Below are 521,390 nucleotides of genomic sequence, written 5' to 3' on the forward strand. Positions count from 1 at the left end.
CAGGGTTGCTCTTGCTGCAGGTGCCTGGGGAGGCTGGGCTGTCCCCCTGGCTGGCTGGTTGTAATGCTCAGCTATGTGTGGCTGCTATGGTCCTTTCAGTCACTTCATTGGGTGTGGGGAGCCCCAGCACAGTTGGCTGCAAGGTCTGATAGCACATTCTTGTTGCAGTTTTTCTGTTAAGTGAGTAGGCCCCGAGAATGGCTGGTTGCTAGGCTCAGGGGCTTATAACTGCTGTAGCCCTCTAGGCTGTAAGGCTGTTGTCAGCTCCCTCAGAGTTGTAGCTGAGTGGGGCCAGCCCCAGGCATGGGAACACCCAATTGTTTCAGGCTTTGGAAGGTGGGGCCGATCCCCTATGTGGCTGTCTGAGAAGCACAAGTCTGCTGCAGCTGACAGGCCCCACCACCCGCAGGGCCCACACCCGTCAATACAGTCCTGCCCTGTGCGCACACCCTCACCCACTCAAGTGGACTCAATCACCCCATTGCAGAGGCCCTACACACTCCACCAATGCAGGCCCACCCCTTGCGCACACCCTGCCCCGAAGAGGCAGACCCATTTGCCTGGTTGCAGAAGTTCCGGGCACCCTGCCTATGTGGGCCAACATATTGCCCAAGGGCTTTCTGTTGGGTGGGGCCGGTCCCTAGGGTGTGCTGCTTGCCCTGGGTGAGCGAGATTAAATCAGTGCTCTAGTGGGTGGCGCAGACCCCTGCACTAACAGGCCAGGGGAAGAACTCCAATGGCGTCTACTAGCATCTGTGTCAGCATGCCTGTGCTATGTGACAGTAATGGCTGCTGCCAATGTCTCAGGCCCTGGAGAGGTCTCACCTCTCACCGAGATGCTCCCAGAGCATATTACATGAATGTATTTTCACCAAAGGACTGTGCACCTTTCTTTCTGGTGATTTTCAGTTGCTTCCTGAAACAGGTGAATTTGTGCATGGGCCCTTTAAGAGCCAGCCTTTTCCCCCCTTGTCCAATAGGTTTTCTGGGGGTATTTCCTGTTGTAGTTAATAGCCTGCAAAGCCAGGTATTATGATACTCGTCTTGGTTGTGCTGAGTCCAAAAGCTGCTTATTGTAGTAACACTCCCCCACTCAGATCCCCCACTCCTCCAGGGAAGGCTTTGTACCTTGAGGTTTCTCCTGGCTTGCTGTACAACATCAGGGCTAGAAGGTGGCTTTTTACTCTCCAGAAAGGAATTTCTGCCTCTTCCACCCAGTCAGCACCATTCCTTGCTGCGGGGGTTCTTTTTATCCAGTTTTCAGTCCTCTCTTAGGGGTAATTGTTCCAAGAGTAGTTGTAAATACATTGTGCCCGTGGGAGGAGGTGAGTTCAGTCTGTTTATGCCACCATCTTGACACTGTCCCTCTAGGAGCTGTTTAAAATTCAATCAAAGCATTGAAGGGCTTTTCTTTCACTGAAACATTTCATATTTATTAGCTCCTTCAATTAAAACTGTAGAATAAAATATTATTTAAGCACAGCAATTATGAAAAAGACTTTTGTTCCCTGACATGCATGGTAGACAGACTTCTAAAATGGCCCCCAAGATTCTCACCCCCTAGTGTATCCACCCTGTATCATCCATGCCCCTTAAGTGTGAGTGGAATTTGTATGACAGGCAAATGATTATGTTACCTTACATGGCAAAAGGATTCTGCAGATGTAATTAAGGTTTACCTTGAGTTAATCAAAAAGGAAATTATCTCAGAGGATCTGAGCTACTAACATGAGCCCTTTAAATCAGGGTCTCAAAGTCAGAAACAGGAAGTTTAAGAGATTCAAATTTTAAGAGGAATTCTCCTGCTGGTCTTGAAGGCAAAAACTGCCATTTTGTGGAGGGCTACATACAGGGAATGGCATGGGGAGCTCAGAAGAGAACAGCCCCTGGTCATCAGCCAGCAAGAAGACGGGAACCTCAGTCCATAACAACCTGAATGAGTCTCAGATAGGACAGTAGTCCTGGCTGATACCTTGATTTCAGAAGTATGACTCTGAACAGAGAACCCAGTTGTTGTGTGCCCAGACTTCTGACCTACAGAATTGTGAGTAAATAAATAACTGGTGTTTTAAGCTGTTAAATGTTTAATTTCCTATGCAGCAATAAAAATATATATATATTTTGGAAAGTGAGTGAAGATGAAGTAAGAATTGAAAAAAACGAGAGAAACTAGTGGAAAAGGCCTATGAGGGTTTCATGTTGCATACTCCAGTCGCCTCCATATTGGGGTGATTTCAAGATAATCTTCTCAGTATCCAAGGAAAATATTAAAGCTTCTAGTTGTATATTTCTCATCTTTAAAAGTTTACTTTTAATAATATACACAGTTAATACATGCAGATAATTTATAACTGTTCATACATTTAGAGATGCTGGTTAAAATAGTTTAGAAAACACTGTTCTAATCGTGTAAGAAGACACTTGTTCCCTCAAAAGACAGCTCACCCCACTTTACTCCTCTCATCTGTTCTATAATCAAGTTTAGGTCTATACTGAATTCTCAAATTATGTCTTTTTTGGCATCCTGTAATCCTAAAGACAGTCCTTCTAGTTGCTTCTAGGAGTCCTAGCAAGTTAATTTTATTGACTAAAGCAATGTTTGAGAATTACTATTTGAGGCACTCATTACAACAGAATCCCAGGTCTCTTCCCTACAGATCAAATTCAGTAGCTCTAGGGTGACCTGGGAATCTGTTTACAATGTCTAAATCATTCGCATTCTCATGTAATTTGGGAAACTCGGCACCTTATATATATATATATATATATATATATATATATATATATATATATATATATATATATATATATATCAAGTTAGCATAAGAAAGGTGGAAAGCATGGTTTCTGGGAAAAATACAAATGTACAATGCCTTAAAATAGAATGTGAGCCATAAAATGTCCATACAAATGCATGTGGGAAGCTACAGACACCAAGTTGGGAAACACTAGAATTTATCTTGCTTTCAATATTTACCTGTGATGTATTATGTTTATCATGTCTCACGCTTAGGCATTCAAATTTCTGAAATGCTAGACATGCTAAAAAGAAATCATTTTTAAGAGTTTTTTCCTGAGATGATATTGTGGAGAGTATGTGAATTGGTAAGCAATCTCTGCACTACATGTTCTTGTTCACCAAATTTATTGTTGAACATTCAGAATATCAGATTATGACAGATTAAAAAAGAAAGCACCAAAAATTGCTACACATTAATACCTGAGCAGAGACTGAAGGCAAATATTCATCTATTAAACCCTACACCATAATGTTGAAACACAGATAAAAACATTCACAACACTCTACAGAGTACAATAAATAGCACTTTTTGTGAATTACAACCAGTTCAATGTAATAATGTTAATTATACCATACAAAAAATACACAGAAAATTACACATAAGTGTATTCAGTACACCACACATTGTACAAAGTACCAGACAAGATCATGCAGGTTTAAATGGAAAGATCTGTAAGGTGACAATCATTTTTCAGTATACACTATAGGACAAGTTCCTTTGCACTGTTAAGCCTTATTATATGCACTGCATTTTCTGAATGAGAACAAAATGATAAATTTGCAAATAAATGCTTATTGAGTCTATCTCAGCATAACACATAGTTTGTCCTCTATAAACTTTTAACTGTAATATAAAAGCTGATGCAGATTGACAGCCATGTATTTCATTTTATACCCTTGCCCAAACTACTTCCACCTCAATCTGACCATACTTTAAGGAAAGACACGTTTTCTTTCAACATATTTTTAGAGAAACCTATATTTTTAACTTTGGGGGGAGGTAGTGAAGATGAAATGGGAAGAAAGAAATGTGTTGAGTTTATGTTCAAAGTTGACATTGAAAAATATACAACAAATTCTGAATATACAGAGATGTGGGCATCTTTTAGCAGAGACCACGAATGTCCTATGAATGAAATGATTTGTTTTAACAGAAATTATATCCATTATTTTAAATAAGCAGAGTAAAAATGCAAGTCCTTACATTTAAAAAAAACCCCAAAACTGGAGCCAGTTCTCTCTTGACACCTAAAAAATAATTAGGAAAGAAAAAGAAAAAGAGAAAATAATATTTTAAAATATACTACATGAATATGAGTTGATTTTATATCGAAAAATCATTATTGGGTAAACTAACTTCATATGATATATAAATACAAGCCTTAATAATCTGAGGAAAAACAAGTACAGGTCTTAGGGAAGAATTCGTGTCTTTGATTATTCATTAATTATAAAGACAAAAAATTACATTTGAAGATTAATTTTCACATGTGTAATAAGTTCAGAACAGAAGTGCCACCACCTTCTCCTAAAATAAATTTATTTTCAGAAATTTTAGCCAAACTTAATTTTCTACGTCTATGAGGTATAAGTCATTTTTAATTCGAATGTCAACTCTGGAAATTAAGGGAGGCCTCTAGAGCAATTGTTCCACAAATACTAAGGGAAATACCGGTCAACTTGCATTTCAAACTTTTACTTCACCAACCTCAAAGTAAAGGATTTGGGGCCAATTTGAGAAGACCACCTATAATAAAATATACAGTTATAAAATTGCAGGGCATTCCTTCATCATCTTAAGGCACAGTCTGTTTTATCCCAAATGACTACAAGTTCAAGGTCACAGTGTTTATATGCATTCAATTTTGGTCTGGTTTCTCATGGGTGCGTTGCTACATTTATAGTTAGTCATAAGTTCAAGAAACTGTAATACAATCACTTCAAAATAATATGTCATTTTTATATTTTTGAAAATGTAAATACATAATACAATTTCCTAATTTATATACACTAAACATTGGAGTTATTTTTCTCTTCTACAGTGGAGGAAGAGAAGGTTATTTCTACTAATCTTCTAACAAATACATATTTGATTATGTAGAAAGCATGATTATGTTAAATACAGGCATCTCCTACTTAGGATAAAATTATTCAATGCAAAAGACAAATTCATTCTAAGAAACAATGTTCACTGAATTTTTAGGTCTTGTACATTTGTATACCACCTTTTTACTAATATGATCCACAGTCCCCACCAGAGAACTGGATAAATTGTCGCTAAATCAGGCCAAACATTTTAATATTTGGCTTTCCCTGCTACCTCTTTACTTCAAGGCTACTTATGCAAACTGCATCAACATTACTGGGCAGAGAATGGTAACACTTTAGCATTAACATCTTGATTGTTTTTAAAGATTTTTATTTATTTATTTTTCCCCCCAAAGCCCCAGCAGACAGCTGTATGTCATAGCTGCACATCCCTCCAGTCGCTGCACGTGGGATGCGGCCCAGCATGGCGGCAGAAGCGGTGCATCGGTGCGCGCCCAGGATCCGCACCCGGGCCGCCAGCAGCGGAGCGCGCGCACTTAAAGGCTAAGCCACGGGCCAGCCCTTGATTGTTTTATAATATTTTCCTTTAAGATAAGCACTTTAAAATGCTCACTTCATTGTACTATGTTAGGTTCTAGTGGATAATTTTCCCGTGAAACATGTGACTGTAAAAAGAGACTGAATGGAGACACATACCAAAAAAAAAAGAAATTCCACAGTAAACTTTCTATTACATAAATGAGACACCTGTATTAAAAATGATCTGAGCGGGGGCTGGCCCAGTGGCCTAGCAGTTAAGTGCGCACACTCCACTGCGGTGGCCTGGGGTTCACAGGTTCGGGTCCCGGCCGCGCACCAACGCACCACTTGTCAAGCCCTGCAGTGGCGGCATCCCATATAAAGTGGAGGAAGATGGGCACACATGTTAGCCCAGGGCTGGTCTTCCGCAGCAAAAAAAAACATCTGAGCAACAAAATTTAAAGGTTTACATCAAACAACGAATCTGAAGCAGGATTACTTCAAATGATTACTTCAATTAATCACTGAAAGATCATTATTGGGTAAATTAACTTTTACTCAATACAGTCAGAGAACATTATTCCAGAAATCAGACAAAACAGAATACGCTATGCCATAAGCTTTATATATTTTCAAAGAAAAATTAGGGCACTGAATTAAGTTTTGATGATTTACATATTTAATATAAGTCCTAGATGAAAAATACTGAAAAGATTATTTTTGCTTTAATCCCAATATGCTAAGAAAAGTTCATTGGCACAAATATCTGGAGGTATTTTACAGTTTCATTTAGCTTTGGTGGCCAAGTGTGTTTTGCTAACCATATGAATACAGTTATATTTTCCAATGTAGAGTTTTATGCTTAAAAAAAACTCAAATGTGTCTTTTTTTCCTAAAAAAAGCATGTAAAGTCCAATATGAAACAAAACAAGTGAAACATGAAATACAAAATATGTCTATCTTTTAGGCTTTTGAACAGTTAATAGTTCTATCCTTTGTCTATAAATCTTACTGGTAACATTTCTACTATATAAATACTAAAAACCAAAATAACATTAAAAAAACAGCATATGAACTTTACAAAAATGGTATTTTAGACTTCCTCAACTAAGACTAGGATTCAAATATGCAAATTTACACTAACAAAGCAAAATATATCAACAGTTTTTCATAAGTGTTCAAACTTACAATGTACAGAATAAGTACAGAATAATTCTGACTCATACATATCAAGTCCTATACAAAGTCATCAGAAATTAACTGGTTACTTGGTATTTCAAAACGCAGATATTTTTGGCAGCATAACATGCCAAACACTCTTAGAAAGTACTGTACTTGATTTAAAAATTGTCAGCTACAGACAATGAAATCAAGATGTAGCTTAGAATATCAGCTAACTTTTGAAACTTATGTTCTCCATTCAGGTGTACTTTTACATTTATACTATTAATGAAATAACAGTTAGTCTATTCTCACTATTTCTAAATTTTATTCTGTTCTCAAAACTGAGTTATTAATATACAAAATTCAGTCATCTGTATTCATAATATAATTTATCAAAAAAAGTGAATTCTTGAGCATTTACAGTACACATATTTGGATTTGGATTACCGACCTGACTTTTCTTTCCTATCATCCTTATTAAAAGCAAAGAACGCAAGTAGCCTCACAGACTTTCTATTTCCTCAGGCTGTTAAAAGCTATTGTGAAAGAATACACGAGTAATAAGTATAAATAAAACTCCCTTCCAGAACTTGAAATATTGTCTTTTGTTCAAAAAGACTGGGATAAAATTTCAGCTCCCAATCATCTTACTATTTTGTAAAAGTATCTTCTACCTTTACTTTATGTGGCAAGGAAGTTTTCTGCCCGGGTCTAATTTCATAACACAAAGATACTTTTATCGTTTCCTTTACCCCAGGGAGTGCCACGCTCTCCAAATAACTTCATAAGGTATCTTGTTTCCTCTGATATATAAGTTTAGATATATAAATCTAAAACACTGAGAAAACAAAAAGCGATGATGAAAAATAATAACAAATGCCTCGTCATAGAAGGCCCCAACACATTTTTTTAATTTTTCCCAACTGATTTTAATAGCAAGTTACTAAAATTGCAAATGCAGCACTGTCAAGTTTTTCATTAAACCTCACAGTAAAACAAGATATTACACTAATTTAGACTTAATGCCTAAGATGAAAATACAGGCCAATTGAATTATCTGGGATTCAGGAATCAACAGCCATAGTTGATCTCATAATCTTTGTGTTTCTCCCATTTTCCCCAGAGCTTTCAAGAACTAAACTGAAAATTGAGGTTTCCCTCCTTTTATTTCCCTTGACCACCTTCTGTAAGAGGTACTAATGAGCCCTGAGGTGAAATGAACACACTAGACTATAAAGGAAAAGAAAAGTACAGGAACTAGATTATGAACAAACCAGATAATCTCCCTCATATAAGGATGAGTGTGTGGAAATGTGCACCATCTGCATGAGTGACAGGATCATCAACAACAAACATTTACTAGGCCTACTACAGTTCTTTATTTCTTTTTCCTTACTGTATAATCATGTAGACATCATAGCGTAGTTCAATCAAGGTACTCCATTATATACATGTGAATTTATCTGACCAAAATAAAAAATTAATCAACACATGATCAATATATATTGAAGAGATTCAAAATCAATGTTAACCAGGCACAAATGGTTTTTTTAGGACTACTGTTTTAAATATTTTCATTCTGGTGACAACCAAGAAAAGAGTTAGCAGAACCTGTTTAACTTCTGGCACGAAAAAGATTCAGAAAAATGAGTATTAATGATTTCTATCATATTATCAGTTTCAAATTATAGCAGTAGTAACTCCAGAGGTGGCTTCAGAAACACTGAAAGTACTATTTCTCCTGCTCAGCCTATATTTGATCTCGTTACCAACAATAAGGTCCAGAAGTAATTTGTGTAAGCACAAAGCTTACTCAAAATTCAACAAATTCTAAATAAAAATGTTGTAACAGTAGAGCTCAGAAGTTTGAGCTCTACTGAATTAGACAATCTCTAACTACCAATAAAAATTTCATTTTTAGTAACATTGCTAATAAACCTGTGCTGTTTTACCAGCTAATAATGTAGATGGTAAGCATGACAGAAACAATGTGTAATTTAAACACTAAAGGACTTTTCTTTTCTCAAGTGATAGAAACATCAGTTTCGCTAATCTTCAGACAGACCCTCATTTCTCATCTCTGGTGTTTATTGAGGCTTAAAGTGCATCAGGACTTGATGAAGACCGTGTCAAAATGTAAGTATACATATATGTCTGTATATATCTATATGCATATAGTGGCTAAAGACTCAACCTAATGTTGTCTTTAAAATGTTTAATAAGAATACTTTTTATAGTTCTAAAATGAAATATTTTGTTGGAATAAATAAGACTGTAGGACTTGATAACTACACTCATGAAAATATAGAATTAGTGTGCCTAGTCTGCTGCTTTAAAAAGCTAATGTACTACTCACAAATGAGAAATTCAAGTTTGTTACATTTTATTCATGAGCAGTACTGACTAAACCAGGAGACTTTAGATAACATAAACACAACGATTATGGCCATCAACAGAAGATCCAAATTGATGCATTTTCTAAAGTTCTTTCTGTATATGGACCTAAGTTCAAATTCAGAAACACTTAAATGACACATTTAACCTACAACTTGAAATACAACTATAATATCTGTGAAAAAACAAAAGATACCATATGTATAAAAGTTGTTTATAAGTATATGCATAGCTAAACACAGGCAGGTGCAACCTTATTTAAATACATATGTGATATGCCATGGGATAAGTGTATAATCTAATAAATTCTCTTTCCTTTCCGGTACTAAACACACAATCACTTGGTATTTTATCCCTTTTGCTACTTCCCTCAAACAAACAAGAGCCTGGTACGTCTGCCATGTCTACTATGAGGCTACCACTTTCCTTTAATGTCTCAGTAAGTGAAAATACGAATACTGAACAACAGGAAGGAAGCTGGGACAGACGACAATGGAATCAAACAAACTTAGAACCCTCAGAGATAACAGCAAGACCCTCTTCAGCTGATGCCAAAACAGCAAGGACTTGAGGAACGACTGAGAAGAGAAGTGGGGTAATCCTCTACAGGCAGTAACAGCTGAGAGGTTGTAACGGGATCCAGATGCAATGGCAGACAAAACAAACCTGGTACTCTAGGACATCCCTGGGCACTAACCAGGATACAAGTTTACAGGTGCAAACGTAGAATTACTGGGACTTACAGACTTTTCTTGAGAGGTTTTGGGTATTTACAGCATACACATCTAAAGGAAGGACTCCATGAGCCAGGTATACCTCAGCCTGAGTTTATTCCATCTTAAGGCAAAGATGCCTAGCTCCATTACCTACTTCCTACTCTTTTGCAGCTAAAAGTGGGCTGAAATCTCAAATGAAATAGAAACATTACTCTCATCTGTCCAACAGTAATCACCATGGCAAATTAAGATTCCACTGTTAAACCTAGTGGCTAAAGCCTCCAATTTATTCAGGTATATTGTTTGTACTTATGCTATTAATGGGGTAACAGTTTGTCTACTGTTTTCCATTAATAGTATAATTTTATACATCAAATGTGGTATTGTACTTGATCATGCTGATTTATTTTCCACAGTAGACAAAAATTGTGCACATCTAGAGTTTTTTCTGACCACTAGAATTTCGTTAACAATTCATCACGACCTGAGGCACTTTTGGCAACCACTGGGTCAATGAATTAAATAAAATGATACAGACTGGAAAAATGAACTGCTCAATGCCAGTAAGTAAATATCTATGAGAATTTTCTTTAAATTTAACAATAGATCTTTTTAATAGTCTCCTGATAGTCACCAAGGACAAAATAAGATTTATATTTGAAAAGGAACAAGAAAATTTCATAAAGTTTTGAATTTGAATTGTGTTTCCATCCATCAATCTTGTACTGGTTACCAAAAAAACATGTCTCCTTAGAATTAAAAGTTATATTTTCACAGATGCAAGAAAACAAAAGATCTACCTTGTTCACTGTGGCTGCCAAAAACTGACCAAAGACTCTTTGTGGCTATTTCATTTTTGAGAAACGAAACAGTTGTGAATTTCATCAATCTTTTAAGACTTATTTCTCAATATGTATACTGTAGCAAATACAAAGTAACCTACTTTTCAGAAGAAAGTTTGATGAATGAGCAGAAAGCTTGAGGTGAAATTACAAGCAATGCTACATTTACAGAGTATTTAGGAGAAGATCCCTGGTATGGCCAATTAAGCAGACTAGCGATATGCAGAGGAGTCCTCAAACACAGGGGCCACTGTATCCTTTTACTAAATTTTCAAAAATGACTTGTACACAGATGCCACACTACAAAACAAAACCATGCTTCAACTACTTTCCTCAAGCATTACAAAACTAATTTCCTATTTTCAATATTGTAAAAATAGACTTGTCTTCTCCAAAGGATCTTGCTGTCCACATTGATGGATCTGTGTGTTCCCTCTTATTACTGGCCCTAAAGGCATAAATCATCTTTGTCATTCCTTAAATCCAATCTTACATAAAGTTGCATAACGCATGGAGTAACAGAGGAATGAAGACAAAGCATGGAACCCTGTATAAGTGTGCCGACCCAAAAGCAATCACACCAACAGCCAGAGGAAGTGGAAATTGTGAAGTAGTCTTCAACAATTTACTGTAAAGAGACAGAGAAATACACATTATCATGTAATCTACATTGTGAGCAAAAATAGAATATGTCTATCTTTTATACCATTTTGAGAAAGTGTTCTAAGTGATTTTAGATGAAATAATTTTTTATATACTGAACTTAACTGTCCATAATTTTGAAAAAGATCAATACAAGTCATATTTCGGCTAGAAAAGAGAAAAAAATTTCTACTAAGCAAATAATCAGTTTTGTTTAGTTTTTTAAATTTTAACAACAGAAATATACTAGTTGGACTCTTATTCAGCAATTCTACCTCTAGAAATTGATCCTAACAAAAAAAATCAATAATGTTTACTAAGACATAGATACAGAAATATTTATTTCAACTCTATTTATAATAGCAAAAAAAACACCTCAACCAAATAAAAAAGGAACCATCCTTAATTCCTAACAGGACCCTAAAGATAAGACGTGAAATATTTTTAAAAGAAATATTTTTAAAAGAAAAATACTATCAGGAAAGACTACTCTGAAAATACAGAAACTGAGGGGTTAAGAAATTTGCCTAAGGACACAGAGCCTTAAATTTAAACCCAGGTCTGCCCGATTCTGGAATATCTGCACTATCTGCCAGAATCAACCAGAAAGTCTTCCAGAGCAAACAACCAGTCGATGAAAAGTCAAGTTTTATTATGGAGAATTTTAAACATATACATAAGTAGACTAAGAGTACAACGAATCTTATGTACCCACCACCCAGCTTCAAAAATTATCAAGTCATGGCCAATCTTACTTCACCTATATTCCTATCCACTTCCACACCTCCCGTACTTTTTGGAAGCAAATCTTAGACATCGTATCTTTTAAGAGTTAACATTTTAAAGAAAAAATCATTATTATATCCTAACAAGTAAAATCCATCAGTCAGAAAACAAGTATAATACACTTCCATATAAACTGTATTTGCATATAAACCATAATTATTATGGCTTTACCTTTAGGGATAGTCAAAGTAATTAGAAATAAAGAGCATGTTCCAGACATAACAGAAAGGGTGATAAAGAGACAGATGTGAGAAAAAGAAAGATTAAGCTACTATACCTTGATTTTATTGAAACAGTGTAAGTATTTCCAAGAATTGCCATAGTTGGAATAAGGATAAATGCCAGAGGTTTACATGGATCAGGATTAAGTTTAAAGTAATACCTATTTCAAAAAGAAAGAAAAAAAACCTAAATCAACAAAGCATACCTGATCATTCTAAATTATCAGAATCAATCAAATAAGTTTCAAAACATTCCAGTAGCAATATGGATATGAGAGATCCCCAAACAGCTTATGAAATCTCTGATAAAGAATCTTTGCTCTACATCACCTTTATACCCAAGGTTTTATATGGAGAATTGTGTTCGGAAACTACTAAAGAAAATGAAAATACCCAATATGGAAGCACTTCTTTTTTATAATAGGTATATAATAGGTATATAAAAGGTCATATATAAATAACGCTTTTATAAAACAAATTATTTTAAATACATTAAGGCTGCTGTATTTAAAAAAGATGAAAAAATGAAGGTTTATATAAAGTAACTGTCCCTTATCTTTTTTAAACCCAAATTCTCATCTCTTGAATTTACTGACAGTGAGACATCTATAGCTTTTCAGAATTATAAATTTGTGCTCCTCAAGTACTTTTCTACACAAACCTGTGAACAAAAATCTGGATCTTGACTAAAATGAGGGGGACAAGGGAAGGATATTAACATCTGATAACCTGTGATTTAATTTATCAAGCTTATTTTGGTTCTGCTGACTTAAAAAAATACTTCCAGGCGCCAGCCCAGTGGTGCAAGTGGTTAGGTACGTGCGCTCTGCTGCGGCGGCCTGGGGTTCGCTGGTTTGGATCCCGGGCGTGCACCAATGCACCGCTTGTCGGGCCATGCTGTGGCAGCGTCCCATATAAAGTGAAGGAAGATGGGCATGGATGTTAGCCCAGCGCCAGTCTTCCTCAGCAAAAAAAAAATAAAAATAATAAAAAGAGGAAGATTGGCAGATGTTAGCACAGGGCTGATCTTCCTCACACACAAAAAAAACATACTTCCAGTATTTAGATAATCTGAAAGTTTTATATCATTTCTGAAAACTACATTGAATAGGGGTTCAACTATGACTTGAATAAGGGCTTATTATTTTTTTTTTTAGTAATTTACCAATAATTAAATACTCCAGAAACCATCTTGGAGGGCATTTTAGGCTCTCATTTAACTTAAGACACCTATCAGATAGCATAGCAAATTACAGTTTTCAGTAGTAAAACAGCTGATCATTTACTTTAGTATAGGACACATTAGAAGAGTATATACACTTCCTTCATTATTTCTAATATTTTTAAATGTAAGCATTTTTCTTTGCCCCAAATTTAAGAAAACATAAAATCAATCATGAATTAAAAAATACATAAAGTACTAGTATTATGAATACCTTAAGTCAACAAAATAAACCACATTTTTACATATTTCCTGACTCAAAAAAGGTTAAAGGTAAAATAAATAAAATACAATTCTCTCTTTTTGGGGCAGATTTTGGGGAAGTTTATATTCCCAAAGTTTATATTCTCATGGTAGGGGAGAAAATGTGAATGGATTGAAAATAAATTTCAGGTGATATATAGCTTCCTGTTCTTGAGGAAGTTTTATGGACTATTAGGAATCTAGCAAGTCTCTACTTTCAGATATTTATGTTTGAACCACATAAATCACAATTATATAAATAAAACGCACCTAAGATTCTTTAACCAATAAATTAAAGATGGCATGCTGAGTAATACAATCCACGTTAATAAGTTAATCACAGTACTATGCATGCGAAGACTGTCTTCAGCATCACTGACAGATAAACGAAGATGGTGTACTGCAGAGTCTTTATGGTGATTGGATTTTTTTTCACTTCTTCTAGAGTGTTTGGGATTCTATAAAGCAATAAAGTAAAAATATCAAGATATTAAGTAAAATTTAAGTTTATTATTTTATTTAAAATCATACTCAATTACTTAACAGCTAAATAAATACATCTTCCCCTTACCAAATTTATATAAAATACTGAAATTATGTTGTTTAAAAGTACTTTAAAGTGGTTATCAGTTATAAAACTTTTATTCCTTTGACTTGCTATTTCCACTGCTGAGACTATATCTTCTAAGCAATTACTCAAAATAAAATTTAAAAGATAATTTGTAATAATAAAAACAACATAAGTACTGACAAAGATCAAGTTAGACAATCTAAGTCCATTTTAATATTCATTAGGTTCACTTTTCTTAAAGTTACTTAAATTCATAATACCTTCTAAACACTGTAAAATTCTAACTCTTTTTTAAAAAAATGAACTTTCATATTTCCCATGTTCTTTCATATTAAAGTGACGTAGAGTTTTGAAAATAAAACTTACCACAGTCTGGCTATTTTTAAAAGAAGTTAGGCTGGCTTGCAGATGAACAATCTAGGAAAAAGAAATGACTATTTAAGTTTCCTTTTATTTTTAAACAAAAAACATAATCATTTTTATTAAAATTGAGAAGCACTGTAATCTGGAATTTAAAAAAATCTAAACAACTAAAAATCCATTTAAAAACATTCTTTTACAAAAAATATACTATAACTACACATGCTTGCTATCCTGAATTAAAAAAAAAATAATAATAATACAAATTTCAAGAGTATGTTAGGGCCAGGATATATTGTTATACCTTCTACATTCTGTGAGCCTAGGTTTGAATGAAGCTTTGCTATATCAACTTAAAGTGTCTTGTATGAGTCAAAAATCTGATTATATTCAGTAAAGAGTTTCACATGCTTTATATATTCTATTATGTAATATATATAATATATTTATATTGCAGATTTGACATACCTTAAACACATAGTAAAGATAAGTAAGAAGTATGGCAAATGCTCCACAAGTTGTCCAACTAACTATGATCAAAACAATTGTCAAAAAGGGCAAGTCTGGTGATATCATCTTGATATCTTTAGGAAGTTCAGAGGGCCTGGAATAATAAGAATAAAGCTTTTAAAAGTATATTAAGTTATTTATACAGTCTCATATAAGAACCATACAATACTCTGCCAGCTTCCCCTGCATATTAATATGCAAGTATTATAAGGTAAACAGTAAGTTATTTTTTAATAAAGGCAAGGGGTGACACACATTTGTCAGTTCTGTAATACACTGCGATAGCTCCTCTTCCATTTAGATAGACTATGGCCGATATGTGTACTAAGGAAAAAAAAACATTGCTAAAAATAATCATTAATTACAGGCCCTGTGCCATACATTTCCGAGAGGACCAGCTTTCTATTTCTTAAAGTCTCAGGTCACTCAGGCGTGTGATGGTGTTAGTGTCAGAAACACCTCAGAAGGGTGGAGGGAGAAGCACCACACCATGATCCTCTCTGTGACAGGAAATCACATAACAGGTCTGGTGAGGAGGAGTGGCAATGGAAACCAGATCAGTGGTTTACCAGTAACTTCAAACTGTGTCTTGGGGCTGATGATAAAACTCTAGGCAATGTTTTTGGAGCTCTTATATATTTCCTCTAATCTGATCCTAAATATCTTGATTGGAGTCTCTTGCTCTCAGGTTTGATTGAAAGTCAGCATATAAAAGCACTGCCAGAGAAATACTTCCTGCTTGGAAAGATTTACAACAGTGAAATTTAAAACTACTTGTGTAATCTGTCAGACTTTTTTGATTAACTCTTGAGCACTAAGGTCAAAATCAAATGTAGCATTTAACTTGCAATAAATATTTTTGACAAAGACATAACTTTGAACACTAACCCATGTTTTGCTAGTTATACATCTTTCTTTAGAAATTACAGTTTAGTGAAAGAAAATTAATTTTAAGGTTCCCTATCAGAATATAATTTTTTCTTATAGTCATTCATTCTTTACCTTTTCAAAGCTAGCCACAATGAAGAAAGGAGTCTCACAGATGTAGATGAGAGTAGGCCACCCCAGTAGGCAGTACATGTTCCAAATAGAAAGAGAATCAAGGACACAAGGGGGAAACACATACTCTGACTAGTTAAAAAGATGGCATCTAATTCTGGTAACAATAACACATCCCATATTTCTTTAAACCACTTATACCTGTGGATAAAAGAAAACATACAATAAAAGCAAAAAAAAAAAAAAAAAAATCAACAACTGACATTCAAGGATTTAATATTTGAAGTGCCTTACCACGCACTAGAGTCCCCAAAGTTCCATGATACAGTACTTAATTTATAATTATACTGAAAAAACAAATTTCAATTCTTTGTAGGGAACAAGTCATATATCTTCCAAGTGGGTCTACTGATCCTCAAGAATCTGAGTCCTGAGTCTCAGTGCAGCTTTATTGCTCTTTATTGATCCTTGTAACGAAATAAATGGTCTTTTTTAAAGTTAGAAAGCCAATGGCTAGTTGTAATGACAAAAGAAAACTAAGTAATGGTGCTTAATCAAAAAACAAAATGTGAATACATTAAGAATGGAATGTTAAGTAGGGTAGACAGATCTAAAATACACTTTGTATGGGAAGTAAGAAAAAGTGATCTGAGGCACTGTTTCATCAGTATCCTATATTGGTTTGTGTTCCTGAATCTGGGATACTCAAAGATCATGGACCATATACATCCCCTTGCAAATGTTAAATGTATATTTACATTCTAAGTTTAGACTGATATATATATAAGTTCAATAATTACTTTTGAAATGGTTATACTATTGAAGTAAATGTTGATATCCTTTTAGGCCTTTACCTAAGAAAAAAATCCCACTTAAGAAAACAAGTCAATTGCGATATTTGTATGAAAATTTATATTCCAGTAAAGAATCCAACATAACGTTTTACATATAAAACAAAAAATCGTTCTCACAGATAACAAAACTTACCCCAACAGAAACTTAATCATAATTACAAAAGGATCAACTTTGTATGGTTTGGCTTCTTTATCCAACATAGTAGCATATTCTAAGCAATGACCTGGTGATTAAAAAAAAAATCATATGTAGTAGAGAATTCACAGTAATGAAGTATGAGACATATTATATCCTGCATTGTCTGTAAGAGCAAAGTATTTCATGTCAGAGAAAGCAAGGGTCTTCATTACTATCACAGAGACTCTCTTTGAAAGATTAAAATTACTAGAATTCAATGGTTCTCATATAAGAATATACATTCAATGACTTACAAAATAAAAACAAAATCAGGAAGCCAAGGCTGGAGTTTTACTATTTGTATTTTCACAAAGCTCCACAGATGAATTTTTTAACAACTTTACTGAGATATAATTCTCATACCACATAATTCATCTCTTTAAAGTGTATGCAATTCAGTGGTTTTTAGTACATTCACAGAGTTGTGCATTAATCACCACAGTCAGTCTTAGAACATTTTTATTACCCTCAAAAGAAACTGTTCCCCTTAACTGTCACCTTCAATGCCTCCCCATTCCTAGGCAACCACTAATCTACTTTCTATCATGACAGATTGGCCAATTCAGAACAGTTCATATAAATGGAATCATATAACATGTGGTCTCTTTGTAAATGACTTTGTTACTTAGCACCAATATTTACCCATGTTGTAGCATGTATCAGCACATTCTATTTATCCATTCATCAGTTGATGAACATTTTGGCTGTTTTCACTTTTTGGCTAAAATGAATAGTGTTTCTGTGAACAACTGTGTACAAGTTTAGTGTGGATGTATGTTTTCATCTCTCTTGGGTCTCTAAGTGGAGCTGCTGAGTCATATTGTAACTTTGTTTAACCATCTGAGGAACTGCCAGACTGCTTTCCAAAGCAGCTGCACCATTTTACATTCCCACCAGTAGTGTACGAAGGTTCCAATTTCTTCACATTCTCATTAACACTCGTTATCATCTGTTTTATTATAGCCATTCCAGTAAGTATAATCCAGAGGTGATTTCTGATAAGCATCTTTGGTTCAGAACTACAACTTTAATTGGTTTGAGATATAATCTCATACTTAAATTCTCTAGATTAACCAATATCATATAGCCCTGGGGTCTCTGTGGATTATCTAGATATAAATCCTATATGTTTGAGAATCAATTATAAAGCCACTTGAAACTAAGAGGAATGAGGTGTCTCTTTCAAACTTTCAAAAACCATATATTCAAGTATGGTTGATGTCATATTGCCAGAATAATCTCTTAATTCAAAGGTTGGATCTGGGCAGATCACACTGAATGTTACTTCCTTCTCCCTAGAATATAGGTTAAAATGAACACTAAAGGCAAATTTAAAATTGTAAAAAAGTCATAGAAAGGGAATGAGTAGCTGTGGAAGGATCTGGCAAGTTGTAATGGTAGTGGGGATTTCTGGACTGCTTTTATATATTTTGGCCTGACTCTTTTCTTATCTTTTGCCTCCTTTGATTACTGTCCATGCCAACAAGTGTGTGAGGGCCTTACAAAGTTTAGGCTCCTAGGAAACTCTTCTAATTGCTATACTCTAGGGAAGGTTTTGTTGAATGTACTACATATTCTATATTTGCCTCTCCAGACCCACTCTCCACTCTTTACTTTGCTCTGAATTCTGGGAGGCTTTTTTTTTTTGGTGAGGGAGATTGGCCCTTATCTAATACCTGTTGCCAATCTTCCTCTTTTTGCTCAGGAAGATTAGCCTCGAGCTAACATCCATACCCATCCTCCTCTATTTTGTATGTGGGACGCCGCCACAGCACGGCTTGATGAGCGGTGCATAGGTCTGCACCCGGGATCGGAACCTGTGAACCCCAAGCCGCCGAAGCGGAGTATGAGAACTTAACCATTATACCACTGGGCTGGCCCCGATCTGGAAGGCTTTTATGAACTGGCTTCTAGTTGGATTCAGTGCATGAGAGGCAATGGCAGACAGCAGGGTGTGAGGAAATAAAGTTAGTGTATTTATTTCCCCACCTTCTTCCGTGAGCCACAGGTTGACAGTGGCTGCAGCATTCCTGTATCCAAGGCTGCAGCTGCAATAATGCTGCCCTCCCCTACAGCTCTCTGGGTTTGCTCCCTCCCTTGCCCTGGTACCTAGGAGTATCAGATGGTTCTGCTGCTAATCTGGTACTTAATCATTTCTTATTGGTTTTCCCTAAACCTACACACACCTTTGAAATAGTCCCTTCATTAAACTCTCTCAATTATTCCATTCAGTGTGCAAGAACCTAACTGATACAGATGGTACAGCCCAAATATTACCTTATACTGGATGCCTACTACCTGCTTAGCACTATGTTGGGCACTGGGAATAGAATGAACAAGATCCCCATTAATGAGCCTCTGCCTCTTAAGAGGTCCGCAGAATAGAGGGAAGAAACTTCAGGTACAAGGGTATAAAATGGAGAAAACAAGTAAGGAATTTTCTTGGGAATCTCCTAAACTTAGAGAATCTCAAATCCCTGTAAACTTGAGGGACGGGTTGTGATTCCTCAAGAAATTGATGTGTTTTTTTAGCCACATGTAGGATGAAAAAGTAGTAATGAAGCACTGAGAAGGGAAGGAAGGGAGGGAGGAACAGAAGCATTCTTACCTGTTGAGAAAAGAGAGTATAACTGTCCTCCATAAGCAAGAAGGATACTAGATATAACGTAAGCAGGAAGAGCTCCACCATGAAATCTAACTACCTAGAAAACAGGCAAATCGATGGGCAACTTGTGAATATTCCTGTTAATGAAATAAATGTACTTTCACATGAAATAAAAACATCAGTCTTCACTTTATACCTTTCCAGACATGGCCACAAAGATACCTCCAGTCATGGGTACCAAAACTCTAAGTGAAATAAATGCTAAGGATACATAGCTTATTAGAAACATGTTATCTGAATGTTTCGTCAAAGGCACATTAATGAGAATATATGACTGTCTAGCACATGCTACTAATTTTTCTTACAAGGCATGTTTATGAGCATTTAATATGTCCCAGGCATGATACCAAACACCTCATATGCATTATCTCATGCTCTCCTCCCAAAAATCCTCTGAGATAGTTCTTATCCCTATTTCACTGATGAAGAAATCCAGGCACAGGGAGCCCAAGTAACTTGCACAATTAAAAACAATAGACAAGCAACTCACTTACTTGTTACCTCTCTATGTTCTCATCAGTAAAGTGGGAACACTAATAGTACTTACCTTATAGGTGGTCTTAAGGATTAAATATGTTCATTTGTGTAAAAGTATTTAGAATATTAACTTGAACATGATAAGCTATCAAAAAATATTAGCTGCTATTATTAGGCTTTTATGTGCTTCACTGTCTTTGAAAATCTTGTGGAATGGGATTTAACTCAGGGCCTAAATCGTAACCATTATGTTACAGTGCCTCATGTCATTCTACCAGCTGATCCAATCTCTGTAAAAAAACATACATATAACAAAAACAAAGCATTAAGTTCTTCTTTTAATGTTAAGTTTCAAAGGGAAATTTCCTCTTTTTTTTTTTGGTGAGGAAGATTGGCCCTGAGCTAATATCTGTTACCAATCTTCCTCTATTTTGTATGTGGGTTGCTGCCACAGCGTGGCTGGTCAGTGGTGTAGGTCTGCACCCATGAACCTGCGAACCCTGCGCCGCCGAAGCAGAGCACGCCAAATTTAACCACTAGGCCACGGGGCCGGCCCCCAGGAAATTTCCTTTTTAAAGCATGTTCTCCATTCCACAGAATTTTTTAGAAAATGTACAGACTTCCCTGGCAATCTGATGAAAGCTATGGAAACGCATGCTTACAGGAAATGCCGTGTAAAATTTCAGGAAGTTCAAGGTCTCCCTGCAGCTCTTCTGTGAATTCCCAGGTTAAAATTGATTAGAAAAACTCAAAAAACTTATAGCCCATATTCATGATTTACAGTTTATAGCTGTGAGTGAAGGGAGAGGAGTTGAGAGAAGGGAAAAGGTCATTTTACTACCTATTTCTAAATGATACTCATTGGCTGCTAGTGGCATGCTGGGGAATATGCAGCATACTTCAGCTGTCAGGAGTATGGAAGGGAAGTCTAGCAGCACAGTAGGCTCAGTCAGACTCCTGGGTTTACTTAGACCACAGCTTTGCCTCTCACTAGCTCTGTGCCCTTGGGCAGGTTACTTTACCTCTCCTTTTCTCTGCCCTTATTGTAAAATGGAGATAAACTGCACTCACCTCACAGGGAGTTTGAGCTTTAATGTGGTTATTTGTGTAAAGTATTTGGAATAGTAACTGGCATAGGTAGGTGATCAGAAAATGTTACCGATTATTAACTTTAATGCCCTTCACTGTCCTTAGAAATTTTGTAAGAGGTCCTACAGTCTTCCGAACAAAAATTTCTTTTTAATGACTGAGTGTCACTGTTCTGAGTAATAAGTATTATACTGGGCCACAGCCACAGACCATATAAGATATGACTAAATCAATCATAAACTGACCTCCATGGGTCATATTCAAATTGCAGACACACTTCATTTGATTTAGTACTTGGCACAGTATTTCTTTACATTTTGAATTAGATGCCAACATTGAAAAATTAAAAGATTTTACTTAAAAATCCAGATTTCCAGTTACTCTTAAAATCTAAAGACTTGGGGGGCCAGCTTGGTGGCATAGCGGTTAAGTTTGTGCGCTCCGCTTCGGCGGCCTGGGGTTTGCAGGTTCGGATCTCGGGCACAGACCTATGCACCGCTCATCAAACCACGCTGTGGCGGTGTCCCATATAAAGTAGAGGAAGCTGGGCATGGATGTTAGCTCAGGGCCTATCTCCGTCACCAAAAAAAAAAAAAAAAAACCTAAAGACTTGGCAACACTGGACTTCATTCCCACATAGAAATGATTTACTACAGTTTATATAATTCTCTTGGGAAAGTAACTTCCAGTTGATTTTTTGCCCTCTCTTTCATAACAGTAAACTAAAGAATATGTAAATATATTTCCCTCTTTTCTTTTTCTGAAAACAGTATTAATTTTATGAAAAATATCTAATCAAAGGCTAAAGATTCTCCCAAGTGGTTTCTCTTTATTCCTCTTCCCAGTCTTCTTTCACTGAATCAGCAACACTGAAAATATGTATTATTTTTAAAAGATGAATGAGACATCTAACTTCAATTCATTCTCCTACTGTTCTTAAGCTAAATATTTAAACAAAAATGAAGAGCATCTTTTTAATAATTTGAGAAGGACTTAACTCAATTACTACAAATTCTTTGACAAGTAAAAAAGTACCCACCTCTGATCCTGTTAACACCCACACATCCATTTTCATTTTTTAGAAAAATTTCCATGTCTAAACAAGAATATTAGTCTGTCCTTTTTTGGTGTATATATAATTATGATTGACTATAGAGTATCAAGCTAACTTGACTTTTCTTGTCAACAATCTGAATTAAGAGCCCCAGAGATGATGTGGATAAGACAGTAGATTATATCCTCAGCCCATACCACTGTGCACAGTAACATCCCTTTTGGACATACTAAAAGAACAACAGCATGAGTTCTTCCCCTATTTTCCAAGAGATAGTTTTTCTTAATAATTGGTTCCTTAAAATTTTAGAGTATTTATTATAATTACCTATGATACTATTTTCCAACTTACACTAACATCTAATCTTCTCTTCCTAATGCAGCACAAAATTTGTATACACTAACTTAGAATTTTCTAATGTTCACAAATTTAATAATAGTCACAATTTAGTTCTCACTAGGTCATTGTGAGGATTCAATGAGATAATGCATATAAAAAAATTTTCTAATTTAATTTTGGTTTGTGAGTTTTATTATAATTATAGAACTAAATGACTTAGATTAAAAAAAATTCTACTATGCCTGGACTGCAAAACACCACAGACTAAAAAATAAATAAAGTGAAACTAATAAAAGGCATAATAAAAATTTTAGTGAATTTTAAAACGACATAATTTCTCTGACCAATCATTATGTATTTATATCCAAGTTGTACAAGTCTGCAAATTATAATGATGTTGAATAATATAATACAGTAGTTCTACTAGCTAATAAATTATTTTTCTAACACTATTTGTCTATGAATTATAGAAAGATAACCCCCAAATGAATTTAAATTATTTCAACATGTTTATTTTTATCTTTTACAAACTGAGCATATACAACACAAAAAGTTCTTCAAAAATGTTCATTCATATGTTAGAGCCTACAGATTTTATTGGACTGTGAATTATAGGATAGTACAAGTGACATGAAATCTTAATATGACATTCATTTAGCCAAAAATATTAATTTGTTGGGAATCAGAATCAGCTCTCATTTCTAGTAAGTATCAAACATTAAAGCATCACTTTAAAGCTAGAGGTGGCCAACCATGGCCTGTGTGTCAAAAATGGTTTCTAGATTTTATTAAAGTGGAAGAAAGAAGGAAAAACGAGAAAGAAGCGGCAGCTAGAGACCATATGTGGTCTGCTAAAATATTTATTATCCGGCCCTTTACAGAAAAAGTTTGCAACCTCTGCCTTACAGTATCTATTCACAAGGCAATAAATAATCAACCAGGAGTCTCTCTTACCTGTCCGAGTATTTGTGAAAAGGAAGTCTTCACCGTCACCTAGTTTAAAATAATCATTAAAAAAAAGGTTATTTTCCCTACACTCCTCTAGTTCACATTTTATTAAATTGAGCACTTCTGCATATCTCTAAGCAATAATCATTAATTTTTTTTATAATGATAAACCTAAAGGCACTCAAGATCTTAAAAGAATCCTCCGAACCACCAACATTTAATCTGTATCGTGTACCTTTACTGTTCAGTGTATTTTCCAGTGTCCTAATTCTTTGACAATTGGATGAATGCTATGGTACATTTGGTAAACTTTTACTAACTAAAATATGTAATTAACCAGAATATCTTATTACCAGATCATGCAAGCTAAAGGAATTTATTGAATGATTGAGTCCAGAACCTATATATATGTTTGCTGAAAACTTAAGCACAAAGTAATCAACCTACTATATAACCAGTACTTTAAAATCTCAAACCTACAATTGTATAGCACTAAATACAGTTACGCTAAACCACTTCTGAGTAAATTTCATAAAAACCGATTTCACATGATATAAGACCAGGAACCAACAGAACACATTTAATAAAATTTAAGCCAAACAATATTAAAAAAAAAATTCATCATTAATTATCTCTACCATAAATACACCTTTTTGATATTAAGAAGTATGGGAAAAGGAAATAAATCTTTCACAGGGGAATTATAAAATGACTATATTTGATCAAAATATGGACTTTCTGAAAATATAAAGTATTTGTAAAAAATGGACATATTGAGAGCATGCAGTATCTGGAGCCAAATTATTAACACAAGTCTTACTATCTCTGTAATATTAAAAACATGAAGGTACAAGTTAACCATTGCAGCCCTGCAAAATTCTTCAATGTTAAAACAGAAAGTAAGATACCAAAGCATTAACAAACTCCATGAAATCTAAAATAACTGACAATATTGGTCCAACTGAAACTTGGTTGTAGGAACAGATTCATTTGATCTACCAATCCTAGTTACCCTAAGAAAGTCAGTTCTAAAAAGAATCCAAATACTTAAGCGTTTAAAGCAGCTGAGTAGAAATAAGATATTTAACATAAATCAGAAACCTGTGATGTCACCACCAGTGAAATGTGTACTTCAAACACTTAAATCTGGAATCCTTAGAACGTGGCATGTTCTGATAGAGAGAGGGACTCTTTTAGTTCATGAATCCATAAGTAAATAAAATATGACTCGAGTTTATTTCCCTTCTCTTAGCACAAACAGATCTACTGTGATTGTAAAACAAATACAAGAGGCACTAAATTGCACATATTAATGACTGACAGAGCTTAAAATAATTACTAAAAAGGAAAGAGACCCTTAAACTTATTCAGTAGAGCTAGAAACAAATATGCATCATGTCAATTACTGAAGTAAAGTCATGTCAACTGATTTCAAGATGTTCTTCAATTTATAGAGGATTATGGACTGTGGGCTTCCAAATTTAGAAGGATAACCTACAGTCTCAATTTTTATTTTATTTTCTATTACTTATTAAGATGTATACTATCAAGGGCCCAGCTAAGGTAATGCTGAGGTAGTGCTAATGGGCAAAATGGAGAATATTTAAAGTATTATCCATGTCTATTTCTCATATTTACTGGCTTCCACATCACCATATATCTGAGGCTAATATAAATATATTTTCGATTTATTCCATAACTAAACCTTAAAGATTAAGCAAACAGACAACTTACCTCATACTGACAGTCTGATGATGTGTACATTTTTAACAATGCTACATGGCTATCATTTTCTGGTTGAGCAATATGTAGTTTCAGAGAAATTTCTGTGGAGGATGGAACCCTGAAAAGATACATATCAACTCTCAAATACAAAATGCTGTTAAATAACCATGGCTAAGTCAATCCTCAGCACAACACAATGAAATAATGTGCAGGAAGCTAGATGCCAGACACATTATTATGGATGGACATTTTCTAGTCAGATCACAGTTGTGTGAATGCTCCCTCTAGTTATAGGAGTTGGGGGAGAGGGTGGGAAGGGGTTCATGTTTCAAGCAAGTAAGGTTTAAATTTTAGATCATTTAAATAAGAATACTGTACATTATCTTATCATATTATCTTATGGGCACAATGCTACTTAAAGGACACCTACATTTTACTAAGAGGTATTTTAATAATTTCACTCTGATTTAAATAAACAAAGTAGTATTCAAAACATGTATTTTTCAATGTAATTATGTAATATATTATTCAAAAACACCATTTTAAGGTAAATTCTTTCATATACTCACTGTGCAATGGTTAGTGAATCTTCATAAGACCAGGGAATATGAAGTTTATAGATACTAGTTATTTCTTCTGTGAAAACATAAAAGAAATATGTATTATTAACCTTATGTTACACTAAATGTTATATAAGCTACTATAATACCTAACTAATTACACAATTACTCATTTCATAAAAAATAATCAGTAAGAGTTATATCACATAATAAGAAATTATGGAGGATTATTAAATAATAATGTTTAGTTAGACTTACAAAAGATATTAGAGCATAAGGAAAGTACTAAGAAACTGGAAAAACATTAAACAGCTAAATCTAAATTACTACTATAATAAGACAGCAAGATATATAGCATTATTAAAATGTGGATATTTAAACTGAAATAGAAGATGCTTACTGTTAAGAAACAGTCTATGTCATATCTGTTGGAAATATAAACAGCTTTACTATTATCATATATTTAATTTTAATTCACATAAAATATATGGAAGAATAAGAAAATTCAAGTGAAGACCTATTGATTCTTCAAATGACAATACTATTTTTCCAGAAAATACACTTACCTTTGACTCCTGAGCACTTGCTTACTACGTTGATTTTAAAAGCTTGATATATCTAACAGAGTTTGACAACAAAAACAAAAAAGCAAAAGTTTATTTGGTTACTTAACTAAACGGTAAAGTAAAATCAAATCCTTGTTGTAGTCAGGATAATTACCTGTCCGAAGTTCAGAAGCTCTATATTATAGAACAGGCCACTTGTATTTAATATCACTTTCCTTGAAGACAATCCTGTTGAATTAAAAGTACTGTGTTATTTAGAATAGCAAAGAATAAAAAAAATGTACTGATTGCTTACACAATGTTTAAATAATGCCAACAGATTTTTAATATTAAAAAAGAGTTTACAGGTTTTTGCTTCTGGTATGAGGAAGTAAACTCCTAAAAATCCGATCCTCCTTCAATAAACTCTGGGTAAAACATTTGTAATGACTTTCAATCACATGTATGTGTTTTAAAAATAAAGTACATATTTCCAATTTCAAAAAGGCATGTTTTCTTGGTAGAGCTCTTATTTTATAAGCTTGCTATCTTTAATGAGATAGGCAATTCAGAGTTGTCATTTCTGTACTGTTCTGAGTATTTTCTACTTAAAAAAAGGGTGGGGAAGAGATAAAAATCTTAAAATAAGTTTCGTCTCTCAAGTAACACAGATTCTTTTCAGGAATGGAATATAAAAAAAATATTTAAAGGTTGGGGCATGCCAAAAGGACACAGAAGCCAACCCAAAAAGAGCTCCCAATATCCAAAGCTGGAACAACTTAAGAAAAAATTGTAAGGATAGTAGTGGATTATAACCCAATGAATAAAATAAATATCCATGAGTCCGTACTGACATAAATAAAAATTGAATAAATAAATAAATGGGGGAGAAGGGACAATTTTTCCTTAGGAAGAATTCCAATAAATACAGAATACCAGTAATAATTGCTTCAGACTAGAAGAACCAATGGATGCTAAAATTAGTGGGTTATTTTGAAGAAAAATAAGATACTTACACATTCTCAAAATATCTCCCCCAAGATATTTATTAATTACAAAAAGGAAAGCTGTAACTTTATAGTGGAGAAACCTGGCAGACCCTACCTTAACCAAGTAATTAAGGTTAACATTACTAGTAATTAGACTTAGTGACATCATGTGTCCTCTGATATGATACACTGGGAAGTACACATCGCTTCTGTGATAGTCTTGCCAAAAATGCATAACCTCCATCTAATAATAAGAAAGCATTACACAAATCCAAATAGAGGGATCTTCTACAAAATAACTGATCAGTACTCTTCAAAGGTGTCCAAGTTATGAAAGACACAGAAAGACTGAGGAACTATCAGAGATCAGAGGAGACTAAGGAGACATGACAACTAAATGCAAAGTAGGAACCTGGAGAAGATCATCGGTGGAAAAACCAATGAAAACCAAATAATGCCTGTAGTTTAGTTAATAGTATTATACCCATGCTAATTTCTTAGTTTTGACAATTGTATTGTTTATGTTAAGATGAGTGAAGGATATATGGGAACTTCGTACTCTTTCTGCAACTTTTCTGTAAGTCTAAAATTATTTCAAAATAAAATTTAAAAGAATATTTAGTTATGTGTATTTTACCAGAATAAAAAAAAATGTAGAGAAATCTTCAAACCTTCATAGGGCAGACAGCAATTTATAATAAACCTTTTATAAAAAGGGCCAATATGTATTATAAATTCACATGAGAACACAAACACATGATTACCTGCAAATGTATGTGATCATGGAGAAATTTCTTTTAAAGTTCACTTCTCAGAAGATGACTGCTGGTCCAGTATTAAATAAGAATCAAATCACTGAACCACATCATATGGTTATTCTAAGAACTACACTTGAAATACACAACAATATTTAGTGTTACAAGGCTCTGCTTTACCATGACTACCTAGCAAACTAAATCAGTATTCTGTTAAAAATAAAAGCCATTCTTAAGATTTCCAAAATCAAAGTACTTACCAAAGGAAAAAAGATGAGTTACAGGAAGCTGTATGGATCTCGTCTCTTTTTTAAAGAATTCACAATCTACAACAAACTGAAATATAAAACATGGATTTATTAGGAAAAAATAGAATTAAATTTATAAAATATCTTCACTTGATGTTTGAGTGGAAAATAAAAGTAAGAAGGTATTATCTATCACACTCTAACTCTGGCTATATTTAGATGGCAAGAATTCCTCAAGGGGAGATGCTAGGCTGAGGAAATTTGATGAAGGAGCTTAACTTAATTTAATACATAAAGTATTAGAGGGTCATTTCTCTAACAACAGATTAGTATAGCAAAGTTTTCTTGTAGTTTTAGTTGTTTACAGAAGAGGGACCTTAAAGCATGGATCAAAGCATTAAGAGCCAATATTAACTCAAAATTAACTAGGGATTTAGAGAATACATCTCTGAATATTTTCATAGTCCAAAGGAAATGTGATTTTGTTTTTTTTTTTAATCCCACATTTATTATGTATCTACAGTCTAATTAGACTACAAAAGGCTTTTGGAGACATACTGCCTTCATCTACAGATGGCTAGGTTATTTGTATAAGATTACTTCAGGCTAAACAGTGTGTATAGTGAATAGAAAAAAGATTTATTACTAAGTATGAAGCAAGAAAAAGAAATGCTATCTCAAAAAAAGTAAACCTAAAATATGACATCTGCATCATTACAATTTGTTGACAAATAACATTTCTACAAAGGCATAAGGAACTGTGCTCTCAGCTGTCTACACTAAGAACAGTTTCATTAACATAATCTCCACAATGCAACCAAATTACTTTGATCTATAGGAGCTGAAGAAGAAATTAATCTGATGCTTAACTGTAGCTAGCAAGTAGTTTGCTGTCTACAGAAAGCAGAAAGCCAGCAGGGTCTATCCTAGGCTTTCCCAATAACTGCACCTTGGATTGTCTGAAGCAGTGTTATTTTGTTTGCCTCTTGGGTGGATTTTTTATTGTTTTGGAAAGTGAAAAACAGATGAGGAAACATGCTATTACACTGTAGTACACACGTGAGGGAATAAAAGGAAAAACTTGTTAAGGGGCTTTGCTTTTATTTTTCCCTACTTATAAGGCAAAGAACACTGTCAGATATTTTCATTATAGAAAACAGCTGTTACAAGATTAGAGCAATCATTTTTTGAAGAGGATTATTCATTATATTTTTACAGAGCATTTTTAGGTGAGATATTGTCTGAGACAGGGAAGTAGTTTTAAATCACTTTGTACAGGTATTTAAAATAACACCATTTTTACTATTGCTTAAAAAATTTGGTTATTCCTTTTATGGAATAAACTCTTACCTAGGAAAGAAAGAATTCAAGGGTCTATCTCTGAAACATCCAAGATAAGTACATTTCTAATGGACTTGTCTTCTGTCATCAAAAAATGCAGATAATTCCATATTTGCATTTCAAAAACTATATTATCAATTGACAAAAAATTTTAAAACTGCCTATTTAAATATACGTATCCTTCTGATGGGGGGTTATAAGAGACATGTAGAAATTATGAAAGGCCTAAGTTAACATCCTTGTGAGATTGGGTGTGCAACAGTAGAGTCAGCAGTGTTACTTTTCCAAAGAGCATTACGACATATTTTGTATTTACTGGGCTGCTAAGACTGTCTATTTGCGAAAGGCTCATTAATTTCTTGGAATAATCAGAAAGGGCCTTCCCAAATTGGGGGAAGATGTTAATTCATTCAAAACCAACTTACCTGACAGAAAAACCCTTAAAGAGAGCTTTTAGTACTGAAGATGCTGAATTACCTCTCACTTGAGCTAAGCAAAACAAAACAATGAATCCATTATAAGGTACTTGTGAGACTCAATCTTTGAGATGACTCCCAACTACATCCCCCTTTTCCTTTTTCTTTGAAATTTTCCTAATAATTTGGCCCCAAATTTCATCAACTTGCTCATTCAAGAAACATTTTTTTACATATTTACAAAAGTGACAACCTTTAGTCACTAAAGGTTGAGGATGCAAAGTAGAACAAAACCTATCTGGTCCTTACCCTCAAACAATTCACAATATGGTGATGCCAAGAGAGACATAAACATACAAATTATAATTCAGCATAATAAATTCCTCAAAGAAGTTATAAACAAAGTATCATGGGAGTAAGAGGTTACTGAGGAGTTCGGAAAAGGAAAATAGAGGATGCTTAGGCTAGATCTTGAAGGATAAACTTGTCGGGTGAAACGTGGAAAGGGGAGCAGAGTTACCTCCATTCCCTTCCTTCCCCGCCCCCACTTCTCTCAAAAATCACCACCCTTTCTTTCCTACTCCCACTTCCCTAGTACAAGCCATCATAACTGCTTATGAGGTGCCTAGCCTCTGTTTCTAATCCATCCTGCACCACAAACAGATTCATCTTCCCAAATAAATAGCTCTGATCCGATTATTACTATGGTGAAAAATCTTTCAGCTCCCTACTAACTCCTGAATCTTCCAATCAAGGTGCTCTACAATACGGCCATTATCTACTTTTCCAGACTTTTCTTCCACTACTATTCTACCCACAGTGGCCATCCTTTTAAAATTACTATTTACTTATTCACTGTTATCCAAACATACCCCACACTTTCACACTTCCATGCTTGGATCTCACTGTTTCTTTGTCTCAACAGTGCTGTTCATTATAACTTTCTGCAATGATGTTAATATTGAGCATCTGGAACATGGCTAGTACAACTAAGATACTGAATTTTTAATTTTATTTAATGTTAATTAATTTAAATTTAAATAGCCATATGTACTAGTGGCTCCCATATTGGACAGCACAGGTCCAGAATGTTCATTCTACCTATAAACGCCCTAACTATTCTTTAAGGTAATTTTAAATATCACCTCGTAATAAAGCCTTTCTTGATTCCATCAATCAGAGATATTTCCCTGTTTCACACTTTTCATGTATTTGCTATATTCTGATTTGTATTATATATTTTGGGGTATCTCTTTTATTCTCACTCTTCCCTCTGCTTCCAAATATATTTCTCTCTCTCTACTCAACAGTATGTAGCTTTTTGAGAAAAAAGTTCATGCCTTCCTCATTTGTGTGCCTCCAGATCTTGCACATAAAAGCATACTCAATAATTAATAGATTTTGAAAGACTGATAAAGTAGAACTAGCTCCCACTTGGAATAAAGAGACTTGGGTTTATTCTGCTTAGTTCAAGTTAGAGTAGGTGATCCTAATGATTTAACAGTTTTAGGTGGATCACCAAACTAGCTATTGTTTTAGGTAAGCCTTATGCTGAAGAATTCATCAAAAAATAACTTACATATTTAGCATGAGTATCCCCAAAACATTCAACATGCTTAATCCATTTGTTACCTTACTTCCATGAATAGATGGTACATAAACAACAAGATGAGACAAAGATGGATAGTCTTGAAGTCTTAACGTCAGAGACTAAAAAAAGATGAAAATAAAAAGCTGATTTTATTTCTTAGGGCATCTAAAGCTTAAAGCACGTTAAAACAAAGATAAATTACAAACACCTATTTCTTACTAAATAAGTTATTTAAAAAGCAGATTTCAAACTTTACATTCAGTACTTCATAAAATGCCCATGTTTACATTTTCAGGTCAATTAATCCCGCTCAAAGTCAAATTCCTAATATTATGTAAATATGGCCTGTCAAAAATATTCCTTAAAATGTATCCCTGTATGTAAAACAAATGACATTTAACACTAAATTTAATTATGTTACAAATTATTTTCAGATTTGGTGTCTTTTATAATTTGTCTCTTTGCTTCATATAATGTTACAGTATGATTTCTACATTTATTTTGGTAGTATATGACAAAGAACACTCAATGGTTGAAGAATAAATGGACGCTAAACATGATGCAAGAGCTGCAACTTAATCTCAAATGGTTCTGATCTAGCCCAAGTAGTCAAGAGCTGCTGGCTAATGATGTATATGAACGTCATTCCCTGGAACTTATTCAGCAAATGACATGTAGACACAACAAGGCTAATAATGCACGTCACCAAATGAACATCTGTTTTCTTCTCAAAATTAAGACCAGATCCTATAGTCCAAAATTTGAGAAATGAGTAGATAGGAGACTTGTGTATTAATGAAAAGCCAACTACCAAATACAGTTTTTAAATCCAGTTTTTCTCTCGAAGTAGATGTGGGAGTGGGTAGTTATATGTTGTAACAACCTGTGTGCATTAAGAAATTTCTGCAGACACTTAACTTTCTCCATTGTTCTTCAGAAGCACCTATGTGGGCAAGTTGGACAGAGGCCCTGACGCTAAAGAACTGTTAACGAGTGGCCCTCTAACAACTGGACCAGATTCACCTGGGAGTGCTTGTTAAACTCCTGGGCTGCACTTCAACTTACTCAGCAAAGTCTCTGCAACACTTATAAATTCTAACGTAAATTAAAGGGCCTTAAAAGGGCTACACAAACCATAGCTACAGGCAAGTGAGATCAACCAGACAGATAATACTGTGAAAGATAAATTAATAGAAAGAACCATGGTTACTCTATGTAGCTATCCACTCTAATAGCTTTTGTTATTTATTCTCAAGAATAATTTTTTTCTCAAGAATTTTTTTTTTAGGATCAGAATACTTTAAAAAGGTATCAGTATCAAAATATGTTTCTTTATAAAGTTCCCATATAGTTATAATGTCAGTAAGAATTCGACAATATAACAATATGCATGAAATTGCTACATTGACAGGTAAGGTTAATATGAAGTTTGGAAATTTTTCAGCGTTTAGTCAAACTGCAAGGGTAAGATGCGCTCAATGCCAAGGCCACATACACAGGAAATCAAACACCAGCGTTTAGATGTCAGAAACCCTCTAAGTTCTGCTGCCGTGTTTCGGGCAAAGCTGTGGTGCTAAAGTATGGTTTAGGCAAAAGTGGTGACTAGGTCATTTTTCTCATATAACTTAGATTTCTTATGAAAGTTAATTTTTTTGTTTGTTTTTAGCAGTAAGTCCATTTGGGCTTATCAAATTCTTGGCCTGCTGGACTTTGTGTATGGTTTTAGAAACCTCTTCATTGTACCCATGACAGAAAAGTTCCATGTGATTGGTATTTAAAAGCTGAATTTAATTTTTACGAGTGCTTCGCTGGAGGCTTCCATCTATCTACTAACAGTTCAGTCAAGAGAGATGCCAAAAATGATATGATTCTCATCTGATGTTACTGTTGTTGAGGTGATATAAATATGAATAAAATCTGCAAAATTTTTTCACTTTAACCTTTCCAATCCCTTCAACTTCATGGCAAAATAATTTTGTGTGCTTTTTATAAATGTATAACACATATTATATACATAATTTTTATTTTCATGATAATGGAAAAGTTTGTTTACATTTAATAATTACAATCGTCTTCAACCAAAAACACCTAATACTGCAGAATATTATAATCCTTGTTTTCTAACTTCTGTCTTCCATTTCTCCCCCTAAATTCCAGTAGGCTTTTAATGCTGCCTGGCAATCTCTATCAGCATTCACCATAAAAAGTAAGCAGCTGGAATAGCTCATTCTCTTGCTGTTCAGCCAGCTGTTTCTCACATTTAGAACAAACAAAACAGGGGCCTAGAACTAGATGAATACATTGCTTAATCTTTGAGATTAAAAAAATATATATAAAGATTTTATGATTTAAGAAATAACTTTAAAAAATAGAAGCAAAGTAAAATTGTATCAGGTTTTTAATCACTTATTTCTTCCTAATTCTTAAATTACAGACCGAATAGGATATCCAAATTAGAAAGTCAAGGAAATATTTACTATACCTTATGAATGATTGATCAGTAAGTATATCCTAATACTTTTGTTTGTTTTGCTCCTGCCTAGAAGGTCAGGATAGAACCAGTGGGTGACTTTAAAAATGTTCATATGAGTCAAATCATTTCCCTACAATATTTGTCTCATAAATACAAAGCCACATGAATGAATATGCACAAGCTAAGACTGACCAAGGTCACAGAAAAAATAACTGCAACCATTCCAAAGTCAAGTGTGAGTGACTTAGAATTATTCATTCTGTCATAATTCCTCTCTGTTAGTATGTTTAAGTTCCTCTCTGTTGGTATAGTATAGACTCGACTATGTATACAGATAAATATAAATACCCATGAACACAAATAACTAACTGAATTGGAGTGGGAGATGACTGGGACCAACCAGATGACTTCACTTCAAGTCTATGAGTCTAGTACTTATTATGAAAATATATTTTATTTTTAAAGTACAGATTTACTTAAAGACTAAAAACTATCAATCCTGGCATAAAATTATCAGTTATAAACACAATTTGGAAATTAGAACAGATATTTTCATCAAATTTTAGCATTGTTTTATTTTCTCAACAATAGATTTTGAGAGTATGCAAATTAGCTTTTTGTAAAAAGACTTGCTGACCTACTAGAGTTCCTTAAGGAAATCACTAACAATTATTAAATAAATCCTATGGAGTACCAGCTAAAGTAGAGAGTTATCCAAGTGTTTGACCACAAAGTGATGTTGAAGCTGTTCTGCAAAATTATTTTCCGTCTCTTTGAGATGCTCTCTTCCCTACTAGGTCCTCTTCCAAAATGAATTCTGAGTATACCACTCAGCTTATATTTTAAGACAGACCATTCCAAACATACCCTCAAAATGAATTTTAAAAATTTATCTAGCTCTTGTTATGATGCTATAGCATATAGATTTAATTTTACTTAAGCAGATTAACTTAGTTTTTAACCTCTGAAAGCTAAAAAAAAATTGCATGTTATTCTCCGTTAAATGTATTCCTAGAGAAAATATTTCTAAAATGTATATTAGCAAATCTCAAGTTTATTTAATACCCAAATGAATTAACAAAAGAACATATTCTAAAATGCCTATAGGCTGATGTATTTTTCCACCTGGATACGAAAATTCTAAAACCATAATTTACCTTAATTGTTGGCAGCAGTTCAGCTTTCCATGATAAATCAACTCCTTGTCGGCTTTGAAATAAATATGAAAATATAATTACAGGACAAAAATATTAAAGTATTATAAATAGGCTTCAGAGGAAAAAGAAACCATGTACAGACCGATCAGAAAGAGTTCAAATGAACTGAAGTCTAACAAGTCTAATCCAATATACTCTATCCACACAGTCCCTTTGGGAACAAAAAATTATTTTTCCTAGCAACCAACTATTCCAATGTTTACAAAAATTACTGATATGTTAAGTTCCTTTAATTTTCATTTTAAAACAAATATTATAATTTAGCATAGCAGCAAAATGAGCTTAAGAATGTATGGAGCTATTCTAAAAGCATGATTTGTGAGTATTGTTTATGTTGAGAAAAATAATGGAGGGCCTTAAGTTCAAAAGACTTACCACATAGATGTGCTGTTTATGCAGCCAAAAATCCAACTGTTTGTATCCTGTTGATTAATAACACAAAACAAAGCACACTAATATTGTAGAAAATAATTATATGAAACAGGCATCATCAACATTTTACTGTTATATGATAGGGTCAGTAGGCACAATGAAAACATAAAATAGCAACTTGTTATTTAGAATCGTATCCAAGATGTTCTCAAAAGTCAAATAGGTTAAAGGGAGGCAAAAAAGTCTCACGTCAACATAGATAGGTAAGCAAGCAACCCAGAGTAGCAGTATGAGAGGGAATGACCTGATGGCTATCTCTTCACAGCACACTGCCTAAGCATTTCTAATTTTTGAGCCAACACTTTCAGAGTTTGGCAATGTCTGTACTTTAATTAGGTAGTTACATAGTAAGTAACCTACATTTTAACAAAAATAGAAGAATGAACAACTAGAGGTGGACTTTTATACAAACAGAAAACAATCCAGAGCCAAGTAATTAAAATAACAATCCAAGTACAGCTATTTAGTTTACCATTTGAGTTCTAATTTGATTACCAGGCAGATAACTTCTATGCAACTGAGAATGTGTTTGTATTAAAGCATAATTCCAAGGGCTAAAGACTGAAGCTAGTTACTATTTTATCAGAGCAGCATGGGAATGCTGCAGAGATGGCTGTGATATTTTAACAACATTATGTATTTAGCTTCAGTCATTTAGGAGCAGTATGACCTAAGACCTTCACTTAAACTTTTAAGGAAGCAGTAAGAGCAATACTCCATGATCTGATGATCCAACTACTGAAATCCTACCAGGGCATAAAAAGATAAGAAACACTGCTCAGACAGCTACACAAATTTTTCCTTAGTATTCAGATAGGACAATAAAAAAAATCAATCCTTTCATTCAACTAATATTTATAAAGTCTATTCCAGGGCCAAGGAATTATGCTGAGCCCTCAAGCCCTCTCAGACATAGTCTCTGCCGTCATGGAGCTTAAATAAAATATTAAGGCATTTATCAAGAATACAGAAAAGAAAGCTGAAAGGAAACAAACAAAAAACAATGTGGTATTTCTCTGCTCTTCCCTGCTGGCAAAATACTTGTGTGACTTCTGTATCATTGCCTGTGCTTCCCAGAACAATAATGTGGCATTATAAAGCAAGGCAACAGAACAGATCTGCACAGCCTAGACAAAGAAAACCTCTCAAGATCCAACCCACTTTTGTAATGGGTTTTTGCAGCTACTAAGGGAGCCTATCCTCAAAGATAGCCCTTATTATGAAAACTGCCAATATTCCACACTACTTACTTCAGTGTATAGGGAAATCTGACTAATCCATCAATAGACTGAATAAAGTATTCTTCAAGCCCACCCTAAAATATTGTGTTGATATAACCTAGAAGGCGTCAAAGGAACAATTTCAGTTCATCTAGTGAACATTCCTAACTCAACTAATTACAAAAATTGTATTGAAAATCTTTAAAAAAAATTCACTCAGGAACTGCCAACTAACTGCAGAAGTATATAGAACAGAAAATGCTACTTGATCATAAAATTTATAGATCTAAAACAAAAAATCTGTCTACAGTGAAAAATGATGCCCTTGATAGCTGTTAAAATCTTTAGGTGAAAAATTGATTAGGAACTTTGTAATGGATAGACCACTCTGAGACCACATGAGTCCACTGATAAGTCTTCATTTATGTTCCTAAAAGTGGGACAATCAGATACTATAAACCTCCTGATGAGATAAGCACACAGCTCTACTTATAAAACATTCCTACCACAAAAAATGAATCTGAGTCTAATCAAGATTCTAGATCTAACTACCAGTTTACAGAAAACATGTTAAAAGATACAACAAGAATACAATCAGCTAAACGCAGAATGTAGGAAATTCTGTAGAATATATAGCCCACTTTCTTGAACAAATGAATGGCCTAGGGGAAAGTAAGAGAGGGCTGTTATAAAAGAGACTTAAGATTCATGCAATGTATGCAAACGCATACGTATGCACTTTGTCTGGATTCTGATTCAGATAAACCAACTTAAAATTTATCTGAACAGAGGAAAATTGAACTGGATACCACCTGATATTAAAAAAAACAGTAATTTTGTTGGATGAAATAATGGTATTATGGTAAATGTGTAAAATTCTTATCTGTTAAAAAAACATATTGAAGGGGGCCGGCCCGGTGGTGCAAGCGGTTAAGTGCACGCGCTCTGCTGTGGCGGCCCGGGGTTCCCCGGTTCGGATCCCGGGTGTGCACCGACACACTGCTTGGCGGGCCACGCTGTGGCAGCGTCCCATATAAAGTGGAGGAAAACGGGCACGGATGTTAGCCCAGGGCCAGTCTTCCGCAGCAAAAAAGGAGGAGGACTGGCAGATGTTAGCACAGGGCTGATCTCCTCACACACAAAAAAAACAACATATTGAAGTATTTATGGATGAAATAATAAAATGCCTGGAATTTGCTTTAAAAATGCTTCAGTCAAAAAAAAAATGTAAGGAAGGGATAAATGACGTAAGAATGGTAGAGCGTTGATAACTGTTCAAGTTGTGTGATGGTTACATGAGAATTCATTATCGTATTTTCTCTCTACTTTTATGTTTGAAAACTTCTATAATAAAAATTTAAAAAATTTTTTTAAATTCACCACATGATCTTACGCTCATTAACACCCATGGATCTTAATTACAGAAAAGGGATCCCTAATAAGCCAAATGGATAATTTGCACTTTGGCAAAGATTTTTCTCAATATAATACTGAAACTCTGATTTGAAATTTAGTATCGAATAGGGCTATTTTAAGCCATCACTCTCAGGGCCAGATTCTCTTGGGATAAACTGCCCATCCAGATTTTAGGCTGAGAGATGCTAGTCTTTGTGAGAGATGCGAAACTCTAGTAATTTCACTAAAATTAGTATCCATTAGCACCTAGCCCACAATGCCCGCCTATTATCTTTTCTAAAGACTTTAGTACATATAAAATGGCAGTATCTACCAACTAATAAATATATTAGATCCTAGTTCTAAAAAGTGCAAATATGCTACAAAAGGGAGAAGAGGGAACTTAAATTATGAAAAATGCAAATAAAGTGAAGAATCCTGGGACATGCCAAAAAAAAAAAAAAAGTCAGAACAGAGAGAAAAGAACTCAAATTGGGAAACAAATTCCTGAAAGTAAGAAATGTTGATAAATTATTATTTAAACATTCTAAACATAACAAAAACATGCGATACCATCTAACATTTTTTACAACGCCTAGCACAGTAGGTACTCATTAAAAAGAAATACACAAACACTCATCACTCTGATACTCTAAGTCTAGATAACAGTAACAAAAAGTTACTATACTATTTTAGAGAATATTTGGTATAAAACGTACTACAAATTTTAGTATGAAAGCCAAGGGAAAAACACGATTCACCTTATAAAATTCCTACAGAATAGCTTTGCTTAAATATATCTATTCTTTAAAGTACTAACAGAATTTTAGAAGTAAAGAAGCTTTGAATTGAATTCCTTCATCCTAAACATAGTGAAAGTAAGGTAAAAAGACAGGGTGGGAGACCTAAACTAGAGCCAAAGGTATAATTTAATAGTATATTATCAGTTACGGAAACATTTTGATTAATATTTTTCAACCAAAACTCTCTGTTCCAGATAAATATTTTTCAACTGATTAGATTTAATAATAGTTTACAGCTAAAGATGAGATCTACTAGATATTAGTTGAATTTGAAAAATGAACAATAGTTAGCCTTTTAAATTTACATAAAATATATCAATTATCTTACCAGCATGGTGCTCTGACAATAGACATGAGTGTAGATTTTTCTATGATTTGCAAGAGGAAAAGTAAAATATATCTTATCAGATTCCTAAAAAAAGAGGGGAAACACAATAAAACTATCATGAGAGTGGATAATTTCATCATTCAAAAATCCAGATGAAGCAACGAGTAATGATTCTATCATTCCTGGTGTTGTTGAGCACCAATATTCTAGAAATAAGAAGAAGATGATCCAGATGTTAGACAGAGAGATCAGGTACAAACCATGTAGTCCTGAATATGTCTTAGAAGTATCAGTATGAATGTATGTTTTTTTGTTTTGGTTTGGTTTTGGGGCCTTATAGTCAAGATAAAATACATTCCTTAGCTCCATCCAATGAAAAGGCATAGAAATGCTAACCCAATAGCCATAAACAACTCTAGTGCCAAAATTATGGTTTTTAGACACCATTTCCCAAATAATAGAAAGAGTTCCTTAGAGAAAAAGCTGATTCAGGGTCTGGGGCAGGAAATGTACAAAATAAGCTGAAATATCTTCTCATATTAGACAGTGAGGAAACTATCAAAGACAACTAAAGAACAGCTATATCAAGAAGATTCAGGAGCCTAACTTGAAATGGCTTCCATGGGTCAAAGATAAACAATTATAATACCAACTTTAGTATCAAAGATAGAACAATTTTAGTATTTTAGTTTAGATGGAAATACAAATACATTTAAATCCATGAGTTCATAATAATACCAGAGAAAAAAACTCTCAAATCACTTATAGTCACTGATGGAGGACGTTTGTGACCCAACTTACTATTCCGAAAACTAGTAAATATAAGATCCAAAGATCCAAGAAATTATCATTTTTTCCTTTATGATTTGTTCCACTTTTGATAAATTTAGCAGATGAAAAGTTTTTCTATACAGTGTTCCAGTTAATAAATGAAGAAGAAATAATAAAACTAGAGTATCACCATTTTTCACCCCCCTAAATGAATTAATGATTCCAGGCCTTCTTCATCAATAGCTGCTAACATCACAAAAAGAGAGACAGTCTAGCAAAAACAAAAACCTGAATCTGATCAAGTATCTAGTTCCAACTACTGAGTCACAGGAAAAGAGTAGGCAAAGGAATATGTTGAATGACACTACAGGAATGCAATCAGCAAAATCAAGACTGTCAAACTCTACAGGACAAATGACTTGTTTTTCTCAACAAATCAACTGCAAGGAATAAGAAGGGGTGGAGGAAGTATTAGAGATTAAAAGAGGAATAAGAGACATCAAATAATAACCTGTACACCTTCTTTGTATCCTGATTTAAACAAGTTGAAAAACAAAGAAACAATAAAAATTTGACAGTTGTGACAAAACTGGAAAATTGAACACTGACTAGATATTTATTATTAAGGAATTATTATTAAATTGTTTTAATGTGGGAAAATGATATGTGGTTATCTTTTTTAAAGAGTCTTTAACTTTTAAAGATAAATACTAAAATATATTTTTTTAAAAAAAGTAAAAAAATCTATTGGTGGTATACTTACATTGTAAGCCACATAGGTCCATTTGGACACTTTTACTGGAACCCACATAGATGTTCCTAAGGTAAAAAAAAATTAATTTGTTTGGCTTTAAAAGAACATTAAACAATTTCTTTTACTGAATGCTGGTGAAATACTTCTCAATCAAAACAGGAGTTGAAAAAGAAGTGTTCTGAACATTGACTATTTTGAAATAGAAAATCTATTGAGATGTTCTCTATAGGCTCATCACCAACTAGCAATCACATCAAGTTAAGCATTTTAAATCTATTTGGTGTCTTTACCTCTAAGGAAGTATCAATAGATGGAAATAAATATTTCATTTTCCAAACAAGACAAGTAATTAAGTAGAGTATGACGGGTATTATATTTAAAAGCAAAATTTACCAACAAAAGATAAGCTGTTAATCCAAAAGAAGACTGAAGAATGACTGATACTGAGAAACTAAGTCAAGAATAATATAGCACTTATTTTATGTGACTGTCAGGAGAACAGAGACTTTAACTCTATCTTTCAAATTTTTCCACTTGTCACGTTATTTTCAGGACAAAACTTTTATCAGAATCATCTTACAAACTGCTTTTCTACTTTTTCCCTTCTTTAACCAAGAACCTCGTAAGAATCTATCATAGAGAAATTAATAAAAATAATAGGATTATAATACCTGAAGTATCACAGTTTCAGACTTTGTCTGCTAATAACAAGTTTACCCTAAAATAATAATCAAATCTCTACTTAAAATTAAAACATGTTATTATCACCAACCTGTTAAGTCAGAAATTATTGCTGGGTTTTCCTCAAAGTGTTTTGCTGGGTGTCTTATAAAGTGGTGATTCAATACTGACAATTTCTTCTTGGGATTTTGAGTTATCTAGAAAGAACATTGATACATTCTGTATTCTTTTATATCCATTGTGATAGTTCAATGAAACTTTGCTGGTTTAATGATAAGGGCCAATAGTGACTTACTCTGGGCCAGGCACTGTTCTAAGTGCTTACCATGTTATTAACTCATTTAATCACTATAAGAACTCTAGGAGATGATAACCTTTCCATCTGCATTTTAAATATGAAGAAGCTAACGCACAGAGAAATTAAGAAACTTCCCCAAGGTCACACTCTTATTAAAGAGTTTGGGCCAGGATTCAAATCCAGGCAGTTTGGCTCCCGAGTCCATGCTTTTAATCATGATGCAATAGTGTCTCTCAAGTAACAGTTAAGAATAAAACATATCAAGACATATAGAACCACAAGAGAACTTAAGAGAACTTCCAGTCTAGTGATTCCAACACACTAGTTTCCAAACTCAGACCAGTGCCAATCCCACAACAAAGAATTCCTGGTCACTAGAGAAAATAGGAATTGCTAACTGTCCTTCCTTGGAAACTACTTTCCTTTACTCTGTTCTACTTACTTTCCTTGCATCAAAATATTCTTTCTTTCATGAAATGAAAGTGAGAGCAGACAACAGGATTTTCTATTGTTGTCCAAAAATATTCTAGCACAATAAATGCTGGCAACTTTATATCAGTCCCTTCCTTTAAAAAAATATACTGGGGTGTAGAATCCGTTTAGAATCTTCACTACTCAATTCTCTAGTTTAAGCGTTGAGTGACATTTTCTCAACAACATAGAGAATGACAAAGAAACGACGGTGAGGACCCAGGTCTACTAAATCTTTTCAATCCCTTAGGAAGTCACAATTAAAACAACATTGAAAAACGAAAACTGTTTGCATTCCATGACCAATTCACAGTGTTAACTCTATGAAGCTGATTTACTTTAATAAATATACTAACTTAAATATGGTATCTTGCGGGTTAAAGTGTGGTAAAACACAGAATGATTTGGGTCTTTTATTGCATTCTTCAGGAGAGCTAAGTATCTATCATTCCCTCTATCAGTAGGTAAGCAGCTTTCTGAAGGGTTAAGGAAAAAAAATACAGATACTATCACACTCCCAAGAGAGAATGCTACAGAAGCAAGGTTCCAAAACACAATGATAAGGAAAGCATTACCTAGTGATCTATCGAAAAGGAGGTCACACATACTAGTCTTTCAAAGAATTGGAGCCTTCAGGGAAAAGAATTCATAAATATCTGGGCTGCAATCCTTTCCATAATGAAAAAAACTGTCTAATACACAAGGAACTTTTCCTCCAAAAGGAAAGGCCAGAGCCATAGTTCATAAAACATGTTTCTATGGAACAGTGATGTACTGCAAGATGACCAGAGGTGAAAGCCTGCTTAAGATGAATAATGGCAATATCTTCCCAAGTGACAGAAAAAAAATTTAATGCATAGAATTCTCTGAATTTTGCTGAAATCTTTGGTACCCACTACTATTTATCTGCTAGCAGACAAGAAAGAGATGAAAGAGTAATACGATATTCCTATAAAGGGCACTATGATTTCCAGGTGTCCTGCTAATTGAACAACTTGGAAAATCACTAGTTTGGAGAATTTATATGTGAAATCTCATGACAGAAAACGTTCAGCTTCTAGAAGTACATAATTTAAGTCTGGTAAGCTTGGGTTATTCAATGAATGTAGATATTTTGATTCTATCAGAAAGGTAAAGATGTTTTAAAAAAATTTTTAAATATCTAATAAGATGGTTCATGAGTCTACAATATATTAATAAGAAAAAAATGATAAAATAGCTTATAATAAGTATTTCCCTTAAGTTAAAAAAAGTTAGAAGGATATATATCAAATTTTAAACAATACAGGGAAAGAACAGGGGGAAGATTTAAGGTATCCTTTCACTTTTTCATTTTCATTGTATTCTATTAATTATTAATAGTGGTCAAAGTATTATCAGACAAAAATAAATAAATTTTGAGATTAATTACAGCAATATAAGGTATAGGCTTCTATCTTCATCAAAGTAAAAGAAAAAAGTATTAAATCCATCACTGTTGTAACAAAAGCTTTTACTTTACTGAAATAATTTTTACTTTAAAAATACATACTTGTTTAGTATCGGCATCAATAAGATCAAAGAATGCTCGAATTGTAGTCAACTGCAATTGTTTACACCTAAGGAATAAAAAAAGTGTCACGAAGAAACTTTCTTTAAAAATACACTTGATACAAACACATACAATTCTATTATTTAACAGAGTATTTGAGTTTCCTTTAATGCTGTAAACTCTAAAATTATTTAACAAATCACTATTATTAAGTATCTATCTTAAAGTTGACACATATAAAAATAAAGCAAATTAAATCTTCCTGGATATTTGACAGTAGAACTGACAGGGTCCCCCTGTCTCCCCTAAATCTCCTTGTCTACCCCAGCTATTGATGAACTGTCAGCCCGTCTTCATATGCCTGAACTGTTGCGGTTCTTGCAGACACCACTTATTGCACAGGCAGAGGAAGGTGAAAAGAGAATCTTTAAGCCAAAACAGAGACATAAAATAATAGGGCCTATGTATTTCTTGACCCATATTTAATCTATCTCTTTATTTATATTAAGGATAAATCTAATTCCTACTTGGTTTTCCATGTGCCGCTGCCTAGAATAGTCAATGCTACATTAATCAAGTCCCTGAGTGTGGTGATTGGCCAAGAGTTCAGAAAGTCCTACCACAAATGCATTTGATTTTGCCCAACTATTACAAACTCTAAAATTTTTATATTTAACACTAGCTTCATTTGAGGCTAATACTACTGGTTCTTTGGGAGATGATTTTATAGGTTTTCAAGGGAACCATGGTCAAGCTGAGACAAGAACCAAGGTTAGAGTTCTAAGCACCTAAGATAATCCTTCTCGAAAATCTTTATTTATTTATGGATAAAGCTCTAAGAAAGCTAACACACCAGTCAATGTATTGATGAGAAAAGAGGACCACCACAAGTCACCAAAATACGTTATATTAACTCACCACACAATAGAGAGGTGGTCAGTTGAGACCCAGGTCTTAGGCACTGCTGAACTCTAAAAGGAAAGAAAAAAAACCAAAAATCAAAGCACATTTGTTATTTTCCAAAAGGTTTAAAATTCTTACAACCTAATATTTAGAAACACGCTAACACTAGTTTCACATTTGTTATTCTCCAAAAGGTTTAAAATTCTTACAACCTAATATTTAGAAACATGTTAACATTAGTTTCACTATTTTATGACGCATAGACATTTTTAAATGATGCATTCTTATAAAAAGTGATCCAAAAATATTAAGTTATTTCCTGCAAAAAATAACAATTCTGTCATTACTGCTTAGTCAAGCTTAAATTACCTTTAAAAATTATTAAAGCTACCCACAGATTCTTTACTGAAGTTTAATGTCTAACTCTTTATTACTCTAATAAGAGACTGAGTTTAAGATTCTTTAATAAATCATAGTTTATGGTGTAAATTACAATAGATATTTTATTAAGTTTAGTTCTGACCAGCCTACTACTTGATAAATTCTAAGATGTTATTTCTCAATCAGGGTATGCCTGTGAAATACCTAGGCCCAGGAAGACTTTTCAAAATAAATATGTCTGATGACAATTCTAAACCTACCAAATCAGACTCTTACAAGTGAGACTTATTTATTTTGAAAAAAATCCCTAGATGATTAGGGATCATCTAACTACTGGTTAGAGACATGAGGACAAAGGATCCTAAAAAATATAACTCTTTGCAGAAGGCTTCCTAACAATGGTAGAACACTTTTAAAGAAACAGATTCCTTTTCATAACAGGTAATGACCTCCCTGTGAATAGCATCTTACTTACAACAGGGGAACATTAAGTAAATCTGATATTATTCTCACAGTCTCTCTCTGCACCATCAAAGATACAATGAGCTGCACTCACCAGAACTGCCAAAACAAAATAAAAATAGGAAACAACCTAGATGCAAGAAAATTTACAAAGGCTAAAATGCCTCTTTAATAAATGAGCTAAAAAAAAAAAAGTAGGTATTTATAATTTCTAAGGAGTCACTGTCATCCTTGTACTCTGCAAATAACAACGTGTATTTGGGTTCTAGAGTTTAAAGTGGGAGGAATCTACAGCTTACTTGTGAAGTTACAAACATTAGATCTCATGTTTAGGAATTACTGCTGACAGCTTACTAAAAAGTTGAGACAACCAGAGTTCACTGTGGTTCTAAGATTATATTAGATGCTCAGCAGAGTAACAACTCAGAGGAGAGAGCGTTTACCATTACCAAGAACATAAAATTGGTTTACTTTCATTCACTGTAACGAATGCTTCTGTGCTAGAGTTGAAAAAGGGAAAGGCAACACAAATAATAAAGGTAGTTGCTCATCATCTTTGTGGTGAAAACTGCTGAATGTCCACCAAAACCCATTCTGCCCTTCTTGCACTCTTGGCTAGACTACATCTCTTAGCCTCTCCTACTCTAAGGCGTAACTAAGTTTTCCCTAATGGTATGTGAGCAGGAACAACATGTGCCTTTTCCAGGCCTGACTGCTCTTCTTCACGCTCTTTCCCCCTTCTCATAGTTGAAACAGTAATGATTAGAATGACCTTGGAAGTGCGGCATTCAAGGAGGTGCCTACTGTCAACCTGGGTCCCTTAATAGGACTCCTTCAAAAACTACCTACCAACTTAAATACACACCTAGGGCAGTTATATGAGTAAAACGTAAACTTCTATTGTGTTTGAGTGCCATTGCCTGCATGAGTGTATATTACAGCAGTTCAGCCTACCCTACTAAAACAACTGTGGTCTCTAACTTAAATAATTTTTCTAGTCCCAATGGATGTAAATGTCATTTCACTGTTCTTGAGACAATCATTAAAAATTGTTACTTCTTAATAATTGTTTTTTAAAGTAAAAACTCAGATTATATAATAACCAGTTTTGAGAAAATTCCCTAAGAAGTAAAATATTTTCATCAGAAATACAAGCTGCCTTGAAAGCAATACATTATCAAGTGGATTAGAAAAGAGGGACACACACCCACACGCGCGCACACACACACACGATTAAAAAGACTAGTTTTTTAAAAGATAAGCTGCAGGATGCGGTATCAATACAGCATCATGCTCCAGACCAAATCTAGGAAATAAGTTATATCCAATTTTACACGACTAAAACATCTGTTTACTAAAGACTTGACATTTAGTGTTTTGAGGACTTGCAGCAAACATCTGCCCAAAATATTCAAAATCAAATAACAAGATTCATACCAATAATGAGGTGTGAGAGATTTACCAATTTAGTTCCAAAGCTATTATGGCTACATCACAACTCCTCCAGCTATAAGAAAATGGTGGGTAACAGCAGAACAGCTTAATAATTCTTGTTCTATGTATAGTAAGCATTCAGTAAATACCTGTTTAATGAATGAACAGCAATCTAAGGTGGGGCAATAGTAGATGAGCTGAGCAAAGGAGTATCTATGAAGAGAACAACTATGAAACAAAGCACTATCTCCTAAAAAGCAAAAGGAACTCTATGGATTTTCTTTTAAGAAATTAAATTAAGTTATATTTAGAGATGATTGTGAGTTAAAATGTTAAGATCTTAACTGAAGACTTCAAGGTTAAATATACAAGAAATAATATAAGTCCTAAAGGAAACTTGAACTCACTTTACAGAGGCTATGTACTCCAGTTAAAGACCAAATACTTGATGTCCTAGCAGGGAAGAATAATTAGCAAATTAATTAATCAGGGTTCTGTTTATATTTTCAAAGCTATTTTTTAAATTTTAAAATCAGTAAAACTTCACTCAAGTTTAGCCTTCAGGAGTATGTGGTATGTTTGATATTCCACTACTATTGTATACAGCATACCACTCAGGTATAACAAGAGGCCCTTGGACTTGAGCCCACACTTTCTTTTACTTACAACTCTAATGAATGGATAGGCAATTATTTTGAACAAGAAACAATTATTCCTCATAAGTAAGAGTCATTTTCACAAAGTTTCTAAGATCCTTTTCACTTTCTATGGACACAAGCATCCATGCCTCTGGCTTCCCAACATATTCATATTCATTCATTCATATTCTCTCTCACACACGCATGCACACATAGTAGTACTACATCAACTCAGCAGTCATTTCCAAGCAGCTACATATTATTTCTCCTTTCATGCTCCACTATGTCCATCATGTTATAATTTCAGTAGAATCTTAAAAAAGATTACCACAACAGATAAGGCACTGGTATGATGGCTTAATTTTGGTAGAAAAGTCAGTCCCGAACGAACTTGGTAATCCCGGAATCCTCCAGCTACAGAAAGTGTAGTTAAATTTATGTGTCTAGCATTCAGAATCCAATAACTGTTTACAGTCATATAAAAATCTGGTAGGAAATAAAAAAGACACATTAAAAATTAGTAGTCATTCTTTGCAACAAGGTATCTATAATACTAGTATTAAACTGAATTTCTGTTTAAGCCATCTGAATCGTCTATAAACAATGCTATTCACATTTCTCTATTTTGAGTAAAACAATTTCTTTATATATATTCTGCTTTCCCCATTAAATCAGAGTACAAATACTAAGAGTTACTAAAGGTATCAAGAAAGAAAAAACATATCCAAATTTCATTAGCTTTGACAAATCCATATGCAAACAGGTCTCTACATTCCACAAGGATGCTGTTTGTTCATGAGCTACAGTACCTACAATATAGCAAGAAGAAAAAAACCTAAAATTCTTCCAAAGATAAGAGTTTATTATGCTAAAGAGTTAGAATCTTCCTAATCATAGCAGTGTCCCCAGTTATGAGGGCTTAGCAGCTCTCTACTTCAGCCAACCACCTCCAAGTACCATTTAAGTTCTTAAAATGCAATCTATCAGGACAATGACATTCACATTAGTCTTGGGACTATGCTGCTATGGAAAATCTGAGGGTTAAGAAGGTTCTACCCATTTAGTGTAATAAGTAGTTCAAAGGGAAGAACCTGCAGACAATTTTTCCACTTTATCTATAGAAGGTGAGAAAATTTCAGCGTCAAAGATTTGAGGCCAGCGCAGGAGAGTTCTCACTTTCTTTTCTGATTATCAAAAGTTAATGCATTTTGGAGCCAGCCCTGATGGCCTAGCAGTTAAAGTTTGGCGCGCTCTACTTTGGCAATCCAGGTTCGGTTTCCAGGGGCAGAACCACACCTCTTGTCTGTCAGTAGCCATGCTGTGGCAGCAGCTCACATACAAGAACTAGAAGAATTTACAACTATACACAAGTATGTACTAGGGCTTTGGGGGGGGGGGAAAGGAGGAAGACTGGCAACAGATATTAGCTTAGGGCAAATCTTCCCCTGCAAAACAAAACGAAACAAAAACTTAATGCATTTTGACCCTGGCATTTCATCCCATTGAGGGCTTCAAACATTTTGCAACAGCAAACTCCTGCCATTAAAGATCTCAGCAATATTTACTTAGATCGTGACCAAACAGCCCCATTCCTAAAATCTGCAGGACCTGCGACAAGAGTACCAATGGGGTACACACTGCCATATGTCTAAATATTTAAAAGTCAAAGTCCAGTTAACAAATTGTTAAATCACATATATTTTCTCTGCCTACCTTGGCAAATATATCATTGCAACAATAGGGAAAGGCAGGTTCAAATTAAGAATTATAGGACACCTCGGAGTTGCTCGCTGGATTATGGCAGCATAGAGAGAGCAGATCTCTGGCCCATCACTGTGCTATCCTCCTCTCTTCCCATCTCAATTCCAGCCTGCATCAGAAGGACCTTGTGTGCATATCCAAGCTCTGTCTGTACTTCATGCAAAGCCACCCCTCGGCCACAACTCAAGCTTAGGGTTGTACATACCTGCTCTCAGGATAGATCCAGGTAAAAGGCCCGTACAGGCCCTGGAAGTGGGCTTGGGGCATATGGGTAAGGAGGCCTGGTTACCTGCATCATGGTCTAGAAGTAAAGGCACAGGCTCCAAGTGGGGAGGCTGCTTGGTCCTCTAAAGTGCAGAGCCCAGTGCAGGGTTTCCTTTCCCCTAGTTAAACGCGGTATTTCCACCAAGTATAAACAGGGAATCTACTTCTGGAGGTCATATGAGTATCTGTCTCCTAAAAACCTAAAATCTACCACCCCTTGACCTTTTGTTTTTTCATTCCAATTCTGGCTTACTGCAATAAAAAATAAATACAGAATAAATGGGAAAGAGGCTTGTTAATTATTGGAAAGCATCCTGATCCTAAGAATCACTTTCAGTCTGAGCTTTTTAGAGACAGACCATCACTATCCTTCAAAACAATAAAACCTGACTCTTGTGAAAGTTCTTTCCTCAAAGAATTTTTAAAAATATATTTTGAGTAATTCTAATTTAATCTACATGGCTCACCTATATACACGAAATAAAATGCAATAAGAGAAAGAGTTCTCATGTGTGGTGACAAGTATTATGACTTGTCTGTCTTTGATTTTTTTTCTAAACCTAGTAATTATTAGAATTAGTAAAACAGATTTAAACAATTTCAATAATAAAACTAAAATTTTTTATTAAAAGATTTCTACAGGCAAAGTTGTAAACGTAATAAGGAAAAAAAATCAAACTTCACTCTAAGTACTGTTGCACCAGATATTTCAGCAAGTAAGGTACTCCTTGACAATGTAACGTTAAGACGAGTGCTTTGGAAAACTACTTTGGTTTGGAGTCTCTAGGGTATATTTCTCACTTAACTATAAACAAAATTTTCATCGCAAGTAAGATGATGCAAATTTTGATAGGGTAAGAAGTTGTGTAAATTTACTGAAAAGAATTATTTCTTTCTAAAGATGTTCTTCTACACATACAATATTCTAATAAGCATAAAGTAAACATAATACTTGACTTTCTGTAATAAAAAGCTGACATGGCAGGCATTTAATTCTTATTCTGTGACATTATCACTATTTGATTAGACGACAGCAATCATAAGCTCCCATTGTTTATTCAAAATCCCTTGAAACATCATAGTATTAACTATAATTTTATTTCTTCTGTTATAGTAACATAACTCAATTAATAGGCAGTATAGCATGCGAAGGTTAAGAGCACAGGCCCGGGAACAAGTTTGCCAGGGTCAAACACTGGCTCCACTGTTTTCCTGCCATGTGACTTTGGGCAAGAACTTTATCTTGGCCTCTTTTTTCTATCCATAAACATGGGGATATCAACGGTACCTACCTCAAAGGACTGCTGTAAGGATTAAGTGACATAATAATATATCCTGTGAAGTCCTTAACACAATACCCAAAATACAGTAAGAGCTCAATAAATATGAGCAATTCTACCTCACTATATAAAGTGTTAGCAGACCTATTTATTTAAAAACGACATTTCTACTATTTTACTTAAATATAATCTTACTTTGAATAGAGTACTGGAAGTTAAAACATAGGAGGTACAAACACGCTTTAAGAGACGGAGTTATCCTCAAGAATAACCAAACCGAAGCCCAAGTGCCTAGGGATCATAAGACACATACTATCCATGTTAAGATGCGAGGGACAGAGAAAACTAGCAGCAGTGTCAATTATGAGCCTAAGCTGAAAGTCACAAAGAGAGATGCTCAGAATTGGAGTGGCTGATTTGAAACTGAGCCGCTTCACACATGGATAAATCTGTAGCACACTCTAAATGGAGTAGCTACAAGGATATGTTTAATCCTGAACAACAATGGGGAGGGCAGTTAGTGTTTATGTAACAGTACTCACCTGTAATAAAACGATCTAATGGCATTACCGGAGCAACATGAGGTGTGGCTTGTGTAATAAGAAGATTTATCAGATCTTGTTTAAAATTTTTCAAGGTAAGCAATGCTCTCGCAACAAGGCCACCCATAGAATGACCAATTATTGCCACACTTTTTGGAGCAAATTCTTGACCCTATTAAAAAAAATCACCAAGGCATAATTAAGGTTTAGTATCATAATAAAAATACTAAATACTGCTATGAGTAATTTTATAGAAAAAGAAAATTAAGCTACTCATATAACCTGCCAACACAAGATACAGAAATACATTTTCATATACTTCTAATTAGTGTATAATATTTTGTGTTCTGCCAAACATTTTTAATAGCTATGTTTTGGTTTTCTGAACTAAAATCAGAACACTTAGTCTAGCTAATCCTGTTTTATCATTTGCTATATTGGATGTAAGAGGTGTAATTATATTTGGTGTATACCAGAATATGAGATTTTGTAGGATATAAGAAGTCAAATCATTTATTTCAAACTGGAAATATTTCACAGAAGCCAGAACAATTATTACCATAGCAATATACTACCTCATCATATTGATACTTCTATCTCACCAAATTCTTCTCTATTGTGCACCTGGGTTTAAAACCAGCATTCCATAACATTTATTCACTGACAATTACATACTTTATTTTTTAAATAAGTATTGCTTTTTAAAAAATCTTTTGTCTCCACGTAGTATCCTCAGTTCCACTACCAAACTTGTGCTCATCACTCTCCACACTGATCCTTCATCTATGTCTTCTCTCCTGTTACTATGAATAAATTGGACCTTACGTGCAGAAGAGTTAACATAGAAGGTTTGAGACTGTTATCCTCAGAATGGACTGCATAGAAAGTTGGTTCTGGGCTACAGTCTGGGACCTTACATTTTGGGAGAGTTCTCATCATTCCCTAAGTGATAAGAATGGCTCCCTGTTCTGAAACTGTTTTGCAAACAATATGGTTTATGCTGAACACCTGCTGTCCTTCTGGTTGGGATTTTGGTATGTGCTAGGTAGAGGGTGTCTACAGGACCAGTCCCCAATAAAACTCTTGGGCACTAAGTCTCTAACAAGTTTCTCTCATAGACAACACTTCACACATGACATAATTCATTTTGCTGTAGGCATTAAATACATCCAGCGTAACTCTCCTGTGAGAGGACTTTTGGAAGCTTGCATCTGGCTCCTCTGGACTTCATCCCATACACCTTTTCCCATACACCCATACAAAGCTGATTTTGCTTTGTACCCTTTCACTGTAATAAATCATAAGTATAACTATATGCTGAGTCCTGTGAGTCCTCCTGGAGAATCAAGCCTGGGGATGGTCTTGGTGATCCCCAACACAGACCAGACCTCAGCAAAAGCCAAACTCTACATATGTGCTCTGAAACCTATCCCTTTTGGCCTTCTCAAGTACATCACTCCAGCAATTCTCTCTTTCTTCTTACATCATTTCTCCTTCTCTACTAGATCATTCTTGCTAGTATACACTGTTATTCTCCCTTAAAAAATAAAAACAACTCTTTTTAATCCCACTTTCCCCTCAGTGACCACACCTTTCTCTGTATCTCTTTAAAGCAAAACTCTTCAAAAACAGTTGTCGGTACAGTACTTGTTGTCTCCAATTTCTCAACCTCCATACACTCTTAAACCTACTTCAATCAAGCTTTCACCCCAAAACTCCTCCACAACTGCTCGTCAAGTCACCAAGGAATCTAATGGCCAGTTCCGCATCCTCATCTTACTTGACTGTCAACAGCATTTGATAAAGTTGATCACGTCTTCCTCTCTGAAATGCTTTACTTAGTTTCCTTGACAACATACTCTCCTGAGTCTCCCTTTACCTCACTGGCTGCTCCTTTTTAGTCTCTTGCTGGTTCCTTCTCATCTCCCCTCATCTCTTAATACTGGAGTGACTCAGGCCTCAGATCTCTTCTTTCATATCTTGACCCTATTAGTGATGTCATCCAATCTCACGGCTTTAAATACATCTATATGCTGTCAACGCTCAAGTTATTATCTCTAGACTTGACCTCGTCTCTTGAACGCTAACCTTAAACTCCAACTGCATACTAGCTACACCTGGGATGTCTAATGTGCATCTCAAATCGAACCTGTCTAAAACTAAATGCTTAATCTCCTCCAAATCTGTTCCTCCTACATTTTCCCCCATCTCAGTTAATGGCATTTCAATCCTTCTAATTGTTCAGCCAAAAAATTGGGGGTCACCCTTAACTCTTCTTTTTCTCTCACATTGCCCCTCTATATCTGATCTGCTAGCAAATCTTGTTGCCTCAACCTTTAAGATTTACGCCAGTCTGACCATTTCTTATCACCTCCACTGCTACCAACTTGATTCAAACCACTATTATTTCTTGCCTGAAATACTACAGTAGTCTTCTAACTGGTCTCTCTGCTTCAACTCTTATGTCCCTTCAGTATCCTCAAAAGCATCCAGAATAATACTGTTAAAACCTACATCAGAACATCTCTCTGCTCAAAAATCCCTGCAATGGCTTTCTAAATTTTTTCAAATAAAAGACAAAATTCTTAAAATTGCGTACAAGGCTCTCTAATCTGCCTTTCCCCCAACCTCTCCATCTACTAACTCATTCTGTCTGCTCCAGCCGTACCAGTCTCCTTGTTTTTCCCCAAAAACAGTATGCATACACTTGCCTCATGTATTGGTTTACTCTACCTAGAGTACTCTTCCTAGATATCCAAATGGGCTACTTCCTCATGCTCTTAATTTGTATTAAACTGTCCGCTTCTCAACAGAAGTCTTCACTGAGCACCCTTATTTATAATTGTAGTCCTCTACCCTCGACTCCCTATCTCCCTTTCCTGTTTTTCCTTCCTGGCATTTATCACCATATAAGATAGCATGTATTTTTCTTATTCATGATGTTTACTCTCTGCCTCTCCTCACTAGAACACGAGGTCCACGAAGGCTTGGATTTATGTTTTATTCATTGCTGTATTTGCAAGCAGACTCACGTGACGAGTGAATGAGGTTTTCTCCATCTAAAAATGTCCTCTCACTTTCCCACATCCAAATTCTATCCATTCAACAAGATTCAGCTGTCTCTAACTCCTATCGTACTTGCTTGTAACAGGAATCTTACTTTTAAAAGCTTCAACTTAAAAGAAAGTTTATTAGTTCTATTAAAAAAATATAATATTTAGTCATTAGAGAAAATCTCGAAACAAAAAACAGAGAATAAAAAAAACTACCTAGGATATAACATTAAAGACATGATTGTTTATTGTGAATGACACTTAGGGAAATAAATCTCACTTTGCAATCACATCTTATTTCTTATCCAATAAATATCAGATACATAAAAGGTCCTGTACCTAATATGGCTTGTTTCCTCTTAAAACAATCAGCGTAGACTTAAGCTCAAAAACAACTTGCTGTTGAAATAATTTTAAAATGCTGGCTTATGCAAAGAATCACGATGTCTAAATTTCATTTTCAAGATGCACAGGAATACCTCACTGCCTGGATTACTACAGCTTCGTAGTTAAGTCTTGAAATTAGGCAGTGCAGGTTCTCCAACCTTGTTCTTCTTTTTCAAGACTGTTTGCATTTCCATATAAGCTTGTCAATTTTTACAAAAACACCTGCTGGTATCTGATTTGTATTGCATTAAATCTATTGGTCATTTTGGGGAGAATTAACATCTTAATTTTGAGTCTTCTAATCCATGAAGTTGGTCTGTCCATTTATTTCAGATTTCTTTAATTTCTCTCAGCAAAGTTTGCAGTTTTCAGTGTACAGATCTTGTACATTTTCATTAAATTTACGCATAAGAATTGTATTTTTTTGTGTGAGGAAGATTAGCCCTGAGCTAACATCCATTGCCAACCCTCCTCTTTTTGCTGAAGAAGATTGGCCCTGGGCTAACATCCATGCCCATCTTCCTCTACCTTATTTGGGATGCTGCCACAGCATGGCTTGACAAGCAGTGCGTCAGTCCATGCCCAGGATCTGAACTGGCAAACCCTGGGGCCACCGAAGCAGTGTGTGCAAACTTAACCGCTACGCCACCAGGCTAGTTCCAAGAATTGTATTTTTTATACCATTGTAAATGCATTTTAAAATTTCCTTTTCCATTTGTTCATTGATTTTTTAACGCTGATCATTTATCCTGTGACCTTGCTAAATTCACTTATGAATTCTAATAATTTTCTGTAAATTCCTCAAAATGTTTCTGTATATTTATATCATCTGTGAATAGACAGTTTTAACTCTTCCTTTTTAATCTTTACTAATTTTATTTATTTTTCTGACCTTCGTGCACTAGCTTGGACCTCTGTACAATGTTGAATAGCAGTGGTGGGAGCAGAAAGAAGCCAAAAAATGGAGAAAGAAACTACCTGGTACACAACATTAAAGACATTTGATTGTTTATTGTGAATAACACTTATGGAAATCTCCTTTTGTGATCACACCTTATTTATCTTATCCAATGAATATTTTAGCAGATACATAAATGGTTCTTAACCTAATATGGCTTGTTTCCTCCCAGTAAACTACGCACAATACTCACAATTCCTCACATTGAGGAAGTTCACTTCTATTCCTACTGTGCTGAGTTCTGTGTTGCATTTTCTTAAATCATGAATGGGTGCTGAATGTAGCCAAATGAGTTTTATTCATCTACTGAGATGATCTTATGACAAATTACATTGATTGATACCTGAATATTAAACCAACTTTGCATTCTTGAGATAAATCCTATTTGGTCATGATGTATTATACTTTAAAACACTGCTGGATTTGATAGCCTAATTTTTTGTTGAGGATTTTATAACTATGTTCATGAGGAACACTAGGTCTCTATTTTCTTTTCAAACAATGTGATTATCTGATTTTGATAATCAGAGTTTGTTGGTTTCTTAAAATGAACTGTTAAGTGTTGTTTCTTCCTCTATTTTCTGAGTTTGTGTAAGATGGGTATTTCTTCCTTAAATATTTGATAGAATTCACATTGAAGTCATTTAACTTTAGATTTTTCTTGGCAGTAAGATTTTTAATTACACATTCAAAAATTTTTAAAAAGGTATACGGCTAGTCAGAGATTGTTTCTTCTTGTGTCTGTTTTGTAATGTATGTTTCAAGGGATTTGTGCATTTCATCTGGGTTGTCAAATTTTTTTGCATAAAATTGTTCATAATATTCCTTTGATAGCTTCTTAGTATGTGTAGGCTCTGTACTGATGTCCCCTCCTTCATTCCTGATTTTGTTAATTTGTGTCCTGTTCTTTTCCCTTCTTAATCAGTCTAGCTATGGGTTTATCAATTTTAAAGATCTTTTCAAAGAATCAGCCATTGGTATCAATTTTTTTCTCTACTGTTTGCCTGTTTTCCATTTCATTGATGCCCATTCTCATCTTTATTGTTTCCTTACTTCTACTTACTTTGAGTTTACTTTGTTCTCTTTCTCTAACTTAAGTTGGAAAGTTAGATCATTGCTTTTAAACCTTGTTCTTTTCAAATATAAGCATTTAAGACTATAATATTTCTTCTAACCACTACTTTAATCTTATAAATTCTGATGATGTGTTTTCACTTTAATTCAGTTTAAAACATTTTCAAATTTCACCTGTGATTTTCTTTTTGACCTCTGGGTTATTTAGAAGTAATTATCAATATTTGAGACTTTTCCAGATATCTTTTTGTTGTTGATTTCTAATTTAATTCTGTTTAGAAAATATACCCAATATGGTTTCAATCCTTCAAAATTTACTGAGACTTGATTTATGGCCTAGCATATGGCATATCTTAGTAAACGTTCCATGTGCATTTAAAGAGAATATAGTTTCTACAGTTGTTAGGTGTAGTGTTCTATATATGTCATTAGGTTAAGTTGGTTAATAGTGTTCACATCTTCTATAGCTCACTGATTTTCTATTTATTTTATCAATTACTGAGAGAGGATTGTTGAAATCTCCAATTCCGTGGATTTATCTATTTCTCCCTTTAGTTCTGTTAGTTTCTGCTTCATGAATCTGGAAGCTCTGTTATTAGGTGCTTACTCACTTGGGAACGTTTTGCTTTCTTTATGAGCTAACTCTTTTATCATTACGAAATGTCTTCTATATCCCTGTAATATCCTTTGTCCTAGAATCTATTTAACTGATATTAAGATAGCCATGCCAGCTTTCATATGATCTGTGTTTGTATGCATTTTTAAAAATTATTTTACTTTTAACCTATCTGGATCTTTAAAGTAGTTTTTATTTTCTAGTAGAGAGATGATCATTTAGTTGGGTGGGTCTTGTTTTTATATCCAGTGTGACAAGCGCTTCCTTTTAACTGGAGTGTTTAATACATCTACAATTAAAGTAATTATTGATATAGTTGGGTTTAGCTCTATCATCTTGCCTTTGTTTTCTATTTGTTCCATCTGTTTTTTCGTTCTTTTCTCCTTTTAGATTGAGTATTTCTCTTCCATTTGCCCTTTAGCTATATCTCCTATTTTGGTGTTGTTACTCTAAAAATTACAATATGCAACATTAACTTAGTCTACCATGATTTAATATTACACCACTTCTTACCATAGTGGAATAATTCTATTTACTCCTCTTCCCACCCTTTTCATGGTTATTACATATTTTCCTTCTAAATAAGTTATAAACCTCATAATTTTTTTTTTTTGCTGTAAACAAAATTTTTTAACCTTTTATTTTGGACCAATTAGAGAAAAGTTGTAAAAATACCACCGAGGGTTCCCATACACTTCTTACCCAACTTCCTCTGATGTTAACATTTTACATAACCATACTACAAATATCAAAATCAAGAAATTAACATCAGTGCAATTGTATTAACTAAACTGCAGACCTTATTTAAACTTCACCAGTTTTCCCACTAACGTACTTTTTTTATTTCAGGATTCCATCCTGCATCCCACCTTACATTTATTATTTCTCCTTAGTCTCCTCTAATCTGTGATAGTTCTTCAGTGTTTCCTTGTTTTTTATGACCTTGATACTTCTGAAGCGTACTGGTTAGTTATTTTTATAGTATGTCTCTCAATTTGGGTTTGCCTGAAGTTTTCTCATGATTAGAATGAGGTTATACATTTTTGACAATAATGTCACAGCAATTACGTTGCATCCTTCTTCAGAGCATCATGTCAAGGGGGCTCATGATGTCAAAATGTCTTATTACTGGTAATGTTAACTCTGGTTAACATGATGTCTGCCAGGTTTCTCCACTGTTCTCTCCCTTTGTAGTTAATAATAATTTTAGAAACGATACTTTGAGACCATATGAATATCCTTTTTCTCCTCAAACTTCCACCCACTAATTTTATCATCCATGAATGGATGGAACAGCAATTACTGTGCTGTTCACTTATCAGTAATTTATTTCCCTCTTTCCTTCTACTAATGACAAAACTGCCAGTTTTTGTTACTCTGAAAGCGTCTTTATCTTGCTCTCACTTTTGAAGGATATTTTTGCTGGGTATGCAATTTTAGGTCGTGGCCCCTTCACCCCCACCCCCAAGACTAAGATGTTCTGTTGTTTTTGGCTTTCGTTATTTCTGACGGAAACCAGTGGTAATTTTTATTGTTTTCCCTACAGATAAAGGGTCTTTTTTCCTCCGGCTGCTTTTAAGATTTCTCTTTACTTTGTTTTTCAACAATTTGACTATGATATATGTGTGATTTTGTGTTTATCCTGCTTGACATTCATTGACTTTCTTGGATCTATGGGTTGAAAATTCTTCTTTTTTTTTTGTGAGGAATATCAGCCATGAGCTAACATCTGATGCCAATCCTCCTCTTTTTTGCTGAGGAAGACTGGCCCTGGGCTAACATCTGTGCCCATCTTCCTCTACTTTATATGGGACGCCGCCACAGCATGGCTTGACAAGCCATGCGTCAGTGCACGCCCAGGATCCGAACCTGTGAACCCTCGGGCTGAAAGCAGAGCGCGCACACTTAACCACTGTGCCACCGGGCCGGCCCTGTGGGTTGAAAATTTTTAATCAAAATTGGAAAATTTGGGGCCATTAGTTCTTTGAATATTTTTTCCTCTCCTATTTCTCTCTCCTCTTCTGAGGTTCCAATTACATGTAAGCTAGACTGCTTAGTACTGTCCCACAAGTTCCTGAGGCTCTGTCCTTTTCATCCTTTTATCCTCTGTGCTTCATTTTGGATAGTTTTTATCGTCCTAACTTCAAATTCAATAATCTCTTCTCTAGTTGGCCATCTGCTTAAAGCCTATCTACTGAATTTTTCATTACTGATATATATTGTTTCAGTTCTAGATTTTCCTTTTTGTTCTTTTTTTAAATAGTTTTCATGTCTCTGCTGAGATTCCCCATCTGCTCTCTTGTTATGTGCATCTTTTGCTTTAAATCCTTAATTTTGGGGCCAGCCCTGTGGCTTAGCGGGTAAGTGCGCGCGCCCTGCTGCTGGTGGCCCGGGTTCGGATCCCTGGTGCGCACCAACGCACCGCTTCTCCGGCCATGCTGAGGCCGCGTCCCACATACAGCAACTAGAGGGATGTGCAACTATGACATACAACTATCTACTGGGGCTTTGGGGGAAAAAAAAAATGAGGAGGATTGGCAATAGATGTTAGCTCAGAGCCAGTCTTCCTCAGCAAAAAAAAAAAAAAAGGAGGATTAGCATGGATGTTAGCTCAGGGCTGATCATCCTCACACACACACACACACAAAAAAATCCTTAATTTTGATATTTTTGAGGCTTCTACTTAAGCATTGTTAAGGTGGATCCTAGAGTAGCTCTTTCTTTAGGGGTAGGGTAGTCCTACTCCTATATCATGTCCTTTCTGGGGTCTCAATTGAATGCCCAATGTGTTCAGACAGGTCTTTCCACTCTAGCTGGTCAGAACTCCTGTTTCCCAGCACCACGGGGCCTCTGAAACCTCAATTCAGCTCACAATTCCCCAGTAGCTGTTGTTTGCCAGGACGTGTACAGTGGCATACTAAGGGAAGAAGTGGCTCACCCCAGTAGGTAGTAGTATTTTATCCATGACACCGTTTAGAATTGCTGGCACAGAATGATTTTTAGTCTGTTTTACTGTTCTTTTAAATTTCTCTTAAGACATATATTCCCCCTTACCCCTTGCACCTGAGGTGGGCACACCCCACCACTTCCTCCTTCCTTCTTGCCGTTAGCTTCTTGTCCTGTGCATATGCAGTGCAGCAAAGACTGAAAAATGCAAATTTCTAGAGTGCCTATCTCTGCCTAGTTCTCTTCTTTCTCATGCCCTGCCCCAGAGCCCTAGTCACTTCAGTAGTCCCAAATTCCAATCTCTGCCTTCTTCAGCTCAGTGATATCAATGTGCTCTGCTTGATCTCTAGCTGCTTGCCCCATGGTCTGGAAAATGCTTCCAGGCAGACAGCCAGGGCAATCATGGAGCTCATGTGTATTCTTTCCTTCAGGGGTCATGTCCTTTACTGCTTGGTTGTCCAATACCTGAAAAGGTGCTTCAGATATCTTGACTAGTTTTATACTTGTTTATACACTGAGGTGGTCTACTCTAGTACCAGTTACTCAGTTATAACCAGAAGCACAAATCCATACTAATGGATTTTAGGAAATATATTGCACTCCTAATTTATAAATAAAGTTAAAATTTTTTCATAAATTCACAAGAAAGTTTTCTTGTAAATTCAATTTAAAATTCAAAAACTGTCACTGAGTTCAAAACAGACTCCCACAAAACAAACTCTGTGCCAACTTTCCTTCAACTTCTATAAAAACAAATAAATGATTTCAAATATGCTGAGTCTCTAAAAAAAGATGCTAACAGGTTGATCACTATTGCTTTGCAAGCTTATCCCACCTTATAGAGTTTGAGAATTGTTTTAATGCATTCATGTACAAATTTGGTCTGCTTCTGAAGACTTCCACCATACAGTGCCACCAATTCTTCATTGAAATTCACACTAAAGAAGTCAAAGTGGTACTTGAAGTCAATGTCTTCTGCTTTTCTAAGTGCAATAGAGCCAATAGAACGAACTGCAAAGGAAAAAGGCAAAGTGCACATTAAACAAAATGTTTAAAAGTTTCATCCATTCTTGCTTCAAAGTCTCTTAACAAATAACTTTATCTCACATCCTCAAACACAACCTATTTCAGGGTGATATCTTTTAATAGTATCAATTTAGAAGAACAAATTAACCTAGGAGTCGTATATCCTGTACCCTAAATACTTTTTTAAATTAAATACAAAGTGAACAGGTCATTCATTCTCTATCTGCTTCCCCTTCAGTAGGGATAACAATAGCTAAAAGGGAGGGGAAGGATTCTTTGAAGAATAAAAAAATTAGGAATTTTGTCACACTTGAGAATTTTAAGAATGATAATATTCCTATAAGAAATGTCTGCTCATCACATGATTTAGATACCCATGCTTGATTTGTCTCTTTTTCTTACACATGACATCCAATCCATCAGTAAACCCTGTCATGCTCTACCTTCTCGAGGTTTCTCAGCATTTTCACCACTACCTTCCTAATCCAAGCACCATCATCTCTTGCCTGGACTACTCTAATAGTTTCCTAACTGGTCTCCTTGCTTCCACTGTTTTAGTTTTTGCTTTGTAAACCCTTTAACAGGATTTATTGTGAATTGGTTACATTAATTGGCATTAAAAATCACAGTGTATAGTTTAGCAAACAAAATACCTGTTTGCTGTTCAATTTTTTTAACCATATATAATTCACATACTATAGAATCCACCTTGTAAAGTGTACAAGTCAATGATTTTTAGTTTATTCACAGAGTTGTACAATCATTTCTGCAATCTAACTGTAGATATTTTTTAATCACCCCAAAAAGAAAACCCTGTACTCATTAGCAATCACTCCTCATTCCTCTTCTCTTCCTAAATCCCGGAAAGCACTAATATACTTTCCATCTCTATGGATTTGCCTACTCTGGACATTTTTATAAATGGCATCATATAACATGTGGTCTTTTATGACTGGCTCCTTTCACTTTATAATAATGTTTTCAAGGTTCATCCACTTTGTAGCATGTAATCCATTCCCTTTTATTACTGAATAATATTCTATTATACGGTTATATCACATTTTATTCATCCATTCATTAGTTGATGGACATTTGGGTTGTTTCTACCTTTTAGATATTATGAATAGTGTTGCTATGAATATTTGTATACAAGTTTTTATGTAGATGCATGTATTCACTTTTCTTGGGTAGATACCCAGGAGTGGAATTGTTGGCTCATATAACTCTGTGTTTAATATTCTGAGAAACTGCTAAACCGTTTTCCAAAGTGGCTGTACCATTTTACATTCCCAACAGCAATGTATGACTGTTTCAATTTCTTCACATCCTCAACAGCACTTGTTATTATCTGTCTTTTGGAGTATAGTTACCTTAGTGGGTATGAAATGAAATCTCATTGTGGTTTTGATTTGCATTTCCTTGATAACTAATAATATTTAGTATCTTTCCTATGTCCACTCTTGCCCCTTTACAGCATATTCTCTACACAGCAAAGCCAGAGTGATCATTTTTTAAAAATAAATCACACCCACCAGATTGGTTAAAATTAAAAATCTGACAATTCCAATGTCAAAGACGCAGAGCAAAGGGAAGTATAACGTACTGTTTCTGGGAGTATAAGTTAGCGCAACCAGAAAAATAAAAGGATACACATAACCTGTGACATGGAATTATGTTTCTAAGTATACATCTTGCAGAAACAACGGGCTTAGTGCTCCAAGATAAGAAGATTCATTGTTTGTAATTGCCAATAAATGTAAACAACACAAATGTCCAAAGACAAAATGTTTAAACTACAGTATAGTCATACAACGGAATAACACAGAGTGAGGAAAATGAATGAATCATAGCTCCTACAGCAACTTGAATTTTAAAAACAACGAGTGGAAGAAGCCGGAGAATACATACTGAATGATTATATTCATATCACAAAGTTTAAGAATAGCCCCAAATAAGCAGATTGTATTAGAGATGCATACTTAGATGCTAAAACTATAAAGAAAGTCAAGAAAATTACTACCTTAAAGTTAGGATTGTGGTTACATCTAGAAAGAGGGAAGGGAGTTTTAATCAGAAAGGGGCCCACAGTGGGTTTCCAGGGTGCTGGCAATCTTCTATTCCTTGACTTGGGTTTTGGTTCCATGGTTCTTCACTTTAAAATCATTTTTAACCAAATATCTATATTCTGTGCACTTCTCTGTATGTGTGTTATTATTTCAAATATGATTAACAAAAAGATCAGATTAATCATTTCCTACCCCAAACCTTCCAACAGTTTCCCATCACACTCAGATCAAAATTCGAAGTCTTTTCCATAGCTTATATGATACAGCCTGCGGCTACTTTTCCATCCTCATGTCTTTTCACTTTCTCTAGTCTCAGTGGCCTTGAATGCACCAAGCGTGCTCCTGCCTCAGGGTCTTCCCCCAAATAGTCACACACCTCAGTCTCTTGCTACATTCAGGCCTCTGCTCAAATGTCATCTCCTCATAGCAGCCTTTCGTGGCCATTCACGGCCACTTCATCTAAACTAGCCACTTCTTGACCCTGTTTATTCTCTAACCCTTACTCTGTTTATTTCTCTTTCTAGCTTTTAACATTACTGTCATATTTATTTGATGGCTGTCTTCCCAACAAGAATATAAGTTTGATGAGGAGAGAGACTATCTGTCTTGGTCTGTTTTAGATCCCTAATACCTAGAATACTGCCTGGCTCATGGTAGGTACTCCATAAATATTTGCTAGATAAATAAATAAATATGTAAGTAATTATACCACGTTGAAATAATTTCATGCTCATTATATAAAAGAATACACCATTTAATAACCAAAAAAGCAGATTTTAGCTGAAATTACTTCCAGATTACTTGGTTGTTATGCCAGAAATAATTGCAATATCTCCAAGCCAACATACATTTTGGAATCTGTACATCTAATTTCCCTCCCTCCCCTTTCTGTGTTCCTCCCAGTATTTCTAGATCTCTCTAACTTGAATAGCTCCAAAAGAAAGAAACCCATTTCCTCTCTTGTTCAATATAACATAAACCACTGATTTACTTGTCTAATCCAGGCTTCAGGTTCTGTTCTCTGTAACCTCCATTTCCAATATAAACCTCTTTCTTCTGCTGATTCTTGAATCCCTATATCATCTACTTATCCCACCTCACTCCATCTTATTCTTTTTCTCCTTCTTACTCTTTGCAAAGTGGTCTTCAACTATTCTTTCTTATGTACTTCTCACATGTACTTTCAGACAAAATGTCACATATTTAAGTCTCCCAATATGCCTAGCTCAGTACTTAACACAGAGTATGTATCCGATAAATTCTTCAACTGAATTTTATAGCTTTCAAAATCTACTTCTGAGACTTACCTTGCTTATAACTTCCAGCGTTACCAGGAAGAAAGAGAACTGGAATACCTGTCAAAGGGAGACTTTTGTGTTCTTCAGCATAGGATCCTTCTCCATAAAGATATAATTCATATGCAGGATAGCGTTTTGCCAGTTTCTTGGGAAGTTCTATTTTCTAGTGCAAAAAAATGCAATTTCACTTTAATCAATTTTATTAATACAATTCAGCCTCATTGTACCCAATTCTGAATTATATAATTTGAAATAGTACAATATAAAAATATTACTGATAAAACTGCACTTAATGCACAAAACAAGTTCTACTTTTAGTTCATTCATATGGAGAACTAGTCTTGAATTATATGAGTTTTGAACCATGCTCCCTTCAGGAAAGCATAAGATGGGACTACCTGAAATTCTACTGAATATAAATTACTCAAAATAGCCACTGACAAAGGCAGAAAACACTTGTATATGTCAGCAAGTTACATGTTAACACAATTGGAAATGAATTTAATTTAGTATCAGTATCAATTATACTTAGAAATGACAAAAGCTTTCCATTATCAAATCAATTGTTTTTTGCTATTTTAAACTGTTTTGTAATGTCTCTCTTACTCAGGCCCAACTATATATTCCAGCTGTTACATCATTCAAAGGAAAGTAAGTTTGTTTTATAATGCAGCTTTCTGACCTCTCAACTTAATATGCTTTGACCTAAAATGTGCTTAACAAATTCATCTGAACCTTATAGCCATGTCTTGGTCGAGACATGTACACCCTTCTTTCATAAACATTCCAATGAATTAGCATCTGTTTCACTTTTCATGGACCAGATGCATGGTTTGTCAGCAAGCCTTAAACTACTCTGCAATTCATATTATTGCATACCAAACAAGCCAGTAATTCACCTAAAATTTTTTTCAACAAAATATAAATTAGGTCTTAATGTCATCTGAAAAAGGTAGCCATCTATAAAAGCGGTAGTAAAGTATAGGCTCTTCTTCTGATTCTTTTTTTTAAGGAGAGAAACCATTAAAAATGAAACCAGTTACACTGAACAGATTTTATTTAAGTAGACATCAATAGATTTAAGGATCTAGCAGTGCTACACAGGTGCGTGATAAAAATTTTAATTACTGAATGAATTTTAAAAACTGTAAATGGTAATTATTACTGAAAAACCTCACTGTTCTAGAAATCAGAATTCTGATGACTGATGCACATTCCTAATTATTCCTTTGAGGACATTACCATAAACAATCTGTGCCAATAACACGATGAAAACATCTTTAGAGACTGTGAGCATATTGTTTAAGATACCAGAAACTTTATCTCCTCAAATAGTCAAAATACAGAAATACCAACCCCACTATTTTCTTTATGTGTGTACATGTACTTCAACTCAAATTAGTCCCAATATTGAGCATGTAGAGTATACAATCAAAAATTAAAATGATGCAATATTTTGTTTCTTTAGGTACAAATTAAGCAAATAAATAAATAAATAAACGTGAGAGAACAAAGAAACAGTTTCTTAACTCCTCCCATTTAGTACACGATTTGATATAACAGTACATCCATATTAGATCATTATTCTTTCTAGGACAGTAGCTAAACAAAGTTTTGAATTAGCTGAAAATTAACTAAGAAGAGGAAACTATCAAATATATGTAAAAATAAATATTTAATTCTCTGGAGACAGAAAAACAAGCAAAAGAATATATTTGATATCTTTCATAATATACTATTATGAAAGCAATTTTGTAGTAAAAGGCATACATTTAAAAAATATGAATGCACACAATATGTGGAAAAAAGTATAGAGATGGAAAAAAAACAGGTAGAACAAAAAAAAAAAGTGGGAGTTGTAGGTAAATGGCAAAACTGCATTTCCAGACAGAGTTTAAGCTGGGAGCGAGTGGCAGCAAGAGATAGGAAGGGTACTGACCATAATGAGGACAGAAAAGGTGTAGGCATACAAAAAGCATGCTGACGAAAAAACAGAAGAGGGTTAATGGATTTAAAAAGAAACCATTTATAGCAACAGAACTCCAATATATTTTAAATGGGTTATTTTAAATAGATTATTTTTAAATAAGCACCCCTCCCCCTAAAAGATCTTTAATTAAGATCAATTGATTACCTTTACACTGAAAATATTATCCTCACAATCCTGCCTCTGCTGTCCATCCTCTCTTGACTCTGCCTTTGTGCAGGTCCTTCCCATCTCTAACCTAGACTCCTTTCGAAAGACAAAAATTCTAACATATTTCCAAGTGCTAGAAAAATACTGATTTAAGAAACTAAAGTCTTTATCTTATGATATATATCTTTTAATTGTGAATCAAAACTGAAAAATAAAAGTTTGAGCCAAAGGAATTAACCAAAATGAAAAAAAAAAAAGGACGTTGATCAAAATGAACACAAACCATTTTAAAGATCTTACAAAGAGCTCTCAGCCCTCTGCCCACCCCACCCCTAAGAATACTTAGGACTCTAGCTTGATAAAAAAAAACCTAGGGACAACTGAGTCTTTCAGACTGGTCTCTCTGCCTGTCATAATCTCCCTGCTACAATCCATAGTCCACAGCGCTATCAAGAAATACCTGTTAAAACATACACCTTATGCGTTTCCTCCCTGCAGAGATAGTTGATAAGGGCTTAAGAAAGAGGTCTTTCAAAATCTGACTCTAATTATTCTTGCCTACTTTCTTATAACTTACATATTCCATGTTTTAAAATTTATTTTTAATATGTTTCAAAATTCAAGATTCAATGGGGTATACATTAAACACTCTCTCCTACCCCTGGTCCTTTAGCCATCCACTTCCCTACCCAGAAGGCAACCAATATTATCAGTTTGTGTGTGCTTCCAGAAATATTTTACATATATACAAGCAAACGCCTTTGTAAGTTGTTTTCTCCTTTTTACATAAATGGTAACATACATGTTGCTTATGCAATGTGTCCTGGTGTCTTCTCACCTTCACATATGCTACTCTTTATGCCTGCAATTTTCTTGTTTCTGCACTTTGTTAAATATATACCTTCCATGGCCCAACTCACTACCTCTTCTGTACAGTCTTTGACCACCCAAGACAAACTCGGACGCTCTCTTCTGTGAAGAGCCTTGAACATACTCTCTTACAGCAAAATCATAACACTTAGCATACCAGATTTTAACTATCCATTATGTTCCTGTCTCCCCCATTGTATTATAAAGACACAAATTAAAGGCACAAGGTCTGATTCATCTCTAATTCCCTCTCATCCACATCCAGTATCTAGAATATACCTGAAACAGAGTAGTCATTCAATAAATGATCTGTTAAATAAACATCATACTTAATAACAAAATATATGATTCATATTTTCCAATATTAACACTTCTTTGCAGAGAGCAACCATGAGGTCACATACCTGAAGACAGCCAAGCAAATTACTGCATAGTAGAAAACAACACAGATGTTTCTTCTTGAATTCTACAATTTGCCTAAAACTGTTTGCTACCAAATAAAAGCTTGCCTTGCTGTCATAATAAGGCAAGAGGCTCTAAAGGATAACGTGTATTTGCCAGGTAGGTTCGTGAGATGTTCAGTTAAGTCTGAATAAGTGAATCTAGGAAAACCAGAGGTAGAGAATGAATAGAGATAATCAAACGCTGTTAAAATCAAAACCTCATTTTTACAAAAAGTTTCAAATTCCTGTCCCACCTTTTATTTTTTAAACAGGAGAATAAAATTCAGCAGGTTTCAACTACTTTTCATTTCCTCTGCTGGCCAGCTAAAAAATGTGCAAATGAGCAGTAAAAAAATAAGAAAGACATCAAGAAAGAGAAGAAAACCCAACAACTAGGACATCCCTTAGGCTAGATATCAACCTGTGACAATTAGAGAGCTTACCATAACATATAATTAAAAGTAAGCAACATATAAAATATGTTTAGAACACTTTTATTCATTAAAACCATTGGTTCTTAATAGAATGACCTCAGTTATCCAGAAATCTCTCTTACTACAGTTCAAAATGATTCATTTCTATAGTCAGATTTTAACTATATTGATAAAATAACAGGACCTGGTGTGCAAAATACAAGGGCTAAGAGTATAAATACTGTAGTGAATTAACACAGCTTTTTACATCAGAAAAATAAAAATCTAAAAATGTGGATCACAAACTCCACCACCGTAATTATTACTGTACTAACAAATTATTAACAGAAGTGTAAAACCTCAAAAAGGCAATTTGAACCAAAATAATTGAATACAGAATACTCAACAACAACAAAAAAGCCAAACAGTTCTTTTGCATTAGCTACACTAATTTTCTGTTTCTTTCCAGTCAATTTTACGAGGCACAAAATGCATCTGTGAGGTCCATATGCTTTGTTCCCAACACTAAACAATTTCTACTACGGCAAATACTAAAATAGCTTCAATAATTGTGGGGAATCTAAAAATAAGTGGGAATTAGTACTGTATTGTTCCAAAATAAATTTATTTTAACCAAACTCTTCAATGAAATATAAAACCAAAGTGACCTACTTCAATCTATTGGGAGTTTTCTAATCACTAAGCCATAGAAAAATGAAAGGAAATTATATAGGCTCTATTTTCAGTTAAAAAAAAATCTAAACTAAAAGCCCACGTATCTAACTATATATATAGCCTCTGATAAACATAAACCAGCATATTCCCTTAGAAATTAAGAGACAACAGTAACATGTTAAAATCTTCTCCTTCAACAGCATCTGATATCAAACGTTTCCACTCCTTTATAAGCACTAATGCAAAACCAAGGTAAGGATCGCAAAACAAATGAAATCTGAACTAAAATTTTGCCCATGGGAAAGGACGCACCTCAGCAATCTAAACCTTAATTAGTTTTAAGATCTAAATAATAGCAGCATAATCAAATAACACGCTCCTCTATAATGATCTGTACACAGAAGCAATCACGATCTGCATCTTTCACCTTAAAGAAAAAATCTGCTATGGTTTTAAAAGTATACTAAAAATGCATTTTATCAATATGTATTATAATACATACATTTTTTATAGAAGGGAGTTATCATTATAATGTGTTCCATAATTAGGAGATGCATTTAGAAATAAAAGAATCATTCGGAAAAAATTTCTTTGGACAGTTGTGTAATTTGTCACCATCTCTTTTTTACAGCTGGTCAGGAATGAAATTCTAGATTCTACTCCGCTGAACTAATGAAGCAATTGTTACTGAAAATACTCAAAACGGAACGGAAAACGGAGAGAGAGGGAGAAGGGCCAGCTCTCTCTTAAATTGCAAACACAGTGAGAAAACAAAAATAAGACCATGGAATAGATTTTGTATGCAACTGGAAGGGGGCGACATGCATAAACACAGGCATGCATGCACACGCGCGGACCCAGAAGCTCCAAAACAGGAGGACCCGCAAAATCCGTACACGGGAGCATCCCAACAGTTTTCCATTTAATTACTCATCAGGGTAGCCCTTCACAGAGGTAAAACCCTGGAGTCTCTAACACAGCCTTGGGAACTATCTAGCCAATACACACTCTGCAGAAGCTCGGTCCCCTTCTAGAAAAGCGAGAGCTGACGCGCATATCACTGGGCGGGAGGGGAAGATTCAGGCGCGTGGGAAGCAAAGCAGGGTCCAGGGGCACCTGTTAGGCAGGAACGCAGGGAAGGCGGGATCTGGGTTTAGGGAGAGGGGCTGGGGTTGCGGCCCTGGGGGGGAAGGGGGTTGGGCTCTGCCAGTCAAAAGACTGTGCTTGGGATTTGAGGCCGGGAAGGGGTGGAGGGACTGGGGAGCAACCACAAGGGGGGCGGGAAGGATGCCTGGGGAGCCATCTATCAAAGACCCCACCACGACGAGACGACACAAAGGGCAGGTGAGAGGGCAGCAGGGGTCTGCAGAGCCTTCCGGGGCGGAACAAACAGAGGCGAGGCTGGGATGAAGGGGTCGGAGCGGCGCGGGGAGCCAAGACCGGGGAAACCCACAGAGCGCGAGGCAGGAAGGGCCCGTCTCGAGCGCCCCAGTGAGGAGAGGGCGGAACCTCACCTGATACTCCGGGTACTCAAACATGTAGCTCATACTGCACTTGTTCTCCTCGAAGCCGAAGAAGACGTCCCACAGCCCCAGCGTCGCCATGAAGACCATGAGGGCATAAAACGCCAGGTTCCAGAGGTTGACTGAGTGAAGGAACATGATGCCACCGCCACCGCCGCGGGGCCCGAAACCGGGACTGAGCCGTCAGAGGGACGCCTGGCCGCCCGCGCCGGAGCGGAGCCCGAGCGGCGCGCCTGCGCCGACGCCCCGCCTGCCCGCGCGCCCGCCGCGCTCTGCGCCTGCGCGCAGCCAGCCCGCTGCGCCTCCCGCCTGGCGTCTAGGAGAGCGGAGGCGGCGTTTGGAGCGGGAGAGTGAATCCGAGGGGAGAGGGATAGAAGAAAGCGGGATGGGCTGGGCTGGAGCGTGAGGGGAGAACAGGGAGAGGGAAAAAGAGGAAGGTGGAGGGAAGGGCCGTGAGAGACAGGCCGGAGGGAAAGGGGAGGGAGGGGGGGACTGGAGAGGAGTGGGCGGAGCGCGGGAGCCCTGGAGGCTGGAGGGGGAAGGGCCGAGGTGGGCGTCGGGTGAGTGAGCCGGGAGCGGGAGAGGCGGTTAGTGATGGTGAACTGATCCGGCGAAGGGAGGGGGACGTCAGCTGTCACGTCGCCAACACCTCTCCCTGAGCAGTTTAAAAACCCTTCCTGTCCGATTTCGAAACGCCTCAGGCCTCCGCTATTTCGGTTCTCCCAGCGGCGAGAGCACATTCACAGCGCTCTGGACCAGTTAGCTGGAGGAGGGAACAAATGGCTTTTTCCCCCCTTTGACCGCCGACGTTGGCCCAGTAGGTAACAGCGCTCAAAAGCACCGGCTCGTAAAAAACCACCAGCTGGTCAACAAGATTCTCTTCTTGGTATACGATGAAAGCCTGAATCGCAAAACCAGCGTTAGTCTTTGAAAAATGTTCCCAAAATTTCCCTTAACACGGACGCCCCCAACAGGTATCTGGGTGATAGGTTTGACGCTCACCTGCCTCTTGCTCCCCAGAACCTCCACCTCTTGGGGAATTGCTTCCACATTAACGCGAGGAGGCGATTCGCTCAGCTTCCCCTCAGACTCTCCAGTGACTTAATTCATTTTGAAGAATTTCGGTTTGGTTTTGCACAAAGGAGGGGTCAAAAAGCAGCTCAGAAACATCCCGTATAGCAGTTCAGAACACTGGAGTGTTAAGAGAAGAAAGGCACCTTATCTTTAAAGCTGACCCAAGAGCAGATGCGGGGTGTGTGTGTGTGTGGCTAACTACAGATGTCTCCTTAGAATTATTTTTGGCACTGACTGAGTTGCATTTCACTTGGGCTGATTTTTCTGGTATTTTCTTCTATGCAGAGGAAGTTTGGCTATGATACATAAAAATCAAAGAATTTTAAAACTAAAAGGAAGCTTATAGTTTATTTTGTACAATACCCTGATATGTGAGAGAAACTGGGGTGTGGGGTGGAATTAGGGAGGAGATAGTGCTGAGGATGACAAATCATTTGAGAAAGGATTTAAGTTACACGTAAAAAAGGGAGCACATTCAGTCTGGGAGCTCCAGAACATCACAGACAGAATGTCTCCTCCTTGTTTCTCCTAGCATATCATGACCAGCACAAATAAACCAAGGGTGAATCTACACTCTCTCATCTATCTATCCCAGTGCTTCTTAAACTTAATATGCATATGAATCACTTGAAGATTCTGTTAAAAAGCAGATTCTGATTCAGTAGTTCTGGAGTGGGACCGAGGAGTCTGCATTTCTAACAAGCTCTAGGAGATGCCAGTGATGCTGGGCAGCGAACTACACTTTGAGTAGCAAGGATCTATCCTGCCTGATAGATCTGATATGTGGAGAAAACCGTGAGTTTGTAGATGACAGAGCTTACTCTTCTGATGGCTTTCATGAATTGTGGCAACTTGCTGCCTTGATTGTCGGCTCAGAAAGGAGTGGGATAGAAGTCAATGGACTCTGTAATATTTCTGTTCCTACTTTTTTACTTTCTTTTTTCCTATCCATCATTATACCCCCTCCTGGGTTCACTTCCTTTCATATCTAACCTAACCCTACTGAGCATCACTTAATCACCCCTCTGTCAGTGCTGTCAACTTCCTGAACTCTTATCTTTCGATCCCACTCTGCTTACAAACTTCCAACGTGGGGTCAGTATAGTCTGGGCTCTGAGCTCTGACTGTAGTGGATCTGAGCACTGCTGGAGAAAATGACACAATCGTTTGAATGCTATTCAGAAATACTTACATGTTTCTTGTCAACTTTCTCTCCTGTTCTTCAAATTATATCTTTTTAAGATCCGTACACCATCTTGTTTTTCTCTTGTAGCAGATTATTAGTACATCATTTTGTCTTCATATTCACAGAGATAATTTTGATTTTCGGGGGCACATTCCTTCAACTCTTCATTCCCAAGTTCATCATCTCATCCGTTAATACATCTAAAGTGCTTGGAACAATGCCCAGGACATGGTAAGCATTCGTATCATACTTTGCTGTCCTTAGAGGACATCAAAAGCAAACCCCTCTGGTTGTTTTAGTTCCCATCCTCTCCTCTCTCTTCAGAAAATTAGTTCTATCAAGTTAAAGGCTCTGTCAATCTCTCCCATTCTATCCTCTGTGCCCCAAAGGATATAAATATGCTTAGATCTTATTAATTTTAAGAAAGAAAAATCCTCCCTGCAGCTATCACCTGTAGCTCTTCCCTTCTCATCTCAGTCAGGGTTCCTGAAGGTATAGCTTTCTAAATTTAAATTAATGCAACCTTTCATAAAGGAAAAGACTATATCATAATCATTTGGCAATCACCCCTCAACTGAAATAGATAGTAAATTCATTAACATATCGTGTTTTCAGAAAACCTTTTAGATTTCTTTAAGCTCCGTTTAGTTTTTGTATGTTTGTTTCATTTACAGGAGGCAAAGACTGTCTTCTCAACACAGAGTAACCACCTTCATGTTACCTAGTTTTTGTACAGGGGAAGAAGGAATCACGCTGTCTGGTGTGGGAATCTATTTGTTTTCTAAAATGAATTTCACTAAACTATACTGGTCTCAATGTACTCCCCTCACCCTATACATTTTTTAATAAGCTTTATTTCCTCTTTTTCTTAAAAAAAAAACACAAGTATACAATAGATTGGCTCTTAGAAACTAAAATTTATTCCACTCAATTGGTTTAAAGCTCTTTCTCAAACCTGTTAGTTTTACATCTTAGTATGTTGTATGTCATAGGCATTCAATACATATTTGTTTTTGATTTATTTGAAAATAAGTCAGATTCTACAGATTACAATCATTAAAACCTCACCTTTTCTTTGATGCTTCAAAGCTTAAAAAGAAAAGAAAACATAATGCCAGCAACTCTGTCGCTGCCAGCTCTGTTTCCAAGGAAACAGAGAATAGATCATCAAAAACAAAATAAGGATTTTCAACCTGATTACCCTTTTTTCACCAGTTCAGTCTCCATTGCTACAAAATGAAAGGCAATATAACCTCAACCTTGCAATCTAGATTTTTAATTCTGTTTGTGCTTTCTGTCACTATTAAAACCAGGCAAAAAATTTAATATCTTGGGTTGTATGTTGGTTTTCTTGTAGAGAGAGTTAAACTCGTTCACAAGGATGAAGAAAACCTTTTGAATATGTGCTAGCACTATGTACATTTTGCTGAATAACCTAATATGTTTTAACCTCAAAACTGTCAAATGTTTAAATTAGTGAATCTCAGATTTAACATTTCTTGGGAGTAATATAGGAAAGTAATGGGAATTTATAAGAAAAGGATAAAGACTTCTAGAATGAAATGTTTTATTTGAAGAAATAAGAAAGAGGGAGGGGACAATGAAAAAATGATAGGAGCCAAGAGGAAAATAATTGGAGTTCCACTCAATAGAGCAAGATACCAGTATAACGTTGTTCTTTGTTCCACAGATTTGTATCTACCATGGATAAAATCACAATCCTGAAAAATAACAGCTATAGATAACAAGCTTCTTTTAGCATTATTATATTACCTAGAGATGCATTGTGTTTTATAAAAGCAGTTTTCCTCTCAAATCAACATGTTTTACACCTTAAACTTACACATTGTTACATGTCAATTATATTTCAATAAAGCTGGGGGGAAAAGGCAGTATTCCTCTATTTTGAAAATTTAGTCAAAGCCAGAGGATTCTCTTTGGGTTGAAGTGCATAATAGAAATTTGCTTTAATAGAAGTACAGTTTAAGAGGCTTTAGATGGCATATTAATATTTTCAGATAATGAATAGTGAAATTCAGATAATAACACTAATGGAAAGAATGATTAATGTAATCTTTATTTGGGGTCTTCGTTATATCAGTTTTCTGCTTATATGTCTGTTTCCTCCCAAAGGATTCCAGCTTTTCAAAGGCATGGGCTGTAAGAGGGTCTTGGTCATTTTTAATACCTAAGCCCGGTACAGGACTTTGTAATTGGAGGTATTCCATAAGTGTTTTTGAGTAAATGTTTTTTATTTATTTAAATAATACTCTATATGTTAATTACAGGTTTTAGCTACATTTGGGCTTTTTTTTTTGGTGAGGAAGATTGTCCCTGAGCTAACATCCGTTGCCAACCTTCCTCTTTTTGCTTGAGGAAGATTGTCCCTGAGCTAACATCTATGCCACTCTTCCTCTATTTTGTATGTGGGACGTCGCCACAGCCTGGCTTGAGTGTTGTGTATGTATGTGCCAGGGATCCAAACTCGCAAACCCTAGGCCGCTGAAGCAGAGCTTGCGAACTTAACCACTACACCACTGGGCCAGCCCCTACATTTGGGCCTTTTACTATAGAATGCAAAATTTGTGATATTCAAACACATTTTAATTGTAAATACTAAGAGCCAAGGTAGACTATTTGTTGTAAAACAACTCTTAATATTTGAAAAAGTTTTTGAAGAAGACTTGGAGAGTAAAATATTAATTTGGAAAATTAGCTTAGCTAACATAAAAGGCTTTATATTAAAAGAGAATACCAGCATGTGAAACAAATATGTACTTGTCTTGAGAACGGTAAGGCACATAGGAAAGATGGTGAGTTTTGGCTAACGCATATCTTCTTAAGCAAAGTATGGAACTTGATAAGACCTATGAAAACATTAGCAAAGGGTCTGGAAATGTGTCCTTATCTATATATTGAGGAAGTTGAACTAAATCAGGAGTCAGCAAACTTTCTGTAAAGGGCTAGATAATAAAAATTTTCAGCCTTGTGGGCCATAAGTTCTCTGTCACAACTACTCAACTCTGCTGTTGTAACCTGAAAGGAGCTATAGACAATAGGTAAACAAATGAATATGGTTGTGTTCTAATAAAACTTTATTTACAAAAACAGATACTGGGCCAGATTTGGACTGTTGGCCATAGTTTGCTGACCCCTGGACTAAAAGATCTCTAATTCGATATTCCAGATTCAATATTTTAAAGTGAATGATAACATTGGCCAACATGGATTTTCTGATTTTCCAAACTCATTAGACATTGGTCAAGAAATGTGACTAATTGTGAAATAGCAGAAAAACTTGGGCTTTAAGTGTAATTCAAACTTTAGCTAAATGTGCATCAATTTAACCAGAGTTCTCTCTATTTAGTATCACTGTGCGTATGTATGAAATATTGCGACATTGCTTGATGTAGTATTATGACTAATTTTATTAATAGATCTATTTTAAACAACTACCTAATACATTTTATGAAGCATATTCAAACATATATGGATATAGGAAATTTCTCTAAGGAACATTAAGGCAAAATAAATACTATTAATTTTTGAGAATCTTAAGTTTCCTCTTAGAGGGCTAACAACCAAAGTAATAGTCACCTGTATGTTAGGGCATTTATAGAGCAGTATCAGAAAGCTTAGCTTACCCAGAGTTCTCGGTTGCCTTTCTTATGAGTGTCTCATCTACAAAATTCTTAATGTATACTCTCCCTGGTCCTGGTACTATGCCACTGAGGGAAAAAAAAAATCAGGTTTAAAAAATTTTTATGCTAAAAATGAGGTTAGCAGGGGGGTTTCTATTGTACTTAAGGGACAAATGCCTGTTTAAGACATAATTTCACTAAAAAGGGAATGATGGTGGAAGCCGATGGACATTTCTAGGAAGAACTGTCGTGGGTTTCGTGTTTTCATTGATTAATTAGCTTTCTAATGCTCAATTCCTAATGACTTGGTAAGAAGCAGAGGGAGTTTCCAAGGAGTTAAAACTCCCAAGTGAACTTTTCTCAACTAATAGCATAATGTAAGAAGCCCTGGTTCCATTTTTACCCCGACTCACTATTTTTATGATTTGGGAAATTATTTCATTTCTTTGAGCCTCAGTTTCCTCATATGCAAAATAGAAAGAAAAATTCTACCCTGGGGCTTGCTGGGAAGATTACAGATATCTCTGTAACGTATCTGATATGTAATAGGCATTCAAAAAAACTAGCTAGTGTTACTATGAGGTTTATAGCAATTGGCTATTTAGAAAAACTAGTACTTGCCCCAGTAAAGTCAAAAAGATTTTCCTGGTACCAAAAGGAAAAGAAAAAGCAAAGACTAACAGTTCATTGAACACAAGGACCATCATCCTTCTATCTGTCAAAGAGGCTAACGTGATGTATGGCACCAAGTTGACATTCTGTCAGACATTAAGTCAGAAATACTGACAATAAAGACGGTGGGAAGTCCTTAAAAGGAGAGAAGAGTACACTTTACTTACAGGCAGCAGGAAGATTCACTATCTTTTAGCGTTTTATGGGCTAGGAAGTCCCTCCAAGGGAAGCACATTTCAGCGAAGGCACAGAGTTTCTGTAGACACTTGATTTTGGACCTCTGTCACACCTCTGGGTCGAGGCAGCTGTCCAGCATGTTTCTATTTTTCTGTTTAGTGGCTCTTCCTAAAGCTGTGTGACCCTTTTCCCCTCTGCTAGTGCGAGGCCTACTGCAAACGTACAGCTGCTGTTGTGCTTCTTAAGGCCTCTCTGCTGAGCAGTTGCCTGCTGCTAAAGCTCTGCTTCAAAGCCCCCAAGAAATGAAACACATGGGAAGATTCCAGGCTCACTTGCTGGATGTTGCAGAGACAAATGCCGAAATGGGTACACAGAAGGGTCTTGGCTCTGCTCTCAAAACCCTCAATTCAGTAAGTCACATAAAGGCTCTAGGCTCTAGGAATTCCCCTCTGAGAGGTTCTGCATGACTTTGAGCAGAGCCGGAGCCAGCAGAGAGTCTGTCTGGGAGGGGCTGGCCTGATTTTCAACCTGGTATTACTCTTCCTATGTCTTGTGAGTGGGTCACGTGCCATGGGCTTTAGCAGACAGGTGTGTGCTGGCCTGCATGTCTGCTCAGTGTAGCCTGGCAGGTCCTACCCCACTGCTCCTGACTTACCCAGATGCCTTGCCAGACGGAGGATGACAAATCCTCTTTCTTTCCCATAATTGGTGCTGAGATGGATCCCTTCAAGCAGTCAGTGAAAAGAATCCAAAAAGCAAGGGCTAGACTGAGGTCAGAAACTTAGGAGGTGATAAGTTGCCAAAGTTTAGTCAACAAAAGCAGAGTGAAGAGCAGGACAAAGTCAGGAACCAAGACAACAACCAGAGACTCCAAGTCTGAACAGAAGAAAAGGAGAGAACCAGAGTCTAAGGAACAAAATGAAGACAACTGCTGGTGGGTGCTGACAGACTAGAACAAAGGAATTGAAAATATATTTGTAGTTAAGTTGGCTATAGAGGATTCCACTGTGGTCAGATGCCAGCGTGTCTTGGACGCCCCAGATGTGCTCCTGTGGGCCTGCCTGTTACCCTTCCTCATCAATATCTACCTCTTCCTCCTAAATATATGAAGCACTCATGGGTTAATAGTACTGATATGACATGTAAACGTGGGCGATGGTCCTCAAATAGGTATTTGTACACCCGTGTTCATAGCAGCATTATTCACAATAGCCAAAAGGTAGAAGCAACCCAAGTGTCCATCGACAGATGAATGTATAAACAAAATGTGGCATACACACATACAGACACGTGCGCATGCATGCACAGTGGAATATTATTCAGCCTTAAGAAGGAAGGAAATCCTGATACATGCTCCCACGTAGATGAACCTTGAGGACATTATGCAAAGTAAGCCAGTCACAAAAAAAAAAAAATACTATATGATTCCACTTATAATGAGGTACCTAGAGTAGTCAAATTCATAGAGACAGAAAGTAGAATGGTGGTTGCCCGAGTGTGGGGAGGGGAGAGTAGGGCATTATCATTTAATGAGTACAGAGTTAATTTTACAAGATGAAAAGAGTTCTGGAGATGAATGGTAGTGATGGTTGCACAACAACGTGAATGTACTTAATGCCACTGAATTGTACACTAAAAAATGGTTAAGATGGTAAATTTGTTATATGTATTTTACCACAATTTTTTTTAAAAAGGCAGTGATTGCCTTGGAGAATTATCACTTTTCATAGCAATTGGTAATGGTGTGAATTATACAGGAATTCTGTCCTCAAAGCCTTTTCAGTTTAGTGAGATATCCAATGATTCTTGTTCTCAGGAAAGAGAAAGTATAGAAAGATATTTTCAGGAATTTTTAGAAATTGCTTACAAATGGAAGTGTCTTCCTTTTGGCACCACCAAGAAGCCAGTACTTTTCTGCCAAAAGGATAGTTTCCTGAGGATTAACTAACAGCCCATCCTACCTACCATGAGAGACAGCAGAAGAGGAAAAAAGGGTAGATTAGGACAATGTGTCACACAGAGCACAGTGTGCTCAGGAAAAATCTGGAAAGGAAAAAGGGGGAAATGGAGATAACATAAGTGAAAAGTAGAAAGCAACATAAAATCAGAGGAAAATAAGAAAATGTAGCAATAGCTCTCTGCTGAAGTCTGTGAACCCCCAGTAGCAAGCACAGCAACAAGGACTGTGAAACTTTAAGGCACAATAATCTGTCAGCAGAAGAGCTCAACGGAGAAGACTTTGTGGAACAAAACAGGACTAGTGAGAAAAACTGAGCACGGACCTCAGCCCCCCTTGACCTGTGAGCTGTTGTAGTCCTCTGAGGAGAAAGGAGGCCTAAACAACATCTATATACACTCTCTAGAACAGTGCTCGTTCAACTTTTGTGTGCATCAGGATCCCCTGGAAGGCTTGTTAATATAGAGATTGTGGTGCCCACATCCAGAAATTCTTCTTTAGTAGGTCTCAGTTGGAGACTGAACATTCGCATTTCTAACAAGTTCCCAGTTGATGCCAGATGCTATTGGTTTGGTGACCACACTGTGAGAACCATAGCTCTAGAATTAAAGAGGTATAGGATATTAGTGATTGGTTAGGGAAGTTTTATTTTTTTTTTCCTAATGCTTAAAAAGGACAGCCCAAATCAAAAACTATAGTAAGGGACTGTATTGGAAATATTTAAATGCAGGTAGACCTTGTCCACCATTTGGTCTCTTAATGCAGAGGTTAAGAGTGTGAAAGATAGACGTAGACTGTGTCACTTTCTAGCAGCATGCCTTTAGGCAAGTTTCTTAACCTTTCCATACCCTATTTTCTTCATCTATAAAATTAGGATAATATAACACCAACCCACTGGCACTGTGGGAAGATTAAATGACTGATGCATGTACAAGGATTTAGCACAGTACCATGGCACATGGTAAATGTAGCAGGCATTTGTTTCTGGCAACCCAGCATCCATCTTTGCTACTTTTGTACCAGTTTCCATTACCTCTCCACTCATATTGTCTGTAGCCTTTTGAAATCTGAATCTTAGGAACAAAGCTAAGATAACCCGCCATACTGATCCTCCCAACTTACCATGGAAACCACTTCATCCTGCTGCAGGTAGTTTATAGGCAAAAGTATAAAGATATATATTGCCTTTATGGAAATGTTTAATCCTTCAGTATTCCCTCCAGTGGTTACTAGAGAGGGAGAAAGATAGCTCCAGAAGTTTCCTGAGTGAATTAATTAGTTTGCAATTGCAATATTATTCGCTATCTTGTATTCATAGCACCATGCTAAAAGTGTTGTAAGAGAAGCAAAGGGTTTTTGTCCTCTAATTTGTGATGAAAATCTGAAGCTAGCTGATAGGATGGAATGCAATTTTTTATTATCTATAAACTCAATAAAGATTATTAATTTTGGAAGATAATTTTAATTTCAATGAAACAAATAAATGACCAATTTCAGTTCTCTTCTGTTAGAGGATGTACTTACAGTAGTTGAGAAATGAATGAGTTAATCATTTTTCTTAACTATATCACAAAGGAACACTCAAGGCTGTGGCTTCAAGCTTGGTTTGTATGCTATAAACTCTTAAGAGAATGTAAACCTTTGCCCCCTGGGCCTGCCACTTAAGAAGATGAGCTCCGATATGGTTCCATTACATAAGTGCACTCCCCAGGAACACACAAGTGGGCTACGTGCTCTAAGAGTTGGAATTTGTTGTTGTTTTTTAATGGCTCCTCTTTTTATTGTGTCTCTTGAATGGCTTCATGTAGCAGACGCTGTTAGTTGCTACCTGTAATCCTTTCCTTCTCTCCTTGTGAACTGTCTTTTCTCTTCCACATAGCCGTATGCTTCAGGGAGGCCAGTCCCGGTTCCAGCTCTGTGAAGGGAGGGATGGGGTGGTATTTCTTATCCCAGATTGGCATGTGACAAGGGCTTGTGACACAATTCTGGCTATGACAAAATGAGGGGGGACATACGGGAAACATTTCCTCACTCTTAAAAGGGGCACACAAGAAGGAGGTGAGCTCTTCCTCTGCTGGGCCTGTTTATGTCTGCATCTGAACTGGGCTAAGGGGCAGCCATCTTGTAACTAGGAAGGGAGCTAGCCTAAAAGATGGAAGGATAGAAGGATACAAAAATCCTGAGAGCTTGTTGATGTCCCTGAGCTGCTGAATTCAGTAACCCTAGAGGCACCATACCTCAGGACTTTGTCAAATAAGATAGTAAAATTTCCCTATTGTTTGACATATTTTAAGTTAGATTTCCCGTTACTTGCAGACAACATTATCCTAAGAGTCATCTATATGATACTAATCCTTGACTAGGTGAAGTATTTGAAGAGACTGGTGGAGGAAGGTAGGCACAGATGTTAGCCCAGGGCCAGTCTTCCTCAGCAAAAAGAGGAGGATTGGCAACAGATGTTAGCTCAGGGATAATTTTCCTCACACACACAAAAAAGAGAGACTGGTGTTCTTAAACCCAGCATGGTGGTCACCTTTGCTCCATCAGTGTTACACCTGAGGTAAAGCCTATTGAAATGCACCATGAAGCTTTGAGTGAAGCTTTTCCTGGGGACAATGTGGACTTCAAAGTCAAGAATGTGTCTGTGAAAGATGTTCATTGTGGCAGTGTGGCTGATGACAGCAAAAATGACCCACCAATGGAAGCAGCTGGCTTCAGTGCTGGATATGCACCTGTTGTGGATTGTCACACAACTCCCATTGCTTGCAAGTTTGCTGAGCTGAAGGAGAAGATTGATCATTGTTCTGGGAAGAAGCTGGAAGATAGCCCCAAATTTTTGCAATCTGGTGATGCTGCCATCATTGATATGGTTCCTGGCAAGCCCATGTGTCTTGTGAGCTTCTCTGACTATCCTTCTCTGAGTCGTTTTGCTCTTTGTGACAGAGACAGACAATTGCTGTGGGTGTCATCAAAGCAGTGGAGAAGAAGGCTGCTGGAGCAGGAGTGGTCACCAAGTCTGCCCAGAAAGCTCAGACGGCTAAGTGAATATCATCCCTAATGCCTTGCACCCCAGCTTTAATCAGTGGTGGAAGAATGGTCTCAGAACTGTTTGTCTCAATTGGCCATTTAAGTTGAATAGTAAAAGACTGGTTAATGATAACAATGCATTAGGAAACCTTCAGAAGGAAAGGAGAATGTTTTGTGGACCATTTGTTTTTTAGTGCATGTGGCAGTTTTAAGTTATTAGTTTTTAAAATCAGTATTTTTAATGGAAACAACTTGACCAAAAATCTGTTACAGAATTTTGGGACCCATTAAAGCAAAGTTTAATGAGAAAAAAAAAAAATTCTGTTACTCAGCTAGATCTGTTTGAAGCCCGATCAAAGAGAATACAAAGGAACATGAGGAATCTTTTGAGTGATGGATAACTTAATTATCTTGATTGTGGGGATGGTGTCATGGGTGTTTGCATATGCTACAACCTATCAAATTATACACTTTAAATATGTGCAGTTTATTGTCTGTGAACTATATCTCGAGGATAACTTTCTCTGACTACAATGCAATTGTTAGAAATTAATAATAAAAAGAAAACTAGGAAAAATCCACATAGAAATTTTAAAAAATTTCTAAAAATTCATGAGTCAAAGAAAATCATGATAAAATTCAGAAATTCTTTAGAATTGAACAATGAAAACAATACATAACAAACTTTATGAGATGCAGCTAACGTGTTACTAAGAGGTAAACTTATTGCCTTAAATGCTTACATGAGAAAATAAGGAGGACTTGATATTATTAATCTAAGTCAGAAAAAAGTAAATAATGAAGAAATAGAATAAAGGAAGTAAAAAATAGAAGTTGGTTTGTTAAAATAAATAATTAGACAAATGTCTGGCAAATATAATCAAGGGAAAAGAAAGAGGAATAAAAGAATTGAAAAAGGAAACAAGATGCAGTAGACATTAGAAAGATAAAAGGATTTTATAATCTACTTCTAGCCAAGATGGAGCAACAGCGACCACATTTATCACCCTGACTAAAACAACCAAAAAAACAGACAAAATATATGAAACAATGATTTTCACTGGATATCAGGGAACAAAGAACAGCGATTCCTAAGAGACAGAAAACAAACAAGGAGAGCCCTACGATTGGAACTTCCTATCTTGAGAATTTCCAGGCCATGGCGCAGGGAGTGGGGGGAATCAAGGTGGATCCCAGCAGTTTCCACGAGTTGCTGAAAAGTTGATTCTTGAGAACGCAGAGCTGAGAGTCCAGGGAAACCAAAGAAGCTAGAGTTTGCAGGACAGAGTACCTGACTCGAGAGAGCAGCCCAGAGAGAGAACCTAGGACATCTGCACATGTGTGAGGAAACTGAGGCCAGAGAAAGGAACACCTGAAGGCATTTAAGGAAAGGCTGCCAGGAGTTCACAACGGGCCAGGAGTATCCCTGCTACCACCAGCCAGTTTGGAAAAATCTCAGAATTCACGGGCACTGGATGGAGTACTCTGAAGGAATTCCAAAGGAAGATGAGAAAACTTTTGGAGGTGATGGATATGTTCACTATCTTGATTGTGATGATGGTTTCACGGATGTTTACACATAACACGATGTTAAATCAATCTTTTATTTCTGAACAAAAACCTAATAACTTATCTTTTTTATACATTGATAGGTTTTTTTGTTGTTGTGTAGGATTTTTGCATCTATGTGCATGGATGAGATTGATCTGTATTTTTACATATTGTTTACAGATACATACATACGCTATATTGAATGCCAAAATATTGAAAGTCTTCCCTGTAAGATCAGGAAGAATACAAGGATATCCACTACCATGGCTTTTATTATATTCTCTATTTTATGACAAGGATGTTCACTACCACGACTATTCAATATTGAACCACTGATCCTAGCCAGTGTAGTAGGATAAGAAAAAGAAATAAATGGCATAAGAATCAAAAAGGAAAAAACAAAGCTCTCATTTGCAAATAATATGATTTCCTATATTGAATAACTCAGAAGATCTCCAGATAAACTCTTGGACTTAATGAATTTAATAAGGTGCTAGATTAAAAAAATCAACATATAAAAGTGAATTGCATTTCTAAATAACAGAAACAAGTTAGAAAATGTAATTTTATTTTATTTTTTAAAAATAATTTTACTTATTTATTTTTCCCCCAAAGCCCCAGTGGATAGTTGTATGTCATAGCTGCACATCCTTCTAGTTGCTGTATGTGGGACGCGGCCCCAGCATGGCCGGAGAAGCGGTGTATTGGTGCGCGCCCGGGATCCGAACCCAGGCCGCAAGTAGTGGAGCACGCGCATTTAACCGCTAAGCCATGGGGCCGGCCCAGAAAAGGTAATTTTAAAAGTACCATTTACAGTAGCAACAAGACAAAATATCTAGGAATAAATCTTGATACAGATGTGCAAGTCCTTTATAGGAAAATTAAGAAATTTTATTGAAAGACCTTAAATAACATCTAAATAAAAATGGAATGATACTATATGATGCTCGTGGATAAAAAGACTCAATATTATAAGAAGTGAGCACACAAATGGAATACAAATATATCTAAAAATACTCAACTTTTTAGTAATCTGGGAAATGTAAGATAAAACCACAATGAAACACCACTAAACTTCTACCATAGTGACAAAAATTAAGAACTCAGACAATACCAAATATTGGAAATGATGTGGAACAATGGAAACTCTCATATCGTTCCGTGGGAATGTAAATTGGAACAATGACTTGGCAGTAGATAGAAAAGCTGAACGTGCACATACCATAACCCAGCATTTCCACTCCTAGAGAGTAGATGCTCTTGCACTAGGAGACGTGTACAAGGATGTTCATAGTAACATTGTAACTGAAAAAAAGTGGAAACAACCTAACTGTCCATCAGCAGTAGATTGGCTAAATAAAGTATGGTATATTTATATAGTGGAATACTATATCACAGTGAAAATGAATGAACTATCCTTAAATGTACCACCATAGAGAAATCTGAAAAACAATGTTGAGAGACAATAAAGCAAGTTAAATAAGAATATAAAATGTGAAAAACAAACAAAACTAAATGACACAAATATGCTAATATTAAGATGAAAAGTAAGAGAACGAGCAACACAAAATTCTGGATGGGGTTCCCTTTGTGAGGGTGGAAGAGGGGTGTGGGCATGTAAGGAGCTTCTCAGGCACTGCTTATGCTCTATTTCCTAAGCTGGGTGGTAGGTACACGAGTGTTCATTTTATTCTTCTTCTTTAAACTGTACATTTACACTGCATGCACATGTACTCTTCTGTAGATATGAAGTATTCACAATAAAAGATCTTTTCAAAGTAAAAGAACAACAGAGATGGTAAATTATTGAGATAATTTAGCTGACATGATTGAGATAAGAGCTCAGTTCTATAATAAAATTCACATTCCATGAACTGGGTGGCCCCATTGCTCTTTATTTCTGAGTGACTAATGTCTTTGTTTGGGTCTTCCTGAAAACAGAACCTGGGGCTGGCCCGCTGGCATAGTGGTTAAGTTTGCACGCTCCACTTCAGCGGCCCGGGGTTCACAGGTGCAGATCCTGGGCACAGACCAATGCACTGCATCAAGCCATACTGTGGTGGCATCCCACATACCAAAAATAGAGGAAGATGGGCACAGATATTAGTTCAGAGCCAATCTTACTCAGCAAAAAACAAAAATAAAGACATTTCACAAAAAAAGAAAAAAGAAAACAGAACCTGTGATGAGGACTTGGGAGCAGATAGTTTATTTGGGGGCTGATCACAGGAAGCAGGATTGTGAGTCAGAAGCAGAGAGACTGATACAGGGAAGGATGAAAACCCAATAAATTGTGTATTGAGGTCTTTGCTCTAGGCACTAGGGGCTCAATGTCACCAGAACCTTTGAGAAGCACATAGACTGCCTCCCAAATTAGTGTCTGAAGAACAGGAGGCTGTGCATTTACTCACCAACTGCTGTCCCCATGGGTTGAGAGTTGCTCCTGGGAGTGTTAACTCACCAACACTTCTGGGGTGAACCTGCACTTGGACTAGGCTCAAGGCTTCCAAAGAAGTGCAGAGGCAGAAAGTGTGCATACAGTGGCACAGGAGGTAAATCCTGCCAGCATGAGTGGAACTGTCCACCAAAGCTGTGGCTGAAACCAGAGATGGGCTGAAGGTGCACCAAAGCATCCCCTACAACCAGAGCCAGATATCACATCTGAAAAGTACACTCGTGGTGCATGGGTTGCTTTTTTTAAATATCATTGGTGCCAATTCACCCTCTTGGAGATAAAAGTGGCAATAAAATTTTTTAAATTATTTAACAGAACTTGTTTTTCCCACTCATCTTTTAAATAGCTTCTCAGGTTCTACATCTTCTCAGCCTCCCCCTGGCTGGATGCCTCCATAATTCCCTGTGCACTTCTCTGCCACTGTACTTATCCGACTATGCTTTAATTAGCAATGTATTTGTCTATCTCTCCCACCAGATTCTGTTTTAGTCATCCTGGAATGCTGTGTCCTCAGTGCTTGGAATGTAGAAGTTAATTAAATGTTTGCTACATGGATGAATGAAGGAGTAGTGAGTGAACAACTGAATACGGAAATAAGAGTGGAACTAGAGCCAGGAAATAGTAGGAGGATACAAAAATAGGGAGAAATGAAGGAAAAAAGCACAAGAAATTCAGTCTGAAATTAGATTTTCCTCATTTTAATATTTTTTCCAAATTACCAATATGATTTCAGTGCATCTTGAATCTTTTTTTTCCAATTGTTTTTCTTCAGGGCATCACTGAAGAAAGGCATATTGGGTGATATCCACAAGGGCAGGTACATAACACCCCGGCTTTTCCTGCTTGAGTTTTGAAGAGATAGGCATGGAGTAAGACAGATGGAGATTGACATATCATTGTGATCACAGATAAAGCAGATATTGGAGAATGGGGCTTATGTCTGTGAGCACTACTGAACCCCAGAATTAGACTGACACGCCCTCTCAGGCATGGACCACCACTGGCTGCCTACATGGGGCTAGTCCTCTAATAGTGTGGCTTGGAGACATGGGTGCTTCCTGTAGGCAGCTGGCCCCCAAGAAGAGCAGAGCAAGGTGAGTGGGGCTCTGATTCCTCAGTGCCTGCTCCTAAATTCATGGTCAGATAGGTCACTTCTCCTTCCTAAAGTAGAGTTTAGGGATGGAGAGGATTATGCTAATTGAGGTCCCTTCCACTGGAAGAAAACACCAGGAGTGGGGAATAAGCGTTCCTGCTAAGGATAGGCATTTTATAGTTAAGGCAAAATAATGTAGGGGAGGAAGACCTATTCCTTTACCCTCTGGGTCCTTCTCGCTGGTCTAAGAGTTAAATTGACATGAGATAGAATAACAGGAGAAAATCAAAGAAATTTTAACAACATGTATACATGAGAGAAACCCAGGAAAACTGAGTAATTGCCAAAATGGCTGAACCCACCACCTTAAATACCATCTTCAGCTAAAGATAAAGGAGGATGTTGGGGGTAGTGGTTTAGGACTTCAAAGGGGAGGAAGGCAATTCACGTGGATATGGAAAAGCAAGTGTTTGATGGGCCATCTATAGACAATGCTACCCGAGAGAAAACTTTGATAAAAATGGATTTGGCAAGGATCCTCCTGGCCTACCATACCCAGAGTTATCTATGGTGATGGCCTGTCCTGGGACAGGCCTTCTGTCTTGAATTCTTTAAGGCAGTAAGGGGGAAGGTCAAAGTTTCTTTCAGAGTCTTCTGTTCTTAAAAATAATCAAGCCAAAGAGACACATTTTGGGGTGGCCAATTCTGATCCCCCACAACAAGTTACCCCCACAATAGTAGGGTTATTTTTACAGCAATAGTAGATTACTTGAGGTTCATGGCACCATAATCAATCTGGTTCAAGTTTAACAGTAGAACAGAGAAAGACGCCAGAATTTAAAGAAACAGTATATATTCACTTGCACTCTAGAGAAATGTTCTAAATATGTAATTTGGCAGTTATTTTTTAACATTTTTAACTAAAATAAATCTTATTGGGGGAATAATTATCACACACGTGGCACAAAATTCAAAGAGTATGAAGTGTGTATGGTGAAAGGTCTCTCCCCTACCCTGGCAATTACTTTTAAGACTTATTTTTCTAATTATACATCATCAGAGATGTGATCTATTTCATTTGCCCTTTCCTCTTGATTTGATGAGTACAAAGGCCTCAATTTACAAATGATCTTTTGGAGCATAATTTGCTTGCAAGTCCTTTGGAATTCAGACTACATGGTAAATTTCTGTTTCTTGTTTCTTAAGGAGGCTTTCTAGCTTTTAATGACACCTCAAATGCAGCACACAAAATAGTATAAAATCTAACACATTTAATCACATGGTTTCTATGCTAAATTGTGTTCCATGTTCTAACCGAAACTATCAGAAATGTATCTAATTCTCCGCCATTGCACCCTACTCCAAAATCCCAGCAGAGACCATTCCTCTTCTCCCCCAATCTCTACGCTAGAACTTTCAAGCTAATTCTTGGGGAAGAGGGGACAAAATATTTGTGTATGGTGGTGGATGAGATAGTGATGGAACTTCCAGGAGGGTAACAACATACTCCATGGGAACCACATGCTGATTGGGGACTGAGCAGTTGGACCACAGCGGCACTAACAGCATTCCAGGCACTGGAGGACACAACTCTCGGGTCACACAAGTTGCAGCTTTCTTCTGGAGTAGAGTCAGAGGTGGCAATAACTGTGTGCATATAAGTACCTTTAACTTATAGAGACAATTGCAAAAGTTGACAATCTGTTTAATCATATACAAATGGTACCTTTCCTATCTCTTACTTTTAATGGATACAACTTGAAAAGGAAGTATTTTTTACTTCAAAGATGTATGAATATTTCTTCTATAGTATGTTTCAATACTAACTCACTATCATGATATATGGTAAATATTTTGGCTCGGAGAACCAGAGTGGGGATACTTACAGTCTCTTACTCCAGAAATCGAGATAGCAACTGTCAAATAATTAAACCAAACATTTTCTTTTCTCTCTCACTCAATTTATTGACCAGATACGTTAGGGCAAGAAGTACGCTCAGAGAGGAGTTAGACAGTCTCGTGCGATGAAATGAGCAAGGTTCACAGAGAGATAAAAAGAAGAAAGTAGTCAACTCTCTTTGGTGCTGGGGATGGCGGTTGGAGAGAGGAGGGCACTCGAGAGGCTTCAGTGAGTGTGCATGTGAAAGGAGACAACCTCCTATGTTTGCCCCACAAAGAGCACGTCATGCACAGAGCTGTGAGACAACCTGCTGTGCCAGGGAACTGCAATTCGGTGGGGCTGGGCTGGCGGAAGAGGTATGGGATAGGACGCAGCAGGAGGTGAGTCTGGAGGCTCCAGACCATCCAGGACTTATATGCTAATGCCTTGCATTTTAGCATCCATCACAATGCCCTGGAAACTTTTTTAAAACATTATAGTTATTCTTAGTCCTATTACAACTAGTTTTTAAAAAAGCTTTGTAACTTATTGTTAAAAATTCAGACAGAAGGTTATAGGACAAAAAGTCAAAGTTGCTCTCTCTACTTCCAGACCTAATCACTTAATGCTACTCACCTGTGGAATATTTTTTTTCCTTGATAGAATATATTACAAGAATATCTCAGCAATACATGTAGGTATCGACTATTTCTTTAAAATTTATTTGAAGTTTGTAAAATCAGAAACAGATCTGTCTTACATCCTCAGGAATCTAGTATTTTTTTTTCTGGTGTTGTGTATTTATAAATACACACACACATATAATACACAAAAGTCATTTATCAGTTATGGAAACTTGTATTTTAAAAAATCTTGCTGTATGGAATTTTTCAAACATATACAAACCTGGAGAAAATAATGTAGTGCACGTCTATATTCTAATCATCCAGTTACAACAATTAGTAATATTTTCCTTTCTTAATTTTATACTCCACACTCCCCTTTTTTGCTGAAGTTTTAAACAAACGCTGGCTGTATATTATTTCACTAATAAATAGTTCAATTTATATCTTTCACACATAAATATTTTTAATACATTCACAATACCATTATCATACAAAGCAAAATTAACACTTCCTTAATATCATATAATATTCATTCTGTGTGCAGTTTTTCTCCATTATCGCAAAAATGTCTTTTATTTGTTTGGATTAGGATCCAAATAAGATCTACATATTACATTGATTTGAGACACAACTTGTGTCATTTATTAAATTTCTATCTTTATTTGCATCTATTTCTGTATTTGCTTCCCATTTCCATAGTCTTTCTAGACAGACTAACAATATACCAATACATTGTTACAATCATGCAAATTTACGATATGTTTTAATATTTGATGGTAACTTCCCCACCCTCCATTCTTTTCTTAGAGCTTTTCTGACTATTCTTTTTGCTTATACTTTCAGATAAACTCTGTAATCAACTCATCTAGATTTAGAAAAAAAATCTGATGGTAATTGTATTAAATTTATAAACTAATTTAGGGAGAGTTTACCTTTTATGATGTGAGTCTTCCTGTCCAAGAATATAATGTATCTTTTTATTTTTTAAAATCTATTTTTGTGTCATCGGTAGTGTTTTATAGTTTTTCTTATTTAGATTTTATCCATTTCTTATTAAGTTTATGCCCCAGTATTTTGCTCTTCTAAATAGGGTCTGTTGTTCCGTTATTTCTTCTATCTGCTTATTGTTTGTTTAGGAGGATATTGACTTATTTATATTAATTTTATTTCCTACTTCTTTACTAAATTCTCTTATAATTTCTATTAATTTTTCCACTTATGTTTTCGTTTTCCAGATGTATAATCATGTTATCTGCAAAGAGAGAGAGTTTTTTGTCTTCTTTCCAATTCTTATGCAGTTAAATGCTTTCTCTTGTCTAATTGGATTGGCTAATACCTCTGTTTCCAGTGTTAAATATAATGGACATGATGGTCATCTTTGGTTCTTCCCACCTTTAGTAATGTTTTCCCATTCAGAAGCTGGCCTATGCGTTGAAGTATCCCTCAATTCCTATTTAATTGAGTATTTTTAACATGAATGGGTGTTGAATTTTATCAAATGCCTTTTTGGCATATATGAAGGCAATAACCTGATTTTTCTCCTTAGCTTCATTAATATGATGAATCATATTAATTGATGCCCTATTATGGAACCACTCTTGTATTCTTGGAATACACTTTGTAAATACATATTATTTTAAAATACATATTGTTTTGGTTCTTTGCTAATATTTAAGATTTTTTACATCTCATAAATGGGATTGGTTTTGTTTCTTTTCCCATGCTCTGGACAAGATTAAATAGCATTGGGATGATCTCATCTTCTATGGTTTGATAGAATTCCTCTATCAAAGAGTCCTCAGCTCAACCCCAGTTCTACAGTGTGTGGGCCCAGAAAAAACACAACTGAAAGCCCTCCCCTCCCACACCCACTCTCGGTGATACTCATCTATAGATTTTGCATTTTGGAACCGCCATAGGATATGAAGATGCTAAATCTTTTAAGAAATGAGTATAATATTAACACCAAACCTGACAAAGATCACATAAAAAGGAAATTATAGACCAATCTCACTTATTCTGTGAATAAATTAAAAACCACTGAATTGTACACTTTAAATAGATGAATTTTATGTTACATGAATTGTATCTCAATAAAGCTGTTTTTTAAAAAAGATTACTATAGCATGATTGCTAGATATCTCACTTAGGGGACTGAATGGCTGGTTGTGCCAGTTACTAACATTGGGAATAAAGGAAGATGAATGATTTGGAAGGAAAACTACTGAATTTCAGTTTCACACAGGCTGTAAATAGTAATTAAAGCTACAGAAGGGAATAAAGTTACATAAGATGGAGAAAAGTACATATAGTTGTAGAATCAAGAGCATATTCACTCTCCAGCATATTATCCTGAAATTCTATATGAAAATAAATTGAGCTTCCAAATTTTTTAATATGAGCTGAAATTTCCCTTTGCTTTCTATTTTATTGTCCAGAACATACATGATTAGTTTATCGCAACCAATATTCAAATTAATGTTAACTTGAAATCAATACAATGGTCATTAACAGAATAACTAAAAGAATAACAAAATTTAACTATTTTTAAAACCCTTATCTGGAAATTAATGTTAAAGAGTCACCTTCCGACACCAGCGAGGAGAAAAAACACATCTCGTTTATGACTGGCTTCCCTCTGAATGTTTATGAAAGTTTGACCTTTATGTAGGAGAATGGATGTGATTGAATAGCGTGTACATTAATTAAGATGAATAAGTGTAAAATTAACTCAAGTGAAAACCCAGTCTCACAACGAGTTGGGCAACCAGTGGAGGATAACTTTTCTCATGGAGCTGAAGCTTTTGTTATTTTTGTTGGTTAAGGCTTCAAATTGACTTCTCACAAGGAGGCTGCAAGCAGATTCTCTAGCAAATTGGTATCCTGGGGAGAGCCAGGTACTTTGAAAATTTCTAATTAGGAGGAGTTAAAGGTTATATAAGCTCAGCTGCCAAATTGACTGCCTCACCTTAAAAGCCAAACAGAATCTACCTTCCTATCCTTCCTTCTCCTCCTTAGCCAAGACCTGGTCTAGAAATAAATTTTAAAACGCAAACACAAAGTTCTGTGATAAATCAGGTCTGAAAGCCGGAAGAGAGCTTGTTAGTTACAGCTTAACAGACTCCAGTAACTGTTCAAATTCTTTATATCTAAGCACTCATAGTCACAAGTAGTCCCACATTTGGCTTCAGTTTCAACTAAAACAGAGAGAGGACAAAAACGTTCAGTAAGCTATATTGTGTCCACGGAACTCTGTCCCTTAACCATATCTGCTACATGTTTGAAAGCAGAATAATTTCAGTCTGGAGTTACAGATTCTATTGCCTATAGAAAAATCTAATCAAGACCATTACCATGGATACTGCACAATTTTAGAAATAATGTTATTCCTAAAAAAAAAGCCTGAAGATCATATATTTAATGAAAGTTACTTTAGCAGTTGTGGTTTAGAAAATATTCCTAACCCAATTTTCACCTGTCTTTACCAGACTGTAGATACAAATGTGGTCACACTATAGCTATGCATAAGTTACAATGGATCCAAATTCCATCCTCTTTAAACAGGAGCTATTTTTTTTCCAAAAAGATCCTGATTGTTTCTGGGAGTCCTTAAACAATTGCCTTCCCCATATTCAGAAACCAATCTCTCAGTTTTCATCACTATATGGCATCATTCATTCATTCAAATAATACGTATTGAGCACCTACCATGTGTGAGGGGACGTAGCAGAATCTTACAGAAGTTTCTGTCCTAGCCCTCTTGGGGCAACCATAGTATTTTTCCTGGTTTGCTCCAGTTCTCATTTGTCAACAGTCGTTGCTAGCCAACAGCTGGAAGAAAGTTTTATCACTGCCTCTGCTGAGGAAGTCCACTGCGAAACACTTGATCAAGAAGTTGCCAAGAATGCTAACTCCCAATGTCCCCAAAGCCTCCAATCTTATGTGCCAGAACAATGCTGGATTCCACGAGGAGGGGGAGAAAATGGCCCTCCTCAATTCTGTTTCAATCTTTATCTGGGCCCGAAAGCAGGGCTGCTTCTTTGTGAAAAATTTTCCTGTAGCTCTAGGGGCTCAAAACCAATCCAAGGGGCTCAGCGTCATGTACTCATCTCCGTCATCCTCATCACCCCTCTTTCCTGTCCTGACCCCAGTTACCAAACTAAAGCACCAGGCATGCCAATGAGAGCAAACACTTACTGGGTAATAGTGGTTGTGTTTGCATGAGATGTGACCAGACCCCAACTGAAATGGCCTGTTGCATTATGCAGCATACTTCAAAAGCTTGGCCAGCAGCGTAGCATATAAAATGCAACCACTTGAAGCGTTTGCCCAGAGCTATGGCAAAAAAGCACATAACATATCAGTGAACTTTGTCCATTCTTCAACCTTCAGTATAGGCTGATATGGCCGAGATTGGTGTAGCTTGCTTTAATTATTTGGCGGTAGATTTTTATGAACAAAAGGGACCTTGATGTTGTCTAGAGCTGGGTGTGGTACTGGGTTGAAAGTAGGAATTGAAAAGAGCTTGCTGTGGTTGCCTCTAGAGGATCCAAAGCAAAGTGGGAAATGTGGTCAGGAGAAGGATTCGGTCCTAGAATATTGAGAAATCGTGTTGTCAGGGAGGACATGTGGCAACTTCTAAGGGCAACAAAACAAAAACAAACAAACAAAAACCAGACACCAGACCAATCAGAAACTGTTACTGAGGGGTTTGCTCTGGAAAGGCTAAGGATAAATTAAAATAAATCCAACCCCCACCAAGTCTGACCTGCCATATGGCTGAGTGTCCACTGTAGCCTTGCATATGCTAAGAATGGTTCAATTCAAAGGTTTCTCAACTACCGTAAAGAAGAATCCAACACAGGGCTATAATGTCTATAACCCCGGAAACCAGAAACTATTACTACTGGAGTGCAGATTGGGCAGCTCAAATTTTGAAATTTCTAGTACTTTGCTCAGTGTTGTTCTTTCCATCATTTAAATAACCTCAAAAGGAAATACTTAAAATCATTAAGGGTTTCTAAGAGCCAAGAATAGGTAAATCCTCAGCCTAGGACTTGAAAAAGTAGCAATTAGTTATTGTTTATCCTTTAAAAATGTTTTTTAAAAGGCAATACATATCTGTTATAAATAATTTTTCTAAATATACAAAATAAAAAAAGGTGTCTTCCTCTCCTATCCCAATTCCCACTCCCCAGAGGTAGCCACTGTTAAATTCACGGTATATCCTTGTCTTTCTCCTGTGCATATACACCTTCTTTCTAGAATATGGAATCATACTATATAAACCATTCTACAATTTGGATTTGATCACTAACTAATTTAAATTGGGTATCTTTGCATGTCAGTAAATAAAGAGCTATGGCCTTTTTTAAACATCCTGTATCATATCCCACTATATTGAGGTAGCATTATTTATTTATCCAATCCCCTATTGATGGACATTTGGATTATTTCCAGGTTTTGATTATTACAAATAGTGCTGCAATTAACATCCTTATACATTCATATCTATGCACTTATGCAAGCATTCTGGGAGATAAACCCCTGGAAATGGAATTGCTTGGTCAAATGGTATATGCATTTAGAATTTTGATAAGTATCCCCTAAATTACCTCTAAAATGTTTGCACAAATTTACACTCCCACTGATGATAACTGAGTGCTGTTTTTCTAGCTGCATACAAGATACAAGCACTCTCCAAGTTGTGAAAACCTATCTTATAAGCACCTACACCTTACAGATAAACTGCTCATCTAGACATAAAATGTAACCACCCTGAGGCAGGAAGATGCTCCCTTTCAGATCCTAGAGATGGAAAAATACATTCCCCATGTCTCCTTATGACTCCTCATTCACTCGTGCATTCACTCACGTATGCATGAATCCATACATTAGTTCCAGCTCGCATTCATGCATTCACCCAATATTTACTCTCAGTCTGAAAAGTTCTTGGTACCACGCTAATCACTGTGCTTATAGGGATGAAATACAGTCTCTGCCTTTAAGAAGGTCACAGTCTAGCTTCATGGAAAAGACAGCAAAGGAAACCAACAGTTGCAATAGAGTGGGATAGTGCTGCTTTCAGGTTAGTGCAGGGGTCCCTATGAATGATGGAGTAGAGTGAGTGCATAACTCAGGATAAGGACTGCAGAGAGGACCAGGAATGTGGTCCTGGGAGGGCCAGGCAACTATCAAATCTGATCCAGTCAGGGAGGAAGTGAGGAAAAGGCAAGGACTGGGTACCCCGAAGGGCAATCTTAGCAGCAGAAAGTTATATTTTGTAAATATAGTTTTGTTTTACTCTTAGTTATTTAATGAAAATTCTTGAGTCAAAGAAATCTCAACCTTGTCTTTGTTGAACAGAGGGGAAATGGAAAAGATAAGGAGATTTTTATCCCATCTATTAAAACTGGCAGGCGGCTCAGTGCCTCTGTTTCTGTGGGCTGGCAAGGTTGAACTGTTTCATCTTGTGGACCTACATGACCCCTGTGGAGGTGGGGTAGGTATAGGAAGCCAAGAGAGTGAGGGTCAGAGTCACTTCTAGAATTAACAGTAATACCATTTTGTGGTATTATTCTAAGTATGAAATTTATCCTAAGTCAGAGCTGTGGACAAATATGTTTATTGATAATTTATAAGAACCAAATTGGAAACAACCTAAATGTCTGCCCATAAGAGATAAATTAAATATATGATGGTAAGTCCATGAAATGGAAAAATACATAGCCATTAAAATAATATTTTCCAAAAACTATATAGTAAGGTATGAAAATTTGTATAATAAAATGTTAAGTCAGAAAAGGAGTATACAAAGTATATATACAGTATGAACCCCCCTTCATAGTAACAATACATTTTATGTATTTGTGTATATTTTTCTCTCTATGCACATGCACACACACACTCACACACACAATTGCACTTACATACGCTTATACACAGATATCTATTTATCTTTTTTATCAGTCAGGGTAAGCTTATCTATGCTTCAGTAACAACCTGAAACTCTCCACTGCTTACAACAACAAACATTATTTCTCCCTCATGCCGCCTTCCATCCTGGGTCACCAAGATGGCTGTACTCGTCACAGACACCCTGGAAACCACAAAGATGACAGAGGTTCTATCAAGAGACAAGCTTCCACGATTGCAGAAGCACGAGTGGGCTCTAAACCTTCTGCCCAGAAGTGCCGCATATTCTTTCTGCTCATTTTCATTGGCTGAAGGAAGTCATATGGCTTCTTCTGAGTTCAATAGGACGAGGAAGGGCATCAAGTATTTGTGAACAATGTTACAGCCTACCACAGCTATATATCTAAATATTAAGGGGAAGGGGTAGGGATGGGAAAGAAATTCACTAAAAGAAGTGGTTATCACAGGGTAGTGAGAATATAAATAAGTTTTTTCTATATGATTTTCAATACTTCCCAATTTTGTAAACAAATAGGTATTACTTCTACTTTTGTTTTCTTGATTTACCTAAGTAACACATTAATGTATTCTGCAAATAATTGAAACACTATAGAAGTACAGAGTGAAGTGACACTCCCCCTTCACATCACCTCACTGTAACCCCTCACCTCCCACCCTGCTCCCAGAAGTAATCTCGGTTTACAGTTTGGTGTATATCCTTCCGGATTGTCTTCATATATGCATTCTCAAACATAAATAGGAATATACATGAATTGTTTTTATGAGAGAAAAAAATTAAAACAGCATGTAAATTAATCAATATGCACACTATTTTAATAAACTATTTTCTTATATAAAATGTATAATTCAACCATACCAGTTCAGTGTCCATAACCACTCCCTCTCAATGCGTGAACTTATCGGCAGGCAATCCATGCTGTGTACTTCTCTGCATTTCCTTTTCTTCTAGTTTCTTGAGCTTTCTGCCTCTGTCTTACCTGTCCTCCTCAGCTGACTTTTCCACTTGGAAGCTTCTGCACACTCCATATTTTTACTTCCCTGGCTCCCTGACCCTCACTGGGTCTAAGGGCTTCAATGCTGCTCTTTTCCTGTGGCCCCACAGCTTCTAGCCAGCATGGCCTGCTCACAGCCCTGCCTCCAATGTCGCCAGCCCAGCTGCTCACCACTTTAGGAGAAGTGTGTGTAGGGATGTTGTTGGACTTAATTGATAAGACCACAAACTATTTGGAGACTCGGCTGCTATGCTCAAGGGAACTTGGAATAATGACTCTCATGGTGGGGTGTTGGAGTTTGGTGGTTTAAAAAAGCACATTCTATATTGTGATTCTAATTTGGAAAATAACAAACTTATTGCTTTTACATTACAAACTTTAAAAGTAAAGCTTGCAGATGTCAGGGGAGAGGGAGAATCCCCCTTCACCTTTTCCCTTCAGGTTCTTGTGGCTGGCCAAATAATTAAAAGACAGGTTAGCAGGAGAAAATAATACCAAGTTTAATCACATGTATATATGGGAGAAACCAGGGAAACTGAGTTTTTCAACACAATAGCAGAGATTCTCATCTTAAATACTATCTTCAGCTAAAGACAAAGGAGGATGTTGGGGGTGGGGGTGTTTTGGGATTTCAGAGGGGAAGAAGACAATTTATATGAAGAGGGAAATGTAAATGTTTGTCAGACAATGCTTTGCAGGGCCACCTATAGAGAATGTGGCCGGAGAGACAGGAATTATAGTAATCAAGAGTATGTACATTTAAGTCTTCTTCTTCCATCCTGATAAGAGTTTTCACAGATAATGTCATCCCCGCCTCTTCCCATGACACAGAGGGAGATACCTTTACAAATGTAAATATTTGGTAAACAGAACTTTGTTAAGAATAGGCTTACTGAGGACCCAGCCAGTCTGTCTACACCCAGAGTTAAATTCCTTCAGGCAGTTTGGGGGAGGTCACATGTCTGTTAGAAAATAAAAGGTAAAGAGATATATTTCAGGGTGGCCAAATCTTGATCTCCCTCACAGACGAGAGTAACATAGTAAGTTAACAATAGGGGAAATTGGGTGTAGGGTATATAGAAACTCTCTGTAACTCTTGCAATTTTCCTGTAAGTCTATAACTATTATAAAATTAAAAGTTTATTTAAAAAAAAAAAAAAACAAAAGCTTACAAAATCTTATTGACTGGAGGGGATACTTAGAAGTCACAGAGACTCCCAATCAGGGATACAGTCTCTAAGACGCTATGTAGGAAACCCAAATATATACCCTGATGGCAAACATTATACAGTCTAAAAATTCTGAATTAATCAGAAAAGTAATCTGAACTGGAATATATGCCAATACAGGGAAATTCCAATTGTGAACTAGCAAAGGAATGGAATTTAGATTCAGATGATCGTTTTCTATAATTTATTACTTATATCCATTTACTCTCAAAAGAGATACAATAATTGCTTATAACAAAACCTCACATTCAATGGAATAGTTAAAATAAAAATATTGGAAACAGGCAGAACAGCATTTTTCAAAGTATGTTTCATAGAATGGGAATAGCTGTTATGTGAAAAATAAAGCTCTGTGCTCAAATAAGCTTGAAAAATGCTTAAACAAAATGATAGAGTATTTCCTCCTCTCAGTACTTTGCTGAGCCTTCAGATGCTAACGAATATGGTGAATAAAGAAGAGGAGAGGGTGTGTGCAAGCCTCTGACTGCAGTGCCCTTTCTGCCACGATGGAAACAGTCTATAAATTGCTAGCCATATTTGGCTGTTGTGCACTTAAAGAGTGGCTAGTGTGACTGACGGATGGAATTTTTAATTTTATTTAATGTGAATTTAAATAACCACACATGGCTACTGGCTACCATATTGGATAGCGCAGAATTCGAGCATCCCAAGGATCAAACTTCCCAAGAACACATTTTGGAAAACATTTAGATAGAGCAGCTGTTCTCAAATCTTTGGTCTCAGGATCTCTTTACACTCTTAAAAATCAGTGAGGACCCCAAAGAGCTTTCGTTTATGTGGATTATATCTATTGATATTAACCATATTAGAAAATTAACACTGAGAGATTTTAAAAATATTTATTCATTAATTCATTTAAAAATACTGTCGGTTGTTTTCCTTGAAGTGACAGGCTCACTTCATTTATTTGCAAGAAAATTACTGCCAAATACCTAAGTCTGAGTAACCCTAGTTCATCTCCTCAGTTGTATTTTCAAGTAAAAATGGCTTTCTATGAAAAAGCAGCTAATTCAGCCAGCAGCTCAAACAATCGCAGTGCTCAAACCATCGTACTTCAGTGTGCAGCACAAGTGCTTTATGCCTGCTTTCATTTCTTCAGGGACTGAGATTAAATAAAATTGATAATTTTTATTGCATCATTATTTTTTTTTACTGCAAGTGTGTGACAGTGTAGAAGACGGTGACAGCCAGTTCCAGTTCCAGTATACTGACATTCGTGCTAGGGCACGAGCAGTTTTACCCACTAGAAAACTTGCTTTTGCACCATCGGTGAAGAAGGCAATTAATCTTAGAATTATTACGAAAATAGTTGTTGACCTCATGAACCCCTTGAAAGGGTCCCTGGAATGTCAAGGATCTGTAGACCACATTTTAAGAAAAACTGATACAGAAAAAGAGTAAGGCGGGGGACGTTGGCTAGGAGGGGATAAAATCCAGGGACCTGGGACTTTAACTGACTGATGGGAAAATCGGTGAGTGTCAGACTGTGTATTACACACTCTTAGGTCAGAAGGACGGGGAGAGGTCTAAATGGAATCCGCTTTTGGAAGTGGGTAGCTGTAGCAAATAAAAAGGGGCTACCAATCATTATATTCTTACAAATGTGACTGTCATTAGTTATTCATTTAAGAACAAGTTAATAGTATAAATTAGTTAACATGAGGTTCCCAGAGCTAACTCCTTACATTTGACATAAACTGGATAATGAAACAAGGGAGAGAGAGTATGCCGTTTTCCTTAGTATTGGTCTGCAAAGTGTGGTACTTTAATTTTGTACAGCCCAGAACTCATTTCAAAATATGACCAAATTCTTTCCCACATTCATTCTTGAGTTTCCACTTTCTGACTTCCTTCATGTCTTATAACTCAGCACAGGATTTATGTTTCCTTCCCACATTGATGGACTTCCTTTCCATCAGGTATGTCTCTTTGTCTCCACATCCCACTTGGCTTCTCCCCTCCCTTTCATTGTGAGCTTTGGGGCTCACATTTTGAATTATTTCTCCTACCTTCCCATCTGCCCTCTCCCCTCTCACTTCCATCCACCATAATATGTGATGGGAAATGGGGGACAAAGTTCACTCACTCAGAGGCTGATTCTGCATGCCTTTGACTCCTCCCTCATTGCATGGCAAAGTTGTCTTGTCACCTAGTGATTTACAGCATTGAGACTTTTAATAAAAAAAGGCTTCGCTTGGAGAGTTATTGATGTTAGGAATGTAATTGAACAATAAAAGAAATAACTTGTGTTCTTATAACCCTTACTCTGAAAGAATTCCAGTGTGCTCTAGAAATATTACCCAGTTCTCTCTAATTCCCACAGCAAGCTCCCAAGCATGGAAGGGCAAGGAAAACCTCTCCCCTCCCCCACCGCAGCCCCTGTAGCTTCTGCAGAGTGTAACCCTTTGCCTTCCGTGGCTGGGATAAAGCACATTCTGATTTATAACTGGCCCCTCAGGGCTCCTGTTCTGCAGCTGACCCATATCCTTGGATCCTGAAGGGTTAACAGCCTGGGTTGCTGTTTAAAAAAAGAAAGAAAGAAAAGAAAAAAAGTGCAATTATGTTAATTTTCTCAAAATGGGGGATGGGGAGTGCTCAAATAAGGAAAATATTTCCAGAAACATGACACAAGTGCCTGATTTAAATTGGTACAAACTAGATCTTTAAAAACGAACTACACATATAATTGTATGCAATAAACAATGTAGGACTCAGTTCCATACAATGGCAACAAAAGCTGAGCCTACAATAGAATTATCTATATTGAAAAAGAAATTCCATAGATGAAAGTGCTAGAATAAAGAATCTGAAAAATGATTCTCACAGTTTTATGTCACAAGGCAATAGCAATTTAAAAGACTTATACCAAGAGGAAAAGTAACTAATGAAGAATAGAAAAGACCAAATGTAGAAATGGAGTAGGTTGAGAATATTTGTTTTCTTCAAGGATCCTACTGAAATTGGTTCCAAGAACTGGTCCCACAGTGAGCCATTGGCTGGAAAAGTGGAAAACCAGGGAGTTTGTGTCTTACTTCAGAGATAACTTTTACTGCATCATCTTTTTTTTCCTGCCTGTGATGGTGTAGAACATAGTGACTCCCAGTACGATACCAGTATATTAACATGATCTGTGCTAGGGTACCAGAGGTTTCACCTACTATAAACTTGCCTTGGATTCTCTGGACTGCCCTGCTCAGCAGGAGAGGAGGAGTATGAAGGAAGATGATGCACAGCCTGACTCAGTGACTTTAAACTGCTGTACCTGCCCCAATAGAAGACACACCTGAAGAATATCCCCTTCTCAAGTCTCTGAACACGTCTCACTCATTTGGTAGTTGGACCTGGATATCATCCTTTGGACTCTGCTGGCCACTGATCTCACAGCTTATTTTACTCTTAAGGCTTTGCCTTGTCTTTCTCTTAGCATCACATTAATAGCTATCCTTTTGACCACTGCCATAATTTTCCTCACTTTGAGTACTGTCCTTCCACCCTGAGCTTTCGCCCAGGTCCCTTGGCCTATATTCCAGCCTGTGGGCAATTCTCTCATCAGCTGACCTGGCCTCGAGGACCACTAGTGCTTGAGCATTCTACAAAGTGTCACCATCTGGAAATATTCATTAATGCTAATTTGGAGACCTGGGGCATTTTCTTGGAAAGGGCCAGAGACAACATACTCATACACATGTGCCATTCACACATTCACTTATTAAGTCATTCAGGCACTGTCATAGGTACTGAAATAAACGTGGAGTAGAAAAGAAGGCAACAGTTGTATGTAACCTAAATAAATCCTAGGGCTCCATGTGGCTTAGTCTGTGTGTGGGAAACACAGTCTAGTTCCCAAGTAGTAATTAAAAATATATTTCAATATTTATTTGTTTTCCCAAAGAATATTAAAGTGGTCCCAACTCAATTCCCCATATTTAGAGACTTTGATTACCCAGAGGATCTCATATGCTAATCCTCCCAAAGCCTTTCCAGCCCTGGTGGCAACACCCCCTTTCTCTGAACTCTTCAGTTATTGATAGATTTAGCTGCTTTCCATAGGTCCTTATGCTTTTCTTCTGCCTTTTTATCCCTGTTTTTAAACCACCCCTTGTTCTTCCACTCAGAAAAGATCAAAACTGTCCTTTGGCATGTGGCAGGGAGGAGACGGGGAGAGAGAAGCATAGACACGGGAATATTTCATCTTCCTCACGCATATAATCAGATAATTACAGTGGAAAGTGATATGATCAACACTACTATTGGCACATTCAGGGTGCCTTGGAAACACAGAGGAGGAAGCAATTATTTCTGCCTTTTGTTTTAAACAAAAGTTTAGGAAACGCTTGAGAAGAGGTGACATTTGACCTGGGTCTGAAAAGTTGAGTTCAACAGACATAAAAGGGGAGGAGTCGTCTAGGTGGAAGAACTAACACAAATAAAGGCAAGAATATTTGAAAGAGGAGGACTTGAGTCCTTCCAAAATGTCTATGGTCTAGGGTGGATGAGTGGTACAAGAGATGGGAAATGAAGGTGAAGAGATGAGGCAGATGCTTTTTCAGGCTAAAGGGTTTGAACTTTTAAAAATATATAGTTTTGGGCAGCAATTTTGGAAAAAGATTGAAGAAGAGCAAGACTGCAGGCAAGGAGATTAGTTAGGATGCTGTTGCAGTAGTGGAGGTATTGTATGGTGAGGGCTGGAAATAGGAGTAGTGGATAAGGAAATGAGCTAGTTGGGTCAAAAGACTTTTTTTTCGATGAGGAAGATTGGCCCTGAGCTAACACCTGTGCCCATCCTCCTCTATTTCGTATGTGGGACCCCACCACAGCGTGGCTTGATGAGCAGTGCATAGGTCGGCGCCCAGGATCTGAACCTGCGAACCCCAAGCTGCTGGAGCGCACGAACTTAACCACTATGCCACTGGGCTTGCCCCTCAAAAGACATTTAAAAGGCGCAGAAGGAACAGAACTTCACAACCAATTGGATAAGACAGCACAGGAGAGGGAGCCTAGGATGTCTGCCTGGTTTTCAGCTTGGGGACACAGGATGAATTTTGATATTACTGAATATGAACTATAGGTTGTTCGAGAGAGAGGAAATGCCTTTGAGTGTCTGTGGAAACAACAAACTGGTGGAGATAGTTGTGCACATGGTAATTGAAAGTGTTCTGAGCTATGGAGCACATTGGCTACGTGACATCTCTCTAACACCATCCTGGAGTGATGAGCGGCAACCTTAATTCTGAAAGTCTCCAGTGAAAGGACTTTGCAATCAATCTTGTATTAACCACCTCTACACTTACTACACATTTTTTGTATAACTTTTCATGATCCTAAATTTGTCATGCTGCAGTTAAAGCCCATTTATTTTCTTGCTCAGAGGAGGAAGGGCACATCTCCTTAAACTCTTTGGTGCAAAGGAAATTCTTCTAATGGCGAAGGACTAATGGTGCAGTCAGCCTTCAACCAGGTTTATTCCCAAGCGTACACAGATGTCTAGTTCACCGCTTCAGATGCCGTAGGCGGTTGGCAGTTACTCTGTTGACTAATGGATCCAGTCTAAGAATTAAAAAATGTCAGAACTGGAAGGATATGGGAAATTAGTGACTCAAATCTCCATATTTTACAGTTGAAGAAATCTTTAAGCTGTTTAAGTTCAGTTCCTTTTACTTTTCCTAAAAGGATGTACCCTTCAATTCTTAACGTATCTGTGGTTTTTATTGGAGTGTCTCCAAGTTTTCTTCATTCCTCTTTAACTAGGAAGCTTGGAGCTGGTTCTAATGAACAATATTAACCTAGCACTAACTGGAATGACTAATTTACCTCCCAGTTCCTATTTATGCATTCCAGTCTCTTTTCTTTTTAAAAACTTTATTGCAAAAACAATAAACAACATAAATTCAGAGCAAAAGTTGCCCACAATTCTGTCACTTAATTAAATCAATGTTTTAATTTGTCTCTGTTACATTCCAGTTCTTGTTCATAAATATATTCAATTTTTACCCATTTTTGTGATATAAATTTTATATTCTACATTTTATATTTTCACTTAACATTATGCCATGTACATTTTCCTATTTAACTACAATTTCACCACTTCTTTATTATCCTCCTCCTTTAACATTTAGGGTAAGTCCTGCCATGTCTTTGTCCATCATCATACAACATATAGACTCCTATAAACATATATAGGAATTTTAACAGATGTCCTCTGCTTTGCACCACCCAGGTCATTATCAGATCATGAGGCTGGCAGCAAGAAAAATGAGGATGGATCATTAATATATACTAGAAAATATCTTCTTATCTCCAGGAAATATCGTTAGCACCCTGAAAGGCTTTTCTTTTCCAATATCTGAAATATATTATGGGAAATTAGTTAGTTTTCTCAGTCTAATTTCTAGTGTCAGCTGGGACTTCACAAAGCAAGCTCCCAAATGGCACCAACTGAGCCTCTTACCCGCCGTTTTAGCACTGATGCCAAACCCAAATGGGCCCAGCAGCCTAATCAAAATTTACGTGCTAATAGGTAGACCCTTGCGAATGAAGCTAAGCAGAAAATCAATCGATGATCAGGTAACATTCCTCTAACAAAATTTTTACAGATTTTAAGTGATAATAAAATAGCAAGGAGTAAATCTCAGGCCTGAAGAAGAAAGTAACATGAAAACATGGCATGGACTTAGAAATGGAGAAATCATTTCTGAAAAAAAAATTAAAAAGGGAATTATAAACTCAAGTTAGCTTTTAAATCTTTTTTTTTAATTAAAAATCGAGATTTCAGGGAAAGTTCATATTTTAAGAAAATTTCATTTTCACTTAAAGATCAATACAGAATTCCAGTGATTTTAGTCTTTTGTCCTCTGTGGAAGGCCCACTGGGAAGTATTCCATTTTTCATTGTTATCACTAAGACGTTTGATCCACACACTCCTTTTGTTCATTCTGCAGCTCTTCGCCATCTGTCATGTTTTCTGGAGAGCCTCATAAACACATTTAGGTTAAACCATATGGTCATAAAACCTGTCATTGCATTATAGTCAAGGTCTGGTTTTTTTTTTTTTTTTTTATTTAACGGAAATGCACTTGATCATTCTTACTTCCTTAATAGCTTTATCCTAATCCTGGAACCAAACTTCAGTCTGATAATAAATCAGCTCTGAGTGTGCATCTACTTAAAATAAAATACCTGAATAACAGATGTTTTGAAGTGGCCAATTTTTCTCATCAATTTTGCTCAAATTCTATGTTAAACAGCTTTAGAGTCATTTGCTACATTGGCCTCCTCAGTTTTTGACTTCTTCACCTCCAATGCGTTTTCCCTCAATCATCCCCAACCATCCACTTCTGTGGTTATATCCTTGGCTTTGTCATCATCAAAACTATACCACTTCTGAAATTTTACTTCAAGCACCCCATGTTTAGCTCACCAACTCTGGTGCTACTCAGCAATTCTTCCATCTCACCAAGACCTTCAATCCAGTGACTGCACCACTTTTTTACTATCCATCACCTCCCTCACGTCTTCACTGCCCTCCTTACCCAGTTTGGAATGCATGATCTATATAATTATGTCTATTTAAAGCACTGCAGTTCCATAGCTCCCCTTGGACTCACCTGGCAAAGCTCTATCCCTGTTTAAATTCCGCCATATCTGTACCCAAACATCTGATGAAAAAACCCACCAGGATGACTGGTATCATTTTAAGTTCATGGTCATAAACCGCAAATGTACTAAGCCCTACTCAGCAATCTTCCTCTGCCGCTCTAAAATGTTCTTTCCAAAATTACTCTCCCATCCATTCTCAAACCTTCTTTCTGCTCTCTCCCAGATGTCTCCTCAGCCTCAATATGCTACAGCATCGCCTATCTTAGAATTCTAACAAATACCCTCTCTGGTCTCCATATTCTCCTCCAGATACTGCCTCGCTTTTCTTCTTCCCTTCATCTTCTCCCCTTTCTTTCTCTCCTCAACCTATCCTCTTTGGATTGTTGCCCCCACCACTCTGATGCATCTGCTCTTGCAAAGATCACTAATAAACTCTATGTTGCCAAATCCAATGGCCACGCTTTGTCACATCTTATTTGACTTCCCAGAAGCAACTGAGACAGTAGATACAACTGAAACTCTTTCCTCTATGACAGTCTTTCTTTCCTAGTTTTCAGAGATATCTTGGTCGCATGCTTTACCTCCTGCCTCACTGGCCACTCCTTCTTGGTCTTCTGTGCTAGATCCTCTCCTCTTCTTGACCTCTAAATGTTGGAGCACCCACGGTTCAGGGCTCTTCTCTCTCTCCATTTACTCCCAGGCAATCGCCTCTGGTCATCTATGACTTCATATGACCCCAGCCCCAGCTCTCCCCCAAACTCTAGACTATTTCCTAGACCATCAGCAAGATCAGTCAACTCTACCTTCAAGAGTACCCACAATGTTCAAGAGTACCCACACGTACCACCTTCTCTCCATTTCCCTTGCTGCCACACCACTCCCAGCCACTATGTTTACTTGTCTAGACAATTGCAGTGGCTACCTAACTGGTCACTCAGGTTCCTCTTTTGCCTCCCTACAGCACCCAGTGATCTTTTAAAAATGAAATAGGACCACAGCCATTTTTCTGCTTAAATATCTCCAGTGGATTTTTATCACATTAAGAATAAAATAGAAACTCCTCCTGGCTCTCAAAATTTTACAAGATCTGGGCTCAGATGGCTCTTGATCTCATCTCATACTGCCCTTTCCTACCCAACATGTCTCCAGCCCCACTGGCCCCATTTCTGTTTTTGGAACATGCTGAGCTCATTCCTGCCTTTGGTTGCTGGCACTGGCTGTTCCCTCTCTCTAGAATGTTCTTTCCTTTGATCTTTACATGGCTAGCAACTTCTTGTCATTAAGATCTGAGCTTAGATGTTCATAATTCTTAGAAACCCAACTATAAGAAATACGAGTTTTTCAAGTTCTCAAATTTGCTGGGTGCTTTATCAACTGAGTATAAACACAGGTAAGTTTTTTGTGCTCTAAGTATAGCTTCAACATTTTTACTTTTGAAAATTATAAAATTCTTCTAGAATTTAAATATACTTCATTAAATTGTCACTTAAAGGTAGAAAATGATATCCTAGTAATTGCGTCTACCAGCGCCTAGAGAACCATGTGAGACAACAGTGCTGTGATGCCAGATCTTGCTATGTGACTGTGGGCCAAGTGTCCCATCTTTGTGAGCAGGATTTCCAGCACCTGTGAAGTAGATACATCATCCCTTGCTTAAGACAAGGAATGTACATGTGCGTGCATGCGTTTGTGTGTTTAATAACAAAAGAGTTAAATATTTGTCTCAAATCTGTGCAGCACTTTTCTCCACTCAACTGCATGTGATCTCTCCTGGAAAAACACACAACCGGGGAATATAGACTTGACATTGCTTCTGAAGTTCTTTTCCTTAGGCTTGTAGGGGCTCTTCATGAGGTGATGTATTTTAGAGCATGTTTATGCAATTCCCTGTGAAAATAGATTTTCAAATGTGGCTGGTTCTACAAAAAATAAATTGATGAAGAAATGATTCAGAAACAAGAGGAGAGGAAGTAGATGAGCAGTGAGGTGGGGGCGCATTGGCACTGAGGGTGGGGTGTTGTACACTGGGCTGGCTGGGACATTTGGCATCCCTGGCCTAGTAAATGCTAGCACAGTAAATGGTAGTAGCAACCCTTCCTGCCCCCCAGGCATTGTGCTAGCCACAAATGCCCACACATCTCCAGTCACCCCCCGGAGTACTGGAAAATTAATGAATGGCACAGCCATTATCTTTGCTGCTTTACATTTTACAGCAAATGTACCCTTCAGTATGAAATTTGCTAAAGAGACAAGTCATACAGCACTTTTACCCACAATATTTTTATGTTATGTTAATAGCCTTTTAGCTTAATGCCTTTGTGCCTTGCAAGCTACTTCTGGAACACATTAAGTGTGTTAAGTGAGGGATAGATGTACAAGGATCTAAACCTACTGAATGGAATGAGAGAGAGGGATCCTCTAACAAGCAGTTTGGAGACAAAGCGCCCCATCAAAGTTCCACAGTGTCATTACCGCGGTGGAAGCCATTATCCCCTTTCTGCTTGCTTATGAGATCACAACTGAAATTAGGGGATCTCTTGAAAGGGTGAATTCAGGAAGTCGAAGTAAACAATTTCCTTAGCAATGACTGGGAAGAAGTTATCCTAGGATGATATTACATTCTGGAAGGACACTGTGGTAGATTCAGTGTGGTAGATAGCTTCCAAAATGGCTCCCAGTGATTCCTGCCTCCTGGAATCACACTCTTTGATAATCCTCTTCCCTTGACTATGGGACAGACCTAGTGACTTGCTTCTAATGAACAGAATATGGGAAAAATGATGGAATGTCACTTCGAGGTTCAGTTAAAGAGCTGTGACTTCTGTCTTGCTCTTTCTCTGGCTTCTCTCAGCTTGCTAGTTCTCACGAGGCAAGCTGCCATGTCATAGCTGCACTTTGGAAAGGCCCATTTGGCAGGGAACTGAGGGCAGCCAACAGCCATTGAGGAACTGAAGCCCTCAGTCCAACAAGCCATGAAGAATCCTGCCAACAACTGAATGAGTGAGCTTAGGAATGGATCTTTCCCTGGCCAACGCCATGATTGCAGCCAGTAAGTGACCCTGTGGCAGAAGACCCAACTAAACCATGCCTGGACTCCTGACTTACAAAAACTATGAGATAAACATTTGTTGTTTTAAGTCACTAAGTTTTGGGGTAATTTGTTACACAGCATTAGATAACTAATATATCCCGTCTGCTCTAAAGTATAGGAAGCACTCACCTGTGGTACGATTCACACTTTACAGTCTTCAAGAATGAAAAGCATTCAGATTTGCATATTTAAATAAAGAGTGAGATAGGGCGGAGTGCAAAACCTTCCTGAACACCTCTAGCAGAAAAAACCAACAACAACCACAAAACATTTGGTGGGATGGCATAGAAGAGAGAACATCTATAGGCACAAGTTGTGTATTCAGATCACTAATTATAAAAATTCAAGCAAATTCTATAATTTCTCTGGGATTCAGTTTCTTCACGAAAAAGATGGTGATGGGATTGGGGTACACTCTAAGAACTGCTAACATTCTATGACACTGTGATGTGAGGAACTCAGGAAGGCCCCACCCCAAAATCTCTTTCTCATCAGCTGGAAACTCCATCATTAGGAATTTGTTCTGTAGTGCTTCTAGGAACTGTCCCTGAATTTACTACTCAAGGGGAGAAATTGTGAATGGCGAGACAGATGGAGAGGAAATTCTATGGATACCTTTAAGAATAGTACAAGAGTCCTGTGTTGCTGTGAAGCAGTTGAAGGGTAGTGGGGGCAGCAACAAAAGTAAGCATGGTTGATTTCACAGTTTTGAGGACCTAGAAGGTTTCATCTTTTTTGACATATGTGATCTATACAATTAGTCACATTTTCCCCCTTACTGTGGCTGCAAGGAAGCTCAGAGCAAACTCAAGTTCAGTCATAGTCACTGTGTTAAATTTTATGGTTCCCATATTTTTTTGTACTCTTTTTCACTGTCCTAATTTTTCTACTTCTAGTTTATCACATGCGTTTTGTTGCAAGCCAGCTCAAATCCTTTATGGAGAAACTTGGAGGCATAAATAAATATAATAAACACAAACAAATACTTTTGAAATTTTTTTCTCTGTGATGATATAAACAGAAAAGCAAATCTGGAGATACGCTTCTATCTTGATTATATATTTCAAAATTTAAGGTTAACTTGGCTTTGGCGGAGGATGAGGATTTAAATTAGCAGAATAATTGGTAAAATTAGCATAAATTGGAAAAATTAAAGACAACACAAATTGCAACAATATTTGTACCGTTTTTATTTGTAAAAATAACCATCTGAATGCACTTCCATAGTATATTACAGTTAAGTACTTCATTACATTATTAGCATTCAGTAGTTGAAAAAGTATTAAACTGTGCTTGAGAAGATTCAGATTGGTTCCAAGTCATTCACTGAACTAAAAGTCATTTTCCTCATTTTTACAGTCATGACATTTACCAGTCATTCAACTCCAATTTACATAAGAAAACATTACAGACAAAATCCCACTGAAATCATCAAACAATATTTTATGCTGTTACAAATATGTTATGCAAAATATAACACTGGCACCAGATTTGTATCATCGTGCTTTGCAAAGATATATTGCACATGCTAAAGCATAAAATATGTAGAGAAAACTACCAAAGAAATATTTGCATTGAATTTTTAGATCACTGCATAAGAAACGCATAGAATTACATTTAATACACACACTCAGATTGTCACTATCTTAAAACGCTTTTCCCCTATAACACTGACCTATGGTTTACAGTTTGGTAAGAAGAATGCATCTTAGCACTGCAATATCAAACATAACTCCTATAAAAAACTTCAGCATTTTCATTTTCATTTCAAAGCAGGTAAAAGGGGAAATAGGAAAAAAGACACTTTATACATTCAAAGAAAGGCCGAAATGAAAAGTCACTGGTATTATATTGCTCTGATAACACTCAAATGAAAAAAATACAAAACATTTCACAGAACATTTTCAGAATATACAAATATAAAAAGGCACTCTAACTTCATATTACAAGACAAATAGGGATGAGTTCTTCAACCAACACAACAGATAAGCAAACCAAGTTGCTCAACAGTACAAAGAATAACTAGTGCAGCAAATCCATTCGATGTTCTTGTTCTAATTTAATAACAAAATAATAAATCAAGCAGCTGTTTACTGCCTAAAGTACCAAAACATACTACGGTGCCCTTTTAGTAGTGATCAGTAGAAGTCCCCTGAGCTAGTTACTGTAGAATCATAGCAGATTTTAGGCAATTTGGAGATAGTGATGTATTTACCAAGGATAGGCAGGCACAGAGAACAGGTAAGTGGATGAAATACGATCCCTGTGGCTGTGGTTAAAATATGGTCTAAAAATAACACATTTCGATAAAAGCGCTAAACAACTAAGACTCAATGAAAAGCACAATTTTTTCTGTTTGTTTTCTTTCTTAGAAAGCCATGTTGCAAATCTAGTTTTATTTCTAAGAGATGTACTTGAAAAACACAGAACTCATAGTTTTTAAAGTGTTTTCTTAAAGGAAAAAATTTTGGTCTAGGGGGAGGGAGAAGTAGAAAGAGAGCGAGAGAGGGAAAGAGATGGATTCAATGAACGGTTCTCTAGTGGGCGTGATTTCATTCTGTTCTTTTGTCCTCCTCCTTTCTATCAGTAAGAGAGTGGGGGGGGGCGTCTACTCGCAGCTCCATGGAGATAATGTCGCATGGCGTCACTGCTTTGCTGCCACATTCCTTATTCCGTGCTGCTCTACAGGAGAAATGTTAACACTGCTTCATCGTTAAAGCAGGCATTTCATTTCCTGCTTTAAACGCCAACTGAGCAAGATTTCCATTCACTTCTAGAAAAAGACACGCAGTATACCGTGCTTCTCCAGCACCGGATCGCCTTTATTTTCAGTGTTTTGGTAAAGATAAGGTCATTATTGCTCATTAGCAATTTATCTACTTTTTAAAAATTCATCTTCTCTAAACAAACAAAAAGGACAGAGGAATGACGGGAACACAACACTAAGAATTAAAAACACAATGTTGGTGGTGTCAAAAATTTTCAGAGAAATTAATACCAATTCTATAAGTCCTGTGAACAAGTTTTCATTTGTGAAGAACCCAACATGAGTTTTTAATTAAATCCAGGATATTAAAAGAGTAAGATTAAAGTCTTTTACAGTTAGATGAAAAATACAATACAGTATCTGCATTTGAGCCAGATGTGATAGAACACTGTGTTAAAAATATCTCACATACACTATAAAATAGCAATTTCCAGGATGAAAATGGAGCCGTTTATAAAATGTCAGAAAGAACTGCTCTAAAGCAACATGTTTCTTTCCCGTCTCTTCCTGAAGTGGAAAATAGCACTTGAGCTGGTGATTTTTATTTCTTCTCTTGGTCCATGGGCCCACACACTGACATAGTTTCCCATTGGGTTCTTGGGACGATGTGAGATTTTCAGTGGATTTAGCATAATTTCTGTATCTTTCTTTGGGCCACCTTTGTGCGTAGGATCCACTTTAGTTTTCATCTTGCAGCAGACCATAAGGACTGCAGAGTCCTCTGAGCTCTAAGGTGGCTACAGACTGGGGCTCAGAGATGGATGGATGTTGTACCCCACTCCAACCTACATGAAGAGCCCGAGGGTTGGCTGGAAACCTTAGCAGTAGAAACGATGGGCTAGGCCCAGGACTGCTGGCTAGCCCAGGGAGGGTCTTGTGTGTTTTTCTGCTTTTTTGTTATTCCAAGTAAGACACATAGCAATTAAAACAGAGAACAAACAATGGATGTTTCCTCGGCATTTGTTTCATTTCAAATAAATACAAACACATTTACATCAAAAGTATATGAACATTTTCTGTAGTTTGGCAAAAAAATAAGCTGTGGTCAACACATCATCAGTTACAAATGTTAAGCCATCAACTAGAAATCTGTGTCATAAGAAATATAAAATACAACAAAGACTGTTACGCAAAAAGATTACATCTTAACTCCATAGAAAAGCTACTTCAGTTCTCACTTCCATTTTGGAGGAAAACCATTTAAATCTTCCATTTTAGACTGAAGCATTTTGGTCCTCATGTATAGCTGGTTGATGAACTACAGACATATACATACATATATGTGTGCGTGTATATGTGCATAATTTTTAGAGAGTCTCATTCTTCTTTTTGTACAGCTATTCCAGGTGCAGAACGGGGTCCATTTGACCTAGAAGCTTTGGCAGAGGGAGCAGACACAGTATTCACCACGCTGATTTCATCATCAAGCAACTATCAATTGGCTTTAATTTCGAGTCACCCATTTCTACCTCCTGCTTTCACTTGCTTTGTCTCCTTTGGCAGTCACACTTTAACTCACTTGGCATGACCTTGACTGAGAAGCTTATTTAACATTTTACTATTGATGAACAATGCTGAGGGTTCTGATGTTTTTAAAAGTTAGTATTTTGATTTAAAGATGAATTAATAAAGAGTAGTTTCACATTAAATTTGCATATGTCTCAAAATTTTGGTGCAATACAATTTTCATCCAAAATGTTACTAGACTTGGACTCAATCACTTGGGTGAAAATTAGTCACGGGCTTATGGGGAGCACTGGGTGCCATATTTGTGTTAAATGAAAAAAGCAAGTTCCATTTTCAGTGAATTTTTCTCTTCATCTGGTAACTTTAACAAAAATCCTCAGAAAGAAGTTCTGGATATTTAAGTGCTTACTATACAGAGGATATGAATAATTGGACTCCCTTAAAAAGATTATTACAGGCATTATTTCTGAAGATGAACACCTTTACCTTTGGCTTCTAGTGAGGAAGTAAACACCAAAGTGAGAAGAGGTTTGAGGCATTTCCTATCCACCCCTTCCCTCCCCTCCTGGGGGGACATGAATGTCACATTGATATACTTCTGAGAACTCACTGCCAAGTGAGTACATGAAAAAAAGTCTCTATAGAGAACAGCTCCCTCTTGGTGTACTATCCCCAAAGAAAAAGAATTAAATACATTTTTTATTCTTTACTTAAAATGAGAGGTAGACTTTCACAGAAGCATCTTAGATCTAAGGAAAGCATGAAACAAATCAAAAGTGGGGCCCATTTGTGTGAGTGCTCTGCCCTCCAGCCTAGCTGCCCTCCTTCAGTTTGATTAATTCCTTCTCTCCTGGCTTCTAGAAGCCTGGGCCCATAATAATACTTGAACACAACATAAACCTGGAATTCAAGCTTCTTTCCCTTCCTCCAACATGGTTGATCAAGGAAAAGCTTCTACAGTCCAAAGTCAAAACGTTTCCGAATCAGAATCATTTTCATTGTACCCATCCTCCGAGCCTACGTTGTTACTGCACAGGCTAACCATGCTACCCAGATTGGAGAGGGTCGTCCTGCTCAAATTGTCTTTTTTAAAACAAACGAAGTTGACAGCCGTCATTGTATTGGAAGGAGAAAAAGGCATCATGGTAGCCAAAATGAGGGCCAGGCAGTCAGCCACGTCTTTGTTAGGAGCGCAAGCCAGGGCCGGGGTATGACCTGGGCGTAAATGCAGACAAGGCAGTGGTTAGTCTGGGAAATCCAGAGGCGGGTGAGCATTCCACAGTACATCTCGTACGACCTCACACGCGGAGATGTATGTCGAGTTAGAAATCATGCCAGGCAAAAGGAGAAGTTACTTCCCACAAGTCATGCTAGGGGTGAGGCTAGAGGGACCGGGAGGGGGAGACACTTTATGGGTATGTTTTTCAGCTTACATGACAACAACAAGCACTATATCATCCGAAGTTAGGCAGGATTCCAGTCTTTATCTAGTGAACAGAAACACGAGGGGCTGGGGGCGGGACACAATTCCACAACAAACAGCAACAGGACAACCGGAAAGATGTTTCCAGTTGAGAGCACATGCACACCATGCGCCTGGGGCTCGGGCCAGAGCACTCTCATTCTGAGAACAACGACTTTCCATTGCAGGTAATCGTGCGTCAGATTAGAAAAGACACTGAAATCAGATGTCTGAAAAAGTGAGTTGCGCAGTTTTGTCACTTTATATATACTTTATATAAAGTATACACCAATTAACTGGTTCTAGAAAAATTGAATCATGTGAGTAGATCAGAGACAGGAAGGCACTGGTTGTCTGTAATTAAAAATGTACTACCATTTAAAAGAAACTTAGAATTTAAAAAAATAGCAACACCACCAACCAAAGTCCCCAATCCTCAATGTAACAGATGTGGCAAAATTGCTATATTTGCTATAGAGTTGTGTCATTCTCTATCATTTAGACTTGATGAGTCTGGTCCAGAAAAGAACACTATCTCAACGCTATCTTTCATTTAATCGCTATCCATATCCAGCTTTTATTCTACTGGCCTGAAAGGGTTAGCCTGTCCTCTCTGCTGGCCACAGTTCCTACTCCCACTCACTCATTTATTCAGAGGAACTGGCTCAAAAAAACTTTACTTTTTGGTGTTTTGTTTATCAGCACCTGACCTGATTTCTACCCCACCCACCTGCCCCCCTTAACAGATTATTCCTCTCTCTGGTTTGAAAACAAACAAGAATGGACAGATAGCTTAACATTCCATCCCACGAGGTTGGTGATGAGTAAAGGCATTATGATTGTAGTGCTGTACAAAATGGCCCCAAATGTTCCCAGGCCTTAGGGTACAGCTAAGCTCTGAGACAGGCCACAGTTCTACGGCCCAGGGCTTTTGTTCCTAAGGTCACTATGGGCTGGACAAGCCTCAGATACAGCAGACTTATACCAAAGAAAGGCAAAACTAATTTATTCTGGTGTCTTTGGTCATTTTGGAGAAAAATTGTGGGCCTCTGCACGCCAACCCTAAGATCTATATAGTGCTGACAAGAGGGTGTGGGAAGGTAAGGCGAGAAAAAAAGGAGATGGAGAAATAGAGAACTTTCTGCGCCTCCTAGGTGAGTCAGGTTGGGGACAGAGCAGGGTACATGCCAGGATAAATGGGGCTGCAAAACCAAAACTAATAGGAGTTAGCTACTGAAGTCATATGGCTGCTTACTTCTGAGAAATAGGCATGAGCTGCTAATTCCAATACCTGTAATAAGCAGTTAATTGAGTTATGTTAATACATTTTATTATAATACTTTAATCAAATGCCACAATTAATGCCATGTTTTAAAAAATTACTTAACTCATAAATATCCAGAAGTTCCTCTTTTGCTCCCCAAGGTTAATAGGCATTGTGCTTAAAATGGTAGTTTCATACAATTCTAGTGTTCATTAGCTTTCAGAATTTCTTAGGAAGCAGAGTAGAAAGCTTCTGTTAAGAGTTAGTTCATTTAGAAAAGGCACGTTATATAGATCAGGAGAAGCTTTCGAGCCTAGACGTTAATTAAAAAATTTTACTCATGTTCCCTAAATATCCATACTGGGAATATGAGTTCTGACATGTTCTTGAAAAAAAAAAAGGTTTGGTCTCAGAACGAACTGAAACACGTAGACCTAGGTTTTTATTTGAGCCCTTGAGCATGCACTAATGACATGCGTAATCCTTAACTCTTCAGCGTACGCAGTTTGAATTTCGAACGCCAAGTTGAAAGCTTTTTAGTGTGTTTAAAACATTGTAACGACCACGCTGAGGAGTTAGAGACCAGCTGCTGACATTACATGCAAAATGGAAGGCCCTGGTGGGCTACAGGGGGACTATGTGTCTACAAAGACAGACAGCACAAATTACCCTTGTTTGATTTCTCACACACAGGGAACTTCCATGGGGGCGAGAATTCTTACTGCCTTTTTAACTAGCTCCTATCTTTCTCATTCTCCTCTGGCTTCACAGCATACGGAAGGCACCTGCAGTAATTGTTTACTGTCTCCACTTACCATTTTCATCTACAGCGAGGACACAGGCCCCTTTGGCCAGCAATTCTTCCACTACCACCTTCAAGCCATTGCGTGCAGCAACATGGAGGGGTCTGAGGAAAGACAATGCCGAGCATCATTTGTGATCTGTATTTGTGTGAGAATATGTCACTTTGCGTTGCTAAAAGGAAGAAAGTACTTAAGAACTTATAAATCGTAAATGAATGTTTTTACTTTACAAAAAAGAATACTTGTTGACCAGACCTTTTCCAGGTGCTAATGATCCAACTGTTCTCCCAAGTTGGCCCAGATTTCTCTGCAGATATTACAAATACTCTGCATCTCAAAAACCTCAATGACGGTAAATAGGAAGCCAGAGGAAGAACTCAAGCTCTGGTGTGTTTTCCAGAAGGTTCTTTACCCCTTGCTTTCTACTCCAGCAATTGAATCACTGTTTTACACAGCTCATCAATATAACTGGTATTAATAATACCCATATATGTAATCTCAAACCTTATTATTACTAAATGCACTAAATAATATTTTAATGAACTTAGAATTCCTTAAAGAATGTCAAACCCAGTATATTGTGCTACATATTACTTAAGAATCTTAATGAAAAAAAAAATCTTAGTATTCCTTTGCCCTTAAAACAAATGTGTAAGCAATTTCCTAAAATGGCAAATGAAGCAGCTTTTTGGGCTTTCATGCTGAGGATTACACTGAATTATATTAAAACATAATTAACACAAATAGCTTAGAAACTCTTCAAATGTATTCTGGGAACCTGGTTTATAAAACTGTCATTTTCCAGTAAGAATACATAATGCTAATACATTTATACAAACAGTTTCTCCAAATATGTCAGCTTATAAGATTTTTTAACAGCCCACTAAATTTTAATATTACCATAGAAATATCAGCAAAGAAAAACACAGACTTCACAAATTTCTAGGAAGGCATATCAAAATCAAGATTCTAACTAGAAATGTCTAGCGTGGTGAGCATTTGTAGGTATGTGACTGTCAACTTTATGAAGGAGAAGCCAGGTCTGTGCCTTTCACCACTGCAGTCCCCAGCTCTAGCCTGGCACACAGCAAGCTCTGAATATCTGTTGAATAAATGACTATGATTCTGGGTCTGAGTCAGACTTCAGGAGTCACACTTACGTCTGCAGTGCATTATTTTTTGCATTAATAAGGCTCTCATCTTGTATCTTGTCAAGTATTAACAAGGCACATTTTTCATGACCCTAATAAAGAAAAATAATGATAAGAAACACAGGACAGGGACACAGAACAGTTCCAGAAAAATCACTTCATTATGCTTTAAATTTAAAATGAATGTCCTCTGCCTAAAAACATTTTATAAGGTTATTTTCTGAGTAATTCTTTTTTCTTCTAAAAAGCAAATAGTTCAAGGGCCCCAGATTCTCAAAGATTCTGAATAAGGTCTATTAGGACTTGGTTAATATAAATCTGATCTAAAATATTAATATTTCTAAGCTAACTTTTAGAATTAATGTCCAGAGAGCTGGAGCAGATGCTAGTTCAGTTAGGTCAGCTGGTAAACAGAGAGTAGAATTAGGAGTAACCCTTAAATCCTCCAACATTACTTTTTAACCATGAGTCAAGTCCCACCTCCTTACTCAAGGCTTCAACTACCACTTCAGTGATCCATCTCTCCTTGGGATTCCCATCACATTATTACTGCCTTATATTGTGGAGAGACTCTTTTTCAGGAAAGCTCATTCTTTTCTTCCTCAACCAGGGGAAAATATCTCTGTATCTTATGACAATAGGTGATTGATAATTTTTTAAAAATCAATCGATAAATCAGAGACCCTTTCATGATTTCAGGCCTAGACCCTATTAAGCGGTCATGGCTTCCTAAATCCTTAACTACTCAAAGTGCGGCCCGCAGAGGAGCAGCATCCCCTGGGAGTCAGAAATGTTGAATCTCAGCCCCACCCCAGACCTACTAAATCAGAACCTGCATTTTCACAAGATCCTGAGGTAATTCATTTGCACCGTAAAGTTTGAAAAGCACTGCACTTATATTCACGAAAACACTACACCTTGAAATGAACTTCATGAAACTGAGCACTTTTTGTGGTTTCCATGGGCTTCCCAGAGCATGAAGTGAGAAAATGCAACCAACGAAAGGAATAGCTGAGCCTTCTGGTACCATTGGGTATTGATAACACCTTTAGTACTGTAACTATATGGAAATAAACCACCATCACCAGTGTCAACTGGCCTCAGACTTAGTGCCTTATAAGGGAGACTTGTAAATATAATTTTAGAAGTGTCCATGGAGTTTTCATTCTGATGTATTGCTGGTGGAGTGTAACCAGTTGTGACCTTATTAGAGGGAGATTTGGCCTTAAAAACGTTCATTGCTTTAGACTCAATAATTTCACATTTAGGAATTTATTTTAAAGGAATGAGTAAAGATTCTTAAAAAAGAGATTTCTCTACAATTAGCATTATTTATAGTAGCATACATTTGAAAACAAGCAAATGTCTGAAAATAGGGGACGGGTTGAATAAAGGATGGCACGTTCCTAAGGTGGAATACTGCACATCTTATAAAACACTATAAAATATGATGTCTACAAGAAAGATATCATAATATATGATTCAGTAACAAAATCAGGTTATAAAGTAGTGTGATCCCACTTCTGTAAAATCATATATTTATACATATCATTTATTTCTTATGGAAGTAGGAACCTTGAGCTACATATGAACGCAATGCTATTAAAAGAAAGCACATATTCTTTGCACTGAACTATGTGCCAGAAAAAAATGGGAGAGGGTAGAAACGCCCATGAACACATTTGCCTCATAAGAGAGTGTTTTTTGGCTGTGTTATTATAATGTCTTCAAATGCAACAAAATGAAAACAAGTTGGAACTGCTTATATTTTAGAAGCCATATATAACTAAGGTCCTAACCTGTGTTTAAAACAAAATGTGGTACCACAACCATGGAGACAGATACAGCGGCAGCACCAAGACAGGCAGGGGCAAGAATGCCATTGGCCAATGCCATGAAAGGTGTATCCTCACCACCCCCATGTGGGTCTGCTCTTTGCTTCTCCCCCTTCCATTCCACTGACAGTTGACAACATCCTGGGAAAATGTACATCTTAATTAAGAGCCATGATACACACTTCCAAGATAGACAGAGTTTAAGTGGTATTATTATCATTACAACACTAAGTAACACTGTTTCAAATTCATTTACATACTTTACTACTAGCCAAATGTAAGGGTGTGTTCAAGTCCTTATCCTTCACAGTCAGATCAGCCTGGGCACTGTTCACCAAAATATCTACAGGAAAAGCCAAAGGAGAGTTACTTAGACCAGATGCTAATTACATGCAGGTTGAAGAAGTCACTATAGAAACAATAACACATTTAAATTAGTACAGCTCACATAATCATATTTAATGTTTTTAAAGAAAAAAGGAGCAATCTATTGTCCTATTTATTATATGGAAATCCAAGGGCTAGAGGCATTAATTTTAATTGTCTTTATAGTTTTGCTATTTTCAGGTAAAATGATTCTGTCATTATATTTGGTTTCTAAATGTTGAGAGATTTCACCGCAGAAAGGTTCGCTCACTTTGACAAAGGTCCTCCAATAATCAAGTAACAGGGGACTAAAGACAATTAGCAAGTAGAGTCAGGTGGCTTAAAGAAAATGTTGGTCTTTTTTACGTGTATCTACCAAGAGAATAACTGATTTCTCAACCTTACATTACTTTGGTTTTGGGTAGGCACACACACAAAGTCCACAAGTCGAGCACATACCCACGGCGCCTGCCTGCCCGTTCTCAGCAGCCATCATCAGCGCTGTTTTCCCTGAATTGTCTGCTGCGTTCACTTGAGCGTTGTGTCTCAGAAGAAGCTGCAAGCACTCCACGTGATCAGCAAAAGCTGCTGCATGAAGTGGTGTCCTAACAAGTTACAAGAAATATGATTTTAGCTTCCTTTAAGTGTAACACTCTCTTTTCGTATATGCCCAAGAAACGTGTGCTTGGTGTGACCTTAGGGATTTAAAACTTACCAGTTTGCAGAGATAATGATCAGGCCCCTCTAAAGGCCAATCAAGGTGGACACCTATGTGAATGGTACCCCCTAGATTTGGGGGGTGTAGCCCTGATAATGAAATTGGCATCTTTACTGACCCTTTAATCTTGAGTTCCAGTGACTTCTCTCTCATCTTTGATAAAGATACTTTCAAAATTAAACCTTAAATTTATAGGTAATTGGATATTTAAATCAAAAAAAGAAAGCCGACATCATCTAATGTGGATAGTTGATTTCTTTGGGAGGACAATTGGGCACTATTTACCAAAATTAAAAACTGTCAATCTTTTAACCAAGTAATTCCACTTCTCAAACTTTATCTCCTAAATACACTTTGTCATGTGAACAGACACATGTACTAGATTGTTCATACACCACTCTTTGAAATAGCAAAATATTGGAAACAACCTAAATGTTCTTCAGTAGAAGGCAGGCTCATTAAATTATAGTATATCCAGTCAATGGAATAATATGTAGCTTTAAAAAGAATACGGTAAATCTATATGTTCTTGCATGGAAAGAGCTCCAACACATACTAAAAGCAGAGCTCTGCTACAGAATGTTCCCATTTGCATAAAAAGAATATAAGCATATATATTTTTATATATGTTTGTAGCTATGTACAGAAAATATTTGGGATAACATAAAAATTTGGAAAGAAAAGTTTAAAATTTCTTTCTTAGTGAAAGAGGCTGGGGCTTCTGGGTTAAAAGGGTAATTTCTTTTAATTATATACCCTTTATTGTATTTAATTTTAAAAAAACATGCTTATATATTACTTCTTCAATTAAAAAAAATAGATATTTGGCTACTCCGCAACCACAAAGCGGAGACTAAGATTCAACAAGACAAGAAGCATGCCATTTTAGGATCACTTACCTGCCTTTGTCATCTCTACAATTGACAATACTGGAATCTATGGCCCCAAGTAGCAATGATGCACAATTCTCATGATCATTTATTCTAAAATGAAAATGGATTCTGTTTTAAAATCTCTCTCTTTAAAAAATTATATCCCCTCCCACTCCATCTTCCTAGGCACTATACATTCAACAACCCAACGCATTAAAAAAAGTCTGATGCAAATATCTGTGGTCTACATTCTGTTAAAATGATTAAAGAAGACAATTTAGGTCATACAAATAAACTTAATTTAATATATCATAAAGCAGGCAGTCTCCACTCTCAAGGGTTTGGAGAACTGCTTGCTTCATGAAGTGTTAAAGTTTGTGTCACCTAAATTGTCTTCTTTAATCATTTTAACAGTTTTGGTGACAAGGATGGGATCCAAAACTGACTACTAATGGCCTGTGGGATGAGACACACAGGCAACGTGCCCAGGGAACCCTTGGAGTGCACGTTCCTCTCATCACTACTATGTGCTGTGGATAAGTCACTCTCAGATTTGAGCTCTGCTCCCTTGCGTGCAGCTCTCTAATCCAAACAAACTTTATCCAAAATTTTTTAAAGGAAAGAGGTTTATTCAAGTTCCCAGAAAGGTTCTGGGATCCTAGAAAGGTTCCGGGACAGTTATATTGGTAGTCCACAGCAGGTGGCAGCAGCTAAAGGACTCACAGGGACCTCAAGGTAGGTCCACAGCATAAATCGCTGTGGGACTTGGGGAAATAAATTAAGACAAGAAATTCAAACTGTTTTGACCAACAGCACATCAAAACCTGAGTGGGCACAAGTTGTACCATTAAAAGCCATTAGGGCCTCCTCCACTATAAAGAAATCTTCTCATGAAAGGAGTAATAGATCCATTGTTAATAGGAGTCCTGGGAGCCAAATCTGCAAAATTGGTGGGCACAGGTCGAGCACTTAAAAGCTGTTAGAGTTCTCATCACCTAAATCTAAGACTCCTCTGCTAGGATAAGTTGGTCATGGAATGGGTTAGATCGACACTAGGTCACCCACCAACCTGAAGAAAATTTCCATGCAACAAGGTACACAGTAAAACACCATAAAATCCCCAACTCAGTGGTATATCTCTCTTAGGTATTAATATGGCTCTGTGAGACTCAAGGCTTACCTAAAGAAATGGGATCTTCAAGTTTCAAAGAATTAAGTGCTCTACCTTCTGGCACACCTGCTTATTTTAGGTCTAAGAACTATGGTCTTAGATGCTGTAGATATCTACAGAAATGGCAAAATCTTACTAAGACAACCCAGAATTACGATGGCCATTATGGGAATGTTTCAATTAAACAAGATTGTTCATTTAAGAAGTGCACTTGAAAGTAAGAGTTCCCAAATCAACAAACGGAATGGAATATCTCTTTTAATTGGTATGCAGAAGACTTTAAAAGGCTTCAAGTTTCCAAAATAGTTTTCTTGAAAAATTCATTGCAAAAGGCTAATGAAAAATTAAAGACACAAGAGGTATCTAAAACAGAAGACTATAAAACTGATGTGACTCCCTCCATCCTCTTTTACTTGAGTACTCATAGTCCATAGTACAGCTGCAACAGCTCCAAGGCCAGAAACCTAAACAACACCTGGGCCTCCCCTGTTGCATCATCAACAGAACAATGGCCCAGAAATTGGTGTCTCATTTGCAATCAACTGGGACACTGGAAAAAAGATTGTCCTAGAAGGTTTTGTGCAAATCCTTTGGTAGCAACTCAAATGCCCCATAAATACCCTCAAAGGAGGGCCTCCATAATGGCCCCTCCCAGGATTGACAGGACTCCAAGGTGTTCTCCAGTAAACTGATACTAGTTATTCCTTTAAACAGCCCAGGGGAAACTAAAATTAAAATTAACGGAAAAATCTTGCCAAATTCTGATAGATACCAGGGCTACACTCTACTTTAAACCCCACTTGCTCAGGAGCCTGCAGATGAGATTCTGGCAAAACTGGCAGAAGCTGGCAAAGGGTGAGAATTCTTACCACAGTCAGCTCCCCCAGATCTCTGTAGTGCCCAGTCGAGAGAGAAAGGTAAATTTCATGTTGTCCCTTCCTTTCCAAATATCAGACTCTCGTGAATTTGGTTTTGAGGTTCCCATCAGTTAGTGATCCTTTTCTCTTCCAGGGACAGCTATAGCCTTCTTATTTGTCCTAAGCCCTTCTTTCTTTTGGCTATATTTGGGAGTGGCTCTGGATCTTGGGAGGGTAGTATCTTTTGCACCATCTTTGGGGATGCCTCTTGCATCCATGGGATTGTTCAAAACTGCCAGAAATATTTACTGTTTGTCCCAGCTGAAACTTGACAAGATACGTGAAAGGCTTTTTGTTTGTTTGTTTTTTTAAGTAGCTCTATGGTCAGAAGTTGGCCAAATTGGAAGCTGATATTCAGAGCCTGACAGGAACTTTTTTTAGGCCTTTTCCTCTAAGCTAAAATGAAACTACACAGCTGGGGTGGTGGTGGTGGAGGGGACATTCAAAGACAAACAGCTCTAAGTCTAGAACTTAGGCATCTGTCTATGATTTCTATCTTAGTTGAAGGAAGATCTTCTCCTTTATATAAAGAAGCAAACTGAAGATAATGTAGTTGGATAGGTGGGTCAACTCCTTTCCTTGAGGAATTGGAATCAACTGTCCTTGTCTTAAAACCCAAGTCTTTCAAGAACGTAAAAAGCCCACCTATCCCTTTTACCAACCCCCAAACCTCTCCTATTCGTCTCAAAAGACTTATAGGTATTGTAAAAATTCTGCACTTAGGAAACAAAAGTCCTTCTTGGAGAAACTTGGCTTCTTTCCCTGTGCCTTTGAGCTGTAAATGTTCTATCCATGCTCTCCAGCAAGTGAGCACCATCTCTTTGAAATGCAAACTTCAGGGAGATAATGCTTATCAGAAGGAAGAAAAAAAAGAAAAAAAAAAAGGCTATTTGGAATCTAGAGGAATGAAAAATCTGAAGTCTTCTCCCCAAATATTAGTAAAAAGTTTAAGCCATCTGAGCTGGTAACCTTAACTTATTCCATTTACCAAAAACACAATTTGGATCCAACTGTTCTTTTATCAACTAGTGAGTTCTGCATTATCATACCTGTCTCATGCCTAAAATTTTAAAAGCTATAAGATCTCCTTTTGTGTCTATCTGTATGTTTATCTATGTCTATGTATGTATGTTATCTGTGATTTTTTTTCTACCTCTGGATGGTACTGACAAAATTAATTTGTAAAGAGCTCTATTTAATTGGGTTAAAGAAAATTAGGCATTTATATAACACAAGTGTACTCTCAGAAATATGGAAAGTAACCCAAATGTTTTTCAAGTTCACGTGATCTAGGTTAATATTTGGTAAAGAGAAATTAATTTAAGTTTGTTGGTTTAATTAAAACAGGCATATCTTCAGAATTATTAGCATTAAACATAATGCTAACATACAACTTTTATTCTACCAAGGTTTACTAAAAGTCAAATAAGCTCATGTTATCTCTGTTACACAATTTGTCAGCAAGAAATATAACAAGATGATGGTTAGCTGTTTAATATCTCATGAATTTTCATGAGCAATCTAAACATAATTGTTAAGAATAAGTAAAATAAATAGATGTAAGACAAAGGTTTATAAACTTTATAAACTTTCCAACAATAATTACACTTTATGGTATGTTTACTTAAAAATAGTTTCCAAAATGTTTTTGGTAACTTGAAACCTTAAAGTTATACTGAGATAAGTTAAATGATGAATATTCATTGAATATCTAGATCATTTCCAAATAAGATAAAATACTGAAACATTAATTACTGAACATAGTTTATCTACTTTTGTCTTCCTTTTACAGAGGAGCTAAATATATTTGGGTCTATTAGTAAACATGTTTTGTGCCACACTGAAAAATTCACTATGAGGAAGAATATACTTCTAGAAATTATGAAATGTATTTATAAATTTGCCAATCCATAGAATGCTAGTGTAACAGACAGTCCACAATTGCTTACTTCTTAGTTTTCACTAGGAATTAAGGATTCTAAAGGTTAAGAATTCTAATCAATTAAAACTACTTAGAAATAATAAGTGTGAAAGAAAACAACTGTGTATGAAAACTAGGTAAGGAAAGTAGAATGTATTTTTTGGATAAGAAAAGGTAGGAAGGACATGTATTTTGTTTAATGTTCTTTTTTTTGTTAAGGGAGAACAGAAAGTAATTTCATACTAAAGTAAAATGACTGGTTATTCCAGAATGAGAAAGAGAGGGAAAAAAATAGGACAAAATCTGAACGGATACAAAAAAGCTGTAGAAGGTCTGTGGAAAAAGAATCTTGGGAAAGGAATTTTATGTTTGGTCAAGCTGGCTAAGATTGGAATGGATTTATTTACGTTTTTAAAAAATGAGTTTTAATATTAAAAGCACACTAGTGCAAAATTAAAATTTGATTTTCTCTTTGTTAAAAGGACAAAGGTTTTTTTAGATTATTGGTCTGCTCTTAATAAGAAATTGTAAACAAAGGTTTTTCTTTACCTTTTAACTAATCTGCCTGGAAAGCAAACATTTTGTGTCTTACCAAAACAATTTACTGTGCTTCACACTGTCTTTATCAGATCTTTGATTACTTAAGAAAACCCAGTCTTCTCAACATTAAAAGAGCTAAGGGTTTTTTGTTGTTGTTGTTTGTTGAGGAAGATTAGCCTGAGCTAACATCTGTGCCCATCTTCCTCTATTTTGTATGTGGGATGCAACCACAGCATGGTTTGATGAGCGGTGTGTAGGTCCACGCCTGGGATTCAAACCTGGGAACTCCAGGCTGTCAAAGTGGAATGCACGAACTTAACCACTATGCCACTGGGCCAGCCCTATTGTTGTTTTTAATCTTTAATCTTTAATTGTCACTTTAGTTAAATGGATAACTAAGTATTGTTTCACAGTGACCTATGATCCTACTTGATCAAGTGTTTGAAAACCTTCTGATTTTTTGACAAAATTCCCAAAAATCAAATTCTAAATGAAGTCTTTTTGACCTTGAAGTAACTTTGGGATTTTCCAAAGGGCCCCTGGAACATCTCAAAAGATTTGTTCTCTTTCCTTATAAAAAGAAAAATATTAAACTAATTAGGCTTATTTGATATGTTAAGTTACATAGGAAACATCAAATAAGAAGTGATGTTTAACTTTCCTAAGTTAAATTTATATGGGTATATGTTACTAATATGTGTTCCAGAAATTGCATAAAATTCCTAAAAAACTGATATATCCTGGTATAATGTTATCAGTCATAGTTCCAGTTATCGTCTTAAATGTTGTGTGTCTCAGAAATAACCAAAGTCCTTTGTCAATCCAATTATAATGAACTCTCATCAGATCTTTAACCACGGGCATTTTTAAGTCTTTTGTCACTTGCAGACAGTTATTGTTTTACCCTGATGCTTTTGTAAAAGTGGAGATTCATGGAAAGGACCCTACCAAGTACTCTTGACCACTGATACTGTTGTCAAATTACAAGGTGTCGAACCTTGGGTGCATATTTCACAACTGTAGAAGGCTCCACCTAACATCTAGTCTGTGCAAATGCCAGAGACCTCAAAATCAAATCCACTAGGAAGAGAAGTAGCTGACATCGAAGTAGACCACTTCCTCCCAAGATGTCGGATCAAGAATGTTTCTTTCCTTTCCTCTTTCCCTCTCTGGCCATCCTCTTCCTAATTCTTACACCATGAAGCTCTTTATGATTCTTTTGTTTACCTTTTGCCTTGCCCTGACCTGTTCAAATGTCCTAGGCCATTGCAAAGGAGGGTAATCCATCCTCCAACCTACTGTTGGATTTGCTACAATGCTGGTGATCCTGTAGTTCTGCCCATCACAAACTTGTCTCTGATTTCCAATGTCTCAGTTTCTCTGAAACAAGCTCGCTGGATAAACACTTCTGGGGACGTGGAGACACAGGTATATGAAATACATCAACAGGCCAACTGGCTTAAAGAAGTATCCCCTTCTTCAGGGTCATTTCTTGACTTACTTGATTCTAGCTGGTTTGGTTCATGAGAACCCTGGCTCAGGAGGATCCTGAAAACCTTAGGAATACTTTTACTATTAATAATAATAATCTCCCTGGTCCGTTGCATTCTCTCAAGGGTTTTAAATGCGTGTATACAGCCACCAGCCAGTCAACAATGGTCTCCCTCCAAATGGAACAATGAACTTGACATCATCTCCTGTGAAATATATACTGAGACCTGAAGAGGCAATGGTAACTGAGAGTAACTTGGAATACCATCGTTGCTTGACCAGAGGTTGATCAAAAAGGAGGAATTGTCAAACTGATCTCACATTAACCTTTCCTTGGTAAGCTGGGCACCACTGATCCTGGGAAACCATGTCAGCAAAATGAAACTTAACTTTTAGCTTCATGTTTTTGTAAAGGTTCCATCTGTCCAGAAGTCAGACCATCTATGTAATCAAGCTATGATCACCAAGTTACACAGCTGATCGCCCCGTTCCTATGATAACTCAAGTAACACCAGACATGTAACCCCAGCCAATCAGATATTTTTATTCTTTCTCTTCCTTGTTCCCTACTCTTTATCCTAGAAAAGCTTCCCGCCTTCTGCCCCACTTTGCAGTTCTCTGAACTCTTGAGAGTGAAGACTACCTGCTTCATTAAGTGTTCAAGTTTGTTTGTATCACCTAAATTGTCTTCTTTAATCATTTTAACAGGTCTAATGGCACACACTCTGTAACCTCCAGCATTTCTTCAGAACCCTACATCCAGGAAGGAGTTTACTGCATCCACTTATAGAAGGCATCATGCTAGGTGTTTTGGGGATACCACAGTGAAAAAGACATGGTTCCTTCAGATTTAAAATCACTCCTACTCCTTATCCCTTACCCCTTCTTTATTGATCCACTTTATGCCTCCAATATCTTTCTAGTCAAACGACTCAGCTTCACGTGAAGCCCAGAGACAATGCAAAGACAAAGCTCTCCCAAGTCTAGGGCCCCCAGACTGACCATGGAAGTCTGACGTAAAGTCACCGTACTCTCTGAACGATGGCTCACACTATGAGACTGGAGCAAAAATTACATTTACCAAAAAAGAACTTACAACATATGAAGAATGGAGAATTATAAAATATGAAAAGTCTTCCTGGTATAAAATGTCTTTCTAATCATCCATAAGCATATTGTTGTAAACCCCAACTGATTTTTAGAATTTGCCAGACAAATGTGAGGTCCATCTGAAGAGCTTTTCATACGGTGTGTAATATGCCTCTCAGTCCACCCCTTCATGTAGTTTCCCTAAGGTGGTATGTGAGCCGCCTTGGAACCATGGCATTCCACAGAAAGCTTCTGGAAAGGGCCCACAATTTGCTACCAGACCTATTGGCCTTCAGCAGCAAAATGGAATATATTGGCCTTATCTATAATCTAACAGCTTTTCCTTCCCTGAAAGGCAATTTTTCTATGCATAGTTAAAAGAATTAAAGCGGCACCATTAACTTTCAGGATTTCTACTTACATTGCACAGTGCAGTGGAGTAAAGGGATTACCGACAAATTCACGAAAACATTTTTGTTCCAAAAGTACCTCTATACAGTTTTCATTACCTGCAAGGAATCAAAAGAATTCAGAGAGTGTCCGAGAGAGAAATTTTGTTCAACGCAATCTATTTTTTTCATCACGTTGAAGAAATTCTGGCTTATGAATTTTCCTGAATTGGTTAAATGTGCATTCTCCATGGAATAAAGTTTACAAAATGCCAAAATGTTATTAACCATGCTCACAGGTGTTCTGAAATATAATGAACAAATAAAACAGTGAAGGCCAGATGGTCTGATGGAAAGAAAGAGATAGAAAAGAGACCTCATTTGCAAGCAGAATAGATTCTATGATACTCTCAGCTCTTGATGGATAGATGCTGACACAGGTTTCAGTTTGTCCAATTTACAATAGGAAATTTCTCTTTCACCCATATGAATAGGTTCACTTACAGTTACACACCCTAGTGAAAGGGAGAAGATGTGATTGATATAAAATAGTATTTGAGATAATGCAGGTGAAGTTATGTACTTTAAAATACTATATAAGTCTTTAAAATGGCACCAAGAACAGTTTGTGGCAAATAGTATGTGCCCAATAATTATATTTTTAATAAGTAGATGAATGAAGGTGAGGAATTATTTTCAACAAAATGACAAGTAGTTTCCAAATCAACTGAAATTGAGTTAAGTAAGGTCCCAGCTCTGTCAGCTTACTTGTATGCGATCTTAGGCAACTCACTTGGGATCTGTGAGCCTCAGTTTCCCATATATAAAAAATCAGATTAGGAATGCCTGCCCTGCCTATGACACAGGATGACGGCAGCTTCACTTGGTAAGGGATCTAAACGTGGTTCGTGAAGCGATGTACCATTGTTAAGGCAAGAAGACAAAGCTCTCTGGCTTTGGAATACAGATTGCTGTCCTGGGGCCTCTTCTTGGCTGAACTCAGCGCTAAATTAGTTAGATTTCCCTTATGATCTGCCTCAGAATGATGCTGATTGGACAATTTTAAGTATTAAAATACATATAAAACCTTTATTGCCCCTATAAAGAGAAAAGGTAAAGCTGCCTTTACGAGGATTAAGAACCATATGAAGCAACGAATATAAAAATCCCCTAACTTAACGCAAGTTATACTGTTTAGCTTTCCAGCTACACCCAACCCTCACTCAAAAAGTCCCCGACATTCAGCCCCTCTATCAGTACGAATCCCGCAAAGGACCTAGCTTAGGGCGGCACCTGCACGTACCATTTCTTGGAGACTATGAATCTCAGCCTAAGGGTCTGCGTAGGTGGGACTGGGGATCGTTGAGCTACTTTTAATATTTCAAAGTGCTCAGTGAAGGGGATTCCAGGAACACGGGAGTTTGACCCTCGGACCTGCAAGCAGACTGCACTGGAAGGGCAAACTGCTTAGAAGAGGACTGCTCCTCCCCTGCTTGCACCTGGAGAGGCCTAAGAGCAGAGAGACTGCCATCCCCATCCCACCCCACCCCACTCCGGGGGAGAGGACGTGGTCTGTGGGGGGTTTGCCGCCTGCCATTATAATCGATGCCCTCAGTGTGTCTTTCCTTCCTGTAGGTTTTCCAGTGCCAGAGAGATCTCACAGATTGATCCAGGTAGGGGTTAGGGAGCCCTCATCTATTAGTACGTAAAAACAATTACAATCTCCCAGTGACATGGAGGGAGTTAAACTAATGGAAAAAGTAGAAAATTTGGCTCTTATTGAGGTCAGAACCAATGAAAAAATGAGGACTGTAATGAAAACGTAATGAAAGGTATTAAATCACTATCATTAGAGCACCAAAACAACCTTTCGGGACCTAATAATCATAGTTTCTCAGTGGAAATTTTAATAGAAGAACTGAAAATGGAAAAACGAAGTTATAGAAGCAGGGTAAGAAATATATAGGAAAATATCCATATAATCTTCAGTGTAGGAGACCTTCTTAAACAAGACCGGAAACCTAGGTACATAAAAAAAATCTGAGGGGCCAGCCCAGTGGTGTAGTGGTTAAGTGTGCACGCTCCGCTTCGGTGGCTTGGGGTTCACAGGTTCAGATCCCAGGTGCAGACCTATGCACTGCTCATCAAGCCATGTTGTGGCAGGCATCCCACATATAAAGTAGAGGAAGATGGGCACAGATGTTAGCCCAGGGCCAATCTTCCTCAGCAAAAAGAGGAGGATTGGCAATAGATGTTAGCTCAGGGCCAATCTTCCTCACCAAAAAGAAAAAAAAAATCTGACAGATTCAACTACATAAAAGTTCAGAAGTTCGGGCATCATAAACAAGGAACAAAGATAGATGGTAGACAGAGAGAACATTTGCAACACACATAACACACAGAGGATTCATATCTCTAAGACAAGGTGCTCCAACAAACGTATGAGAAAAGATAACTCAATAGAAAAAGACTGAGCAATACATGGAAAAGGTAACTTCCAGAAGAGGAAATGCAAATACCTAAAGAAATACACTATTAGATAGGGAAACACAAATTAAAATAATGAAATACCCTTTTTTTGCCCTTCAAATTGACAAAAATTAAAAAAAAAGATATCACCCTGGGCAGGCAAAGGCTTGGGAAAATAGTAAGTTTTATACAAATGTTTGGGCGAGTCATAAATTATAATATTCTTTTTTGCAAAGTAATATGGTATAACTTATGAAAAATTTAAAATATACACTTCCTCTTTTTCAATAATTTCACTTCTGGAAACTTATCTGACACATAATATGAACTCACACTGCAACGTTGTTTGTATTAGGAAAAACACCTGAAAACAATCTAAAACATGTTGATGTTGAAAACATCAACAGGCATCTGGTTGAGTCAATAACAAATTCTGATACATACACACGTCTATATCCATCTGTCTATCTGCTATGAAATAATACAACTGTTAAAAAAATCTATCTGTATTGATACATATTGACTTGTAAGGTATCTGCAATAGAATGTTAAGTAAACAATAAAAAAAGAAAGTTATAGAATTATGTTTGTTACACGATTCTAGTTTAAAAATTTATATGCACATACATTTGTATTTAATTATATTCTCAAGGGGAAAATTATGAAAGAACACACCAAATTACATCAGAAAGTGAGTTTGGAAACAGAAACAATTTTACTTTAGACACTTCAGTATTTTTGAAATGTTACAATTAGCATGCATTTCTTTTTCACTTAAATAAGTGAAATAAAAATTTTTAAATCTCCCAAACAAGAAATGCAACAAAATAAATCGGAGATACAAGATGTGAAAAAGAAATGCCAAGACAAATCATGCATCTACTAGTAGTCAATGATGAAAGGTCATTACATCACATTCTTTTTGTTTTTAGCTGCATTATTTTAATTCTTTGTAGGATCCCTGGTGATCTCATGTAGATCAGAAACTCTGATTAAAACTGGTAATTTCAGTTCATTAGAAATTCTGGTTAGGACTTATATGTTACTGATTAACAAAAAGGGAGAAAGTGAATTTTTACTCCATTAAGGCATCATGGTAGCCTTAATGATGGAAAATATTAGGAAAAAAAAAAGAAATGTCTTAAATGCAGAAAGATTGGAAACCGTGGTTTATAGCATATGCTGTATTCTCACCTCCACTGAGATCTCAGTGGTGCTGGGGGAGGAAGTCTACCGGAATCGGCCAAATGACAATCAACTCACCATTGTAACAAGCCCAGTGTAGCGGCGTGTAGCCTTGGTTATCTTTGAAAGAACAGTCCTCCCCGGAAAGTGCCATCGGGAGCAGCTCACTCAGCCATGTGGCATGGCCACGAGCAGCCGCGTAGTGCAAGGGTGTCCTCCCTCTGGAATCTTTACAGAGAATCGACACTTCTTGTTCCAGCAGCATTTGCACACATTCCTCGTGTCCCGTCATAATCTGACGCATTGCAATTAAAAACACAAAACAAATCTCAGAAGGGCAGAAGACTCAGGAAGCGAAGCAGTTGGTTGAGCGAGGCTGGGTTCAAAGTGGACGTATGCCTGGGTTTTAAGGGAAGTTGATTCTGCCCCACTTCAGAGGAGAGGGGCAGGAAAACCCCAGCAAGATCCATAACAGAAAAGTCTGTGAATATCAGCATTCTGGAAACATCTCTTGACTCTCCAAACATAACCATGAAAGGTATCAGGATATGGTGGAAAACATCAGCTTTAGAATCATGAAGACGGGAGTGAAATCCTGGTTCCCCCTTATAAAACTTGGACACGTCAATTTGCCTGTGTGTGCTTCATTTTATTCACCTGTGAATGGGAACGGCAATACTGACTTCACAGGGTGATGCGGGGACTAATGAGATGAGACCTGTGAAGGCTCCCAGCCTGTCACACGGCCCACGGGAAGGACCCCAGAAACAAGAACTGTGCTTATGACACTGACCACTTCCAGTTCCTCTTCTTTTCATCGATCACAGGGATCAGCACCACCCCCAAATAGCAATTTTATGATTTCTGCTTTTGTTTCATTTAGTTTATTTGACATACTTTAAAAAACAGTTCAGCAGACGTGTACACAAGAATTGTCCACAGGATATATATTTCAGCAGGAAATATATGGGCCAACATTTGTAATAAAGAGCAATCAGAAATACATGGTTACTCAAAACTAGGCAACCACTGGAGGAAACAGTGACGCCTGCACACAACGGAGCACTGAAAAATGAAGGGGCAGAAAACTATTTAGTGATGTGGAAAAAGGTCCTTGACACACTAAGAGGAAAAAAAGCAGGTTCCAAATAGCATCTTCAGTATTTTCTCTTTTTAAAATTTAAAACAAATTTATATACAGAAAAAAAAAAAAGATTGGTGATACATATACCAAAAAGTAGTTATCTCCAGGAGGTAGGATTACTGGTGATTGTGACTTTCTTCTCTGTGCTTTTAAAAAATATTTTGGGGCCGGCCCCACGGCATAGCGGTTAAGCACTCATGCTCTGCTGCTGGCGGCCCAGGTTCGGATCCCGGCTTATCAGGCCACGCTGTGGCAGCGTCCCATATAAAGTGGAGGAAGACAGGCACAGATGTTAGCCCAGGGCCAGTCTTCCTCAGCAAAAAGAGGAAGATTGGCATGGATGTTAGCTCAGGGCTGATCTTCCTCACAAAAATTAAAAAAAAAAAAAATTTGCAAGTTTTCTATGATGGCCATGTATATTGTAATCAGAAAGCAGAACCAATTCTACCAACAGTAGGAGTTCATATATCTATGATCACAATCTAACATGAAATCGCAAGAGCAGGACCTAAGTGTACCTGCCATTATCTTACCTTTGCAAAAGATTTTGTAATTTCTTTTTCACTGACTGAAGTTAATTGGTTATCTTAAGAATCAATCTTTTTACTAAAAATTCATATGGGGAAATAAAGAGGAGACAAGCTCACTACAAAATTACTTGATTAAAGCTGAGGAAGGTGTACATACCCCTCTGTGTAGAGCTGTGCAGCCCATGATGTCAACAGCATCTACATTTGCTTCCTTTTCAAGTAACAATGAGACGGCGTCAATGTGTCCATATGCTACTGCAAGCATCAGTGGGGTTCTAGGGAAAGAGATAAATTAGGCTTTTAAAAAGAAGACTAAAAAAAATACTCATCGCTTCAGTGGGAGGACACCCCTCTCTCTCTCTCCTCTTAACAATTGCTTAACATTTTCTGAGTGTCCCCAGATGGCTAGATGCTGCATGGAACAAGCTATCTGCTCTGGTCTCTAACGGCCACCTGGAACGGTGTCAGTGGAATGATCAATATAGGTGGGGCAGGGGAAGGTTCCTTCTCAGAATGGTCATGTTAATCCCATCATCCTCAAAGCTATGTAGCATTTACTAAATATCAATTGAGTAGGGAGTGTGTGTATGGAGGAGACCCTCTTGCTTCTATCAGAGCAGCTCTACTTCCTTAGTTTTCTATGTTGGACTTCTGCTCTGGATTTCATTTGAACAAAGCCTCATTGCCTTAAGAAAAGTCCAACAAGTCTAGAGGAAAGAACAGAGGGTGCTGGGGCCCAGGAGGTGAGGTTCTAGCTCTGACTCGACACTAACTCATCTACCTGGGATGAGTCACGGGGGCCTTTTTGCTCTGCATTTCCTATCTGTAGGAGAAGACTGGGTGGGGAATGGGCTAACAGGTGGAAAATACTTTGGAGAAACAGACTCAGGAAGGATAAAAATATGAAGGATTTTTATGATAGAGATAACTTCTTGAGGTCTGTCCTATTGCCATTATTATTTTAAAAAATAGGAAGGCAGCAGTTCCAGAAGAGGGTAAAATGGATAGAAAGAAAAGACGAAGGAGAGAATATTAAAAAAAAAAAGGCCAGGACACATGGCCACAGACATAAAAATCTGGCTCTTTTTCATTAAGATACACACACCTCCACACACCCCCACAAACTTTTCTTGGATATATACTCTAGCACAAAGCCACCTCATTATTCTAGGGCCCTCATCCATGAATTTCACCCAAATGTATACAGCCCACCTAGAATTCAGCAGTCAGCCCTCCCAGCTGTTTAACAAATTAACCAGCCACTCATTGTGACTGAATGTCAACCCCAGGCCAAGCGCGAGAACACTTACTGCCCTTTGGCATCCTTCACGTCAACCACTTCCGGGTTGTCTGCGATTTCTAGTAATAGCCGCAAACACAGTGTGTGACCATTAATTACTGAAAAGGAAAATAATGGACATTCTTTTAACAGACCAACAGCACTCACACCCCTCCAAAGTGAGATTTACCTGGACTTCAAATCAGTGGTTTTCAGTTGTTGCTGACGGATGTCCGCAGGTTTCCAGCTGCTGGGCACAGCCCGCTCCAATGTTTATGTCACTAATCCATCCACCCCTTTCTTCCTATCAGGGCACTTTGGTCCTCACCCAACCTTTTTCTGGTTCCTGTATCGAGGGTTTTTTCCTTAAACGTGACATCCTTTCATATCTCCTTGGATGGGGCTGAGAATCTCTCCCCACTTTCCAGTTACCCTTTCTGTTCCTCTAAGCGAGTCCCCTGTTCTATACAACCATCCCATGTCCAGCCTGCCTCCAGCCCTTTTTATAAGGAAGGAAGAAGGGGGAGGAAAAGGAGAGGAGGGGCAAGAGGGGAGCAGGAGTGGGATGGGAGGAGGAGGGAGGAGAGGGGAGGAGAGGGGAGGAGAGGGGAGGAGAGGGGAGGAGAGGGGAGGAGAGGGGAGGAGGGGAGGAAGAGAGAACAGGTTTTGCCTCTTTTCCTGGTCATTTTACATTCTGAGGTAGACATTCCAGCAATAGTTCTGATTGATTAGTGGTGACTTAAAGCAAAACCCCAAGCCGGAAAGGTGTCCTCAGCCGCGGGCTCACTGCTCATCGACTGACTGGCACTCTCAGGAGACTCCCAGAGAGCCCCTGCGGCTGGAGGACTCGGTCTCGGAGTTCCTCGAACCACAGCCCTGCTTGCTCTGCCTTCCAGGGTCTCCAGCCTGCTAAGGGCGGCACTCCAGTGGCCTCCCACCTTCCCTCTCCTCCGTCCCCTCCTCTCGCCTGCTGAGCTCTGACTGGGCGCCCTCCTCGCCCCTTCCCAGGCCCTCACCCTGTCCCTCCTCCCGCAGCGGCCCAGTGGGGGCCGGCCATGGGCAGGAAACGCGGCCCCAACGCCGGGCTGGCCTTGACCCACTGGGCTGGACCACACGCGTGGGCCTTGTGCGCACCAGGCACGGTGCTTCTTGTAGGTTGCGGTACCGTGGGGGCTGGGAAGCAAACCTCCTAGAATGACAATTCCCCAGAGTAAAGTACTTTAGCTTACTGAATGGAACCCACAGCCTTACATAAGACATGGCTTTCCACTCAGGGAGCTGGATGAGAACAAATGCGTTTAAAATTCCAAACGTGACCTTCTCTCCTCTCTGAACAATGAGAACACCATGAAATACATTGCATTTACCTCGCTGCGGACGTGGAGGGAGAAGGGAAGAGAGGCCGCTACCTTAGGTTGATAAAGGCTCTTCTAAGAGCTGCATTTTACAGTCCTTTTCATTGCGTGCCAGTCATGAGAGAATGCTAATTTAACGACGTTTTTTAGGGACAATACATATTAGAATCAGCTCACATTCATAGACACCACTCAAATTAACTACAGGGATAATGCCCACATTTTGTAGACCATTGCATTCAGCCCATTCTCAGCAACATTCCATTTACGTATCTCAGGAGGAAATTTTGTGGACTGGAGTACAATGTATTGTTGTTGCTGTTGTTTTGTTTTAAAAATTACATTAAATCTGTTACCACTGGTGAAATATGCAAGGAGTTTAACGTATGCTTAAAAGCAAACGATAGCAGAGGACTGACAGCTAAATACTACAGGCGATGGGTTCATGAACGTGGAGGTACAGTGTATTTTGATTGATTCCTCTTTCTATATTAATTTAATATTCTTTAAATACTCATAATCATAATAGTTCCAAGTTTGATTTTTAGTTAATATTTCAATAGTTAGTTAATAGTTCAATAGTTTAGTTAGTTCAATAGTGTGATTTTTGGCTAAACAGAAAAAGGAAAAACATCATCTAAGTTCATCTCACTCACCCAGTATGCTGGAGAGCAAACCAATTTCTCCAGTAGCGCTTTTTGGGGGGGGCTCGGGGGGGGGGCATGTACAGTAGCTTTTTGAACTTAGCTAATAGCCCTCAGGTAAAGCTAATTCCCCCTTATTGTAAAAGTATAGCCAAACTAGAATTTTCATCGGCTTCCCACACATTACATTTTCCCCAATTGCCTTCTAGCAAAAAGATGCTAACATCTGCCTTAGCTGTGCCCCGCGGAATCAGCTTCGCCTCAGCCTCAGCTCAGCCTCTCCCTCGCTATGAGTGACAGCCATTTTTCATGCTGCTCCAAGACCACAACTCTCATTGCAACTATCTGCGCCAAAACCTCTAATATCCACCCTGGCTCCTGCTCCTCACAGGATTTGAAACAAAAAAAAAATGGCCTCTGAAGTGAGTTGGTAAAGAGTCTGGATACCCAGATCCTCCAAACAGGCTCAGGCTGCACAGCAGACATTTTGTGGAGAAGAGTCCAATGAGCCTGCGTCTTTAATGAACGACAGGAGGGAAATCCAAAAGGAGTGAGTCATCGTGACCACTAGGGGGCTCCATTGGACCACAACCTATGTCACAGTCAATGAGCGACAATGATTCTTCTTCGTTGTTCACCTGTTCACAAGGGCTATTTCCCACAATCAGATAGGCCCTTTGTAATTGTCAGGAAGTACATGATAACTAAAGCAGGATGCTTGCCGTAATAATAGGCAACCAATCTTTAAAAAGGAGAACTAAATTTGAACTTTATAATAATACCAAGCATGTCTAGGAAGCAAAATGGTTAAATGTGACGGGAAATAAGAATTTATAATTTAACCACACCAACCATTGCTGACCTCACGGCTAAAGTTTTTTCCAGGGACAATCATTTCCAGATAATTAAGCAATACCATGTTTCTTTCAATTTCCATATTGTTTTTCTTCAGTGGTTTGGAAATTCAGGGATGTGCATGGAAATACTTCCACAAGGTCAAGCATTCTGAGAAAATTTTCCCAAGTAGCAAGAATTATAAAGTCTTTTGAAAAACTATCTTCACTCATTTCCTTCCTCAATACACCCATTATTTCACAGTGTAAGACAGTATAAGACATTAGCTACTATCCTGATCAAAGGTTGATATCATTGAATTTCCTGACCCCAAAGGTATTTACGCCTTAGCAGAGCTAGGGACTCTTCCACATTACCTCTATATCTGTGTATATGTCTAGAACTGTCTTGACACAGTTTTATTTCATGTGCATTGGAGAAAAATCCCAGAAAAGGCAATTACTTACATTATGATACATACACGCACTTTTTTTAAGAGTCTCTACCTTTGCACCTGACGCATCAAGAATGAAGCTAGTCAAAAGCTAGAAAGCATCATTTAGGCTGAGCAGAATGATGCGCTGATGAGACGGCTGCCTGAGGACTCCTTTTATGAAATAGCCCTGAAATATCATTAATTTTATGCTTTAAAATGCTGTATGATTTTGTTCTATGTGACTTATCTGAGGATCACACTACATCTTGGCCTTTTTTCAGAAACCTTTGTCATAGCCTTTGGTCAAACGTTCTGAACTCTATTCTGAGTTAAGAAGAAGGCCAGACGCAGCACAGAGGATTTTTAGGGCAGTGAATATACGCTATGTGATACTATAATGATGGACACATGTCATTCTACATTTGTCCAAACCCACAGAATGTATAACACCGAGAGTGAACCCTAATGTAAACTATGTACTTTGGGTGAATATGATGTGCCAATGCAGGTTCATTGCTTGTAATAAATGTACCATTCTGGTGAGGGATGTTGATAAAGGGGGAGGCTATCCATGTGTGGGGGACAGAGAGTATATGGGAAATCTTTGTACTTTCCTCTCAATTTTGCTGTGAACCTAAAACTGCTGTAAAAAAACAAAATCTTTAAAGAAGAAGGCCGGAGAACACCCATCGTCTCCAAGTGGATAGTAGGCCAAAAGCATTTTGGAAGAGTGTGGGTATACCTGATAAAGAAAGAAAACTGATATTTTAAAAACTAGGATGAAGAACATGCTGCCATCCTTCTACTCAAACTTATAATTAGGCCACAAAACTAGGGTAACCAGACTCTTGACAAGACCTACCTGAGGCATGAAGTGGGGTTCTTTTGGTTACATTGTCCTTCACAAAGATGGATGCGCCCTGATTGATAAGTGCTTCCACACATTCTGTGTGTCCCTTAAAGGCAGCCAGATCCAGAGCAGTGCGGCCTTTCTCGTCCCTGATATCCAGGTCTACCAGTGACTGCAGAAGGACCTCCAAGGCTTGATGGTGCCCGTTGTAGGCCTGCAGAGAAGAAACCAATGACCAAAGGCTCGCTCACCTCCAATTCCACAACAATCCACATGAGGGGCTAAGCTTCCAAGGTCACAGATGGAGACCACTCCAAAGAGCACATCACAAAGATGCTTGGGATAATTAGTGAAACACAGGCAAACCAGAGAGTTAAACTGAAAAATTATAATGCATAAACCTCACAGTTACATATAAATTTTTTCATGTTCTTTCTCTTTTGTCAAATAATTTGCTCCACTAATTATAATTAACACATAAGTGACTAAATGTATTAATGTATTCTTATATTTATATCTATTGATCAAATAATATAATACAGACTAGTAGCTGAATGAATTAATATATTCTTATATCTGTCAGTTCAGCCTTAAACATATTGACATAATCAGAATATTTTTCCAGGAGACTTTTCCATTAAACCTGGAGGAAGAAATTATTAAAAACATTGTGGACTTTGTAATTCAACAGAGGCATACGGACCTTCTGTTACAGCCCAGAACTTTACTAACTTCTAACCACGTGACCTGGCGAGTTTCTTAATTTCATGTAGAGCTTGTTTCCTCATCTATAAAATGAGAGCAATAAAAGCGGCCTCCCAGGGAAGATGAAAAGAGATAGAGTTGCACAGGCTTTGCATAATGTCTTGTACATCACGGACGCTTCCTCCTCTCTCCTTTGTTTCTTCCCTTGATTATCATGAAAACATAGAAACAATTATGGAAATAAATTCCACGCACCAGTGCCAAGTTCAGACTTATTTTGAGGTTCTATGCTACATTAAGGTTAAGAGGCTTCAGACTACTAAAAAACAAAACTAAAAGCCAGAAAGATAATTTTTATTGTCTATAAGATAAAAAAATGTATACTCGCACACAAGGCAAAGGACATTGAAATAAAGAAGGGAAAAGGGTTAAGGATGTGGGGGGTTGGAGGGGGAGAGGGAAGTGAAGGAGGAGGTAGTAGAAAAGCCCGTCCCAGTGTCTTCAGCAGCGAAAGTCCCCTCTCATGTCTCCTGTACTTTCTGTTTTTCTACTGCAGTGACTACTCAAGGCACAATTTATTTGAAAAAAGGCTTAGCACAGACAAAAGACCAATTTCCTTAACACACAAAGAGCTCTTACAAACCATTTTGAAAACTAGGAAAATGTGCAAAGGGCTTGAAGACGCAGCTCACAGAAAAAGAAATATAAAAGGCCAATCCACGTACCAAAAAAAATGTACATTTTTAAGATACTATTTTTCATCTACCAGATTGGCAGTGATTCAGTTTGGTCATGTCCAGGATTAGTTAAGACACGGTGAAAAAAGCAATCGGACACTCTGTTGGTGGAGTATAGATTGGTGTGACATTTGTGGAGAGTGATTTGACAAAATCTATCAAAATTAAAAAAAAAACAACTAAGTTGCAGGCAGTACATACAGCATGACCTCATTTATATAAAAAGCAAAGCTATCCAGGGGCCGGCCCGGTGGTGCAAGCGGTTAAGTGCGCGCTCCGCTGCAGCGGTCCAGGGTTCGCCGGTTTGGAACCCGGGCGTGCACCAACGCACTGCTTGTCAGGCCATGCTGTGGCAGGCATCCCATATAAAGTGGAGGAAGATGGGCATGGATGTTGGCCTGGGGCCGGTCTTCCTCAGCAAAAAGAGGAGGATTGGCAGATGTTGGCTCAGGGCTGATCTTCCTCACAAAAAACAAGCAAATCCATCCAGATATACACATATCTATATCTATGTATATTTCCATATTCGTAGAAAATTTTAGAAGGATACAAGAGAAACTGTTAATGGTGGTTACCTCTAGAAATGAGAGGTAAAGTAACGAGCATATGGACTTATTTCATCTTATCTTTTTAAAAATCGTTTGAATTTTTTTTCCTGCGTATGTGTTAACAACAATAACAAAAACTAGATATATAAAAGGACCCATAGAAATTAAAAGTACTAATAGAAGTTGTTTTAAAACTTTCTCATTACATTATTTTTGTGAATGATTATGTTTATTATATATTATGTATTCAACACGTTATATATAACATGTAATATAAATAATTCATATGATGACGAATCCCAAACTTATATCCCACATCTCCCTTTACTTCTAGACTTGTATATTCAACTGCCTGTCAATATTTCCACTTGAATGTCTAACATGCATCTCAAGCTTGACATGTCCGAAATCGAATTCTGAATTTCCCTCCTAAATCTTGCTCCCTCTGCAGCCTCCCCCATCTTCGTAAATGGCAACTTGATTCTTCTAGTTGCTCAGGCCCAAAATTTCGGAGTCATCTTTATTTTCCCTCTTAAGCCCAGGGCTGTAGCCCTGCACAAGGGCTCTGGGACAATGGGCCAAGTGGGTGCTGAAAAACAGCCTCGCCGCCACCCAAGCTTTGCCATGCCCTGGTACAGGGACGTGTCTGCTGAGAGGAAAGGACATCTTTTGCTAACTCACACAGAAGCTTCATCAGGTTCTCAGGCATCCGCAGGGGAACATCCACCCACATTCCTGTTCTAATTCACACACAGGTGCTGTGTGACTAGGAGCAGCCCTCAATGCCACGTCCAAGCCATCATCATCTCTACTCTTCCTTTAAAATATATCCAGATCTATCCAGTTCTCACTATACCACCATCCTCTGTTGCCAGGATTATAGCAAAAGCTTCCCTCCCCATCCCTGCCCCCCTGCAGTCTATTATTGACACAGCTGCCAGATGAAATCTTCTAAAACCCAAGTTGGACATATCATTCCTTGATGTAAACTAGCCTGTGGTTCTTCCCTCATTGATAAGAAAATCCAAAACTTTCCATGACCATTCAGACCCTTAGGATTCGGGCTCCCACTACCTTCATCTTCAGCATGTCACCTCGCTCACTCTGTTCCAGCCACACTGCCCACCCCCGGACCCCCATGATTAAACATGTGCATTTCCTCCTCTGGGCCATTGCATCTGTGCTTTCTGACTCTTCTGTCTAGAAAGCTCCTCCCCAGAGAAACACATGGCTTTCCTGGTACTTGCACTTCAAATATCACCTTGTTTGGAGGCTCCCCAGAGCCCATGTAAAACAGCCCTACACCCTCCACGTGAACACACTCCCAGACACTCTCCATCCCACTGATTCTGCTTTATTTTATCTTCATAGCACTTGATATCTGTTACATATCTATTGATTGTTTATCATCTAAGATTGAAGGCACTGTATGTGTGTTGTTCACTGCTGTGTCCTAGAATCATGCCTGGCACATAGTGGACACTCAACAATTATTTGATGAATAAACAAATGGATATAATGACTTATTATCATTTATTAGTATTAGTGGTAGAAATTATTTTTTAAAAGACAACGATTTAGTGAGGGCACTGTGCTGAGCACTCGAGCTCTAGCATCTCATTTAATCTTTGCAAACATCCTTTATTACAGATGAAAAAACCAAAACCAGCAATGTTAATTAATTCATCCAAGATCACTTGGTTTGTAAGTGACAAAGTCAGGATTTGAGACCCAGAATCTGTGACCTCTAAAATCCATGCTTTTAGGCAATGTCTATAATTTTTCCCAGTAATTCCATTTAACATACCATTTGACTTTCAAACAAAATACTTTTGTCTCTCTGTGTCATGGCACAGAGAGTTGAATAACAAATATCGAATCAGAAACCTAAACCCCTTCTCTAGAAGACTTAACACGGAGATAAAGTGACTTGACAGAACTATGAAGCAAGGAGGTATACTTCTGGACTAACTTCTATACTACTCCTCTTTTATTATACACATTGCCTTTCTTGAGACAGGAAAATAAATTCTTGTGTGTCTACCTCTCTGATGCGTACTTGCTATGCAGACCACACCTGCAGAGGATTGTAAGCCCTGAGTTCAATCTAAATTCTGAAGCAGCAGCTAACTTTAATTGAGCTGTATGTCAGGAAGCACCGACATGTAGCGCCTCATTTAACTGTCACCACAATCCATGGCTTGGATACTATTGTTATCTCCATTTTACTGATGAGGACACAGAAGGGCAGGGATGTTACCCAGCTCTCCCATGGTCACATAGCCTTATATGGTGGAGCTGGGATTCAAAGGCAGACCAGTTAGAAGGCAGAGCCTGAGCCCCAGGCCTTTCATGAGCTCCTACAGAAAGGGCGCAACATGGCCATGAAGTATGTTTCTTTAACTTTTTATTATAGGAAATTTCAAACTTATACAAAGAAGAGAGGATAGTGTAATGAATTCCCATATACCCATCACCCAGGTTCAGCCATTCTCAACTCAGGCAAGGGGTGATTTTAAGCCAGTGTGAGCACACCTGTCCTCCAGTGAAGGGCCGTGGTCACAGGAGCGTCTACGTCAGGTGTGACTCAGTCTATCTCACTTTACTCTGGACTTGAATCTGTGGCTTCTTTGAAAATTGACTTTGTATAACACTTGCTCTCGTTTTAAATTGCAGTGGTAGTAACTGATCAGCTTATGTAGAATCCTGACTTCACAGCAAAGGGAAATGACTCCACATAGACAATAGCAGGTTCTAGATGCTATTTGCAAATGCTGCTTCCTCCAGTGCCAGTAACTCTTATGAAGAAGACAGTAAACATTTTAATTTCTGTCAGTTTAACTTCACCTAGGAAAACACAATTGGCAACTTACAAACTGCATGCATATCTACAAAGCACGATGGCTGACATATTTAGATTTAATGAAGAGAAGACACAGGGGACAGTGAACCATGCGCAGGATGGAGGCCGGTGTGAAGGAATCAGCACCGTTCGGAGCGGCACAGTCACCTCACGGGGCACTTAGGCTGGGCGCTGAGGTAAGGACTTAGCCCATAAAAGACTCCTGCACTTTCCCCTTTAATCCTCACAACAAAAAAACAAACTCATTAGCATGTGTTAAAGTTAAAGAGGCTGAATACTAAAATGAACCGGAGTGAACCCTGCTGGAAATTAGGAGAGCTTCAGAATTCCAATCCTCACTTTCTTCTATATCAGGCACCTGAAAATTCTCTTGAAGACCCAATGACTGAAAGGCCAGATTTACCTATAGAATCCCCTTGTTTCTTCCCTCAGTCTGGGCTGCAGCTCTTGAATTTCGGTATGCATAAGCATCACAGAATTGAAGACATAGAACTATGTACACTAAACTTCAAGGGCAATTTGAGGGGAATAATAATTATACAAGAATTTTCATTTACCTTCACCCTTCAGAGCTTAACCCTAGAAACAAACTACCAAATAACGTGGAATTCTATTTTATGGCTAAATGTATGATTCTGTCTTGAGGCAGTTAATATGGTTCTTGGAGTATACGAAAAAGTATATGACAAAGCTTTAAACTCGAAAGAGACTCAAGCAGTCAGGAAAGGAGATTGTTCTCGTATCAGCAGCACATGATGAGAACTGTCCTGTGTCTCCTTCTATTCCCATCCTAACCCAGGTGTTTAGTAGGTAATTCCACAAATAATTTCTGAAATAATTAAAAGAGGAAGTAATCACACAAAAGAACAAATATGCTGGTTTAAGAAGCATGTAATATTTTGGCTTTCAATAGACAACCCAGTTTAAGCCTTCACTGGAGGTAGCAATCAAACATTTTAAATTTGTTTTATGAAATACCTTTAAAAAATCTCATTCGGTAACAAATATTTCTTAAAAATAATTAATTTCTTTGAACTTTTTAGATAAGAGCTGGGGGCAATGAGGAGAGAGAATTTGAGATCTCAATAGAATCCATGAAACAATGGGTCCATCTGGAAATCTTGACAGCTGGAGCCTTTCATATGCATAGCCTTGTTTCTTGATTTAATTTTTTCAAGTGGATGAAATGTTTATGAAATTCACTAGGCCGATAACCCTGGAGACTTGAGTCATTCAGCCAGGGAAGAGTAACTCAAGGAAGGTCAGGTTTCCAGTGGCAGTCAAGGTTTGAGGGCTTCTGGTTCTACTTCATCGCTAGAATGTTTCCATGGAAGAAATCATGTGCCTTGGGTTTTTATCAAGTTATTTGCCACAGAGGCCCCTGGAGAGGCTGATGGGCATACTTGTGGGGTTTTGAAGCAAATAATAATATTTTTTAAAGTGTCAGTATTCAGAGGGCAAGAATAAAGTAGTTTTAGAATTAACCCACTGCTGTCACCTCATCGAAGTCATCATCCTCATCGCTGGCCTGGGTATCTTGCTTCTGCTTTTGCTTCTTACGATTTAAACTCAACACAGAAGCCAAAGTGATCCTTTCAAAACAGATGTCATATCATATCATCTGTCTCCTCAAAACCCTCCAAACGGTTTCCTGTTTTGCTCAGAGTAAAAGTCGAAGCTCTTACAATGGAGTACGAGGCCCTCCCCCGACTCCCACCCTCCACGTCCTCACCCCTACCATTCTCCCCTCACCACACTGCTCCAGCCATGTGGCCTCCTTGCAATTCTGGGAACATGCCAAGGACACTCTTACCCCAGGGACTTTGCCCTTCTGCCTAGACCGCTCTCCTGTCAGATATCAGCATGGGTAGCTCTCAAAGTCTCTGTTCAAACGTGAGCTTCTCTGCTGTGTGAACTAGCGCCGCGTCTGCCACCTCCACCCTCTACCTCACGGATCCGACTGTAGCACTTGCAGTCACCGTCCGTCATGCTATATATTTACTGGCCTATCGTCTCTCCTAGACTGGAAACTCGACAAGGACAGGGGCTGGGTTTTGTTTACTGCAATGTCTCCAGCTCCTGGAAGAGTGCTTAGCACAGAAACAGTCAGACTATGTCAAATGAAAGAATGACATTAGTGTTAACAATAGTGAGGATGAAGCTAGCTGATCGCACATATGTGCCAGGCACTGTTCTAATGGCTTCATGTGCATTAACTCACATCACCCCCCACGGCCCTATGATGGAGGTACTGCTATTCTCCCATAGTATGGGTGGGGAAACTGAGACACAAGAGGTTAGGTGATTGGCCAAGATCATACAACAAACAATTAAATAAATAAACAAATTGGAAAGGGTTTGGGGATCCTTAACTAACTTCTTTCATTTTACAAGTGGGAAAACCATGTCCAGGTGAGTTGCTGATGAGAAGACTGGTGGCTGGGACCTCTTCTCTGTGTGTACTCGTTAGGCTCCTGCCAGCTGCAGAGCTGCCAAAGCCGAACTCTTTCCAATATCATACCACCCTGTCTTGTGGCTGGAAACCCACAGTGCTTAGCAGAACACCTGGCATATAGTAAGCACTCAATAATAATTTTTGAAAAAAAATGAATGAGAGATGACAGAATTTTTGGAAGCTAAGAAAGTCTCTTCTCGGATTAGTAGTAGGCTTGGCAATGCAATCAACCCCACTTTCAAAGGTCACGAGGATTCTATCTGAGATAACCCTTCAACTAGGCTTCTCAGGGGACAGCTAGTGCTGTTTTGAACCCTCAGCTTTGGGGTAACTTCTCCAGACACAGCAGATGGCTGGGTAGATTTTAGGGAGCAACCTGTACTAAGAACCAACTGGTACGAAGTTTTATACATATAAATATCCTACCATCCATCCATCTTTTCCCTCTAAGTCCATCTCCAGGAACAAATATTGATGGACATTTTAGCCTGATTTCACTGGACTCAAAATGTGTGTGTGTGTGTGTGTGTGTGTGTGTGTGACAGTGGGTGTGTAGTGGATGTGTTGGTGTGTGTGGCAGAGGGTGTGTGAGTGGGGTGTCAGCAAATATGCTGGTGAGTGTGTGGGAAGACAGGCAATAAAGAAGGGCTCCACACAGTGTGATCAGTTCATCCCAAGCCTTGGGGGGTGGTCTCGTCCCCTCTCACCTTGCCTGAGTGCTTATGTATGCCTGTTAATAAAGTGATTGCTCTCCAAAATCTCCACCCCAGTATTTCCTCAGAATGACATCGACGAAGTGCTTATGTGTGCATGGTGTTAAGTGAAATGTCATAACAGTTAAAAATAGAGACCCAGCCCCTTCTCACTCTTCCCGGCATCCAGCCTCTGGGTGCATCCAGACACCGTCTTTGTGGCTGTGGACTGAGGCTCACAATTTGCAGCACATTGGGCAGGTGAGCTGGCTGTTGCTGGGTGTGGCTGCCAGTCCAGGAGGTTCCTAGGCAACAGCTCCAGATTGCCAACTGTTAGCAGAACACTGTCTGACATAGAGGGGGGTGAGCTTCCCAGCTTGGTCACCCCCATGGAGGGTTTGGGGATCGCCACTGAACTGCTGCATTTCTCTTCAATTATTGGGACATGGAGAGGAAGCTTTACGGGGACGGAATACCTCCTCTTCCCTTTCCTCCAGGTCTCACCCAGTACAAGACTCAAAGCCTGAACCCTCCTCTGAGAGCCGGGTTTCAAGCCCACACATGAAGAGCAGAGCTGCAACTATGCATGTGCTCATCTTACTCTCACAAGTTTGTGCTTAAATCTCTCACAAGCTTTTGCATGTATGTGAGGAAGATTGGTTCTGAGCTAACATCTGCCAATCCTCCTCTTTTTGCTGAGGAAACTTAGCCCTGAGCTAACATCTGTGCCCCATCTTCCTTTATTTTGTACATGGGACGTCGCCACAGCATGGCTTGATAAGTGGTGCCCTGGTCTGTGCCCGGGATTCGAACCTGTGACCCCCAGGCTGCCGCAGCGGAGCGCATGAAATTAACCACTATGCCACCGGGCCGGCCCCTCTCACAAGTTTTTAATGTGGTATTTGATTATCTGTAGGTTGAATAATTGTGTATTGTTGTCTATAATAAATCTCTTAAATCAAAATGTTTTCTTTGAATTTCCTCAGTTTATTGATTTAACTACTAGATTATGGTAATTTTAAAGATTGTTAAAATTTATAACAATCGTTTTAAATACACTGTGGTAAGGGCTTTATGCACATTATCTCTTTTCCTTTGCCCTCATTTTACAGATGGGGAAACCAAGGCTCAGACAGGGTCAGTAATGTGTCTGAGGTCACCAGGGGGTGAGGCTGGGATTGGAACTCAAGGTAGCCTTTCTCTCCGCAGCCTGCACATTTACCCATGTACTATTTTCATTGTTCCTTATTACTGCATTACTATGCTTCCATTTTAAGAGCAGCCTGGTTTTAGGAACTTTTAGGTTCTTTTTGGAACAGGCAAAGCTGCTCATAGCATCTCACTTACAGCTAAGTGGAGCGGACTCTTGGTAGCACCGGAATCTGAGTCTTCAAAACCACTGTTGGTTCTTTCCAAAAGCTGTGGAGAAGAAAAGAAAACAACAGTACGTAAGTGCAGTTTGCAAGAAGAATCCTACTTGATGGATGCTAATGTTGGCATAAATGAGAGAGGAGCCTTCAGAAACTTAGGAAATTATGAAACTTATCAGCAACGTAAGAAATCTGATATAGCATATCTAAAACAAATACATTAACTGAATATTTCAACTTCTAGATCATCTCATCATTTGCTATTTCAAAAAAGGCTTTCCTACTTGAAAAGATGCTCACTCTCATCAATCCCGAAAAACAATTCATGTTGAAGCTACTTTTTACCTGCCAGATGGTAATAATAAAAAAAATTATAATACCCAGGGTTGATTCCATTATGAAACACACATTTACTGGAGATAGTGTTGAAAAAGACACATGAAGCTCCTGTTTTCATGCAGCTTACATTCTAGAGAGAGAAAGCATAGTCAAACAAATACGTATACAAATAAGAAAATACCTGGTAGTGATACATGCTATGATGAAAATGAAATAGGGTGACGTGACGTGGAGTGACGGGGAAGTTACTTTAGCTGATGGTCAGGGGAGGCCTCTCCAAGGAAGTGACAGTTAAAGTGAGATCTGAGTAAGAAGAAGAATTAAACCAGGCAAAGGTGTGGCAGGAGAGTCCGGGAGGAAGGAGTAGTCAGCGCAAATGCAAGTGGGGATGAACGTGGTGAGTTCAAGGAGAAGAAAGGATAGCGTGACCAGGGCATGATGTTAGGAGGGTATCAGGAAAAACACAATCTCATGGACTCTTGGTGAAAGAACGAACTGTTAAAACCTTTCTGGGCAATCTGTGCATAGCTTTGACCCTAGGAATTAATTCCCAATAAATAATGAGACAAGTGCACAATGACACATGTATAAAGAAATGTATCCATTCAACAAATATTTGAAGAATGATAATCAATGTGCCCAGACACTGTTCCATGCACTGAGAATTCAATAATAAACAATATATTAAAAAATCCATTTTCTCACAGGGGTTGGGACAGACAATAAAAGAAAGAAGTTATGCAGTTATTTAGAAAGTGGTAGGTGCTATGGAGAAAAATGAAACAGAGAAAGAGGGTTTGGAGGGCTGGAGGGGAGGTGAGTTTGCAACTTTAAATAGCGTGATCAGGGAAGGTCTTATGGAGCAGGTGATGGCTGAGCAAAGTCTTGAGGGCGATGAGAGAGCCTTGTGTACACCTCGGGGAAGAGCATGCCAAGCAGAGGGGACAGCAATTGCCACGTCGCTTAGGAATAAGTGTGCTTAAGAATATCAAGGAGGCTGAAGCAAAGTGAGCCAGGATGAGAATGACAGGAAAGGAAATCAGAGAGATGGTGGCAGTGGGGGTGGTGGTGTCATAAAGAGCCTTCGGGGTTGTTGTAAGGATTTTGACTTTTATCCTGAGTGAGATAGAATTTCACCAGAGTGTTGTGAGTAGAGGGGTGACATGTTCTAACTTTTAGACTCAAGGAAGGGCACAGAGACCATTGAGGAGCTGAGGCTATAGTCCAAGAGAGAAATTACAGTGGCTTGGACCAGCAGGCAGCAGTGGAGATGGAGAGAAGTAGTTGGATTGTGGATAATTTTGGAGTTAGAATTAACAGAATATGCTGATGGATTGAATGTGAATGTAACAGAAAGGGAGAAAGAAAGAGTGATTCCCAGGTTTTTGTCCTAAGAAAACGGAAAGATGGAGGGTCCATGAATTGAAATGGAGAAGACTGTGAGTGGAATATAGGTAGTGGGGAAGAGCAGTTCAGTTTTGGAAATGTTAAATTTTATATGTTTACAAAGCATCCAAAAGTACACGTTAACCAGTCAGCTGTTGGATATGTGGGTGTGGAGTTCAGAGTATTTAAAGCCAAAAGATTAGATGAGATGAGCAAGGGAATAAAGTAAACAGAGATGAGACAGGTTCCCAGGACTGAATCCTGGGGCACCCAACATTGAGAGTTGGAGAGATGAGGAGGAACCAGCAAGGAGACTTAGACTGAGCAGGCAAGCTAGAAGGAAAACAAGGAGAGCATGAGGTTCTGGAAACCAAGTGAAGAAAGGGTTTCAATGAGAATAAGTAGCCATATCAAATGTCCTGATAGGTCAAGTAAAATGAGGTCTGACAATTGACCATGGGGTTTAGCAACATGGAGGCTATTAGTGACTCTGATAAGAGCAGTTTATCAAAACATCGTTTATATGGAAAAACAGAAAAAGAGTAAATAACTAGCAATAGGGATGGGTTAAATAAATTGTAGTGGTATGTATCACCCCTTCAGATAAGTTATCCTTTAAGTTCTTCTTTGTATGGTGATGCATCTAAGGAATGAAAATCCAACACCCAAAGCCTTGATGTGTGGTGAATATGGTGGCACTCAATGTCCACTCCAGCCTCCTGAGTGGTGGGCTTGGGCTGCCCTATGCTGCAGAGGCTGCACAGCTAAAAACTACATTTCCTACACTCCCTTGAGCTAGGGTTCCTGATGTGATTTAGGTTCTGCCAAGTAGATGCACTAACCTGATATTTTGAAGACAGAAGTGAGGCAGAGGAAATCTCTGTGATTTCTGATGGCAAGCACAGTCGTGAAGACTTTTGCTTGTGTGTCTGTCTTTTAGTTTCCTGTATACAGGCCACTGGTTTAGCGAGGTAGGGAAGCAAGACGCAGGGAAGCAGGACATGCATTTTTGGCATTGTGGGTCAGCAGATGCTGTGTGGCTCTAGGGCCAACAAGAGTGGCAGTGACGAGTCTGTCCCTGTATGTGAACTAGAGTGATGATGCATCTACTGAGCAGCCACTCCAGAGGCTGCTTGCTGATTCTCGGTCTCCCTGATCCTGGGGAAGGGGCAGTGGCCTCGGCAGTCCAGTTCATCAGTTCAGGCTGATTTCTGGAGGACCAGTCCCAGTCCCCTCTTCTAGACCTCCAATACCTCTTTTTATAATTTTATTTATTTATTTATTTTTTCCCCCAAAGCCCCAGGGATAGTTGTAGGTCATAGCTGCAAGTCCTTCTAGTTGCTGTATGTGGGACGTGGCCTCAACATGGCCGGAGAAGCAGTGAGTAGGTATGCGCCCGAGATCCAAACCCGGGCTGCCAGCAGCGGACCGCGCGCACTTAACCGCTAAGCCATGGGGCCGGCCCGTAAATACCTCTTTTTAAAAATCTAATCTTTTTCGAAAAGGGCTAGCATCATTTCTGTTTCCTTCAAATGAACTCTGACTGATTCAAAGAGTAATATAGATTATTATAGAAGTTTTCTTAATGGGGGTGGCGAAGGGGAAATTACACCACTCAATACACTAGAAAGCAAAACTTCCTAAAAATCTACTTTATCTATTTTTCTCCCTGAAAGTCCCAAACTTCTCAAGTGGAAAAAGACATTTTAAAGCCATATGTGTGGAATGATACCATTTTCATAAAAAAAAAAAAAATCTGTATTGACATGACTACATATGCAGTAAAAAAGCCTAGAAATACATACCCTAAAATGTTTCACACGGTAACCTAAAAGTGGGATTATAGCCGATTTTTATTTTCTTCATCTTTCCTGACTTTTTTGCAGTGAACATATATTGTTTGTGTAATCAGAAAAACACTAAAGTTATTTCTGTTTGGAAAAAGGCTATCAGCCTTCCTTTTCATTTAATAGAATGGTGTCCAAACACCCCTAGATAGGTCTAGAAGTCGTTTCTAGTCAATGCACGTGGAACAAAATACTATAACGTTCAGATTCTTTGGTAGATCAAATAACAGTGTAAAATTTACCATCTAAAAGCACACAATTTCAAGTTTGCAAATAATAATATGGGATGTATGAAACATTTTATGTTTGTTTTTGTTAGTGTGAGAATAGAACTTGGAACTTAAACAATCTAGGATATGTTAGAATAATGACAGTAAATTTAATTTTAACTTCAAAGCAAAGAACTTGAAAACCAATCTGCCTTGCATATTGGAAATAAAAGTAGCCTCAAGTGCTTGAAAAGGCTAGAAAACATCTGTTCTTTGCTTTGTTTTGCAACATTATCACCTGCAAGACTTCCTGGAATTGACAGTGTGTACAAGCTCCAAATCCTGTCCTGGAATGAACTTTCAATCAAAGGAACACAGAATCATTTCCACCGTGATCACAAACATGATGAACAGAGGCAAGAAGACAAGATACTGTTTATAGCAACAAATTAGGCATGTTCCCAGAAGATTCATTGTGTAATAGGATTTTGCCACACACGTACTTCGATCATTCTAATAGCACGTGACGTTTTACTTCAATCATTGTCCAAATATTTGCTGACAGTCATCTCTGCACAGGGACCTGGGTTAGGCACCAGGATTCAACTGCGCAGCAAGCAGATGTGGTCGCTGACCTGAGAGAGCTTACAGGCTAGTGGGGAACCCACAGATGTTAACAGGTAATGAAAACAGTGAGGCAAGAGCGAGGATGGAGAAGTGCAAGATGCTATGGGAACACAAAGAGGTACCTGTCATAAACTTGGGGGTCAGAGAAGACTCCTCTGTAAAGGAAAGTGTAGCCTGAGACCCAGATGGTCGGAGTCATCCAGAAAAAGAGAGAAGGGAATGTCCAGGTAGAAGGAAGAGCATGTGAGAGCAGTGAGTACAACAAATTTGAAAAACTTTAGGTTCAATAAGACTAGAGTAGTGTGTAGGGGTGAGGAAGGAATGAGGAGCAATGAGGCCGGAAATGTGAGCAGAAGATAGAGTAAGTACAGGGTGATCATATCATCATTGTCCAATTAGGACATTTTTGAGGGTGATAATTGTGCTGAGACAACAGTTGTAGACCAGGACCATCAAGTCAGGATAATTATTCCAAGTCATTGAAGTGCTTTAAGCAGAAGTGAGGCATGATCATGATCAAATTCTTGGGTTTTATAAAAATGATGTGGAAAACAAACTGCAGTGGTGCTGGGGGTGGGGATTACAACCCTAGAAGCAGGGAGATCAATTAGGATATTTCAACTATGGGATTTCAAAATTGTGAATTATTAAGTTGGTGAGGACTGATGGTGGCCTGAACTGCAGAAAAGGCAATGGAGATGGAAGAAAGTGGGTGTATTCAAGAATTTCGTTCACTCCTTTATTCATTCATTCATTCAAAATTATTTACCGAGCATTGTGCTGGGCACAGAGATTACAGCTTTAATACGGTCTCTACCCACATGAAACCTAAAGTGTAATGGACACAATTCATTGATTGAACAGTGGAAGAAGGAGAAAGGGTAGAGTCAAGGATGACACCCAGCTTTCTAGCTTTGGTAACAGGGTGAATGGCGATGCCTTCTTTAAGATAAGAAACAAAGAGAAGAAGCAAGATCAGGGGAGAGAAAGATGTGTTGAGTCTTGGGTTGAAGTGCTGCTGGGACACTCAAGGGGAGATGTCCAGTGGACAGATGGATATAATGTTTGAAGCTTAGAAGAGAGATGTGGGCTAGAGTAACAGAGTTGGGAATTATCAGCAATGGCTGGTACAGTCCCCACTGTGAATAAGATTGCCCAGGGAGAGTACGTGATGAGAAAAGGGAAAAGAGCATGGGACACAAGCCTCAGGGACCCCAGCATTTAAGGATTTGGAAGAGGAAGAGGGTCTGTAAAGGGGGTGAAGCGTGGACAGAGAAGTAGAAGGAAAACCAGGACAGTGAGATGATGATTATGATGATGGTGGTGGTGGTGGTGGTGGTGGCTATGATTATCACGGTAGGTAATGAAGGTGGTGATGGTAATAAATGATGATGATGAAGATTCTCACTGATAACAGCCAAAAGTTATTAAGCATTTACTAGGAGTCACACACTCTACCGAGGGCCTTACATGGATCACCTCAATCAATCCTCAAATTATCCATTAAGCGACTTGCTCAGGTTCACACGGCCCATAAAGGACAGATCAGGGAATTGAACCCAGGTCTAACTCAGAACTCACGTTATTTACACCCCCTACAATGCCTTCCAATCCACCAACAAGCTGAAACTTTTCCCTGATATTTCACAAAAACTAGCAAGGATGAGGATAGGAAAAGAGGAGAGCTTTTGCTTCTTTTCTTTTTAAAGTACGTGGGTCTTGTTATGTCTCTAACGTCAACAGTTTCCTTTAATCTGAGATTTTCCTGTTCATTTCGTAAGGAGTGGTCACCACTCATTTGACTACACAGCAATCACAGGAGACGTTAATTGGATTCTAGCTCCTCTAAGTATTCCTCTTCCTGCAGTGATGCTTCTTTGTTAGTTAAGAAGACAACGTGAAAAAGTGGAGAGAAAAGCAATTTGCAAGTCCTTCAAAACCTGCACTTTACATTTAGACTTAACTTTTCTTTCTAACTTAAAACTTGGTCCTAAACATATCAAGTCCAAGGGATGAGGCATATACACAGCACTGCTCAGATACTCAATTCTGCATAAATGTCTCAGGGGAGGGATATGGGGGCCAGAGAGAGTCAGAGAGCTTATACTGTGACTCATTATACAAACTGGTAATTCAGCCTGTGGTCTGCAATATTACTGGAAAATAACATTGCTCTACAGAGATCAACCTCAACCTACCTTGTCAAAATCAGAAATGGAATGGCTCTTTTGAAACACAGTTATAGCTAAGAATACATGCCAAAGAAGCAGCATCATAAAAAGCAATGAGTTCTGCACATAACACTTGTGGTTACAAATCAAAGAATACAATTTTATATGTATAATATAAAGCAAACCAGTTATAACTTTCTTTTAAGACTACTTCCAATTAGTATGTCCTCATGCTTATCATCAACATTTACACAATCCATACATTCACATGTTAGTTTTCACTTAGAATTACATGATAAATCCAATGTCCACATCCAGTATGTTGCCATAGGCTTCTGCTGGTACAATAGAAAATTTGCACTCATTCTAAGGATTGACTTGGTCCTCTGCCTAAACAAGCTATTAAAATGGCTGCTTTAAAAAAGCCTTTATCTGGACTACTTAATCTTACTTCTTGTCATCTTCAAAATCCCAGAATTGCTTCTTTTCTCGATTGATCCATCATTTATGAAGCCTGTTTGTACAGTCTACCACTGCATGACCCCACTTCTTCCCCCACAGTCTCCTCCTCCCACCTTGCATTTGCCAAGGCTCTCTTTGGGTGAAAAAACCAGAAGGTTTGGGATTAAAGCTACTTCCAACCCTTACCAACAAGGTAAAGATGGATGTCTGCAGTGGGAACAGAGAGAAAGAAGATAGGATGAGAGCAAGCAGATTTTTCAACATCTTATTTGTGAAACATGAAATCTCAGGTTCAACTGGCGGATGACTGGGATGCTCTATAATTTTGGGGGGCCTGAAAAAATTATTATATTTCAGATTACAACAATTCATAGGACATTTTCTGAACCTGGAGGGCATTTCCACAGGATTAGAGGGCTCACACAAAGAGCATCGCAATGTCTTGGATTTAAAAGCAACAAAAGTAATAGAAGACTAAATTTAACCCTCTTTCTCTACAAACTGATCTGTGACAACAATATCAAGAATAAATATGAACTCACTGGTAAGCCAAGTGGCCACTGGGTTAACAAAACAGTAAGCTTATCATGCAAAATTGTGAGGAAAGACATAAATATTACATTTGAGCTAGAAACCCAAACTGTATAAATAGTATAGACTGTGACTGGCTGTTTGAAAACATGACAGGAAAAAATTCAGGGATCCCAAGAGACTTCAAGCTGATGCAAAGCAGTTTTTAAATGTGCTATTTAGGAAAGCAGAAGGCAAGAATGGCTCAGACTGTACAAACAGAAAAGTTCAGCCAGGGGGTCTGAACCTCTCTCTTCTTGGAGAGGTTAGACTCTGACTACACAACTAGTTTCCAAAAATTAGGAGGGACAGGAGGAGCTAGAAAACCTCCCAGAAAATCTCCATAGGGACCATGTAAAGGAGGTCCTCCGAGGGAAGGTTTAGAAATGAATTGATGTATCTTTTTGCAGTGAGGACTGAGAGGACACTCGTGAGTCTCGGAGTCTGTGAAGGGCTGCAAGCAGGCCAAGGCCGCTAGAAAGTTGGCACCTCTGTCAGAAATTCTATTTCACGTTCCACTTATCTGTGCTTGAGAACGAAATGCTATTCGGGCAACCTCACAGCCACTCCCGAGTTAATTGTGCTGCGACCTGGCTCTGGCTCAGTCCAGAAAGGAGGGGCTGGACCCACAGAGGTTTCAGACCACCCAGTCTGGGTCAATACCCTCGATTCAGAGGATTCCAGGGGCCCAGGGTAGAGCTCAGGGGATCAAATAGGTCTTGCAGTGTCAGAATTGATGTGATGTTCCAGGCCACACTGGACTTCAGTGGACCCCAGTGGACCCCACACCTTTGGGCCTAGCCCAAAATAAACTAGCTTCCTCATGACAGCACATTAGTAACAGCAGTGACTATCTGTTTCTCATGATTCTGCTCACACTCCTTCACAGCTATTAGAACAAGCTGTGTTGCTTGAAATTATTAACAATTACCAGAAACTCAATGGTTTCTAGAAATATATGGATCTAATCTAATTTCTGCTCCCTCCCCACCCAGTTTCATAAGTAAGGAACCATTGAGTTTCTACATTTGCGTAAGTCAAGGTCTATCCAACTTTAAAAGGAGATAACACAAATTAAGGAGGGCGCTACTAGAAGCTTAGCTAGATTAAGTTTCCATTTCTTCTTGGGAGCTGATTTTGATTACTCTGCTTATCTCCTCCTTCCAGTGTGTATTCAGTTCCTGGTCATTTCCTGGCCAAATAAAAGGCAGAAGAGCCTGCAGTACGTGTAAGGAAGGCTAATGAAACCTGCTGCGAAGATAAAGCCAAATGCAAGATGTGAAATGCATGGTGTTCAAAACTATCTTGTAAGAGCCTTAAAAATGTTCATATACTTCAACCTGTAAACCTACTTCAGAGACTCTATCCTGAGAAAGTTTTAAGCCCAAAGCCATTCAATAGTGAAGCAATGCAAAGAACCTAAATAGAAGAAGAATGTCTAAGTCATGGTTGATCCAATAATTGAGCATTATTTAGATTAAGAAATGTTTACCAAGAGTTTTTAATAGCATTGAGAAGGAATTATTTCATAATGTTTTATGGGGGAAAAAATCAAGGTACAAAATTGCATTATTTAATATTATCTTGTATATGTAAAAAATAAAATATGTGAGAAAGAGACTGGAAGGAAATATACCAAAAGGTTATTGATGATTGCTTTATGAGTAGTGGGACTTTGGGTGTTTGATTTCTTGTTTCCACTTTTCTACACATTCTAAACTTTCTACAACAAATATAATAAATAACAAATAAAATATAATAAATTACAAGTATAACAAAGAATAAGATAAATTTCTATTTAAAAGTGAGATGTTGAAGCCAGATGATTTCCAAGGTCCTTTTAGCTATATTCTGCATTGTATGCAGTCAAAACTTAAGGGGTCAATGTTTTTATGACCATGACTACTATATCTTTATTAAAGCAATTATACCAGTCTGGACAGTATTACTGTTGGTCGAGTACATTCCTTCCTGCCATTAAACTGCAAATTCCTTATACCATGTAGTAGGTATTCAATAAATGTTCACTGAATTTAACTTAAATCTGATAAATGAATGAGAGAGCATTAACAGAATTAATTACAGAGTGGTAACACATTTGCTTGCCTGCTTTGACACTGCAGAACTACCAAAAACATTGCTGGTATCTTATATTTTGGATGGATTTTCCCTTTATAAAAACAATTTGAGGCCCAGCCCTGGTGGCTGAGTGGTTAAGTTTGGCATGCTCCGCTTCGGTGGCCCTGATTTGGTCCCCAGGCATGGACCTACACCACTCGTTTGTCAGTGGCCATGCTGTGGTGGTGGCTCACATACAAAAAGAGGAAGATTGACAGTGGATGTTAGCTCAGGCTGAATCTTTCTCAGCAAAAAAAGAAAAAAACCCCAATAATTTGAATAACATATTCCTTGCTACATTTAAAAAACCAACTGGCAAAACAAACTGACAAATAAACAAACCTGACCTTACTGTTACCATGTAGTGGTACAACGCGTCATGAGGTGACCTTTTGTTCTTCTGTCATAAGAAAGTAAAGAAGACTAACATCAAATTAAATTTGGTAAGGTTGATGGAGCAATACTATGAAGAAGGTGGATACTAGTAAAAGAATTCCAAACATATTTTCTGGGTGTAAATATTTACACCAGTTCAGAAAAAGTCAGATAATATGTTTTTGAAACAACAAAACAGTATGATTCTTTTCATCTTGCCACAGACGTTCCAGAGAAGGAAGAGTATTAAGTATTAGGATGAACTCATAAGAAATAAGTCACCATCTTTAGCGAAAAGGCATCATGGTTATGGAAAACACAAAGACTGATCCAAGGCTGGAAGAAGCCAAAACTGATTATGGAGGGACAAGGATTTTAACTAACTGAAGGAGTTGCCAAGAATCACTGCAGAAGCCATCCCAAATGTGAAGAAAATCATCAGCATTCCCTTATTATTTTGGAGGTTCCACAGCAGCTTTGGGTTTAAATGGTTTAACTCATGCTCAAAATTCTTAAATTCAATTTTTCCCAAGCAGAATAAAAATATAAAATTACTATCTCTGGGTTAAACAGAATCAGAAGGCATAATTCACCCTAATAAAGCAATTATTCTCTTTGGTGCCATAGTTTCCGAGAACTGAATTTGGTTTCATTCTTTTGCGTGGGTGGTGAGCCAAAGAGGGAAGGAATGTTTATGTCTTGGATAGAAAAGAGAGAGAGCTCAAAAAGGTCCCTAAGAAAATCTCTGAGGGAACACAAACAGGCTGCAGCCACCAGCACGTTCCAGGAGCACCAACCTCAAAGCGCATGCCTTGGGTGCTGATACCAGCAAAGCATGCCTTGGGGGCTCCCTTAATATATCTGCTACGGATGTGATTATGAGTGCCGTTAAGTCCTTTTGGATCTGGCAATAATTGTTGCAAGGAAATTTCTGTACAACAAAAAACTTTGGCTAGTTCCTTGATATTCATAGTAAAGGAATTAGCCTAGACCATACCTACTTACCTCCTGAATCTTGCAGAGTAATTCAAAGGTTAAGTTCACCCTTCTATATCAGCAGTGAGTTCAACATATTGGTGTATCTATCAGTGGAAGAGTCACCTGATTCTCTTTTACTCTCTTTTTTCTTTGGATCCCTGCATTACATGTGTGTGTGGTGGTGATGGTGGGGTATGTGTGTGTGTGTGAAGGGGCAGAGGAGAGGAAGACAAAAGCAAAAGATCTGTGTTAATCAACCGTTATCATACATGGGTTTAGGAAAAAGAGTAAGAGGGGTAAATATCAAGAGGTACTCAATAGATTCTCTACAGTTAAGAAAAATGATCCAAACCTTGTAAATAAGACAAAGAGGATAATTCCATGTCCTTTCAAAATCATACTGAAGCATTGCTTTAACAGACCCACTTAAGGATTGATTTTCCAGTATAATGTTAATTAAGGGCTCAGTCTCTATGAAGTTACATATTAACCTGTAGACTTGTTTTCAGCAGAGATACAAATTATTTCTGTGTGGTAGAAAAGATAACTCCAGAGGTTATAGCTTATTGCCCCTTAGGACATTAACCAATTTTGTATTTAACCTAGCAACCTTATTCTAACATTATTTTATTAAAGTGTCTATAAATGCTCCGTTCCTCAAATGCTCCTTAAATAAACTTTAGCATCTTACCAGTTCCATCATTACTTAAAGAGATTAAAAAAAAAAAACTTTAACACATGTTCCTCCTCTCTGTATAAGAATCTTGTTTTAAATTTTTTGATAAGTATACTTTGATACCACCCATCAGCTCCAATCCTAATGCAAGCCCTCAAAAGTCTTAATATCCTTTGGAAATGCCTGTAATAGTCTCCACCCTTCAATATCGTTCCACAACTGACTCGTTTCATGGGAACGTTGAGAGGATTCAGAAGGTAACTTTCTCTCTTTCCAAAGGAACTTGTGCAGAATTAGGGCAGACAGAGCTCTCCCGTCCCAAGATCAGGAAACCAATCCCACTGGACTTCTAATGAACTATTCTCAGGTTCTGAGACTGAGGAATCATGGGATCCCCTCCCCTCTTCAAGGGACTACTTTATCCAGAGAATCATGGTAATAGCCAAGAACTTTTCATGAGAGTTGAAGGCCTCTGGCCTGCACTTGCTCATTTTTCTCCCAGGAACCAACAGGAGTTGCCAGGTACCAACACTGCCCTTCTTCTCTCTCCCAGTCTGAGAGAGGAGGTCTGCCTTCAAGTGCCAAGTCCATTCGGCACACCTCAGGGGAACTCACAGTGCACCATCTCTTCTCTCTTTCTAGCCTCCTTCCCTACTTAGAATCCACAGCAGAACTGCAGGGAGCCTCGCTCCAGCCAGACACCTACAGGACTTAAATCTCAGATCACCTACAGCCTGAGGAGCAGACCCCTCTCTCCTCCTCCATCTCCGCCTCTCTTTGGAAATAAACCTCACTGCAGAAGAAAATGAAACACACAATAAAGCACAGATCACTTACGACCAAAAGCAAGAGCACACTAATTTAATTTAACCTAAATAAGATAATTTAAAGAATTGCTTCTCTCAAAGCTCATAAAATCTCATTTGATTAAATCATGTTTTCATTTATGTAAGATGATTGTTATGCCACTGTTATTTTATTGGTACAGAATTATGAAAATAGAAATGTGGTTTCAGATTTATAAAAGATAAAACATACACAAAAATCATAATGAGTTCTATTCTCTTTAATGTAACGAAACTATGATGCTCCAAAGCCTGATATTTTTGTGTCAATTTAAAAAATGGTTTCTCATATGGGTCTTTCCACTGTGGACCCACTCAGCTGCACACTCTGCCCCGATGATTATGCCTCTCCTTAATGCAGGGGTTACTGGGCGCCAGCTTGCTGGCTGGCCTTTGGAAAATCTAGCCCTCCCGGATTCACTTTCTGTGAGGCGTTAGGCCATCCACCTACCCCCACCTGACTTCTGTTTTCTTGTCCTTTGGCTTTTGTGAACAAGAACTACCTATCCCTTCCCTCCAGAGCAGCCAGAATTCTTGGGAGAAAAGGACACTGTCCGTAGAACTTAATTCCTATTCCTTCCAATTTCATTCTCCCATTCCACACCTTCCCCCTCCACTACCAAAAACCAAAACCAAAAACAAAAGCAAAGACCCTTTCCAGCCTCCAGGGCACAGAGGTAAATAACTAGCAGTCTCTCGGGGAGCACATGCCCTCTGCTTCCTACCTGCCCCCACAACACAAAATATAATTGGCCGTCGCAAACCCTGAGAGCCCATGGACAACTCATGAATTTATTGAGTTTTAAAATCAGGTCCTAAACCATCTTATCTCACTTTTAGTTTTACCAACACAGCAATTCTAAAAGTTGGTCATGTTCAGCTGAGGGCAAGTATGAAGCGTCCCAGCAACAGGGTCCATCATATAGAACACACTATGGTTTGTGAATCTGGGCCACCAGGATGCAAATGGGGCCATTTCACTCACGGCATTCAGAGGCTCTTTCAACAATATGGGAGTGTCTATGCCTCCTTTCCCATCTGTTGTTTGTCTTTTCTTTCTAGCTGTTAATTAGCTCTTTGAACAGAAGGTGCAAGAGGCGGGGGTATTTAATTTAATAAAGTATACCAAAAAGGTTCTCACAATTCTCACAGTGACCGGTCTCACTGCCTGCTGGTACCTCCAACAAAGGGCTGAAGAAGGCAGGTGAAACTAGTAAGGAAAATGAAGTTTTGTATTACCCATGGACTTCTCCTACAATCTCATCCCTATTAATGAAAGAAACCTTAAAGTGTTGGGTAACTCTACGTCACTCAGAAGAGTAACTTAGCAGAACCCTATACTCTTGTAAAGATATTCCTTAGCATTCCCAATTATCTATCCAAATGACTTTGCTCTGGTTTTAACAAGGCTTTATTCAAAAAGAGTCACATTACAAAAAACACTTTATGTGAACTCTCTACAAAACTATGGAAAAATCTAATTAAAATGCAGTTCTGTTTTAATTTTTAAAAATTTAGAACTTTAAGTATGTCAGTGTGCAGCAGAAAAGCAGCTGAAGAAAATCTAGCATTCCATTTAAAAAATAGGTACTGATGCTGTTGGCTCAACACGGTTGAGACTAAGCTACTTCATTTGCTATACAATTGCACAGTTGTTGGATTTGGACCCTGTTTTGTTCCTTTGAGGATACACACTGCATAACAGATTCTTTAATTTAGTGTACGGGTTAGTTAGGAACACATTTGAACCTGAAGGCACTAATTTCACTTCTGATTACCATGTTCATAAATTAGATTGCTGAAAGTTAGAGAAGAATGATGTTTACAAAATCTAGTGCCAAAAATAAAAGTAATTGTAATAGAAGTGTGACTTTAGTTTTTGATTTTTTTTTAAGTCAGAGGATCAGGGATCAAAGATGAAAATCAAGAAAACATATCTTGAAAGAACAAAACCGGGGGCTGGTCCAGTGGTGTAGCAGTTAAGTTCGCACGCTCTGCTTCAGCCCAGGCCCAGGGTTCACAGATTCAGATCCCAGGCGCAGACCGATGCACCACTTGTCAAGCCATGCTGTGGCAGTGTCCCATATAAAGTAGGGGAAGATGGGCATGGATGAGGATTGGCAACAGATGTTAGCTCAGGGCTAATCTTCCTCACACACACACAAAAAAAGAACAAAACCACAACTTGCAGGATTTTTTTTGTTTACTCACTATATCCCTTGGAATTTTACTTATTAACTAATAAAAATGGCAATGAACATAATTGCATTAAAAAATGTTGGGAGACTTCTCTGTATGTTATGACAGTAGAAAGGTGTTTTTTCAGAATTTTCTCTTAAATACCAAATTATTCTGAAGTTGCCTGAACAGTTGATAAACACAGTAAGTGTTGAATTGCACACCAACCCCTGTAGCTTCCAACCGCATATTCCAGTTTTAAAGTCTGGCCCATAATGAATGGTCTTCTCAGGAGAGTGCTTTGCATTTATTTATGATGATCAATTTTTAAGTATATGTCTGAAAAGTGACATGATCCTGATAAATGCTCAAACAGCAAAGCACAGACTGAGATTCACCTGGTCCTGAAATATTAAAGCAAGCCATCAACTTGTAAATAGTTTATACAAATTCCTAGCTATGCCATAAAAGAGGTATAAAAAGGAAGTTTTATGCCTAAGCAAAACATTTTGAATATAGCTTAATTTCAGCATTTATTGGCTGAAACAGCTTTGAAAAAAATTTCCAAGTTGTGCTCAGGGAGAGCACTGGATTGGAAAGACTAACTCAAAATTATTAAAATTAAATATTAATGGTGGGTTTTATTGAAATCCCAAAAGAATTATCAAAGGTTCTGATAATTCCACAAATAGTCACACAGCTTGAACCATAACTTGGATTTTTTTCCTTTTCCTTTTTTTCTCTGCTTTTCCCCTTAGGCAAAAGGAAGGCAGAGCATCTTCGGCAGTGGGGCGCTACAAGCCTGCCGTGCTTTGCTTTCACAGCCGGCGTCTCTTCACTCTGCTGAATAGACAGGAGCTGCTCTTTTTACCCTTTCTACCTGCTGGTAATTCCGTCTGCACCTTACTTTCCTTCCTCAACTGCAGTAAAGAAGTTGTACTCTTGTGCCTTCTCTGCTACAATAATGAGGTCAGGTTACCACAATCTAAACTACTCTGAAGGCATTTTATTTTTAATAAAAGACCCAACCAGTAGCAACAGACTTAAACTCCTCCTCCATAACTCTGAGATAATCCTACCTGTAGCATCATGTTAATTTCCACCCCTGTGTTCATTTTCCCTGGCAGGAGGCCTAAAGGCATCCTAAAGGCATCAGTGGGAGGAAGGGAGAAAGAGCTGGAAGTTAAGGGGCTCCTATTCCTTCTCTGTCCCAAGATAGGCTTGGAAGCTCACTCTTCTAAACACCGCTGGTCACTCTGAGAAGCTTAATTTTCCTTTAAAACGAATTTTTAAGTTTTGATAACTTTTTTTTCCATTGATTTTTAAAATATAATTTTTAAATAAGATATACTCAGGAAGGCATGCATTATTTAACACGGTCCTGACTCTAGAACAGTTATCTGGCCCAGAGGAAGTATTCAATAAATTTGTTTTAATGCACAAATTTAAAAAACGAAATAATTGTAAACTAATCTTTAAAATACAGGCAAAAAAAAAAAGGACATATTGTGGTCCCTAATTCACCATGGCGACAGCCAGAGATAACCAGTTAACATTTTAACATGTGCCCTCCTGGTCATATAACAGCCCATAAACACACGTAAATCATGATGCATGTATTATTTTATAATTTTCTTTTTGTGCTTAAAATGTAGTGAATATTTTTGCATATATTAAATATTCTTTGCAATGTCATATTAATGGCTACACAGCATTCCAATAAATCAGTGCAATAATGTCTCAATAATTTAACTTTCTCCCCTATTTTTGAACTTTCAGGTTGTCCCCTTCTGAACATTTGTGTGGTTGAATCTTTATGAATATTCATGATGATGTACTGATGATAAATTGCAAGAAGCAGAATATCAAGGGTTTTGATTTGTAATTGGTGAAATCTTTCCGGTAATTTAAATCAAGTTTTGGAGCAGCTTGAGGTCCGGTGCCTGCAGGTATGGTTTGCTGGGTCTTAGTTCATCATTTCCAACACTCTCTTCTCCCCTAGCTCTGATTCTATATTTTCAAGGCTCATCAAAGCAGTTACTCTTCAAGGAGCTGGTTATCGAACCCTCAAAGAGAACAGGAAACTTGTCTCCTTCATTAAAAATAGCTCCATGGGCATTTCCAGCTGTTCCCCCACGCCCAGCTGCAGCAGTGCACATGTCATTCAATTCTTTTTCTAGTAGCAAGCACATTTTCTAAAATGAATCTTATACTCTTACAAGTTTTCAAATCTTTACTGTGCTCATCCTCAATAAGTGAAGTAAACATGAATGAATTCATGTTTAAACCAAAACAAACAAACGAAACATGGTCTTTTCCACTGGTTTAATAAAAATGAATTTCAACTTGTAAGAAAGGAATGAATAAAAAGTTAGCCTTACTTTTTTTAAAAAAAAGTATTTATAGCTATCTATGAATAACTGTGTCTAGAAGACTATTAAATTTTTTTTACACATTTATCTCCAGTTGGTAAATAAAGGAACAAGAATTGCTATTTTTAAGATGATAAGCAAAGTGCAATCCTCTACAAATATGAGTGGACACAAAATAACATGGCATCTAACTGTGTGCTTGGATTTTAAAATTGAGGCTTAACTCTTCTTGGAAAATACACAGATTGGGCTCCGAGTGATCACTTGAGTAATTAAATGGTTTGTTCATTTTACTAATAACCACTATAAATTAATGAAGAAAGAATTTCTCATCTTATAGGACTAGTGCCACAATGTTTCTAGTCATGACAAAGATACTCAGCATGCTTTATAAGGAATTTAGTAGAAAAGGACTTGAAACCTTTTCCAGAAGGGTCCCTTAGGCTAGGGTAAGAGGGTAAGAATTTAAGAGTGACTTCAGTGAATTTTTTGAATGCCTATAACAAATGCTATCTGGAACTAAAAATATCTGATTCAGACAGAGACCAAAAAAATCCATGCATCCATAATTTCTTTGTTGAAATATTATTTGCTACTCCTTTAAGAATTTAAATCTTAAACCTTACTTTTAGCTGTATGAATAAATATTTTGTATGGATTTCCCGCAAATTATGAAATTATTTTTTCCATTGTGCTTTTATAAATAGACCTATTTTCATGTATGCAATCATTAAAGATTTTTCATCTTCTAATAATTTACACACAAAGGATTTTTCCATAGCCTTTACAAGTTCACAGGACACCACTATAGAGGGTAACTGGGGGCTTCTGAATATGTGCATGATAGCAAGGAATCCTTGTTTTACCTCCCATAGCATCCACACAACCAGGCACTAATATTTAAGTTCTATGCTGTTGAGGGAACATTCTCATTGCTTATTTAACTTGCATATTTTCAGGTCAAATATGCCTCAAATTTTCATGCTTTATGTCTTAGGATCACCAGATGCTCTTCTAAATTCCTACCTTAAGAATTTGACCTTAATAGTGATTTTAAAGAAAGAAGGAAGATTCTTGGAGTACTTTTTCTATTTTAACATACACTACTCTTCCTTCTAAACGAATCCAGTGGCCTCTCTCTTTACCTTGGCCAGGATGTCTCTTGACCACCAATAACACAGCATTCTACTTCTCCTCATTCCAAATTCACAACATCCTCTGTTGCAATTAAAACCTTTCTCCTCAAATAATTATAGTTACTTTGGGTCAATTAAATTCAAGCCTCCTTCTGTTGGCAAGTCCCTAGGTTACTGTTTGAAAGTTCTTGCCTCCTGCAAGTCATGTAACTAAACCCTGGCTATCCCCAGCTGTCCTCGGGCTTGGAGAGAGCAGAGCACTCCCAGAATTGGAGCTGAGCCCCTGGGATGAACAACTCTTCGTGTGAAATTACTCATATGCTTCTCTTTCTTAGCTTTAAAGTGCTGATGACTCACAAACAGTAGGACCCAACCTTTTCAAAACTATAAGCGTCTACCAAAACCTGCTACTAGGAGGTACGAGCTTGGTTAAATCAGAATACGTGTTCAATCAACTGCACTCTACATGTGCCTTCTGAATTACTTAATAGTAACTTTGTTGAGGAGACAAATGAACAGTAATAGCCTGGAATCCCAGCTACAGCTCACCAGTAAATAAAGGTCTACTTGATCGTACTGTCACCACTGAGATGTGAATACTACTCTGCAGGCCACAGGTTCTTGACGGGGTGATTGTAACCTCTGGGGGATATCCGGCAATGTCTGGAGATATTTTTGATTGTCAGTACTTAGGAGGGGCACTGGCTGCTACTGGTACCTAGTGGATAGAGGTCAGAAACGCTACTAAGCATCCTTCAATGCACAGAATAGCCCACCACAACCAAGAATTATCTTGTTCAAAATGTCAATAGCACTGAGGTTGAGAAATCATGCTTTGAGGAAATGAAATAAAAGTAGATAAAAGAAAACTATTCCCTTTGAACCTTTGGAAAGTGTACCACTCAGGCAGGACAGACCTCTGACTTAGAACTACATAATAGGAAGACAAGTTGCCAAACAGAAGCCCTGGGATGGGAGTGTCCCAATATATTCTTATAAAGGAGTTTGGTAAACACGGATCCATTGGTATATAGACCAAGTTCCAGAGAAAAGCGTAATCATCAACTTGATAGTGTTCATAGCTAGTGAGAAACCCATCCTTCACATTTAATTTGACTGCATAGAAAACTAGTGAGTTGAACGAAGAACAAAATAGAAAACAGATGTTAACCAAGCCATCTAAATGACTTTAGGTATAGCCTTTTTTGATCCATTTTAAATCTTTTCTCATTTTGCGAGGTGTTGGGCTTGGGGGTTGGGATACAATAAATATCTTCAGTGTTGTGACACATGAGAAAACCTCCAGCCATTTTCAGATTTTAATCATCTTACCCACATTACAGATGCAGGCTGTTTGGCAGATGCTCAGAGGAACGAGCCTTATCAGTCCTCAGCATCTAATTAGTTATCTTAGAGAAAATTAGGCAAGATTCCAAGTCTACAGAAGACTCATGTTCTGTCGGGAGTTATTAATTACAAGCAGACTTGAGAAGCATTAATTTGTTTTGGTGATCATGCCAGGGTGTGTATAGCTCTGCCAAATAGCACGGGAAGTAGAGATTGGGGAGAAGGTGAGCTGCTCGGCTCAGCTGGTAAAGGGAGGATTAAAACCAGATGGCCCCAATTTGTCTCTGATAGCCAAGTTCCAACAATATGCCGAAGTTTAAATTAAATTGATGCCTGACTGCCCCACTCCTAAGAATCCAAATTAATTCCTTCTTTTTTTAATGATTTCCTGCTTATTATTGTTGTTTTGAAGACCCCAAGATAGTTAAAACCTACTCTGACACCTGAACACACACCAATACACATATTTGCACACACATGGCAAAAAAAGACCAGAAGAAAATAGACCAAACTTTAAACAGCGGCTATCTCTTGATGGTGGGGTTTTAGGGGATTTCAATTTTCTTTGTATATTTCTATGATGTTTCCAAAATTTCTACAGTTAAGCACATATTATTTTTACAATCAGAAAACAACCTGGAATAGGATAGTTAATTATACCCCTTCTGTCTTTCTATTCCATTCCCTAATTATAACCCAGTTTTACCTACACTGCTATCCTTTAAATATTGACATGAGTGCTTATGCTGAAAAAGGGTAAATAACCAGTCATAGATACTAATCAGATCCAAGTCTCACCCAGTATTACCTACTGATATAGCTGGCTGTATAACATATTGCTAATGGGTAACGTTAACATGGTACTCAAAAACTAGTTTATCAAAGGACTTCTCAAATTCTATCTTCCATAGTACACATATCCTTATATTCTGGCAATGTACAGTTAGAAGGAAAGGACAAAGGAGGAGAAGAGATATCAGGTCACAATCAGGCCAATTACAGGACATGCTGACGACAGAAGGCTCAAACCTTGAAAAGGGTCTGAAATATAATTATGTTTAAGCTCAAAGTCTAAAGTTGGATGCAATTTATACATTCAATGAAATTCTTTGGCAGGTTGATAACATAAGGTACCTGATGTTGGCCTAAGTGAAGCACAAAAAATTCCTACAATATTTGAGAGAACATAGATTTACCTAAACTTCACGGTCAACAAAGAAGTGAGGGAAAGTATTTGTTTTGCTCTGATCCTAAGAAAACTCAAATGACCGAATTTATGCATATCAAAGAAGGAGTTGACAACTCTACCTCAAAAAAAAAAAAAAAAAAAGTCAGCAACCATTTCAGGTTCAAAGGCAGAGCCGCACTAAACATTAATAGGTATTACCATGGAAAAGAAACACATCTTCTTAAAATTAAAGTCTAGATAGTTAAGCAAAAGATAATGAAATTCCTATATAAGTACAAAATAAAGAAAATCCCTGTGCCTGCCACGCAGTTAAGGCGGCTGTCTTGGTAGAAGTCAATAAGTGAGAAATAAAGCATGCCCACACGATCCTGGACGCAGGCGAGGGATCCTGTCCACTAGCCTTTCCGGTTCCACATTGTTAACCCCTGGGGAATTCCTGTCTGATTTATGACAGTTTCCTGATGAATACAGGGCCATATGGATATTCTCAGAGCTCTCTTAAAATAATAGCCCTAGTAACTCTTTGGTTAAAGTACCACTTACAGAATAATACCTTGACCCTTCAAGGTATAAGGGTATTAAGACCCATTATGACTTCAGTCATGATACCTTGACCCTTCTGTTATGGATGCTACAGAGGAAGACGATTTGAGGCCACAGAATGTGGAAAAGATATGGTCCCAGGGAGCATCAACCTGAGGTAGACCTGGGAAAACAGGTAGTTCTTTGGACCAATTGTCCCTCGCCACTCACTGCTCTTAAGCTGACTTTTGGTTGCTCAAATCTCCCTCATAGAGCAAAATTTATCTGTCCTATTTCTCATTCTCCCAAGCTTTTGCTCTCTCTGAGCTAAGATGCTAGCAGGTAGTAAGCTGTTTCATTCCAGGAAATTAATTTTCAGTTTAACTGAAACATAATACCTTGACCCAGAGTAATCACTCCAGAAGAAAGAATTCTTTGTGACCGGCACACAGATCAAGAAACACATTAGCAACGATTCAGAAGTTCTTCTCATGCCCCTTCAATCATTAATCCCTTCCAAGAGTCAACACTATTCTTATTTCTAGCACCACAGATTAGTTTTCTTGTTTTTGAGATCTTTTTAAAAGGTATCATAAAGAATGTATTCTTTTGTCTCTGCCTTTTTTTCCCTCAACATTATGTATGTGAGATTAATCTACATTGTTACATGCAGCTGTAAATCATTCATTCTCTACTTGCTTTATAGTATCTCACTGTAAACACATCTTGATATATTTCACCATTCTGCTGTGGAGGAGCATTGGGTAATTTCCAATTTGGAAATTGAATAGCGCTTCATGAACATTCTTTGCACGTCTTTTGGTAGTTGGATATGCACATTTCTGTTGGGTGTATACCTAGCTATCGAATTGTTGGGTCATGGGGAATGCATAGCTTTAGCTTTAGTAGATACTGCCAGACAGTTTTCCAAAGTGATTTTATCATTCTGCTCTCACTTAGGAGTTCGAAAGCCACAAGAGCACATTGCTCCTACCCTAACAGTGAAAAAAAGATAGTCTACACAATCATAACTTTTCTTGAGTTCATCAGAGAGCTGAGGTCACAAGGCAACTAAGTAAACTGAATTCCAAAGTAAACTGTAATAAGCCCATCCAAGGAGAGATGGGACACATGAACTGTTTCATATACGACAGAGCAAGGACCTCCATAAAAAACAGGTAAGAAGAAATCAACACAAATTTTTAATGAATTCTTAAAGGCCAAGCTGTCTTTTAGAACAGTTGGGAAACTGAGACACAAGGAGAGTTTTCACTCAGTTTGAAAGCTCTTTGCCATAGGTCTCCACTGGGTGCTCATGAGCAAGACTGGGGGCAGAGGGGAGACGAGATCAAGGAGAACTCCCCTCAGTGGAGCAGATATGGAGGAGGTGATTGGCTACTGCTGTGAGACAAGCATGTCTCACATGCTGTTTCCCTGGATCCTTCTCTCATACAAAGCAAAAGCCTTAAGCCACTTGGATAGGGGCAGCAACCCTTTTATCCCTAGGACCCAGGCAATATTTCATTACTTCTGGCGGAGGGGTAGAAGCAAAACAAGTCTTCCTCTGAGGGAGGAGTAGAAGCAAAAGTCCTCTGTCCCGGGGCGGCGGGGGGGTGGGGGGGGTGGGGGGGGGCAGAAAATCCTTTTAGACCTATATTGCCTGTATATTCTTTGCCCTTTGCATTTCCATATAAAATTTTAAATCAGCTTTTCAATTTACACACATATAAAAGCCCTACAGGGATTCTGACAAGTCTATATCAGTTTGGGGAGAGTTGTTATCTTTACAATACTGAGTCTTTTAACCAATGGAAATAATATGTTTTTCCATTTATTGAAGCAGAGTTCATTTTCCTCATAACATAATGTAGTTCTATAATACAGGCATTTAGTATTTTTTATGCTATTGAAAATTATAATTTTTTGTAAGTGGTATCTTTTTAAAATTTCATTTTCTGTTTGTTGTTACTGGAATATTAGAAAAGCAATTAATTTTTAAAATATTAACCTTGTATATGGTAAGAGTAGGGGAATTTATCAGGTCATCTTTAGTTTTTTTAATAATGTTTTGTAGTTTTTATGGAAAGAGCATTTTATATATTTAATGATGCTAATGCAAATGAAAATATTTTTATAAATGGTATTTTTAAAATTTTTATTTCCTATTTGTTTTTGTTGCTGGTACATAGAACTATAATTACTTTTTGTATGTTGACCTTATACTCTTATCAATCCATCTTGAATTGAGTTTTGTGTATGGTGTGAGGGAAAGAAAAAAAATTCATTTCTCCCTGTAGGCATATTCAATTAACCTGCTGCCCATCTTAATGTCTGTAACTTAATTACATCTGCAGTCTCTTTTGCCATGTAAGGTAACATATTCACACTCCAGGAATTAGAGTGTGGACATTACTGGAGGGCCATTCTACCCACTACACTTTTAGTTTTCCTTCCCTTATTGCACCAGCTAGGACTTCCAGTCCAGTGTTGAACAGAAGGGGAGACAGTAGGCATATTTGTCTTGTTCTCACTGTCAGATTAATGAAGTTCCTGTCTATTCCTAGTTTGTTAAGAATTTCTTTTTGAATTACAAATGGGCATTGAGCTTTACCAAATACTTTTACTACACTGATTGAGATGTTAATCTGATATTTTTCTCCTTTTGCTGTTAATGTGGTAAATTACCTTGATTGATTTTCTAATGCTAAACCACTTGGCATTCCTGGAATACTCTCATTCAATTGTGATACATTATCTTTTTTAGTATATTGTTGCACTTAATTTGCCCATATTTTGTTTAGGATTGTCAGTACTTTTGGATGGATGCTTCCAATTTAAAATAATATTCTTTTTTGTTCTACCTTCAGCAATACAAGAATTGTAGCTACTATTGAAAAAAGAGTAGATCCTTATTCTCAAGCACTTTAAAATCTTCTGAAACTTGTCCACATTGATCTAACCACATAATAGCTCTTTTTGCTTCTATCTAAAAATTTTTGTGATTTCTTTATCTAAATGAAATGAAACATGTCTGGGGGTTGGGATAAGACAAAGAATTTTATAGGAACCACGTATTTCCAATAGATCAGTCCACTCATTTACTTTCTACATTTTTTGCCAGTTGGCAATATATGCTGAGTCCATTAGGATGGAGCCGGGTCTACTTTATAGCGAGCAATACCTGATACATTATGTGTTCTTAATAAATATGCAGTGACATTAAAAATGAAGCCACCAGATGGTGCCACTATAGGTAATAGTCTACCTTTTCATTCCAACAGTAAAGAATGTTTTCTTTTTAAGTACCATCCGGGAAAATCTCTTGGGATTGTTGTAACTGCACATACTAACAACTATCTACTCCTTCAACCTACCCCTGACACTGCAGGTCTGCAAAGTCACCAAATATTTAAATCAATATGCCTCAAAGTTAGCAGAGAAAAGCACTAGAGTTGAATTGGGGGATTCAGAGAGGTGTTCTCTCTACATTTAGACTGTGAATCTTTTTCATTTTTTTCAGCATTGAATTGTTATTCCTCTGTGTTCTGTAAATTAAAGCCCTTTTAAGCAGAGAAGGGATACCATACAAGATGAGAAGAAATAATGGATAGTTTTAATGAAAATTAAAGAAGCTTAGATTTGATGTCAGTTGGCTCAATTTTTTACCTCCCAGAGCACTATTAGTTCACTGATAAAATGTGAATGGTATCTGCAAAGGTTTTGATTATTAGAGAGTCTTTATATAACTCTGGGGCCTAATCACCACTATAAGTTGGCATAAAGTGGCAGGTCTACTGGATTTCATACTATTTAAAATATATTCAGTCCCCTGTCCATTATCCACATATCTATCAACAAAAGTACTCGTCTGAGAGCTAATTCAGTTGAAGTTCAGCACTGCAAAACACTTGATTGCATTAAGTAACAGACATTTTGAAATGGTGACAAGTAGTCAACCTTGTAAAATAATCAGGGTTATGGGTGTTACATCTGATCAATTCCACTTGCTGAGCATATGCAGTTCTTTGTGTATTACCAGGAAAAACAATAATACTGGTCTCATGTTTCCATGGCGACTTCTGAGAGCAATTCTTAAGTTTAAGAGTTACCTCTTTTAATCAACTAAAATTTTCATCTAGGTGATATTCCCAGGTTACCCTGAATTATATTATCATCGTGTTAACTTACTTTCTGTCTCAGTACAAGGTGAAATTTGCCTAGGGCAACAGAGTTTTATTTGAGGGGTGGAGGTAGGTTGGAGAGGCATGTAGAAGCTTAGGGACATGGTAATATGATTTTAAAAAGTGCAGAAAAAGAGAACAAAGGAGACAATAAATTTGAATACAAAATTATTAATGTTTTAATAATTAAAAAAATTAAGCAACAGAAACAGTATCTTGCTTCAGAAAGGCATTTTTCTTACCTGCTCTTATTCTCTACAAAAGCTGTGCAAACCAACATAAATGGCTCTTCGGACATGATTTTTAATTTTAATTACGGTATAAATTTCCCACTCTAAGCATCAATTAACATTTTAGTGATTCTAGCCCAGTCAATAAAATATACAGCTTTGAAGAAAATTTCTATTGATTCAATTAAAGCTAATCTTGGCGGGATTCTGAAACACTAGTTAAACACCACAAAGACTACTTCTGGCTAATGAACATTAAAAGAATCAGCATAGATTTAAGTAAGTGGGTAAAGAAAGCTGTTATTACTTTAAGCAACATTAAAACAGATGGGAGAGACTGACACACATGCATTTAGATATGTGCCTGCCTCGCATTTAATCTTTTATGAATGGCTGATCCCAGATGGTGATGGGATTCAGGAGCATAATTTGAGACACAGCATCCATTTTCCTTTTACTCCAATGTACTATGTCAGTTACAACTTTTCTATTTAGTGGATGATACAAATATAGTCAAAAGGAAAGAAACCACCATGAAAACAGGATCTCTGATATCTTGAAAATGAGAGTGTTGGTCAATTTATCAAACCAAGTCCAAACATCCACCCACATTCTCCACCATTCAATTCATTTCAGGTTTGGTCTACTATTCCACACTCACACAAATGGTTGGGTGCTAAAACAAGAAATCTAGAGAGACAAGCACGGCAAACACATTATGCTGACAGGTGTTAGTCAATTTCTCATTGACCACTAAACCCAGAATGGCACGTGCCCTCCCCTGAACTCTCACAGAGTGTCACCTGTATCTCTTCTGGGACACCATGTTTTATCTTGGATAATGATAAGAATAACAGAAACAGAATTCTAACAGAACAACTATAGTACTTTATCATTCTTACTTTTTTGTGTGTGTGTGAGGAAGATCAGCCCTGAGCTAACATCTGCCCATCATCCTCTATTTGCTGAGGAAGATTGGCCCTGGGCTAACATCCGTGCCCATCTTCCTCTACTTTATATGGGACGCTGCCACAGCATGGCTTGACAAGTGGTGCATCAGTGTGCGCCCAGGATCCGAACCCTGGGCCGTTGCGGTGGAGCGCGCGCACTTAACAGCTACGCCACAAGGCCGGCCCCCTCGTTATTACTTCTTTACATGCTGATTCCCATTACTGGGCAGTAAACTCCCAGAGACAACAGCTTCTTCATCTTTTTAGACCTGGCATACAACACAGTGCCTGGCAGATGGGGGAACTGATTAACAGGAAATGAATACATAATAATAGCTGCTACTTCTACCTCCATACGCTAGGCACAGTGCTAGACACTTTGTGTACATTATTCCATTTAAGCCTCAGAACAACCCAATCCCTATTTGGCAGATTAGACAAGATACGGAGGATCATAGAAATGAAGTAAAATCCTTAAAGACCTTGCAGGTAGGTAATGACAGAGTTGGCATTCCAACCCAGGCCTATGTGATGCAGAAGTCCTTGAACTTTTGGCCATACCACACAGACCCTCCTCTGACCCAGTTCCCATAGGCTCTGGCCCGAGTTGTAGGGTGGGAGGTCTAAGGAAATGGTCAGTGGCACTGCAACAGGTGGTTGAGAGCAGACTCCACACATTGGGCACAGCCACTGGCAGCCTCTGTACCACCACTGGTGGGCAGTGGTGGGAGCAGTGTCTTTATGGGACACCTGTGACCAAACAGCATTCTGGATGCTAACAGTAGTGGGAGATACCACTATAGCAAGTAAGAACAGGAGAGGAGGAAAATAGTGAGTGTCCTGTGGTTACCAAAGAAGTGCATAGAACACACGGGAAACACCAAAAACTCCAGAAGGAACTGAAGCCAAAGCTTTGGCAGAGTAGGAGGCGATAGGGCCAGAGAAATAATCTGGGGATGGTTATTATAATCCTAATACCCTACAGGGAACTAGGACATATGAGTGACATTTTGAGCCTATATTTATATAGTATATGTTTTACCTCCCATATTAGATTATAATCTTCTTGAAAGCAATTTTCATGTTTAATGTATTTCTGTCAGCCATGGTTTCTAGCACATTGCTCTATAATTTACTCTGTATCTCCAGAAAGTAGCCATCTTAAAAGTAGCTAATATAAGAGAAGTCACACCTTGAAAGTTGTCCCAATGGACTCCCAGGTCGGTATCCATGGAGTCTAGGAACAATAGCACCAGTGGTAAAAGTTTCTCTAGCCTTTCCCAGAGGAGAGAACTCCTGGACAGGTTGCGGAGGGTATTCCAATTGGCAAGGCACTGGGTCTTGAGTAAGAGAGGATACATGAGGTCATCAGAGCTTGAGCTCACTGACTTTTACTCATTTCCTTTGATTTTAATTCTATGTTCAGAAAGAAAACTTCTGATCTTTATTCAGTTTATAAAATTGGATCTCCCACTTGGAAGGGAACATAGCTGTAGCAAATGACACGAATCCCCTGGTTCTCTTAGCAGTTGGATGTTTCACTGGAAATTCATAAAGGATGTTCTTGCTTATCCAACTAGTATGACTGATAAGGAGGACTCATAAAGTCTACGAACTTGTAAAAGCTGATATGTTGACTCTGATCTCCAACCTCACCAGTTGCTACTACCAGTAGAGCCTTAAAAGGATCAGTATACAGGAAATACTGATTAATTAAGCATCATCTTTACTGTAACATTCCTTTCACTTTCAAAAATATATTTTAAGAAAGAATGACACCAAAAACATACTGCTTGTCTGAAATGATTGCTTTGGGTTATTTCTTACTACAGTTTGTCTCATATCAATGTGAGGAATTTGAGACCCAAAGAAGATTGCTATAAACTAAAAAAATCTTTATGGAATTAAAAAATTAATTTTTTTGTGTGAAATACATCATATGTTTGGAAAACTATAAATTTCTCCTAGAAAAAAAATGCTATGAAGTCATGACTACATTAAATTGCCTTCCCAGTGATCAAATGAATTTTATTGCTTAATACTAACAAAACTACTTTTCCAAGTGCTGAATGGTCCACAGAATTTAAATCCAGTGATGTTGCCACTTAGATTGTAGGGATCTACTCATATGAGAAAATAAATCTCAGTTATTGCTAAGCAATTTGGTTTTTCCAAACATCTCTTTCCGCTGTTATAGATGGCTGGGCCTCTACCCTCCTTTGGAATCTTAGAAAGGCTCTTTGTTCTTCGTGAGTATCATAACAGGTGTGTATGTGAGCTCTTATTCGGACTAAAAAAATGCTTAGGCCTCTACATTTTCTGTTATTGAATGAAGATCAAGAAGAGGAGTGATTATCATAGGGACCTGACTTCACAAGGGAGGAGTCCTTGGCAGCTGCCAAGGATAAGGCATCGTTGGAGAAACCATCTTGCTGGGAAGTCACTGCTCCCCCCGCCCTCCCTATGGTAGAAGGCAGCTGTTATCATAAGGAGAGTGAGGCCAAGCTGACAGCAGCTGTTACAAAGAAACCGAACAGAAATTTCAGGAGGAAGGCTGGGTCCACATAAGAGTGCTTTTATGAAAATATGTGCAGAAGTCCAGAGGTTAGCACTGTAGATTTTAAACAATGGGATGTACTTGAGAGCTGTAGCTAGGTTGCTTCACCCCTCACTGGGTGGGGAATGCTATCAGGTGGTTTTGCTCCCCTGATAAAAAAAGAAAACACAGATTGCCCGTCAAGACAGGCTTTCCAAAGAAATGGATGACACAGACATAACTATTATTGGTATTGTCCGAGGTTCTGCTTCCCTTTGACAAAGCCTAAAGACCGCTCATCTCAGTGACATCTTGGTTGGATGTCGCTGTCTTGGTTGATGTGGAATTCAGATGCTCTGAGACAGCTTTGTCTTTCAAAGCTGGAGTTTCAAACTGGAGTTTGCCAGTTCTCCAGACAGTAGGGCATAATGGTTAAAAGCTTGGAATTTAGAGTCAGATAAACAGGGGTTTAAGTTCTGGTTCTACATCACACCAGCTGTATGATCCAGGGCAAATGATTCAATTTCTTTGTACTTTAGGATACTCCTGTGAAATAGAGATAAAAATAGGTGTTAGTTCACAGGGTTGTTGTGAGAATTAAAGGAGACGATGCAGGCACAGGGCCTAGCCCAACATGTTTGCAATAAATGTTCCTGATTATGACTTGAGGCATGATTGTTAAACTTCTCCCCTATGAGAAAAGGCTTCAAAAGAGAATTAGGGTTTTGTTTTGTTTAAGGGATTGATTCTTTTAAGGAATGAGGGTCTGATGACCTCATATTGTTGATCAAAGTTTCATGAACTTTGGTGCCATATAGTTCATAATATCTCCATTTTTTAGATCTTCTTTGATTTCTTTCATCAGCATTTTGCAGTTTTCAGCATACAAGTCCCATATTTCATTTTTTTGGAAGTTGTAAATAATACTGTATTTTAAATTTTTATCCACATGTTCACTCCTAGTACATAAAAATGCAATTGATGTTTGTATGTTTATCTTGTATCCTACAACCTTGCCAAACTCACCTATGAGTTCTAGGAGTTTTTTCTTGATTCCTTGGGACTTTCTATGTACACAATCATGTCATCTGCAAATGGGGAAAGTTTTATTTTTTTCCTTTCTGATCTTTATGCTTTTTCTTTCCTTACTGCTCTGGCTAGAACTTCCAGCATAATGTTGAATAAGAGTGGTAAAAGCAGACATCCTTGCCTTGTTCCCAATGTGGGGGGGAAAACATTCAGTCTTTCACCATTAAGTAAAGTGTTAGCTATTCTTTTTCAAGTTGTTAGATGTCTTTTTATCAGGTTGAGGAAGTTCCCCTCTATTCCTTTCTTCTTCTGTTTTTAGTTATATATATATGGGTTTTTTTTTTCCGTGTGTAAGGAAGATTGGCCCTGAGCTAACATCTGTGCCCATCTTCCTCATTTTGTATGTGAGACGCTGCCATAGCATGCTAGTGTATAGGTCCGCACCCAGGATCCGAATCTGTGAATCCCAGGCCACCGAAGCGGAGCACGCAAACTTCACCACTACACCACCAGGTCAGCCCCTATTCTTATCTTTCTGAGAGTTTTTTTTTTAATCTTGAATGGGTGTTGAATTTTGTCAAAAATGTTTTTCTGCATTGTTTAACATAATCACGTGATTTCTCTTCTTTAGCCTGTTAATATGGTGAATTACACTGATTGATTTTCAGATATCAAAATAGGCTTTCCCTGTAAAAATCCCATTTGGTCCTGGTATATAATTCTTTGTGTATATTCCTAAATTCTATTTGTTAATATTTTAGGGATTTTTTGCCTCTGTATTCAAGAGAGATATTGGTCTATATTTCTCTTTTTTGTACTGTCTTTGTGTGGTTTTGGTATCAGGGTATGAGCTTCATACATGAATTGGAAAGTGTTCTCTCCTCTTCCATTTTTCAGAAGAGACTGTGTAGAACTGGTGCTAACTCTTCTTAAATATTTGGTAGAATGCTCCAGTGAACCATCTGGACCCGAAGATTTCTTTTGGAAGAGTGTTTAAATTCAATTTCCTAAATAGTTATAGGACTATTCAAACGATCTACTTCACATTGGGTAAGTTGTGGTAGTTTGTGTTTTTTGATGAATTGGTCCAACTCACCTAAGTCAAATGTATGTGTGTAGCTATTCATAATATTCCTTTATTATCATTTTGATGTCTGCAAGGTCTGTAGTGATATCCCGTTTCATTCCTGATATTGGGAATTTGTCTCTCATTTTCTTTTGTCAGTCGTAGTAGAGGTTTGTCAATTATATTGATCCTTTCAATGAACCAGTTATTTATTTCATTGATTTTCTCCATTGTTTCTCTTTTTTCAATTTTATTTATTTCTGCTCCCATCTCTGTTATTTCCTTATTCTGCTTATTTTGGGTTTATTTTGCTACTCTTTTTCTAGATTCTTGAGATGGAAACGTAGGTTATTGACTTGAGACTTTTCCTCTTTTCTAATGTAAGCATTTAGCACTGTAATTTTTTTCCAGCACCAATTAAACGGTGTCCCCAAATTTTGATTTTTTGTATTTTCATTTTCATTCAGTTCAATGTTTTTTATTTGGATTTCCCTTGAGATGTTCTCTTTGAGCCATGGATTATTTAGAAGTCTGTTATTTAATTTCCAAGTGTTGGAGATTTTCCTGGTATCTTTCTGTTATTGATTTCTAGTTTTATTCCACTGTGGTGTGAGAACACACTCTGTATGATTTCAATTCTTTCACATTTGTTGTGGTTTGTTTTATGTTCAGGATATCTTGGTGAGTGTTACATGGGCACTTGAAAAAAATACGTATTCTGTTGTTGGGTGGAGTATTCTATAAATGTTGATTAGATCCTCTTGGTTGATGATATTATTGAGTTTTTCTATATGCTTGACGATTTTCTGTCTAGTTGTTTCATCAGTTGTTGAGAGAGAGGTGCTAAAGTCTCCAACTATAATTGTGGATATCTCTATTTTTTCAGTTCTATCAGTTTTTGCTTCACATATATTGTGCCTCTGTTATTTGGTGCCTACAAATTTAGGATGCTCTCCTTGAATGGGTTCCAATCTTTACTGGGCTGCCTTCCTGACATCTTCCTCCTTGGGCTCCAGCCCCACCTGGACTGCCTTTCTGCTCTGCTCAGGCCTGCCTAATGGGTTTGTAACTGAGTAGAAAGAAAGGGAGGAACCAAGGAAGGAAAAAAGGGGGAATGAAGGAGGGCCAGATTAACTTTTTCAGGCTAACTTTTAAACTACATTCTCTTTAAGAAGTCTTCCTTTCTCCTACCACATTGAGTCCTTAGAAGCTCCCATATCAGGAGCAATAATTCCTCTTCTTTGAACCCTTAGTGCTCACTATCCATCTGGAAGAAATTACAGAAAATGTGTGTGCGTGGTTTTAATTTGATGGATGTCTTCACACCAGTTTGACACATTAGTATAGGTTTTTAGATCTTGAAGAAAAAAATGGAAGGGACATTGCAATAAAATGGGTTGATGTTGAGAAGTAATCAAATCTAAAGAAAAGGCCAAGCCACAGAAATGTAAAATTTTCATCTCCTCTCTCACCTGTGTCTTCTATGAAATACCTTCCTAACAAACAGGACAGTCACCATAACACTTAATGAACCAGCATTTATGTTTTATCACTATGTCAACCTTAATCATCACAAGCGTATTTCATTTGTTCAACAATTTTTGGCACCTGATAAGTGCTTGGCATTACTAGAACCTATGTCTTATAAACTTGACATTAAAATTTACATATATTTAAAGAATAATAGTTTATTTTTCTTTAGCGCTGCGTATTAATCTTTCCTAAAACAATGACTCTAAGTGTGTCTTTGTATTGAACCAGTGAATCATGGGGAATAATCAAACAATAACCTTATATTCTCCTTTTCCCTATACCAGGTCCAATCTCCTTTTAGATGCTACTTCTTTTCCTGCCATCTCAGATAAAATCTCCAACAAATAATAAACAGTTCTCTGGGCACTTTAGTTACAAACATAACTTCAAGTCAGTTACTAATGTATCTATTCCAGTACAGTAATCACAAACTCTGAACACTGTTTAACATTGAGGCTTTGCTCTGCCTCCCCCAAAGGCTGCAGCGGGGAAGGAGACAAGGCTGACTTCCCTGTTCCCCAGCCTCGGGCTTCTCCTCCTCCGTTCCTCTCACTGGGTGCCTCTGCTTTCTCCAGGACTGAAGGGGAGAGGGAAAAGGAGGACACAGAAGGGACAGGGACAATGGTCTTACTGACTAGCAACCTTCTGGCAGTGCTGTGCTCTGACTGGGTCAGACATTTAAAACCATCTCTCTGGGATACTTACTTAGGTTCTCTGGTGAGCCCCCATCACAGGGGCCTCTCGCCTGCAATTCCCTTTCCCTGGGTGAACGCACCTCTCTGCTGGTAGCTTACATTCCCCTCTCCCCACTAGGCATCCTGGGTCTCCCCACTCTTGCAGGCAGCCCTCTCGTGTGGGATCCAGGAGGACTCCAGGCCAGCTCCAGCCCTTGGCTCACGCTTAGACATTAGGAAACATACACTTTTGACCCATCGTTGGTGGGGGTGGAGTATTTCTCAAACACAGCCCTCTATTTAACTTCTTGGCAAGCAAGCTCTGGTCAGAGCCATTCAGTCTTTAGATTTATCACATGCCAGTCCACTTGGCCCCCAACATTACATGGAACACATATCAGATATCCAAGCAATCTCCTCAAAACTTCTCTCCCTGTGCTTGGGATCAGGAGAAAGCATCCTTTCCCCCCTGCTATGGGGGGAGGGAAGTGGTGGGGAATCTAAGCAGAGCTCTCTCCAAAGAAATCTGGCCCCTGATATCCAGCTTCTTCAATGGGTAAGGGGGCCAAGGGCTGAAACACTAGTGTCTCACTTTGAAATGTGGGGGCAATGGCTTTACTGTCCTGAGCCCTCTACTGAAGGTGAAACTGAAATTGTTTACTTTAATGCATCCTACTGACGCATCCTTCAGCAGCTGCCAAATTCATTCACAGCAAAGCCAAAAAAATTTTTTCTGCTCTATTACAAAGAAATAAATGGAACTTTTTGTCATAAAATATTGTCTATTCCATTGTTCTGAACACAGACTCACATCCAAATTCCGATCCAAAATTTGTGGGCTTATATTTATATTCATAGCGGTGAGTAGGCTGCCAATGGCATCAAACATCTATGCCCACCCCTCTGCTCCCCCCGTTAATGAGAGATCCCCATAAGGGTTTACGTTTCTCTTCAACTGAATTAAATAGAAGGAAAAGCAAGACCAGCATTGTTGAGGTTTCCACCACCCATTGGAAGTCTGTCTGCTAGGAGGCCATGTGCACCCCAGGTCCATCTCTTAGCAGCACCTCTGGGGACAGAAAAAAGCCATCAGACACTTGTTTGGGGCTGGGGTTCAAGTTTGCTAGGTTTTCATCTTCTCGTCCTCAGATGACTGCCTAGTAGCTCTCCCTTTTTTTTTTTTTTTTTTTTTTTTGGTGAGGAGATCAGCCCTGTGCTAACATCCGCCAATCCTCCTCTTTTTTTGCTGAGGAAGACGGCCCTGGGCTAACATCTGTGCCCATCTTCCTCCACTTTATACGGGACGCCGCCACAGCATGGCTTGCCAAGCAGTGCGTCGGTGCGCACCCGGGATCCGAACCAGCGAACCCCGGGCCGCTGCAGCGGAGCGCGCGCACTTAACCATTTGTGCCACCGGGCCGGCCCCAGTAGCTCTCCCTTTTTTAACTCCTCTTCTATATCCTGCTTTCCTAGTCTTGAGAAGCTTAATTAGACATTACCAATGTAAGTACATCTTATACAGAGCCAGGAGGTAATGGTTTCCTAAAGTCCTGTGATAAACACAAGAAACAACCCAAAACACTTCAAATAGTTATTTGAAAGCAGCATAATTTCAGTATTCAGTTGCCCAAGATATAGTCGTCTTCAGAGAATCCCAGAAACTCCTAGAATATACATGCAGGGGCATTTGTCACCCCCACGTACTCTCGCAGTTGAAGTTCAAGTTAGCTTATAACAGTGAAAAGGGGAGAAGGTCCCAGGGAAGCAGCCAAATTCCAAGTGACTTGGCTTGGTAAAATCTTGGACTGAATTTAATCAGAGGCCTAGAGTTTTCAAACAATCTCTCCAAATTTCTATAGGCAATTTATGTAATTTCATTGGCATACACATTTTTCCATTTCAATAACAAAGCCACAAAGATTTTTACATTCACAGACAAATCTTTAATACTGCAAAAGAAAAGTAGCACGCCCATATAAACTCACAAATTCCAAATAGGGGCATGAATCTCTGATTTTTCTCTTCAGAGTCAGTAAGAATGCATTCCAGATAACGGAAAAGGGAGGCATGGAGCTCTCCTTTGCCAGCTCCCTTCCTCCACTCAAACATATAAGTTTTATTCAGACACAAGATGCTGTATTAGCCAAGTCTCTTCCATTCTGCTTTGATATTTTGAGCCCAATTGAATACGACTGATCATAGCTCTCAGCATACATTTGTGGGCAGATTTTTGCTTGCACACACAGTACATACATCTTTGATCAAGACCAGCTGAGAACACTGGCTTCAGTAGGCAGACTTGGCAGAATTCTGATCCTTGGCTATTCTATCAAGGCTAAGGGGTTCACACTACTTTCTAGAAGATTTTTGCTCATGGAATAAATTCCATATAAGTTTATACAAGGGAAGTAGAGTGAAAACAACTAGAATAATTTCTGTTTCTTTTTGATTATAGCAAAACAGACTGAACACAAAGTATGGTTTATAAATTCTAAGCTTATGATCACAGACACGACCTCAAAACCATGAATGCCAAGTAAACACACACCAAGTTAAATGTCAGAGTCAAATAAAATACGCATCAGAATTAATGATACATATTTAATGATACGCATAATCACAGTAATTGCTCAACTAGATGGGAAGAGAGGCAAAAGACAAATTTTATCAACCTCACAAATCAGCTGGCTCTGATGGCCACCCATCCTCTTCAATCCTACTCTGACTCTCAAAGGACAAAGGCCCTCGTCTGGGAGGGAAGGCCCAGGGGCCACAAATACTCATTTATTCTCTATATTCCTTCCACAGGCCGGAAACATAGACTAGGGAATGTGACGTAAAGAAAATTCTCCCTGCATAATTCCCACTCAGAGGATCAAAAAAGCCACCCAGAGTACCAGAAACATGTCTTTCATTGGCATTATTCTAGCACCCGGCACAGAGTCAGGACCAATTTGTTAAAAGGATGACCTGTACATGGATTGGGGTCTTTGCATCATGAGATGAGGGAGAAGATTGGCATGGCAGTGGTGAGTCTTAGAAATGTACCTCCTAGTACATATTTGTTAATTGGTTTGTTTTCCTAACATCTAGTACCAAAAGAAATGGGAGTTTTAAGGAATAGGAGGGTATTGTGGTCCTAGAGAGAGAGTATAAATTAGAAAAGGTGTCCCCCAAAAACCCACTTCTTGTATCAAGAACAGGTCTTATTCTCATCACAAGGAAAAAAACATTTTTTTTTGTATCTATATGAGGTGACGGATGTTAACTAAACTTATTGTGGTAATCATTTTACAATATATGTAAGTCAAGTCATTATGCTGTACACGTTAAACTTATACAGTGCTGTATGTCAAGTATATCCAAATAAACCTGAAAGAAAAAGATAATTAAGGGCATAATGTATGCAAAATTCCTGGGCATGTGGTGGACACGCAATAAATGCCACTGGTAGTGGTCCCATCCACTCCCAAATCCATTCACAGTTGGCTGAGCCAGCAGTGGGGATAACATACTGGCAATGGTCTGGCTCTATGATGCCACTCCTAGGGGAGAGCCCAGGAGTGTGTTTTGCTTTGATTGGGAGCGGGCAGGGTACAAGAATGCTTATAGCCTGCTTAGGATCTATGCTTAGTTGAACTACGCCCAAGAGGAGTTTTAGGATGCGTTCCAAAATGGAAATATGTGGAACTTTCCATCCAACTATAAAAATTTAGGAAAATGAGAAGAGAATTTCCATCCCATCTGTGTTATAAATGACCCACTGAGGTTCTTTCCTAAAAGCAAAGAATGGTGACATTTCTACCAATTTATATTGATATTCTGGTCCTTTTCAGCTGACAGTGCAAATTAACATCAATTAATACCTCCTTCTACCTTCTTTTGAATGTCATAATTGCCAAGGACAATCATCTCTTTATAAATTACACAGGGCAAGTGTTGATCAAATCACAGGAGTAATCTCACTATCAGACAAAGCCTGTGAAATCCTCTTGTGGACAGAAAACGTTTTCATTGGATAACAGAAATAATGGCCCTAAAATGGCTTTCCTGAAAAATGAAAATAATGTGCAGTATATTGTTTACATAGAAAGAAGGTGTTACAGGATAATCATTCTCAGAGTTACCATACTATGGGATTAAAGATAACACATCAAAGTACTTTAAAACAGCACAAGTTATTAAGAGCATAATAACAAACTTAGTAATAAAAGTTCATACATCTAATTAAAACATACAGTTTTCATAGAGGAAACCTATTAAAGACAGTTGTGTCTTAAGTGCATTTTGGAATGCAGGCTTATAATGGGTAGTTAGGATAGTAAGCCTTCACTCTGCCACTGATTACTATACACACACACACACATACACACACACACACTTTGTGAGAAGCCTTTCTTATGTGGGATCTAAACACAAAGTCCTATTTGCTGATAGATCTAGATCAACTTCCACAGCAACGCTGGTGTTAGAAGGCAGAAGTGATATTTCCTTATACCACAACCAATTCCTACCAAGCTTTTGCTCTATGTTGAAAAGCCTTGGGTGGTACTGGAGCTTTAACTTGCAACGGAAGGCAGCATGGTGTGGTAAACTTCTTTTTTTTTTAAATCAGGAATCCTGATTCATGGTCCTGCTTCATCCACTGACCAAAGCTATGACTTTGGACACATCAGTTCATGCCCCTGTGGTTTGGGTTGCCCCTTGGCCACTTGTGCTTCTACACTAAAATCTATCTTATAGAAGGTTCTGAAATCACTGGCTTCCTACATCTTTCTATGGAACACGGTGGTTTTAAAATATGTCCACAACTTCTTTGACACTTCTTCCTTTGAAAGGTGGAGTCGACTTCACTCTGGATTTTGTGACCACTGCAATGAACAGACAAAGCAGAAGTGACTGTGTGTGACCTTCAAGCTAGATCATTAAAAGTAATATGCTCTTTCCCTCACTTGCCCTCACTCTCGCTCTCTCTCCCTCTCTCCCGGGCAGATGCCTTTGGATCCCTGAGCCACTGTGTCAGATATCTGGCTACTCTGAAACCGCCATGCTAGAGAAAACCACATAAAGAAACCACACAGAGACAGAGAGAGGGGTCCAAGGAACATCGGTTGTTTGAATCTTCCCCCCCAGATGACTGACAGATGAGTGAAGAAGCCTTTGAGATTATGCTAGCCCCAGCCACTGTCTGACTGCAGTCTCACAGGATGCCTTTAACTAGAACTACTCAGCTAAGCCACTCCTGAATTCTTGGTCCACAGCAACAGTGAGAGCTAATAAGTGATTACTGTTGTTTTCAGTCACTAACTTCTGGGGTGATCTCTTATGCAGCCACAGTAACTGGAAGAGGAACTATGATGGAATCAAAACTAGAGGGGAAAAAAAATGCCATCCCCAAGGTCAAACAAGGAAATCTTTAGCATCCACAAGAACGACAGGAAAGAAGACTTGGAAGTCTTCAAGAATGATGAAGGTAGGTATGATTCACCAATAAATGCCACAAAAAACAACACTAAATGATCACCTTTTATTTCCAAGCTGGGTGACCTTTATGAACATTTTCCAACATTCACAGTTAAAAGAAACATAGTAAGAATGATCCTAAGTGGAACCATAAAAGCAGCAGCAAAGCCAAAGGTAAAGGAAGTAGCTGGGGCATCATCAGTCATTCTATGTGGGCACTGACACCATTGCTCATTGCCTTCCTGCCTCATACCTTTCTCAATAGACTGTGCAGTTGATAAAGTGCAAGTGTTTCCCCAAACACACCTCCAAATAACTCTGAAAAGTAGGACTTCTCCTTTTAAAGGGACAAGGTGGAGAGCCGGAGTCCAGTCAGCAAAGGTGGCACCTATCATTGGAGCAGAGACAGTGAGTTCGGGATACCCCGTGTATCATGGTGAAGCTGAACTAAGGGCGAGGCCCAGGAGATGGAAAATGGGAGCCTGCAGCCAGGATGCAGCCACAAGCCCACATTTTTTCTTCCTAGCCCACCTAGCATTTTCAAAACAGGAAATGTCACATAAAAAATCTAGATTTCTAGCTTCTCTTGAAACACTGGAGATCTAGCAACCCTGGGTATGCATTTCCACCTGGTCTCAATCAGCTGGAGCTGACTAGCTGTTTCTCCCTTTAGACAGAACATGTCCTCCTATTTGCCACAATCCTCACCACTCCCTATTCTATACCTGGGCTACTTCATTCATTTACTTTATATTTATGGTCCCTGTTGGCATTTGAGTTTGTGTCTTGTGACCTATACCAACAGAGGAGTTTCAGACTTCTCTGAAACACCCCAGGTGTTTCTTGATCACTATAGATTTGCAATTATTAGTGGTTTGGAAATTCCAGTAAATTCTGCTGTGGTGCCCTTGCCAACTTCTGTTCCTAACCACAAATGCGGGACCGTGACAAACCCATAAGGCTAAGAGTTATGTAAGTCATCTTACAACACTGTTATTGAATATTGGGGTGCTAAGTGTGCCTCCGGAAATACATACTGAGCTTATTTGAGACATCCAAATTATCTTTAAAATACAAATTGTGTCCATACACAGGTCTAACATTACCAGCCCAAATTCATATACAAAAGAGTTAATTGTCAGCTCTAAGATTAAGATGGACAGAAGTGAAACAAAGAGATCTATATATTGTCAAGTGAAACAATTTAATCACTTACCATGGAATATCTTCAAGGTGGTTTCTAGTGGGGACTTAATTAGGCACTGAGGGCATTTGCTGAGAGATAAGACCAGCACTTCCACGTTTAGGTGTAGGTGTAGGTGTGTGCATGCTAGAGAAAACAAACAAGATGAAACAACTCACCAATTCCAGACACTGCCTGTGGCCATAGGCAGCAGCGTAATGTACGCTATTGTACCCTTCCTTGTCCCGGATAGAGGGATTTGCCTCATTTTGAAGAAGAAACTCTAGACATCTGTAAGTATAAAAATTAGGTGTTATTTTTTAAAACATCTCTGGACCAAAAGGGATAATTAATGTAAATTTCCTCCTAATTATGAATGCTCCACAAAGCACTTTGTGAGTTTGTTTCTTTAAAAATCCTACAGGCACCGGGTTTTATTTAGTGAAAGTTTTATGTGTGTTTTCTGTAGCTCTCTCTATTTCGGCTTAAAATAGCCATTCTGGAATTCAGGAAAGGCTTTAGGAACAAAAGGGTAATTAGGTTTTTTCCTTCTCATCTTAGGTACAGAACCTGTCTGTCATCAAGGTTACTGAATAATAAGTGTGAGACAGAGCTCCAGGTTCAAGAGATGAAGTCTCAAATGTAACAAAGAAGCGGTAAGGCCATCGTAACAGGGCAAACCTCAAGAGAGGGGCTTTATTTTTAACCTTGCTGTTGGAGACTCTGAGATCTAAAGGTTGGAAAACGAAAGTTAAAAAGAGTAAGGAAACAAAAGAACCCAAGAATAGCCTAAACAATAAAAAGAAGGAATGGATAAACATTTTAAAAATATAAAGCATTAATTCAGGAACCACATATGAAGAAAGAGGCTTCAACTGCACCATTAGGAACATAGACTAGAATAAAATAATAAATAATAAATTTTAAAAGCCTTTTCTGACAGTTGTTGTAATTTTTCAGAAAAAGCCACAAACTTTGCAATAGGTTAGAGGAAGGGGCATAGCTCCACCTTTGCTGAAGAGCCCCAAACTCCAGTACACCAGGACTCAGGGACATAATGAGTTCTGTTCGGGACTATGGCAAATGGCACAATTCTGCTGTACAAGAGGACGGACGAGGCCGGGAGCAGCGCTCCATAAGCTCCGATTTATTCCTGTGACAGTGGGATAAACACGTCCTTTACAAGGCCACGCTGATTCAATTTAATACTCAAATAAAAATTTTAAGATGTTAAATATAAGCCCGTACATTAAATAAGAACTTCCAATGGAAAATTTCTATAGTTTACTCAAAAACTTTAAAATGATATTTACCTATCTTTTGGCATAAGACAAGAGGAGTAAATAAATCACATATAGAGACAATTAAAACAGATATTTTATTTCTAGAAAAACCGATGAAAGACATAATTTTTTAAACCGAATACCTACATGTCACATGATTTATCCATAAAATGCTCCATAATAAATCAAACTACTATTGGAGTCCTGATAGCATGCTGTCTTTGGTGGTTTGCACCTTATAAGGAAGTCCTTTTTTATTTTGGTAATTAAATGCCCATGGACAGGATCCCACGTGTGACTCATTTTAAACCAAATCCGGCTCCTTAAACAAAATCATTCAATAGAAATAGCATTCTAGTAGACACACAATCCCAGCTTCTGAAAGGATTACATTCTAAAAATCAGTTGATACATTTAATGTGTAATTTGGAAAACACTTGGAATTGCTCCCAAAGAGTTGTTTAACCCAGAATATAGCTGAACTATACTACCAACAGTACTATTAGAAATAATAACAGCACTATAGAATTTGAATATTCTCCACATTGTTTCTAGAGGAAAATGAATTCAAGTTCTAACTGGGAATGCTTATCTTTTCTCCTCCCAGACCCTGATTAGCAATTTTGCCACCTAAGCCGCAAAATGAAGAAATGCACCTTAGGTCAGCGGTGTATTTGGACAAGGGGAGTAGTCTCTCTCTGCCTAAAAGAAGCTCCCAGGCAGGCTGGTCCCCACCTCCCCTTGCCTCTCCTGCCCTCCCCATCAGCCCTGAGGGGGTTGCTCTGGTCCAGGGCAAGCTGGCATTTCACTGGAGAAGGGAGCACTTTCCAAGGTAGCTTAAAATTCCAGTCTTTTAATACCACTATTTTAATTTTGGAGTATTAGGGCAAAACCTTGGTCATTCTGCTTTACTCACAGCTGTGTTTCCTGTCCCCACCCTGGCAACAGTCAAAGCTAAGTCCCACAACCCGCCCCGGGGCACACTGTCTAACTACACCCTTCCATAATGGTCTGGACATGGAAGGAGAGCCCAGTGGGTGGTGGGAAGACCTGCGAGTGGACACAGCATTCAGGTCACAGAGAAACTGGTTCCTCTGATGACCGGAGAAGAGAATAAACAAATTAAGGACAGTGTGTGTGCAGACTCTCAGAGGACTATATCCACGGGGTCCTGAGGGCAGGACACCAAGTGTGGGCACCACTCATTCGTTTGTTCATTTACTCAGGAACAGTTACTGAACTCTACCCGCGTGCTGGGCGCTACACGGGGCAGAGCACACCCTCCTCACTGTGACTCGTGGGGCAGAAAGGACTCTCAGAGGATGAAGCACAAAAGCTTCCCAAGTATCAACACCGCGGGTGGGTGTGGTCACTCTGGCCCCATCACAGCTATGGCTAAGTCCTTGTCAGAAGCCAGAGGGAGGCAGGTGGGACGAGGTGGGACGGGAGCTGCCGTGCGCAGGAGGCAGGGGGCTGTTTGTAAGTTGATGCTTTTGTGTTGGGCAGGGAGGGAGAGCACAACTGGTGTATTTCACACCGAAATCTCAAAACATTTATTTGTAGGATCTGCTAAATAGTCATCCCCAGGCCATAAAAGTAGAGCCTAAGGCCCTGAGAGGAGGCTTAATATGTCCCCTGAGGCACATGATATACGGCAGAGTCAGAAATGATATTTAAGACACCTGGTCCTAAAAACCGCTGACCAATCACAGTGATGGTTCAGGCAAAGCTTACAATTTTAGGAAGAGTTCCCTGTGTGAAAATAGCATAATTGAAGGATGTATTAAAAGAACAGGTTCTTCTTCATTAAAACAAGTCCAGGGCCGGCCCCAGGGCTTAGCGGTTGAGTGCGCGCGCTCTGCTACTGGCTGCCCGGGTTCGGATCCTAGGCGCGCACTGACAAACCGCTTCTCCGGCCATGCTGAGGCCGCGTCCCACATACAGCAACTAGAAGGATGTGCAGCTGTGACACGTAAGTATTTACTGGGGCTTTGGGGGAAAAAAAGGAGGAGGATTGGCAATAGATGTTAGCTCAGAGCCGGTCTTCCTCAGCAAAACGAGGAGGATTAGCATGGATGTTAGCTCAGGGCTGAGCTTCCTCACACACAAAAAAAAACAAAAACAAGTCCACATCACTTCCTCGAGATCCCAAGTGAAACCCCCACATAGTAAGGCTGGCCCACGTGGCAACCCAGAGAGGCAGACAGAGCACCAGTAACTGAAGCTTGTGCTTAAGCGAAGAAACTTACAATGCGGCTTCCTTTTCCTTCAGCTCTCTGGCTCTTTCAAGTTCTTCTGAATTTTCATGGGCGTTTCCTAAGATAGTCTTACTTCTCAGCATAAGGGAAAGAAAAAAAATTACAATTAACTTTTTTAATGGCAAAGTTGCTAAGGATTTTGGCGCAATTTATATCTCAACGATTTTCTTCCCAACCCACAAGAAATGAGCACTACTGATTTTTCACTGAGGATATGCATGGCTCTCTCCAAGGCCTTCCAGTAAATCTATTCTCTCCCAAGGAATCCAGTTGAGAACATGACTTTCCTAAAACTTCCATCCAGGTATCAGTGATTAAGACAACATTCAAGTTACCCATCCTTCCTGAAATATGGTAACCTCCCCAAGTAAAAAGGAGGCAATTCAGCTTAAACTTCTCTGACTCCTACCACATTCCCTGCTGCCTCCTTGGCAGCTCAGCATCTTATTTATCCAGGAATGGGGTCCCAGTCACCCCTCAACTGCCAGGATAATTCTTCATCATCCAGGATTCCTTTTCCAGCTCTGAACAGATGAAGACTTGTTCCCCTATGCTATTCCAAGGGACTAGCACAGAGCCTGGCACATGGAAGATGCTCAGTAAGTGTTGAACTTGTTAATTACACCTGTATGGCTATGGGATCCTGCGTGCTACATTGGACTTGCCAGTATTATATAAACAGGAAGAGAAAAGCAAGTAGTCTTTTCCAAACTGTGGAAATATGGATGATAATCCATTACTGAATTCTGAAATCAATTTAGTGGGCTGCAGTCAGTATTTTTTATTTTTTGTGTGTGAGGAAGATCAGCCCTGAGCTAACATCTGTCACCAATCCTCCTCTTTTTGTTGAGGAAGATTGGCCCTGCGCTAACATCCATGCCCATCTTCCTCTACTTTATATGGGACGCCGCCACAGCGTGGCTTGACAAGCGGTGCGTAGGTCCGCGCCTGGGACCCAAACCCGCGAATCCCGGGCCGCCAACGCGGAGCTCATGCACTTAACCACTACGCCACCAGGCCAGCCCCAGTCAGTATTTTTTTTAATGAAATAAAATAAAAATATCAGAATGTATCACACATAGTAAAAGTATATATGGTTTTATGAAATTTTTGTTTCCATGTTACATACATATACATAAAACATATATGTGAGGAGCGTGTGCACGGAGTCATGATGTAAAATGTATTCCTCACTGTGAGTCACTGTCTAAAATGTTTGAAAGCCATTGCTCTACAAGAAAAGGAGGTAGCACTGACCCAGAATCAATTCCACAGTACAGGGCAGCAAATAACTCAATAGTTCTCCAAACAGGGTCACCAAAATGTATTCTTATGAAAGAGGCCCTGGTCCTTAAGTCTTTGAGAACAGTCTCGTAAACTGTGGGCGCCTTTCCCATCGTTTCCCCGTAAGTCAGTTCACTTATTTCTGCTTTCCATTCCTAGCCACCTAGAATCCAAACGCCTCCAGCTCCTGAAAGAGCAGCCACACCCAGGTTTGGAACAATAGTGCCTATTTTACACACTGACGCTGCATTTGAAGGCTATTGGGATTATGCATAGATGGATATTTTCAACATATGACATATATATTAGCAAATGTAAGTTTTACAGCAAATGAAGCATTTAAGTGGTGATGATGAAAACTGCAGTATATGACCAAATAAATTACAACAGATTTTGGATGAACTGATGACCTGGGCTTGACAGCCTCACTTGGCATTCAACTCAAAGAACAGAGAAGGGAAGTAACTGTGCAGTGACACGTAATAATCAAACATAAAGAGAGCAGAAGGGGAAAACGGGGGTTAGGGATGAAGCAATTCTAACTCCTCCGGGTCTGGGTGAGAGCGATTCTTCATTCACAGTTTCCGTGAGGCAGTGTGAAGAAAACTGAGCAAACCCTCTCCCTCCCCGGCCCCACTCCCAGTGGAAACATGAGCAAGGCTGTTGTTACTTTCTATCCATGTCTGATGCAGCAGCATAGTGCAAAGCTGTCCGTCCCCAGTCATCTGTTTCATTAACGTTGGCCCCTGTGGTTACTAATGTCTCAATACAGTGGAAATGACAATTTGCAGCTGCATAGTGCAGAGGGGTCCTGAAAAACAAACAGCAATTTATTACTTCATTCAGTCTGAAAAACAGACCCATCATCAGCACTAGCACCAACAGCAGTATTCCTGGGGGTGTGGAAAGCTCTTCGGCTCTCAGAGTGTGGAGGCCAAGGGAATGCCTGTGGTTTGACTTTATAAGTTGGAGCCAAGGCTACAAAGATAGCGGCTTCAGACAAGGCCATCCACCTGCAGATCTATCCTTTCTCTGCATTCCTAGGGCCTATCCTGGTTCAGGTCTACATTACTGCTCATTCGGACTATTGAAATACCATCTCTATTGGCCTCTTTAGCTCTAATCAAACTTCCATCGAATTTCTAGTTGTTATGAATGAAGAACTGGGTTTTCCAAGGCCCGATACCCACATGTGACAATCCCGTTCTAAAACCTTTGGTCCTCCCCACTGAGCAAAGCCTTGATTCCTTAGTCTGGAATTGAAGATGTTCCCAAACAGGTCCCAATCTACCTTTATAAAGTATCTGTCTCCTCTGGCTGAGCCCATTACTGTATCCAAACTAAATGACCTGAGGTTTTCCTGACCACAGCCATACTTCCTCTGCGCTTCCCCATGGTGTTTTCTTCCCTGGAACGCCCCTTCCTGAACCACTTCCACCCATCAACTTCAAAACTTCCACCCACCAAAACCCTAAAATTTCCTAAGTTCCAGAAGTTCTTTTTCTCTTCTGTCTGAGATTGTGCAGCTCCTGCCTGGGTCTCCCTCGAGCTCCCATCACATATTGCCTTGACTTCACTGGTGTTGTCTCATCTTCTCTGCTCAAGGAGCAGAGAAGCTCCTTGACGGTAGGGATGTAGGTTACCAGGAAGAACAATGCACAAGGAATCAGAAGCCCTGGGTTCTAGTCTGGGTGGATCTGCTAGCTGGGCCCAACCAGGTTCCCTGTCTGGGCCTGAGCTTCCTCATCTTTATTTCATTAAGGACCTTTGAGCAGCTGTCCCCTAAGGTCCATTCTGGGTCTAAAATTCCGTGTACATGTATAACTCGGTTAGTTTTTCTGGGCACAGCTTTCTCATCTATTACAAAGGATAAGCATCTCCAATTCCCCCAGGAGTTACTAGAAGAACCAAAGTGAGTAATATCTGGAAAATACAAGCACCTTGTCAAGGGTAAGGCACTGCAGAAATATGAAGTAATTTGTTTTATATTACTTATTTTTTGTCCTCAATTACCTAACAGTTTATCTGGTATGCCTAGTCAATATTCAGAGAATAACAATCAAATAGAATACTAGAAATAAAGTAACTTTATTTCAAGAACTATTTATCAATTTTCAGGTACCACTATTTTATGTTAGTAGCCAATTTATGGGCTCTCTTACTAGTTGATTTTCTCCTCTTTCATCCAAAAAAAAAGGAAATTATAAGTATTTTACATATTGGATTGCTTATGTTTTTTTTTATTGAGGTCATAATAGTTTATAATGGTTTGCTTATTTTTTTTCTGTTTGTTTTTTGTGAGGAAGATCAGCTCTGAGCTAACATCCATGCTGATCCTCCTCTTTTTGCTGAGGAAGACTGGCCCTGGGCTAACATCCATGCCCATCTTCCTCCATTTTATGTGGGACGCCGCCACAGCATGGCCTGACAAGCAGTGCATCGGTGTGTGCCTGGGATCCGAACCCGGGCCGCCAGCAGCGGAGCGTGTGCACTTAACCGCTACACCACGGGGTGGGCCCTGGATTGCTTATGTTTTGATTAAAATTATGAAAATTATTAGGTATCAACCATGTGGCAGAGTCCAGAGATAAAGAGAAAATGAGACCCAGTCCTTGTCCTCAGGAGACCCACAGTCAGGTGAGGAGAGAGTCAAGGAAACAAAGAGTCCACTAGACAGTGTGATGTGTGCTGCAGTCATGGAGTATGGAAGGTGCTAGTGCAGCAGAGAGGAGGCGCATCCCTCCCAGAGTGGGAGGGAGATGTCACTTGACATAAATCTGGAAGGATGAGTAGGAGTTGTCCTAGGTAGGTTGATAAGAGGAGAAATCTGCAGCAACTCCAAGAGCCAGGATGCATGTGGAGAGGAGGGTTAGAGAGATGCTATGGAAAAAATTAAATTAAATTAAAAAAATATATATATATATCCATGTACCAGCTAGTATTATGGCATGATTTAGCTATGCAACGGACCATTAAGGTAAGAAAAGTTCTATGACCCAGCCTAATAGCCGAAGGGGCTATTAGCGGTGTGTATGTTTGTGTGTGTGTGTGTGTGTGTGTGTGTGTGTGTTTAATGTTGTAATCATGTCTAAAGATTTATCCCAAGATCAAATGTTCAACAAATACAATAAAATGCTCCAGATCTTGTGACCAAATTCCGGGTTAGGCAGGCTAAAACCTTCTACTCTGTTACAAATAGAATTTTTTAAACTATATTCCTGTAGGAGATTAAAAAATTGGAAAGAGAAGAGAGACCGTTGGCACTTCTAAACAGCAGCCGTGAGAGGAGATGCTTTCCCCGTGGCTTGTGCCTGCTTTGCCGGCATTTCGCTACAAGAAGGGATTTCCTTCTGAGGACGGAACCTCCCCTGGCTAGCTTCCCTGTTTACCATTTCCACATAACATGATTTCCAGACGGACTGCTCCCCGCTCCTTTTATTTAGGCACCTGAAGCGGAGTTCCCTGTTTACATACCTCCCACACTTGTCCTTTTTATGGAAATCCGCTCCGCTGCTCTGCAAGAGTTTTATACATTCCACATTACTAGAAAGACAGGGAAAACATCATTAAGATGGTACAGGTCAACTGCTGGGCTATCGTCAGAAAGAGCTGTTTTCTGCAGAGTGCAGACAGAGGTGAAATGATAGCTCCAGCTTTAAATTCTGCCAGCACAAAAATAACCTGAACATATCAGAGTAATGCCATACTGTAAGGAGCTAAAGTTCCTAAAATTCCTTTTTCAAAGTTAATAAATCAATACATTAAAGACCTTGATGAAACATTTTCAATTCTGTGGCAAAGGAATGTAATGATTATTACGTGATTAAACCTCTCAGTGATGGTTTCATTGTCTATCCTAAATTTTCTTTCAAAACCATCAAGAGTTTATGAAACAACCCCTTAAACCTGTAATAATTTCATGTCACCTTTAAACAATGAGCCAGAGTGGATAAGCATTACCTTTTATCACAGCAGAATGAATTCACCGTGATAGCCATTTTCGACCCAGACTCTCCTTAACGGAAAATAAAACTGCTGCATTTCCCTGTCTTTTTAATCTAGATAAATAAATGTGCAGAACCAAGGCTGAAAATGATGTAATGGAACACAGTGATCTTTGAAAGCTTCTTTGTCATTCACAGAAGTGATAAATCAAGTTTAGTAGAGAGAAAAGGACCTATTGAAGTGAATTTTTCTATTGAAGGGCATGTAGCTAAATATTAATTCTAATAGGGGTTTCAGACATGAATCCAGAATGGTGTGTTGCCACATTCTGTACAGGTCTGATAGTTTTAAAAACATGGGCATAAAAAGAGACAACCATCCATCATTGTTTTAAACTTGGGATGCTAAGAAGTGGCCTAGGATTTACCATTTTATCATCATTTAAATAAGAAAAATGATGTCATTAATGATAAACCTGAGCAGGGCTCTCCCCACCCCATATCCACCCTTTATAGCCACTATTCTCAGAGAACTAGCTGTTTCAGTCATAAAATATAGGAACCTTCTGAAACCATTCTTTGTGGGTGTAGCATGCCCGTTGATACAAAGCACCTGTCTCTTACTGAATGAAGCCAAAAGATCAAAGGCAGAGACAGATCCAAGTTGTGGGGCTCATAAAGCTCATACCATCTGTGAGGATGGGGTGGGGAGAAGGAGGTTCTTTGAAAAAATTACAAAATTATGAATATAAAACTAGATACAAGACTTCAGAAGGGAACCATGCAAATAAGGGGCCCTAAAGCTTTCCAGTTGATCCACCTCTGATAAATAGGTAATGCCTTTGGTAATAAACAGATGACAAATGGAGAAGCATTGCTGTTCCTTAAGGACTAGGAAATGGATTAAGAACCAACACCCTATCCAAACAAGGTCATCCGAGAGAGGCCATGTTTAGTCAATGTGTGGTCATATATCAACAATATACCCATCAGAGCCCTAATCTAACCACTGATATGGAAAAAGTATCTGATGAAAAATTCTCTTTGCAACTTAAAAAAAAAAAAAGGCAAGGATTAAGCCACTTCTTGCCTATCCTTCAGATTTTCTTCACCTTTGTTCACATTTAATCATTATAAAGACGTAAAAATCAGCTTTGAAAGAAGGACAAAAACGTCTCTAAGTGAACATGAATTAACTCAATCTTGGATTCACTTGATCATCACCCACCTACCAGGAACCAAAAGGAAAAATGTAGGAACAAATCTCAAATTATCTTCTTTTGGTGCAGGGGGTACCATGTAGATGCATATTCTATAGGCTACAAATCTACAATTTAAAAAAAATAGAAAAGAGAGAGAAGAAAACAAAAGAAAAACTATTTTCTACATGAGATGGGCTAACAATTGTTCTTTGGAAGAACAAAAAAACACAAGTAATCTAGAAATGCAACATAGTGATATTTGGTATTGGTAGAAATGATTCTTTTTTACTAAGGGAATTGCCTTTGATTCACAGACAACTTGAGTCAATTAAGAGGAATTAGTAATTAAGTCATGAAATTCTACCTACTCACCCTCCTGCAGCAGCAGCATGAAGGCACGTTCGTCCAAATTTATCTGGGGTGTCTATGTCAAAGCCTGCAGACAGCACGTGCTCATTACTAAACAAGGATACTATGCTATACTTTTGTCCTAGTTAAACCACAAGAAACATTGCAGAGACAGAAAAATCAGTTAGTAGAAAAACCAGAACGCAAGCAATTGTAGTCAGAAAGAGGTTGTCATGGAAACGAATGGTAACTGCTCAAGCTTGGCAATTTTATAGGAAGAACCGTGAAGTCAAGAAGAATTTATTTTCACATTCAGCCCTGGGTGAACCACAGCCCCATATTTCAATCCCAGGATAGAAATTTATGAAACCAATTTGAGATAAGTAGGGCAATAGACAGGCAGACAGAACACATGGAGAAAATGTGGAAGGCAAAGGAGGAATCTTAACATGCTGGAATAGGTGTTTTCTTAAGTGTGTTATTAGCTTTCAGTTGGTTTAAGATTTGGGAAACATGCTTCCATGCAGGGATTATTTTTAAACATGCCAAAAGCAGTGAAAGCAGAATCAACCATAGGTAAAGTACTTAAAGGAAAAAGAATGCCTCTGGAATATCTGTTGAATTAATTCATAAACAATCTTTGCCTTGCAGACCTCTATCACCTTTGAAAGCCAGGAACTTGTTAACACACGGAGGTTGGCAGAAGCAGTGATAAGAAAGATTAGCAAAGCTCCAAATCAGAAAGAATTTCTTGGTTTCAAATAGGCCTGCATTAAAAAAATAAAAATGAGGGGCTGGCCTGGTGGCATAGTGGTTAAGTTTGCACAGTCTGCTTCAGCGGCCCGGGGTTCACAGGTTCAGATCCTGGGCACAGACATATGCACTGCTTATCAAGCCGTGCTGTGGCATGCGTCCCACATATAAAGTAGAGGAAGATGGGCACGGATGTTAGCCCAGGGCCAATCTTCCTCAGCAAAAAGAGGAGGATTGGCAACAGAGATTAGCTCAGGGCTAATCTTCCTCACCAAAAAACAAAAATAAAAATGAAACCTAGTTGGAGGGGATCAACGTAGTGATTTTTCAGAGCCCGCAGAATAGGAAGGCAACATGACATTTTCTACCATTGGAATGTGGGGGATTGGGCCTTTTTCCTTTGTTAAAAATATTAAACGTTAAGCCACCATTTTAAGCCTCAAAGATGTTCCCTCCTCTGACAAACTTCCTGCGAGCCATGGCCATCCCTGCCTGTCTCTCACTCCACATCTCCCAAGCTTTAACATGAAAAGCAGACCAGACTCTCATTCTGGGACGGGAAACTGACAGTCAAACAGCTTCGACAGCAAGGACTGCTGGGAGCTGTCACACGCAGTTAGCTGTGGACACAACTCATCCCGCCAAGTCAGGTAACAGAAGACAGGAAGCACAGGCAGCCACTCACGCTGACCAGACACCGGGAGCCAAGTGGCTCCTTTACAGGACACATGAAGCCTCCTCTGTGGTGTGGAGTTACTTACCGGCTGATAACAACTTTCTGCAGCAGTCAGAGTGAGCGTTTAGGGCGGCTAAATGTAAGGGGAACATGCTATGGATTCCACACCTGAGGAGGAAAAAAACAGAGCAGCTCACAGAAACAGATCTCAAGACACAGGCCGAAGGACAATTACCTGTCTAGAAGTTCTCGGATGAAAATTAAATCTGCGACTCCTCACTTAGGGACTCTCGGCTGAAATAATTTGGTAATTCTTCCACTCAAGAAATAATTATGCAATCATTTTCCATCTTAAAATAATAAAATCCTCAACCTAAACCAGAATTTAAATCCCATAACAATAAGAATGTATATTTTTAAGAAAATGTTTCACACAAACCGTGACTCTTGATATTTAAAATTAATTTCCCTTTCTTTTTTCTTTCAGCTTATCAATTTTATGTCTCATTCATTCATCTAGTCAACACTTTTCTAAGCATCTGATACTACGCTAAGCGCTAGAGATAACAAGACAAACTCTCCACTTTGAACAGCAACCTCATTCCTTGAATTGATAAATATTTATTATTAACCTATTATGTGGCAAGCACTTTGCTAAGAGTTAATAATGGCTATATTATTGAAAATAAAATTTTGGATGAGAATAAAAGCTAATGTTTACCTTTTGCAGGTGAAACTCATCTTCCTAATAGACTTTTATGTTGCACATTAACCCATACCAGGATACCAGTCACAAAAACGCAGTTAGGAGAAACAACCATTATCTTGCATACATTTCAGAAATCTAATATATTTCCCTTAACAGTATTAGAGAAAGAATCTAGAAAAGGACTTTTTAGAGTGATCTGCCACCATAACACAGTCCCCAGCATGAACCCTTAAGGGAAGGCAGCCTTCTGATGGTAGTGCTTTTTGCCTTCAGAATTAAATCCCCCTCCTCTTGCCCAACACCTCTCCTGGAACAAGGGCCCAAAGCCGTATGCTGAGTTGTAGTTCACAACAAACAGCATCATCGGGAGGCTCCTGTGTACTTTTAAGCATGTATAATGTTAGTGATCACTTCTCATAACACCTCATTATATTCAAATAATATATTTCCGATTTTGTAAATCCTCTACATAACACAAGCAAGTATGTATATTCATACCTGCAGATTAATTACGCAAGTTCCTTCTCCAACACAAAGTGGCCCGTTTTCAGATTCTATGCTTCATAAAAAAACACATATGATTTGAATTTGTTAAGCTTCAGATACACGAATTTTGTTTGCTATCTCAAAAGGTATTATGATGCGTGTGACTGTGAAAGCACACACATATGGACAGATATTTCACGGTATTCGGTGTTCTGCAAAATCGGAGTCTGCCAGCAATTAACCACCTCTCTCATTCCATGAAAACTTCTTCCTATTTATTGGTGTATTTGCTTAGTCTTCCCTCTGCTCGTTTTCCTTTCCCTACATGGAGATTTCCAACCCAGTGTATATAATAGCTGGCATCCATCAAGAGACGCAATTTGCCCGTCTTCCGGGCAGTGCCGTGCGGAGGAGAACTGCTTGTAATTGCCTCTCTCATCATTTACAAAAACAATTCTGAAAAGCAATTGCATCAGTGACAACCTTGATGCTCATGAAAAGGAAGAGGGAGTTGGGGAATGGGAGAGGAGCTTTTCTATTTATGCTGCTATTTACATTGTTCTTTCTTGATGTGAGGGAAACAGCAATTTTTTAAATGTATGACATGTTTTAAAAGCTCCTTACTAAATGGAACTTTAAGCTAAGGGGATTTTACCTACCATTTTATTTGTTTTGGGAGGCTAAGGCGAAAATATATGATTAAATGTCTCTGAATATTTGCAAGAGGAAAATAGATAGAATATTTTCCAGGATAGTTTTAAGTTTCTGAAAGAACATGCCTGAAAGCAAGGATTAGATTTCTCAAGATTTATTTGAGGCTTCTTCATTCATTCTTTATATATATATATACACACACACATAAATACACACACATATATACACACACACAAATATATATACACACACACATATCTATACACAAATATATACTATACAAAAATATTAATATATTAAAAATTTATATATAATATATATTACTTATATATTATATATATACATACATATATACACATATACGTATATATACACAGTATATAATATAAATTTTATAAAGATACATAAAATCTATATCTTTATATAAAACGATCCAAGCAAATGAATTAGAGAAAATAGCATCAAACTCTATAAGAACCCAATTAGGAAAAACACAAAAAGTATAAGTGATAGTATAACAGTAACAGTATTGTAACATATTCCATAAACTTCATCATCAATTCTTCTCATCAGCCTTACCACCCTAACACCACCATCTTTAGATAGTTCATCACACTCTACATTAGCTAATTATTTTGTTTTATTCTCTGTTACTTATAAACTTGAGAAGATAAGGGAGGAAGAACTACTCTAAAAGGTCTAGCAAAAATTCTGTTTGATATATATTTTTTATTCCATAGTTAATAAAAAGTCACTACCTCAGTGTAGGTTTCAAAAACATATTAATTTAGATTCAAGTACTATTGGCATTTGAACTTGGATATGATGCTATGGTTCAAATAGGAAGACTAAATATCAGGCCAAGATTGGAAAGAAAATAAAGGTAGAATTCAGAATCTCTGAATCAATTCAGAAATGATGCATGCATTTCAAAAAAAAATTACTCCTTTATTGTTATAAAATAAGACTACTTATAAAGGGAAAGTCATAAAACCATTAGCAGGAATATTACGGTTTGGCTGTCTCAGGCCAATAAGAAGGACCACCCTTACTTTGTCAGGTACACATCAAGGGAGATCAAGAAATAAAGATGTCAGACGACCCTAAACTTAACAATGAATAAATTACAGGAGAGAAGAGACCAATTCCAGTTAAATTGCTACATTTATTTGACCAGTCATAAAATTAATGGAACACATTTGTATTAGCTATTTCTAATTTAGCTGTTAGCTGGCGTCTCCTACCCAGTTATTTCAGAATCAATTAGATCAGAATAAATTGCAGAGAGCTACCCGAGGTGAGCAAAGGGCATCTGCACCATTACAATATCAGTTCTTTCAAGCTTTCCCCTTGGCACCAGAGAGACATGGCTGCCCCTTCCCACATCCAGTCTTTTCTAGAGCCTCCCTTAGGCCATAGGGTAAAGAACACTGTGGTTAAGGTGATGGGGTCAGAAACTTTGGCTCTGAGTCCAGTTTTGCCACTTGTTAGCTATTTGATCTTCTGCAACTACATAATGATTCCCTCATCCAGAAAATAAAGATAATAAGAGCATTGATCTTAGAGAGCAATTGTAAGGACTAACTGAGATAATGCACACAAAGTGCTAAATTCTAAATTCATGGGTCTGGCCCATGGTGAGCCTTTACCATACGTGTTAGTATTATTACTGTCCTTGCGATTATCATTAGCTCAGTCCAGTAATCAGCAGCCTGTGAGTTTTGAAGTTGTAATCAGGTTGTGCTTCCTTAAAATCAAATATATGATTCCTTAAAAGCCAAGATGAATTGTGACCAGCTAGCATTTCTGATATCTTTCTACGCTTCCAAATCCTTGACAATCCTGACCTCACAGCTCTTCTACGGCACGGGGGATGGGTTTGTTTTTGCCCACTGAGTGGGCAAGAAAAAAACATTTGATGATTTTTGATCATCAAATGATTTTATAACTCTTACTAGATTGATCAACCCAAATCAAAGAATCAATTTCTTATTAATTTTATCTATGTCATTCCAAGTGTTTATCACGCACCCCTAAATTATAGGTATTTAGGTGTAACTGACAACAACAAGGCCTGGGCCTTGTGCTTTGCAACCTACAGAGATTTTCAGGGGTTCCTTTTGAATCAAGCCCAAACATTAACGCAGCCTCTGGACCTGGCTGTTGCTTAACCTATGTGTATTCTGCAATCTTGGTGAACTTCTGTCCATTCTTCCTGGACGAGCCAGGCTCCGTTCTGCCCCCAGCTTTTGCACATGCAGGTCCCTCCACCTGAAACTTTTTTATCTTTCTCCCCTGCTCCTCGCCGCCTTTGTCAAACTAGTGCATCTCTGGGGGTTGCTGAAATATCTTTGGGCTTCAAGAGTTCTCTGTCATAATTTTTAAATTGTCTTTCCTTTGTTGATAATCTAAAACAACTGGAATAAAAGCATATTTTGGTTCATCTGAACGACCACCTCATCACTACGTACCTCTGCCAAATTGCAGAGCCTGTGTTTGTCCTTAGGATCACATGGGTGCTGTGTACTACTTTAACTGGCAGGGGCCAATGAGGAAAGAATAAAGGTGGTCTTACAGACGAATGATGTCTGAGCCTAGGGGAGGCCAATGAATGCAGTACACTGAGCCTTCTGCATGCACAAAACTTGGCAGTAGTTTGAATAAAGGCTTTTGTGCTGTGTGACAAGTCCACTGTCCCACCACTTTGTTTAAGCCACTGCAAAACCTCCACTCCCGCAGTGTGAACTGAACCCCAAGAGTCAGCACCTTAGCCACCAGGACCATCACCCCATGCCAATGGGGATTTAATCTTGGCAAAATATGGACTATCACATCATCCATTCCATAGAGAGGCAGCAAGCCTCGTGCTCAGGAGCTGAGGCTCCAGATCCAGAAGGCCGAGGATGGAGTCCCATTTCCACCCCTCACTAGCCCTGTGACCTTGGGCAGGTAACTGAACCTCTCTATGCCTCATTTCCTTCATCTGTAAGATGGCGATAATCACAGCACTTACCCCATGGTGGTGTCATGACAGTTCAATGTAACCCCTCAGAGTGGTGCCTACCATGGGTAAGCCCTCACGAATGTTTGCTGCTATTGTTAACCTGTGCAGTTAGCATGAAAGTTGTTTGTAGGTATTTTGTAATGTTTTTGGATTTATTGATACATTAGAGTCAAAAGCCTAAGGAGTTTCTATGTACTCTTAGGTTTATACATATTCAAGTAACACTATAATAAAAATAATTTAAGTCTAAACTTGGGATCTGCAAGACTCTCAAAACCATGACCTAACTCCTTGCTATCTGTCCTGCAGTCTCCATCAACCGTCACTCTTCCTGGAAGTCCCCCTGGCCCTGCTGTGTCCCAGATATGTTCTCCTGTATCCCAGTGGCACCCAGCAATTGTTCTGGTATCACACTTGGCAAGCACGAACGTAACTGCTTGTTTAATTCTTGCCCCCGATCGATTATAAATTCCTTGAGGGCATGGGCCTCTGTTACCCAGAACTTGACACAGTGGGTGACACTTAACAGGCCTTCAACATCTAGGGAATGAATGAATGTCAGAACCAGTGGCCTGCATTACTGCAATACCCTGATTCTGCTGCAGCTGAGGCTGAATAAGAAGTGAGAGCATAACTGGTAAGGTGGAAGACAGATGAAAATCCTAGACACAAGGGCCCCGATCCTCAAAACATTAAAGAAGAAACACCAAAGGGCTTGACACCACGTAAAGTGGCACGAGCACTGAGTCAAGTGCAGAAAGTTCTCTGACTTAAAGTTCAGAGAAACAAAAAGAATAACAAAGAACATTCATTAAGGCCTGAGAATAAGATTCAAATAAATTCATAAGAAAGTAATGACCGTAAAACTTGTCATATAGAGATTTTTTAAAATACATTTGGCTATATTGTTTATGAATGAAGATAGGTTATTTTCATAAATGCTATTTGTTGGTTTACTGATTTATAGAAGGAAAGGCCTGCTTTCCTCCTCTTTAATAAGCTACCCTACACGGATCTACAAGGAGTCCAGAGAACAGTGATTTTCTGTGGGTTTTGTAGCAAAGTTAATCTTCTCCAACTCTCCTCCCCCTCATTTTGATATTTTTTCCTTAGGTGACCCCCCCCCCATACACTACACACACACACACACACACACACACACACACACACACACACACACACACAGCTGCTGCCTAATGAACCACTGTTACTGAAGGGAGCATTCTTACCCCCAGATACGTTGTGACAAAAGAAAGTAGGACACGGCTCTTTGAGGCTGGGACAGTGTTTCCTTCCTCAGGTCCCCAGGACACAGCACAGCCAGTGGAAGGAAAGGCTACTTGAACAACAATGCCATTTCTAAGGCACTTTTGCCACATGGTGTGTGTTTGCATAAACTGAAAGCAAAATAATTACAAGGAAATAAGATTTGCGCTTACTGAGTTAAACATGTTTTTTTGGAAATTTTAAGTAGGTACTGGGTCCAGTTTATCCTTCAAATATCCTTCAAATAGATTCAAATCTGAAAGAAAATCAGAAATTCATGGTTGTTTGGCTAAAACTCCCCAAGTAACCCAGAGCTGAAAGAAAAATACCACTGGAAATATTAACACATCACAGGTGAAGTTGGTCTGTACCTAGACATTCTACTTCTGCTGAATGAACACTGAGCGCTTAGGATCTCCGGCTTTGGGTAGCCACGATCCGGTTGGGAACTCCAGAATCTGGTACCAGGCTCCTGAATCCTCACACAGTGCTCTTTCCACAAAGCTGAGCCCTCCTTTTTCACCTCGCAACGTCCCTGTCAAAAAGATCCTTTGCCTTGAACCCATTCCTTTCTCTTCTGAAAGGAGACCCCCAACTGCTCTTACTCTTAGTCTGCATCCCCCTCCTCTGTCCGCCCTCAGCCTTGTCCCAGCCCGGGCCCTCATCTTTTCTTCCCTGGACATTTGCAAAAGGCTGCCAAGTGTCTGTAGTCTGGACCACCTCCAATACGTCTGGACTGCTATCAGAGCAATCTCTCTTACACGCAAATGGGATCATTAGACAGAACCTACCCTACACACACTTATAATTCTTTAACAGCTTCCCAATGCCTCAGAATGGAGTCCAACTCCTTAGAGGACACGCAAGGTCCTTCAAGATGTGGCCCTTCCTGCCTTCCCACCTCGTTGCATTCCCCTCCCCTCCCACATCAGATAATCCAGCCTTAGGAACCTGCTTTCAACACGTTCACGTGGTCGTGCCTTTGTAAATACTGTTTCCTCTTCCTGGAATGTCCTTCCTTGCTTCCCCCTCTATCTTTTTACCTCACACTTTCTGTCCACCTGTCAAACTCCTTCCTTCCTTTTGCTGAACTGTCACCTAATTTGCGGAACCCAGAGAGCCAGTGTTTCCCTGACTGTTCCCACAGCCTGGCCCAAACCTCATCATAACAGACCTCAAAACTCTGCAGTCATCTGCTCCGGTTCTTATCTCCACCGCTAGACTGTGCGCCCAGAAGGTGACTGCAACCCATCACACCTTCCCTGGACCATCTAAATTTAGGCTTATTCTCAAGCAAGATTTTCAATTCTGTTGCACAACACTTGGCAAATAAAATAGAATTTCTAATATTACACTGCCCTCATATTGTTCTTCCCCTGAAAATTTAGTTATTGTTACCCACAGTCTCTGTGATCAAGGCTAAAGTCTTTATTCAGGCTTTTAACTCTTTAATTTGGTTCTACTACATATTATTAAGTAACAAAATAATAGTTAACATTTATTGATAGCTTACTATGTTCTAGGCACTGTTCAAAGAGCTGTTAACATGGATTACCTTGTTTAATAACCTTAGCAGATGTATTTATACAACTCATACTTGTGTAGATCTTAACCTAGACGAGACAGCTTTACAGGGAATTAAGTCCTTTAATCCTCATAACGAACCTATGAGTAAGTACTATTTTTACTCGCATTTTTCAGATGAGGAAACCAAAGCACAGAGAGCTTGAGCAACAGGCTCAAGGTCACACAGCTCACAAGCAAGGTAGCTTGGATTGGAACCCAGGGGGTGCCCACGAAAGCCTGGGCTCCCAACCCACGACATGATACTGCCTCTGGACAAGCACGGCCCCATCACACCCTGTCTGCTCTGTCAGGCCAAACTTTTCCCGGAATGGTACTCTTTTCATCCTTTGTTCCTGCTTTCCTGACTGCTTGGGATGTCTGTCACCCTCTGCTCTACTCAAGTAATTCTCATCCTTCAAAGTCCACCTAAAACTCACCTGCTCCTTGAAGGCTTTTCTGACAACTTTGGCCACCTTTGAGCTCTCTCCCTCCTGCCTACACCCTACAGCATATATGGTCTACACAAAACATTTTGCCACTTAATACCTGTTTCATTTAGAACTTTATTATGTACTATCTTGCATGGTTCTTTCTCTTAAGTGGGCCTTGGGCCTCCAACAAAATTATGAGCTCCTTGAAGGTACCAACCAGGTAGGTAACTTACTTGTGAAATTTCCCATAGCACCCAGCACTGTGACAGACTCATACACATGTTTATGTGTTCTTGTTGAATTGAAGTGTAAAATGAAGTCAGGTCCCCCTTCACTATGCAGCAGATTTACTCAATTGTACCCTATAATTACATTATTAAAACTGAGCAAGCACCCTGAATAAATTCTGAATTTGCCCAATTATGTTTTATTTTTCCTGCTTAACTAACATTGAATATCAGAAAGAACAGAAGAATATTAGAGAGCAGAATTAGGAATAAAGTTCAAGTCTCTTTAATTAAAACCATTGAAATAGGTCTCTTTCTGTTATAGCTGAAAAATAAAATTTGTTCTTCCTTGCAACTGTCATTAAAAGTCACTTAATTTAGTTCAAATTTAATCTGTGTTTGGCATAATGGTACAGGCCCACCTTAACTTGGATAAATGGGAACTATCCACTGCATGGCAGAATCCCTTTGGCGGGATTCCCATATGTAGCAATTATTCCACCATATTTTTGCAGTAACCTACTTGGCTGTGTCAGCTCCGCTGGTTATTAAGGTGTTAATCAAAAGCTCATGACCGTATCTTGCAGCCACATGGAGAGGAGTGTTGCCATCCTTATCCACACAGTCAATTTCACCTCCTGAAAGAGATGTTTTAATACAGGATAACATAAGGATTCAGGTTGATTCAGATACTAGGTTCTATGCTAGTCACTCATGTTGACCAAATGTTGATTTCTTTTCTACTCTGTGTGCATCTCTGTTCCCTCTGAAGTAGCAGTATTATTAAATACGCATAGAGGGAAGTCTATTAGAAACGCTTTTGAAAAATCTTTCCATAACGTCTTATTTAAGGATCTGAAATCTTACAGCTAGATTCCTGCTCTGAAGGAAGAATGTAATCAAATTCCATAAAATGCAATTCTGAAGACACACTCAATTTCAATTTTACCTGCTGAATTAAAGACCTGTGTAAATCTTACACAAAGCATAAGATCCAAAGGGAATACAGAGTTCAGGAAAATATCTTACGTAGTTTGCTTATCTAGTTTAAAATACGAGGAGTAAAATGAGTAACAGCATAAACTACGAACTGAAAATGTCTATATTTATAAAACCTATCACATTAATCACCTACAGTCCTTTTAATAATATAGCATTTTCATCTTATTTGGTTTTATTTTGCCTTCTTTATGCCCAACTTTTTATTTTACTACATTTCTTTCTTTCTCTCCCCTTTCTGTATATATATGTAAATATAATTGGTCTATTTATTCATTTATTCGAGGAGGCATTTAAAAATAAATTAGATATCATGACATTTCATCCCTAAGAACGAAAACGTTCTCCCATGTAACCATAATTCCATCATCATATCCAAGAAATTTAACATTGATACAAAAATTTTATGTAATATACAGTGCATAAGCCAATTTCTCCAATTGTCCCAAAAAATGTCCTTTATACCTGTTTCTTAAAAAAAGCCCAGGATCCAACCAAAGATTCTGATAGCATTTGGTTGTCATGTCTCTTTAGTTTCCTTTCAACTAAAACAATCCTCTTGCCTTTTATTTATGTATTTGTTTATTTACTTTTAGCCTCTCATGTCATTGATATTTCTGGAGGCCAAGCCAGGTGTCGTGTAGAATGTCCGGCATTCTGGAGTTGCCTGATTATTTCCTCACTATTAGATTCAGGCTAAACGTGTTGGCAAGAATACCCCAGAGTTGATGTGTACGTCCCACCGCCTCTCCTCAGCACACACAGAAGGCTATGCCATTACTGGATGATGCAAAGCTTGATTTCTTCAATGGGTACAGAGTTTCAGTTTGGGAAGATGAAAAAGTTCCGAAAATGGAAAATGGTGATGGTTGCACAACAATATGAATGTACTTAGTGCCACTGAACCGTACACTTAAAAATAGTTAAAATGGTAAATTTTATGTTATGTATATTTTACCACAATAAAACAGAGGTTTGATTACTTGGTTAAGGTGATGCCTGCCAGCATTCTCTATTGCAAAAATGCCTTTTCCCCTTTGTAATTAACAAGCAATTTGTGGGGTGATACTTCAAGACTATGCGAATATCCTATTTCTCAACAAGTTTTCTGTAACGATTTTAGCATATACAGGGAGTACTTCCTTCAAAAGTTGCTAGAATTCTTTATTCTGTGTCCTTATGTTACCAATTTAACACACACACTGTAGCTAGGTTCATTTCATTCTGTTTGTTTTCAAAACATTTACTGGGTTTTGATTTAATTTAATTTTATTAATATGCAAAACTTTTACATTTTTCAAAAGTCAAAATTATATTTTTTAAAAGCCTCACTCATTTCTATCCCTTCCACTTCTTCCTCACCCACATCCTGCGGTAATCATTTTCATTACTACTGGTTTATGCTTCCTGTGTTTCTCTGTAAAAATAAGCACATAGACTCTTTTACACCTTGCTTTTTTTTTTTTCACTTAACAATAGATCCTGGAATTTGCTCCTAGAAATCACTTTTTGGAAATATCCCTCGTTTTTGAACAGCTTTACTGTTCTCCATTGCATGGATGTACTAGTTAATACACCAGTCTCTTACGGTGAGCGTTTAGGTTGTAAATGTTATTTTGCTATTATTGGGAACACTGCAGTAAATAATCTCATGCATATGTTGTTTCATATTTGTTGAGTGCTTTTTCAGGGTAAATTCCTAGAAAGGGGATTTCTAGGTCAAAGTGTAAATGAATATGTGGTTTTGCTAGATTTTGCCAAATTTCCCTCTGTAGGCACTGTGCAATTCTGTACTTAGAGCAGCAACATCTGAGCATGGCTTTTCCTCTCAGCCTCGTCAAGCTGTTGAATATCTGCCCACTGATGGAGAATTGGTGTCTCAGTGTAATTTTCACTTGCATTTCTCTTAGTAAGGAAGTTGAGCATCTTTTCATATATTGAAGGACCATTTGTTTATCTTTTCCTATGAATTATTTGTTCATTGTTTTTGTCCATTTTTCTAAATGTGTGTGTGTGCGCGCACGCGTGCGCGTGTATGCATGTGTGTGTGGTCTTTTATTCCTTGATTTTCAAGGGCTCTTAAAATATTTGGGAGATTACCCTTTTATCAGTAATACATGTTGTAAATATTTTTCCCCTAGATTTTCATTTGCCTTTGGTGTTTTTCCTCTAACAAATTTTTTTTTGGTAATGTATCAGTCTTTTATTTTGAGTTAGAAAGCTTTCCCCACAATCTGGCAATAAAGAAATCAGCATGTGAAAATATTTGCAACATGTATTACTGATAAGTGGGTAATCTCCCAAATATTTTAAGAGCCCTTGAAAATCAACAAATAAGGAGGAATCAAGCAGAGGGAGGAATGGGGAGTGACTGCTATTGGGTATGAGGTTTCTTTTTGGGGGTGATGAAATGTTCCAGAATTAGATAATGGCGACAGTTGTAAAACCTTGTGAAAATACTAAAATCCACTGACTTGTATACTTTAAAATGGTAACTTTTATGGTATGTGAATTACATCCCAATTAAAAAGGAAGGGCCTAAAGAAAGCTACAGGAGAAGGTGAGGAAGTAAAGGAGAGAGAAGCAGACCAAGAAGAAAAAAGTACATAGTGTGTACTTGTACTTATGCAAGCTAAGATGCACTTCTACTTTACTAAAGGAAGTGGCTGAACTGTCAGATCATGCTCTTAGCTAGCAGGTATTTTAGAGTAGGCCTCATTAGAAAATTTTGTTTCACAAACTATTCTACATATTTCCCTCAAATCTTGAGCTTTATTCTCATTATCAATTATATTGAACTAAATGAAGCCGATATTTTAAAACTAAAATATACCATTATAAGAGTAGTATATGAATACTACTATGTTTAGTTTGAGAATGTAAAGATTATATGAATGGCTTAGATCAATCCAGAAAGATAGTATACACTTGTTTTACATAACTTATTTCTGATTGAGAAAGTAATTTTCTCTTTGTAGAAAATTTAGAAGATGCAGTGAAATACAAAGAAGAAAAGAGAAGTCATCTATAAATTCACTGATTTTCCAAGATGGTCAGTATTAATATTCTGGAATATTTCCTTCCATTTGGGAGTGTGTGTGTAGAAATTTCCCATGATTGAGATCATAGTATAGAAAGAGTTTTGTATCCCACTTTCCCCCTTAATATTACATCACAAACACTTCTCATGTCATTAATTTGTTTCATTAATGTAACTGTAAAGGGCTAGATGACCATTTACAGTATTTAGAGAATTTACTTCGCAAGTCTCCAGTTACTAGGCATTTAGGCTATGCCCAAATTTTGCCATTAAGTAAAACACAGGACTGATTGTATTCATTAATAATGTTTATCTACATTTCAGATGATTTCCTTCAGCAACATTTTTAGAAATAGAACTACTGGATCAAAAGTATGAATATTTTTCAGGCCCTTGATAGACACTGGTAAACTGCTTTTTAGAAAGGCTGTGCCCATTTGCTCTCCCATTTGCAGTATATTTGAGCACTACACCAAAAAGAAGCCAGTGGGAGCCTTCTCAGATCTGGGGAAAGAGCATTAACTTCCAGGCCAAGACACTTATCTTATAACAGGACCGATATAAAATCTTCACAATAATATCTGCATGGCCCTTCATTCTAAGGAATCTTACTACCATATTATGACCACCAACTCCCTAAGTTTTATTTTCAGCAAACAACATTTCTTCCATCCAGGTACACTGGTAAAACACAGAGTTAGTGAGCAAGAATCTTTGCTACAAAGTGAAACAATTACCAAACATGTGTAGGCTTTGTAGGGGGGCAAACCCTTTAAAAACTACAATTAGCACATAATGTTTACACAGGATTTAAGATGCTTCACTCTACAGACCCAGACTTCTTTACGCAGGTGGAGTTTAACTTGAAAACCCAATCTGCCAATAAATTTGCACATTTTGGGTTTGCAACTTAAGAGCTGTTTACAAAAAGAAAACCCCTCTTTTACTTTGATTGTGACACAGAAATATAAAATGGCAACTTGAAAACAAATGCTGATCTTTCCTCAAATCTTTGTTTCTGTGGTACAGTGGTTATTTTTAAAACCAGTTGTTCAAATAAATAGACTATGATAATTTCTGTAAAAGTAATAATTACATATCTTTATATATACATTTTTAAATACACAGAAAAATCTAGAAGTTTCGCCAAATTGTCAACAGAAATTCTTGGGATGGATTGGGGAGGCACATTGATGGGGATCATAGAGGATCTCTTTAATGATTTAATTTTATTCTACAGTGAGCATGTACTAATTTTATAATCAAGAAAATAATAAAATTGGTGATTGTAATCTTCTAGGGACTCAGAAGATAGTTCACTATGATCTGAATTTAGAAGTATCCAATTTAGAGCAATCATTTTTATGATTTGATGGTAGCCTTGGGGACAGGCAGCCACCTGGTCTCCATGGATACCTCAGAGCAACCTGGGGTACATGTAACTGTCTAAGAACTGCCCACAGTGGTCGGCCTGGAATGTCCATGCACAGAACTGATCTGGGGAGGCAGATCCCCAGACTTCAGAGAAGCCTCTGCCCTGGACAAACACTACATCACTCCATGTCCTTCCCAGTCAAGAGCCACCAAACCTTTCTTAACAGATGTTAGGGCTTCCATGTTTACCAGCCTCAAATATGCCAAAAATTGGGTAGGGAAAGAGAAGAGTGAAAAATATTAGAAAAGGTGGGAAAAAAGGGGCTGAGCTGATAAAGTTTCCTCTTGTTGTTGTTACTATCATTTCTTAAGTCAATTTAAAACTATAAAAATACAGATAATTATCTTCCACATATGCTTCCACATTTGTCACTTAAAATATATTTCAGGAAAACATCATAAATCACTAGAAAAATAAAATAGATACTGTGTATTTGTTATTCAGAAATATATTCTTTATTAACAGAGAACTTGTGGATGAATGAATTTCTATGTTATAGTAACTCCCCAAAGCTTTCCAATATCACTTGAAAATCTTTAAGATTTGCTTGGAATGCAAATTAAATATCTTTACTATTCATCTAAAGATTGCAAGTTAAATGTTGGTAATTGATCATTGATAATTAGCGAGGAAAATAAACATTTGCGAGCTTAGAAGTATGCAGAGTGTGTCAGAAAGGATAATTTATGCAGCACTATCTAAGCATCCATCTGAAATTAGTTTTCCATTGCACAAATAAGAATGGTCATCTTATTAAGTTTCCTTGGAAGAATTGTGAGCCAAAAGGTCAAAAATCTCACAATGAATCATCCTAACTTATCACTTGACTTTTCCTTTTCAAACTCCATTTATTTTTAAAGCTTCTATGAAAAAAACATCAGTTTTGAACTTCTGTAACCTTCTGGACAGGATCTGAGGCAGCTGCCTAGAGCAAACGGCCGGATCAAATGCCTCCTGATGTACTGTATCTCCCCTCATTCTTTTCCTCTCTGACTGTGACAACACAGCTGCAGACGACAAACAATGGGAATGAACAGCACAGGTAGTCTTAGCTTACTAACTAAAAAAAGAAAAGAGGGTTTTTTTTTAATGATTGTCTTACCAAAACTGAATGATTCTTGGAAAAAAAAGTTATTATGAAGAACTAATAACCCTGACTGCAGAGCAGTTAGAGAAGCAGAGAAATGCCATACAAAGCCCAAACACAGAGTGATTTAACAAAACAAACAAACAAACACAAAGAATGTTTCTCAGTAGCATGTTCAGGTGGTTTAGGGAGCCAACTGATGTCCCCATGTGGGACCAGCATTCCGGGTCCTGTTGTGCAGTGAGTCACTCTGGAGGATGGACCCTGGCCATGGGGGTGTGAGCCTCTGGACTTTTCCCAGAAAGAAGCCAACAAACAGGAGGAAAGAAAATGCTTCCTATTCTTCTCCCTTAGGGCATTTTAAAAAATGTCAAATGGAAGAACTCGAAGTTCTCACACGTGTAATGAATGCAAAGAATTATCAGCTGGGAGAAGAGAATGCTAAATCACCCCTTTACAGGGACAACTCTATTCCAAATACAAGTGACTCTTAGAGTAAATAGAATTCAAGTCAAAACAAATTTTTTTAACATGTTATTGTTCATCCAGAGAACACATTCATAAGTGTAGTGGTTGAGAGTTCAGTCTCTAATGTTAGACTGCCTGAGTTCCAGTCTCTGTGCCTCAACATACTTGCCGTATATCCCAACAAAAGGGACAACCTCTCTGTCTCAGTTTCCCCATCTCTGAAATGGAGATAATAATAGCACCTCTTTCTCGTGGGTGGTTGAAAGGATTTATGTGGAATGCTTAGCCAAGTGCCTGGCACAGTGTGAACACTCAAGCAATGTTAGCCTTATCATCATACATATTACAGCCACTATATCCTCATCATCTCAGGCCCCTGTATCCTACTCAACCCATAAGCAAGATGCCAGGCCAGCCAAGAAGGAGACAGGCTCTGAAACAAGTTCCTTAATCACAGAAGACAAGAGATAGGGTCTCTTTCAGGTCTCGTCTCAACTCAAAAGTCTAGCAAGAATGTGTAGAGAGGGCATGGGAGTCTTCAAGTCCACAGGGATGGCTTTTGGAGAGGTCAAAGCAGCCAGTAGCACTCCCAGCACTGTTGTAAGCACATTAGCATGACACAGGGGAGATGGGTCACCGCCTTGATTCAAAGCAGAAGGCCAGTATGGTCTGGTCCACAGGGATGCACCTGTAGGAAGGCAGTGCTTACAAGGAGAAAAACTGTTCTTTCTCTGATCTGGTGACTGGACTTGAAATTGCTTTAACAAGGAACAAAGCTTTTGATGCCACAGAGCTAAGGCCCATTGATTAAATTCACATTAAATCTTTAAAAATGGATATCAACTATACCCCTAGTTTTGTTTATTTTTAAGGCAGTGGACACTGTTTCTGAAAAAAAATGAGAAATACAGTGGGATGAGGAAAGTGTGCAAAGAAGAGACACTAGGGTCACTCCCTACCTCCTCTTGTTTACTTCAAGCAAAATAAAATAATTATAGTGGGCTTTTCAATAACGTGAATGTCAAAGGTATACCATACACTTCAAATTAGAATTAACGGATGTTGTGCAGTTAACTTCCATCTTACCTTTCTTTGCTCACTGGAAACTTATTAGGATTTCTTTTCCCCTATAGTTTCACTGAAATACTTATAAATTTCCTTCGCTTTGCTGCAGACACTTTGCTTCCTCAGCATAATTTCCCTGGCTGGTCTTCCATCCAAATGTCAAATGACTTCTTGGTTTTATAATTTGAGTGCCTAAGACATAACTTAGTACCACTAACAATTCAAGTGTATGTTGTCCAAAAGTCTTATAGATGAGAAAAGGATAGGTCCAAGAAAATTGACTAATGCCAGAATTTTGAGAAGTAGAAAAGTAGAAATGTGGGTCAACTAAAGATAGTTTAGGAACTACTGAATTCACCTGTAATGTCAGCATAAAATCTGGAATAAACCTGTTTTTTTTTTAAATTGTCTCTAAGATTTGCTAAGATAACAGAAGTTGTGCCGTCAAGGTCAATGCAATCACAAGACGCCAGCCATGACCCAATAATGGTAACATGAACCATGATGTGAAGGGACACTCCCCAGTTCTTTGGCTACAGCGACAACCCAATGGTTCAAGTATATCTTTGTTGTAAATCTGAAAAATTACTGGATTATGTGACTTTCCAAGGTTTCTATGAAGCCTGTGATTTTTATGATCCTTTATATCATGTACTTACCTGCTTTTCCTCTGAGTCACCTCATTTTTCTTGCCTTTGCTCAAGAAGCTTAATGAGTTTTAACTTAGGGAATGATAGTGAATTCTAAAATTTAAAAATAACTCAGATTTGCTGCTAGAAAACGTATGATCCTTATTTTTTTTTTTTTTTTTTTTTTTTTTTTTTTTTTTGTGAGGAGATCAGCCCTGAGCTAACATCCGCCAATCCTCCTCTTTTTTTGCTGAGGAAGACGGCCCTGGGCTAACATCGGTGCCCATCTTCCTCCACTTTATATGGGACGCCGCCACAGCATGGCCTACCAAGCAGTACCTCGGTGCGCGCCCGGGATCCGAACCAGCGAACCCCGGGCCGCCGCAGCGGAGCGCGCGCACTTAACCGCTTGCGCCACCGGGCCGGCCCCCGTATGATCCTTATTTTTATTAGTTTCAGAGTGAAAAGTGCAGGATCTTGAGCCTTATAAGTATATCATTTCCAGTTTCAAAACTACATGTTCATTGACTGACTGGGAATTGACTGTGAAACTTAGCGGCTTTATGTTCTCACTCTAAGCTGGACAGTGATGAAACATTATGAAAGGACGGTGTAAATCAAGGCTTAAACTCTAAAACAGAGCATAATCTTTCACCTTCAGATGAGTGACAACCAAACTCAGTCACACCAGGAAACTATTCAAACACCACCACTGGGGAAGAATCTCTTACCATTCTGAATGAGGGTTTGTGACCGCGTGAACCTTCCGTGGACAGCTGTCATGTGCAGTGGACTTTTACCATCTTTACTCTAAAAAATGAGAGAGAGAGAAACAATGGACCAGTTTCAGACATCAATCTGAAACATCCCTATGGACACTGCTGGCAAAGCCCTGAAAACATCAATTTAAATATTAAAAAAAAAAGTATGATAAAAAATCACAAGAGGTAAAAGATAATTTTGAAAACAAAAAATAAAGTATATATGATATCTCAAGTTACTATATAACATCACATTTTAAAGAAGCTTAGAAAAGTGAAAATTATTTTAGAGAAGAAATGAGAAATTTCTAGTTACTCTGACAATTTTTAAACTGCCCTGTTTCAAACTGAAGCAGTCATCCAAAATGTTTTTTCCTCTCCTGTGATCTAGTGATGAAGAGTTTCCTTCGAGGTCTTTTTTCCAACTTTTGTCTACAGGACATGAAAAAAGACAAACGCTGTGTTCACTTGTTTGGCCTTGTTTGACCTGAAGTTGACAAACTGCTATAAATCATTGCAATTCTGAAAAAGTGACCTGGAACCCACCACCATTCCCTACATTCTAATTCCATAGAAAAACAACACTTCTGATTGTTCCAAAAGAGAAGCTCTTGCTTCACTTAACTCATTTGAAATCACAGGACGGAGACATGCAAGGGTTTAGCAAACTGCCATTTTAATGATCACCTGGAAATGTGTGAGGAATTTATACATGTCTTTATTATTTAGATATAAATGATATAACTCGCTGGCACAGATTAAGGAAAAACATGGAAAATGTACAGAATCTACATACTGATCATCCTTATGCCAAATACCAAAGTCATACACATTTAATTAATAAATAGTTATTTACAGAATTTCTTCTAAAAATAGTAATACTCAAAAGAAAATATTACTGTTATTTTAGACCAAAAGTATCCCCAGTAGAAAGAATATTCTTTGATTTGAGTATTGTAAAAATAAATAAATAAAGACGAAGTCTATGTAACTATTATTTTTCTAATTCTTAGGAGAAACATTTTCCTAAGTCTGAGGTTAAAATATAAGATTTCAAAAATGCAAGTTCATTTTTGTGACAAAACCCCTATACTTATACTTTAAAATGACTCTTTTTAAAAAAAACTCCACAATGGAAAACAAATAATCACTTACACACTAAGTCTTTTTCTGAGCGAACCAAGAACTACCTGCATCTGACTCACCTGGGGTTCTTGTCAGAAATGTGAATTCTGTGCCCTAACCCAGAGCTACTGAATCAGAATTGAGGTAAAAAGATCCTCATTTCTAACTTGCACAGCACACTAAAGTTTAGGAGCCCCTGCTTTAGACTGTGGGCTGGAATAGCTTCTAAAAAAACAAGGTTTTTGTTTTTGTTTTTAATTTTATTTATTTATTTTTTCCCCCAAAGCCCCAGTAGATAGTTGTATGTCATAGCTGCACATCCTTCTAGTTTCTGTATGTGGGACACGGCCTCAGCATGGCCGGAGAAGCAGTGCGTGGGTGCGTGCCCGGGATCCGAACCCGGGCCGCCAGCAGCGGAGCGCGTGTACTTAACCGCCAAGCCATGGGGCCGGCCCTAAAAACACAAGGTTTTAACAGAAGAATTTTTATTATATCCTGTTAAGTCTATTCCTTAGAAAGGAAGAAAGGACTTACACACGATCTGTGCAAAGGGAAGAGTCAATCAGAGCAGTAACTGTATCTTGACCGAAAAAATAATCTTTTTAGTGAAAGGCTCTCAGGTAAACGGAAAAAAAAAAAAAGAAATAACAGGATCTTTTCTCTTAATCATATAATCTTATATGATTATAACCTGAATCAGAAAAGATTGAGAAAAGAAGATGGAAGTAAGCTTGAAGCTTTACTGAAATAATATTTTTAGAGGAAAAGGAGCAGCAATCAAGAGAGTGAGGACTCCACGGCATCAATGACCATGAGGCACACAGTGGAGAAGAGCTCCTAAAAGCTGTCTGATTCCAGAGCCTGGGGCTCGGCTGTCAGAACTGTAGACCTTTCAAAGGACTGAAAAGCCTGGGAACTACTTAGGAATAAGGATTTAAAACGTACCCCCTCCAATAAAAAAGTGATGACAGTCCAAGACTGTTCAGGAGAGAGAAAACAGAAATTGCAGAGTTGACATTAGTTTGTCCCTAGGTGGTGCTATTTCTTTAAATTTTGCTCCAATATTTTCTCTTAAATTTAATACGAAAACATAACTAATTAGCATTTAGTTAAATATATACAGAGCCATAAATATTTCAGTGTTTAGACAATATCTTTATAAATATTTAACTAAGCACTTTTCCATGCCTAGAAAAGAGCTTAAAGGCGTTACCAAGGAATAACCACCAACCTGGTGGTCACTCCCTAAACTGCAGCCAGAGAGCCAAAGCAGAAGTAACCAGTTTCTAGGGCGTGCAGTTTACAAGGGTGGTCACATTTCAGGGATAGCAAACACCACACCCTTTTCTCTCTTGGAGTGCCTGTGCATTTGGTAAGGGACAAATAAATAGAGATGACGAAATATAGGTAAAATGCAAAGGATGGCTATATGGTCAGTGGTGATACTTGCTTCAGATCTCTCTTTGCAGATCTTTGCCTGGGCTCATCCACCATAGAGGCCAGGCTTTAGCTGATTTTTTTTTTTTTTCCCTCATAGGGATATGGGTGGCAGGAGGTGGAGGAGGTGGGGACAGGAAGCATTAAGAGTATCATGGCAGCCTTTTGGGGGCAGCTTTATTTATACGGTATGGGTATAAAAATAACATTATTTCAAAAAGCCATTGAAAAGCAATGAATATCAAAAGGTAATACTTTTTATTTAGCCTTTACAAGTTAGAACTCAGAATATTCAGATTGAGATGAGGGACCTTACTGAGTTAAATTATCTGCCTGAGAAATTTTTTATGCAGGGGGACTCGCTGCTGTTTCTAGAACTTCAGACAAAGATAAAACACTCCTTGCAGTCTCAATGGACAGAATATGTTCAGTTCTCTCATTTATTCAAAGCTTTGCTTTATATATTTTTTTTTCTTAATTTCTAGTCTCTTTCAAATTTCTAGATGCATTTTCCCATCAGATTTAGGGCTTGGAAAATTTTGTTATTTTGAGAATTTGTTTAATTAAGCAAGGAGCTCTTCTATTGATTTAGGCATGGTTCAGCCATAAGTCAGGAAGGAAAACTAATGAGGATTGAGAACATTTTATGACAAATGTTTGTACTCTTTCAGGGCAGAATCAACATTGTCTGTGGAAGGTTAATCCTTGAACTAAAGGGAGTGCTTCAATTTTCTTGACCACCATTCTCCTCAGAAATCCATTCATGCTTTTCTCCTACTCCTAATGCCTTCTTTCCTCATCCTCCAACATCCCATAAACCTTCCCTAAACGTACAGACATCGTTACTCCCCAGGACCTTGAAGGCATTATGTTCTCTGCGGCATGGTGCCTCCTGGAGTCACGCAGCTCAGCGGCCCAACTGGAGGGCAATGAAGCCTCTATAGGACACACTAAGGCCAGTCTGAGGCTTGGGGTGTAGGGGGGCAAGATACAGTCAGAAACTCAATAAGGGCTTCCTAGTTCAACGGAAGCACAATCTAAAACCCCGGTTTAAAAAAAGCCAATGTACTTCTATACATGGTCCAATTCTTTTTAATAGTTCTAAAGACCGGAGATGGTACAAGGTTAGCTCAGACATTCATTCCTCTCTTTTCCTCACTTCCTCTCTGAAGTTCCAAGTGCCACGACCTATCACTACTCACTCTTGCCTATTCCAGTTTTCACTTTCAACCTCTGCAGTGCAACCCAATCTATAATTTGGTCCTGGTGTCTATAAAGAAGGGAGCTGTTCCACTTCACTAGACGTGGGATGGGCTTCAGCTCTGGTGTCTTAGGGCTAAATGATCTCAGGGCCCACGGACAGAAAAGAATTGAGACCATGGGCAGGCTGACTGTTAGTGACCAGGACGTAGGTACAGGAGGTAGGTAACCCAGGCAGTGTAATTTCTGAATCTTTCTTAGCTGTATCCAGCATGCTTATGTGTTTAGTGCCTTCTTTAACACTTACTTTGAAGGCTTCCAAAAAGTGCCTTAAGATGCTACAGAAATTACAATGTGGTCTGTAATGGAGAGAAAAATTATTTCATGTTTTCTCATGCTTTTCCTATTTGCAAAATACAAGTGAACCTTCAGTGGATTATTTTATTAAGTATTGTGTCTTTATTATTTTATCAATTAAACCTTTATCAGTTTTATCAATTAAACGATTAAACTAATATTACAAAGTCAAAGACTGGGCCATGGTCAATCTAAGCAAAATGATAGACTGTCAAACGCGAGCAGGACACACGTCCTTCCATCTCTCTCCACCATCTTATAATTGCTCATGAAGACATCACTTTTAGTGTTTTGTGAGGATAGAGGAAAACAAAGTGAACATGTGGGTATGTATTGGCTACATTTCAATATGCTATTTCCCTAAAACTTTGGAAAATCTAAACAAATACAAACTGTTTTGCAATCTACAAACACTTTCAAAAGCAATGTGGTGTGGAGAGATAACTTCAATTAGAAAGCTACCTCCAGAGTCAGACAGAATGGCTCTATAGAAATGTTAGACAATCTGTGCATCCAGAAGCATCTGGAATAAGTAAGGAGGATCCAAGAGAAGGAAAACAGAGGATGTAGACAAAGTAGATGAAGGGAGACTGAGGGAGAAGGATAGATGTAATTCAAAATCCCATTTACACAAATTAGATGATACATAAACCCAAGTCTCAGGTTTTCAAAGTGGTGTTTCTTATAGTCTATGGATGATCAGCAGTCCACAGGAAAAAATTAAATACTGAAATTAAGTAATTATGCTTTCCATGTCCATTTTGTGGGGGAGAAGAGAAGGCTGCCATAAACTAATGCACCATGTATAGTTGAAGCTGCTTATCCAGTCTGAACTGATCACTAGTCAGTTACCTGGGAGAAGCAGGCAGGTGTCCCAGACAGTGGCCTTCTAGCTTCAGTATCAGGTACACTGACAGCATCAATGGGCATGTTTCACAGAGGTAATGGAGAGCATCAGACAACTCTGTGAATTAATTAAGTGGAGGCTGGTGAAGAGAGACACTATGTATAACTTCAATAATTTTCCTTCCTTTGGAGGATTCACAGGATGTCCCTCAGACACCAGACGTGAAGACAAGTGTCACAAGTCTTGGAGATATTGACAATTTGGCCACCTCCTGCCCTTTCACCATCATCCTCTGTGACTTCAACACCACACGGTAACTCCTTCCCCACCTTGGTCTCTTCGATGCCTGGGAAGACCTTCCTCTTACCTCCATTTAGGACCTTGGATGGGCTCCCCTTACCGGATCTAGAACTCTGAAATTCTCTTCATCCATCCTACTTTTTCTTTTCTGCCTGCTTTCCACCTCCATGAAGACACCATACTGCCCTCTGTCTCCCTCCTGTCTTCTCTAACTCTTCTTTTCTCACCCCTTTCTCTGGCTCTTCCTATTTCTCCTGATCTTAAGAGTGAAGGGTTCCTGGAGTCCTCCCTCCCTCCTCTCCTCTTGATATGATGTCCTCTCTCCTTGGGTGATCTCATCCTTTTCACCAAGTTTCAACTATCAGCAACCTCTTTGTGAATGAGGCAGCCTAAGTTATTTCTCCTATTCTCTACCACTCTCCCTGATAGAGCATCACATTTTCCACTATTGGTTTTCTCAGACTTGCTGTACCAAAGGCTCAAAATCAGCTTCTCAAAAACTAAACTCATCAGTCTTACCTTCTAAGCCTATTCTTTCTCCTGACATCCCTCCTAAAAACAATAATCATTTATGGAGTGTTTACCATGTGGAGGGCACTGTTCTAAGTAATTTAGTGAGATATTTCATTGAATCCTCACAACACTTCCATGAAGAAGATACTGTTGTTTCCCTAATTTTACAGAAAAGCAAAGTGAGACACACAGAAAGGTCGCTTATAATTAAATAACTACTGAAAGTCAAGGCTAGGATTGGAATCGAGGCAGGCTAGCCCCAGAACCGAACACTTAACCACTAGGCTTCACTACCTCCTTAACCAGATTTCAATTCCTACACTTGTCTTCAACTCCTCGTCTCTTGTCCAACTAAATGCTGCTGATTTTCTCTCTGCAAAGTCCCTCCCTTCTGTTGGCTGTCCCGCTCCCCTGTCCTCATCACTCTCAGCCAGACCAGTTTTACGAACTTCCAGTTCTCCCCTACTTGTCCTCTCTCTAGGCCCGCTCTACCTGAATTTTCTTTTCAAAAGAAGGAAAATAGCTTTTCTTTTTTCTGGATATAAAAAAAACACAAGCTCATTGCATCACAATCAGAAGATTAAAACAAAGATATATCAAAGAAACTAAAAACCCAAATCATAATTTGCCCTCTCTGGAGTAAAGTGTTGCTAGGATATTAGTGTATATTCCAGGTACTTTTCTCTTTCTATGCACACACACAGACACATAACTTTTTAAAATTAAAAAATTGGATCACATTTACTTATTGCATTTTAATTTTTTTCATTGATAAGAGTGGGTATTATTAGTCTTTTTGATATTTTCCAATCTTAAAGGCAAATATCAATGTATTCGTATTATAAATGTATTAGTTTGCAGTTTTCGAATTACTAGTAATTTTGACTATTTTTCACAGGTTTAATGGATATTGCATTTTTTCTCTTGTCATCTTTGCCCATATTTTTTAGTAGGTTATCAAACCTTTCTTACTGATTTTCATGATCTCTTTATATATTAAACATATTAACTCTTTGCTTATCATGTATATTGCCGATTATTTTCCCTGAGTTGTTCCTCTTTCAATTTTGTTTTTGTTAGGATTTTTGCTTGTTTCCTTTTTTGTTATTTTGTTTTGTTTTGCCATATAAAAGTTTTAAATTTTTATGTAGTCATATAAACAATTTTTTGCCTTTATGTTTTCTGTGTCTGGTGTTCTGTGGCCAGATTACTGTTTCTAATGCTCAGTTCTGGTCACATGACCTCTATAATGATTAGTGGCCCCCACAGCCTATAGAAGCCCAAACCCCTTAGCCAGTAGATATGCATTCCTCCTTGGTCAGGTCACAGTTTATCTTGTTCCTGGCTCCTTTCTTTTATACAATTTATATTCCATTTAATCACAATAAATTGCTATTCTGAAAATTTGTCCCATATTTACACACTATTAGAAATTATAAAAAAAAATATTAAAAGATTTTAATAGTGAATAGAGAAGGTCATTAAAATAGATTGATCCACTATTCTTGAAATTAAACCTGGGAAATAATAATTTTTCAAAAGCAGAAGCAGAACACACCAGGACCTTGCTTCAGGATTCCCATGTGCCTGGGGGAAGGGACGCTGAGGATGAGTACAAGTCACTTGGTGCAGGTTAGGACACTCCACTACAATCTAAATGCATCCAAGTGATGTAACCCACATCACGCAGGCTGTGTGCATAAGCTCCTCCCGGTTATCTGTTACAGTGAGCTGAGTAGTTACCTAAGGTTTACCCAGAGCTTTTCCTATCCAGAACTCCCAACCCCTTTGCTCATGCTGTTCTCTCTGTCTGGAATGCCTTCTCTCCAATTCCCTCTGATCCCTCCTCATCTCATCTGATATCGATCTTCTGAGTCTCAGCTCAAAAGCAATCTCCATTTTTGATGCCCAAGTAAGAAGCAAGTGTTGACATAAACGCTTTATTACTCTCTCATGCCACTCATCCCACTCTCTCTTGCCTCCTGATTATCTGAGTGCATTATCTCCTTACCATATTGGAAATTCCTTGAGGGCAGAGATCACATCTCATCATGGAGCACTCCCCCAGTACCAAACAGGGGCACTAGGCAGTTCTCAGTAAGTTTGCTAAATAAAGGAATCACCATTAAGACCTGTTAATGTTACATCATTGAAGCCACTGTCTGGGGTTTACTATAGGAAGGCATCTGAGAAACTCCGTGGAGGCCCATGCCAGGGTTGGAAACAGATCTGAGATCATTAGATTAGGCCATGCTTTTGATGCTCAGCAGCTCTGCCCTATCAGCTCCACATTCACTTCAGTATTAGAATCTGGGCCAAGTCAACATCCCTGAGACCCAGTATTTGCTCTGGAACATTCACTGAGCTACCAAGGGCACATGGGTAGAACTTCAGTGCCTTCCAGCCAGTACCTCCACTCCTGCAGAAACAACACAGCTAAGTTTCTACAGCATCCCAATACTGGATAAGGCTATGGGATTCAAGGTACTCAGAATTACAATTCACTGAAATACGACACAATTTACAGCAGTTGATTTTGCTCAGACAGAGGCTCAATGCAAAGGCATTGAACACTGAGAGAGACTAAGAGTGTCATACCTGGATGTTAACATCCGCCCCATTGTTTACGAGCAGTTCAAGACACAAAGCACCATGTGTGGAGGCAGCAGCAAAATGCAAAGGGGTGAACCCGCTGTTGTTGGGCTGGTTCACGTTAGCACCATAGTCGGTCAGCTCATTGACCACAGCATCCTGCCCGTTGTAGCAGGCCAAGTGAAGGGCCGTGTTTCCATACACGTTGATTTCATCGATCTGTGAAGGAGTCCAACACAGGGCCATTAAAATCACTGGAGCCAATTTACCCCATTTTCCACAAAAAGCCTAATGGCTGAGCCAAAGAAAGGAAATGTAATTATTCAGAGCTTACTCATGCCCCAGCGTGGTCACCCGGCAATGCTTGTCACCCCAGGTAAAGATCAGCAAAAAGTGAATGTGAAAAAAAGTGGACCGGGGAGGAAGAGTGAGAGATCTCAACTTGTGGAGAGACGTTTTCAGCTAGGGAGGGCACAAAGTGAAAGGTGAAGCTGCCTTGAAATACCAGAGGAATAGTCTGAATTAGGAGAGCAAGAAAAGAGCCTGAAACCCAACAGGGAGCATGAAGAGAGGGGCGGGAGATGAGCAGGGAGGTGCTGTGGAGCCCAGACCCAGACACTGGGCTCAGAAGCTGCTCTGGGCATATCTCGGCAGCCGGACACCTTACCAGGCCGCATTCTAGCAGCAGAGCCAGGGAGCCATCCTGGGTGTTAGCACATGGCTCTCTCTTGCCTTCCCAGACCTGCCCCGGCTGCTGGGTTTCACCACCACGGTCTCAGTACCGCAACTTGGTTTTCCTCTCCTCCAGGGACAGGGATGGTCCAGAGCCTCTGCACTGCCCTGTTCTGCTAGCTGAAGAAGCACAGGGTCAGGCTGACCCTCCAGCTCAGTGCTGGACACTTCTGCCCTTTGTCCCAGCCATTCACATTCATTTCTGCTTGTAAGCCACAATTTAGACAGCTAGACTCTGAAGGTGGGATGAAGAACTCTAGCCAGTCTTTTAAAAATGACTGGTTAACATGTACCACGTATAACATATATATGTTTAAATATTTCTCTATCTATCTTGATATAGAAAGTTAGTCTGTTTCTGGTCTTCCACTACTTAATATATGCCCCCATTGCCCTTCATCTGTTGCCTAGGTAAACTCAAAAAGATAGGATGCCAGAAAATGAAGGATTTTTTTCCTCTTGAATTAAAATGCAAACAGGATTTAATTTCAGAACAACAGAAACCCCACAGTTCCACCATGGGGTGGTGCATGCCTCCTGGCTCACCTCCACCCCCAGATTCAGGAGCTGTTTGACAACGTTGATCTGTCCGTTGGAGGCCGCAGCGTGCAGCGGGGTGTAACCCTTCTTATCCTTACACGTCACTTCTGCGCCGTGGGTAATCAGCAAGATCACCACGTCCAGGTGGCCTTTACAAACAAAGCAGCAGAAAATGTTGTTAACTTTTATAGGACAATTCAACCATTCCACCTAAATTATCACTGTTAGCTTTTATCGCCACCAGCATTTTGCTGAGCTATTTATAAAAAGCAGGTTCATGGTAAATATTCAACAAATATTTAGTGAGCCCCACTATGTGCACCTATTACTTTATGTCAGTTCTGTGGGAACAAAAGATGATGCATACGGAAGCCTTCTCTTCAAGGCGATCAGGTAGAAGTGATGCCCATTCACAAATAAATACTAACAAGGTCCTGCTAATATGTCAGTACCACAGCCTAAAAAAATATGTTAAAATGAAAGCAATGCTTTCAAAACCAATTGCCATTCCTCACTGAAAAGTCTAACAATGACAATTTGGTTTGGAAAAACTAACGAAAGAAAAAAATCAATTAATCAGAATGACTCCAGATTATTGTTAAATCATAAGAAGTTGCGGCTATTTGACCATATTTTTACCCAGAAAAAGGCAGTCTCATATGGTTCAACTTAAAAACATTCTCGTGAATTACTAGCTAAACAGAAAACCCTTTTTAGTTTCAACTCTCATTGGCATATTTTCTAGAATATTTTCCTTTGTTCCCTATCTCACCATACATAGTATGATAAATGTATTTGAACTTTATTTTGTGACTGAAGATTGTTTGATGCCTTAGGGTCATTGCTCTAAATAAACACGGTTGATAATTGAAGGAGAGAAGATGAGTACTGACTCCAGGGTCTAAAATGTGCGTATCGTGTGTGTGTGTGTGTGTGTGTGTGTGTGTGTGTGTATGAGAGAGAGAGGTATGTGTGCATGTATGTGTGAGGGTGAGAGAAGTGTGTGAGAGAGGTGTGTGTGTGAGGTGTTTGTATGTGTGTGTGAGAGAGATGTGTGTGTGTATATGTGAGAGAGAGAGAGGTGTGTGTGTGAGAGAGACAGAGAGACGTGTATATGTATGCGTGTGAGAGAGGTGTGTGTGTATATGTGTGAGGGAGAGAGAGGTGTGTGTGTGTGAGACAGAGACGTGTGTATGTGTGTGTGTGAGAGAGATATACGTGTCTATATGTGTGTGAGAGAGAGAGGTGAGTGTGTGTGAGACAGAGATGTGTGTGTATGTGTGTGTGTGAGAGAGAGATGTGTGTGTGAGACAGAGACAGAGAGTTTGGCCTTGGCTTGTTTTATTAAAATTTGACTTTTTCCCCAAGACTTGTACATAGAAAAAATTATTTTCAACTCCAAGTGGTGCTATCTTAGGCTTAAGTGGTGCTATCTTTCGTCTTGGTTTTGTCCTTTATTTCCTAAAGATAGTCATCTATATATTTTTTCCTATTTCTATCCTGATAACACACAAAATAATGACTTTACTTCTTTAAAGAAATTCTACACAGATGTTTTAACTATACATCAGCAAACAATAAACTTGAAACCCCAGGTTCTCTGAGTCCCATCTCAACCAGCTTAGCGTGTGCTCTGCCTACACATGATCTGGCAAATGTACGTTGGCTCCAGTCCTACAGGCACCAGGTAGACATGCAACCTGCTTCAGTTAACTCAAAAGTCCATGTCACCTTAAAAAAAGTGATAACACTTGCAAAATCTTAAGATTCTGGTTTTTTAAGCCCAAAGATTTATTCAGACCCATTGATAGCCACATCATTTATTTCATCCCTGCCCCAACCCACTCTCTTTTGTCTCCCCACAATTAATGTTATTGTTTTTTACGATGATAAAAGGCTGGCGTGCTTGTTAAAAAGGATTCAGAAAAGGCAAAAAGGTGTCAAAAGGAAACCATCCCCAATCCCCAATCCCTGGAGATAATCACTTAACGTTTCAGTGTAAATATATCCCTGATTGCTTTTATTGTATAGATTATTTTTTGTAAAAATGAGGATCATATTATTCATACTGTGTTATGCTCTGTTTTCACTTAACATATCACAGAGTCTTTTCTGTTCATAAAAACTAATGACACCATCACTGGCGTTACTGCATAGCGTCCCATTGTGTAGATCTTCCATAATTTACTAACACAATCTCCTGTGGATGGGCATTCAGGTTGTTTATAACTCGGTGCTGATAGAATCCTGTCTGCTTTTCTAGTTGCAGGATGTTCTCCAATTAGAAACACAAAGGAAGGATCTTAGTTCTTCATTTCCCACAAGTCTACACTGAGAATAAACTCTGTGAGGTCCATCATTTGTCAGTGGTATTGGTGCCAACAAAAGTAAAAAGGGAAAATGTAGAAATATGATTTCTTCCTTTATCTCCTGGACACAAGCTGGCAACGCGAGGACTGCAAGCGCCAGATTTGTGGGCCGTGGATCAGAGGGCAACGCACGGTGACTCTGGTCACTTCAACCTATGTAACAGCCAAGGGTTGTCCTTTCTTCCTTCCTTTTTGTTACTTTCAAAAATATTTATAAACAAAAAGACAAATGGGATTTATCTCCTTGCCTTGCTAGCCAATCCTCTTTCTTTGTAAACACCTTATTTTGCTGCCATAATAAGTTAAAATAAGCACAATCTGTGCAGCTTTCCAATCCAGATTGAAACACATTCAATGAGGTCCAGGCCATGATTCATGCCTCCTCCCCTTTGTAGGATAAATAAATCTCTGACAAAGCAACCACCCAACTAGAGTGCTCTGTGCATGCCAGTAAAATGGACTGAATCTCAATTCAAATGAATCCCGAGGTTGAAAAGAAGTCAGACTTGCCCAAGAAAAAACCCACATGGTCATTGAGAGACCTGTGGCCTCTTTCGTTAAGGTTATCCACACTTTGCTTTTCATTCACAGAATCCTTACCCATATATGCTGCCCAGTGCAGAGCACGCCGGTCCTTCTTGTCGAATGCATTGATGTTGGCCCCTTTAGCCAAGAGTAAATTGACCATCTGAAAGATAACCAACAATGAAATCAAGTGTACACTCTGTAATGGTGAGGGCTCCTCACCACCTGCAGGTGATCTGAGCCAAATTAACGTCCAATCTAAAGGCAGGTCAGAGATCTGGGTTCAAACAGAGTAGGAAGATGATGTCACAGCCAGCCCTGTGGCATGTGTGTTAGAGGAAAAGACTGAGGTGACGGCTACTTTTTCAATTCATTGTGGCTCTAAATTTAAAAATAGGTGTAGTTGCCTAAAGTTTGCTGTACAAATATTGTCATATTCTCTAAAAGTCTCAGCAATAAGATAAGGTGCCACGTGGGGCTAAGAGGGTCTGTAGGGAGGATTCTTGTTCCCAATGATGAGGACACGCACCTCCACATGGCCGTTCAGAGCAGCATGGTGTAAGGCTGTGCGTCCCCCTCGGTCGGAGACGTTGACACTGCTCAGCAGGGGAATGATCACTTCTGCACACTTGACAGCCTTATTGGCTGCTGCCACGTGGAGGGGAGTCTGCCAGTTCTTGTCCCTCGCATTGACATCAGCCGAGTGCTTAATCAATACTTGCACTGCTTCCTACAACAAAAGCAGAGGTTGCAGGGGTCACTGACAAATGATCAATCAAGACTTACTGGGTGTAAGATGCTTCACCAAGCCCTGGAACTAGGAAAGGGAAGGCTCCCTGCCTCACAGCCTGGCTCAAGATGTATGTTCTTCTGAGACAAGGAAGGTAACATGTGATAAAGATCAAAAGAGTAGCACATGTTAACACAGATTCCCTTTACCTTTCTTTGTTAGGTCAAGAGCCCTGGAACATCTCCAAAACCAAGTAAACCTTCTGAGTTTAAGGTTTCCTTACAAAGTATAAGGTATCCTTAGGCAAAACGAGAGCATTCTTGTGCCAGTGTGCACACCAGGGTAAAATATCCAGAGGCCAAAAGAGCCCCAGAGATCATCTAAGGTTGGAGGAGGTTGTCAACAAGCCGCCATCTTGCAAAGCCAAAGGCCTCAAAGCCCTTCAGACCTTCCTGAATCAATGTGTAAATCTTTGGTTCTCTCGGCCAACATCTTCCCCCTCACTGTGTGATCAATAAGCAGTCCAGGGAAGAGGATGACTGTTACTACCTCAACTTGAAGCTACAAAGCTGTTCCGTCTTTCCCCAGCCTTTTCCACGTTATAATGGGGTAACTTCTTTTCTACTGTTCAATTCCTTCACCTTTATTGAGCCTCCCCCTTTTTATTTTCCTTTTATTGGCCTAATCAGCTCACGAGCCTCTTGAACTATAACTCTCAATGTGGCTGTGCACTGGAATCACCTGGGGAGCTCTTAAAAATGCAGATGCCCAGTCCCACCCCAGAGATTCTAACTGGCCTCAGAATTTCTGTAAAGCTCCCTGGGGACTTTGTTGTGCAGCCAAGATTGAGGACAGTCTTCTGTTCAATCAAGTGAATGATATAGCTTCTCTCGAGAAGGGAATGGCTGTCTGTTGTGTCCCTTTACTTCTAGACACATCCCTGGACCAGTCAGTGGTGCTCCTTTATGGACATCTTGTCAATGTGGCATCAATAAGCCAAGGAAAGGCATTAGTACCACACTCCTGCCACCCTTCATGGACCAAGAACTCACCCTTGTTCACCTTAATCCCCACAGGCCTGGACTGTCCAATCTACTTTATCACGCAGGTACAGAAAAGTGTCCCCAGGTAGTAGATAATTCGAACTCTCAAAATTCACACTATTATCAGGGACATAAATGATGAAATAAAAAGAATGTTCCATGAATCAGTGGTAGCAACATACTGAGATGAATGGCCAACTTGGACAACAGAATGAGAGCAAAAAGAAATTAACTTTGAGAATTAGAGAATACAGTTTAAACAAACAGCGTGACTCCATTTAGATGCTATAAGTAAAGGGCAACAAATTTACAGGGCCACACAAACAAACAATTTGTTAAGATTACCAAAGAGGGGAAAAAAAGATCTATGCCACCCACCCTCAGCAAGACTGACAATAAAGTAATGATTACTAAATACTCCTTGGCCCATTTTAGAGTGAAACTTGTACATGTGTTACTAATGCTCACCTACTATGTGTGAATCATTGCTAGGACTATGGAAGATTGAAAGAAACATTAGCCAGGCTCTATTGCAAAAACTAGCTGAGAGAACAAAAACTAAACAAAAGAAAAGCTAAATCACAATATAAGCATCAAGATTTAAATAAGAAAAAATATTTTTCTCAACTTTGGTCTCAAACTTTGTGAGGTTTATGTAGATGCACAGACAATCTATTGTGATGTGGGAAGAAAATATTGGAACCTCCATTTATATTTATTTTCCTTAAAAAGGAAAGCATTTTAGCTGGTAGTTAACTTCTGGGTTGGCATTGTGCCCTCTGTCAGCTCCACAGAGGATCTTGCCTCACAGTATTCGAGATGCCCTCGGGGAAGAGTGGGGCTTCCACAAAGCTGTGGGGGTGGGGCTTGCCCTCTCCATTCATTACTTTAAGTGCACTGAAACGTACAGAGATGGGCCTGCCACGTCCCATGTTACGTATTACATTGTAATCTGTACACTTAAACTAAAAACATCCTAAAATGGACAAGATTTATGCAAGGAACCCACGGATTAAAGATGATAATACCAATGCAAGCATAAATAATGTGGAAGTCACAGAGCTGACACTTCTACTCCCAATAAAAGCTTTCTATCACCTATATTACAAGGTAAAAGTAATGACAAATTTAATCAGATCTGACAAGAGCCTGGCCAAAACAGAGAAACATCATCAGAAGTCTATTATCTACATGGTTATGTAAGACTATGATAAATGAAAAGCCTCACCCTAAATATATTGTGCCTTGAAATATTAGCTAATGATAGTAGTTCCTTTACTATATAACTTATAAAGAAATGAGATGCATATTTTGAAGACGCATGCTGAAAAAGTTTTGCAGACATATGGCCAAAAAGGTTGGAGATAAGCATCTCAAAACAATACTATACAAAATGGTACAGTATCCTTTTTACACATTCACAACAAAACAACAATACATTCTCTCACTTTAATACCTTTGCCTTGTGTGTTGATATTGTACAGATTATTGCTTTGCATTAAATATTATGTAAATTCAGGATTGACTAACAAAACAGAAAATTTAAAGGAACATTTCACAAATTTTTACAATTTGGAGATAAGACCAATGAATTCACGAGAAATTTGTTTTTAAAAGGTAACAAGATGTGATTACTTTTAGCGTAATTCAGACGAGGTGAATGAGATATTACCTAGGAGAGGCTCTATTTTTAAATGAATATTTAGGAATGATTTGCATTTCACACAAAGCAACAGGTTAAGCAAAGAAAATATATATTTATATGCCAGTTATAGTTTATATACAAATAAATGCTCTTAGAGTTTGTGTGTGTGTGGAGAACCTATATTCTTAAATAGGCAATACTTCTAAAAATATTTTAATCACAGATAAATTTTGGTCTTTTTTTTTTTGGTGAGGAAGATTGTCTCTGAGCTAACATCTGTGCCGATCTTCCTCTATTTTGTACGTGGGATGCTGCCACAGCATGGCTTGATGAGCAGTGTGTAGGTCCGCACCTAGGATCCAAACCCGTGAACCCCAGGCCACTGAAGCAGAGCGCATGAACTTAACCACTATGCCACCAGGCCGGCCCCTGGTCTGTTTTTATAAATAAAGTTTTACCGGAACACAGCCTCATTCATTTGTTTACATATTATCTATGGTTCCTTGTGAATTATAACAGGAGACTTAAATATTTGTGACAGACACCACATGTAGCCATGAAAGCCTAAAATATTGACTATCTGGCTATTTATGGAAAAAGTTTGCAGACCCCCTGGTCCAGTTCCTTGTTTGAATTACCACAAACTGCAAATTATCAAATCCGGTTAAAAGAAAATTTTGTTCTATTTACCAGCATGAAAAAATACTGTTTTAAATCCAAATAGTCTTCTAGGGAGGGCAGGTCCTGTTAAAAGAGTCAGAGGCCTCTTGCTATGCGGTGGGGGGTCCACAGTGAATTTGGGAGGGGATGTACAGAGCTGCATTGCTCTGCATAACCAAGTGAGAAGCATTTGGAGCTCGGCAGGAAGGAAGGGGCGAGGACAGAGAGAGAGGAGAGAGGGCGTGGGCCCTGCACCCCTGGGCAGAGGTGTACGTCTGGGCCTGGGCGGGAACAGTCAGCAGGCCAAGAGGGAAGAGGGGAGAGCTGACGCATAAACCAAACGCGTGCAGCAGGAGCAGGCATTCACTGGGTTTACGGAGCTTATGGAGCCAGGCAACCCAAAACTTAAACCTCCAGGGATTCTCTGGATCGTCGGGAGAAGATTAGACTTGCACAAGATCTGGCGTGTAGTTTCCAGCCAGTCCCATCTGTTTAGAAGGGAAGGTGCCCCTGACCAACAGCTGGGTTACACCTAAAGAGTCAGAAAAGGAAAAGGTTCAAGTTCACTGATCAGATGGGGAAAAAAGAAGAAGTGGGTAGGGTCTCTAATAATCTCTTTCCATGTGAACTTTAGGCCATTTCCACAAGTGCCAATCTCACCACAACCGTCTTTCACACCAACACTCACCTTTACAGCTCAAGGACACCTAGAATAACCACTACTTTTATTTCTCTACTTTTATAAACTGTTGTAACTTTGCCATTCTTCATTTTTATTTCCACACCGGCGTATGTACTGAGTTGCATAGTTTTCATCTTACTTGACAAGAAAGGACTCTATCAAGAAATACTTAGTATACAAACGAGGGGTTCTTACTTAATTTCCAAGGATTAACTTTTTTTTTTAATGAAAATACAAGTAGTCTAAAATGATTATGAAATTAACTTCACAGACATATAGGATATTAGAAATGGAGAAGGCCTCAGGGGTCATCTAGGCTGATCCCTCATTTGACGGGCAGCTTCATTCTACAGGCACGATGACTGAAACCCAGGGCGAAGACCAGCCAGTCTGGCTGACCGAAGGGCTCAGGCACTTGCTACCAAGCCAGAGCTTACTCCGTGGACAGCATCAGCCAAGCAGGCTGACATAATTACTTTTAAATGTTAATTCTCCTTAGTTATTTACATTTTTAAACGCTGAAGTTTTAGCCTGCCAAACTAGCTTAATACAGTTAATAGAAATTTAATATAATATTTTGGCAAAAACAAAGCTTTGATTTAAAAAGACGATAATTTCCTTTTTTAAAATTTCATTTCTTTTTCAAAAATTTTAACATTGGAAGCACTTTAATTCAGTTTGATGACAGAGTAATTTTATGGTTATTTAGGGAATTAATGATTTTCGTAATCAAAAGAAGTCTCTCTTTTCTTGTATCACACATTGGCTAAAAAATTAATATCTGGGAGTTTGCCCTGACAAAAATTTACAAGGTAAAAAAGAAACTAATGTGAAGGAAGGGAAGCTGAACACTTTCTGAATCAAGAAAAGATACTTAAACAGAACTTCTCCAATTGGTGGGCGGGGTGGGGCAAAAATAGGTGAAGGGAGTCAAAAGATACAAACTTCTAGTTACAAAATAAGTAAGTCCTGGGGACGTAAGGTACAGCATGGCGACTATAGTTAATAATACCGTACGGCATATTCGAAAGTTGCTAAGAGAGTAAATCTTAAAAGTTCTCATCACAAGAAAAAAAATTCTGTAACCATGTATGGTGGTGGATGTTAACTAGATTTACTGTGGTGATCATTTTGCAATATATACAAATATCAAATCATTATGTTGTACACCTGAAACTAATATAATGCTGTATGTCAATTTACCTCAATAAAAAATTAAAAAATTAAATAAAACAATACTTCTCAAACTATCTATGAAGGACCAGTTTTTAAAAAATTATTATTTCAAATCCATCATGAGCCAATACTTTTGTAAAATACAATAAAAAGTAATTAGTAGAATAATAAAATGAAAAGAAGACAAAGACAAACGATAAGCTCAATTGTTTTATTACTAAATTTAGCAGGCATGAAATTACTCTATCAAATTGCTCTCAAGGTTTCTGAACGCTTACTCTTATCCCATCAGGGAAGACAGAAGCTCACGGGCTCAGGCCCGCGCACAGGCCACACTTTGGGGAGCACTCCTTCAAAGCCTTCCTTTCTTTTCTAACAAGCAAGCATGAGTGAGGATTCCCGCACTTCTGAATGGAGGAATCGGCCCGCACACACTCGGCACTGTTGGCCTGTTGGCTTACTCTCCATAGGAGGCTGTCCTACAGAGGACACAGAAGTAATAGACAGAAGGAAGAACTGTCACGGGTTGTCACACAGGAGAGAATTGGAGATGGCATTTGAAATCACTTTATTTCTACTTTTTATGACTTTTTTTTTCTCTTTACAAAAGGCCACTCCAACCCCGTAATAAGAAGTAGAAACATACACTGTGGCACATGGAAAGGATGAGAAGAAATAGGAAGCATGTGTCTTAAAAACTGTCACCCCTAATATTTGTTTTTTACTCTCAAATGTGCATTGCATTTAAGTGGTCAAAAATTACTCACGGAAAAGTAATGATTGATGACCACACACAGTCCTTCCAGGCATAAGCAATGTCAACTTTTATAAACTGTAAGTTGCTTCAGACCAGGGTCTGAGTCTTACACAATATTCTGCAGTCTCCACAAAGCCTGGGAGAGGCCTTGCACATAGCATATATTCAATAAATTTAGATCGAATAAATATACTGCTATAATCATCAGCAAACTCTCTAAGTAAAAATATGCAAGTGTTAACAGGACATTTCCTGTGGGCTGATGTCCCTGAGGCCGCCCTCAAGTCCAGAGGCATTCACACTATTACTGTCATCATTTGGGGCTTTTATTCTGTATTGATTATAGCAATTTCACATTCTATTGGAATTGTATAAATTGGTGCCCAACCAATTTGTTCAATTAATCAGATTTTTTCCTCTAAAAGTATTCATTATTAAACTAAACTCACCCTTTATTATTACAATTATTATTAGAGCACAGTTATTCTAAGAACTAGTCATACAAAAGGGGCTCACGGGAGACTTAGGGATATGAAAGAATTCAAAGCAAACTATCCAAAAAGCGCTGGATTTAAATATTGGGGAGGCAGATACTAAAGCATTCCCAGTCTTCCATCTCAGGTCTCACAGTGTGGCATGTAGACTACATGCATCAGAAGCTCCTTCTTAAAATGCAGATTTCTGGGCCCAACCACAGGCTTCATCAGAACCGCTGGGGGCAAGGTTCTAGAACAGATACTTTTACAAGCACCCCAGATGTTGTGAATGCACACTAAGTCTGAGAACACTTATCTACATTCTAACTAATAGGTTATAAAATGCTTATTTTCTTCCCGTTCCAGGTACATTCTATGTCTATATGTAAACATCTTTTTATAACCATGAAGATAATTTAAAGAAAGCATTAACATTCTAGTCTTTCATATAATTTTTCCAATTCTCCTGTCTACTAGCATTTTGCCCACAACAATGACAATTTTTTTTAGAGAAAGGGAGAAAACATGCATTTTTAAAATTGAAGCTATCAAATAAAATGCTTATCCTGCTCAGCTCTGGGAAACATCTTTATGCCCATTGGGACTTCTGTCTGCACAGATGCCAAAAATAGATGCATTTTGTTTGGAATATTGTTTGGAACAGTATCCATAAGGGTGCTCGTGTGATTCGAGGGAGGGAGTGGAGCCTGGTGGTTAGTGAACAGTCTCTCTAGTCACCCTCTCCTCCGCTTGCTGGCTGCGGCGTCTTGGGCTCATTACCTAACTTCTCTGAGATTACGTTTCCTAAATTAGGATTAATAACAGTATCAATCTCAACGGGTGGTTCAGAGGTTAAAATGGAATAATATACAGAAAGTGCTTAGCATATTGCCGAGCATACAGTAAGTGCTCAATATGTGTTCATAGTGACAATACATATATGGGCACAACATCGTCAATTCTCTACCCCAAAGACAGGACGCAACCATTTTAACTTTTCTAACCAAAAGACAGCCTCTAGAACAGGGAAGTGACCAGGTCAGCAATTCTCCTCTCGTGCTACTCCCAGCTCATTACAGAAGAAAAGGCACATGTGACGGCCAGCTGCACTTGGACCCAGGCCACAGCAGGCTCTGGGCCTGCTTGTCTGCCCTAAACACTATGTCCTAGAGGCCACACTTTGTACCCCCTCCAGGCCCCCACAGCACACACAACAGTGCTTTCCACTGAGTGGGCTTCAACAAACGTGTGTTAGACTCTCCAGGTTTGCATGCATTTAATTCCTTTCCCCTACAGCTCCTCTTTTCCAAGAAAGAAAAACAAAAAAAGCTGCAAGAATAAGCTAAACAGAAGAAACAATATGAAATAATTCACAACAACACTTCAGAAAATTCTCCCTGGCAGCCCCAAATCTTGCTCATCTATGTTATCTAGCATTGCAAAACATGTTGCCCTCTTGTTTGGGTAAGAGACTGTCTTCATTTCTTCACCGCTGTGGGAGTAGCTGGAGAAAGAGGAGGACGAGTGCAGCCCTCAGGGAGCCAATAAGGAGGCAACGCTCTTTGGCTCCCGTTATTTGTTTGGCTGTTTCCTCCCGGGAAGCCCAGACGCAGGGCGGGGGTGGGAGCAGGATGCAACATTGGGCCTAGAAGGGCAAACAACACAGCCTGGTCAGGCCTAAATAAGTCTTGAAGCTTTATCTCTAGAACCCAACCTATGTTGGACGACTTTCAAGGGATGTGACCACGTCTTGACCTACTTTCTTGTCAGCGGAGGAGCTTTTATAATGTCAGGCACGGGTGGATGTTTAATCAATATTATGACCTGATACTCTACTGCTATAACAGGCTCAGGAAACGAACCTAGCCATGAACATTATTTTTCCAGGCATAGAAATCTGAACATAAATTCTACCTGGATGGAAAGAAGGCTCAGAAATTTTGACTTACACTGATATCTCTGTTGCATACCATTTTGAAAGCTGTCCTGATTTTGCAGGTTCTGGTGGCTTAATGGGCTTCTTTTGTCTCGCCCATAAACAAGCTTCAAGTCAGTTTACCTTAGAAGCATGAAAGATGATTACAACCAGCCTTCTGTATAGTGTATATAAACATGTAGAGTGTATTCCATGCTAGCAGTTGTACAGAGAATCATGTTGACGTAGCTTAAGATGAAAACCCAGTCTTTAATGAATCACTCAAAAAACAATTGCTTACTGAGCAGGCTGGATGCTAGAAATACAAGGACAAGCAACAGACATGGCACTCATTTCAAGGAGCTTACTGTCTAGAAGATCTTTTTACTGAAAACAGAATAACAATTTCGATTGTAGTTTTGTATTGTGTCAAGATGACCTAATTTCCCAGAGTTCCCTCTCCTGTATTGTTCCATTTAGGGCTGGCCACAAGAGAAATCTGCGTGAGTTTTGGAAGGCATAATGAAACTGCGGCCTGGCTGTTGTGTTGGGCACCAAGAACTGTGCAGCTTGTATGCGATGTCAGCTGGATCACCATGCCTGCACAGGGCAGGACCAAGGTTGATGCTTCTTCAGATCCTGCCATATCTTCCTCAGTTTTTCCCATTCTTGGGCCAGGTGTGCGCGAGCAACTTCAGCAAGTTACCTGCATCCCCAGCACTGAGGCAAGGAGAGACAGACAGGGGTTCCAGTTTGTCCCTGTTCTCCCCCATTTCACACCCAGCTTTCCTTTTCAACTGCGGACGCTGCCAGCTACAGTGACTTCAGGACCACACAGAAACCGAGGTGACAGCCTTACATAAACTTCTTCACGGCGCAGCTCGCACAATTGTGTAAGGTCTAATTCCTATAGTAAATATCTATATCTCTCACGGTGGTTCTGCTTCCCTGGTTGAAACTTGAAGCCTGAGAGATCAATTACCTACATTTTAGCAGCAAAGGCGCTTTGAGAACAGTATCAAGTGTATAAGCCTTTCAATGAAGAAATGGTTTTTAATACATATTTGCATTAAGTAATATCACTGCTTGCCAATCTAAGCCATAGACAGATGTGCCAGCCCTCATGCTGAACACACACAGCCCCTTTGGCAAGTGCTAACAACCAAATTCCAAAATACCTGTCCAAACCTTCCCTGTTCTTTCCCCCTCGAGCCTACTTCCCTTTTCCCAGCTATTATTGGGTGGGTGTGGGGGGTGTGTGCATAAAGTAATGGCAATAGGATTGAAGTCAAAAGAAGGAAATCTGAATTTAGGACTTCCACAGCACAGCAATGTGCTTGGAGTTAAGATGCCCACAGTGAGTTCTAACAAAGGTTACAGAGACTCCAATTTTCATAAAAATGTTTCAACTTGCTGTGACAGATATTAATATGAAGACATCCTCTTAGGCTAGCTTATATATGACTGATTATTTACAACCCAGGATTTGTTTGTATTTAATTCCTTCCTAGCAAGAGACACCTGCAAAGGATTTTTTTTCCAGCAAACCTGCAGAGGGAGCTGGTTCCTTAGAGAAGCAACAAATGCCTTTCTCAGGTTGATCCATCGTGGGATTGACTGAATTCAAACACACTAAAGCTATGTCAAAGAAGGTGGGCTGGCGGTTGATGGAAAATGGCGGTTTTGAGGATGAAGCCTTTGCAGCTAGTTGAGCTACAGAGGTTGAGATCACTCGGGAAAGGTCACATAGTACTGAAATCACCTGGTTTGGGGTCTTTCTGTCCTACCAGCATACATGCTTCCTAAGGGCGGCAGGCATGTATCTTATTTTTCTTTATAGCTCCATCAGCAAGCACAGTGCCTGGCATACAGGAAGTGCTTAGTAAATGTTTTTTTGAACTAAAAAGACCTGGTTCTTGTTAAAAGAGGAAACAAACCCATATTTTTCAAAAGATACTTAGAATAAATTTACCGAAGAGCAAGAAGTGGTCTTAAAAGACCAGGAAATAACCCTCTGTGAAGGAGCTAGTCTCATGAAGCTGGTGGTACAAACTCAGGCAGCCCACTGCACCTGCTTTACCAGGGAAAACAGAAATAAAATGTGGGACATAAGAAGATTCTGAATTCCCCGAGGCTGTGTCTAGCAACTTAGGATCATCACCTCCCTCATTCCATGTGGGCTATTCAGAAATAGAATACAACCAACCTCTTATAAAAACTACTCAAATCCCACAGCACAGCAAGGAAGATTACAAACACTAAGCTGTCATCCACCAAGTATATTGTGAAATTTCCAGATAGCTGCCAAAGAGGAAAAGCCAACATTGATGACAGCCATCGACACCTGCGACATGGGTGTATGCATTCTCAGCAACACCTCCTGCTCCTGGGTGCACCTGGAGAACATCACCTTCTCCAGTAGCAGAGGAGAAGCTTCCCTTGGTAAAATCTACTACAAAGGTGAGTCATCCAATGCCAAATGCCCCTGAGGTTAGAGCCTCGTGTATCCCTGGATGGTGGGCATCCCCTTTGACCAGGCTCCAAGACTGACATCCACTAGGATCCCCTGCTACTCCCTGCCCCACATTGGTCTTCTCATCCCTTAGACTTTCCCTGAACCAGCTGATCATTTGCCATGGTTTCAACGATGCTCCTCTCTGTGCCTAAGCTCTAGACCTGTATAAATAATGATAGATAACCTACTAGCCATCTTCACCTGAATTTCCAGCATTCAAAATAAATTATTTCTTGAGCACCTACAATATACCAGGCTTGGGACAGACCAGGAAACAAAACACAGATCCCTGTCCTCATGGAGCTACACTCCAGTGACATGTCTGCCAAACTCAGCACGTTCATGCAGAATTGATGAGCTTTCCCAGCCCTGCTCCTCTGCCTCTGCCTTCTCCGTCAACGGCATTGCCCTTCACTCACTGGCTTCTTTTCCGCCTCATCCTCACAAGGTTCCAACTTCTGTCAGGTTCACACTTATCCCTGCTGTGACCACTCCCCACTGCTCAGAGGACACCCAGCCTTCTGCCATCTGACCCGGCCTCAACTATTAGACTTACCTCCCACTACACCCCGTGTTCCAGTTACATTCAACTGAACCCACCATTCATTCACTTCCGAGCCTCTTGACCTCCAGCAGGTTTATCATCCTGCCTCAGCCCTCCCTCCTTCTCCTGGCCTGGTAAGTCCCTACCCATCCTCTAAGGACCAGCTCAGTTGACATCTCTTCTTGGCAGACTTCCTCTATTCAAGCAGACAGTTCCTGGCTGCCTCCTCTAATTCAGTTATGATACTGTACTGACTTGCTTACCTATCGCCTCCCTCTCCAGACTGAGAACTCACTGAAGTCAAGGATCACGCTGTCCATCTTGGGCCACCCCAGGCAGCCCCCCAGCACCATGCCTGGCATGCAGGAGGTGCTCAAACAAACAGCTGTTCAATTTTGGTAACCCTCTTACACTAGAAGTAAAAGCCTTTTGCTCACTAGTGAGAATCCCTAATTGAACAGAAAGCATTTTTCTTTTTCCAGAGACTGGAGGTGTTAGATTAAATAAGATAACCACTCACTTCACTTCTGGAAGCAACAGCCCGGTGCAGTGGGGTCAGCCACATGTTGTCCTTGGCGTTTACACGAGCTCCTGGAACCAAACAGCACAGGTTAGAGGCATAAGGCAGTCGGGGGAGGTTCTGCTGATGTTAAGTCAAATGCTCTATCTTGTGCTCTCATTTGCCTGGTACAACCATCACATTTTGTTTTGCTTTTTTCCTTGCATCAGTCATGTGCTTTCTAGCCACTAGACAGGAGGAGGCACCCAGCACAGTAGAAGGAGTAAGATCGCAAGATCAGGGGTCACAAGCATTGGGTGAAGTCTAGATGAGAAATGCAGTGTCTCATTGGGTAGGAGATGACAATCTGAGATTGTTAGGGACTATGGAGGGCTAGAGATTCTCCGGGACCATGGAAATGTAGGTTCTGAAGAATGAAGAACTTTTCAGGTGTGCATGTGTGTGTGTTTCTGAATATAATATATATTACTGAATATGAAATATATAATCATATATATTATTTTATTTTTAGTCATTAAGTATATTCATTGCACAGGGCACACAATACCCTTCTTGGCAAACTGTCAGGGATGAGCAACTTTCCAACAAACATATACGGAGGCCAGTTAGATTTTAAACAAATCTTGTAAAGTTGAGTTCTGATGAGATTTGATCTGGGCTGAGAGGATTAGCAGAAATCTGTTTTATCCAAGAATCCCAATTATTTCTCTAGGACTAGCCAGATATTTTGGTAGCAAGAGGCCAACCTCCATGGAGCTTTTGGACAGACACAACATGAAGCCTATGTAGGTTGCTCAGGCTCCCTCACACTACGGGGTGGTTAGACAGGCTCACACACGAGGCAGACCCAGCTCACATTCAGGGGTGTGTCTCATGCTCAACTCTCTAGGAGTCATGTCACCATCCTGGAGCAGAAGCTCCGTATGAATGGATTCACATAAAGTTGAGTATGCCCTCCTTCTGTGACACCCTCACAATTCTCCTTGAGCGCAAGGAGTCAGTCTACAACTGACCCACTCAGACACCCACTATGAACTTTCTTTTTTTGGGTTCAGGGTTTTGATCAGTCTTCTGATCAGAGATGGAAAGCTTTATAAAAGGTCTACGAAAGAGGAGGAGGAGAAAATATGTATATATTGTAGTTACAATAAGAGGAGCCTATTTTAGCCTTAGGACAACAAGGAAGGAAGCTCATGAGGAAGAAGACTGGAGGGATGAATCAAAGAAACTAGAAAGTAAGGCAGAGGAGGGAAGTGCCCAGGAGGTGCCTCTGGGGCAAGGGCCACGAAAATGAGTCAAGTGGAAGCGAGGGGCTGACTAATCCCTGAGGCCAAGGCCAGCTGACAGCTGAAAAATAGAAACCTTGTAAGAAAAAAACAACCAAAAAGGGCAGCAGGAGACTTTCATGGGTAAAAGTGAGCTAAAAACTTAGTTTAAGGCACCAGCTAAAAGGAAATAACAAATCATAGAACTTAGACAATTTTTTCTCTTTAACTGAAGAACAAACACCATCAACAATATTAATTAAAGAAAACAAGAACATAATAATCCCTAAAACAAAGAGGATGTCTTCCCTCCCCCTATTCTGATTTCATTGGTTTGAGACGGGGCCAGGTACAAGTATCTTTAAAAGATCCCCAGGACCCAAGGTTATTATAATACGCTGCCAAGGTTGAGAGCCACTGATAAATTGTTGCTTAGTTTATCAAGCTTACAATTATTTGAATTCTAATTCTACCAACTCCATCCATGCAGCTTACCTGAGAAGGTTCAAGCCCCTACATTAATAAGAACCAAATAAAATCAGTTTGGGTGTGCTAAGAATCAGAGGCAGCATCTCTCCCATAGCAGGAAGCCCTGGGTGAAATGCTCCGCAGTAAAATAAATGAGGTCTTGGAAGAACAGCGGGATTCATGGGCAGAATAGCCAGATGTGAGTTCTGATTTCAGCACCTACTGGCCAGTGACCAAGAGCCAGTAATCTGCAAAATGAGGCTAACAACAGCAACAAAAACGATAATACTACTTCTCTGCCCGCTTCATTGGGTGGTTGGGAAAATCAAATGCATGTGAAGGTGCTTTGTAAATTGCAAAGCACTAGAGAAATATTAGCAGTTATTTCTGACTCCCCTCTAACGTCTCATTCACCTCTAAATCTACAACTCAGATTTTCAAGGAAGTGAGAGGCATAGTCCTTTCCCTGCAAAAGAGGGCACGTCGAACACACATTAAGACCACAAAGGACCATCCCTAGAAGAGGGCACGAACAGGTATCTTTCTAAGAGCAAGAGAGACTCGAGTGCTGGAGAATGTTGGGGAGGAGGAAACCAGGATGTAATTAAGAATAGAAAAAACTGTGAATTTTAAAATAAAATTTCCACTACCAGAAACAAATTGTAGATTTCCTTCCTATGTTTCAGTTCCAAGAGAGTGCCCGATAATTGTCACAAAGCCGACCTTTTCGGTTTAGAAACAAATAGCATTTATCCCTTCAGGTCCATTTATTTCCTCTTCCAAAATTCTGGAAGCTGTTCCACCCAGTTAAAATTGTCCATCTTTTTGTCAGACCTTTACTTGGGTCAAAATCATGTATATTTTACCACATTGTGTTTATACCGGCATGTCAGAAGACAGCCGCTTTATTCTCTCCAGTAAGTCAAATGCACATTAGATATTTATTTTTAGGCTGTTTCTTTGGCACTCTTGTCACATCACCCAGATCTCACAGGGCTGGGTTCAGACTCACTCCCTTCTGGTAGGCATGGCTGCATCAAGGTATCCCTCCAGATTACCCCGTCCATTTTTAAGGGACTTCCATGTCAGGAAGTCAATCAGTCCTCTGAGACAGAGACATCTGGCCCAAGTCCCGCTGTGCTTGAGTTTGGATTTTCACCTGCCGTCGGCATGATATTCCTTTCACCACTTTCGTCGCCCCTTCCTTCAGCATATTTGTAGGAAGGCAGGCCACACGTGTCAGAGGTGATACCTGCCACGGGTAGCATGTCAGTTGTGACTCAGAGCCTCTAAATCAGTGCTGGAATTACGGAAATATGGAAATATAATGTGAGCCAAGTATGTAATTTTATTTTACTCTTTCATTGGTGACATTGGTTTATAACATTATATAAATTGCAGGTGTACATCATTATATTTCACCTTCTGTGTAGACTACAGCATGTTCACCACCCAAAGTCTAATTGCCATCCGTCACTGTACACAAGTGCCCTTTTACCTCTTTCGCCCTCCCCCTTACCCCCTTCCGCTCTGGTAACCACCAATCTATTCTCTGTCCCTACGTGCTCGTTTGTTGTTGTTGCTTTTTATCTTCCACATATGAGTGAAATCGTATGATATTTGGCTTTTTCTGTCTGACTTATTTCACTTAGCATAATTTTATAATTATGTATGTAATATAATTATGTCATTTTAAATTTTCTAGTAGCCACATTAAAAAGGGTATAAAACATAAGTAAAATTAATTTTAGCAATATATTTTATCTAATCAACATATCCAAAATATTATCACATAATCGAGCTTTAAAAATTATTAGACATTTTATATTTTTTTCATGATAAAGCTTCAATTTATGATGAAATAATAAATTGTGTACACCAACATTAAAATCTAACCCTTGTGTTAAATTGATTTCAGTCCGCTGAGATGAGAATAAAACCTCTACCCCCCAAATGAATTATGGAATCGCCAATCAGTTATGAAGGAATAAGACATTTTTTTTTACCCCCTTCACTCATTTCTCCCAATCCCCCACCCCGTGCTCTGGCAACCACCAATCTGTTCTCAGTATCTATGAGCTTGGTTGTGTTTTTTTGTGTGTTTTGGGTTTTTTTTTTTTAGATTCCACATATAAGAGACATCATACAGTATTTGTCTTTCTCTGTCTGACTTATTTTACTTAACGTAATGCCCTTGGGGTCCATCCATGTTGTCACAAAGAGTAAGATTTCATTCTTTTTTATGGCTGAATAATATTCCATCGTGTGTGTGTGTGTGTGTGTGTGTATATATATATATATATATATATATATATACACCTCAGTTTCTGTATTTATTTATCCATCATCAATGGACACTTGAGTTGTTTCCACATTTTAGCTATTGTAAATAACGCTGCAATGAATATGGGGGTGTATATATCTTTTGAGTTAGTGCTTTTGTTTTCTTTGGATAAATACTCAGAAGTGGAATTGCTGGATCATATGGTAGCTCTAGTTTTAATTTTTTGAGAAACCTCCTTACTGTTTTCCATAGTGGCTGCACCAATTTACGTTCCCACCAACAGTGCACAAGGATTCCCTTTTCTCCACATCCTCACCAACCCTTGTTATCTCTTGTCTCTTTGACAATAGCCATCCTAACAGGTCTGAGGTGGTATCTCATTGTGGTTTTGATTTGCATTTCGCTGATGATTAGCAGTTTGAGCACCTTCTCATGTGCCTGTTGGCCATTTGCATGTCGTCTTTGAAAAATGTCTATTCAGATCTTCTGCCCATTTTTTAATCAGATTGTTTGTTTTTTTGCAACTGAGTTGTATGAGTTCTTTATATATTTTGGATATTAACCTCTTATTAGATACATGATTTACCAATATTTTCTCCTATTCAGTAGGTTGCCTTTTCATTTTGTTGATGGTTTCCTTTGCTGTGAAGAAGCTTGCAGTTTGATGTAGTCCCACTTGTTTATTTTTGCTTCTGTTGCTTTTGTTTTGGTGTCAGATTCAAAAAATCATTGCCAAGACCAATGTCAAGGAGCTTATCACCTATTTTTTCTTCTAGGAGTTTTATGGTTTCAAATCTTACATTAAGGTCTTTAATCCATTTTGAGTTAATTTTTGTGTATGGTATGAGACAGTGGTCCAGTTTCATTATTTTGTGTGTGGCTGTCCAGTTTTCCCAGCACCAATTATTGAAGAGACTGTCCTTTCTCCATTGTATTCTTGGCTCCTTTATCAAAAATTAATTGACCATATATGCATGGGTTTATTTCTGGGCTCTCCATTGATCTACGTGTCTGTTTTTATGCCAATACCATACCGTTTTAATTACTACAGCTTTGTAATATAGTTTGAAATCAGGGACCATGATGCCACCAGCTTTGTTCTTTCTCAAGACTGCTTTGTGTATTTTACACTTAAAACACATCTCCATTCAAACTGGCCACACTTCAAGTGCTCAATAGCACAGCTGATTTGTGGCTACCATATTGGACAGTGCAGATCTAAAGGCTAAGTAGTAGAGCCCAGGCTTGGCTACTCATTTGCTTGAGTAGCTCCCCTCAGTGCCAAAGAGCTCTGATTCCAGTATTAGAGCTAAGAGCCAAGTTAAAGATTGCTAACATGATCTGAGCTCTTACTCTGTATGCTCATGTATATGTAGTGCATTTAATAGGGAGATAACCATTATAATGCCAATTTTATAGATGAGGGAACTAAGGCCATAAGAAGTAATACACTCTAGGTACCCAGCTAGGAAATGGTAGATTTGAACCCAGGCAGTCTGACTTGTAAGCCCTAGCTCTTGGGCACTGTGCCTCTCTTCATAACTAGCCAACGTTCATCTAGCATTCAACTAAATATTGATTGAGTTTCCCTTCACACTTTCCCCATCTTTCTCTCTGTTCCTTAGAGTCACTCTTCTCTCTCTCTGCCTCCATTTTTGTATATATTTTTTCCTATATATGTATATATTCCTTTTGATTTCATTCCTTCTTTCCCACCTTTCTCCTTCTAGTTCCAAACACTGGTTATAATAATATGGAACAGAAATACATATTTTATATTCGTAGTCTTTGACAGAGTAAATTTTGCATTGCCTGTGTATAAACTTAAAAAGCTAATGCAAGAAGAAGAAACCCAAAGAGCAAGACACATAGGAAAAGACACTTCTCGAAATTCATCAGGGAGAGGCAAATAAAAGCAATATTAACATACCATTTCACACCCATCAAATTGGTGAAAATTATAAGGTGTGACAATGCCAAGAGTGAGCAAGGGTATGGAGCAACAGGAAGATTTACATACAGCTGGTGGGAGTGTGAATTGGTCCAACCCCCTTTGGGGAACAATTTGGCACCACCCAGCAACGTTGATGACGTGCGTGCCCTACCACCCAGCAATTCCACTGCAATCATATACCCTAGAGACACTCTCACACATGTACAAGAATGTTGACTGCAGCATGTCTGTAACAGCAAGAAAGTGGAATCCTAAATGTTGATCAAGAGGAAAAGGGATAAATACTTGTGGTATATTTGTACGGTGGATTGCTACACTGTCGTGGAAATGAACAGACTGAAGATCTGTATTGAAACAGATACACTTCAAAAATATAACACTGAATGAAGAAATGAAATTGCAGAATAATACCTATGGCATAATACCAGTTATATAAGGTTTTCAAATTTACAAAAACAATTCTATATGTTGTTTATAGATGCACAGACATGAAATAAAAGTAATAAATATGGCTAAAGAAAACAGACACCAAGACTGGACAGTGGTGCCTCTAGGGAGGGAGGGTGAGGCAAAGGATGAAGTAAGTATACCTAATGGGCTGCAGAGCTGTGTCTTCAATGTTTTATTTCCTTTAAAAAAAGATATAATACAAATATGGAAAAATCCTAAGATTTCTCGAAGCTTGGTGTACACGGGTATTAATTACATTATTATGCATACTTTTCTGTAAGTTTGAAATATTTTCTAACAAAATATGTTTAAGAAAGCTAGTACATTTGAAGTTTTATGTTTCGTAATAAAAACGGGAAGTGGGGAATAAGTTGCTTAGTCTTAGATTATTTTTTCCTGGTTAGTGGCCCTTCTCCTTGATAGAAAAATGACACTTCCATCTTTTCCATATAAAGTGGCCCAGCCATACAGTCTCTCCCAGGATTTCCCTAAGGCTCACCCCAGGGACGTAAGACTAGGAGCAAGACTGCTGTTAGATTGGTAGTTGATCTTGGTTGTACAGAACAATTTGAAAAGAAATTTTCAAGTTAACAATGTGTTACTTGCTGGTCTTGTTATTTTTTTCCTCATGCTCTTCTCTCTCCACAATCACTATCACGGACCCTACAGTGAGACTCCCCGGCTGTAGAACAGAGGCAAGGTTAGCACACCCAGGAACAGCAGGACCACCGAAGTCCCTGCCTACCCAGAGGTGGGAGAGCTCTAGAATCTCAGGGAAGCTTTGACTGTCTCTCCAAATGCCATTTTGTTATCACTACATTTTGAATCTAAGCATCTCATTCCAGGAGCTCTCTCAGCAGCCAGACCAGAGGATGTGGACGAGGGCAGAGTGCATGTATGAAGTGCATGCCCACACCTGTGTCTATCTGCTTTTGCCTCCGCAAGTCCGAATCTTACCTTCAGTCTCCCTTGTCTTTCTCCTCCCTCCCGTTTCTTCTCACTTTCTCTCTCTCGTATACACAACCCATTTCTGTCTTTGTCCATGTGTGTGTGAGGATGCTCTCTAACATGTTTCTAAAGGAAATAACTATGGGTGAATGTTAAGACTAATCTTCAAGCATATTTTATGAAAGGTTAGTCAGAAAAGTAAAAAGTGGAAGCAACTTGGGCGTTAGACAAAGAAGAGCCGGTTAAATAAACTACTGTGTAGCCACATGATGTAGCTGTGATGCTTCATAAGAATCTTACGATGTCGAGAGATGTTCACAAACACTGTTATGTGAAAAAAGCAAGTACCAAAACATTACATACAGAATGAGCCCATTTTGTAAAAACATTGAACAGTCTAGAAGGATATGCCACAAAAGCCCTGAGATCACTTCCTGGCACACGGTAAGCACTATATAACTGCTTGCTAAGTATTATCGGAGCAGAGTCAGGGGCAAAGGGATAGAGACCAGGGGGCATCTGCCATTAGCACAGTTCTAAGCCCAAGGCAGACCTCAGTTAATCATTGCTAAGTGAAGGATGCTTTCTGATTAAAAGAGAGATCCAGCAATGTCTCCTCAACTGAACTGGCTTGATCCGGAGCGATGAAAATGTGCCTATCACGATGAACAGCAGCCGGTCTATTTGACTTCATGTTTTGATCAGATGAGCAATACATGAATGCATTCTTCTTTAAAAAATGGATTGTTACAGATTTAGGTAAAGTCCCCTTGAGTATCATCCCCAACGCTGGACTCTCCCCACTCCCTGAAGAAAACTATTGCTCTAGTTTGCTATGTAAGCTTCCAGTTTCTTTGATGCCTTCACATGCAAATATGTGTGCCCACTGAAAATCAAGACAGTTAAGCTGAGTGGTCAGTACAATACTCTTTTCTGTAATATTAAAAATATTACAAATCATGTTTAAAAATTTACAGCATTCTTTCATAAGTATGTTTTTACATAAGTTGTGTAATATCGTAATAACACTCTGAATTTCCTTGTTTCACTCAACAATATATTTTGTATGTCTATCCATGTTGATACTTACAGAATGAGTCCATTCCTTTTCACTGACATATGTATTCCAACATATAAATACATCACTTTTTTTTTTTTTGGTGAAGAAGATTGGCCATGAGCTAGCATCTGTGCCAATCTTCCTCTATTTTGTATATGGGACGCCACCACTGCATGGCTTGATGAGCAGTGTGTAGGTCCACATCTGGGATCCAAACCCACGACCCTCAGGCCGCCAAAGTGGAATGCGAGAACTTAACCACTGTGCCACTGGGCTGGCTCCTACATCCCATTTTTCAGACATTCTCTCCATTGATGGATATTTCAAATGTTTCCAGTATTTCATTATTCAAACAATGCTGCTATGAACATCCATAAAATGACTCCTTATGCAAATGTTCAAGTATTTGTCTAGGATAGATAATTAGAAATGGACTTTCTGTGTCATAGGTCATGCACACTTTTGGTTTTAATAGATACTCTCAACCCTCCAAAGTGTGCCAGTTTACACAATCACAGTGTATAAGATTGCTTAATTTCCGCACATCCTCATTAACTCTTGATATTATCGGTCATTTAAAATATTGCAAATCTGATTGGAAGAAAATGGTATTGCATTTTTGTGTTTTCTTGTTTAACAGTGAGGTTGGACATCTTCTAAGATGCTCGTTTACTGGCACTTTGTAATTCATTCTCTGAGAACTGCTTGTTCATATTCTTTGCCATTTCCTCTATTTTCTATTACTGTTTTTTCTTATAATTTATATTTATACATTTACTTCATATTGTTATTGCTATTATTATTTACATATTCTGAAAACTCTCAGTTTTATATAGATCCAAATGTGGCTTTTAATATTAAAATTCTTTCACGGAGAAAAATGACCCTGAGCTTGCTGGACATCGTAAAGCAACACACCCAGCCTGTAACAAACAACACGAGCATTGTTTCCGTGCAGATTTGGAGTCACTTGAGGAATTGAAAGATAATTAGAAATCTAGGAAGTGGCTCTTTTTGGTCACTGTGTAAGTCCTCCATTCCTCCACTCATCCTCCTCCAGAAGGTTGAACAGGCAGCTGCCAGGAAAACCTTCTCTCCCCGAACAACAAAATAATTATAACAAAAGCAGAGTTATCTGAATGGGGACTGAGCAGTATTTCATCTGTGTCATCCTGTGCCACTGGCTTCCTCATCCTCTTCCTCAGAGCGCGCCAGGAGTCTTGTTTACATGTCAGGGGGGAGACATCAGATGGTTTTGAGTTGAATATTTATAACTGATTTTTCTAAAGGAAGCTTCATGTTATTTACCTGCCCGTCAGGCGCCATTGTGCACTGAAGGACACAGAGTCTGCATGCCTAATGATTTAAAGGCAAATGCTTTTTACCCAAGGACATGTTAAAGCTTAAACATAAAAAAACCCACACTAGACTATACTGATTCTTCAGAAACAAAGATCCAACTAAAAGTTATCAGGCATAAAGTCTAATTTAAAATTAAGTCTGTTTTTCCTCTTATCTCTATTACCGCTTGATTTTATTTTCTTAGAGATCAGGAGTAAGGGAACTCTGAGCATCTTTTCCAGAGGCCATTTTTCTGTTCTCGTAGCCTTGTCATCTAAGAAGATGTAGAATAAAGAAAAAAGGGAGATGAACTGACTGACACTCTTACAGGCCAGAGAGAATAATTGATCTAAGGCTGGTTTATCCAAAGTGCGGCTTTTAATTGTAGAAATAAATAAATGTGAAATAAAGATCATATGAAATATGATTATAATATAATGAGATCAGTTTGCTATTGATTTTTTTTTTTTTTAACAAATAGACCAAATCTTACTACAGCCCAAGGGCACTGTCCTTCAAAGCAATGACCTTGGAGGAGTGTACGATAATTCCACGTATGTGTCAATAGCTCAAAACATTTTTCAAACTCCCCTTGGAGTTGCCTTTAGGGCCAGTTTACACAGCCACCAGAAAATGGCTCACTACTTTATAACACACCACACTGGGGGCCAAAATCACCACTGCCTGATTTAATCACCCCTCTTTCACCAGACAAAAAAAAATATATCAAATCCAACCTCCAATGATGAATATTTGTCATGCATAAGAGAATCAAAAGAATCACCTGCCACTGGCTTTAGAGGCAATTTGCATTGGGAACGGTAGTTACATTTTGGGAAATCACAGGAAATAATTTTACTGGAACACGAGTTGCCTGCTGGCCTACATTTTAATAACTTTATCTTTTCTTTTTTTTTTCTTTTCTTGGTAAGGAAGATTGGCCCTGAGCTAACATCTGTTGCCAATCTTCCTCTTTTTGCTTGAGGAAGATTCATCCTGAGCTGACATCTGTGCCATCTTCCTCTATTTTGTACGTGGGACAGTGCCACAGCGTGGCTTGATGAGTGGTGTAGGTCCTCATCCAAGATCCAAACCTGCGAATCTCAGGTCACTAAAACGGAGCGCACGAACCCAACCACTACAACACCGGGCCAGCCCCTAAATTCATCATTTTTGATTAGTAGTTACACCTCACAAACACTCCCATGTTAGAGAGTGGGTACTTCCAGTTTGCTTACTTCAGCCCAGGATTCTCTAACCCTTGTGAGTCCCTGGACTTTCCCTACAGGGTATTGGTACTGTGGCCACCTCTCTGTGTGCTCCACTTCCTATATCTCAACCTTGGTCTCCTAACCCTTCGCCACTGACCAGTGGACGTTGATATTCGTATATCTCCGGGCAAATGACTTAGCAAGCTCTTGACCTTCTCTCTGCCTTGATCCTGACTTGGCCAGTTTCCAAACAGAAGCTAGAGGCAGGGGGGAAATAAAGCCAGAATTTGGACTGGCAGTTATAAGAAGGGGAAATTTGCAAGACCTGAATTCCTCCCTGTCTGCTCAGAGGCATTCAAAGTTCCATCCTCCTGGCTAGTGGGAGATAACGTCAGTAGGAATTTAGTGGGCTTGGGTTACACTATGCTCTGTAAGTTAACACAACAAAGCAGAACACAGCTGTAATGGGCTAGTCCGGCAAGGCCAAATTATTTGTCCAACACAGGAATCATTAGCACCTTATTCATTATTAAAATGGAAAACGGTTGGATTCCCTAAAGGGTTGGCTGCCAGAGTTAAGCTCAGAGATGAAATCATCGTGCTGTTGCAATGATATTTCTTTAGGAATATAACATACAAATTGAATAAAGCACCTTTTGGGGAAACTAAAGCCATGTGAATTCCAAAAGTTCACCTAAACTTCCACAGTTGAGTAAAATTTCTAAAGAACTTTCCCAATGCTCTCCCATACCCTAAGTCTTCCTAATTTGATGAGGGGAGGAAGAAAAATTCCATAGCATGTGCCACCCAAAATTATACTACAGAGGTTAACAGCTCAGTAATTCCAAGACCAATAGGTGTAAAGATCAAGATACATGGAACAGTTTCTCCTGGCTCTACTGAACGAGCTCCAGTTAAGAGAGGTTGCTGGACTCCACGCCCACATGAAGGCCATGTGAAATCAAGTTTCTTAATCACCAGGAAAACAGATGAGTCAACTTCATGCTGCAGAATTAAAACTTTCCCTTTCAGATGTGGAAAAACAAACAAAAAACTAAAGTTGGGGATCTAAGACAAAGGTTTGAATTTGCACATTCGTGAACCAAACATTCCTCTGAGACTCTGAGATGTCTCTTAAAACACTTGGATGGTGGTTATACCTGGTTGGGACCATTAGGTGTCATACCACAAAATTCTTCATTTTACACCCCCACGGATCCTGTCTACAATTTTCTATGGGCCATATTTCTACTGCTGGGGCAACCAGCCAGGTGTGCGCTGGCCCTTAGCCATAGTCTGTGCCAGCACCAAACAATATGTGTTTGTTTGGAACACAGCCATGGAACATCCTTAGAATTGTCAGAGGAAGGCCTGTTCCCGAGAGTACAAGGAACGCCACACGAAATCTAACCTAAGCTCCATGTGGTCGTCAGGACCACGGGGTAATGCATTGCACAGCACAGAACTCTTGTTCCCTGGGAAAACTCACCTCAAGAACATGAACACAACAAAAATAAGGGCAATGTGAACCTTCCCGTGTATCACAGCACAATCCTTGTTTCTTTTCCACAACATTCTCCCCATATGCGTGTATCAGCTCCCACCTTTGCACAGCTTACTCTGGAATTCTACAGTTTCCCTTTACTGCTGCAAACAAAGGCAAAACTTTCCGATAGGCCTTTTGCATAATTTGTGGGCAGAGGCATTTTCTCCAGATTTGAATCTTCCTAAACAAAAACGAGGAGGAAGAAAGCCAGCTGGTCTGCATATAATCCACACTGAGACATGTGCACGTGCTCAGATTCATTCTAGGGATTTGTCTAACAAATACTCAAGGGAGAAACTCGTTTCGTGAGATGTATTAAGCATACAGGTTTCCAAACATGAAAGCATTGGCATTTTTAAATCTGATGAAATATTTAAAATACATAGAAAAATAAAGAGAATAGTATCACAAACACCAGTGTACACACAAATCCAATTTAACATGTGTTTGTCATATTTGCTTCCAATTTTTAAAAAATAAAATATTTTATAGAGTTGCAATCTCTTTTACACCCTTCCCTGAAGACATCTCTCACTGGGTCGGCTTCCTCAGAGGTAACTGCTATCTAGAAATTGATGTTTCCTTTCCTTCTATGTTTTTATGCTTTGCTTACATAGTCATAGTCATGTAACAAAACATAGTAAAGTCCATAAACAAAACATAGCAGTTTTGCAGTGCAACTTAATATATGTAAATATACACATTTGTGCATGTTCATGTAGATTTTAAGGAACCAGTGTTCTCGTTTGTTCTTTTTTTTTTGCAATGAAAAAGATTTTAAAATATTCAAATGTACTGAATTCACCTACAACATTGAGCTTAACTAGAGAGTCAGGAATCAGACTTTCAAAGCAATGTAAAAGTTTTACTGGAGAAGTCATTTTTCAATAAGAACAACTTCTTGCATTGTCTTTCGTCTACTGATAAAATGGCTGATGAAATAAACTTCCATGAACACAATGAAGAAATTTTATTTGGGTTCATTGTAGTAGTCAGTCTGGAAAACTGGTCATTTAAACTTTTATCTGCAGTTGACTTTTAAGTATATCTGGTATTTACCTGACAGAATCAGGAGTTCAATGATCTCTGCATCTCCCAGAAACGCGGCCACGTGAAGCGGAGTGCGCTTCTCAGAATCCTGGAACAATGGCAAAGATAAACAACGAGTCAGTGGCAGCTGAGGTGCCATTTGTAAACATAGTAAGACAGGTCACTCACTCTGAGGTTAATGCCTGTGGCAGAGAGTAAAGGACAAACACCTACTCAGGGGGGTTCTGGTTGTACGTTGCTCTCAGCGTCTCCCACAGTCACATATACAAAAGATCCCATTTTCTGTGTCTGTGTGTCGTATTTGCCACCTGCTCCGTTTGTTGAAGCCCAGCTCAGGTCAAGGATGGACCATCACGCACTCGATGATGAAACTCAATTTACTTCAAACCTTCAGTATGGTTAAAAAAAAATTCAAACCTTTCTAGCTACCTTAACAGTATAGTTCAAAGTTTTCAATGATTTATTTTCTTTCTAATGGAACATAGTGGAATTGTTCGCAAGGACATTAAACATAAGAATAGTCATTTTCTCCTTTCTAACCCCATTAACTGCTGCCTAGACCACTGCCCATTGTGTAATACTTATTGAAGGCCTGCTATGTGCCAGGAACCAGATTCTAAGACAGAGGGGTAACCGTGACAGGCCCCAGTCCCTGCCATCATGAAACTTACATTCAAGTGGGGAGGCCGACAATAGTCATGTGAACCATTTCAGACGGTGATAAAGGCGATAAAATTAAAACAAGGTCACGGGATCAAATGACTGGGGAGATGGAAATAAGATTCCTCTGAGCGGTCAAGTAAGGCCTGTCTGAGGATGCTGACATTGAAGCTGAGAGTCGAGGTAGACATTACCATCTCTGTTTTATAGATAAGAAACCTGTGGCTCAAATAAATTCAGAAATTTCCTCGAGACCCCACAGCTATATAGCAGAGCCAAGACTGGCCCTTCGCCTGCCAGACTCCAGTCTAAGTCTTGGCAAGGCATTTAACACATTGTGCTGAGCAGCACAATAACACTCAGGGGGAAAAATATTGCTTCTCCATCTGTAAATTGGAGGTAATATCTTCCTTAGAGAGCTGATAAGAGAATTCAAGATAATGTAAGTAAATAAAGCCCCAGGCAGACATGAGGCTTGGCCCATGCACAGCAAGGGCTCTGTGCACAACCATTATTGTCATCAGCATAGACAGTTGTGTGCTATCTTCCCTCCAAGACTGAGAACTCCCACAGGGTAAAGAACAGGTAGTCCTCCCCCCATCCCCATGGCAGCAGCAGACTAAGTGCTTAGCATTAACTAGACAAACTGAACTGGTCTATGTTCATGGTCTCATCTACAAACTTCCATCAACTGCTCCATAACAATGGTAACCAAAGCCAGTGTGCTGTCTTGGAGGTTTCTCCTAAAACCAGTATGCTCTTTAGTTTAGAGATTCGTGGACTCGCTATTGATTTTAGTCATCATTCCTGTTATCACTTGATTATACAACCCACTTAACAACCTTTGATTGGCCCAAGGATATGATTATGTTTTCTGACAGTTCGGGCCCTCTGCTCTTTCTCAGCCTCTTTCAGAATACTGCTTCTAGGCACTTCCTGACTCACTAATAACCAAAACAGATGGCAGGCAGGGGACGTGACAAGAACTGATCTTCAAACCAGTCTATTTGTTAGGAGGCCTGGTAAATAGGTTTTACGAAAGGATGAACTAACTTTTAAGTGGATAAAAAGAGGGGTCCGAATTAGCTGGGAATTTATACTGTCTCTGCATGCTGCAGGTAATTACTACAGATAAGTGGAAATAGGGCAGTCATGTAACTATTCCATATAAAATAATGGTATGGCTTAGAGAATTCAGGAAGATATACAACCATGGTTAATCCTCTTACAGCTATTTCTGTGAAAATAAAGATTCTTTCTGTGAAAATAAAGATTCAATATTAGAAAACATGTTTGCTTATTTGAGAATTAGTGTCTTAATTTGTGCAATGAACTCTACAAAGAACTGAGACCAGACTTTCACCAATGTTCTCTGTTTCTATTTCTTCTGTTTATATCTCTACCAGCACTTTCCATTTTAGCCTCATATTCCCTTTGAATCTCCACTATATCTACTGAAAAACTTCTCTTGAGTCTTGGGATAAAAGTTATATAATTATATTTTCTTCTGTGAATTGAACTGGTTCTAGGGTTTGGTTCAACAAATTAAACCTTATCTAAATGATTTAAACAAGGACTAACCCAAACCAAATTATGACTTCATTTGACCTGAAGCACAGTCAGTGGTCTATTGGAGAACTTGGCCTCAAATAAACAGCCAAGAAAACCCTGATGTCTAAATCTGGTTGACCTGTCATTATGTAACTGGCTTTGCTGATTCTGCGGCCCCTTTTATGACATGGCTTGTTCAAACTGAAGTTTTTGTAATATAAAATGGGTGTGTTATGTGAGATCATATTGTAAAAACTCTCAATTGTAAATCCCAGTTTCCCTGTTAATATGCATTTAAAGGTTTCCTGTAGCTTCCAGAACAACTATGCCAATTGGTACTCTCTCTCAGTGCCATGTGATAGACAGGTCACTGCAGGGAAGATCTGTCCTCAGGCAGCAGTCCTTTGGTTCTCCGAAGCAGCAGAACCATATAAACAATTTCCTGTGCCATTAAGACCTTAACTCAAATAACGATGCATTTCTACTATTGGCCAACGCCCACTCTCTAGCAAGGAACCTGAGTGATATAGAGGATCATGAGTTGAGGGGTGAATAACAGAGCCACAGTAATCACCATATTCAATCAAGTGAAATCAGTCAGGAGATTGCAGTTCATCCTCTGCCTAGGCAGAAGGCCACTCTGCTTGGTCATATGCTAGACAAATGGAGCAGGAGAGGCAAAGGTAGAAGAAGGAAGGGGGACGCTCTGGGGAAAAGAGATCACTAGTAATAATACTAGGAGAAATAGGTTCCAGGCCAAGGATACCCCTAGGGTGCCTAGAAGAAGAAACCAGACCTATCTGGTGATTATGGAGTGCTTTTAAGTGCTTTTTTCCCCCAAAAGGTCTTTTCATGTATTCTACTACTTGAATCTCACAGCATCCCTATCAGGGGAGACACACTTTTCAGAACTGTGTTGTTGTCTTATTGTCACCATTTAAGAGACAGGGAATCTGAGTCCTGGATAGGTTGTATGACTCGCCAAACACAGCAAACTGATGTCAGAGAAATACGTGTCCTGGCTCCCAACCTGAAACTTTTTTCCTTATAAAAATGGAAGCAAGAAAATCATCTTAGAAGTTGCCTTGATAGCCTAAAAACCTTTCCATTATACTCCCAAGATATTTTGGAAAAAATGTGACAAACATATAGTAAACATCCCTTTAAATGAGCTTACAATAAATTAAATAGCGTGGGGCCAGAAATGAAGAGCAATCTGAGAACCAAAGCTGGACACACGTGAGCTTATACTGCAGGGAGAAGTCAACACTCCAGGGGCTTGGCATTCAACACTTGCTCGGGGATGGGAGATGAGGTGGAGAACTGGAACTGAGACCCTCACATAGAGAAAGACCCTAGAAGTGGTCTTGAGGAAAGACTCTTGAGGTGAAATGGTAGGCTCAAACAAAAGCCAAACACTCCCCAGGCAGATGGCAAAGTGATGCCTTAGCCTAGATTCTTGGTGGGGGAATAAAAGTGTCTCCAGTGAGCATTTGCATCCCCTGAGTCTGCCCTCATGTGGTTTGGGGCTTTGAATTCACAATCTCTGTATATTCCAGGAACTTTCAAGGTGAAAAATAGGTATAAAATTCGGTTCTAGGCCAAGGATACCCTTAGGGTGCCAAGAAGAAGAAACAAAACCTATCCGAAGAGATGTGCCCTCAATCCAATACCCAGGACCCTCACAGATCAAAGCCCCACTGAAGAGGAGCTCACAAGCCTAAGCCACACTCTCATGTGGAAACAATTCACCATAAGAAGAGTCAGCAAGAACCAGTAAGAAATTGAGATAATAGAAGGGTCAGATGGAGATATGAATAATGTTTAAAATCATTTAAACATGAAGGACAAAGCCCAAGGGAGAAAATAAAACATTACTTTTAAAAAATGGACAAAATTTGGGGGAAGAGGTATGAAGGAAGAGTTACAGGAGGCAGTATGAACACATGATGCTAGAAATCATCTAGGACTTTGGTCTAAGAGAGATGGAAATAAGAGTGAAAAAGGATAGGAGAAGGATAAAATAAGTACAGTGACTTCGGGATATGTTTCACAACCATTTCTTCAGCCATATTTTCTAGACATCAACATTTATTGAGAAGTTATTATTTCCCAGACCTTGTGGTAGATGTTAGGAATACAAAATTTAAAACACTCAGTCCTCACCCTAAAGAAACTTACAGTCCAGTTACCAGTTTTCAAATTTAGGACATCAGAACAAAAACAATAACAGGGAAGTGGTAATTAATGATATTTGTGATGATAAATGATTTGTGAAAATGATCAAATGCAGTAAGACAATGTCTTAGTGAATACTGCCCCCAAACCCATCCAATTCTGAACTGCCTTGGGCAGGAAGTCTAAACTGACAAGAAAAAACTCTCTTCTGAATTGGGAAATAAACACATCTTGCCCAAGACTCCCTAGAGACCCTACTGGCTCCAGCTTATCTGGAAACTTTGGAAGCCCTGGGCCAAACTTCCAGGTTAGTCACAGAGCCCAGTCTATATGGTACAGGTGGACTGAAGGGTAGTTTCTGGATCAAAATTAGAATCCAGGACCAGGCTACGACCAGAGTAGCATTCATGCACAGCGGCTGAGCTAAGTGCTCTGTGCCATTTGCATTCACTTCCATCTGTTGCCCAAGCGGACTCTGTGATGACCAACAGCTGATGAATGGTCACGTAGGTCTTTACAACACCCACAAATACAAGAGGAGAAAATAATTCAAAAGCAATCCAGTAAGATCAACACACATTGGAAATGGGTGATCAGAGTAGTTTTTAAAGGACTGCTCAAGTACAGTAGTCCCCTCTTATCTGCGGCTTTGCTTTCTGCGGTTTCAGTTACCTGTGGTCAACCGCACTCTGAAAATATTAAATGGAAAATTCCAGAAATAAACAATTCATAAGTTTTAAATTGCGCGCCATTCTAAGTAGTGGGATGAAATCTCGCGCCATCCCGCTCCACGTGAATCATCTCTTTGTCCCGCGGGTCCACACTGTATATGCTACCCACCCATTAGTCACTTAGTAGCCGTCTCAACTGTTGCGGTGTCGCAGTGCTTGTGTTCAAGTAACCCTTATTTTACTTAACGGTCCCAAAGCACAAGAGTATTGATGCTGGCAATTCGGATATGCCAAAGAGAAGTATTGTTAATCTCTTACTGTGCCTAATTTATAAATTAAACTTTACTGTAGGTATGTACATACAGAAACAACATAATATATACAGGGTTTGGTACTATCCAGAGTTTCAGGCATCCACTGGGGGTCTTAGAACATATCCCTTGCAGATAAGGGGGGGACGACTGTACCACAAAATGAGAGATCTTTTTCCATTACTTGGGAACCCCAATTCCAAATAGCCCTTTGCAAACAGATTCAGACCCATGAAAATACCCAGGTTTCTCCAGAGGAAGGAAGGTAAACCCTCCCTTTCTATGAATAGCCAAAGACACACACAGCCAGCTGGCGTCCAAGCTACATTTGCAGCATGTCACAGAGGGATCAGGCGGAGGAAGCTTCTGTCATCTGTTTACCAAAGAATCAAATGAACAAAAAAAGGGAACTTGAAGTATGTACCCATAAAGTGAGCTTGACATGGGCAGAGAGGCCATTCTGGCAGCTAAAAATACTGCGTAGATGGGCAGAGCAAGGGGGCACCCCAAGCCTCTGTTTTGAAGACTAAGAATTGTTTATTACCTGCTTTGGAAATTCTCAGCTAGAAGTGCATGATCTAATCTTCCTTAGAAGTATCTGTCATACACTAAAACAAACATCCCACCCAACATATAAATATCTCACATACCAAGACAGGCAGATGGAGCAATGTTAAGAAAACAGGCCCCGCAAAGCCTTCCTGTCCTGAAATGCGAGTTAAGTTCCAATCGTCCATCCAAATGCCCACTAATATCGAAGAAGCTGGGAAAAAACTGACAACTCAGGCCCAGTAAGCACAACGTGAGATTGAACAGAGATCACTAGAAGCAAGGAGATGTCTAAAGAAACGCTGAACACAAAATAGGTTCCTTGGAGGTACTTCAAATCCTGTGGCGAAAAGAGCCGAAGACATGTTACAGGTTTAAATCAAACGACGCAAAATGGGAAAGACGCTTGGTCTTAAGGGGGGGAATTTAAAAAAGTCGTAAAGAAGAAAAGAAAGCAAAGGAGAGAAACAAATATCACGTTTCTTTTTAAAATTTTCATGTTTACTTTCAAGTTTTAACATCTCACAAATAGAGAAGCACAGAAAATAACAAATCTATATGTTCCCACCAGCAAAATCAAACATGTTAACATTTCTTTATATGTGCTTCAGAACTCTGTTTTAAAAAATAGCTTTAGGGGTAAAGTGCCATGAGTATTGTGACTTGCAAATGTTTCAGAAAATAACTTGAAGTGTGTCTGTGTGCGTGTGTGAGAGAGAGAGAGAGAGTGTTAGGTTAGGCTGTCTCGATTCTTTACTACTGCAAATGGTGTTGCAGTGTACATCCGTGTACATGTGTCTCTGTGCACAGACATGAGAATTTCTCTAGAGCAGATACCAAGAAAAGGAAGTGCTGCATCTCAGGGCATATTCATATTCCACTTTATTAGGTATTGTCAAATAGCTTTCAAAAATAGTTTTACCAGGGCCAGCCCCATGGCTTAGTGGTTGGGTGCGCGCACTCCACTACTGGTGGCCCGGGGTTCGGATCCCGGGCGCGCACCAATGCACCGCTTCTCTGGCCATGCTGAGGCCGTGTCCCACATACAGCAACTAGAAGGATGTGCAACTGTGACATACAACTATCTACTGGGGCTTTGGGGAAAACAAGGAGGAGGATTGGCAATAGATGTTAGCTCAGAGCCGGTCTTCCTCAGCAAAAAGAGGAGGATTAGCCTGGATGTTAGCTCAGGGCTGATCTCCCTCACAAAAAAAAAAAAAAAAAAAAAAAGCTTTACCAGTTTACACTCCCACCAGCCACACATTAGTTCCTTTTCCCAACATCCTTGCTAATATTTGATGTTATCAACCTTACTACTCTTTGCCAATATGATGTGCCTGACATGGTATTCATTGTTGCTTTATTTGCATTTCACTAAATACAAGTGAGGTTAAGATTCTTTTCATATGTTTATTTAAAGTTCTGACGTCTTCAACTGCAAACTGCCTGTACATATTCTTTACCTGTTTCTAAATTCAGTTATTAGTCTCTTTCTGATGATGTGTGGAGGTTTTCTTTATATTGTTTAATTCAACTTTCAATGAAAACTCAAGTTATGCCTTCACCTAGACACAACAGAGAGGGAACAATGTCTACCCTAAGCGACTATAAGAGAAAAATTTAGATTTACAATCGTTATTCATCTTTCATGCATGCATTATCCCATGCAGCTAGATTTTCCCTGGCTAGAATTTTCTGTGTCTTGAAGGTGATAGCAAATCTCTGTCCCTATCATCAAACAACTTTATTCAACCATCACTCTGTTAGTATTTTAACACATCCATTTGAATGTAACATGGATATATGAGAAAACTAGTACATTTTGCTATACCTAAAAATGTTATTAAATTATAAGTTCAAACTCAAAACTATATCTAGAGCCAGACCTGATAGCCTAGCAGTTAAAGTTTGGCGCTCACCACTTTGGTGGCCTGGGTTCACTTCTCGGTCACAGAACCATACCACTCATCTGTCAGTAGCCACGCTGTGGTGGCAGCTCTCATAGAAGAACTAGAACAACTTACAACTAGGATATACAACCATGTACTGGGACTTAGGGGAGGAAAAAAAAACAAGCTATATCTAATTCTTGAAATTAAACAAGAATCACTCAAAGACTTTAAAATGAAGACAACATAAGAGAAACAAGAATGCCAAAGACATTTTGATTGTATCTGTCTTAGGTAACTAAATACCGGATATTTTTATTGTACTAATTTTTTAAACTAAAATCATGTATATTAAGCAAAAATCATATCAGAGATTTTATATTTTCTAATTTATTATTTAAAACAATACTGTGACGGAAATATCATCATCCTCATTTTACAGTTGAGGAGCCTGAGACTCTGAGATGATGAGCAACTTGACCAGAGTCACACAGCTAGTGAGTGATAGAACCAGGATTCAGAACCAGATCTGATTCCATTGTTCATGCTCTTGCTGACTCTTTGAACAGTGACAGGCCTTGGTAAACAAAATGAAAGTTATTGTTCATTATGATTAGTACTCTTGTCCTAATACTCCAGACGCAAGGACAAAATTCTCATAAGTAAACAGTATAAGCAGGAAAGAATAAAGTTGGAAAACTAACACTACCTGATTTTAAGTCTTATCATAAAGCAAGAGTAATCAAGACAATTTGGTATTGGTGCAAAGATACATGTATGGACAACATATATGATTTTCAAATAAGGTACAAAGGCAATTCACTGGTGAAAGGATAGCCTTGTCAATATACGATGCTGAAACAATTATATATCTCTAAGCAAAAAAACCCATAAACTTCGATCCATACCATGCACCCTCAACAAAAATTAAATCAACATGGATCACAGAACTAAACATAAAACTTAAAATTATAAAATGTCTGAAGGAAACATAGGAGAAATCCCTTGTGACCTTGGATTAGACAAAGATTTCTTAGATATAACACCAAAGCATGACCCATAAAAGAACAAACTGATAAATTGTAATTGTATCAAAATTAATAACTTTTGTTCTTTGAAACACACTGTTAAGAGAATGAAAAGACAAGACACAGACTGGATGAAAATATTTTAAAGCAAATATTGGATAAAGGACTTCTATATAAAATAAACAAAAAACTCTCAAAACTCACTAATACAAAAGCGAACAATCCAATTGAAAAGTAGGCAAAAGATTTGAACAGATATTTCACCAAAGAAGATATATAGTTTGCAAATAAGCACATGAAATAATGCTCAACATCATTAATCATTAGGGAAATACAAATCAAAATCACATTACATACTTATTAAAATGGCTAAAATTAAAAGGACTGACAATAAGAAGTACTGGTGAGAATGCAGAGAAACTGGAACATTCATTCACTGCTGGTGGGAATGTAAAATGGTACAACCACTTTAGAAATAGTTTGGCAATTTCTTAAAAAATTAAATACAGACCTACTACATGATCCAGATATTCTACCCTTAGATATTTACCCGAGGGAAATGAAAGCATATGTCCATGCAAAGACTTGCACATGAGTGTTCATAACAGCTTTATCTGTAATGGCCAAAAATTGGAAACAATCCAAATTTCCATCAACAGATGAATGGATAAACAAATTGTGGTATTTCCACATAATGGAACACTACTCGGCAATTAAAAGGAATGAACTATTGCTATATGTCACAACATGGATGAACCAAAACAATTATGTTGAGTCAAAGAAGCCAGGCAAGAAAACAATACATACTGTATGAATCCATTTACATAAAATTCTAGAAAATGCAGACTAATGTACCGTGACAGAAAGCAGATCAGTGGTTGCCTGAGGAGGCTGCGGAGAGATGGGAAGCGGTGGGAGGAAGGGATTACCAAGGGGCACAAGGAAGCTTTTGGGGGCAATGAATATATTCATTATCTCGATTGTGGTGATGGTTTCGTGGGTGTAAACATGTCAAAACTCTGCAAATTGTACACTTTCAGTATGTCTAGTTATTTTATGTCAATTGTATCTCAATACAGCTGTTTTTAGAATACATAAGCAGGCACATAAAACATTCTCTCTCTTATGTACTGTAAAGAAGGGCATATTTAAGAGTCAAAAAAAATACACCCAGGGGCCAGCCCGGTGGCACAGTGGTTAAGTTCGCACGCTCCACTTCTGATGGCCCAGGGTTTACGGGTTCAGATCCTGGGCGCAGACATATGCACCACTTGTCAAGCCATGCTGTGGCAGGCATCCCACATAAAGTAGAGGAAGATGGGCACAGATGTTAGCCCAAGGCCAATCTTCCTCAGCAAAAAAGAGAAGGATTGGCAACAGGTGTTAGCTCAGGACTAATCTTCCTTACAGGAAAAAAATATATATATACCCAGGCAACAAGATAAATTCAGTTAAGAGGAGTGAAGAAATGGCAAACTCATGAAAAGAAACAAGGCAACTCATGTCCTATTCACGTATAGATGTAAAAGCTATGTTTTTGCAAAAGAATGGGGTGTTGGATTAAAGTCTATACACTTTAAAAGTAGGCACAAGCAAGATTTCTATTCAAAACCCTTAGAACATTTACATTTCCTAAACAAAACCTTTGACAAATGTGTATTGAGTAAGGATGTAGAAAATAAATCTAGAAAATTAAGTCCAAGTGGGAATGTGGATGGTTTCTGCCTAACCTGTGAGTACACTGCAGCATGTCAGCAGTGGATTGCCAGAGGACCCTGGAGATCTTGCCACAGTGCCCAGAAATTCCCAAGTGACGGAAGCCCCTGTAGAGCAGTCTCTGCCTAGGAAAGCCGATGGAGTACCAACTATTTGTTCTGTTGTCCTGCTATCATTTGGCTAGGAACATTTCTTAGGAGTCAGTGTAAACAGAAGACGCAAGAGAGTTCTAGTCCTCGAGGCCTACAGAGTGGAAAACTGGCCAGGATGCTGCGCTTTGCTGCCAGTGAAACAGGAATATATGTCCACGCACTGCAAAGACAATCGCCAGGAGCTTCTGATGAAAACCAAAGCAGGTCTTCAGAGCACCACCTCCCCTGCATCCTAAGAGCTAATGAGGTTCACAGCTGCTCTGTGCAGCATCCCAAGGACATTAAGAAGCACTGTCTTTAAATTGAACGCATCTGTTAAATAGTTTTTCATGAAGAAACCAAAATTCTCGTATCCACAGTGGGAATGTTTTACTGCTAAGGATATTTAAGGAAGCCCACAGATTAGAGCTGCTCTGGGTACCAATGAGCTAACCAGTGAGGTGAGAAGTCTAGTTTCAACCAGGGCCCCACCCCATGCTCACTGTCTCTCTTAGTTCATTAACCAATTTATTCAGCAAACATAACTGTCTGACAGGAGAGGCAGATAACTAAGACAATAACCTAATCAGTTGGAAAACTATCTCCAATTGATGAAAAGGTGAAGAGAAGGCAGCTACTAGCTTTTCCATGGCTTTAAGGGGATAGCAATGGAGAAAATTTATCATCATGTAAATGACCACATGGTGTCAGAATCAAAATCTCAGGAGAGGAAGCCTAGAATTATAAAATATTTGAAATGGAAGGATATTAGAGACATCCAGAGAGTTTAATTGATTGGCCCAAAGTCACACAGCTGTTAATGGCAGTGGTGGAACCCTTCATTCATACACGTGACAAAATGTCTACTGGGGCCTACTGTGTGCCCAGCACTGTGCTCAGTCCTAGGACGCAGCCGTGTTCAACAGATGAGTCCCTGTCTTCATGGAGCCTCAAAGAATCTTGCCCTCTTGGCCCAGGAAGTGGGCTACTTACTACAGCAGACTGACAGTAGATTAATCCCTGCTGCCACCAGGCAGCAAAGAGCAGACACACACGTGCACAGTGTTAGAAATCGCCAATAGGAGAAGAAAGTGGGGCAGGAAAGGAGACAATGCTCAAAGGTGTCTACTCTGGATTCACAATAACCCTTAGCTATTGGGTCCATTTTTCTTTCTCTCTCTCTTTTACTGGGGAGGAGGGGAGAGTTAAAAGCAAAAGCTTATAAAAACAGTCTCTGTGGTCCACAGAAAATCATCTTAACTGAAATGATTAGTATCTCTTTACACATTTTTTTCAGCCTCCAGGTGGATATTTTGGAAATAGAGTTTATATGTAATACTGGTAATAAAAATCACCAATGTGGGGCCGGCCCTGCGGCCTAGTGGCTAAGTCCAGGGTGCTCCTCTTTGGCAGCCTGGGTTCGGTTCCCGGGCGTGGACCTACACCACTTGTCGGTGGCCACGTTGTGGTGGCGACCCACATACAAAAACAGAGGAAGATTGGGGCCAGCCCAGTGGTGCAGCGGTTAAGTTCGCACACTCTGCTTTGGCGGCCCGGGGTTCACTGGTTCAGATCCTGGGCGTGGACCTACTCACTGCTCATCAAGCATGCTGAGGCAGCATCCCACACAGAAGAACTAGAAGGATGTACAACTAGGATATACAACTATGTACTGGGGGCTTTGGGGAGAAAAAAGAAGAAAAAGAGGAAGATTGGCAACAGATGTTAGCTCAGGGCTATTCTTCCTCAGGAAAAAAAAAAAAAACACCAATGCAGTTACCCAGACATAAGATATCCAATCTGCTTAACACACCAAGGTGTTAACTATGATTACCTCCAGGTGAATAATTTTATGGGTATTCTTCACTTTATTCTTTGCCTGTATTTCAAGATTTGTATATAATGCAGTTTAGAAGCAAGAAAACAAAATTCCTTTTGTAAATACGACTTTCCTATTAGAAGAAAACAAACACAACAGGTCTGCTCTAACAGGAGCTAGTTTTAAGTAATTACACATAAATAGTGAAGCACTGGACAGTATTTCCCATCCAAAGCCTTCATCATCTTGGAGCAGGCTTTAAATAACTGATATGCGAATGTGTTTCTTTGCAAATGACAAAATATTATGCTTGTGATGAAACATGGGGAAACTATAACTTGCATAATGCCCCATAGAGTCGCCAGAGCACTGCCCTGCACGACGCATCATCTGATTCTCAGGAAAACCCGGGAGACTGATCGAGTAGGCGCTGTCATCCCCATTTTACAGGGCAGGGCTCTGGCTGACTCAGAGTGAAATGGCCTGTCCAAAGTCACACGCCAATATTTGGTGATTCCGGGTTTCATGATTCGAATTCTCTGTGTTCTCTCACAATACCACAGAGGCCCCTACTACCCAGGAAGAAGTCCTCTCCAAGAAGAACCTGCTTCCACCCTCCTCACGGCACTTTGGAGGCCTTTGGTCCTACTCTGATCTTTCCTGTCAAGTGACCTACAGGATAGATACACACACACACACACTTTCATCAGAGGCATCCTCGAGTGGCCAAAAGAAATGGACTCTAGAGTCAGAATGACCTGACTTTGAATCTCTCCTCTGCTACTTATGAGCTGTGTGACTTTAGGCAAATAAATCAACCTCTCTGAGACTCATTTTCCTTTTCTGTAAAATGAAAATAGGATCACTTCCCTTGCAGGCACAAACTAGATGTCCAATATTAGCCATCCTAGCATTACTGTTATTATGGACATCTTTGTGGCTTATCCTGATTTTTTCAGTTCCCTTTGTGATTAGACAAAACAAGGAGGAGATTCAGAACAGTTCTGGAGAAACAGTTTTACTATTAAGAAAGGATATTTGTTTACCAGTAGAAGGGCTGGTGCTGCCTACTAAAGCTGGCCATAGCAGTACTATGCCTGCCTCCTCTCGGGCCTGAAGCAGTCAACCTCCACTCGTGTGGCCACTGTATCCTGTCCCACCTCAACCCAAAGGTAACCAAAGCCTCTCCCAGACTCCAGAGTCAGGCCTTGTATGACTCACCCTTTATCTCATAGGACCCTCTCACAGAATCACCTAGAACACCGATATCTTAGCAGCAATAAACCCCTGCTCAGACTATGTCCCTGCTGCCATGAAGGCCTCCTTCCTTATCCAGTCTCAGTAGCTCAGCAGAGACAGATCTGGTTGCAGCCTGGACAAATGGGAGCTGCCCTGGGGGTTTGGGTACTATGCCCTTTCTCTCCTTCCCCAAAGCTGAAAACCTTCCAACCAGTCATCCCTGAGTTAAAACACCCTCACCAAACCTTTCTGACACTTGACAAGAGAGTTTTGCCACCCAAGACACCTATGTTATCAATAAAAGTCCCCCTTACTAATTTATTAGAAGTAAAGCCACCACAGACTCATTAAGGGTTCTCAGGAAGATAACCAAGAGGCCACCTTCTACATCAACGATCAAGCCCTTCCTAAATTGAGCCAATGGGATAAAAAGTCAAGTGTACTGCAGAGATTCCACACAGAGCATTCTGCTTAGCGAGGGTGGACTGCAAAATGTCAGGCTTCTCAAGCCCTTTAATTGCAGACTGATACGAGTGGTTCCAGAACATGGAGATGGTTATATAACAACACTTCTTGGAAATGCACTTCTCCACCTCCAGGGCAATCTCAAATAAACCTATACCACTTGAGAATGACCATCAGAGAAAATGGTCACTGGGGATGCACTTGGCCTTCATAAATTTAGACTGTATGGGATATTTTTCCCCAACCCAACTTGAAATCACTTTGTATTTCCAGGATAACTTTTTCACTTGCTTTACATACCACATGTATTTCTGAAAGTGGTCTATGGATTAAATTGTGTAAAATTGATGATTTTTTCCATCAAATTATAAAATCATGACTAGAAAGCAAAAAAGGACATGGGGTTCACTTAGATGAGGGTCCTGGGGCATCACCTCTTGGCCGCTCTAGATTTGAGGTCTTCGTGTCCCTCTCTGGGCAATCTGACCTCGAGATGGAACAGACCCAGGCATATCTCACTAGCACATCAGCCTTCTATTTCCCATAGATAGGGAAACTTACCAGCTCCCACCCTGCCATGATCTCATGGCTTGTAGGGGCTACTCCTCCATCACCTACCTCCTATCCACCACCCCCATAATCATTGACGTGCTTCACGCTCAGCCTTGAAATCCCCCAGAAGACCCTATCACCATTAGTGATCCACCTGGGTAGATGGCTTAGCCCGTAGTATGTTCTGGTATGTGATATTTTCCTCCCTATAATCCTTAAGTCAATGCTAGTCTTAGATCACTCCCCAACTTCACCCCTAAGAAGATATGCTTAGGTTTTAAGCATAACTGTCCTGACATGATTTCTCTTCCCATCCTAAATGTGACAAGATGTCCACTCCCTGAATGCCACTGGACACAACAGAGCTCTATGACCTTTGGCCTACTTCCAATGCACATTTTATTTCCAATAATCTGAATTTCCTCCTGCTGTGAAGCTGAGGAGCTCCTCCTCTCCTCACCAAAGCAAAGACAGCTGGCCGTGGTGACCTCCTGACCAAAGGTGAGTTTCAGATAGATGGAAATGTAGAAGTGCGATGCTTTGAGACATTCAACACAAAACAGTTCCCTCTCGAGAAAAAGCAGGGACATTTGACATAAGGACAACATTTTATTTTAAAGTCACAAAACCGAGATCCCGATTTGGGTTTTTTGAATCACCTGGAAGAATCTTTTCACACTCAGCTCACATGTCCTTTCCTCCGAAACCTCTACCCACGCCCCCTCGTCTACTCTACAGTCTTCTACGGTGGCACCATCACATCTGATTGTCTGCCCTTGTTTTTTCCTGCCTCCCACTAACAAGGCTGTGGGCTCAGGGCAGAGAGGGTCTTATTCATCAACCTAGCACCACATTTGGCATAGAGTAGGTGCTCAATATATGGTTCTTAGAGGAATAAAAAAGAGTAATGTCTTATCTTAGACCTTTTATCAAAAGTTTCTATACCCCAATAAAAAAAGGGTCTGTATGAGGGTGGCCAGCAGTTTCCTGTGTTGAGACAGAGAACTGGCTGTCTACAAGGGGTTAGGGATGCCAAAGAGTCTGGATGCGTGGGTGCCATGGTTATTTGTGGTTCTCGTCCATCTCTAACCTTCAGTGAACATAGCAATCCCCTCAGTCCATCACAGGTAGGGCTTGGCCTTATTTCAAAGCTGTCTGACCATCCCAGAACCCTCAGCCCTTCAGACTTCCTATCGATTCTGTTGCTCTCCACTGGGGCCTTGGTTTTGTACCTATTTACCCAGTGGGCAAGAAGGCTCGCTAAGAAGGTGATGACAAGAACCTGCGAGGCTCAGCTAGTGTTCCTTATCAATAAAGCTCACCTGTGCCCCCACCAATGAGGGCTGCCTGCTGTGAGGGCTTGTGGAACTAGGGAACCAACACTGAATTTTTTTTTAAATGTGGGACATTTATTTCCTTGTCTCTAGCTAGCCCAAACTTGTGTATGAAATGACTAGAGGCCCCCATTAAAATGGAACTACTGGTGTGGAATCGTTCCAGGCATAGGAAATCTAGATGTTGGAATAGAGTCATATTAAGCAGAAGGCCCGGGTTGGTAATCTTTATTAACAGGCCAGTGCAGGCCCAGGGCTGGTGATGGAGAAAACTAACAGTATTTCTCACAAGGAGAGTGGTTCCATCAAGGCGCCGTATAAAGGACAAGAAAAGGAAGCAGGGCCACAGGTACTGTCTAACTCTTCTCAATCCCTCAAGAATTTCCCAAAGAGGCTGAGGGGTGCTGGAGGGCCCGCATCTCAGAGCAGCCATGTCACTCACCAGGACCAGAGTTCCTGGAAAATTTTATTCAGAAGGTGAGAAACGACTTTATTTCCAACCTGGCTGAGTGGGGGGCTTTCTACATTCCTCAGGTCCCTGGAGGTCTGGGCTCAGACGCCAGCAGCTGCGTCAGGGTAGCAGGACCCCTCTCTGGCGGCACAAGGTCAAAGCTGACCTTTGTGGCGTGGGGCTGAGCCGGCTGACGTGGAAGGGAGGGAAGCGCAGCTGTGTGTTCCCGGAGTTCCCAGGCAGGCCTGATACAGGAAGCCTTTTCCCTGTGTTCCCCGGGGCCACACTGCGGGGTCAAGCAGGTCACGCATTTCCCCCAGCTGAACAGCAGCTCTCAGGAGAGCGCTGCCCCACAGCACTCTCTTCAGTGGGAGAAAGAAGGGCGGGCTTTGCCTCCACACTGAGCATGCGCGGTGCTGAAGCCCGTCCTCCCCCTGCTGGGAGACCCAAGTCTATCGCCTGTGGGAGGAAGAAGGTGGTCCCGCGACAGTATTCTCGCACCTCCCGCTGTTCCCCTCCCTACAGCAGCCCCTTACCCCCCACGCCTCTCATCCCCACCCCCTGCCAAGGGACCCCTCCTAGCCCCAGAGCACTGGCTTTCCTGGCACCAGGCCTCTGCTCGGTCAAGCCTGCCTCTTAACCAGAACCGCCTTCCTCCTCCTCATTTTCTCCACCCCTAAGATGTCTCACTTATTGTAGAAGGCCCAGCCCTCAACCTCCCCCAGGGCCTCCCAGCAACACCCTCACAGCAACATCTCTCAGAAGGGGCAGTCCCTCCCTTCGTGGTCCCTGACTTTGTTTGCGCTTAGTTGAATCTGCCTTGGATTTTAGCCGCCTCTGAGGATAGCCGTACAACCTGGTGGGCTCTGGAGGCAGAAGAACCAGGTTCAAAGCCTGGCCCTACTACCTAGAGCCACATGACCTGCAGGGGCAAGTTACTGGACCCTCCTCTGAGCCTCCATTTCTTTGTCTGTAAAATGGGGATAATAATAGTACCCACCTCCTGCGGATTTGTGAGATGAAATGAAATGATGCTAGCAAAGCCCTTGGCACAGTTCCTAGTGCATGGTTAGTGCTCAACAGAGGTTGCCAGGTATTATTTAATCCATGTTTTTACTCTTTCCCCAACATGCCCATTCTGGAGGGCTGATGGAAAGAGGGATAGAGACAGGGTGGGGACAGAGATGGGGAAGGATCTGGTGTCCACCCAGTCTCACCTAAATTCCAGGGTAATCAAGATGGCACCATCCAAACCTGAGGAGGGAAAATATGTCCAAGGGCCAGATAAACATCCTCTCTAGTAGGTCCTATGACTGGAGATGCTCAAGATCAGATGAACGAAATCAAAATATGCTCAACAATGTGGGAGGTGTCACCTGACAGAGGAGCTGACCGGACAAGCCTTTCACCTTTGGTGAACAAAAATCTAATTGCTGCCACAGCTGCTTGTAATTACTGGGCTGACAGGAAAGTGGAGTGACCACCGACCCCGGTGAGTGGGTCACCCGATGCAGCTCATTTCCTATGGGCAAGCACCTGTGAGCAGCTAAGACTTGAGATCGTAACCAGGAGGCCAAATGTAAGAGAGCCTCCGAACACCAGAGAAGCTCAGAAAATGCAGTTCTGTGTCTATGAGACAATGGACAAGTGAGCCAACTGCTGGAGTTTTCCAGGGAGTAACCCACCATAAAACACAATTTGTGGAAGCGTTACTGGTGAGAGAAGGTGCTGGCATATATAGCATCAGGAACTATTCACCCTAAAAACTAGCCAATGAAAGAAATGTTTAATAGTAATTATGAGCATCTATTTATATGTGACAGCTTTTAAACTTGGACTTATTTTAGATAATACACTTACAATGACATAATGACGGTGTAAATAGTTTGACTTATGAAATGAACAGAAGGATTTTGTAATCATTTTTACAAGGGCTTGGGGAGAGAGGTTGGAGACAAAGAGAAATGACACTGCTCTTGCCCTTAAGTTCATGCTTCAGTAAAGGCAACAAATATATATTTGTTAGTTTTAATCTATACCTGTTTTCATCTATACCAGGGCTCAAAAATTGGACCCAAGTGTGCCCAGAGATGTTCTGTTTGGCCAGCACAGAGGTTTTAAAACCTAAATTGGAACGTCTTTGTGGGGACACTAATGCTCCAGGGCAGCACAGCCCCCCAACCCCTCCACTTCGTTACACACCATCTCTGCCTCCTGGACTCTGACCGCTTCTGAGTTCACAACTGGAATCTATACTTTTCTTTCTAAGTATGCTCATGCCTTTGGCCAAAAGCAATACCATTTGGACCAAATAAACTGCAATCCAAAGACATGCTCTGAGGCACAGGTAAAGCCATAAACGTTATGGGCAGGTTTGAGAGCCAGGCATTGTGACAGGTTCCAGTAATATAAAGATGAACCAGTAAAGATCCCTATTCTATAAGGGCTTCAGATACTGAAATGACAAAGGCACCGAATGAAATCAAGGAATACTGAAAAGAGGATGTTATGTGATAAGAATATGTCTAGAGAAGTAGGAGTTGCTGATTCTAGACAAAAATTAAATTCTTTAGAAAGAAATATCCTTAGAATAGAGAAGAATTGCCAACATTGATTGGGTTCTTAACATGTGACAGGCCCTGATCTAAGCATTTTCCATGGATTATGCTCAGAGTGGGTAGGAACTATGAGTGTTCCCATTTTACAGATGGGGAAACAGAGGCACAGAGAGTTTAATTACCTAGGCCAAGGTCACGCCACAGCTGGTAGGCAGCAGAGCCCCAGCTGGAACCCCGCAGTGTGGCCACCAGGGCTCACACTCTTAGCCAGGTTCTGTGCTGCATCCCAAGAATAACCTACCCCTAGGCTGTTTTGGCTTCCATCAAATATCCTGTACCAACCAGTTTTCTTTCTAGTTCAAAGTTCATCAAGCCAACTGTTGTCTGATATTTAGTATCCTGACAGAAATTACTTTGTCCAAGAATAAAAACATAATATGTACAAACGATAGGTCTAGTTTTCACGCTAACAGAAATTAATAAATTTGGCATTTTGGTTTATAAATCAGTCTCTCGTGAGCTTAGATAGAGTGAATCAATTCCCCAAATTCTAATCACTCTTGCACTGAGCTGAGAACAATCAAGTTTCTCTAGGTAATTTGCATGCATAATAAAGTTTGAAAAGCATTAGCTATAAGGTGTAAACGTAATAAGACCTTCGAGCAGTGCCCCGTCAGCCACAAAACAACTTTTTGAGCACAAACAAATGTATTTATTTATTTAACTAGTCATTCAGAATTTTGATATATTCACTACTATATTATCATATTTAATATTCTATAAAATATGCACAAAAACATATACTAAAATTTTTTTAAGAATTGAAGTAGGTATTCTACTGCCCCCAATGGATCGTCCTGCACACTTTCTGGGATGCCTATACTCCACTTCCCTTTTCTGGAATCTACTGCCTTAGATCAAGGATCTTACCTTAGGCCTAGACCATCCACCTCAGACCTATATCTTCCAGTCATCGAAGGCTACCCCAAATCCACATCAAGAATAATCTCTACACTTAACGGTAGCACTGTGCATCACTACTTCATGGATGAAGCCCACCAAAATGGATCTAAAAGTAGAGGTCTTGGGAAATCTGTGTCCAGATAATGTTTTTAAATAATTCGAACCGGTTCTTATATGTCCTAGTTTATAGACATCCTCTTACCATCTGATAAGCATGAACTATGCTTGGTTGCTTCACCTCTCACGGCGGGGTGAGTGGAAGAGACTGGAAAAATACTTGTTTACCACATGACTGGCTCACAGCCAAAGTGAGAACATCCTTGTCATCTGGTTTAATGCAAAACAGCCACCTCTTCCCCTTTACCAGGCTCTTCTTCCCTGCGAGTCAGTTATCCCCGAGGCAGCATGCTGAGTGCAGCAATCTCTTTCTTACCTAGCATTCTATTAAGCAGAACATGAATTCAGCTACCTGTCCCGCATAATTTAGAGATTCAAGATCTTTGCAATCATGACTCGCCTTTGGAGCCCTGAGCTGCCATATCAGAAGTTCAACTACCCTGTAGGCGCCCAGCTGTGAGGAAGCTGGGCCACGTGGAGGGGCCACGTGGAGGGGCCACGAGTAGGTGCTCAGGCCCACAGCCAGCATCAACCGTCAGACATGTGAGTGAAGACATTTCCAGATGATGCCGGCCCCCATCCGTCAAGTCCCCTCGGCTGACAGCTCTTTCCAGCTGAGCCCAGACATCATGGAACAGTGAACAGCTATCCCACTATGCCCTGTCTGAGTTCCTAACCCACAGAATCCATAAGCATAACAAAATGGCTGCTTTATGCCACTAAATTAGGGTGGTTTGTTACACAGCAATAGTAACAGTCTCTGTGAGATTCTGAAGTGCTCTCTGACTTATTCGAGAAAGACAACATTATGTTTAGTGTTAAATGGCCTTATTTGTTTTCTAATTCAGGGCAATCAGGCAGCCGTTGATATAGGATATATAGAGCAACTCTCTAATAAGAATATTTCTTAAACCCCAACATCATTTCTTTCGTGTACCAGCAAACAGCCAATTACTATATTTGCAGAATAATCGTGGCTATGGTCACTTCACTGTTTCCTGAAAAGCAACTCTTTAGTTCTGTCCCCTCTCCCGGAAAGGAACTGGCTCCTCCTCCTCTACAGCTCCTCCCCTTCTCCTCTCTACTGCTCAAGCCAGGAGCCCAGGAGTCGTTCTTGGCACCTCTCTCTTCATTGCCCCTCACATTTAATCCATCATCAAATCCTGTGTGCGCTACCTCCATGATATACCTGGAAGCAATCCACGCCTGTCCACCTCTAGTAGATACAAGTAATCCATGGGAGTGACGCCCCCTAGAGCTCATGAGTGCATGGCGGCCCCGACCACAGCTCCCGCCCTAGGCGGCACTCGGCATTTCCACTGTGACTCCAGCTGTGGTCTTCCTGCCGGTCTCACAGCCTCTACCCTTCCCCTCACAATCCTCCTTCACCCAACACCCAGGGTGATTTTTTAAAATATTCACCAGAACCTTTTGCATTTAGAATGAAACCCAAACCCTTCACTTCAGCTCTGATGACCTGGCCCTTCCATGTCTCTCCTCCAGCCTCCTTTTCTTCCACTTTCTGTCACTCACTGTCCTCCAGCCACACTGGCCTTCTTTCAGTCCCCAAGACTTGCCAGTCTCTCCCCCGACTCCTCAGGGCCCTCGCTCATGTCTTTACCCAGAATGAACATCAACCCGATCTTCTTGTGGCCCCAGTTTCTCATGGCCAGTCTCAGCTTAAACGGCACGGCCACTCAGAGAGGTCTTTCCCGAACACCTTCTGTTCAGTATCAGCACACTGTTGGCTTCCTTCACAGCGGTCTTCTTGATTTATATGGACCTAGTGACTCATTTCCTCCACCTGTTTACTGCCCGTCTTTCCACGACACTGTCAGCTCCTGAAGGCAAAGACCAGGCCTATGTCCCGCCCACACTGCGTCCCCAGCACCCAGCCAGGCACCTGGCACACAGCAGATTCAGTCAGCGTATGCTGAATGAGCATGTTAACCTGCATACCTGTAGCAGCACACCTGTGGCACCACCCCTACCCCCCGGAACTTCTGTTTTCCTTCCAGTCTGACCATGGACTAGTGGTTCTCAAAATGTGGTCCCGGACCAGCAGCATCAGCATTGCCTGGGAACTTATTAGAAATACAGATTCTCAGGCCCCACCCTGGACCTCCCAAATCAGAAACTCTGGGGGCGAGGCCCAGCAACCTGTATTTTAACAACCTCCAGGATTCTGATGCACACTCAAGTTCGAGAACCACTGCCATAGACTATTCCAGAGACTCTCATTCTACAACAGTATGTCACAAAGTGTAAGTATATTCCACTGGTTCTGAAGGACAGTTCCAGGTGTCAGGTTAAAATTGGAAAAAAAAAAAAAAAAAGAGGTAGGCATTCGAAGCCAAATGACTTTGGAAAACACTGAGTTCAAGAAAGTTAAGCAGATTTCCTTATGGCCAGAATTCTCAGAGCCTTTGATATGGCAATATGCATTGTAAATCACTAAAACACAAGCAAATCTGCAGTAGTACTTTCCAATTTTATTTAGCCATGAAACCTCTTTTTTCCCCTTCTAAACACTTGTCAGATTTGTTCTGGACTCTGAGAAACATACTTTGGAAAATGTTGTCATGATGTATTCTTCCCCAGAGAAAATCTTTCTAACACCATTCCAGTGCACTGTGCCTATAAGCGATATTAATAACGTCTGAGTCACTGGCAGCAACTGCTTTAAGCTTTGTGCATCTTTATCTCTTTTGCTCTTTCCTAGACTTGAAAATAAATGTTTAACATTAAGCACATCTTCATATATATTTTTTTAAATATCAGTAAAAAGAAATCTGATCTTTGTTAAAGCCTGAAATGTTTATAAAGGCAAATGTGGAAGGATAGAAAATGGTGGCAATTTCAAGTTGAATTAGAAAGAGAAGCAGAGTTTAGTCTCTTGTCTGTACTGGAGTAGGCAGAAGTGAGAGTCACTATTTAAATTGTGAGAAAAAAGCCATCAGAGAACCAGCTTCATGTCTGGGGTTCTGGGAGAGCCTTGGTGTCCTTCCCCAGTTGACGGGCGGCGGGGAGGGCAGGGGTGCGATTCTCTGATGATGGAGTGGAAAACTGCACAGGTGACGGAAAAATTATTGGTCCCAGCTGACAATCAGTAACCTTGAAAACGCTGAGCCAGCTTGGAAATAAGAAGTTAAAATATTCATGCCAAACATCCAATGTTGACTTAATCAGGACTAATGATTAGCTTCTTAATGAAATTTTACAAGCTCAGTTGAACACAGAAAACATTTGCTTTCCTAAAAGCAAATAGGTCTGTTTGTGTTGTAATCAGACATCTGGAAGCACAGGAGACCCCCAAGCCTCACTAGCACAGAGGCGGTTCTGTTTGGGGACTTCCGGGCCGACCTTTCTATAAAGATGAGGGTAGTCAAAGTGTGATGGGAGAGGGAGGGTGTGACCAACAAGTTGGCCATGAACACATCCACCACAGTCATTGGTTTTGAAACTGCAGGATTTAATGCCACAGACCCTGACATAAACTTTGGGCATTTGTGCTAAACACAGCTGCTCTCACAGAGAGGCGGGGGTAACCAAAGGGGCCAACAGATTCAGCGGTGATTCCAGAATGTGTTTGGGAGGGCTTTGGCACGGCCATCTAGTTGGAGCTGCTTTTGCCTTTCAGGCAAACCTTTTACTCAGATAATATGTAAAATTTAATCAAACGGGAGGGAGGGATGAATAGGCAGAACACTCAGGATTTTTAGGGCAGTGAAACTATTCTGTATGGTACTGTAACGGTGGATATATGTCATTATACATTTGTCCAAACCCATAGCATGTACAACACCAAGAGTGAATCCTAATGTCAACTATAGATTTTGTATCAATGATGTGTCAGTGTGGGTTCATGGATTGTAACAAATGTACCACTCTGTTGGAGGTTGTTGATAATGGGGGAGGCTGTGCATATGTAGGGGTAAGGGGTGTATGAGAAATCTCTGGACCTTCTGCTCAATTTTGTTGTGAACATAAAACTGTTCTAAAAAATAAAGTCAATTTTTTTGTGTGTGTGAGGAAGATCAGCCCTGAGCTAACATCCATGCCAATCCTCTTCTTTTTGCTGAGGAAGACTGGCCCTGAGCTAACATCTGTGCCCATCTTCCTCCACTTTAAATGGGACGCCACCACAGCATGGCCTGACAAGCAGTGCATCAGTGCGTGCTCGGGATCCGAACCCGGGCCACCAGCAGCGGAGCGCGTGCACTTAACAGCTACGCCACGGGGCCTGCCCCATAAAGTCAATTTTTTTTTTCAATTCAATAAAATTAAAAGTTTCTAAAGATGTTTTTAGTCATACTTTATATAAGATTGAGAAAACATCAATTGATCAAATAAAAAATTATTATTACTATTACCATTAGTAGTAGTAGCAGCTTGGAGAAGGAGGTTGATAAAGATGGTGAATGGGCTTAAAAGCTCCCCCCCCCGCACCCCCACCCCCACCCCTGCACTTCCTGACGCTGTCACTGAGGGTAGTCATCTATTGCTCTAAGAGTCCTGGCCACACAGGGAGTGTACAGGGACAGAACATTTCTACATCCATTGTAGCACTGACCATTTCCATATCTGTCTCAGCCCCCTGAGGATGTGATCCCGGAGGACAGGACCCCGTCCTCTTCATCTGACAGTCCCAGCCCCGGCTCAGTGCCGGGAACATGGTGGATGCTCACTAACATCTGCCGATTGAAAATAAGATGTGAAACGGCCACGGTTAGATAGTTCACTTAACTGCCACGTGTGTTTTAAGTATTGTTTTTAAATATTCAAGTTTAATAGGGCTCGAGGAAATATCCCAATCAAATTTAGGAAATGCAGTAACAAGGCCTGTTTTGAAATAGCTAACTAAAGTCTGACTATATCTCTAGAAACAAGATATTCATTGTACGGCCCCAATGGATTCTTATGAGCAAAATGCAAAACAGGGTCAATCATGTGATCTTTCTAGAACAGTCTCACATTTAGCCAAGGACTACTGAGCCATTATGCAAAATTATGGGTGGTAAAATCTTCCTTAACTTTTTCAATTATATCTACAATTATATCTACAAAACGCTTTATAAATACAACTTTGTCCTCTAACAAGCTTTCTTTTACTAGGAAGCTCGGAAAGAGGATATTTAAATACATCCTAAAGAAACCCCAGGCACTACCGTTATTCTGTACCTGTGTCTGTAGTCAAGTTGTCATGTCAGAGCAAAAACAGACTTCTCTGACATTTAGAATCTTGTCGAAAGCCAGGAATTCTGAATATTACTTTAGGACAACTCGACATATTTATTCTCTAGTTTTCCCTCCTTGAGAGAAGAGCCATTAAAGGTTTTCTAACGTGGGAGAACTATACATCGAAATATATGATTTCTCTCTGAGGGAATTCTATCTTCTTTTTTTTTTTCTAGCTTTATTGAAGTGTAACTGACAAATGAAATTGTAAGATATTTAAAGTGTACAAGGTGATGGTTTTTCTAGTTAACACATCATCTCACATATTTACCTTTTTTTTTTTTTTTAGATTCCACATATAAGTGATACCATGCAGTATTTGTCTTTTTCTGTCTGGTTTATCTCACTTCACATAATGTCCTCCAGGTTCATCCATGTTGTTGCAAATGACAGGATTTCCTTCTTTTTTAAGGCTGAATAATATTCCATTGTATATATACCACATTTTCTTTATCTATTCGTCCATCCACTTAGTTTGTTTCCATACCTTGACTATTGTGAATAATGCTGCACTGAACATGGGAGTGCAGATATCTCTTTGATATCCTGTTTTCATTTCCTTTGGATAGATACCCAGAAGTGGAATTGCTGGATCATATGGTAGTTCTATTTTTAATTTTTTGAGGAACCTCCATACCATTTTCCATAGTGGCTGCACCAGTTTATGTTCCCACCAGCAGCGCACAAGGGTTCCCTTTTCTCCACATCCTCACCAGCATTTGTTATTTCTTTTCTTTTTGATAATAGCCGTACTAACAGGTATGAGGTGATATCTCATTGTGGATTTGATTTGCATTTCCCTGATGATTAGTGGTGCTGAAAACCTTTTCATGTACCTGTTGGCCATTTGTATGTCTTCTTTGAGGAAATTCTATTTTCTAAGGTGCCAAGAACAAAATTACAATTACTAAAAAGAGAATTTTATAGTTAAATGTATTCAGTGGTGCAGAGTAAAATTCACTCTCTTAAAAATATCACGTACAATGATTTTATATTTACAAAGAGTACAATCCTTATTGAATGTCCTTACTTGGTCCCCCTTCTAACTTATTTTTTTCCAAGTACACAACTTGATAAGTTTTTAAAATTTTTAACTGTGATAAAATTGATCATCTTACCCATTTTTCTAACCCATTTCTAGCTTTCGTACAATTGTTACCACAGGTCAGACTCAGAGAGTCCCTGACAAAAGAAGGGTAATATAGCCGTAATTAAAAGTCTCTGGGCAGGGGCCGGCCCCCTGGCTTAGCGGTTAAGTGAGCGTGCTCCACTACTGGCGGGCGGGGTTCGGATCCCAGGCGCGCACCGATGCACTGTTTCTCCCGCCATGCTGAGGCGGCATCCCACATACAGCAACTAGAAGGATGTGCAACTATGACATACAACTATCTACTGGGGCTTTGGGGGAAAAAAAAGGAGGAGGATTGGCAACAGGTGTTAGCTCAGAGCCGGTCTTCCTCAGCAAAAAGAGGAGGATTAGCATGGATGTTAGCACAGGGCTGATCTTCCTCACAAAAAAAAAGAAAGAAAGAAAGAAAGAAATGCTTCTAAAAAGAAAAAGAAAAAAAAAAAAGTCTCTGGCCAGGAATGGACCCCCTGTGATAAAATCCTAGAAGGAATAATGTAGGGATATGAAATATATGAAGAAAATGCTTGTATATCCACATAGATAAATCTCAAACACATAATGTTGAGTGAGAAAAAGCAAGTTACAGAGGATACAAACTGTTTGCATATGTAATGTTTTTAAAGATACATAACACCGCCTATTGTTCTGCCATATACGTACCCAATGCATGCACACAGATTTAAAGGTATAAATAAAATCAGAGTATATGAAGATGAGGATGGGGAGGATAGATAAAACTTCAGGACACGGTTCCCCCTGGGGAGAGACACGGGGAGGGAGGTGATGGGTCAGGAAGCCCGAAAGAGGCTTCAGCTCTGTCCACCCGTTCCTAGTTTGTGCCAGCCCCACTGAAGATGAGGAGGAGTCAAAGGGAACAAAGCCACGTCCCAGCTCTCAGGGAGCTGACATGCTAGTGGAGGGAGATGCTCAGAAGCCAAACAAATAAATACACGGTGTATGTCAGGCAGTGAAAAGTGCCAGCAAGAAGAGGTTAGAGGCTGACGGAGCGGGGCTATTTTACATAGGAAGTTCCGGGACGGCGTCCCAGATAAGGTGGTATTTATGCAAAGACACGAATGACACCAGAGCATGTGTTTGTGTGGGGAAAAAAAATCTCTACATGTATAAAATTTCATTCTGTTTTTTAAAGTAAATATGGCAGTGTTAACATTTGTTCCATCTCTGTGGTGAGCTCATGGTTGTTTTCTGAATGCTTGAAAATTTTCATAACAAAACAAGGAAATTAAAAAGAAGAAGGCCCACCACTATCAATTCCAGGAATATTAGGAGAAAGAATGTCAGACATCTCCAGATACCTTCCACAGGGAGTATCTTGAGCCTGTGACTGAAGAACCCGTTTCCTTAGGGGTCCTACACACATTGGGGCCCCCTGAGAAACAGCCAGTAATGGACAATGCTGCCTGGCCATTGGGTTATACATGCCTACTTATCTATCTATCTATCCATCCATCCATCCATCTATCCATCCATCTATCTATCCATCCATCCATCTATCTTTGCTTCCCAAATAAAATACCTGCCTGTTCAAACACCAAGTGTCCCCTATTTGAGAGGGAGAAGGGCAGAAGATGAAGAGTCAACCCAGCCCGTGTGTTTTAAATAGGGGGAAAGGCATATATACAAGGCAAGTGAGGACCCAAGATGTAAATCAGCATGAGGCACTGATGACAAAGACAGGACCTCCAGGAGCTGGAGGGAAAACACATGGTGTCTGTACTGGGGAGCTAGCGCGCTGCCGTCACACGCTCTAGTGTCACCCTGCTCCATCCCTCCTCCCCAAGAAAGAGATATGGTACCTTAGTAACGTTCTGTTCCCACACGCTCAGGAAAGCAGGAGAGAAGCAACTCACAGCTGCATGAATCCCTCAAACCCTATTTTGGAGATAACATAAACTGACTAAGAAACATACGGGGAAGGATAAGGAGTATCAGCTCGAGTGCTACACCCCAGCAGGTATTAGTAAACATTTGGCGAATGGATGAATGTAGACGACGTTGCCCCATGGCAAAATCACATAAGTGATATTTTTGTGTACTCAGAGCATTTCCTAGGTCACAAAAATCTTTTACCTGCCACGGCAGAGACTGCTGGTTTGCCCCACCACCTCTTTCTTTCATAAAGACACTGATTTTTAGCGAGTACATGGCCGTCTGATGCAGTTCTGGACAATATATAAGAAATCGTGTCTTTAGTGGAAGTGTCCTTAAAGAGAGGGGGCATATCCTTCTTCCACCTTCCTCCTTCCTGCTAGCTGGAATTTGGATGTGATGGCTGGAGCTCAAGTGATCATTTTGGGCAATGAGTTGGAAGCCACATGCGAAGGATGGCAGCACAAAAAGAGACAAAGACTGGCTCCTACCACTGTGGAGTATCATGCTAGTCCTGGACAGCCTATCTCTGACTTGCTGTACATGGGAAACAAATAAGCTTCCATTTTACTCAAAACCACTAAATTTAAGTAAAATAAACTTCTATTTTACTAAAAGGTACTATCTTACTGTTATTGGTTTTCTGTCTAATGCAGGCAAAATTAATCCTAACTGATATACCTAAATCATTTCATCTCCCTAGCCATAATGTTATCATGCCCATTTTGTAGACAGGGAAGTGAGGCCAGAGTAGATTAATTGCTCAAGGACATAGACCCCAAGGCTTCTGCCTCTGAGCTTAGCCCAAGTGCTCTTTTCCCTACACCATACTTGCATTTTGGTGTGACTGATGTGGATTATGTGCCAACAAATAAGATAGATCAAGCAGAGACATACAAGGTTTAATTGCAAAGGTGTTATATCAGAAACTCTGAAAATCTGCATGTGGGGAAAGGCAGGAAGGAGTATAGGAAGGGGGACTGACAGAGAGGGAGAAGGTGGCCTGTGTGACACTCAGGTGACTTCAGAAAGTACACAGCAAGAAACCCATAAGTGTCCTAGACTGCTGCCAGGAATATCCTGTTAAGCAGAAAATTGGCAAGTGATATGACTATAACCAGCTACGGAACCTCCTGGGGAAAATTCCCACCCGCCTCCCAGGCTCCCACCCTAACTGCGTAACATACTCATTTAAGCTCTCCGCATTTCTTTCTTTTCAAGTCAGTTGCAATAATAATACATCTGTAAAACTACAGTTGGAAAGTCTTCTGGCTATCATAATTATATAGCTATTTAACATTTGAAACTGAAAGTACATATCCTTGGTAAAAATCAGGGCTGGCACAACTAATTGATCTAAAATATACCTTATATCCTTTTAATTTAAGCATGTCTTTTAAGAATAATCCAGGTATGTAGTTATATCTGCCCAATTCATTTTAAAAATATGAGCTACCTCGTTCCACAAAACTTTAAAAATTTTCTGACTATAAGTATGTTCTCACTGTAAAAGAAATTAGAAAATAAAGCAAACCATGAAGTGTCTGGAAACTTTTACTTGATTTTTATCCTAATCGAAACAATCAAAAATTATTTTGCCATAATTTATGTATAAAATGTGGTTCAAATACCTAAGTAAAAAGACATTAAATTTTATGATATTGCCATCTAGAATCTCATCCACACACATTTTCAGTCTTCAAAACCAATGAAGGGGGTCCCCCCCGAAATTCCTCCAAAAGAGGGGAGCATGGTAATAGAAGAAAAGGACTCTACTGAGATGAACAGCTCCTACCACCACTTCCTCAGCCCCGGCTAAACCCACGAGAAAGGCCCTCGTCATGTAATAAAAGATGGGAACACCTGTCTGCTTGTCACTATGGCTAATAAGCACCATGCCACTGAAGTGTGTTCTACACTTACTCGGACAAATACAATAAGTGCATTTTAAAAGTCATATCCTTATACTAAATATGAGCAACTTTGGAACCTGGTTTGTTGCCTTTCTTGTGTATGTGTTTTTTATATAAATGTATTGGTTTTTACCACTTATCAACACAATACACGGTCAGTGTAAAAAATAATAATACACAAAGGAACAAGGAAGAAAGCAAAAATTCCACTACCGAGATTCAACTATAATTAACTTTTAGGAGAACATGCTTCCAGACCTCTTCTTATACATACACATGGTATATGCTGTTTAACAACTGGCTGTTTCACTCAAAAATATATCTTGAAGACCTTACCTATCAATAAATATATGTAATAAGTAAAAATTGATACAAACCACTCTTTTTAAAGATAGTATGATATTACCACATATGGATGTACTGTAATATATTTAAGAAATAAACTACTAGTGATTTCCAATTTCTTATTATTATAAAGCACACAGCAACAAACATTTTTATACATACGTAGTTGTCCAGTGATTTCCCTTAGCGTAAATTCCCAGGCGTGGTGTTGGTGTGTCAAAGGGTGTGCACAGTCAGAATGCTGACACAGACTGCCCACCCGCCCCTCCAAAGGCTAGTACAAATTACAGTCCCCTCAAAGGCGTCAGAGCGTCCCTTCATCTACACCATCCTTGGGACCTTATTTTCATCTTTGCTCCTCTGACAGGTACAGAATGGCACAGGGTGGCCGTTGTATTTGAATTCTTAGATTTCAGGTGAGGTTGAGACAACACCCTTTCATATGTGTTGACTTTTTGCATTTTTCCTTTGGGGAGTGTCCTCTGCACATTCTTTGCCCATTTCTCTATTTGGGTATTTATCTTTTCCTAAATAATTTGCAAGAATTCTGTATATATTAGGAACATTAAAGCTTCACATATATTGTACATATCTTTATCTTTTAACCTTGTTTATGGCGATTTAATATAGAGAAGTTTATAGTTTTTATATATTCAAAGGTATCTACCTTCTCCATTATGGTTTTTATTTATTTTTTTTTTAAATTTTTTGTTTATTGCAGTAACATTGGTTTATAACATTGTAAAAATTTCAGGTGTACATCATTGTACTTCTATTTCTGCATGGACTACATCATGTTCACCACCAAAATACTAATTACAACCCATCACCACACACATGTGCTGAATTATCCCTTTCACCCTCCTCCCTCCCCCCTTCCCCTCTGGTAACCACCAATCCACTCTCTGTCCCTATGTGTTTGTTTATTGTTGTTATTATCTACTACTTAATGAAGGAAATCATACGGTATTTGACCTTCTCCCTCTGACTTATTTCACTTTGCATTATACCCTCAATGTCCATCCATGTTGTCACAAATGGCTGGATTTCATCGTTTCTTATGGCTGAGTAGTATTCCATTGTGTATATATACCACAGCTTCTTTATCCATTCGTCCCTTGATGGGCACTTAGGTTGCTTCCAAGTCTTGGCTATTGTGAATAACGCTGCAATGAACACAGGAGTGCATGTACCTTTGCAAATTGGTGTTTTCAAGTTCTTTGGATAAATACCCAGCAGTGGAATAGCTGGATCATATGGTAGTTCTATCCTTGATTTTTTGAGGAATCTCCATACTGTTTTCCATAGTGGCTGGACCAGTTTGCACTCCCACCAGCAGTGTATGAGAGTTCCCTTTTCTCCACATCCTCTCCAACACATATTGTTTCCTGTCTTGTTAATTATAGCCATTCTGACGGGCGTGAGGTGATATCTCATTGTAGTTTTGATTTGCATTTCCCTGATAGTTAGTGATTTCGAACATCTTTTCATGTGTCTGTTGGCCATCTGTATATCTTCTTTGGAGAAATGTCTGTTCAGGTCTTTTGCCCATTTTTTAATTGGGTTGGTAGTTTTTTTGTTGTTGAGATGCATGAGTTCATGGTTTTTATTTTTGCTATTATGCTTATGCTTAGAAAGTCCTTCCCCACACTAAGATTGCAAAAATATTTCCCCCTTGTTGTTGTATTCCACTACTTTCATCTTTTAATTTTCTACCTCTAGATTTATCTTGGTACCAGAAATTAGGGAAGGGTTCAGCTTTTTACCAGCCAGTTGTGTCAACACAATTTATTAAATAATAATTCTCATCCCAGTGGTTTCAAATGCTTCCTTTATCTTATACCAAATGTCCAGATACACTTGGGTCTCATTCTGGACTCTCTAACCTGTGCCACGAATTTGATTGACTATTCTCATGCCAATAACACACTGTTTTCATTGTTAGACTTTTATAATTTGTTTTTATATATTTGTGAAACTCTCCCCTCATTGATTTTTCTTTTCCAAGAATTTTCTCACATGTTTATTCCCATAGATAAAGTTTAGAACGATCTTGTCAAGTTTCCCCAACCCAAGTCCTACCACCCAATTTAACTGCACTGAATGTATATATTACTTTCAAACAATTGAGTCTCCTTTCCATTTAAGAATAATGCAGCTCATTTATTCACTTTTACATCTTCCCCTCAAATTTAATGTCTAACGTGAAGAAAAGAGCCATAACCCTTTATCCTAGAGATGTTCACATTCTCAAGCTATTTACAAAGTATATCTTTGAATTGCAAGATTTTTCTTTGTGCTGTAAAAATGTCCAGCAATTGCAAAATAATACTAATGCCATTATACTTGGAATGTTTCCATACTTCCAAAACAGCCACCTCTGTTATCTGGAGAGTGCAAATCATATACTCTTTTAAGATTTTTCCATCACGGCGGATGGCTCTCCAACCTCCAAGGCCAGCGCTGGAGAAATGGGGCCTCAAACTCCTGAGCATCCCCTGGAGGATAATTAGGAATGATGCTAACCAGACCTGCCTTCACACATTTTAAACGGCCATGAAGCCACATCACTGCAGCCCGCTCAGTGCCGTCTGGAGTTCATGAATCATTCTGTACAGGACACAGGTCATGGCTTCCAAACCACAGCCCCACACCCTGGGCAGTGGTCCAACGAGGAGCAGGGGATGTGACAGGATTGCCAGGCTTGTGCTGAGAGACTGGCCCCTACCCTCAGGACATAAAGCACCCCTCCCCGAGCTGTGAGAGAACCACCAGCCTCCCCGTGGCTAGTGAGCCAGAAGTGCTGTCAACGCTTGGGGAACACAGGCCACTGCTCTCCCCAGAACACTGGGCCCTGGGCTTCAGGGACATGCTTTTGATTTCCAGAGGCAGGTGGCCAGGGAAACCTTAACTGCTGAAGGTTTGCTGATCTCATTCACAGTTAGCGGAACAGTGGCCTGCAGGCCAGATTTGGCCCACAGATGTGTTTTCTTTGGCCCGAACAATGTTGGATCATTTTTTTGGAACCAACATTTAACAATTTAGAGATTTCCTGTATTTTCTCTTAAAAACTTAAAACGTCTGGGTCACACCACGCCTGCACTCCTGTACAGCAACACTTGGTGAGAGCTGGGCGGGCCATCAGGCCCAGTGACTGTGCACTTCTATCCTTTATGGGACTTGAGTTTGCCACCCCTGCCTGCAGCTTCCTTGTTCCCAGCAGCTTCTGAATTAGAGGGTGCCCAGGTCTCAGCTAACAAAACATCTCAGGTCTTTATCCTCATATCAAGTTCTTTATTAAAAAAGAAAAAATCAAGTAAGATATATGTAGGTGAGGGAAAATACACAAAAATCTAGAAGCTTAAAAGGCTGTGCTATATAGGTTGTATTTCTAATGTTCTAGGGCATTTGACCTGATAGAATCAAGCTGAGAAAAATTTAGAGAAGATATTAAATTATCACTTGAAGTTCTTTAGGTAGAGCCATATTGCACCCTTCTCCTGGTGGATTCAAAAAATATATTCTATTTTTCAAAGAAATAGTGCAAATTTCCAGTTATAAAATAAATAAGTAATGCAATGTAATGTACAACATGGTGACTATAATTAATAATACTGTATTGCATATTTGAAAGTTGCTAACAGAGATCTTAAAAATTCTCATCACAAGAAAAAAAGTAACTATGTATGGTGATAGATGTTAACTAGACTTGTCGTGGTGATCACTTTGCAATATATATATATTAAAAAAGAGAAATAGTGCAACATCCCTACACAAACACACATACACACAAGAACAAAGTACAAGTTAACTATTGATGATTTGTCTTATTTATTTTAAAAACCCTCATCATACAATGTTGGCACAGCTTCTTTCTTCTCACTTGGATCTTGGGACCAGCAGGCCGCCGTCTCAGGAATCAATGCCCGAAGTCAAGAGCTGCAGCTTTGCTGGCTGTCTCCCCTTTTTTCACTGTAAGTTCTTTGCCAACATAAGTTCAGCTTCCACCCCGAGATTTAGACTATTATATTCATGTATCACACCTTCCCATCTTGGAAATGAAGAGACTAAGCAAAATGCACCAATATACTTGAGCCAAATCCTATTAGGGCAAATAACAAACATTAACAGCTTGACAAAATCATTTTGTTATATAAAATAGAGGGATTAAAATAATCAACTTGGGGACAACTCAAGTGTAAAAAGACATTTTTGAGACTATTGGAATAAAACAAAATTGAATATGCACTGGGTAGATGATACTGAGGAATTATTGTTAATTTATCTGGTATGATAATGGTTGTGTGTGTGTGTGTGTTCATCCTGTTTGTGATACTTTTAATAAAGAAATAAACATCATGGGTTTGCTATCACATGGGACTTACAAATCTTGGAATTGTCATCTTTCACAGTTGTAAGAGACTTAGTCCGGGCATGGGAAGGAGGTTTCAATTTACAGGCCAACTTCAACTTAATAGTGCTGTCCTGAGAAGAAATTTTGGTCTTTAAGACTCAAAAAATGTCATGAACCATAAGCCATGTCGGCTGAGGGCACATAGGAGAGCAGAGCCATATGTGCTACTGTCAGTCACCTTCAGAACCTCCAGTCCAGTGGCCCTTCAGGGAGCTTATTACTTGTCAAGTCAACTCTTTATTTCTTTAGAAAGCTCTGTCTATTAACTTATTTCTTATATTTTGAGCTGAAATCTTATTTTCTGTAGCTTACAACCACATGACATGATGGTAAATTTAGTGCCATTTTAACTTGATAGTGTTTGAACTATTTGAGACAGTTCTCCTGTCCCTCCCAAGCCTCTCACCAGTTTCTTCAACCACTCCTCACATGGCATGATTCCCTCCCTGTCTTCACCACTCGCCATTGACAGGCGCCAATTTGTCTCTGTCCCTGCTCCAGTGTGGCACAGTAAAACTGTCTGTTAATGTCATGTTGTCATAGCATAATCCCAAAAATGCCTTTATGGAATTCAAATTTTGGTTTTCAGAATCTCTGCATTTATTTTGAATTCAGATGCTCCACCTTGGCCTCAATTTGGTTAGTCTGATGAAGCGTTCTAAAATCCTTCCAGTTATCAGCCACATCTGGGTCAATTTAAATATATTCCTCAGAGTGTAGAACTGTCTTCCCACATTTCCAAGCGCTGGCATGCCACTAGCCAGAGAAACCAAAAAAAGACTCTGAATATCCTTCCTGATCCTTCAGTGGCTCCTCAAATCCACCTACAGATTTTCATTCTTACGAAGAGAACTTTCAATCTCACAACTGAGACCCAAGGGACACTAAGCCAGACACTGTTTGACGACTTGTCCACATTGACAAACATAAAAAAATAGGCCACCACAAATTGGCTCAACATAAGTACTAAAGCAGGGTTTAGTCATTCACTCAACATGTGTTGCAAGAACTGGACTGGGCGATTGAACCAACGAGAATGAATGACATAACTATCATGTCGTCAAGCACATAGTCTCTCAAAAGTAAAACACAGATATAAATAACTCAGTGATCAGTGAGGTACTAAGGGCTATGGGAGTTGAGAGGAGGTAGGTTTCTTAGGCTGGGTTGGGAGGTGGCAGAGAAGGCAGCAGAAAGGAAGTAAGAGTTAGGACAACTTAATAGAGGAAGTAGTAGGTCTGGAAGGACAGGTGGGACTGGAACACTGGGGAAGGGAGAGAAGAATAAATACCAATGGGTTGAGTCATTTGGTCTGGTTGATGCATAGGGTTCGTGAACACTATTAGTGAGAAATAAAGTTTGGAAAGACACAAGAGGCAAAGCTGAATGAGATTCCTTCCTATATCAGGATCAGGTAATTGAAGCATATTTACCCCAAACAACATGCAACCCATCAGAAGACACAGAGAGGTTGGGAGAGAAGAAAAAGAAAGGCCAAAAAACCAGAACCTCAGAGAGAAAGAAAAGCTAAGTGAATAAAATAGAGGCAAAGAGAGAAAGCAAATGGTGAGAAGGGAAGAAGACAAATACTGTCTTCCCACTAGTAGGAGGCTCCTGCACTATTTATTTCCCTTCCTTGACATTTAAATGTACTGGTTAGCAGCCTCTCTTCCCTCCTAAAATGAGTCTCTGGGCTGAGATTTCTAATCCTTATTTGTCTTCCATCTCCCTATGCCCTTTGTTGACAACCACTTCCCCTAAACTGCTTGATCCACCCCCAGCAAAATAGTCAAGGTGACTGATCCCTATGGAGGGTCGGCAAAAGAAAAGCATGACCTGAAGAAGCCAGCTCAGTGTCTCCAACACCCCTGATACTGGAGTGGGAGATCAAATCATCTTCTTATCCTCACCTGAGGGAAGGGAAAGGGGGATGGAAGAGGGAGTCTAAGGAGGCGAGAGTGGAGGAAAGGGACTGTGGGCCCCGCAGAGCCATTCCATCAGCCTAAAGAACTCAGGTCCTCCTTGCGTTTGTTCGTTCATTCATTCATTTATTCCTTTCCCTCCCTTCATCCCACCATCCCTGCCGCCACACATCCAACAACCCACAAACACAAAGCAATTTCCACAGTAATACCCCTTAGGGCTCAGTTTACACATCCCTTCACCTGTCCCTCATGATTGACCGAGGCCCCAACACAGTGTCCTGGATTTTCCCCTTCAAAAACACACCACAGCGTGATTTCTCCTTTGTCGCCTTCTCTGCCATGCTGTAAGCTCCATGAGGGAAAAAGCTGTCTTCTCACGGCTGTATCCCTAGCACTTAGCACAGAGTCTGAACTCAGTAAACGACTTTTGAACAAATCAGACACTGCACAGACAAGTAACTGTTGTCACCTGATTGCCCCAGAATTCTCTAAGACCAAAAAACTGATGTGGCCAAGACTGCTGACTATTCACCAAAGTCAGTGTTCTCCGACTCTTTTGGGACACAGCGACACTAATCTCCCACCTCCCTTGTAGTTAGGTGCAGTCAGTAGAACACGTGACTGAGTTCTGGTCAATGGGATGTGAGTGGAAGTCATTATGCCACTTCCAGGCTGACCCATAAAAATCCTCCCGTGCTTTGCCTCCATGCTCTACTTTCCCTTGTAGCTGGCTGGATGGGATACAAACCCCTCCAGTGACCTTAGAAGCTACATGTTGATACCTGGGACTCTATGTGGAAAAGAGCCACACCTCTTACCTGTTCATAAGAGAACTCAACTTCTCTTGAGCCATCAAACATTTAGGAGTCTATGTGTTACAGTAGTTAACCTGTCTAACTAATTCAGTAAAACAGTTGGGTTACAACTAAAGTTAAGCTCTCCTAACCTTTACCAGCCATCAACTGTTTGTCATTTTCCTAGGAAGAAACAAAGGCCATTCAGAAGACAGCGCAATCTTTCTTGGTATGTAACACTGAACAAAAGTTCTGTTTGCTCACGATCAGGAAAAGATAGTAACCTTGTCTTGGGCTTGCCTGGGCTCGAGCCACAGCCACAGAATAGGCTGGGCAAATTCCAGTGATGTCAGAACACTGGACAGTCAGCTTGCTTGCCTCGCCTCCTCTCAGACGTACAGGTCACACCCCACCGGCTCTGGACAAATGCCCAACTGCCTTCTTGAGTAGTCTGGGCCTGGCCTCGTCTCTGCTTACCTTGCAAAAATGTCACAAAATATTGCCCTGTTGTTTTCAGTGCCAGCTGGGGAGAAGCTGCCAAAAGCTTTTTCAAAAAGCCACACCGACCTGCACAGCCACAGAAAGACGGCCGTGCCAAATGACTCACCTTCTGAATAAAGCTTTCAGCCAACCGGATGGAGATATAACCTCGGACATAATTCATTGCCCCATGGCAAAGCTCTTCCTACACTGCACGTGTGTCTGACTCTTCTGCTGTTTCTACCTAACACTAGAGATTTCAGGGAGAGCTCTTCTCCCTGATGGACTGGAGCATTTAGGTAATTGAGTTACGTTAAGAGAAGTAGTAGCATGTACCGCATATAATTGCTTGTTCGATCTAGGTCTCAGAAACTACTAACAGGGTAAATAATTGACTAATTCTTTTCACTTTTCTTCATTGCAGGTTTGTTTGTTTCAAGAACTTCCAGATCTAGTGGTTCTTAACATTTTGGGGGTCATGGATCCTTTTAAGAATTTGATGAAATGCCTTGACCCTTTTACAGAAAAAAATATTTATTCAGAAATCTTACAGAAAATAATATTTATTTGTCCACAAGGGCACACATACATTACATATGATTTCAGAGTGCACACAGGAGGCCTAGTTCATCCACCAACCCCAGGTTCATGGACCCCCTAGGGCAGAGGTTAGCAAACTTTCCCTCTAAAGGGCCAGCGAGTAGTGTTTTTGGCTTTTCAGGCCACATACAGTCTCTGTCACAAGTACTCAACTCTGCTGCTGCAGAGCGAAATCAGCCGTGGCCCTGTTCCACCAGACTTTATTTATAGACATCAAAATTTGAATTTCATATAATTTTCATGTGTCACAAAATATTATTATTCTTTTCATTTTTTTCAGCCATTTAAAAAATAAAAACCATTCTTAGCTGGTAGCCTGTACAAAAGCAGGTGACAGACTGTAGTTTGTCAACCCCTTCTGTAGGGCATGGGTTCTAGATATAAAAATATTTCATCATTATTTTCACTAACTTCTAATGGAAATTTCACATTTCCTTCCATTATGAATGTAGGCAGCAAACCTCAGCAGTGTCAGCAGTAACTTCCACTCTGTCACCAGCAGAAATCACAGGTATGTTCGTAGAGTAGTTGCAGATAACGTAAATATTGATCATGCTCATCACGATTTTTAAATTATAGTCATTATTAGACCTTCTGCTGTATCTTGCTATTTAAATGTGTTGATAAAGAAGCACATATATTATTATACCACAAATTTGATTTTTAACAATTTGATAACTGTATTCCAATATAAGTGATTTCTGTTCTAACCCTACATATTTTTTTTGTGTGGATTTAAAAACAGAATTCTGAAAAGCAATCCAGAGCTTTCACCAGATACTAAAGAAGTCCACGGTTCAGAAAAGGTTAAGAGGGCCTGAGCAGGCAAAACCATAGCATCTCCTACCAGAGCATTCACATCTTCGGTCTTGTGGATGAGCATCCGTATCTCTTCTGGATCACCGCTGAAGATTGCTTGGACCAGTGGTGGCTGTAAGCATAGGAGAATTTGAATGAGAACTATCATTAAATACATTTGATTGCATTCAGATGCAGATGGCTAGAAGATTTGTTCTCTAAAAGTTTATTCAACAATTATCAATAGGCAGACAAAAATAAATATAGCTCAGATCCCCCCTCACTAGAAGTCCAGTGGGGGAGCTATTTGAATAATAGCTATAATCCAATTTGAAAGCCGTGATAGACAGCCATATCTCACCTGGGGCTACGAGTATCACAGGAACATCACCCATAGTTGAGGATGTCCTTGAGAGGCCCTTAAATTCCCCGTCAAGGAAGCTCTCACATCTGTGGTTTTGCACATACAGTCCCCTGTCACCCCCCAACTCTCATTAGACTATGTTCCCTGGTACCCTCAAACAATTCTCCTCCTAGAGGATGGTAACAGCCATGTTTCTGGCCACCTGAACACTTCTTTGTCGATGTTTGGAAAATCCTTGAAATCATTCCCAAACGCTCCCTGTAACGTTAGCCAACAAGCACTGAGTATTTTAGATGCGACTACATCCCACTGCCTACTCAAAATACAACGGCAGGGTGGTGGGCAAGAAGCGGGCGTTACTGAGCGCTTATCGGTGAATTCACGTCCATCAAACAAGACGCAACACACAGTAGAGGATTTATAAAGGGTGATGGAAACACCGCAACTAGCTCTGCTTGGGTCACAGGTGGGGTGAGGAGAAGAATGTATCCAGAAACGCTTCCTGGGAGATGCCTTCATGAGTAAGTGTGAGTTTGCAGAAGGGGAAAGAAGGGCATTCCAGGCAGAGGGATCAGGGTGTGCAAAGGTGTGGATATGCAAGGAACCCGATCTGTCAGAAATGCTGTCGTTAACCTGGTGACTAGAGTGAGGGGTAAAAGAGGAAAAGCGGTGGGCTCTGCAGGTGGTGTTGGGCCTGCCCCACCTGGTGAAGGGTCCTGTTCAAAGCAGCTCCACCACTGACCAGGTACACGTGAGCCCATTTCCCACGTGTAATCTGGGGGTGAGCACGACCGTGCTGCCCAACCCCTCATAGGATTGTTATTAGGAACAAATGAGATAATGTATGGGAAAACCCTACACAACAGATGTTTTCACAAGAAATGTCTAATGATGCCAGTATGGAATATTTGACATTTATTTTTTCAAAAAATGAAAAACTTTGGCAATTACAGACACACATACATACACATTCACTCACAACTTCTGGAGATAGTTTAGTCCTAGTAGGCAATTAGATGATGGCAGTTTCCCAGACTTGTCTGATGATAAGAATCACCTGTGATGCTTGTGAGACCAATACTCCTGGGTCCCTCCCCCGAAGATTCTGCTTTAGTGTATCTGGGGTGGGGGCCTGTGAATCTAGACTTTTCATAAATGCCCACTTAATCTTAGGAACTGGTGAACACTGGCCTAAGGTAAAATCATTAGCCTCACCTGACCTCTCCCTGTTCATCTACTTGAGAATCTGAGTCTTCATATTCCTTATAAATTTTCTTTTCTCTATTTTACCCTCCTGTTGCCTTTCTCACAGGTTTTGACAGCATTTATTATTATTTGGGGGGACCAATAAAAGTATTGTCAGTAGCATATAGTATGAGTACTTGAGGAAATACTATATAAAAAATGTTAAATTGCAAATATTCCAATATGCTAGAAATTTGTCCACAGTTTTCCCCTCTGCCATAAAAGTTTCCAGCAAGTGGACAGATGTATCTCTTTTTTGCCCCAAATGCTCTCTCAACTCTACCTCCTTGCCGAGGTGCAAAGATAGTTTCTCAAGTTGCCAACAATGACGTAGCAGGAAAGAAGCCTTGAAGAATACAAGTTTTCTGCTAGTTCAGTCTCAGCTGGCTGCTTTGCTAAGGACAAGGAGATCCTTCCACAGGCTTGCTGACCATTGGTTATCAGATAATGTTTCCAGGTTATTTGCTCTGCGGTGAGGACCATGTTTCACATAAAACACGGAGTCAGACACAAACTCAGGATTTCAACAAAAATGCTGAATCTTGTTTATCTGTTTCATAATTCTCTATCTGCTGTGCTTGTGGCCAAACACTTGTGTGCACATTTCTGCCTTTTTGAACCTTAAGAGAAAACAAATAAGAAACCTCAGTAACCATCGGATGACAAGCAGAGGCAGAGTCTGACAAGACTTCGGTGTTAAATCAACAGCGATCAATCAACAGTTGAGAAGTTAAGACTCTGAGAAGGAAACCCACCCCAGGAGTTAATGCACCGCTGGTTAGTCACTGTAAGGGAACACGGCTAGGTCAGCAAACCTCTCAGCACTCACATGTGTAAGGAATGTGCACAGATATTCTGTCGCCTTCAGACCTCACGCTTCTCAAGAAAGACAAGGGTTCCAAGCTATGGCTGGAATGTTCCCAAGGAGAGCCACCCTGACAAAGCTGCCAGATAAGGAAGCCAGCACAGCCCGTCAGCAGGGAGTGGTGTGCAGAGCCCCCAAACACTGCAGGCCCGTCGCTGAGCCTGCTTTGAAGGGTAACATCAGTGCACAGGATTCCCAGCAGAGAGTGGTGTGCACACTTACCCAGCTCCTCCGGGCCTAGCTAGCCCTGCCAAAAGCTGCTTTGGAGAGTATTGCCAATGCACAGAATTCCCCGCACGCATTGGGAAGAAGCAGCTGAACTACTGTTGTGACTCTTCTATGCTGTGGTCACATCTGTGCACACATACACCCACATGCACACGCCCGCATTTGCACGTGTACATACACATCTGTGTCTACACTCATGTGTGTATGCACAGAGATACATGTTGATTCACAGACAAATCTCTCACACTCCCTGTGGAATAGAAAAGTGTCTGCTCTCCAAAGTCTCGCTAGATGGACATCTCTCGCCCGAGCAGAGCTGCATGGCTGCATTATCTTCACCATTGTGAATCCAAGCATCACGAGATTCCAAACCAGAACTTCATCGATACACGCTCTGCTTGAAAGGAAGCTGTGTGTTTGCATGGATGTACTTGAACTAAATTACTGTGACTCTTGAGCAAATAGTATTTTTTAAAAAAACATTACGGGTGTTTCTTTTTTTCTCCACACTTCCAAATAAAACATGCCCAGAAAGCACATTGGCATTCTCTTTCGTTGGGATTTTAATCCGATCCTGCTGTTTTATTTTTCCCTAGGAAAACACTCACCCTGAGAATAAATATTTGGAAAAAGATGTATCTAAATATTATCTCTATTACACGATTTTAAGAAAGGGGGAATATTTTCATTACAATATTCTTGCTCAAAAGTATCAAGTACTTGTACTATGTTGACCATTACTTTGGCAACCACTATATCTTGTGCAGCTTTTGCCTTGAACTTGATAAGGCTTAGAAGCAAAGTCTTACCTGTGAAAGAGCAGAGTCCTAAGCCTTGGCATGTACCGGTATTTTTTTTTTTTTTTTTTTAAACGACCAAATCCTGAGGGTTCTTTTGACTCTTTTTTTTTTTTTTTTTTACTTTATTTTTTTCCCCCAAAGCCCCAGTAGGTAGTTGTATGTCACAGCTGCACATCCTTCTAGTTGCTGTATGTGGGACGCGGCCTCAGCATGGCCGGACAAGCAGTGCATCGGTCCGCGCCGAGGATCTGAACCCGGGCCGCCAGCATCGGAGCGCAAGCACTTAACCGCTAAGCCACGGGGCCGGCCCCGGTATTTCTTTTTGAAGTTTCACATATTTCAACACCAGTATATACAAAATAGGATACTTAGTGTGCGATAGGGTACAAAGTTGAATAAACACAAATTCATAACAAGGGTCAAAGTTGTGAAAAACAAATAGTGGCAGGAAAAAAAAGAGAGATTCCAATGCCATGAAAGCATTAGTTATCACTCCCTAAAGAAATTTAAATTCTTAAGAGAGGCATGCAGTAATTTCAGCTTCGATTACTAAAATTTTCTGAGCATGCTTAGCAGCTGTAAACTGGAAATGATTGCCATGTGGGTGGATATTGGCACAGTCCCTCACGCAGATTCAGAAGGCAGAAGGACACTTCCTGGGCCTACTTTACCAATGGCACAAGCAGGATTCAATATTCAGATGGGACCTGTCCCTGTCTTTCAACATCACCAACTATCAGCACCCTACCATCTTTGCCAGGAGTGTTGACAGCTGCCTTCTAGAGGACACCGTCTCCCAGGCTAATGACATCTGACTCCCTAAGACAGAAGTGCAGAGCAGAGGGGCCCCTTGAATTTGGCAGCCATTATAAATTATGTAGCTAACCTTGCTAACACTAGGAACTGAAAGTTTATCAGCAAAAAGCCACTTTCCCTACCCATCCCTTATCAGCCCATCAATGCGATACTTTTCGATTTTATTCTCAGTCTTTGAAAACAAATTGGGAAAATATCTGATTACCAAAAATAAGACGCTAAATCAAATATGTACTGATACAGTAACCTCAAGCTTTGAAGTAGAGTGACAATTCCACTAGGGGGAGCAAGACGGTAATTTGTTACCTGGGAGATAAGAGTAAACGTTCAGGTTGAGTAATTAAGAGAAGTAAGGGAGCTGGAGGATCCACTTTATTCCAGACATACAAGAACTCAAGCTTCTGAGAGAGTTCTTAGTAATAAGTAAACACACGCACTATGTACATACCAAAACCAAACCAAAGAAAACTCTCCTATTGATCCCTGAGGGTCTAGGTTTTTAGGAAATATGAACAAAGCTATCTAAAACCCAAGTGTTAAAGTATCATTTTCATCATTTGCAAAACCCAATTCAACTATTCCCTTGATTCCACTTTCAAGAAGTGCTACTAGGGGCATCAGACATGCCATCAGTTTAGGAGTAAAGTCCATCATGGGTTCTACGGAGAGAGTGCAGCTAGTTTACAGTACCCACTCGATCCTGCAATGACACTGTGGGTCCCGCCTCCAAAATCCCCTAATGAAACCACCAATTCCATTTTTGCTGAAACCTTGTAGGGTGCACTTCACATTCCCTTTGTCAGAGCTGCATGTTCTTGACTAATAAACTGGCTTTGGAAGATAAGCAGAGTGATAGAGGCTGACACTGAGCATCTGTGACTACAGTCACTGGTAAGAAGTCCACGAAGATGCTCCAGCATTTCATTCCAATTCCTGGGGTGCTGCTGGTCTTTCTCTGATTAGACTCAGTAATTAAAGACTCCAAGTTTAAAAGAAAACATCTTGCATTCTAATTAGGAGTGGGTATTGGGAATCAATCAATAGCCAAGAGGGAAAAATGATATTCCTAAACATCTGTCCGTACTTGAGTATTCTGAGTACAGTACATCATTACAGCAAGATGGGAGCATGTTAGTAGTAGCTAAGAGCTGATGCAGCAATAATCTGGCCGTATGAAACCATCAGCTTATACGAACATGCTGAAGCACTTCATTAGGTAACAACTGGTTTTGTATGAGGCAGTGCTTGCATTTTTACAAAAGGATAATAAAAATTTGTTCAACTCACTAGATTTAACGGACAAAACTTGTTAGCTCTATTCATGTGGGTCCTGCTGTGTGATCTGCTGAAAGGATACCATTAAGGGCTTCCTGAATACGGATCACTCTCTACTGGGGGAGAAGTTCACTCCATCACAGAAAGATAATGATGATCATAAAATCAAAATCTGTTTCCCTTAAGTACCGTACAAAATATACTGAGTCCTCATAAACTTTGTTTTTAAAGCAGGACTATACTGAAAATGTCTCCTACAGCCTATGCTGCAGAATAAATGTCTATAATATTTCCGATTATTAAAAACAAAAAAGGGGCTGGCCCCGTGGCTTAGCGGTTAAGCGCATGCACTCCGCTACTGGCAGCCCGGGGTTCGGATCCCGGGTGCGCACCGATGCACCGCTTCTCCGGCCATGCTGAGGCCGCGTCCCACATACAGCAACTAGAAGGATATGCAACTATGACATATAACTATCTACGGTGGCTTTGGGGGGAAAAAAAAAAAGGAGGAGGATTGGCAACAGATGTTAGCTCAGAGCCGGTCTTCCTCAGCAAAAAGAGGAGGACTGCATGGATGTTAGCTCAGGGCTGATCTTCCTCACACACACACACAAAAAAACAAGAAAATCTTTCAAAATAAATAAATAAATAAAAACAAAAAAAGCATAAAATTCCAAGTATCAGTAATATCTTCTCTATATGTAGCTATTTATTAACTTTATACTTAAACATTGTGAAAAAAGAACTATATTTAGACAGAAAATGGGAAAATTAATTTATTATCTAACCTTTTCCAGAATGAAGATAACACATAGGCATTGCCTATGAAATAATTATTCAAGGACCAATTATCCAGTTTTGGGAACATTCACATTCTTTGTGAATGTGAAAGCACCTTGCTTTCCTGAGATCCTCCTTGGCTATGTCTCTGTTCTTTAATGCTACTCATTAGCACCTTCATCCGAGGATAGCCAACCCAAGGAAAAATGAAACCCAGGCATGTCAACTTTGCTATTAGTTATTCACAGAAGATTAGGTAAAAGGAAGTGATGAAACAACGTATTGGTTAAATTGAAATCTGGAGGCAATGTTGATTTTTTTGTGTGTGTGTGAGGAAGATCAGCCCTGAGCCAACATCTTCCACTCCTCTTCTTGCCGAGGAAGACCAGCCCTGAGCCAACATCCATGCCGATCCTCCTCCACTTTATGTGGGACGCTGCCACAGCATGGCCCGACAAGCGGTGCGTCAGTGCACGCCTGGGATCCGAACCCGGGCCGCCAGCAGCGGAGTGCGAGGACTTAACCGCCACGCCACAGGGCCGGCCTGAGGCAATGTTGATTTTTACAGACCTGAGATCTCTCTCTCTCTTCCCCAGTAGGGAGATTAATATGGTATCAGACTGACCTGGGATTAAATCCTAGCAATAGTCTCCTCATCTATAAAATGGTGTTATCATAGTCATTTTGCAAGATGTGTTTAAGAAATGACAAATATACGAAACACCCCCTGTACAAGGCCAGGTGCCTACTGTGCACTCAATAAAAATAGTCATTAGTGTTGATTTTGAGTTGACAAGCTCAAAAACTGTCACAGACAAGTGTATTTATGTCTATCCATCCTACAAGACAAAAAAATAAGGGATTGAGGGAGATTTCCTAAAAAATTACAGAGCAAATAAATCGAGTTAGGATTATAACCCACTCAACACCATCTATAAAGCAAAGGGGCCCATCATACTGAGAGAGAAGCTTTTACAGGCAGGGGAGCAAAAATCAAACGGAGCCTGACTTGGCCTTCTTTACACTGGGCAACCTCAAACATCTCACACAACCTCTCTCTATTCAGGGGTCTAATCTATGATGTCAAAACAGTAGCAACTCACCCGAGTAATACATCATCTTTCTTTGATTAATCAAAGTGTGCTATATATTCATGTCCACTGGATGGGATGTGAAATCATAATTTTACTATTTAAGGTTATCATAAATGTGTATGGTTATACCTTTCCTTTATGATCTCATGACGGTCATAATGGAGATTAATTTCCTGTTTGGAGCTGTGAGAGGGATCTAATGATTTGCCTGTTAGTGGCAAAGTTAAGACCAGAACTTAGGTTTCCTGATCCTCCCAGTTCAGTACTCTCTCTCATGTGTCAGCTTAATACAATTCAACACAATACAATATAATGAATATAGAATAAATATAATATATTACATGTAATTCATACTAAGGAATTCAGCCTCAGTTTCAATGTACTTCCTGTGGAGAGATATTATACAGCTTCTAACTCACTAAGGAAATATGTTACCATATATATTCTCTCTATGCATATGTACATATTTACACCATATAATGACTACATATGTGTAAATATTTCTAGATATAGTTACTCTCAACAAAATAACTAATAATAAAGCAATCTTGCCAAAAGACTGAAAACAAAGAGCTACAATCTGTCAAAGTAGGGGGGCTCAGTGTGGGTTTGAGTTACCAGAAAGATGGAGAAGGTGGGTGTTAAGCTGGATTTTGAAGAAGGAGACTGGAGTAAATCTTTCATGTTGGAGAACAGTAGATGGAGAGGTTGGAAAAGTACATAACTAGGTTGCAGGGAGCAGGGTGCCATGCCAGCAGAAGTTCTCACCCAATCTTGTGGGGAAACAGGAACTGGGGTCTTGAGCAAGAAAACGGCTTGGAGTTTTTGCAAACATTTAATCTGTCCGCGGTGTGCGCTGAGCACTGGAGGAGGAGAGAATGGAGCTAGAGAAGACGGTTGGAAGACTACTGCCACAACCCAAGGCATCTCAGAAGGCACTTCGTGATCTTCCGTTATCCCCGGCTCCCCGAGCGCTACACGCAGGGACAGAGTGGAAACAACACACACTGTTTTCAGTTCTTTGATGTCTGCTCTATTCCTGGATGCAAGTTTGGCTCGACATCTTGGCCACTTTCCTCCCCTCTTTATATATAGCCCAATCCTCCTGCCCTCCAGACACTAATGTTTCCAGGTGAAATCGAGGTTACTTCCTTTTGTTCCTGGAACACTTCCATTTTTCTCCCCACAGAACCTCAACGGAAGTAGGTTCTGTTTTGTCAGACTTGTCACTTGATCACTGAATTTAAATCACAGCATTTCAAAAATAGGCCACATCCATAAAGAGCTAAAGCAAAGCAAAACAAGGCCGACATACTCTGCCAAACGCCATATTTTTACTGGGATATGCTGCCAACTACCCACATCTTTTTTCGCTCTGTCTAGTTTCAAACGGCTTGAGATCAAATCTAAACTTTAGCTAAGTTAATTAAATGGTGCTTGGGAGTTAACTTTTAAAGAAAATTAATTTAAGCAAGAGCACAATGGATCCAAGATGTTACTTATACAGAATATTTAAATCAGTGTAATTTTAGTGAAACAAAAAGAACAACAATATACTTTTACAACAGTTTCCTGTTTTGAAAAATTGTTATAGAGGTTTTATTTCCTATCTTAGTTTTGGTTACATTCTTTGTAGAACTGTATCCTGTAGTATATTGAATTCATGTGGTTTCAAATACAGAGGGTGATTTAATAACGTCAATCAATATAAGCCATTTTAGTGACCTTTGTGGGAAAAAATTATACAGCTAAAAGATGATTTTCAGGGTAATAAATGTATTCTGTGCAATTTTTTTGTTCACATACAGAAAGTGGTTCTCAGTTTTAGGATGCATTGTACAAACATGACTTTTTATTAATACCTGGTATGTACATCCCTTTTCATAATAAGGGCAACAATAAAATAGTATTCCTAAAGAAAAAATATGATAGAAAATGATCTATAACTACAGTCATATTTTCTTGTGGTCTAGAGTAATTATAATTTTTGAGAATTATTAGAAATTGGAAGCTAAACAAAGCAATTCAAGTGTCCTTCAAAAACAACAACAATCAAATCAATGTGTAGAAATAAAAGGCATTCATCAGAATGGTGGCAATTTCTTGCTATATTTGAGAGGGATGGAAGTACCATATATGAGATATATGGATTAACTCAATCATGTGAAGTCGTTCAAGATTCAAACTCCAAATTGGGTTTGTCTGAAATTTGTTAGAACCTGGATTCTTTCAAAAGCGACTTTTGCCCAACCAAGTCTTTCCAAAGTCCATGAGAGCTTTCCTTTAAACCTCCCTCCTTCCTGCAGTTCTTTTCCTTTGAATTCCATATGCATTCCCCAGAAAGGAAGACAGCAGTTAAACTCTCCCCACGTCTCCACAGGGGGCCAGGTGGGGGAGGAGGGAGATGTGGAAAACTGAGTCACCTTCCTGGCCCGGGCTGTTCAAACCACTCTCAAATCTAAGGCAGTGGGTTGACCAGGACCTCTATTAGTCTCTGCCTGAGATGACTGGAGGGTCTCCTGCTGCCCACAAAAGCAGGAAAGTCACGAGAAAGGCAAATCTATTCGTGATTCTCTTAGTGTAGTCTTCCAGGAAGCACCTTCTCCATTTCCCCACCCAATGTCATAGCAAGGGCGTTCAGTGACAGAAGTCAAAGGGAAATGATGAGGCAGCAGGAAGAGAAGAGTCCAAGAGGCTGAAAAACATTAGATAATATAAAATGGGAAATTTTGCAAAAAAGGATGGTCACACTCTATTTCTTTGCAGAGACACCAACCCAGTTCATATTTCCTTTATTTCTCTGCACAGCACCCTGCCAACAAGAAATGAAAGATATGTTTTTAAAAAATTAATTTGATACATTTCAGATAACCACCATATTCAATTCAGTCCAACAAAGATTGATTAAATGAAAGAAATTTACTAAGTATAAGAAATTCAGGCAGTGAGATGTTATAGTCAGTCTCCCCCCTGATGGAGTTACTGAGGTGTAAGAGGAAGTATATGAGTATACACAACTTGAGTATAAGGTAAATACCACAGGAGAAGTACATGAAGAGAAAGAGATCACATCTGGTCTCCTGAAAGATATAGCCTTTGATATGAACATTGAAGACTGGAGAGGATTTAAATAGGTAGAGATGGACGGGATGGGAAGAGAATGTTCCTACCTCAGAAGAATGTGAGCAGAAGCTGAGAAGACTGAGCGTGTACAGGGAACAACTTCATTTGGCTGGAGCACGAGAGAAATGAGGTAGGCTGAGAGGTAGACAGAGGCCTATCATAGAAGGCTTTGCGTGCCAGGCTAAGAAATTTGAGCTCTTCTATAGAACTGGGCAACCACGCATGGTTCTTGAGCAGGGGAGTGACAATCACTCTGGAAACAGATTGTATGATGACCTGGAAGAAGACCCGAGTGGTATAAGTAAGGAGACTGCAACAACAGTCTGTGCAAGAGGATCTGGGGCTGGAGTGTCCCTTGTGAGGGGAAGCACTCTTCTGGTGGCCAAGATGTGGCTCTAAAAGGTAAATGAACTCTCCCCACCTTTTTTTTTTTTTAACAGTATTTTTTGTGTGTGTGTGAGGAAGATCAGCCCTGAGATAACATCCATGCCAATCCTCTTTTTGCTGAGGAAGACTGGCTCTGAGCTAACATCTATTGCCAATCCTCCTCCTTTTTTTCCGCCAAAGCCCCAGTAGATAGTTGTATGTCATAGTTGCACATCCTTCTAGCTGCTGTATGTGGGACGTGGCCTCAGCATGGCCGGAGAAGCGGTGCATCGGTGCGCGCCTAGGATCCGAACCCCAGGCCGCCAGTAGCGGAGCGCGCGCACTTGACCGCTAAGCCACGGGGCCGGTCCCCAGCTCCCCATCTTTAATGCAGCACAAGCTAGTCCGCTTCAGGCAGGGCGCCTACATGCAGAAAGGCTCACCAACTTCCTCCGAGGGATGCAGGGCTCTCTGGAGCAGAGCTGCCCCAACCATCCGCGGAGGAAGTTCTGCAGCGTTCGCTTTCTTTGCCTTTCCACTTGTGCAAGGCCCTCCAGTTGCTTACTCTGTTCTGTTCAGCCCTGGGACAGGAAGTTCCTCCGGCTCTGAAGTCAGTTAGCATCCTGCATCTGTACAACCTGCCACTTCTCTCTCCATCCACCACAGAAACCAGAGCCTCAAGGCTTTCGGTTTGCATGCTACCTTCAGAGTTTAGGTTTTGGTAAAAAGAAAACTTACCATTACGTCATGAGAAAGAAGAAAACTTATCTCCATGAGCTGAAAAATGAACATACAAAAAAACCCTAACCCAAGTATAATGCTATCTTTATTTCCTAATTCTAAAATTTAGTCAAAAGATAAAACTTATTTTTTTTAAATCATGCAAAGTTTGAAAAGTAGAAAGAAGTATTATGGGAAAGGGACTGTGTAAAGCATGAAAACCTCTATGCATTTTCTCTTTCTCTTATATTTTCTGGTTTCTAATCTTCATAGTTTCCCTGTTGCAACAATATAAAGACAAGGTAAAGAGAAAACTTAATAACCTTTCCGCCCTCCAATGTTAACAGCCCAATGTGTATCCTTCCACATCTTTCCCCATCTTCCTGCTGATATATAGAAATAGAGATACAGATATAGGAGGTTACATTGTTATCACAAAAGTGAAAATTTACTATTTCCCTTTCTTACTATTTGCAAGAATAATATACTGAGGACATCTCCCCGCTCACTAGCTATAGGAGAAACTCATTTCTTATAATAGCTATATAATACTCCATAATATGGATATATCACAGTATATTCAATTATTCCCCTTTGGATGGGCACTCAGGTTGTTTCTAGTTTGTGCCGCAACAAACAAGCCTCTATCAGTATCTATCTTGGCCAGTGCATTTCACAGAAAAGTGTTACCAGAGCCAAAGGCATTTTTGGAGTGCCTACTATATGCTATTTTTATGAAATATACAAAAGAAATATGTGACATAGTCCCTTCCTCAGATACTGCCAAATATAGTTGGGGAAATAAGCCTAACCCACACAAAACAATTAAACTGTGTAAGACAGGACTGAACCGTGTCCTACAGACTTCATGTAAACGGATGCCAAGTTTTCCTTCAGCATCGTGACAGATTGGAGAGAGAGCTTGGAGGTCCTTTTAGTCCTAACATTCTAGGGGCCTTCTCTGATTCAGAAAAGGGGGAAACAAGAAGGCCTAAGAAGTCAGTGGTATCTGTGGAAGAAGCAGGACTTGAACAGAGGCCTGGGAATGGTTTAGATTGATGGAGGGGAAAAAATTATATTTTGGAGTGACAAATGAGCCAAGGCACAGCACTGACTTTAGACTCAGGAGAGTGACAAAAAGCAGTCCCTTCTCCGAGTCACTGCATTTCCAAAGAGCCCCTCTCATGTGCCTCCCACCACCCCACCCCCAGCCTCTGCTTAAAGGCATAAAAGAAGCCAAGTTTAGCTGGCATTACACTAACACCGATTTAAAATGCACTACTTCCAGCCAGCATACTCCCCAAATCTCTTCCTTCCCTATCATTCCCATGCCCCACCCCACCCCCTGCAACACACACATACACACACACACACCTTGTTCTGTGCCCTTTAAACAATAGCGCTCATTTAAACGGTTCCTGTCCATCTGGAAAATAACATGAATAAAATGGAAGAAAGTCATAATGAAGTTTAAGTTATTGTAATTTAACCAAAACACTGAGTTCTTTTGAGAATTAAAAACTCTGTTAAAAATGTCAATATTGATAAACAAGCCACTGCAGTATTGGTCTTTCACTCTAGGTTGCAATGCTATGTTTGAGACTTACCAAGTCTATTTAAATATAAAACATATTTAATAACATGTTTTAAACTACTATACTGGCAAATAAGATTTGAGGGCTCAGTGTATATGCCAGATCTATACTATGCCTTGATACTTAATGTATGTCACTCTGTGAGAAAGTTCTGAAGGTGAATTAGGCATAAGTAAATTAATGTGCTTTTTATTTCAAGGACTTGAGATTTAAAAGTTGGAAATAATTTTTAACTGAGGCAGCACCACAGACAAATCTATGATTCTCTTTTTTTCACTACCCTTCCCAGTCTAAAATTAGCTTTCAACATATTTTTTAAACTTCAGGAAGACAAGTTTACTCCCAGGATGTTAACTTGAATGCCAAGTTCAAAGAAATAATCTTGACAGTCATAGTGCAGAAAATAAGGGCTTTTAATAAGGAGAGGGAATTATTGAGTTTAAATAAAACCCAATTTGCTATGTGTTTCTATTTAGCAGTAGAAAAAAAAGCCCTTGACCTCCGCTGACCAGCCCAACCATGAAGGCGACTGAGGTCTGAGTCCGGGTGGCAAGGAGGCAGCCAGTGTCCTGAGGCCTCCTGTGGCCCACATGACCATCACAGGTGGGTCCTTTCTTGGAGGCGCCGCACCCGCTTCTCCTCACCAACACTCTCCCTGACGTTGGCTCTAAATGGTGTGGAGACCCCATTAGAGTCTTTGCAGTTTAGCTCTAGATTTGGGAATCCACGCTACACACCTAACATCAAAACCCCTAACAACTGTTACCCGGTCAACACACAACATTCCAGTGGTTCAAAGGCACACTTCAATCACAATTCTTTTAAGATCATGCTCCTGTTGTCCTGACTAAGGGGGACTTTTGGCTGCCCTCCCTCCTTCCAGGGATAGAACTCGGCTTGGCCAAAGGCAGTAAAACCAGGGTCTCGTGTGATGGAAATAGCCTCCTGGGACGTGTTGAGGCCTGTTCTCAATTTCCGAGCGCTATGAGTACATTTGGCATGTGCAACTACATTTTGCCTGTTGAATCAAGACCAATCAAAAATGTTGAAACAAGGCCACTGAGGGAAGTGGAAAGAAGTTATCTGAGGAGCCAGGAGACCTGGGTCTGCTCTAGCTGCGGTGAGTAGGTGTTATATAACTAGAGCAAGTCACAAAGCTGGCGGAAACCTCTGTTTCCTCACCAGAAAAGATGGGTTCAGAAAATCAACTCCCCAAGAACAAGAAGGAGAAGATTAGATTTTCTCTAGCTTTACCTGCACCAGGGGTGCAGGTAAGCTCGCTCTGTGAGAACAGCATGGCCACCAAGCACGTTGCCCACAGCAGGGGAAGTAGCAGGACCAGTCTTCTCGGAACTGGTCAGAGTACTGGGACGATCAGTACATGCAGTTCTAGAGCGCCTCTTTTTTTTTTTTTTTTTGAAGACCTACATGGGTGCGGAAGAAATTTGGCTAATGGTTCATAGCTGGGTTTTGTATCAGAATCTCCCGGGAAATTGGGTCCCACTACAATGACCCTTATGCTGAGTCAGAGTCAGAGATGGAAATCCTACCACAGACGCTTAAAAAGGCTTTCCAGGCAACTTGTATGTGCTCCTCAAACATGCAGTACTGAATCTGACCCTTCATATCAACACCTTAGAAATAATGTACCTTTCACCCCATAATCCCACTTCAAGGAAACTGTCCAATAGAAATAACTAGACATGCAGATAATTTTTGCAGAGAAATGTTCATAACAATAATATTCATGATAGCAAAAATTAGAAAGGAACCAACGTCAAAGGTAGGGAAATTTTTAAATAAGTTATAATACATAAATCCAAAAAAGATCTACAAATGGCCAACAGGCACATGGAAAGATGCTCAACATCATCAGTCATTACAGAAATGCAAATCAAAACCACAATGAGATACCACTTCAGACACACTAGGATGGCTCAAACAAAACAAAACAAAAAATAAGTTGTGGTGAGCAAGTGGAGAAATTGGAACATTGCTGATGGGAATACAAAATGGTGCAGCCAATGTGGAAAACAGTTGGGCAGTTCCTGAATAAGTTAAACATAGAACTACCATATGACCCAGAAATTCCACTCCTTGGTATATACTCAAAAGAATTGAAAATGGGTGTTCAAACAAAAACTTGTACATGAATGAATGTTCATAGCAGCACTATTCCAATAGCCAAAAGGTGAAAACAACCCAAATATCCATCAACTGATGAACAGATAAACAAAATATGGTATAACCATACAACGGAATACAATTTGGCCATAAAAAGGAATGACACATAGTGATAGATGCTATTATATAGATGAACCTTAAAAACATGATGCTAAGTGAAAGAAACCAAAAAACTCACAAAAAGACCACTGTTGTATGATTCCATTTATATGAAATATCCAGATTAAGCAAATTCATAGAGACATTAAACAGATTAGTAGTTGCCAGGCACTGGGAGGAGGAGAGAATGGGAAGTGACTACTTAATGGATACGGGGTTTCCTTTTGGGGTGATGAAAATGTCGTGGAACTAGATTGTAGTGATGGGTGCACAACATTGTAAATGTACTAACTGCCACTGAACTATACACTTTAAAATGGTTAAAATGGTAAAATGCGTATTATGTTATTTTACTACAATAAAAGAAAGTGACAATACATAAAACAATATATAAAATGTACAATACAGGGGCTGGCCCTGGGGCCTAGTGGTTAAGTTCAATGCGCTCCACTTCAGCGGCCCAGGTTTGGTTCCCAGGCATGGACCTACACCACTCATCAGCCATGCTGTGACGGCAACCCACATACAAAATAGAGGAAGATTGGCACAAACGTTAGCTCAGGGCCAATCCTCCTCAGCAAAATAAATACATATATAAAAAGTATAATACATAAAATGTACATGTACAATACAAGCAATACATAAAACACAACACATAAAAAGTCCAATACATACAAGTTCACAATACATAAAGCAATACAATACATAAAAATTACAATGCATAAAACATACAATACAGTACATAAAATACATTTAAAAAGTTATAATATATAAATACATAAAAGAATATTTTAGTTATTAAAGTTGATCTTTTGAGGGAGTTTAATGAGATGTGGAAAAAGCAGTCTATGAAACTACTTACAGTGCAATCCCAGCTTCATAATATATAAATACGCACAGGAAAACAAAGATTGGAAGGAAATTCATAAAAATGCTAAACAGGACTATTGACAGATGCATTTTCTGTCATATTTTTCTGTAATTTCCAAAATTGTCTATAATAGGTTTTATTGTTAAATATTGTTGAGTATTATTTTTGTAATCATAAAAATAAACAACTTTTTTAAATGATGAGACCACTTGACACTTTGGAGCACAGATGGGAAAAGATAAGAATAATGAAGGGTCTAAAACACACGTGATGTCATGATTTAAGTGGCGGGAAGACAATGTTATGGAGTGGTTGAATCAACAAGCTGCAAATTTGTGCAACAATCTGAAGAATTTATGTCCTGTCCAAAGCTGGAATTATGAATCCAGATCTTTTGAGTTTTCAAGACATGCTGGAGCTCCAGACTTTTCAGTGAAATGCCCGATTTTTAAACGTCGGCAACTTAATATTTTTCAAACCCCTGAGGCCAAATAAAACACACTGCGGACCGGATGTAGCCCACAGGCGTCAGTTAGCAAACTCTAGTTTATAGGAACAGGAATGCTTAGCCTGGAAAAGAAAAACCTTTGAAGGAACATAGTAGTAACTTCCAATATCTAAAGAATGGCTACGTGGAAGACAGCGTGGACTTAATCCATGTGTCTCTAGAAGTCAGAACCCCAGCTAACGGTGGGGCATTGTTGGGAAGCAGAACTGGGCCCAGTGGATAAGGGAGGGTTTCTAACTATTAGAGCAGCTGTCCAGCAATAAATAGGAGACTTCAAAACGCAGCGAGCTGCCCATCCCTGAGATGCTCCAGCGAAGGTTATATAAACGAGATTCCTGCTTTGGTCAGAGGTTGGACTAGGTCAAAGGCTCCCAATCATGGCTGAGCATCAGAAACTTGAAAAAAATAGAGATTCCTGGACCCCAATCCCAGAACCACAGGGTAAGGCCCAGGAATGTGTATTTTTTAAAATATGTCTCAGCCGCCTGGCAGGTGATTTAAACCACTGCACTGAACCTCTGACTCTGATGCAGAATTCTATTGCTGTAGTCCATGCTTTTACCAGGCTCGCAGGGCAGGGAAGGAGAGACTGAAGAAAGGAAGAACAATCTACCGGAGCTCATGATGGAGCAGACCCTGTGCTAAATGCTTTCCCCATGTCATCTCATGGAATTCTCACAACGACCGCATGAGGTCAGAAGCGATGCCCTCCACCCCATATCCCCTAGAGAGAAGCTAAGGCTTGGGGAGTTTGAGCATGGCCCAAGGGTACCGCCAGTCACTGAGAAGATCCTTCTGGCTCCAAATCAGCTGCTGGTTCAACTACACCACAATGCCCTCTTCTCACCCGTTCACCAAACATTTCTCAAGTGCCCTGGACAAGCCAGGCAATGCTGGTGGAGGGAATTCAGCAATGATTGATTAAGACACAGTCCCCAGCCTGGAGAAGCTTTGAAATCTAGTGGAAAGCAGAAAGGTAAGTGATTACATCACAGTAAGAAGTAGAGGGTCACACAGGAGGGCCACCCCACCCAGCCTTGCATTATCAGGGAAGGCTTCCGGGAGGAGATAACATCAAAGCTGGTGCCCTAAGGGGACAAGGGAAAAGGGACTCCAGGCTGAGGGTGCAACATCTACAGAGGCCCAGAGGCCCGAGGAAGCCTGGCATGTATGAGGAAATGCAAGCAGTTCAGGGTGGCTGGAGCACGGCATGCAAGGAGAGAAGCAGAGGTGTGACAAGACATGGGGCTAGCAAGGGGCAGGGCAGAGCCCCAAACACTCGTGTGCCACGCTGAGGCTTTGTTACTTATCCTCAGAGAAAGAGGAAGCAGTTGAGACTTAACACAAGGAGTGATGTACTCAGAATCACATTTTATGAAGATCAGACTGGCTGTAGTGTGGAAATGGATGGGCAGGCCAGGACCGACTGGTGGCAGGGAGACCACATGGAGGCTGTGGCAGTAATTTCAGCTGAGAGGTGACGGTCACCCACAAATGATGTGGCAGGGCCGACCGTGGCTGTGGCTGTGAAACAGAGAGATGATCTTTCTTCCTCCCTCCCTCCCTCCCTCTACACCTCCTCCCCTCCTCTCTCCCTTCCTGCCTTCCTGCCTTTCTTCCTTCCTTCGGTAAATAATATTACAGAGCCCTGGCTATGTGCTGGCCACTCTGCTAGGGCTAGACATACAAGGATGGGCAAAAACAGCACAGTCCTTGCTGTCATGGAGTTCACCCTCTGCTAGGCAACAGATGTTTGTGAAAGTATTTTCAAAAGTATTAAATGATATGCAAAAAGCATGCTGGTTGATAATATTATCAATAATAATACAGTAGGTAAAGAACATCAGGGGGCTGGCTGCTCCCTCCTTCATCATTCATTCTGAAAGTCAGCGAGCATAAGAGCCCCATGAGATAAATCTGAAAGTTAAGGCCAGTACTCTGCAGAAATACATTGCTAACATTCACATACGAGAATGCAAATCAGACTGCTCTGCTCTTGGTATAATTCACTCATGGAACGTAAGAAGAATTTGCCTACATTTTAATTCATCATTCCTTGAACAGTATGATTGACTAAAAACAAACGGGGATGGAATATTAAACTAGCAAATTCGAAGAATTATTAAAAACTTACTAAATGTGGCCTCACATTAAATTAAATGAAAACTCTTCTTGCTGGGTTTTCGGATGGTTACTAGGTTCTTTGGGAACAAGTTCGGATTTACCCAAAAACTGCCCACAGAACAAGCAACCAGAGAATCTCCACTCGGAGGGAAGGCGGCAGGTGTTGGAAGGGTCTTCCTCTGGGGGCCTTGGAAGAGGCCTGGCAGGGCCTCCCCGTGCTCGGATCTCAGAAGTCTGTCCCATTCCAACTCCTGAATAACTCCATTCAGTCTCAGCCCCAGGTCACCGGTGAGGCTGGGACTTCTTGCTGGGGCCCTTGTTGTTTAAGTCACAGCCACAACATTCTTTTCATTCCTTGACTTGATCCCAGTAAAGTGATTCCCAGTAAGAATCACCCTCCATTAAACAGCTGTGCCTGTGGCTGGCACATTAAGCTCCTTCTCTTTTAGAGGTGATTTTTATTTTTTGTGACCTCACAGACGACTCCTCTGATCTTCTATCATTCCAGCATCTCAATGGCCAGCAAGAGAAAAAGTAGTTAGAAAATGAACTTGTTCCCTCCCCTTTCCATTCTTCACTTGAAACACGACTCTTACAACACCAGCTCAGGTAATTACCGCTGATCTCAAGTCACTGAGAAAGACCCTCCTCTAGTTTCTTCTTTTGCCATGCTGATCTTTCTGGGGTGTGTTATATGTATGCCTTTCCCTGGTGCACCAGCAAAGGGGGCACACCCCAAGGGTTGGTAGTACAGAGTCGAAATCTGCTTTTCCAAAAATGTTATACAAAGAAAGAAATCATATCCCATATGGTTGAATAATCCTAACCTTTACATTTGGCAAATCAGAGAAAAACAGAAAGAGGAAGAGATATACATTCCCTGGGTACTAATGAGCCAACCTCCAAACAGAATCGGCTTATAAAAAATGGATCAAATCAGATTAAAAAGAATTTTTTAAGTAAAATTTTAAAGTCCCCCTCCCCCTTTTATAAATTGTACAGAAAGGAAAGAGGAGATGCCAGATGGTGAAGGGCCTTTGTTGCTATTATTGGGCTACGGTTTCACAGGAGTCTTGGAGAGTATTGACGAGCTTTAAAAAATTGCTTCCCCCAAACTTTATAAATATATATTTTACTCTGGATGCTCAAAGAGATGCTCAATTTTTGTTAAGTATTTTAGATATTTTCTAAGTAACTGCACACAAGACCCTCAAAACCAAGGTGTGACCTAAACCTGCCCACAGGTGTCCTAGTGGAAAACAGTCGGTGCCAGCAACAACGCACACACACGCCAACAGGGCCAGAACCAAACAGAGGTCAGAGAGAGAGCTGGCTGGTTCTCCTTAGTTCTCGAAAAAACTTATCTGATTATCCACCCTCCTCTTCCTGCACCCCGGGGAAGAATGGAGGATAAACAAAACTTCGGGAAATAGCTGTTATCCCCGCAACTTTCAATATCCAAAGACTAGTGCAGTTTCCCCCGGGGAGAGGTGAGTGGGCAAAGCTAAGCCATGCCACACACCATGTGTCTATTTTTCAGGAATAGCTTTCATTTTAATGCTTTCAAATGGGTTCTAATGGTAACCTTGGAGAAGAATAACCCAAAACCTCATGTAAGTGACCCATTTTCTCCAGGCTGTTTGCCTCTCTCAGAACATAGTGTGATTCATCCATTAGGCTATCTGAAAAATAGGCATTTAGAATAATGGCAAAGTGGATACAACAGCCAATACTATTAGAAGCAGCTCTTTGCTTTGCTTTGTGCTGCTCAAGTGACTCATGAATGCAATTCATTTCCTTGCCTACGGTTCACATGCTCACGACTCTTCAGAGATGAAAAAGCAAGATGTTCTGAGAAGTTTCTTTGAATGGATCAAATTCCCATGCTGTTTATGGATCTCTGGATCCAAAACCCTGACTTCATAACAACTCTTTTTTTGTGTGTGTGAGGAAGATCAGCCCTGAGCTAACATCCATGCCAATCCTCCTCTTTTTGCTGAAGAAGACTGGCCCTGAGCTAACATCCGTGCCCATCTTCCTCCACTTTATGTGGGACTCCGCGGCAGCATGGCCCGACAGGCGGTGCGTCGGTGCGCACCCGGGATCCAAACCCCAGCTGCCAGCAGCAAAGCGCGCGCACCTAACTGCCATGCCACGGGGCCGGCCCCCACAACTCTTAACTGTTCATGTGAATGGACACCAAGAAGAGGATAAATACAAAATCTACAGAAAACCAAAGAAAACAAGTTTTAGTTGGCCTTATGCGTCAGCCCTACTAAATCATTTCCCAGAGTAAACCTGGCTTGAAAACACCTTTGATTCCCCAACTGCTCTCAAGTGGGAGAGCAAACGAAGAGAAAAATGATGAAATGGCCAGTGGATGGAGAGTTGGAGAAAGGCATGACAAACATGACAAAGAGCTGCCACTTCCCTTCCTGTGCCTCTAGCCGACATCACTAATCAAGCATGACACTCTTTTCCATCTCACATAGACACCACCTCAGAAGCTTTCTCAACACTCAAGTATTTCAGGCAATGATTACCAATTAAGAATAGCTGGCCTATTTGCCACTCTAAGAGAAACCTAGATGATCTATCGGTTATATACAAAGATAAAACATTGATCGGTCTTTTATTTAACTATTTTATTTTTCTCTAAGAACTGGAATAGTTTATTGAAATAGCCGTGAAAAGCTAGAAAGGGCTAACAGTTGTTAGCTACAACAGTTGCTTCTGATTTCAGACACACAGACAAGCATGCTGCCTCAGTACACGGCACAAGTTGCCTGTGAATCAGGAGAGCAAAGAATCAGGGCAAGAGTTTAGTCTAAAAGGGAGCACGGCTGCAGCTAGAAGGTGAGGGCCGCGGGGGAGAGAGGGCACTTTGGGCCTCACTTGGGGACATGGGCAAAGCACGAAACTTCTCAGAAACAGTGGGCACCCACTCCTTCTACCTAAAAGACTTCTCCGAGTAACAGAAACTCCATTGAGTTCAAGTTTCCCCTTTAGGCTGAAATCACCTCTGAGCAAATTAGATTATCATTCAGTCACAGCTTATGGAGAATTAGTTTATTTAGTTTTTTTTTTCCTTGACTCCTAAATAAAGATCAGCAACAAGGGGAGGATAGGTGTTTTCAACAGAGACAAGGAAAGAAAATAAATGTGATTTGGGGCCTCCGGAGAAGGGCCGCCCTGGACCCTGGATCCATTACTGGGCTCGGGGATGTAGGGCAGCCGTGAGCAGCATTTACTTAGTCTCAACTACATGCCAAGCACTTTTCGTACATTATCTGACTTCCTCCTCACCACTGACAGTGAGTTATTGTTAACATCATCCTTTTACAGACAAGGAATATGGGGCTAAGGAATGTAAGCAACCTGACCCATGTGATAAAGCTAGCGGGGGACTGAGGCCGGATCCAGATCCAGATTGTCTACACTGACAAGACACTGAGCCTGCTCCTTTGGGAAGGCATCAAAGACACACTTGGCACACTCAGAAATTTTCCTTAAGGCTGATGCCTGTCTTAACTCCATCGCCTTCTTCCAGAGATTAGGAAGGAAGCAAATTCTCCTCTTGCAAGACAGGCCTTAAGAGAGAAGGATCGCCCACCTGTTGGAACATCTTGTCTTGGAGAGATTAGGGGGCTGGGGCCACGGGCTGGAATGGCATGTGTCGCCTTCCTTCAGCTCAGATGTCATCCCTCCCTCGTGGAGAGATGCAGCTTCAAAGGGGGTCAGAAGCAGAAGCTGAGCACAGCGTCAGCTCCACACCAAGGAGAGTGAGAGGCTGGAGGGACAAACATCCTCCTGCAGCCTTTGATGGAGTGAAAGCGTCCAGGGCAGAATCTGCTCTGGTCAGTGTTGTCGCCTATAAGCTAATCCCGCCCTGCTCCATCAGTGGGTTCACCTGGGGACAGAGACACGCTCTCAGTGTGCAGAACCCATTGTGCACCTGGATGCCAAGAGAGGGCAACAAGCCAGCTGGGACCCGCGCTCCGTCCCTAAGCACGTGCCTCCCACTCTGGGACCACGCAGCCGGGCTGCAGCCATGCTCCACGCACTCCTTGGTCCTGCCCTATTCACCCTCAATATTCTGAGGGACCACCGGGTGTGCCCTTTGAGCAGGTCCAAGGAAACCCAGGATTAACGTAAGCAGCCCTTGCGGCACCGGCAGGCACACACAAGAGGTGACACGTGCAGCAGAGCACCCCCAGTGCAAGCGATAACCCCAGATAACTCAGGGGCATGGGGACCAGGGAGGGAAGGCAACCAACAGGCATTGTGCATTTCCTGCGTTTCTCAGATAACTCAACCAAGGAGCCAGGATCCCACTAGGCCCATTGAAACTCTTCCACCAAAGTACTTGTAACACAAGACGGGAGTGAATGTACTCCTCTAGGTGTCTGCCTCAAAAATAATTTTTCAACTTAAAATTCATGTAGAAATTAAAAATTCATGTAAAAAGTCTATGCCTTAAGATATCCATGTTTGTTTCAATGTAAAAATAATGTTTTTAGTTGACTGATGAAAAACAATTAACCGTCTGGAAAAATAAATCATGTTAATCCAGAGAGTTATGAGGACCCTGGCACACCTTGAGACATCCATCCTGGCATCCACCTTGAGGGATGGTCCAAGAACCTTGGACCAAGTCAGGGCCATACGGTCCTGTTGCCCCGCCCCGCCATGAGATTCTCCTTCTTTTACCAACTTTAGAGGTTGCAGGTGTTCATTAAGAAAGGCAGGAGGTTATAAACCATAGACCAGATAAGAAGAATAGTGAGAGATGGCAAGCAGGGATGACATAGCACAAGGAAGCCCCATGAAAGGTCAATAGGTTAAGACCAAGAGAGCGAAAGGGACACACACCCTGGGGACCCAATCATTTTGCCTTCTTCTCTAGGTTTGTGACCAACACTCTAGCGATGAAGGATTAGTAATTGAAAGTAAATTCTCATGCATAGGAATTTACTTTGTTGAGTCTCTCTTTCTCTCTCTCTCTCACACACACACCACACACACACATCCTACAACCACCACTTCGGGGGAAGGAGAGATGATATTACAGGCATGCAGATCCTGAGAATGAGGAACTCAAGCAAGAAGCTGCTGGTGCTGGTGGATACAGAGGATGCCAGAGGTCAGGCAGTACTAGAGCCAAGAGTTTGAAACCGGGTAGATGGTGATCCAGTGAGAGCACAGCGGCAACAGACAGGAAAGTCAACTGGCCTCCGAGGCTGGTTATTATAAGCCAGTAGGTGTGTGAGCTTAGATAATGGATAGGTCTCAAAGAAACCATTTTTATCATACAGTCCCAAATCAAGAACCCCAAATAAGCATTTTCTGCACCATATATTTGAGACCCTATAGATTTAATCACTATCTAGTCAGACCATTGTTGCCTAGGCAAAGACAAATTCTTGGGGCTCTACCAAGACCCTAAGTTCCAGAAGGGCAGGGATTGGGTCCACCATGGTCACCACTGTGTCCCTAACTGCTAGCACATAGTAGGCCCTCAATAAATCTCAGCTCATTGAATGCAGGGGAAGGAAAGTTATAGTATTATTATAAGTTAGTCTCAAAATAACACATTTGTTCACCCTGCCTCTTCCACCCTGCTTTTATGGTGTGTATTAACCAAGAACGTCACTGTAGGGCCTCACAGAAGAACTTCTACATGGGCAAAAATTCTGCATCACAGCAACTGCTGTGCCACATCGACACACGCTTTCTCTTAAAAGAATTCAGTAATACCCACTACAAGGGAGAGGTAGAGACACACACGCCAGCCATCCCGTTCAATGACCCCGTGCCCCAGGGTGAGAGAGAAAAGAGAAGGAAACAGGACTCCACAGCTCCCTCAGTCAGTCTCATTCCAGCGAGCTCCTCGCAGTGTGAACATCTCACAGTGTGAACATCTCACAGAGCTGAGTGGGATTCTAGTGTTTAAAGAAACATATTTTTCATACAAGTTGGCCCTTACACGCAAGCCAACTGCTTATCTGGTGCTCAAAGAAACAGCAATCCATTCCAACTCTGCAGGCAAAACTGGCTGCGTTGGCCTCACTGAGAGATAGAGTGTAGGCCTCCAAGGTGGAGCCTTCCAAAGAGAGTCTTAAGGGTAATTTTGACTCTACATGATTTCTGCCTCACATACAGACTTACAAATCCAGCCACTAGGCAATCTGCGCCCCCTGTAACACAGTCTGTACATCACCCAAAACAAGATGACGTCGACAAAGAGGCACCTTCCAAAGGAGAGGACTGTACATCTGCTTACACGGGTGGTCTACAAAAGAAGTGTCTATAAGATAGACAATATTTTGGGGGGCCTAGCTTAGGATTCAGTATATCTTCTTCCAACCAGCTTTCTGGTTTTCCCAAGGTGAACCAAAATAATATCTGCGTGGTAATTATTCCACAGAAAGCATGTTTGGAATTTTTCTGCATTTCTTCTAATTGATTTCAACACATGTTATTTCAAGACCTCTATTAAATATATTAAACACATTTAACCTTAGCTAAAATAAATCCAACTAATTAAGTGATATAAAGAACAGCTCATTAGCAGAGCACTGGTAAATATTTCTCTATTCTAGCTAAGCAAGGCTTATTGTAACACTTGAGTACTGTGCAGTGTCATCATGCCACAATTATCAGCCTTATTTGCTAAGCCTAAGCATAAAACTGTTATTGAGCAAATAATGGAATTGGACCTGTACATTGCTAAGCTCTTAGCAACTGAGTCACCCAATCTTTAAATGGCCAATCTAAACCAACTGCAAGTTTTCATAAACAAGACAATTCTAACACTTTTAATGATCTGTTTTATTAGATTTTTTTGAGTAAACAAGCTTAGAACTCTTTCATTCCTTGTTAGAAAGATACATCTCAACCACAGCCACTTAAAGAGATTGCATGTTTGTATCTTTGGGAGCATGGAATCTTTCCTAAAACATATTTTAGGTTTATTTAATGCTGTATGAATTTTAGGACCACTTTAAGGCAATCAAGTCACTTTGGGGGACAAAGAATTAAATAATAAGATGGAGGCTGCAGCTGAAGTGGTCACTCAAATGAGCTGTACCCATCGTCACATTCTTTATCCCTGTAATTCTTGTGGGAAACTCACCTAAGGAAACAATCCAGGATGAGCACAAAGATTTATGTTGAAGATGTTTATTGGGGTGTTGTTTATTATAGAAAATAATTGGGATCTTCTTAATAATCTTAAGGATATAATGAAATAAAATATGGCACATCCAAATGGTAAAGTATTATGCAGCTATTATTTTTTTTTCTCATCTATTTTTTTCTTTATTTTTTTATGCAGCTATTAAAAATGACATCTCAAAAAATTTTTAAAGACTTGGAGAAATACTTGCTATGTAATATTAAGTGGAAAAAACAGTAAACAAAACCATATCCAAGGCCTGGCACATGGCAGTCGTGCAGAAAGAATTTTGTTGCATTAAGTAACATATACAATGAGATAGCAAGTCTATATTTTAAGTACATATACATATACATAAATAAGTATAAAGAGAAGAGTTAGAGGAAAAATATCAACAAGTCAAGAGTACTTATCTCTCAGTGATCAGATTATAGGTGAATAATTTTCTCCTTTTTTTCTTTTTCTCATGTGTATTTTCCAAATTTTACAGTGAATATCCATCACTGATATAGTTGGAAGAGAACAGAAACATTATAAAAACTAAATGCGAAAACAGATGTCTGAATGAAATTGCATTTTAAACGGAATTTTTAAAGAGTAACTAGAACACAGAAGCCCGATGATATCAACAGCCACAGCAGAAGCGAAGCCTCAGACCAGAGGCCACAGGTGCTTCTTTCTGGATGGATGCTCCAAGTTGGACCATACCGGAATTCGGGGACTAGAAGAACCAACAGCTGTATTTAAAAAGCAAGTTTACACTTCATCTTTAGTTTTGCATCAGAATTTTCTATGTTGAGATGATATATTAAATCTAAGCAAAACGTGCTAGTTTATTTTCCTCTGTTTACCGAAAAACGTTAAGAAGTAAATAGCCAGCTCTAATTTTTCAACTGAAGCTTTTTCTTGCTTTTGGTAGAGAAAAGGCTATTTTGTGTGGCATTGGCTGGGCTCCAGAAATCCAAGGATTTGGCAGCATGCGGTTCTCTCGGTGAGGGGGTTAGCCTGTACCACTACTTCAGTTTAACACTCGAAACAGGAAAGTATAAGGCAGTGAATCCATAGTTTCCAACTTAACCTGTCCCTAACACCACGGATTAGAGAAAGTCTCCCCAAACAATTTTTGATGGCCTCAAATGGCTTCGATTAACGGAAATAAACATTTCTATGTATTGTTAATGAGGAAGAAATGTATTCTTGACTAACCAAGTATCAGGAAAAAATATCTGGTACTTTAAAAGATATATATTAAGCCCTGTCACTAAGTAGCCATTTAATTAAAGTAAATGTCTCACATAAATCCTGCTGGCACAGGGGCATGGAGTTCTAGAAATCAACCTGCAATTAGGACTGTGGGCCTCATTATGTGGCAACAAACTGAGATTCTAAGAGCCAGGACATATTGAAGCTCTTTAAGAGCCTTCAACTTTTGCGTCAGGATTTATGATGCTGTTTCCTTCTCAATTTGTCTTCAATTTCACAACCTTGATTAACAGCAGCATCTGCCGGTTCTCTCCCAAGCAGCTAGGGTGTAGAGGAAAGAACCCAAAAAGTCACCCAGCCTGGGTCCAAGGGTTTGCTCTGCCCCTTGCCGACTCTGAAACGTTGCCCCTCGGTGCCTGTCTCCTTATCCGTAAAACCGAGACATCACCTACCTCTTCTGGCTGCAACTCACGTGAAAGAGCAGAGGACAAAACCGTCATTCAAAAGAGAGCGTCTGTTATGGTTTTCAAAAATTATTGTCCTAATCTGGAAGTAATTTACAAGAATGGAGTTTCTATTCAATGGAGGAAATGAGTTGACATTTCACCCTAAACGTCTCTCCTTTAGGGAGAACAGCAATATTTCCCGCACGGTTCATTCTGTCAGGGATCCGACAAGTTCTTGGGAGGACCTGCCTGGGAACTAATCGATGCGCTCCGAAGGATCAATGTCGCTGCAGGGGGAATCGGTGACTTTTTAGTTCATCCTACCTCCCTCCATTTTAGGAACTGTCCTCCTACATCCTTGTGATTCAGATGAAACTCTTCATTAAAACACTTCCCCAGCCTTCCTCACCCCCAGGGTGGGCACACGACCCAGGCGGACCAGTCAGAGTTCTTTTTCAGGAATTGATTTGGATCCTGGCAGGAGAGCAAGGGCGACTTCTCTCAAGATGCTGAGTGAAGATGCACTGCAACGTCTTCCTCTTCCCCTTCTGTACCTGGGAGGGGGCAGACCTTCCATTCTGCTCTAACATCAGCCCACACATAACGACATTTTCTGGCTTTTTTCCAGCAGAAAAACATTTCCGCCTTCACAAGCATCAACTTATAGGAAACACGACCTCACCACTCAGAAATAGCATGAAACCTAATCAGCTTCTAATCATGGCTTGTAAACAAGCACATTGATAGAAAAACAACCGAAATCACCCCTTTGGCAAAAAAAAAAGAAAGGACTCAACCACCATCACAAATAAGAAGGCGGAGCTGGCTGATCTGTAAAAGCTCCGAAACGAGTTCACCAGCCCATAAGAGGAGCATGAAGATGAAGGAGTTTTGACTATTTTTCTCATCACTGTTTGCCAAGTGAGCCTGGTTTTGCTGATGAATAGAGATCATTTCATTTACTTTCCACTTTTTTCATGGCCCAATTATCTTCCACATTACTAGGTTATCTAAATAATCACAATTACCTCCTGTTTCCTGACTGATTCATGTGTTTTTCACTCAGTCAAAACCCATAAAGACACAAAGAGAGATCGAGGGTGTCGGATACGAAGTAAACACCACCAGGACTTCATGTGAAGGCTCTCAAAACATCCACAGATTCAGATTTTCTCTAAGGTTGGAGAGCTCCCCAAATGGATTTCCATGGGGGAACATATTAGCGTTCTCTAATATGGAATATGTTGGTGTTATCAGAGCCCACCAAAATTCAAGTGATTCCGCTAGAGAAAGACTAGTATTTGCTTGGATGACATAATAGACTTTCCTGGCGGGAGGCAGCAAAAATAGCACACTCTACTCTGTATCTGAAAGACACTTGAAATTGTTGTGTAAAACAATTGAGAAATTAAGCAACAGGAAAATGGCTGAGTAACAAGTCCAGAAGAGGTTATTTTCCGCTTTTGGGCAGAGCAATATTGGTTCTGAATCACTCACCCGCTTTTCCTCGAGGTGCACCCTTGAGATTTTTATCCTTTGAGGTAATAAAAGAATGATAGAGTTATTTAACAACTGTGGGATTCAGTTTTCTCATCTGTTAAAGAAAGGTTGGATGGCATGTTTTTTTGTTTTTTGTTTTGTTTTTTTAGGTCCTCTCCAGATCTAAAAAGTCTACAGTTCAGCTCAGAATACACAACTCCCACAGAATTTCCAGAAAAACATTTGAGTAATTAGCCCCAGAGGAAAGGATATTGAGCAACAAAGCCCTTCACTCCCGGACTAAAATGCTCCCTCTGCCTCCTGTCGACGGAGAGTGTAAGACTGGCCATAGCGTGAGGGCTGAGGTCATAAACAGGAACATTTATAGGCAGAGTTGAAACGCTAGAATGAGATAGAAGGAAAGAACAATTCTTGAGATCAGGACACCAGAACAGGATGGATTCTTATGTGCTTGGGATACTTTAGGAGGGGTCCCATAAAAGGGCAGAGAGATGGGAAGACAACTCTGTAAATGAAAGGATAAAAAGGACATCCGAATGGAAGGAATGAAAAACGTTTCAAATTCCCCAGAGCAGGGGTCTCCGCCTTCTATAAGAGAAGCCACCATCCTGACCCTCACCTTCACCCCTCCGTTCTCCGGGAACGTCTGGAAAACCAGGGGGTCGCGCTGCTATTCCCTTTCTTGCCCTTGGCTGTACCACTGTACTCCACTTTGTACGCGCTGTGCAGGGCACTCTAGAGCCAAAGTGAACTCTTGACCTGCGTTTTCCCATCTTCACCCTTTGCTCAAGTTGGTCACTTCACTTTGAGAACGCTTTTTTTAATGACTCCCAAGCCAACAGCCACAGTTCAACAGCCAGCTTCTCCACGAAGCCACGGGACCCATACCACCGTCCACTCCCCGCCTCCCATATAACTGTCACAGGCTGAAGGAAACATGGACTTCTGGAGCTTAAGCAAGGAATGACGAGAAGTTAAACATTGGATGTCCACAGAACAGAGAAAAAACAGAGTTTCCTGAAGCTCCTTTAAACTGCCCAGAATGGGGGGTCCATAAAGTCCCTTTTTTAAGTGTACAGTTCTGCGGCATTAAGTACATCTCATTGTGCAACCATCACCACCATCCATCTCCAGAATGTAACATCACTTTTGCTTGAAGTAGTTTGAGTGGGTTTTCTGTCACTTGCATCCAACAAAATCCTGACTACTAAATAAATGGATAGTATAGATTGGTAAATATAAGAAATTCATACAGGGTACAAGGGCTGTTTCAAAAACAACGTATAAAGCAAAATTTTTCAGCACTGTGAAAGCAAACGAGACCCTGCTTTAAGGTTCTTGAGCATAATCAGGGTCTGGGAAGACCAGAAGATAATTAACCAAATGGATCATGAGGTATAAATGACTAAAGAAGCGTTCTTGACTCTTATCTTTGTAACAGGAGAAAGCACTAATACACAGAGGAAGCTCGCCTCTCATCTCCCAGGGGGTGAAGATATTTTACAGAGGAAATTAGAATCAAACAGTCAAATCTCCTGAGGCTGGGAGAAGCCTTCGAGAATACGGCAGGAAGTAACGAAAGAGAGGGAAAATCTAGCAGAAAAGATCCCTTTCTTTTAACAACCTTTAGAAAGCTGCTCTCCATATTGTCCTTACATATACAAATAATTTATTAAAAGTGTAACAGAGGAATATTCTAGGACCACTTATTTTCATGTCAGCACAAAAGTCTGTGTAACATAAATTACTTTGAAATCAATCTAGAAAAGTGGCTTAAGAAAAAAGTATACAATATTTTTAAATGTAGAAAAAACAACAGTAGTCATAAAGCAATCCCTTTTTACAGTAGGGCTTAATTCCCTCACAGCTTTTATTTCTTCTCCTTTACCATATATTGAAATTTGAATAACACTATATTCCCATTTTCTCCAGGTGTAAAATCTTCTGTCATGAATATGCCTAAATATTTGAGTATAAATCCTACAGTGTTATGACCCAACAAGGAGTTAGATGAGCCACTATTATGTTCTTGGTACCATGTTTGTTAGCCTAGGAAATGGGTTCTCTATGTAATGAGTTTTTCTTATTTCTCTGCCTTTTTCTCTACTCATCAAAGTATTGTCAATGTGTATTTTGAGACAACGATCATACCCTGGGGAAAGAAACGTGATGGACAGCTGTCACAGGTGGACACTGGCCATTTTCTTGGTGGCCAGGCTCAATCACAAACACCTTTCACCTGGACCAGGAGGCTCCACAGCCAGAGGATGGACACTTCAATTAACTGCTGTGTCCGGCTGATTATATTTTGGGGTTGGGGGGAGGTGGGTGGGGATTACAACAAGCTCCCAGCTAAAGCATTTAGTTTGCCCACAGCAATCAGTCTCAGAAGAATCTTGCCTTAGAGATGTACCTGTTAATATAAATCAGCATTAAAACCTCTGAGATACTTAGCCTTTGTTAAACGGACATCAGGAGCCCACTCTATTTTGACTAGTAGGTGGGCTTACAACTGATCACTTGCTTTTGAGATATATTACCTGATGGGAAAGTTATTTTTACAAAAACACCTGGGAAAATGTATTCTCCTCCTAAATTACATAATTAAATTACTGTAAAACATCATCTTTTTTAACGGAAGAGTTTGGTTGTTCTTTGACTAGCAGGCCTGGCCTCAAACTCCTGCTTTAGCCTCTGCCGCAGAGGAAAGTCACTCCTGATGAGGAAAGCATAAGTCAGATGGCGCCGGCCTCTCATCTCTTCCAGGAACAATTCCCTAAGGACATGGAGTGGCCAAGTGAGGCTCGGGACAAATGCATGTATCTCCGCCACGCTCAGTGTCATCTTTCGCTCATTTTGAAAGTCGTTAGCAAAAGGGCAAGATAATATGTTATAATATGTCTCTTTCTATGGGAGAGAACCTGAAAAAGTCCTTGAGTTAGAGGCGAAACACAGGGAAAGAGGTTGCTAGTTCAGCCAAAGATGAGGCCCAGAAAGCAAGACGGATGGGGAGAGGCGACCCGAGCAGCGGAAAGTTCTTAGCGTGAAGGGAGGCAGAGCCGGTCCTGGTCTCATTCTGCCACCTCCCTGGTCAGGCGACGTGTCACAGGTGAGAATCGCGCTTTCGCCATCTCTAAAATGACGATGCCGCACTGCAGGTCTGAGATCTCGTCCTATACTGAAATCCCCGCGTGAAAATGTTTCTGGACTAAAATCCTTTATTGTGATTCTTCTCTAGCTAAGAACAGCACCTAGAGGAAGACAGAGAATAAATAAAGGTTTCCAGGACAAGAGCCTCGTCTTCTAAGGCAGACGGTGTTAACTCTGTGCTGTAACTACCTAGCAGGGTCTGCTTGGTACTTTTATTTCTCTTTATCCCCCGAAAGTGCCTACTACAGACACAGGAGGAAGAGGAAGGTGGTAGGGAGGAAGGCCAGTAAACTCCGCCACAGCTGAAGCCCTTAGGCAGGAGACAAAACAAAAACCCTCCCAAGATGGTGAGTAATGACAACTAAATATTTTCTTTAAGGATCAGGTGTTGGTTTTATTTAAGCCTTAAGATGCCCGTCACCTGTGGGTCGTGTAGCTTTAAAAACATTTCATGCTCCCATTCTTCTGGAAGATTTAGATCCCTCCTCTGGCCCAAGGACACATCCTCTTTCCTTCACTTTCTCCTCCTTGGTCTTTCATAGGTTATGATATCCATGAAATAACGGGTCAGGAGAAGTTTGGAAGAAAGGGCATCATCCTTCCCATCTAGTGCTCCGCTCATTCTGTCTGTGTTTGCTTTCAACAGGTTACCTTAAGCAAAGTGATCCTCTCATGTTACTCCATCAGATTTCCTCCCTTATTCCTGATTTTTTTTTTTTTTTTTTTTTTGCTGTTGTTACTTTGACAAAACTACAACAGGGTTTCAAGACGGTTGCTTTTTTTTCTATTAATAAACTGTGAAATACTTGAAGCATACAAAACAGTTCAGATAATAATATTACAGACACCCACGTACCTACTACCCAGTTTAAGAAATGGAACATTACAGATATAAGTAAAGCCCCAGAACCATTATCCATCCTTCCACTTCACAGTAAACCATTATCCTGGTCTTGGTAGTTATAAATCCCATACATGTTTTTAAATATTTACAGGGTGTGTTTATAACCACAAACAATGTAGTGTTTTAAAGGTTTGTATAAATGGTATCAGACTGTATATATCCTTCTGGAACTTGCCTTTCCCATTCAACATTATGTTTGGGGGATTTACTTACGTTGGTGCATGTAATTCTAGTCAATTCATTTTTCACTCCTGTATAGTATTCCACTGCATGAAAAATACCACAATTTATTTCTCTATTTCAGTTAGTTTTGTTTCCAGTTTGTTTGTCTGTTTTTTAATTACAAACAATGCTTCAATGAAAACTCTCACACTTGTTTTTTTATACACAGATGCAAGGGTTTCCCAAGGGTATAAACCCAGGAGTGGAATTAATGGGTTGTGTGGTGTAAACAGCTTCAATTTGACTATCTTCAAATTACTCTCCAAATGGTTGTAACAATTTACACTCCCAGGAGCAGTGTATGAGAGTTCCTACATCTTCTGTACCCTTTGTTATTTTCAGATTTTAATTCTTATAAATCTGATGTTTATATCTATTTGTCGTATCCTAGCAGTTATTACTTCTGCAATCAGTTTTTTTTCTTTTTTTTTTTTTTTGTGAGGAAGATCAGCCCTGAGCTAACATCCATGCCAATCCTCCTCTTTTTGCTGAGGAAGACCGGCTCTGAGCTAACATCTATTGCAAATCCTCCTCCTTTTTTCCCCCAAAGCCCCAGTAGATAGTTGTATGTCATAGTTGCACATCCTTCTAGTTGCTGTATATGGGACGCCGCCTCAGCATGGCCGGAGAAGCGGTGGGTTGGTGCGCGCCCGGGATCCGAACCCGGGCCGCCAGTAGCGGAGCGCGCGCACTTAACCGCTAAGCCACGGGGCCAGCCCCTACAATAAGTTTTTAAATGCCAAAAAAGATTTAAAGAAAAAAATGATGAATGAATAAATACATGATTCTACAAATGTGTAAGCAAGCCCCCAAAAGTGGTAGATGCACTTCCATATGTGGAATGGAATGCATTTAGGAAAAGAATTTTCTATCCATATTTATGAAATGTTGGCTTTCTGAGGTGTTGATTACAACTAGAGAAAGGATCTTGGTCCCTGAAACTGTTCCCTGAGGACATTCTTCATTCTAGAAGGCAACTCAAGTCCTAGGCTTCATCAGACAGGGTACAAGAAACACCACCACTACCATTATCATTGCTGTGACAGAAGTAGCTCTCTGCGGCTTAAATCTTGACCATAGTTTGAAGATACTCAGAAAGAAAAACATTAAATAAAAAAGGAAAGAGAGCAAACAGGAAAATCAGTTTTAATAAACTGTATCCACAATTGGCATTTTCCTCCTTGTAAACATAATAAAAATAATTTTAATCTGATACAGCACATGAAATTGCGTAATCTTTCAGGTATCATTATTAAAACCAAATTCTGCTTTTTCGAGCTGATCCCAAAGGGTAGGCCTAAAGAAGGAGGAGAAGGAGATGGTCTTAAGTTGTGTTCTTCAAAAACCTAAGATGATAGTTTTCGACTTGCATAGCAGTCTAGCTACTTAGCAAGAGCAGTTATAATGTTCTACGGTTTAAGTCCCAAACATCCTGTGATAAGCAGATAGGAAAATGGTTTATGAGCTGGGCCTTGGAAGCCAGGCTGCCTGGGTTCAAATCCCAGCTTGGCTGCATATTAACCATGATCTTGGGCAAATTACTCAGCATCTTTTCTCATCTGTAAAGTGAGGATAATAATAATATCTAGCTTATAATAGATATTGCTGGAGAACTAGAAGTTACAACAGGAACAGGCACATAATAAGTGGTCAAAAATATTTGTTGTTATTACATTCTAACCTCATTTTTGAAATAAAAAAATAAAGTTCTCTATTAAAGGTAGATATCTAGGGAGCAGTCTTTGGTGCCCTTTTTTGGACATTTGAGATTCTAATGCTTACAGGATCACCTAGGTGATGAATTTGGGGCCATTTTTGTTTTCTTCATTATGCTTTTCTGTACTTAAAAAACTAACACCCAATATTTTTTTTTAAAGCCTTCTATTTAAAAGTATTTTTAAATAGAAACTCAATTTTCTTTCCATTTTCAGGAAAAAGAGTCAAGGGCTGGTAATGAGTATAAACATTGATTGTTTTAAAAGCACCTCTTATCTAATTATATCTGCTCCTACCTGATGGGTATGAGGGCATTTACTCTCCACTCTCTTGGTCTAGAATTGTTATAGATCATAGGCTCTAAATTCAAAACAAATGCGAAGTTCATCGTGGATATAGAGGATGACGTTCTGTTTGGAAGAAACAACAGTTCAGACTCTTGCCTAGATTCTTCTGACACAAAAGAGGATTACATAGCCAAAGCTTTTCATGTGTGGAGTGGGGAGGGAGAAAGGGGAAGGGAGGTGACCTTGGACTTTGGATTCACTATGACCCACTTATGTGCTGGATGATAACTGCCTTTGGGGATCTGAGGGACCAAAGATTTGAACAGAAAGTACTTGTGAGGAAACCTTTGATATCAAATTTTATGCCACACATCTTCATTTTTCTTTTGATATCCAAGTATAAACTATAAAATAATTCAGCTCAATTCCTGTAGGGTAAATAATTTGAAACTAAGTAAATAAAAAGAATATTCAATTAATCTTATGTTTTTCAGTACATTACGTTTAAAAATAAATCTGGTTTGGAGGAATTTGATTCCCAAGGAAGGGTAATTTGCTTTAACAAGGACTAGAATTTTGACCCAAAAACAGACGTAATAATTTGGCTTTTATAAAAATACGATTTTTCTCCCTTTGGACTTAAAAGGTAGTGTGTGTTAGAAATTACTGTGCTTACCTTAAAAATAGTTTGCAACCCAAACATTCTCTGCCAGGACTATGAACAAATTCTCTTATCTTAAACTTCTGAGGAAAAACACTTTCAGTTACCTAAAAATGAACAATTCCTCTTTCTGGCTATATTAAACTCTCTAACTTTCTCCCATCTCTAATGTCACATAGAAGAAAACTTTTATGACTTCCCCTGAAGCATTATCTTACAAATCAATGACATAGATTCAATAACTCTTCAAGAACTTTTCTGTGTTTTCCAAAACAAAAATGATCAGTGCTTTTCATTACAGTAAGCCTATTTACAAGCCGTTGTGTAGTTTATAAATCCCTTGGTAAAAGACTAACTATATATATTTTAAAATAGACTGTTAGAGCTAGGGGAGATTTAGAGTCAATCCAACCAGTCTGTACATTTAAATCCCTGGAAAGCCTTTAAAAATACTTACACCAGGGCGTCCACCACAGCAATTAAGTCAGAATCTCTACGGATGGGGCCCAGGCACCTGTGTATTTTAGACGTTCTCTGGGTGATTCGGATGCACAGCGAGGGTCAAGTACCACAGATCTGGTCCAACCGCCTCAATCTACAGGTAAAAGGCTGAGGCCCAGAGCTGCTAAGTGACTTTCCTAAAGTCACAGAGGTAATTAGTCCCATAGCTAGGGTTAGAACCCACGTTTTCAGATTCTTTCTTCTCTAGTACATTACCCTCTTTTATAACTCTATTTCTCCTTATGAAATTAGATCTCAGAATCTGATTCCAAAAAGCAACCACCGTGTGGACCGAATTCCCTGAGAGCTACCAGAGACCAGCTATACGATGATCAGTCTAACTGCCACCTTGACGCCCAGAGGTTTGCTGCTGTTATGACGACTGTATCTCCCTGTGAGAGGGAAAACACCCCCTCCTGCCATCTTCACCAGACAGCAGCAGCCTAATTCACAATCCATATTAATGGTTTCCTTCATTGCTTCCAGCAACCCCTGTCCTCTGATACTTCTCTTTAAGAGAAATAACAACAACCTCTTCTGACAGACTTCCTTCGCTGGTAGATTGGGTTTCTAGCGTAGGAATGAACTAAAAGCTGTCACATAAAGAAATGGCTTCAGGCAACTTCCTGAAAAAGGAATCACCTGCTGACGGGGGGTCTGAAGCTCTGCCTTCAGGGCGAGCTGAACATGGGATTGCAGAAATAGTGCAGGGAGCTGGAAACGGGCCACGCTCCTCAAGCACTGGGGGTCACGTTGCATCGCTGGCTCCTTTCCAGACTCTGGAAAGGGATAAGCACCATTAACCCACCCGGGTTCAGTGAACACGTCCTGATATGCACAACCCAAGGCGTAAAAACGCCTGGAAGGCCGTCTCCTCTGTTTGCCCTTCCCAATTCCATGTGCATGTCCCAAGCCTGCTCAACCATTCAAAATAACCAAAAAAACTGTTTTTGTTTTAATAAAAACTAATCCTCTCGGGGCAGGACGGAAAAGCTGGCTGACCTATGAGAAAGAGGAGTCAGAACCACAGCCGAGTCGAATGGGAACTGGTGCAGGGGTCCCAAGGCCTCAGTTCCAGCCCCGCTCCTGCCACTTACTGGCTGCATGTGTCGGAGCAAGATCTTCTCTTTTGGGGCAAGTCCATTCCTCGGGGCTTCCTTTTCCTCACAGGGAAAGCTGGGATAACTCCTGTCCTGGCTGCTCCATGGGTTAGTTATGAAGACCAAATAGAGAGATAATTAAACAGAAATAATTTATATAAAAACATCCTGATAAAACTGCACTCAAATGAAGGCATTACTAGGAAGAACAAAGGAGATAAAAAGAAACTTATATCACCAGTCAAAAAGTTAAAACATTCAGGAGTACTGAATTCCTAAATAAAAGACTTGACTCTAGAACGATTCAGCAGTGTGTCATGATTAACAACCCTGACTGTGGAGTCAGACAGACTTGGAGTCCAATCTTACCTCTGTCAGGTTACCTCTCTGAGCCTCAGTGTTCTCATCCATACAATGGGGACATGATGGTACATACCTTTTGGAGGTTTCACATAGCTGACAGGAGATAATCACATGAAGGGCTTAGCTCAGTGGCTAGCACGCATTAGCTGTTGGTTATTATTGTGATAGTAATTGGTATTATTGTCATTACTTCCCCCACCTCACAGGGCTGTGGTGAGTACTAGGGATCAGACGTGCAAAGTGCTGGCACAGAGGAAGCTTTCAATAGATGGTTGTCACTACTCTACTTGAGTCACCAGCTCTCCCTCTTGACAGAACCAGAAATTTTGGTGAAGGCCACATTGTCAAACTCTCCCCTTTCTCACCAAGAGATTTCTTCTTGACCTGGTCCCATTCTTTGCAGGCTCTGAGAAATACCAGGCAGATTGTGAGGGTTCTTGTCACACTAGTGTGTGACCACTGTCACACTTCAGTCACAGGTGTATCATTTGTCCCCAGGGACCCAGATGTTAAGTGCTTTTTTCAACAGGAAGCAGCTCCCTTTTTTTAGCTCCGTGTCCTGGAGTATTTGATCCCACAGCTAAATCAGAGTGGCTGGCAGGAATCCAGCTAATTACCAGAATTATCAGACATAATGGGCAAAGGACACAAACAAAGGAACAAAAACTCCTTGAAGAGAAGTTACATGAACTGTGCAGCTATGTTCTAGAAGTCTCTGTGAGTGGCAATTTGTGTCACTGATCCTACCAATGCTTTCATTCAAACAGAGAAAACACAGAAGGAAAATCACAAAAAATCAAGGCAAAAAACATTCACAATGTGAAATTTTATATAAATCACATGTAAATACAATACAAATAACATTCTCTTTGGAAATGTCAAAAATATTCATTGAGTTCCTTTTTCTGTTAAAAAAAGTAATATACGCTCATATATAGAAACTTAGAAAATGCAAATGAGAAAATTTTACATGATTTAAGATCATTATCCAGCCTCCCAGAGATGATGTTATTAACATTTTGGTATATATTCTTTCATCCTTTTTTCCTATCTATGTCTATATAAAAATAAAAACTTTTGCCAAAAATTAGTCCTAGTAACTCTAGCTCATTAAGCCCTTAAAAAGCATTAGGTTTAAAGACCTAATAAATTAAAAAATGATAACTAGTTTCTCCTTTTGATTACCATGTAATTAAAATATATGAAAACATAGAGCCTGGCATTTAGTAATACCCGTAGATAGTATTTATAAAGCACTTATATTATGCCAGGTGCACACCCAAAGACCATATACAAATCAACCCGTTTGGGTTCTCACAAGAGCTCTGTGAAGCGGATACTGTTATTCTTCCTGAAAGCAAGGCACAGTGAGGTTAAGCAACTTGCCCGAAGGTCACACAGTGGGTAAAATGCTAACCTGGGATTAGAACCCAGGCAGTAGGGCACCAGAGTCCATATTCACAACGACCCTGCTACACTGCCTCTCAAATAGAGGTGCAACATCATCACCGTAGAATCGGAAAAGAGAAACTCCCTTGTGTTTCCACAAAACTTGGCAGCAAATGATACTCAGTATAGTGATTGCTGAGCTAATCATAAACCTGTCCAACATGCTGCCATCACAGCACACCCCAACAATCTAGGAAACAAATAAGGATTAAAATAAACTAACAGAACTTGCATTTCACAAGCAAAGATGGAAGGAAGATCTCGGAAGGTGGGATATCGGTGTCAAATGTGGCCAATTCAAGTTTTCTTCAAGGATGTGCTGTCTGTGTTGAAGTTTATGACTTAAAGGTTAGACTGCCAAGAATTTTTAAAAAGGTTGATACATCTGTGGCTCTGCTTCCCCAGAGCACCATAATCTGCAGTCTTGCCAAAATTAAATAAAAGGATTGACTGTCCTCTTTCTTCCTCTGCCTTAAGAATGTCACTGTTTGAACTGTGTGGGGAATAAAGCTACTATGAACTCAGCATTCAGGAAGAATTTTCTGCTTGGATTGTAACCAAAACTCCTTATTCCATGACCAGGTCCTAGTAGTCTCAAAGGGCAGCTAGAGGCAGATCCAACACTCATCCTTTCAGGGAAGATTTGAAAAGGAAAATCATGTGAGCTAGGAAGGTACATAATTAATTCTATCATGGGTACTGCTAAGATAGGGGTATACTTCAGGTTATGCCATATGGAGGTCACCAGAGTGACCAAAGAGAAGTAACATTAAGAAGTATTTTTATGACATGGAGGAGAGGGAGCAGGAGAGAGTATATTAATCAGGAAAGCTAACTGCTATCCCACACATCCTCTAAATCTTGGTGGTACAGCACAGTAAGAGTTTGTTTCTTTCTCACGTTACAGCCCAATGCAGGTTGGCATTGGGACAGGGCTGGGCTCCAGGTAGTCATTCAGGGTCTCAGGCCTCCTCCTCCAATGGCTCTATCATCTCCCAGGGCCTCAGGGTACTCTGCTGGATCCTGAGCTTATAGTCAACAAACCAGGAGAGACAAAGTCAAGGATTGCAAGGGAGGTTTTATAGGGACGAGGCCAGAAGTGGCCACATTCCATTGGCCAGAACTCAGTCACCTGTCCCCACCAAACTGAAAGGAAGGCTGGAAAATGGGCCCAGAAGGAAAAGAATACAGGATTGACGAAAAATAGCATCATCCCTGCCATGTGGAATAGGAAGGAAATCAATCCAATTTTGACAAAAATAGACAGATGTGCCTTTACCTAAGCCATTATCAGCAGCTATGCTTCTTGGGGATAAATTGAGCTGAGCCTGAATTGTCAATCAATTAAGAACGTCCTACCCCGCACACCCTTCTCTAGTGCTGCCAAACATAGTATGATGGTCCCATGCTCCTCTAAGCCAGTGGTTCTCAACCAAGGGCGATTTTGCCCTGTCAAGGGATATTTGGCAATTTATGATTGTCATAGCTGGGTGAGGGGTGCCACAGACATAGGCTCTAATAGGTAGAGGCCAAGGATGCTGCTAAACATCCTACAGTGCACAAGACAGTCCCCCACAACAAAGAATTATCTGGTCCAAAATGTCAACAGCACCATGGTTACGAAACTCTGCTCTAGGCCTTGAATCTAGGGCCTTGTTCATACATCTATTATATCGCTTCCACTCATGGGCCATTTTTGAGTACCTACTAGCCCAGTGCTTCACCTGGCACACTGTAATGGAATAGTTATTTCCATGTTTCTTCTTCCCCTTCCCCACCAGATTATGAGTCACAGCGCAAGAACAGGATCGGTCTTTGTATCCATCACCATCCTCCAGTGGCCACTGATATCAGGCACAGAATACAAATTGAATGAGTGGATGGATGACTTTGTCCCCTGAACCACTGTGTTTCACGCTCTGACCTTTTGAATAAATGAAGGTATTTGGTTCTCAAGACTGCCATCCTGAAAACCTAACAAAACAACAACAAGGTGATAATTCAGTCTGTCCTTAAGAAACCCAATGCTCAAAGGAGCATGTGACCTTAGAAGCTGGTAATAGAGCAGAAAGCCTCACCTTCATAAGGTAGCTCATCTCAAAACCTCATGCAGACCCAAAGATACAGGAAGTTGTCCCCATGTGGCAGCTGTGTGGTGAACTCCACTTGATCTAAGCCCTATATATGCATCTACTATCCCAGCTCCAACGACACGGCACATGGGGATGGGCACAATTCCAAAAATGTTTGTCATTCAAAATCTGTTCAAACAAGAGAAGAGGAGCCCCTTGAAGTCTGAAACAGGGCCCACTTCCTCCTAGAAAGGAGCTTCTCTTAATGGCAGTGAGTCCATTTGATTCAAATGGAAGTCAGTTCATGAGGTTCCCTTCCTGGCTCCATTCCCTCCTCCCCTCTCCTCTTCCTCTGCATCAGCTTTCCCATCTAAAAGAGAGCAGAGCTCCTGGGCACTTCTCACAAGCATGCCAGGAAGAGACGGAATGTGTTGTTTTACCACCGATAACCAAAACACCGATGCACATTTGTAAAATGGTTTTCAAGAAAGTTCTTTCATATTTGTTATTTCTTTGACCCTTTTCTTCTTCCTTCAAGCCTAATGTTTTCTCACAACACCTTTCAATGGTTTGAGGCTTTATTGGCACAAAATATCGTCCCAGTACATCTTACCCTGGGCAGCTCTGCTACGGTGCACACCCTCATGCTGGGTAGAAAGAGAACAAACTTTGAAATTGGAGAGCCTGGCTCCATCCAATTCCTGACCCTGTCACTTACGAGCTCTATGACTTGATCTACGTACTAATTTTCTCTAGGACTGTTTCCTCCTGTGTTAAACAGAACTAATGCAGCCTGCCCTACTTCACCCTTTGCTCTTAAATGGATCCAATGGCATAAAATATGCAAACACATTTCATAATGTGGTATCATGGCTTCTTCCCAGAAATGATCAGTATGCCTCTCAGATAGTCAATGTCTCCAATCAAGGTAGAACTGCTAGAAAATACAAATTTGATTACATAAATGATATTATTAAACTAAGTGCTGTACTTTTTTCTTCAACTAACATCTGATGACTTCTAAATTGACAACAAAGAGAATAAGCAGAAACCACTTATATTCTATTTCATATCACAGCTTCTCGTTGTTTAGGAATAACTTAAGTTTAACTGCACTCACCTTTGGCCAAGAAAAATACTGCAATTAAACAATTTAAAACTACATACTGTTCAATTGTTCTTTCAGTTTTCTCTCATAAGACACAACAAACCTGGAATGACGGGAATGTCTACGGACCATTGGCTATATTTTTTTCTTTTTTTTTATAACCCAATAATATATAAATATATTCTCAATTTAGAAATTTCAAACAATACAAAAATATACAGAGTAAACCAGAAAACTCCACCTATCTTCACTTCCCAGAGGTAATCAACCATCAATCTGTCTGGTGTGCATCCTGCTAGACTTCTTTTTGCAAATTGACTATATGTGCATATATAGAGAAATCTCTTGTTTTGTTTTGTTGTGTAATTAGGATTACACTTTACAAATTGTTCAACAACTTGTGCTTTTTTTTTTGTGAGGAAGATTAGCCCTGAGCTAACATCTGTTGCCAATCCTCCTCTTTTTGCTGAGAAAGATTGGCCCTGGGCTAATATCCCTGTAAGCTTCCTCTACTTTATATGGGATGCCGCCACAGCATGGCTTGACAAGCGGTACGTCAGTGCACGCCCAGGATGCGAACCTGTAAATCCCAGGCCGCCACAGTGGAGAGCGCGAACTTAACCACTACACCACCAGGCCTGCCCCGACGACTTGCTTTTTCGACTGTAGGTTTTTCCATGTCGTGCATGCCTATCCACCTCATTATTTTTAAATAGCATATGGCTTTCTATTAGGTAAATACTCCAAATTTACTTAACCCTATTGATGGAAATTTGGTGATTTCCAATTTCCAAAATTACAAAGCTTTGCAAACTTCTAAAGTTAAATTGCTGGGGCCGGCCCTGTGACATAGTGGTTAAATTCGGCATGCTCCACTTGGGTGGCCCAGGTTCACCGGTTCAGATCCCGGGCACAGACCTACATCACTCGTCAGCCATGTTGTGGTGGTGACCCACATATAAAGTGGAGGAAGACTGGCACAGTTGTTAGCTCAGGGCTAATCTTCCCCAGCAAAAAAAAAAAAAAAACCCACAAAAAATTATATTGCTAATGGACTCCATTTGACTGCCTCTCTCCAAATTTCACTGGAAACCCAGTAAAGTTCCCAGTCTAGACTCAAGGCCAAACCTTTCAAACTGCATTACATAATCATTGTTAATAGCACCTGTTCAATCCGTCTTGTTTTACCTGCAGAGAGAATGGGTCTCTACCTATGGGCTTTCTGTGTTAAGCATTACAAACTTCAGCCTCAACACACACACACACACACACACACACACATGCACACACACTCTCACTCACACACAATGCTAAGATCAAAGAAAGAAGGCATGTGTGTGAAAATCTTAGCACTCTATAAGGAATTGTCTACCCAGTTAAGCATGGTCTTGGGTTCTACGAAAGAACCGAATAGAATGATATTGCTAGAATCTTCTACAAGAGCAAAACTATCTTCACTTGGAATTTCCAAATTCAAATATTTGTTGATTGCCTACTATGTGCTGAGAGGGGCTCAAAAGTAGTCTAAGATCCAACCTCGGCCTTCCAGAAGCTATAAAACAGTGTGAAGATGAGGTTTATATGAATGAAACAATTAACAATGCAAAGTAGCCCAGGATTAGGTGAGCAAATGAATGATATGGGTAATAAAGTGCTCCAGGAGGAGCTTTCAGCGGCAGTAAATTAAGGGACGTAACATCAAGCAAGTCATTCTAATAGGACCCTCAGCACTGCAGTGAGAGTTAACACACAGTCAGCTGATGAGGGCCATTTGTTATATGACCGTAAAATGGTAAATTCGGACTGTAAGAGACACCTGGACAAATGAATCTAAGTATAATTGCACATTTGGTGAGAGTAGGACCAGAGGAAGTAATGCTCCAAGAGGTAAAAACCCAATAGATGCCCCACAGAGGCTCAATAGAGACCCAAAACTATGCCCAGAATCCCCCAATACTTACCCCGTCTGCAGGCCAAACAGGATGCAAAGGACTTCTCGGAGGGATCAGAATTTAAGTTTTAGGCACATTTCCTCTCCTAAAGGCTGACTGTGTGCAAATGCATTAAAAAACCATCACTCAGCATCTATTGTGTGTCTGCTGCCTAGGCTAAAACCAGATTAAGAAGACACGTAGTCCCTACCTTGAAAGTGTTCACAAGCATCTAAACAATCCACTAAACTTAAGGGGGTCCTGAACCCCCCTCCCCTGCTAGTCAATGGTAGAGCCTGAACTCATACACAAAGGAGCAACAGGATATTCCTGCAGGACAATAAAAAAGAGGATATTACCAAAAATGTCTGGTTTTAACTTATTCCTACAGTGTTGAGGCTTGGTTTGGTCTACAGGGCCTAGTAGTTTCTTTCAACTCTGTGCTTAGAAGTGTTGCCTGTATATCCCTTTTATGGAGCTTTTTAAAAAGTTGCCATTTTCCTTCTCCATTTATCACAAACATAGTCTTGACCTAAGCCCAAAACTGCCAATCTCCCCCCTCAACAAACTACTAAAAAAGGAAAGGAGGGAAGGAAGGATGGATGGAAGGGAAAGAAAGAAAGAAATTTTACAGTAGCTACTGAGAAAAAGAGAACCCGTGTCCGAGGCCAGGTCCAAGTCTGTACCGAGTACACAGCGGAGGGGAAGGTCTGAATACTACCCTGTCTTTAACTGACTCCTACAGAAGCAGCAAAGTCATCTCAGCTCTCAGAGATGTTAGAGGGGAAATGGAGAGAAGCAAGACATTGCTGTCTGTCCCTCACTGGAAGTCAAGAAAAGAGACGAAACAAAGTGTTCTTTGACGCCCTGGCAGAGGCAGAGCTGGCCATGGCATAGATGGGAGCTGCTGAGGGGCAGCAAAGACTCATTCTGACAGAAAACTCGACTCCTTTAAGTCGCTTGCCATCGACTGTGGGCCATGTATAAGAGCTGACTGTATTACTGTTTTCCCTGAGAATAGACATTTGTTCTCATATAGTACTGCACTCTTCAATGTTTCAGTACTAGCTACTATGCTGAAAAGAAAGACACAAAATACTATATTTGTGCAAAACAAAGAAGGAATCAATTATTAAATCATCTTTTCTAAGAACTCACCAATCTATAAATAAAACATATTTGGAAAATAAATACTTTCCTGCCTCTGCTGTTTTCACTTTCCGTAGCAGTAACTTAAAAGGTACCATTTCAGCAACACTTTTCTCAGAAAATGAGACTCGCGAACTCACTTGCATTCAAGCTACTCTGCTAAACTCCTTTTTTTAAGGAATGGGGCTCTACTCCAGGGAGCATGTGCTCATTAAAAATATTTCCCAGCATTGACATTCTCACTAGAAGCTTCAGTTTGCGTGATGTCTTGAATGCTGGCTCCATTTGTGCCCACTGTCCCCCTGTGCAAATGTCTACCTGACAGCTGATGTGCAATATGTAAATCACCACGAAAGAGACTTCACAAAAAAAAACAACTGGATGGGGCCAGCCCCGTGGTGTAGCGGTTAAGTGCTCACGCTCCGCTGCTGGCGGCCCGAGTTTGGATCCCAGGCGCGCACCGACACACCGTTTGTCAAGACATGCTGTGGTGGCATCCCATATAAAGTGGAGGAAGATGGGCACAGATGTCAGCCCAGGGCCTGTCTTCCTCAGCAAAAAGAGAGGATTGGCATGGATGTTAGCTCAGGGCTGATCTTCCTCACACACACACACACAAAAAAACACCTAGAACTTAATTACATGTCCCGGAGCATCACTCCCAAAGACACAAAAGTCCTGATTGTTTTATCGATTTTTGTGACAGATTTGGAATTAAATGATCAGATTCTCGAAAACAATTTTGTAAAAAAAGGTAACACTTAATTCCTTACAAAAGTGACATCCTTGCCAAATGAGCCTAGTCTATTTCCACTGCTTTCTCTTGTCTTCTGTGCCCCAGGGATGTACAGTAATGCAAGGGCTGCCTTATACTCCTGAAATGCACCAGCTACCTCCCTCCTCAGCCTTTCTGCACAGACAATTCCCTCATCTAGAACACCGTACACACCCTTCCTCACCTAGCTAAATCCATTTCATCTTTCAGACCTCAATTGAAAAGCCCCTTGTCCAGGACAGCCTTCCTTCCCTGACTAGCCTCTCCCACCCCTCTGTCAAAATGAGATTCCCCTGTTATATAGGTTCCTGTAGCTTCTGGGGCTTTTCCCTCAGAACACTTATCACAGTTTGTAGAGTAACTATACAACTGTATGGTTCTTTGATTAATATCCATCTTCTCCACCAGACTGTAAGCCCTGTCAGGACAGAGACTGGCTGTTTTGCTCTCATTGGATTCTCATCGGATCCTAACACCCTACCATACTAAATAGTCAGACCACATACGGATGCACGGAAGAAGATCAAGAGCCTGTTCTGAAAACTGCCTGCTTAACTGTCTCAGCATAGTGCTAGTAAGTTGACTTTACTCAGTGAATTGGGTTTATCTTGGTCTGTGCTATGATCATGGCCCTGACAAAGAACCACTTTAGCCCTAAGGATCAACTAATATGATAGAAGAATCAGATTCAGCAGCATAGTACAGAAAACCCCAAAGAGCAGTGGCTTAAACAAGATAGATGTATGTTTCTTCCTCAAAAACAGGGTCTATAGGAAACTACCAATGACTGGTATAGTGCTCTACAGTGATAAGGACCCAGGTTCCAACTATCTTGCTGCAAAACTCTCCTTAGCATCTACTTCATGCTTCTACTTCATGATCCACAATGGCTGCTCAAGTCCAGCCATCCCATCCAATTCCAGGCATCAGTAAGAAAGAACTGGATAAAGAAGGATGATAGTCAACTTTTCTGAAAATTTCACACATAAGTCCTTTAGCTAAAATGTAGTCACACAGCCATACCTTGTGGCAAGGGAAGCTAGAAAATATAGTTTTTATTCCAGGAGAAGTTTACATTACTTTTAAGGAAAGGAAGGCTGGACATTGGGGGACAATCGCACTTTCTGCCACAGATTGCAAAAAATATTTGAGGGAACCCAGTTTGCTGTTCCTGGTGGCAGCAGGTCTCTCCTCCAGTGGATATTATCTAAGCAAGCAAGACTGACCAGATGAGAGGGTAAACCTGCGTGTTCAACCATGAGAAGTAATTTGAGCCTCAACGTGAGCAAACAAGTTAGTATCCATGTCAGACAACGTGTCGTCATCACATGAGTGCTGAGATGTGTTTCTCATTCTGCTTTGATTTTATTTTCTAACTTCATAAAATTTTTTCACCATTTACACTGTCCTGGAAGGCAGACGAAGCTCACATTTTATATACCTGCCCATTCTGTTGCACACCTTCCTTTCTTTAGGAAACAGTCTCTGGGAGTTTCAACATCTTGATGGATTGCCGACCCTGAACAAGATGTGAAAACGTGACCAGGTGAACACTCACACAAAAACCAAATGCCACGAGTCTGATTCTTCTCAAACGGCTTCAATGTGGGTTTTCAGTCAGATGAAAAGCTTTTCGTGTTTCTCTGAATCTCTCAAACACGCTCCCTTATAATATACACATTTTGGGTCATACGATTTCTACATTTCCTAAAGTAGCAATGGTTGAAATGTTGTTTATAGAAGAAAACTTACATAGAAATATATATTCAAGAGGTGGGTCAAACCAGATTGATACCTTCTTTAAAAGGAAGAGTGGTTCAGAGTTCACCCACTAAGCTCCTGGCATTTCCGAAATGAAGAGGAATAGCTGGGCAGGAAGCAAGGTGGAAATCCCTGAAACTGTTCCAAAAACAGCAAGCTAGTGACACTAGAGACAGTGGCTAGAAGCTTAAAGGAAACCCTCACAAAACTGTTGGAGATGCTCCCTCCCTTGCTCCTAGCAAGCCCTTCTCTGAGGGTGACCGTGCCCTGGACTCAGTTTAGATTCAGTGCGGCGACAGCAGTTCTGAAGGAAGTTTGATTAACCAGCAGCACGTGGTAATGCTTTACTGCAGATAGAAGTCATCTCTGAAAGACAGATCCGAGGACACAGAATACTACACAACCAAACCGCACGATTTTATGGCCCATTCTCCACCCCCCCCCCCAACACACACCCATCCTCTCTTAAAAGTAATTGTCTGCTCTTTGCCGTCAGGAAACTCTACAACACGTCAGCCCGCGATCAAAGGCTCTCCATCAGCTTCCCCCAGATACATAATCCACAGCTGGCCAAGACTCGGAAACGTCCTATTGACCATGAATAAACTTGATTTTTGGACTGAAGGTACGCAAAATCTTGTTACGCAGCCCACAATGATCACGCATTTGAATATTATTCCTCCTTTCCAGGGCAAAGTTTCTCTTTCTGAATCTTGGGGGTCTTTCTGAGGTATACCAAGAGATCAGGCCTAAAAAATTAAAGGGGAATTTCCCATAGCCAAAGCAGACTCTCAGAAAAGCTAATGTCCTAAAAGGAGACAAGGAAAACAGAATTAAATTTGTCAAAGTGTGAGGATGCTAATAGGCATTACACACACACGCAAAGGGCTTAGTAGTAAAATAAGCTTGGGAAACACTAATTAAAAATGAGAAAGGTTTCTTTCTTACAGACTTTCTCAGAGCCTTTAATGTTGTCAATATGTATTATGGATCTCCAAGAGGGGCACAGTAGACAGATTTTCTAATTCAACACTTGTTCATCTTATATGGCAAGTGCTCTGTAGATTACACAAGGCAAGATACTAGACTGGAAAGAAATGTACCAAAATCAAACAGCACTGTCTCTGGGTACTGCAGTTTGTGGGTAATTTAATTCTCTGTATTTCCAAGTTCTCAATAATGAATTTATATTGCCTTTATCATCAGAAAAAAGTTACAGATGATAAAAGAAAAAATATTTGAATCTATTTTATTTTAATATTTTTAAAAATCATAAGTAATTGAAGGTGAGATTTTTCTTTCTTATAAGAAACAGAGGTGCTTATTGTTTTTTAAGATTTATCGTATGCCTCCATATGCCAGGTTCTGATATTAATATGAGTAATAAAAAGGAAGAATTTATTTTGATGATTTATTACATAATGCCAGTGGCCTAAAAGAGTAAAAGAAACTCTTTAAAGATTTTCCCACTACCATAAATAAACTAAAGCCTGCAAACATAATAAAAATACTCGTACAATATTAATTTTAAAAATACATATTTACACTATTGTGCTTTTTTTCTCTCTATTTAAAAAGTCTCCTTTTAGTTTTAGCTTCTTGATTTATCTCTTAATGGTTTTTGTTGTTGTTAGTGCCATTGAATCGATTCTGACTCCTAGTAACCCCGTGGACAGCAGAGGGGAACGCTGCCTGGTCTTCCTGTGCCATCCTCAGACCTTCTGGCACTATATCAGACAATGCTCTGCTGCTATTCACAGGGTTTTTTCATGGCCAATTTTTTTGGAAATGAGTGGCAAGGTCCTTCTTCTTAGTCTTTCTGAGAGTGGAAGCTCCACCAGAACCTGTCCACCATGACGACCCTGCTGGTATCTGAAATCCCGGTGGCATCGCTTTCAGCAACACGCAGCCACCACAGTGTGACAACCGACGGATGGGTGGTGTGGTTCCCTGACCAGACACGAACCTGGGACGTGGTGGTGAGAGCACCCAATCTTAACCACTAGACCGCCAGGGCTAGCTTTTAATAGGATCCTAAATATAAAAAACTTACTGGAGTGCATTATAAATAAAACTTCATCAATAGGCCCTTAATCTCTATCATTCATTCTTTTATCAACTTGTTGAATGCCTATTATGTGCCAGGAAACGTATGATTATTCTTGAAGAATTCCATGAAAACAGATCCTTCTTCATGACTATTTATTTTAGTAGCTAATTTTCTAAATAAATTTAATACTGCCTATAAAATGATAAAGAAAATAATTAGCATAGAAAAATTGAAGTTATAACAGATGTATGTAGTAAATATTTGATGATATGACTTTGTCTTACTTAATTTCAGTTTGATAATCATAGTAACTTGGACTATTTAGAAAAGTAAAATCAAATTCTAATTCTAGCCAAAGGAAAAAAATCTCAATTCCAGTTATACCAGGTTTCTCAAAAGAGGCAGGAGAAGCCAGACATCAGAGCCCGTCTTCAGCAAGTCTACAAACCACCTTCTTGCTAAGGCATTTCTGTCCCCAGTTACACCCATGGTGACTAGACGGCCACCTCTCTAGGTTCACCAGGAACAAAAGAACTCTTCTTCTCATCCCCCCAGGCTGTTCTCCCCATGGAATATTCTCAGACAGTTCTGGGAATGGCCCCCTTCCTTTCAGCTGGGGCAAAGGTCAAGACTGGTCAATAGGACACTCTAATGTAGGCAGTTTGGGACTTGATTCACCTCTCAAGAGAGACAAAGGACATGCTTCTACTTCCCTCAACACCCAAGATGAGACCAGAAAATCTCAGAGTAGTCTCTCTACAACTCAAAGGGGAGAAACCCGGGGACATTATGTCAGCTGAAAGCCCCAGGGTCGGACTTCTCATTTTGCTAGGCTAAGGGCCACAAATAGGTACACGTTCCTTTGCTTCCAGACCTGAGTTAAGAGCCTAAATTTTGTGACTAGCCAAATAAGCAGCAAACTGATTTGCTTAGGGAAATTATAATGCTCTGCTCTAATTACAGCTCTGCTGGAACTGAGTTTCTAGAAAGTGTTGAGATTTCCTTCAATCTCGCTGGGCAAGAGTTCTAATGACTAAAGTGGACCCACAAAACTATATTAGAGAAGCTCTTTATTTCAAGGAATAAGTTCCCACAAATCAAATCAAAGTATTAAAACAAAAATAAACTAAGCCTACCATGTTTTAGTATTTACTGTACACATGTGTTCCTCAAATATGCAATATGTTTCTAGTTCACACTGCTGAATTTGTCTTAAGATGTCCCTATTCCAGCCCATAGCTGCAAGGAAGACTTCCAGACTAGCTCAAAATAACTCTTAAAGAGCCTGAGAAACAAGGAAGCCAGTGCCACAGAAGCTTTATTTCAAGACACACGCAAAAAGTGTTTTACAAGTAAGGGAAACTTGGGCCTAACTCTAAATTTTGTGTTGATTGAATCAGTGTTAATAAGCTCGAGTTAGTTGGGCCTTCCTAAAACTTGACTTAAAACATAGGCGATGGCTAAGAAAACATACAAAGAGGACGTAGGAAAGGTTCGTGGGCCCAAAACTAGGGAGTTAGGAAACCAAATACTAATAAACGTAGAACTATTGTTATGTCACCCATGAACACAGACACGCGATGACCTATGTATAAAAGTTCGTAGCCATCGCCAGCATATCCCACGATAAAAATATTAAAATAACCAAATACTCCTCACACATGAGAGCCACACCTCAAAACTGCAAAGAAATTCAAACCCACTTAGGTGGCTATAAATGACAGAGGAAACAGCTGCTGTGGGCGTTTCAAGTTTCTTAATAGCTCATGGCAGCAGCAACACAAAGAGTAGAGTAATTTTTTAAATGCTCGGACAAGACTCTGTTAAGCAACTACCCATGGGGAAATGGGAAAATTGAGATAAATGCATACATCACCGAATACAATGGCATTGGAGGAAAATCGCTTCCCACTCTTATTAATTTGGCAAATAAGAAGAATGTATCAGCCTCTGGATTGGTCAGTATATAAACAGCAGACAATAATTTTTGCTTACTCCCATATCTTTCTGAAGGATTATCCATTTATGATGTTCTTAATATTATTTACTAATAATCATTTCTATTTATTGTCACCAAGCATATGTCAGGATAGAGTTGGGACAAAATGCCACGTGGGTCTCGCATGGCAGTTGAAACCATTGCTGGGGAGATAGGAAAATGGAAGATGGGGAAAATTACAACATTTACAAAGATGATTTACCATTCCCTTTCTACCCCAACAAATCTAACTAACGCCATGCTTTGGTCTGAGGATTTCTTAGAGCCAGCCCTACATCTCAAGCAGTGATGCTACATGTCTCTTTAGCTCTCTTCTGACTCTATCAAGATGATCTGTCACTCCATTCAAACACATAGATAAGTAGTGACTCTGTAGGTAGCCAGTCGTGAAGGTATATATACACTGTTTGCTTTAAGAAAATATATAAAAATGTCAACTTACAAAGCAGATAAACTTGAGGGTTTTCATTTACCTTACAAAATAAAAAGGCCGTTTGCCATAGTTTTTGTCAGGTAAAGGGGAAGGGGGAGTCTTGAGAGCAAAGCTGTTGGTGGGGTTACTTTTCCTGACAGTGGTAGAAACTGTGGGACCATCACACGAGAATCTCCACGAGGCCACAACCCCTTATCTGCACGGATTACTCCCGGTCGGTAAGCAGGGGAGCCACCAGAGCTGACCGCGGCTCCTGCAGACACTGGGGTCTCCTTACATTTGCGGAAAATTAAAAGGACAGGAAAGTGAAACGAGGCTGATCAAATCAAAGTTGTACCCAAATTCTTCCAGAAACATCTTAAAAACTAAGAAGGCAAGAGAAAAAATATATATATTCCCTAATATAATGCTCAGATACCATGCAACTTTTATCTCATTGAAGTGAAAAGTAGAAAACAGAGAGAAAAAAAGTGGGAAAAAGGAGAAGTATTTTGGATTCCCCCCAATGCCCCATTCCTAGTGTGCCATTCTGTCCCCAAACCAGAAAATGACATCAGGAACATGAGCACAATGCAGCCACATGAGCCCTGATGAAGGCCAGGCGTTGAGGAAGGAAATGGAAGGAAGAAATGGGGCGAAAGGTGTGAGTCCAGTGATAATCCCATGAATAGCTCTGTCGTGCCATGAATAACCCCCACATTCCTCAATTGCTCTGCCCAGCCATCGCTACAAAGGGGGCTGGAATTCCCAAGCCCCTGGTGCTGCCAAGTATCCTGCTTGTACTGCAACAGCCTCCCCAGCCACCACCTACTGTAGCCCCTCCCGTTGCTGCCAGATTTGTTTCCTGACCCACATTCTCTACAGCTCCAACACCCTCAGAAGTTCCCCAGGCTCAGGCAGTACTCTAAGTGGCTTTTGTGCATTCTCTCACTCATCCTCATGACAATGCTGTGAGATAGGTACAATATTATCATTCTGTCCATTTCACAGAGGTAGAAACTGAGGCACAGAGCAGTTTAGTAATTTTCCCAAGATTACACAGTTAGGACGTAGCAGAGCCAGAATTGGAAACCAGGTGGTCCAACTCCAAGCCCAGTGCCCACAATCCCCATGTTTTAACAGCAACAGAATAAAATCCAAACTCTCCAGCCTAGTGATCAAGTATTTCTGTATCTCTCCAGTCTTCCTTCCCTCTCTTCTTTGTTCCTTCCTTACTTCCTTACTCCCTGGCATAGAGCCGTTCACAATGCAGTCCTTGCAATGAATATGTGTTGATGGAATGAATGTCCAAGCCAAAGAATTAACAGTCAGTTTTTATTTCATGCAAGCATGGTCTTTATTTTCAATGCCATAGGAAAATAAAAAATTGTTTCACCTTCTGCCAGGAAGTCTAATCTCCGGACATGACACCAGGCAACAAGGAAACCACACAAGAACTTGTTAGGTTAATTATTCATCTCCTCACTGTCAGCAGGGGCTTCCAAGCAAGGCAGCGCTAACAGATCTGCATCCCAGATGTGTCACAAGTCACACTAGGGAGGGGCATAGGTTGTTGAAATATGGCTCCCCAATGCAGGAAACAAATTCGTTACAATATACCCTTTTGTTCCTTGAAGGAAAATCTGGCAAATATACCACAGGGCAATCATATTGGCAGAAGTCCTGGGTACCTAGAGCAAAATCGGTTGCTTTGTATAAATTAGGTTTTCTCCGGTGGCAACAAGTGGAATTACATAAAAACCCAAACTTAACTCATACAGTGCTTTATAGGATACAAATCGCTTACACATAACCTCTGACATAATCCCCACAGCAACGTTCTGAAGCCTTATGATTCTCCCCATTTGACTGATGAGGAAACTGATGTGCAAAGATGACGAGGAATGTACCCAAAACCACACAAGGGAGTGAAGACAAGAACTGAACTCTCCTCTCTCCACGTCCAGCCAAAGGGGCCCGGCTTTGAAGAGCAGTTATTGTCTCACAGAGTCTTCCCCATACAGACAGCCTCCTCCATGGTAAAGAACTCAGACCAAGAGCACAAGCTGAGGAGTGGAGGCACCCAAGAACTGGGAAATGGCTGGCAACAGGGCCGTCTGTCCAGGTTTCTGCAGGCTTAAGACACTCGCTCCATCAACTGTGCACAATAAGCAATGGTTCTGTACAGGGCCCCTCCCTCCTCATCATCCCCCTTCCCGCTTACCCCAACCCCCCAAAACACCTGAACAGCCCAGAAGCAGAGAAGAAGAAAGTAGCCACATCCACACTTGTCCCTCCTGGCTTCTGCCCAATGCTGCTACAAGGACAGAGAGCAGAACCTAATTACCTTTAACCTGGAGGGGACTGTGATGGTTAACTTTATGCATCAACTTGGAGGGTGTTTTTGGATGAGATTAACATTTACATCAGTGAACTTTGGGTAATGCAGATTGCCCTCCATAATGTGGGTGGGCCTCATCCAATCAGTTGAAGGCCTGACTAGAACAAAAAGACTAGCCTCTGTGAGCAAGGAGGAATTCTCTAGCAGACTGCCTTGGGACGGGAAGTGCACCCTTTCCAGTGAGACCTGCACCATCTCTCCTGGGTCTCCAGCCTGCCAGCCCACACTGCAGATTTTAGACTTCCCAACATCCACAACTGTGTGAACCAATTCCTTATTATAAACATCTCCTATTGGTTCTGTTTCTCTGGAGGACCCTGACTAACACAGGGACCAACCTGACATGGTGGAGTACCACGGGAGCGGATCTTTGCTACAGACGAAGAAGGATCTCTGGGAAGATGAGAAGGAGCAACTCAAAGCAGAGGGAGCATGTGGCATCCACGTGGAGGGAAGTCCTGAAGTACACGCCTTTGGGGGTGCTGGAGTTAAGTAAAAGTTTTGCTTAGGGAGAAGTAACATTTTTAGCTATGCAGGCAGAAAGAGTTCATTATCCTTGAAAATTCTATAATATGCAAAAAATGTAGTATAAAGCTCACTTTGGTTATGAAAATCCCACTAGAAAACACATTTGACAAGCAATTTTGATCAATTTATGGAAAAGGCGGAACTCCCCAATTTTGCTCCATGTGTGGGAGAATCTGGTGGCCACCAGCAAACTTTATTCAAACAGCACACTGGGGAGCAAAAAGATTTTATGACAGAGCAAAGGAAAAATACAACTTCCTATTTATTGTAGATATGTGATTTCAGCAAACACATCCATTAAAACACATAATCTCTTCATCAGCTGCACTAAAGTTTATTTTTAAACAGAGATTCAAAATATTTAAGCCCTAATCCTATCACAGCTGCAGCTGGATCATCAATTACAGAGTTATAGGTTTACATGCACTCTCATCAAAATGTCTCTATCATTACAGTAGTTGAGAATATTTTTCATGTTGATAATTAAAAGCATACAAGTCCAGCTACATTTCACTTTTATTATCAAAGAAGTTTCTAGGCTCAAAATATACAAGACAGGTATTAACTAAGGTTAAATTTTTAAAGTATTATTTCTATAATGAAAATCTTACATTTAAAGTGAAAGACTAACAGGAGAATGCTGACTTATTCCAGAAATTTTAATATACTCATGGAAAACAATTTCTTTTGGTGGCATAATTTTTCAATTACTACATTAGACAATGACAATTAAACTTCCCTTATCTATCAGTTAGGATGTTTTCAGCTGCAAGTGTCAGAATAGACAACTAAAATTTGCTTAAGCAATTTGGACATTTATGTATCTCTCTTAAACTCTCTGTGGTTCTAGGCTGAGCAGTTCAGTGGCTCAGTGATGTCATCACAGAACGAGGCTCTTTCCATCTTTTTGCTCTGCCATCCTTGGTTGTTGGCAACCACCCCCTGATGACTGCAAAGTGGCTGCAACAGCTCCAAATACCATATCACACAACAATGTCCAAAATAGGAAAGTTGGGGTCAGGGAGCAGTGGGGAGTGTGTATCTCCCTGTACCTCTCTCTTTTTTTTTTTCCAGATGAGGAAACTGAGGCACAGAGTGGTCATATAGTTTCTACAGGGTCTACACCTGTAAGTGGTAGAAATAGGATTTAAATTCAGACCGTCTGACCCCAGAGCCAGCAAAGACTTGGCCTGAGTGGCTACAGAAATTTAAAAGCAGAAAAGACCACTGAGGTGGCTAGAAAATTCATTTTGGGTGGTAAGCTAGTAAAAGAGGAAAGGTGCTTCAAATTTCAAATGAAAAACACTTTATTTCACCCATCTTCACTGCATTATGCTAAGAAGGAAAGAAAATTATTCCAAGTATAGCAAACTTTATAATGCTCCTTTTAAAATATCTTTTATTTATTGCTAAAATGCTTTTTTTTTTTAATTTTATTTTATTTATTTTTTCCCCCAAAGCCCCAGTAGATAGTTGTATGTCATAGCTGCACATCCTTCTAGTTGCTGTATGTGGGACACGGCCTCAGCATGGCCGGAGAAGCGGTGCCTCGGTGTGCACCCGGGATCTGAACCCGGGCCGCCAGCAGCAGAGCGCACGCACTTAACTGCTAAGCCATGGGGCCGGCCCTAAAATGCTTTTTTTATGTTTTAAAATTCACATATATTGCCAACACCATAATAAAATTGATTATTTCTTGATGATATTTTTACATATTTCATTGTAATATATGTATATACATTTTACTTTGCTTTCTTCCAAATCTTTTTCTTTGCTTCCACAGTCTTCCTGAATATCACTTGGGATAGCTAAAAAAAATTCCAATTTTATTTATCCATTGTTGGCCATCTACATTCTTTCTAATTTTTCACCATCAGAAATAACAATACAAGGGCCGGCCCTGTGGCCTAGTGATTAAGTTTGATGTGCTCTGCTTCAGCGGCTCAGGTTCACGAGTTTGGATCCCAGGTGCGGACATACACCACTCATCAGCCATGCTGTGGTGGCGACCCACATACAAAATAGAGGAAGGCTGGCACAGATGTTAGCTCAGAGCGAATCTGCTTCAAGAAAAAAAAAGAGAAATAACAATACAATAAATGTCTTCTTTTTTCTTCTTTAGAGGTTTCTCTTTAGAATAAATTCCAAGGAGTGGGATGACTGGGTCAAAGGGTCTGACCATTTGTATGACTTTTTACATCCACTGCCAGTGTGCTTCCAAAAGAATTGCCCTATTAACATTGCTGCCAGAAATGTAAGAATATGCCCATTTTATGAGGTCACATCAGCTTTGTTTTATTTATATTTGTATTAATTTAAAAGCCATAAAATGGTTTCTCTTTTTTTTTTTTTTTTTTTTGACTTTCATTTCTCCAATTTGGAATAGAGTGTTTCTCTATAGGCACGTTTGCAAGGATTTCCTCCCACGAAAAACTGTTCCTATTTTTTGCCCATTAATCTTTCTGGGTCTCAGTGCTGTTGTGATTCACATATTTCAAAACAAACTTGGATTAACTTCATTTCTGCAAACTGCATGCAGACTCAATGACGGGTCTGTCTAGACTTCCACTTGGGCGGACCCAAATTCCAGCCTGTTTCCCAAAACTCCTAGATTTCAACAACTGAGAAATAAATGTCAATCTTAGTGATAAAAGAATGAACAAGAATGTTTCCACTGCTTAATTTTTTTCCCAAGATACATATTAAGAACACTATACTCAAAAATTCTTAGCATAATATTAACATTTATACACCAGTCCTTATTTTCTTGGTCACCTACACTCTGCAGAGAAAGGATTATTCTTTCACTCTGGGATACTAGCCATTATAAGATTTCTTTGTGTTTTTATTCTGAAATTGCTAGGCAGGTGCAAAATCAGAGGGGAGAAAACAATATCTTCAGATTTTGTTTTTCTTAAGTAGGAAAAAAGCCTCGTCAAAACAACATATACAAAAAAAACTCTTCAATCTTTCAGCAGAAAAGAAAAGGAACATTGTTAGACACACTTTTTTTAGACTCCACCACTCTGCCCCTTATCTCCTTCTGTTACCTAAATATTTATTCCCAAACCAGAATCCCTAAGAGAGCCTTTTAAAAATATAGATTTCTGCCCTTCCCCTCATTCCCCTACCCCTAACAAATTAAAATCTTTGGGGTTGCAGCCTAATAATCTATACTTTTAAAATATTCCCCAAGTTTTCAAATATTTTAGCTGCAAAATTCTCGTTTTAAACTAAATCTTAATGAGAACTATAAGGCTAAATTTGATTTTTAAATCTTATTGCAAAAGATCTGTATTTACTTCTGTAGCGCTTTGAAAAGAGCTCTTGAAATACAATTTACACTCTTAATTAGTCTTTTACACAAGAACAAGCAGACACCACAGAACAACTTATATTTTTAAATTATTTTATTGAGGTCATATTGGTTTATAACGTTGTGTAATTTCAGGTGTACATTATTATATATGAGTTTCTGTATAGACTGCATCTGGCTCTTTTAGCTCTTCGTAATGGCAAGGTGAGGATCACGTAGCATCCAGGACCAACACCCTCCAATTCACCCTCAGGGGGCTTCCCTGAAGGAGTATTCAGGGTCCTTCATCCTATTACAAAGGTTTGTTGTTGTTGTTGTTTGTTTGTTTGTTTAGAAAGGACCAAAAGCTCTTTGTATGAGGGTGGTGCAACCATGAGTAATTTTATTTTTTCAAACTTTTCCTTAATGTTCTGGGGAAGTTATTTTTATGCTTCAAGGAAAAGTGAAAGGGGATTCATAAAAAACCTAGGTGGCATTCCCAGTTTATCCACTGGTTGCTTTTGAATTCTCTTCACTGTCAGGCATTACAGGAATCTTATTCTAAGATGTCAATAAGCACAGTAGATAGTTTATTAATGTCTTCAATAACGCTGATTTCTGCATTATTCTATCAATATGAGTTATTCCACATGTATTTATTCCACATATGTGTGTAATCTATACGTATAAAGAGAAACTTGGATGAACTCAAAGACTGGAAAGATATTAACGTGGAAGCCTTCATAAGCCAATTCTTGACTACCTCTCCAGTGTCTCCACGGAGGTATTTAAATCGCAGAAAAGCACTTCAGCTGCGGCCTCAACTGGGCGGAGAAAAGGCCCTGTGGTTAGAGTTTTCTCTTCTTTCTGTAGCCCAGAAAAAGAAAGTCACGCTATGTGAAGCGGGCTATGAGGAGACGTGGGCAACTCTGTGCGGTCCTGCAGTCAACAAGTAAAAGAGTTAACTGTTTACACGTACACTGCGGCCTCCAGAACTGGCTAAATCTTATTATTCGGCCTCATTCTAGAAACAACCATAATAATCAGTCCAGGGTTCCTTGAAAGATGACATTAATGTTTCCTAGCTCAGCCACCCCAGTGGGAGTATTCTGTACCCAAATCTATAATACACAGGCAGCAAATCTTCTGGCCTCACTGAACCAAAGCAGGCAAAAGCACTCAATAACTTACTACACGGTTTCATGTTAAACTCGCAACTCCAGCCTGTAATTGGCCAGAAATTTCGGTGCTTCCTGAACTATCCTACCAAAGCATGCTAACAGCAGAGAAGCATATCCCAAATACAAAATTAAATTACTTTCCCTTGCGGTTATCTTAAAAATTCTTGCATCTGTCCCATCTGAGTCCCTATTATATTTATGCATTTGCTTTAATATCAAAATAATGTTTCTCCTACAACTATAGGAAAAAGAGACACTCCAGGAGGATGTATAAGACATATCATAGCACTTCATATACCCAGAGGGGTGCACACCTATCAGATTGTCTGCCTCATTCAAAACGCTCCCCTTCCCAACTGCGTAACACATCCACAAAGCAAGCACCTGAGAGCCATTTGTGCAACGTGCTGCCCAGGCCCTCCCCTACTGACCCAGGAAGGCTCCAGCTCGGGGGGACCTTGGAGATTCCCTATCCAGGAACTGTGAGGACAGGAAGAGAGAGCAAGTGAGATGTGTCTTTCTTTGGCTGGACCTATAGCTACATGGACTGAGGAGTCAAGAAAGATCATCTTCAGAAAGGGAAGGAACGAAGAAGATACTCAGAGAGAAGCAGAGGTGAGAGATAGAATGGAAATGCTGCCTGGGTCCCTGCAGATGTCCACTCTGGGGGGACATCGTTCTGGAGCTGGACCCCATCAGTTTGGAGCTCAGCTCCCTGGGTAGCTCACCCCAGAGAACTCCAGTCTGAGAAATGTGGGCTGAATGAGGAAAAAGGCGCAACACAGCAACCCAGGGCCTCGTTCGCCAGAAGGTGAATCACCTTTGCTGTGGGTACAACCTTGCCCCAACAACTCTGAGATAAAAAAATGAAAAAAGACCCAAGGGCTGCAAAACCAAATTAACAAGCATGCAGGCTCCTATTGGGATATAAACTAGGCATCCTTCTTACCTAGCAAGAAGGGACCTATCTAACCTGCCTTACTTTAACTGTCATGGTTTTGGAATTGAGAATCTGTAAATTATAAGTTACAGGTCTAAAAAAAGAAGAGGAAGAAGAACTGCAGGCCTGTCTGTAGTCTTCAGCAGTGCTGTGAACTTCCCTTTTCCCCAGGTTGTTATGTGCTTTGCTGCTGTCATAGCTGACAATGTGGACACCCCACCACAGACAGCTACACAGCCACCAGGACAAGAAAGCCAGACAAAGTAGGCCTAGAGCCCTGACAAAGAGTAACAACGCACCCTCCAGTCACATAACAAAAACCAGAGCAGGAAAACTGCACTTAATAGAAGGACTTCCACCAAATAAAGACATGTTTACTCATGCATCTGTGCTGTACATTACAGGAGACCTTTTAAATGGGAAATTACCAGGTGCAGTTTGAAAATAATAAGGAATCCTAATCCATCTGGTCTAAATCTAGAAAAATGATTGGAGGAGATTCTTATAATATTCTGAATCTATATATTTTTAATGGGGGCTGTCTTTTGTACACGTGGTTTGAGAGAAAACGTATAGATGATCTATAATTTGAACCTATTTTCAAAGTTAAGATATAGTGTCATTGAATTCATACCATTTTCATTTATCGCTTAAATAAGACAAAAATGGAGAAAATAAGACAAATGGAGAAAGAAATTAAAAAGGGAGAGATTTCAGGCGAAGAAAAGAATGAGTTTCTAGCAAATGTCCAACAGTGGACCAGGATGGTTTCTAAATCACTAGCTGCATGAACTTGAAACAGTTCAGACTAGCCTAACTGTCAGGAGCATTAGTAGAAAAGATTCTCCACATACCCACAGTTTTACAAAAGGTACATGTGCACAACTTGAACACAAGTATCTACATCAAAGTAACAAAACCAAAGTGCATTATAGTCATTACATCAGGAAATAAATCAACCCAGGGAAGATGAAGGGGAAATATTTACACATATTGAAACTAAAGTTAAACATCTACCTTTCATGCTCAAGCTTTTTCAAAAATATACTTTAAGATTCATTCTGAAGAGACATCATGTATATACAAATACATTAATCTCCTGTAGAATAGATTTAAAACAAAGGCCTAGGTGTTTCAGAAAATGACACAGAAAAAGAAGGGAGTGTGAGGCTCTCACGTAAACAGAAGCCAAGAGACTCATATTCTAAGCCAATTACTTCCTCTGAAATTTGAGCAGCCACGTGACCCTCGTCAAGACTCCTGTGTATCCCCATAAATAGCCAACTGTGCTGTGAGGGGCTTCAACCTTCTCACAGATCACAGACTAAAGCGAAGTCTACACAAAGGGAAGAAGGAGAAAAAACTGGATTCATGCTGTGGGTGCCTCGGGAGGTGCAGGAAAGAGAGAAGTCAGTAGATGTCTCCAAACCTCTAAAAGCAGCCCATCTTCATAAAAATGGAGGGATAGGTGAACACATAAATCCAGCCCCTAAGAAGAAAGTACACTGCTTGCACAGGCTTAGGGTTTAAAATGCAGGTGCCTGAGTTTAAGCAGATTCTGGGACTCTCTTGGAGGCAGCCGCCATAACTTATAAGGTTTCTTTATAGTCAAGGTGATTAGCTCTCTTTTAGGTCATTCTGTGAAGCAAGTCAGTTGGCCAGATGTGGGTACCATAGAGACCCACCTAGGAAAGCTGGATATTTGCCAGTTCAATATGATTTGACAACAGTTTTAAGAAGTATTCTTTAAAAAACAAAGGCACAAGTTTTTTTACTTGATAAAACTCAGAATCAACACATAGTACTAGTCAGCTTTTTACTGATGGATTATAAATCTTTGGGAAAAAACAGTCATGACACTCTTCAGTTCCATTTTCCATCTCTTTTTCTCAGTATCTTAAAACCATTTATTTTTTGCACAAATCTTTTTTTACTACGCAAATAGATTTTGCACAAATCTTTTTTTATTAAATATACATAACATAAAATTTACCATTTTAACCATTTTCAAGTGTACAATTCAGTGGCATTACATACATTCACATTGTTATGCAACCAACACCATTATCTCCAGAACTTTTCATCATCCTGTACAGAAACTCTATACCTATTAAACAATGACTCCCCCTTGCCTCCTTCCCCTAGCCCCTGCTAACCTCTATTCTACTTCCTGTTTCTCTGAATTTGACTACTCAAGATACCTCATATAAGTAGGACCTTACAATATTTGTCCCTTTTGTGTCTGGCTTATGTCACTTAGCATAATGTCTTCAAGATTCACCTATGTTGTAGCACATATCAGAAATTTATTCCTTTCTAAGGCTGAATAATATTCCATTGTATGTATATACCCCATTTTGTTTATCCATTCATCTGTCAATAGACATTTGAGTTGTTTCCATCTTTTGGCTATTGTGAATAAAACTGCTATGATCATAGGTGTACAACTATCTACTCAAATCTCTGCTTTCAATTCTTTTGCATAGATACCCAAAAGTGGAATTGTTGGATCAAATGGTAATTCTATGTTTAATTTTTTGAGGAGCCGCCATACTTTTTCCACAGCAGCTGCACCATTTTACATTCCCACCAGCAATGCACAAGGGCTCCAATTTCTCCACGAGCTCACCAGCACTTACTGTTTTCCGTTTTTCTGATAATAGCCATCCTAACGGGTGTGAAGTGATATCGCACTGTAGTTTTGATTTGCCTTTCCCCAATGATTAGTGATCCACTTTCTTTTAAATGGTCTTTCAAAAATACGTTTTTGTTTTGTTTTGTTTCAGTATCCCTTTCTATAGGATAGAAATGTAATCATTGCTCTAAGTAGACACTCATTAAATGCTCTGAGAGCTCTGAAGAAGAACTTCCAACTTGCAACAAAAACTAAGAAGCCAAAGTTTTCATTATCTAGGTCTCGACCAGGTGCCAAAACCTTGGGCCTGGACATGAAAGACATTTCTAAAAGTTTCCTTCCAGGTTCTTAAAGACTAGGGAAAGCAGCCTTAAACCCAGTCCTCCTATATTGCCAATAATGTGAGTGTTTGTTGTCCAAGGAGATTAACTAGCTGAGTGAGTGACAAGCCGGACGATCCCAGATCTCTGGGGATGCGCGGCTGGTCCACTGAGTCAGGCACTACTGCTCTTCCCTGAGGCCTTGGTTGGTCAGCTCCTGCTCACACGTGCACACGTGTGTGCACACACGCATTCTCTGGCACCCCTGCCAGAGCTACACACTGAGAACACAACACAGCGATAGATTCAACCTCCTCGTTGTAAAAATAACTTCATAAACCTGAGAAGAAAGGACAAACATAGGAACTTAATGATCTTGGAGTTAGAAGTCCAGTTGTGGGACAACTCCTTGTTAAATTCTCCGGGTCTGGGTTCCTCTTCTCCAGCCCACCATCATTTTCCAGACTCTTGCAAATAATCTCTCTTTTTCCTTCTCCATCTAAGCTAATCCAATCCTCTCAGGCTGCTGAGAAAATTTCTCTTTCAAATCTTTTCTCTCCCTTTTTCTTTGCTGAACTGCCCTCCAATTCCTAGTCATTACTTCAACAGGCAGCAAGCACGTGCTGCAGACCCCTGTGTGCCAGGGGCTGTGCTTGGCACTGGGGACACCACAACACCAGCAGGAAGGACTCGCCATGGAGGGCGTCTCCCTTCTCTAGGTTCTTCCTCTGTCTAAAATCCTGAAGGATCTCCTGGGGCTTATAACTACCCTTTGCTCATCTATAAACAGAGGGTCGCTTGCTATACCTCATTGACAATAATGTGGTGCCATAAAGAGAAGAGGTCATACTGCCTCACGTGACCTTGAGTGAAATCACTCATCTCCAGGCGTCACCTGAAAAATGGCAATAACGCCTTCCCTGGAAGCAGAGACCTGAACCAAACAATCTTTTAAAGGGAAAAATCATCAAAGGCTTTCTTGCTAACCCAAAAAAAAACCAAACCAGACAATCTTTTCTAAAAATTTTCACCCTAAGTCTCTATGCCAAAGATGAAGCTTTGATGACAGTTGACACCCTCTCTCTTCTGTAGTAGCTGTCATTACTGCCAAGTCTCCTGGAGAATGTTTAAGGTGGAGTGACAAGAATGACCCTAGAGACTCTGAGACTTTTCATTGCCAAACAAAAGACCAGAACAATGCTGGAGACACAATACATGCTACTAAGCCAACAAGAACATTTGCCTCCCATTAAACAAGAGACAGGGCCTGCTGACTCTACAGAGATGGACAGTGGGGAAAGCCTGCAAGTCTAGTTCACCCTTATGAGGAAAATAGGATCTGAAAAAGCTCAGATGTCAAAATCACCTTTGCTGTGTGTGATGGAATAAGAGAAAAACCAAGGACAAAATGCAAACACACACACAACTAGAAATCTCAATGGAAAATCTATAATGCATCGTATGTGCTAGGCTTTACAACAAGACTCTGAGTATCAGCGACAGCTCACTTCCTACCAACCAGAACAAAATATCCACGTACTTTTATACAAACAAACCTTCCTGGCCATACAGTAGTTCCCTCTGATAGAGCACTCTGAACAGAGAGCAGTAAACAAAATCCAGACAGGAAGCAGCAGGAAAGAATAAATGGCAGAGCTTTCTGGCACTATCTCCTTTTAGAGAAACAAAAGACATCACTCTTATATTTTAATAAAATTATTTTAGAACCCAGACCCTAAAATTACTTATTAATATGGTTACTCACAGGAGGTGGGATGAGTTAGAAATGAGTTTATAATGTTTTGGCTCTATTCCTAGACTCAACATCATAAAGTCAACCCTAATTACCGACCACTGACAACTCCAGAATAAAATTCCCACCCAGAAGGAAATATTTTGACGTACTCCCTGGAGGCTGCCCTTCCTGAAGCCTTTTCTCATTTTGATGCATATGGATTTGTACTAATGGAAATTCTGTGTGAAAATTCCAACTTGCCAAAATGAGTCCATTTGTCCCACAAAAGAATGTTTAAAGAAAGTACAATCACTTTTAACTTAAGAATGACGATACATTCAAAATCTACTTACCTAACATGGGCATCTGAGCAATTTAAGTAAGATACAAACATTGCATGAAATGTTCTGGAGTTGTTTGTGAATTATAATTATGCCTCTTTAAAAGGTGTACTGTCAAGTTTGAATTTGCCTAGAAGCCCCGGTAGTACAGTAACACTGAAGAACTTATGCTACTACTGCATGCAGCAGAGGTTCCTGGTTGTCTCCCCAACGCCCATTCTGCCTTTCCTCTTCGGAAATAGAAGTCTGAGCTGGGCACATGGCGCCTACCTGAAGATGACATTTCCTGGCCTCCCTTATAGATAAGTAGTCATGTGACTGGTTCTGGGCAATGGATATGAGCCACAGGAGGTTTGCAACTTCTAGGTCATGTTTTTAAAAGGAAAGGAGACTGCCCTCTCTTCTTACTCCCTTTTGCCACAGTGATAGAAACTGGGGCAACCATCGTAGCAGGAAGGTGGAAGATGTGTGACAGAGAAGTCATAATAACAAGAGAGAAAGAATCTTAATCCTCAACACCATGAAGCCATCTTCTCAGCCTTCACCTGCTTATGCTCAGACCACTATAGATGAGAATAAAGCAAAGCTCTTGTTGTTATTTTCACCAAACCAATATTCTAACTAACGCATCTTTTGAGGCACTTTGAATTCAACAACTTTCATTTAGATATCTGTTCCTTAAACAGAAAGCACCCTGGATTTCTTGAAGGAAATTTCTCACCATGTTTTTAGCATCCATTGTCTGTGTTGGATGTTAGTTTGATGTTAACATCAGTCTTTTGGGGTTGTCAGTATCAATTTTCACAATCCCTGAACTCAAGATCTACAGAAAGTAATCCATAACAAGAAGTGGCTGTCCGACTCTTTGCTCAGGGCGTCCTCACAGAGGAGAAAGTCTTTTCTTCTGCCCTAGCATCCATCTCATCCATCTAACAAAGATCTCATCTTGTTCTCATCATCCCTCCATCGAGAAAGATAGGACATACTTGAGCACTGGAATCCTTCACATTGTTTATAAAATGGGAACCCTATCTGAACCTCTCCCAGACCCCTGAGGGAGAAGAGAAAATCACATTTTATAGTTCAGGAAATAAAAATCCATGACTCCAGACAACTGGACAAAATACTTCAGATAAAATTACCAGGTCAGATTTCATAACTTTTGTCTAAAAAAAAAAAAAATTACATCATAATGTGTCGATATAGATTCATCGATTGTAACAAACGTACCACTCAGTGGGGGGAGTTGAGAGTAGGGGAGGGTATGTGGGGACAGGAGGTATATGGGAAATCTCCATACCTTTCTCTCAATTTTGCTGTAAACCTAAAACTGCTTTAAAAAGAAGAAAGTCTTTTTAAAAAAAGAATCCCGAATCTGCTTTAAAAGACACTAAACTATCTCAATTTTTTAATAGTCACTACCACTTACAGAATGAAAATGATAGCGGGCTCGATGACAAGAATGACGAAAGAGTCGGCAGCCAAAAACACTGAGAAAACGCAGCGAGCCTGCTGCAGCACTGAGTCCTCAGAGAACTCCTCTGTCCAGTATCAACCCCTAATCTCACTCTAGCCGAAAACCCAAATAGGAGTAGACGCATCATTAACCCATTCTACACGCTGGGTACTTCTTTCTTTCTTTAGTCACAGAAAAGCTAATGCACTTCCTTAAGTAAAAGCTTTTTAAAAATGAAAGCTTGCGTTGTCTCTTTTTTTTCTCTACTGCCTTTTTCTCTACTGCCTCTGCCTTGTCTAATAAAAATGGCAGAGTGTTTTGTTTTGTGATTCTTTAACTCCTAAATGTAGGGTTTCTCATATGCAGAGAGCATTATAATTGAGACCATTTATGAACAGAGCACATTAAATGTTGCCGTGAGAATACCACAAACCATCGGGAATCCCTTGAAAGAGCACGTAATCCCATGATATTAAAAAGAAAGATACAAGAAAGATTTTTGATCACATTTCAACCCTTTGGCTTTATTAGCAGTATGACATAAGAGTTCTAATGCGTAACACCTATGTTTTCACAAATTGAACTCCAGTAGTAAAAGTTTTTTATCACATCCTCCAAGGGCTAAAATTTAAAGAGTACTTGGTTTGGGGTAATTAAAGATCAGTCTAGAATGCAAAGCATATGACATATCCCTATATCAAAACGACCTTCAGTAAAAAATAATAAATCAAACACTGACTCTCCAAGCAGAAAGTCTCAAGTTGGATGCAGGCGAGGGGAGAGCTGCCCACGAAGACTTTGACTTTAACAGCAAAGTGACCGCTCAGACAAGCGGACCCTCTCTGAGGGGCGGCAGCTGCCTGGCCAGGCTGACCCACAGTCTTTCCGGGGACCAACAGGAGGTGACCATCTAAAGAATCCTCCACTGAACAGCACCACTTTCGGTCCTGTGTGATTCAGGACCAAAATAAAAGCTGCAATAGCTGTTTCATTTTGATAATTTAGAAAGTCTCAGGTAACAGCTAAGAGATTTCTATAAGCATGCCAGAGGGAAGGGGGAAAAAGGGAAAGTACAAGTGAAATTATATCCTCAAGAGAGCCAGTTCAGCTGCCAATATACAACAGGTCTCCAGTCTACTCTCGGACCCAGAAAGCCACGGTGAGGAATTCATTTTAGGACTGATGACACAAACATGAAATCACTCCATTTTTTTACCTTTTATATTTAAAATTGGGACTTTTTCCTCTCTTTTTCTTTACACAAACTGAACGACGGTCCCCACCCAGGGACTTGAACTTGCAAGTGGAGAATCTTTCAGGATGGGCATTGAAGAGTGTCACTAATGCCTGTATCACTTCGGGCAAGTCATTACACCTCTCCATTCTGCCTTTTCCCCACCTGCAAGAAACAAACCACGCTTCCTCCTTCCTATGTGATGAGAAATGAAATAACTAGGGTGAGGCAAGCTCCACAGAGGCTTTCCATGTGGTACACGACATTGCCAGAGCAACTTTGAAAGTCTTAGAAATAATCTCTTCCATTTAATCAATTTGCAACACAGAAAAACTCCCTATATAATCTATTAAAAATAATAAAGAAAAAAATCTTGACCCTCCAGGTCATGGAGAATTACTTGCTCTGGATAGCCTAGTCTTCTAGATTAACCTCTAAGAGGGCCAGGATTTGATATTTTGCTTTCTAACGCATCTTCAGCACCTGGAACAGAGTCCGGCTCATAACTGGTGCTCATTGAGTATTACATGAACGAATGAAAGAATACAGGTTTAGCCCTTATAAACGTAGGAAGGCTTTTTATTTTAGCCATTTCAGGTGGAAATTTTCTTAAATTGTGTGGTAGTACTCTTCCTTACCTTCTCAAGAAGATTAGAAGGACCGTAATCATACATTTTGCCAATAGCAAAGGGTCACCATTGTGGTCATCCTGTATTTCAAAGATGCTCTTGGAGTGCTTTAAAATACTGAATCAGGGCCGGCCCTGCGGCTTAGCGGTTAAGTGCGTGCGCTCTAATACTGGCGGCCCGGGTTCGGATCCCGGGTGCGCAGCGACGCACCGCTTCTCCAGCCACGCTGAGGCCGTGCCTCACATACAGCAACTAGAGGGATGTGCCACTATGACACACAATTATCTACTGGGGCTTTGGGGGGAAAAAAAAAAGGAGGAGGATTGGCAATTGATGTTAGCACAGAGCCGGTCTTCCTCAGCAAAAAGAGGAGGATTAGCACGGATGTTAGCTCAGGGCTGATCTCCCTCACAAAACAAATAATAATAATAAATAAATAAATAAAATAAAATAAAATACTGAATCACTCTAGAATTGTTTACATAATTTTTCATCTCTGTTATGCTTTTATCACTTTTCCCACCCTTCTCTTTCTGTTGTCATTTCTCCCTATTGTAAACAGCCTATAATTGGCTATTTCTAATTTACTGTGCACTCGCAAGCCAATCGGCCACAACTTATCAGCAAGCGTCCAAAGTAAGAGTACAAGGCTCTAAGAGAGGGTCTGAGGCCTTCTCCTAGGAGTAAAGAATGTGGTCCTTAGACCTTGCCACATCCAGGTTGGACTGGTCATAAGCTCTGTTTTTCAGACTGCTTCCAGATTCTCCACCTTGTTCTCGATAGGTAAGAAGCCAGATGGCCAAGTTCCAAGTACGGTGTACTAAATGAACTCATGCTATTTCAGCGTGACATTTCCAGGGGCTAAGAGGCAACTGTTCCATTAGGCAGGGTATCTGGAAGGACCGCCCCAGATAACGGACGGTAAGTAAGCAGCTGGTCTAGGGCTCACATGGTGGTGTCTAAACAAACACCAGGAGTGCGGGGAACTCTGTCTGTAGGGAGTGGAGACCCCATTCTCAGGGCTGGAGTTCTGAGGGAGGAAGCCATTCCAGATGGGCTGGGGGCAAGTAAGTCGCCAAGGGAGGAACTGAGAGTCATCAGAATCAGGTGCAAGGTAGAAATTACAACTTGGGAACAAAACCAAAGCCCAATTTTCCAAACTGGAACACAAAGGCAGAGCTAGACTTGACTTGACACAGAGTCCCAGAGTTAAGGTTGGAGATCCTTAAATCCTCAGAACCACCATGAGACAGGACCTCCAAGGATGGGCCAAATGTCTCAGGTTGTAGCAAGGCTGAGGAACCCAGCAGATTATGGCAGGAAAAGAGGGGCAGAGGGCTGCCAACTACCCCCTTCTGCATGGCCCAAGGGCATCACCTTCTCCATGGCCAAAGAGCAAAGTGGCTTCTATGTTTGAAATGCCCAGGAGGGCATTGCCACTGGGTGAGTGCCGAGGCAGGAGAAACCACGGCACACCAAAGAGACAACTGGCGAGCCTGGAGGAGGCTACATATGCATCCCAAACACTTCTCTGCATGCATCACAGTGTCGTAAACACATTTATGCCCTGAAATAACACAGTTCTCAACGCAGCAGTTATGGGTGATAAGCCAGAGGCCCTGGAGCCAACCTATATAGTCCTCCTATGCCAGGCTTTAGCAGACATGCCGTGAAAATCTATTGGTCTTTTCAAGAAGGGAATCGCAAAGGTGGAAGCAGAGGTTCAGGAAGGAGGGCTATCTGGGGGGACAGCACTGGAGATGAATTGGGGCAGGGGAAGTAGGAGGCAAAGAGCTCACAAAAGGGACAATTATCCAGGAATAATGTGATGAAAGCTCTGACGATGTTCAACTTTGAATGAGAAAAGAGAGGAAACTACCATTTGCTGTGCCTTTCTGTGAACCAAGCACAAGGCTCGTATTTTTCACATGCATCATCTCATTTATTCCTCACTTTAAGTCTGCAAGAAGAATACGTTATTCCCATTTTACAGGTGACGAAATTGAGACCCAGAGAGGTGAAAGGAATTGTATATGGTCACACAGCGTGGATGACAGGTGGTATTCACTCTGGAATGATCTGATTCCAAAATCCTACTTGCACCAACTGACATACAAAAAGCCATGACTTAAAAAAATAATGTGAGGATGGAGTGAGGAGAGAGGTCTGTGTGTTTGCACGTGTCTGTTTCCCGTGAGCTTGAGGAATCAGCCTGGACTGAGGCATTCCTAGTACATGCTGCTTTCAAACAACAGAGTGAGTCCATCAGACTGGGGGAGCCAGTCCACGGGAACCTCTCTAATGCTGGGAACTCTCATTTTTAAGTGGTACTTTAAATAGGAAAGGTCTAAAGCTCCCTATCTAACCTTTGGGTTGATTGCCCAGGGGTCTTAAATCAGGCCCCATCTCACAGGATCTTAGATTAAAGTCAGTTTGGGAAAGAAATGTGATTCTTAGATAAAATAAGAAACGCACATTAGAAAAAAAAAATATCCAACATTTCCATGAAAAACCATTAAGCTTTGGGTGCTATTTCTTGATCTGAGTGGTACCTATAGATGTGTTCACAGAGATATATATATACTTACTATATTTGCTGTCTTCTGTATGTATAGGACGCTTCAATAAAGTTTTAAAATTGCCAGAGCAGAGTACTATTTTACCCCTGCCCTATTCTAATGTAAACTGGCCTTTCATAAGCAATAAAGCAGGAAAAGTTTGACGCTGGAAATACAAGCCCTAAGACTCCTCTCTCCTGCCGGAGATCCACTAGGAGAAGCACTCCACCCTGAACCAGAAGGCTGTCGCCTTGGAAACACGAGCTGTAACTACTGCAATCACACCTCGGGAGCAAAGATGGCCAAGATCTATTTCAATTCTTAGATGACTCGAGGAACCGCAGATGACTGTAGCTATGGAAGGTGGCCAAGCTGTAGTGATGAAGACGTGCATGCCAGAGTTAGAAAGGCTGCAGCTGAGAAAGGGAAAAAAGAGGGCATGGGAGGGAAGGAGAAGATAAAATTCAAGTGTAACAAGTAAAGCCCAATCCATGAGCTGCGTGGCTGAAAGGCTACGGTTGCATTTATCTCAGCCATTCCACCCTCTGTACCTTACTGCACACCCACCGCCTGCCGGCACCAGGCTGGGTGCAGGGAGTACAAAGCGGAGTAAGACCGGCCCTTTGGCAGGCAAAGACACACTCAAAGCAGTGCTCCGCCGGAGGAACCAGCACCCTGGAACAAAGCGGGGCAACCGACTAACCTCAGCGTGAAAAGGGGCACAGGAGGCTTCAGAGAGAAGGCGGCATTTTTCAACTGGAACTCAAAGAATACGTAGGAGTTCCCCAGGCGGAGGTCAGGCAGAGGCATCTCAGGCCCAGGGAACGGCAGGTACAAAGGACAGAGGCACGAAACGGCATGGTGCTGTTTCTCAACAGGGTGGCTCCGGGCAGTTCTGGGTCGGACAGTCCCCTGTTTGAGAGACTGTCCCCCACTGCAGGGCATTTACCATCTCTGACCCCGCCCACTCACTGCTGGCAGCAGCTCCCGATCACTATGATAACTAAAGTAATGCCCCCCCCCATTTCCCAATGTGTGGGGGGGATGCTATTGCTTGCAGTGGAAAAGCCCAAGAACGTAGGGGAACAGACTTGTGGCTGGAGCAGGGGTTGGTGGGCATAGGGTGGGAGTTGAGGAGGGGAATGCAGGTGAGGAGGACCAGAGTCAGGGCCTTGCATGCCCTGCCAAGGAGTCAGACTCTCTGCCAGACTTGGCCAAGAGAGAACAGACTCAAAGCAGTTCCGTAGGAGGCCAAGCCGACAAGACTTGGCAGCTTACGGGATACGAGGAGGTGGAGAAGAAGGAAGAATAGAAGAATAAAGAATAACCCTCACAGTTTTAAGCATGGCTAATTGAGTGAACAGTAGCGGCACTAACCAGCCTGATGAATACAGGAGTAAGAGCGGGTTCAGAGGGGACGGGGATGGAAAGGTGAGGTGGAAAATGAGTCTGAAGCACATAAGGGACATCCAGGTGGAATTTCTAAGAAGTAATAAGTAGACTGATGCTGAGGAGAGACATCTGGTTGGAAGGTGAGAGCAACTTTAGCGTTTAACTGTAAACAGTGTCCAAGCCACTCCCCAAGGACCCCCAGGAGGCATGTTCCCCAAACTTGCTAAACAAGCCAGGGAGAGGGCGACTGGAGATGGGAGAGCTGAGATACTGGAGCCGGACATAACGAAACGGGCACCAACACCGCAGCAACTGGACATAGGCAGGAACGCAGAAAGCGGGCCAACTGGCAAGGTGGTGGTGAGCAGACCAGAGTAGCGGTGACTGAACACAGATGGTTTAGAACCAGCTGCCCCATACTGGGTGTCCACGGCCACCCTTTCATGCAAATCTTAGCACACATTAGAACTTTCAAACTTATTTGCCTGTGACTCACAGTAAGAAAATAATTTTACATCTCAACCCAGGTCATACACACACACACACACACACACACACACCAGGACTGGCTTTAAGGGCATGCAAGCTGTGTGGCTGCACACAGCTCAGTGCTCAAAAGGACCCTACTCTTGGTAAAGTGCTCTGCTGTCACCATCTGGAAATCCCTAATAATTTTTTAACAGTGGGTCCTGCATTTTCATTCTGTACTGGATCCTGCAAATTATGAGGCCATTCTTGTCACACACAATACATACCTTTAACAAAAGTTTCATAAGACAATATCTACCTTACTACATGTAATATAAAATTATATTTTCTGTTCTATTTTGTTTTTTAAATGTCGTCACAACCCATTACATTCACAACCCACCTAGGGGTTGTAAATCACAGTTTTAAAATACTGTCTTAGGGGGCCAGCCCAGGGGTGTAGTGGTTAAGTTCATGCACTCTGCTTTAGCGGCCTGGGGTTCGCAGGTTCGAACCCAGGGTTCTGATCCCAGGTATGGACCTACACACCACTCATCAAGCCATGCTGTGGCGCCGTCACGTATGCAAAGCATAGGAAGATGGGCACAGAAGTTAGCTCAGGGACCATCTTCCTCAAGCAAAAAGAGGAAGATTGGCAACAGATGTTAGCTCAGGGCCAATCTTCCTCACCGGAAAAAAAAAAAATACTCTCTTGGGTTAAGTCAATACTAAAAGTTTGTAGTGGTGGAAGGGGTGTGTAGATTCTTTTGAAAATTTATATTCTTTTTCCTCTACAAAGGACTGGAGGCGGTGAACAGCAAATAGTGCATGTAGCTGAAGACAAAGGAAGAGCTGAAATTAGCCAAGGGAAGAAGAGTCAGGGAAGGATTTGTGAGGAACCAACACTGAGTTGGGAGGTTTGAGGGGGACTGAGGACAAACAGTCACGGCACGGTGGGAGCAGAAGCCTGCGTGCAGAACTCCACGTGACCAGGCGGCACTGAAGCAGAGAAATCCAAGACAGCACAGAACAGGAGAGATCAAGGAACTGGAAGGAGAAGCAGAAATGTTTTCTTTTTAAGAATTCTGGGAGATTCAAGGGTGGGTTAAAATCTTCCAAGGCTGCCCATCATTCTTTCATTTAGAAGCCCTGCCCCACACCATATTAAACATGTAAAAATATACTCACCTCCCACACTAAATACACATTACTTTTATTTGAATTATAAATAACTATATATCGAGTTGAGTTGTAAATGCCAAGTTGACATAAAGTTATGTTTTATAGGCATTTGATGAAATATACATTACCTTCGATTTTGCAGTTCTTTTAGTATTCAAGAAGTCAATAAAAACTTTTTTTTTCTGATTTCAGACATATTTTTAGGCCTTTGAAAAGCTCATAGACCCGAGGCCTGAGGTCCATAATTCCAAAGGATGAAGAGGGCTGTGTCTCCCTGGGGCTGAAGAAGTCCCAGAAGTGGAAAGATGAAGAGAAAATAAGTCAGGACATATAAGAGGCAATGGGCTCTGATGGACAGAGAGCTCCTACAATATGGTCAGAAGAAGCTAGATTATCCAGTTTTTTTAATGGCAAAGTCAATGAATAAGCAATTCAAGGAAGAGAAATGTGAAAAGGTCAATGAACATATAAAACGCTGTCTAACCTCATTAACCCTCAGGGAAATAATCCATTTTTCGCATATTGGATTGACAAAATTTTGAAAAACAAATAATACCTACAGCCAAGGAGGATGTGGGGACACAGGGCTTCTGAGACACTGCTGGGTGGAGGGTGAATCGCTACAACTCTGGCAGAGGTTATCTGGCCAACTCCACTCATGACCAACCCCAGGACGAGAATATAACCTCCCTCATCTGCAGCTCTCTTACTGCAGGGGTCCAAAGGGCCGGCTCCCGGGTCCTGTGGTCTCAGCGTAAATTTACCTCGCAAAAAAGGCCTTTCCTCTAATATAGCATCTTGCTTTATTTGACTCAGAGCCCTTATCTCTAACTGCTATTTCCTATTTTGTGAACTGTTTTACCTGTTTATACACAGCTTCCCCTACCGCAGTGTAAATTTCTAAAAAGCAGGGAGCATCTCTCTCTTGTGTACCTCCCTACTCCCAGCTCCACAGTGCCTGTAGGAGCACGATTTTCATGGCAGCATTGTTTTAATAACAAAACTGGAAACAATCTGAAGGTCCATGAATAGAGGAAATGATTGAATAAACCATGACACATCCACACCATGGAATATGATAAAGCTGTATACTGACCTGGAGGGAAAAAGGTCCACAATACATTGTTTTGTGAATAAAGAAATTTATAAAATATTTAGAATCATAATTTTATTAAAAAGAAAGGGAAAAAACATGTGGGTGAATATATTTGTACATGTTTGAACAAGCAAAGAGAAAGGTAGGGAAGGAAACTCAGCCAACTGTTCACATTGATGACCGTAAGGGTAGGAGAGCATTGGAGGGGACAGGAGATTGCATTGCTACAATGAGCATATATTTTGTAATTTTTAAAAATTAAACTATTTTAAAAGAATTCTGGCCTCAAAAATATTCAACTATCACACCAAGAACTATGTTTACGTAGTGTTTATGTCACCTGTTGGAGTTAATAAGGCTCACGATCCAAAGGGTTCACTGGACTTGCCTATGTAGCCTAGCAATCATTTCCCATTTGATTTGTTAAAAAGCCAAAATTATTCCAACACACAATAGCAGAAATGCCTTGCCTTTGATTAAAGACAGTAGTTCTCCCTGGGAGACCTGGAAATAATCTGAAAGCCTTTTCAATGGCCACTGAGAGCCCAAACTGAAGCTGCCCAGCAGAGAGAGGAAGAGGGCGGGCGAGAAAGCAGGCGAGTGCACCCGGCGGGCACACGCTTCCTGGCGCGCAGGTCAGATTCCTGGGCAGCTGCCAGCCAGCCAGTTCTCTCACAAAGTCCACCTGGCTGGAGCCTGGGAAGGGATATCTTGAAGGCCCAAGGAACTCTTTTCAAGAGGCCTTAAATCAAATGTCCTTGTCTATGCCAGAAACAACCTATAAGGGAAATCTTATCACAAAACAAGCAGCTCTCAGGCATATCAAGGATTTTTAAAATTAATTCCTTAAGCTGATCAAGTAATAAAAGCTGGGAATTTAAAGGACTCAGATATTTCTACCTCACTGTGGTAATCTACCTGTAAGCTACTCAACCAACCATGAAAGAAACAATACGAACGGGACAGGCCTCAGCAGCTCAGTTGTCCACTAGGGCAAGGGGAGACAGCACTTCACACCAACCACATGAATGGGAACGAATGAATGAATGAGAATTGTCAAGCCCACATGGACACCACCGAGGGGACCTGACATTTGGAAGGCCTGGAATCCAGTCCTCACTGAGACACTAGTTAGGTGCTTAAACCAGGGAAATGAGTGAACAGTCTCTAAGCCTCAGTTTCCTCATCTATGAAATGGGAACGACAATTGTGCCTGTCTCCTAGGGTTACTGTGAGGCATGAGTGAGGATTGACATGAAGGCCTGGGGGGCACCAGAGGTGAGCTGCCCAGATCCCACTTTGGGGAAGGACTTGCTGCCCAGCTGTGGGGAATGCAGTGAGCACGTGGCCTCCAGCCACCAGCTCCTTCAGGGTCTACCTCAGGGGCAGAGAGCCACCTCTCTGAGATCATACCGGCCCTGCCACCTGCACAATCCAGTGACTGAGGCCCAGCAATTCCGGCCCAGAGCAGGACACTATGATGGCAACTCCTCACTCCGGGGTTTCCCACCCGGTTGGCCAAGGTCTTTCCAACCCCTTCCTCTGCCCAGTCCTGCTTCCTTCCCCTCCTGGGGTTGGTCCCTAGTGAGCATCTTGCATCCCAAATTCCTAGGCCGGCATCTGTTTCCAGAGAACCCAACCTGCAACAAAGCCCGTTTGCGGTGTTAAGTACCTCAGGGTTTCTGAAATGTGACAAAGAGCAGAGGCCAATACTGGTTTAGGAAAAAAAAAAAAATCAAGCTCATAAACTTTTTTTTTTGCATATGAGCCACTTATTTCAAGTATTCAAAGACTGGTAATTCATTCATATTCACCAAATATGTACACAACACCGTGTCCTGGGGGCAACCTCCTGGGACCACAAGGGCTCTGTGATGATTCAAGTTTAGGGCTCATGTCTGTCTGTCTCCCTCGCTGTGGTTCTCGGTGCAGTGGCACTGCCCCTAGAGGCTTTGGAACTGGGTCAGGGGCTCTTGGTTGTTGCACTGATTGCAGGGCTCTGCTGGCATTTGGGGAGGGGGAGCAGGAGGCCAAACTCCTACAATGTACAGAAGGTCCCTCTTGATGATGGATTATCCCACATCCCACAGAACTTTCACAAAACAGAAAAAAAGTTTACAGAATTATCTGAGTCTAGATCTTAACTCTGCATTTCATCAAAATATTTTGTTCAGTTTTAAATACACTGAATTTTCTAGTAATTCAATTACCCTATAAATCAAGGGAAGGGTATACTTTATTCAATTCACAGCTTTACCAAGAGTTTTTTACCATCTCCAAAAATCGTGACAGTTTCAGCAAAGTCACTCATGATTAATGAGTCTCCTCTCTAACATACCTGTATTGTCTACATTTGTAGTTGTCTTATTCTTAGTGATATACATAAAAAGACTTCTTTAGCCTTTATTTCTAAAGGTTTTATATATAAGACTATTGATAATACTCAGTTGAATATTTCTTAAATCCAAACTAATTTATTATAAGAGCAAATACCTATTTCATTATGTCTTCAAAGTGGCTGTGCGCACACTGAAATACAAGCTACTTTATTGTAAATTATTTCCATGTTGTTCCTGTTATATTACAGTTGGAGTAACAGAATACAGGGAGAGTTGTTCTCTTTCTTTAATATTGTACGTAAGTGCGTTCCATTATCTATGAGTTTCATTTCAGGAAGTAAAGAGAATGTCACGAAATGTATAAACAGCGTGCTGGGTTTGATGGAGTTGGAACAACTGCCTTCTGAAACTGACTCTAAAACTGGGGTCTGAGGCCCACCTGCAGCAGAAACACCTGCAGCATTCAAGAAAAATCTAGGTTCCTAGGTTCCAACACGGACTCACCAGAATGTTCTCTGGGCTCAGAACCCAGGAATCTGTATTTTTCAACGTTCCCCAGGTGACTCTGATGCTCATCCAAGCTTAGCAGGTACAGCTGTGGAGGAGAACGGGCGCACGGAGCCCTTGCCTAGCCTGGAGGAGCTCACAGCCTAAACGTGGAGGCTAAACTGACTATATGTCGGACACATGGTTATCAAATACCAGAAAGTGACACCAACAAAGTGCTACGGGAATCCAAGAAAGGGAGTTGCCAGCCTGGGGGAGGTGTCTTGAGGAAGGCGCATTGGAGAGGGGATCCGAAAAACAGTGAGAGCAGGCGCCTCTCTGGGGAAGCACTACGGGAGTGCTACGGGGAGCCTTTTGGGGAGCACTACGGCAGAAGCCTTTTACATACATTATCTCCCTCGAAACTCACGGCCACCCTCTGGGGTAAATACCATCCCTGTCCAGGTCTTTCCAAAGAAGATCCTGAGGCCTAGAGAAGTCAAGTAACTTCAGCTCTTCCAGCCCCGGAGGACAGTGCTTAACCATCCACTACGTCAGGCCTGGCCCAGAGGAAAGGACGGGGCAGGGGGGGTGCGGGGTAGGTATGGGAGAGGACCAGGGAGTTTCAAGAAGAATGATTTCTATCCAAAAGCTGCGTTTCCATCTTGTTATTCACCTTGTCACCAACATTCAGGAGGACAGGAAACCACCACTATGAGGGATTCCGAGCACATGTCATTCACATATGGCTGGAAGACTCGAGGATGAGAACAGGCATTCACGAGTCACCAAGGCTAACGAGCCACAAATCATAGAAAAGTCACCCAATTGAGGCAACAGCAGAATGGAAGGAGGCTCGGAATTAGGAGCTGTCTTGTTGCGTCCACTGACCTAGCAACAACATAAAGCAGCTCCTGCTTAATCAATTTCCATCTAATCAAAGAGCTATCTTAACACTGTCTCCCAGAGCAGCAAATTAGCCTAATAGTGAGTGACTGCAGCAATCAGGAGGGTATTGGTGGGGGGAGGGCAGGGATGGAAACATGCTTGGAGGAAAAGCAACTGGCTGGTGCTAAGGGGTTAAGTGGTGTTTAACTAGCTGTTAAATTGCAAAGTGCTAAGCTTCCCCATTCTAATACAGAAATTGTCAACAACGAATAGAAACAAAGGTGAAATGCATCAGGTTCTGTTTTGATTCTGCATCCTGGACGTGCATCCAGGTAGGTAGAAATTTTATTTTTATCTCTATAAAGAGAAAGATCAAGCCACCCGTTGTGTGACAAGTGTTTCTCAAACTCAGACACAGAATTTAGCATGCATCAGAATCAGCTAGTGGGCTTGTTAAAACACAGATGGCTGGGCCTCCCCCAGAGTTTCCAACTCAGGAGATCCTGGGTAGGGCCCTGAAATTTACATTTCTAATAGTTTGCAGAGGAAGCCAATTCTGCCATACTGGGGACCACACTTGGAGAACCACTGCTCAGAATGTCTCAAAAGCCATTTGGAAGGGCAATCGGGGATAGAAAGAGATGAAGGAGTAGCTGAGAGCATGGATAGGGAGTGAGGCAATCTCAGCAAGCAATGGAGGGTCCCCCCAATAACACAGGGAAGCTTCCATGTATTCTTTAAACCAGTGATTTGTCATATCATTTAAGAATAAAGAGTCTATAACTATAAGCAATCATGTAATGGCTGCCACATGTCCATGGAGAATGGGAACGAACTGACAAGGAAAACAGAGGAGGCCTTCACTTTTCACGGACGTGAAATGAAATTGGCTAATCAAAGGGGAAGTCAGAGTATGTCACAAGGGACAAGAGGTCCCTGGTCAGAGACAGCTGAGTGGGCCGCTTCTCTGTGTGCAGGACCCTAAGGAAAATTCACTGGTTCTACATTGCTGCTTCCCTCTGTCCACCTGACTGTGTTCTCACTAGACTGATAACCCCGGCACCAGAGTTTGAAGAGGATCAGGCTTCTGCAATGAATGAAATCTTGGTTTGATCACCCACAGTCAGCCTCCATTGGCAACCAGTCCAAATCAAACTTCAGGTTTCTTTTGGACCAGCCTTACGCCCACCTAGCAAACGCGATGCAGGTAAGGCAGGGCCAATTACTTCATGCCTTGTGGGCAACGAGAATTTCTTCTGCTAAACTGGGGCAGGACTAACGCCAATGGATTACATCCCATTCCCACAGCTCCTCCAACTTCCAGGTGCGTTGCCAGCAGACTAGATGCTTCTGGATGAAGACTTCCAAACAAAGCATTGCTCTGCAGCCCCAGCTTTTATTAACTGAAAAGACCAAGAGGCCCCTCCTCCCATCCATCCTTTTGCCTTCTCTTGGGTTCGACATGTGGGTCAGCAGCAAGCACCTCAAATCTCAGAGGCAGAGACCTTTGGCCTTGGAAACATTTGGGGCAGAAACAGGTGGTGCGGCCTGGAGGAAACATTCAAGAGAAGGCAATACCAAAAACTCCGAGAGAAGAATCCCTCCGCATGGAATTTGCATTTCGTGCACTCAGCGGTTCTCCAGTTTTTCCCCCCGTCCCTACAAAGGTCACGTTCTCATATCGTGTTGTGAGTAGGTCAGACTAAGAGGGTTTTTTCTTATGATTTCAGGCTGGATAATATTTCATAACTGCAGGATTGCAGTGCTGAGCTTAGCAGTGCTGTATTTAAGAGTCGGTCGCATATCCATCATTCAGCCCGCATTTCAAAGACTGATAAAATATTGCCCCCGTGGATTTAAGAGAAGCCGGTGATAAAACATTTTCCTCTCCCAAGTAACAAGGCTCTGAGGGTCGGTTCCTAATACAATGCCAGGGGCCCACCTGTGCACAATAAAAAAGCATTTCTAACTGGAAGATGGCTCGCGAAACAGTATGGCACAGTCCAGGCAGTAAAGAAGCCGTTGGTTCTCCACATAATGGTTAGATTATTTGTCCTAAAACACTCCTTCGCACACATCACAACCCCTGATCAAAAGTCTTCCGAGGCTCCCCACGCAACCCAAACTCGTCAGCAGTTTTTCAAGGACCTCCACAGCCTGCTGCCCGTTCTCCCGACCCCTCTCTCCCCGCGGCCGGTGCAAACCGTCTGCTCCAGGCCAACGCTCCCTCGTCGCTCCCGGGAACCCTGTGCAGAGCTTCCTTCTCTCCTGCTTTGCTGACCTTCGCCCCAATGCCCTCTCCCTCCTTCTTCCCAGTCTGTCGAACTCTGACCATGAGGCATTTAAAACCCAGCTCCAATCACATATCCTCCACAAAGCTGCTTTTCAGGAAACTGCCTGCCCTGCATGCTCTCCCTCGGGGTGGCCATGGTAGTGATCAGCGGGCACCGTACAGGGACTGCCCTGCACTGTGGCTTATTTACTGCCATATGCCCTACCCCGCCCCAGTTGCACTGTGAGGCTCCTGGGTCCCGGGACTCCTACCGGCTTCCCCAGGGTCTCACTTGTCCCCCAGGGTCTCACTTGTCCCCCATGCACAGGGGATGCTCACGAAAGGTTTGCTGCATCACTCTCCAGCGATCACCGCTGTATGACTCTGGTCCTCCCTAGGACTATGGTTTATGAGATACTTCTGTCTTTAAACCACCTTATTCCTCTTCCTTGCTGTCCAATCACTGCCCTCTCTTTTCGCCCCAGCAGGTGCGCGGACTGCCGATTCACTCTCTCCCTAGGGCTGTCCAAGAGCTTAATGAGTGTGTAACAGAAGAATCCTAAGAGGGACTGCTAGGTGGGAAAATCACTGTGGGTCCCACAGGGCCATGTGCAGCCTACGGCCAGGACACAGGCAGCTGGAGAAAGAGATGAACACAAAGAAAAGGGGGCCACGGCTGCTCTCCACCTCAGGCAGCAGTCCCTCTAAGAAACAAAGAGAAAGCATCTGGTAGAACATGGGCAAATATTGCTGAGATTAGAAAACTGCATGTAACAAAAGCACCGAGGGTTTGTAAAAGGCGGATTCCGCTCCCCACCCCCATCGCCAAAAAAGCTCAATAAAAAAACAAGCAGTTTTCACTCAGCACATCTGTTTTCAGTTACCTGTGCCTGAACCACAAACTTCACAGAGAAATGGAGAGATTTTGAGCCGACTCCGCGGTTAAGTCTGTCAGGGCAGAGAGTGGCAGCCTTGCACGAGGCTGCCCAATATTCATGGTCTTGAGGGGCCTCACTGACGACACTGTGGCGACCAGGAATTGTGCATTGACTTGACTGCTGAAAAGTAAAAGCAGCCCAGGGGTATCATGATGATTGATAAACACAGCTATCCATGTTAGTCAACCACTGATTTCCAGATTAACTTACCAATTATCAGTCACACGTTACCAATCAATTCCTAACATATTTAGTCCTCTTCTCCCCATTACTCTATCTTGCTATCTTCCTAAACCGCTCCAGCTAAGATTTTGTTTCTCTTTAGTAAAAAAAAAAAAGGCTTTGACTACTAGAATGTTCTTTACATTAAATCCTTAAGCCCTGGTTCTGTTCACAACATTGTCTCTCTAGGCTCATAAAAATGTTTCTAAGAATAATATTCCCTGCCTTTCAGTGAATTGGGGATACAGCATACTGTCCATAGATATATGCTGCAAAAGGGAGAAAGACAGTGATTCACAGTGTTCCTCCTTCTACAAAACTCTTCCACATCTGGTGCCCAGTTAAGTAACGGAAGACTGAGATCACTGAGCGACTCTTTGAAACAGTGCAATATTGGAAATCTCTCCACATCAAATCAGAACCCCTCCCTTATCAGACCTTACCCTAACCTACTCAAGCCTGATACAGGGCGCAAGGTTTACCTCCCCCTCACCACCCCAGTATTATTGCTCCTTTATTGCTATAAACATGGCTGCAAGAAGGAAATTCAATTTTTTTGTGTGTGTGTGAGGAAGATCAGCCCTGAGCTAACATCCGTGCTAATCCTCCTCTTTTCGCTAAGGAAGACCGGCTCTGAGCTAACATCTATTGCCAATCCTCCTCCTTTCCCCCCCGCCCCAAAGCCCCAGTAGATAGTTGTATGTCATAGTTGCACATCCTTCTAGTTGCTGCATGTGGGACTCGGCCTCAGCATGTCCGGAGAAGCGGTGCGTCAGTGCGCGCCCGCCAGAGATCCGAACCCCAGGCCGCCAGCAGCGGAGCACACGCACTTAACCGCTAAGCCACAGGGCCAGCCCGGAAGTGCAATTTTAAAAATCCACTTTGGTAACAGAGATCCCAATGACTTCATTGCTATGTTAAACTTTTTTGAGAAATCATTGCCATAAATTATTAAAGTACATATTTAATAATTATTGTCTTCCATGTACTTAATTTGTTGCACTTTCAATAGTTGGGTTTCTATTAAGAATAAAATTATTTTATAGGGAAACATCAAATATTTACTATGATCAAAAAGGCACATCATGCTAGCAATTGTTTCACTATTAATTTTCTACTTGAATTGCTTTAAACGGAAACATCAAGATCAATACCAAAATTTCAGTAGAACAGGTATTGATAGATGCATCTAAGAGCTCTGCCCAGAGACTGACAGGAAATTTTATAGGACTCAATAAGTATTTATTGGTAGAAAAATGAATTGTATTCCATTTTGTTTGTTCTGGGGGGACCCATCATAATGGGCTTTTTTTTTTTTTTTTTTTGGTGAAGAAGAACAGCCCTGAGCTAACGTCTGTTGCCAATCCTCCTCTTTTTTGCTGAGGAAGATTGGCCCTGGGCTAACATCTGTGCCCGTCTTCCTCTACTTTATATGGGACACCTGCCACAGCATGGCTTGATAAGTGGTGCATAGGTCCGTGCTTGGGATCCAAACCTGTGAACCCCAGGCCGCCAAAGCGGAGCACACGAACTTAACCACTGAGCCACCGGGCCGGCCCCTGGGCTTTTTTAATTTAGCAGGCTTCACTGTAAGAAAACTTAACTAGGACAGTTTGGTATCACTTGGGCTGTGTCAGAGAAGGGCAACCAAGTTCAGAGACAGAGGTCATTGACATCCCTCACCAGTCTCCTTGTGCTGGCAAGAGAAATTAACCTATCCTGTGAGTAGGAGATAATCCAAGTGAAGCTTAGAAGCTCACACAAAAATTCACTTCTATAGAAGTATTCCTATGATGTTTCCTTCTCTAAAAAAAAAGCTACAAGAAACTTCTCTAAAAGAATTATGAAATAAAAGCTTCTAACCCAACACAGAACACCACTAGTTAACTTGCCAAGTAATACTCTGGAAGCTGCTGTATTTTTAATTCATAAAAGCAGAGTCCTCTAGTGTATTCTCTGCCTACAAAAGTAGGTGGTTCTTCCACTGATCATCCATTTGACTTCTCTTCTCACTTGGAGAAAACTCACCCACTTTCACAGTTTTAATCACTAGCTATTTCAATTATTGCTCCTTCCATTTCAAATACTTCTTCACTCTCCCTAAATGTAAAAAAGGTAAAAAGCTGGGCTCAATCCCTTTCCTCCCAACCTTCTAAAATTCCAAACATCATGCCTCCTTTTTGTTTCACCTCTCAACATCCCAGGGTGGCCCTCAGATCTGCCATACACTCCCAGGGCCTCATCATGACACATCAAAACCACTCCACAGCCCAGCTGGAACTCTAAACTAAGCTACTTGTATCCAAATGCCAGACTCAGCCTCAAATTCTTAAATACACACTTCCGTACACCTCACACCAGCTTTTTACTATAAACTGCTAAGTTTAGCATTCAAGATGCACACACACCGTCAGCAACTGCCCTTACCAAGGCCTCTTCGGTCTTCTTTCTCTAATGCCTCCAAGTAAAAACTTTTATGGAAAACATGGTAGACATTGTAGTTTCCATGTTTGTATCAGAATCATTTCACATGGTTTTAGCCAGAACACTGATTCAGAATTAACACCTACCAACCAGTCTCAGAATATAGAAATATTGCTGTGGATTTAAACAAGATTTAAACTTCCCTTCTACCGCTGGGGAGAAAATGATGGAAAGTTATAAGCAAGCAAGGCAGTTTCAAATTCCCAGGAGACTTTTAGAGTAATATATACATTTTAAATTCCAAGGAAAAAAGTTTGCCTGCATTCCTTTAATAGAGGAAATACCAGTCAAACTACACCCCATTACACTATCCCTCAAAATACAGTTAGCGAGTTAGCAACATCATTTCCTCATTTTCCAAACACATCTGCTGCTAGATTCATCCAAAGAGGTACTTGACATCCTATTGCTGGCTTTGGAAATTACGAGCCTCAAAAGAAATTTGATGTCAATGAGCTAGGGTTAGTGTCTTATACAAGGGCTGACAATGGTTTTCCAGTTTCAATTAAGCGAAGTAACTCCCATTCCGCCGAGAGGAGAAAATGAATAGAGAGCTGGACAACTATCTCCCAAAAAGGTCAAGGACATTGTCTCTGCTGGATTCAGGGCTACAGGGAAATTAAAATTAAAATGTTTTAAAAGAATTTACAATATTGAAATGTCTACATTTTTTTCTGGAGAAAATAAAGCATCAGACCTCATATGAACAAGCATGTAGCATGTTCATTTGGGATAAGAGCATCTCCCAAAGTGCCTAGAAAGATGGGCAGACATCTATACCTAGTGCCATTAAGAGATGGAGCTCACTTTAGTGAAATCTGTTTGCAAACAACATCAAGGAACTGCACACGGGGAACAAACAGGGCCCCTCGGGCCTGTGGCAGCCTACCAGGATTTCCAAGTTTTCCCTGCATTTTGGTCTAGAGGTTTCCTATCACCCCTCACGATATCCATGTTCTATGACCAGATCCAAGTTGCCTCACCATGAAAATCAAACAATGGAGTACTTTTCCCAATTCTTAGAAGGAAAAAATAATAATTATTTATATATAATTAACAATTATATAATAATCATCATCATATATATGACATTTACTCTTTTGTAAGTTTTTCCATTAATTTCTCTAAAACCTTAGCACCTACCACCACATGATCTAACATGAAATTAAGACATTTAGTCAAAAACTGTGTGTGTGTGTGTTTAAACAAAATTCTAGAAATATGATTCCTTAAACAATTTTAAATTACTAAATATTAAGATATGAAGACTTGCACTGTTTACAATAAAAATATTTTTTCTGCTAGTTAAGCAGGGCCTTTTTTATATGATGGAAGTAGTGATATTCCAATTTTGTGTCACTCCAAGCAATGTGCACCTTGAAGCCCACCCAGGAGCTTTACCCGCTGAGCAAGTGTGAGTATCACCCCCTAGTCTCCAGTCGAATCCCTCGGCCTACCTACAATACATTCTGCAGGAAGTGATGAAAAGTTAGGGAGTTTGAGTTACGCAAGGCCTGTCACATTGCAAAACCTCCATCAAGGAGTTCCACAAACCCTCCTGCTGCAGGAATGTGGCTGGGACCACGGCGGCCAAGAGGTAGTCAATGGGGCATGTCTGATGCCATAAAATGCTACCTGTGGCATCAAGTTCTCACCTGTTCCTCTTCTGGGTTGTGATCTGTACACAGCAGCCTGCGTGTGATGGAGCAACTGGAGGAAACAAGTTCAAAGTGCGGGAAGCCACGGGCTAAAGCGACTTGTGAAATATTCTAGCTGGATGTTGGAGCTTTAATGCTTTGCTCTAATGGGGTAATGACTCTCACTCCTTTCTCATAAACATGTTAAGTAGATTTTTACTTTCTCAAAAAGCTAAATTCTTCTGTGGCTTTATGACTTACTTCCATAACCAAGAGCCTCTTAAGCTGTTAACAGCCTAGTGTCACAGCCCTAAAGACTTGGCCTGTTTGTTAGTCTCAGGCATGCCCCCCATCACAAGTTCCTGCAAAATAAACCCTGGTCAGACTACAGAAACAAAAAGGGAGGAAAACACAAAACTGCATTTCTGGTTGACACAGAACCTGTACAGAGCTTAAAGAAATCAATAAAATGATATAGTGTCAGACTCGGAAAAAAAGAAGAGATTTCAGTGTGGTCACCTCTGAGGACCCTCTGACCAATCAAGGCTGCCAGTTTGATCACTGAGCGCCAGTGGAAGTAATTCAACCATTGCGTCTCCCACACAAAATGCCTCAGCCCCAGAGCTAACTCTGGGGGAGTCCGATAGCGCTCCCACCCCAGTTTATAGAGCAAAGAGGCAAGCCGGCCAATTTAACACAAGGGAGAGAACACTTCCATTTGGCAGGGCAGCTAGTTGCCCAATGCAGTCATTTGCTGCTCTACAAGAGTTCTCCATGACATATTAAACACGTTAGCCTTTCCTAACGTCCTTTGCCTCAACAGGTTCCAATTCCACCTTGCAATAAAACTGAGCATATTTCTATTTAATACTAGTTCTCTCAATTCGAAAACAATCTGTTTTTATTTAATCCAAAGATCTCCCTAAATGCTATCAAAATGGAAACCAAAGTTGGCTTAAGAATTCTTTGAGGGCCAGCCCCAGTGGCCTAGTGGTTAAGTTCAATGTGCTCCGCTTCGGCGGCCTGGGTTTGGTTCCTGGGCACAGACCTACACCATTCGTCTGTCAGTGGCCATGCTGTGGTGGTGGCTCACATACAAAAAGAGGAAGATTGGCAGCAGATGTTAGCTCAGGGCAAATCTTCCTCAGCCAAAAAATAATAATAATAATTCTTTGAGGTCCCAAGGACAGAAAGAATGTCTTTCTACTTCCTCCACCTTGACTTCTTTTTAATGCTTCTCTTTACTTCTCCCAGAAATATTTAACTTGATTTTACATAATGCAAAGTACTCTTTTGCTTGTGAAACTGAATAAGTTGGTTTCTATTCAAACTGTTGAAAAATATGTAGCTTTGGTAAGCAGGAAAAGGCCACAGAATGGAAACTAAGATCCCTTACACTTCCAAAATCCTCTTATCCTATTATATCCCTTTAAAAAGAATCTATCCAACTGTATGACATTCTGGAAAAGGCAAAACTATAGAGACAATAAAAAGATCAGTAGTTGCCAGAGGTTAGCAGGGAGGGAGGGATGAACAGGTGGAGCCCAGAGGATTTTTAGGGCAGTGAAACTATTCTGGATGATACTATAATGGTGAATACACATGATTAAATATTTGTCAAAACCCATAGAATGTACAACACCAAGAGTGAACCCTAATGTAAACTACAGACTTTGGATGATAATGTGTCAATGCAGGTTCACTGATTGTAACAAATGCCCCACTCTGGTTCCCGATGTCGACGGTGGGGGAGGTTGTGCGTGTGCTGGGGCAGGGAGTATAAGAAAACTCTGTGCTCTCTGCTCAATTTTGCTATAAACCTAAAACTGCTCTAAAAAATAAAATCTATTTTTTTAAAAAAGAATTTATAGTACTAGATGTACTAAATAATAGTATATATCCTCCAACTGAAAAAGATGGGTAAAAATAGTTGATGAAGAGGTTAAATCTCCTGCAGCCAGAAAAGGAAAACCGTAAGACAAAGCGGCTGTGCTGTAGGGCCTGCCTTGTGACTTCACAGAATACTTGGCAGAGAGGATGCGTGTTTCTGTTTGGTCTAGAGACGAGCACGAGAGGAACCAGCAACACTAGTCATCAGACAGCAGCATTCTCTCTGAAGAACTGTTTCTGATGCTGTGGAAACACTGCACGGAAAAGCCAGACAAATCCATTCCACACACACACACCACTGTACATCATTTTGAATTTTGTATCTAGATATTTCACCTCATTGTCTGTGAAGTAACTACCCAGATATAATATCTGTTTTCAATTTGGGAAATCAGGGTACTTGTTAGCTAATTCAGGAATTGACAAACAAGCCAAAGTAGCTGTCAGAGGTACTCCCTCAAGCAACTGGTTTGCCAAAAAATCAGTTATAAAAGCAGGATCTGAGTCTTTATAAGAAATTAGCATCCAGCCATTTGTGACAACATGGATGGACATTGAGGGTATTGTATTATGCAAAGTGAAATAAGTCAGAGGGAGAAGGTCAAATACCGTATGATTTCCTCCATTAAGTAGTAGATAATAACAACAATAAACAAACACATAGAGACAGAGATTGGATTGGTGGTTACCAGAGGGGAAGGGGGGAGGGAGGAGGGCAAAAGGGATAATTCGGCACATGTGTGTGGTGATGGGTTGTAATTAGTATTTGGGTGGTGAACATGATGTAATCTATGCAGAAATAGAAGTATAATGATGTACACCTGAAATTTATACAATGTTATAAACCAATGTTACTGCAATAAACAAAAAATTTAAAACAAAAGAAAGAAAGAAATTAGCTTTTGGGGCCAGCCCAGTGGTGTAGTAGTTAAGTTTGGCACGCTCCACTTCAACAGCCCAGGTTTGCAGGTTTGGATCCCAGGCACAGACCTACACCACTCGTCAGCCATGCTGTGACGGCAACCCACTGTATACAAAATAGAGGAAGATTGGCAAAGGATGTTAGCTTAGGGTGAATCTTCCTCAGGGGAAAAAAAAAGAAAGAAAGAAATTAGCCTTCAAATACATCAAATTCTAACTAAATTTTAAAATCTAATGAGAAACACCATTAGTAACATCCTGTTATTATTCCCTCAGTTGCTCAGAGTGGAATAAAACTAGGGCTGCAGAGACTTGACTCAACATATCTGAAGGGAAGTCTTCATGAGCATCAAATAAAGTTTCAAATGTGGGAGAGAGAAGTTGCCCAAATAGTCGTACACACAAAACCAACTTTTCATCAAGTACCTACTTACTAGAATTGTCCTACAGAAACACAGGGATCACGAAAGAAATGTTATTTGGGTTAATGAATTTAAAATATTTTTTAAGTGAGAACATATGTCAAGACCTATTACATATCCCTCTATCTTACCTTCAAAAGTTAAAGTTTTAACACATATAAGGCTGGTTTTTCAAAATTATAAGCACAAGCTTTCAAAGGAGATCTGTATTGCCTATGAGAGTTGACTAATTTATCTGTCATGCACACTCGAGGTGACCCAGTGACCCAGACTTGGCCAACTGATGGGACTCCAGGGGCACGGGAACGGCCGCTCCCCGTGATGACATCAGCTCTTCCAGGGTTGCCTCTCTAGAGCCGTGGGCTTCACTCTGGGGACCTTGTTCCCCTCGTATATGGGAAGCTTGTGAGAGGTTTGCAGGCCCAGGTCGTCTTGGGGAATCACATTCTAGATGCTCAACTTCCATATGCACACGTTGCTGAAAGGCATCTGCCTGCGGTTGAGGGGTCCCACTGCTGCTCTTTTCACGCTCCCCTCTTCACGTCTTTCTCCCCCTTGACAAGGGTAGACCTACCTGTCACCCATTCTGATTCTGACCAAGGGGATTACCCCCAAGGTATGAAAATGTCCTGGTGCCAAGAAAGGGCACATTCAAAATACTGCAGGTCAGGAGAACTTCCTTTAATTAACAACTCTGTATCATTTCAGCAATGTTATGTTCTCCATAAATACATGAACTAATTTAAATCAAGAAAGAAAGCCTCATCAAGAGATTAAGAAATGCATTTCAAATAAGAATGTTTTACTTTACAGGTTTTATTAATAATTTATCAAATTTTATAATATATTTCATAAATTAATAATTTATCAAACTTTTGATAAATTGTTTGTTAATAGTTATTATAAAGATAAACTCAATCCAGAAATTTATTTAACTGTTAGCACCTTAGGATCATATTTTTATTGCAAAGTATCATAGGATAATCAGGTTTTTTTAATGGCTTATATTTGGATAAAACTCTGCATAAGGAAGTGGAATGAAAGTATGAGTTCAGGGAGAAAAAGAAACAATGTAAAATTTTCGACTATTACGTGATGATGAGGCACATCAAATCACAACAGTGTTTAAATTCCATTCAACACATTTTAAACAGTGATACAACTTTTTCACTTTAAAAGTCAATATTGGGCCGGACCGTGGCTTAGCGGTTAAGTGCGCGTGCTCCGCTGCTGGCGGCCCGGGTTCGGATCCCGGGCGCACACCAACGCACCGCTTCTCTGGCCATGCTGAGGCCACATCCCACATACAGCAACTAGAAGGATGTGCAACTATGACACACAACTATCTACTGGCGCTTTGGGGGGAAAATAAACAAATAAATAAAATTTTTTTAAAAAGTCAATATTTATTTACATTATGCCACGAATTATATCCTTTGTATCTTCCTAACTTGATGATGAAAAACTTTAGATGTCAATCTAAAAAATATGCAAGGGGATACATAATTTGTAAAAACCTGTTAGAGGTGGAAGCTGGGGGTAAAAATGTTGCAAAACTGCTGGTGAGCATGTTAGACGGCCTGGCTTGGCACTCCCTTCAGTCCACCCAGGATCAGTGGTCGGAATCAAATTCTGCCTCCGTTGGGCTAGACTGAGGTAGCTACTTTACACCAAGAACCCACAGTAACGGTGACTTCCTGTGCAAGTCTTTAAAGAACTGTCCCAGTTAAGGTCTGTCTAAAATCTTGCAAATACAAAAAAACGATAACCAAACATTTCCTCCTGTACTGTTTCCTTGACTGGGGGTGGGGGCAGAGGGAGGGCTGTTTCTGATCTGTTCACGTCATGATACACTGAGCTATCAGCCACACAATTCTTGATAACACATATTTAACAAGGTACCAAGAAAAAAATCCACCAAAAATCTTGGCAATATTTTCCACCATCAATCCTTTTATTAGGGCGATTTATAGAACAAGAAATCACATGCTGTCCTTCCTGTCTTCATGATCAAGACTCCAGGAGGAGGAAAGCCAGTCAATGGAAGGAACCGGGAAGCAGAAGTGCAGCAGCAGCAACTGGCACCCGATCACTTGTTCATTCAACAGTTACTGCTAACCCACCATCAGGTTACCCAGAGCCCTGCATACTAGAACGTGGGGGTGCAAACACTTCCCCCCAGAAGGGAAGAGCAAATAAGTGGCTTAGCTCCAACCTCCGCAAGCCACATGGTAATCAAGGGGCTAAAAATGGATTAAAACCAGAAGTGAGAGGCTCAGCGAAGAAACTCGCCCCCTTCCATGTAAGAAGGAAAATGAAAGTGCTCATTAAATACGTCTGTATTTAGACACGTCTAAAGATTAAGCAGTTCTGTGACAAACATTCCCTTCACATGGCAATTCCAGATACTTCTCACGAAATTCTAAAAAAGAAAACAAAGCACATTATAGAGTTATTTTAGGGGTTAGGGTGTGGAAAAGCCTTAGTATTTCAGCACTCTTACCAGTGACAAGTGTTTTCAAACAAGAATGAAGTTCCACGGCCTTTTGTATAAGACAAAGTTCTTCACCCAAAGGGGAGCTATGGGGCAATATCCTTTGCGCTCTGCACACAATGGGCTCCCTCTTCTAGACCAACATAGAAGTGGGTGATACATTCTAATCTGGATAATGCAGATGATATGATACTAAAACCACACAATAACTACCCAGGCGGCCAACTTCAGTAATCTATCACAGGGTGTTTATACAGTGTTTCAGGCTGTATCCTAAATATAACTGTAGAAACGACACGTGATTTTACAAGTGCTGTTTAAGAACAGGACAGGCAAATGAAATGCACCTCAGACTGAGCCAGGAAAAACAAGAGCTCTGCCCCCACTAAGAGTCAGCAAGCCAAATAACAATCACTGGCCTCAGTGTATCCCTCTGAAAAATGGAGATTCTCGTCTTCGCCTCCTGTCTCCCCAGATAATTTATGATGTTGTTCAGAAAATGTTGGAAGTCTTCAGAGAGCTTAGGTACTGAGTCATTGTCAATGTTTTCTAAAGTTATACAGTACATGAATTTCTTTACAAATCTTCTTTATCAACAAGTATCTTCAGTTGTGCTTCTTTTTCTCTGGAGGATCAGAAGAGAAAAACGAAGCTAACTTTTAAATGAAAGATGGCATGTGTTGATTGACCTTCTTTCTGCCCCTCACTAACCAGTTCAAGGTGCCCATCTTCTTCCAAGATCAAAAGGAACTCCAGGCCTAGAAGAAGTTTGAGATTAACTCAAATGACTCTGGAAGCATAAGAGTGGGAGGCTGATTCTCTTTATAATTATAATGACATGAACACTGGAAACCACACACACACATACACACACACACACTCACTCACCCAAACTCATAACTCACACAAATTACCGGACTTAGCTTCAGAAAGAACTTTCTAGAATAATGAGAAACATTAGATAAGCAGAGACTATTGAGATTTTTTAATTTTATAACTTCCACTTGTAATAGTTAAGTGTATCTTTAAAATATATTTAATTGTTTAAATTGGCTCGCCATAAAATTAAAGCCATTTCCATCCCCAGATTAATCTAGAATCTCTACTCAAAGAAACTAAAAATAGTATCTTTAGCACACAATGGGAAACAGAAAATATTAAGATTTCTGTTTTGCTTTCAAATATAAGAGGTAAAGGTCTCCTCCCCGATCTTGGCTCTTGGAGAGAATCAAAAGTACTGTTTCATTTTAACTGTTTCTGAGTCCACATCTGGAGTTTAAAAATCCAGTTTAAAAGGCAAATGATTTAAAATATAAACATATGGCTTCCTTCTCTACAGTGATTCCTAGAGGGAGAAAAAAAAGGTCTGAGTACAAACAAACTATTGTTTTAAAGAGGATTTTTTTTTTAATTAAAAGCATACCAAGAAAGCTAACTAAGCTTCTACTTTCTCCTGGAGAAAATAATAAAAGCAAGAATGCCCATCTCGAGCTAATCAAATCTAGATCAAAGTGCAGCTTAGGTAATATTAAGGCTCTAAGAGTGTAGCACTCAATTTCTGAAGAATATGGTCCCAGCCTGGGCTCGGGTTAATGCAGGGTTTGGCAAACTTTTCCTGTAAAGGGCCACACAGTAAATATTTTCAGTTTTGCCGGCAATATAGGCTCTGTCGCAACTACTCAACTCCACTCTGGTGGCCCGAAAGCAGCCACAGACAATATACAAACAAATGAGGAAGGCTGCCTTCTGATACAATTTTATTTATGGACACTGAAATTTGAATTTCATATAATTTTCATGTCTCTCAAAATATTATTCTTCTGATCTTTTTCAACCATTTAAAAACATAAAAACTATTCTTAGTTCACAGGCCATATAAAAACAGGCTTTGTCCTGTGGACAGTGGTCTCCAACCTCTGGGTTAAAGCCATAGCAGGCTGGAGAAGCTGCAAGCCAGTGTCCTCGTCCCTCAGAGGAAACTGAGGCCCAGAGAGGCGTCAGAGTCAGGGTCTCACGGCCAATTCATGGCAGAAAGGGGTGAGAGCTAGACCTCAGGAAAGGCAAGCTGAAAAGGTCGAGCAGTGATACAGAAACGGCCTCCTTGAGTTCAACTCACAGGGACAGGCAGCAGGTGCTTAAAACCAGAGACGTCACAGGAAATGGGGTACTAGTCACAGGAGCCTCCAACACCTGCCTTCCCACAGTGTGAAATAACATATTATCCGCAGTCACTACCCTGATTCTGAAAGTTCTGCATCAGCATCAAGGACCTGCAGTATGAGCCGGATAACCATCAGCCTGATGCTTTCCAGCCTTCCGGGTACACAGCTCTGGTCATTTCTTTTGCAGCTTAAGTTACAACCTCCACTTTGGTTATTCCAATCCTAAAACTCCAAGAAGTAAGTGTCATTGTGGCTGAAGAGCAGTGATCAGTGTTCAAAATCACTAGGGCCGGCCCCGTGGTGTAGCGGTTAAGTTCGGCGCACTCCGCTTCAGCGTCCCAGGTTCGCAGGTTTGGATCCCGGGTGTGGACCTACACCACTCGTCAGCCACGCTGTGGCAGCAATCCACATATAAAAAGTAAAGGAAGACTGGCACAGATGTTAGCTCAGGACAAATCTTCCTCAAGAAAAAAAAAATTATTTTAAAGAGCAGAGTATAGCAGGGATGACCAATTCGGCTTCAAGTTCAAGAGCATCTCTGACATTTACCTCAGAAAGTAACACGGTCAATATCCCTCCCATTCCTAGTTCCTTCCCTCTTTTTTCTAAAATATGTTTCTCTCCTCCTATTCTCCTATTTTTCTTTCTTTATTCTGGTTTTCTTTTTTTTTTCTTTTTTTTTTTTTTTGGTACCGATTCTCATTTCCGTTTTCATGTGCCCCTTTGTTTTTGCCCTATACCTTTACTGGATGTATCCTCAAACTAAAATATATTTTAAAATTAAAATACACAAATGTAGCCAATGACGTTTAATTTACCTCCTCTTTAAACAGCATTCTGTAGTTTTAAGAGGGAAAAAGGAAGACTCCAAATTAAAGTGACTTTTTACAAAGTCTTTTTTTAATCACGCTTTTTCTGAGAGATTTATGGTTTTCTATCCTGTTATATATACATTCAAGCTTTGAAATTTTACACCAATGCTTTTCGGAAATTCTGCCACGATGATTTCTTATGAACATTGCTCTATCAACTATTTTGTTCTTACACACTTCCTCAAAAAGACAGGGTTTTATACTTCTGTGAAGAGGAAGTGGCATTCTTATAAGTAATTTTCAGTTCTTTTTGACAACTTAAACCCAGAGTGACTGCAAACTCCTCAGAATTTTTTCAATACACATCTATCCTCCTAGATTTATTTAAATTTAAGATTCTTCAGTCAAATAAACTAAGTCAATTGATAAAACCGAAATGAAAGAAAAATGCCCCTCCTAAAGCTGTAGGAACCAAAATGCTACAATTCAAACCTAAGTATGGAGATTTCACACAAAAATAGATCAAACAGAAACAGTTTCGACCAATGTTGCTTAAGTTAGAGAGAAAGAAGATCAGATAAATAGGCATAAATTTAAAACAAAAAATAATTAAAATCATATTCTCATAGAGCTGAAATTGACCCTAGAGAATTAGTCTCTTTAATATGACAAAGGAGGAACCACCGAGAGATTCCAGGACGATTTATTGGGTGCCTACCATGGGCCACTGGCTGTACAAAGGCTTTTCCTCCTTGATTGTCACAACTTCCCCTTAAAGCAAGTATCATTATACCCATTTTACAATTGAGGAAAGTTGTGTCACAGGAAGATGGACACAGCTAGTTAGGAGCAGAGAGGTGCCTACAGCCCAGATCTCCAGACAGCAACTTCAGTATCCTCTTAACTATGCCACTCCCATGTAATATATTTAGAAATTGTTCAGTGAGATGCCACAATATTTTAACACATTATAAACACAGTAATAAAATACTCTGGAACCTTGATATACGGCTGTTTGCTAAAGAGCAGAGCTCCTCAAAAGAAGATTGTTTTTTGTTGGCTGCTAAGTAAAGGAGAATTAGCAACTAAATGTTACACCCGCCTCATGGGCCTCCAGACATAGCTACACTGAGGCCCCAAAGTATCTAAAACCCAATCACTTGTCTTCTAAATTACTCTTGGCAATAGCGTTTACTCAATGGCAGTTGGCCATTTCTCAAGCTTATTCTTAAATCTGGACTCCATTAAGAAGGATATGGGGGGCCCGGCTAGTGGCACAAGTGGTTAAGTGCACGCGTTCTGCTGCGGTGGCCTGGGGTTCACCGGTTCGGATCCTGGGCACGCACTGGCGCGCTGCTTGTCAGGCCATGCTGTGGCGGCATCCCATATAAAAGTAGAGGAAGATGGGCACGGATGTTAGCCCAGGGCCAGTCTTCCTCAGCAAAAAAGTAGGAGGATTGGCAGATGTTAGCACAGGGCTGATCTCCTTACAAAAAAAAAAACGATATGGAAGGATTTTCACACTTGTAGGAAGCATGCCCAAAGCAACCCGAAATCCTTGAGGGCAACACCCAACACCCACTTCCCACTTAGGTAAGAGAGACGGGGCAGCAAGCTCATTGAAGCTGAGACGGTGGAACTGCCTGCTGTCTTCAAAATCTACCCATTTACATAGAAACATCGTTAAAAAGTTAACGTAAAAACGTGATTTGGGGCAACTCTAATATCTAAACTCTCCCGGAAATACCTTACACTGAAATATTTACAAGGACAGCCAAATCTAGATCTTCCTAAAGGCACACAAGATGTGATTTTAAGGCAGATGCTCAAATATCTGCCTTGAGTTATGAGGGCCACTTGAACTAAGTCAACATGTGGGTGAACCTCACAACTAACTAAGAAGCAAATTTCCCTAGGCAACAACACTAGCAGAATCACATGCTTTTCTGACAATCAAAAAGGATTCTAACAACTCTACTGAAGATATTTCAAGACAGAGCGGAGCGGCAAAAGGGAGCAGGAAGAAGTAAAAAGAAAGAGAAATAGCTTCCAAAAAGAGTAAGTCACTAAAATATTTAGTTACCCTGGGCAAAGGCTAAGGTTTTGTAAAATAAGGACTCTCTTTTTAAACATAACCACAATATCATATTCATACTTTAAATCATCAAATATCCAGTGAGTATTGAAATTTCCCAATTGTCTCATAGACGTGTTTTATTTAAGTCTGTTTGAATCAGAATCCAATTAGTCTTAATTCTCATTTAATCTATTTCCCCTCCATCTGTTTTGTCTTATAGTTGATTTTTTTTTAAGAAATGGGATTATTTTTTCCTGTAGATTCTCCACAGTCTGGATTTTTTAAAGTAACTTTTTATTTTAAAAAATTTTGTAAGGTTAAAAACAGGCCATCTCCAGACCTACTACATTACTCCATCAACGTCCTGCACCATGAAGACCATCCAGCCTCTGTCAGTGAAGTCCACGCTGCTCCGGGACACACGTTTGTCCACAAAATGTTGTCATGGCAAGTAACTTATGCAACATTCTATTCAAGTAGGGGGTATCACGGAGACAGAAGGACCCATAAGGTAACACCTTACTTTCTGCTTTGATTCATTTTGGGGTGGAGTACAAATAAATTTTAAAAATATCATGCCTATGCAACAAACGGAAACAATGAGTTTTGTCCAGTACAAACTCATTAATTTATGTCTCCAGGGGAGGACATGTAGTACTTATCAGAAGAACTCAAGTGAGAAAGATTTGTTAATATATAAATACCTCTCCTACCAAGCTTGCTTGTGGAATATTTCTTTCCTTTCCTCTTCTGCCTTCCGAACACAAACACCATGCTTCAATAAATTCACAACCCTCAGGTTACCTGACAGGTACATGGCATGTCACTCACCTGGGATGCCTTCCACTCCCATCTGTTGCCTAAATCATTCCCTTCCTCAAAGATCAGCTGGACTCCTTCCAGCTCCCTGAAGCCTTTCTTAATAACTCTGCCCATCTCTGGACTCCTGTAGTCCTACATGTACCCCAAAATGTAGTCTAAACCTGCACTATACCTGGTTTGAGAGCTGTTTCATACGCCAAGTGTATTCAATAAAGATTTGATGAGGACCTTCCATGCACAAGGCATTCAATATCATCTCTAACAAGACCATAAGCTCCATGAGGAAAAGGGCCTCTTGTGATTCTATGCCTATCCTAGGAGGCCAGAAGGACCACAGCTAAGAATGTGCACCCTAGAGTCAAGCTTGCCCATACATGAATTCCAGAGTCATGGGACCCTGAATAGATTACTTAATCTCTCAGTTCTCATTTTCCTCATCTGCAAAATGGACTGATAATAGCCACTCTCTCTTAGAGATGTTGTTAGGATTAAATCACAGAAAGCATGAGTATTGTCTTGTCTCCTCATTCCCAATTCTGTCTGGTTTCTAACTATTTTATTGTACCTGTTCTTATCCTTTGTGGAAAGAGAGGGAGCAGAGAACTCCAGCAGAGTCATTGCCATGGACATGGAGGTCATTACACCCTCCTTCATTGTTGACTACACAGGAGCTCCACTTTGCCATGGGTGTGAGCGTCCCTTCCATAACATTTAGGGTAGACATCTCCCCTCCCTAGTGTCAGCCCGATCCTTCCCCTGTAAAGAAACGGGACTGGCCCAGAACTAATTACAGGGTGACCCATCCCCACCACCAAAAGCCCAACTTAAAAAGAGGAGAAATGAAACCAGAAAAGAAGACAATAGGTAACCTTTTATCTTTTGATGGGGCAGAAAAATTTCTCTGAATTTTGTTTGAAGGGAAATCCAATATTCCAGTGTACAGACGGAAGCTCTGTATACAGAAGTGTTTCCAATTTTTTTGTTTGAGCACCTTATGAGTAAAAATATTTGAACATGGACACATATACATACACACACACATACATATCATTCACTTAACCAATATTTATTGAGCATTTGCCATGTGCCTGACATTGTTCTAAGTACTGAAGATATAACAGTGAATGAACCAAGCTAACCAAGAGAAAACAACTTTGCCCTGCTATTTGCATCTCTCCTACACATAATTTTTTATTTTTAAAAATAAAATATATGGTATAAGGGATATGCACTACGGAGGAAGAATTTTTAAAGGGGGACAGGAGATGTGGAGCGGGGATTTTAAACAGAGTGGTCAGAAAAGGACTCCCTGAGCAGGTAACATCTGAGCAAAGATCTGAGAGAGGTGAGGGTGGGCCCTGCGGATATCTGGGGAACAGCTTCATGGGCAACAGGAACAGCAAGGGGCCTGAGGCAGGAGTGCATCTGGGGTGTTCACCGAACAGTGAGGAAGCCAGCAGGCCAGAGCCAAGGAGCCAGGAGAGACAGGAGGAGACACGGCCGGACAGGTGAGTGGAGGGGCTGCGTGGAGGGTGCCTGGTGGGCCACTCTTTGACGTCAGCTTTTACTCTGTGTGCGATGAGAGGGTTTTGAGTAGAGAAGCAACATGATCTGAGTTCCATCCCTCTGAGAGCTATGTTGAGAGTAGCGTGTAGGGGCCAAGGTTGGACAAGGAAGACCAGTCAGAAGCCTGCTGCGATAATCCAAGTGGTTTGCCCAGGTGACAAAAAGTGAAAAGTAGAGCTAAGAGGATTTTATATATATTCTGGTATACAATATATATTTAAAATACACAAAAATAAGAAACTTATTTAAAAGAAATATGAATTCTAATATTTCCTTTCCCAAACTCAACAAGCCGTCTTGCTCACCCCTGGGGTAGAGGCATCCTCCCCACTTTGGAGGCCATTGTCTAACCATAATTAACAACGGTTAATTGGTTAAATGGTTAATGGTTGGTAGATTTGTCCCAGCTGTCCCATTTCTGCCTGGCTTTCTGTCTTGACATTTCTGTGCTCACTTCCTATCTTTCCCTTCATCTTGCCAGTCTCCAATAGCATAACAAGTTTCCTCCACAGACAGAGCATATCTACACATACAGAGGCTGTTGATTGCATATAGGAATTCCCTTCTTGAGAAAGTTTGTGGTCACTGTGTCAATCACACTCAATCTCTGGGGCCAACGGTTGGGAAACAGACCTGTTAGACCCAGCTGTTATTGTACAGTTCATTAAAACAGGCTTATTCCTGGGAGAACCCAGGCCGTTTGCTGTAGCAGCACCTCTGAGGAAGGCCGAGGCAGGCCCAGCTCCCCACGGCTCACAACAGACAAACACGGGGCTGCAAGGTTTGCTCCCCTTGCCCTGCAAGAGGCTCAAGAGGATTACCCAAGGGCCACACTGAGAACAGCCCCAGGGATTCTGTGTCCCCAAAACCAAGCTCCTGGAGATCCCAGAAGACAACATTCTTGGGGAACAGACCCCTGACCCTTAGGCAGGACTCAGTGTGTGTTTCTCAGACCTGGTCAACTCTAAAGCTACCACTCCCACACTGGGGGGAAACTCAGAAGTTCATGGAAGGCAGAGACTTTTGAAACCAGATTCCAGAAGTTAAGAAGAGGGTGACACAGAGATACCTGGGGTGCTCTCTTAGAACATTAGAGCTTGAAGGAATTTAGAGGATTCTCCACCCACCCACTGCCATTTTACAGACAAAGAAACTAAGACCAGGACTTGCCCAAAGCCATACAACTATTAGAAAAAGAACCATGAGTAGAGTCCAGGTCTTCGGATTGCCAATCTAGTGTTATTTTAAAAAGGAACTAAAGCACAACAAAAGCAATTTAACATTGAAACCTTCAGAGGCAGGTTAGCACTGTGATTAAATGTTGCATGTCCAGGCCTCAGATGTTTCCACAAATCTCTCTAATTTTACTAGGAACTCTGGAGGCTCCCTTGGGGCAAAACGGTCTCCTGGTATTAACGATACTTTAGAAAGTTACTCTGGGATGCTATGACTCATGAGGCTCGGATTGAGGGGATTATAGACACATGACACCATGAAATACGAGCAAACATTGGCTTAGTAAAGACTGAAACGGCCCAAAGATGGACTACAGACTTTTTATTTGCTTGGCCCAATTAATAGAGTACTAGAGAAATTTTCAGCTTTCAAAAGGGCAGACAACTGAAAGGATCCTTAAAAATTAAGAATATTGTAATAAAAACTAGAGTCATGAATCATTCATTCAACCTCTTGGGCTACATACTCTTTTAGAAGCATAAACATTGTTCAGAGAAAATACTTGCTCCTGACCTGACGGCAGGCAGAAGGCACACACGAATTGGTAAAAGGGGAGTAAAGGAATAATGTATAACATCAGTAATCTATAAAATGAAGAATCTTAAAAATATCCAATAATCGTTGATATAATCCAAGATTATCTATAAATGAGGGGGGAGCAGGGCAGGAATCAGTTCCTAAATGGCTGACATTGGTTAAAACCCTCTCCTGGAGCCTGAAGTTAACTGTCTGACTTTGTCACCTGCAGAACGAAATTAGAGCTCACTTGCAAATACCCCCTGCACCGCCACATCTGTGAGGAAGATTACAGCACAAACCTTGTAAAGAGCGTGCCCTCCAATAGAGGGCTGAGTCACAGAGGGAGAGGGTGGAGCCAAGGCACAGGAAAGACATCCAGTGGAACCTTGTCATTTGACAGAGAAGAACCTGAGGGCCACAGAGGTTAATTTAACTTACCAAGGCTTGGCTACCACACAACATAGGCCACCTCTCTCACACCCACAGCAAACATCGATAATCAGTCATCACATTTTCCCCCATCCTCGGCTGCAAGAGCCAGAATGTTTCTGACATATTGCTCCTGCAACTCCCCAACCAACTGGTCAGCACCGATGTGTGAGATGGAGGCCATTTTCCCACTCTGGACTGGCATACAGTCATAAAACAATCTTTGCAATACTGCTCCAGTGTAAACCTGATGCGAAAGACAGTGACTAGTCTACTAGTCAAACTAGTTCACTGCTACTGTCAAGCCTGAGGTGAGCAAACAGAGTCCTCGTAGTGTGACCATATATCCAGGTTGACCTGGGACAGTCCTGCGTCACATCTGTTTCCCCAGCTTAATATTTAATAGTACCCCCTACCTTTCTCACAATTGTCCCAGTTTAGATCAAAATGATATGGGCATCCAAATTCTATGTAACTCCTAATCACCCACAAACATTTATAAATGTTTATTTGTTTGTTTTTTGAGTATATGATGTGTCAGAAAAAAACCACTGAACCAGTCACCAGTAGTTTCCTCATATAAAGGGGCTTTCAAGTAACACTAAACCCAAATAATCTTTGAAAGGGCCTTAGCGACCTCTACTCCCACCAATCTCTTATATATTGAGCTTCAATATGGAATTTTCTTTGGGGAAAACAAGGAGAGCCATAGCTTATGCAAGTTTGAAAACCACGGGATTATCAGATCTCTGTAGCTCCTGTCTATTTTTAAATTATTTCATGTTATACTTGAGCCTATAAAAATTCATATTATATTGCTGAAATAGAAATCTTTTTAGGGGACGGCCCCGTGGCTTAGCGGTTAAGTGCGCGCACTCCGCTGCTGGCAGCCCCAGTTCGGATCCGGGCGTGCACCGCTTCTCCCGCCATGCTAAGGCCGCGTCCCACATACAGCAACTAGAAGGATGTGCAGCTATGACATACAACTATCTATTGGGGCTTTGGGGGGAAAAAATAAATAAATAAAATCTTTAAAAAAAAATCTTTTTAAAGAATGTTTCAGTCTTGTTTCTGGCACAAACAATTGTGCCTTTTTGAGTTTATATTTACTCTCTGTTTAGAGGAAAAGAGGAAGTAAAAGTTGAAATCTTAAAAAAAAAAAAAAAGTTTCAATCCAGGGTTAGACCTTGTATGCCACTGCTGCATTTACACCAGAGCAGCCAACTGTTTATTTAAGAGAAGTATAAATTCAGTTTATCTGGAAAAGTCATTGGTCTAGACAGCATAGATATCAGCTTTGTGCTCAAGAGAAAAATACTGATATTATCATGCAGAAAGTTTAAAAATTTTACCTGGTTAATACTACTCAGCCATAAAAAAAGACAAAATCGTCCCATTTGCAACAACATGGATGGGCCTGGAGCGTATTATGTTAAGTGAAATAAGCCAGAAAGAGAAAGACAAACACTGTATGATCTCACTCATATGTGGAATATAAACCAACACATGGACAGAGAAAACTGGACTGTGGTTACCAGGGGCAGTGGGGGTGTGGGGAGGGGGGTGGGGGTGGGCACAAGGGGTGAAGCGAGTCATATATATGGTGATGGACAAACAAAAATGTACAACCCAAAATTTCACAATGTTAGAAACCATTAAAACATCAATTAAAAAATAAAAAATCAAAAAAAAAAAATTTTACCTGGTTACCTAGACAGAAGACTGGAAGGAACTATATCAAGATGTCAAGGGTAGTTCTCTCTGAGAATAGAGACTTCAGATGGTTTTAACTGTGTTTGTTTTTGCTTATCTAGCTTTCTGATTTTTCTACAACGATCATAGTTTATTTGTTAATGACCAAGAAAAAAATCACCAAGCTACCAACCCACACGTCCTTCACCAGGGTGAGGAGGTAAGAGGCTGACAGGATAAGCCAGGCACAAGTCTGGCAGGAGCAGAGCCTCAGAGCAGCTCCTGACTCTGACAGAACTGGGGCTGGCCCCAAGGATGAGAGGAGTGTGGCTCACCCAACGGCTGTCTGGTAAGTAAGAGCAGGCACCCCTGAGTTCTCTGACCGCACTGCCCTTTCAACTATTAAAAGTACAGCCTTGCAGCTGGAGCCCCACCTGTGCAATCAGACTGTCAGGGCAGGACACCCGTCCCAAACACTTACTGGGTGTGTGACCTTGAACAAGTCAATTAGCCTCTCTACTCCTGTCTTCTCATCTGTAAAATAGGAATCACACTCCCACCACCTACCTCCTGGAGTGGCTATGAGGATTAAGACAGATGTTCATGGCGAAGGCCCAGCATACAGATGACAATAACCATAAACCATTAGTAGGTCTCTCTGGTGAAACGCCAGCCCTCAAGGGCACTCCCCAAACCATGTGACTGGACCCCCAATCACCTACAGAAGGGTCCAAAGAATAAAGCCTTTCTTTTCCCTCCTCCTCGGAAGGTGGGACTGGAGCGTAGTGTTTGCTGTGAGCCCAGTGCTGGAGGGAGCGACGGAAGACAGGGCAGCCCAATAAAAGACGCAGCGCATCCCAAGGCCCCACACCATGGCTAGAAATCCTCTTTCAAAGTTACAGGATTTCTAGTTTCTTGCCACTGCCACAGCTGCCAGCCACTGCCTTTGGCAGGGAAATGGGTGACTCAAGTGTGAGCTAGGACTTGGCAAGGGGACACCAAACCAGAAGGCCTCCAGGCAGGAAGCTCCAAAAAGGGCCACCTGCTGACATAGTTTGTCCACAGGCAGCCCTGGAGACAGCAGGGGCATCTGCTGTCACCAGCAAATTCAGATAAGAACAGTGAACACTTCAGAGGTCCAGCAGAATTTACCATTCTCACTTCATAACTTTGAGAAACTTCTTTGGGGGCCCCGGCTGAAGCTACGACCACACACTTAAAATCACTCTAGTGCCTTAACTATACGACATAACGCACAGCCCCCAAAAGTTCAATCTCAAATCAAATTGCCAAGAGTTTCACAGCCATCTTGAGCCAAAATGCATTACATGTGTATGTAATAGGATTTTCTTTCACAAACTTAAAATTACCTCACTTTACCGAAGATATAAATAAACCTCCTAATGGCCATCTGTGAGGAAATAATTACACTATCATGTTAATTACACGAGTGAGTGTGTTCTGTGCTGCACAGGGTGACCAACTCGTTCTGGTTTGCCTAAAATTTTCCCAATGTTAGCACTGCAAGTCCCACCTCCTGGGAAACCCCTCCGTCCTGGGCAAACCAGGATGGTTGGTCTCCCTAATGCTGCAAGAAAAATGATGTGTGTTGTATGAAGAGGAAAACAGAAGAGACACAGTTACAAATGCAGAAGTGCTAAATGCCAAGTTTGTTTGTTTGTAGAAATAGCTCCCAGTTCCTTCTCATAGTATTAAAAAAAAAAAAAACTGAAAACCACACTTGCCTCTCCCTTCCCCCTCTCTCTTCTCCCTTTACTCTCCCAAAACAGAGTTCAGAAAAGGTGTTTTCCTCCTCATGCACGATGGAGACGTCAGTGAAGGCTGGCCTATTACGTAGCGACCGCCATCAACCCAACGAGCTCCTGCGCCCAGCTTCAGCAGGACAGGAAATGTCATCTTCTTCCCCTCCTTCCTTCGGGCACCAAGATGACTTGTGATTCAGGTGATCAACAGCAAGAATGTGTTCTCAAGCTAAAAATCCAAGAGCCATGGCAAAAATCAAGAGTCACCTCACAAATAGGAGGTTAACCAGATGAGGGAGGAATTAAGAAGTGATTGCTTTACAAATAGCTGAATGGAGACCTGGGTACCCTGCAATCTCTAAGGCAGGGATTCCAAGAAGCCGGCTCCCCACGCACAGTGATGGAGCAAAATTCTTGAGTTAGGGGTTTAGCAAAGAGTTTTTAAGCCCCTAGTGAGGTTAACAACCAGCTTCTAAGAATTTAGCTTCCAGCTGAAAGGTAGGACTATATAAGGCAAGAAAGAACACACACTTCCTGGACCCGAAGCCCCACAGAAACCGTGGTTGCTCACCACTCCACCCCACCCCGCCCAGACCACCTCCTCACTCCGCCTCCTCTGGCTTTGCCTCAAGATAAGCTGGCAATTTTCAGCTGCTCTTGAATCTTAAAACTCCTTAGATTCCCTTTAGGCATAAGGAGATGGAACCAAATGAAGGTTATGTGACTCTTTTTTCTTCCATAGTGAGACTAGTTTGTTGGGGGGGGGAGAGGGGATGTATTCAGAAACATTTTTAAAGGTAAATAAATGGCTTTGAAAGCCCTACTCTGGTAAGTCCTGAAGAATAACTTCCTTTCTAAGACTAAATAATACAATTTTCACTAGTGTTGATCTTCATTTAGGAGAGGCTGCCTACTTGTAGCTCTTTAACACATCCAATGAGAAGACGGGGGTGTTTTACAACCTCTAGCAGAAAGCACAAGAGCCTGGAAGGCAGCAGGCAAGAGCTTGTCTCCACTCTACAAGCCAACAGCTGTGGTCCTTGAGGAAGACCTACTTTACTTCCCCAGATCTCAGATTCTTCATTTAAAAAATGAAGGGTTTGGGCTAAGATCATCTTTAGCATCCCTCACAACTTTAAGATTCTATGTGAAATTCTTTTGTGTAGGTGACGATAACAATAACGCGTATGAGAAGCACGCTTTGTACTTTGAAGATTTAGGAATTAACTTGCACCAGCAGAGATGACAAGACCAAGGCAGACTAACACTGCAAGATTTAAAACAAGCAAATGTCTGACAGTTGTCGAAGTATGTGACCAAAAGGTGGAGGGAATCCTAATATCAACTTACAAACACTTTTAAACGCTGTGGAACCAATGGGAACACGTTGATTCATTGCAATTACCAGCTGCTCCTCCTGCTAAATTTAACAAAATGAATTTTAATTTGGTGATCCCTACCCCACAAAAAGAAAAAAAAAAAGACAAAAGCCTGTACATACTTAGGGAAAACAAACCAAAACTTGGAATCTGTTTCAAAAAGGAGAGCAAATCATTGTGGTGATTGATTGCATTTACATCGTACGATGTTCTGGCTGGACATTAACCGGGGACAGCGAGGCACCAGATGCAACCCACTGGAGAAGCAGATGTTTAATACCAAGGACTGGCATGTTTGACCGCGTGTGTCAGAGTGAAGACTGCCTCTCCGCCTAATAGGACCCCCAAACAACGTTCATTTCACTATCCACGAGTAAATGGCAGGAGGAAAAAAAGAAAGCTGTTTCCTTTTTTCGTGGAAAGAGCTGCAAAGAGTTTGTCGTGCAACTTGGTTGGGCGCCTGTGAGTGTCATATCCTCAGAGCAGCGGAGTCCGAAAAGGTGGGGTGTTTCCATTCCACGGACCTGCAGTAAGGACTGTCAGCCGATTCAGCAAATAACCCCACCTCTCCGAACAAGGACTCCAGAGCTGCTCTGTGTGGTGTCTCAGCAAGGAAACCAACAAAGCTGATGGACACAGGCAGAGGGTAGCCCACAGCCTGTGAATGGAGTTCCCGGCCGGACTTCACCTCCTCCCGGGAGAGACCGGCCAGAGCCGAGAGAGCCGCCTCCAAGGGTCCCCATCGCGCACCAAGCACACACAGCCTCGAGCTACTAAAGAGGAAGTCAGGATGTCATGTCAAACGGATAAAGACAGCCCGACTGCTCGAGAGCCGCGCTCTGGGCCGGGCTCCGGCTTGGCTTGGAGAAGAGTCCCAGAATACGATCCTCTCTCCCTCTCCATCGGCCGTCCTCCTCCCGGCGGCGCGGACCAGCCTCCCCTGCGCCGGCACGGGCTGCGCAGCACGGTAGGAGCCAGAGGAGCCCCCGCGCCTCCCCTCCCCCTGCCCGGCCGGGCCCGCGGACGACACCCACCCGCGCACACCGCGCACCAGCACCCCGGCCCGTGCCGCAGCCCCGGGCGCCGAGCCGAGCGCGCAGTTCCGACGGCCCAGGGCGGGGACGGCGCAGGGGAGGAGAGCCGCCGCCGGCGTTCGGGGCAGCGCCGGCCGCACACACTCCTCCCCTGCGCCGCCAGTAAACAGCGCGCGGGCGCGCTCCGCGCCGCGCCCCCATGCCCCGCCGGCGCCGCCGCCCCCTACCTGGTCGGTGAGTTTGAGCACTGCCATTCTTCCGCTCCTCGGCGCGCACACACATACAGGTCCCCGGTGCGCAGATGTCACGCCGGGAGCCGGGGAAGCGGAAGGGATTGCCAGGGGAAGGGAAACAAATCTGGCTCCCGAATTTGACAGCCCTCCCCCTGCTCCTCCTCCGCCGCCGCCTCCTCCCGCCGAGGGCTGACACTGGCTAGTGGGGCTCGCAGCCGAGCCCGCCCGCCTTTCTACAGGAAGTACCGGCTGCTGCCCGCCGGGCCGCCACTGACATCACCGCGCGCTCGCTCGCTCGCTCGCGCCGCCGCCCGGGCCGACGCTGCCTCCTGCCGCCCGCAGCCGCGCCTCGCAGCCCGCGGCCCCCGCTCGCCCGCGCCCGCAGCCGCGCGCCGCCGCGGGGCCAGACTGCCGCCCGCTCTCCGCACCTGCACGCTGCGCCCCGGCCAGCTGCCCTCCGGCCCCAGGGCGAGCGCGGTCAGAGGCGCCTCCGGGGCTGAGCGGGGTCCTCCCGAGCCCCGTCTCACACGCGCGCGCACACACACACACACGGACACAACCTGATGAGCGAGCCCGTGCGGACACACCCCGAGGGCGCAAGAAAGGCTGCCACTCACACGCCACCAACTTTAACCTGAGAGACTGTGTCACACCCCTTCCCCTAAACCTCTCCCCCTAATCCGGAGTCAGACTGCCCAGCGCTCCGGATCATCCCACCTCGGTCAGGGCGATAATTCTGATGCTCTCTTTGTTTACTGCGGGGAGGCCCGGACACAGGGTAGTTCTTGAGCCAGTGTTTGTCATACACTTGGGAGGTGGCGGGCAGGGGCCCTGGCCCTTTCGCCTTGTTCTCCAGCCACCTTCCAGCTAGACACACACAGAACCCCACCGTTAAATTCAAACCCTGGGTTTTATTTTGGGGAGGGTGGAGGTGAAGCGGAGTTACCGGAGAAGAAAAGAAGTTATAAATGGGGCTTTTGAGTGTCTCCACCAGTCCGGACTCACGCATTTCTACAAAATCCAGGTCCCATGCTTCCAACAGAGGGAAGACTCGGCTGTCAAACAGCATGGGCTACAAATACAATGGTAATATTCACAATCATAGTAAGTGCTGATACCTCTGGAATTTGGAGCAAATACTCATTCAACAACTATGTACTGAGTGCTGACTTTGTACCAGATACTGGCTAGGCACGGGATGAGAGGGGGAGCATAAACAGACAAGATCCCTAGTCTTATGAGGTGTCTGACATAAACCACTAGTCACCACTGATGAATGTAATTACAACTGAAATCAGGCATCACCAGGGAAAAATGCTTCTGAAGGAATCCATGACAGAGGAATGGGACAAGAGTGGTAGGGGAGGGCAGGCTTCCCTGAGAAAGTGACAAGAGTTGAGATTCTGGAGGAAGAAGAGTCAGTTAGGCAACTGGGTGGGGTACTACTCCCAGGCAGCCGCCGGTGTCCCTGGCATGCCGGAGAGCAAATCCCGAGGTGGTGGTGTTGAACAGCAAATGAGTTCCTGGCTCAAGACCAAATATCTACCCCTCATTCACAAACCCAGTGTGGACTCTTCCTCCCCACTGTCAGAGCCTCCCCAAAGATTCTGTGTGAGAAAGGAGTGAAGGGAGTGGTAGCATTTGCTTAGCATCCTCCTGTGTATCATCTAACCATCTAACGTGATTCCGATCATGCAGACATGGAGAACGAAGACAGTGCTCTCCTGGCTTCCACTCTTCTATTGTCAGGGATGCACAGAGACTAAAGTTTTCTCTCCAAGTCTTCCTCAAACACAAAATAGATTGCTTTTATTGCATCTATGAGGCGGTTCTTCACTGCTGTTGTTAGTATGTTTATGTTATAGTATCATCCTGCATGGCTTCGTAAGTAAACTGAATAGGACACTGAATTCACTACTTAAATATAGCCATCTTTCAGAAGAGTAATAACAAATGATTTGATCTGGAGGAAGCACTCAAGATCCACTTTGGTTCATCATGGGCATGTCTACATGTAAGTTCTTGGGGCCCGATTTGAAAGGAGGAGCGAGCAGTTCTCAACCCTATCAGACCAATGATCCCCTTTGTAACTAGTATTTTAACACTCCTCTTACTATCCCGAAATGAAATTCATAGATAATATTACCTACCTATGCAAATTTCCAAAGCAATCAATATAATGTCCTAAATGTATAATAAAGGAAAAATAAAAGGAAAGTAATTTGTAATTAATGTGTATTTCAATAAGTAAATGCTATATCACGACTCTATTAGAAGACAAAATAAATAGTAAGATGCTTGCACCTATATGTAGAACCATTGTGAATGAGAGAGCTACAAATGCAGACCAATATGAATGTGTTTTATTAGCAACTCAAATATCAACATTGGTGTTGTCATAGGTGTCATGATTTTGTGAAAGATTGAACAGTTCTTGGTCAAGTTCCAAACCAAATAAAGAGCAAAATATTGGGATAAATGTATTGATATGGGTGTATTTACCAGAAAGTTTGGATTTAATGTGTTAGCTCATGCATTGAAAGTGACTCCAACAGTTTGCTTAGTTGGTGAAATGAACCTCAGACTCAGTGGAGGTCTATATTCAATGAGATCGAGATGACAGAATGTCCCTCGTGTAATGCAGAGAAAGAAATCCAAAAGTTTATGGAGATGGGAACATTGGAGTGATTTTATCATGTATAATCTGTACACCCAACCCCGAACTACAAACCCCTAGAGGCCCAGATGACAGTCTGTACGGTAAGGCATTTAGAAATACATTAGTAAGAGGAGCACCAGAAAAGCTCTGTAGTGGCTTTATATGAGGGTAGGAGGTGCTTCCACTGAGATGGCTCCCTGATTTCTATGAGAGTGGGATCCTGGGATGGCAATGGCCAAGTGGCAGTGCTTAACTGGCAGGGACAAGATGAACACACTTACTACAATAGGCAGCAGGGACAAAGTAGTACTCAAAGGTCTTGACCTACAGGGGTATTTGGTAATGCCCTAGGTGACCCTAGGAATGAAACAGATGGGCAGACTTGTGAAATACTCCTTGATCTTTATAACAGGCAAAACTCTAGGTCTGCTGCCTGAAACCTGACTTGAGCCAGCAAAATGAAAAGTCATCCTTCTCATCCAGTTTCCACACCTCAGCCAGTTCACAGACACAGAGCCCCTTGATTGAAAGGGAGGCTGGTCCCCTTGAGGAAGAACCTTGCAGCGTCGCTATAAATATATCCTACAAATCTTCACCTAAGCCTTCCCCAAAGGAACCTGATGTCATTTATTAAGGTGACTGTGCATTGGGGAAATACCCAGATATTTCAGGGATTATTAGATTCTGTTTCTGAATTAATGCTAATTCCGGAAGATCCAAAATATCACTGGGTCCACCAATCAAAGTGAAGACTTGTGGTAGTCAGGTGATAAATGGAGTTTTCACCCAAGGATAAATGACCATGGATCCAGTAGGTTTGCAGACCCATCCTGTGGTTACTGCCTCAGTTCTTGATTAGATAGTTAGAATGGACACTCAGTAACTGGCAGAATCATCACATTACTTCTCTGACCCACAGAGTGAAGGCTCTTGTGGCAGGAAGGGCCAAGTGAAGCCTCTGGAAATTCCTCTTGCTCCAGGGTAGAAAACCAAAAGTGATACCACATCCCTGGAAAGATGTAGAAATTAGTTGCACCATAAAAGATGTGGATGATGCAGAAATGGTTGAAACTATCACTTCCCCCATTTAACTCACCTGTCTGGCCTGTGCAGAGACAGATGGATCTTAGAGAATAACTATGAGTTGTTGTAGACTCAATCAGATGGTAATGCCAGTTACAACTGCAGTTCTGTATGTGCTGTCTTTACTGCAGCAAATCAACACAGCCCTAGGTACCTAGTATACATCTATTCATATGGCAAATGCTTTTTTATCTATTTCAATTTGTACCAAAAGCTGTTTTCTTTTATATGGCAAGGCCAGCAGTACACCTTGACAGTCTTCTCTATGGGATGTAAACTTTCCTGCTCTCTGCCATAATCTAGTCTGCAGAGATCTTTATCACTATACTAAAGACATCAAGCTGATTGGACCTAATAAACAAGAGGTAACAAATACTTTAGATGCCTTAGTAAGACACATGCACACCAGAGGGTGGGATATAAACCCCAAGAAAATTCACCACGTTAGTGAAGTTTCTTGAGGTCCAGTGATCCAGAAGACATCAAGATATTCCCTCCAAGGGAAAGACAAATTGCTGCCCCTTGCACCACCTGCTACTAGAAATGAGACACAATATATGTTGGGCCTTTGGATTTTGGAAGCAATATACACCACATTTGAGTATGGTGCTCTGACCCATCTACCTAGTAACCCTATGCTGGCATTTTTTATCAGGAATAAGAGAAAAAGAAGACTCTGTAGCAGGACCTTATGATCCAGATGAATCCAATGATACTTGAAGTGTCTGTGGCAAATAGGGATGTTATATAAAGCCTCTGGCAAACTCTGATAGAAGAGCCACAATGCAGACTTCCTTAGCTTCAGAGCAAAGCCATGCCATCTTATGCAGATAACAATCTCCCCTTTGAGAAACTGTACCTAGCTTGCTGCTGAATTTGAATGACTTGCCATGAGATGCCAAGTAACTATGCAACCTCAGCTCCCACTATGAACTGGCTGTTATCTGACCCATCAACCCATAAGATTGAGCATGCACAAGAGCAATCTCTCATCAAATGGAAATAGTATGTAAGAGACTGAGCTTGAGCAGGTCCAGAAAGCACAAGTTGCCTTAGCAGGTGACTCAGATTTCTTTGATACTTACTCCTGGTGTATTGCCTCCTCATCTTCAACCAGTTAACTGGTCAATATACTGGCACAAGCTGGAAGTGGTCTGTTCTAGCATTACAACTCCTATGAGGAATGCCCCTGACGATAGTACTGAAGGGAAATTCTTCCAGTCCAAGGAATTTCCAGCAGTGCATTGGGTATCTACTTTGTCTGGATTGAGAGATGGCCGGAGGTATAGATCTACATTCATTCATGGGCAATGGCTGATGGTTTTCCTGAATGGTTAGAAACTTGGAAAGAAAAGGATTGGGAGACTGATGACAAGGAGGTCTGGGGAAAAAGTATATGGATGCACTTCCCAGAGTGGGCACAAAGTATGAGGATATTTGTGACCCATATGAATGCCTACCAAAGGGAATCCACTCGGAGAAGGCTTTCATTAATCAGGGGGATGACACCTTTGGTGGAGTTGCTCTCTTTCTCCATCTACTACAGTGCTTGCACGAAGTAGCCATGGAGTCAGCAATAAAGGCTATGTGTGGGCTCAAGAACATGGGCTTCCCCATAGTAAGGCTTATGTCTGCCAACATCAGAGATCACCCATTGAGTTCCAATATGGCACCATCTCCAGGAGTGACTAGCCAGTCACCTGGTAACAGATCGATTATATTGGACCCCTTCCATCATGGAGGGGACAGCTGTTTGTCTTCTCTGGAATAGACATATATTGTGGATGTGGATTTGCTTTCTATGCCCAGAAACTTTCTATCAGAATATTTCTGGTAGTACTACCAGCCGTGAACTCATTATACCTTATTCACTGTTATGATATTCTACACTATATTACTTCTTTCCAAGGAACTCATTTCATAGCAAAATAAATGCAGCAACGGACTCTGCAAATGGAATTTACCAGTCTTGTCATATACATCAACAGCCAGAAGCAGCGGACCTGGGAGTATGATGGAATAAGCTACTGAGTTCCTATGCCAGTTGGGAAATAACACACTAAAAGATTGAAGTTCCCTCTCAGAGGATGCAGCATATGCTTTGAGTCAGCAGCCAATATGTGGTACTATTTCTCCCAAAATATACAGGTCCAAAAATCAAGGAAGTGGGGGTATTGGAAGTGATTCCTCTCATCATTACACTCAATAATCCACTCAGACAATTTCTGTTTCCAGTGCCTGTAACTTTGAGCTCTGCTGGTTTGAAGGTCTTACTTCCCAATAGAGGAATGTTTCCACCAAGGATCACAACTATGGTTCCATCAAATTGGAAGTTGAGACTGGTACCTGGCCACTTTGGACACCTCATGCTATGGAAAAAATCGGGCAAAGAAGGGATTACTGTCCTGGCTGGAGTGATTGGTTCCAATTACCAAGAGGAAATTGGTTTGCTTCTTCCCAGTGGGGACATGGAGAACTAGGGGGACAGGGAGGATCATGTTCTGGATTTTCTGTGGTACCTCTTAGCTCTTCCATGTTCTACAGCAAAAGTTAATGGAAAGCGGGCCGGCCCCGTGGCTTGGTGGTTGGGTGCGCGCGCTCCGCTGCTGGCGGCCTGGGTTCGGATCCCAGGCGCGCACCGACGCACCGCTTCTCCCGCCATGCTGGGGCTGCGTCCCACAAGCGGCAACTAGAGGGATGTGCAGCTATGACATACAACTATCTACTGGGGCTTTGGGGGAAAAAATAAATAAATAAAATTATTTAAAAAAAATTTTAATGGAAAGCTACTATAATTTTTTAAAAGGAATTTAAAAATGGATTCAGACCCTTTGAGAATGAAGATGTGATTCACCAGAAAAGGGGCCTCTCTTCTGCACTTGTGGCTCTGATGACCCTAACCTTCCCCTTTGTGCCCAGCCCTATGGTGATACTGCCGCTCATGCTGCTCCTGTCCTCCAACCCCTGGTTAAGCAAATCCCCACGTTAAATTAGTTCTGTGGTTTGTTTTCCTGACCAGATCCTGACTGACACAACAACACAGTCGCATTCCTAGAATAAGAAAAATCACGAATATTGAAACCGTATAAACAAGACATTGTGTTTATACGTAGAATGGGTTAAGCTCTAGCCTTACAAACAGATTTTTTACCTACATAAATAGCCAATGAGACATTTGAAAGTTCACATGGCAAGACACCTGGCATCTCTGATCCCCACTCAATAAATTCTTGGAACATCTCCACTCTTTGTGACAACAAAACATGCCCCCTCAGATTTCAAAAATATCCCCTAAGAGGCAATCCTGAGAACCACTGTACTATAATGATCTTAGCCTATGAGTTTAATAAATCTGCCCAATCTACTACATCACATTTCACTGTGGTTGTTTTATTTACTTGATTTATGCTTTTTAAAATTTTATAAATACACACGTCAACGCATGTGTATATCTATACACCTATGTGTGTGTATATATGTAAATATATACATATATGCCTCTGTATATATAAAACATGCTAACATACAAATATGTATCGCTGTAGTGGATGCTCTAGTATTCCACCCAGTTCCCACCTTCAGGACCAAAGCCCTTATCCCCCCAACTGCTGGGAGTGTTGCCTGCTGACAGCTTGAAGTTGAGTCTTCCCCCCACCCCAGGAATTGCCCTCAACCAGAAGTAACTGCCTCAACCAAGCTTACAACCCCTCCCTGGGGGCTGCTCATCTCCAGTGAGGGCACGAGTACAAAGGCCAGGCCCCTCTGGGACCAGCTGATGCCTATGCTGCAAGCGCACCGCTGATCATGTTCTCCCTCTGCCCAGTCCTGCGGCCCTCCTGCCCCACAGGTGGCGTTCCTAAAGGCATGCTCCCATAACCTTAGCATGCAAATCTCCATCTCAGAGACTGCTTCCTGAGGAGTCCAACCCAAGATAATCATAGATTTCAACATTAGACTGGTGCTTTGATCCCCTATGGGTAAACAGATCAGAACCATCTTCCTGGCCCAGGTGAAAACCACAAGCGGAGCTGTGGAAATGATTGCTGAATGAGCTTAAATTTTGAATGAGGTTACCTCACTAACTTAGCATGGAGATTCTTCTGTTTGGAAGCTGTTGTGGCCTTTGACTGAAAGGCTAGGCTGAGTCTGAGGTCCAAGGGTGTCTTAGAGCTACCACAAAACAGAACCAAGGGCCCAGCCATTGGGGCTAAGGAGATTAGAACATTTCATCAATGTAATTTTTATAAATTTACATCCATAAGCCCTATTTATTTCTGCACATCGCTGGTGGATTCTAAACAGCCGTGGAGTTTCAGTGGGTATCAATGGTTTAACAGCACCTTTTCAGGGGGCAGAAGATGAAATATTTCCACCCCATTAAATGCTCCATATTAAATGAGTCCACACATGTAAAGCACTTAGAACATGACGAGAGATTTTCACATATTAAGGTATATGGGGTAACTTCTGATTCCAAACTGATTCATCTTGAACTAAAGAAGCCTGACATGGCCTATCAAATATATATTGTCCATCTGCTTTAACCATTAAAGAATACACTCTCTCACGATAAGAATGCATACTTCCCCTCCTATGCCAGTATTGGTAATGCCCGTATTAGTCCTTTTCCCAGACATCAGGGTCATGTTGACCTGCTGATTTGCAACTGAATACCTTTTTGAAACTTTGATGAATATGTATCCTGGGCATGTTTAATGTATGTTCTTTGTCCTAAAAAGGCATAAGACTGTACTGAAAACCATGCTTCTCCTGAACGCCTTCTTCCTTTGTGGAAATTGCCTTTTTGGGCTATAATCCTCACCCCAGCTCAAGTAAAACTCGCCTTATCTCTCTTATCTATAGAGTGGTTATTGGTTATTTTGCATCGACAAACATTACCTGATACTGTTACCACCCAAGGGGGGTCATCCGCTCCCTGTAAGTCATGCCAATAGTCGAGAGGCAAGGTGGTAGGGGAGAAAGTGTTTTATTACAGCTTGCTAGCAAGGGGGAAGATTGCTGACTAATGTCCGAAGGAAACATCTTACAGAACAAAGACTACAGGCCAGTTATTTAGAGGGCTCCTCTCCCGGGGCAGGTGACATCTGGTCTTAGTTCCTGATAATCTTTTGTTTTACTGGATATGCATCAGAGACTGGAGCAATGTCGTATACCCTGATTTAGTTTAAAGATAATAAAAACAAAATCTTTAATATGTATGGTAAAGATTACCATTTATGTGAGTGGCACCAACGATATAAAGTCAGTGCAAGACAAATGTTAGCTGTTATATCTATTGTACTAAAATGTGAAAAGATGACATCTTAGCAGAAATATGGTAGTTTGTTTGTTTTTTTGGTGAGGAAGATTGGCTCTGAGCTAACATCCGTGCCCATCTTCCTCTATTTTGTATGTGGGACGCCACCACAGCATGGCTTGATGAGCGGTGCGTTGATCTACACTTGGGATTCGAACCTGCGAACCCCGGGCTGCTGAAGCAGAGCATGCGAACATAACCACTACACCACTGGGCAGGCCCCTAATAAATACTATACAGTTATTTGTGGTGTTAATTTGTTGAAAGTTATGTTCCTCAGAACAGGGAGTGCCTTTCTTGGCTCTTGATCATGTCTGTCCTTGACCTCCTGACAACACGTAGAATCACTGGCGTTCAGTTAAGTACCGTTGTTTGATTTGCTGTTATTCATCCATTGTATTTAATTGTTTTATGAGTATCAGTCTTCTGTAATTTCTTATATTTTATCTTGCATATGTGTTGTTTCCCTCATTACATTAGAAACTTCTAGTGGGCACGCACCATGACTTATACTTTTTTGGTCTCCCCTATAGTGCTGGCTCCTAAGTACAAATTCAATAAATAATGGCAAACTATCTGATTTTAAAAGCATGCAAGTGGAGGGAATATTACCTGGGAATGTAGAAATTCTACTCAATATATTCTAAGATTTTTTTTTCTTTAAATGCCCACTCAAAATCCCACTTCCTACCGAAAGTATAAAATTCAGCAAAACAAAAAAATTTTTTCAGAAGTAGAACAAGTAGAAAGAGGTAAGTTATTACAACGATTTAGAAATCAACTATTAAAATCCTTCCTGTGAAGCATTGCTAAAATGAATATTGCATTTGCTCTGGGTTAAAATTTCCTTTGTTTACTGTGGTCATTTATTTTCGACTTTTTTAGACAGCTGTCTTAGAAAAACAAATCAAAAACAGCAGAAGGTGAGAAAGTAAGATTCACCTTAGAATAGAAAAGGATGGGAGATAAAGGAGAGAAGAGAAGCTGCTAAGAAGAGCAGTGCTCAGACACTGAAGTCGGTGACAGCATCAAGCTCCATTGACAGAGAAAAACCCCTGATGGGGCATTTTAAGGTGCAATGGTAGGACACTGGGACACTTGAATTTCACTGGGACACTGTAGAATCTGAGGACCATTCTGAACTTTCCTCCAGAAAAATGATCACATAAATTTACAAAATTTGTTAACTGCTCCTCTCTCTTCTCCTTCATAACCAAACTTCTCCAAACAGAAGTCTCTTTTTTCTTATCTCCACTTCCTCACCTCCTCAGCTGTCTCCATCTCCCCTGAGCCCACTCCCCTGAAAACACAGGGGCTCCAACCAGCTCCACGCGGGTACATCCTGACAACATTTTGTCTTTGGCCCAAAATGCATTTCTGTGTCTTAGGCCAACCATTTTTCTCCTGATCTCCAGACCGTTCAATTGCCTACTTCTCCTTCGTGGAGAAATCACCTTACACTTGGCATGTCCAAAAAGGAATTAAAAAGGTTCCCCTAAACTCACTCATCCTCCTGTGTTCCCCATATCAGTAAATGACACCACCATGGACCCAGTTTGGTCCAAGAACAAAAGCTGAGGCTCATCCAAGTCTGATCCATTGTTTTCATCATATCTCTTAAATCTATTGCTTATTCTGACCCCAATTTCCAAGACCTCACTTCAGACCAGTCTCAATCTTTACGTGCCTTATTGGAACAGCCTCCTCGATGCTTTCCCTGGATCCATTCTCCAACTCAGAGGCAGTACAATCTTTCTAAAATGCAAGCCTGATCAAGTCGCTCCCTTCCATTGCCTTCAGGCTGTTTACAAACACCCTAGCAAGCTGGGTTTTCAAGGTCCTACACTGCCCCCACCCCACCCCCACCCCACCACTCCCCATTCTTCTTGCAGGGAAGCCAGGTTGCTCAACTCCGGAGAGCACAATTCACACCCTAGTCTATGTGAATGATGACTGCTGGAGTAGTGCGGTAGTGCAGTCCACAACCTGTGAGACTAAACATGGCACCCTTGCCTCTTTATCACACTTTATACACTGTGCTAAAAGCAGCCCTGACGCACCCTATTTCCTCTCACTCTGAGCCTTTGCATGTCGCTATTTCCAGTCTACAATTTCATCCACCTGATGTCATCTTCTTCTAGTTAATCCTGCAGATGTCAGTTTAGATATCACTTACCCTGGGACACCCTCCCTTACTCCACCTCCCAAGTTAGGATTGAGTTCCCTAAAGTTTTTGTTTAGTGCCCTCTGCTTAACCCCTGTTATTGTACTTAGCCTTTGATCCTATAATTTCTTGTTTACTCCTAACTCCTCTTTTAGGGCAGAGACTGTGTTTTATTCACCTTTGTGTCTCTAGTTCATTGTATAGCGTCTGGCACATGGTAGATGCAAAGTAAATACTTTTGAATGAATGCAACTTTGAGTAATCATGTAACTTAGCTAAACCTTAGGCTATCACTCGTCAAATAAGGCTACGGATGTCATCCTCAATACCTTAAGAATGATATGACAAAATGTATGTGAAAAATGCTTTGAAAAGTAGAAAGAAAGAAATAGATGAGAGAGAGCACAATTGGCATAGGATTTTCTTTCTTTCTTTTTGCTAAGGAAGATTCACCCTGAGCTAACATCTGTTGCCAGTCTTCCTCTTTTTGCTTGAGGAAGATTTGCCCTGAGCTAACATCTGTGCCAATCTTCCTCTATTTTGTATGTGGGTCACTGCCACAGCATGGCAGCCAATGAGTGGTATAGGTTCAGGCCCAGGAATCAAACCTGGACCACCAAAGTGGAGCCCACCAAACTTAACCACCAGGCCACGGGGCCAGCCCCAGTATTTTCATAAAGAGAAAGTGACAAGGAATGGGATGATTCTAGGGAAAGGCATGAGAGACACCTTTGTACTCTGTCTTGTGCCCGTCATGTACAAGACCTTGTAACCACAGACTCTGTAGGACCAGTTCAACTGACCCCATCTCTTATCAACAGGGTGATTAAGAATTGCCTTTCAGAAAATCTGCAAAGTAATATAGCCAGGGAATGCACAAAAGAAGAAATCGTGACCTGAAACGACTGCGGAACCAAAGCGCCTCCTTCTCATGGAACTCAAGGACCAGGACACAACCGGAACTTGAAAGTCAGACTCTTATGAGAAGTGAGGGGTCCCTCATTCAGGAAGATCCGGCATTAGAATTCCTTCCTCACCTCATTAAAAATGTTTAGAACCATATCATAAATGTTTAGAATCCTGTCATACATGTGTAAAACCTTACCATAAGTGCTTGAAGCCCACCAATCAAAACCTGTCCCACCAGCATTTCTCCCTAATCTCTTAAATTTTGCCCCAAATCCTGATCCGGGGAGACAGATCCGAGGGCACATGCCCCCTGTCCTCCCTGCAGATTGATCTCGCAGAATAAAGCTGATCTGTCTTCCCAAAGGCTGATGCCATAATTAATTGACTTGTTTATGCACATTGGGCAGAGAACCCCAATTTAGTACGGTAACAACCTTAACGCCTGTGCTGCTGACATGAGCCCAGATTCTGTGTCTCATCTTGAACTAGAATGAGTGGCCATAAGGCTTCAAAAGATAGAACACAGGGGAAAAGAGGAATGTAGTAATGGAGCACAATATCAGTTCATTCGCTGGTCACACAACCTGTGACATATATATATATATATATATATATATATATATATATATATATATAATTATTGTTATTATTATTTCTGTCTTTAAGAACAAGTTGTTCAAAATGGTGTACAAAGGACTCAGAAAATCAGAGGATAAACACAGCTCTTCTTCCTGGAGCCTCTATTGTACTTGGTGATTCAGGGAGTTAAATCATTTAACTTGGTAAGTAATTTGAAGCAGTATTTTCATATTTACATAAACAAACAGATATATGACAGTTTAGACTGTAGCATTTGCATACATCCTTTAAATAAACCTGAGACTTCCAATATTCTGTGTTTGCAGTGGACTACTCCACACCACCTCCCTCCACCACTCTACCAAGCCTTCACACACCCAAGCTGTAGGAATGAGTCTTTACCCACCTGTACTCTTGGGGTGCTTAGGAAAAGTTTAGTGAGTATTGCTTTTAGAAGTTTGATAGGCTGTTCAGATAGGTTGCTGAAATGAAACAAAGACAGAAGAACCTTCGGCAAACGTGGCTGGTACATTAACTTCAGGAGCCAAGTGATAGTTGAGAATTGATTTGTGGCTCTGTTCTTTGCTCCTAGCTTGCCCACTGCACTTTGTAAATATTGGTCACTAGTCCCCACAAGAATCAAAAAATTTCAAATGCAAAGGAATCAGAACTAATCTACCACTCCACAAAGAAAGGATTCTAAATCTATATCCCCTTGATGTTTGGACAGTGGCATCATACTCTTCGCATATAAAGGACAACACGTTATATCTAAGGGAGGGGGAGAAGGGAACTAACATTCAATGAGCCTCTGCTATGTGCCAGGCACAGTGCTGGCTGTGGCATCCTCCCTCACCACCCCAGACAGTTTCTCCTGCCCACTTTGTACAATATCTGTACCATATAGATGCTCTTACTACTGGACATAACACTTTAAGTATCGATGATTTGTTTGCCTTTCATTCTCCTGTGAACCTCTTGAGGGCAGGGCCCATTTCAAATTCATCTTGATATCCCAAGCATGCTCAGTGCCTGGTCACATAATACTCCCTCAGTTCAATTTTTATTAACTGAACTAAAATTACCTCTTCATATAGGATGTTGTTAAGAAGTTAATGCCTTCATACTCCAAAACTTCTTTCACTAAATCATCTTCTACAGTTTCGTTATCCACTAAAGAAATACAGAGCATAGCAGTTGTGTTAGTTTTTTGCTATAATTTCAGGCCCTGGAACATTTCCAAGTCTCCCTCCTGACCCCCACCCAAAAAAATGGTAGGATCAGTCTATAACATACACCATACACACTTTTCAATTATCTTTGCAAAGCATTCTTTTCAATAATATGCTAAGTAATCTGTGAAATATATCTTTAAAATGAATCACTAAGTGTAAATGTCCTCCATTTCAGTGGTTTCAACCAGCGACAAAGAACAGGACCAAAGTCACACTGCTCATAGAGGATTAAATATGCATCCTGAATTTCCAACTCTGTAGCCTCAGGATTGTTTTTCTTCCCTCCTCAAATCCAATCTAATCAAAACATAGACATTTCTTCTCATCACTGCACTTTAAAGTGCATACAAAGTGGGTATTGTATAAACACACACACACACACGCACACACACAAGTGTAAAAGACGAAAAATAATCAGAAACTAGAGGACTTATCAATGCTGTAAGTTAGAACCAGCTCAAATTTATGAATTCAAAAGTTTTGAACCTAATCCAACTCCTCTCAAGTTCAAATTTACATGACATTTGGTATATTGTGACTTCCTGTTTTTGTAGAAGAGCAGTTTCAAAACTGGTTCAATAAGCTCCTTGGACAGTGTCTACCTCCTGCAATGCAAGATCTGGAACATTTAGCAGTAAATGAATAAGGAACATATGCAGTACACTTCTACAGATGTGCATATTTGAAGAAATTCAGGGGAAAAGTGCTTGGCCAAGTCTACCCATGGTTTCATGGAATACCTGAAAATCAGTTAGTGAAATTCAGAGACAAAAAGATACAGCTGGGTTTTCCCATCCAACCTGAGAACCTGTAGCTGTCAACCAGTGATGGTAGAACCCATAGGAAAGTACCCTTGATTTTTATAGAAACAGGAAAGAATTAAGATTTAGTGCCTGACACTTTGGTGGTTGGATGAAGCCACCAAGAACAAAGCAAAAGAGTCTCAAAACGTGCTTGCATGTTTTACTTTTACTATTTCCCTGCTGTGTAATTACCAGTGCATGGCCCACGGTGAAAAATACGCTGGCAAATATCGAATCCACCAAATAGCTCACTGGCAGGTCTTTAGGAGCCTTAATGAAGGTCCACAATAGCTCTTATTGACATGCAAAAGCTTTTATCTAAGTAAACAAGCACTTAGAACGTTGCAGGTAGGCTGATAGAGACCCAATTCCTCGAGCCCCAGCAGCCTACGCTTACAGTAGCATTTAAACCCAAATATATTCCTGGCTAAGTGCTCCCTACCTCCACTCCAGACCCTAAGTGACTCTGGGAAGTCACAAGGGTGTCTCACAAGTGTTCAAGGGATAAATCAACACATGCTAGGTGCTGCGACTCTCTCTCAGGGCTTCGCTGGGAATCCACGGAGTCTGCTGAGCTTCTGCAATCTTCTGCCAGCCCCATGGCTTTGCAAATGTTCTGATGAAGCAGAGAGAGAAAATATCCCCCCATAACACAGTCTTCAGTGCTCCCAAACCTATAAAACCTTCGGTGTGCCAAGTGCCATTACTTCCTCTTCAGGCCACGCTGTGCCAACACAATGCTGTGTTCCATGCAGAGATGCAAATATATATACCTCTCTCCAGAGAGTTCACATCTATGGCATGGGCCTGGGGAGATGGACGCCAAGTAGTGTGCTGTCCTCCCACTCTCTTCTCTCTCTCACCTCTGGCTCTAGGAAACCACTTGCAGAATTTCCTGTGGTAGAATGTGAACTGACACCACTTAACTAATCTCAGCTTAGATACAGTGAGAAGCATCCACTATAGTTATTGCCAAGAGGTTCATTTTAATATGATAACTTTGTGTGGTTGAACAGAATTGAGGTCTCATTGTCAAAGAATGGAAGAAAAAGGAAATTAGAAAACAGGGAGAAAAATACAAATAAATTTTCTTTGTTCTAATGATTCTTCATTAGAACATAGGCCTTACACATTGGCCAAAGAATCAAAAGAAAAGTACATGGTCAACAGGTACTCAATAGATATAGAAAATGTATTTGATAAACTCAGCACCCATTGATGATTAAAGACAGCTCTTAAAGGGAAAAATAGAAGACAATTTCCTTAATTTGGGATCTTGGTGTGATATTTGGTATTTACCAAAACTTAAAGCAAATCTGTTACTTAATGGTAATAGGTTAGAATCATTTTCTTTAGTCAAGTACATAGCCAGGAGGTCGGCTATTGCTGCTTCTGTTCAACATTGTCAAAAGAACCAAGATAAAAGAAAAAAACAAAACTAATCATTAATCATAGATAATATGATAGTTTACACAAACAATCTAAGAGAATTAACATATAAATCATTAGAACTAATAAGAGAGTTCAGCTAGGTTACTGGATATAAGATACATGTACAAAAATCAATCGTGCTCCTATACATCAGGGGTCAGCAAATTTTCTCTATAAAGAGCCAAGTAGTGAATATTTTAGATTTTGAAGGCTATATGGTCTCTATCCTAACTAATCAAATCTGCCATTGTAGTACAAAAGCAGCTATAGACAATATGTAAAGAGCGGGCATGGCTATGTTCTTCTTTACAAAAGGAGGCAGCAAGCTGGATTTGGCCCACAGGCCATAGTTTGCAACTCGTGTTATACACCATTGATGAAAAATTAGAAAATATAATTTAAAAAGAAAAGATACCATTCAATATAGCAACTCAAACTAAAAGGTACTTATGAGTAAATCTAACAAAATTTGTACAAAACCTATTTGGAGAAAATTATAAAATGTTATTGAAAGATATCAAAGAAGATCTCAATAGAGAGGTATACCATCTTAATGGACGAGAAAAGTCAATGTTTTAAATATTTCAGTATTCCCAAATTGATCTATTAATTTATTGTAATTCCAATCAAAATACCAACATGTTTTTCATGAAACTTGATAATTTGATTGCAAAATTTTTGTAGAAGAACAAAATGCTGAGAATAGCCAAAACAATTATGAAGAAGAAGAACAAGGCAGGGAGATACACCTTAACAGATGTCAAGATTTATTATAAAATAATAGTAACTAAGGCAATATAGTATTAGTAAAGAAATAGATAAATTGATCAACAGAATATAACAGGGACCCCAAAAACAGATTCACTCATATACGGAACATGATATTTGACAGAGGTGGCATTGCAGATCAGTGGGGTAAAGACTGACTATTCAGGCGGCCCCATGGCTTAGCGGTTAAGTGCACACGCTCTGCTGCTGGCGGCCCAAGTTCGGATCCCGGGTGCGCACCGACGCACCACTTCTCCGGCCATGCTGAGGCCGAGTCCCACATACAGCAACTAGAAGGATGTGCAGCTATGACATACAACTATTTACTGGGGCTTTGGGGGAAAAATCAATAAATAAATAAAGATTAAAAAAAAAAAAAAAAAAAGACTGACTATTCAATAAATGATGCCGGAATAATTGGTTGTTGGTATGGTATGGTAGAAAACTGAAGTTATAGCCTTACCTCACACCATACACAATAATCAGTTCCAGGTTGATTAAATCTCTAAGTAGAAAATCAAAGCTTTACAGCAAATTAGAGAACAATATAGGAGAATATCTTTAAGACTGTGAGAAAAGGAAGGATTTCTAAAACAGGACACAAAAAGCCCAAAACATAAAGGAAAAAATAAAATAGTTAACTACATTAAAATAGAAAACTTCACTACATCAAAATATGAATAATGTCAAAAGACAAGCTACACTAGTAAAGATATTTGCAAAGCATATAACTAATAAAGGCTTAGTATTCAAAACAAAATATAAAAATAAGGAAAAAATTCAATAAAATACTGCTTTTAAAACTGCAGTTGAGGGCCGGCCCCATGGCTTAGCGGTTAAGTGTGCGTGCTCCGCTACTGGCGGCCCGGGGTTGGGATCCCAGGGGCGCACCGACGCACCACTTCTCAGGCCATGCTGAGGCCACGTCCCACATACAGCAACTAGAAGGATGTGCAACTATGACATACAACTATCTACTGGGGCCTTGGGGCCAGTAGAAAAAAAAAGGAGGAGGATTGGCAATAGATGTTAGCTCAGAGCCGGTCTTCCTCAGCAAAAAAAAGAGGAGGATTAGCACGGATGTTAGCTCAGGGCTGATCTTCCTCACAAAAATAAATAAACAAATAAATAAATAAATAAATAAATAAATAAATAAATAAATAAATAAATAAAAATAAAACTGCAGTTGATCCATTAGTGAGTCCTGAAATCAATTTTGTTGGTTGTGGACTAGTATTTAATAATACAAAATAGATTATAATAGAAAATATCTGAGTACATACCACATATTAAAGATAAATATTACTTTGTGACATTTTTGTTTCAGTTATATATCTGTATGTGTGTATGCATGTGAACATACTGGATGACTATAAAATAAAGTTCTTACAGTGGGTAACAGTTTTAACACACTAAAATAGAAACACAACAGTATGAATGTGCTTAATGCCACTGAATTGTACGCTTAAAAATGGTTTAAATAGGAAAATTTTGTTATGTACATTTTATCACAATAAAAGAAAACACATATAAGCAGGCAATTCCCAAAAGAGGAAACGTTGAATGGCCAATAAATGCATAAAAAAGATGCTCAATAGCCATCAGAGAAATGCAATTTAAAATCCCAACAAGTCACTCATCAGATAAGCAAATAATTTAAAAGTCTGAGATTGCCAAATGTTGGTAAGAATGTAAAGCAACAAGAACTCTCCTACTTGCGTCTGGGATTATAAACACTTATCTTTGGTAACATCTAGCAAAGTCACCCAGCAATTCCACTCCCACAGGTGAAAGGAGAAATGCTCATAGCAGCATGTCTATAACAGTGAAAAAATGAGTACCACCTAAATGTTTATCAACAAGAGAATGAATAAATAAACAACAGTTAAATGCTATACAACAGTGATAATGAATGAACTAGACTCATGCATCAACATGGATAAATCCCCAAAACATAACATTATGCCAACAAAGCTGTAAAAATACACAACAGTACGATATATTATATATGAAGTTTGAAATGTTCAAAAGATTACTCCATATTACTAAAAATATATTCATTGGAGTGATAAATATCAAATTGAGGGCAATGATTGCCTTTGGGAAAGGATGGAGAGAGATGGGATCATGCAGCGCATACAGAGGTTTGAATTTTATCTCTAACATTTTACTTCCTGAGCTGGGTGGTGGGTACACAGATCATTATTTATTATTCTTCAATTTTTTTTCTTGCATGCTTGAAATGTTTCATTAATAAAAAAAAGAAGAATCAGTCAAGAAGAGCTCTTTGACAGTTATTTCTATACCAAGCATTGTGCTGGGCAATGAGACATATAATTCCAAGATAATAGAATACCCAACGACAGGCAGTCAATAAACACGCACTTCATTCATGAAATGAATAACTATAAGATAAGACACAGTCAATTCCTAATTGTAAAAACTAGAATAATAGGCATGAGCCAAATAGAGAAACGCACTTGATTCTCGGCATCACTGAGAGTGATTCAGGAAAAGGGACAGGTTTGGGGAATGGAGAGGATGAGTTCAGTTGAGTCAGGTGCCTGTGGGACAACCAAGTTGAGAAATATGTAGATAGAGCTGGATATAGAGGAGGAGATTCAAATTTGAGATTTGTCAGCATATGGTTGAAAATAAAAGCCATGGCAGTAAATTAGATAATAAAGGGAACAGGAAAAGAATGAAAATAAAGGAGGCCCAGAGCAAAACTAGCAGTTAAGGATGGAGAACAAGCTGGAAAAAAGAAACTCAGTTCAATATCCCAACTCCTTGAAAAATAATACTACAGTGAAACTTATCCTAAATGCTGGCGAAGGACATAAACAATATTTTTAACTTTTTATTGTAATGAATTTTAAACAAATACTAAAATAGAATAGCAAAATGAACTCCCACTTACCCATCACTTGGGTTCAACAACGATCAACTCATGGATAATTCTATTTCTTCCATACCCCCATCCGCTATATCACCCCTTATTATTCTGAAGCAATCCCAGCCATCCTATCATTCCATCCCCAAATGTTTCAGTATGGCTCCTAAAAGGTAATGACCCTCTTATCTGAACCACAATACCATTATTATACCTTAAAAAATCAACAGTAATTCTTTAATGTCATCAAACAGTCAGTAGTTGTTAAAATTTCCAATCATTTCATAAGGGTCATAAATTTATTTTACAATTTGTTTGACGAAAGTCTACATATTGCTATTGGGTGATAACATTTTTCAAAACTGCAATTCCCCACCCACCCACCCACCATCTCTTTTTCCTTGCAATTTTAAACTACAATTTTAGAGTCTAACGGAAATAGATCAGGACAATAAAGAGGCCACCCGAGTATTCCCTGGAAAGTGATTTTGGTGGAAGATGCTTGGGTGGGGTGGGCAAACTCATTTTTGAACTGAAATGGGAACTCAGGTTTGTTCAGACTGTGGTTGCACAGGGCACCATCTTGCATTAATTCAAAAGCCTTAAATTTGTTGGCCTATCATGAAAAATCTGTGGGATAACTTCCACTACTACAGTTACTTCTTCTGACAAATTAAGGACCAGTCATGAAGCATTTCTTTAAAGAACAGAAGAGATTGGCTTCTGAGGTGTCTCTTATACTGACAGATTTCCTGAGGATCTGTGTTCCTGTACTGAAGCAACCAAGAGTGATTTGACTTTAATCTAGACAGTTGTCTGCAGTAAAAACCATTAACCTAACAAGAAACTCAGAGTCATTTTGAATTATTTACTAAAACTGTGGATGAAATCCAGCAGCACATAGTAGTTCTTAACACACTGGATATTCTTGGCTTTTAAGGCAATGATGAAATTTTACTTTCAGGATTTTGTACAGTTTTTTTTTTAAGATGTTTAAACATATGTTCATTTTAGCAAGTTTCCATTTCCTTAGAAATGCTGACCACACAGCTACTGTGGGTTTCGTCACTGATTCTGAATGCTGGTTTTTCATTCATGGAGTCAATATCTTTAAAAATCTCAGTGTTTAAAATTGGATTTCTATGTAATGCACCTTTTTGGTAATACATTATGAACTTTTTCTTCTGTGGCTCTGAGGGATTTCAATGTTGCTACACACTGAACCCATTTTACCTTCTCATCCATGGCAGCTGCTCTGTGTTGGTAATGGAATCTAAACTGAGATTGCACAGTAGGGTGGCCAGCCCTCCTGGAGGGCCCTGGCAGCTTGGACAATGGTGAGGGACTCCCTCAAGTGACCTGTGGGCAGGAGACATCCCCAGCGACTGGAGCTGAAGGACACGTGTACATGTGAGACACCAGGAGAAACAGCCGAGAGGCACTGAGGTCAGGGAGGGGATGGTGCCGAGGTCCTATGATGATGAGATGGTGGTAACAGGCTATCAACACCCAGAGGTCATTGAGGCCTGCACCTCTAATTTACAGGCGCTCTAGTGATCAGGGCTCCCTTGGTTGCAAGTCCAAGTGACAAGAACCAAACTCAAACTGGCCTAAGCAAAAAAGGGAAATCATTGGGGCGGGGGGGTCACTAGAAAAGTCCAGGGGCTCATCCAATGTCACCAGGCCTGTCTTTTCTCTCTTTATTTCCTGCTCGGTATTTTTCTGTTTCGACTTCTTAGCCCAACTTTCTACAGGCCCCAGAAGCTCCAGCCTTGCATCAGCCTGACACCAGCAATCTTAGCAGAAAGAATAAATTTCTCTCCATTTAGTTAAAACAAATGTCCCAGGAGGGGAGCACGTTGGCTCAAATTGTGTCCCTGCTCGTGCATGAACCAGTGATGGTTAGGAGGATGAAAGAGCAGCCAGGTTGGAGCACAAAGGATGAGATCTACTCAATTTGCACGACGTGAACTGAGAGTAAAGGAGAGGCAGCTCCTCCTGGGAAAACAAGACACTGCTCCCAGGAGGAGCAGGGAGTAGGTGATGAGCAGACAAAAACAATATATGTGTGCAACAGCCGTGATGTGTAAAATTTGGGTTGTTTTTAAGCTCTTGACAAATGGTCAGGTAGGGTATAGAGCAAGGGGAGAAGACAGGCTCTCCCCAGGAGCAGACAGGGCTGGCTCCTAGTGCAATAGGGAGGTTACATGTAGGAGGAGGAATGCATGGGCGGGCAGACAGCTAGAAATGGAGAGATCTGGAGGTATTAACTAGGCCACCTAGACATTCTAAGTGGAAGGACTAACAACTAAAAATGGGTTGCATGACACAGAGCTGAGAGAGGCAAAGGCATTTTGCCAGAAAGCATTTCAGTTAGTATGCTTTTGGCTGCATGTGATGAGACACACAAATGATAACGTTCCATTATTCCAATAGGCGATTCTAGAGTTGGTAGATGCAATGACACGATGAGGCCAGGTCTCTGGGATGGCTTTTGTGAGATTCTCCTAGCTTTCCTCTCACAGTTGCAAGATGACTGCCACAGCTCCAAGCATTGCATTCTCACACATCAGTGTTCAAAGGCAGGAAGAAAGTGAAGGGGTGGGCTCTCTTTCTGCTTGTCTCTCTTTTAGCAGAGAAAAAAATCTCTCCTAGATACTCAACAGGTTTCTTTTTATATTTCAATGGCCAGTTTGAATTACATGTCCAGGTTCTAATTGCAAGGGAGGCTGAAAAGTAAAATCCAGCATTTAGCTCCTTCAGTGGCAAGAAGGCTCCCGCCAACAAGGAGAAGATCAGCTGAACAAAAATCAGGGTCAGGGCCTGGGGATCAGCTGGGAACACGCTGCCCAGCACAGGTGGCAGGACCCCATCTGACCAGGACACGTTGCTACAGCTGCTATTTACTTCCCTCAGTCTTCGGTGCTCCTCAAGCCCTGGATTGTTCATGAGGGCAACAGGCTCTATTCTCCTAAATTACCATATAATTGCTTGTAAATAGTACTTACGTTCTCGAAAACTATAAAATACCTAGGAGTAGGAATATTTTTATGCAAAATTTGCATGGTATAATTTTTTAAATGCAAATGCAAGTCAAAGAGATACAGAAATTTGCATAAATGTAGAACCATATTATGTTTTTAGATTTAAAAATGAATATTGTAAGGATGTCAATTTATCACAAATAAATTTATAGGTTTAACGTACTTCCGTTTTTTAAATCTCAGGGAATTTTTTGAGGAATGATGACAGGATTCAAAAATCTTTTGCCTTTTTATGTTGGCTACAAATTTTTGTTTTCTTTAAGCAATAACTTTTAAAAATAGAAATCCTACATAGTTAATGTGGCAGCCATGGGGGACCTGCTCAGACCTCCCTTCAAAAAGGAGGTCACCTCTCACCTGCTCTCCACGGCTAGAGAAATGATTGAAAATGTCAAAATTCATTAAGTAATATTTTTTAAACTTTTAAATCTTAGAGTGATCCTACTAGAAACCATGACCTTTTGTGGTGATAAATCTTTTCTGCAGTTCAGAAATTCTTTAAGTTTCACTAAAGCTTTTCCTTCTGGTAAATTCAAGTAAAATTAAACTCAAGATTGTTTTTATTTAATGGAAAAAATATAGTACCATCCCATTTTTAGAAAACTATTTAATCTGTCCATTCATTGAACAAGGATGTCGGTGCCCACCACGTGCCGGACACTGTTCTAGATGTGAGGATACGTAGAGAACAGAACAGATGTACATCTCTGGCCCATTCATCCAGCCAGATACCCAACTATTTTACATCTACTTCCATGCACTAAAGGATGTGTTCAAAGGGTAGGACTTAGTTTGATTTTTTCTTTTCTCTGTCGTATTTCTCTGAACTAATTCATTGTTTAGTAATAACTGTCATTCGTGTCCTCCAGGAAGCAGATGTCAAAACAAAGAAAAAGGTACCAGAGATAAAGCCTCTGAAAAGTAGAAGGGAGAGGGGGCAGGAGTAGGCAGGGAAAACCTTCAGACCTCAGCGTCGGCCTGACACCAGCGAAAGAAGAGGGAGAAGGAAGATTGGCGAGAAATTGCTCCAGACGGCAGTGCGGCTCTGAGGACATTTCCCTCAATCCAACAGGGTGCCCTGGCAGACAGATTGCTCCCAGGGGAGTCCTGTGTTGGCAGAAATGGCCAGGCCTAGTCCCCCTGCCGTGCTTAGTCGCTGGCTAGGAGCTGCCTGGGCAGGGCGGTCTCGGCTCAGACGCTGTGGCAGATCCTGCAGGTGTTGCAGAGAGAGACAGCTAGCTCACTGTGCTCCTCACAGCTGAGAAGGGAGCTCTCCCTCAAAGGGAGATCTGAGCAGGGCCTCCATGGCTGCTACATTAAACATGTAGGATTTCTTTACTTTTCTTTCTTTTTTTTTTTTTTGAGGAAGATTGGTCCTGAGCTAACAACTGTTGCCAATCTTCCTCTTTTTCTTTTTCCTCCCCAAAGACCCGTACGTAATTGTATATCCTAGTTGTAGGTCCTTCTAGTTCTTCTATGTGGGATGCCGCCTCAGCATGGCTTGATGAGCTGTGAGTAGGTCCATGCCCAGGATCCAAACCAGTGAACCCCAGGCCTCTGAAGCAGAAAGCACGAACTTAACCACTACGCCACCAGGCTGGCCCCAGGATTTCTAATTTTAAAAGTCATTGCTTTAAAAAAAAAATGTAGCCAACATATAAAGGCAAAAGAGCAGAAAATAGGTCTGCTTTATTTTCTGCTAAATATAAGAGCTGTGAAAGAAAACACAAACCTAACTACATAACATTTTATAATTTCTGTATCTCCAAAAGAACTATAAACAGAATTAAGAGCAATCGACCATGCTAGGGAAACATTTGAAATAAATATGACAGGCAAATTAACAGTTTTTAGCTGGAGAGAATCCATACAAATAGATTAAAAAAAAACAAAAACATTTGGACCCCAATAAAGATGATAGGTAAAAGATATAACTAGACAATTCACAAAGAAAGATATGGAACAAATAGAATTGGAATATTTTCAACCTCACCAGTAATTAAAAATAAGTAATTTTAAGCAAGATTTTTTTAACCTAAGAAATCAGAAAGGTTTAAAAAATGGTATCACTCAATACTTGCAAGAGTATGGTGAAATAAGATATTCTTCTACATTTCTGCAGATGGTGTAAATTGGTGATAATTTTGGACCTATTATTTTTTCTTAAAAGAATATATGTTGAGGAAATAATTTAAAGTAGAAAAAAAGCTTTAGGCACAAAGATGTTATTTCAGTCAGGACTCTTGATTATGAGAAATTCAACTCAAGAGGATTAAGCCAAAAAGAGGAAATTACATGTTCATATAAACAAACCATCAAACCATGGAACGTAGGCTTTAGAGCCGGCCTTGGGGTAGACTGGATGCAGGAACCCCCAGAATCGAATCATTCTTTTCCTCTCTCTCTCTCTCTCACACAGGCACATGCACACGCACACACACACCCCATACCCCTCAGCATCTGATGTGTGTTGGCCTCCCTCTCACAGCTCCGGAAGAAAAACAAAACAAAAACAATGTACATTAATTATTAAGTATCGAAAGATTGTCTTTCCCAACAAAGTGTTTAAAAAGAGCTCAGGTACAGTCTCTCCACGTGGTGGAGAACAAGGCAGCCACTAGCTTTGGGGTCACATCCTTACAGCTTGCGATGCAAAGGGAATGAGACTGCTCTAGTCAGCCTGGATCACAAGCCCATCGCTGCACCAGTTCATGGCCAGCGTTTCCCTGCTCCGTCTCTCTTTCAGTAACCCCCAGCTGCCAGTCTTATTTCAGATCTTTATATTCTCTCACCTAGACCGTCTGCTGGCTCCTAATGGGTCTCACAATTTCCATAAGAACCCCGCCACCCCCACATGCCACACACCCCATTAATCCATCCTGTGCACTGTGACGAGTGTTATTAGCTTTTTTCCCTAAAACACAAATCCGTTGGGTCACTCTTTTGCATCAAGTTTTCACTGGCTCCCCATTGCTCTCAGGATAAAGTCCCTATTCTTTGGCTCAGCCCATAAGGCTGTGCAGTCTCCTTCAACACTCTTCTCTCCCTCTGCTCCTTAACATACACAGTCCAGGCAGACACACTGCCATTTCCCAAGAGTCTCTGTTCTTGCACATGCTTAGTTGCACACGCCCGGTTCCAGGCAGACTGCGACCAGCTCTAAGCAAGTACAGCCCGAGGCCTCCTTGTCTCTGTTCCACGCCAGGAGCCTTTTGCTTTTTGCCTTGGGGTTTCTCTAACCTCATGAAGTAGGTTGTCCATGGGGACCTGCTGTTGAATTAAACAAGGAGGCAGTTTAGACTGAGGTGTCTCTAATGCTCTGGTGGCCTACCAAGCCAGCCAAAATCTAAGCCTGTAAATGCTTGAGGGCACGAAATCAAACCCTAAGGGCAACCAGCCACAGATAGCCAGTTAGGCTTTAAGGTGCAGCCAGTCAAATAATTGTCTTGCTTTGCTTCCACATCTTCTCTGTAAAAGTCTCTCCTGAGCTCCTGGTGGCGGAGCCTCCGAACCACTTCCAGTTTGGTGCTGCCTGATTCTAATCAATTTTTGCTCAAATAAACTCTTAAAATTTTAAATATGCCTCAGTTTACCTTTTAACACTGCTCAACTCTCAGGCAGGCACCAGCCAAGGGCCTAGGATGACTGAAGCCTATGAGGCCACCTTTGACCAACAGAAGATCAGAGCCAATGGGTAAATGCTCCCCCCTTTTTTTCCTTGAGAGGACAGTTTTAAGACACATTTCACAAAGCTCCTCAGAAGGTCCCACGGGATGGAGCACCAGTCACCCACACCAGAGCCAGCCTTGGTGGCCACATCCATGTAGTGGCTGCTGCTTCCTGCTTCCCTTCCCCTGGGATCTCATTCCCGATAATCTACCTGAACTTAAATCTTTGCCTCAGGATTTGCTTTGGGAGAACCCAGGCCAAGTCACTAAGCTGTAGCCAAACCAACAACTTCCTGGAAGGTCGTAACCTGACCAAATCAGGACAGAAGATCCAAAGCCTGAGGCAAGAGGAAAGACTATCCAATGTGGAAACAACTGCCATATTCCAACAGCTAATTCTAACTCAGCTAGAACCGGGGTCCCAAGCAGCCCAATCTCTTTCGCATTCAAAGCAACAGTCCAGCAGCCAAACTGACGCAAATAAGATCATACTACTGTCTCTCTCAAAAAGCATTGAGGATACAGAAGTATATTTTTAATACAAAATAAAACACTATTTTTAAAAAATCCTCTCTCTCACCTGCGCCACGCTCAGTGTCCTCTCCATGGAAAAGAACTGCGCCTCAAGTGCATACTCTCTCCTTGACCCTCAACATTCAATTACAAAACTCCACGGAAAAAGACAAAGCCCTCATAGTTCTAGGCTTCCTCTCCTTTCTGTTCCCCCTCTTATCCTCCCTCTTTCTTCTTTCTTGTGAGTAAATCTTGGCCTTTTTCTGTGAAAATACCCCAACCCATCTCTTCTATGTTCTATTTTCTACCATTGTCCCAATTCCACATCACAAAGTCCAGAAACCAACCTAGCAAAGACAGACTCCTCCTCAGCAGAGGAAAAGGCTAGGTGGGGGTTCCAGACTCAGAATTCTGTTCAGTGAGTGAAAGAGGCTGGGAACACTCAAGGTTAATACATTTGTTCCTAGTCACACAACATGTAAGGTAAACACAAAGGCAAGTGCATCTCAAGATTCCTCGTTCCTCTACAAGGAAAAGAATAAAAGACAAGTGAAGCGAACAGCCTTTAAAGATTGACGTTAGTCCAGGAATTCTCATAGTCCGTGTGCAAACTATCCACCTATACTTTTGGAGTAGGTGCCGCACAATATTTTTTATATTCGTTAAATCCCGTAACAGACCTTTGTGACTGAGAAATTTGTCTGGTATTTCAGATATTCCTAGAATTGCTGGAAGTAGGGACTCTCTTATGCAACAATATTCCAATGACACTAAATGGGAATTTAGCAGGGGGATTAACAGAGGATTACCTGGATCACAGCGCTATGAATGCTGGAAATCTGATTATAATCTTGCGTTGTTTGGTGAGCCCAAACTCAGGGCCACGGGAGCTATGTTCGCTGGACACGTCCAACTCGTCTCTAGGGCTTGATCTGCCACACAGGTGAGATGGGTGTGTTCCAAGGTCAGGATGTATGCTGTGCAGGAGAGAACTTGCCAGGGTCTATCTCCCTCTCTCTCCCTTTGCCAAGGCTGAGCAAATCTCCTCCCTGGCTCTTTCTTTGGATAGGTTAATATCCTTGGTCAAACCTAGCCCTGTCGTGAGGTGGGAGTGGCCAGGAGGGGATGTGGCTTGCGTGCGCATCACTTTCACAAAGGGCCTCGAGGGGAGCAGGCTACTCAGAGAACCAGGAGATGCAATAATGAGTTGAAGAAAGACATGCCTCATATGCCTTTATACTTGAACTGAATCCAGTCCACTCTGCCTGAGCGTACTACGAAAGAATAATTTAACAAACCTATAATTATCTTGTGAGTAGCACAGTTATATTGTATTTTAATTGCCCCAATGTAAACATTTAAAATAGCACATTTTTTTCTGAGTCTGTTTGGTATTTCTTTGTTTCTTTTAATAAGTGGGAATAACTTAGGTCTTTCAAATCCTGAGCAGTCCTGGGTCAAGCAGCTCTTGCCTAGACATTATGTCTCTAGAGACGGACTTTGTATATCTCTACACTGTTCAGCTACGTGTTAACTAATTAGCAAATGAGAGAAAATTAAACAACTGTTACATGACTCTTTTGAGGTACTGGGCAAAAGTGGAAAAAATAGCAGACATAGTTCTTGCCCTCAAGGAGTTTACATTCCAGAGAGGGAGATGAGCACTAATCATGGGATCACATAATTAATCGAAAATTACACTCTTGATAAGTTGCAATAGAGGAATTTGACCTTCTTTGGTAGGAATCAGAAAAGTATTCATAAAGAAAAGACAGAGGTTAAACAGATATCTGAGAGGGGAATGGAAATAAAGCAGGAAAAAGTGGCAGGGATGAGGAAAGGAGCCCAGGCACAGGGAAGAGCACATTCAAAGGCCCTGTGGTGAGAGGAAGCAGTGCAGATTTGAGATTTCAAAAGACAGCCTGAGCCCTGGGCACAGAGAACCAGAGAGAACAGAGTTGAGATGAGGCTGGTTGAAGGAAGCTACTTTGACTCTCCAGGATTTCTTAGGGGTAGGTGGGGAGGGCATCTCACTGCTGCCCACACATACCACCTTCCAGCCCTACCCAGAATACCACTGTCCCTCACCCCATACCCAAATTCTAATCATCTTCAGAGCTCAACTTGAGCCTGAACTTTCCAGAATAAAACATGCTAATCAATTATTGCCCTCAAAGCAGGACTTTCTTGCTGAGCTTCAGAGTTTGAACAGCAACAAAACTGAGAGGGAACAAACCCCTCATTGGTGAAAGTGTTGCCCAGAGGAAGAGAATTCAAGCAGCAATATGAAAACAAGTTTAGAGAAGTGGACAGAAATTAGGAAATACGCCCACATAGGAAAGTTTTAAAAGTTTTTCCAGATAAGGGGACTTTTCATTCATTCAGAGCAACAGCTTTGAGTTATTAGGGGAGTTTTCACATACAAATATTGCAAATGTATGCCAAGAGGTGTGGTATAGAGGTGGATTATAAAGCAGCTAAGACAGAGAGAATCAACGGAGCCAAAATTTGGCTCTTTTAGAAGACTTAAAAAAAGTAGACAAAATCCTGGCAAACTGGTAAAGAAATAAAAAAAGAAAGCATAAATGGACAATATTAGGAATAAAAAGAGAGCATTACTATAATTACAACAAGGATTTTTAAAATAAGAGAATACAAAGAACAACTTTTTGGCAATAAACCTGAAAACAGATTAAGTAGATAATTGGCTAGAAAAAAATATAACTCATCAAAACCAATTCAATAAGAAAATAAGTAAGTTAGAGACTTAAATAAGTAAGTTAGAGACTATATAACTGGAATTAGGTGGAGAAAGTAGACTTAACCTCAAATAATTCAGTGCCGGTTTAGGCAAAGGACAGAAAAGGCATTCAGGACTTCCTTTAACAGCAAAATGAGTTTTTTCCTCCATACTCTTCAATTGCCTATCCGTACCGTACAAAGAGAAGACTTGGTAACTGAGATTACCAATGACTGAGGCAGATTTGTTTCTCACACTGATATCTCGTTGCCCTGCAAGTTTTCCAGAAATTTCTACCAATAACATTACCCTATGAGCCTCCATTTTAAGCAGGTGTGTGCACTGTAACTGACCTAAAGCATTATGTCAGCAGTTCTGACCCTTTTTGGTCTGTAAGACATTTTTGAATACCAGTGTCACACTTGGAAGACATCTTCAGACAATACTAAACAAACTGGCAATAATTACAATACAATCATACTACAGTGTAACAATGTCACTGTGACCGTCAAAGCAGACAGTTAAGATTGTCACCCTTCAGCACCATGTTACTATCTGAGCAGACCCTTTGCTGCCTAACCATGCTCTATTATATACTTTTGAGACGATGACCTTATGTCTCACATCCAAGCAACAGAAGACATTTCTCTGGCAGAGTGACCTTAAGCTAGTCACTTCCCCCGTCTGGTTGGCCCGATGATCTTTGAGAGCTCTCCCAGTTCCAGCACTGTGTGACTCCAATCATAATGTTTATAAGAGGAAAAGAGAAGAAAAATCCAGACTTACTGAACCCAAATATGAAGCCCAGGGACACAGCCTCTGGAATAATCTAGATTTGGGCCTAAATAGTGACAAGAATGAAAACAGGATTCCTAGGGGCAGTTTCAGAAAGCCTCCAGCCCAGGAGCTGATGTTGAGTGTGGCAAAGGTCATGATTAAGATCAGGAGTCCAAAAGGATCTCACCTGGGCTCCATAGGGGACAGGACTTAACAAGACCTAAAGCTCCTAGAACTTGAAGATGGAAGTAGAGTTACTTGGTCAGAACTGTAACAATGAGACTCGGGACTTGCTCGAAGACTGGAAGAGTGATGAGGCCTTGCCTCAATTAGCAGATTCGATCAGCATTGTGGATCCACTCATACTGCTGCCTTATTCTCTAATTTCTTCGTTGTCTTGGGTCAGGTTTCCCAGAAGCTGACCCTGAGATGAGGATTTGTGTGCAACTGATTGATATAGGAAGGCCTCCGAGGAAAGCAGTAAGAGGGTGGCGAAGCAGGATAGGGAAAGGGAGAAGCCAGAGCCAGGCTGGTGAAGTCCTAGCCTCAGCCTGATCCTGAGGGAAACTCTGGAAGGTCAGTTACACCACAGAATCTGTCCTGCCTCAAGGCCAAGGAGCTAGGCTTTCTACTCCTGCATTATTAGTCAGTCATTGCCTGATGGCTGCCCTGAAGGCATGAAAACTCCCATGTACTTTCAGACCTGAGAGGTATCCAGGTCAAGCTCCTTCAGTAGCCCTTGAGTAGTTCTCTGAAGAAGGTTGCAGGTTTAAGCTTTTAAGAGGGAAGACCCCAGAGGCTGTGGGTGGGAACACAGAACTGGTAAAGGCTGCTGAGGCGACAAGGTGAAACATCAACAGTGTCCTCGATATTCACATATGACTGATTTTTCCCCCCATTCGGAAAATCATCTCTTATGGAAAGAAGCATGGGTTTTGGAGTCAGACAGACCTGGATTTGAATTCCAGCTCCATCAGTTAGGAGGTCTGTGACCCTGAAGTGCTTAAGGGCTCTGAGTCTGTTTTTGCATCTGCAAAGTTCAATTGATTTACCTCAAATAAACAAAGTGCATTTTAATCAGTTCTAAGATGCACATATGTTCAAATTTAAAATCTTTGAAATCAGGATACATCTTATAATCACTGTTGACCAGGCAGTAATCACGACAGAGTTGTCCCTGCCTGTGCTTGGGTGAACTTGGTCCTGGCTGCTCACATTATCGTCACTTTAATTGAGTTATATGCACTGTTGATAGTTTACATGCCTTAATCACCGTTTAAAATGTCTCCAGAATGATTACATTATGATTCAACATTGAAATGGAAAGTTTCACTAGAAACAGCACAGCAGAAAATGGAACAGTAGAGTGTAAATTTGACACTAAAGATGCAAATATTCCTCTTAGGAGGAATGACCACATTTACGTATTTTTAGCAAAGCAGTAGACCAAGAGCAGCCTTCATAGAACCTAAGATAGGAAGATACGTACCCACAAGGAGATGAATCTGCACTACATTTTGTTACGGAGAAACGGGCAGAAGGATTGCCTATCACGGCAATTGGAGGCTGGGGAAATTGCCAAATCCTTCAGAATAGATGAGAGAAATTTCAGAGCAACAAGAGGCTGGTGTGGCTAATTCATGATGGTACAGCATTCTCATGTGTCACAGTTCAGTTGGCAGGTTTCTTCTTTCTTCCCAGTACATAAAATAATGATGAACCTCACAGTCAATGAAGTCTTAGATTTGATGAAATTCCCCCAAATTCCAAATGCCACAGTCACGTTAGGCTGTGCCCTGGAGCCGACAGTGCCAGGCAGGAAGTGAGGAAACGATGCCACCAGGAAAGAAGAGACAGTAGGGAAAGGCCAGACCTCAGGCACTGGGCCCTGGGTAGCAGCGAAGAGTGACCGTGGGATCGACTCATGCCTGATGCACCGGGGAACCTTTAATGTACGAAGTAGAGTCACTTGACTCTGCCCCTGCTCTATGCTCACTATGGATTTCCTCTCCTCAACGGTCATATGCAGACACTTAATCCCCACACTGCCCAAACGGAAGGCCCTGGAAGGGCTCCTAAGGGCCTGCTGGACCAGGTGTAACCTGTTTAGTTGCTGCTTGGGAGCCCCGGGGGCCCAAGGAGGACAGTGGAAGAACATTGGGGGCAGGGAGAGGCTAAGAGCAGCAGCTACTCACTAATTAGTGTGGAAATACTGTGATATTTAGAAAATCATTGTGGCCACATTGGCGTTTACCAGTTGGCTATCAGCCCTGCTACGACCCTTTCTTCTACATCTCTCCTTCCCTGTCCATCTCTCCTTCCTTGTACAGCATGAAGAGTAAGAGCCAGGCTGTGGAGTCGGCCATGGGTCTGAATCCCTGCTGGATGACCTTAAGCAAGCCATTAACTTCTCATGGTCTCAACTGTTTCATTTATATGATGGAGAAGACACTTGATCCCATAGGTTTCTAGAATTAAATGAGATAAGGTGGACATAAGGCTTAAGCATGGGGCCCAGCACATAGTAAGTTCTCCACAAACCAAAGCTACTAGGATAGTTATCTGTTTCTCATGCAAGAAGGAACCAGGTAATTTGTCCAGTCATTACTGCATGACTCACGTTAGCCGGGCCATGTTGAAGATGTGGGCTTTAGGGTTTGACTGCTGATAGCCATTAAAATACAACCACAATGAGAACATCTGGTTTCAATTGAAATTCTAGTCCCTGTGTTCTTTGAATCAGTCTAGGGTTTCTTTTTTCCTCCCTCTAAAACAATTGAAAGCTTTGTACTAAATTTACCATTTCTAAGTGAGTTGAAAATGTTCTTTATTAAAAAACAAATAGTAGGCTCCAGGACAGTACGGAAGAGAGCTATCTATTTTGGCAAGTTGCCTTTCCATTAAGTGCCGATTACACAGTCAACTCACCATGGTAAAGCTGTTGAGACATTTCTCACTGACCTTTCTGGCCCCAATTATCTAATGCTCAGGAAAGCTTTTATGGAAAATATCATCACAATTCACAGCTAATGGGTGAGCTGAGAGGTGTGTCTTTAAAATATGCCTCCTCATGCTATGTTGATGCTCATTTAGTACTATTTTTCACTATTATACATACAATTACAGTGAACATGCTTGTAGTTAACATCTTTGTGCCTTTTGTCTAATTATTTCCTTAGAAATTCTTAAAAATAGAATGCCTAGGATAAATGGGATATAGTTTTTTTGTTGTTTTGTTTTTATTTTTGGTGAGGAAGATTAGCCCCGAACTAACATCCATGCCCATCTTCCTCTACTTTATATGTGGGATGCCTGCCACAGCATGGCTTGATAAGTGGTGGGTAGGTCCGTGCCTAGGATCCAAACCTGTGACCCCAGGGCCGCTGAAGCGGAGCACATGAACCTAACCACTATGCAACTGGACCAGCCCTGTAGACTTTTTTTTTTTTTTTAGTGAGGAAGATCAGCCCTGAGCTAACATCCATGCCAATCCTCGTCTTTTTTTTTGTTGTTTTGCTGAGGAAGACTGGCCCTGGGCTAACATCCATGCCCATCTTCCTCCACTTTATATGGGACGCTGCCACAGCATGGCCTGACAAGTGGTGCATCTATGCGTGCCCGGGATCCGAACCTGGGCCACCAGCAGCACAGCGTGTGCACTTAACCGCCACTGGGCCGGCCCCTACAGAGATTTTTTTTAATTGAACAATTATTGCCCTCCAGAAAGTTTTTACCAATTTACAATTTTATCAACAGTGTATGAAAGTATCTTTTCTCATACTCTCATCAACATTTAAATCTTTACCAGACTGGTAGGTGAAAATGTCATCTTACTGTTTTGATTTGCATCTCTTCAGTTACTCATTAGCTAAGCATCTTTATGTTTGCTTATTAACCACATGGATTACTACTCTGTTTGAGTCCGTTGCTCATTTTATGATAGACTGCTGACATTTTTATTGTTATAAGCATTCTTTAAAATATATGTAATAAACATGAATAAATATTATTTATAATAAATATAAATCCAAATGAAGAACTCATATAATTATATAGAGAGGGTATTTTAAGGTTTCAACTATTACAGTCTTGCCTGGTAGAAGTTAAGAGTCCTTATGTTTTCATTTCAAATATATCGTTTAGAGTAAACTCAAGATAATTTTGTACTAGCCAACAAGACCTGGCCACAATATTCTGGTTACTACTTTAGGAATCAAGATAAACCAGTGAGCTATGAATAATTAATCTTTGCTCCTCTGAGCAAGTCTAAGAGTAAATGAGTAGGCCCTGCCCTTGAGGTAACCACCTTGGGGAAGGGAGAAGGGAAAGGACCTGTGAAGGGCAGACCTTGCTGGTATATCCCTGCTCTTAATTGATGACAGCATAAAATTAGCAACCGTTCTCTGCGGCCTGAGATCCTTCAGCCCCAGGCAGTGGGGGACCCAGCAGCATTTATCCACACCTGGCTCCACCCTGAGTGAGGATGAACGGGTGAGGCTGGGAGGAGAGACCGCAGCAGGCAGGGCCTCTTCAGGGAGACAGCAGGTTAGAGCAGGAACAGCAGTGAAGGGAGGAGGGCTAAGCTGAGCATCCTACAGGCCAGGCCAGCTTCCTCCATCTGTACAGGGGAGGGTCAGCCTGTAGGATGGCCGTCGTTCCCAGAACCTCAAAACTTTGGGAGGGCTGGAGGGGCCTCGGTGGTAGTAGTAGAAAACGTGTCCCCTTCTGTGTTGACTAAGTCGCCTCAGGAGTAAATCTGTGCATGTTTTACTGTCGTGGGTTCTTCTCTGGTCCTGTTTCTATGCAGTGATGGAAGGTATGGTTTTGTTTTTATTGCTCATCATTTTATTCATCAGTATATATGTGAATCTCCATTCTTTTCCAACTCCTTCAAGGTGGAATTTCTTTGTAGAATTCTTAGTATTTAGCAAGGTTTTAAGTACACAATAAATACTCAAATGTTTATATCTACATATCACACAACCTACTAATATATAACAGAATTTTTAAAAAATTAAATAATACTATGTAAATTAAATATTTTATTACTGAACTATTATTTAGTTTCCAGATCTGTAAAATGAGAAGAAGAAGAGAGAACACACAGGAAGCCAAATGGAAAACAAGGTATTCTTTCTAGGTCACAGAATTTTATAATTAGAAGGGGTCTTAGACATCATGAATCTAATATCTTATTTATTTATTTGTATGGCATCTGGATTATGTAGTCCTCCTTTAGAGGTGGAGAGTTTTTTCTAGCAAGTGGTTAAATTACTGCCAAGTCTTCTTGGTCAGGTCAGATTTAACTTTAGGTGTGTTAAGGTGGGACTGTTTTGGTATTGTCCTGAACCTAGTGTGGTTCTTATCCTATGGCATGGCATTTCTGGGTCTTAATTGAATACGCAAGGTGTTCAGAGGTCTCTCCACTCTGGCTTGGCCAGAACTCCAGAGTCTCCGTGCACTGCACTGTCTATGTCCAGTCAGTTACCTTTCCTCCACCCTCATCACCAGAATCCTCTCTCTCCACTAGGCCCTGTGGAGTCTGTGCTGCGGGTGAGTAGCCAGCACTAGCTCAAAACCCCAGGAGAACTCTCCTGCAGACTCCATGGGCCCCCCTTTGCCCAGCGCCCTGTTCTTCAGTGTGCTGCTGCACGCGGTCTCCCCACCTCAGCAACTCTGGGCCCTGACCTCTGCCTTCTCAACCACAGAATGGCCATGCAGTGAGACACCGCTCTCTGCCTGGGCTCCACCTCTGCACCACAGTCTAGAACATGTCAGACAGAAGGCCTGGGGGGTTGAGGGGACTCACCTTCTGTGTTTCTCTTCTCTGAAGGACCACAGTCCCGTGCTGTCTGAAGTGAATCCAGGGCCTGAAACAGCTGCTTCCTATGTTTCATCCCCTTCTATCACTGTTCATGGAGAGGAGTGAGCCCATCATCTAATACCTTCATTACTGAGAGGAAATACCTAATACCTTTATTACTGAGACTCAGAAAGAAGGAATGACTTATCTTTTTTGTTTTTCTTTTTTTAAAAAATAATATCATAGATATTGTTTTGTAGCAGCTTTTTTTTTCACTTATAAAATATGAGCAATTCCCCATGTCATTAGATATTCTTATGTGGCATCATTTTTTTGTGTGTGTGAGGAGATCAGCCCTGTGCTAACATCTGCCAATCCTCCTCTTTTTTTTGCTTGGGAAGACTGGCCCTGGGCTAACATCCATGCCCATCTTCCTCCACTTTATATGGGACACTGCCACAGCATGGCTTGCCAAGCGGTGTGTCGGTGAGTGCCTGGGATCCGAACTGGCGAACCCCGGGCCGCTGCAGCAGAGCGCGCGCACTTAACCGCTTGCGCCACCCGGTTGGCCCCATGTGGCATCATTTTTAATGACGGGTATTTTAGTGTAAGAATATGCCACGATTTATTTAACCAATCCTAGGAAAGCATTTTAACCTACAACAAAAGTATTACCAATTCTAAGTAGTAAAAATAAAAACAAAAACAAAAAAACTATGAATCACAGAAACTTCTCTTCAAGAAAATGAATGTTTTGCTACCTTAGCACAAAGATTTAAACCTAGGTCCACCAGTGTTGCCTGGCAGAGCCCCTGGAATTTTGCTTTGACAGCAGATGCTCAGTATGTAGGAGACCATATCTGGGTATAAAAGGAAACCACTGGGTTCCCCAGGCTTCCCTCTTTTGCCTTCTCTCTTCTCAGTCCCTCCACAATCTCATTCACTCTGCAGCTTGATTTACCCTAAAGAAAAATAATAGCGCATACCAATTCGCTATAATGGGTATTATGTAAGTCCCTCACCTGTTACCTCACCTCACCTCCAGAGTCCTGCACTCCAGCCCCTGTGACCTTCCTTCCCACCCCCCTACTTATTCTCCACGTCACGTTGCATGTGCCAATGGCTTTGGTGGACAGCCTATTCCCCACACCGCACATGCCTGGCTTTCAAAACTCAGCTCAGATATGACTTCACCAGAAGGGCTCCCGTGACATTACAGCAACCCCCACCCGGAGTGGGCCGATCCCCGCAACACTCCTCTGCACTCTGTGCACCCTGTGCTCTCTCCAGGACTTGTCACATGGAATCACAATGCTGTTTCCTTGTCCTCACTCACTTAATTGTAAATCCTTGAGGGTACCGCCATCCTCAGCGTCTTGTGCGTGCCTGGTGCTCAATAAATGTTTAGTGAGTGAACTGGAAACTGCTCTTTTAAATTTCTCACCTCATTTCATTCTTTGGCTCCCTACTGCCCTGAGTGCAAACATCCTGCCTGGTTTTCAGCATCACAGCGGGTCCGTCCAAAAATCCCCTTCCCCTCCAGCCCTGGCATGCACCCTCCCTCAGCTGGACAATGCGCATGTCATCCCTGCTCCCTCCCCTCCCCGTTCCTACTGCTAAGCTGTTCTCACAGTCTGGGTTGTTCCCCTCATAGCCAACATTCAAAGACAAATTCAAGATCTTCCTCCTACTTGAAGTTTTCCAGGATGACTCTTTTCAATTTGTTTGTTTAGTGATAACACAGACCTTCTTTCTCTAAGATGGTCTGATTTCAAATACTTGGTTAGTAATCTTTGATTTGTGTCCTGATATTTTGTCTTCAAGCCACACTCACTATATTCACCTGGCCCCCTCTTACTCTTATTGAGATTTCCTGACAATTAGCACAGTATTATTTTCTAATTTCACTTTATTTTGTAAATATACAATATCCAAATAAACAATTTCTGATTCACTTATTGCTTCATGGGCTTATCAGATCTTCCCATATAGTCACGTCTTCCTCTGGAGAATGTATCTTCCTCCTACATTCTGTTATTGCTCCGTGAAACTCCCAGAATAGTGTTATGCACATAATCAACAATAAATTATTACCTTATTGGTTTATTTCAGGTAGTTAAAACATTTTTCTAAATGTTTTTAAAAATATGTATTTAATATTATAAAATAATAATAATAATATTATATTATAAAACATTATAAAGGAAAAATTCATCCTACCCCACTGACAGGATTTATACTCATTCTAAATCAGTGGAGGCCAAAATAATGAGGTTTTACTTTATTTCAGGGAGAGTGTTACAGTAGGAAGGGAACGTCAAAACTACTTAATCTAACACACCCACTGAATAGTCAGATCCCCTCCAGCAGCTCCACCGTGAAGCTTTGCAGCAAAGCTACTGTGACAGGGAGAGCCCTGCTCTCTGAAGGCAGCTCAGAAAGTGCTTCCTCATGCTGATACAAAATCTACTTCCCTGCAACTTTCTCTACTTTTCCTAGTGTTACCCTTTTGGGACCAAACAGAACAAGTCCACTTCTTCCACAAGACAGCACTTCTAGTAGTTGTAGACAGTTATGATGGCCTCTCCCATCCCTCCCCAACCCACCTTCTCTAGACTAAATCTCCAGACTCCTCATATGGTGGCCATTGTTTCTGTTCCTTCTGAATATGATCCAGTTTGTCCACATTCCTCTAACGGTGAGCCCACAATACTCTTGACTAGGGAATGCAAGTTCAGATACTTCCAGGGTCCAGACCCTAACTAAAGGTAAACGTGTGGCTATGGCTCAAGGTAAAGACAGGAGTGGTGGGAGCTGGACTTAAGCCCTGACTTAAGGCTTTCCTATTCAGAACTCTAAACCACATGCTGGCCAAATAATATGGGGACATGTCATCCATATTTGCCCTTCTGGGCCACCAGGTAATCTGACTACAGTAAAGCTGACGCTCACCCCCCTGATACTAAAGAGGCAGCTGACATTATATTATGCTAGCTGTTATATGTGTGTATATGTATATAGCTATAATATACATTATATATAATACATATTTTCTATATAATTCCTATATATTATAGTATAATTATAACTCGTACATTATGCATTATATAATTTATGTATTATATAAATGTTGAATTTTACCTGAGCCCTGTGGCCCTGGAAAACAGCGAAGGTTAAAAAAACTCCCCCTCTTTGTGTTCTGGAGAAAAGAACCACCTCTCCCCCTACAATTCAACAAGGCTCACGGATGCCCCCCTTGTTTACAAGGCCAAACACAGACCCTCAAAACTCCCTTTCTTTGCCTCTTTAATGATGAGCTGAACTGCTCGTCTCCACTAAACTTTGGTTAAGCCTCTCTCCTTCCTCCAGACTCCTGACCTCTGGCCCCCTTCCGCCTGAGCCGGCAGACAGCCCTCCTGAGAAGAGACTGGCCTCAGGGTGAAGCGTTCGGATCTGCTGTCGCATCAGGCCTCCTTTCCTCCCACTCCCCTCACCTGGTTCTTTGTTTCTCCTCTCTATAAAAGGAAACTCTTCTGCCTGACTGTTTAGAAGCTTGCAGATCTCCTGGTCAAAGTGTTCCCCCCGATTGATTGCAATAGTCTCTTCCCCTCCTTGCAATAGTCCTTTTGAATAGAGTCTCCTTACTAAGTCCAGATTGGTGTTGTGTTTGGCAATATACATTATATGAGTTTTAATAGCATAGCAATATTATTATATTAGCCCGGCTAAGTTTGCATTCACTTTAGTGATGATCAAGGCACACCACTGAGTCACAGCGATTGTAATTCTAAATCTCTTCCCAATATGCTGCTATTAAACCTCAGTTTCCCTCTTGGAACATGTCCTCTTATCAATTGGTTTTTCCCCTTTGGCGGATATCTCATTACTTTAGGCTGGTCAAGACACTTTAGGATCCCGATTCTATAATGTCACTGAGGTAAGTGGTTCTCTATCATTTACTAAATTGGTCCAAGAGCTTCCATAGCTTCATTCATGTCGTCAGTAAAACATGTTTATGAAACAGAGCCAAAAACTGAGTCCTAGAGAATGCTTAGAAACTTTTCTCCTGGTCCATTTTATTAATAGTTAATGTAGAATTAACTCTATAGGGAAATAAAGAGGTAACACATTAAATAAGAAAAATCATTGGCACTTCTTTAAGGCAGAGGCACTTAAAAAATATTTGTTGACTGAATGGTTCAACAAAGAACCACATTTCAATGTAATATTGTTTCATTTAATTGAGCATTTTTACTAGGTTTTATTCTTATGAATTAAATAAAATACCAGTATACTCATGGAGAATACAACAACTGTGAACTAGCTCTGATCCACTTATTAGTCTTCTGAATAGATGATTGTAGAACCAGTTTTTTAAAACTTTTATTCATTCATCCAACAAATATTAATTTTTATTTACTGCATACCTACTGGGACCAGACACCCTTCTAGGCCCTGAAGATAAAGAAGTAAACAAAACCAAGTTCCTACCCTTGTTAAGCTCACCTTCTAGTAGGGAACAAGTGATAAACAAGTCAACCAACAAATATATAATATAATGTCAGCTTATAACAAGGGCCTTGTAGAAAAATAAAGCAGTTAGAGGAGAGAATGATGGGATGGGGGTGGTGGTACTTTAAACAGGGTGGTCAGAGAAGAGCTCTCTGAGAAGAAGAGCTCTCAGAGACCTGAATAAAGGTAGGAGCAAGCCACACAAACACCTGAGAAGAGAGAATCCCCAGCTGAAAAAACGGCAGAGGCAGAGACTTGAGATGGGAACATGGTTGGCTTATTTGAGGGACAAAAAAGAAGGCCAGTGTGGCCACAGCAGAGTGAGGAGGGGTAGAAAATGTGAGGGACAGGCAGGGCCCGGGGCCCGTAGGGCCTGGAAAGCCATCATTAGGACTTCAGACTTTGTCAAAGTATGGCTGGAAGCCACTGGGGACTGAGAACAGGGGCGGGATGTGGTCCACGCTTTGTTCTGAAGGACTGCTTTGGCAGTCCCTGCTGAGAGGGACCAGAGAAGAAGACGTGACTTTTTTCTTTGTGCCTTTCCTATATCTCTTTCACAACTCGGGTAAGGACCTTTTTAGCGTTTTTAAATATTTCAGCACCAGTGAAATGGATGGGATTAGTCAGGTGTCCAATCAAAAATGCATGAGCTTTAGAATAGTTGCTTCAAAAGTTATTGTAAAGTTCACCCATCCATGAAATATGAAATGCTTAGGTTGGAAATTACTTCCAGCTGCTCATGAAGATATATGTACCAGGAAACTAACGTAGTTCTGTGCATGTCAGATCCCTGGAGGCAAACGGCTGGGGTTAGTCTTAATGCACCTTTTAAGAAAGTAGATGCCAACGGCCATTTCTAAGAAAACTGTATGAAAACTATAAAGCTATCAAGACAGAGGTAAAGAAGCAAGGGGAAATAACATAGTAAAAATCTCTGCATTTTAAATATGCTTTGTGGGCTGGCCCCGTGGCTTAGTGGTTAAGTGCGCACGCTCCGCTGCTGGCGGCCCGGGTTCAGATCCCGGGCACGCACCGATGCACCGCTTCTCCGGCCATGCTGAGGCCGCATCCCACATACAGCAACTAGAAGGATGTGCAGCTATGACATACAACTATCTACTGGGGCTTTGGGGGAAAAAAATAAAATAAATAAAATTTAAATAAATAAATAAATAAATATGCTTTGTGTGCTATTAACAGTAAAAATTACACTTGTATATGTAGTAAATTAGAAATCCATTGAATGATATGAGCCGCTAGTGATTACTCAAAACCTGCCACCACCCTCCACCTTCTGCCTTGCCGACACAACCCTGATTTAGTTCAGAGAAGCAATGTATACAGTCTCACATGGATCAAAATTGGTCTAAACTAATCATGATAATCCTTCTTTGCCTCTCCATCTTCCTATGCAAGTTGAGGTGGCCATGTGACCCACTTCTGGCCAATGAAGCACAAGCAGAAATCTGCTTGGGAGCATGGTCTGAGAAAGCTTTAGCTTTCCTGATAAAAAGGGTTGGACACACCTGGCCTCCCTTTCCCCCCTTCTTTTTACCTTATATTTGGGCATGTTGGCTACTATCCGATGTACTGCAAGTCTGAGGGAAAGGCCAACAGATTTACCAGGACACTGGCCACCATCTTTAGCCACCAGACCAACACCATCAGACTCCTATTTCCAGACTTCTTGTTAAGTAAGAAATTGAAACTCATGTGTTTAAGCTTCTGTAAACTGGGTTTTCTATTACTTGTAGCCAAATGTATTTTTAATTGAGACCCTTTAAATCACCAATATTCTAGAGAAATAAAATATTCACCATTATCACTTATAATCTAAAGTGAGGGAAATATACCAGTCCATGTTCAACAATAATTGGGAAATCTCACTCATACTGACTAAATCCCTGCAGAACATCATCAAGAGGCACCTATCCTGATCTTTCAGGCTTCTCTTAGATTTCTTCTAGCTTAATTTAAAAAAAAAATGCCTATTGGGAAAGATAGTCAACTTTAGGAGGAGTTTACTGCCAGGCTGAATAGGGAGTGAGGACCTGGTGTAAAGAGAGGGACAGACCCAAGAATGAACTTGTGCCTGCTTTGGCTAGGTTGGCGAGTTCAAGTCCTAGAACTTTGACAGCAACTAGTCACATACCAGCCCCTCTCTACGCTTGGAATTCCCAGTCTGATTCTAGATTTGTGAAGAAAGAACCTCCAAGACAAGAACATCCTCTTTGATTAGCTCAGAACCAGGAAGAAGAAGCACAGAAATCTTCTGAATACAAAACATATGTTACATATCCTCTACTGTCACTTGTGCCAAGTGAATAAATACTGAAGAAGGTTTCCAGTGGACATATTACTTACTAGCATTTGATTTCTCTTACCTGGTTGATGTGGAAGGTGACGTGGTGCACACTGGTTCAAGCCTGCCTTTTTGTTTTTTCTTTCTTTCTTTCTTTCTTTCTTTCGGTGGCATCTGTAAAGCATTTTGCTTTCTAATTGTGGATCACACAGTGTTTTCACGGCTGCTGTTACTGTCTTTCAACTTCCAGCCCCTCTCTCCACCCCCACTCTTAACTGAGAAATTAAACAAAAAGAAAAAGGAAGCCAGTTGGAATTCATTTGCTTTTCTCTGTAGCAGACGTTAAATTCAAACTTTTTAAATGAAGGAATATCAAAAGCGGCGTCTTTCTATCCCAGAGTGGTTGCCCCTGCATCCTGAGTCCAGCCTCAGGAGGAAACCTCACTAATCTCTTCATCCAGCGTGCAGTTAGGACTCTGAGCTCGTGCTGGCTCAGCTCCTTTCCCCTGTGGGCCTTGGGCAAGACTTTAATCTCTTTGGGTCTCAGTTTACTCATCTGACGGGGGTTGGATGAAAGAATCTCTGAAGTTGTTCCAGCTCCTATGAGTCAATGAATTGCCTCAAAAATTCAAATGTAAAACCACTGACCGTTTTTATGACAAAAGTCACTTTCCCTCTTTTTTCCAGTTCCTTTTCTCAATAACCAGGGATCGTCTCATTAATTTGGTTTTATGATGGGTTTGTTGCTAATCTCAGTCACTTGGGATAAAAGCTCTCTGTTAAAGTAGATGTTTGAGAAGCTGCACCTTTCATTCGGATACGTGGTTTTAATCTGTTCAGAGAGCTTCACATGACAAATATCAGCACTTCTTTGCTCTGCTTCAATACTTCTGATGTGAGAGCTACTTACTGTTCATGCCTGACCATAGCACCTGTGTGTTATTAAATTCTCTCTCTCTCTCCCCCTCCTCCCCCTCCCTCTCCGTCTCTGTCCCCGTCTCTCTCTCTCCCATATACACCTACACGTTTGTTATGATCCTTCTGGCTAACTCAGTTTTCCAAATTAAGGTCAAGAATCCTTTGACTTCCGTCCTGCCCAGCAGCTCTGTCTGATTCACAGGTGTCCGTCCTGTGTCTTTACTCACACTGTCTGATGAATGTCGTCCCCTCACAACCCTCAGACTACAGGTCCTCATGAATGGAACTTCTCGAGTGTGCTTTTCTAGACAATCAGCTGGATCCTTCCTACAATGGTAGGTTAGAGAGAAAATGAAAGGTTAAACAGAACTTTCTTTGCTCTTTCTCCTTAAAGGCTAGAGATGTAAACGTGAGCACTTTCGCAGTCAGTGGTGGCCACCATAGGAGAGGACAGTAAGAAAAAGCAAGATCCAAGTTCACATGGTTCCTCTTCTTTTCAACTCCAGAAAATGCCTGAGGCCAATTCACTCAAGGCATTTAAATTTTATAGCTCATTTTTACCGCAGCCTGAGCCTCTGATTCTGCCCTATTTTGTCATGTTTCAACAAATGAAAGGTGATTTTCCCGTTAAGCGGCGGAAAGAACAGAAACATTTGCTCAACAGAAACACAAGAAGCCAAGGAACATAGGCTTGGTTCACATTTCTCCTCGTTATCACCCAAGAACATCTAGCACAATCTTTTTCTTCCTCCTTGTGGGGAAGCTTAAAGCTTCAAGCCCCAACTCAGAGCCACATGGTTTTCATTTCCTGGCCTCCTCCCTCGGCCCCTGTAGCACCCACCACACACACAAAGGCCCCATCCTCTGCAGACTCAAGACACTGTCACTTGTACATTTTTCACAGAGGCAAATGAGGCATAAAAAGTCACTACTCCACATACATATCAGCCCAAATAATAAATGGCTGCCTGCAGGCCCCATGCATTCCCTTGCTTTGTATTAACCCTTACATTTGTTCAGAACTTCACAGCTTACAAAGCACTTTCACATTTATTAATCTCACAGAGTCCTCACCCTAAGCCTGAGACAAGGGTGCACCCTTCTCTCCACAGACAGGCAAATGGCCATGTGAAGAGATGAGGTGACTGGCCAAGGCCACACAAGTCAGTGGCAGATCCAGGACTCAAACCTCGGCCTCTGACTCCAGGTGCAGAGTTCATTTTTCTCCCCCACAGCTATAACCTGTGCAATGTTCTCTCTCGATAGATTGGAGACATGTGAATCAGGGCCTGACTGGGCAATGGTGGCTTCCAGAAAAGATTGTCTTGGAAGATGCACTATGAAGGGTTGCTAAGACCCCAGGCTGTGGAGCCAGACAGCCTACCTATGAATCTGGGCTCTGCCTAACCATAGCTGTGTGATAGTGCATAATTCTAGGGGTTTTGCTTACATGGGGCTTCATGTGAAGCACACCCCTGTGTGAATCCTGTCCGCAGAGGTCTTCAGGGCAGCTGTCCTGGGAATTACTTGACTTCCCTGTGACTCAGTCATCCCATCTGAGAAATGGGCATAATGATACCTACATCCAAGGCTGTTGTGGCAACCAAATAAAATAAAGTATATAAAGAGCTTGGCCCAGGAACGGACACCTCAAAACACTCTGTCCCTTTTGGAGACTATTCTCCTCATCTCTACCATCTTGGGTCTGTCTCCACCCATTTCCCTTTTGTGGAAATGTCTGCCTCTAGTGAAAGTCTTCCCCTCATATCCTCCATGCTCTCTACTACTCCCATGGCCGAGACACCCTGTGATCGCCATTATGGCAGTCTGTCACTAACAGGCCCAGGACGTCCCCTCATCTAACTCATTTGCTAGAAGAGGTTTCTTAATACCTGTCCTGTCCCTTAAGATAATTGCTGTCTCTACAAACAGGATGAATCATGTGAAGCCACTACACAAACAAACAACAAAAAAGGGTGAAGTCAATGTGAGAGACTGAGTTATCATTAAAAGAAATGGCCAGACTCATTAATTGCCAAGAACCCAGTTTTAAAATCTGCCTCTGAGAAGTACAAACAGAACCTACCAGACAGAGATGTGGACAGAGTTCTAACACTAACACAAAATGACGGAAAGCCTCATGTGAGGAAGGTATTGCAGCAATGCTAGAGAGAGACAGGAGGGAATTAGAGCTGAACCCCCCCTAGGATTTCTAGAATAAGAAGAGAAGGACATCACAGAACCTTAGGACACCCTGTCGACCTCTTTTGTATTCCTGGTTTCAAGCTGACCCGGCTGAGGGCTAAATTTCTGCCAACCAGATCCAGCCCACCTGTAGGTCTCTTACCTGCACAAACCCACTGGGCAACCACACGGAATCTTGCCCCTTACCTTTCGCCCACTCTTCTTTACATTATTTTAAATAATGGAGCATTAATAGAGTCCCTGAAGTTAGACCTGGGATAGTCTATGCCTAGGGGGATCATGTTTCTGAGTGCAAATTCCTCACCCATGTGTATTTATGGGACAAGTAGATGTGATATACAACTCAGGAACACTCCTGGACAACTTGCAGGTGATCAGGCCAGAGGTATTTGTTCAATTCCACACACATTTGTTGGGCACCTGCATGCTAGGGCCTGCACTGGGCACTGGACTTAAAAAGGTGCATGGGGCATGAGATCGGCCCCCAAGGACTCATGTCATGATGGGTGGGGAGAGACGATTGAGGCTTTAGCTATTTGCTTTAGTTATTATCTTAATTTTTCTTTCTTTTTTTTTTTCTTATTTACTTTGTCTTTTTTTCCCCAAAGGGGAATGGGGGATGTGAGACCCAGGATCTGGTAATAAAAATTTGCAAATCTTGACACTCTCCCTAATACCATCTGGAAATATCTCATGCTCTAGCATCATTTTACAAGTTGTTGGCAAAAAATAAGCACCCACCTCTTTTAAGACCTCATAATTGGGAAATAATAGATATATATATTGGCCTCTACCCCAGTTCCGGGCACAGAACTCCTAAAACGCTTGTAATTTCCAAGGTGATAAGAGCACTAGAAACATCTCTTGTTTTACTATTTGGTCTTTGACCCTGTCCCCGACACAGAACTCCTAAGTCTCTTGGAATTTCCTGGGTGATAGGAGCATTTTTTGTTCTAAGGAGGTAACTCTTGGTGGGCTTTTGGATGGGGGCTGGTCACCAGAAAGACCAAGCCATGATTAGAAGCTTGGAACTTTCAGCCCCATCCCCTATCCTCCAGGAAGGGGAGAGGGGCTTGAAATGGAGTTAATGATCCATCATACCCATGTGATGAAGCCTCCATAAAAATCCCAAATGTATGGTGTTCGGGGAACTTCTGCGTTGGTGACATGTGGAGGTACTAGGAGAGTGGTGCACTCAGAGAGGGCATGGAAGTTCCGTGCCCCTTCCCACATACCTTGCCCCATGCATCTCTTTCATCTGGATGTTCATCTGTATCCTTTATCATATTCTTTTATAATAAACCGGTAAATATAAGTGTTTTCCTAAGTTCTGCGAGCCATTCTAGCAAATTATTGAACCCAAGGAGGGGGTCGTGGGAAGCCTGATTTATAGCCACTCAGTCAGAAGTACAGGTGACAACCTGGGACTTGTGATTGGCATGTGAAGTGGGGGCTAGGGGGAACAGTTGTGAGATTGAGCCCTTAACCCGCGGGATCTGACGCTATCTCCAGGTAGACAGTGTCAGAATTGAAGTGAATCATAGGACCCCCAGCTGGTGTTGCAGTGAATTGCTTGGTGGGGGAAAACCCCCACACATTTGGTGACCAGAAGTGTCAGAAATGTAGTGTTCTGTGTGAAAGTAAAGGAGACACACAGGAGGAAGAGTTTTTTCTTCTCAGTAATAAAATGAGGGAGATTATTTGCATTTAAAAAAAATAATAAATTATTTTTCCTTTAAAAAAACAGTAAATCACTTGTGGTGCCTTCAAAGAATATCAAATTAATAAAAGCCAGCCTTTACCTTAAAGTCTTTATTCCACAGTGAGGTTTGTCAGGTATCAAGGGCTGGCTTCTGCTGAAAATTGTTTAAGGACTGGCTCGGAAGGTTTGCAGGGCGCCAGTTAAGGAGCCGGCCTTTGCTTTCATGGGCTCTGCTGCCCCCTGTCAGAAGCTAAGAGTGTTACAGGAAATAGAATTTTTTGAACAAAGGTTTTTACAGAACAGCAGTTTATAACATGCCTCAATCACATGACGTAATAGGATATTCTCACACCTTGTGAATTAAAACCAAAGAATTATTTGCTTAAAAATGTGCCTGCTGTGGTGATGGATTGTAATTAGTATTTGGGTGGTGAACATGAGGACATGATGTAATCTACGCAGAAATAGAAGTATAATGATGTACACCTGAAATTTATACAATGCTATAAACCAATGTTACCCCAACAAAAAAAAAAAAGAAAAAAAATATGCCTGCTTGCTTTCCTGCCTAGAAGTTTTTGCCAAACAGAAATGATAACCACAGCAGCAACAATCTGTCCGAAACAATCCGGGCGGCTGTCACTCACTGAGTCCCTCCGCGAGCGGGCACTGAGCAGCAGACAAGTGCCGGCCCAGTCCACAGGCTCCCACCTTTCCCAGACCACCAGGGACCGCACCTGAGCGAGCGGGCGACCACCGCGGAGCGAGGAGGGGCGCGTGGGTACCAGGCGCTGGGGCAGCGCACCGATGCAGCACCTGAGCCTGTGGGTTCCAAATCAAGTAACAGGAGTCCATTCTTGAAGAAAGAGCAGGGGCCAGCCAAGTGAAGTAGAAAGCAAAGGGCTTTTCCAGATAGTGTCAACTGCATGTGCCAGGGCAGGGAAGCCCAGAAGAGGGTGGCAAGTTCAGGCCACAGCAAGAGGGGAAGCGAATTACGTGGTGGGCTTAATTGCAGCCCAGCTGCCACTCCTCTGCTGGACAACTGCTGGCCTGGCGGCCACTTCATCTCACTGCCTCAGAGTATGGCCGGGTCATAGGTCAAGACAAAGGAGAGCAAAGGGACTCCTGAGGTGGCCAGTTGAGCAGAAAATCCCACTAATGCGCCAGCAGCTGCCCTGTGTTCTGCATTCACTCCATTTACGTCCACAAGAGGTGAAATATTTCGCTAGCTAACTAAGGACACCATCTTAAGACTTGGATCAGGAAAGGGAGCCATTAAATAAATAGCCAGTAAGAATCTGCACATAATCAGAGCTACTGTTCCCACGACAACAGAAAGAAACACCAAGGAGAAATCATCTATGGGATTTGGAAACTCAACCTATGTGAGATACTTAAATTTAGTGCTCATTTCCCCTTTCCTCTCAGTGTTGGGCATACTACTTCACCTTGGGAAAGCAGTTTTGTCTCTGTCAGAATACACACGCACCAAGACATTAACCATTTACAGTTTTCCATTATTTATCTCATTTCCATTTAGTGCATCATCTTTCAATGAGTCATATGTTTTCCCTTTGAACAGCCTTTAGGCAAAAAGTTTCCATTATTTTTTTCTTTCCGTTTAGTTCACTCTCCATCAAGCATTTAATGTGCATTTATTCCTATGTTCCATAATAAGGTTTTCAGGTCTCCTTGTCTCCTGGTGACTTCTTTGACTTTATCAGTCCTAAAGGATTTGGTAAGAAAATGATACCACTCCAAAAAAATGATAAATTTCTCATTAGTCCAGAACAACAGAGTGAAAAACTAATTTCGATAGTTAAAAATAACGCTAAATACATGCATCAATGGAAAGAATATAGGCTTGGAGTCAGACCAGCCATGGTTCAAATGATGGCACCGCCACTTAACCTCCCTGGGCCTTGATTTTCGCCTCCGTACAATGGGTATGATAAATACCTGCTGTATGAGGCTGTTGTAAGGAACAAATGAGCAAGTAGAAGCTAAAGTGTTTTGGAAACTATAAGACACTAATCAAATGTAAGGCATGTTGTTAAGTGGCTTATTGAATGAATGTAGGTTTCATAATTTTTCCTTTTGAACACCAAGGTTCTAATCATGACAACATTCTTTATTCGCCCATATCTCACTGTTTTAGGGCCTTGCCAAAATCAGGAATGATTCTCTTCTCTTTGGTAGACTCCAGTTAATTAAATGATTCTTTTTTTTATTTTTATTTTTTTATTTTTTTTTAAGATTTTATTTATTTATTTTTTCCCCCCAAAGCCCCAGTAGATAGTTGTATGTCATAGCTGCACATCCTTCTAGTTGCTGTATGTGGGACTCGGCCTCAGGATGGACGGAGAAGTGGTGCCTCGGTGCGCGCACCGGGATCCGAACCCGGGCCACCAGCATCAGAGCGCGCGCACTTAACCACCAAGCCACGGGGCCGGTCCTAAATGATTCTTATTAAAACTATCAAGATAAAAATTTCAGCACACAAGAAAACAGCATTGCATTCAAAAAGGATTTTCTTTCATTTTTATCCAAGATAATATTAAGTAATAATCAGCTATCATCCATCTCTTTTCAGGCCACTTTTTTATTTTTTATTTTTCCCAGAAGTCCAAATTGTATGAGACCCTTGAAGACAGAGAGATAGCTTAGTTAGTTGGGAGGCCATGGTAAACCTCTGTGGAATGGACTCACTAACTGCATCAAAAGGACTAAGTAGCTTGATCCCTTTAATAACATTTCTTGGACAGAAATGATTGATAACATTAACATCTAATTACAAATTTCTTTTTCTTATAGGAACAAGAAGAGGCTATTTTTTTTTTATTTTAAATGATATTTATTTTTCTTTCAGGTAAATTTATATTATACATAATCCAGTATACTAGTTATAATCTATTTCTAGTTATACTAAGAATAAATGGGCCCATTATATTACATAATATAGTTGGCAGTTAGGGAAATTCAAAATGTTAAATGAAAATGGACTCTACCGCGTTATCTATTTTTTTTATTTTTATTTTTTTATAATTTTATTTATTTATTTTTCCCCCAAAGCCCCAGTAGATAGTTGCATGTCATAGTTGCACATCCTTCTAGTTGCTGTATGTGGGACGCGGCCTCAGCATGGCCGGAGAAGCGGTACGTCAGTGCACGCCCGGGATCCAAACCTGGGCCGCCAGCAGCGGAGCATGCACACTTAACCGCTAAGCCACGGGGCTGGCCCTATTTTTTTTTATCGAGGTCATAATAGTTTCTAACACTGTGAAATTTCAGTTGTACATTATTATTCGTCAGTCACCATATATATGTTTACCCTTTATGCCCACCACCCGACCCCTTTCCCCTCTGGTAATGACTAACCGTTTCTCTTTGTCCATGTTTGTTTATCTTCCATGTATGAGTGAAATCATGTGGTGTTTGTCTTTCTCTGTCTGGCTTATTTCACGTAACATAATACCCTGAAGGTCCATCCATGTTGTTGCAAATGGGATTATTTTGTCTTTTTTATGGTTGAGTAGTATTCCATTGTGTATATATACCACATCTTCTTTATCCATTCATCAGTTGATGGGCACTTGGGTTGCTTCCACATCTTGGCTATTGTGAACAATGCTGCAATGAACATAGGAGTGCATAAGTCTCTTTGAACTGTTGATTTCAAGCTCTTTGGATAAATACCCAGTAGTAGGATAGCTGGACCATATGGTATTTCTATCTCTAATTTTTTGAGAAATCTTCATACCGTTTTCCATAGCAGCTGCACCAGTTCACATTCCCACCAGCACTGTACGTATGAGGGTTCCCTTTTCTCCACATCCTCTCCAACATTTGTTTTTTTTTTTGTCTTGGTAATTATAGCCATTCTAACAGGCGTAAGGTGATATCTCATTGTAGTTTTGATTTGCATTTCCCTAATGATTAGTGATGTTGAACATCTTTTCATGTGCCTGTTGGCCACCTGTATATCTTCTTTGGAAAAATGTCTGTTCATATCCTCTGCCCATTTTTTGATGGGATTGTTTGTTTTTTTATGGTTGAGTTATATGAGTTCCTTATATATTTTGGAGACTAACCCCTTGTTGGATATATGATTTACAAATATTTTCTCCCAATTGGTGAGTTGTTTTTTTTGTTTTGTTCCTGGTTTCCTTTGCCTTGCAGAAGCTCTTTAGTCTGATGAAGTCCCGTTTGTTTATTTTTTCTTTTGTTTTCCTTGCCTGAGAAGACATGGTATTTGAAAAGATGCTTCTAAGACTGATGTCAAAGAGTGTACCGCCTATGTTTTCTTCTAGGAGTTTTATGGTTTCAGGTCTCACATTCAAGTCTTTAATCCATTTTGAGTTAATTTTTGTGTATGGTGTAAGATAATGGTCTACTTTCATTCTTTTGTATGTGGCTGTCCAGTTTTCCCAACACCATTTATTGAAGAGATTTTCCTTTCTCCATTGTATATAAGAGGCTATTATTTTTCCTCTGAGAGAAATATTAAAAAGTAGGATCTATATATAATTTCCAGTGGAGACAAAGAAGCATCATTAAAATTTGCAGAGCATTAGCTGCTTCTGTTTCCTTACCTAGTTCCAACATGAATACATGACCTCTTGGGGGGGCTGGCCAGAGCACTGCAGTGCTACATCCCAGGAACAATACTGACAACTCATCCATCCCGACTCTTCATGTGGGAAATGTCCAGGAAGGCTCTTTGTCTGCAAGTCAAATTGGCCATGATCTTTTGGAATGTTCACTATTACCCATTTCCCTTGAAAAATACAGAACATTCTAGATCCCTTTGTGGTATAAAAAATCATTTTCCTAACACCCTCCAGACTCCTAAAGATTAGACTTTTAGGGAAAGAAGCAAACAAGCAAGTAATTTGAAGAACACGAAACCAACGTGATATCAGTTCCTTCCGCAATTGCACTGGTTGGCTAGCACTGAGGCAGCGCCCAGCAAGGCCACAGTGTCACAGTTAAGGAGGCGGGAGAAAGGTGTTGGGTGGGAACCACAATTTGGTCAGTCTGCGTGTCTTCTTTGAGCTAATTCTATTCTGAGAACACTTGCTGGTTAAACTCTTTGTATAAACCTATCCTCTGGAGCAAGAAAATGAACCAGGGATATTGATCTTCCTGCAACATAGTTCAGTTCATGCCATTTCCCTACTTTAAACCTTCAATAAATATTTGTTGAATAAATGAATGTTGAATACTGAGTGGTTACCCATTGCCTATAAAGTTTAAAGAACAGCCTTGGAGGTTTTACATAAACTGAAGCCAAAGTACATCTCATTTGTTCATTTGGTCAATAAATATGTATTGGGTACCCAGGCAGGAAGGAACTGTACTTGATGCTGGAGGTTCAGATTTGAACAGACATGTCAGATACTGGCCCTAACTTCTTGGGGCTACATCTGATCTTCCACTATTTCTTATCACTAGGGCTGCCCACCAGCCCACACTTTCCTCGACACAACCCAAGCTTCCACTACTTGGTCAAAGCTCTTTGCCCTCCCCTTCCAACACCATACGTGCACTTCTAACTTCTCCTCAAAAGTGAAGCTCAAGTGCGCCCTCCTCCTCAAGCTCCCTCCTCACCACACTTTCTTTCTGCCCTCTCCTGCATGCAGGAAGCTCTGTCCTCTGAACTCCCGGAGAACTTGACCTGCAGCTTTGTTTTAGCATTATCTCCTCTATTACTGTCACTTCAAAATTTTCTCCACTGTCTGTCAGGGAAGGACCTTTTCAACTACACCTACAGCAGCTGGCCTTGTAAGAGGAGGCACTTAGTAAATATTTGTCAAATGAATGAATGAAGGAATGAAGTCCTCCTGACTTAAGTTGTAGATACTCTGTTTACACGCTTGAGAATATATTTCACAAATACCCTTAAAGGCCCTGATTTCATAAACTCAAAAGCCAAATAGGTCATTTGTTCAAAATTATTCAATGCAATGAAAATGTAAAAACGCCCACCCTAAAATGAAAGTGTGTTGGACTGCATATCTCATTAGTTAAGTAGTTGAGGCAGAATCATGTCACTATCTCCAGAGAAATAAAATTTGAGGAGCGTGCTTCTGACCCCTGAATGACACCAGTTCCGTCTAAAGTGATTTGAAGATTTGAACAGCAAATCTATGCTTTCAAGTCTTCAGCTGCACCCATGCCAATCCCCTAATCCTCTTGCTCCTGCTGTCGCACCTGTAGATCAATCCAACGAAATACTTTCTCCATCCACCTGGGCTGGTGAGCAATAGCAGAGAATGCCCTGGAATCCCATGGGACTATCAGGCAATACTAAATGTCCCTCATGAGTTCCTTACTTATTCCCTCAAGAGTTGTTTCCAAAGTGCTTCTCCTCCAACAACCTACCAATCTCCATCCCCTCTCATTTCAGCAATGACAACAGAGGTCTCCTCCCTCATGATAATAAAGATAACGAACTATATCAACAGCAACAGCTGTTACCTTTACTAAGCACTATGCTTAGGCATTTTACCTTAAAGGCATTCTCTCAATTCATCTTCAGGACCACCACTTATTGAAGTAGGTACTATTATTATCCACATTCTACAAATTAGGAACTGAAGCATAGAGAGGTCAAACAACTTACCCAAGGTCACAAAGCCATTAACTGGCATATCCGGGTTATAAATCCAGGACTTGGATATGACAAACTCCAGAGCCAACTGGTAAGCCTGTACTATGTTGACTCCCTGCTCTAGTCTTCCCTTGGGGTACGGTAAAGGCAGGGAGAGTATTCTCAACAGGCTTCTGGCTCTAGTCCCAGTCCAGCTCAGACCGGCTCAAGAGAGTGAGCCTCTATCTCAGTCCGAGGTTCTCCTACAACCAATGTCAACTAATGAGGAGGAGAAGCAATGCGGATATACACCTATGAGGTTTGTTAACTACATTAGTTACATTACAGCCTGTCATAGTCAGTTCGGGCTGCTATAACAGAATACCATAGACTGGGTGGCTTAAATAACAAACATTTATTCCTCACAGTTCTGGAGGCTGGGAAGTCCAAGATCAAGGTGCCAGCAAGATCCAGTGTCTGGTGAGAGCCTGCCTGCTTCCTGGTTTACAGGTGGCCATCTTCTCATTGTATCCTGACAAGGCAGAGAATAGAGAGGGCTAGTTCTCTTATCTTCTCTCAGAAAGACACTAATCCCATTCATGAGAGCTCCACTCCCGTCATTTCATTACCTCAAAGGCCCCATCTCCTAATACTACCACATTAGGGATTAGGGTTTTAACATATGAATTTCGGGAGACACATTCAGTCCATAGCCTTATTGGAAAAAGCAATTGATTTTATACAACTACTTCTTTTGTTCCCCCCATTTTGATTTCACCCAGGGTTCAGCAAAGTACCATCCTGGGAGTGTTCTGACTAACTCTCGGCTATCTGTTGTCTATAGGCCCAATTGCTTCCACACCTAAATTAGCACTTCTGTCCCTTTTATTACCATATCATTACCACATTGGGAATGGAGTGATGCCCTAGACTATGGCTTCTCCAACTTTAACATACATATAAATCACCTGCTGATCTTATTAAAACGCAGATCCTCATTTAGTATGTCTGGAGTGGAGTCTAAGCTATTTCTGAAAAGCTCTGAGTGACATTGCTGCTGCTGATCTCCAGACCACACTTTGAGTAGCAACAACCTAAACATTTGGCAAGTGAATTGTTCTTCCTTGGTGCTCATGTTGGTGATAAGGGATTTTCTTCCCAAATGTGTAAAGTATATTCTGCTTTGGTGATCAAAACTACGCAGATCATTCAGTTGCATATTACATCTTTTATATATCACATACTACAGACACCAGTTGTTCAACTTTTCCAGGTTTTTCAATTTTTTTGGTTTGAATTTTCTGTACAAGTCTGATTTTACTCAGGTCTGTTTCTAATGTAGCAATAAAACTACTTTTGTATTTTGATGCTCTCTGACATGCCATGGACAAACTTTTCATGCCTACATCCCACCACACTGTCTTCCTTATGGATTCAGGGAAAGACATTTCTCTTCCTGTCCAAGAAAATCCCTCCATGTGTGGCCTGACTTCCACCTCTTTCCATCTCATTAGCAGCTCATTCAAGCAGCTAACTGCATTTTTTTGCTCATCAGTCTCAATTTTATCTAGTCTCAAATTTCTCTACAATAATACTGATAGAAAACTGTTTCATGAAATTACAGTATTTAAGAACACATACACAGCAAATGTAGCAAAATTTTAATTGTTGAATTTAGGTGGAGGATATACAGGTGTTCATTGCACTGTTCTTTCAACTTTTCTCAACATTTGAAAAATTTTTAAAGTTTGGGGGGAGTTAGACATAGGAACAATCAACAATGGATCTTATTTGCAAGTTTCTTCCTAGCACAAAGATATTCCAAGATAACACTTCAGACTAAATCCCCTCCAGAGCCTCTCACTCACTAAAAATCTCCTTCCAAAAAAATTTAGTATTAGTCAGGTCATAAGATACAAAGTCTATTTGTGCCACATAACATGCAAGCATGTCCCTTTATATTCTTTTTAGATTATGAAATAGACTATTGAGAATAATTTTTTTTTTTTGCTGAGGAAGATCAGCCCTAACATCTGATGCCAATCCTCCTCTTTTTGCTAAGGAAGACTAGCCCCGTGCTAACATCCATGCCCATCTTCCTCTACTTTATATGGGATGCTGCCACAGCATGGCTTGACAAGTGGTGCGTCGGTGCGTGCCCGGGATCTGAACCTGTGAACCCCGGGCCACCGCAGCTGAGCACGCGCACTTAAAGGCTACGCCACCAGGCCGGCCCCAAGAATAAATTTTTTAAACTTAGTTTTTCTAGCATGAACACTAGAAATGCCAATGACCTATACTTTCGACTTTATGTAAAACTTACTCTCTCCTGCCTATAGACGTTGACTGTCTTCCAAATCTGAATTCTCTTATCAAGTTGCCTTAAATCCTATGGCTTTCTATCCACATTTTTTTCAAAGGGTCTCCGTGCCCTGCCTTCCCTCCTCCTCCAGTCATACCACACACCCCACCCCTCACAGGTGACAACTGGGGCCCTGAACAACTGCATTCCAAATGGAGCACCAAGCCACTGGCACTCCTGCCCCTGCACTGTGCCCCTGGCTCCAACAGTGCCACAAGGTGCTCTGAGGACCAGAGAGCATCAACATCTACGTGTTTTCAGCTTGCTTTCCCTAAGACTGATGCAGGGTTTTACCAAAGGTAGGTATGTTAAGTATTGTAAAATGGTATTTCTAGTTACTTCCTAGGCAACTGCTGCCTAAAATGAAATGCTTCATACATCATGCTTGAATTTTATCAGACATATGTGAGTCCTGCTTAAACAGTGGTCTCAATGGCTCTCAACCTAGGGAGATTTTGCCCTCCAAGGGATGTGAGACAACATCTGGAGGTATTTTTGGTTGCCACACTGGGATGGGGGTGCTATTGGCATCTAGTGGGTAGTGGTCAGGGATGCTACTCAACCTCCTACAACATCCAGGACAGCACCCCTGCAACAAAGATGTATCTGGCCCAAAATGTCAGTAACGCCAAAATTGGAAAAACCCTGTGATAGCTGTAGTTTCTGCTTCTTTTAACCTTATGGGATTTAAGAAACATTAGAAACCAAACAACTGAACCTCTGGCTGCAACTGTCTTTTTCAGTTTCTTATTTAATAAAGAAAAAGTTATTTGGTTTTTCAACATTAAGTTCCCCTGTTTGGAAAACAACCCAAATAGCTCAATATTAAAATGGCACAACCACAACAGAGTGTAGTGCAATAACAGAGTCAACTAAGATTAAAAACTGGTCTAAGACTTTAAATATGGTAAGTTTATTCATCTGGGTACTTGATGCTCACAGGGCACCGTACAACAAATTTTAAAAATACAATACGAAAAAAACTGAACAGCCAAAGAGATCAATTCCATTAGAGGGCCCACAGAAAAATCAACAAAAGCCCACAGAAAAACCCACCCACTGTCCCCTTAAGAACATTAATTTCTTCCTGCTTAGTTTGGCTTTAACACCAAAAGAAAATGAGAAAGTCAGTCTTTAATTAAAACTTCACATAGCGTCTTTCATGTACATATATCACAAAATGCTTCCCTTATTCAATAATAAACATATAAAATAATCCAAACATCTGTGAGCCTCTATTTGGTCCCAACTTTTAAGGTTGTAGCTTTCATTATTTCCCTCACCTCTGTCCTCAAATTACTTGAATCAGTAAAAAGTCACTTAAGGTGTAGTTGTCTCCTTCACTCCTTGCTATTTTCCATAAATAGCAAGGGCCCAAGAAAACTGAAGGTATGCAAGTACTTGAAGTAAAAATATAACTAAATTTTTCCAAGACTGGTTTAAAATCAAATTTTTGCTTTGAAATCTAATTGTATTCTTCAATTTTCATGATTAGTCATTACTGAAGGTCATTTACCATCAACTATAGAGAACTGCAACATTTAATGTTGCATGGAGATACTGTTACAAAAACTTCTAATAGAAAGATGATTTTGGCAATTGTGGTTTAGTACACACTGACATGTTGTCATAGTTACATCACACAAGGAACAATAAGGAGTTAAAAATTCTGCCAGGAGAATCAGTTAATGCTCAATATCAGTTTTGTAAGAGTCAATGAATTACAAGCTGTTTCTCAAATAAGCCTCCAAAACAGGGAGCCCTAAGTGTTAACAATTCAAAGAACAAACCTTCTAGTCCCAGTATAATAGTTTTACTTACAGCAGCAGAGCCATCCTATGCTTACGCTGCTGCAGAATCTCATTTCTTACCAGAGTTCACAGAAGTACTAACATAGGGAGATAAAACAAAACAGCTAGGGGTAGTAAAAAGACTAAAACTAAGAAATTCTTGGCCAGAAAATTAGGAAAAGCTGAAAATAAAATATTTACCAAAAAATACTAAGTACTGCCTTAATGGTTCCTCCAGAATTAAGTGGCATTTCAGTTTATGCTTGACACCTCAATTTATTATCTAATTACTAAATGTAAAACTAAGCAAACGTGGACATTTTAGCTACTGCCATTGTGTACTATCACAGCACCTAAGTACTACATAATTGGACGTATCGCCCCTTTTCCATCATACTGCATATACTTAAGGGCAAGGGGCAGGTCAAAAGCACCTTTGCATCCCCTATACTAAGCACAGTGGCTGGTATACAGTAGGTGCTCAACAGGTATTTACTGAATACATTGTTGAGGGGTGGCTTATGACATGGAAAAGAACCCAAAGATTGTCTTATTCTATTAGCATTTCTTAGGTAGCCTCAATCCCAATAGGTAGAAGGCCGTATTGAAATAAAGATACTTTCCCCACTTTGTAAGCACAGACTCATTAAGAGCTGGACCTGACTCGAATCACTTCCCTTAAACATGTTCATAAAGCATTTTGAGAAATCAAAAGATGAAAGGCGCTATGTAAGTGCAAAATTATATTATTCAAGACAGTTCAGCATAGGTGCTATATTTCCTATGGTGATGGAATGGTTGTGCTAGTTTGAGGTGAACATCCCCAAAGCTATTCTCATTGTCATTATCAACAGAACAATGGAATTTTGACAAAGATGCCATCACTTTATATAGTTTGTATTCTGCTACTTTCTATAAACCAGGTGACAGAAAATGAAATTAAGCCACTTACTCTACACAAACCAATACTTTATCAAAGTTCCGCATTTTACAAGTCATGTTCAAAAAACACACACAAGTTAGCATTTTGTACACAAATGTTTATTTCTCAATTAAACATTCCCTTTAAACAGAAGGAATGAATTCTAAATCTTCATAAAGATGAATTAAAAATGAAATCTCTCCAGTATAGTGTGTGTAATCACTGTGTTCTTGGTCACTACTGGCGTTTACTGTTTAACATCAAAAACAAAGACAGGTTATTTAAAAATCATGCTACTGAATTTCTAGCTCTTCCTCTATGACCAGTTCTACACTGATCTGCAATGTTTAAAAGTTTACATCACCAAATTGAAGCAAGTTTAAGGTGTGAAACAGCTGTGCATTAAACACAAAATAAACAATAAAATTATAAGATATAGTCAAGTTCATAACGAATATAGGTGTTCTTATCATCATTGTAGATTCTTGGGTAATGTGCTATGAGAGCATCCTGTGAACCAATGTAGATGGAGTTGTAAATTTTCCAATACACATCTCTGACTTTCCGGGCTGGGTGAAACAAACCCTAGAATAATTAAAAGGTTACATTATTTTCGTTTTCAAGTACACAACCTTAACACAACTAATGAACAAACTATAAAGATATGATTCCAAACATTTCCCTTTAAGAGAGAAAAAAACTTGACAACTGCACAAAACTGCAGTAGGCAAAGACAAAATCTAATCCCCCTCCCCCTACAACTGTTTTCCCATAGGGTACAATATTCCCTATGATAATTAGGAACAGTGAATTTAATTAATTCATCTAAATTACTTTTCTCGTTGAATAATCTTTTAGAAATCTTTAACCTACCTGTAAACAGTACTGCAACATTCTACACGGTCCAATAGCAACTCTCAGGCCCTCCAGAGCTCCCATAACTGCCTGAATTACATGGGGAGATGTCTCAAACACATTGGGCCATACGTAGTTCAACAAGTGATTCAGCGAATCTTCACAACCAAATCCATAAACCCCAAGTGACATGTGCTGCACCACCGCACTAGCCGTCTGTCTGTGTACAAGGTCCCTGTTAACGGGGGAAATGCTTTGTTAAGACACAGTCTTAGTTTTACAGGAAATATTTGCTGCCCATTAGAAACTAAATTACCAATTCAGTGCATGGAACAAATGCAGAGTAATCCTCTCACCTTATACATCTGATACAGAATGCCTTTAGAATGACTAATGATTCTACTTGAGAACTTTTGCTTTAATGACTCCAATCTCACTATGGCTCAAAAATAAGTCATATTTTCTAATTAACCTCTGAAATGAATATAAGCAAGAGAGCCCTATGCAGTGTACATTCTACTATGCTACTAAAAAGGGGATACGTGACTCTTACATATCAATGATTTAACAGTAATATCTCATTTTAAACTCTATAAATTTGAAATCTTTGAAAGTAATTCGATACTAGTATACAATAGATAACTAAATTAAAATTAAATCCTTTCCCTTGTAAATTTTTTTTTTTTTAAAGATTTTATTTATTTTATTTTTCCCCCCAAAGCCCCAGTGGATAGTTGTATGTCGTAGCTGCACATCCTTCTAGTTGCTGTATGTGGGACTCGGCCTCAGGATGAACGGAGAAGTGGTGCCTCGATGCGCACCCGGGATCCGAACCCGGGCCACCAGCATCGCAGCGCGCGCACTTAACCACCAAGCCACAGGGCCGGCCCTCCCTTGTAAATTTTATGTTTCATTCAAGAATTCAATTTGGGGAGAAAGAAAAGAAGGACCAATAATTTTTTCAAACCCACAGCAATAAGAACTCTATCATCTCCCATGTTAACTGAATTTATGTTTCCGACAAATTATTGAGGTATTCATTTCACAATTACTCAACTAAGCATGAATATAAGATAATGGGTTTGTAATGGGTATAAAAATGATTTTATGCTCCTTGCCCTCTAAGGTAATAAGAGTACCTTAAAGGTCTAAGAAAAAAAAACACCTGAACTTACTAGCATCCTTTTTTACTATAATAATGTTTAATCTATTAGGCATCACAGTACAGCAGTATATTCCTCATTAGTAAATTTCCCAAATATTGTTTCCTTTCATTTAGTAATTTTTGACAGTTAGTATCTCAATTTATTGGTACACAGAACGTAATTTTTAACTGCCAGTCACACACACCAAGGACTGCACTATGATGCTCAGGCACATCTCACTGAGGAATAGGGAGCAAGTATGATCTACTCCTACTGTACTGGGCCCCAGGTGGCCAGGCTTTTACAGAGCACAATTCTTACCCTGTCTCCATGTCTTGCATATATACCTTGTGGTTAACTTGTTGAGTCTTGTTAAGTTTCCCTTTTGGAAGGTCATTAATGAGTAACTGTGTGTGTACGTGAAAGTAATTGAAACGGGTCTAATTTGAGTAACCTATCTTTCCTGAAAAATAAAGAGCCACTTTACTACTTTTCCCTTACTACTTGGATCCTGAACTTTTCCTTACACACTCTTCAGTTACTTTTGTGTTTAAAGTTATATGTCAGTCTAGGGCCGGCCCGGTGGCTTAGCGGTTAAGTGCACGCACTCCGCTGCTGGCGGCCCGGGTTCGGATCCCGGGCGCGCACCGATGCACTGGTTCTCCTGCCATGCTGAGGCCACGTCCCACATACAGCCACTAGAAGGCTGTGCAACTACGACATACAACTATCTACTGGGGCTTTGGGGGAAAAAATAAATAAATAAAGTTATATGTCAGTCTAGATGGTTAAAGGCATCAGGAACCTGACTGTCAAATAACTAACTCAAGCAGTACTGTATCGGGGGTCACCATCTGAATAACTGGGGGCCTGCAATAGAATAGTGTGGCTCTGGCAGGCTAAGTTCAACAGTTCAAAAGCCCAATAGAAATCTCTGCTTCACCTGTAGTAACAAAAATCTATCACATCTCTTTGTCACACCAATAAGCTCATGCTCATCATTTCCTCTAATTATATTTGACTTTAATTAATTTTTAAAACAAAAGTTGATCAATTACTGTTTTTTGAAATGTATTTACTCTAAAAGATATGAAAGGGGAGGGGACACTTGAAAGAGAAAATTTAGGGAACCACTATGGCATACATATTATTTGAAGATAACAATAGTCATATTTACAGTTTTATAAAAATCCAGGCTAGCATTCCCCTTCTTTAACTGCATCACAACAAACACGTCATATAATAATTATTTCAGTAAGTTCTAAAATAAAGGAAGAATTATAACTATTTTCTTACATTTAGTTCAAGTCACTTACCTATCCATTAAAGCATCTTCAAGTAATGGTGTTACAGCATAAATGTAGTCCTTTCCCATTTCACCAATATATTCAAACAAGAAGGAAAGTGATTTCAACACTCCATTTTGGACATTCAGTTCAGGAACTCTGTATTCGTTCATTAAGGCAGGTAGCACTGTGAAGGGTGAACATGTTTCGGCGACAATAGCGATTGCTACAGTGGTACAAACTCTGTTCTGCCTTTCCTGAACTTTGAGGTTGTTTAAAAGTGTAGCCAATACATCATGAGGGCTGAAAAAAATAAATGTGTCAGCAAACAGATTACAAGTCAAAATTTTTCTGGAGGGAAAAAAATGCAAAGGAACGAAACTTTATAGTAAGTAATTATTGGGAAGTTAGTAATTTTATGATAAAATACAGTACTATCAAGTCACCGGCGTTGTTGTTTCTATTTAAGAACTTTATTTAAATTAAAATGTCCGTTTTAAAGAAAAAATTCAAACAGATTCATTTTCAAATGTAATTTTTAGTCTTTAGCAAATTGCCTGAAATATAAAAAAATTTAATGTTTAGACTGAGTAATTCTTTGAGTGGTTAAAACATGGCCACTAGAGCCAGGCAACTTTACAGCAGTACCCAAACTATGGTCTCCATATGCCACAACACACAAGTCTATTTTCCTTCCACACACCTTTACCATATCTATTCTCCTCCTTTAAGCATTTATTTTACCACAAATTTAGAGGGACACAGGGGCTAAAAAAGTTAGCATAATAGCTATTTGTGGCAAATTTCTTGACTACATCACTGCTAAAATAAATATTTCTGCTACCAAAAAGGGGAAGGGGGGCCTACCTAATTAATCTGACTTTTTTGTTATGTTTTATTGCTTGAAAACATTTCCTTTGCTATAAAGCAACATTTACATGTAATATGTCATTTTCTACAATGACTGTTTCTTCTAGTTTGGTTCTGACAGAATGGAAGCAGATTACCACAGATTATCTAATAAAATAGCTATAATTCAGTTGTCTGTGGATTAATTTTAGAAAAATATTTTAAAAACAGATAAAGCATTAACATGAGACTTGAATTATGCTGTTTTATTAAGAACCTGCCTAAAGAGGACCAACAAAAGTTTGAATTTTCTGAAACTGTACAGTTTCTCTCTCTGAAAATATCTGGTGTGATTAAATAAAATTTAAAAACTTTCCATCTATTTTAATTCAACTTAGAATTTAAAAAAATTTGAAGGTCAGTGGTTAAACGAAGTGCGTTCTCAACTGCATTATTCACATCATGCCTTAAAAGAGATTTATACAGATACAGAAGCATTTTTCAACACCATACAGGGTTTACTATCAAGTAAAAAAATACACACATAATACTTACCCGATGGCCTTTGCAATATAACCAAATGTGTTGACTGTGGCTCTACGAATAGCTTTTTTGTGAGCTTTTAAGAGCTCTAACAGCTCAAAGCAAATCCTCATCCATTCTCTTGCAGACACATATTCAGCTCCCCTAATTTAAGAAGAAAAAAAGGTAATTTTTCTGTGACAATAAGAAGTTTTAAGAGGTAAATTTGCTAACTCAGTTCTCAAAACATGATTACCAACTCATTTTAAGCATTAAATAAAAATATTATTACTCTTCAGAAAGGATGGTTTAGTCTTAACACTACATTGCCACTTCCCCCATTACCATCCAAAACTGAAATTTCACAGAAAATATTAATACTGGATAGCCTGACCATATACACTTACATTAGCAACACTAAGCAAATTTGCAAAGTGAATAAAAAGTGGCTAAATGTGGAAACCAATACTGCTTATAAAAATGTTTAGGTAATCTGCTTACCTGTCAGCAATACGTCCAACAAGATCAATACAATTCTCTTGTACTTTTTCATGCCTGTTCTTTAAGATGGGGGTGAGTCTAGGCAACAGATCCTTAATTGGTGGGGTCATCTTATGCATACCTATTTAATAGAAGTCAACACACTACCAATTAACATTTGAACTGCAACTGTTGTTCATTTTACCTTTTATTTAGGAATGTAATATACATAACTAGGCACAAATATCAACTTACAGCTGCCTATGGAAAAAAAAAGCCCCAGATTCTGACCAGACTCAGAATTGTTTTTAACTTTACAACTTCTGATTATGCACAGAAATGAAAAAAATTAGCGATGTGATTTAAAGAATGATGGATACTCAACAACAAAAAAAGTTTTATTTGGTTCTGAAATGTATTTGTACACTGACATTTAAATATGGGGACAGCTTATGTTCCGGCCATACACAACAATATAAGCCAGAGGTAGACATGTAAATTAAAGTAAAATTTTCCAGAAAGGGCCCCCTTACCCTTTAACTGCAAAACAAACAGATCTCCAGTCTCCCTGCAATGCAGGGCATACTTGGATGGTATTTACACCTATGAAGAGAGAAAAAAGGAGGCAGCTGGCAGGGGCTCTTGCTCTAACTAGAATTGCTTGCTCTGATTCTCTCTCCATTGCTTTTCCCATGTTTCCCTGACCAACAATATGGTTTACAACTCCCTGCAGACCAGGGTCCCACAAGTGGCCAAGTAACAGATTTTTTGGCAAGCAACTATCTTCAAGTATAGAGGACAGGGCTGAACTGGGGATTATATATAAAGGCAATAGTTCAAAGATCTCCTATACTGCATAAAAACCCCCTACTAAAATGAGAAAAACACTGGCTATCACAGCCAGCTATTTTGACCAACTGCTAGGTTATTTTGGCCTCTCTAAAATCTGCAGAAGTTACTTTTGCAATAGTCATGTTCAATTACAATAAAGGATTAAACACAAGAGACTGTTTGCTTTATCATAATGCCCTTAAAGAATAAAAGCTTTGCTCTCCATACCTAAGAGCGTTTATAATATACTTGTGTTTTACTTTAGGTTAGAAAACTGAATGGATGAGAACTGGATATAAATAAAAATGAGATAACCTAGAGCAATTCACTTTTCCCCCGGTGATGTTCCTGGAACTTGATATCAAGCAGAAAAACCTGCATAATCATTTACTAGTTCCAGACTGAGTAAATATATATTTTGTCCTAAAACTAAATTAAAACTTAAGAGTTGTCTTCCCCCTACACACACAGAATATATTTCAGGTGAGACACTAATTTTTGTTAGGGTCCTCTATTCCATGACTTCACAGTTTTTTGAGTTGTGACTATTCCCACTTCTCCTGCAGGTCCTAAATTTGCCCTCTTTTCTTTTAAAGTAAAATATAAATGGATTTTGGGAGACAACACTTTTGTGACATCCCCTGACTTAACTACAATTTTGAATTGCTTTAAAAAAAATTATCAGAAATCATTACTCAACTCCTAAATATGATTCTATATTTTACTTTCAAAAACCAAAAAAAATTAAAAAACAAAACAAAAAAATTCTTACATGACCAGCACATTCCATACCTATTACATTTACAATGGCCTTCAGTGCTCCAAGAATGCTGCCCAATACTTCAGGGTACTCTTCACCCAAATACTCATACAAAACAACACCCAAGTGCCCCATCAATTTTTCCTGTAATAAAACAAATAATGTTAAAATGTTACTATTCACCTTATAAACTATTTGGTGAAGAAAAAAGAATCTGATATAAAAGTTTACCTCTTGACAAGTCTTCATGACAACAGCAGTTCGAGAGATCAAGTCAGCTGCCTGTTGCCTAACTTTTGCTGATTTGTTATTTAAACGCCACAAAACTGTACCACAGATCTGAGGCAAGTAAGGTTTGACTCGTTTGCCAAGAGCATTGACCACTGTGCCAAAGCCGTTCAACATTACTGAGTCCTAAAAAAGAAAAACTAAGTTAAATTAAAAAAGTACGCTCATTGGGAACTAGAATTGTTGGTGACTAAAAGTTGAAATATATTAATACTGAGTTTTTTAGACAAAACCAAATCTAAAAATTTGAGGCAGAGAATATTTTCTCATAGTCAACCGAATAAGAACATGAGCATTTTATTTTATTTTTTTAAAAGATTTATTTATTTATTTTCCCCCTAAAGCCCCAGTAGACAGTTGTATGTCATAGTTGCACATCCTTCTAGTTGCTGTATGTGGGACGAGGCCTCAGCATAGCCAGAGAAGCGGTGCGTCGGTGCACGACCGAGATCGAACCCGGGCCGCCAGCAGTAGAGCGTGCACACTTAACCGCTAAGGCACGGGGCCGGCCCCAGAACATGAGCATTTTAAAATTATTTCAAATTCAATTACTTTTTAGTGATAATACTTGCTTAAAAAATAATTTGCTTTTTTACACATATGAAAGTCAGTGGTAACTTGCCATAATAATTAGTATCATTACCTCTGTAGTCTGTTCTTGAAAAGCATAAAGAATACCATCAATCAGTTGTTCTTCAAGTTTATGATCAATATCTGCTGCTCCCAAGTTGCCCATAATTTTCTCAATTGTCTCCATCACCATCTTTCTGTACTGTTCAGCTTCATCTTTCAGATCATCCACAATCCTGGATATAATTTCTGCTGCACCTACTTTGTTTGCCAACTCCACAGTAGTATCAACTAACTAAACAGAGGAGAAAAAAACTTAATTTATCAGTCTTCCAAGGAAATAAAGAGACATCATGAAAAGTGAATACTCAAAAGATACTATTCAGCTAGTAAGTATGCTGAGAAAAGTTAACTCGAGAAAAGTGACCAAAAAAATTTTAATGTGAATCTAAATCAAGGTGATCAAATCAAGATAAGGCTGTATTTCTGTTTCACCTAGCCAGATCAAGCGTTTCATTTACTAGACAAAGACTCAATCAATAGTTGGGTATTTATCCTAGAATGCAAAATCAAAATCAAAGTTAATTGGCTAAAATTCATCTCCTTTCACAATCAAGCACATACAAACTGTGAGAGGTAATCAGGGCAAAAAATAATGTGTAACATGCATTCAAACTGACTAAAGAATCAGTTCAAAGGATTTCTGAAAATATTTTTTACAATAAAAGCTTACCTGTCGGTAATTTCTTCTATCCAAAGCCATTCTGTGTTGCCAGAAGTGTTTAAAAAAAGGAGGAAGAATCTCTGTTTTAATGTAGTTTGCTTCTACACCATCTGTTCCACAACACTGCTTTACCACCTAAAAGGTTAAAAACTAATTAGTAAACGGTCCTAATTTAATATACAATACTTTGTTTTTTTTAATGCTTTAAAATTCTCTTTGAACCATGAAACACACCCAATTTAGATTAACAAATCTGGAGCAACAACAACTTGAAACAATTACCTTCAGCACAATTTTCTTCATTTCTTCATCAGGAGATTGGAATTCTCGAATAAGGATTAACATCACTTCTCTAGTATAGTAGTTGGCATATTCTGCATCCATGAGAGGAATAAGATACCCAATAGCCTTTAAGAAAGCGGCCAGACCCTATTTTAAAATATAAAAAATATATATATATACACACACACAGTAAATTAGATTTAAGCCACCTTAGCATCAATGAGTAGAAATCAAAAGAAAAATAAAATCTAATTGATGTAGCTACCTTTCCTCTGTGTTGGCGGATACCCTTCCATAGAGGCTTTAACACAGAATCAAAAGATTCGATACCATAAGGAGTTGCTGCTTCAGCCAAGGCAGCAATGGCCAAAGCACTAATGGTCCGAACTTTCTGCTGCTCATCCACAAGACCTACAAAACCAAACACGGGTTTTAACTAAGCAACAACATTACCTAACTGCCAGAGCATCATCCATATTCTAGCAATATATCTAACAATTTAGTCAAACTGCAGAATCGGCTCACATTAGACTAAATTACACAGAAGCCAATAGGAACCACAGCTTATTAGCAGATACCATTACAAATCCCATCATAAACTATCTGGTGTTTAGGTAGTTAAAGTTTTTCCATTTATCTCTCCAAATCAGTAGCCAAAATTTCAAAACACCTGTCTTATAAAACACAGACAAAGTTATATTACAACTCACCGTGTTCAATGATTTCAACTAAACTTCTGAGATGTGGCAAGATGGCACAGCCCATAAGAATAGCTATCTGCTGTACAATCTTAATACCAGTGTGCCTCGCTTGCCAGGACTTCTTGCTTTTGCACACAGCTTTTAAGAAGGGCAATAATGATGGAATGCCCAGGGCAGAGGCCACAACAGCAAAAGCTCTAGCTGTTGTGTTACGGACATATTCATCCATGTTATCTATATCAGGTCTCATGGTAGAGATCATAGTAGCCAGACCAGCAGCCTAAAAGGCCAAAGAAAAAGGACACAATCATGAGCTGATAATATTAACCCTCAACCATTTCCCTCTATAATCAAATAATCCCATCAACAGATATAAAATTTTCTTCTCTAGAAATATCATGCAAATACCTTTGCCAAATTAGAAATAATCTCTCGGCCTTCCACTCTAGCATAGTAATCTTCGTCAATCAATAATGGTTCAATGACCACAAGGATCTGAAAAATAGAACGAGCTACGTTTTCACACCTATTACTGATGCCATATTCACGTAACAGAATTAAATAGATATAGAGAATTTTATTATAGCAGATCATTTATGTAATTTAAAAACACAAGTATGTAAAACTCATTTTACCAGGAAATTTATAATTACCAGGACTTTGTTAATCAAGGGACAAATTAAGACTTTTAATTACACAATTTCAAACCCCATATAAAGATGAAAATTTGGGAAAACTGTTAACCACAGAAACTAACAAATATTCAATATTTTAAAAAAGATAACATACATCTATCTGCATTTTACAATTCTAAGCCATAATTACCACCAGCAAAAAGATGTTACTTAACACTAATGGCATGAAAAACATACATTTTCTCATCCTAATCTAGTATCAATAAAAACAAATGAAAAAATATGAATACTATGAACCCATTATAGTAAAGATGGCAAAAAGTTACATCTGTATATACTTATATTTGTATATGTGTGATATACGCTTGTACAAAGAAGAGGTCTGGAAGAACATGATAATTTAACATTGGTTAACTCTGAGTGTCTTGCATAAGGGGGTGAAATTTCCCTTGTATCATCAATGTACAGCATCAGCTATTACTTTTTGAGAATTTTTAAATTTCACAAATACACATAACAATAAGCTATTTAAAAAAAAAATCCACGAACTCCTTTTATATTAAAAAATACCAAACCATCAGAAACACTATTTGAGAACAACCAACCAACCTTGTGCACATATGGTCGAACCAAGTCATCAAGTTTGTATAATATTCTATCAATAACTTTCACAAGTAAATGACGCTCTTGATCCTCAAGTGTAGGAGACATCAGTAGAGGAAGAATCTGATTAAACAAAGGACCAGCTCCAAATTCACGAGCTTTATCAGTAATCTGACGCAATGCAGCCTGGGGGGAAGAAAGAGTAAAAAGTGTGATTCTTTATAATTAAGCATTTTGAATGATCAAATTATCGTGATTTTCTGTAACTTAATATTTTAGTGTAAACTTCACAGACACTTTACATACAGTAGCATGAGTTCATTCCCATCAAAATTACTCTGAAGTCTGAACTCCTGTGACAGAAGTTCAGTGTTTTCAGTTAATTCAAAAATGGTAATTTAGCAGAACAATGGAGCCACAGGGCTATGATATAAAACTCCCTCTTTAACTTCCGCTAAAGGATCGCCCATCTTCAAGCCACATATGATGCTAATACAATTCCTCACATGATTCCACTAATTACCTTAGAGTCTTGTTCAGCACGTTTTCATTTTTCAACATCCTTATTAGCATAAAATTCTTCGATTAAAAAGCCAAATCCTTCATACTACACATCTTTCTTTCCCTCACACTATGCCCTTGGTAAAGATGAAGAAGTTAATTATAAATTTCTAAACAAAATTATAAATAACATGATGATTTAATTAACTGGTATTTACCTTTCTCATTGGAGGTGTTCCATTCTTAATCTTTAAAAGCAACTTCATTATTTTTCTCTCTTTTTGCTCTTCTGGACTAAGTGTTGATTCATCAACATCAACCTAATAATAGTAAAAAGAAAAAATTTAAAGGTAAGTTGAAACATTATGATTTATAACTTCTAAACAAAAAAATATTTTATTTCTATTATCACTTACCAAAAGTTTATCGAAGTACTGAATATCATCAGGTTTTAAAAATGGCAGATTTCCAGATGGTTGGTCATTTACACTTTTCATAGTTCTATCTTCAGTTTGCATGTGGAAACCAGTCATACCGCCCAAAGGTGTTGGAGTTGCTGTCAGCTTTCGAGCTGGAGTTCGAATAGGAACATAACCAGCGGGAGGGGGAAGTACCTAATACAATTAAAAGACAGTTTAGGATTTTCTTGACTTTATAAAGTAAGGACTAACACAATGAATAATATTTGCACTTAAAATATTTTACAGTTTACAAGCTAGGAAGCTTTCTGCTTGGAGACAAGAATTAACATCGATCCCACTTTTCTATCTTAATTATAAGATTAAAATACATATGACAAATATTCAGAGTCTTCATTTGCTAATTAAAATCTGAATTAAGTATATTACGAAATGAGGAGATATATCAATCAGGCTTATAAAATTCTGATCATTTTCATATAGTAATCTACACAAACATGTTGGTGAGCCAACCTGTCACTTTAATTGGAAAAAAGCTCACAAAATGCACATAATATATAAGAGGTTATGTTTTAATAACAAAATGAAAAATCATTCACGTAAATCTCTGCACTATAAAAGTAAATCTTAATAATGAAGTCACTCTATAAAAATGAGTTAAATGCATAAAAACTAAAACCAAAATATTTACCAAAGCCTTGTAAAATACACACCATTTGATTAAACCAAAAAATTCACTAAGATTCACTAAGGAGAATATTTCTCTCTTATTTATATTAAGGAAATCATGACTGCAACTGAGAGAGACTCAGGCAGTCAATAGTCATGCTGCATAACAACTGATGGAACGCATATATGACGGTGGTCCTGTCCCATAAGACTAGTACCATATAGCCTAGGTGTGTAGTAGGCTATACCATCTAGGTTTGTGTAAGTATTCTCTACGATGTTTGCACAAAGGCGAAGAAATCGCCTAATGATGCATTTCTCAGAATGTATCCTTGTCATTAAGCAATGAGTGATTATAGTAGGTTGTCGAGTGTGTATACCCAAAGCATTACGTGGAGGCTGCAAAAAATTATAAGGCAGAAATTCATGCATACTTGAAACAAATTCTCTAATACAAACCTAACAGGAAATACAGATACAAATTGTTAAAAAGCAACAGGCATTGGCATGAAAGGCTCGGTAAAGGCCACCAGATGACTTTGATTCCAGCCCTGGTTATGACCCAGCTAGCCATATGACCACAGACTACCTTTAGACAAGCAAATAGTCCCTGAGTCCCAGATATGTAGTTCAAAATAAACTTCAAGTTGTTATGGTAAACAGAATATTCTTTGTGTTCCCTGGCAATCCATGAACTTAAATACACAAAACATTGTGAGGTACCAAGTAAAAGAACCAAGATCTAACATGAGCTTAACCCTGGGACTGCTGATAAACTGAAGCAGCAAGCTATTCCATACCCCCAAGGCAGCAGTTCTCAAAATGTGGTCCTAGAAGTCCTTGAGATTTCTCACCTTCCAAAAGTAATAAAAACCTCATGTCATTCCTTTCTTTTCATCTCTATTACTTTTTGGAACTGAAATGTACTTGGAAACAGGTAAAAGAATGGAACGGCAGTAGTAAATTTGGGCAAGGCAAGTGTAAACTTGACCAATTAATTTTTTCAAAGAATATTTAAAATAAAATTCACATCCTAAATATCACCACATTCATATTGACTGTTATTACCTTATATCCTTCTGGGAACATAGCATCTAATTCTTCATCAGAAAGTGGGCGATTTCTCTCATCAATTTCTCTCTCCCACCGCCAAGCCTGAAGTTGTTCAGGAGTCATACTCATGATGTGGCCTACAAAAAAGCGAATTTCTGTAACAATCTATAGTGCAAGACTTTATCATTATATCAGTCCTTGGGAGATAAGACAGTTAAGATCAACTCTAATATTTAACTGCTTTTATATTATAAACTCAAACCAAGACTTCTTTATTTTATCCTGTCATTCTTGCTAAAAAGAGGCATTAATAGCACACAGAAAACCACAAAAACAAGTTCAAACTATTTCCAGGAAATAAATTATTTCCAATGAGAGACTTTCTTTCTACCTGGAGTAGGGGTAGCCATGTTCATGGCTGGTGTGCCAATTGGTGTTTTTCCTGGGGTCAGAACAGGAGTGCTTCCACCCATCTGACTAGCTGGTGTTTCATCCCAACGTGATTTTCTTTTACTGGCTCCAGGAGTTGGTGTTTCACCAATTGAATCTCCACCTCGATCTGTTCGAGGAGTCTCAGCCCATCCACTTCCATGTCCAGGAGTATCTTTAGGGAAAAAAGAGTGAATAAGTCTAAAATTTTAACAACTATCAAAATAATAATCACTGTTTATTCTCAAACAGCTAACATACTCAAACTGATCAAGTTCAAAAACAAGAGATTCCTAAAATGGAGACCCATTTAAAGTTTTAATGTTTCATCTCATATTTATCCTCCTTCACTATTTTTTTGTTTCTTTTCCACTGATTACAAAAATACATAGTAGCCATCGAGGAATAGGAAAACAGAACAAAGTATTTTTTTAACCACTCATAATATCACAACCCAGAGACAGGCACTTTACATTCTTGAGCTACTTTTCATTTCTCCATAGAGTTGAGATTACTCTGCACGTACAACTCTATGCTGCTTCCTTCATCCACTACATGTTAAGCACTCTTCCTTATTATTAAAAATTCTTTGTGAAATTTTAATGTAGCAAATACACTATTTTTTTTTTCTTTAAAGATTTTACTTATTTTTTTTCCCCCAAAGCCCCAGTAGATAGTTGTATGTCATAGCTGCACATCCTTCTAGTTGCTGTATGTGGGACGCGGCCTCAGCATGGCCGGAGAAGTAGTAAGTCGGTGCGCGCCCGGAATCTGAACCCGGGCCGCCAGCAGCGGAGCACGCGCACTTAACCCCTAAGCCACGGGGCCGGCCCTGCAAATGCACTATTAAATCTTACCTTGCTACAGCCAATCTCATAAACAGTTAATGAAATATAACTTCAGATAGTTTACACAAAAAACAAGAGATTCAGGCAAACATACAGACAGAAAGTAGAATATATGTTACCAGGCACTGGGAGGAGAGAATGGGGAGTTATTGTTTAATGGGTACAGAGTTTCTGTTTGATATGACGAAAAAGGTCTAGAAATGAACAGTGGTGATGGGTGCACAACACTGTGAATGTACTTAATGGCACTGAACTGTATGCTTAAAATGGTGAAAAGGGTAAATTTTATTTATATTTTACCACAATAAAAAATAAAAGGTTATGGTTTATGAACTTTACTTTCTCCTAATGTTCTTCCTAAAATAAATCTTAAACTTCTTCAAGAAGAATAAAGAATTTTGCATGTTATCTGTTCAGTTCTTTTTTTATTAAAAAAAAAAAAAAAAAGAGCTGGTTATTTACCCATCTACCCAGGACTAGAGAGAACAGATATTGGCCTATAAACATATCACTCATCAAGTCAACGTTTCACCCAAACACACACTCAGACTTCACTAGAATTACCTCTTTCTGTTTTGGGGGTCTCATCCCATCTGTTTTTACGAGCACTGGAAGTTGCACCTCCATGACCTGGTGTTGCATGGCCTGGTGTATCACCTCGTCCAGGAGTAGCAGCTCCCGCTGGTGTGTGACTAGGTGTAGGATCCCATATTTTTGAGCCTGGGGTTGCTCCAGGAGTCTCACTTCCCTTTGCACGACCTGGTGTCTCATCCCATCTTAAGGAAGGGGTATGTCCAGGGGTCTTAACAGAGCAAAAGATATTATTTCAAACACCTACATACCCACATAAAAATAACTAGAAAATTTCTGTTAAACAAAAAAGTTCTAAACAAATAAATGTTTTAGTTCTAGTCTCTATAATTACGAGTTAAAGTAGACTACTCTTCTGCTTAAAAGATACTTACTTTCTAGCAAATATGTTTATGGCTAAAAACAATTTAAAGTTTTAATCTGAAGCAGTGAGGAAAAAAACCTCTAGCTTAAAAAACAATGTATTATGGGTATAAATCTTGAATATGCCACTAACGGCTCCATAACTTTGGGAAAAATCACTAAAGCTTCTCTGCCTAGATCTGCAAACAAAGAATTTCAGTTTTAATTATATCAATACTTCTCAAACTGGGGCTTAGAGACATATACTGTTGAGCTCTAAGAAATACTATTTTTATGTTTTTGTTCAATTGTGTGTTTAATATAGGCATGTTTTGGACTACCTGGGTAAATTCTCTTATAACTAGATACTGCCACATGATGTCAATCCTTCAGATTTTGTATTTACAATCACATTTGTAATAATATTACTCTAACTGATGCTGGTAAATTAGTGAAAAAGATTACAAGTGGATTACAACAGAGACAAGGAGTACGTGACGCAGGGCATCAGATAGCACGTGATAGCAAAAGAACCCGCACCATGCAGACAGCATCATATCAAAGTAGCCTAGTAAGTAAGCAGTGTAAGCAAAATACTTCAGTGTAAGCAAAACAAAATTTGTATTTAAATAATGACTCATAAGTATTCATAAACCTACACTCATTAGTATAGGTTCTGTAATATACTATAGGTTTTGTAATATACTTTTGTTTTATTTTATTTTATTTTTTTTTTGTGAGGAAGATAGCCCTGAGCTAACATCCACGCTAATCCTCCTCTTTTTCCTGGGGAAGACCGGTTCTGAGCTAACATCTATTGCCAATCCTTCTCATTTTTTTTTACCCCAAAGCCCCAGTAGATAGTTGTATGTCACAGTTGCACATCCCTCTAGTTGCTGTATGGGGGACGTGGTCTCAGCATGGCCAGAGAAGCGGTGCATCAGTGCACACCCGGGATCCGAACCTGGGCTGCCAGTAGCGGAGGGGGCGCACTTAACCGCTAAGCCATGGGGCCAGCCCTATACTTCTGTTTTAAAGTTGGATGCTCTATCCAATACACGAGTTCTATCTAGCTTTATGTTTGCAAATTTGCATAAATACCAGAACAAATTTAAGACAATATTTTTTTCTTTAAAAAGATTCTATACATATATATGGTGATGGGTGGTAATCAGTCTCTGGGTAGTGAACATGATGTAATCTACACAGAAATTGAAACATAACAATGTACACCTGAAATTTACATAATGTTATAAACCATTGTTACCTCAGCAACAACAACAAAAAGAGTCTATATATTACTCAGGGTTGAGAAATTCTCAATTAGGTGAGTAAAGCACATAAATTGTCCAAAATCTCATTTTTGGCAATTGCCCCTCCTGCTGAATCAGGTATTAAATAAATTCTTTCATTTATTTACTATCAGTTGTCCATTGTAATTCCCACAGTTGTGATTAGGATAGAGTTGTGTGGGAAAGAAAACATGGTCTGAATCTCTAATTTTTATAAGACAGACATCAATCCTGTGTCTAGTTATCGTGAGCATACAGTTACACAGATACCAGCAAGGCAAGTTTCTCTTTCCAAGTTTTTAAAATTAGCACTAAATGTCAACCACAGAATTGAAGTTAGTAATAATTTATAATCTGCAGAACCAAATCCTCTCATATGTCAGCAAACAAATGGGAGTCCTCAGGATTTATCTTAAACTAAATTGTTTGGAAATTATGTATCAGTATATCCCAATTCTGGGTTTAGGAAAATATTGCCATGGTCTGACAGTTTTTTCTGATTTGTAAATAAATCTGCAGTAGTCTATGCTAGAGTCAATAGTGGTAAGAGTACAGAGGTCATGAAAAGTGGCTAGATCCTGAACATATTTAAAGGTAGGACTAACTATGGATAGGACATAGAGTAAGAGAATAAGAAAAGAGTACAGGATGGCCCTGAAATGACTCCTAAGGGTTTGGTTTGGGCCAAGAGACACAGGAGCAGGGTGGAGAGGGGTGAATGAATATAGAGAAAATCAGTAATTTTATTTTATTTTATTTTTTACTTTATTTTGTATTTCCTAGCACAAAACCTAAATCCTCACTTTGAAAAAGAAAATCCACTCCCTAGACTACTTTTTTATTCAATTGAATTTCATTTGTTTGAATTGAGCTTTACACAAGAGACAACAAAAGCAGCCAGTAATTTTATTTTAGAAATATTGATTTTGAAACACTTATTAAACATCCAAGTAAACACGTCAGGTCCAAGGAACACAGAAGTAGAGGACAGAGTTGTAAATTTAGGAGTTGTCTTATAGAGATGGTATGTAAAGACAGGAATGAGATCCTAGGGAGTTGAGTTTAGACAGAAAAGAGGTCCAAGGACTGAGCACCAGAGAACCACAAAGTTAAGGAAGCTGAGGAAGGTCCAGCAAACCAGACTGAGGAACAGCAGCAGTGAGGAGTATTAAAAAAATCAACAGACTGAAGCTAAGAAAGAAAAGAGTATCAAGGAATGTCAAATGCTACTGATATGCTAAGTAATATGAAGAATGAGACTTGATCTTTGGATTTAGCAATGACGAGGTCAAGTGACCTTGACAAGAGATGTTTTGGTGGAGTGGCGCAGGGTAAAGACTAAATAAGCAAAGAATGCAAGTACAGATAATTCATTCAAAGCATTTTGTGGTAAAAAGAGACAGAAATGGTAGCTGAAAGGGAATGTGAGAGTCAAGGGATGGTTTCCTGCAGTCTTTTGTTTTTTTCCGAAGATGAAAATGGGTAAAATGTTTTTATGGATGATGATAACCTAAAGTACAGAGGAAAAACTGCTGTTAATCAAAGTCCTTGAGTAGTAAGAGGGGATGGGAAATGGCACATAAGTGGAAGGGTTAGCTTTAGATGGTCAATGTACACCAACAGTTCACATGATAACAAAAGAAAAGGCAAAGTAGGTGAGAAAACATACAAGCATACTGGTAGATTTCACAGGGGAAATGTGTGTTAAGTTTTTTTTATTGTTTCTATTTGGGAGGAAAAATAGGAAGCAAGGTCATCAACTAAAAAGGAAGCAGCTAAGGAGGTGGCCCGATGGCTCAGTGGTTAAGTTGGCACTCTCCGCTTCCGCTGCCTGGGGTTCGCAGGTTCGGATCCCGGGCACAGACCTACGCACCACTCATCAAGCCACGCTGTGGCAGCGCTATACATATAAAGTAGAGGAAGACGAGCACAGATGTTACCCCAGGGCCAATCTTCCTCAGCAAAAAGAGGAGGACTGGCAAAAGATGTTAGCTCAGGGATAGTATTTCTCACACAAACACACAAAAAAGCAGCAGCTAAAGAGGTATTATAGGTTTGACATGACATAAATAAGTCCTCTAGAGAGGAGGGGAAGAGAGTTGTTGCTTAATGATTATACAGTTTGCTTGTGGTGATAAAAAAAAGTTTTGGAAATAAATAGCTGTGAGTGTAATTAATGCCACTGAATTGTACACTTAAAGATGGTGAAAATGGCAAATTTTATGTTATATACATTTTATCAAAATAAAATTAAATCCAAAAAACTCAAAGAAGTTCTCTAGAAAAGTAAACTGACCAAGGAAATGCAGTAGCATTGCCCATTTGACACCTGTGGTCAGAGGCTTAAATTATCCATCTAGAAAATGAGGAAGATCACTCAATATATTGTACTCAATCTCCACAACGTGACATACTTACATATCTATCTTTATTATTCCAAAAGGAACATTCTCTTACTTCATGTTACGGACTGAACTGTCTCTCCCTCAAAAAGTCTTATGTTGAAGCCCTAACTCCCAATGTGACTATTTGGAGATTTGGCCTTTAGTGAGGTAATTAGGTTAAGTGAGGCCATAAGGTTCGGGCCCTAATCTGACAGGATTGGTGTCCTTATAAGAAAAGAGACACCAGAGTTCGCTCGCTCTCTCCATGCAAGCAGAGAGAAAAGGCCATGTGAGGAAAGAGCAAGGCGGCAACCATCTGCAAGCCAGAAAGAGGGCTCTCACCAGACACCAACTGGCATCTTGATCTTGGACTTCAAGCCTCCAGAACCATGAGAAAATAAATGTTTGTTTAAGCTGCCCAGTTTGTGCTATCTTGTATGCCAACAAGAGCTGATGAATACATTTCATGAGATAAAAACATTAAAAATAGTAGTAACAAAAATTAAGAAATTACCTCTGCTTGATCCCAACTTGATAGCTTTTTAGGAGTGGCACCAGGAGTCTGATCAGCTGTTTGATCCCAACGTCGTTTTCGTTTTGAGGGAGGCTGGGACGCTGCTGCTCCATTGACGACTTTTAGTTCCCCAGCTTTAGCTTTTTCTGCTAGCTGTTGCCTAATTTCTCTCTGAAAAATATTTGAATAAGCAGTGAATATCTTTAAAACATTTTCAATTATCTTTTTATATCATTAGGACAGTCATTTCTATTTCATGATTTCACGTCATTTTATTCTTCACTCATTCTCCTTCCTTATTTTCCCTCTCTATCGCCAGTTTTATACAATGTCCTTCTGCACAACAGATGAGCAAGTACTGAATTTATAACATAAAGCACTCTACTTTATATACAGTTAGTGAAGTAAAATCTTCAGTCAACGGTAAAGATGATTCCATTCAAAAATAAAGTTTTATTTAAAACTCATATAAATAGCAATTAAGACAATGTAGCAAGATATAAGCGATAAAAGTGACTATAACTATGCAAATAACATAGTCATAACAAATGCATATTTAATTTACCCCATGATTTTAAAATGGAGTTCCACTATCCCACTTAATCCATAAAACAAACAAATCTATTATATATTCATATTAAGTTTGGAGGCTAACTATTAAAACAAGATGGAGCAATCTCTGTAGGCCAACAGGAATTCTTCAGGAATTCTCCACCCATATCCAAACTGAATCTTATGAGAGAATTAGAGGTTTTTCAAAGAATGATTTAACTATTTCACTTTTCCCTTACACACTGGCTTCAGACACACACTATCAATCCTTCCCGGATACATCCACCATAAGATACATACGTATATAGATATATAGCCAATGGACCAGGGACTAGAAAAGGATATAGAAACATGAAAAGTGTAATTTGGGAGGTGACAGAATTTTGGGTAAGGTTCTTTCTCAACTTAATTTTTATTAAGCTGTTAAAATATTACTTGTACAGCAAATAAAAAGAAAATACAAAAGTCACTCAATCTCTACTTTCTTCACTTTCTTTCACAACCATTAAAATAAAAAGCAGGTTAACATACCTCTTCTTTAGTCAAATGCTGTTCTCGCATTACATCCATGTAAGTCCTAGCGTTCATTTTAGGATCAGGGGTCTTCCCTCCTGCAGAAAAGAACAGCAACAGGACAAGAGTACAATAAATAAAAGATAATTAGGTTCAACTGATTTATCTGCCCTGCTCTAATATTATGTTATTCCATAATCATTTAATTTATTTTTTGATGGAAAACTTTAATAATTATACATCTTACTTTTTATTGAGTTTGCTGATCAATTTAACCTGTTTGAACACAAACATATCTACAGCAGTTTAAAACAAATATTTTAATGCATATGAAAACAAAATGACAGCACAGTTTAGAGTCTTCAGAAGTGATGGGTTCCTGGGTTGCTAATCCGGAATACGTACACTTTCGTGCCTTTGTCTCCATCAGCAGTTCTGACTTCAAGCAGCAGAATAGAAGCCTAGAAAATTATCTCTTTACCATTAGTAACACTTTGGAAAGATATTTATATTCAAAACATTACCTGTTGCAAGCTGTTAAAATCCTGACTACAAATAACTATGACTAGATAAGTTCCTCATATAATGTTCTAAAACAGTTATAGTTCAGAAAATCTGATTTTTAAAAATATACCTATAATCTTATTCTGATGTCATGTTACTAAAAAGGGCTTCATGCTTTTAGAGTTTTGTTGACCCAGAAACATATTTTTATTTTCTTAGAAAGTATAAATTACAACTGGAAATATATTACTTGAAATATATTACCTCTACCAGTTATTATGATGCACACAGAAGAAAAGTGGTGTACAAAGAGATGTGTTAGTCTCTTGGTTAAAGTTTCAGTATTTGTTTTTCAAACTTCAAAATATCTTAAAGAAGCCCAAACAGTATACAACAAGATTCACAGAGGCACACTAGTTTTAGAAATGTGATAATTAGCTATACAAAGTAGTATAGCATCATAATTTAGGAAAAAATAATAAAATTCTAAGACATTTCCTATGCTGAAGATCATGCCTAATTGATAGTGTCATTCTTTCTGACACTAGCTCTGATAAGACTTCCTTTGGAATACTTTTTCACCATAATCTAGAGAGGATGTGTTGAACTGCACCCTTAAGAATGCAGACAGGACTGGCATATAGCAGTACTGCTGTAGGAAAGAAATTAAGGACAGTTAGTATGGGCCTGTGAATTCTGACATACATGTTTAAATCAATTACAATTATGCAAGTAAAAAAAAGAATATCCCTACTAATTCATGCAGGCTGAAAGTCTAATTTGTAAACCTGCAGCAGAATCTAATTTTAAGAAACAGGCACCTAATTTTGATTTTGAAACTCACTCACCTGAGGAAAGCTTCCATCAGGCTCACTATGCCCCTAAAATTAGCAAAACAGACTCCAACTATTAAAAATATCAAAGTCTTTGTACACATATTTTTGTTTTAACTTTATGCTTAAAGCAAAGTAGGTGCGTTTACTAAACTATATTTAGAGCAACATGGATGGAGCTCTAATGTGAGAAACAGTTTCTCAAAAGTAACAATCCTAAAAATCTAGGATTTGGAATGAAAACTTTCAATAATTTGAAAGTATTTTGAGCAGAAAAACACATTTGTTCAAAGTATAGAAAGCGTACCCAAAACAAAAGTAAAAGAAAAACCTTTAACCCTTTGCGTTTCTATGGCATTGGCTCATTATTTTCTTGTCCTTCTACCTGGAAAGAAAACTTGCATTATAAAGAGGAAGAATATGGCATCTGTGACTTCAACCAAATCTATACAAATCTATAAGGGGGATTTTAAAAAAGAAAAGCAAATTCATAGGCATGCCAAAAAAAATCAAAGGGCTAAAGACAACTTAATACAAATAAATTTCCGAATACTTATAGAAAAGTGGGAAAGAATTACCATCTGCAAAAGGATCAAGACGCTCTGGGGAAATTATCATGGTCCGCCTGTGCTTTTTGTATTCATCTTCACGATCTGCAATCTTCGGAGGTCGGTGCTCGGCAAATGGATCATACTGAAAAGAGTTATATCTCACTTAATACCCACTTTACTAAATAACCAAACAGAGTACCACAAACAAAAATCAGAACATTATAAAACACGTAAAAATGTTTAATAAATGCCTACCTACTAAAAAAAAAATATTCTGTATCATTTTATGGATAAACGTTAATATGAGAAAATAAGGGATACGTAAATGAGACAATACACATGTCCACATTTCCATAGTTTCTTTATGAAATGATTACCTTTATAAAATAAACTATTATTTCTAATTCTCCCAAATTAACTCTCATCAAAACATTCTAACAACTTGATTCCTAAAATATGTGAGCTTCCATGAGAATTGAGACATTGTTTTCTTTAGCTGAATAAACTCTGAATTTAATAATAATTTTTAAAAAAGAGTCACCTGTTCTGTTGACTGTGGGATATCATTAAGCAATGCCACAGGGGCATGATACCCTGGCTTCTTCTGACCAAGCAAACTTGTAGATGAAGAGTAGTCATCGTCATCCTGCAATGAAATGCCCCCAAAAGCCACAAACAAAATGTCAGAACTTAAAAATGATAAAGAATACATAAAGATTCAACATGAAATCAAAAGACTTACTGACAGTGTGATTGATGTCTAAACCCTTCTTCCTAAAACTTATAAATACTTTGGTTTTCTTTTCAACTCAAAAGGCTATTAAAGAAATGAAATTCAGTTCTCTTCACTCTTTTAAAAATATTAAACAAGGCATGCTTTCTGTGGAAGTCAGTTAAAGTCGGTATGGACTAGAAAAATCTGAGCATTTTGTTTTCTCACAGAAGGCATGATGAAATTTGTTTTCCAAATTTGTAAACTACAAATAGACTATTTAGAGCTCTCTAGTTTCCTTGTTTTTTTAACATGATTTAACCACAGAAACAAGTAAAATATAATTAATTTTAAATATATTTGTTTCCCTAGTAGTATGTTCAAACACAACAATGTTAGTGTTACTTTACTACTATAAGAAGTTCAACAGTGGGTAACTCTCAAGAAGATCTTAACACCTCATTTATTTTATTTAAAAACGAAATAATTTTCCCCTCAGTTTCTGGAACATATAGCCATCACTGTCTCATACGAATAAGGTATGATAATGCAAATAGAAGCCTGATTGGCTTCTAGAAATTCTACCTTTGGGACTTAATTTTGCTTTAAAAAAAAAAAATGCCAACTATAAAATAAAATGTGGCTTGAATTTCATAAAAATAACATGTTTGATAATCTATATACATAAAATGTTTGTTACTGAACCACACAAAAATGGATAGCTATTTCACCAAATTTGTATGTTTGGGATGGTCTGACAAAATATAAGCTATGTGGAACACATAAAAAACACTTTGAGGGGTGTGTTTCAAAACGAGAGGTGATCATCCTCCAGAGTAACTAAAACAGGCACAAAAAGCCATTCATGTCGGTAACAAGAAACATTCCATTCACACAAGATGCCAAGGGGAAAAAAAAAACAGCATCAAGCACAAGTCAGAAATCAAAAGTCCTAAGGACAGATGACTTACAATGAAGTCACTTCTCACATGGGCAACTCTAGATAGAGCTCAGTAGGTGACAACAGGGATTTACTTTACAATAGTTAATGATTTGCAGGTGCTTTACTAGATAAACTAGCTTTAACATAAAGATTCAGAACTGAGCACTTCCACAAGTTTCTGAACTTTAGAGAGGAAGGACACCTTCAACAGCTTTATCCTTCAAAAGAAAGATCTCCCAATCTCCAAAATGTCTCCCCAGATTAAACCAGATGACTCAAACAGAAAATTCCTTTATATTTCTTGCTCTCCATCAAAAAAAACGCTTGACTCTTGGATACTTTGTAACTTACATCTTCAAGTTCAGTTGCAGCAATTGATGTCACATATCCAGCAAATCTGCTGTCACTTCCACCATAAATTTCCTGGTCATAATAACCTGTAGAATCAAGGCCCACTCCCTGAGCTTCATCAAGAGCTGCCTTCTTGCCTTGAATTTCTCGAATCTGTGCTTCAATATCTGTAAGAAAGTTAATATAGACCTTCTGAACTTCATTTTCCAAAGAGCACTCAACACAATGCATTTCTCTCCCAGGTATTATCAAAATACTCTTCTAAATACAGCAATTTCAAAATAATTATACCATACAACAGATTAGTAGAACTATACCAAGTACTGATTTTTAATAACATCTCCACCTCAACAGACAATACTCATGTACCGAAAAGACACTTACTATTTCATCAACTGCAAATTACTCTTACTTTAAGAATGGGTTACCAAAGTTTATTAAATTATTGTTGAATTCTAAACTTTTCCTCAACTGAAACAATAATACTGTCAATGTTGATTAGGGACCAACAACAACACTCAAGATTATTTTAACTCAACACTACTAGAAATGTGAAAACAACAGTACTATGGAGAGTGGTTATCAAACTTGAATGTGCAACAAATCGTCTACGGATTTTGTTAAAATGCAGTAAGCCTGTGCCTACTGTCACCACTCTTATTCAACATAGTACTGGAGGTTTTGGCCAGAGCAATTAGGCAAGAAAAAGGAATAAAAGGAATCCAAATAGGCAACGAAGAAGTGAAACTCTCACTATTTGCAGACGACATGATTTTATATATAGAAAACCCTAAAGAATCCATTGTAAAACTATTAGAAATAACCGAAAACTAGAACAAAGTCGCAGGGTACAAAATCAATCTACAAAAATCAGTTGCATTTCTGTATGCTAATAACGAACTAACAGAAAGAGAGCTCAAAAAGATAATACCATTTACAATTGCATCAAAAAGAATAAAATATCTAGGAATAAATCTTACCAAGGAGGTGAAAGACCTATACAATGAAAACTACAAGACATTATTGAAAGAAATCAACGATGACATAAAGAAATGGAAAGACATCCCATGCACATGGATTGGAAGAATAAACATAGTTAAAATGTCTATATTACCTAAAGCAATCTATAGATTCAATACAATCCCAATCAGAATCCCAATGACATTCTTAAGGGAAATAGAAAAATGAATACTAAAATTCATATAGGGCAACAAAAGACCCCGAATAGCTAAAGCAATCCTAAGAAAAAAGAACAAAACTGGAGGGATCACAATCTCTGACTTCAAAACATACTACAAAGAAATAGTAACCAAAACAGCATGGTACTGGTACAAAAACAGACACACAGATCAATGGAACAGAAATGAAAGCCCAGAAATAAAACCACACATATACGGACAACTAATTTTCGACAAAGAAGCTAAGAACATACAATGGAGAAAGGAAAGTCTCCTCAATAAATGGTGTTGGGAAAAGTGAACAGCCACATGCACAAGAATGAAAGTGGACCATCTGCTATCGCCATTCACAAAAATTAACTCAAAATTGATCAAAGACCTGAAGGTGAGACCTGAAACTATAAAACTCATAGACGAAAATATAGGCAACACACTATATGACACTGGTCATAAAGGAATCTTTTCAGATGCCATGCCTACTCAGACTAGGGAAACTAAAGAAAATGCAGTAAGCCTGGATCAAACCCAAGTTCCTGCATTCCTAACAAGCTCCCAGGTAATGTCCTAAACACCTAGGACTACACTCTGAATAGTAAAACAATAAAGTATAAAGTCTAAATTCTTAAGCGTGGAATTCAGAGTCCTACACAATTTGGCTGCAACCACCATCACATTAGTTTTATGATTAAGAGTCTAAGCTCTGGAATCAGAATGTCTGCCTTCAAATAAAGGCCCTTTCTCTACTAATTAATGTTTTTAAACCCATGTGTCTCAGTTTCCTACATCATAAAGTTTTTTTAAGGATTAAATGAGACAATGAACATGAAACACTTCAGCACTCGATGAATGAATGAACTGCCATCTCTCACTCCCCAAAGCACTATGTTCTACTAACATTCTGGAGATGCAGATTTGGTGAATGACATATGAACTCCTCTCAACTGCTTCCCAAACTTCCCTCCAATTTTTAACTTTGAATTTTTTCAAGATTAAAAAAAAGTAAAATATTACAATGAACACCCACATACTCTTCACCTATATTCATCAACTGTTTATGTACATAATAGATAAAGCAAATGTGTATACATATCAGTTTTCTAAATCATTTAAAATCCCTAATATCTCAGCATGTTATTTCCAGATCTAGGGCATTCTGCTATATAACCACAGGAATACTAACACGCTCAGAAATTAAACCTTAATACAATAGCATCTAATATATTATCCAGCTTCAAATCTCCCCAATTGTCCTAGTAACATCCTGTATAGGTGTTCCCTTCTTTGATCTGTGATCCAATCAAGAACCAGGCATTGCATTTAGTTGTCACGTCTCTTTAGTCTCCTTCAAATACAGACTAGTCTTCCAACTTTCTTTTAGTGTTTCTTAACACCAGGTAACTTCAAATTACAACCTAATGTTTCATTTTAATAATCTGAATAATACATAGGTAAAGTATTATTAAAGTGTAAAGAAACAAAGAGTTTCTATTGCCAGTGATTTCAGTAGCCCAACGAACAGATAATTTGATTCTTGCCAGCTCATTACCTTCAACCGAACTAAGCTCTTTGACGCCAGACACTTTAAAAAGCTCGCTTACTAGTTTGCAAGGACCAAAAGGAAAAAATTCAAATGGCATAAGACAAATGCCCAAGCCCCAGCTAAGGGAGAAAACCCTCTAATTCCTCAAGACGTGTGGTTTAAAGCAGAAAATGTAATAACATTATCCAGTCAAAGGCACAGGGGACACTTCCCAGTAGAAACAGGAGGAAGTCTCAGAAACTCAAAATAATGGATAGGTTTACTACTGAACTTAGAAGCCCCAGTTTGGGGCCGGCCCCGTGGCTTAGCGGTTAAGTGTGTGCACTCCGCTACTGGTGGCCCGAGGTTCGGATCCCGGGCGCGCACCGACGCACCGCTTGTCCGGCCATGCTGAGGCCGTGTCCCACATACAGCAACTAGAGAGATGTGCAACTATGGCATACAACTATCTACTGAGGCTTTGGGGAAAAAACAAAAGGAGGAGGATTGGCAATAGATGTTAGCTCAGAGTTGGTCTTCCTCAGCAAAAAAAAAAAAAGAGGAGGATTAGCACAGATGTTAGCTCAGGGCTGATCTTCCTCACAGAAAAAAAAAAAAAACAAGCCCCAGTTTGTAAACAGATCTCAAAATTATTCTAGTGTGTCACAGCACCACCCTCTCCACAGGTATTACCTTTTCCTGCATCTCTCCCCTCAAAACTGTTACAGCAGCCCAAGCAGCCAGGGGCCTCTACCATGATTAATGACCAACAGAAATATCCTCATTTGAGCTGAGTGCTTCATTTTACTATTCTCTCTACTTCTGTTTCCGTTTGAAGTATTTTTTTTTTTGACGTTTTAAATCCATATTTGCTCCCATATCCCACCCTACCCCACCCCACCCTTTTTCTCCTGGAATACAGAAGAAACCTGTCAGTGGTTTGCAAGATTGACTGAATGGTGAGTGTAGATTTACTCTTCCTTTTTTTCCTTTCTGAATATTTCCATTTCTGAAATGCTTGAGGCTTTTTTTAAAAAACCACTAGGTGCATGTATCACTTTTAAGTAAATAGGTTCTTTTAAAGGACCACAAATGCTACTGCCATCAGGATCCAGGCAGGAAACACAAATGGGTGAACCATTCCAGACAAAGAGTCTGCAATCTCCCCTCTACAGCATCAGTGTAGCCTACTGACCACCTACTTTGAAACCACCTGGGGCACCTGCTTACAAGAACAGACTCCTGGCCTCAGATATACTAAACCAAAATCTCCAACTTAAGAGCCCAGGTTTCCAAATTACTAACACTCCAGGAACTAGTACTTGGCCCTTCACCCTCTATTTCCAGCTCCAGCCCACCCTTACCAAAATTTCCAACTTAGAACATCATCTTATACTTTTTTCTAGCTGATATACAACTAAAAAACAGGAAAGGGGTAATGATTCACAAAAATTGCATCATACTATACATATCATTGTGCACCTTGATTTCCGCCACTTAATACAACACAGATAGACAGCTTTCTTATTTTCCTTCGAAAGAATTTTTCCATTCTAAGTTGTCAGCAGCTAGTCCTTTATACGGATAACACATTTAATTCAGGAACTACTTTCATCTACTGAATTTACCTACTGATTTTATTTATTTACTGATCAGCAATAAAGTTTTCTACTTACAAATGTACTGAACTGAATTAGTGTTTGTATAAAGTCTATGTATATCACGACTGGATTCCTATTAAATCAAAATTTAGTGACAAAATTACCTAACTCAAGGTCTTCTGGGGCTAGGCAGCTGTTTGTAGTTAATTAATTCTGATGGGAGTTCATTATTAAATTTTTACAGGTTGTATATAGTTCAATGTTTATATGCAAACTAGGTACTGTTTCTGTACCTGCTTGAAACTACACATAAAAAGTTCAAAAAGCTAGTGGGTCTTGTTTAGGCACTGTAAACTGCAGCACATTTACACAAACATCATGTTATCCACAAAATTAAGACAACAGATCCCACGAAACTCAGCAGTTTCTTTTTTTTAATATATATATATTTTTTAATAATTTTATTTATTTTTCCCCCAAAGCCCCAGTAGATAGTTGTATGTCATAGTTGCACATTCTTCCAGTTGCTGTATGTGGGACGCGGCCTCAGCGTGGCCAGAGAAGCAGTGCATCGGTGCGCACCCAGGATCCAAACCCAGGCCGCCAGGAGCAGAGCGCGCGCACTTAACCGCTAAGCCACGGGGCTGGCCCTCAGCAGTTTCTTATGCAAGTGAAAGAATAAATAAAATCTAGAAAACTCTATTTCTTAATAAACTATGTGCCAAAATACCAAAGATAATACACTCAAATACTTATGAGCAAACAAGTATACCATAACATTATATTAAGAACTGGTAAAGTTGGGCAATAGGTTACACTGCGTTCATCACATTTTTTCCTACACTTTTCTGTATGTTACACTATTTCATAATAAAAAAGTAACTTTCAATCTGTAGAAGTCCTTAAAAGTAACTTTCCAAATTTTTCTCTCCCCCATCCATGCCATTAAAGTTTTTGTAAAATTCCACAGCTTCTAATTTTATCAACATTTTACATCCCTAGAAAAGACAAAAAAATTGTCTCTAACTCCTTATTTTCAAAGCTAACGCTAAATTATACCTACTGATATGTATATATTCCTGTACTTTCTTAAATATGAACTGCCTAAAAATGAGCAAATAGGGCCGGCCCCGTGGCTCAGCCATTAAGTGCGCGCGCACCGCTACTGGCAGCCCGGGGTTCGGATCCCAGGCGCGCACCGACGCACTGCTTGTCCGGCCATGCTGAGGCCACGTCCCACATACAGCAACTAGAAGGATGTGCAACTATGACATACAACTATCTACTGGGGCTTTGGGGAAAAAAAGGAGGAGGATTGGCAATAGATGTTAGCTCAGGGCCGGTCTTCCTCAGGAAAAAGAGGAGGATTGGCATGGATGTTAGCTCAGGGCTGATCTTCCTCACAAATAAAAATAAAAATGAGCAAATAGATAATTTCTAACAACAAATGATCAATGCATAAGAGTCGCTGGCAAGTATGAAAAAGAAATGAAAGGGAACATACCAAAAAAGAATAACCAGGGGTCCAAAATATTAAAGACTTGAGGAGGCAGAGAAAGAAGGAAATGTATATGCTAACCTCTCCCTACTTCAATTATGACCAACAAGAACAAATCCTCTGATCCTGCCTAATCATTTTCCAATTTAGACTCCCTCAAGTTTGATATTCAGAAAGAAGATAAAGAAAATTGCATACTGTCTGCTAGTGAGTGACTGGACAAGAAGAGACTAGTTCCTCCTGTTGGCCACACATTACCACTGCCAAGAGCTGGTACTCTTTAATCCATTTGAACCCGTAAATATTCAAATCTTCACGTTGTTGTGTGTAATAAAGGTTTGTGCCTTTTTTATTATCAAGCAGTATTCCACTGTACTACAGTGTGTTTATCAATTCTCTACTTGAGCAGCATTCAGGCTGTTTGCAGTTTGTAGAGGTTACAAATAAGGCTGCTGTAAACATTCATGTTTTTGTGTGACCATAGGTTTTAACATCACTTGGGGAAATATCTAGGAGTAGGACTGCTGAGCTTTTAGTAAGTGTACGTTTAATTTTATAAGAAACTTAGAAAATCCTTTTGGTAGATTTACTTATGCAAGTTTAAAGGCGGAAGAGAGATGAACTATTCTGAACAACAGAGGAAGAATTCTGAGAGATGAAATGGAAGAGAGAGATTCAGGGAACAAGTAAAACGAAGAAAAGCTGGGATACGTGAGATCAGTAAAATTCTACAGTTTTATGGTGTTAAAGAAAGGGTTATCAGGAGGTAGAAATACCTAATATGGATTTCTAAATTACCTGATTTTCTAGATGAAAGCCTTCTCTTCCCCACCCGACCTGACCCGACCTTCGTCTTCAGTAAAATCTATGAAGGGAGGGGGCACATATAGTAGGACTCTTGGTTACTGATGCTGAACACTTAAAAAGACAGCAGGGATTCTCTACCTTGATATACTGATCTAATACATTGATAATATATTTGGAATCCTAAAATTAAAGTAGGAGTAGTCCTTCAAATCTCCACAGCTGGCAGAGTCTGGAAGTGGTTAAAAAAGAAGTCTTAGATAAGAAATCAAAGTACTAGTTAAGTATCAGACTTGTATTTAGCAAAGAGCCTCACTGAAAGACCCTTGAGGGTAAAGTATCAATAATGAGGTTTTTCTTAAGTTGGTATTCCTACTTTAAGGTACATGTATCATTGGGACTCATCCAAAACTATTCCAGGTAGCAGTTAAGCTTGTTAGAAAACTGTGAGGGGTACATTCATTGCCATAAAAATTACACTGGGAAGGGCACCCAAATTTGCAAGTCCTTTGTTAGATTTCCTCACAATGGCCAGTCCAACCTAAACCTGAGGTATGATTTCAGAACTGTGCTCATTCCTAAAACCAATCATTTTCTTGGAGCTTCCCTTGCTTGTGGGCCTCCTGCCATCTCGACGGCAGCAGCAGTGGTGGGAGCGTCTAAGAGGCAGTCCTAGGTATTTTTATTGCCCTCTTCCCCTTTCCCTCCAGGTTGGGGGAAACTAGAGGACATGGGTGCTACAACAAATGAATTGCAAGGAAAAAGAAAAAGAGATGGAGGAAGAACATAAAGACTGAAGACTAATCACAATGTATAGAATTTATTTGGAACTTGATTCAAACTGGAAAAGAAAATGTTTATAAGGCAATCGGCAAAATTGAACACTGACTGGATATATCCTTATATTAATTTTAATATAAAGTATTATATTGGTATATAATGGTATGTTTTTTTAAGTCCTTACATTTTAAAAAAACACACTGAAAAATGTATGTATAAAATGATCCACCTGGGATTTGTTTCAAAATAATGGGAAGGATGGAAAAGAAAAGTGTACAGATTAAACAACAGTTTATAACTGTTGAAGCTAGGTGATAGGTACAACAGGGGGGTTCACTTCCCTATTCTATTTTTGTATATGTTGGCAGTTTTCAATAAAAAGTTTAAAAAATTTTTAAGCATGGTTTTCTTAAGATTCACCCTTTTTTCTCATTCTTGGTTCTTCTTTCTTCTAGCCCCTTGAAATCAAGACCTCAGACCCCACGCAACAGAAAATCAAAGCTCTCTCTTCTCTGAAATGGAGTCCTCTGCTACACATAAACAGAATTTTTTTTAGCTCTTTTATGTAATACCTTTAAGCTTAAAAGTTCCAACTCTTCTGAATCTTTGTAATTTTTTTTCCTTCCTGGCTTTACTGATCTTGCTAGTTGATGGTAATGTACAATCTTCTGAATGTTAAGAAAGAAACATACATTTTAAAAACTAAATTTGCTCCAATGATCTACAGAGAAGAAATGTCATTATTCAACCAAAACTTCCCCCTTTTTTGAGGGGAATTCTGACCCTAGGAATACTTTCAACTATCAGAGAACAAACTCTTCTCTAGTAGATAGATGCTATTTAACAGTGGGAATTAATGAATAAATTTATTTGTGAACCAGCCCATTTAAAATTTCAATTCATTCAAAAAATAAATTTCCATTTTTAATTTACTTAAAAATTACTATATTACTTTTATAATCAGCAAAATGTAATAAATGTTAAAATTACAAACATACTTCTCATATAGATACATCCAATGTTTTATGTGGGAATTAAGTTTGACATCAAAAGATAGTACTGCAGACTGGGGGTCTTTGACAAGTGGACAACATCTAACCTACTGCTTATATTTTAAACTAAGACCTAAACATCAAACTCTGAGATAAACTACCACTGGTCACACAGATAGAAATGTTTACCTGCTCCCCACTGGTCACAGAGATAGATCTGTTTACCTGCTCCCCACCAATTCTGTCCCTCTACTGGTTTCCCCTTCTGAGCCTTTTCTTTTTTCTATGTCTCAGAACATTGCTAAGCCCAGCTTGTAGCAATGTTCTAATCAGTGTCCATTCCATGTTACAGAGGCACAGCCTTCTGATGTCACTCACTCAATGACACCTTTTAGTCTGGTCCGTAACTGACATCTATTCTCCACCAGCCAGAAGCAACTGGTGAGCAAGGATTTCTCAAATATGAGACTTCTAAAAGACATTCTAAAAGGGGCAAGTATATTCCCCCTCCCAACTCTCAGCCTTTTCCTTCCAGGGTAAAAAGTAATTGGGTTAGTTAAAAAGGATGTTAAGGGGTGATCCCAACAGAAATATATGAAAGGAATATGCGAGCAAGAAAAAAATTAGTTATCAGTTTGGCTCAAGTAATACCCTGTGAAAAAAACCATACAGGAAGGTACAATAATAACCTACTTCAATTCAATACAGTATTATTTACCTCATAAGACTCAAGCACAAACTACTGATGCACCCATAACTTTAAAAATAAAGTACAACAAAGAAATATCTTTACTAGCAATATAATTTAGGATGAAAAGATTATATAATCTTCTTTACTTTAAAAAGCAACATGATGATGGACAACTCTAAAACAAAAATTAAACAAGTATTACACATTTTTAAAAGTTGCTCCAGTGAGGTTCAAATTCAAGTCCTCCTCTCTACTTCAATAGCCTAAGAATGGCTGCTCTCACTCCCTCGGTCATCCTTCACACTACAACCAACAGCCTTCCTAAAACACAGAAGTAACTTGTTACCGTGGAGAAGAAGGAGGGCATTTTACTCTGTGGTCACTGGAAAGCCAAAGCCAAACCTAGCTCAGCATTCAAAGCCGTCCCTAAATCCATACTAACCTAACATTTCTTCATCTCAGCTGAGGAGGTTACCAATATACAAATAAGTCCTACTTCCCTTCTATCTCAGCCAAACAGATGTATCCAAACCTATCCAATCATCCAAAGGTCAGTTTAAGTGCCCTGTCTCTGTAAAACTCTTTCAATACTTCCACTATAAATCAGTCTCTCAATAAATGTTGATAAAATATTCAGCACCCATTATGCACCAGGTACCAGGCATACCAAGGTACAGTTCCTGTACACAATAATCTCAGAGTGGAAGAGAAAACCTTAACACAACAGAATATTCTAAGTAATATAATAAAGATTTATAGAGTGCTATAGTAGCACAAAAAAAAAAAAAAAAAAAAAAAAACCCCAAGAAACTAATTCTGTTCCAGGTTACCAGAGATGGCTTAGTAAAAATAGAGATGGATCATGAACAACTAGAGTTCTCCAGGAAGATGTCATGAGGAAGGGAGTAAGAAACTATGTAAATACTATGTGTATTTGTACTAAACATTTATCACCCTCTGCCTTACACTCCACAGTGATGGACAATGTCTTGTACACAGACAGTACTCAGGTGTTAAACTGAATGTTCCAATACTTTTTTTATGGCATCAGTTAATTTACATTGACAGAGAGCATAATCCCAAATAAAATAATTTTGGCGAAGGAACTGCAATCCTCTGTAGACCAAAGCTTTTAACTGGGTTTCTAAAATGCAAGAAAAGTGATCAGAACTTTAAAAATTTCCTGTCCAAAAGTACTGAATGATGAAAATACCAGTAAACAAATAATCAAAGCCACAAAACGCCCCAAATGAATAATCTACTCCCGAATGAACAAAAATAGCAACATCTTTACATTTTCTAATATTCTGCAGAAAGTATGTTTGAGATAGTCTGAAGACAAGAATAAGTACCTAAAAGCGCTTCTGGGTTAAACAGTGTTTAAATCCTAAACACCAAACAGGAATAATAAGAATATTAAAGTCAGTGGCAATTCATTAGCATGTTTCATAAGTTGCAGAAAGCTGGACTTCAGTTCGTATGGGTGACACAACTATTCAATGCCATTCACACTCTGGTCCCAACCAACCTTTCCAGATTCATCTGGTTTTTCCCTCCTTGCACTCTCTTTTCCTGCCAGAGCCAACTGCTCAAACACACATATCAGGACTCACTGCGTTGCTACAAGATGTTCTCTCAGGCCCAAATGTCCTCCCCTAATTTAGAACTGATTGATTCTTTTAGACTAGGGACACGTCACCTCCTCTGTGAAATAACTCTAAGCATAAATAATCACTCCGTTACCCAGCTTCCCAGAACAGGTTGCTTCTACTTCTATTTAAGCATTCATTTCTCTCCTAAAAGAACGAAGATATGTATATACACATCTGCCTCCCCATTTGACTGTAACACTTGTGAGGGCCTTCGTCTTTGTTACCTCTCACAGACCTAACACCGAGCCATGGAACTCGAAACGACTTGTGAAATAAAAGTGACTCTCTTGGAAGCCTCGTGTTTGATGAAAATTTCAGATTCCAAGTCAGAAACCAAGGAATGCAGCTCCAACTCCCCATACCTCATCTTCTGAAAAGTGATCCTATTTCCTGCCATGTCTGGATACTCCCTAATGGACTCCAGCCTATCCCCAACATTTTCCTAATTTTGTACACTCCGTATTCCATACAATGACCAACTATCTCGAAAGCTTTTGCTATTAAATAAAAGCAATGGGCCTTTCCCTGTTCCACCAATACTCAGTCTCCCAAGAAAAAGACCAAAATTATACTAAAAGTCATCGAAAGAGGCAAAAATTACCAGATTTTATTCCCAAATCATTTTGTACAAAAAAAAAATAAGAAAGTATCTTCGCCGCCTGAAGACACACAAATCAGCCAAGGCGAAGAGTAAGGGGCCCGGCTTGGCCTGAACTCGACTCAGGGCCGCCCACAGCGGCCGCCGTATGTCAGCGCTCTCCCGACGCCCCGGTGCACCAACTGCGCCGACGAGTTCCGGGAGGAGACTGGGGTCTGCACCCACGCCCGCTTCCCCGATCCCCGGCCTGCAACCCTCCTCAGGAGCCGTGGAAACCAGGCCCCCCGGTGAGAGAGAGGCAGCTCTGAGGCAGCAGCACCCAAACACGGAACAAAGCGCCTGTCGGGGGTGTATGAGGAGGACGCCATTACGTGGGGCAGTGGCCTGCGACGCTGGAGCCGAGGAGACGACCCGGGCCCCGAAGCGCGGGCTCGGCACCCACCAAAGAAACCACAGGAAGAGGCAGAAAGCTACGCAGACGGAGTCTTAGCAGGCTGGGCAGCGGAGAAGACAGGTAACTAGCAGAAGACCGCTTACCTTCGTGAGTCTTGGCGATCTTCGCCATTTTGTCCACTCGAACACACAGACGGAACTGGCGCTCCCAAGAACTTCCGCTCGTCGCCGCTGCCACGAAGAAAAATAGCTGGGGGCTGCTCTCTGCGCATGCGCCAAGCGGGAGCGCGCTCCGCCCGGCGACAGGAGTCAAAGCAGCCACCTATAAGGAACAGAGAGGTGCATTGTGGGTAGGGGAGGAGCCAGGCTTGGGGCCTGAGGCGATTTTCATGGTGATCCGGAAGAGGGTCGGGTGGGCGTAGTGCTCTTAAGTGAGTTCCTTTGCCCTGGAGGAAAGTGGATTCAACGAGTACAGTTAACAGTCGCAGTAGGAAACACTACGGTTTCAGGGCTGGAAGAAACCTCAGACCTTCGGTCCCCTTTCTCCACCTTCATCGGAAGGCGTCTAGGGCCCAGACAAAAGCTTTCCTTAGCATCTCTCAGCTGTTGCAGTGCTTAGTTATGGAAGCAGTCCTAACAGTCTCATCCTTCGCGCAGTAATTCAAGGTCATTTCCCCTTCTGTTTTAATAATTACCGTTTGGGTAGGAGTTTCATTTACAACATATGCTCCTAAACACTACTGAAGCTCACAAATAGCCCAGTAAGGTAGGCACGTTGTTGCTAATCCCATTTAAGAAATGAGAGAAAAACTAGGGCGGGGGGTACATATAAATTGTGCAAGGTCGCACAGTTACTAAGTTACACAGCAGGAACTTTGCCGCCCTTTTAAAGCCTTTTAACTTCATGAGTTCTTAGAAAACCACTGATCGTCAGCATTAACACTGATGAATGCCTCTCTTAATCTTACACGTCATTCCTAAATCAGGAATTTTAAAAAGATCAGAATACTGGCGGTCTTTTTTTTGTACGCATCAATTATACAGTACTAGCAAACCTTGTGCTGTCACACTGGCCTTGGACTTTGAAAATGAACGGAAGAATTGAAAAGTTGGTACAGGAAGCAGCCTAGGAAAACAGGTAGGGATCAAGGTTAGAGCCATCACAAAGAAAACAGTTTATACCTCTCAGTGTGATAGATTCACAACACAAATACTTAGTAGAAACTTTACCAACAAAAAGTGGGCTTTATATTAGCATCAATGAAAAAATCTATTTGATGGGTTTAAATTTTCAATTGTTTAATTATTTTAATTTAGGTTAAACAATAGTTGGGAAGGAAATGAAATAAGAGAAGAACATGTAGATTATTATATAAATTATTTTTTTTTAATTTAATTTTATTTATTTATTTTTCCCCCAAAGCCCTAGTAGAGAGTTGTATGTCATAGTTGCACATCCTTCTAGTTGCTGTATGTGGGACACGGCCTCAGCATGGCCAGAGAAGCGGTGCGTCAGTGCGCACCCGGGATCCGAACCCGGGCCGCCAGCAGCGGAGCGCGGTGCACTTAACCGCTAAGCCACGGGGCCAGCCCTATTATATAAATTATTGATAAATTCTAGTTCTTAGATTGGCAGAGAGTCCATAGATTTTCCTGATATAGTTTATAACATACTCATAGATTACATATATTCTTTTATATATACAAAATAGCATATTTTAAAATAATAAAAGGAAAAAAGAATGATAAGTAATTAGAGAAGGATGTTATTATCCATCAACAATCAACAAACTAGAAGAATTCATCCATGTTGACAATAAGAATCACAAGGACTTTGCGTTTCTCGGCTCATGTTTTTTTAAAAAAAAAAGATAAATTCGTATATACAAAGCGATCACAGTCATAAAAAAATATATACAAAGAAAAGTCACCAAAATGTTAATAGTGGATGTTTATGAATGATGGAATTATGAATGGTTCTTTCTTTATAATTTTTAGTATTTTCCAGATACTCTGCTATAAGCATGTATTATTTTTATAAACAGAAAAAAATGCATTAAAGAAATGAAAAGCATCTGCAAAGTGGGTATCACATGTCCTTCGTCTTTCCAAGATACAGAGAAGCTGCGCGTGCTGGCCACTTTGTCTTATGTGCGTATTTCTCTAGGTGCCTAGGTATTAAGTACTTTGGTAGGGCAAGGGCACATATGGGATAGAGAGATGGGAGAGACTTTGCCAGAGATCAAGGGAGACCGCCTTCTCTTAGTCTTCTTCTAAAGACTAATTTGTCTTTAATAAAACAGTGACTTGGACATTCAGACAGTTAAGAAACAAGGGTTTTTCAATAAGTACCTTTTACTTTACATTTTTAATATTAATAAATAATAATCAGATATTACTTAAAATGAGTTTCCTACCCTTTTCTGGTGAGGTTTTTTTGTTTCAAAAGTCAGAACCTAGTTTATAGCCTAGACAATTCACAGCGATGACAGCCAATTCAAAGAAAAATCCATTCCTTTTCTTATCAGGGGCACTTGGAGGCTGGCTTTTCCTAGTCTCAAAAAAAAATATTACAAGTAGCAAGCATACATAATTTTTATAGACAAAAAACAAGATATAATAATTTTGCAGAATGTTAAATGCTAGCTGTAACTTGCACAAATTACCTTTGGGGATGAAACTATAAAGGCCTTGAAGTTCCATGTTATAGGAAAACAAATGACAGTTTATTAAGCCCATCTTTTCCAAGGTAAAAGAAGGACTGTCACAGGATAGATGGCCCCCAATCTTGATCTGTAGTGTTGAATTTTCCAGAAGTCTCTTATATCAAAGGGATATCAGACTCTACCTACCCCAGGCCAAAAATCTATTTCCATCTGCATTTCAGTTATGCCTAAAATTCTAAACCTATAGAGTTTTATTTCTGAAAATTTAAGGCATTACTCAGTTAAATAAAAGATAACTTGAGATGATGTTGTGAATATGTCAGTCAATATGTCTGTAATGCCTGACTTGCCCTTCTAGCTTCAACTTACCTGACAAAACTTTCTGCTCAGGGAAATAGCACTGGGTTGTTCTCCTGGAAGAGACAGGCACCTGGCCAGCTACCTAGAACCTGGCCTGGAATACAGGACACCCTGCCCATAGGCGACAGAAGTTATTGGCTAAGTCAAGATTCCTTCTCTTAGAAATTTGAACTGGAATTATGAAAGGAACTTGCCAGTTGCTATTGAAACAGAAAGAATCAGAGGAAAATGTCACTTTAGTGACACAGGCGTGAAGAATCACAAACTCCTGCTGCTGGAGTTCCCATAGCTACCTTGAATCCAGAACCACCTCCAGCTCCAAGCTTGTGAAGTCCCATTCTTTAAATAATACTGCTTTTCTTGAACTAGCTTGTGTGGATTTCTCTTCCTTTCAGCTATACCAGGCCTAACTAGAATAGAAGAGCAGTTTATTAACATCTGACTGTAAATTAACTAGCTTCTTTTTCTAGTTAAAAGTTATCCAAGAGCTGTCTTTGATTCATAATAGTGAAATATCTAGATTCAGAGCACAAATAAGTCAAGTCTGAGCAGGTGTTCCAGACAGCTAAGGGAATTGTGGCAGAGAAGCATTAGATGCCTGGAATGCTGTGATGGTCTTCTATTATGTCAACTTGGCTAAGCTACAGTCCCCAGTTATTCAAACAATATTAATCTAGGTGTTGTTATGAGGGCTTTTGTAGATGTGGTTTAAGTTCATAATAATTGACTTTAAGTAAAGGAGATTGTCCTAGATAATCTGAGTAGGTCTGATTCAATCAGTTGAAAGGCCTTAAGAGCAGAACTGAGGCTTCCTTGATGAAGAAGAAATTCCACATGTGCACACAGCTTCAGCCTGTGCCCAAGAGTTCCAGCCTGATCGCCTGCGCTACAGTGCCCACAATAGCATAAAGCAATTCCTTGCAATAAATTTCTTAATATGTATCTCCTAACTGGTCTGTTTCTACAGTTGAACCCTGATTGATAAAAATGCCAAAGGTAAATATCACCATTCATTCATTCAAAAAATGAATAAGAACACAGTGCAGAAGGCTACTGAACAGCTCCCTCCACACACTGCCAAGACAGTAAATAAAAAACATCATATCCTAGGAAATACAGCAGAGATTAGTGCCTTAAAGATCTAAAGAATGCTAGGATGGCATTCCCCATCATATCTACACTGAAGTCTGGCCCTTACAAAGGGTACACAGATCCTGGGGGATGACAGTGAACTATCACAAATTCAACCACGTAGTAGCCCCAATTGCAGTTGCTGTGCCAGATGTGGTATCTAGAGCAGATTAACACGACCTCAAGTACATAATAAGCAGATATTGATCTAATGAAAAAGTTGTTTTCCATCCCTAACAATAAGGAGGATTTAAAAGTGTGCATTCTCTTGGGCTGGACGACAGTATACATTTTAAGTTTAACCCCCAGATTATTAACTCTCCCATAATATAGTCTAAAGTAATAACTATCATAATATAGTCTTAAGGGACCTGAACATCTGGACATACAACAAAACATCATATTAGTCCACCATATTGATGGCATTGTCTTAATCACATTAATCAGACTGGATGACCAGGAAATGGTAAGTACCTTTGAGGCCTTGGAAAGACACAGATGCTCCAGAGGGTGGGAGATAAACCTAATGAAAATTAAGGGCATGCTCTATTGTGATGTTTTTAGAGCAGGATTTCTCAGCAATGGCACTATTGACATTCTAGGCCAGAAAATTCTTTGTTGTGGCAAGCTTTCCTGTGCAAATCAGGATGTTGAGCAGTATCCCTGGCTTCTAGATGCCAATAATCTCTCCCTTTAAGTTGCTTTAGGTGTTACTGTCCAGTTCAGGGAGAAAGACACATAGAAACAATTGTAATACAAAGTGGTTAGTTAGAGATGTTTGTGGGATTTTAGGAGCACAGCACAGAAATATCAAAGCATGCTATCTATATCTCACTCCTGGGCTGAGATTTCCTGGGTAGGGTGACATTGAGTCAGTCTTCTAGGATGAGAAGGAGTTAGCCAGGTGAAAGAGAGTAGAGGATATAAGGGGGGAATAGTAAGGACGACCCTCTAGGAAAGGAGAATATAGTTGTGACAACCAAAAATGTCTCTAGACATTGCCAAGTATCCCTGGGAGAGAAAATCACTTCCAGTTGAGGCCCACTGTTTTAGGGGCATAGTGGACTGGAGCATGCCTGGACATCCCTTCTAAAGTAAAGGACAAACTATTGCATCTTGTACTTTCCACCACTAAGAAGAAAGTACTACATCTAGTAGGTCTCTTTGGGTTCCGGCTGGCATCAAAAACTGCTGCCGTTGTAGTGTAGCTACTGTTGTTGTTGTTATTATTGCCAACTTGTCTAGGTTGACTCTGGTACCTGCCTACAAAGTGCACCTGTCATTGATCCAAGGACCCTAGTCTGCCCAACATCCCTTACTCTCTTTAATGAATCCTACTGTTTCTCTGGTCCTGACATCCCACTTTCCTCCAACTCTTACCAATTTCTTAGTTCAGTGAGTGACAACAGCCAGCTTAAGCTGAATCAATACTGACAATGTTTCCTGCTCTTGTGTCATATGTCTCTCATTGAGAATCCAGTAGCAAAAATTATGTGGCAGGTCTCTCTGTATTAGCTAACAGAGGCAGCACAGAGCAGGAAAGTTTGGAAGATTCCTTCATTCAACATTTATTCACTCATTCAACAATGTAGTACTGCCAGGTACCACAGGTACCTGGCCTCATCTCATGCCACTCTTCCCCCTCACTCCACTCTAGACACACCAACCTTCTTGCTGTTCTTGGAACACCCCAAGCTCATTCCCACCTTGGCACATTTGCACTCACTGTGTCTGGAATACTCTCCCCCCAAATCCTCTTTCCCTTATTACATTTAGGTATCTGCTCACATGTCATCCCCTCAGAGATCTCACCTTTTCTGTCCATCCTGTCCTGCCATCCTGCCCACTCTCCCCTGACTCTGCTTTATGTTTCTTCATAGCACTTGACAGTACCTGAAATTATACAAATGTATACACACACAGATTTTTTTTTAAATTTTTTGTTTATTGCAGTAACATTGGTTTATAACATTGTAAAAATTTCAGGTGTACATCATTGTACTTCTATTTCTGCATAGATTACATCATGTTCACCACCAAAATACTAATTACAACCCATCACCACACACATGTGCCGAATTATCCCTTTCATCCTCCTCCTCCCCCCTTCCCCTCTGGTAACCACCAATCCAATCTCTGTCCCTATGTGTTTGTTTATTGTTGTTATTATCTACTACTTAATGAAGGAAATCATACGGTATTTGACCTTCTCCCTCTGACTTATTTCACTTTGCATTATACCCTCAATGTCCATCCATGTTGTCACAAATGGCTGGATTTCATCGTTTCTTATGGCTGAATAGTATTCCATTGTGTATATATACCACAGCTTCTTTATCCATTCGTCCCTTGATGGGCACTTAGGTTGCTTCCAAGTCTTGGCTATTGTGAATAACGCTGCAATGAACACAGGGGTGCATGTACCTTTGCAAATTGGTGTTTTCAAGTTCTTTGGATAAATACCCAACAGTGGAATAGCTGGATCATATGGTAGTTCTATCCTTGATTTTTTGAGGAATCTCCATACTGTTTTCCATAGTGGCTGGACCAGTTTGCACTCCCACCAGCAGTGTATGAGAGTTCCCTTCTCTCCACATCCTCTCCAACACATGTTGTTTCCTGTCTTGTTAATTATAGCCATTCTGACAGGCGTGAGGTGATATCTCATTGTAGTTTTGATTTGCATTTCCCTGATAGTTAGTGATTTTGAACATCTTTTCATGTGTCTGTTGGCCATCTGTATATCTTCTTTGGAGAAATGTCTGTTCAGGTCTTTTGCCCATTTTTTAATTGGGTTGGTAGTTTTTTTGTTGTTGAGATGCATGAGTTCTTTATATATTTTGGAGATTAAGCCCTTATCAGATGTATGGTTTGCAAATATCTTCTCCCAATTGTTAGGTTGTCTTTTCGTTTTGTTGATGGTTTCCTTTGCTGTGCAGAAGCTTTTTAGTTTGATGTAGTCCCATTTGTTTATTTTTTCTATTGTTTCTCTTGCCCGGTCAGATGTGGTGTTTGAAAAGATGTTGCTAAGACCGATGTCGAAGAGCGTACTGCCTATGTTTTCTTCTAGAAGTTTCATAGTTTCAGGTCTTACATTCAAGTCTTTAATCCATTTGGAGTTAATTTTTGTGTATGGTGTAAGGTAAGGGTCTACTTTCATTTTTTTGTATGTGGCTATCCAGTTTTCCCAACACCATTTGTTGAAGAGACTTTCTTTTCCCCATTGTATGTTCTTGGCTCTTTTGTCAAAGATTAGCTGTCCATAGACGTGTGGGTTTATTTCTGGGCTTTCGATTCTATTCCATTGATCTGTGTATCTATTTTTGTGTGCCAGTACCATGCTGTTTTGGTTACTATAGCTTTGTAGTATATTTTGAAATCAGGGAGTGTGATACCTCCAGCTTTGTTCTTTTTTCTCAGGATTCCTTTAGCTATTCGGGGTCTTTTGTTGTTCCATATAAATTTTAGGATTCTTTGTTCTATTTCTGTGAAAAATGTTGTTGGAACTTTGATAGGGATTGCATTGAATCTATAGATGGCTTTAGGAAGTATGGACATCTTAACTATGTTAATTCTTCCAATTTTTTATCTCTCTCCCTCAAAGAATCTAAGCCCCATGAGGACAGTGTCTTTTTCAACACTGTATTCTCAGCATGTAAGAGAATGTCTAGATGGCAACTAGACTTTTGGTGGTAAACACAATTCAGTCTATACAGAAGTCGAAATATGATGTACACTTGAAATTTATATAATGTTATAAACCAATAAAAAACAACAACAAAATAAATAAAATAATGTCTGGTATATGACAGGTCCTTATTAAATGTTTATTTAATCTCTTTCAATCAAATGGTCTGAAATCACATAGTTCTAGGTCTGAAAACTAGTTCAAGTCTGGAAACTAGTTAAAGGATCACTATTTTTTTTTTTTTACTGGAATAGCTGCCTTCAGCCTCCTGAACATCCATCTTTGATTTCTCTTGGTTGTACAGATTGAACGACACCCTTACAGTCTGCCCATCTATCATGCCTCTAAGGTCACCCTGTTGCATTAACCATCTCCATATCTTTCTGCAGGTCAGGACCCCCCAGGCAGCCATTCTGGTCTTGTGCTAGTTATAATTGTGCTCACTTTGCCTCTGATGGTTAAGCATCACCACTTTGCCCCTATTTGGGGATCGCATCATCCCCACGGCTATTATGGAGCTCAGCTCTGTAACTTTATCTGCTACTATCACCTGAGGCCTGTAAAGGACAGCCAACATGAGTAACAGCGCTGTGCTAAGCCTTACTGGAGTCTGCGGCAAAAGGAAAAATCAGTAATATTGATCCTCTCTTTATTTAAAATTTTGGTATCTTGTTCATCGTGGATTTTCCTGCATTAATTTTTATTTTAAAAACCTTTAATATTAAAATATTATTTAGGGGCCGCCCCCGTGGCTTAGCGGTTAAGTGTGCTCGCTCCTCTAGTGGCGGCCCGGGTTCGGATCCCGGGTGCACACTGACACACCGCTTCTCCGGCCATGCTGAGGCCGCGTTCCGCATACAGCAACTAGAAGGATGTGCAGCTATGACATACAACTATGTACTGGGGCTTTTGGGAGAACAAGGAGGAGGATTGGCAATAGATGTTAGCTCAGGGCCAGTCTTCCTCAGCAAAAAGAGGAGGATTGGTATGGATGTTAGCTCAGGGCTGATCTTCCTCACAAAAAATAAATAAATAAATAAATAAATAAATAAATAAATAAATAAATAAATAAATAAATAAATAAAATATTATTTATCTTAGTTACTGAGCTTTTTGGAATTCCCTTAAATTTTGCACCTGAGGCAAGTACCTCACTCACTTCACCCTAGTCTTGGTCCTGTTCAGTGATGCTGGTGCATCTCTCACATTCCTTATTGCTTTAGGGAACAGAGTATCCTCTGAGCCTTCTGGTGGAGCATAGTCATGTGGTAAGTTTTCTGGCCTTAGCATAGAATATTTACTCTAGTATACCCACTTTCTGAGCCTTTTGATCCCTTCTCACCATCCTCCACAGTAGTTCTGCCATTTCTACACCACCTAGTGTGGGCCATTGCTTTCTCTGAGTTTCTAAGAGCCAGCCTAGTAGTGTGTGAGCACTGCCTCCCCAGACCCTTGTCAGGGTATTCCATACCATGGATAGTACTCCCATATTGATAAACCCTCCCTATCCAACATTATGTTCTACTACCCACCCCTGCCCCTTGACCTAGGACCCTCAGAATTAAGTTCATTATGTCATATTCCAGCTCTTGATGGCACATATTGGCTAGGTCCTTCAGCGCCTTTGAGATGTCCCTTTCCTCCCTTAGCAGGCCTAGCCATTTCCTTGGCCAGGTGATTTAACCCCAGTTATTGATCTGGTGTCTAGGAGGGAAAGTAAGGCAAGTTCCTGAGTGGGGCACCTGTTGTTTTATAAGTCAGAGGTCTCTGTTCTTCTTCAAGAGAAGAGGGAGTACTAGCTTCTTGATAGGGAAGATTAGGCCACTTCTGTAGGCCCAGAGGATTCAGGGGAATCTAGGATTTCAAGTTTCTTTTTTTTTTTTGTGAGGAAGATTAGCCCTGAGCTATTGCCAATCCTCCTCTTTTTGCTGAGGAAGATGAGCCCTGGGCTAACATCCATGCCCATCTTTCTTTACTTTATACAGGATGCCGCCACAGCACGGCTTGACAAGCGGTGCGTCTGTGTGTGCCCGGGATCCGAACCCGCAAACCCCGGGCCACCGAAGAGCAGCGCACACACTTACCCACTGCGCCACTGGGCCAGCCCCGAGTACACCAGTGTTCATTACAGCGTTATTCACGATAGCCAAAGGTGGAAATAACCCAGGTGTCCATCAAGAGAAGAATGGATAAACAAAATGTGGTATATACATACGTGAAATATTATTCAGCCTTAGAAAGGAATGAGGTTCTGATATATGCTACAACATGGATGGATCTTGAAAATATTATGCTAAGTGAAATAAGCCAGACACAAAAGGACAAACTTGTATGATTCACTTATACGAAATATCTTGAAAAGGCAAATTCATAGAGACAGAAAGGTTAGACATTACCAGGGACTGGGGAGAAGGGGGAATGGGAAGTTGTGGCTTAATGGTTAGAGTTTCTGCTTGGGTGATAAAAGAGTTTGGAAATAGATAGTTGTGACAGTTGTACAACAGTTTGAATGTATTTAATGCCACTGAAGTGTATACTTAAAAATAGTTAAAATGGCATATTTTATGTTATATGTATTTTACCACCCCCACACCCCCTCCAACAAAAAAGGAGGGCAGCCAGATATGGCCCAGGGCCAGAGTTTGCTGTCCCTTGCTATAGAAGATTGTGGCCTGGGGCTGGCCCTGTGGCTTAGCGGTTAAGTGACTGTGCTCCGCTACTGGCGGCCCGGGTTCAGATCCCGGCGTGCACCGATGCACTGCTTGTCCGGCCATGCTGAGGCCGAGTCCCACATACAGCAACTAGAAGGATGTGCAACTATGACATGCAACTATGACATACAACTATCTACTGGGGCTTTGGGGAGAAAAGGGGGAAAAACAGAGGAGGATTGGCAATAGATGTTAGGTCAGGGCCAGTCTTCCTCAGCAAAAAGAGGAGGATTGACATGGATGTTAGCTCAGGGCTGATCTTCCTCACACACACAAAAAGAAGATTGTGGCCTGAGTGCCCACTTAACCCTCCTTTCTCTACCCACCTAAGGATTCCTGGGACCATTTATGTTGACAACCTAATAGCAAGGCACCCCTGCTTGTTATCCTTGCTCACTGTCTAAGTTAAAATCCCCTCTAATAATCATCCTCTCCTATTATAAACTCAGTGCTTCCTCTCCCCAGATTTTTCGCTCTTAAGCCTTTCCTTTGTGCCTCCTGGAACCTCTAATCTGTGATTCATAAACTTCCCTACGCATCCACACCAGAAGGGTGACACACGCTAACTCCACGGGGACAGAAGCTCCTGCACTCAGTACCCTCCCAGACCTTGCCCTATGTATGTCTTCATCTGGTTGTTCATCTGTATCCTTTATCATATCCTCTAATAAACTGTTAATAAATTGTTTCCTCTTAAATAAAACTGCTCAACAGTTAATCAGCAATGAATCGTCTTGCAGCTATGCAACTATTTTTTAAGCTATGCAACTTTTTAAGAAATAGAAATTACCAATTTTAAATGCTGCCAGCTACAATAACTTTGTTTTAATGGGTATTTTTGTTTGTTCTTTTCATGTAATTATTTTATTGTGCTTTGCATCTCCAGATAGTTTTCCCACATTTGGGTAAAATATTCAGCAGGTAGTAAACTTAGTAACTTATGAAAAGGGTAAAATAAAATTTTCTTGAGTGAAAAAAAAAGAAAAAGAAATTTAAAAGTGGCAGAAACCTATGATAATAGTGTACGAAGGCTAAACTCTTGATGAGCTGAGGCTTATGATAAAATGGTAAAGAAAATAAAAAGGCTTTTGTTGGGAGCAAAAATAATGAAACTAGTTCTGTTTCTTGAGGTAGATGGTTCAAGGTAACAGAAGACAAAGTGCACCCCCCAATTCATTTGTTTCTTTCTTCTCTATTAAGAAAAATAATCCAAAAACTAGAAGGAAAAAATATGAGTAAAAGGGAAATGGGCTTAATTTAAAGGAGGTGAAGGGACAGGAAGAGAGTAACTGACAGCTTTAAGTGAGGGCTAGTGTCCTGGCCTAAACCAGCCACATCCCTCCCAGGTGCCCATAGAACTTGCTAATGTAATAAAAGCACTTTTAAGAGCAATCTCAACAAAATGTAGTACTTGTGAAGGAGGACACAAGATCTGAAAGATCTAAAACACATATTACATGCAAACTGACTGAAGAAATGTTTCACACCAAAAAGAGAAGACAAGAGAATAGAAACTATGTCTTAGATTTTTAAAGAGTTAATCCTAATATATTTTGCCTGTTGTCTTCATATATTATAGAAATATCATATAAAAAACAACAACAAAAAAGACAAAGATGAGTTTCTGAATAAAATTTGTAGTGATACAGTAAAAAAAAAAAAAACCCACAGACACCCCAGTATTTCAACTGCTTTATAGTCCAGTTCAGGGAGAAAGACATACAGAAACAACTATAAAATGGTTAGAGTACCACAATTATAAAATGTGGTATTTTATGAGGACTGCACAGAAATATCAAACCATGCTATCTATCTATGTACATGTAATTCCTAGGGTGAGAGGACAGTGTAGCCAACAAACACCACAGTGTCTGTACAGGATCTAGAAGCGGTTCTGTGTGGTTAGATGCCACAGTGTGTGGCAGGGAGTAGCAAAAGGGGAATTCTAGGATCAGGTAAGAGGCTGGTCATATAACCAGGAATAATTTGCTTTCTTGATAAACTCTGAGTGCCCTGAACTAAAAACTTCTGGATCTGGAAATCTGAGAAGAGCCTCTAAACTATGTTGTCATCCTTTGTGGCCCTTCCTGAGTAGTCAATTATCCTCTTTTCTTTTCTTTGAATTTCTAGTTTCAATACTTGCTCAAATTTCTAGTTTTTTTTTTTTTTAAAGATTTTATTTATTTTTTTTTTCCCCAAAGCCCCAGTAGATAGTTGTATGTCATAGCTGCACATCCTTCTAGTTGCTTTATGTGGGACGCAGCCTCAGCATGGCCGGAGAAGCGGTGCATCGGTGCGCGCCCGGGATCCGAACCCGGCCGCCAGTAGCAGAGCACGCGCACTTAACCGCTAAGCCATGGGGCCGGCCCAAATTTCTAGTTTTGATTAACCTAATTGAGCTGTCTTAAAAAATAGTTCTAATCAGTATTACAGGTTGCTGCTATATCTTTCAAGAAGTCATACGGCATAAAAGAGCATTCTGACTCAAAGTCAGAAGACAAGGGTTTACTTGCTAGCTGTGCTGCTTGCTAGTTTGTGCAAGTTACTGAACCTTCCTAAACCTGTTTCCTAAGGTCTCAGTAAATGTCTGCTGAAGGACTGATTCAAAAAGGTCTCACTGCACCACCTCAGATGCACCAGTATCAACCAGTGCTTCCGCCTCACAGATGTGAGTCCTAGCTCTGTGGGGTTTGGGAGTGGGGGTGTGCTCCTTGACACTTCTTAGGTAGTAGCACCAGCCAAGTAGTGCCCTCCTCTCAGAGATCTGGGTTCCAGCATTTCGGGACCCCTCCACCAATTTTCTAAGTTCTAATAACTCCAGCTTCTTCCTAGTTCCCCCAGCCCAGGGGAGTGTGCAGAGAAGAGACAGGCCTGCCGGCTATCCTGTGAAAGACCTGCTTACAAGGTCTTTGGCTGGCATTTGGCAACTTGGATTTCAGGTGGGTTCCCACCATTCCCAGAACTGTCTCACTGTGCCTCAACTGTGCAAGCAATACAGTTTTTGCTGAACATCTGCTTTCCTTGGGAAGTCTAGAATTTGGGTACGTGCCAGGTAGAAGGTGCCTATGGGATCAGCCCCCAGTAAACACCCTGAGCATTCAGTCTCTAATGACTTCTCTGTTTGGCAACATTTTACACACGTCAGAACTTGTCAGAAGAATGAAGCATGTCCTGTGTGATTCTATTTCACTGGGAAAGGACCCTTGGAAGTTTGCACCTGGTTTCCGCCAGACATCGCACATGCTCCTTTCCCTTTACAGATTTTGCTTTGTATTGTTTCCCTGTAATAAATCATAGCTATGAGCACAACCATATGTTCAGTCCTGTGAGTCCTTAGGAAATCATCAAACCTACTGGTGGTCTTGGGGACACAGGGTGGTACCTACTTCTTGCAGTTACTATTGCTTTCTTATCTCAGTATCCCCTTTTTGTCACCGTAGTTCATCTGTTGCCAATCCTCCTCTTTTCACTGGGGAAGATTGACCCTGGGCTAACATCCATGCCCATCTTCTTCTATTTTATGTGGGATGCCAGCTACAGCATGGCTTGATAAGCAGTGCGTAGGTCCGCACCCGGGATCTGGGCCTGTGAACCCCAAGCTGCTGAAGCGGAGCGCGTGAACTTAGCCACTACTCCACCAGGCCAGCCCCTCCAATCCCTGTTTAACAACATCTTTATTTAAATTTTCTGTTTAAAATGACTGGTGTAATTTTCCTGACTGCTCCCTGACTGACATACCCAGTCAGTAAGGGCAAACTGTCTACTTAATCCCCTTCCACAGTTTGATTTTTATTAGAAACTAACATCTGTAATAGCACTAATCTCTTATAACTCAGTTCCTGATTCAGTCTAGGAAAGTGTTCTTTCAACCAAACATTTCACGAAGATGATCCCTGTATGAAATCATTGAGCATGCTGGGAAGATTATTCTATTAATCAAAAAGATGTCAGTAATGAGATTATGTCAACTTTAAAAACTTGCTTTATTTCAGGAAAAAAATATAAGTGATGTTTAGGTAAAAGTCTTGTCCTGTGGTTAAATTCATCCTATATTTGTTGGGGCCGGCCCGGTGGCAAAGCAGTTAAGTTCGTGCGCTCCGCTTCGGCGGCCTGGGGTTTGCAGGTTTGGACCCCTGGAGCGGACCGATGTACTGCTTGTCAAGTCACGCTGTGGCAGTGTCCCATATAAAGTAGAGGAAGATGGGCATAGATGTTAGCCCAGGGCCCATCTTCCTCAGCAAAAAGAGGAGGATTGGCAACGGATATTAGCTCAGGGCTAATCTTCCTCACAAAAAAATTCATCCTATATTTGTTGTGACTACAGGGTTGATTAAAAACAGTATTAACACAAAGTCATAGCCATCTCTATTTACCTGAAGACTTTCTGCTTCTGTTCAGTCCATATTTGGGGTTCTGATGTGAGCAAAAGGTCAAAGTATGATTCTTTATTTATTTATTTATTTTTTCTGTGAGGAGATCAGCCCTGTGCTAACATCCGCCAATCCTCCTCTTTTTTTGCCGACGAAGACGGCCCTGGGCTAACATCCGTGCCCATCCTCCTCCACTTTATATGGGACGCTGCCACAGCATGGCTTGCCAAAGCAGTGCGTCGGTGCGCGCCTGGGATCCAAACCAGCGAACCCCGGGCCGCCGCAGCGGAGCGCGCGCACCCAACCGCTTGCGCCACTGGGCCGGCCCCCAAAGTATGATTCTAAGTGAAAGTTCATCAGGAGGATTTCATTTGGAAAGATCACATGAAAGGCAGGAACTAAATATATATATATGTATATATAGTTTTTTACAGATTTCAAACATCTACAAAAATTAGATTTAATACTATTATAAACTCCCCATGTACTCATCATTCAGTTTAATAATTATCAACAAATGATCAGTTTTATCCACTCTATTCCTCCACTCCCACTGGATTCTTTTTTTTTTTTTTGTGAGGAAGATCAGCCCTGAGCTAACATCCACGCCAATCCTCCTCTTTTTGCTGAGGAAGACTGGCCCTGGGCTAACATCCATGCCCATCTTCCTCCACTTTATGTGGGATGCCACCACAGCATGGCCTGACAAGCGGTGCATCAGTGCACACCCAAGATCCAAACCTGGGCCGCCAGCAGCTGAGCTTGCACACTTAACCACTATGCCACTGGGCCAGCCCCTCCCAGTGGATTCTTTTAAAACAAATCAAAGACATCATATTTCACTTGTAAAATCTTCAGTATGAATCTCTACTGAAGTAGAGATTTCAGTTGAATTTCTCAGTCTTCTATATGTCTTTTTATATTTAGTTTGTTCAAAACAAAATCCAAATAATGCCTTAAATCTTTTAAATCTACAATAGTCACCCCCCACCCCTTTGACATTTATTTGTTGAAGAAATTGGGTCACCTGTCATGTAGAATTTCCCATTTTCTGTATGTGGCAAGTTGTATCCCCTTGGTGTCATTTAACATGTTCTTCTATCCCCTGTGTAAACTGGCATGTCTAAAAGCTTGACCAGATTCAGATTCAATTATTTTGGCAGGAATATTTAATATGCATGTTGTGTGAAGTACATTTTTGACAGCATAATTGGTTGGGACTCTAAGATACTGCTTCCTACAGGTCTCTGCTGGGTTTTAGTTTTACTATCAATCTTCTCATATTGTATAGGCAGACCTTTAACCCACAATTCATGGAAACATTGTCATCTACTGAAACTGAATCAGAGTTTATCACCACCTTTAAGCTTATGACACATTATTCTCTCCTTTGCTGAGAAGTCAAATGAGATTCATCTTCCTCAGAAGGAAGATGAGTGACAGTGACCATACACTGTCACTATTACAAAGATTTCTTTATTTGCCCTTAAAAATGTTTTTATTGGGCAACTATTCAATTGGGTGACCCAATTCAGTAGGTATCTTCATATGTGTGGGAAGAGTTGAATGAGAAAATGTTTGGTGAATTTAATAAAAGAAGGCTTTATATTAAGTACATAAGTACATCATGTACTGTACCTAAAAATATGTTTAACAGGCCTTCTAGTTCACAATACCAATACTTTGAAATAGAACGTAGTAGGAGGTGGCAGTGCAACACCTATATTTTGTAGGCAAGTGGTAGCCACTGTGGTTTTTCAGCAGGGGAAAAATACAACGAAAATGAGTTTTAAAGGAACATATTACTGGAAATATTGAAGATGTAAGGAAAGAAGAGCAGGGATTGTGTATTTGAAGGTGATGGGTTGTAATTAGTATTTTGGTGGTGAACATGTTGTAATCTATGCAGAAATAGAAGTACAATGATGTACACCTGAAATTTTTACAATGTTATAAACCAATGTTACTGCAATAAACAAAAAATTAAAAAAAAAAAATGAAGGCAATCTGATATAGAATTGTTTGGGTGCCGCTACAGAACCACCTCAACTGACAAGACATCCTGTGTTATATTGAAAAGTGTTTGACAAACTTTGTAGCTGGTGATTTCAACTCATTTCACAGAGCATCTAGCAGGGGATGACTACAATGAACAAAGCAAGAGTAGAAAATAATAACACATACACACAGCAGCTGGAATATTCCTGTAACTGTAAATCAGATCAAGTCACTCTTCTGCCCTCAACCTCAAATGACTTCCCTTCACACTTAGATTACAACCCAAAGTTGGTTCCATGGTCTCCCAGGCACTATGATAAAGCCCT

The 521,390-nt window shown here is 39.9% G+C and overlaps 3 protein-coding genes and 1 pseudogene across 14 annotated transcripts; 1 reads left to right on the forward strand and 3 right to left on the reverse strand.

Annotated features, from left to right (window-relative positions):
- Nucleotides 1-2,833: 2,833 nt before the first annotated feature.
- Nucleotides 2,834-71,511, reverse strand: PGAP1 (post-GPI attachment to proteins inositol deacylase 1). 7 transcript variants are annotated; one of them, XM_058549491.1, is made up of 29 exons: nucleotides 68,687-69,190; nucleotides 67,410-67,508; nucleotides 65,285-65,438; nucleotides 61,721-61,896; nucleotides 51,852-52,023; nucleotides 48,333-48,490; nucleotides 45,105-45,157; nucleotides 44,187-44,253; nucleotides 41,978-42,083; nucleotides 41,215-41,270; nucleotides 39,681-39,764; nucleotides 35,878-35,924; nucleotides 35,443-35,494; nucleotides 31,854-31,931; nucleotides 28,477-28,552; nucleotides 26,648-26,721; nucleotides 26,494-26,545; nucleotides 25,937-26,003; nucleotides 25,377-25,485; nucleotides 23,649-23,687; nucleotides 19,679-19,772; nucleotides 17,026-17,116; nucleotides 16,042-16,239; nucleotides 14,998-15,133; nucleotides 14,536-14,586; nucleotides 13,869-14,056; nucleotides 12,190-12,294; nucleotides 11,050-11,112; nucleotides 2,834-4,048 (listed from the first exon to the last, which is right to left on the reverse strand). In XM_058549491.1, exons 2-29 carry the CDS (start codon nucleotides 67,491-67,493, stop codon nucleotides 3,967-3,969), a joined length of 2,712 nt encoding a protein of 903 aa, XP_058405474.1. In that variant the 5' UTR covers nucleotides 67,494-67,508; nucleotides 68,687-69,190; the 3' UTR covers nucleotides 2,834-3,966. The 7 variants fall into 7 exon arrangements, with proteins under 7 accessions (XP_058405474.1, XP_058405475.1, XP_058405468.1 ...); XM_058549485.1 differs by lacking the exon at nucleotides 68,687-69,190 and adding an exon at nucleotides 71,328-71,511 and having other exon boundaries at nucleotides 2,835-4,048; XM_058549492.1 differs by lacking the exons at nucleotides 16,042-16,239; nucleotides 68,687-69,190 and adding an exon at nucleotides 71,328-71,511.
- A 9,655-nt stretch (nucleotides 71,512-81,166) lies between these two features.
- On the forward strand, nucleotides 81,167-83,088 carry LOC131410467 (elongation factor 1-alpha 1-like; annotated as a pseudogene).
- A 31,057-nt stretch (nucleotides 83,089-114,145) lies between these two features.
- ANKRD44 (ankyrin repeat domain 44) lies at nucleotides 114,146-408,410 on the reverse strand. 4 transcript variants are annotated; one of them, XM_058549502.1, is made up of 28 exons: nucleotides 408,206-408,410; nucleotides 299,160-299,243; nucleotides 259,412-259,490; nucleotides 245,826-245,896; nucleotides 233,692-233,892; nucleotides 233,238-233,325; nucleotides 230,275-230,417; nucleotides 229,003-229,215; nucleotides 220,596-220,674; nucleotides 211,665-211,779; nucleotides 202,884-202,966; nucleotides 201,394-201,457; nucleotides 199,350-199,418; nucleotides 196,546-196,686; nucleotides 194,583-194,663; nucleotides 191,230-191,341; nucleotides 150,836-150,907; nucleotides 141,501-141,702; nucleotides 137,401-137,488; nucleotides 136,248-136,365; nucleotides 134,495-134,711; nucleotides 130,795-130,882; nucleotides 123,272-123,355; nucleotides 122,114-122,259; nucleotides 121,549-121,631; nucleotides 119,463-119,545; nucleotides 118,315-118,406; nucleotides 114,146-114,682 (listed from the first exon to the last, which is right to left on the reverse strand). In XM_058549502.1, exons 1-28 carry the CDS (start codon nucleotides 408,230-408,232, stop codon nucleotides 114,624-114,626), a joined length of 2,982 nt encoding a protein of 993 aa, XP_058405485.1. In that variant the 5' UTR covers nucleotides 408,233-408,410; the 3' UTR covers nucleotides 114,146-114,623. The 4 variants fall into 4 exon arrangements, with proteins under 4 accessions (XP_058405485.1, XP_058405483.1, XP_058405484.1 ...); XM_058549500.1 differs by having other exon boundaries at nucleotides 114,146-115,988; XM_058549501.1 differs by having other exon boundaries at nucleotides 194,583-194,666.
- Nucleotides 408,411-466,081: 57,671 nt separating this feature from the next.
- On the reverse strand, nucleotides 466,082-504,373 carry SF3B1 (splicing factor 3b subunit 1). Of its 3 annotated transcripts, none has more exons than XM_058549496.1 (22): nucleotides 488,946-490,229; nucleotides 488,559-488,638; nucleotides 487,476-487,646; nucleotides 482,917-483,154; nucleotides 481,467-481,679; nucleotides 481,091-481,212; nucleotides 479,351-479,548; nucleotides 479,153-479,254; nucleotides 478,440-478,619; nucleotides 477,604-477,690; nucleotides 477,205-477,475; nucleotides 476,760-476,905; nucleotides 476,495-476,641; nucleotides 476,222-476,347; nucleotides 475,562-475,783; nucleotides 474,862-475,044; nucleotides 474,663-474,774; nucleotides 473,061-473,181; nucleotides 472,593-472,724; nucleotides 471,219-471,491; nucleotides 468,776-468,992; nucleotides 466,082-468,487 (listed from the first exon to the last, which is right to left on the reverse strand). In XM_058549496.1, exons 2-22 carry the CDS (start codon nucleotides 488,613-488,615, stop codon nucleotides 468,329-468,331), a joined length of 3,477 nt encoding a protein of 1,158 aa, XP_058405479.1. In that variant the 5' UTR covers nucleotides 488,616-488,638; nucleotides 488,946-490,229; the 3' UTR covers nucleotides 466,082-468,328. The 3 variants fall into 3 exon arrangements, with proteins under 3 accessions (XP_058405479.1, XP_058405480.1, XP_058405481.1); XM_058549497.1 differs by lacking the exons at nucleotides 466,082-468,487; nucleotides 468,776-468,992; nucleotides 471,219-471,491; nucleotides 472,593-472,724; nucleotides 488,946-490,229 and adding exons at nucleotides 473,573-473,642; nucleotides 490,456-490,570; nucleotides 490,970-491,074; nucleotides 492,435-492,601; nucleotides 504,285-504,372 and having other exon boundaries at nucleotides 473,089-473,181; XM_058549498.1 differs by lacking the exons at nucleotides 466,082-468,487; nucleotides 468,776-468,992; nucleotides 471,219-471,491; ... (16 more) ...; nucleotides 487,476-487,646; nucleotides 488,559-488,638 and adding exons at nucleotides 490,456-490,570; nucleotides 490,970-491,074; nucleotides 492,435-492,601; nucleotides 504,285-504,373 and having other exon boundaries at nucleotides 488,946-490,262.
- Nucleotides 504,374-521,390: the final 17,017 nt, after the last annotated feature.

This window comes from Diceros bicornis, chromosome 10 (genome assembly GCF_020826845.1).
Source record: "Diceros bicornis minor isolate mBicDic1 chromosome 10, mDicBic1.mat.cur, whole genome shotgun sequence".
NCBI classification, from domain to species: Eukaryota; Metazoa; Chordata; class Mammalia; order Perissodactyla; family Rhinocerotidae; genus Diceros; species Diceros bicornis.

Excerpts from the sequence above, each read along its gene's own strand:
- PGAP1 (XM_058549485.1), bottom strand. The coding sequence starts at position 71,474 with ATGTTCCTTCACTCAGTCAACCTCTGGAACCTGGCGTTTTATGCCCTC. Across the intron at positions 14,057-14,535 it reads TTAAAAATAGCCAGACTGTG|AATCCCAAACACTCTAGAAG; the intron begins GTAAGTTTTATT and ends ATTGCTTTATAG. Across the intron at positions 4,049-11,049 it reads GTTGGTGTGATTGCTTTTGG|GTGTCAAGAGAGAACTGGCT; the intron begins GTCGGCACACTT and ends ATTATTTTTTAG.
- SF3B1 (XM_058549496.1), bottom strand. The coding sequence starts at position 488,615 with ATGAACGCTAGGACTTACATGGATGTAATGCGAGAACAGCATTTGACT. Across the intron at positions 476,642-476,759 it reads TCCGCCAACACAGAGGAAAG|GGTCTGGCCGCTTTCTTAAA; the intron begins GTAGCTACATCA and ends ATTTTAAAATAG. Across the intron at positions 475,045-475,561 it reads TTCAAGAACAGACTACAGAG|GACTCAGTAATGTTGAACGG; the intron begins GTAATGATACTA and ends TTTCTTTTTTAG.
- ANKRD44 (XM_058549499.1), bottom strand. The coding sequence starts at position 408,232 with ATGGCAGTGCTCAAACTCACCGACCAG. Across the intron at positions 233,893-245,825 it reads CTGTTGCTTCCAGAAGTGAA|GAAGCAGTGCAAGTATTGAT; the intron begins GTGAGTGGTTAT and ends CTTTTGTTGTAG. Across the intron at positions 136,366-137,400 it reads GTGAAGGATGCCAAAGGGCA|AACCCCACTGATGCTTGCAG; the intron begins GTAAGTGTTCTC and ends CTCTTTCCCTAG.